The sequence below is a fragment of the Penicillium samsonianum genome (assembly GCF_028829775.1).
Source record: "Penicillium samsonianum strain IBT 33392 chromosome Unknown utg000007l_segment0_segment0, whole genome shotgun sequence".
NCBI lineage: Eukaryota > Fungi > Ascomycota > Eurotiomycetes > Eurotiales > Aspergillaceae > Penicillium > Penicillium samsonianum.
Window position 1 is genome coordinate 1,576,335 of NW_026643265.1, and position 528,278 is coordinate 2,104,612.

General features: G+C 49.0%; 216 protein-coding genes across 216 annotated transcripts; 116 read left to right on the top strand and 100 right to left on the bottom strand.

Annotated features, from left to right (window-relative positions):
- Positions 1-1,856: 1,856 nt before the first annotated feature.
- Positions 1,857-3,625, top strand: N7471_011433 (uncharacterized protein; the record flags this gene model as incomplete). The annotated part of the gene is made up of 7 exons (XM_057284152.1): positions 1,857-1,970; positions 2,055-2,210; positions 2,303-2,435; positions 2,504-2,719; positions 2,777-3,366; positions 3,426-3,542; positions 3,599-3,625. The coding sequence occupies 7 exons, from the start codon at positions 1,857-1,859 to the stop codon at positions 3,623-3,625; spliced, it is 1,353 nt and encodes a 450-aa protein (XP_057130418.1).
- Positions 3,626-3,692: 67 nt separating this feature from the next.
- On the bottom strand, positions 3,693-5,075 carry N7471_011434 (uncharacterized protein; the record flags this gene model as incomplete). Its single annotated transcript, XM_057284153.1, has 1 exon — positions 3,693-5,075. One exon carries the CDS (start codon positions 5,073-5,075, stop codon positions 3,693-3,695), a length of 1,383 nt encoding a protein of 460 aa, XP_057130419.1.
- Positions 5,076-5,566: 491 nt separating this feature from the next.
- Positions 5,567-7,618, bottom strand: N7471_011435 (putative MFS phosphate transporter; the record flags this gene model as incomplete). The annotated part of the gene is made up of 2 exons (XM_057284154.1): positions 5,567-7,079; positions 7,134-7,618. The coding sequence occupies 2 exons, from the start codon at positions 7,616-7,618 to the stop codon at positions 5,567-5,569; spliced, it is 1,998 nt and encodes a 665-aa protein (XP_057130420.1).
- A 5,114-nt stretch (positions 7,619-12,732) lies between these two features.
- On the top strand, positions 12,733-14,567 carry N7471_011436 (SUR7/PalI family protein). The gene is made up of 3 exons (XM_057284155.1): positions 12,733-13,501; positions 13,581-13,961; positions 14,126-14,567. The coding sequence occupies exons 1-3, from the start codon at positions 13,382-13,384 to the stop codon at positions 14,372-14,374; spliced, it is 750 nt and encodes a 249-aa protein (XP_057130421.1). The 5' UTR covers positions 12,733-13,381; the 3' UTR covers positions 14,375-14,567.
- A 1,287-nt stretch (positions 14,568-15,854) lies between these two features.
- Positions 15,855-17,096, top strand: N7471_011437 (mannitol-1-phosphate 5-dehydrogenase; the record flags this gene model as incomplete). Its single annotated transcript, XM_057284156.1, has 2 exons — positions 15,855-17,017; positions 17,072-17,096. The coding sequence occupies 2 exons, from the start codon at positions 15,855-15,857 to the stop codon at positions 17,094-17,096; spliced, it is 1,188 nt and encodes a 395-aa protein (XP_057130422.1).
- Positions 17,097-17,262: 166 nt separating this feature from the next.
- On the bottom strand, positions 17,263-18,239 carry N7471_011438 (enoyl-CoA hydratase/isomerase family protein; the record flags this gene model as incomplete). Its single annotated transcript, XM_057284157.1, has 2 exons — positions 17,263-17,894; positions 18,008-18,239. 2 exons carry the CDS (start codon positions 18,237-18,239, stop codon positions 17,263-17,265), a joined length of 864 nt encoding a protein of 287 aa, XP_057130423.1.
- A 459-nt stretch (positions 18,240-18,698) lies between these two features.
- Positions 18,699-20,384, bottom strand: adaB (chromatin-binding transcription regulator ADA2; the record flags this gene model as incomplete). The annotated part of the gene is made up of 3 exons (XM_057284158.1): positions 18,699-18,767; positions 18,820-20,211; positions 20,292-20,384. The coding sequence occupies 3 exons, from the start codon at positions 20,382-20,384 to the stop codon at positions 18,699-18,701; spliced, it is 1,554 nt and encodes a 517-aa protein (XP_057130424.1).
- A 458-nt stretch (positions 20,385-20,842) lies between these two features.
- On the top strand, positions 20,843-23,793 carry N7471_011440 (serine/threonine-protein kinase). Its single transcript, XM_057284159.1, has 6 exons — positions 20,843-21,095; positions 21,202-21,351; positions 21,414-22,188; positions 22,249-22,664; positions 22,717-23,081; positions 23,140-23,793. The coding sequence occupies exons 1-6, from the start codon at positions 21,074-21,076 to the stop codon at positions 23,335-23,337; spliced, it is 1,926 nt and encodes a 641-aa protein (XP_057130425.1). The 5' UTR covers positions 20,843-21,073; the 3' UTR covers positions 23,338-23,793.
- Positions 23,794-24,154: 361 nt separating this feature from the next.
- N7471_011441 (coatomer subunit beta') lies at positions 24,155-27,516 on the bottom strand. Its single transcript, XM_057284160.1, has 6 exons — positions 27,334-27,516; positions 27,147-27,209; positions 27,072-27,093; positions 26,980-27,011; positions 25,652-26,920; positions 24,155-25,600 (listed from the first exon to the last, which is right to left on the bottom strand). Exons 1-6 carry the CDS (start codon positions 27,349-27,351, stop codon positions 24,386-24,388), a joined length of 2,619 nt encoding a protein of 872 aa, XP_057130426.1. The 5' UTR covers positions 27,352-27,516; the 3' UTR covers positions 24,155-24,385.
- Positions 27,517-28,014: 498 nt separating this feature from the next.
- N7471_011442 (complex I NDUFA5 subunit family protein) lies at positions 28,015-28,848 on the bottom strand (the record flags this gene model as incomplete). Its single annotated transcript, XM_057284161.1, has 3 exons — positions 28,015-28,078; positions 28,132-28,236; positions 28,298-28,848. The coding sequence occupies 3 exons, from the start codon at positions 28,846-28,848 to the stop codon at positions 28,015-28,017; spliced, it is 720 nt and encodes a 239-aa protein (XP_057130427.1).
- A 135-nt stretch (positions 28,849-28,983) lies between these two features.
- On the top strand, positions 28,984-31,859 carry N7471_011443 (putative disulfide isomerase). Its single transcript, XM_057284162.1, has 4 exons — positions 28,984-29,493; positions 29,549-29,630; positions 29,688-31,181; positions 31,232-31,859. Exons 1-4 carry the CDS (start codon positions 29,267-29,269, stop codon positions 31,592-31,594), a joined length of 2,166 nt encoding a protein of 721 aa, XP_057130428.1. The 5' UTR covers positions 28,984-29,266; the 3' UTR covers positions 31,595-31,859.
- A 345-nt stretch (positions 31,860-32,204) lies between these two features.
- N7471_011444 (cytochrome b-c1 complex subunit 10) lies at positions 32,205-33,061 on the top strand (the record flags this gene model as incomplete). The annotated part of the gene is made up of 5 exons (XM_057284163.1): positions 32,205-32,207; positions 32,389-32,441; positions 32,728-32,781; positions 32,850-32,997; positions 33,053-33,061. The coding sequence occupies 5 exons, from the start codon at positions 32,205-32,207 to the stop codon at positions 33,059-33,061; spliced, it is 267 nt and encodes an 88-aa protein (XP_057130429.1).
- Positions 33,062-34,345: 1,284 nt separating this feature from the next.
- Positions 34,346-36,201, top strand: N7471_011445 (amino acid permease; the record flags this gene model as incomplete). The annotated part of the gene is made up of 3 exons (XM_057284164.1): positions 34,346-34,607; positions 34,676-34,787; positions 34,857-36,201. 3 exons carry the CDS (start codon positions 34,346-34,348, stop codon positions 36,199-36,201), a joined length of 1,719 nt encoding a protein of 572 aa, XP_057130430.1.
- A 6,582-nt stretch (positions 36,202-42,783) lies between these two features.
- On the top strand, positions 42,784-44,504 carry N7471_011446 (C2H2-type zinc finger protein; the record flags this gene model as incomplete). The annotated part of the gene is made up of 3 exons (XM_057284165.1): positions 42,784-43,546; positions 43,645-44,412; positions 44,479-44,504. The coding sequence occupies 3 exons, from the start codon at positions 42,784-42,786 to the stop codon at positions 44,502-44,504; spliced, it is 1,557 nt and encodes a 518-aa protein (XP_057130431.1).
- Positions 44,505-45,620: 1,116 nt separating this feature from the next.
- On the top strand, positions 45,621-46,220 carry N7471_011447 (uncharacterized protein; the record flags this gene model as incomplete). Its single annotated transcript, XM_057284166.1, has 1 exon — positions 45,621-46,220. One exon carries the CDS (start codon positions 45,621-45,623, stop codon positions 46,218-46,220), a length of 600 nt encoding a protein of 199 aa, XP_057130432.1.
- A 753-nt stretch (positions 46,221-46,973) lies between these two features.
- Positions 46,974-48,209, bottom strand: N7471_011448 (agmatine deiminase family protein; the record flags this gene model as incomplete). The annotated part of the gene is made up of 1 exon (XM_057284167.1): positions 46,974-48,209. The coding sequence occupies one exon, from the start codon at positions 48,207-48,209 to the stop codon at positions 46,974-46,976; it is 1,236 nt and encodes a 411-aa protein (XP_057130433.1).
- An 854-nt stretch (positions 48,210-49,063) lies between these two features.
- Positions 49,064-50,706, bottom strand: N7471_011449 (MFS transporter; the record flags this gene model as incomplete). The annotated part of the gene is made up of 5 exons (XM_057284168.1): positions 49,064-49,609; positions 49,665-50,314; positions 50,383-50,440; positions 50,497-50,517; positions 50,584-50,706. 5 exons carry the CDS (start codon positions 50,704-50,706, stop codon positions 49,064-49,066), a joined length of 1,398 nt encoding a protein of 465 aa, XP_057130434.1.
- Positions 50,707-52,619: 1,913 nt separating this feature from the next.
- On the top strand, positions 52,620-53,651 carry N7471_011450 (urate oxidase; the record flags this gene model as incomplete). Its single annotated transcript, XM_057284169.1, has 3 exons — positions 52,620-52,756; positions 52,822-53,468; positions 53,527-53,651. The coding sequence occupies 3 exons, from the start codon at positions 52,620-52,622 to the stop codon at positions 53,649-53,651; spliced, it is 909 nt and encodes a 302-aa protein (XP_057130435.1).
- A 168-nt stretch (positions 53,652-53,819) lies between these two features.
- On the bottom strand, positions 53,820-54,974 carry N7471_011451 (mitochondrial 54S ribosomal protein uL13m). The gene is made up of 3 exons (XM_057284170.1): positions 54,810-54,974; positions 54,360-54,720; positions 53,820-54,205 (listed from the first exon to the last, which is right to left on the bottom strand). Exons 1-3 carry the CDS (start codon positions 54,828-54,830, stop codon positions 54,081-54,083), a joined length of 507 nt encoding a protein of 168 aa, XP_057130436.1. The 5' UTR covers positions 54,831-54,974; the 3' UTR covers positions 53,820-54,080.
- A 219-nt stretch (positions 54,975-55,193) lies between these two features.
- N7471_011452 (40S ribosomal protein uS9) lies at positions 55,194-56,025 on the top strand (the record flags this gene model as incomplete). Its single annotated transcript, XM_057284171.1, has 4 exons — positions 55,194-55,239; positions 55,312-55,334; positions 55,530-55,601; positions 55,735-56,025. The coding sequence occupies 4 exons, from the start codon at positions 55,194-55,196 to the stop codon at positions 56,023-56,025; spliced, it is 432 nt and encodes a 143-aa protein (XP_057130437.1).
- A 4,472-nt stretch (positions 56,026-60,497) lies between these two features.
- Positions 60,498-61,103, bottom strand: N7471_011453 (uncharacterized protein; the record flags this gene model as incomplete). The annotated part of the gene is made up of 3 exons (XM_057284172.1): positions 60,498-60,620; positions 60,699-60,817; positions 61,046-61,103. The coding sequence occupies 3 exons, from the start codon at positions 61,101-61,103 to the stop codon at positions 60,498-60,500; spliced, it is 300 nt and encodes a 99-aa protein (XP_057130438.1).
- Positions 61,104-62,060: 957 nt separating this feature from the next.
- On the top strand, positions 62,061-66,662 carry N7471_011454 (DNA-directed DNA polymerase alpha catalytic subunit POL1; the record flags this gene model as incomplete). Its single annotated transcript, XM_057284173.1, has 5 exons — positions 62,061-62,447; positions 62,505-64,223; positions 64,272-64,829; positions 64,888-65,628; positions 65,682-66,662. The coding sequence occupies 5 exons, from the start codon at positions 62,061-62,063 to the stop codon at positions 66,660-66,662; spliced, it is 4,386 nt and encodes a 1,461-aa protein (XP_057130439.1).
- A 290-nt stretch (positions 66,663-66,952) lies between these two features.
- On the top strand, positions 66,953-69,028 carry N7471_011455 (uncharacterized protein; the record flags this gene model as incomplete). Its single annotated transcript, XM_057284174.1, has 9 exons — positions 66,953-67,005; positions 67,151-67,332; positions 67,397-67,479; positions 67,530-68,074; positions 68,134-68,284; positions 68,348-68,413; positions 68,466-68,574; positions 68,633-68,848; positions 68,901-69,028. The coding sequence occupies 9 exons, from the start codon at positions 66,953-66,955 to the stop codon at positions 69,026-69,028; spliced, it is 1,533 nt and encodes a 510-aa protein (XP_057130440.1).
- An 828-nt stretch (positions 69,029-69,856) lies between these two features.
- On the top strand, positions 69,857-72,498 carry N7471_011456 (DEAD-box ATP-dependent RNA helicase DBP2; the record flags this gene model as incomplete). The annotated part of the gene is made up of 6 exons (XM_057284175.1): positions 69,857-69,912; positions 70,120-70,337; positions 70,400-71,368; positions 71,427-71,534; positions 72,075-72,203; positions 72,263-72,498. The coding sequence occupies 6 exons, from the start codon at positions 69,857-69,859 to the stop codon at positions 72,496-72,498; spliced, it is 1,716 nt and encodes a 571-aa protein (XP_057130441.1).
- A 428-nt stretch (positions 72,499-72,926) lies between these two features.
- On the bottom strand, positions 72,927-74,151 carry N7471_011457 (SGNH/GDSL hydrolase family protein; the record flags this gene model as incomplete). Its single annotated transcript, XM_057284176.1, has 4 exons — positions 72,927-73,569; positions 73,649-73,788; positions 73,857-73,989; positions 74,042-74,151. 4 exons carry the CDS (start codon positions 74,149-74,151, stop codon positions 72,927-72,929), a joined length of 1,026 nt encoding a protein of 341 aa, XP_057130442.1.
- A 3,409-nt stretch (positions 74,152-77,560) lies between these two features.
- N7471_011458 (uncharacterized protein) lies at positions 77,561-77,800 on the bottom strand (the record flags this gene model as incomplete). The annotated part of the gene is made up of 1 exon (XM_057284177.1): positions 77,561-77,800. The coding sequence occupies one exon, from the start codon at positions 77,798-77,800 to the stop codon at positions 77,561-77,563; it is 240 nt and encodes a 79-aa protein (XP_057130443.1).
- A 3,078-nt stretch (positions 77,801-80,878) lies between these two features.
- Positions 80,879-82,584, top strand: N7471_011459 (putative C2H2 transcription factor (Con7); the record flags this gene model as incomplete). Its single annotated transcript, XM_057284178.1, has 5 exons — positions 80,879-80,915; positions 80,970-81,218; positions 81,291-81,484; positions 81,767-81,947; positions 82,235-82,584. 5 exons carry the CDS (start codon positions 80,879-80,881, stop codon positions 82,582-82,584), a joined length of 1,011 nt encoding a protein of 336 aa, XP_057130444.1.
- A 2,418-nt stretch (positions 82,585-85,002) lies between these two features.
- Positions 85,003-87,670, top strand: N7471_011460 (pentatricopeptide repeat-containing protein; the record flags this gene model as incomplete). The annotated part of the gene is made up of 2 exons (XM_057284179.1): positions 85,003-85,803; positions 85,892-87,670. 2 exons carry the CDS (start codon positions 85,003-85,005, stop codon positions 87,668-87,670), a joined length of 2,580 nt encoding a protein of 859 aa, XP_057130445.1.
- Positions 87,671-88,544: 874 nt separating this feature from the next.
- Positions 88,545-90,200, top strand: N7471_011461 (xenobiotic compound monooxygenase, DszA family; the record flags this gene model as incomplete). The annotated part of the gene is made up of 4 exons (XM_057284180.1): positions 88,545-88,664; positions 88,715-88,903; positions 88,955-89,202; positions 89,273-90,200. 4 exons carry the CDS (start codon positions 88,545-88,547, stop codon positions 90,198-90,200), a joined length of 1,485 nt encoding a protein of 494 aa, XP_057130446.1.
- An 81-nt stretch (positions 90,201-90,281) lies between these two features.
- Positions 90,282-91,810, top strand: N7471_011462 (Yip1 domain protein). The gene is made up of 4 exons (XM_057284181.1): positions 90,282-90,617; positions 90,687-91,095; positions 91,153-91,302; positions 91,362-91,810. The coding sequence occupies exons 1-4, from the start codon at positions 90,530-90,532 to the stop codon at positions 91,609-91,611; spliced, it is 897 nt and encodes a 298-aa protein (XP_057130447.1). The 5' UTR covers positions 90,282-90,529; the 3' UTR covers positions 91,612-91,810.
- A 338-nt stretch (positions 91,811-92,148) lies between these two features.
- Positions 92,149-94,552, top strand: N7471_011463 (uncharacterized protein; the record flags this gene model as incomplete). Its single annotated transcript, XM_057284182.1, has 6 exons — positions 92,149-92,188; positions 92,262-92,297; positions 92,432-93,510; positions 93,579-94,041; positions 94,114-94,415; positions 94,487-94,552. The coding sequence occupies 6 exons, from the start codon at positions 92,149-92,151 to the stop codon at positions 94,550-94,552; spliced, it is 1,986 nt and encodes a 661-aa protein (XP_057130448.1).
- Positions 94,553-96,001: 1,449 nt separating this feature from the next.
- On the bottom strand, positions 96,002-98,621 carry N7471_011464 (uncharacterized protein; the record flags this gene model as incomplete). The annotated part of the gene is made up of 3 exons (XM_057284183.1): positions 98,071-98,621; positions 96,976-97,999; positions 96,002-96,598 (listed from the first exon to the last, which is right to left on the bottom strand). Exons 1-3 carry the CDS (start codon positions 98,412-98,414, stop codon positions 96,002-96,004), a joined length of 1,965 nt encoding a protein of 654 aa, XP_057130449.1. The 5' UTR covers positions 98,415-98,621.
- A 785-nt stretch (positions 98,622-99,406) lies between these two features.
- Positions 99,407-101,148, top strand: N7471_011465 (uncharacterized protein; the record flags this gene model as incomplete). The annotated part of the gene is made up of 4 exons (XM_057284184.1): positions 99,407-99,572; positions 99,634-99,907; positions 99,985-100,211; positions 100,262-101,148. 4 exons carry the CDS (start codon positions 99,407-99,409, stop codon positions 101,146-101,148), a joined length of 1,554 nt encoding a protein of 517 aa, XP_057130450.1.
- Positions 101,149-101,849: 701 nt separating this feature from the next.
- N7471_011466 (uncharacterized protein) lies at positions 101,850-102,287 on the bottom strand (the record flags this gene model as incomplete). Its single annotated transcript, XM_057284185.1, has 3 exons — positions 101,850-102,071; positions 102,116-102,141; positions 102,203-102,287. 3 exons carry the CDS (start codon positions 102,285-102,287, stop codon positions 101,850-101,852), a joined length of 333 nt encoding a protein of 110 aa, XP_057130451.1.
- A 335-nt stretch (positions 102,288-102,622) lies between these two features.
- On the bottom strand, positions 102,623-103,061 carry N7471_011467 (uncharacterized protein; the record flags this gene model as incomplete). The annotated part of the gene is made up of 3 exons (XM_057284186.1): positions 102,623-102,648; positions 102,681-102,828; positions 102,891-103,061. The coding sequence occupies 3 exons, from the start codon at positions 103,059-103,061 to the stop codon at positions 102,623-102,625; spliced, it is 345 nt and encodes a 114-aa protein (XP_057130452.1).
- Positions 103,062-104,442: 1,381 nt separating this feature from the next.
- N7471_011468 (uncharacterized protein) lies at positions 104,443-105,699 on the top strand (the record flags this gene model as incomplete). Its single annotated transcript, XM_057284187.1, has 2 exons — positions 104,443-104,610; positions 104,674-105,699. 2 exons carry the CDS (start codon positions 104,443-104,445, stop codon positions 105,697-105,699), a joined length of 1,194 nt encoding a protein of 397 aa, XP_057130453.1.
- Positions 105,700-106,729: 1,030 nt separating this feature from the next.
- N7471_011469 (ATP-dependent 3'-5' DNA helicase) lies at positions 106,730-110,254 on the top strand (the record flags this gene model as incomplete). The annotated part of the gene is made up of 1 exon (XM_057284188.1): positions 106,730-110,254. The coding sequence occupies one exon, from the start codon at positions 106,730-106,732 to the stop codon at positions 110,252-110,254; it is 3,525 nt and encodes a 1,174-aa protein (XP_057130454.1).
- A 757-nt stretch (positions 110,255-111,011) lies between these two features.
- N7471_011470 (Zn(II)2Cys6 transcription factor) lies at positions 111,012-113,246 on the bottom strand (the record flags this gene model as incomplete). Its single annotated transcript, XM_057284189.1, has 3 exons — positions 111,012-111,252; positions 111,333-112,129; positions 112,191-113,246. 3 exons carry the CDS (start codon positions 113,244-113,246, stop codon positions 111,012-111,014), a joined length of 2,094 nt encoding a protein of 697 aa, XP_057130455.1.
- A 4,074-nt stretch (positions 113,247-117,320) lies between these two features.
- N7471_011471 (phosphoribosylglycinamide formyltransferase) lies at positions 117,321-118,669 on the bottom strand. The gene is made up of 2 exons (XM_057284190.1): positions 118,118-118,669; positions 117,321-118,036 (listed from the first exon to the last, which is right to left on the bottom strand). Exons 1-2 carry the CDS (start codon positions 118,526-118,528, stop codon positions 117,776-117,778), a joined length of 672 nt encoding a protein of 223 aa, XP_057130456.1. The 5' UTR covers positions 118,529-118,669; the 3' UTR covers positions 117,321-117,775.
- A 559-nt stretch (positions 118,670-119,228) lies between these two features.
- On the bottom strand, positions 119,229-121,956 carry N7471_011472 (uncharacterized protein; the record flags this gene model as incomplete). Its single annotated transcript, XM_057284191.1, has 3 exons — positions 119,229-119,462; positions 119,521-119,796; positions 119,851-121,956. The coding sequence occupies 3 exons, from the start codon at positions 121,954-121,956 to the stop codon at positions 119,229-119,231; spliced, it is 2,616 nt and encodes an 871-aa protein (XP_057130457.1).
- A 782-nt stretch (positions 121,957-122,738) lies between these two features.
- On the top strand, positions 122,739-124,034 carry N7471_011473 (uncharacterized protein; the record flags this gene model as incomplete). The annotated part of the gene is made up of 1 exon (XM_057284192.1): positions 122,739-124,034. The coding sequence occupies one exon, from the start codon at positions 122,739-122,741 to the stop codon at positions 124,032-124,034; it is 1,296 nt and encodes a 431-aa protein (XP_057130458.1).
- A 452-nt stretch (positions 124,035-124,486) lies between these two features.
- N7471_011474 (uncharacterized protein) lies at positions 124,487-126,088 on the top strand (the record flags this gene model as incomplete). The annotated part of the gene is made up of 1 exon (XM_057284193.1): positions 124,487-126,088. The coding sequence occupies one exon, from the start codon at positions 124,487-124,489 to the stop codon at positions 126,086-126,088; it is 1,602 nt and encodes a 533-aa protein (XP_057130459.1).
- Positions 126,089-126,515: 427 nt separating this feature from the next.
- N7471_011475 (VPS9 domain-containing protein) lies at positions 126,516-128,754 on the bottom strand (the record flags this gene model as incomplete). The annotated part of the gene is made up of 2 exons (XM_057284194.1): positions 126,516-128,391; positions 128,456-128,754. The coding sequence occupies 2 exons, from the start codon at positions 128,752-128,754 to the stop codon at positions 126,516-126,518; spliced, it is 2,175 nt and encodes a 724-aa protein (XP_057130460.1).
- Positions 128,755-129,124: 370 nt separating this feature from the next.
- Positions 129,125-131,002, top strand: atg15 (triglyceride lipase ATG15; the record flags this gene model as incomplete). Its single annotated transcript, XM_057284195.1, has 2 exons — positions 129,125-129,313; positions 129,371-131,002. The coding sequence occupies exons 1-2, from the start codon at positions 129,137-129,139 to the stop codon at positions 131,000-131,002; spliced, it is 1,809 nt and encodes a 602-aa protein (XP_057130461.1). The 5' UTR covers positions 129,125-129,136.
- A 953-nt stretch (positions 131,003-131,955) lies between these two features.
- On the top strand, positions 131,956-133,634 carry N7471_011477 (catalase; the record flags this gene model as incomplete). The annotated part of the gene is made up of 4 exons (XM_057284196.1): positions 131,956-131,977; positions 132,033-132,085; positions 132,143-132,322; positions 132,384-133,634. The coding sequence occupies 4 exons, from the start codon at positions 131,956-131,958 to the stop codon at positions 133,632-133,634; spliced, it is 1,506 nt and encodes a 501-aa protein (XP_057130462.1).
- A 425-nt stretch (positions 133,635-134,059) lies between these two features.
- On the bottom strand, positions 134,060-134,949 carry N7471_011478 (uncharacterized protein; the record flags this gene model as incomplete). The annotated part of the gene is made up of 3 exons (XM_057284197.1): positions 134,060-134,079; positions 134,144-134,349; positions 134,411-134,949. The coding sequence occupies 3 exons, from the start codon at positions 134,947-134,949 to the stop codon at positions 134,060-134,062; spliced, it is 765 nt and encodes a 254-aa protein (XP_057130463.1).
- Positions 134,950-136,246: 1,297 nt separating this feature from the next.
- Positions 136,247-138,078, top strand: N7471_011479 (putative MFS alpha-glucoside transporter; the record flags this gene model as incomplete). Its single annotated transcript, XM_057284198.1, has 2 exons — positions 136,247-136,579; positions 136,684-138,078. The coding sequence occupies 2 exons, from the start codon at positions 136,247-136,249 to the stop codon at positions 138,076-138,078; spliced, it is 1,728 nt and encodes a 575-aa protein (XP_057130464.1).
- A 413-nt stretch (positions 138,079-138,491) lies between these two features.
- Positions 138,492-139,599, bottom strand: echA (enoyl-CoA hydratase echA; the record flags this gene model as incomplete). Its single annotated transcript, XM_057284199.1, has 4 exons — positions 138,492-138,541; positions 138,608-139,153; positions 139,263-139,400; positions 139,452-139,599. The coding sequence occupies 4 exons, from the start codon at positions 139,597-139,599 to the stop codon at positions 138,492-138,494; spliced, it is 882 nt and encodes a 293-aa protein (XP_057130465.1).
- Positions 139,600-140,040: 441 nt separating this feature from the next.
- Positions 140,041-140,945, top strand: N7471_011481 (Rer1 family protein; the record flags this gene model as incomplete). Its single annotated transcript, XM_057284200.1, has 4 exons — positions 140,041-140,109; positions 140,215-140,332; positions 140,475-140,777; positions 140,866-140,945. The coding sequence occupies 4 exons, from the start codon at positions 140,041-140,043 to the stop codon at positions 140,943-140,945; spliced, it is 570 nt and encodes a 189-aa protein (XP_057130466.1).
- Positions 140,946-141,594: 649 nt separating this feature from the next.
- On the top strand, positions 141,595-142,300 carry N7471_011482 (copper transporter family protein; the record flags this gene model as incomplete). Its single annotated transcript, XM_057284201.1, has 2 exons — positions 141,595-142,100; positions 142,168-142,300. 2 exons carry the CDS (start codon positions 141,595-141,597, stop codon positions 142,298-142,300), a joined length of 639 nt encoding a protein of 212 aa, XP_057130467.1.
- A 219-nt stretch (positions 142,301-142,519) lies between these two features.
- On the bottom strand, positions 142,520-142,949 carry N7471_011483 (copper fist DNA-binding domain-containing protein; the record flags this gene model as incomplete). Its single annotated transcript, XM_057284202.1, has 3 exons — positions 142,520-142,602; positions 142,679-142,842; positions 142,915-142,949. The coding sequence occupies 3 exons, from the start codon at positions 142,947-142,949 to the stop codon at positions 142,520-142,522; spliced, it is 282 nt and encodes a 93-aa protein (XP_057130468.1).
- A 539-nt stretch (positions 142,950-143,488) lies between these two features.
- N7471_011484 (class I SAM-dependent methyltransferase) lies at positions 143,489-146,373 on the bottom strand (the record flags this gene model as incomplete). Its single annotated transcript, XM_057284203.1, has 9 exons — positions 143,489-143,639; positions 143,699-143,901; positions 143,957-144,095; positions 144,148-145,426; positions 145,476-145,550; positions 145,600-145,859; positions 145,915-145,931; positions 145,980-146,111; positions 146,164-146,373. The coding sequence occupies 9 exons, from the start codon at positions 146,371-146,373 to the stop codon at positions 143,489-143,491; spliced, it is 2,466 nt and encodes an 821-aa protein (XP_057130469.1).
- A 1,320-nt stretch (positions 146,374-147,693) lies between these two features.
- N7471_011485 (uncharacterized protein) lies at positions 147,694-148,578 on the bottom strand (the record flags this gene model as incomplete). Its single annotated transcript, XM_057284204.1, has 1 exon — positions 147,694-148,578. One exon carries the CDS (start codon positions 148,576-148,578, stop codon positions 147,694-147,696), a length of 885 nt encoding a protein of 294 aa, XP_057130470.1.
- Positions 148,579-149,948: 1,370 nt separating this feature from the next.
- N7471_011486 (uncharacterized protein) lies at positions 149,949-150,200 on the bottom strand (the record flags this gene model as incomplete). Its single annotated transcript, XM_057284205.1, has 2 exons — positions 149,949-150,096; positions 150,160-150,200. The coding sequence occupies 2 exons, from the start codon at positions 150,198-150,200 to the stop codon at positions 149,949-149,951; spliced, it is 189 nt and encodes a 62-aa protein (XP_057130471.1).
- An 819-nt stretch (positions 150,201-151,019) lies between these two features.
- Positions 151,020-152,564, top strand: N7471_011487 (uncharacterized protein; the record flags this gene model as incomplete). Its single annotated transcript, XM_057284206.1, has 3 exons — positions 151,020-151,057; positions 151,107-151,414; positions 151,471-152,564. The coding sequence occupies 3 exons, from the start codon at positions 151,020-151,022 to the stop codon at positions 152,562-152,564; spliced, it is 1,440 nt and encodes a 479-aa protein (XP_057130472.1).
- A 1,430-nt stretch (positions 152,565-153,994) lies between these two features.
- Positions 153,995-155,042, top strand: N7471_011488 (uncharacterized protein; the record flags this gene model as incomplete). Its single annotated transcript, XM_057284207.1, has 3 exons — positions 153,995-154,072; positions 154,156-154,311; positions 154,362-155,042. The coding sequence occupies 3 exons, from the start codon at positions 153,995-153,997 to the stop codon at positions 155,040-155,042; spliced, it is 915 nt and encodes a 304-aa protein (XP_057130473.1).
- A 949-nt stretch (positions 155,043-155,991) lies between these two features.
- Positions 155,992-157,412, bottom strand: N7471_011489 (uncharacterized protein; the record flags this gene model as incomplete). The annotated part of the gene is made up of 2 exons (XM_057284208.1): positions 155,992-157,184; positions 157,241-157,412. 2 exons carry the CDS (start codon positions 157,410-157,412, stop codon positions 155,992-155,994), a joined length of 1,365 nt encoding a protein of 454 aa, XP_057130474.1.
- Positions 157,413-158,258: 846 nt separating this feature from the next.
- On the bottom strand, positions 158,259-160,598 carry N7471_011490 (putative chromatin remodeling complex subunit (Arp8); the record flags this gene model as incomplete). The annotated part of the gene is made up of 4 exons (XM_057284209.1): positions 158,259-159,890; positions 159,942-160,341; positions 160,413-160,491; positions 160,559-160,598. 4 exons carry the CDS (start codon positions 160,596-160,598, stop codon positions 158,259-158,261), a joined length of 2,151 nt encoding a protein of 716 aa, XP_057130475.1.
- A 464-nt stretch (positions 160,599-161,062) lies between these two features.
- N7471_011491 (ADP-ribosylation factor family protein) lies at positions 161,063-161,906 on the top strand (the record flags this gene model as incomplete). Its single annotated transcript, XM_057284210.1, has 5 exons — positions 161,063-161,137; positions 161,233-161,271; positions 161,352-161,435; positions 161,494-161,817; positions 161,880-161,906. The coding sequence occupies 5 exons, from the start codon at positions 161,063-161,065 to the stop codon at positions 161,904-161,906; spliced, it is 549 nt and encodes a 182-aa protein (XP_057130476.1).
- Positions 161,907-162,464: 558 nt separating this feature from the next.
- Positions 162,465-164,062, top strand: N7471_011492 (zinc-dependent alcohol dehydrogenase; the record flags this gene model as incomplete). Its single annotated transcript, XM_057284211.1, has 9 exons — positions 162,465-162,705; positions 162,775-162,826; positions 162,899-162,980; positions 163,055-163,076; positions 163,148-163,228; positions 163,283-163,376; positions 163,442-163,492; positions 163,565-163,818; positions 163,878-164,062. The coding sequence occupies 9 exons, from the start codon at positions 162,465-162,467 to the stop codon at positions 164,060-164,062; spliced, it is 1,062 nt and encodes a 353-aa protein (XP_057130477.1).
- A 961-nt stretch (positions 164,063-165,023) lies between these two features.
- Positions 165,024-165,347, top strand: N7471_011493 (uncharacterized protein; the record flags this gene model as incomplete). The annotated part of the gene is made up of 1 exon (XM_057284212.1): positions 165,024-165,347. One exon carries the CDS (start codon positions 165,024-165,026, stop codon positions 165,345-165,347), a length of 324 nt encoding a protein of 107 aa, XP_057130478.1.
- An 830-nt stretch (positions 165,348-166,177) lies between these two features.
- On the top strand, positions 166,178-167,850 carry N7471_011494 (cytochrome P450; the record flags this gene model as incomplete). Its single annotated transcript, XM_057284213.1, has 4 exons — positions 166,178-166,277; positions 166,330-166,793; positions 166,845-167,330; positions 167,473-167,850. The coding sequence occupies 4 exons, from the start codon at positions 166,178-166,180 to the stop codon at positions 167,848-167,850; spliced, it is 1,428 nt and encodes a 475-aa protein (XP_057130479.1).
- A 1,076-nt stretch (positions 167,851-168,926) lies between these two features.
- N7471_011495 (Zn(II)2Cys6 transcription factor domain-containing protein) lies at positions 168,927-170,441 on the top strand (the record flags this gene model as incomplete). The annotated part of the gene is made up of 1 exon (XM_057284214.1): positions 168,927-170,441. One exon carries the CDS (start codon positions 168,927-168,929, stop codon positions 170,439-170,441), a length of 1,515 nt encoding a protein of 504 aa, XP_057130480.1.
- A 116-nt stretch (positions 170,442-170,557) lies between these two features.
- On the bottom strand, positions 170,558-171,907 carry N7471_011496 (uncharacterized protein; the record flags this gene model as incomplete). The annotated part of the gene is made up of 3 exons (XM_057284215.1): positions 170,558-171,470; positions 171,545-171,821; positions 171,879-171,907. The coding sequence occupies 3 exons, from the start codon at positions 171,905-171,907 to the stop codon at positions 170,742-170,744; spliced, it is 1,035 nt and encodes a 344-aa protein (XP_057130481.1). The 3' UTR covers positions 170,558-170,741.
- Positions 171,908-172,396: 489 nt separating this feature from the next.
- On the top strand, positions 172,397-174,015 carry N7471_011497 (dihydroorotate dehydrogenase 2; the record flags this gene model as incomplete). The annotated part of the gene is made up of 2 exons (XM_057284216.1): positions 172,397-172,876; positions 172,932-174,015. The coding sequence occupies 2 exons, from the start codon at positions 172,397-172,399 to the stop codon at positions 174,003-174,005; spliced, it is 1,554 nt and encodes a 517-aa protein (XP_057130482.1). The 3' UTR covers positions 174,006-174,015.
- Positions 174,016-174,813: 798 nt separating this feature from the next.
- Positions 174,814-175,662, bottom strand: N7471_011498 (triose-phosphate isomerase; the record flags this gene model as incomplete). Its single annotated transcript, XM_057284217.1, has 1 exon — positions 174,814-175,662. The coding sequence occupies one exon, from the start codon at positions 175,660-175,662 to the stop codon at positions 174,814-174,816; it is 849 nt and encodes a 282-aa protein (XP_057130483.1).
- A 1,737-nt stretch (positions 175,663-177,399) lies between these two features.
- Positions 177,400-177,882, top strand: N7471_011499 (RpiB/LacA/LacB family sugar-phosphate isomerase; the record flags this gene model as incomplete). Its single annotated transcript, XM_057284218.1, has 1 exon — positions 177,400-177,882. The coding sequence occupies one exon, from the start codon at positions 177,400-177,402 to the stop codon at positions 177,880-177,882; it is 483 nt and encodes a 160-aa protein (XP_057130484.1).
- A 414-nt stretch (positions 177,883-178,296) lies between these two features.
- Positions 178,297-179,710, top strand: N7471_011500 (putative U-box domain protein). Its single transcript, XM_057284219.1, has 3 exons — positions 178,297-178,580; positions 178,698-179,235; positions 179,298-179,710. The coding sequence occupies exons 1-3, from the start codon at positions 178,498-178,500 to the stop codon at positions 179,529-179,531; spliced, it is 855 nt and encodes a 284-aa protein (XP_057130485.1). The 5' UTR covers positions 178,297-178,497; the 3' UTR covers positions 179,532-179,710.
- Positions 179,711-179,966: 256 nt separating this feature from the next.
- Positions 179,967-180,510, top strand: N7471_011501 (acyl-CoA-binding domain-containing protein; the record flags this gene model as incomplete). The annotated part of the gene is made up of 2 exons (XM_057284220.1): positions 179,967-180,290; positions 180,391-180,510. The coding sequence occupies 2 exons, from the start codon at positions 179,967-179,969 to the stop codon at positions 180,508-180,510; spliced, it is 444 nt and encodes a 147-aa protein (XP_057130486.1).
- Positions 180,511-180,808: 298 nt separating this feature from the next.
- N7471_011502 (tyrosyl-DNA phosphodiesterase 1) lies at positions 180,809-184,308 on the bottom strand (the record flags this gene model as incomplete). Its single annotated transcript, XM_057284221.1, has 7 exons — positions 180,809-181,576; positions 181,631-182,027; positions 182,094-182,206; positions 182,321-182,654; positions 183,101-183,447; positions 183,507-183,997; positions 184,050-184,308. The coding sequence occupies 7 exons, from the start codon at positions 184,306-184,308 to the stop codon at positions 180,809-180,811; spliced, it is 2,709 nt and encodes a 902-aa protein (XP_057130487.1).
- A 482-nt stretch (positions 184,309-184,790) lies between these two features.
- N7471_011503 (uncharacterized protein) lies at positions 184,791-185,732 on the top strand (the record flags this gene model as incomplete). Its single annotated transcript, XM_057284222.1, has 1 exon — positions 184,791-185,732. One exon carries the CDS (start codon positions 184,791-184,793, stop codon positions 185,730-185,732), a length of 942 nt encoding a protein of 313 aa, XP_057130488.1.
- Positions 185,733-185,813: 81 nt separating this feature from the next.
- On the bottom strand, positions 185,814-187,955 carry N7471_011504 (CeGAL family transcription factor; the record flags this gene model as incomplete). Its single annotated transcript, XM_057284223.1, has 1 exon — positions 185,814-187,955. The coding sequence occupies one exon, from the start codon at positions 187,953-187,955 to the stop codon at positions 185,814-185,816; it is 2,142 nt and encodes a 713-aa protein (XP_057130489.1).
- A 237-nt stretch (positions 187,956-188,192) lies between these two features.
- On the bottom strand, positions 188,193-190,000 carry N7471_011505 (uncharacterized protein; the record flags this gene model as incomplete). Its single annotated transcript, XM_057284224.1, has 7 exons — positions 188,193-188,317; positions 188,369-188,771; positions 188,829-189,339; positions 189,392-189,476; positions 189,526-189,713; positions 189,766-189,770; positions 189,821-190,000. 7 exons carry the CDS (start codon positions 189,998-190,000, stop codon positions 188,193-188,195), a joined length of 1,497 nt encoding a protein of 498 aa, XP_057130490.1.
- Positions 190,001-192,275: 2,275 nt separating this feature from the next.
- Positions 192,276-193,244, top strand: N7471_011506 (Zn(II)2Cys6 transcription factor domain-containing protein; the record flags this gene model as incomplete). The annotated part of the gene is made up of 4 exons (XM_057284225.1): positions 192,276-192,338; positions 192,392-192,405; positions 192,477-192,539; positions 192,599-193,244. 4 exons carry the CDS (start codon positions 192,276-192,278, stop codon positions 193,242-193,244), a joined length of 786 nt encoding a protein of 261 aa, XP_057130491.1.
- A 1,640-nt stretch (positions 193,245-194,884) lies between these two features.
- N7471_011507 (uncharacterized protein) lies at positions 194,885-195,652 on the top strand (the record flags this gene model as incomplete). The annotated part of the gene is made up of 1 exon (XM_057284226.1): positions 194,885-195,652. One exon carries the CDS (start codon positions 194,885-194,887, stop codon positions 195,650-195,652), a length of 768 nt encoding a protein of 255 aa, XP_057130492.1.
- Positions 195,653-196,638: 986 nt separating this feature from the next.
- Positions 196,639-198,636, top strand: N7471_011508 (rDNA-binding RNA polymerase I transcriptional factor; the record flags this gene model as incomplete). Its single annotated transcript, XM_057284227.1, has 1 exon — positions 196,639-198,636. One exon carries the CDS (start codon positions 196,639-196,641, stop codon positions 198,634-198,636), a length of 1,998 nt encoding a protein of 665 aa, XP_057130493.1.
- Positions 198,637-199,014: 378 nt separating this feature from the next.
- Positions 199,015-199,962, bottom strand: N7471_011509 (uncharacterized protein; the record flags this gene model as incomplete). Its single annotated transcript, XM_057284228.1, has 1 exon — positions 199,015-199,962. One exon carries the CDS (start codon positions 199,960-199,962, stop codon positions 199,015-199,017), a length of 948 nt encoding a protein of 315 aa, XP_057130494.1.
- Positions 199,963-200,835: 873 nt separating this feature from the next.
- On the bottom strand, positions 200,836-202,373 carry N7471_011510 (MIP/aquaporin family protein; the record flags this gene model as incomplete). Its single annotated transcript, XM_057284229.1, has 4 exons — positions 200,836-201,148; positions 201,216-201,757; positions 201,820-202,271; positions 202,331-202,373. The coding sequence occupies 4 exons, from the start codon at positions 202,371-202,373 to the stop codon at positions 200,836-200,838; spliced, it is 1,350 nt and encodes a 449-aa protein (XP_057130495.1).
- Positions 202,374-203,457: 1,084 nt separating this feature from the next.
- N7471_011511 (alpha/beta hydrolase) lies at positions 203,458-204,471 on the bottom strand (the record flags this gene model as incomplete). The annotated part of the gene is made up of 1 exon (XM_057284230.1): positions 203,458-204,471. One exon carries the CDS (start codon positions 204,469-204,471, stop codon positions 203,458-203,460), a length of 1,014 nt encoding a protein of 337 aa, XP_057130496.1.
- Positions 204,472-205,096: 625 nt separating this feature from the next.
- erdS (aspartyl-tRNA synthetase, cytoplasmic) lies at positions 205,097-208,006 on the top strand (the record flags this gene model as incomplete). The annotated part of the gene is made up of 1 exon (XM_057284231.1): positions 205,097-208,006. One exon carries the CDS (start codon positions 205,097-205,099, stop codon positions 208,004-208,006), a length of 2,910 nt encoding a protein of 969 aa, XP_057130497.1.
- Positions 208,007-208,748: 742 nt separating this feature from the next.
- Positions 208,749-209,623, bottom strand: N7471_011513 (uncharacterized protein; the record flags this gene model as incomplete). Its single annotated transcript, XM_057284232.1, has 2 exons — positions 208,749-209,213; positions 209,324-209,623. 2 exons carry the CDS (start codon positions 209,621-209,623, stop codon positions 208,749-208,751), a joined length of 765 nt encoding a protein of 254 aa, XP_057130498.1.
- A 529-nt stretch (positions 209,624-210,152) lies between these two features.
- N7471_011514 (tubulin alpha chain) lies at positions 210,153-212,455 on the top strand. Its single transcript, XM_057284233.1, has 7 exons — positions 210,153-210,271; positions 210,333-210,432; positions 210,518-210,558; positions 210,621-210,647; positions 210,761-210,836; positions 210,932-211,886; positions 211,956-212,455. Exons 2-7 carry the CDS (start codon positions 210,408-210,410, stop codon positions 212,182-212,184), a joined length of 1,353 nt encoding a protein of 450 aa, XP_057130499.1. The 5' UTR covers positions 210,153-210,271; positions 210,333-210,407; the 3' UTR covers positions 212,185-212,455.
- Positions 212,456-213,906: 1,451 nt separating this feature from the next.
- On the top strand, positions 213,907-218,158 carry N7471_011515 (EF hand domain protein; the record flags this gene model as incomplete). Its single annotated transcript, XM_057284234.1, has 6 exons — positions 213,907-213,919; positions 214,083-214,240; positions 214,308-214,431; positions 214,491-214,676; positions 214,742-218,079; positions 218,129-218,158. The coding sequence occupies 6 exons, from the start codon at positions 213,907-213,909 to the stop codon at positions 218,156-218,158; spliced, it is 3,849 nt and encodes a 1,282-aa protein (XP_057130500.1).
- A 699-nt stretch (positions 218,159-218,857) lies between these two features.
- Positions 218,858-219,708, bottom strand: N7471_011516 (glutathione S-transferase; the record flags this gene model as incomplete). Its single annotated transcript, XM_057284235.1, has 5 exons — positions 218,858-218,956; positions 219,011-219,202; positions 219,256-219,366; positions 219,420-219,573; positions 219,641-219,708. 5 exons carry the CDS (start codon positions 219,706-219,708, stop codon positions 218,858-218,860), a joined length of 624 nt encoding a protein of 207 aa, XP_057130501.1.
- A 1,166-nt stretch (positions 219,709-220,874) lies between these two features.
- On the top strand, positions 220,875-221,384 carry N7471_011517 (uncharacterized protein; the record flags this gene model as incomplete). The annotated part of the gene is made up of 2 exons (XM_057284236.1): positions 220,875-221,220; positions 221,296-221,384. 2 exons carry the CDS (start codon positions 220,875-220,877, stop codon positions 221,382-221,384), a joined length of 435 nt encoding a protein of 144 aa, XP_057130502.1.
- A 946-nt stretch (positions 221,385-222,330) lies between these two features.
- On the top strand, positions 222,331-223,736 carry gprI (putative cAMP receptor (Car4); the record flags this gene model as incomplete). Its single annotated transcript, XM_057284237.1, has 5 exons — positions 222,331-222,591; positions 222,638-222,865; positions 222,926-222,990; positions 223,045-223,581; positions 223,644-223,736. 5 exons carry the CDS (start codon positions 222,331-222,333, stop codon positions 223,699-223,701), a joined length of 1,149 nt encoding a protein of 382 aa, XP_057130503.1. The 3' UTR covers positions 223,702-223,736.
- Positions 223,737-223,892: 156 nt separating this feature from the next.
- Positions 223,893-225,197, bottom strand: N7471_011519 (NAD(P)/FAD-dependent oxidoreductase; the record flags this gene model as incomplete). The annotated part of the gene is made up of 1 exon (XM_057284238.1): positions 223,893-225,197. One exon carries the CDS (start codon positions 225,195-225,197, stop codon positions 223,893-223,895), a length of 1,305 nt encoding a protein of 434 aa, XP_057130504.1.
- A 504-nt stretch (positions 225,198-225,701) lies between these two features.
- N7471_011520 (uncharacterized protein) lies at positions 225,702-226,397 on the bottom strand (the record flags this gene model as incomplete). Its single annotated transcript, XM_057284239.1, has 1 exon — positions 225,702-226,397. The coding sequence occupies one exon, from the start codon at positions 226,395-226,397 to the stop codon at positions 225,702-225,704; it is 696 nt and encodes a 231-aa protein (XP_057130505.1).
- A 2,695-nt stretch (positions 226,398-229,092) lies between these two features.
- Positions 229,093-230,876, top strand: N7471_011521 (MFS general substrate transporter; the record flags this gene model as incomplete). The annotated part of the gene is made up of 5 exons (XM_057284240.1): positions 229,093-229,191; positions 229,246-229,402; positions 229,526-229,770; positions 229,832-230,511; positions 230,579-230,876. The coding sequence occupies 5 exons, from the start codon at positions 229,093-229,095 to the stop codon at positions 230,874-230,876; spliced, it is 1,479 nt and encodes a 492-aa protein (XP_057130506.1).
- A 391-nt stretch (positions 230,877-231,267) lies between these two features.
- Positions 231,268-232,637, bottom strand: N7471_011522 (M20 family metallopeptidase; the record flags this gene model as incomplete). The annotated part of the gene is made up of 4 exons (XM_057284241.1): positions 231,268-231,548; positions 231,620-231,750; positions 231,806-232,564; positions 232,612-232,637. 4 exons carry the CDS (start codon positions 232,635-232,637, stop codon positions 231,268-231,270), a joined length of 1,197 nt encoding a protein of 398 aa, XP_057130507.1.
- Positions 232,638-233,240: 603 nt separating this feature from the next.
- Positions 233,241-235,433, top strand: N7471_011523 (Zn(II)2Cys6 transcription factor; the record flags this gene model as incomplete). The annotated part of the gene is made up of 8 exons (XM_057284242.1): positions 233,241-233,335; positions 233,391-233,543; positions 233,642-234,283; positions 234,333-234,469; positions 234,527-234,728; positions 234,793-234,955; positions 235,048-235,332; positions 235,386-235,433. The coding sequence occupies 8 exons, from the start codon at positions 233,241-233,243 to the stop codon at positions 235,431-235,433; spliced, it is 1,725 nt and encodes a 574-aa protein (XP_057130508.1).
- A 24-nt stretch (positions 235,434-235,457) lies between these two features.
- On the bottom strand, positions 235,458-236,969 carry N7471_011524 (M20 family metallopeptidase; the record flags this gene model as incomplete). The annotated part of the gene is made up of 5 exons (XM_057284243.1): positions 235,458-235,719; positions 235,782-235,925; positions 235,988-236,564; positions 236,628-236,805; positions 236,871-236,969. The coding sequence occupies 5 exons, from the start codon at positions 236,967-236,969 to the stop codon at positions 235,458-235,460; spliced, it is 1,260 nt and encodes a 419-aa protein (XP_057130509.1).
- A 388-nt stretch (positions 236,970-237,357) lies between these two features.
- On the top strand, positions 237,358-239,327 carry N7471_011525 (uncharacterized protein; the record flags this gene model as incomplete). The annotated part of the gene is made up of 9 exons (XM_057284244.1): positions 237,358-237,573; positions 237,627-237,949; positions 238,005-238,371; positions 238,424-238,542; positions 238,598-238,720; positions 238,776-238,892; positions 238,947-239,100; positions 239,155-239,232; positions 239,295-239,327. 9 exons carry the CDS (start codon positions 237,358-237,360, stop codon positions 239,325-239,327), a joined length of 1,530 nt encoding a protein of 509 aa, XP_057130510.1.
- Positions 239,328-240,724: 1,397 nt separating this feature from the next.
- Positions 240,725-241,795, top strand: N7471_011526 (uncharacterized protein; the record flags this gene model as incomplete). The annotated part of the gene is made up of 2 exons (XM_057284245.1): positions 240,725-241,268; positions 241,341-241,795. 2 exons carry the CDS (start codon positions 240,725-240,727, stop codon positions 241,793-241,795), a joined length of 999 nt encoding a protein of 332 aa, XP_057130511.1.
- A 1,671-nt stretch (positions 241,796-243,466) lies between these two features.
- On the bottom strand, positions 243,467-247,133 carry N7471_011527 (ATPase P-type K/Mg/Cd/Cu/Zn/Na/Ca/Na/H-transporter; the record flags this gene model as incomplete). Its single annotated transcript, XM_057284246.1, has 6 exons — positions 243,467-243,513; positions 243,576-245,620; positions 245,764-245,789; positions 245,827-245,985; positions 246,064-246,549; positions 246,570-247,133. 6 exons carry the CDS (start codon positions 247,131-247,133, stop codon positions 243,467-243,469), a joined length of 3,327 nt encoding a protein of 1,108 aa, XP_057130512.1.
- A 487-nt stretch (positions 247,134-247,620) lies between these two features.
- On the top strand, positions 247,621-247,926 carry N7471_011528 (uncharacterized protein; the record flags this gene model as incomplete). The annotated part of the gene is made up of 1 exon (XM_057284247.1): positions 247,621-247,926. The coding sequence occupies one exon, from the start codon at positions 247,621-247,623 to the stop codon at positions 247,924-247,926; it is 306 nt and encodes a 101-aa protein (XP_057130513.1).
- Positions 247,927-248,647: 721 nt separating this feature from the next.
- N7471_011529 (uncharacterized protein) lies at positions 248,648-250,703 on the top strand (the record flags this gene model as incomplete). Its single annotated transcript, XM_057284248.1, has 10 exons — positions 248,648-248,678; positions 248,881-248,984; positions 249,035-249,296; positions 249,350-249,380; positions 249,441-249,522; positions 249,574-249,611; positions 249,662-249,756; positions 249,814-250,214; positions 250,291-250,432; positions 250,504-250,703. 10 exons carry the CDS (start codon positions 248,648-248,650, stop codon positions 250,701-250,703), a joined length of 1,386 nt encoding a protein of 461 aa, XP_057130514.1.
- An 831-nt stretch (positions 250,704-251,534) lies between these two features.
- N7471_011530 (origin of replication complex subunit 5 family protein) lies at positions 251,535-253,338 on the bottom strand (the record flags this gene model as incomplete). Its single annotated transcript, XM_057284249.1, has 3 exons — positions 251,535-252,626; positions 252,725-253,102; positions 253,189-253,338. 3 exons carry the CDS (start codon positions 253,336-253,338, stop codon positions 251,535-251,537), a joined length of 1,620 nt encoding a protein of 539 aa, XP_057130515.1.
- Positions 253,339-254,301: 963 nt separating this feature from the next.
- Positions 254,302-258,456, bottom strand: N7471_011531 (uncharacterized protein; the record flags this gene model as incomplete). The annotated part of the gene is made up of 5 exons (XM_057284250.1): positions 254,302-255,440; positions 255,507-256,467; positions 256,520-256,775; positions 256,836-257,263; positions 258,157-258,456. The coding sequence occupies 5 exons, from the start codon at positions 258,454-258,456 to the stop codon at positions 254,302-254,304; spliced, it is 3,084 nt and encodes a 1,027-aa protein (XP_057130516.1).
- A 294-nt stretch (positions 258,457-258,750) lies between these two features.
- N7471_011532 (uncharacterized protein) lies at positions 258,751-259,128 on the bottom strand (the record flags this gene model as incomplete). Its single annotated transcript, XM_057284251.1, has 2 exons — positions 258,751-258,800; positions 258,918-259,128. Coding segments are annotated over 2 exons (261 nt in total), but the record flags the coding sequence as incomplete, so codon positions are not given.
- Positions 259,129-262,383: 3,255 nt separating this feature from the next.
- N7471_011533 (DNA-directed RNA polymerase III core subunit RET1) lies at positions 262,384-266,132 on the top strand (the record flags this gene model as incomplete). The annotated part of the gene is made up of 3 exons (XM_057284252.1): positions 262,384-262,443; positions 262,517-263,274; positions 263,324-266,132. 3 exons carry the CDS (start codon positions 262,384-262,386, stop codon positions 266,130-266,132), a joined length of 3,627 nt encoding a protein of 1,208 aa, XP_057130518.1.
- Positions 266,133-266,397: 265 nt separating this feature from the next.
- N7471_011534 (DUF4246 domain-containing protein) lies at positions 266,398-268,442 on the bottom strand (the record flags this gene model as incomplete). The annotated part of the gene is made up of 4 exons (XM_057284253.1): positions 266,398-266,964; positions 267,024-268,061; positions 268,115-268,196; positions 268,252-268,442. 4 exons carry the CDS (start codon positions 268,440-268,442, stop codon positions 266,398-266,400), a joined length of 1,878 nt encoding a protein of 625 aa, XP_057130519.1.
- Positions 268,443-269,076: 634 nt separating this feature from the next.
- Positions 269,077-269,928, bottom strand: N7471_011535 (TMEM53 family protein; the record flags this gene model as incomplete). Its single annotated transcript, XM_057284254.1, has 1 exon — positions 269,077-269,928. One exon carries the CDS (start codon positions 269,926-269,928, stop codon positions 269,077-269,079), a length of 852 nt encoding a protein of 283 aa, XP_057130520.1.
- A 519-nt stretch (positions 269,929-270,447) lies between these two features.
- N7471_011536 (polyubiquitin-binding protein UFD1) lies at positions 270,448-271,754 on the bottom strand (the record flags this gene model as incomplete). Its single annotated transcript, XM_057284255.1, has 3 exons — positions 270,448-271,314; positions 271,373-271,690; positions 271,752-271,754. 3 exons carry the CDS (start codon positions 271,752-271,754, stop codon positions 270,448-270,450), a joined length of 1,188 nt encoding a protein of 395 aa, XP_057130521.1.
- A 241-nt stretch (positions 271,755-271,995) lies between these two features.
- N7471_011537 (GYF domain-containing protein) lies at positions 271,996-273,327 on the top strand (the record flags this gene model as incomplete). Its single annotated transcript, XM_057284256.1, has 1 exon — positions 271,996-273,327. One exon carries the CDS (start codon positions 271,996-271,998, stop codon positions 273,325-273,327), a length of 1,332 nt encoding a protein of 443 aa, XP_057130522.1.
- Positions 273,328-273,420: 93 nt separating this feature from the next.
- rvb2 (RuvB family ATP-dependent DNA helicase reptin) lies at positions 273,421-275,157 on the bottom strand. Its single transcript, XM_057284257.1, has 3 exons — positions 275,088-275,157; positions 274,590-275,036; positions 273,421-274,531 (listed from the first exon to the last, which is right to left on the bottom strand). Exons 1-3 carry the CDS (start codon positions 275,094-275,096, stop codon positions 273,578-273,580), a joined length of 1,410 nt encoding a protein of 469 aa, XP_057130523.1. The 5' UTR covers positions 275,097-275,157; the 3' UTR covers positions 273,421-273,577.
- A 438-nt stretch (positions 275,158-275,595) lies between these two features.
- On the top strand, positions 275,596-278,784 carry N7471_011539 (uncharacterized protein; the record flags this gene model as incomplete). Its single annotated transcript, XM_057284258.1, has 1 exon — positions 275,596-278,784. The coding sequence occupies one exon, from the start codon at positions 275,596-275,598 to the stop codon at positions 278,782-278,784; it is 3,189 nt and encodes a 1,062-aa protein (XP_057130524.1).
- A 333-nt stretch (positions 278,785-279,117) lies between these two features.
- N7471_011540 (uncharacterized protein) lies at positions 279,118-280,367 on the bottom strand (the record flags this gene model as incomplete). The annotated part of the gene is made up of 6 exons (XM_057284259.1): positions 279,118-279,146; positions 279,208-279,511; positions 279,604-279,799; positions 279,892-280,016; positions 280,087-280,126; positions 280,183-280,367. 6 exons carry the CDS (start codon positions 280,365-280,367, stop codon positions 279,118-279,120), a joined length of 879 nt encoding a protein of 292 aa, XP_057130525.1.
- A 698-nt stretch (positions 280,368-281,065) lies between these two features.
- N7471_011541 (epoxide hydrolase family protein) lies at positions 281,066-282,493 on the top strand (the record flags this gene model as incomplete). Its single annotated transcript, XM_057284260.1, has 4 exons — positions 281,066-281,339; positions 281,399-281,455; positions 281,531-281,728; positions 281,793-282,493. The coding sequence occupies 4 exons, from the start codon at positions 281,066-281,068 to the stop codon at positions 282,491-282,493; spliced, it is 1,230 nt and encodes a 409-aa protein (XP_057130526.1).
- Positions 282,494-282,718: 225 nt separating this feature from the next.
- Positions 282,719-283,882, bottom strand: N7471_011542 (uncharacterized protein; the record flags this gene model as incomplete). Its single annotated transcript, XM_057284261.1, has 1 exon — positions 282,719-283,882. One exon carries the CDS (start codon positions 283,880-283,882, stop codon positions 282,719-282,721), a length of 1,164 nt encoding a protein of 387 aa, XP_057130527.1.
- Positions 283,883-284,586: 704 nt separating this feature from the next.
- N7471_011543 (uncharacterized protein) lies at positions 284,587-285,062 on the bottom strand (the record flags this gene model as incomplete). Its single annotated transcript, XM_057284262.1, has 3 exons — positions 284,587-284,760; positions 284,826-284,875; positions 284,930-285,062. The coding sequence occupies 3 exons, from the start codon at positions 285,060-285,062 to the stop codon at positions 284,587-284,589; spliced, it is 357 nt and encodes a 118-aa protein (XP_057130528.1).
- Positions 285,063-285,303: 241 nt separating this feature from the next.
- Positions 285,304-286,427, top strand: N7471_011544 (fumarylacetoacetate hydrolase family protein; the record flags this gene model as incomplete). The annotated part of the gene is made up of 5 exons (XM_057284263.1): positions 285,304-285,331; positions 285,379-285,617; positions 285,679-285,994; positions 286,055-286,151; positions 286,223-286,427. 5 exons carry the CDS (start codon positions 285,304-285,306, stop codon positions 286,425-286,427), a joined length of 885 nt encoding a protein of 294 aa, XP_057130529.1.
- A 1,228-nt stretch (positions 286,428-287,655) lies between these two features.
- Positions 287,656-289,433, bottom strand: N7471_011545 (uncharacterized protein; the record flags this gene model as incomplete). The annotated part of the gene is made up of 4 exons (XM_057284264.1): positions 287,656-287,788; positions 287,848-288,524; positions 288,582-289,076; positions 289,185-289,433. The coding sequence occupies 4 exons, from the start codon at positions 289,431-289,433 to the stop codon at positions 287,656-287,658; spliced, it is 1,554 nt and encodes a 517-aa protein (XP_057130530.1).
- A 1,077-nt stretch (positions 289,434-290,510) lies between these two features.
- Positions 290,511-292,999, top strand: N7471_011546 (uncharacterized protein; the record flags this gene model as incomplete). The annotated part of the gene is made up of 4 exons (XM_057284265.1): positions 290,511-290,615; positions 290,707-290,722; positions 290,814-291,340; positions 291,452-292,999. The coding sequence occupies 4 exons, from the start codon at positions 290,511-290,513 to the stop codon at positions 292,997-292,999; spliced, it is 2,196 nt and encodes a 731-aa protein (XP_057130531.1).
- A 1,144-nt stretch (positions 293,000-294,143) lies between these two features.
- N7471_011547 (uncharacterized protein) lies at positions 294,144-294,995 on the top strand (the record flags this gene model as incomplete). The annotated part of the gene is made up of 1 exon (XM_057284266.1): positions 294,144-294,995. The coding sequence occupies one exon, from the start codon at positions 294,144-294,146 to the stop codon at positions 294,993-294,995; it is 852 nt and encodes a 283-aa protein (XP_057130532.1).
- Positions 294,996-297,063: 2,068 nt separating this feature from the next.
- On the top strand, positions 297,064-297,983 carry N7471_011548 (uncharacterized protein; the record flags this gene model as incomplete). Its single annotated transcript, XM_057284267.1, has 3 exons — positions 297,064-297,102; positions 297,411-297,477; positions 297,538-297,983. 3 exons carry the CDS (start codon positions 297,064-297,066, stop codon positions 297,981-297,983), a joined length of 552 nt encoding a protein of 183 aa, XP_057130533.1.
- A 613-nt stretch (positions 297,984-298,596) lies between these two features.
- On the bottom strand, positions 298,597-299,750 carry N7471_011549 (uncharacterized protein; the record flags this gene model as incomplete). Its single annotated transcript, XM_057284268.1, has 4 exons — positions 298,597-298,648; positions 298,713-298,986; positions 299,251-299,323; positions 299,715-299,750. The coding sequence occupies 4 exons, from the start codon at positions 299,748-299,750 to the stop codon at positions 298,597-298,599; spliced, it is 435 nt and encodes a 144-aa protein (XP_057130534.1).
- Positions 299,751-301,298: 1,548 nt separating this feature from the next.
- Positions 301,299-301,866, bottom strand: N7471_011550 (uncharacterized protein; the record flags this gene model as incomplete). The annotated part of the gene is made up of 3 exons (XM_057284269.1): positions 301,299-301,546; positions 301,665-301,734; positions 301,831-301,866. The coding sequence occupies 3 exons, from the start codon at positions 301,864-301,866 to the stop codon at positions 301,299-301,301; spliced, it is 354 nt and encodes a 117-aa protein (XP_057130535.1).
- A 531-nt stretch (positions 301,867-302,397) lies between these two features.
- On the bottom strand, positions 302,398-304,030 carry N7471_011551 (WW domain-containing protein; the record flags this gene model as incomplete). Its single annotated transcript, XM_057284270.1, has 4 exons — positions 302,398-303,384; positions 303,446-303,595; positions 303,659-303,902; positions 303,963-304,030. 4 exons carry the CDS (start codon positions 304,028-304,030, stop codon positions 302,398-302,400), a joined length of 1,449 nt encoding a protein of 482 aa, XP_057130536.1.
- Positions 304,031-304,575: 545 nt separating this feature from the next.
- On the bottom strand, positions 304,576-306,633 carry N7471_011552 (uncharacterized protein; the record flags this gene model as incomplete). The annotated part of the gene is made up of 1 exon (XM_057284271.1): positions 304,576-306,633. One exon carries the CDS (start codon positions 306,631-306,633, stop codon positions 304,576-304,578), a length of 2,058 nt encoding a protein of 685 aa, XP_057130537.1.
- A 693-nt stretch (positions 306,634-307,326) lies between these two features.
- Positions 307,327-309,692, top strand: abp2 (putative ARS binding protein Abp2; the record flags this gene model as incomplete). Its single annotated transcript, XM_057284272.1, has 2 exons — positions 307,327-307,962; positions 308,016-309,692. The coding sequence occupies 2 exons, from the start codon at positions 307,327-307,329 to the stop codon at positions 309,690-309,692; spliced, it is 2,313 nt and encodes a 770-aa protein (XP_057130538.1).
- Positions 309,693-310,333: 641 nt separating this feature from the next.
- N7471_011554 (uncharacterized protein) lies at positions 310,334-310,776 on the top strand (the record flags this gene model as incomplete). The annotated part of the gene is made up of 3 exons (XM_057284273.1): positions 310,334-310,411; positions 310,511-310,566; positions 310,620-310,776. 3 exons carry the CDS (start codon positions 310,334-310,336, stop codon positions 310,774-310,776), a joined length of 291 nt encoding a protein of 96 aa, XP_057130539.1.
- Positions 310,777-311,464: 688 nt separating this feature from the next.
- Positions 311,465-311,890, bottom strand: N7471_011555 (uncharacterized protein; the record flags this gene model as incomplete). The annotated part of the gene is made up of 2 exons (XM_057284274.1): positions 311,465-311,760; positions 311,857-311,890. The coding sequence occupies 2 exons, from the start codon at positions 311,888-311,890 to the stop codon at positions 311,465-311,467; spliced, it is 330 nt and encodes a 109-aa protein (XP_057130540.1).
- A 576-nt stretch (positions 311,891-312,466) lies between these two features.
- On the bottom strand, positions 312,467-313,326 carry N7471_011556 (uncharacterized protein; the record flags this gene model as incomplete). Its single annotated transcript, XM_057284275.1, has 2 exons — positions 312,467-313,180; positions 313,240-313,326. 2 exons carry the CDS (start codon positions 313,324-313,326, stop codon positions 312,467-312,469), a joined length of 801 nt encoding a protein of 266 aa, XP_057130541.1.
- An 876-nt stretch (positions 313,327-314,202) lies between these two features.
- N7471_011557 (uncharacterized protein) lies at positions 314,203-315,447 on the top strand (the record flags this gene model as incomplete). The annotated part of the gene is made up of 6 exons (XM_057284276.1): positions 314,203-314,249; positions 314,320-314,722; positions 314,782-314,940; positions 314,990-315,051; positions 315,105-315,212; positions 315,273-315,447. The coding sequence occupies 6 exons, from the start codon at positions 314,203-314,205 to the stop codon at positions 315,445-315,447; spliced, it is 954 nt and encodes a 317-aa protein (XP_057130542.1).
- Positions 315,448-316,016: 569 nt separating this feature from the next.
- N7471_011558 (ribosome biogenesis protein BRX1) lies at positions 316,017-317,168 on the top strand (the record flags this gene model as incomplete). The annotated part of the gene is made up of 2 exons (XM_057284277.1): positions 316,017-316,252; positions 316,319-317,168. 2 exons carry the CDS (start codon positions 316,017-316,019, stop codon positions 317,166-317,168), a joined length of 1,086 nt encoding a protein of 361 aa, XP_057130543.1.
- Positions 317,169-317,858: 690 nt separating this feature from the next.
- Positions 317,859-318,950, top strand: N7471_011559 (F-box protein; the record flags this gene model as incomplete). Its single annotated transcript, XM_057284278.1, has 1 exon — positions 317,859-318,950. One exon carries the CDS (start codon positions 317,859-317,861, stop codon positions 318,948-318,950), a length of 1,092 nt encoding a protein of 363 aa, XP_057130544.1.
- A 731-nt stretch (positions 318,951-319,681) lies between these two features.
- Positions 319,682-320,590, bottom strand: N7471_011560 (Rab family GTPase; the record flags this gene model as incomplete). Its single annotated transcript, XM_057284279.1, has 5 exons — positions 319,682-319,806; positions 319,856-319,936; positions 319,985-320,374; positions 320,487-320,499; positions 320,570-320,590. The coding sequence occupies 5 exons, from the start codon at positions 320,588-320,590 to the stop codon at positions 319,682-319,684; spliced, it is 630 nt and encodes a 209-aa protein (XP_057130545.1).
- A 574-nt stretch (positions 320,591-321,164) lies between these two features.
- N7471_011561 (uncharacterized protein) lies at positions 321,165-325,289 on the top strand (the record flags this gene model as incomplete). The annotated part of the gene is made up of 4 exons (XM_057284280.1): positions 321,165-323,423; positions 323,478-324,269; positions 324,327-324,676; positions 324,734-325,289. The coding sequence occupies 4 exons, from the start codon at positions 321,165-321,167 to the stop codon at positions 325,287-325,289; spliced, it is 3,957 nt and encodes a 1,318-aa protein (XP_057130546.1).
- Positions 325,290-325,511: 222 nt separating this feature from the next.
- Positions 325,512-327,696, bottom strand: N7471_011562 (putative ATP-dependent Clp protease). Its single transcript, XM_057284281.1, has 2 exons — positions 327,172-327,696; positions 325,512-327,111 (listed from the first exon to the last, which is right to left on the bottom strand). Exons 1-2 carry the CDS (start codon positions 327,608-327,610, stop codon positions 325,700-325,702), a joined length of 1,851 nt encoding a protein of 616 aa, XP_057130547.1. The 5' UTR covers positions 327,611-327,696; the 3' UTR covers positions 325,512-325,699.
- A 148-nt stretch (positions 327,697-327,844) lies between these two features.
- On the bottom strand, positions 327,845-329,652 carry N7471_011563 (FAM207/SLX9 family protein). Its single transcript, XM_057284282.1, has 2 exons — positions 329,565-329,652; positions 327,845-329,499 (listed from the first exon to the last, which is right to left on the bottom strand). Exons 1-2 carry the CDS (start codon positions 329,565-329,567, stop codon positions 328,987-328,989), a joined length of 516 nt encoding a protein of 171 aa, XP_057130548.1. The 5' UTR covers positions 329,568-329,652; the 3' UTR covers positions 327,845-328,986.
- A 44-nt stretch (positions 329,653-329,696) lies between these two features.
- N7471_011564 (glycerol-3-phosphate dehydrogenase family protein) lies at positions 329,697-331,678 on the top strand. The gene is made up of 4 exons (XM_057284283.1): positions 329,697-330,147; positions 330,203-331,326; positions 331,384-331,435; positions 331,507-331,678. The coding sequence occupies exons 1-4, from the start codon at positions 329,897-329,899 to the stop codon at positions 331,592-331,594; spliced, it is 1,515 nt and encodes a 504-aa protein (XP_057130549.1). The 5' UTR covers positions 329,697-329,896; the 3' UTR covers positions 331,595-331,678.
- Positions 331,679-332,056: 378 nt separating this feature from the next.
- Positions 332,057-336,787, top strand: N7471_011565 (putative glycogen debranching enzyme Gdb1; the record flags this gene model as incomplete). The annotated part of the gene is made up of 3 exons (XM_057284284.1): positions 332,057-332,274; positions 332,342-336,659; positions 336,719-336,787. 3 exons carry the CDS (start codon positions 332,057-332,059, stop codon positions 336,785-336,787), a joined length of 4,605 nt encoding a protein of 1,534 aa, XP_057130550.1.
- A 194-nt stretch (positions 336,788-336,981) lies between these two features.
- On the top strand, positions 336,982-340,659 carry N7471_011566 (putative DUF221 domain protein). Its single transcript, XM_057284285.1, has 4 exons — positions 336,982-337,527; positions 337,589-337,753; positions 337,824-338,988; positions 339,051-340,659. Exons 1-4 carry the CDS (start codon positions 337,354-337,356, stop codon positions 340,043-340,045), a joined length of 2,499 nt encoding a protein of 832 aa, XP_057130551.1. The 5' UTR covers positions 336,982-337,353; the 3' UTR covers positions 340,046-340,659.
- Positions 340,660-342,309: 1,650 nt separating this feature from the next.
- On the top strand, positions 342,310-344,580 carry N7471_011567 (F-box protein; the record flags this gene model as incomplete). The annotated part of the gene is made up of 1 exon (XM_057284286.1): positions 342,310-344,580. One exon carries the CDS (start codon positions 342,310-342,312, stop codon positions 344,578-344,580), a length of 2,271 nt encoding a protein of 756 aa, XP_057130552.1.
- A 378-nt stretch (positions 344,581-344,958) lies between these two features.
- On the top strand, positions 344,959-346,557 carry N7471_011568 (uncharacterized protein; the record flags this gene model as incomplete). The annotated part of the gene is made up of 1 exon (XM_057284287.1): positions 344,959-346,557. The coding sequence occupies one exon, from the start codon at positions 344,959-344,961 to the stop codon at positions 346,555-346,557; it is 1,599 nt and encodes a 532-aa protein (XP_057130553.1).
- Positions 346,558-347,016: 459 nt separating this feature from the next.
- On the bottom strand, positions 347,017-348,301 carry N7471_011569 (3-deoxy-7-phosphoheptulonate synthase; the record flags this gene model as incomplete). Its single annotated transcript, XM_057284288.1, has 4 exons — positions 347,017-347,168; positions 347,227-348,132; positions 348,182-348,236; positions 348,296-348,301. The coding sequence occupies 4 exons, from the start codon at positions 348,299-348,301 to the stop codon at positions 347,017-347,019; spliced, it is 1,119 nt and encodes a 372-aa protein (XP_057130554.1).
- Positions 348,302-348,677: 376 nt separating this feature from the next.
- N7471_011570 (uncharacterized protein) lies at positions 348,678-351,172 on the bottom strand (the record flags this gene model as incomplete). The annotated part of the gene is made up of 2 exons (XM_057284289.1): positions 348,678-348,908; positions 348,956-351,172. The coding sequence occupies 2 exons, from the start codon at positions 351,170-351,172 to the stop codon at positions 348,678-348,680; spliced, it is 2,448 nt and encodes an 815-aa protein (XP_057130555.1).
- A 784-nt stretch (positions 351,173-351,956) lies between these two features.
- N7471_011571 (uncharacterized protein) lies at positions 351,957-353,204 on the top strand (the record flags this gene model as incomplete). The annotated part of the gene is made up of 1 exon (XM_057284290.1): positions 351,957-353,204. The coding sequence occupies one exon, from the start codon at positions 351,957-351,959 to the stop codon at positions 353,202-353,204; it is 1,248 nt and encodes a 415-aa protein (XP_057130556.1).
- An 87-nt stretch (positions 353,205-353,291) lies between these two features.
- N7471_011572 (ubiquinol--cytochrome-c reductase catalytic subunit CYT1) lies at positions 353,292-355,189 on the bottom strand. The gene is made up of 5 exons (XM_057284291.1): positions 354,916-355,189; positions 354,663-354,820; positions 354,490-354,552; positions 354,025-354,422; positions 353,292-353,965 (listed from the first exon to the last, which is right to left on the bottom strand). The coding sequence occupies exons 1-5, from the start codon at positions 355,126-355,128 to the stop codon at positions 353,697-353,699; spliced, it is 1,101 nt and encodes a 366-aa protein (XP_057130557.1). The 5' UTR covers positions 355,129-355,189; the 3' UTR covers positions 353,292-353,696.
- A 986-nt stretch (positions 355,190-356,175) lies between these two features.
- N7471_011573 (uncharacterized protein) lies at positions 356,176-358,965 on the top strand (the record flags this gene model as incomplete). The annotated part of the gene is made up of 3 exons (XM_057284292.1): positions 356,176-356,287; positions 356,348-358,640; positions 358,695-358,965. 3 exons carry the CDS (start codon positions 356,176-356,178, stop codon positions 358,963-358,965), a joined length of 2,676 nt encoding a protein of 891 aa, XP_057130558.1.
- A 934-nt stretch (positions 358,966-359,899) lies between these two features.
- On the top strand, positions 359,900-360,910 carry N7471_011574 (putative extracellular SCP domain protein Pry1; the record flags this gene model as incomplete). The annotated part of the gene is made up of 2 exons (XM_057284293.1): positions 359,900-360,199; positions 360,260-360,910. 2 exons carry the CDS (start codon positions 359,900-359,902, stop codon positions 360,908-360,910), a joined length of 951 nt encoding a protein of 316 aa, XP_057130559.1.
- Positions 360,911-360,933: 23 nt separating this feature from the next.
- Positions 360,934-363,698, bottom strand: EifCb (translation initiation factor eIF3 core subunit b). The gene is made up of 5 exons (XM_057284294.1): positions 363,561-363,698; positions 363,310-363,502; positions 362,887-363,236; positions 361,701-362,857; positions 360,934-361,642 (listed from the first exon to the last, which is right to left on the bottom strand). Exons 1-5 carry the CDS (start codon positions 363,631-363,633, stop codon positions 361,214-361,216), a joined length of 2,202 nt encoding a protein of 733 aa, XP_057130560.1. The 5' UTR covers positions 363,634-363,698; the 3' UTR covers positions 360,934-361,213.
- A 506-nt stretch (positions 363,699-364,204) lies between these two features.
- Positions 364,205-365,315, top strand: N7471_011576 (SWIB/MDM2 domain protein; the record flags this gene model as incomplete). Its single annotated transcript, XM_057284295.1, has 5 exons — positions 364,205-364,211; positions 364,292-364,428; positions 364,518-364,967; positions 365,025-365,075; positions 365,130-365,315. The coding sequence occupies 5 exons, from the start codon at positions 364,205-364,207 to the stop codon at positions 365,313-365,315; spliced, it is 831 nt and encodes a 276-aa protein (XP_057130561.1).
- An 863-nt stretch (positions 365,316-366,178) lies between these two features.
- N7471_011577 (E3 ubiquitin-protein ligase HEL2) lies at positions 366,179-368,340 on the top strand (the record flags this gene model as incomplete). The annotated part of the gene is made up of 3 exons (XM_057284296.1): positions 366,179-366,607; positions 366,689-366,927; positions 366,990-368,340. The coding sequence occupies 3 exons, from the start codon at positions 366,179-366,181 to the stop codon at positions 368,338-368,340; spliced, it is 2,019 nt and encodes a 672-aa protein (XP_057130562.1).
- Positions 368,341-368,458: 118 nt separating this feature from the next.
- N7471_011578 (uncharacterized protein) lies at positions 368,459-368,641 on the top strand (the record flags this gene model as incomplete). Its single annotated transcript, XM_057284297.1, has 1 exon — positions 368,459-368,641. The coding sequence occupies one exon, from the start codon at positions 368,459-368,461 to the stop codon at positions 368,639-368,641; it is 183 nt and encodes a 60-aa protein (XP_057130563.1).
- Positions 368,642-368,986: 345 nt separating this feature from the next.
- On the bottom strand, positions 368,987-370,402 carry N7471_011579 (MutS family protein MSH4; the record flags this gene model as incomplete). Its single annotated transcript, XM_057284298.1, has 1 exon — positions 368,987-370,402. One exon carries the CDS (start codon positions 370,400-370,402, stop codon positions 368,987-368,989), a length of 1,416 nt encoding a protein of 471 aa, XP_057130564.1.
- A 28-nt stretch (positions 370,403-370,430) lies between these two features.
- Positions 370,431-371,875, bottom strand: N7471_011580 (DNA mismatch repair protein MutS core; the record flags this gene model as incomplete). The annotated part of the gene is made up of 5 exons (XM_057284299.1): positions 370,431-370,550; positions 370,602-370,721; positions 370,770-370,919; positions 370,974-371,333; positions 371,384-371,875. 5 exons carry the CDS (start codon positions 371,873-371,875, stop codon positions 370,431-370,433), a joined length of 1,242 nt encoding a protein of 413 aa, XP_057130565.1.
- Positions 371,876-372,006: 131 nt separating this feature from the next.
- On the top strand, positions 372,007-373,667 carry N7471_011581 (uncharacterized protein; the record flags this gene model as incomplete). Its single annotated transcript, XM_057284300.1, has 3 exons — positions 372,007-372,231; positions 372,297-373,372; positions 373,424-373,667. The coding sequence occupies 3 exons, from the start codon at positions 372,007-372,009 to the stop codon at positions 373,665-373,667; spliced, it is 1,545 nt and encodes a 514-aa protein (XP_057130566.1).
- Positions 373,668-374,858: 1,191 nt separating this feature from the next.
- On the bottom strand, positions 374,859-375,765 carry N7471_011582 (putative IgE binding protein; the record flags this gene model as incomplete). Its single annotated transcript, XM_057284301.1, has 2 exons — positions 374,859-375,323; positions 375,394-375,765. Coding segments are annotated over 2 exons (696 nt in total), but the record flags the coding sequence as incomplete, so codon positions are not given.
- A 905-nt stretch (positions 375,766-376,670) lies between these two features.
- N7471_011583 (uncharacterized protein) lies at positions 376,671-376,964 on the top strand (the record flags this gene model as incomplete). Its single annotated transcript, XM_057284302.1, has 1 exon — positions 376,671-376,964. The coding sequence occupies one exon, from the start codon at positions 376,671-376,673 to the stop codon at positions 376,962-376,964; it is 294 nt and encodes a 97-aa protein (XP_057130568.1).
- Positions 376,965-378,122: 1,158 nt separating this feature from the next.
- N7471_011584 (velvet factor family protein) lies at positions 378,123-379,332 on the bottom strand (the record flags this gene model as incomplete). Its single annotated transcript, XM_057284303.1, has 4 exons — positions 378,123-378,396; positions 378,452-378,925; positions 378,983-379,062; positions 379,120-379,332. The coding sequence occupies 4 exons, from the start codon at positions 379,330-379,332 to the stop codon at positions 378,123-378,125; spliced, it is 1,041 nt and encodes a 346-aa protein (XP_057130569.1).
- A 2,620-nt stretch (positions 379,333-381,952) lies between these two features.
- N7471_011585 (uncharacterized protein) lies at positions 381,953-382,243 on the bottom strand (the record flags this gene model as incomplete). The annotated part of the gene is made up of 1 exon (XM_057284304.1): positions 381,953-382,243. The coding sequence occupies one exon, from the start codon at positions 382,241-382,243 to the stop codon at positions 381,953-381,955; it is 291 nt and encodes a 96-aa protein (XP_057130570.1).
- A 3,449-nt stretch (positions 382,244-385,692) lies between these two features.
- Positions 385,693-387,848, top strand: N7471_011586 (uncharacterized protein). Its single transcript, XM_057284305.1, has 2 exons — positions 385,693-385,921; positions 386,073-387,848. The coding sequence occupies exons 1-2, from the start codon at positions 385,844-385,846 to the stop codon at positions 387,258-387,260; spliced, it is 1,266 nt and encodes a 421-aa protein (XP_057130571.1). The 5' UTR covers positions 385,693-385,843; the 3' UTR covers positions 387,261-387,848.
- Positions 387,849-387,894: 46 nt separating this feature from the next.
- N7471_011587 (DUF3602 domain-containing protein) lies at positions 387,895-388,472 on the bottom strand (the record flags this gene model as incomplete). The annotated part of the gene is made up of 3 exons (XM_057284306.1): positions 387,895-388,061; positions 388,163-388,366; positions 388,436-388,472. The coding sequence occupies 3 exons, from the start codon at positions 388,470-388,472 to the stop codon at positions 387,895-387,897; spliced, it is 408 nt and encodes a 135-aa protein (XP_057130572.1).
- Positions 388,473-389,276: 804 nt separating this feature from the next.
- Positions 389,277-392,364, bottom strand: N7471_011588 (putative UDP-glucose,sterol transferase; the record flags this gene model as incomplete). Its single annotated transcript, XM_057284307.1, has 7 exons — positions 389,277-389,485; positions 389,534-389,672; positions 389,726-390,395; positions 390,451-391,218; positions 391,264-391,500; positions 391,554-392,175; positions 392,229-392,364. The coding sequence occupies 7 exons, from the start codon at positions 392,362-392,364 to the stop codon at positions 389,277-389,279; spliced, it is 2,781 nt and encodes a 926-aa protein (XP_057130573.1).
- A 939-nt stretch (positions 392,365-393,303) lies between these two features.
- On the bottom strand, positions 393,304-396,836 carry N7471_011589 (aromatic acid exporter family protein; the record flags this gene model as incomplete). Its single annotated transcript, XM_057284308.1, has 8 exons — positions 393,304-393,733; positions 393,788-394,917; positions 394,979-395,889; positions 395,941-396,056; positions 396,106-396,302; positions 396,362-396,485; positions 396,533-396,565; positions 396,721-396,836. The coding sequence occupies 8 exons, from the start codon at positions 396,834-396,836 to the stop codon at positions 393,304-393,306; spliced, it is 3,057 nt and encodes a 1,018-aa protein (XP_057130574.1).
- An 804-nt stretch (positions 396,837-397,640) lies between these two features.
- Positions 397,641-398,766, bottom strand: N7471_011590 (uncharacterized protein; the record flags this gene model as incomplete). The annotated part of the gene is made up of 2 exons (XM_057284309.1): positions 397,641-398,452; positions 398,754-398,766. The coding sequence occupies 2 exons, from the start codon at positions 398,764-398,766 to the stop codon at positions 397,641-397,643; spliced, it is 825 nt and encodes a 274-aa protein (XP_057130575.1).
- A 1,141-nt stretch (positions 398,767-399,907) lies between these two features.
- Positions 399,908-401,047, bottom strand: N7471_011591 (uncharacterized protein; the record flags this gene model as incomplete). Its single annotated transcript, XM_057284310.1, has 3 exons — positions 399,908-399,944; positions 400,005-400,478; positions 400,545-401,047. 3 exons carry the CDS (start codon positions 401,045-401,047, stop codon positions 399,908-399,910), a joined length of 1,014 nt encoding a protein of 337 aa, XP_057130576.1.
- Positions 401,048-401,667: 620 nt separating this feature from the next.
- On the bottom strand, positions 401,668-402,976 carry N7471_011592 (bZIP transcription factor; the record flags this gene model as incomplete). The annotated part of the gene is made up of 2 exons (XM_057284311.1): positions 402,801-402,976; positions 401,668-402,716 (listed from the first exon to the last, which is right to left on the bottom strand). The coding sequence occupies exons 1-2, from the start codon at positions 402,847-402,849 to the stop codon at positions 401,668-401,670; spliced, it is 1,098 nt and encodes a 365-aa protein (XP_057130577.1). The 5' UTR covers positions 402,850-402,976.
- Positions 402,977-404,444: 1,468 nt separating this feature from the next.
- On the bottom strand, positions 404,445-405,395 carry N7471_011593 (SDR family NAD(P)-dependent oxidoreductase; the record flags this gene model as incomplete). Its single annotated transcript, XM_057284312.1, has 2 exons — positions 404,445-404,644; positions 404,699-405,395. 2 exons carry the CDS (start codon positions 405,393-405,395, stop codon positions 404,445-404,447), a joined length of 897 nt encoding a protein of 298 aa, XP_057130578.1.
- Positions 405,396-406,213: 818 nt separating this feature from the next.
- N7471_011594 (uncharacterized protein) lies at positions 406,214-407,436 on the top strand (the record flags this gene model as incomplete). The annotated part of the gene is made up of 4 exons (XM_057284313.1): positions 406,214-406,664; positions 406,723-406,851; positions 406,908-407,002; positions 407,076-407,436. The coding sequence occupies exons 1-4, from the start codon at positions 406,431-406,433 to the stop codon at positions 407,434-407,436; spliced, it is 819 nt and encodes a 272-aa protein (XP_057130579.1). The 5' UTR covers positions 406,214-406,430.
- A 328-nt stretch (positions 407,437-407,764) lies between these two features.
- Positions 407,765-408,653, top strand: N7471_011595 (uncharacterized protein; the record flags this gene model as incomplete). Its single annotated transcript, XM_057284314.1, has 3 exons — positions 407,765-407,913; positions 408,222-408,388; positions 408,424-408,653. 3 exons carry the CDS (start codon positions 407,765-407,767, stop codon positions 408,651-408,653), a joined length of 546 nt encoding a protein of 181 aa, XP_057130580.1.
- A 50-nt stretch (positions 408,654-408,703) lies between these two features.
- Positions 408,704-409,123, top strand: N7471_011596 (uncharacterized protein; the record flags this gene model as incomplete). The annotated part of the gene is made up of 1 exon (XM_057284315.1): positions 408,704-409,123. The coding sequence occupies one exon, from the start codon at positions 408,704-408,706 to the stop codon at positions 409,121-409,123; it is 420 nt and encodes a 139-aa protein (XP_057130581.1).
- A 69-nt stretch (positions 409,124-409,192) lies between these two features.
- N7471_011597 (uncharacterized protein) lies at positions 409,193-409,396 on the top strand (the record flags this gene model as incomplete). Its single annotated transcript, XM_057284316.1, has 1 exon — positions 409,193-409,396. The coding sequence occupies one exon, from the start codon at positions 409,193-409,195 to the stop codon at positions 409,394-409,396; it is 204 nt and encodes a 67-aa protein (XP_057130582.1).
- A 757-nt stretch (positions 409,397-410,153) lies between these two features.
- N7471_011598 (uncharacterized protein) lies at positions 410,154-410,435 on the bottom strand (the record flags this gene model as incomplete). Its single annotated transcript, XM_057284317.1, has 1 exon — positions 410,154-410,435. One exon carries the CDS (start codon positions 410,433-410,435, stop codon positions 410,154-410,156), a length of 282 nt encoding a protein of 93 aa, XP_057130583.1.
- Positions 410,436-411,981: 1,546 nt separating this feature from the next.
- Positions 411,982-412,446, top strand: N7471_011599 (uncharacterized protein; the record flags this gene model as incomplete). The annotated part of the gene is made up of 1 exon (XM_057284318.1): positions 411,982-412,446. The coding sequence occupies one exon, from the start codon at positions 411,982-411,984 to the stop codon at positions 412,444-412,446; it is 465 nt and encodes a 154-aa protein (XP_057130584.1).
- Positions 412,447-415,885: 3,439 nt separating this feature from the next.
- Positions 415,886-417,971, top strand: N7471_011600 (potassium channel family protein; the record flags this gene model as incomplete). Its single annotated transcript, XM_057284319.1, has 3 exons — positions 415,886-416,059; positions 416,117-416,223; positions 416,285-417,971. The coding sequence occupies 3 exons, from the start codon at positions 415,886-415,888 to the stop codon at positions 417,969-417,971; spliced, it is 1,968 nt and encodes a 655-aa protein (XP_057130585.1).
- A 397-nt stretch (positions 417,972-418,368) lies between these two features.
- N7471_011601 (UPF0075 family protein) lies at positions 418,369-419,815 on the bottom strand (the record flags this gene model as incomplete). The annotated part of the gene is made up of 2 exons (XM_057284320.1): positions 418,369-419,547; positions 419,618-419,815. 2 exons carry the CDS (start codon positions 419,813-419,815, stop codon positions 418,369-418,371), a joined length of 1,377 nt encoding a protein of 458 aa, XP_057130586.1.
- Positions 419,816-420,397: 582 nt separating this feature from the next.
- N7471_011602 (damage-control phosphatase ARMT1 family protein) lies at positions 420,398-421,853 on the top strand (the record flags this gene model as incomplete). The annotated part of the gene is made up of 2 exons (XM_057284321.1): positions 420,398-420,798; positions 420,857-421,853. The coding sequence occupies 2 exons, from the start codon at positions 420,398-420,400 to the stop codon at positions 421,851-421,853; spliced, it is 1,398 nt and encodes a 465-aa protein (XP_057130587.1).
- A 49-nt stretch (positions 421,854-421,902) lies between these two features.
- On the bottom strand, positions 421,903-424,074 carry N7471_011603 (Zn(II)2Cys6 transcription factor domain-containing protein; the record flags this gene model as incomplete). Its single annotated transcript, XM_057284322.1, has 5 exons — positions 421,903-422,056; positions 422,110-422,365; positions 422,416-423,747; positions 423,802-423,830; positions 424,046-424,074. 5 exons carry the CDS (start codon positions 424,072-424,074, stop codon positions 421,903-421,905), a joined length of 1,800 nt encoding a protein of 599 aa, XP_057130588.1.
- A 482-nt stretch (positions 424,075-424,556) lies between these two features.
- On the top strand, positions 424,557-426,340 carry N7471_011604 (putative MFS monosaccharide transporter; the record flags this gene model as incomplete). The annotated part of the gene is made up of 4 exons (XM_057284323.1): positions 424,557-424,697; positions 424,773-425,722; positions 425,776-426,031; positions 426,086-426,340. 4 exons carry the CDS (start codon positions 424,557-424,559, stop codon positions 426,338-426,340), a joined length of 1,602 nt encoding a protein of 533 aa, XP_057130589.1.
- Positions 426,341-428,361: 2,021 nt separating this feature from the next.
- On the bottom strand, positions 428,362-428,805 carry N7471_011605 (uncharacterized protein; the record flags this gene model as incomplete). The annotated part of the gene is made up of 1 exon (XM_057284324.1): positions 428,362-428,805. The coding sequence occupies one exon, from the start codon at positions 428,803-428,805 to the stop codon at positions 428,362-428,364; it is 444 nt and encodes a 147-aa protein (XP_057130590.1).
- Positions 428,806-430,178: 1,373 nt separating this feature from the next.
- N7471_011606 (uncharacterized protein) lies at positions 430,179-432,563 on the top strand (the record flags this gene model as incomplete). The annotated part of the gene is made up of 1 exon (XM_057284325.1): positions 430,179-432,563. The coding sequence occupies one exon, from the start codon at positions 430,179-430,181 to the stop codon at positions 432,561-432,563; it is 2,385 nt and encodes a 794-aa protein (XP_057130591.1).
- Positions 432,564-433,645: 1,082 nt separating this feature from the next.
- N7471_011607 (uncharacterized protein) lies at positions 433,646-434,056 on the bottom strand (the record flags this gene model as incomplete). The annotated part of the gene is made up of 1 exon (XM_057284326.1): positions 433,646-434,056. The coding sequence occupies one exon, from the start codon at positions 434,054-434,056 to the stop codon at positions 433,646-433,648; it is 411 nt and encodes a 136-aa protein (XP_057130592.1).
- A 1,113-nt stretch (positions 434,057-435,169) lies between these two features.
- Positions 435,170-435,971, top strand: N7471_011608 (presequence translocated-associated motor subunit PAM17; the record flags this gene model as incomplete). The annotated part of the gene is made up of 2 exons (XM_057284327.1): positions 435,170-435,721; positions 435,795-435,971. The coding sequence occupies 2 exons, from the start codon at positions 435,170-435,172 to the stop codon at positions 435,969-435,971; spliced, it is 729 nt and encodes a 242-aa protein (XP_057130593.1).
- A 375-nt stretch (positions 435,972-436,346) lies between these two features.
- On the bottom strand, positions 436,347-437,473 carry N7471_011609 (enoyl-CoA hydratase/isomerase family protein; the record flags this gene model as incomplete). The annotated part of the gene is made up of 4 exons (XM_057284328.1): positions 436,347-436,497; positions 436,550-436,906; positions 436,982-437,092; positions 437,151-437,473. The coding sequence occupies 4 exons, from the start codon at positions 437,471-437,473 to the stop codon at positions 436,347-436,349; spliced, it is 942 nt and encodes a 313-aa protein (XP_057130594.1).
- Positions 437,474-438,161: 688 nt separating this feature from the next.
- Positions 438,162-440,838, bottom strand: N7471_011610 (Zn(II)2Cys6 transcription factor; the record flags this gene model as incomplete). Its single annotated transcript, XM_057284329.1, has 5 exons — positions 438,162-438,248; positions 438,310-439,268; positions 439,321-440,642; positions 440,697-440,723; positions 440,777-440,838. The coding sequence occupies 5 exons, from the start codon at positions 440,836-440,838 to the stop codon at positions 438,162-438,164; spliced, it is 2,457 nt and encodes an 818-aa protein (XP_057130595.1).
- A 729-nt stretch (positions 440,839-441,567) lies between these two features.
- Positions 441,568-442,986, top strand: N7471_011611 (androgen-induced gene 1 family protein). Its single transcript, XM_057284330.1, has 7 exons — positions 441,568-441,752; positions 441,812-441,849; positions 441,900-441,923; positions 441,980-442,172; positions 442,220-442,271; positions 442,323-442,482; positions 442,531-442,986. The coding sequence occupies exons 1-7, from the start codon at positions 441,675-441,677 to the stop codon at positions 442,715-442,717; spliced, it is 732 nt and encodes a 243-aa protein (XP_057130596.1). The 5' UTR covers positions 441,568-441,674; the 3' UTR covers positions 442,718-442,986.
- Positions 442,987-444,252: 1,266 nt separating this feature from the next.
- On the top strand, positions 444,253-446,171 carry N7471_011612 (Major facilitator superfamily domain general substrate transporter; the record flags this gene model as incomplete). Its single annotated transcript, XM_057284331.1, has 6 exons — positions 444,253-444,390; positions 444,470-444,549; positions 444,622-444,802; positions 444,854-445,394; positions 445,533-445,799; positions 445,873-446,171. The coding sequence occupies 6 exons, from the start codon at positions 444,253-444,255 to the stop codon at positions 446,169-446,171; spliced, it is 1,506 nt and encodes a 501-aa protein (XP_057130597.1).
- A 186-nt stretch (positions 446,172-446,357) lies between these two features.
- Positions 446,358-447,005, bottom strand: N7471_011613 (uncharacterized protein; the record flags this gene model as incomplete). The annotated part of the gene is made up of 1 exon (XM_057284332.1): positions 446,358-447,005. The coding sequence occupies one exon, from the start codon at positions 447,003-447,005 to the stop codon at positions 446,358-446,360; it is 648 nt and encodes a 215-aa protein (XP_057130598.1).
- Positions 447,006-448,498: 1,493 nt separating this feature from the next.
- Positions 448,499-449,368, top strand: N7471_011614 (uncharacterized protein; the record flags this gene model as incomplete). The annotated part of the gene is made up of 2 exons (XM_057284333.1): positions 448,499-448,935; positions 449,020-449,368. The coding sequence occupies 2 exons, from the start codon at positions 448,499-448,501 to the stop codon at positions 449,366-449,368; spliced, it is 786 nt and encodes a 261-aa protein (XP_057130599.1).
- A 419-nt stretch (positions 449,369-449,787) lies between these two features.
- N7471_011615 (WD40 repeat domain-containing peptidylprolyl isomerase) lies at positions 449,788-451,805 on the bottom strand (the record flags this gene model as incomplete). The annotated part of the gene is made up of 3 exons (XM_057284334.1): positions 449,788-451,223; positions 451,277-451,651; positions 451,733-451,805. 3 exons carry the CDS (start codon positions 451,803-451,805, stop codon positions 449,788-449,790), a joined length of 1,884 nt encoding a protein of 627 aa, XP_057130600.1.
- A 159-nt stretch (positions 451,806-451,964) lies between these two features.
- N7471_011616 (chaperonin-containing T-complex subunit CCT2) lies at positions 451,965-453,937 on the top strand. Its single transcript, XM_057284335.1, has 4 exons — positions 451,965-452,037; positions 452,114-452,271; positions 452,333-453,707; positions 453,772-453,937. The coding sequence occupies exons 1-4, from the start codon at positions 452,035-452,037 to the stop codon at positions 453,829-453,831; spliced, it is 1,596 nt and encodes a 531-aa protein (XP_057130601.1). The 5' UTR covers positions 451,965-452,034; the 3' UTR covers positions 453,832-453,937.
- Positions 453,938-455,241: 1,304 nt separating this feature from the next.
- On the top strand, positions 455,242-456,732 carry N7471_011617 (glycoside hydrolase family 76 protein; the record flags this gene model as incomplete). Its single annotated transcript, XM_057284336.1, has 3 exons — positions 455,242-455,332; positions 455,388-456,082; positions 456,136-456,732. 3 exons carry the CDS (start codon positions 455,242-455,244, stop codon positions 456,730-456,732), a joined length of 1,383 nt encoding a protein of 460 aa, XP_057130602.1.
- A 1,072-nt stretch (positions 456,733-457,804) lies between these two features.
- Positions 457,805-461,274, top strand: ireA (bifunctional endoribonuclease/protein kinase IRE1; the record flags this gene model as incomplete). The annotated part of the gene is made up of 2 exons (XM_057284337.1): positions 457,805-460,764; positions 460,818-461,274. The coding sequence occupies 2 exons, from the start codon at positions 457,805-457,807 to the stop codon at positions 461,272-461,274; spliced, it is 3,417 nt and encodes a 1,138-aa protein (XP_057130603.1).
- A 581-nt stretch (positions 461,275-461,855) lies between these two features.
- Positions 461,856-464,930, top strand: N7471_011619 (uncharacterized protein; the record flags this gene model as incomplete). Its single annotated transcript, XM_057284338.1, has 2 exons — positions 461,856-462,112; positions 462,191-464,930. The coding sequence occupies 2 exons, from the start codon at positions 461,856-461,858 to the stop codon at positions 464,928-464,930; spliced, it is 2,997 nt and encodes a 998-aa protein (XP_057130604.1).
- A 568-nt stretch (positions 464,931-465,498) lies between these two features.
- Positions 465,499-466,884, top strand: N7471_011620 (putative formaldehyde dehydrogenase; the record flags this gene model as incomplete). The annotated part of the gene is made up of 2 exons (XM_057284339.1): positions 465,499-465,518; positions 465,567-466,884. The coding sequence occupies 2 exons, from the start codon at positions 465,499-465,501 to the stop codon at positions 466,882-466,884; spliced, it is 1,338 nt and encodes a 445-aa protein (XP_057130605.1).
- Positions 466,885-466,989: 105 nt separating this feature from the next.
- N7471_011621 (branched-chain amino acid aminotransferase) lies at positions 466,990-468,163 on the top strand (the record flags this gene model as incomplete). Its single annotated transcript, XM_057284340.1, has 2 exons — positions 466,990-467,050; positions 467,100-468,163. The coding sequence occupies 2 exons, from the start codon at positions 466,990-466,992 to the stop codon at positions 468,161-468,163; spliced, it is 1,125 nt and encodes a 374-aa protein (XP_057130606.1).
- Positions 468,164-469,107: 944 nt separating this feature from the next.
- Positions 469,108-473,427, top strand: N7471_011622 (CDR ABC transporter; the record flags this gene model as incomplete). The annotated part of the gene is made up of 1 exon (XM_057284341.1): positions 469,108-473,427. One exon carries the CDS (start codon positions 469,108-469,110, stop codon positions 473,425-473,427), a length of 4,320 nt encoding a protein of 1,439 aa, XP_057130607.1.
- Positions 473,428-474,089: 662 nt separating this feature from the next.
- On the top strand, positions 474,090-474,920 carry N7471_011623 (uncharacterized protein; the record flags this gene model as incomplete). Its single annotated transcript, XM_057284342.1, has 1 exon — positions 474,090-474,920. The coding sequence occupies one exon, from the start codon at positions 474,090-474,092 to the stop codon at positions 474,918-474,920; it is 831 nt and encodes a 276-aa protein (XP_057130608.1).
- A 465-nt stretch (positions 474,921-475,385) lies between these two features.
- On the bottom strand, positions 475,386-476,465 carry N7471_011624 (class I SAM-dependent methyltransferase; the record flags this gene model as incomplete). The annotated part of the gene is made up of 4 exons (XM_057284343.1): positions 476,294-476,465; positions 476,135-476,233; positions 475,623-476,054; positions 475,386-475,555 (listed from the first exon to the last, which is right to left on the bottom strand). Exons 1-4 carry the CDS (start codon positions 476,361-476,363, stop codon positions 475,386-475,388), a joined length of 771 nt encoding a protein of 256 aa, XP_057130609.1. The 5' UTR covers positions 476,364-476,465.
- A 1,229-nt stretch (positions 476,466-477,694) lies between these two features.
- N7471_011625 (Kha1p) lies at positions 477,695-480,488 on the top strand (the record flags this gene model as incomplete). The annotated part of the gene is made up of 3 exons (XM_057284344.1): positions 477,695-477,829; positions 477,877-478,956; positions 479,019-480,488. The coding sequence occupies 3 exons, from the start codon at positions 477,695-477,697 to the stop codon at positions 480,486-480,488; spliced, it is 2,685 nt and encodes an 894-aa protein (XP_057130610.1).
- Positions 480,489-480,690: 202 nt separating this feature from the next.
- Positions 480,691-481,668, bottom strand: N7471_011626 (uncharacterized protein; the record flags this gene model as incomplete). The annotated part of the gene is made up of 1 exon (XM_057284345.1): positions 480,691-481,668. The coding sequence occupies one exon, from the start codon at positions 481,666-481,668 to the stop codon at positions 480,691-480,693; it is 978 nt and encodes a 325-aa protein (XP_057130611.1).
- Positions 481,669-482,636: 968 nt separating this feature from the next.
- Positions 482,637-484,519, top strand: N7471_011627 (deoxyribodipyrimidine photo-lyase PHR1). Its single transcript, XM_057284346.1, has 2 exons — positions 482,637-483,877; positions 483,937-484,519. The coding sequence occupies exons 1-2, from the start codon at positions 482,670-482,672 to the stop codon at positions 484,478-484,480; spliced, it is 1,752 nt and encodes a 583-aa protein (XP_057130612.1). The 5' UTR covers positions 482,637-482,669; the 3' UTR covers positions 484,481-484,519.
- A 177-nt stretch (positions 484,520-484,696) lies between these two features.
- N7471_011628 (Zn(II)2Cys6 transcription factor) lies at positions 484,697-487,263 on the top strand (the record flags this gene model as incomplete). The annotated part of the gene is made up of 2 exons (XM_057284347.1): positions 484,697-485,943; positions 485,997-487,263. The coding sequence occupies 2 exons, from the start codon at positions 484,697-484,699 to the stop codon at positions 487,261-487,263; spliced, it is 2,514 nt and encodes an 837-aa protein (XP_057130613.1).
- Positions 487,264-488,187: 924 nt separating this feature from the next.
- Positions 488,188-489,112, top strand: N7471_011629 (uncharacterized protein; the record flags this gene model as incomplete). Its single annotated transcript, XM_057284348.1, has 2 exons — positions 488,188-488,471; positions 488,572-489,112. 2 exons carry the CDS (start codon positions 488,188-488,190, stop codon positions 489,110-489,112), a joined length of 825 nt encoding a protein of 274 aa, XP_057130614.1.
- Positions 489,113-489,802: 690 nt separating this feature from the next.
- On the bottom strand, positions 489,803-491,803 carry N7471_011630 (non-ribosomal peptide synthetase; the record flags this gene model as incomplete). Its single annotated transcript, XM_057284349.1, has 1 exon — positions 489,803-491,803. The coding sequence occupies one exon, from the start codon at positions 491,801-491,803 to the stop codon at positions 489,803-489,805; it is 2,001 nt and encodes a 666-aa protein (XP_057130615.1).
- Positions 491,804-491,882: 79 nt separating this feature from the next.
- On the bottom strand, positions 491,883-492,272 carry N7471_011631 (AMP-dependent synthetase/ligase; the record flags this gene model as incomplete). Its single annotated transcript, XM_057284350.1, has 1 exon — positions 491,883-492,272. The coding sequence occupies one exon, from the start codon at positions 492,270-492,272 to the stop codon at positions 491,883-491,885; it is 390 nt and encodes a 129-aa protein (XP_057130616.1).
- A 629-nt stretch (positions 492,273-492,901) lies between these two features.
- On the bottom strand, positions 492,902-493,858 carry N7471_011632 (putative short-chain dehydrogenase/reductase family protein; the record flags this gene model as incomplete). The annotated part of the gene is made up of 1 exon (XM_057284351.1): positions 492,902-493,858. The coding sequence occupies one exon, from the start codon at positions 493,856-493,858 to the stop codon at positions 492,902-492,904; it is 957 nt and encodes a 318-aa protein (XP_057130617.1).
- Positions 493,859-495,668: 1,810 nt separating this feature from the next.
- Positions 495,669-497,644, top strand: N7471_011633 (cytochrome P450; the record flags this gene model as incomplete). Its single annotated transcript, XM_057284352.1, has 7 exons — positions 495,669-496,053; positions 496,076-496,294; positions 496,348-496,691; positions 496,741-496,862; positions 496,908-497,191; positions 497,245-497,346; positions 497,454-497,644. 7 exons carry the CDS (start codon positions 495,669-495,671, stop codon positions 497,642-497,644), a joined length of 1,647 nt encoding a protein of 548 aa, XP_057130618.1.
- A 132-nt stretch (positions 497,645-497,776) lies between these two features.
- N7471_011634 (class I SAM-dependent methyltransferase) lies at positions 497,777-498,758 on the bottom strand (the record flags this gene model as incomplete). The annotated part of the gene is made up of 3 exons (XM_057284353.1): positions 497,777-498,539; positions 498,612-498,641; positions 498,697-498,758. The coding sequence occupies 3 exons, from the start codon at positions 498,756-498,758 to the stop codon at positions 497,777-497,779; spliced, it is 855 nt and encodes a 284-aa protein (XP_057130619.1).
- Positions 498,759-499,261: 503 nt separating this feature from the next.
- N7471_011635 (uncharacterized protein) lies at positions 499,262-500,569 on the top strand (the record flags this gene model as incomplete). The annotated part of the gene is made up of 5 exons (XM_057284354.1): positions 499,262-499,414; positions 499,465-499,501; positions 499,558-499,637; positions 499,687-500,063; positions 500,119-500,569. The coding sequence occupies 5 exons, from the start codon at positions 499,262-499,264 to the stop codon at positions 500,567-500,569; spliced, it is 1,098 nt and encodes a 365-aa protein (XP_057130620.1).
- A 431-nt stretch (positions 500,570-501,000) lies between these two features.
- N7471_011636 (alpha/beta hydrolase) lies at positions 501,001-501,894 on the top strand (the record flags this gene model as incomplete). Its single annotated transcript, XM_057284355.1, has 2 exons — positions 501,001-501,486; positions 501,541-501,894. The coding sequence occupies 2 exons, from the start codon at positions 501,001-501,003 to the stop codon at positions 501,892-501,894; spliced, it is 840 nt and encodes a 279-aa protein (XP_057130621.1).
- A 224-nt stretch (positions 501,895-502,118) lies between these two features.
- On the top strand, positions 502,119-503,150 carry N7471_011637 (aldo/keto reductase family protein; the record flags this gene model as incomplete). The annotated part of the gene is made up of 2 exons (XM_057284356.1): positions 502,119-502,409; positions 502,464-503,150. 2 exons carry the CDS (start codon positions 502,119-502,121, stop codon positions 503,148-503,150), a joined length of 978 nt encoding a protein of 325 aa, XP_057130622.1.
- Positions 503,151-503,501: 351 nt separating this feature from the next.
- N7471_011638 (FAD-dependent oxidoreductase) lies at positions 503,502-505,333 on the bottom strand (the record flags this gene model as incomplete). Its single annotated transcript, XM_057284357.1, has 3 exons — positions 503,502-503,784; positions 503,840-504,116; positions 504,169-505,333. The coding sequence occupies 3 exons, from the start codon at positions 505,331-505,333 to the stop codon at positions 503,502-503,504; spliced, it is 1,725 nt and encodes a 574-aa protein (XP_057130623.1).
- A 1,774-nt stretch (positions 505,334-507,107) lies between these two features.
- Positions 507,108-508,214, top strand: N7471_011639 (Mitochondrial carrier protein; the record flags this gene model as incomplete). Its single annotated transcript, XM_057284358.1, has 5 exons — positions 507,108-507,152; positions 507,204-507,272; positions 507,321-507,464; positions 507,519-507,691; positions 507,749-508,214. The coding sequence occupies 5 exons, from the start codon at positions 507,108-507,110 to the stop codon at positions 508,212-508,214; spliced, it is 897 nt and encodes a 298-aa protein (XP_057130624.1).
- Positions 508,215-508,314: 100 nt separating this feature from the next.
- Positions 508,315-508,962, bottom strand: N7471_011640 (uncharacterized protein; the record flags this gene model as incomplete). The annotated part of the gene is made up of 1 exon (XM_057284359.1): positions 508,315-508,962. One exon carries the CDS (start codon positions 508,960-508,962, stop codon positions 508,315-508,317), a length of 648 nt encoding a protein of 215 aa, XP_057130625.1.
- Positions 508,963-509,529: 567 nt separating this feature from the next.
- On the bottom strand, positions 509,530-509,943 carry N7471_011641 (uncharacterized protein; the record flags this gene model as incomplete). The annotated part of the gene is made up of 2 exons (XM_057284360.1): positions 509,530-509,730; positions 509,782-509,943. 2 exons carry the CDS (start codon positions 509,941-509,943, stop codon positions 509,530-509,532), a joined length of 363 nt encoding a protein of 120 aa, XP_057130626.1.
- Positions 509,944-511,904: 1,961 nt separating this feature from the next.
- On the bottom strand, positions 511,905-512,558 carry N7471_011642 (uncharacterized protein; the record flags this gene model as incomplete). The annotated part of the gene is made up of 2 exons (XM_057284361.1): positions 511,905-512,043; positions 512,149-512,558. 2 exons carry the CDS (start codon positions 512,556-512,558, stop codon positions 511,905-511,907), a joined length of 549 nt encoding a protein of 182 aa, XP_057130627.1.
- A 738-nt stretch (positions 512,559-513,296) lies between these two features.
- Positions 513,297-514,463, bottom strand: N7471_011643 (uncharacterized protein; the record flags this gene model as incomplete). The annotated part of the gene is made up of 1 exon (XM_057284362.1): positions 513,297-514,463. The coding sequence occupies one exon, from the start codon at positions 514,461-514,463 to the stop codon at positions 513,297-513,299; it is 1,167 nt and encodes a 388-aa protein (XP_057130628.1).
- Positions 514,464-514,829: 366 nt separating this feature from the next.
- Positions 514,830-516,248, top strand: N7471_011644 (Major facilitator superfamily domain general substrate transporter; the record flags this gene model as incomplete). Its single annotated transcript, XM_057284363.1, has 1 exon — positions 514,830-516,248. The coding sequence occupies one exon, from the start codon at positions 514,830-514,832 to the stop codon at positions 516,246-516,248; it is 1,419 nt and encodes a 472-aa protein (XP_057130629.1).
- Positions 516,249-517,011: 763 nt separating this feature from the next.
- On the top strand, positions 517,012-518,389 carry N7471_011645 (acyl-CoA dehydrogenase family protein; the record flags this gene model as incomplete). Its single annotated transcript, XM_057284364.1, has 2 exons — positions 517,012-517,339; positions 517,392-518,389. The coding sequence occupies exons 1-2, from the start codon at positions 517,018-517,020 to the stop codon at positions 518,387-518,389; spliced, it is 1,320 nt and encodes a 439-aa protein (XP_057130630.1). The 5' UTR covers positions 517,012-517,017.
- A 923-nt stretch (positions 518,390-519,312) lies between these two features.
- On the top strand, positions 519,313-521,262 carry ilv3 (dihydroxy-acid dehydratase ILV3; the record flags this gene model as incomplete). Its single annotated transcript, XM_057284365.1, has 3 exons — positions 519,313-519,377; positions 519,451-520,841; positions 520,895-521,262. The coding sequence occupies 3 exons, from the start codon at positions 519,313-519,315 to the stop codon at positions 521,260-521,262; spliced, it is 1,824 nt and encodes a 607-aa protein (XP_057130631.1).
- Positions 521,263-522,421: 1,159 nt separating this feature from the next.
- N7471_011647 (uncharacterized protein) lies at positions 522,422-523,984 on the bottom strand (the record flags this gene model as incomplete). The annotated part of the gene is made up of 1 exon (XM_057284366.1): positions 522,422-523,984. One exon carries the CDS (start codon positions 523,982-523,984, stop codon positions 522,422-522,424), a length of 1,563 nt encoding a protein of 520 aa, XP_057130632.1.
- A 989-nt stretch (positions 523,985-524,973) lies between these two features.
- On the bottom strand, positions 524,974-526,211 carry N7471_011648 (cupredoxin domain-containing protein; the record flags this gene model as incomplete). The annotated part of the gene is made up of 4 exons (XM_057284367.1): positions 524,974-525,612; positions 525,637-525,705; positions 525,770-525,805; positions 525,876-526,211. 4 exons carry the CDS (start codon positions 526,209-526,211, stop codon positions 524,974-524,976), a joined length of 1,080 nt encoding a protein of 359 aa, XP_057130633.1.
- Between the last annotated feature and the right edge of the window lie 2,067 nt (positions 526,212-528,278).

Here is a 528,278-nt window from a genome sequence, read left to right on the forward strand (position 1 = left end):
AAATTATAAAGTAGATTTGATTCTTTTTGGTATTTTATTTCGTGGTTTAATATGAGTTGGAAGAAATGTACTGGACTAGGTATTGCCCTTCAAGTACAAACTCCGTTGACTTTAGTTTCTTTCTTTCTAGTTACTATTATTGTTATTTTGAAATAGTTTCCTTTGGACCGAGGCAAAAAGTTCCAAGCTAGATTACATTTACTTCTGAATACAACATTGAACCTACATATGTACTTTGTACGGAGTGCACTCCGTCCAGGTGTACTCCGTACTAGTACATCATTACTACCCTGGCCCACTATTCCTTAATACAAACAGCACAAACTTCGCGTGTCGGACAAATTACGGAAGAAGGAGGGGGCAAAAAGACGGGGGGGAAACGGGGGCCAAGCCATAGGGATAATTCCAAGCCATAGGGATAAAATACAAGCAATTCTGATCCGAACACCCTGCGGCCCGTCACCTGGTGGGGTGGACCGTGTATGTATGTACACCTGCCATGTCAGAATTGACATGTACAAAGTATGTAGCCGACACTAGCTCATGGCCCTGGACCTGCATTTTTGGTTAGTGACGGGCCGCACTGTGGAGTCTATAACAATTCTAGCACCAGAACTGCTAGTTAGGTGTTAGCAAAGTTGGTGCGAAGGGTTCAATGGATTGTCAGAGCCAGAAGGGGATTATTATGGGTACGCCCAAAATGACTTGAGGCATTTGTCACACCTGAGCTCCAGCTATAACCATGCAATCCATGGTGGAGCAATAGGTTAGTTTCTTTGGGATTTCTTGTGTCGTATGTACGAGAAGTGGACGGGTTTTTATGATTCGGAAGGCAAATTGTTGCGATTTGCTTTCCAGGCGATGCCATGATCGCTCAAGTGTAATTACTTCATGGGTCTGTCCGTACTGGACTGGCTCATTTGTTTCCTTAGTCTATATAAACCTGTATCTTATTGTTAAAATGTGATCATTACAAGTCTTTACAGTTCATTTGTGTTCATTCTTCTTCCAGTCTGTAAATCTCAAAAAGACACTAACATGCAATATAATTCTAGTAGCTAGTAGCTGCACCCATTTTTGTCTTATCCATCTGTCTCCTGATATTTATTATGAGTTACTCAAAATCGTCAAGTGAGCATGACTCTAGGTGGTGCCATCAATGCGGCAATTCTGATAGAACGCCGCAAGAAGGACTATGTGAGGATGACCGTACAAACCTCATTATGAAGGTCTCTAAAATGCAAAGTCTGACTCCATAATTCCTCTCGTAAACTTTGTCTTTCATAGATAGGACCTGGCTTATGTGGAAAGAGGGCGACCCGTCTTGGCACGAGCTTTTTTTTGTTCTCGTCAGGACTCAGACTAATCACTAGGCCTGGGGGTAATTCAGGCCTGTTATTTATCCTCGATAAGCCATCTGGGCACAAAGCGCAGTTTCCCAGAGTCTGGGTCGTCTAGAACTACTACCACGAGTGTTACCAATGCAAGCCACTGAAGGACGAAGGGTGAAGAACGCAGTATATGGAAGAAACCGATGCAGTATCCTTGGCCCCATAGAGAAGCTGATAAACTTAGAAAGAAACAGAAGTGTCAACTGTGTAAAAATCGTAAGGATAACCCGTGGACATGTATAAGAATAAACAATTCTATAGATTGACCTTGGGATCCAGGGCGGGTCCACTCTATATGCGGCTTATGTAATCTCGTGTTGTCCGCAGTCTTCTCGCTCAATCGAATCTCGAACAGCAAACAGCGCGCCATGAGATCAATGAGATAGGAAAATAGATTTCGACTGATCGATCCTATACTTAAACTATTTGACACCCATCAAGAGGCCAAAAAACACCAACGCAGTTATGACGTCGCTCTCATTGTCGCTAGGCCCGCCAGCCTTAGTCCAGCTCCACGACGCCTTAATATGCCTGTCAAAATTCAGCGAAACAGTCGCCATCGAAGCAGAGCCCGACATCGTAGGTTACCTTGCCTGGGTGTGATCAGTCCAGTGCAAATTCTGGAAGCCTGCAAATGAGATATTCTGGCTAACTGTACCCCAGCTCCGCCTCAGTGCGCTCAATTCCACCAAGACGGGGTTTGCCTCGTTCGCGTTCGAGAAGGGGGTATTCTTTGAGGCGTATGTTTTCAACTCCAGCAGTGATGGACGAAGTGGTAGTGTTTCGCTGGACCGGTTTTTCTGCCAGATCTATAACAAAGTGAGTACATAGACTGTTGTTCCCTTGGATTTATATCCTACAGCATGTTTACGGGTGATTATTCCCTTGCTTTATGCTGATACGGGATACAGGCGCTTCTCTCCATATTCCGCGGGAGAATTGACAAAAACATGGACACAGCCGTTGAACGCTGTGACATGGAATTGCATGAAGATCTGCAGCAAACCGAGTGCAGACTGACAGTGAAGATGATCTGTGGACTAGGTAAGATACACCCTTGCATAGATCTGTCTTTTCTGACTTAGATTCCATATCTCTGACACTATATATAGGCGTGATCAAGTCATACAAGCTGACCTACGAACCAGCGGGAATTCAGCATGCCGTCTTCGACAAATCCAAAGCTACCAGCATGTGGACTGCTGATCCACGGTTCCTCAAGCAGCTCATTGAGCACTTCAGCTTATCTGCCGAGCAGCTGGACATGTACTCTGATTCCGGTAGAGCGGTGTTCACGAGCTTTACAACAAAGATCACTGAGGGCAAGGGTATGTCGAGTTCGCCTCCATCAAGCCTCAAAGTTATAGCTACTAACACCCCAACAGAAGTACTAAAACACCCAGTCCACACATCCGTAGCAGCAGACAAGCGCGACTTCCAAGAGTACTTGGTCGAAGAGAACATGCACGTCGCGATCAACCTGAAAGACTTCAAAGCCGTAGTTGCGCACGCCGAGACGGCAAACGCCACTGTAACAGCACGGTACACCCGACCCTGCAAGCCTCTTCAACTGGAATACCGATTCCAAGGCGTCAACGCGGAGTTCACAGTGATGACCCGCGGCCAGGCAGATAACGAAGAGGTCCCCAGGTCAACACGGACGACACTCCCACGGCAGACGCCCGCGCCTGTCCCAATTTCAGCGACCAGGCCGCGCGATACTCGCCCTTCGGTGACACCAAGTACGCAGATGCCTCCACCGCCACCGCGAAGCAGATCGATCCGTCCTCTCAATGGATCATCCACGCAGGAGAATCTGAGCCAGAAGGCTAGCGCAGATCGACTGGCGGCGTCTGGGCTTTCGATGGAATTCGATAGTCTTTTCGTGCCTGCTGATGATGACCGGCAGTGGGATGAGATGAATGAAGAAGAGGAGCCGCAGGATATTCTTGGATGGGATGCCTCGGGAACACAGGTATGCGGCTTTTTTTCCACCTCTGGTGTGTGTAGACGGGTGGCTAACGAACCGCCCAGGACGCATTCGGGGCATCTATTCGCGATGCGGAGCCTTCCTTCTCGAAACAGGATGGTTCTCACGTCGAAGAGCCAGACGATGAGATGGGTCTTCCGCCGACACAACGTTTGTCTCAGGTATGTGGATGCCGGTTCTTGCGAGACTTTGATACGCGTATGCTGATAGTTGATAGGTTCGTCAATATGGTTTTTTCGACTGAGAAAATCCCCCTGTCAAGGGCAGTGCAGTTGTCAGCAACTCTCAGCGCTCCCAGGTCCCAAAGGCGATCATGTCACAATAATCCAGCTAGTCGCACACCCCGCTCCAACCCCGTCGACCTTCCCATCCGCACTCACGGCTTCGGGGAGCGAAATCACATTATATGTACCCGATACATTTCCCTGGGAATCTGTATCAGGCCCACAGTTCCCATGCTCGCCCCATCCAAACGCCGCCACTCGACCATCTCCCAGCAGAGCAAGGGCATGCTCACTGCCAACGGCGAGTTTAGCAGGGGTCGGAAGATCCGGCGGTGGAAGTTGGCCACGATCATTGCGACCCCAAGCAACAATGGAACCACCAACAAAATCAGAATCAGAGTCTGTCCGTGCATCCGATATCGACGGTTCCACCGGTCCCAGCCAAGGCGCAGCATGTACATAGACCCCATGCCAACTAGCCGCAATACTAGTATAGCTATAACGAATAGTACCTCTGCACCCTCCACAATCACCTTGGTCATCATGTTGTAAATGATCTCCATCTCCACCTAGACCTCCATCGTCCCCACCATCCGATCCCGCAAGCAAAGATAAACTCTTCGGCACACCCAACACACCCCATCGATTCCCCCCATCCCCAAGAACAACAAACTGCCCCCGCCCCGAAACAACCGTAAACTCCCTCCCGCAAGCAACAGCCTCCGCGAAAAACGGCACGCAAACCCGAACAGGAGAATAAGCAATCTTAGCCCCTCGGTTCTCCGCCCCGAGCTGGCCCTTCCGAGCCCCGCCCCAGCCATAGACATCCCCATTCGAGAGCACAGCAGCCGAATGCGCCATCCCGCTCGCCAGCGCTGTGATCCTTAACCCCGTTGGCGGAAAGGAGGGGATACATGCCCCGGCGACAGGGGCGGGGGTGTTTTGTCCCAGGCCCAGTTCTCCTTTAGGTGACGAACCGAATACGAAGAGTCGATCTTCTGTGTCGGGATTGCATCCATGGCCGACGTCATTGCTGCTGCTTCGTGGCACGGATGCTACAGCAATCGTGCCCTCCCACGTGGCGGAGACGTGTTTGAACTTGGATACCTCTGTGTCGGATACAGCGTCTGAGAGCACCATTCGACGAAAGCGTAGGATGTTTCCTTTGTTGTCGGACTCGGGCTCTTTTGGATTTTTGGTTGTCCTGTGCGGCCCGCACCGTCCGTCTGCATTGCAGCCGGCAACGTAGATGGAGCCGCTGGCTGTTAGGAGGAGGGTGTGGTTCCCGCCTGCTGCGATGGTGATGATTTCAGATTCATCTGCGAGGTTGGTGCTTTGAGTGGTGGTTATTTGGGATCCTTGGGATGGCTCTGGGTGTTCGAAGGAACATGGTGTTGGTGTGGAGACGTCTTCTTCGTGGCCGATGCCTAGTTGGCCTGATCCGTTGGAGCCGAAAGCGAAGAGTCTCATCACTCTTTATTTTCTTTTTCTTTTTCTTCAATGTTTTATGTTTGGGGTATCATCGAATTTGACTAAGTGTGCGGTTCATATACATCCATCGATGTCCAGGTGCCCAGCGTTGGAGAAAATACGATGTTAGTCAGCCTTTCTGCCTCAGGCTAGTTACAATATCAGTCTCTCTCTTACAAGGTTGTTGTTGACTACGAGTCTTAAAATTTGATGAATGGTCTTCAAGAAGGATATGTAGCAAGATATCCAAAAGTAATATCAATATCTAATCAATCAAGGGGCCCGCTTCATGTGTCAAAGCAAAAGTCATGCAAGTTCATATAGCAAGTATGAAGGTTTCCAAAAAGCGACTGAAGTGTATATGCATGATAAGTTTTTTAAGAAAAAGAAAAATTGAACAAAGGGGGAATTATTTATAGCTAACTTTATAAAGAAATTTGGTTCATGGTCGCATCACAGGCCATAACCTGAGGACCGAGCAAAGTGACCGCTTAGTGCTTCTTCTCGTTGGGGGAACCATCCTCAGACTCGCTCTCCGCAGGGGGAGGCAAGGTGAAGGTATCCTGCTTAGAAGTCACATTCTTCTCCATGCCCTTGAACATAGGGCTGGTGCGGTGGAAGTATGTGTGCACGTGACCTTCGAGAAGCGACTCATCAGTGTCAAGGGAGTCGGCAACTTCCTTCTCAGCGGTCTTAGCGGCCATGGCGGTCTCCCACTCAATGCGGTACTCCTCGACCTTCTGTTGGTAGTCGAGTTCGGCATCGTAGTAGCGGGACTTGCGCAGGACGTAGCGCTCATACCATGACAGGTGCTTGGGGTGCACGGCAGGACCGTGGTACTCTTCCTCGCGACCCTGGCGGAGATATTCCCATCGGCGCTCCTGCTCCTTCAGGTCCAAACCAGTGGTGTCGGGAAGGAAGAACGCGGTGATCACAGCACCAGCCAGACCAAACCAAGGCACAACGTAGAACTTGGTCTGGGTATCGATGTAGTTGTACAAGACAGCGGCCAGAAGGGCACCGGCCTTACCCCAGGCAGCGGACATACCGTGAGCGGAGGCACGAATGGGTGTGGGGAAAACTTCGGCAGCGACCAGGAAGGAGACCGAATTGGGACCGAACTGGTTGAAGAAGGAGCTGAGGAAGTACATCGTCTGGAAAGCCTTGATGTTCTCGGGGCGACGGTAGTAATCGAAGTTGAAAGCAGGGATAACGAAGAGAATGAAGCAGAGCAAGAAACCAATGATCTGCATCCATTTGCGACCGTACAGCTTGTTGTCGATCAGGAACGAGGCCATGTAGTATCCGCACAGAGACACACCAACATTGACCAAGTTCCACAACCAGGTGGGCATAACAGAGTTAGATTGGGGACTGATCACCTTGATGAACTCGCTTTGGAACAGCTTGTTGCCGTAGAAGAAGACATCGTTGGCGAACCAACCGCCGGCAGTTGCGAACATGCGGAATCCGAAGTACTTGAAGGTCAGCTTCAGAGACTGGGCATCATAGCCAGTGACGGAAGCCTTCTTCTTGGCAGCGGTAAGTTGCTTGCTAGCAGCCTTCATATGGTAGGCACGGTAGTACACAAGCCACAAAGTACCGACGGCGGGAATTGCGAAGGAAACTCGGTAGGTCCACTGAACAGAGACGGTGGAGTAAGGGTTATTACCACTGCCGTGGTGGAAGCAGAGCAAAAGAATGATGAGCAAAACCTGGTTGAAGAACTGACCCCAACCCTGCATCAGGAAGGCACTGGTGACCTTGCGGCCACGGTGCAGGCGATCTTCTTTGGTGGATACCTTTCCAGAGCCGATCGCGTTCTCCATACCGCTGGTGGCAGTCATGGGGTACTCGCCACCAACACCGATACCGTAGATAAAGAGACACCAAGCATAGCAGATGATCCAGCCATTCTGGGTCACACCCCAGGCGGCAGTCAACATAACAAGACCGAGAAGCATGATAACGGCATCCTGAATCAAACCCCATCGACGGCCAATCCTAGTCTCTCGTTAGTACGGTCTCATTTCCACGGGCAGTATAATTGCAACTTACCAGTCACCCAAGACTCCAACCAGGATCTGACCCACGATGATACCGATGATCTCGAGGTAGTCGATAGCGTAAATCCACTGCTGGCTACAGGTCTTGGCGTGTTTCCAGCAATCAGGGAAGGCTGATTGGAAGAGAGGCTTGATGTTGCCGATAGAGAAGAGCACGTAACCCTCCAGACCGAGACCAGCACCGGGGAGGACCATGTTGCGGAAGTAGTAGGAGATGGGCGAGAGAGGATCCACCTTCATCATCTTCCAGATATCATTCAGCTCTCGCTTGGCCTCCATGTTGTTGTAGGAGGTGACGAATGTGATCTTCTTCCAGAGCGGGAGATCAGCCCAGTAGATGCCCTCGGGGGTGTAGCTGTCATCGGGGCGAATGAGGGAATCGAAAGCACCCTTCTCGTGCATGTCCATATCCTCCAGCGGGTTTTGGTCTCCCGACATGTCGGGCCCATGAGGGGCACGAGGACCAAAGTCGGCCATGGTGGGAGTGTTCACTGAAAGGTGTCGCGTGAGCAAGAACTTTGCCTGATAACAGGTTCTATTCCGGAAAGGGAAGAGTCAAAGTGACCACAGTAGTTGGGGAAGGTGAACGACTTCGACCCAGGAAAGCGGCAATGGACTCCTTAAGTATGAGAAAGGTAGGTGGGAAAAGAAGTGAGAAGCGAGGGAACCGGAGCGTGTGGAAGACATGCAACGGCACAATTAGTGGCGTCTCCACTCCGAACTCAGAAAAATTGACCAACAAAAAAAAACCTTGGAAAGTTAGAAGGTAAGAACCACTCTATCTTGGGGTGCGGGCCCTCTAGGGCCCTCTCCTGGTGCGGATCTGGGCCTCCTCTTGCTGGTTTTGGCTCCGGAAACAGATTTTCTACTTTTAGCGGGTCAAGTGGGTCTGATATGGAGCTGCCGGGGACCAATAAAATGTGCACGTGGAGGCAGAATCATAATTCATATTGACACCGCCTGCAGTTTGTGGCAGATCTTCCAAACTTTCGCGGGGGCCATAAATTCTGCTCACCGTTTGAGTTTGACATGGTTACAATAATTACTCCTACATCAACAATATAAGCCTACCTATGTGTTTATAGTTATGAAGCGTCTACAATGTACAGGATTTAATATATGAACCTGAAATGTCAATTCTTAGTTAAACCTCATGCCAAGGCAATGCCAATGCAATGCCAATGGGATGCCCTCGGGCAAAGTGGCAACCCTTATCCAAACACCGAGTCCCAGACCGGAGGTCATCTCGGATCCAAAAGGGAATCTCATTTACGCTTTGACACACGTGCAGACTTTTCGAGGTAATTGTCCATCTCTACTCCGTACAATAGGCAAAGAAGCAATCTCCCTCCCAAAAATCACTTCCACATGGACCAGTGCCAAAACGGGCCGCATCTGGGCCATTTAATATTGACGTAGTGGCTGAGGCAGTCCCACGCTAGTTGGCAACCCCGGGCATCTTCCATGCATGATCTCTGACCAATCATCGTGCAGCGTTTGAACATGTGCAACTCCATTCTCCGCACCTTCCCTCGAAATCTAAACCTACCTTCAACACGTGTTATCATGTTGCGTGTCACTGCTGTCCTACATTCCGATCTATCCGGTGTATCTATTGGATGCTATGGACTAGATTATCATAGACGCGAATTGCCAGGCGAAATCTGCGTCGATTGAAACTAAAATTGTGTACTATCGACCATCTAGGACCAGAGACGCGACTGATATCGATACATGCGAGCATGTCTACATCAAAACCTTCCAGAATCTTGGCTAAAGCTTGCTTTGTTTCCTCGCATCAGCCCAAGCATTTCCAAGCAATTCCAAGCATGTTAAGCAATGATGGGCGTACCGGCACGGCGTCGCCAAGTGAGCGTCTATAATGCTTGGTCCTCTAGGGCTGGATTTGAGTATGGCACGCACGTGCTCGTATTTCGCGCGTTCAATAGTCCGGAACGAGAGGTCAATTCACGCGTGGTTTGATGTTTGATGTCTCGGGCAACGCCCGTTTGGGATACTCGGGAATGCATCAAAGAAACTTTTGTACCCACCCAAGCTGTGCCCTGCGTATGACATGCGCCCTGCAAACCGATTTCGCCTAATTTCCCCTTTTTTCCGTTTTAATTCCAAGGGGCTGCGCTAAATGCTATATTTTGCGTGGATACCTGGATGATCTCGGGCTGCACTGGACATCTCATGATGCCGGCCAATGACGGTAGATGACTTTCTTTGCTTATTTCGTCTTGCTTATTGGCTGCTCAAGTCTGGAATTCCACCCTTGCAGTTCCCCTTTCCTGGCTCCGTACATCAGTTGCTTTCTAGAAAAGCGAACCTTTCTAGAAGATTGCCCAAGTGTTTCAGCCGTTATGTACTCCGCACATGTTCCCACACTGGGAACTTCCAAGGTTGTCTCCAGATGCTGTGGATCCAGAGCGCGTCGTCTCATTATGGGTATTCGTCTCAGAATGGGTACGGCGTACACAGCACTACATCGCAGGCACTAGTCCACTAAATAACCAAGTAGGAAGGTGCGCATATAGTGTTCGGTATCTCCGAACCTCATATAGCCACTCGAACAAACCCGTGGACATTTGGAATAATCAATAATTAGTGTCGCGGCGTGTCTAGACTCGAGACATGCCCAGGTGACACCCTACAGGCCTAGATCCAGATTTATTGGAAGGATTATACCTAGATATCCTTTATCCTTCTATCATATCAGCACTTAGCGCACACTTATCTACAAGTCCGGTTGCTGGTAAGTTTATTTTGCTTTTTGCACCGATGTCTCTGCCTTGCATGTTGGTTCACGTGGTTGTGTTACAGTCCCCTATAGGGGACGCTAAAGCTGTATACGCGGATAGTCTTATGAGAAGTGGCGTTTAGCAATATTATTGGCACAGTCATACGAGTGAGATATTAATGGCTCATCCTACTGTGCCATTATCAACTTCAGTCTGACCTATGTTGCATTTCAAGTTCTGTTGTGTAATCTCCTGAGGTCGGTCTCACTGCTTATGGCGTGGTTTGACATGGCCTAATTCGCCCATGAGCAGATGACAGGAAAACAAAACACATACTAATCGTCCGATGTTTCAGCCCTGGATGGTTCAACTCAACATTGGATGGCCACATGTACGACTTTCTGTAGCTAATGCACCTATAGCCTTGATGTCATCCCCGATATCCTAGATAGGCTTGCCAGGGGCCAATGTGCGAAATTCCCAAGCCCATCAAAATCTACACTAACCACCCTAAACAAACAAAGGGAATTTCGTAAATCTCACAAAAAAATATGACTTCCAGCTTGGGGAACAGAAGCTAAGACATTATGTCTCTAATAATACGAAGCCTACTGAGAGGACCACGTCGAAATGCATGGTTGCAATGTGAGATAGATTGAGTAGCTGAAGAAGTAAAAAAACTAAAACCATCACACACTATGGCTTGTTCAAAGATTCGGTACATCAACGGAGAACTTGACTCTATAATTCGGTCCCGACAGGCTACAATGTATATAAGCCTCCGGGGTTACACACATATCACAACCAGCAAAATTAGGAAGATCACTTAGCTTTGTGTCTTGGGTACCTGCTCCTGCTTACACGTTGATCCGTTCTGCCTTGAACCCAGAGAGCAAACCTCTATGGTAAATCATCTTTAACGGATCTTATTCCCAACCTTGGAATAATAGTGAACTGACCAAGGTGTACTCTAGGGCTTCGGGTCGGATTTCTAGAGTAAAGCGAGTCCTTCCACGTAGCATATGGTAGATTGTTGCGATGACTGGAAGGGGACATTTGGGCTGGCAGTAGTGAAACCAGGGGGGGGGGAGGTTATAGTCGCAGGTAGGAACGTCGCGCCTTCCAGAAAGATGATTTCAATTACCTAATTAGGCAGAGATGCACAGTGGGAAGGAATGACAACAAGTACATCTATGGATGTTTAAGCATGAATGTTCCAAGGTTGAAGTGGAACTTAAATCGCCTTGACCAAATCAGTCTTTGTTGATTGATTTTCCAGTCAACAGAGTGCAAGACACGGCTACGTACATGTGTAAATAAAGCACCTTCGGGGTCTCTGAAATATGCATGTATTTCTTATCGCTAGTGACATCAATAATCCTAATATGGCAGTATCTGTTGTGTGCCTTTACCCTTTAGCGAATGTCTAGTGTTATTCATAAACATGCAAAGAATATAAGACAGTTAAATATAATTGTGGAAAGCCCATCAACACCTACACAGTGTTGGTGGGCACCACCGGTAGCAACTTGTAATGATTAGGTATCTTTTGTATAGACTTGCTATACAAAAGATACAACATTGTTAATTATCTTAACCTTCAAAATACATAGTCAGGGGGAGTATGGAAGATATATATATGTAAATGGAATCTCAATTATTTGGTATCAACCAAAGAGTCATCATGTGGCGTTTTATAAGGTGCTCTTTACACTTCTGTATAATATATTTAGAATTGATATTAGTAGTAAATTGATGAACTGGTCTTTTCTTATATTTTTATTTCTTTTATTTTCGTGAAGCTAGTTTGAGAGTTGAGAAAATCGATGTTATGCTTTATGGATGTTGCGGTGAAGTATCCTTTGTATGGAGTTGCTATACAAAAGATACTTTGTTCTAGCAACTTGCTATCCGGTGGAAATTTGCTATCCGGTGATGCCCACCAGCACTGAGTAGGTGATTGTGGGCTTGCCACGCTTAGTGGAGATGAGATAGATGGCCTTCCTCCACCTTGCTCTCACATTTATATTGACAAGGAATACGGCACGATATATCGACACGTCTTACAACTGGCATATGATTGGTTGAGTATATTGACTAATCTGCCGCCTCGCTCTCCGCCTCTCCAGGGCTCCTTCAAACCTCCATGTTTACTTTCTACTATTCTATGTTATAATCTGACTCTGATGTACGAACATGATATTAGGTATGCATTATACTCCAAGCCTTTTTAGAAGACTTTTTAGCAAAAAATTGTAAGGCTTGGCATGCTTTTTCCCCCTTCCTAGTGTCATAGTTAGAAGGACCATTTATTGGTTAGAATTGGACAACTGTAGGCAGTAGAATAACGGTGAAAGGCATAGTTCCTACAAAACGACTTTCAATATGTAACATGCGATATTTGGAGTATCACGATAGATGGATCTATGATGCTGTTTACATATATCTATCCATGGATGTACTCAATTTTCTGCCACTGAAAACCCACCTGGGCACCTAGGCGACTGCTCAACCAATAAAATACCCGTTCTCCAATGTGACGCTATATTGCACCGTACAGGAACATCAATAGGTCGGATCGTAGTCATAGACGAGTATTTCCTTATTTCTCTGACATCCGGGGGCAATCCAAATGACTTAGTGCATCTTCCATCAGATTATACAGGTAGATTTTGAACCTGTCGGTCCGAAGAATCTAAACTACATATGTAGTCGAGAATTCGAAGTTTCTGTGTCGAGGTACAAGAAAATTTATAGAGATGTTCCAGTCTAGAGATTAGTGTAAGAGCATGTGCAAAAAGTTGTCAACCTGGGAAGTGGCCAAAGCAATAACGTTGGTACTAAACCCCCCTGTCGCTGACGTCAAATCTCTTGTGATCTAATATATAACACTCTCACATCCCTTCATCTCTGAGATCAAACCCTTCCCCCGCCCATAGATAAAATGCATATCCAATTCATATCCAAATTAATTCATCAATGCCAGCTCCCACGAATAAAACACAAGTACGATGTCGACATGCAAGATCCTTCGTGGCTGGTAACATTCTGAACATTCCTGAAGCTCACAGGACCACACCCATTCCCTTCCCACCCAGCCATCATACCTGGGCCACTCCAGACTTTCATTTCCAATAGCTATACGGCTTCTATTTTGTACCCGATCATGTATACATTCCACGGAAAAAAAATCCAATCTCGATACTCCATACTATGCGGAGCATAGGGTGGTGGGTGGTGTTCCCGCCCTTTCTAACAGCCCACGTCTGGAATGAAGCCATCGTGAGAAAAGATCCCGATCCCCCCGATCGTCCCGATTTCCAGTATGGTACGTATATAAGGATCGCAAAGAGGGCGAGAATCGCAGATTCGGGTGTCTTTTCTCATTGACAATCGAGCTTTCACACCATCTGCTGTATCCCCACATACTGCATACTGGATCCAACTACATCTTGCAGAAGACTAGAACTAAACCAACGCATACACCCGATTCACCATGTCGGGCTTCAATGGCCTATTCCAGACGGTGACAGTCTTCATCGCATTTATACTCACCCTCCTATGTCTCTTCGCAGGGACGCAGAGAAACTTCCTCGAAGATGTGGATCTCTTGACGGTAAGTCCGGTCGTCTCCAACTACTCTCTACAAGTGGCAGTTAGACAGAAATCTGACTTGGCCCCGTCTATCCATTTAGCTTTATACACCCGCAGTCAGTAAAGACAGTGGAGCCCGCGATTTCTATTCCGTCCATGCCATGTCCTACTGCCAGGGAACACTGGTAACAACCGACTCCGGTGCAGAAGTCACGCGCAACGTGACCGAATGCTCAAACCGCACGCTTCTATCCTCATTTGACCCGACACAAGCCTGGCCGAAGGAGATCACCTCCAGCGGGAATATGGGGTGGCCGCGCGTGATCAGCGATGACTTCCACGCCTTCATCATGACAAGCCAAGTCATGGCCGTGATGTACTGTATCGGAGTTGGCGCGATGGGTGCTGCGATGCTGGTACGAGTATGGGCGACTCTCGCTCCACGCGCATCCCAGGGCCTGTTTGAATTTTGGTTTTTCGTGGTGAGTTACATATACATGTACACGATCTGGTGATGGATATTACCCCCTACATAAACTCTGTGACGGCATGTCGTCCGTGCAGGCTGTGTACTTCCCAGTTCAGCGTGGTGCATTTCGCATTTCCCCAGAGTACGAGAAGTGGCTGACATGGTATCATTGATTAGCTCGGATTTTCTAGCATCAGCATCGCATCCGTAATCGCAACCGTCATCGCCTTTGAATTCGTCGCTCTAATTAATGCTCACGGCAAGGGCTCGGACGTGTCAGCCCAGTACAGCGAGAAATTCCTCGGGATGAGTTGGGCCGCGGTGGGGCTGTTACTTGCCGGTAGCCTTGCTTCCTTTGTGAATGTCTTTGTTAACAAACGGGCTGCGGGTGCGCCTGCGCCCGTCTCAAAGGATATAGAGGGGTAATCAGCACCCAAAAGTAAACAAGAGAGGGAGCGGTGATGGTAGCCAGTCGGAGAGCGCAGTTTCGGACGGGGGGCGGACATCGGAGAAACTCGCGAAATCGAATATAATCCATCCCATAGAAGATAGAGAGCCATTTATGAATCGAACGATACCACCTTAAGATTATCCCGCGTAACCAATATAGAGTCGTAGACAATCTAACTAGGAGTCGTTTCAACGGAAATTGCGAAGTTGCCAATCCGGCCACTTGCTTTTGCGCGATATCTGAGGGTTGTGATGTTGAGCCAATGGCCGGGCCCGGAGGTACCGCGAGGGTTAGGTTTTTCCCCCTAACTTCCAGGGGCTAAGGTATGTTGGGCAGTGCAAACCAGGCAGCCATCCTGGTAGTCTATAGGGGCTAGAGCGCCAGAGCATGGAAGGCAATGGATGCACTTCGAATAAAGACCTCGGCTTGATGGAGTGGCCGCGAACTAACGAGGAAAAAAATGGGTCTGGGCTGTCAACCGTTCATCCGACGTCACCACATGTGGATATCAGTTGAGGTTCTATTGAGTATGAGAATAGTCTTGAATATTCTTGAAGTGACCACACACATTATACCTCAAACAACGCCTCCAACCAATACTCAGTAGGAATCCGTACATTCCGTATAATGGCTCAGACTCCGAGGACCACTGTACTCCGTTAGATGGTTCCCGGTTTGTCGGCTGATTTTCTCCGAAGTCTACATTTTGCCAAGGTTCTTGTCAAAGCGCGAGGTATTGACGAATATGGGCGGGTTTTCCCGGTGATTTTATTCTTTCCATTGTTTTGCCGGTGAGTGGTTTCCCGAGTGAATGCACATGAAATGAAACCTATAAGTTACTTAAATAGGAATAATGTATTGTGTATGTTTGTATTATATGGATGTTCTCTACCGGTCTTTGAAGTATGGTTGCACAGACATTAAAGCGGGGGGGGGGGGGGAGGAAGAAGTGTAACATCTCTCGGGTCAATAGTCTTCTTTGTTTAGAATGTTAGAGAGAGAATTATAGAATGATAGAATTATAGAATTTAAAACAGAATATTACAGAATAATACAGAATAATAGAATAATTATAGAAATAATAGAATTATATTCATAATGTTCTCATATTAGAAACATGGCGGAGGCCAGTCCCGCTGCCCTGATATCTATGAAGTCATCGTCACTCTCTCCCAGGAACCAGCATTTTCCAAGTAAATAGCGGCTTTTAATAGTTCTTTCCCTATTTGTTTCCCTATTTGCTTCCCTACTTCCCCCTCTTTCCTTAAATAGCGGCACCTTTCCCCCTGGAACTGGAAAATGCAAGTAACGCGACTTCCTCTTTAGTTTATCTACTTGTCTACTTCTACTCCCACTTCCACCTCCACTTCTACTTCTACCTCTACTCTACCTCTATCTCTACTTCTACTCCCACTTCTACTCCCACTTCCACTTCCCTTTCTCATATCAAACATCATGGAGAAGAAAGCTATTCATTTCGGTGGTGGAAACATCGGCCGTGGTTTCGTGGCCGAGTTTCTCCACACTGCTGGATACGAGGTCGTATTCGTCGATGTCATGGACAGTATCATCACTGCCCTACAAAACACCAAGTCCTATGAGGTCACTGAAGTCAGTGACGAGGGCGAGTCTACCAAGATCATCACCAACTACCGTGCTATCAACTCCAAGACCCATGGGAGCGATGTCATCAAGGAGATCTCAACTGCCAGCGTTGTAACTTGCGCCGTGGGCCCCAACGTCCTCAAGTTCATCGCCCCCGTGATTGCCAAGGGAATTGACGCCCGCACCGCTGCCACACCGTTGGCCGTCATTGCCTGCGAGAACGCCATCGGGGCCACTGACACTCTACACGAGTTCATCAAGGACAACACCACCCAAGACCGTGTCGCCTCTATGCCAGACCGCGCCCGATTTGCTAACTCGGCCATTGACCGTATTGTACCTGGCCAGCCCGCCAACGGCGGTCTCAACGTGCGCATCGAGAAGTTCTATGAATGGGCCGTGGAGTCCACACCTTTCGGCGAGTTTGGTCACCCAGAAATCCCAGCTATCCACTGGGTTGGCCACCTGGAGCCCTACATTGAGCGCAAGCTGTTCACCGTCAACACCGGTCACGCCACTGCAGCCTACTATGGCTACGATGCCGGCAAGAAGACCATTGCCGAAGCCCTCCACGACCCTCGCATCCGCGGTATTGTCCGTGATGTGCTTCAAGAGACTGCCTCCCTCATCGTCGACAAACATGAAATCAGCGCCGCCGAGCAGCAGGAGTACGTCGAGACCATCATCACCCGAATCTCTAACCACTACCTCGAGGACACCGTGGAGCGCGTGGGTCGTGCCCCGGTGCGCAAAGTGTCCCGCAAGGAGCGATTCATCGGCCCGGCTGCGCAGCTGGCCGAGCGTGGCGGAAAGTTCGAGTCACTGCTGGGCTCCTTTGAAATGGCTCTGCGGTTCCAGAATGTGGAAGGTGACGAGGAGAGTGTGGAGCTGGCCAAGGTCCTCAAGGAGAATTCGCCAGCCGATGCTGCTGTCCTATTAACCGGCTTGGACCGAGAACACCCTCTCTTCCCCCATGTGGTCAAGGTCGTGGACGTCGTACAATCCGACGCAAAGTAGGCAACTCTTCCTTACGCCAACCTCACAACATCCTAACATCACTTTTTCAGAGAGGCAGGGCAACCGCGCATTTGATTTCGCTTTGACTGAAATTCAACTTGCATGGAATATCGCGAATACCAGGTACACGGCGCGACGGGAGTAATGGGATCAGTGTTTTAGATGACTTTATGAACTGTAGTAAGAATAGCGAATTGACAATCATATCTTTTTTTCAATCCTTCTACTCTAGAAAGTAACCTCACAACTTACTATCAACCCAAACAGGCTTCCTCTTCTCCACAAAAGCCCTAAGCCCCTCCTTAATATTCTCCCCCTCATACAACCTCTTAACCCAAGTCTCATTCAACATCGCCGTAGCCTCATCCGCCCCAATCCCCTCCCAACCCAACTTAACTCCCTCGCGACTAACAAGCACCGAATCAGGACTATTCCCCGCAATCTCCCCAGCAACCCCCAAAGCCTTCCCCAAAACTGCCCGACCAATCTGCTCCTCCCCATCCCCCTCACCAATCTCAACAACAGAATTAACAAGCCCCCACTTCTCAGCCTCAACAGCCCCAACCATCCGGCCCGTAAGAACCATCTCCATAGCCCGCTGCTTGCCAACAGTCCGCACAAGTCGCGGCAACGCCCCTGCAAGAGCAACAACCCCACGCTTCACCTCCGGCAACCCGAATACAGCCCGCGATGACGCAATCACGATATCGCTGTTGATGATCATCTCCGCGCCTCCGCCGAGACAGAGCCCGTTCACGGCGCAGATCACGGGCTTCTTGCCCTTGCGTCGGGCGAGTCCGCCGAACCCGCTGTTTGGCATTGGGGTTGTGGAGCTTGAGGTTGTTGTTGCTGCCGAGGTGCGGTTGTTCCATTCTGGTGGAGTTAGCGGTATCTGAATAAAATGGATTGGAGTTGGGTCTTTGGGGGGTTGGGGTAGTGTGTGAGTGTGCTTTTGTATACTGGCTGTGGATGGCTTGCTAGCTCACCTTTTAGATCAGCGCCGGCGCAAAACGCCCGCCCCTTTCCGGTTAGGATGCCCACGCGCATGCTCGGCTCTTCATCGAGCCATTCCCAGATTGCGTGGAGGTCTGCGTGGCCTTGGGCGTTGATGCAGTTTAGATCGCGGGGTCGGTTTAGCGTGACGAGGAGGATGTGGGGTGCTGGGTAGGTGAGGGTTGCGTGGGCTGGGGTTGGAGGTTGGATTGTGAAAGGTGGCATTTTGGGTTTCTTGGGGGTTTTGCTAGGATATTGTTTTTATTGAGGAGAGAGGGGAGAGGAGAAAGAAGAACGAGTGAAGGAAATTATACTTGTATGGAAAAGTAGAGGTGATCGACAAGAGTTGGGGTTATTCGTAGATGCGGAGAAGCTATGCCGAGGACCGAGGAGTGTGGGGGTCATTACTGCTCACTTTGTTGATGACTTTGGAAGTGATATTTACTCTTTCCTTTGGGCTAGATAGATAATAGGTTTGTAGGTTACTGTTCATTGTACAATGCGAATTACAGGTGATATTCTGCCTGTGACTTATGTTGACAAGCTTCTGAGATGAACACATCCGCCCATCTCCCAAGTTCCCTATGAACGCCAAAAAAAGAAACGCTCCCGAACAAAATCACAAATAGATTTGGATATCAATAAGCTAAGAAGCGAGTACAGCGGATAATGGATCTGGCGCACCTACGCCTTGTTTATCCAACCGCTGTGTACCATGAAATCGTAAATGCGGCTGGTTTTGGTGCCCTCAATCTAACAGAGTCAGTAAAGGATAGGTATTTCAAGAGTCGAGTAAGAAACATACCTTGCAAATTATCCGTGCATCTTTCTTCTTCAGGTTGCCGCCCTGCTTCATTGCTTCCTTCAACAGTGTCTCCTTGATGACCAGATACGGCTTCGGCATCAGACGTAGAACATTGCAAACCTCTGCCTCTTCCTTGGTCAGAAGGTGCAAGTCGGCAGCAGTGTCATTGTCCAGCTTCCACGACGGCATCCCGCTTAGCGGCGGTACCACGTATTTCGTCTTTGTCGGCTGCGGGGGAGGCGCATCCCCATCGACAGCGAAAGCGCGATCGAAATCGTTCAATGGTTCGTCGGCAGGATCCGCCGGCGCGTGTGGATTGGCGGCTTTTTGCAGGCGCAGCGGCAGTTCAGGCGTTGTGAGCTGGATTGCTGCCGCTGGTGTCTCTGTCAGCTGTGCCTGCTTAGGGCGGTTGCTAGCAAAACGGTCAAATGACCCTTGAGGAACCATTCGTTGCACGCGCTGTTGCTTATCCTGCTCGAACTTCTCGCCTGCTTTCAGGTCACCGATGCCCATCTGCCGCCATTCTTGAAGCTGGGAGATGGCTAGGCGGAGGTTGTGTTCGTATTCCAGGCCCTTGTTGACGTCTTCAAAGTCCTTGCAGTTCATCATCCGTGCTAGTGGCTTTGCTTTGTTCAGCAAATCTCGCTCTTCCTTTGACCGTTTCTTATCTAAGGCGGTGTTCTTTCGGTATTCGAGGAGGTTGTGCTCGAAGAGGATCTTCTTGCGCTCTGTACGCGCCGTCAGGCGCGAGTTGTAAATATCAACCACGGTCATCTTGAGCTCGGTCTCTGCATCTGGCTCGCCGTTTTCATTGAGTCCAGCCCCGGGCTCAAAAGTCATGTGCTGCACCGCTTCTTCGGCATCGTTCAAGAACTCAGTCTCAAACTCCAATCGTCCCGGCATGTAGCCTTGCACTTCGTGACATGCGGGTACACTGGCAGTCGGCTTCTGCTTGGGTGTGGTTGGAGGTGCTGCCTTGGCAGCATCTTTGCGCTCTTCGATGCGACGCTTCTTGTGTGTTTGGAACTCCTCTTTGGATATCGAATCCTGCAGGTTCCTGTCGTCTGGATCGGCGCGGGTTGCGAGCGGGAAGTTCACGCTCTTCACATATGTGTCGTAGTAGTGGTCTCGCACTTCATCCTTGCTGCGGTAGCCGCCAATGTGGTCTGCGATGTCTGCCCAGGAACCCAACCCATAGATCTCGGCGCCTTCCAGCAATAGCAATTCTTCGTCGGCACCCCAATCCCCCTGGAATATGGGGACTGAGTTCTGTTCGATCACTTGGAAGGGATGTGTGGCGGGGTCATGGTTTTTGGAGTTCTTTCCGGCTGAGAAGCAGGGGACACAGAGGTCATATTCGGGGCAGGCGGGATGCGAACACGAGATGCGAACCTATGCGACGGAATCGCGTTAGTCTCTGAGGAAAATAACAAACCTTCAAGTGGTCATGACACAATCACGCCGAGACTCACTGTTGACGTAACATCGATAGAGCACACATCGCAGTGGAACTTGGTGCCGGCCTCGGTGCCGCGCGAGGCGGTCTTTTTGCGTATCACACCCATTAGCCCTCCACCCCTTTCATCCTCCGATTTGTCGGGTACTGTATCGATAGCAACAGACTCAGAGGTCTGGAAATACTAGAGTTGCAGGTGACAAGTTGAGGTGCGATCTTCCGGGGTGGGTGTCTCCGCACTTCGGAGCGGGGAATATTCCGAAGCTGAAAGGATAGATAAATTGATACAGCTACAATCCAAGCTGAATCTCAAACTCTGTCGTTCTGTGGAGTCAACTGCCTTGATTGTTAATGCCGTGAGGAAGTTGATGCGTCGTTAACCCTTGTGGCGGAGCAGTGGCTGAGCCTGGTTAATTACTGTACCCTTATGTAACCAGTATGTGACAGATTGGACCAATCAAATGGGTAATCTCTGGTAATCTATAGTATAATATGTACTATAATTACAGGGGGAACTTCCCCTCTCTTATTCTCATTTGATCTTCGATCTCCCCGACTCTTTCTTATCCTTAGTTGTGCTTCCAAACGGATTTCAAAAGCTATAGTGGTGGTTGTCTTTGTCTTGACTTCTCTCCTTTTGCGTGTGTATTATCAGTGTCCTTGTGTGGCTCTCCAGGTTTATTTTGGGGGCCATTTCGCATGTTGATTATTGGGTGTGATTCTTAGCACCCTGCACACGCATTGCGGTATCTTGGACATTGATCTCTTCTTCTCGATCTCTTTACAACAACCGCCACTATGTCCTGGAAGCTCACTAAAAGTATGTTTACTGGCAGTTGGTCTCCCTCTCCCCCCCCCCTCAATACCCCTCTCTGCTCTGCAGTGAACGCCCGTGGGCAGTCGCTAATGATACAACTCGTCTCAAGAGTTGAAGGAGACGCACCTGGCACCCTTGACCTCATCATTTGGCCGGTCGTCGTCTACTTCGACGATCAAGGGTGACGCAAATGGTGATGAGGCTCCGACGCCTGTGGCCTCCAACCCGCCCTCCGCCACCCCATCAACGAACGGGATCGGTATGTTATTCTTATATTACTCGAATCCCCCTCGGTAACTAATCATTTCATCGTTTTAATAGCGGCCTCCGAGTCCCTTGTCTCTCCTCCTGTGGCCCCTGTGAACCCAGGAATCCTTATTGTCACTCTCCACGAAGGGCGCAATTTTTCGCTGTCACCTCACTTCCAACAGATCTTCAATTCGCATTTCCAAAATAACTCTTACGCGCCCTCTTCTCTACGCCCAAGTACCTCTTCTTCCTCACATTCAACTCAAAACCAAGCGGGTTCCTTTGTGCCATCCGGCCGACCGCAGTCCACAAGCGGGGGAATCAATGCCGCTCCCACTATCCACGGTCGCTATTCCACCAAATACCTCCCGTATGCCCTCCTTGATTTCGAAAAGAACCAGGTATTTGTGGATGCTGTGTCGGGAACTCCAGAGAGCCCATTGTGGGCTGGGGACAACACAGCCTTCAAGTTCGATGTGTCCCGGAAAACCGAGTTGAGTGTACAGCTGTATCTGCGCAACCCTGCGGCCCGGCCTGGTGCCGGACGGAGTGAGGACATCTTCTTGGGCGCTTGCAAGGTCAACCCTCGCTTCGAAGAGAGCCAGCCGTATGTGGAGGATCCGAAACTCAGCAAGAAAGACAACCAGAAGGCCGCCGCAGCTCATGATGAGCAAGGGCGCCAACTGGGTCAGCAGGGTGCTGAGTGGCTGGATCTCCAATTTGGTGTTGGCTCGGTCAAGATTGGCATTTCGTTTGTGGAGAACAAGCAGCGGAGTCTTAAGTTAGAAGACTTTGATTTGCTCAAGGTCGTGGGCAAGGGTAGTTTCGGCAAGGTCATGCAGGTCATGTAGGTGGACTCAAGATCTATTTATTTGGGTTCAAAATGCTAACAGTCGGGGAATCACAGGAAGAAGGATACTGGTCGGATCTACGCCCTCAAGACAATTCGCAAGGCTCACATTATCTCGCGATCGGAAGTCACACACACACTTGCCGAGCGATCGGTTCTTGCACAGATCAATAACCCGTTTATTGTTCCCCTGAAGTTCTCGTTCCAGTCGCCGGAGAAGTTGTACTTCGTGTTAGCATTTGTGAACGGTGGAGAGTTGTTCCACCATCTGCAAAGGGAGCAACGATTTGATATTAACCGAGCCCGTTTCTATACTGCAGAGTTGCTGTGCGCTCTCGAGTGTCTGCACGGCTTCAAGGTTATTTACCGAGATCTCAAGCCCGAGAACATTCTTCTCGATTATACCGGGCATATCGCTCTTTGCGATTTCGGTCTCTGTAAGCTGGACATGAAAGACGAAGACCGAACCAATAGTAAGATCTCCTCATCCCTTATGATAAGCCCTACATAGCTAACCAAACTTAGCGTTCTGTGGAACTCCCGAATATCTCGCTCCAGAACTTCTGCTTGGCAACGGCTACACCAAGACTGTGGATTGGTGGACTCTCGGTGTCTTGCTCTACGAGATGTTGACAGGCCTGCCTCCATTCTACGATGAAAACACCAACGAAATGTATCGCAAGATCTTGCAAGAGCCTCTGACCTTCCCCAGCAGCGACATCGTCCCGCCTGCTGCGCGAGATCTTCTCAGTCGATTGTTGGACCGTGATCCCGTGCGCCGATTGGGTGCCAACGGTGCTGCGGAGATCAAGTCTCACCACTTCTTTGCCAACATTGACTGGCGCAAGCTTCTCCAGAGGAAGTACGAACCCAGCTTCCGACCAAATGTGGTATGTATTCCTTAGCCCCGATCATGTATTGAATCGACATGTGGCTAACTTGATGCAGGTGGATGCCCGCGATACTGAAAACTTCGATGTTGAATTCACCAGGGAAGCACCCCAGGACTCATATGTCGATGGCCCCGTCCTGTCGCAAACCATGCAGCAACAGTTCGCCGGATGGTCGTACAACCGACCCGTGGCTGGCCTCGGCGATGCAGGCGGCAGCGTTAAAGACCCGTCCTTCGGTAGCATTCCGGAGTAGAGTCTCTCGCCGCGTCAGATTAGATCGAGAATTCCCAGTGCCAGAAAGAGAGAATAGGAGGTTCATAGAGACCATTTCCCTTTTAACTGCGTATATGTCTTTCTTTAACATATCGACCAATCTTGTTCTTTTTTTTCCTTTTTCGCTCTGTTCGTCATATTGTTTGTTTTCCCATCACAAAGGAGTCTGTGGCATCTTGATATCGGAGTCGCTCCTGATCTTCGAGACGACATTGTTTCTTCTCGTTTCAGACGTCCGTTGAGCGCTTTGATTTGATTTTCTCGTCTTGTTCGGTCATCTCCCTTCCATCTCAAGTGTTCATTCTCTCCAGGCAGGTTCCTTTCTTTACCCTTGGTTTCGTTGCTTTTCTCAAGCGGTCATCGTCTGCCCTCTTGTTCTGTATTCTCGATAAAACTTTACAATGGACAATGCCAAAACAGTTTTGCATCATACATACGTCTTCAACTATTTTCGTCGCCGAGTAAGATGGATTACGCCTCTGAGTGGGTTTAGATGCGAAGTAGTAAATATTCTATATGGCCCAACTGCCGCAAACGATGGACTGCTCCAAGGGGTAGAAGACCCTTGATTCTTGGTAGCTTTCGGGTACTCGCAGACAATGGCCCACCTGGGCACCGTCTTGGATTTTTATTTAGACATGTGCCCGTTGTTTTATGTCTACTACTAAAGACCCCCAAGGCTAGATGAACAGAAGCCTTTACTAACGTTCACGGAGCATAGGCTCATACAAGCCAGACACATAGGCAAGCACCAGGGAAAATCCGGTATAGTATACATATACAATAATCTAATAAATCAACCAAGAAACCACTGGAAATAGAGGGAAACATATTGCTTGTATCTAGGCATGTAATTTGCTCCAGAGACACATGACAGCGCAATTACAAATAAGAAAAAAGAAAAAAGTCGGACACACGTTAAGACGCCGCTCGCAATCAAGAATGAGCTGACTGGTCAGCCAGAAAACAAACGATCAACCTAACTCTCCTGGAAAGTCACCAAACAGAACCCGGTGCTTTTTGTTGGTCTACTCGGCTTCGGCAGCATCGGCCTCGTCCACTGCAGCCTGCTCGGCTTTCTCTACCTCCTCATCCGACTCGGGTGCGCCGTTGATCGCAGTCACGGGCTCTTCATCTTCATCGCCGTTGACATCAATCAAGGACTCCGAGGAAGGGGGCTCGGGGAGGGCTCCCTCCTTCTCTAGACGAATGTACTCATCCCACTCGGGGAAGAGATCGTCATCGGTAGAGGCGACGTCAGGCGCACCGGGTGGGACACCAATGAGGCGGGCAACCTTGGACTTGCCAGATTGCTCTAGGGATTCCTTCCATTGGACAACGAGTTTAGGGGCGCTCGAGGGCTTGTAGGTCTGGGCAAGGAGGGCTGCCTCGGCGATGCGGTTGGTCTGAATGAGGAGAGCGATGCAGCCATCGATATCTCCCAAAGACCACAGAGTGGAGAAGGCGACATTGTGGAGGCCTGACTCCGAGGCCTGAGCAGCCAGGGCCTTGAGGCCTGAGCGGTCGTTGCTAGCGGTGTGCAACAGTAGCAGAGAACCCACATCCTTGGCGTTGGTGAAGCACTCCTGGGCCAGAGCAAGATTCCAGCCGGCCAGGGCAGCATCACCGACAATCTTCCACTTGTGCTCGACGTTGGCCTCGCGGGCAATCGTGAGTGCGGTCTCAAGATCGTTCAGCGCAAGGGCCAGCTCGAAGCGGTGCTCGGGGTCTGTGGCCACTTCCAGGGCCATTTCCTTATATCCTTGGCCTTCGAGGAAGCGGGCGACCTTGTTCATCTGGTCTTGGGGCACATCTTTGAGGATCTCAGATGCCATTTCCATATCACCGCGCAGCACCATTGTTTGATATTCAAGCATGCTGAGAGAAATGCCGAAGGAGACGGCGTTGACGTCCTTGTCGGCAAGGTAGATACGGCCATCGCGGGGCAGATAGCCAAGAACATACATCGGTTGGTCGAAGTGAGAGATTGTGTAGGTCTGGTCACCGACAAGGTAGTTCAAGCGGTTCGTAGAGTTGGTGTAGATGAAGCAATCTCCAACCCACTGTCCAGTCCGGACGGTCTCGTTGATTGTAGCAACCAACTCAACAGCCGCCTCAACTCCATCCTCGTCGGCTTCACCGGCGTTCAGGCCATTGATATACTCCTCGCGAGAGTAGCGGAGAACGTAGAAATCATCTTCACAGGCAAGGGTAACCAGTTCACCAGATTCGGACCAGTAGACCTGTACATGTCAATTAGCATGATTCCTACCACGGCAGAACAAACAACTTACCGATTTCGGGTCAGCTTCAATTCTCCGAACCAGGCTGCCAGTCTCCCAATCAAAGAAGCCAATGCCACCTTGACCCTTCACGCCCAGAAGAACACCATCAGACAGGCCCTCAGCTTGGAAACCAACATCAAGACCGGCGCTCTGCTCCTTGAAGTTCTTGAAAATCTTGACACTTGTTGATGACTCGCGGATAGCGTAGTCGTTACTGTTGTCTTTCGCAGCCCAGGCAAAATCGAGAGCCTGCCCAAAGGCCTTGTTTCTCCACGCCAATGCGGTGTAGATGATGTATTCTCCATCACCACAGACAGAAACAAAACGTCCATTGGGGGAGTGCGACAGAGTCTGCGGGTATACCTCGCACTGTCCCAAATCCTTTGTTGGTAGAGAAAGGGGCTCGCCGTCCTTGACAGTAGCATCGCCGCCCTTGATCACTGACGACACAACCTCACTGTGTCTCGCCCAGATAAGCTTACCGGATCCATCCATTGAGACGGCGGGCTCTTCTCGACCCATCTTCACTACGACAGCACCATCGTCGAAACCCATCGCAATTCCCTGTCTACCCCGCTGGTAGGAAACACACCATGCTCGTTCTAGACCATAGCTTAATGACTGCTCCAGGCGGTAGGTATTTGCGTGCCAAATCTTTATGGTTCCATCTTCAGAGCCTGAGATGATCACAGGGAGTTCGGGGTGGTAGCAAGCAAATGAGACATTGCTTGTGTGGCCCTCAAGGGTTGCAATGAGTGCCTTTGTGGTGTAGTCCCAAATCTTGACGGTCTTGTCGTCGGATGTGGTGAGGAGGTATGGCTTGTCAGCCTGTGGGTAGTAGTCGACATGGTTGACACCTTTCGTCTCGTGGGCTTCGAGTGTGAAGTTGGCATGGGGAGAGCCGAGGTTCCAGATCTTCACGGTCCGGTCCAAACATGCGGATGCGAAAGTGTTGGTATCCTTTGGGTTGATCGCCATGCCCATGACATAGTGGCTGTGGCCCTCGAACACTTGCACGCACTTCCAGCCCTTCTCCCAGTCCCAAAGCTTAATTGTCATGTCATCGGAGGCTGTGAGCACAAACGGCTGGGTGGGGTGCACGGCAATAGAACGGATGTAATCCGGGTGTGCTTCAAAGGAGGTAATTTTTTCGGATGTGTTGTAGTTGTAGACCCGGAGCTGGAAGTCATCTGAACCGCAGACAATCCAGTTCTTCCGCGCAATGAATCGACCGGCACGAACGGGGACATCGGTGAGTTCAAAGGTTTTGATGATGGACTAGAGGGCAGACGGTTTAGATGAGAGCATGGAGAGTGTGAATATGTGTCGGGTCTTACCTGCGATTCATAAGACCAGATGTAGACATGGCCTGTACAGGAAAGTAATTAGCGCATTGGACATCTCGCATACTGCCCCTCTCCCAACATACCGCTGTACAAGGTCGTCAAGATCTAAGAAATAAATTAGTTTGAGCAAAGCTACCGAGTGGATTGTAAACGCTTACCCAGGGCTCTGTAGGGTGGAAATCAATCCCCTTTACCCGCTCGGAGCGGGCAAATAGCTGCCTCTGTAACATTTATCGTCAGCAATCCCTCCAATTGTGGACGTCTACCTGCGAAATCATGTCGTCATATCTGCTGGAGAGTAGACCCGCAACTGTATTAAGCATTTCATCGTCTGCATTTGCGTACCTTAACATCGAGCCGCATGTTGTGTGGGGGATGAGAGTGTTTGTGTGATGCGGTGTTGGCCCTGTGACAGCGATAGGGGATTTCGCGAGCCGCTCAGACAGCCCGATGATAGGGAGGAGCGATCCTCGGAGCAAGTTGTTAATTGGAGGAATTAAGAGAGGATTCAGATGAAGGAGAGCTAGGGGGAGAGCGCTTCATTCAGGGACAGCAATGTATGTGTCCACAAGTGATTCCCGCCTTGGCTCACCGCCTTCCAATCGGTCTATCCGCTATACAAATGTCCTACAAATTCATTTGCATTGACGAAAGCTATACTGATTTGCAGTGTAAAATTAATGAAATATAAGCCTAGGCTCTAAGTAGGAGTTCGGGCAAGAGAGCACTAGCTCAAATACTTTCAATAGCTTCCATGTACATAATCATCGCCCCGATGTATAAACTTGGGACTAGAAGACCAATGACCTCTATACTCTACTAGGGACATGCCTCAATTGCACCACCCATTTCCCAAGGGAAATTGGTGATATCGTTTCATGGATCGAATACACAAATCATACCCTAGTAGCTCTACGACTTACTCTGAACTTCAGATGATTGAACTCTCAAAACATGTATTCAAACAAAGAGACCTCTAGTAGTAGTTACAGAGATTAAAATTCACAGCCATTCCTGAATTGCTGTTTAGTTGCCACGCTCGAAGTAGCTCCATTGGCCGGGTCGGGGCTTCTCCTCAAGTTCCTCCCACCTGTAAAAGTGTCAGCAGTAAGTCTAGACCCCAAACTTCGAATTTTCACTTACACCTTGGCTTTGGCCAATTCATCCACAAGCTTGAGCTCTGTCTCTGCAACCTGGATGATCTCCTCAATAAGGCCGGCGCCGATTTGCTGTTCAACGTGAGAGATCCTGCGCAAGAGGTTAGCGTTTTATTGCCTAAATGTTTGAGGCCAATTCGGAATACACGTACTGGTCGGCATCAAGGGCAGGCTCGCTCTCCCATTTCATATCTTGGTGATAGAAGTCATGCTCGGCCTTGTTGGTGGTCTCGCTCGCCTCATGCATGATTTTAGCCCATTCCGCTTCTTGTTGCGGGGTACGGGCGGGACCCTCAGTTGTGGCCGAGAGGCTTTCGCCATCCCATTCTTCACCACGAGCATTGTCGGTTCCATCCTTCTGTTGGGCAGCGGCATGGGTGTAGGTGCCGTCGGCGCGCTGGACCTTAGCGAACCGCTCGGGTTCGGTTCCCACGGCCTTCCGCACACGCTCCAACCAGGCATCGAATCCGGCGGGCTTTTGTGATTCAATGACTTGGAGGCGGTGGCGGGTCAAAGCTTCAACGGATTGGCGGTAGGCGGAGGATTCGGGGAACGCCTGCAACTTCTGCAGAGTAGTCGAGTAAAGGTAGATTAAAGTAGGGCGAGGGCTGGGGTGGGTGAAAAGGCCCGTCAATCCGGTAGGAGCAAAAGGCTCCAAATACCGGGGCTTGACATTGGCCAGTAGCCGAAGTGTAGAGCGCATTGTGAATGGATTCGGTGATATTGAAGTCGCTCTGTTCCAGGGAGATGAAGTGTTGAAGTCGGCCCGGAGCGGATTAACCTTATCTTCCACACCCAAACGGCAAGGGGAAAGCCAACACTCACCTTTTCCGATACCATCAAAGCCTCACATCTGGTTCTTTGTTTGGGCTGTGTGCAGTTCTATTTTGCTCTCAGCTACGGGGCGCTATAGTCGCTAAGTGCTGTTTCTTTCTGCGACGTGATCAGTGCCCATCCGAGTCGCCAGTCTTCTCCCCCGTCCAATGTGCCACCTGTAACATTTCGCGATTATCCTCCCTACTTCGACCAGAGTCCTTCGTTTTGCTCAACTGTGAATCTTGAAACTACTTATACTCTCCTTTAAACTGCTACCACGTTATTCGCCTTTTACTTCCACCAAAATGAGACCGTCTTGGCTGGGGTGGTCCCTCCTCTCACTGTTGGTAGCGCCTGCTTTGGGCACGCCTTCAGATGCCTCCTCCGACCAAGAATCTGGAGATACACTTGTCAAGAGGGGGTCTCGTGGAGTGGATTCCGACACACCCACATTATTCAATGGTATTGAAGTGCCCCCGTTGACGCAACTGACCCCGGAGAATTTCGAGGAAGTGACCAAAGATGGTTACTGGTGAAGACCCCTTCTGCAGCAATCAATAAACCGCTCAAGACTCTAACTATTATAGGATGATCAAACACTATTCCCCCTCTTGCCCGCATTGCCGGACGGCCGCTCCAATGTACCAGACCCTGTATGAGTACTACTACGTGAGTATATATTCCCATTGTTCTGAACCTTTGAGGCTTGAATCTGATTAGTGATAGACCTCAAATCCCTTATTCCTCTCCGGATTCAAGCCCGATGCACTCGCCTCTCTGGACTCATTCACCGGCTACTACAATCTCCATTTCGGGTCCATAAACTGCCTGGCCTTTGGCGATTTCTGCAAGAAGATGAACGTCGACTTTTTCCCCGCGTGGGCGTTCTATGATATGGGCGTTCAGAACGGACCCCCTGTTGGTGCCAAGACGATGTCAGAGATTGGCGCTATGATTGAAGCCAAGCTCGAGACGATCAAGCCTGGGTCCCGCCCTTCGCAAGGCGTCCAAATCCCAAAAGCCAACGCTAAGAGCATGGAAATGACCGCCAAACCTGAAGTGGTAAAGCCTGGCGCGAAAACAGCTGTCGAGAAGCAGAGCATCGAGACAGCAGAATTGGAAGGCGTCAGCGCTGAGTCTGTCAAGGCCAAGCTCCAAGGACGGCCTGCTAACCCCCAGGGCGTTTCTATCCCACTCACTGCGGAGAGTTTCCAAAGTCTGGTCACGACTACTCATGATCCCTGGATCATCAAGTTTTACGTTCCTTGGTGCCATCATTGCCAGGCTCTGGCCCCGAACTGGAACTCGATGGCCAAGGAGATGAAGGATAATCTCAATGTTGGCGAAGTGAACTGCGAACTTGAGAAGCGACTGTGCGAAGATGCTCGCGTGAATGCGTACCCGACGATCTACTTCTTCCGTGGCGGCGAGAGAGTTGAATATACCGGTCTTCGTGGCTTGGGAGATCTGATCGCGTACACCAACAAAGCCGTCGGTGTGGGCTCGAGCATTCAGGATGTTGACGCGACTACTTTTAAGCAGTTGGAAGAAACCGAAGAGGTTTTGTTCCTGTATCTCTACGACCACGCGACCACTTCTGAGGATTTTGAGGCCATGAACCGCCTCACCCTCAGTCTGGTGGGACACGCTCGCATTGTCAAGTCTGACAGTGCTGCTCTTTCCGAGCGATTCAAGATTTCTACCTGGCCTCGTCTTCTGGTCGTCCGTGACGGACGTCCCAACTACTACAATGCCCTTGCTCCTAAGGACATGAGAGATTTCCGTCAAATCCTGTCGTGGATGCAGACTGTATGGCTTCCCATCGTACCTGAGCTCACCGCATCCAATGCCCAAGAAATCATGGACGGAAAGTTCGTGGTTTTGGGACTCCTCAGCCGCCGCCGTAGCGACGAGTTCAAGCAGTCCAAGCGCGAGCTGAAGGAAGCCGCCCTTGAATGGATGGACAAGCAAGTTCAACTGTTCCGTCTTGAGCGGGCTGAACTTCGTGATTCCAAGCAACTGCGTATCGAAGAAGCCGATGACCGCAATGATCAACGTGCACTGCGGGCTGCGAAGAACATGCGTATTACCATCCGCGAAGACGACAAGAAACAAGTCGCATTCGCTTGGGTCGATGGCGACTTTTGGGAGCGCTGGCTGCGCACAACCTACGGCATCGATGTGGAAACCAGTGACCGCGTTATTATCAATGATCAAGATGTAAGTCGCCCCTCCTGCTTTGTCCGAGCACTATAACTGACTTCCTATAGAACCGCCGCTACTGGGATACTGCTTCAAGTGGAGCTCCTATTATGGCCTCGCGGACCTCCATTCTCGAGACCATTCCTCTCGTCGTCGCTTCTCCTTCGAAGTTGTCACCCAAATCTACCATCGGCACCTTCGAGACTATCTTATTCTTCGCGCGATCCCTCCTCGGCAGCCATCCCATCCTCTTCTTCATCATCTTGGGTGCCGTGGTTGCTGTGGCCACCATTTTCGGACGTGGACGCCTTAGACGTAGTGCTGCGCGCGGCGGTATTATTGGCAACACCAACAACAATAACGGTGGCTTCTTCCACCTGGACGGCAAGGAGGGTTTCCTGAATGGAGGCTCGACCGATAAAGTCGACTAATGAGACAAATGTACAGTTAGGGTGTTTGGCTACGTGGTTCTTATAATCTTTTGTTTCCACTGTATTTGATTGATGCTGGTTTCCTTTCGTGCGTCTGTTCGATCAATGCTGTCTCAGTTGAATTTCTTGCATGTCAGACCAAGGGGTTTTTTGAAGCACATATCTTCTTATTCCATTTCTTTCAGCCTTCACACGAACTTTTGGAGTCTAGGCGTATCAACTTCTCGAGAGCCGCAATGCTTCCTAGTATTACGTCAATAAACGCTTTAATATCTTTTAGTTTCTTAGTATGTATACGGTTATCTCAAGTCCCTCTTCTTTTGCCATCTATAGGCTTTTCAGCCAGAGAGCATAGAACAGAGGATGTAAGACAAAACGGGACTGGATTGTAAGCTGGACTTTGTCAAATAAAACTATGTAATTCATCATTGGCTTGATCGATATAAACTCATACTTCCAAGATTGAATGAAAGCAATTACGCCTCCTCTGATTGGCCACTGGCTTTGGAGTCACGTGCCAACTCGGGCACTCCCGGTTTTCGTCGACCACAAAGTGCCAGCTCCTGTCTCCTAGCAATTGTCCCACCAAATCACTCCGGTGTCATTCAAGATGGTAAGTGCTTTCATGTCCAAAAGATGAGAAAACTCCGTGTTATATTCCGAAGTTCCTTGCCTACTCGGTCGCGCGCTCCGGGTAAAAGACAATCGGGCTATGAGTATCACAACCGGCTTCCGAGCTCCGGGATGAGACGAGATAGATGATGGCACATCAATTGCTAACATATACACTATAGTTTGCCCCTACTGCTCGCCGCGCCGCGGCCCAGGCCTCCGCCTATGCGCCCAAGTGAGACTCCCCCATTTCATTTTCCCTCGAACCCCGGACAGTACACGTTGGTCGGTAATCAGCATGTTAGATGGAGTGAATGAAGCATGGATTTGCACTTGCCAAGGCAGCTTTCCTATTTAATTGGATGCCCATTTTTCCTCTCTGGCAGCGAAGCTTGACGGGTGTCCAACATCTGTGGGAAGCGGGAACTACAAGACCGTGCTTTGGCAAAAGAGCAGGATACCGAAGAAAGCAGATAAAACAAGCAACGAGAACACCAAGCTAACGCCTCACTAATCTGCAGGTACTACATCCCCCGCACTGCCGCCGGTATGACCCTCGGCACAGCCGTCCAGCTGTGAGTATATCCCGCATTCGACTCTCCCAGGTTGGACAAGTCGCAGGGGCTAATGACGTTCTAAACAGTGGTTCCGTCGCTGCTGGCTTCGGTGTCGCCCTTGGTTCCGGTGCCCTCTTCATCTTCGGCGAGGTTCCCCGTGTGCGGAACGACATCCTCCGCAAGCTTCCTTTCTTCGATACCTACTACGACCGTACCATCGCCCCTGAGGACAACGTGAGTCAATTACAGTTGATTTGGAGCTTTGGATCCGACGCTGACTTTCATCTAGCCCTTCTAAATTATTCGCCAAGGTATATACCTGTCTCCCCTTTGATCGATATGAATCGGGGGTTTCGGGAGGCAGGCTGGGGCTGTACTGTGTAGAATAGCGATGAAAGTCTTTTCTGTTTTTAATACCACATAGAAACAGTTGTTTCCGAGTAAATATGTATTTCACGGTCCGTATGTGTGGTTGTATACTATCGATGTGCGACATTCCTTTAAATCATAGGGCCCTTGGGAACTCTAGGACTCTTATATACCTCGGAGATCCAAATGTTTTATGGGATGGTTTCCGAGCTAGTCAAGGGTGTATCACTGTAGATAGCGCTGTCATCGTGGACCTGTGGACTAGACCTCGGGATATTAGGATATTAATGACATATCTACAACAAACAAGGGTTCTCCAGCATTCAATTCACAGCCTCTTCCCCCAACAAGGCAAGTCTATCCTAAGATAACAAGCCTCAAAGCATGATAGCAGCCCTGGGGGTCTCAGAAAGCCTAATACATTATGTACATCCATGGATGTACCTAATCAGCACGACAGACACCCGTGGACGCCCGGCGAGTCAACCTTGGAAGCCCTTATCTCTGTTATCACGGTGATAGCCACATCTGCTGCAAGTACCGCGCTAACGTTCTCTCACGGCAGAGGTCCCGTGAAGTATAACGCCTACAGCTTCCTTGCTGGGACTAGACCCTCTCTCTACCAAGTTCATAGCACCGATCGTCGAAGCCCTGTGCCTCGAATGAGCGGTGGTATCTCCCATCTCTACAAATCACAAGCTTGCGGAGTAAGGCCACTCGCATGCTCGAATAAGATATCTGTTTATTCTGCAGTTCAATATATCTTTTTAATTTATCAACATCCATGTCATTTTCTCTTATCGCGCATCTTTGTAAGGAGCACATTGCGGAGAGAACCTGGCTTCCATGAGGCGTTTCCCCCTCACTTGTCCACCGGTCTTCTTGCACAATGATGTCGAGTCATCCGATATCTATTATTCCAAGTTCGGTCTGGCTCTATTCCGGCTAGTTTAGACATGTCTATTTGGTTCTTGCGATCGCCAATGTGCGGGGCGAAAGACAAAATCCCCCGTGCCATGCATAGATAACATGGCTACCCCCTGTCGTCTTGCTTTATAAACCATAATCCTGAGCTTTTTTGTTACACTCTGGTTTCCCTTGACTGTTGCTTGAAGACTAAGACATTCTTGTTCACCCCTTGCATGGTTATCATTTTATTTCGTTGATATATATATCGCATACATTAAGAGCGGCACAGTTGTTTATCTTGGCCATGGGCGCAAACATGGAGACCAAGACTGCCATTTCGGATATCTCCAAAGTACATCACGAGGCTAACAATGCCCAAGTCACTTCCGTGCTCCCGGATGGCGATGTGCCATATACAGATCATGATATGGATGCCGATGAGAGGGTGATCACGGCGCTGGGTTACAAGCAAGAGTTCAAGCGCGAGTTCTCGCTATGGACGACTTTCTGCGTCAGCTTTGCCGTTCTCGGGTTGCTACCGTCGTTTGCGAGTACCCTGTGGTATGGTAAGTACTCGCAGATCCGTGCTTGTAAGATTGGGTATAGGGTATAGCTGACATTGATTGGATTGAAGGAATGGGGTATGCCGGAACAGCAGGTATGGTCTGGGGCTGGATCATTGCGATGATATTTATTCAGTGCATTGCAATGTCGATGGCAGAGCTATGCTCGGCAATGCCCACTAGGTGTGACACACTGCCCGATATCACATCCAAGCGGAGTTATTGTTCAAAGAAGGCTAATGTGTTATACAGCGGCGGACTATACTACGCCGCAGCAGTCCTCGCACCTCCAGGCTACGGACCCTTCGCCGCCTGGATCACCGGCTGGTCCAACTGGATCGGACAGATAACCGCAGCGCCATCAGTCAACTACTCGCTCAGCGCAATGATCCTCGCAGCAGTCTCAGTCTACAACCCCGACTACACCCCTACAACATGGCAGACCTTCCTGTTGACAACCCTCATAATGATCCTGCACGCTGGAATCAGCAGCATGTCCACGAAGCGCGTAGCGCAGTTCAACTCATGGGGCTCAACATTCAACTTTATCGCATTGATCGCAGTCCTCATCATGATCCCCGCCAACACAAAAAACAGCCCGAAATTCACCCCCTCCAAACAAGTCTGGGGCGACATAACAAACCTAACCGACTTCCCAGACGGCGTCGCCGTCCTCATGACCTTCGTCGGCGTGATCTGGACGATGTCCGGCTACGACTCGCCGTTCCATTTGAGTGAGGAGTGCTCGAACGCGAGCATTGCCTCGCCACGCGCAATCGTGCTCACCTCAGGCGTGGGTGGGCTGATGGGCTGGTTCCTACAGCTGGTCGTTGCATATACGGTGCTGGATATCGAGGCCGTTCTCGATTCCGATCTGGGACAGCCCTGGGCGTCGTATTTGCTGCAGGTCATGCCGCAGAAGACGGCTATGGCTATCTTGGCCTTGACGATTATCTGTGGGTTCTCCATGGGTCAGGGGTGTATGGTTGCCGCGTCGCGGGTTACGTATGCGTATGCTCGTGACGACTGCTTTCCGTTCTCGAATTACTGGAAGCAGGTTCATCCGTATACGCAGACGCCGGTTAATGCGGTTGTGCTGAATGCAGTCCTCGGCATCTTGATGTGTCTTCTTATTCTGGCTGGGGGCGTGGCGATTGGCGCTTTGTTCTCTATTGGTGCTATTGCGCAGTTCTTTGCTTTTGCTATTCCTATCACTATTCGGGTGTTCTTTGTCGGTAATCGGTTCCGCAAAGGCCCCTGGCATCTAGGTCCTTTTGGCCCGTATATTGGTGGAGTTGGAGTCGTGTTTGTGTTGTTGATGATCCCGATCTTGTGTTTGCCTAGTGTTACTGGTAAAAACTTGACGCCTGATCAGATGAATTGGACTTGCCTTGTTTGGGGTGCGCCGATGTTGGCGGTTACGATTTGGTGGGTTGTTGATGCCCATCGCTGGTTCAAAGGTCCTGTGGTCAATGTCGAGCATGCTATTCATGCGATTGAGCAGGAGCCGGTCGTTAGTGAGGGCATCGAGCCTGAGCTCCGAGAGACCGAGGCAACTGTTTTGTCCAAGATGGATGATCCAGATAATCCCATCTAGGTCTCCGTGTTTGTGGAGAAGTCATTGTATCCGTTTGGGATTTAAGATTTGATATTTATGTTGATACTACACAATAATAGTCGGCCTCTTATGCGGCCTCTGTCCTTGACGACAGAACACTTTATTGATCTGATCTACTTGGACCAAGATGGTATTAGGGATGTTATATGTAAGAACCCTCCGATATGCTTTTTGGGTGTTCTTTTGTGATGTCTTTTGTGATGTCTTCTTAGTTGTATACGAAGGCGGTAAAAAGCATACTTTGTGCAGACGAGTTTTCTATGTATAACCAGGGATGACTTAATATTATACAACAGGTTATAGGCATCTCTTGGAGGCCTGTCGCACGTTATTACATTTCCAATGTACTTTTGTGGTGCGTCTTTGTTTGACCTTCAATCTTCCAGTAGAAGCACCTTGGAACTCTCGATTCAAAGCATGTAAAATGAAAATATCTCCATCTTGAGACTCCTGTGTAAATACTAGTGATGGCCGCAGATGAACCCACCGACAAGAATGTAAGCATTAAGCATTTGCCACCTGCATGTCAGAAAGCACAACATAGATCTGGCTCCATAAATATGGATCGATCTGACAGCGTCATATGGAGCCTGACCCAGTGCCCCTCCTGGCCTGATTTAGGCTATGTGATATGACGGAGAAAATGGAGCAAATCCACTGCTCCACCAGGTCCATATGGCTCAGATAAGGTTGACTGTATGACATCCGTATGACATTCTACTGGAATGGAAACGATTTCGGATTTTATATTATCTATGTATCCTATCAGAGGGAGGGGATGAAGAATAATTGGTACTCTTCCATATATACAAATATTAGGGTTAGTGAAGGATGGGTATAGACCTCGAGAGCACGTCATATTCCACAATTAGATAATCTTATGAGAAAACGCAAGAGCTTATTATGCAAAGAATATATACACTGCAGCATAACCATGTAAATTGCTGATCGTCTCTTGATCTTACTTTGTACACAGTACCTCCACGCGAAGAGAGAATCTACACCACTTGCCCTTCTAAGAAAGTATCAAACAAACCAATCAATACCCAGAAGCCAAGAACAAGCCCAAACACGAAGCCAGCTATTTAAAACCCAACTTAATTCCAAAGTACGGAAACCGAGCAACCACCTCCCCCCGACGGCTAAGTACTTTGTACAACGTGCCTTGCGCTGGGATCCCCGGGGAGAATCCTGTAAGCTCCACCACCCACCCCTGAGACCCCACCGGCGGTGGTGGACACTGAACATGGATGCAACGGAGAAAAACAAAAATAAAGGGTTGGAACAGAGATATGCTTAATCTGACTCCAGATGAGGGGGGGCAATCCACACCCCCAACACGAGGAGCCGTCTGCTAACAATAGGGGGTCCCACTTGTATACTACCATTTCGAACATTTCCAGGAGATAGGTTTCCATACATAAAACTTTACATAGAATTTCTATGGTGCCCAACAGTAAGCAGTATTTATCATATTTAACCTCGGGAGCACGAAGTCATGGTACACCATTTTCTCGAAAGTCAAAATCCTCGGGAAATCTAATGAAAAAAAAAGCCTAAACCGCCTCCAACCACAAGAACCGGGACAAGAATGCGAAAGTTAACAAAAAAACGTGTTAGGATGGCCCTTGTTGTACGTACAACATAGTACAGCCCCTCTTGTCCACCACGCCCGCTCCCGTCCGGCCTGATTGCACGCAGTCCCGATCGTCACTGTCAGGGGCTGAGAGATAGAAAATAGCCCAGGAACAGTCGGGGATCGGCGACTCTACGTCATGACGAAATCCAAATGAGTTTTGAAGGATTCGAATCCCATGGATTTCCTTGAGGTTCCTGGATTTGAGTGGACCGTTTGAAGTTTCCAAGGTTCTCTTTTTGGTTCTTTGACAGATCTAGCGGTCTGAACCATGGATGAAAAGAAAAAAAAAATTCAGAGGTCATGAGAGAGTTGGCAAGTGGCTGTTTTTGGGTCGGGGGTGAGCCGAGTCTACTGGCGTATTGTACGTTACAACTTCCGAATCGGGACCGTTTTGCCTTTTTTCCCATTGCTTACTGATCTTTTTTCGGTTTGTATTATTTGGGATTTTACTATCAGGGCTTTGTATTATTTTGGGGGGTTTTTTAATCAATGCTTCGGTCCGATGGGCTGCATTTTAGTTGCTTTAATCTATGCAATTTCTAATAAAAATGGTTTGTTCAATCATTCCTCAAGGTTACACTGCAAACAGATGGTTCGGCCCGACCACGGTCTGTGGATTGAAGAATCCAAGGCTCACAAGAAATGAACTTGCCTTACTTTTCTTATTTGAGAATATGGTAGCGAGGTCTACATATGAGTATCAGATATTAATAGGAGGTGAATCACGTATGTGTCAGCCATCCTAATATTGAATTATATCCGAAACCCATGACGCGGCCAGAGGAATTCACTGGTACACGTTGATTCCAAGGCCAGGGTTAGGTAATTACAATATGGAACATCGAAGAATAGAATAGCAACAGAACATTGAATATGTTCGGTTCCTGAAGTATCAAAGTGAGCCATCACCCCATAACCCCGATGTTGTACAGAAATGGATTCAGATCCACAGAACACATGGGAAAATGGAGAAAGATGGAGAATTGGGAATGGGACTGTCACCACTATTTTGACATCGACAGCTTTACGAAAAAGTCAATTTCAAAGTCAACATCAACCTTCAAAAGTCAACATCAAACCTTCAAACCTTCAAACCTTTCAATAATGTTGTATACAAATACCAAATCTCAATACGCCCGCCTATAACCGATTAAAAATAAAATAAAATAATGCAAGTCAGATCCCCCCCCCGAGGACCTTGTGCAAAAAAGACCGCTACTCCCATCCGGGTTTCGACTACAGACATCGGCAGCCTATGAGGTCGGTGGCGGCACGATTCTCTCGTCCACTGAAGCGGGTGGCGGTCCCTGATTGGCTGCATGGATTCCTGAAACTCGGCGATCCGGACTTGGCTTCAGTGGTGTTTCCGGCCTATGCCGAGAACAAGGCTGGCCTTTTTTGTGTATCAGATGTTGGAAAGCGCTATCGGATGTGCGTTGTATAGATCGTGTTGAACACGTCGACGTCTTCGTTCTTAGTTGCTTTTTTCCCCCTATATTTTCTGTTCAATAATGGCTCTCGTGTTTTTACATACGCGACGAACTTATATCTCAGCACGTGACATACTATTCGGCAGCGATGGGGACTGGGGCGGGATCTACATCTTGCGCGCGCTATTCTCTCCTATCCCGGTTGATACTGATGCCAACAATACCTTAAGCATCCGGGCAATTTAGCCCTACTGGCGGCCCCATTTCTGTCGGTAGTGGGTTTGTTACATATTTGACTCGAATACGGCAAGCTCTTCATGGAGAACAAAACGAAACCAAGTGACGATCTTAGGCTTGTTTGTACAGACTAGTCTAACACAAGAACAGTCCGTACAACATAAGTATCAGTAACAAAAATAGGAAAGTATTAGTAAAAAAAATATGAATTGACAGCCCCTGATCAGATTTCAAAATTTAAAGACTCGGGAAAACCCTCACCGTACTTTGCGAACCGTTTCGGGGACTCTAGAGTGGAGTCCGTTAACTCCCGGCATTGATGCCGAGTGTGTATTTTGCAAAAGCAGAGAACTCCACCTGCCACTTCAATACACCGCGTTTAATAGTTGTCAAGCCACCAAGAACTAATTTCCCCCCACGGGATTGAAGGAATACAACATACAATCCTTTTAGGCAGCACGAAGAGACATAGTACAACATATGCAGCTAATTAGACATACGCTGTTGGTAAACTGTACACGATATTCCGAGGTTTCAGCGGTGGCTTACCTGTAGTATACACGTACACATACCGAGGTGAAACAAAGTGGAAGGTCAAGCGAACTTCCTTTTACGTCGTAGCTTGGATTCATTCTCGCCCCTTGGCGGAATCTGGGTTCGGATAATAAAATAAGTATAATATCATTTACTATAGCGTGCACGAAGTTCAGATCAGGTGGTCAGTTCAATATTTCTGCAGAACCCTGGTCGAAGCCTTCCAGGTCCACAATCGAAGCGGGAGAAGCTCTTGCGAAGGGGTGGAGAAGGAGGGGCAGGGATGTTGGGTCCGGAATACAGATCATCTCCGGCAAATATACGGAGTACCATGTATGATTTACAATAGTATGTTTGTTGTAGTTTACAGTTTTGGTAGAGTTTATCTAAAGATTAATCTTGTTATATTGATAATAAGCATATCCCGAGGTCCAATTTCAATGTGATGAACCACGTACTCCGTACGGTAGTCACACCAGACTCGAATGGCGCGCAGGATCTGAAACTTTAGGTCATGTTACTCGGGCGAGATCTCGGCTTAATAATAGAATAAGAAATACATCTGCATAGCAAAAGTACGCGAACTGCAGCCTACCTATGTCAGACCACGGAAATAGTCACGTCCAATAAGGGGAACCCCCTGAATGCCAATTTTGTCTAGAGCATTCCTGTGTGTGGCTGATCCTAGGAGAAACACTCTACGGAGTTACTCCTCTATTTCCCTAAATTGAGCACCTAGGCAGCAATAGTATTAGTGTCCCAGTGAGACAATTAGACTTATACCATTGATAGCCCAATACGCTTGGTTTTCTTTTTATGGTATAGTTCACGTCATGTTTCACTTCGAGTCAACCCATGAAGCTAAGTGCGGAAACCACTGCGGAACAGCAGGCGGCTACGGCGCATCCACTAAAGTACTCCGTATGTAGGGCAACACACACTGCATGGCCGTTACAGAAGCCTCCGGTCGGACAACCCCAGTCTTCCCCAAAAGGAGACCTGAGAACGCATGCCCCCTCTTTGGAGACGTGCCATGTACATCCGGGCTGCATGCAGGAGCCAAATCCAGCCTGCAGGGTGAGGGAGTTAAGGATGTATGATGAGGTTTTGTATCGAGCTTAATGGAGCTCTTACCTCGGGCCTCCCCGGATGACGTGCTTGAAAAGATCAGTGCAGAAGGGAGTCCTACGTGGGCTGAAATCTTATCCATCTACATACAATATAATATCCTATAGTAATTCAAAGATAGTTATAGAGTAGTCCGGAGAGGAATGAGTTGAATCCATATTAGATGTCACTTGCGGGGCTGTCAGCCACTGCGGAGCCCAAAACAAAGAAGAGCCAGGGTCACCCATAATCCACACTCGCGGAGATGGCTCCATCTCCAATTATAAGATCTACAGAGTACTCCAACATCAGATAAACAACAGCATAGTTGGTAGTCTCAGTGGTGACCTGAGCCCAATGGCAGTCTGATAATCGCCGCGATCGGAGGCATCCACGAATTGGGCCCTGATTACAGGATGTGGCAGTGAACCTTATGATTTTGTTCTACGAGTTCATGATATATCGATATCTCTCCGGGGAATAATCAGATTGCATATGATATAAATTGTGTATGGAGGACATCATTATATTGTTCGACTATGGTTTCGGGGCTTTATTAACCTCCGTCCACGGATGCTCAGGTGGGATATACCTTGCAAGTGCGTCATCATGTCCGGACGCGTAGGGAGATCAGAAAATTGAGACTCGACGATGTGTCTACTCCGTACGTCTATCTGAAAACTTATGTGCACCTTTTTTTTTTTTTTTCGCTATTCTTTCTATTCTTTCTATTCTTTGTAAATCCAAATCCAAATCCAAATCTCATTAATCTCTAAGAAATCTATAAATCTAATAAATATCCCAATAAATCCCAACAATCCTAAATACTACACTACAGAGTACCGCTATCGGCCATAGTTCGGAAGACGGCCGTGTAAAATTTGTAACTTTTAATTGAAAATACTGTAATTACGTGTCTTTTTTTTTCTCTTTTTTTTTTTTCTTCTCTCGCCTCTTGCCTCCCCGAGGAACGATCGTCTTTTTTCGTCTTTTCTCGTCTTTTCTGTCTTTTTTTTTTATTTCGACCCGGTCTTCCTTAGAATTTTCCTTTTCGTCTTTACCAAAAAAAACTTATCCCCCATTTTCTTCTTCTCCCCAATTTCCCCCAATTCCCAATCCTCATCAATTCACTGCACTTCAATTTCTTTATTTCACTGTTTGAGATATTTCCATTCTATTGGCTATTTCAGAGTCAATTCCTCGATCTCAAGGATTATCTTGACGCGAAGCAGATCTCGGACTAGTTGTTTTTTGCTGCGAGAGACCCACTTGTACGCCCGCTTCTTCGGTGGATACAGAACCATCGACAGTGACAACGTGCGGATAAATCACCATCCTATTTTTTCTTCTGGTGGGTGACCGTGGGGAATCTTCTTCAATTAAGCATCTCTTTCTTTCTCTCTCTCTCGTTCGTGTGGAGTCAACTCGTGTGAACCCGTGAATCCCGTGAGACCCTGTGACCGTTTGCCTCTCTTTTTCTGTTCGCAGGAAAATTTTCAAACAAGGAGCTTCCTTTGGTTGAAAGAAAAAAAAATTATCCAGAGTGCAGGTTTGATGATTGAGTTACCGTGAACAACTATCTTTCTTTCCTACACGATCTCTCCTCTGTCCACAATGGATCCCAGATCTCACCCTTCCCGTCCTCCATCCACCAGTCTGCCTCCAGGCTCCACGCCCATGTCTTCGAATCCCATCTCGAGCATGCACATGCCACAATACTCGATGCAGCCTCAGTATCCGGTTTCGCAGCCGCATACTCTGCCTCCATTGCAGCCTCATCACCCTCAGTCGCCCGCGCCTCACCACTACATGGGCCAGCCGTACCGTCCGGACTTGTCGCGGTACCCTCCGTCAACTCACGATGTCTACGGGGCTTCCCAGGCCCCTATGATGCCGCACACGACTGTCGGTAGCCTTCCGCCATCGTCTCTGTTGAACCTTCCTAACCCTCAAACACAGGCGCATCAGCAGTACCCCCCACCTCCGAGCGTCCTTCCGCCCGCATCCTCCGCTCAGAGCTACCCTCAGCCGATTGCTCCGGCACCCCCACGCGACCGTCGCCCGGATTTCAATGGTCTTCCCTCCGGTGCCTTTAGTTACTCCGATGGCAAGGGTTGGGGTATGACTCCTGATGTGAATGGCGCCAACGGCTCCCCCTACGCCAAGGAACCGCCACGGACGCAGGTCGTGGGCTCTCAGGGCCGCCGTGGCATTTTGCCGAGTGTCCCGGGCCGCGCGACTCCGGTTTCTAACGGTGTCAACGGTACAGCTAAGAGCACAACTATTCCTGCTAAGGACGCGGATGGCAAATTCCCCTGCCCGCACTGTAACAAGACTTACCTCCACGCCAAGCACCTCAAGCGCCATCTGTTGAGACGTGAGTTTTGGAAGCCAGAATCGAAGGAAAAAATTAAATTTCCCCAAGTTGATTGAGATTTGCTAACCGACGTATTTTTTTTTCTCTGATTGATATAGACACCGGTGACCGCCCCTACATGTGTGTTCTATGCAAGGACACTTTCTCCCGCAGTGATATCTTGAAGCGTCACTTCCAAAAGTGCTCAATCCGACGGGGTAACCCGACCGGTGCGACCCACTTGTCCCACCCCCAGGCCCATCTGAAGCGGTCTCAGCAGCAAGCAGCTGCGGCTGCCGCGGCCAATCCCCCCAAGCCGCTCCAGGATGAAGTCAGTAATCCCGTCCCCCACTCCAATGGCGTTATGGGTACGCAATTCGATGGGGCCGTGAATGGCAATGGAATGACCCAAGGCCGTCCTGGCTACACGGAGCAGCAGCCGCTAGGCTTCACGATGCAGTCTGTCAACGGCATGAACCGTGGTCCCGGTGACGACGCGTTCTCCGCTGGCCAGGCGCACGCGAGAGCCTCGTGGATGGCTGGACCCAAGCAGAATCCGTATCTCATGCAGCCTGGTGTTGATGCCCATGGCCAGCAGCTGACGGTTGATCGTCCCCTTGAACAGGTAAAGCCCCCGGTCTATCATGACCACAAGCCGGTCATGCCCGGTCCCCATTCACATCACCCGGGTGTTGACTGGAATTCGATGTTTCAGCACGGTTCTTCCGACGGTTACATTAACCCCGTTTTCCCCCACTCCATGGCCGCGGGCCAGGAGCCGATCCACGCTCCCGTCGACCACGACCGCAAGTTCTACCCCGCCTCGACCGGTCCTGAGAGCGGTATGAACGGACTGTACCTTGCTTCGACTACGCTGAGCGGAGACGGTTAGTTCTTATCCCCTTTCTACCCTGTTAATTATGAGATGGAATTGTTCTGACAATAATATGCAGGTACCGTGCAGCCCGCGAGACAGTAGACGGTGAATTCGATCGGAAAGCAAGATGATGACTATGAGGCATGAGATTGAAAAAGCGTTTTGACGAAGCAAGAAATCACAGGTTTCTTTGTTCTTCACGCCGTGGGTAGGACTATTGCTCTCCACCCTCTCCTCTATTGTTTCTAGGCCTTCGTTCCTAGCTTCTCTGCTGGTGCAAATCCACTGGTCACGATGTCTCCAACAAATCCGTCTACGATAGTCCTTTGATCCGTTCGCTTCCGGCTTTCAGCCTGCGGTGTTTCGTGCTCCCAGCGTCCCCCGTTTTCGGTTTTGTTTTAGTATCGTTTGTCGATCTATCTTTTTTTTCTTTTATGTTCTGATCCCATCCGGTGTGGGGTGTGCGTTCTTACACAAGTGGTTTGCGAGTCTGGTTATCTTTTATCTTGAACCCCCCGATGAGAGGGGCAGATGGTATGGTGGGTGGTTTGTTCGGCGTCCACAACATAGACATGGGCATGTGTTCATCTTTTGCGCGAGTGTTCGACATCAGAAAGAAGAAAAGCTTTTTTTTTTTTACATTATCTTTTATGGGATGGTTGTTGTCGAATTGCCACGTTTCTTTTCATTCTTGCAGTCCTTTTTTTTTTACCATGTTCTTTTATCTTTCCCTTTCTCGTTTTTTCTTCTGCATCGCATGGCCTCTTTTCTCGTGTAAAGTCGGCATGGCAGGACATATGTGTGCTTTGGGAATTTCTTGAGGTGTGATTTAAGGTGTTTCGTTTCATTCTTTGGGTTTTGCTAGAAAAGCAGCTAGAAATAGACTTATGATCATATTGACTTAGAAGTGTCTAGGGGAACCTGGGGTACCCTTGGGGGAAGAATATCAAGGTACTTGTATCAGCTGATTTATATGTACTGCGTACCTAGGTACTCTGTAAGATGTCGCGGAATTGCGGAGAAATGGAGAAATGGATATAAGGAGACTCTCCGAAAACTTCCTATGTAACGTCATGGCCATAATCCACCGCCCGTGATTGGAGCGCCTATGGGATCGGGATCTCTAGAATTCGGGATCTCTCAGCACTTCTTCTCTACATATCAACTTCTATTCTATAGTCAAGTATTATACAGGTGAACTACTCTTCCTGTCCCACCATGTCCAACAACCGTCCATTCCTCGCCAACTTCCTGGCCGCCTTTCGCGCCCAGTCAAACTACAAGCCCACCACCCAACAAGTCGGCACCACAACCTCAACCCTCTCCCCCTCCCAAATCTCCCAGAGCGCCCGCGCCATCGCCACAAAAGCTGCAAACTCCGCCCAAGGCTCCTCAGCACCATCATCCGCTTCCGCCGCAGCTCACCACACCCACCATAACCACCACCACACCCATACCCACACATCCTCTCCCACCTCGGCAACTACAGCACCAGCCGGTCCAGTCCAAGGCCCAAGCCCAGCAGCCCCTTCACACCACTACCACCACGACCAACCATCCCTCCCCTCCACACCACCATCATCCACCTCAACACCCATCCCGATCAACCGTGATTCTGCAGACCGCCAGCGTCGCGGGAGTGACTCATCCAGTGGCTCTGGCGGGTTCCGCGATGCTATCGGTCCGGAGAAGTGGTATATTGGTGGGAGAACGCCGGCTGGTGAAGAGCGCTTTTATCGCCTCGGGATGGTTACGAAGGGTGGGGGGCGGCTTGGCGGGAGCGGGCGGGTGGGGAGTATTGATCAGTTGAGTCTTTGAGATATAAGATGTGGGGGGTATGGAGTTTGGTTTAGTTTTCTGTCTGGTCTTGATTCGGTTTTGGGTTGACTTTGGCTCTGGCCCTGACTCTGGCCCCGACTCTGGCTTGGATGTCCGTGGCTATCATCCTGGGACTGCAATCGTATGCTCGATCGGATGGTTTTCTGGCCTTGCTTAATTAACGAGGTTTATGCGTGTTTCTTTTTGCCTTTTCTCGCCCCCGTTCTATCGGTCTGTTATGTGGCGCGGCATTACTGGGCGTCCTGGGACGGTGTTATCTTCTCTTTCTTCCTCTTTTTCGTTTCTTCCCTGCGTTCTCTGATATCCGTTCAGGTCTGGAATCTGGATTCGGGGGATGATATCAGGTTCCAACTGGGGATCTTGGTTTCTTGCTGGTAATTTTGCTGGTACAAAAGAAGCCCAAAAAAGACATACATCTTACACTATTCTACATGAGTTATGGTCTGCGTGGGAATGGGGGTCTGTTTAGTCTCTCGTTTGGCTTTTCTCTCTCCTCTCTCTCTCTCTCTCTCTATTTCTCTTTTTATTCTGTCTGTCTTCGACACTTGCAGGTTGATGGTCAAAAACATGCCTTTCGATGTCAAAATTACTAGTTATCGTCAATATTACATATTTGAATATCCTTACTTAGCACCTTTTCCTATAGACTACCTGCATATGCACGAATAAGGTATTGGCCCCTGTCAATTAAAAGATGAGATTCTGTATGTCCTGGGCAGCTAGCTAGCCCCCTCACACGACCTGCTGTGTAACACAATGCAGCACACCCCCAGTCCTGGGCAAGGCATTAACCTCGACCTGACGAACCTCCCTCTCAGGAACCAGACTCTTCAACAACTCAAAAGCCTTCGCATCAGCCTCAACATCCCCAAACGCCGGCATAACCAGCCCCCCGTTAACGAAATAAAAGTTAACATACGAAGCCGCCGGCGCCTTCTCCTCCCCAGCAAGATTTCCCTCGATGCAGCTCGGATCTGGCTCAACAACATCATGAACCTCAAAGCGCCGCCCACGGGCATCAGTAGATCTCTCCAAGACCTCCCGAATCTCCGAATAGATCTCCCAATGCACCTTCTCCGCCTTCTCATGTGGGCGACACACAACAACAACACCGGGCCTCACAAACCTCGCCTCAGCATCAATATGCACATCCGTAACATCAAGCCCCACCCGACCAGGGAACCAGATGAAAGTGCTAACTCCCAGCAACCGGCCAAGCTCAGCCTCGATCTCCTTCTTCCCGAGTCCAGCATTCCGCGCATCCCCAATAATACTACTCTCTGTCGCCATAAACGTCCCCTCGCCGTCGACTTCAATACCCCCGCCCTCAAGCTTGATAGCCGACTGCACGCGGACGACTACATCCGCCACAGCGTCTGCATTCGCATTCTCGAGATCCAGCACGACGCCCGCGAAAGCCGTGTTTTCGCGCATGGCTTCAACGTCCATGACCGGCCACTCCGCGTACTGTGGGGATGTCTCCAGGGCCTTTGCTGCTGCGGGTGAGACGCGGGACCCGTAGATGCGTTCTGTTGTTTTGTGGCCCCATTCGCAGAAGCGGAAATCGATTGCGTAGCGGGTTTTATCTTCTGCGTCGGCGCTGCGGGTGTAGACAGGTCCTGTGTCGCGAATCCAGCAGTGGTTTGTTGGTGCTGCGATGAGGGTTATGTTGGCGCGGTGCTGGGGTGAAAGAGTGCTTTGTCTGTCGAGGAGGGCTTCAGCTTGCGGGATGTCTTCTGGTCGGGCGTGGAGGCGGACGGGCTCGAAGGCTGCGATTGTTGTCGCAAGGGATATTATCTCGTTGCGTGTTGCGGCGTGCAGTTCGGGTAGGGTCGAGCGTCGTGAGGGGAAGCTTAGGAGGGTTGCTAGGTGGGGCCTTGTTTCTGCTGGACATATGTATTGCTTGTCTGCTGGTTGGTGCGCGAGGGCGCGGTGCTGGATGTGCCAGGTTTTGTTGGTTGGTGGCATGGTTGTTGTTGTTGGATGGGTTGGTTGGAATAGGGGATTGAATTGGTAGGTGACTGGTATGTGAGGTCGGCGTAAGGAGATCTGGATGGGTTAGATCACATGTGTGTGGTACAGGATGTGATGGGGTTGATAGACTGATATACTGACAGTGATAGATGCTTGTCTTAAGCGTTGGATAGAGTGAAGAAGTGGCATGAGAAAGAATGCTCAGGGCAGGTTGGAGGGTATTTATGCTAACGCAAAGATCCCAATGTGGTCAATATGAGGAGATGAGAAGATGAGGAGACAAATGTCAAAGATGAGCCTAAACAAGTTAAAAGGATGAGAACCATTGAGCTGCCGCATTGGGATAGTCCAGGCGATAAGCTTAACATCATAGTGGGGCTTCCAAGGTTGTTATATGGATCTAACCCTTTTTGAACTTCAGTTGGCTTCCCAACGTTATGAAATTGGAATTTGTCAAATGTTCCTGGATCTAAGGAAAGCTAATGTAAATTCATTGATGTCTGAATATCTATCTGTTCACGAAACTTGTATAGAATTATTGTCCCGACTCCTCGCCTCTCAGCCTCTAAGAGATATCTTGATACGAGAGATAAGCGATATCTGGAATCAATGATTGTAGTTCCCTAGGTTCATCTATTGCCGCTATAATGGAAGATGAAATGCAAAAGATGCCGAAGACTCCATGTATACACAGATAACGGCATCTTATAAAAGTCGCTCATATAGGAAATTCAGGTGCGACGTACAGTTCCGAAGTGACCTACTTACATGTATGATGTAGGGCAGTAGGCAGAACTGATACCTGCCTTCGAAAAAAAAACAGTGCTGCCTAACTGCGTAACCCTCATTCAACTCATTAAAGCCCTTTCCTCCTCATTTTCTCCCAACCACAACATCGGAAGTGCAGTGAGCGCTACCAAAACTCCCAAAGTGCCCGTCATCGCGCCCCACCCAAAACGATACTCGACAAACCCACCCCAAAGTGGTCCAAAGAACACCCCCGCAAATTGGCACATGCTCTGCAATCCGAATCCCTGCGCTACGGCGCCCTTGGGTCCGAGAATTCCCGGAACCTTGAGTTCCATCGCCGTGAGCGCGCGCTGCGTCTCAACATACATGGCTGGTGCACAGGCGTGGATGAAAATCCCGGTAAGGAAGAACAATGCTACTAACAGAGCGATCTGTTCATTTGACTTCGTCTGGACGAACCGGAGACAGATGAGGGTGGGCGAGAGAGAAACGAAACAGCCAAAGGCTACGAAGCGGGCACCGAACTTGTCGGTGAAGCCGCCGAAAAGCGGCTCGAAGAAGGCCGGGACGGCCATTGGAAGGAATATTAGTCCCATGCCGAGGGCGTTCCAGCCGAATATCGTTTCGACGAAGATGGGTAGGGTCTTGATGTGATTAGCCAGTTCTTCACACATTAAATACATCGAGTCTGGAACATACCGCATCAAAAGCAGAAAGCAAGAGCCCCTGGGTGAGAAGCGCCCACGAAGAAATCAGCACTCGGCGCTGCTTGAGCATCCGGAAGATAACGAATCCCTTCCTTCTCTGGATGACCGGTGGTTCGCGTGAACCGACAGAAGGAATACGCTGTGCCGTCTCCAGATCTGACTCCAAGTCTCCGTTCGATTCTCCAGTCCATTGAGCAGCGACCTTCTTCTCGATCAAAACCAGCCGCATAACCATGTCAAGCGCAAGAATAGGATACGCAAACCAGAACACGGCATCATACCCACCGGAATTGTACACAACGCCTCCGAGGAATGGACCTAGTAAGAAGCCCGCGGCAATCGCGGAGCCAAGATACCCTATCGTTTGACCGAGATGCTCCTGGTCCACAGCATCGCCGATGAGAGCGAATGCCGCTACCACTACTAAAGCGCCTGCGATGCCTTGGAGCACACGAGCTGCGACAAATGCAGCGATGGAATGCGCCAGCTGCAAGACTAGCATGCAGCCGGTTAATACGACCAGGGCACTGATGAAGGGCAGTCGACGTGTGCGTCCGCGGTCGACCAGATAGCCGAATATGGGACACATCAACAGAGAGGTGCCTGCTTCGGACATGAGAAGGACACTGACCCAATATTCTCCTATTTAATTGTGAGTATGTGATAATTTGCGAGGAAAAGCTGTTAGTGAGGACAGGAACAGGACATACGGTGCTCAAATTCGACTCCGGCTCGGGTTATGAGGGCTGTTGGCATCACGGGGACTATCTGTCGTTCATTGATTATGGGCTCAATTCACATTATGGAAGTGGGATTTTGCTTACCATTGCATATAGGAGGAATTCCTTATTCCAATTGAGTCTCGGTCAGTTGCGGACTTACGAGACATAAACAACTATGCTCCCACATACCGTGAAGGTGGACATCCAGACTGCACCGATGATGAAACCCGTCGAAGAACGAAACTTCAACAGCCAGGGAGCACGCTTTCCCCCTGGCTCTCTCTTGAGGTTTGATAGATCGACCATAGTCATGATTGTCTGAAAAACACGAGCGGTTGTCTGAGTGATGGAAACAAAGAAGTTGCTCGGTAATCGGAATCACTAATATAAGGTCCGACTAATATGAGGTCCGACTAATATGAGGTCCGACTAATTGGAAATTCAGACAAAGCTGAGAATTAAACAAAACCAGAGATTAGTCGATAAATACCAGACATAACAGGCAAGTGAGGACTCTTTGTTGAACAAAGAAGAACCAAGAAACCCGTCAGCCCAGCCTTGACCGAGAATCGGATAGACCTCGTCCGCTTTTTACTCATTGATACTTCACCCAATCGCGGGATATTATGTTGATTGATAGGGCTTGGAAGTGTGCACTGCATGCAAGATTCGTCAGATCGACGTTGCAGACATACCACCATTGCCCATATTCTGCGCATTGGCACCAACCACACCCTCCGATTCGATGATTGCAATCTAAGCCGGAGATCAGGCGTGCTTGGCATTCGTTTCATTGATGCACTCCGTGAATTATTTATTCGGCCAAAAAAGAATACAATCTGCTATTTGGATCTGACGTGGATACATCTTACATACTGTCGTTCTGGGACATGGGTGTTGGGATTGTTTCCACTGCTATTTGGACGGGTATTTGGGGTCCTCTATATATGAGAGAGACTGACATGTAGTTAAATATCTTGGTTATTCCCTGCCCAAAGATGAAACTTTGCTTTTGTCGCCGGAGCAGTGTGGTCGGTAGCGTGGCTGAGCACATGATGGTCTCGGGTAATATTGTCACTCAGATAAGAGGCAAATCGACTCCATCATGGCAGTCGTTGTTGACCACTAGATTGGTTAGTATGCTTGACGTTTGCACATGTTGTGACAGGATGCGTAGCCACGCATTTCCCCTATGCGGCATGTAGGTACTGTCCTGTGCTCTGTGGGTATTGCGGCTCTTCTATTACCGAGTATCGGCGAAGATGTCAGCGTTGATTCCGAGTGTTGTTAAACCCAAATAAGCGCCCTGATGGTGTTTGTGTTCCTTGGTGTGGGTTGTTCGGTAAGATATACTGCGTTCCGTGGGCCTCATAGATACCCGATTTGCATGAGCAACCTGGTATACACCACGGAGGATATAGATACAACCTAGCGTGGACGATTGAAGTAGGACCGCCTTAACCCTGATATACTCTCAGTATACTCTGTAGAAAGTACGCAAATGAACAAGGGGAAACAAAAAAGCCATTATATCTCGTCATCCAGGCGAGTCAACGTACAGACCGTGACGTTTTTCTCCCCGCACTGTACCACCAGCGGCGAGGTCACTGCGCATGTTTATTGTGACAATTGTCAGCAGAGAGCATATAATGTCAGCGCTGAGTGTTTATCGCCAGGACTTCCACGTCCTTCACGGCTCGCAGCTCGCCGGGTATCCGCAGTGGAGGTCTCCGGGCTGATTGTCATCGTAGTACAAAGTGTTAGGGATTTGAAATATAATAATCTAGGGATTTGCAGTTGATGTTTGCAGAGTCGGAGGTCGGGATTTCGGGATTTCGGGATTCGTGGAAATATGAGATGATCTCCACTGTATTGAACTCGGCTCGTGGCCCGAAAGTCTGGGGAAAAAAGAAATTGCGTTCCCCTTCTTCTTTGTCTATGATGGTGATAGGAGGTTGAGAATGCCAAGGCTATGAAAGTATCAGGCCATGGAGGGAAAATCAGCTGTCTAATCGCCAACTGATAAGATCGGGATTTGGGGAAGCGGCCACTCGCGGCCAGAGCGGCCATCGGAGGTGCCCGATGCTCTCTGGATCAGACAATTTGGTGCATTCCAGATAAAATAAATACTGATCTGATCTGCTAGATAATACAATTCTTTACCTTTCATCCTCTTCTACTACTCCTTCTCTTCTATATTCCAAGGTTATCTCTCACTATTCAATATGAGCGCATTGGCAGCTGCCCGCTATGGCAAGGACAATGTCCGGGTGTGCAAGGTGCACCGCGATGAGAAGACCGGTATCCAGACTATCGTGGAGATGACCGTATGTGTCCTGCTGGAAGGCGATATTGAGACCTCGTAAGTCTAGCGACATCTTTTAGCTCCAAAAAAAAAGATTGAAGCTAACACAAAGGTCTCCACAGTTACACCAAAGCCGACAACAGCGTCGTTGTCGCAACCGACTCGATCAAGAACACCATCTTCATCACAGCCAAGCAGAACCCCGTAACCCCACCGGAGCTATTCGGCTCAATCCTGGGCACCCACTTCATCGAGAAGTACAGCCACATCCACGCGGCGCACGTCAATATCGTCACCCACCGCTGGGTGCGCATGGACATCGACGGCAAGCCGCACCCGCACTCGTTCATCAAGCCTGGCTCCGAGACTCGCGACGTGCAAGTCGACGTGATTGAGGGGAAGGGAATCGACATCAACTCCTCTATCAACGGCCTGACTGTGCTGAAGAGCACCGGTTCCCAGTTCTGGGGTTTCGTCCGCGACGAGTACACCACCCTCAAGGAGACCTGGGATCGTCTCCTCAGCACTGATGTCGCAGCGAACTGGCAGTGGCGCCGCTTTACTAGCCTCGCCGAGGTCAAGACACACTTTGAGAAGTTCAATGTTGCTTGGGAGGCGGCCCGCGCTATTACCCTCAAGACCTTTGCTGAGGATAACAGTGCCTCTGTCCAGGCGACGATGTATAAGATGGGAGAGCAGATTCTTGCTGCTGTGCCTCTGCTGGATACCGTTGAGTATGCGTTGCCTAATAACCATTTCTTCGAAGTTGGTATGTTTGACCCTTTCCCCTGTGAATCTTGGATTTGGGCTAATCCCTGCGCTTTTAGACCTCAGCTGGCACAAGGGTATCAAGAACACCGGCAAGGATGCCGAGGTGTACGCCCCCCAGTCCAACCCCAACGGTCTTATCAAGTGCACCGTTGGTCGCGCTGGCCAAAAGGCTAAGCTGTAAATACTTTTTCGAGGATTGTCGGCGAGCTCCGACATGGGCGCTAGCTTGGTTTTTTTGCTTCTCTTGTACATATATCCATTTCCTATACCTTTGGGACCAGGACTCCCTATATCTTGAATCCAATCCGGCACACCTCTTCCCATAATACAGCATTGTAGAGAAGATAGATAAGTATTGTATAGTACGTGGTATTGTGATTGTATGTGCTATAAGTACATTTCAAAAGAACCGCAGGCTCTGAAAGTTGAAAAGTCCGAGGCCAAGTCAACGGAGTAGATAATCAAAAGCAATATCCCAAATGGACTCCACACCCATGCGCTTTTGCAGTAGGATCATAACATCGCAGGAGAATAGAATACAGGCAGACACAGACCCGGTTTAGGTCGGTATTGTAAAATGACGAAAGAAGAAGAGATGAAAAAGGTTGCTTTATGCGCTTGGCTTGTCGGCGGCTTCTTTGAATGCTTCCTGCACTTCGGGCAGATTTCCGATCACCGATTGGTTGCCGAACTTGACGATATTTTCCTTGTAGGGGTGGGCGACACCTTCGAAAGCTGCGCGATATCGGGTTAGACTGGAGTCAAAACATGAAAGACTAGATGGGCTGAATGGATGGGGTCCATGTTGTTCTTGGAAGATGAACCCGTGTATATATCCCTCAAGTAACCCATCCAAGGAGCAGGAGCGCAGCAACCACGTAAGACTTACTCTTCAATCGAGCGAGGCGGGCATCCTTAAGTCGGTTCTTAGGCAGCATGCCTCTGACAGCGCGGCGGAGAACTTCACCACCACCCCATTTGGCAAACATTTGATCCATCGTCATGCTCTTCAAGCTACCGGGCCGCGTCGTGTGCGTGTAGTACTTCTTCTGGAATCGCTTCTTTCCTGTTGTCTTGAGATCGTGACATCCCACAACCACCACGTAGTCACCACAGTCTGTTGAGGGGTCGTAGATGGGCTTGTTCTTGCCCATCAAAACGAGGGCGATCGACGAGGCGAGGCGGCCGAGGGATCGTTCATCGGCGCCGGCATCGACATAGTGCCATGTGCGCGAGTAGGCGAGACGGGTCTGATGCGTCAATAGTTAGAATTGAGTTGCTTGCTAGAAAGTAGGGTGTGCGCGGTTGGCCCGGAAGGCTCCGCATTGAAGCTATTTACCTTGCCGACGAGTTGCGACATCTTGTTGACGCGGTGGAGGGGAGTGTAGGTGCCGGGGTGGGGGGCAATTAGACAATTAATGAAAGGTGGAGAAGTTCAATTGAAGATCTCAGTAACAAAAACAGACCCAGCGCCTAAGTATTCGAGATAATGATGATCTCAGCGTTCTCTGTATTGCTTGTAGCCTCTAACCCGCCCCCGACTGAAGTTCTCCGGGTCATGTGACCAAGCCCTAAGTCTCGTGCCACGCTAGTCCCGAAATAGAATTAGCGTCGCACACTAAGCGAAACCCGCACGGAAGGGCAAATCACTGTGTATGGGAATTCAAGTGACTCTTTTTCCATCTCCCTCGACAACACACTCCCTCCCCCACGACAATCCACCATGGCTTCCGTCCCGAGTGTGCAATGCTTCGGCAAGAAGAAGACGGGTAAGCTCTCTTTTTTTCGGCCGGAGATCAGTGTGAATGAACCCGTGCGCTGACATATTTAATTTTCAATAGCCACCGCTGTCGCCCACTGCAAGGTATGATGAACGCCTATACCCCCTCGGTCCCAATACGTTGTTTCGAAATATCTGGAAGGAAAACAGTCGGAAAGGAATTGTGCACGAAGCGACGAACTGGGATTGAATTTTGGAAGGATATACGAAACAACATGTTGCGCCGTCATCGGGGTCATATACACATTGAACTGGACAACATGCTGAGACTTTTTACAGCAAGGCAAGGGCCTCGTCAAGGTTAACGGCCAGCCCCTCTCCCTGGTCCAGCCCGAGATCCTCCGTTTCAAGGTACGCACAATACATTCGCTCCACCAACTCCCGCGCGCCACAAAAGAAGGGATTCGCACGAATCGCAAACGACAATGGCAAGGCGAAAACGTCTCCGAAATCGGTTTCTGACAATTCACGCTCTAAATTTTAGGTCTACGAGCCCCTCCTCATCGTCGGCGTTGACAAGTTCGCCGGTGTCGACATCCGTGTCCGCGTTACCGGTGGTGGTCACACCTCGCAGGTCTACGCCATCCGTCAGGCCATCGCCAAGTCCATTGTCGCCTACTACCAGAAGTACGTCGATGAGCACTCCAAGAACCAGCTGAAGCAGGCTCTTGCTCAGTACGACCGCACACTCCTGGTTGCCGACAACCGCCGTGCCGAGCCCAAGAAGTTCGGTGGTCGCGGTGCCCGCTCCCGTTACCAGAAGTCCTACCGTTAAATTTTTCTTTCTCACTTGTTACGCGGCGAAAGGGAAAAGAAAAGTTTACGGCAACGGGGAAATGGAATATGTCTGTCTTCATATGTTTTTTCTATCACGACTTACTTCCATGACTTCTTGGTGGACTGGGGACTTGGGAGGATTCGGGGATGTTTGAGCGGTTTTTGTTCGGTTTAACCGCTCTTACATGAGATCAGAGGACCGGGCTAGAGGAATTTGGGAAAATGACCTCTGGTTGTTGTTCCGGTGCCTTGTTGATATGTTTTTCACTGGCGCTGTCCTGCACGGCTGGAAAAAATACCTAGCATAGCCAGGAAAATCTACTCAATGATACTGGGTTTTATCTTGTTCAAATCTTTGTTTTCGGGATCTTTGGGGTTATTTTAGCTATGGTGTTCTAACATTGGTCTCACTTTTTCCCAGATTTATGTTTTCCATACGCCAAACTTGGGCAGGTATATGCTCTTGAAGGTAAACCACCGAGGTACTCGCCCCTCGCTCTCCCATACCGGACCACATCTAGGATTCATGAATCTGCACACTGATAGCAAAGTTTACCCCGGACATTAGCTATCTATCACTCGGATTTGCCGCAAAACGTCATTCCAATTGGATACTATTTCTATTTCTTGTCGTAGCCAGACGGTGTGGCCCACATGAACCCAAACATACAAGAAGAAAACGATGTTGGCACTTGCACCCAGTGCTGCGGCTATCTTTCAACATTTCCAGCAACAGCTCCTCTCGAGGTGCTCCTCCAATGTCTCCAGTAGCTCTTCGCCATATCTCTTGTCTTAACATAACAGCCCGGGACTAGTCATCAGTCAGATATTGCCTTGTATCATCGTTGATAACCTCGGGCAGTGAGCTTACCATTTCATCTGGAATGCATAAACCTAGTATCACCAAGGTAGGTAATTGCAGTGTCTTCTCTTGCCCAACCCTCAATTCGTCTTGGATCGGAAGTTCTTTCTTTCTTCGTTGGGGGTAGCATTGGATAAGGAAGTATGGGATCAGTGCAAGCTCATCATCTTGTTGAGAGTGTGGTGCTGTAAATGTGTTCCCACTCAAAGTGCTATGAGACTCAACCGTTAGCGAAGCATAAAAGACTCCAAACTCATTTGTCCGATCGACCCTCTGTAGTTGAGACATTGTAGTCAACTCTTATCAGAGGCTTTTTTAATTTCTCCTTCATTGATGACTGTGCCAATGCGTAGCCACTCGGATGGAATAAGAACGTTAAAGTCATCATTTGAGAGTCTCAAGGTCTCAACCACAATCTCACGAGGCTCGCTCGACCATTACCAAAGCATAGGGGGAATTGCCAACGTACCTTTGTCGATCAACCCTACGTTGTCGAAACCTTGTGTTCATCTCATATGATTGAACATTTCAACAATCATCATGTGTGGGTTTCGAGACTCTCCCACTTGATATGGATTCATCCACTCTATGTAAGTTCATCTAAAAGCTCATAATTAACTATCACAAAAATGCAGGCGAATGGAAAACTCGCCTTTGTTCATCTCTGTCATCACTGAAGCACAGGAGTGTTCTCATCTGGGATATAAAACTCCACTGCGGCCAAAACATAGGGAAGTTGTAGACATCTCTTTCGAGAGATCAATCCTCTGTAGTGGAAACCTTCTGTAGCTCCTATCAGATGTTTGTAGAAAAGTATTTCATTGGAGCCCATGCCAATGCGTAGCCATCCTCGAAGTGAAGTACCAAACGGTCATCATTTAGGAGTTTTGAAGGTTTATCGATTTGGGAAGGTTCTCTCAAATCTCACGGTTAACATTCACAAAAATGGAGGAATGGGAAACTTGCCTTTCTTTCTTTGCCTCGACCACCACTGAAGTATAGGCGTGGTCTCATCCAAGTACGAGCCTGGGAAGATTTCTCTAAAAAGTCATAGTCAATGATCAGGGGAATAGAAACTTACCTCTCTCTCCTTTTGTCTCGACAATTCTTGAAGCATACGCTTGTTTTGATCTAAAATGTCATAATAAATCATAAGGAGATTGAAAACGTACCTCTCTTGATATTCGTGAGCCTCAAGCTCCTCGCGTCAGGTATGTTTTCTCTATTCGTTGTCTTGCCAAGGCAGGTCACCGAATAGAGAAGGCATAAAAGATCATCATTCGCGAGCTTTCGGGCGTATCCATCAGTGTGTCTGTAGTCACTGCACGACTATCTCGAGTCGCTCCCACAAATAGTGAGGAGCGAGAAGTGCGAAAACCGATCTAGATAATTGGAAAGGTCAGCGATATTGATCCAAACAGGAGCCTGGGTGTCAATTGAAAAAACAAGTTCTCTTCTTTGGCTTTGTATCAACCTGAATATTCAATTTCAGGACCGGAGAACCGGCAAATGAGAGGCCAGAGTATTGCGGTGATCTGTATCAACATTCTTGATTGGGGTAATTGGCCTCGCATCAGATTGTTCTTTTCATGTATTTTCCTCACAGTCCACAGTCAAAGTGTAGACTAGGGTGATCAAGTGTAGTTAAGATTGGTCATCATTTTTGTGGGCTTCAATTGTTCTTGGATGATCAAGGGCTTGTGTCCAGTCATACCTGAATGGGAAATTGGCAATCTAAAGCGATACATTGGAACGATTAGCAGAGAAGCTCCAATATCAGCGTAGGGGGGGTTGTGTCATACGTTGAGAATATCGGCATTTTCGTCTTTGGTCCCATATTAGCCTGAGAGTTGCGTATCAACATAGGAAGCTGGGATCGAACAGAACAGAGTTGCCAACGGTTTGGTCCGAATTGACTTTTTTATTTGTCGCGCCTCAGACAGACTGATGTAGCTCATGGATGTTCAAGTTCCCGTTTGCGAGATTTCAAATCCCCAAGGCATTAGTCTGTAGAGCCCCGAGGTATTCGTATAAAGTCATACCTATGTATGCATAGAAAGGAACTAAGAGAGACGAGACCCTTTGATCTGGAAGTGTGAACTAGAAGCTCCAATGCGGTATTGGATCACAACAACAGACGAGTCAGTGATGAAAGTCGAGTATCCTTGTTTCTTCAACCCGTACCGGTATTCAATTTTCATCTTGAATTGTCTGTTGAACTTTCAAGGAAAAGGGGGCCCTTCAAATTGTAGTCCTCATCATTCGAACTTTCAGATGATTATGCTGCTAAGGATCCATTGGAGTCATAGTGAGTCACACCTGAGAGTGAATATGGGATAATCTAGATACCAAGAGCGTTAGACGGAAGAAATCCAACGTAACAAGTTCAGAAGAGCTGCATGATCGGCCAAGGAAATAAGGCATTTTTTTTCGCCTTGTATCAGATGTGCTTCGAACCTATCACTGAGCCCATTGGCTCCGATGGTCCACGGTCCCTCAAAGTGTAGTAACCTTTTTTTGTCATCATAAAATGTGCTTTCTGCGACACCGAATATCCATTGTGCTTGTGGGGTTCGAAGGAGGATCATACCTTAGCGTACAGAAGGCAAATCTAGAATATCTTGAGGTTGTTAGCGAGAACTCCCAATATCAAAGCAGAATAAGGGCCATAGAATCAGCTGAGGAAAGAAATATCCTTTTCTCGCATCGTATCAGAGCTCTTTTCAGTTTTTTTCTTTTTTCGAAGCTTTTCATGGTGTCCATTGGCCTAGTCATTTGGCTGGCCACGGTCACTCAAGCTATAGATTCTCATCATAACATGCGCTTTCGGGTCCACCGAGTATCCATTGTGCTTGTGGAATGCGAGGGGATTCATATCGAGCTAGTGAACATGGAATGCTTACCTAGGTATCTTGAGAGTGTTAGCAAAAGTATTCGAACATTATTCCATAGTACTAACCGTTGCATCATCAAACCAAATACTCTTTTGTCTTGGCCCAGATCAGCTTGATGTTTTCAGTTCCATCCAAAGTTTGCTTTTAGCCCATTGGTTTCTGTGGCTCGAGTAGCCATCATTTGCGAGTTTCACGGATAATTAAAGTGGTAGTATCGTCATGTATGCGCGTGTCGATCGGATGAATACTATGTATATTTCCCACATGTTAGCGGAATCGGTCCAATGATGCAATATAGTAAATCATCATATCACCAATCGGGGAAACCAGTGTTTTATCTCACATCAGAGCAACATCTCAGCTTTCAACGCTGAGGATTGAGAAAGTTCTTGTATGATCATTCGCCGGATTCGACTCGAGGGACGAGTCAGACTTGAACTTGAGGCTCAAGTCATACCTAAACATAGAGATGGTATCCTGTATAACTAGATTAGTGAAAGTGGTGTTAGCCAACGTTCACATATCCCATAGAAAGGTTGTTATGGATAGGGTTCTTCTGCTTCCGTTTCCTTTTATATCAGATCAATAAATGTTTCGGCATATCTGCAGATTGGACTGTGCACTGAATTTAAGGTCATCATAGACGACAGCGCAGTAAAGATGACTCTCATACTCCCCTAGGGTATAATGGTAAACCACAGTTGCTCACCGTATTCAGGGTCCAATACCAAGGAAGTGTTCACATGTGCATCCGTCGTACACACCCAGCTGCCATGTCTGTGCATATGGAGGAATGGCTGCTGCTAGAAAGTTTGGCGACGGGGTTGAGGGGATATCCTGGATTGAGTTAGGATCAATCAAATTTAATGTTATCAAAGTAAGTTGCAATAGCATACTCTAAGGGGGAAGACTCACCAAAATCCTTTTCAACAACTCGTGTTCGTAGCTCATGCTGTGTTCTGTTAGGCCATAGTTCGTTGATGTGATGGGTAAACGAACCGTAATGCGACGGGCGAAGGCAACATGGCTGGTACCTACATGTAATGAATGGAAAGTAAAAGAGAACAGATCAAAAGACTAGTTGGAACCTACCGGCATGCTATGGGATCTGAAAGAAAGGATAGTGGACTGGAAGCTGGAACACGTCCCGAAGGTTGTCAACGAAGTATGTCTCTGTCACGTCAACGCAGCCATACGTAGGAAGATGCAGTTACATACGTACGCCGTAAAACGAAAAACAAGCAAAAAGAAAAGACATCTACCTAAAAATGGAATGGTAAACGGCTCAACCGCGGTTTGAATCTCAGCCGAGAACTGCATACAAGCAAAATATCATGAGGGGCTCTATATCCATGTGCACATATATTAGATCTACCCTGCTGCCCCTAGCGGATACCATTTTAGAGCACGGCAGTACCATAATCTTGATTATTGAACTCCTATTCTTCGCCAATAGTGTAACCTGCGCTATCCAGGATTGGTTTGTGTTAGACAAGATTATAGCCTCCCTAGGCCATAAGCATATAGCTTGGGTTTTGCTACACTCTAAATGTTAAAGCTTTCTACTTCTAACAGTGATAACTGGCTACGCCATAATGCCCGTTTCAATCAGTGCCGCTGTCTGCGAACATTATGGTCCTAATGATGCACATACCTACCAATCGCCCTGAATGCCGGGCTCGTATTACTGATAGTTTAGTTCCATTATAGTAGTCTAAACTTCATGCATAGAATATTGGGTAACTGGGCTAGTTTCTGTGCAAGCGAAAAAGTCTTTTCTTTTTGGGCTTTCTGGCCGGCTTTTCAACACTTAAACAGCTACATGCCTCTATCCGAGCCATTTATAGTGCCTATTACACTAATCAAATGCATGTTCGCATTGTATATGTTAATAATTTTGAACAGCAAATTTGAAAGAAAAAAAGTCCAAAGCGGCCTGTTGATATTAGAGCCTTATAGAGTTGGATACACATGTGTGTATTAACTAGGGCACGATATGATCGCCTGATCTTAGGACGGGTATGTTCGCCTCAGGCACTACATGGCTGCCCCTATACGCCTGAGGCAGAATCCTCCAGGGCCGGAACCTTGGAAACACTTACGATGCTGACATAATTTCACCGGCAAACGCGACCAGACGCGTGGTGTTCGCGTGCCTGGATTCATTGCGCGACACTGCTTTGATCCTCCCTTTCCCCGCAACAATCGTCAGTCCAATCTACTCTTCTTTACGCACATAGCTCTATTTAATGGGTAGTGGTCTCTGAACAAACCATAATGCCTACGGCTCGCGAAAGATTGGCCGAGCTGAGGGCCCTCCGTGCCTCAGGAAAGAAACGAATTTCCACATACGAGGTCGAGGACCAGGGTGACATCTACGACGAGGTTGATGATGACGGTTACAAAAAGGTTATCCGAAACCGTCTTGACCAGGATGATTTCGTCGTCGATGATAACGGTGCCGGTTACGCGGACGATGGCCGTGAAGTGTGGAACGAACAGCCCGCAGAATATGACAGCGACGAAAGCGACGAACTACCCACACGAGGCAAGGCTGCCAAACGAAAGAGGGAAGAGGAACAACAGCGAAAGGAGAAAATGAACAACGGCATATCCAAGTACTTCAACAAAGGACAGGCTGCGGCTTCTGCTCCCAAGCCCAAGGTGAGTGCTTTTTGCTCATGGAATTGAAACCCTCGTTTTGACAATCTCTTTTACCAGCCCGCTGCTACTGCCGAGGACGATGCATTCATGGCCGATCTCCTCGGAGAGGTCGACACCAATGTCGCATCGAACCACGCCCCAACACGAAGCATTGTCAAGTCAGAAGCCCGACGCAAAGTTCGTGTTCTCTCCCCGCCCTTGTCTCAGAAGCATCGCCGCGAGAAGCTTCATGCAAGAGACGAAAATGACATGCCAAGCTCGCCAATGAGGGACCAGGCACTCCACTCTGACGATCTCGATGACGGTCCTCTACCGATGCCAGACGATGATGATGTTCCCATGAGTGATATCTTGCCCTCATCTCCAATTAGCAAAGCAGTGGAGCGGAGGAACACTGTTCCAGTCAAGGCTGAAGATCCGGAAGACGATGATGTTGACCTCATGGACGTGGCAGAAGTCACTGGAGACTCTGGTCTTAAAACGAAAACCATCAACATGACCGGCAGTCGGCCGCCTCCGAAGATCAAGCATGACGTTGCTCCTACACCAGAAAGCTCGTCCCCAATCAAGTCAATGCCAGAAGTAATTGATGCTTCTTGGAATGACGTGAGGAGCAAATTGAACGTTCTCAGCAGTCCAGCCCCGGAAATGCGATCCTTTGGGAAACTTCGCGCCCAAGATGTTGTCGAAGAGGACGGCAGTCTGCGCATATTCTGGCTGGATTATACGGAAGTCAACGGCAGTCTTTGTCTATTCGGAAAAGTGAAGAACAAGCAGAATGGATCCTTCACTAGTGCATTCGTTAAGGTTGACAATATCTTGCGAAAGCTTTATTTCCTTCCGCGTGAATATCGATACAAGCACGGACGAGCGACTGAAGAGGAGGTTGACATGCAAGATGTTTACTCAGAGGTCGACGAGATGATGTCAAAACTTAAGGTCGGCATGCACAAGATGAAACCATGCGAACGGAAGTACGCATTTGAAATGCCCGGTGTCCCAAAGGAGGCAGAGTATCTCAAGCTACTCTACCCCTACGATAAGGCTGCGTTGCCAATGGAAACTAAGGGCGAGACTTTCTCGAACGTTTTCGGTACAAATACCTCCCTATTTGAACAGTTTGTTCTCTGGAAAAATATAATGGGCCCTTGCTGGCTCAAGATCGACCAGGCCGACTTTGCGGCAGTAACCAACGCATCCTGGTGCAAGTTCGAATGCCAGGCCGCCAAACCAGCACTCATCAGCCTCGTCCCAGATTCCGAGAACCTGGATGCCCCGCCCTTAACCTTAATGAGTCTTTCTTTCCGTACCCAGCTCAATGTCAAGGAGAACAAGCAGGAGATTCTAATAGCGAGTGCCCGAGTGTATGAAGACGTTTCTCTAACTGATACCACTCCCCCGGAGAAGCTTCCGTGCAAGACATTCACCGTCATGCGCCCTGCTGGTGGATCATACCCAATGCATTTTGAAGCCGAAGCACGAAACCAGCGGGGGACTGTCATGCTCGAAAAAAGCGAACAGTTCTTACTCAGCAAGTTCCTGGCTATGTTTGAGAAGATGGACCCCGATGTGATCATGGGCCATCAGCTGCAGGATGTTGACCTAGGCATTCTACTCAGCCGGATGCGTGAAAAGAAGACGCCTGGCTGGCATCGTATTGGCCGACTCAGGCGTGGAGATTGGCCTAAGAATTTCAACAAGGGTGGCAACTTCTTTGCCGAAAGGCAGTTGATTGCTGGAAGGTTGATGTGCGATGTTGCCAACGACATGGGCAAGGTAATGTTCTCCTCAAAGTGAGTATATGACAATGCTGACAGCTATTAGTCTCTTATGATGAAATGCCAGTCGTGGAGTTTGACTGAGATGTGCCAGCTCTACCTTGGCCAAGGCAATGTACGCCAGGAACTAGATGCTGAAGCGGCATTGAGGACCTGGGCGACCACCAAGGAAGGTCTCATGAACTTTGTCAATCATTGTGATACAGATACATACTTCGTTGCAGCATTGGTTCTACGTCTTCAGATGCTGCCGCTCACGAAGGTCCTGACCAATACCGCTGGTAATTCGTGGGCACGCACACTTAGCGGTACGCGTGCCGAGCGCAACGAGTATATTCTGCTACATGAGTTCCATCGCAACAAATACATTTGCCCAGACAAGTACTCGTCTCGTCTTCAGAAGGCAGAGGAGAAAATGCAAGATGGCGACGATGACGAGGCGGGCGACAAGAAAAAGAAGGACAAATTCAAGGGTGGTCTTGTTTTCGAGCCGGAAAAAGGTCTTTACGACCGCTTCATCCTTGTTATGGACTTCAACAGTCTGTATCCCAGTATCATTCAGGAATACAATATCTGCTTCACGACAGTGGACCGAACAGCTACGGTAAATTAACTCAAACCAATCCCTCGTCTCATTTCGTTGTTCTAACATATGCAACTAGGCTGAGAATGAGAATGAAGAAAAAGTTCCAGATGTGCCCTCCTCTGACCAAGATCAAGGTGTTCTACCTCGGCTGATCGCGACGTTGGTTAATCGTCGACGCGAAGTGAAGAAGTTGATGAAAGACAAGCGTGCCACACCCGAACAACTGGCCATATGGGACACAAAACAATTGGCCCTGAAGCTGACTGCCAATTCCATGTACGGATGCTTGGGATACACGCAGAGTCGGTTCTACGCTCGACCTCTGGCAATGCTCACCACCTTCAAGGGACGTGAGATTCTGAGAAACACTAAGGAATTGGCTGAAAGCCAGCAATTGCGAGTTATTTACGGTGACACCGATTCGGTCATGATCAATACAAACATGGACAACATGAGCGACGCCATCAAGGTTGGCGAAGAGTTCAAGAAATCGGTCAACGAACGTTACCGACTTCTAGAAATTGATATCGACAATATCTTCCGTCGACTTCTACTGCATGCCAAGAAGAAGTACGCTGCCGTCAACCTTACTGAGGTGGATGGCAAGTACGTGGAGAAATTGGAGGTCAAGGGTCTTGACATGAAGCGTCGTGAATACTGTGCCCTCTCAAAGGAGGTATCGTCGAAGCTGCTCAACGAAATTCTGTCCGGTGAAGACCAGGAAATCGTGCTCAACAAGATTCACGAGTACTTGCGTGAGCTTGCAGAGAGGATGAAGGAATACACAATCCCTGTGCAGAAATACGTGATCTACACTGTATGTGATGAATCCGAGGAATTTTCTGGATCACCTTGCTAACGCTTTATCAGAAACTTTCAAAACGACCCCAGGAGTACCCCAATAAAGAGAGCATGCCACCGGCACAAGTCGCTCTTCGCGAAATTGCCCGGGGCAAGACAGTTAGACCGAACGACGTCATCTCATATATTGTGACCAACGGAGACTCTGAAACCTCATCTCTGCCTCCTGCCAAGCGATCATACACCCCGCAGGATGTCCTGAAGTCCGATTCAGGGCTCAAGCCAGATGTTGAGTTCTACATTCTCAAGCAAATCTTCCCTCCCATTGAGCGTCTCTGCGCCCCAATTCCTGGCACCGATGCCGTCCGTCTCGCCGAGTGCTTGGGTCTTGATACTCGCAAATATCAGATCAATACCTCTAGCTCCAGCAGTCAGCAAAACGCCGAGGTCACCCCGCTCGAGTCCCAGATCCCGGACTCGGTTCGGTTTGCCAATTCCACGCGACTGTCCCTAAGATGCCGATACTGCAAAGAACAGTCTGTGTATGAGGGGCTGGTGACTTCATCACACATGTGCACTGCTCACGGAATCGTTTGCCCGAACCAGAGCTGCCAGAAACCCTTCTCAGTCATGACAATTGTCGCCCAACTGGAGAACCAGATCCGCGAACAGACCTCGCGATACTACGAAGGCTGGTTGGTGTGTGACGATTCATCATGTGGCAACCGCACACGGCAAATCAGCGTTTATGGACACCGGTGCTTGGGTCCCCGAGGTCGTGCAGAAGGCTGTCTAGGCCGCATGTCGTACGAGTACTCGGAGAAGGAGATATACAACCAGCTTCTCTACTTTGCCGGTCTCTGGGATGTCGAGAAAGCTAAGGTCGCTGCGGAAAAAGAGACAGGAGAAAAGAAGGACAGTGTTACCGCCCTTGCAGAGTTCAACCGCACAAGATTCGGTACGATCAAGGGGGTGGTGGACAGCTACCTGAAGAAATGTGGTCGTCAATGGGTTGAGATGGATGGTCTCTTCCGCTTCATGTTGCAATAGATGCCCCGGTGGCGCATGGTTTTGGATATTTGTAAATACCTAAGGATATTGGTTTGGGAAAGTTAGCATGGTCATGATTAAATCGAATTGCATATTTTAGGGCCTTCAAGTGTCCCGAGTGGACGTTGAGTGTTTTTATCCACACCCGATGTATCAAGATCTGTCTTATCTTATCACAAACCCCCAATTCCCCCAAGGTCCGGCCACCCCACTCCGTCATTCTTCACTTCAGCTTGATCGCCAGTGCAGAGCAGATATCCCTGCTCAATTGCTGATTGGCTCTTTCAACAATGTCTGTCAAAAGGGTTTTGGTCATTGCAGGATCAGACAGCTCAGGCGGAGCGTAAGTCCAAATCCCCCCCCGCAAAACCAGCTGGGAAAAAAAATGCTGTACCCCATCAATTTATCTCCGAAGCGATACTTAACCTTGTAATCCCTATCATTTACGCTGTATCATGATTTAAGGAAAAAGCTCTAACATATTCCAGTGGTCTCGAAGCTGATCAAAGGGTCCTTGCGGCCCATGGATGCTATGCTCTCACTGCCACCACTGGGTTGACAGCACAAAATACACTAGGTGTACAAGACATCTTTGTTGTGCCCTCAGAATTTGTGAGAAAGCAGATCAATGCTGGACTGGAAGACGTTGGTGCTGATGTAGTAAAACTGGGTAAGTCATTTGCATTTCATGATTCGTACTTTTTATACAGAACTGCCACTGACGACCCCCTAAGGCATGCTCTCGTCTGCCGAGACCATTGATGTCATCGCAGAAACACTACAAGCTCACAAAGTCCCTGTAGTCGTTCTGGATCCGGTATGCTCAATGTCCTATTCTCAAGCTGTCACTCTAACAAGCATCAACAGGTCATGGTTTCCACTAGTGGCTCCCAGTTGCTACCAGAAAAAGCAGTCAAGGAATTACGGACAAAGTTGCTTCCTTTGACCACGATTCTGACACCAAACATCCCCGAAGCTCTTCTCTTGTTGAAAGATGCTGGGGCAGAGACCTCTGAACCGAAGGACCTAGAGGAAATGGTTGAGCTTGCTAAGAAGATTTGCTCATTGGGCCCTAAGGCGGTTCTCCTCAAGGGAGGTCATCTTCCTTTGACGAAAGACCACAAGACATCCCAAGACCCGAAAGAAGGAACCTTAGTCGTGGATATCCTCTTTGACGGGACGACAGCCACTTTATTCGAGACAGAGTTCTTGGTAACCAAAAATACCCACGGCACGGGCTGCTCACTTGCTTCGGCAATTGCTGCAAACCTAGCTTCTGGCAAGGATATGATCAGAGCGGTCCGGAGTGCCGTGCGATTTGTTGAGGTAGGGATCAAGACAAGCATTGATCTAGGTAAAGGGAGTGGGCCGATCAATCATTTCCACTCCACCTACACTATGCCCTTTGCGCCGTATGTGACCTATTACCTGGATCTTTTGATTTCCTTCGTCCTAACTGTATGCTATTTAGCGGCCGATTCCTTGAGTACATCTTGGACCGCCAAGATGTGCAGCGAGTATGGCAGCAGTTCACCCACCATGAGTTTGTCGAAGGCATGGGCCAGGGTACGCTGCCTATTGAACGCTTTAAGGCGTACCTTGTGCAAGATTATCTCTACCTGGTGAGACAGCCATCTTCATGCGGTTGGGAGAAGACATTTAACTTATCAAAACTCAACCTGCAGGTACAATTTGCCCGAAGCAATGCACTTGCATCATACAAGGCCAAGAGCATGGATTCAATAGCAGCGGTAGGTGTTCGCCATACTTGTTTTCAATAACAATCTAACAAAATCACTCCAGTCGGCCCAGATTGTCCTCCACATCCAACGGGAAATGGCATTGCACGTCAACTACTGTGCCTCTTTTGGCCTTTCCAAGCAGGGGATGGAAGATACACCCGAAACTATCGGTAAGCAGGTCGTGCTTCTTTATAAACTCGACATATGTGCTGATCTCGATATGTATAGCTTGCACCGCATACAGTCGATACATTTTGGATGTAGGCCAATCGGAGGACTGGCTAGCCCTCCAAATGGCCCTCGCACCATGCTTGATCGGATATGGCGCCATTGCAAAACGGCTGCACACGGGAGAGAACACGCTTCGAGAGGGGAACACTTACTGGGAATGGATCGAGAATTATGTTGCCGACGACTACATGGAGGCTGTACGACTAGGTTCAGGTAAGCAGATTATGAAAAAACGAGTGGAACATCTAACTGATTCATGTCATAGCATTGCTGGAGGATCACATGCAAGATGTGTCACCTAGTCGCATGGAAGAACTGATTAAGATCTTTGTTCGGGCTACGGAATTGGAGGTTCGTTTCTGGGATATGGGCCTCGGAGACAAGGAGCAATAGGCTATCAGATCCTAGTCTGCTACCTATACTTGTCATGAAAATGGATTGTCCCTCTCTCGATCTTAGAATTCCAACCTTGGAAGGTTGCTGTGATTACCTTGTTCTATATTAAATGCTGTAGCTTGCTTGTTGGAACAATTTTACCTTAGTATAAATTACATTAAGAAACAACCACATTTCAACGTCATCAAGCTGTGTTTTTCCTTCCAGAATGATCCATAATAATTCACCCTGCATAGAAAAAAACATTAAACATTGAATGCACTGAATGCCGCCCAAAATACATATTTGCCTCTCCCCAAATAGATGATTTTCGAAAATCTATCACTTTGCCGTCATTCAACATTGGTCGCCACTCGTGCTCAGCTCACAAAGAGCCTGCCTCGCCATCTTTTCATTATTTGCCCCCTTTATATCCATGGACCGTCGATGCCTGGCGCAAATTTAAAAAGTTCCTAATTTTTTCTGCCTGAAGTTGATAACAGCGACCAATCAAAATTGAAGTAGACAAAAATGGTGCAAGCGGCGAGTACCCGCTAATCCTGTTTAGGCAGGCGGTTTGAAAGGTACCTGATTCAGGCCTGGTCATGTGATGATACCGAGAAAAATACAAAGGGAGCTAGGCCTAATCTAATTTTTACTCGCGCCTTCCTCCCCTGGCAAGTTTTTTTTTATTTTTTTCTCCTTCCTTTTCTTTCAAGTTCCCGTTTCCTACCTTTTCTTGTGAACTCGTCCTTCTTTCTTTCTTCTCTCTTCCTACTTCATATTCCTCATTCTCATATTCTAATACCCCTCTCTCCCTCACATCACCCTTTCGCAGACTTGATTATGTCGTACGGAGGTGGCTACTCTCGCGGTGGCGGCGGTGGCGGTGATTCATACCGGTAAGTTCATCCTCACAGAGACTTTTTCTTTATCTTCTTTGTCTATCTCATCAAATGCACGGTTTTCTGGGAAAATCCTCGAGCCTGCAGTTGTTTGCGATGGCGTTGGGCCTCGGGATTCTGAGTCTACCTTGGTTTCCCAACCAATACCAAAAGAGACACCGCACATCGCAGGAAGAAGAATTTATGCTAACTTTGATATTCTAGCTCCCGCGGAGGTGACAGCGGCTACTCTAACGGTGGCTCCGGAGGTGGTGGCTACGGCGGCGGCGGCGGTGGTGGTTACGGCGGTGGCCGTGGAGGTGGTTACGGCGGCGGCGGCGGTGGTGGCTACGGCGGTGGAGGTGGTGGTGGTTACGGCGGCGGTGCTGCTGGTGGTGACCGCATGAACAACCTCGGCGCTGGCCTGAAGACTCAGGACTGGGGTAAGTTCATTCCAACATGCAAACGTGTTTGTTCGCGCAATACTAACTTTGGTTCCACTTAGATCCCGCCACCATGCCCAAGTTCGAGAAGTCGTTCTACAAGGAGCACCCTAGTGTTACTGAGCGCTCAGAGGAAGATGTTCTGGCCTTCCGCAAGGAGAAGGAGATGGCCATTCAGGGTACCAACGTGCCCCGTCCCGTCGAAACCTTTGACGAGGCTGGTTTCCCCGCATACGTTCTGTCTGAGGTCAAGGCCCAGGGCTTTGATGCTCCTACTGCTATTCAGTCTCAGGGTTGGCCCATGGCTCTGTCCGGACGCGACGTCGTCGGTATTGCCGAGACTGGTTCCGGCAAGACTCTGAGTTACTGTCTCCCCGCTATTGTTCACATCAACGCCCAGCCTCTCCTCGCCCCCGGCGATGGTCCCATTGTTCTTGTTCTGGCTCCTACTCGTGAGTTGGCCGTCCAGATTCAGGCTGAGATTACCAAATTCGGAAAGTCCTCCCGTATTCGCAACACCTGTGTTTACGGTGGTGTCCCCAAGGGTCCTCAGATTCGTGACCTTTCTCGCGGTGTTGAGGTTTGCATTGCCACTCCTGGTCGCCTGATTGATATGCTCGAGGCTGGTCGCACCAACCTTCGTCGTGTCACTTACCTCGTTCTTGACGAGGCTGATCGTATGCTTGACATGGGTTTCGAGCCCCAGATTCGCAAGATTATCGGCCAGATTCGCCCTGATCGTCAAACTTGCATGTGGTCCGCTACCTGGCCCAAGGATGTCCGTCAGCTCGCTTCTGATTTCCTCAACGACTACATTCAGGTCAACGTCGGCTCCACCGACCTCTCCGCCAACCACCGCATCACACAGATTGTCGAGGTCGTCTCGGACTTTGAGAAGCGGGACAAGATGATTAAGCATCTCGAGAAGATCATGGAGGACCGCTCCAACAAGTGCATCATTTTCACTGGCACCAAGCGTGTCGCAGATGAGATTACCCGATTCCTCCGTCAGGACGGCTGGCCTGCGCTTTGTAAGTTTTCGATGGGTTCCCCACTGGCACATGTGCACGGTACTAACATATTTTCCAGCCATCCACGGTGACAAGCAGCAGAACGAGCGTGACTGGGTCTTGAACGAGTTCAAGCAGGGCAAGAGCCCCATCATGGTGGCCACTGATGTGGCCTCGCGTGGTATTGGTATGAACAAACTACATCCCCCTCCCACTTCCCTTCCCCCCTTTTTGTCCCCCCTTAAGGGGCCCTTGAAAACACTCACCCGTGTTGACGTTGTGTCATACAATGGCACGGTGCTCAACTCTCTCGAAGCACGTCGGTGTATATACGCCGCGTCCAGGCGCATCTGGTCATCCTTTATGGTTCTCATGCCAAGAGGACCTTGGACTCACAGTGCAGCACAGCAGCAGGCATTCTAGCTTGACTTTGATTCTCTATTCTCCATCTCTTGTGTGACAGACTCGTAGAAGAGTCGAAATTCTTTTCACACAGCGTTGTTCTTGAACTGTTGAACTGTTGAAGGCTGCATTTCCAAGGTTTCTCTAGGACCACGATAACACCGCCATCCCATGGATTCGCTTCCCTTGGGATTTTCTTTCAAAGAAACCCATCAAGAGAGCAGTGATGCATCAAGTCCTGCACGACGGAGAAAGGGTCCTTCATGGCCATACTCCTCATACCCCCTCACTAATGTTCTATTTGCTAACGAAATTCCTCTGAAAGATGTGCGCGACATCACTCATGTGCTCAACTATGATTACCCCAACAACTCGGAGGACTATGTTCACCGTATTGGTCGTACTGCTCGTGCTGGTGCCAAGGGTACCGCCATTACCTTCTTCACCACTGACAGTAAGTTTACCATGCATGTCTTGGACATTAAGAAGTTGTACTAACCTCCCTTTCTCCAGACTCTAAGCAGGCTCGTGACTTGATCACTATCCTCACTGAAGCTAAGCAGCAGGTTGACCCCCGTCTTGCCGAGATGGTTCGCTACGGCGGCGGCGGCGGTGGTGGTCGCTGGGGTGGCCGTGGACGTGGTGGTGGCCGTGGTGGCTGGGGTGGTGGTCGTGGCGGCGGCGGCGGTGGTGGTGGTGGCTTCACTGCCTCCAACTCTGCTCCCGTCGGCGGCAACCGTCGTTGGTAGATGCCTCGCTGCTGCTCCCCGTGCAGTCAGCCACTTTGCCTTGTATTGTGCTATCCCGGTAGACTCTTTTCCATTTCTTTGCCTTCATGCGTAACTCGGGCAGGACGGCGTTATCTTCGATGTCATAGATAGTTTTTACTTATTTTTTCCGTCCCTATGTTTCAGGGGATTTTTCACGGTCTCGGATCTCGATTCCTCAGTTCTAGTGGGATTCTAGAGCTTGGATTCTCACGATGAATCCATACATGTTGATTAGTTTCAAAAAGTTTCATGACTCAGAGAGTTCGCTGAAGTCAATCTGCAATAATGATTATTCTCTAAACGTTTCACCAAGTGTTTTCTCAATCTTCTTCAACCAACGCCAGTGTATTGATATAGATAAGCCTGAATGTGCCTGCATGAGCCATTGCCTATCCCCAACCCTCACACTATCTCTGCAACCACCTTTGCACCTCCCCTGCCAAAACCTCATGCACATGGCTAGTCATATGACCCGAATTAAACCAGAAATAGCGCTCCAACGACGTCGGACACCCATACTTCTCATACTCAACCGCAATATCCGGCTGATCATACCCAGCACAGAAGTTCGTCGTATTCACGATGCCATACTTGTGAGGCTCATCAAGCATAGCCGCCAGTCTCGCATGCGCATCAAAAAGCATAACCCGCGCCTCCTTATGCTTTTCCGCAAATGCAGCCGCATGATCTGCCAGCGCGGAATTGTACCACCCGACCTGTGTGGCGTTCGGACTTGGGTTACTCTTTGCTTGGTTCCCTGGCGTGCGGTCTAGCGGCGGCAGGTTCATAAACAGATAGCTTCTGTAGCCCAGGCTGTAGAGTGTCTCTACAGACGTGAAGAGTGTGTCTGTGAGGTCTTTGTAGAAGGTTGGGAAGTCGACGGCGTATTTGGCGCTATCGCTTATGTCGTTGATGCCGATCCACAGGGCTATTAGGGTTTTGTCTTTGTTGAAGCCTGGTAGCTTTTGTTGGAGAGCTGGGTGGCCATATTGCTTGAATTGGTTTATTTGGTCCACTAGGGAGACTGTGAAGTTGTGGTGAAGGGGTGTGCTTGGTTTCGGTTAGTTAAAGTTGTTCGTGGATGCTGAATGCGTGTGGATTGTATATGGTGGATTGTTCTTGTGCTTACTATTCGGTTGATATGTCGGCGCCTGCAAATGCAAAGTCCCAGAGTTGCTTTTTGCAGTTTTGGGGTGAGGTGAGGCCTTCGTGGACGCCGCAATTTGTGAGATATTCGACCCAGTTGGGGCCGCCTTCTGCAGTTGCGGTCTAAGCGTGGTAAATTAATAACTAAGCCATGATCTGTTTGGTCCAATCGTGTCAAGATACAAGCTTACTTGATTTTGGACTATCTTGTTAGAAAGCAGAGTTTCGGCATCATAGGCGAGGCTGAATTGGTCTCCAATGAAACTGAAATTTTGGTGTCCGAGGGTTCCCTGGACGTAGGTGTAGGAGTCACCGAAGGCGATTCTTTGGTTTAGGGTCAGTGCTGCTTGTAAGCTTGAAGCCTCGATATACTTACAGAGCCTTGGTTGATGACCAGTCGAATTTGGCCGGTCTTGATAGAGGACCTGCCCTAGCGAAAGTAGTGCCTGAGGCGATGGCTAGGACGCATGTCGTTAGGAAAAACATTGTGGCAATTGGATTAGTAGACACAGCATACAAGATGATATAGTTACCTAGAGACTACGACATGCTTTTATAGTAGAGTATATAGATCACTGAGTAGACGATCTAGTTTGTCTAACCCCGCTAATGGTCAATGTCCGGGGTAATTCTGCAGAGTTGACGGAATATATTTTTCCATCAGTTATTTTACTCGGCACTTTTGGGATTAATAATACTTCACTGTCAATTGTGGGGGAAAGGAAGGGAAATGAAATCCTGAACTTGTGTTGCTCACAGAAAGACATCAAATATGTTCCTACAACACATACAGCAATAAACCCCATATAGAGAGATATCAGCCTACCCAAGCCGTTGTATGGCTCTCACATATCAGACTCTAAATGACTTATTCTCCAATAGCTGAAAATCTGCACCCTGACCAATGCACCGAGTTGCCTTGAACTATCCTCTCGCGAGGCACGACCGAGAGTGGCCTTCCGAGTCAACATGATACTCACAGACGCCAGTCACAGAGGACTTCGTGCTCTATGTTGCTCGCCAAAAAAGAACGCTTGTCGGCAGCGAAAGGACTCCAAAAAGGAAGGCGAAATTGAGTGAAGATGACAGAAGAACCACGTACGTATAGTTACTTCTGGGGTGGGGCGAGAGGCCTGGCACTGGATACCTCAGCCTTATAGACCTTACCTCATTTGACACAAGTGTGTGATGAATCTGTGATCAATGTACACTAGACAGCCAATCTTGCTTACGTATATTATTATACTACTAGTAGGGGTCGATTTCAAACCCGCCGAGATTTTCGCTCGTGCATAGCTCGACATTCAAGCTTTATGCTTAAAGGGCCCACAGTGAGGTTATGTTGTGGGTTCATTTTAGCGTCTCACGACATAACAAGCTCTGAAATACAAATATATAAAGCTACATGGAGATCAGTGGGGACCAGCCATTATTTTTTGGGGTTGGGTTTGTATACAGTTGTATACATTCTTGTCTTTGTGTCTCTGGCATTGGAAATACAATAACCTCTGTTTGGATTTACTGCAAGATATTGCCGTGCTAGCCACAGATATTTCCTGGCTATTACAAGGATGCAATGCATGAAGATACAGAGCCACGTGCACCATGATGTATGGATAGTTTTGCGATTAGCTAGGACAAGTACCGATTTCCCATCATTCTGGAGCACGGTCTTCACCCCGAGACTATACCACAACACCCAAAAATGAGATTCCCACCAGAAAAACACCAAAAAGAGACGTGCATACATATCAATGCGCGTACACCATATTCTGCATAGGGTATACTGTCTGGTAAGCATACACCTACATCCCGCGCATGCATGCATACAACGTCCACCGCATGTTGGGGTAGCTCTCGGCACGAAAAATACACCTGAAAACACAGTACACGATTCAAGAGACGCCTAAGAGAGCGACATGCAGTAGTGCGGGCAACAGACTAGCGTCAAAGAGTGTACGGGAGTAAGACGAGGGCCCAATTCCCGCAGTATGCACAAGCGCCTCCCACGTCTTCAAAGGCTCCATACCAATCGCCACAAATAGTTTTCATCCGACGATGCACGTCGGAGACAAGGGTGGGTACGACTCATTTCTCAGGCCCAGATCCAAACCGAACCTTGAAAAATTTACCAGCCGCATCGCCCAGACTGTCCGGCCAACAGGGGGTTGACCCGGCGCCAGAATGCACTAGTAAGACCAACGTTCTCTGTATCAGGCCATAGCGCGCCACTCAGGGAAAAAAAAAGTGTAAAAAAGAAAGTATATGTTGTACTTGTGTTTAACTTCTTTCTTTTTTTGTGGTGTTGTCTAGAGCAGACGTAGAACATGCATGGAAAAGGTAGATTCGGGTTGGTCTTAGGGTTTCTGGTTTGGGGGACTACTGAGCGCATCTATGATTTTGAGTTGTAGTATTGGAAATGGAAACAACATCCAAATTAAATTATGCATATATAGTGGCAATAATATAGTATTTTCACATGTCTTCGTATAACATAGGCACGATCGTGGGCATGATCTTCGATAATGTGTCACTTTCTTCTCAAAAGGTAAATTGGTTGGCAGGTCGCCATTATGTTTTTGCTGGACTTCCTTAGATCCCTGTCTCGGGATCCGAATCCCTGCAATAATCAGTCTCATTTATTGGAGGAATTATGCCTGTCTCCTGCCATTTCAAGATTTCAATATCAAGATCATGGCCAACGTCAGTATGTCTTTTAACCGAGGTTTCATCCAAGTTGTACATTTCGGTCTCAACCCTGTTGAAAAATATAAAAAAAACTAGATTTGAACGTGAAAAAGAGACACCTTTGATAAAGAGACCCCTCAAGATATTCTGTGGAATAACAGCTTAATGATCATCATCCGGGGTGTGCTGATCCGCACAGGTCTCTCCAACGCGATCTGCCGAAGCATTAGCGGGCGAGACTTACTGTGTCCGGCGTAGCCTACCAACATATCACTGCACTGGCCAGCGAAGTGTGGAGTTCAGGGAAATTGCGTTTTTTTCTTCCAATCTGCCCTGAGAGCACAGACACCAATTTCTCTGATAGGAACTCGGCAAGTTCGTGGGTCGTTGACTTTAGCCTACTGCATGTACATCTCGCAATTCCTCGACTATCAACCCTAGGATAGAGGGATTGCTCCTTTTTCTCCTTTATCTCTTGTGTTTGAATGTACCCGAGGACTCAGTTAAAGAGTAAATTCGGCTTGGGGGACCAACGCGTACCAACAAAAAAAAGCACAGCAAAACCGGATTCTGGCGTTCTGGGGAAAGAGAATTGACCAAGCCAAGCCTTTTCTCTAATGATCGCCCCCTGAACGATTATTAGAGCTTGGGAAATGACCGGAGAATACCCGTATATTCTACATAGGCTCGACCAGACCCCATGTGGGAACATTTTCCGCCCTCTTTTCTTACCCGTCCATTAGCTCGTTTAACCATATTTAGTTAGAAAATTTGCAAAGTGGATATTATATTGTTCTTACGAATGTTTTATACAGGGTATTTTGATAATATGCAATATGCAATATATAAGAAGTAACATGCAGAAATGGGCCCACGTGCATCAAGTGACACGGATGAACGTCTGCAGGTCCTGCTTTTGGGACAATTGAGACATTTAATTCTGCTGAGTATTCTTCCCTTTTGGTGTCTCTCTCTACAGTCCAAATCAAAACGATAACCCACAACCGCGAAAGGCGCTTTATATTACACTATTATATGAATAAGCCAGAAAAAAAAGAAAAAATCCGGATACTGCCAACTCCAAGAAACGCTTTGGACAAATATCCTACCTTGGAGTTTAGGGAAATGCAACCAGGACATGAAAACTGGGGACAACTGGAGCTTTCAGGATGATCGTCCGAAGTGTTACGGAATACAGGCTAAGGTATTATTGATTGTTGACCTCCGTATGCGTACAGCGCGACTGGATACAGAGCGGCTGCGGCGTCCAATGATTGACGCGCCGTATGAATTTGATATTGATCATCCCGTTCTGCCCTCGATACCGGATATCCCGCACTGGACACTGTGTGTTGTCCGCGCGGAGTCCGTCTGGTCCCACTGTCATATCGTTTGGAGATTGTCGGTGTCGATTGATTTTGGATTTGTCCGTTTGTCCATTGTCCATTGTCGGATTTTGGATTATTATTTATCCCTGATAACAAAGTACCTAGGTCCTGGGTCCTGCGTACTCCGTACTTTTGCAGACAATAGTACATGAGTCGTCAGGCCATGTTGGATGCAAATGATCTTGCGAAGAATAAAACCAGAAATAAACAATAATTATCAAAAATCACCAAGAATCATCCACTTGCTTTTTCCTCACCGGCAGTGGAGGAAGAGGTTCCGCGCCTGCGGGGTGAGATTCGGCCCCCTGAGAACGCCAATCATCAATCAAAGAGAGAGTGTCGGTTTTCCGAGCTGAGAGCCTTGCATCTTGAGCATTTTCTCCCTAGTTTTTCCCGTGTTCTTCCTATCAGACTTGCATTTATCATTTATCCAGAGTGGGGGTTTGATGGTACGGAGTAGACGGTCTTCCCCCACTATCTCTGAATGCGAGGCTGAAAAGAGAATATTAACGAGAATAATAACGAAATAACGGGGTACAGAGTGCAAAGGGAATGTAAATACTGTAAGTATTATACTGTCTTCCACTATGGATTGACCACTGAACATACACTGATCGTACCGGAGAGCCGCCGAATGCTCCGCTCGTAAATTGACGAGTTTCGTGACCAATTGGCGGTGATAATGGGCTCGTTCCACGGAAATCCCGCTAGGAAAATGATGGCCCCCTTTTCTCCTCTTTTCTTCCTTGGTACGGAGATTGGTGTGGTATGTGCTTTTGTACTATAATTATCACATGGATATATGGATCGATAGAAACGGTCAATATCAATTGGCAGATAGAAACATCACAAATCACTCGTACCATGGGATTGGAGATCGAGGTCGCAATAGGAATCGGGACTTCCCGTCTAGAATTGAACCATTTGATCTTGAGCATATATATTCTTTTTCTTGGACAAGTCCAGATGTCAGGAGATTGTTGTAGACTCCGATCACCGGGGGTTGTTGTTGTTATTCCACTGGCTCCACTCACGCGTCTGTAGGTATCGTGACGGTTACGCGACCAGATATTTTTGCCATGACTCAATAAGATTCATTGAAGAACGCGAACCTGACTAGTACGTAGCCTACGATTGATGCGTGTTAGAACATAGCGGTTGTCTATAAGTGGTATAAATATGTACCCGGCCATCGGTATTCAACCTTGGATGTTTAAGCCTCTTTATATACGTTGTACTTTGTATGTGTACATGGACAATGCAGGGCAGTTCTGCGCAGAAGTATATTCTGTACCAAATACCTGTATTCAAAGTGCAACACTGAACCTCCTTTTCAGGAAAAGAAGCTATCACCGGCTTCAACCGCCTCGGCTTTGAACCTTTGCAGTAGACTTTAGCGCTAAACTAAAACAAGTCAGGCCTGCCCACCGAGCTTCTCCAGTCTCCACCAGAACCCCACTACTTTTCTCCTATTGGTGAAATAGGGATCGAGTGCCTGCCTTTAGTCGTCCACACTAGCCCTGGTCTTCCCGAGTCCCATCGCTTCTTCTTCCCCCGACTTGCGCTACTCCCTTTTCTACCCTAGTTCCCTCCCTACAACGGTAAGTGTCCCCCAAGCATCTCCTCCTCTATACCCCTTTTGGACTCGGTTCCATCTCTCGGTTGAGGTTCCTCGGGCACGCCATTCCTAGCGCCCACCTTCTTGGTCAGGCTCAAGCCCTGGCTCCTGACATCTTGGTACCCACGGGCCATATACGCTAGGTTCTCCCTCGACGCACCCGAGTTGCGGGTAGACTAAGAGGCCTCCAGTTGGGAACCTAACCAGTAGTCCTTAGCAAAAGTCAACAACACCTGTATACATCATTTTATGATATTGCATCCATAGTCAATAAAATCTATTAATGATAGAGGAATTTGAGAGAAATAAGTTGCCACTTCTTCCCTGGATGGTTCCGCTTTTTTTTTTTCCTTTCAAAAGGAAAACTGGGAAAAAAAAATATTGTTATCACACGGACATGGAAAGCTTAGCCGGTAAGGAAGACACTGAGGGGAAAGGGGGCCAAGCCAGTTAAATGTCGGAGTATTGTGTGGAAAAAGGGAATGGTCCGAGATCAGAGAAAGTAAATTATTTATTATTTTCCTTTTCATTCTTCCCTGTCTGATATATTCAAATGTTTCCAGGCTTCTCCTCGGAATTTGTCTTTGTATTTATAGTGTACAACATATCCCCTGTCTATATGTGCCTCAATACGGAGAGGAGATACAGGTGAGATTTTTATATTATATATGTATATATTATAAGAAACCAAAAATGACTAAAAGATCACCAAAATCCTGAAAAAAAAAGAAGAAAAAAAAAATCAAAAATCCAAAAAAGAATCAAAACCAAAAAAACATAAAAGCAACATTTGAATGCAGTAATTTTGCCATGACCAACGATATCGCCAACCAAAATTACGTGGTCCACCTAGAGGATCCACAGCATCCTCGGATCCCACGAGGACTGCTTTTCCTTTCTCCTAATCGTCTTACCTTTTAGGCCGCTCTAAGTCGCGTTGACTCCTGACTTTTTCTTTTAGTCTCTAGTTTCTTTAGTATTTCCCGTGGCTATTTTTCCGCCCCGGTGCCTCGTGCTTACCGCCACCTGCAAGGCATCCTCGTCCGAACTAAGATTAAGCATCTAAGCATCTTGGTATCAACCCTCATTCTTTTTTTTTTTTTTTTCTTTCTGAAGCTACGCGCTTTCAACCCAACAATATCTTGAATGTTGTGAATTGATTCTCTTCTATTCTTCTTCTCTTTGCTCTCTCGGATCTCTTATCTCGAAAGCATCTGTGCGCAAACCTGTTTGATCAGCGTTTCGCGACTACTCAACTTCACATATCAATTCCCTAAGAATTGAACGGAAAAAGGTACGTTAACAAAGAACATCCCAGATTTGAAGAGGTCAGCCACGATCCCAACGTGGCAACCTAGTCTCCTGTCCCCTTGCTTGGAACGTGTCGGACCGACTCGTCAATTTCCCCGACTTTTTCCCAAGACTCAATGTTGTGTTGACGCGTCTCTACCACAGATCCAATCCAGAAACTCTTCCTTCATAGATTCGTCGGCATCCTTGCGCGCGAATCCTCTCTTTTATGGACAACCGGCCCGCTTCCGAGTACGCACAGCCAGGTTCGCACCACCCAAACACCGTCACCGACGCATCCTCTGAACAAAAACCTGCAGACCAAAATTCTGCTGCTGCTGCTCACTACACCCCGCAACCCGAGGTCCGCCCTACGCCGCAGTATACACCGCAGCCTGAGGTCCGACCCGCCAATATTTCGTCGGCCAACACCCCTCAGTCAGACTACGGTCTGAACCCTCCGCCGACCGCCCGTTCGCCTGCCTACCAGGACTATCTTCACCGTCCTCCCCAGTCCTACGCCCCCAACTCCCAACCCGGTGGTGCGGCAGGTATGGCTCAAGCAACAAGTCCGTTCATCAACACCTTGCCTACGGGCCCGCGCAGTCCGCACTCAAAGTCTGACGCGCCCGTTCCTATAGATCCCTCGCTTCCGGCCAACAGCCCCACGTATCCTCCTCCCTACTCTCCCTACCAGCCTCAGGGGCATGAGATGGCGCAGTACCAGGGTCACCCCCCTCCGCCTCAGCATATGTACGCGCGTCCGGATTGGCCTCACAGCTATGGACAGCAGCATCATGGATTGCCGGGACCTTACGCTTCCCCGGCCACAACGGTTGGTTCTACCTCTCCTGTCCGTGCACTTGCAGGGCCGCGCACTCCAAAGGTATGTTTTTGATGGTTCCTGGGGGTATGCCTGAAGGCTTTATCACTTTGTTCAATCATTGTTGTCTTGGATGCCTCTGGGGTTGACTATACGGTCCGTAGGCTGCCGTCCTAGGGATCGTCAAAAACAGCGTGCTCTGCCCCTCAACCGCTTCCTTTTTTGGGATATGATTGGGTGATTTTGAATCTATTGGGTTTGATCAAAGCTGATTCACACTCTACTTTACTCTAGGTCTACTCATTTGTCCCAATTCCTGGCGCACAGCAGCATAAGCGTCCTCGTCGTCGTTACGAGGAAATTGAGCGCATGTATAAGTGTGGATGGAACGGATGTGAGAAAGCATATGGTACTCTAAACCATTTGAATGCACACGTGACTATGCAATCGCATGGCGCGAAGCGTACTCCTGAGGGTAGGTTCATGTCAATTTCTTTGCTTTTAGATGTTTGGTGGTCAATGCGACTGAGATCTTGAATCTTTTGTCGCAAATGGCTGGATCGGGTTAGCGCCGGCCGTTGGACGCTAGTGAGTTACACTAGATGTCGCGGGGCCCGCAGTAGCGTGGTCGACGGCGTGGAGGCTAAACTTGCCTCTTATCCCTTTCCGCCGTCCCCTCGCTAGCACGCATTTTCCATGCCATTTCCCATTCTGGCAACTGGCTGTTATTACTCAAGTTCACTGCTGACTTTTCTCTTCTAGAATTCAAGGAAATCCGCAAGGAATGGAAGGCCCGCAAGAAGGAGGAAGAGGCTCAGCGCAAGGCTATTGAGGAGCGTGAGCGTGCTGCCGCCCAGGCTGCCCAGGCCAACCAGGTCGAACCTCCCAATCCCTCCGACCCATCCCACGGACAGCCGCCTGCTTACGCCGGCGGAGTCCGTCCTCAACTCCCTCCGATCGGATACCAGCCCGCGGATAGCCAAGTCCCCAGCCAGTACGGTGGTCCTCCTGGCGGTGGCATGGTCTACCAGAACAATGCACAGATGGCCTACCCTCCCAACTACCCTCACTCTCCCTACCAGAGCGGACCGGTGTACCCGCAACGTGAGTAATGTCGCCGCCTTTTCTCTATACCAGGATCGACCCTCTGGACTTCTCTTTCGACAAGGGCATCCTCGCCCGACCTGTCCGCTGATCCATAAATTCGCTACGGCTTCCAGAGACTCAATCCGCCAACTATCCGCAATAATCTTTCCCACATAATCACCTCTTCCGCTATGGACCTACACGGACGGAAATGCATTTGCTTTTTCTTTCTTATCACGATATCCCCCATCCTTGACTAATGTTCTCGTCCTGGATTCCGATTCCCATTCCCCCAACAACACCACATCCTTCCGCTCCCAAGTCTTTCGTGCTATGATACCAACCTCTGCGACTTTTATTCCTGATCTGTCTAAGAGTGGCTTTTCCAGCTTTGTTCTATACCTGTCATCCTTTTTTTGTGTTAGAGTGCATCGAGCTGAGAGGGTGTGCTATCCTTCTGCACCCTTTCTCTGTTCTGTTTCCTACTTGAAATTTGATGCAGACGTGGTGTATGTCTTATCTTTTTTTGCCCGTTTGCTGGGGTCGTGGCTTCAAGGATGGTTGGGCGGCGGATTTGCATCTGTTTATTATCGACAGCATTCTCCCAAAATCGTTTTCCTGGGGGTTCTTTGTTTTAGTTTTACTTGTTACTCGTTTCCTCTTATCTCTCTTAACTTTGCTACATGCAAGTATGTTCTCTTCTCTCCTCTCTTTTCTCCATTTTCTTTCTATAACGTACATTATGCTCCACGGACTTATGTTCTAATCTGATTATGTGCATTATTTAATTTCCCCTTGTCTTTATCCCTCTAGTGCATTCTCTGCAATCGGCTTAAATGTTGGCTATTATCACTGTGTTACAAATGTAGTGTACTACACACGCGAAATTGTGTATGCAAAGGATGCTGCATTTTTAGTGACATGTAGGCAAGAAAGTAAGAAGTGGAATCTGCCAAATGCAGGTTAGTGTAAATATAGCTAAAGAGAAAAGAAAAAGAAAAGAAAATGCATTGAGGTGTCTTCCTCTCTGCTATGTGCCAGCCTGATGTGAAAATGTCATTAGAAAATACACGGATGGCCGGCGTGAAGAGAATCAAACAGCCCTTATAATTGTAGGAATAGATCAGTTTTGGCAACAAACAACCACGTGGGCATGGAACCATTTTAAGATAAGCCACGCTTAACCAAAATCAGCACTAAGTAGTACCGGCACTTACCGTGGACCGAGCACAATACCATGCATTGGACGCCGTTTGATGTGCGTACGCACTGGCAACTACTGCACAAGGTACATTGACTAGAACCGAATAAGACAAAGCGCAGCACTACATGTGGGCTGTACATCATACTGTACATCATACATAAGGCAGGAAGCTAGTAAAGTAAAGCGTCTCCACGTGTTGGACGTTAGTATCAGCCACCGAGATCATCGTGGGGAGACTGGTGGTAATTTTGTTTTTAGAGTTATTCCTAGTTGTTTCTAGCTTGCTTTCTTTTCTTACCTAGCTGACCTCGTATATGCCACATTGCTTAGTGTCACATTCCTTAGTGCTTAGTCTGTTTCTCTTGTACTCCACTGGTTTGTTCTTAGCTTCGGGCTAGTGTCGTGTGCTACTCTAGGTAGGCTGTGCAGTTCGTACAAAGTATAGCCCGATTGGGCTAGGGAGGACGCTAGCTAGGTTGGATGTAGTGACTGATCTGCATGAGTATACTAGTATGGAGTAGGTAAATGAGACATGTCTACTATGTAGCTAGTTATACAAGGTCTTTGATTTTTTAGATCGTGGGTTGATGTCTGTGTATACTTGGAAGGAATCGTGGGAATACTTGGGCACAATGAAGGATCTGAAACCTGTGGCTTCGGTTAAACATTGAGGATCCAATAATAGAAAATCAATGAGACAGAGAAAGTGATGAAGCGTTTATATGAAGCTTTACATCCTCTTCGATATAAGGTTGATTTAAAGTAGGAAAGTACATCTTCCACGGGTCAGTGCATGGGCTAACTTCACGGGTGTAACGCAGATCAAGGTGCCCCAAGGGAACTAGTAAACTAGTAAAGTACTTAAACGCACAGAAGACCCTGGGAAATGTGCTTTAGCGCTCCCGTCGAGGCCCGCAGGAACATGGGTTGAAGGAATGGGAACTAAACCACTTGCAGTCTAGTTGGACCTCGAACAACCTGAGGTATCAATGAGCGCTGAATGCCTCAGGCAGAAAGTATTACTGCCTGAATATACCGGCATAAAGGCTAGGCCCGATATGAACTAGCGTCCGGACAATCTGCGAAATTGTTTTGCGGTCCATGTCCAACATGCAATGAGGAAATAACAATCTGTTCTTCTTGTTTTTCCATTTTGCCACTTTGCCATTGTTGAATCCGTGTCTCCTTTCTAGCATTGTGCAGGACACAAGCTTAACCTGGAGATCACAGCAATCCGGTCATGACATTCCGGTTTCCGGGGTCGCTCGTGAACAGAGCTTTGCGCAGCCGACTTCTCACCGCGCAGCAATACCGTGCTACTACTGCATCCCAACGACTACCGCAGACTTGGCTCGCATCAAGTAACTACCGCCGTTATAATACCTCCTCCTCCCCCAACCGCTCCTTCGATAAAGATCGCGATGCTCGCCGCATAGGACATGTTGGCGAGAAACATTTTAAGAGTCGGCATGACAATAGGAGGGAGGTCCAGGATGTCAAATCTAGGGAGAACCATGACATGTTGATGGCTATTGCGTCGGGTTCGCTTACCGGGCGGTACAATAGTGAGCTCGAAACTTCTGCAAGTAAGGCTCTGGATCCCGAGGCTGCTGAAAGCGAGGACTTGGAGAACGATCCCTATGATTACCAGGATGGTGAAAGCGAGGCGCAGGAGAACGGTGTCTCTAATGACCAAACATCCAAAGAAGAAGAAGTTGTTGAGGCCGACATTGAGGCCGACATTGAGGCCGATACCGCCGATGGTGAGGCTCCCGAGAGCGACAAATATCGTGGCTCACCTGGAGGAATGCCCAAACTCACACCCAAGATTATCAATGAGGAGTTGAAATGGTTGAATGACCCTCGCAAAATGGCGGATCGGGTCGCGCGCATTTTGCACAGTGGTAATCCGGCCCTGGCGGCGGCCTTGGTTCGTGCTGGAACAAAGCAGGGCTTGAGATGTGATGTTGCCTGGAATCATCTCCTGCAATATTGCATGGATCAAAATCACCCGCAGGCTGCGTTCAAGTTCTACAATGATGTGAGTTTTGTCGTTCTGTGGTGCTGCCATCCAGGGAGTTGCCCGAGATTGAGGTTTGGACTTGTTGCTGACAGACTTTCCCTCGCAGATGAAAAAGCGTGGCAGGAGACCTACTCCTAGAACATATACGATCATGTTGAAGGGCTTCAGCGCAGCCCCGAGGTCATTGGGTGTCGCCAAAACTGCCGCCTCTGTCTACCGCTCGATTGGTTCACCAAACTCTGGAGTCAAGCTTGACATCATTCACACCAACGCTATGCTTACAGTCTGCCATCGTCATTGGGATATGGATCGGCTGTGGAAAATTGCCGGTGAATTACCGGAAGAGGGACCAGGTGCCCCGGATGCGACCACATACACCATTATCTTGAACGCTGTCCAATTCGCAGCTCGCAGAGATATACAGAAAATGTCTCCTGATGAGATTGAAAAGATCCTCGAACGGAAGGCCCAGGTTATTACCGAAGGCAAGCGTATTTGGGCCGATGTCATCTGGCGGTGGAAGAACCAAACCTTGAAAATTGACAATGAACTTGTTAACGGCATGGCCAGCTTGCTTCTGGAAGGCGGTAGTGATATCGACTGTTACAATGTCATGGAATTGTACAAGCAAACCATGGGGGTCCCTATACTGCAAAAGCGACCCATTGAGAACGAGAAGACGACCCGCCGCAGGATCACCCCCGAGCAAACTCAAGCTCTTGAAGTCTCAGAGGCTACGCGGCAATCAAAATTGGAGGATGTTCCGTTCGTAGACGAAAACAATCGACCAATCCAAAGCTTGAAATCGGCCGTGGAAGTTGAGCAAGACTTGATCGAAGAACTCAAAGAAGTGGAGGAGACGGAGAAAGCGGAGGAAGAAGTGGAAGAGGAGGAAGAGGAGGAAGACTTTACAGAACTCTTCAAACCTGTCGTTCCCCAGGCGGAGGAGCTATCATTCCTTCAACCAAACAGCAAGGAACTGACTCTTATCCTGAATGCTTGTTTCACCATGACCCAAGGATCCGAGGGTGGGCAGGCTTACTGGAAACATATGACTTTGGACGACTACGATTACCGCATTGACCCCGATACCTTCACCTACATCCAATATTTCCGCCTCCTCCGCATCTCTCGCTCCAGCAAAATCAGTGTCAAAACCATGCGGGAGCAGATGGTTCCCTCCGGCCAAGCAACCGGAACAGCATTCCACGTCGCTCTCAGTGTCTGCCGCCGTGATCGCCGCAACCACTCAGTCCTCCAACATGCGAACGAGCTGGTCGCTTTGATGGACAAAGCATTGATCCTACCTGACATTCGCGTCCTCGAGGGCTATCTAGAAACGATCCAGATCCTTTCCGCCAACCCATCCGTCCTTCTGCACCTCAGAGGACTCGACACAACCGATGACTCCAAAACCTCCAAAACCACTAAACTGCATGAGATGGGCAGGAAGCTACAAGCGAAGCTGCGACTAGCTGCTATCGCCACATTACGGCCATATATCCTCCAGCTGCACGAGGCAATGGAGAACGGTAAACCCGAGTCGAAGACTCGCTGGAGTGCCATCCAGAACACACTGTCGGATTCTGTCGCTGGTCCGGCGGCCGTGAAGATCATGTCGCGGGTTCGTCTGGTGGTTGACGATACCCTCAAGCTTGATTATAAGGCTTATGTCTCGAAGGCCGAGCGCAAGGCTCTTGACGCTGACTCGAAGATGCTGAAGAAGTATTCTGACAAGGATGTTATTGCGACTTTCAAGAGAAAGAAGGTATACCCGACGATTCAACAGAAGGAGGAGGCCCGGGAACGCATCAAAAAGTTCCAGTGGGAGGCTCGGAATTCTCGGAACCAAGAAGGTTCGGATCAGCAAGAGGACTCTCTCTGATGAGAAACACAGATTGAGGCTTAATCATATTCGTGGTCTTTGACACGACGAGACCGAGGTCTCGATTGTATTATGTTTGTATATCACACATTGGGGGCTATAGATGGCGTTGCATATTTGCATTATGTACATAATACCATTTGGTACATTCTCTACTTCTAACATGAAACAATAATCAAGATTCCAGAGGGCTACTGTGTCGCTGTCAATTGTAAGATCTATCTATGATCCTCATCCTCCGACCCCTATATGCTTCAACTGCCAAGTGATAAGACATTCAAACCTCATCACTATTATCCTGTCATTTCTATCCTCTATTTTAGATAATGAAGATCAATTGAAAGGGGTATAGTATGTAATCATCTGCCAAGTCGGATTGTTAACGAGGATAGTCACGCAATCTGATAGCCGATGATGAAATGCATCCCTATTAACATGCTAGCACTTGTCACCAACACTGATGTTGCGCCTAGAAAAATGGTCCGATAGGTTGTCATGCCGGCATTAGCGCTTGGAGGTTAAATATATCCACAAGATAATGTTGTGATTACTATGGGGATGATGGCGAATGTTTGGTCCACGGCACGCCATATGCGGTTCTAAGAATTCATCCGTCAGGGCTCGGAGGTTTGTCGTTCCCCTCTTTCGAACTGTCGATGGCGCGAGATACGTGTGCGATGGGCGAATTCTGAGTTGGCATGATGCGGGGGGTAGTACATCTAGACAAAGCCGTCCTTCCGAGCGTTTTTGGGTTGAGACATGAGGGGTTGTGTCACTCTTATAGACCTTCGCCGGAACTTTTTTGAACTTGCGCGAGGAAGTCTCAAACGCGAGGGAAGAAAGGAAGCATATTTGACCTTGAAAACAGCAAATCATGGGAGACAGTGCGGCTACTAGCCGGAATGGCTCAGCCGCCGGCACTGGCAAGAAACAAATCTTGCTTAATGCTTTTGACATGTCAACAGTGGGACATCTGTCCCCTGGACAATGGAAGGTTGGTATAGGAACTGAATTTGAAGGGCCAAAACGCTGACAGCTGCACAGAATCCCAAAGACAAGTCTGCGACCAAGCGAACACTCGGGTACTGGATAGAGTTGGCGAAGCTGTTGGAGCGCGGTGGAATCAACGCATTGTTCCTGGCAGATACAACTGGAGGTCATGATACCTACGAGGGCAAACTGGACGAGTGTATTCGGCGTGCAGCACAATGGCCGGTCACCGATCCTACAATCGTGAGTGTCAATAAAACGAAAGTTCCGATCAGAATCTGACTTTCTGCTTAGCCCATTTCGGCAATGGCTGCAGTGACAAAGAACCTGGCGTTTGGCATCACGGCCTCGACTTCATTCGAGCAACCTTTTTTGCTGGCTAAGCGCTTTTCAACCTTGGACCATTTGACCAATGGCCGACTGGGTTGGAACATCGTGACCTCATATAAAAAAGCGGCTTTCAAAGCCATTGGTCTGGATAGTCCAATTGAGCATGACGAACGGTACCGCCAGGCAGATGAGTATTTGAGGGTGCTCTATAAGTGAGTTGCATGCCCACAGCTCGGTTAGGTTGATGCTTTTGAAGACTGACTCGGCGGTTGTTGCGTATAGACTGTGGGAGGGTTCCTGGGCTCCAGATGCCTTGTCGCCCAACCCCGAAGCAGACACGTACATAGACCCGGATAAAGTCCGGCAGATCAACCACAAGGGCAAGTACTTCTCATTGAGCACACGACACATCGTCGACCCGTCTCCGCAGCGGACGCCGTTCCTTTTCCAGGCAGGGACTTCACCTGCAGGATCGGAATTTGCTTCGACACACGCTGAGGCAATCTTTGTCTCTTCCCATTCGCCGGAGGTGTTGCAGCCGAAGATCGCAAATATCCGCAAGTTAGCCGCAGAACGAGGCCGTGATCCACAGTCAATCAAGTTCTTTGGTACATTCACGCCCATTGTAGGCGAGACCGACGAAGAGGCATGGGAGAAGTACGAGGAGCTGAAGAAGTACGCCTCGGTGGTTGGAGGACTGGTTCTTTTCAGCGGGTGGACGGGCATTGACATTTCCAAAATCCCACTGGACCAAGACATCACGGCTTCAGACTCATTGGAGGCAAACAAAGTCACTAGCTTGCTTGACTCATTACTCACAACTAGCAAGGAGATCCCGCGCTGGACGCCTCGCGTAGTTGCTGAGAGGGCTGCAATCGGTGGTCTTGGCCCGGTGGCTATTGGAAGCCCTGCTACTGTTGCCGATGAGATGGAGCGTTGGATCCGAGAAGCTGACCTCGATGGGTTTAATCTTGCCTATGTCACCACGCCTGGCACTTTCGAGGAGGTGGTTGACCTGCTCATCCCCGAACTGAGGCGACGCGGGCTTTATCCTGAGCTTCCAGACCCCTCAGAGCCACCTCTCACGGCCCGTGAGAAAGTCTTTGGCAAGGGACAGAAAGAGCTCAGGTCTGATCATATTGGAAACAAGTACAAGTACGATGTGTATCAGGAGGAGGAGCCTTATGTTGACGGTACCGAGGAAAACTGATTGTCAAATTAATGACATCTGATGATCATTTAATTTACGTAGATAAAAGAACCTTTGCTATGATTCAGAATCAAAAAGCCCATAATATGCATGCAATAAGTGCATCGTAGAAATGAAAGGTGAAACAAAACGTGCCTGGTAACAAAGGTTACCCGTGACCCAGTACGTAATGCCACTCTAGCCTTTCCGGGACAGCTTGGCCAACTCGCTTTCATACTCTTCGATTACCTTGACCTTTCCTGTCGACTTCGCCTCTGAGAGGACTAAAACTAAAGGAAGTGCCATTCTTGCGCTAGTCTTTCGACCATCCCGACCATACCACGCGAACCATGGCTACCGTACACCAAGGCCACCCCCATGATGAGCCCCATGATGACGACTCTCTCCTTGGTGATGATTTGATTGAAGCCGATGATGGTGAGTACTTTTCTTTGTCCCTCTTTACTACCAGCGTATCGGCAAGATCCTAATTCGGTGTAATACTAGCCATCGACGCTGACGACCCCCTGCGCGATACCTCCGACACGGCCCCTCTGCGAGGCAACATCGAATCCAGCTCGAGCAACCGAGGGAATGCCTCTGGCTACGGCAACTACCTAACATCCTCTATCGGTGGTGAAGATCGCCGTGCGACGCAAAATACCATCGACGAGAGTGTTTGGGACACATTATCACGCGACTTGATTGCCGTGTGGGAGAAGATGCGCCAGGTGCTTTGGCCGAAGTACTTGCTTGGAGGAATGATGCAGCGCGGAGGCGCTGGCACCGCTGATTCTGAGCAAGGTGGAGTGTCTGGATTTGGTGGTAACATTCGGGGACTCGTTGGACGATGGCCGGATGCCGACGTGGTCCTGCAGGGTGGCATGAGCGATGGGTTGCGGGACTGGGATCTCTGGTAAGCTACCATACACATCATACATATGGATAAAAACTAACGAAGGGCTTTCTCTAGGGGACCGCTTGTCTTCTGCCTGGTCCTGAGTTTGTTCTTGTCTGTCGCAAAGGGTGAGCAATCGTCAGTGGTTTTCTCGGGTGTTTTCTGTCTTGTCTGGATCGGAGAAGCTGCTGTGACTCTGCAGATCAAGCTCCTTGGTGGCAAGATGTAAGTGTTCTATGAATCATCCCCCAACATCGCAGTTTACTAACATTACGGCCTGTTAGTTCTTTCTTCCAGTCGATTTGCATTATCGGTTATACGCTATTCCCCTTGGTCATTGCCGCAATGCTGAGTGCGTTGGGACTTCCTACTATTGCACGGATACCAGTATATCTTGTGTTAGTCGCATGGTCTTTAGCAGCTGGAGTAAGCATCTTAGGTGGCTCGGGAGTGGTGCGGAACCGAGTCGGCATCGCAGTCTACCCGCTGTTTGTGTTCTACATTGCGATCGGATGTCTCTGTTTCATCAGTTAAGGCTCTCTATTGTGATATTGTGCTCAATAGTTGAGAAAATGCGCCGTCACATGCCTCTGATAGGCATCGGCGCAACGAATCTCAATAACAACATTGGATTGATATTAGAATAGCGCGGATACCGGTATATCCAGACTTTGAATTGAATTCATGCAAACTATATCTGCCGAGGTACCTAGGCAACAATAGACGATTGTTTTATTTAGATGAATATGCTTTGTTCCCATTTCCATTGACGTTTTGCTATTCAGAGAAGCCGTTTGTTGGGCCCCGCACCCGGCGGTCAAGTTATAAGAACCGGCAAGCTAGCTTTTCCTCCTTCTCTCACCTTTTCCACCCTTCCATCCTCTTGTTCTTCTGTTCGCAAAGTTCGCAAAGTTCAACCCTTCCATTCTTTGTCGATTCGGCCGGTCCCAATCGATCTGATCTGTTTATCTGCCGTTATCGTGACCTGTTGAAGCTCCGCTCAACTCAATTTCGACCGGGTATCTGTAGTACCCAATATCTTTGACAAGTGTGTCCTTAGGACGCGACGCCATGGCTTCTGCTTCCCGTGAGCAGGACTCCTCGGCAGGTGGTATGTCATCAGTGCTTGGGCGCAAGCCTCAAATCCCCCACATACTTGGGCAGTTTCGCTGACAACTTCAAAGCTCTGGTAACAGAGCAACTGAAAATGGACCACAGTGGTGCGTTTTAATCTAGTGATCCGTCTTTGTTCTGCCGTGCAGCTTTCCCCTACACCTACAATACCATTTCTGCCGCAGGGCTTTCTCCGAAGTTCATGTGATCTGACAATATCGTCCTGACAGTGACCGCGCAGTCGCCCCCTCCGACAATGACGGCGGCGAACGCCCCGTGCGACAACAGCTCAAGGAGACTAATCTCGACGCTGTGGGCGAAAAAAATGGTCCTGCCCGTGCAAACCGAAAGCGCTCCCTCGACAACACAGATGGGGCAACCGACACACCCCCAACCAAGCGATCCCGAGAGTGCACCCCGGACAATACCGCTTCCACGGAAGACAAGTTCAATGACACCGGAATCCCGAAAGATGCCACTACCCAAGATGTGAGTGACGATGCGCTGGCCGCAGCACCCGCGAACAATTCAGTTCAAAATACACCTCTGTCCCACAACCCGATCATGAGCCACATCCCCGAGACCGCCAAGGTCCAATTTCCCCTGGACCTTGAGATCAAGGTCTCAATTGGTGAATACGAACAAGTTAGCCATTTGACCATTCCCGTGGAGATTGATATCAAGGTGACAGCTGGAGCGGTCTTCTTAGCTTCCTCGACTTCGAGATCCGATGAAGGCGAATCCTCCAAAATACATATCACCATTCCTTCTGCAAAGCCTATTCCCCCATCTGGAAACCCTTCTCCTGGACACCCTTCCCCTGGAAACCCTTCCCCTGGACACCCTTCCCCTGGGCACCCTTCCCCTGGGCAGCATTTATCTGAAGACTACATACACGATGACCCTTCATTCCACACATATGAAGAGCCTGAGTCAATTGGAGATTCTTCATCTGAGGACTCTCTACCTGACTACCGGTCACCTGAATACCCGTCCTCTCCGCCTCCTGTCCCATGCAGTCCAACGCACCCCGATTATCCCACACCCACGGTTGAAGTCCTTGATTCTAACTACTATCAATCCCCACAGAATCTTGAAACGGCGCCCGGCGGAAACGAGGATGATTCTTTACAAATCCTTAAGAAGAAACGGAGCCGAGAACAGCTTGAAGAAGATGTCTCGAAGAATTCCCACGCTGCGACTGACCCCGCGCCCGGCTTGACTGAGACAACTTCAGACGAAAAATCTACTGCCGAAGGACAACCCGAGAAAAAGAGACCCCGCGACAATTCGGAGGAGCGCAAGGCCAAGGTGGACCAGGTGGGTTTGCTGCCTCGACTTCCCTAGCTTTTTTTCTTCCATCTTCTACTAACACTTTCTTCTGACAGACTTTCACCGCGAGTGCATTCGGACAGGCTTCTGCTACTTCACCTTTTGCAATGCCTGCAAATAAACCAGCTTCTCATGCTTCGCCTTTTGCGACCAGTGGTGCCTCCACTACTGGTTTCGGTGCCCTCGGATCTGGCTTCTCTGCCTTTGGCACCGGTTTCTCTGGTACATCTGGTAAACTGACCAGTTTCGCGTCTCCCAATGCTCCCGCCGCTTTTCCTGGAACTGCTGGTAAATTGACCAGTTTCGCATCTGCCAACGCTCCCTCCAGTTTCTCTGGACCGGCTGGTAAACTAACCAGTTTCGCGTCTCCTAATGCCCCCGTTTCCTTTGGCGAGTCCAGTGACAAGACCCTCGGTGCAAAACAATCCGACAACGAAGATAGTGACGACGAACCAGTGGGTGAACCCGATAACACCTTTGTTGCCGAGAAGACCGACGAGCGTTTCCACGCACAAACTGGTATGGACCCCTTGATGCCTCCCCCCACGATCCCGAATATGGCCAGTGACTCATCCCGATGTAAAAAACCAGTTGAAACCGGCGAAGAAAATGAGACCACCGAGTTCACAGCTAAGGGCAAGCTGTACTACTTTGACGACAAGAAATGGAAGGAGCGTGGTACCGGCACCTTCAAGGTTAACCTCAAGACGGAGTCCAACGGAAAGAAATCTGGCCGCATTATCATGCGCGCCGATGGTGCCCTGCGTGTTATGTTGAACAGTGCGGTTTGGCATACTATGCCCTTTGGTGATATCAAGGGTTCTCGCCCGACCACTCGCGATATCTATCTGGCAAGCACGGAAGACGAGAAAGTTGTGAGCCTTCTTCTGCGGGTAAGTAGTCTCTTCCAAATTTTTGCTACTTTTTCGGGTTTGATGATCATAATGCTAATGAATCAACGCAGCTTGGTAACGAAAAGCCAGCCCAGGAGCTGTATGATGTTCTCAAGGACATCTTGGAGCTAATTTAAGTTGAGTTAAACATGACAATACTACATTTTTGTAAATAAAGAAAACCAAAAAACCCAAAAAAAACAGCACCTCTCTTGTAGAGGCTCAGAGTTCTTACTATTGCAGATTATTAGCGATCATCAATACACTTGTGTGAATATTGAGTCTTCTTCCCTTGCCTATATTAGCAGCTCACATTATTATCCACTCAACCTATATGTAGAGGGCCCTGATCTAACCTGCTTTACTCGTTATTTTTACCTCGTTAATGTCCTCTATAATTTCATTTACCCCGATCCCTCGCCGAAGTGATATGCAGGCTATGCAGGCTACAATGCCTGTCGTGATCTAATGGCCATTCCCATTGTTAGGCTGCCCTCGTACTGCAGGACTTCGAAACCGCCGTGCTTAACAACGAGGCCTTGCTTCCTAGTAAAGTCGAGATTCTCAAAATGTTGATACTTTATGATCTACGCAAGTTAATAGAGTCTATCGATCAGAATATCTTCAGCTAGATGCTATTATTCGTAGGAAATACAATATTTAAGCTCTTTTTCTAACGCCTATACCAAAAATTACAAAGTGAAGTTACTCGAAGCCTCTACAGCCGCCGTTCATACGGTGTATTGCCTCGAAATTGGTCAGCATAAGGCCCAGGATAGCAACTCTCCTAACTTAGCCGATGATCTCCAAGAGATTTGTCGACATCTTCCGGATGATGAATATCTGACGCCAATGGTGAAAAGTGCCGCTGAGGTATTGGAGATTATCGGAAATAGAAGAGGAACAGCAGAATAAGTGACTGGCTGAGAGGAGGGTGTATCCATCAGTCAACGAAGATGATAACTATGATCACTGAGATTTGCTATTTCGCACTGGGAATACTGAGCGATGGTGTCCACGGGTTGCTGTTGTTGCTGACATTAAGACCTTGCAGTACCTACAGGATTAGGCACATACATATGTAGCTATACGTCCCATATTTCCTCTGGCCGGGGCTTTCATATCCTAGCTAAAGTTAGCTAATTCCAAATTTATTCTTCCGCAACTTCATGTAGAAAACTCCTTCCAAAGGCCAAAAGCCTACGTTGTAGTGTATTAGGTCCAATAGCAAGTCAACTGGTGAAGAAACTTGTTAAGGAACTTCCACAGATGTTTCCACACGAGCGTTGGTATCGCCAGATGTGGATGGTTCCTTTTATGGCTTTAAGGGGTCGCTGGATCTCAAGCTCAGTGATGGTTTACCAAGAGAGTCCCAAAGGCGCCTGGGTGAAAGGATCTTGGTGTGGCACATGAATTGCCATTTCATCCATCGAGCTTGATTGCGTTTGGCTATTCTTGTTGCCAATCTTGCAAAACCAGCAGGGATCATACATCTAATCTACCGCGGAGAGGAAAAAAAGCTACATTATAACTGTCCACTACGGCTGGGATTGGATTCGATGGCACCACGGTCATATTTTTGTCTTTCAATTCTGTCGCGGCGGTCTCATAACTTGAAATCCCTTTTCTTTCTTCTTCTTAGGTGGGTTTAATGTCTTTGCAGCCCTGACTGCCCACTCGCGTAGGGTGTTTTGACTTTCTTGGCTTTCTTCCGGCAGCGCTTGCGATATTGGTACTGGCGAGGCGGAGCCGTTGCCTAATTTCCCATAGAACAAATCGGACTCTCTTATGGAGTAGTCAACGTTGGGTCTGATAGGCGCTTCCATAAGCTCGTCAAACGAATCCTGGAATGAATTTGATGGATGAGAATCACTGCATAGATTTTCAGCGGGTTCTTCATGCGAGTTATTGAGGGCAGATGATTGGTTTGGTGGATCCTTGTAGTGATGTCGTGGTTGCCTATAGAAGGCAGAGAAATCTGTAATGTGATATCTTTCGTGGGTTGGTGTTGAAGGGAAAGAGCTCGTTGAATTTTCAGAGGTATTGAAAGGCAAACCAGATCTCCTTGAGGATTCTGAACTACCGGAATCGGATAGTCTAGTCAAGTCCCTTTTCTGTCGATTTTCTCCCATCCTATTCAACATAATCCCCATAGTTCGGTTCTCTGGACCAGAAGATGAAGACTGTCACAGCAAGTTAGGTTCCCCACGTGACGGTTGTATGTGATAGAATGACTTACCCTCGTGGTGTTTGACTTGTTTCTTGGGTTGGATAGAGGCATTAGGACAGTCCCAACGTTCCCTCGCAGAGCCTGAGTCAGCTGCCAAAGTGCGAAGACAAGAAAACCGAAAATTATCATAATGCCATGTAAACATAACATTATATAGCCGACCCATTGTTTAGTCGTTTCATTCGATGAACATGCGAAAGTGATAGTCAGGCAAATGGTCAGAAGGCGGACAAAAGCGCACCAAGCAGATATAGACACAAAGAGCCTGCCACGGAGTGTTATGGCCATATGTAGAAGAAGAATGATTTCAGTCCCCATCAGCAGAAGGACTTGCACCAAGCCCCAGTCTTGCAATCCACCAATCACAATTCCTTGTAATAGTGGTATTGCAGCTGGCAGATACTGCGACAGATACTGTCGAGGCTTCATTGAAGATCCGGCTGATCTGGCACCCTGGGAAAAGTCCGGAGACGAGCTATCGTTGAGCTCCTTTTGACGCTGAACATGGCGAGTGATGAGAAAATTCGAAAAAAGAAGAAATGTGATCGACAATCCGACTAGAATGATGCGGTAGTTAGGCAGATATCCAATGAGAATTAACTCGTAGGACAAGTAGGATAGCAGAGGAACACTAGAGAACGACAGGGCCATGCCTATAATAATGCAACCCGCGTTCCATGTGACTGAACTCAGGTGGAAACCCCTATTGAGTCGTGACATTATCAGACACAGGATCAAAGAAATGATAACGACAGCGAAGATGAGAATTGAGAGGTTGATAAATGAATCAATTGTGATATCCGGCATCTGAGGAAAGCCAAGCGTTTGAGACATGTACTCGAGCCCGTAAGACCCATTAGTGACATACATGCCATCGTCCACTCCAGGATATGTAAAACCATGATCGATAGGGCCCATCCAATATAGAAGCGAAGACCAAGCCGCTTGGCTAACTATCGGTTGATAGAATCCAGGGTACTTCAAACTAAGCGAGCCAGCCAGAAAGATGAACTGCAGATACTGTAAATAGCCAGCTAGATCGGAAATAATTTCCCACATTGGGCCCAGAATAGACCAGGTGGCCCTGCTTTCAATCAACGAAACCCATCTCAGTGAGTCATTTGCATGTGTCTTCCATGAAGCGACGCCAACCAGGGCCATCACAACAGCAGGGAGATACGTGAATATCACAGAGGCTGCCGTGCCGATCTCCGGGGTGATCTTAGCTGCCACACAATCAAGCTGGGCGCCATCTTGTGTCCTGAAACTAATCTCTGCAACGACAGTTTGGAGCCGATGGGCATTTCCAAAAGAGTACAAGAACTCATAATTTGAGAAAAGTGTGCCTTCCGGACTAAAGGGTCACTTTAGCTGAGGGGACATAAGAGGTGGATTATTTTTGTCAGATAAATCGGCAACACTTACGGTGTTAGGGTCTCAGTGATCGGTAGAGGGCATTTGCTGTGAAAGCTTTCCATATGCCCAACTGGGATACCGAGCACATGGAAGCGAAAGGAAGTCTCAAGCAACGATAGGTCGAGATCGCTACATGTAAAGTATGTTGTGTTGTGGATCGCCAGTATTGACAATGAGAATATTGTCGGGCTCTCAAATTTACCATGGAGGCTGTCGACTCGGAATGGGGTATCCCATGGGTCACGTAACTCAGACGAATCGCATTGAAACTTGCTAACCCATCCAGCTTCACAGGCTAGGATATTGAGAGTAAAGATGAGGACTAACATCCAAGAACGTGATCTGAGCTGCATGGCGTACTGAGTTTCGGCAGCGCACCAGGTCTAGTAGATAATTCTAGGGGCATGGCACTTTTTCTCAATGGTTGAGATTCCCAGGAGAAGGTTTTCCCGGTTTCCAGAAATCCATTGGCTGGTCTCCATAGGGCTAAGGCCAAGGGCCCAGGGGAGGTCGCCGCTTGGCCGCGCTAAGAGTGCCGAGAGTCACGTGTTATAGGAAAGGCCCTGAACAACAATTTCACAGATGGAAAGTAAAATGAATTTCGAAACTATATCAAATATATCAATACCAAATGGGACTTTGTCTGACTTACACCTCTGATCTAGAGTAGTATTCCAACCTTGGTTTCCACACGCAAGCGGCCCCAACCGCCTGTGGCGATCTCCCTAGGACAAAATTACTGCAGTAGCTTCAATAGCTACGGAGTACAACATACATAGTAGACTCATATCACCCTAGAATGGATTTTTGGATTGAGAATGCTTTAATACATACTCCGTACTCCGTACAATTATGATCATTAGAGCTTGGAAGATGTGAGACATTCACTCAGCCACTCCCCACACCCAACCACTTCCAAAATTCCACCAAGGATGACCTATGTTCTGATCTCAACCCTATATTCGCCCTAGTTTTACAATTTGCCCATCCTTCACAGAATGGCATTCCCACATATAGAGTTATAGAGTATACTCAGCTCCTTTTTGATTGAGATACACATATCACCCTAAATAGCCGAAGAATTCCCAGGATCTGTAACCCAAAAACCCACTTCCGGGTAGATTTAGCCGGTAGCCATCCGTTAGCACGGCCGATCTTTTGAAAAGTGGACTCCTATTGCAGGACTCGAAAAAAGAAAATCAAGGATCTCCATTGTCATACCAATACAGGGGAAGCTGGCATATTGGGGTATAAATAAGAGTAGCCTCTCCTTAGCTTTGCCCAAGTGGGCCGATTGAGATTTTGCATTTCTAACATACGCGATCTCTATACGGGAACTCCTAGGATGTTTGGTCGATCTATCACGGCAGTGCTGGCGATCGCACTTCTCATCAATGGCGGCCAAGCAAGAAAGCCGACTCGCGGCCATTCCACACATTATACCCATCATACTCGTGGATCTGAACCGATCGATACATCAAATTATCGATTTCTAACCAGCAAGACCAAACGTATGCTTTTTTCCCATCCATTTTTTCAATCTCGACTAACAAAAATGTAATTTTCCCACAGCTCATATAGTGGAGAGCCTACCGGATGTTCATTTCGAATTGGGGGAAATGTACTCGGGGTTTATGCCCATCCGTGAAAATGCTTCCTTGTTTTATATATTCCAGCCGAAGATCGGGGAGCCAAGCGACGACCTCACAATTTGGCTGAATGGTGGCCCAGGATGTAGTTCAATGCAGGGGTTTTTACAGGAGAACGGACGCTTTACCTGGCAGCCCGGCACCTACGAACCAGTGATTAATGAGTACTCATGGGTTAATCTAACCAATATGTTATGGTAAGTCATTAGTTAGTGAAATAGTATACATGTACCCAGGTTCTGAGGAGGTAATTGATAAACTGACTGGGGTTTAGGGTCGACCAACCGGTTGGAGTTGGGTTCTCAAACGGCACACCGACTGCTACCGGCGAGGAAGAGATCGCTGTCGATTTCGTCAACTTTTTCAAGGAATTTCAAGAAGCATATGGTATCAAGAACTTTCGAATCTTCCTAAGTGGTGAAAGTTATGCGGGCCGCTACGTGCCCTACATATCCGCTGCCATGCTCGACAAGAATGATACCGAACACTTCAATCTTAGCGGTAAGACCTGAACCTGCATTATATTGGTCGCACATTCTCATCCATACTAGGAGCTCTGATGTATGATGCGTGCATCGGCCAGTGGGATTATATCCAGGCTGCACTCCCCGCTTACCCCTTCGTTCAACAACATGCCGAGCTATTCAACTTCAATCAATCGTTTATGGGGGAGCTGCAAGCTACCTACGAACAATGCGGTTACAAGGAATATTTCGAGGAGTATTTCACTTATCCGGCCTCTGGAATACAGCCCCCCAAACAATTCGACTACTCCGAGTGCGACATCTACAACATGATCTATGATGAAGCTTTTACTCCGAACCCATGCTGGAGTCCTTATAAGATCAGCCAAACATGTCCACTCTTATGGGATGTCCTGGGCTTTCCAACAGACCTTGCCTACCAACCGGGCCCTGCAACCTATTTCAACCGCACAGATGTTAAGAAGGCTCTGCATGTTCCTGAGGATATCGACTGGGAGCTCTGTAGCGTTGAGAGTGTCTTTGTGGGCACCGACCCAGGACCCGAGCAACAATACGACGAGTCTGCGAATCCTACAGAGCATGTCCTGCCGCGGCTGATTGAGGCGACTAATCGGGTTTTGATCTCGAACGGAGACTGGGACTATCTCATTATCACGAATGGAACGTTGCTGGCGATCCAGAACATGACCTGGCATGGCGAGCTAGGCTTCCAGACTCGTCCTACCACTCCCATTCATATCAACATGCCTGACTTGCAATACGCTGCGGTCTTTGATGCCCAAGAGGGATATGGCAATTTCGATGGCCCACAGGGGATGATGGGGGTTCAACACTATGAACGTGGTCTGATGTTTGCGGAAACCTTCCAGGCAGGTCACCGACAGCCCCAGGATCAAGGCCGAGTGTCCTATCGTCATGTCCAGTGGTTGTTGGGTGATGATGATCATCTTTGATGCCCTTCTCCAGCTCGTTATAAGACAGAATCTGGTGCTGGGGTGTAAACCAAGCCACTGCGGCGCGTTGAGGTCACAGTGGGCGGTTGCGTGGATGTAGAGGTCACAGTGAGTGACAGAAAAACTGGCAGATGGGGGGCCGAAAATGTGTCGCTTACGGCCAATTCTGGCCGTCTTTCTGCCATCATCTAGTTTAAATTAGTATATATCCATGGATCAAGTCTTCTAGCATTTCTAGGGATTGATGAAAGCATAAGATCACTTTAGGAAAGAGGGCTGCGGCCGTTGGATATCGTTCAGATATGCTATATGCTCATTCGTTCGATATAGGAACGTCCCTCTTCACCTTCCTCTTCTCCTGCTCCTTCTCTCCGCTTTTCCCTCCGCTCTCCTCCTTGTCCGCCCCTTCCCTTTTTCCCTCTCACCCACTCCCTTATATTTTAATTAGCCAAACGCCGTCATTAGTCATGTTTTTGCTGGTGGGTTAGTTACCTAGCTCCCTAAAGTCTTCTGTAACTATTTTAAGTATAATCTTCGCTGAATGATGTCGTAAACAAGTTTTGGCTTCTGGATGAATTAAGTCTCCCCTACATATATGGCCTTCCAACTTCGCGTTCAAGAGACCTATCGTCGTCACTACCCACTATAACCTCTCTCGTGCGCCATATACCAGACTGGCTATTGCTGCTCTGGGCATCACACTATTGCTGTTTTATATCCTGGAGGGGCAATTCCGTCGCGGATAGTGCCCGCTTAGAGCCAGGTTGTCTGGAATTGTATGAGGGCTTGAAGCCGGAGCCCGTTCCACTTCGTGAGGTGACTTCGCCAGAAGAGCCAGTGGTAGACTTGAATACTTTGCGGAATAAGGGGCGGAGTGTCGGGATACAAGCGGCTACAATGACAACGTTTTGCTCAATCCTAAGCTGGAGGTTAGCGCATTTGGTAACCAGGCGTGGGTAGTACTTACAGTCACCAAAGCACCAATGGCACCACCTTGAAAACTGCCAGATGTTAGCTGCTAGGCTAAATAACAAACTGAGGGCAGTACACTAACGAGGATCAGTGTGGTCGGTGAATAGGTTCAAATATGTTGCTTTAACAATCGTGACAATCGCGGAAAGCAGTGTCAATCCCATCATAATGCAAACACTCAGTCTTGTCGAAAATGGCATTTGCAGTTTCCAAAATGCAGAAATTGGTACAATTGCCAAAATAATATCCGTCACAGTTGTATATGCGCTGACCAAATAGGAGAAGCCATCAAAAATATCCGAACTCCAACATGTGCCCTCAATGGAAGTGTTCCACATTTTTGCCGTGGGTTTGCATTGAAAAAAGACAATGAAAACGGATATCATAGCCAATATAACCTGGAAAATGACCATGGCGTACAAGAGTCCTGCACGAAGTGGGTTGGGGTCAAGCAGATGAACGATCAGGATGGCAATCGAGATGTTGGGGAAGCTAAAAGCTCCTACGTATTGGCCTCGGTTTTAGTACCTGATTTGCTCCATTGGATGGGTAAGACACACCGATGTTGAAAGGAAATGCAATAATCTGCCAGTAGGCTGTTTGTTCATATCTCTTAATGCCATATTCAGCAATTACAGTTGCAGTGTGCCGGCCTAGACCAAGAGTGACCGAATATGAAACGAGTGCCGTGGCAATGATACTGAGAGCCTAAATAACAACGTTCACAATGTTAGTCATACCAAGGAAGCCATTTGGAGGGTTTTCCTTACCAGCGACAAGAAAATAAAAAAATCGTCCCAGCCAAACCGTTTGCTATCAATTCGGGCGAATAGCTTCAAGGAAACCGCTGCGATTGCAACCCCGGTGAAGACCCATCCAATGGCATTGATTTCCGCCGCTCGGCTCTCACTATGATCAACATCTGTGTCGAAGGAGGCCATGGTCAAGGGTTTTAATCCATATTATACATTTGATACATAGGACTCGATCGAGGATGATCATCAAACAGGGAATTTTTAGAACAAAAGGCAATTAGAAACAATTTTTCCCGGCAAACTCCTTCAATTAAACTAATTAGAAAGAACCGATGGATAACTCGATGTATGCCTCTGTATATTGTAGTACTAGCCAGTGTGGGTGTATCGACTAGGTATTCCATAACCGCGGATGATTCCCGAGGTCGATCGTAGCTTGTTCATGTCTTAAACATCCATGCACAATATATGGACCCATGGGCAATGGTGACCAGTCAAATAAAGATAGGAAGGCGAACTTTTAGGAAAGAATAATCACTTCGAATGTTTCGAGTTTACTTATTAACAAGCCACTACTCCGTAGACAAGATTACAATGCCACGAATTTATATTTTGATTTTACCCATCACTGTCGATAATCCAGAAACAGCAGTTAAGGTAATGTGGGCATTTGTTCTCTAAATACTCTATATAACCCTGGAAGATACGGAGTACTCCGTACTCCGTACAGATATGTAGTTACTCCGTGGCTATTACAAGTGGAGTCGTTATTGAGGCTACTCCACAGCGGGTTGAGGCGCCGGGTGACCGTGGGCACCCCCTTTTATCTTGGATTATTATATACATAGCCGGAAAAAATCTTTGATATGTGTTGTTATATTAGAGAAATGGTGGATAAACCTACAACTTTGGAAGTAATTTACTGTGGACGAAAAGACACAAAGATGCGAGGTTTTAAGCACTTTAGGCACGGCTCAACTGTTTGCCCCATACAGAGTACGGAGTACGTGGATCGTGGATCATTTTTCCTAATTTACATGTGAAACCTGTCCCGCTTAGCGAGTTAACCGATCGGCTCATAGCGTTCTTAGCTCGTCTCTTAGCTCATGTTCGGATTACATGGGATGAGAGGAACTTTCAGGCTCCCAGACTAACGTGCATGATTCAGTCAATCCCATTATACTCGGTAAAGAGTCTCGACAGGAGTAATTGGCTCCCAACCTACTCTCCGGCATCTATGTTGTAGTGATGTGAGAATGGCCTGTTATCACCTTAGCTCAACTCCAAACGAATGCCCGCCCTCTTAATACTTTCTAGCAACGCTAAGGTAAGTCTAAAACTTGGTTGGTTAAAGGCCGCACTTAAGAGGGCCCACGGGAGAATGAGAAATTCCTCCGTGTCATTAACCACGTACTCCGTACTAGCCCCAGGCTAAGCCTGAGAAAACAGAACAGGAATGGCGAGGGGGAGGGGCGAGTAATCCTCTAACACGCTTTCTCTTTAAAAGACAGTTGACACCCTCCGTACTTAGGAATCAATTGGCACCATCTCAACGCCAAATATCATCATGACTTCCCCATCTGTCTCCACAATTCTGGATGGAATTGCCAGTTCACGCGAGGCATTCGACAAGAACGAAGCCGGCTCAAGAGAAGCTCTGATTGACCAAAGCCGCGCGCTGATTGCAGCATTGGAAATCCCAAGCGAGTTCGTCCAGCGCACCTTCTGGGCAGAGGTGAGAAAATGTAACATTGTTGAGCTTATCTCGCTCACAATGCTAATTGGAGTTTTACGATAGCCAGCTCAAAGCGCCATTATCCGTCTCGCCGTCGATGTCAAGCTTTTCCAATGCCTCAAGGATGCAGGAGATGCGGGACTCACTCCGTCAGCATTTTCCGAGAAGGCTCAGGTCGACAGTACACTCCTGCAACGCCTAACGAGACATCTGGTGGCAATGAACCTTGTGTCATTCCACAACGGAGCGTTCTACGCCACGAAGCTGAGTAACGGTCTCGCAGCAGAGAACTATCAACACAGCATCAGTTTCTGTTATGATGTGGCGCGCCCTTCATTTAACGGATTCCCGGAATATTTTAAGAAGTCCGAATATAATTCCCCGACTCTGGGTGGAACTGACGGCCCGTTTCAAGAGGCGCACAAAACAGACCTCCCGTTCTTTGAATGGCTTGTTGCGACACCACCGCACCTCCAGCATTTCGACTCCTTCATGAGCGCGTACCGCGCGGGTAAGCCAAACTGGCATGAGTTCTACCCCGTGGCCGAGAGATTAACCACGGGCTTCGATGCTTCTATTAGCGATGTTCTCCTCATCGACGTTGGTGGCGGAAAGGGTCACGATGTGGCTACCTTTGCTGCGCATTATAGTCCTTGCTCGGGTAGAATTGTGCTCCAGGATCGAGAGCCTGTCATCGCAGGTGTTGTAGCTGATGGCATAGAGCGAGCTTTCGAAGCACAAGCTCACGACTTTTTTACGCCGCAGCCTATCAAGGGTGCACGCGCATACTCTCTTCATTCTATTCTCCACGATTGGAGCGATGAAGATGGCGTCAAGATCCTGCAGAATCTTGTGCCTGCTTTAAAGAAGGGTTATTCACGTGTCCTGTTCAACGAGATCGTGATTAACGAAGAAAAACCTACACTCGCAGCGACTAATATGGATATGATGATGTTGGCGCATTTTGCCGTGAGAGAAAGAACGGAGGCTGATTGGAGAGATATCCTGGCGCAAGCTGGATTGAAGGTGGTCAATATCTACACCTATCCGGGCGTTGCAGAGAGTTTAATTGAGGCAGAGCTGGCCTGAGGGCGGATTTGCATGAGCTTTTTTAAAGATTTTTGGACCATACAGACTAATATTATCAAAATACGTCAAGGATAAATTGGACATACTACTTGGTTATACATACAAAAGTCCTACGTCCTTGCCTAGGTAGGGACAGAGGCCGCATACGTGCATAATGTATGTGATATATCCACTGATAATTCACCACACTAATCATTCAACGTCAAACTCCTCACTCGAACACGTCCTCGAACAACGCAATATGGCATCCCCATCTGCACCAAGGCTAGCCCGCCGAGAAGATTACACATTCATATGCCATGGGGGTAATATAATCCTGAAATACATGACCTGCAACTTTAATAAGGTGGAATACGTTGGCCGAGCGCGTTGTATTGGCTGCGAGTTTACAACGGAGGATGGATACCTCGTACGCGTTCGAAGCATTCTGAATCCGAAGGCCCTTGACACTAATTATTTACAGATGAAAGTCGAAGCAGAAAGACCCGTAGAGAAATTTCGTAAGGATATGAAGAAAGAGTTGTTGTGGGAGATGAGCCAGAAAGCAGCTGCAACCCGGCGGCGGCAGCGGGAATTGGAAGGATTGCACCGCTAGCTGTAGGGATTGGGAAGTTGTGCCGTACATAATAAGAAAGATTGCCCCAACTGAGATCTGCCGATTAATGAAGAATGTTACGGGAATTCAGGATAGTAAAAACGCAGATAATCCCTGAACACAATATGACTAGATGACTAGCACTATGATTTAGGTGCCGACAGTCCCACGATTAATCTGCTTGCGATAATAACCCCGACTCTGCCAATGTCTTCAATGTACATAGTGAGATAACCCATTAAACAGGGAGTTCAAGGTGATATACGGAGTATGTACGGAGTAGAGAGAAGATATATGGAGACCCCACTGAGCATTGACCTTGGAACCTTGGAACGACCAATTTTAGGTGATATTGATGCACGTGACCTCGCGTTTCCCGTCAACCAGGACTTTTATCGACTTCAACTCCAACATAGAGCACTATGGAGCTTCGACATGGCGAGCTCCTTGTCAATACCACCACAAGCCTCATTATTGAAACGGAAACGAAGTCATGGAGGCGATCGCGGTCTCGAGTCCAATGTGCCTCCACCCTTGAACGCGTCGCCCCAAGACCTTGCCGATCAAACACCATCGACTACAGCCGATCCTCCCCTAAATGAATCCGATGTACAGATAGGTGGATCTCTCAAAACTACAGCCGCGAAAAAAACAGGCAAAGGGAAGAAAGCTACCTCAAAGCCGCCGAAGCCCTCGAAGCGAGCTCCATCTGCGCCATTGCCAGATGCCTTTAAGCGTCTCTCGCAAACCCATCGCGCCTTGAATCTGGTTTATACATTTTGCTGCACGCGAAAGCACTTTGCCACCACATTTGACAACATAAAAAAGGCAGTACAAGCTCAACTTGGTCAAGGCCGAGAACTCACTGTTGAAGATGTTGCGCGTGTGAAAGTCATAGTTCCCGGAGCGGTCCGATTCGAATATGTGGACGAGGCCAAGTTGGAAGTTATGACTGCTGGAGATGAAGAGATATCTCAGTATGGCTTACACAAGCGACCTAGTCTGACATTTGCGGCAGACGTGGACACAGCCGAAGACGCTAGAAGTGACGATCTTCACTGTGCAGACGACGCAAAGCAAGTTCTGCTATTTGAATTTGTGGACGGCGACCTGAAGCGGGAAGTACTGAACCCGAAGACTGGGGAACCTATGAAACCTATGCGTCGCACGAAAGACGAGGATCTGAAAATGCCCGTCTACAGTCAAAAGCAGATGCTGGGTTTGATAGAAAAACGAAATGCCAAGTTCTCAGACGCTTTGAATGCGTTTTTGGTTCAATGCGAGGACAAAAATACCGATCCAGTGGATTCTCTTGAGCAAGAGAAGAATGCTTTCCTGCCCATCCCTCCAAGCAGCGGGACAAATACCCCTCTTGCGGCGCAGCCGCCAGCAACGATTCCCAAGGAGCGAAAGTCAATCGAAGAAATCATTGCAGAGATCCGGGAGATGGATTGGTATCATGCACAGATTGTACCAGAAGGCCATCGAGTCTTCGAAGCCCAGTCTCCATGCTACGGAGATTTGACATTCCAGCTCTCGCAGGACCTTGTAAATGCTCTGTATAACACCAAAGGAATCACCCAAATGTATGCTCATCAAACAGAGGCGATTAACCACCTGTACGAGGGCCATAATGTGATTGTGTCGACGTCGACGAGCTCGGGGAAATCCCTTATCTATCAAGTCCCCATGCTGCACGAGCTAGAAAAAGACCCAGAGAGCAGGGGGATGTATATCTTCCCCACTAAAGCTTTGGCACAGGACCAGCGCCGCAGCATGATGGATCTACTTCAGTATATGAATGGGCTGCAACACACAATGGTCGAAACCTTCGACGGGGACTCGCCGATGGGGAGCCGAAACTTGATTCGTGACGAGGCGCGGATCATTTTCACCAATCCCGACATGCTTCATATTACAATTCTGCCACAGGAGAGTTCCTGGCGCACCTTTTTGAAGAATCTGAAGTTCGTCGTTGTTGACGAACTGCACGTCTACAACGGCCTGTTTGGGTCTCATGTCGCTTTTATCATGCGCCGTCTTCGCAGAATATGTGCTGCGGTGGGTAATCGGCATGTCAAGTTCATATCTTGCTCTGCTACTGTTGCAAACCCGGAGGATCACATGAAGTCTGTCTTTGGGGTGCAGGATGTCAAACTCGTCGATTTCGATGGATCTCCCTCTGGTCGTAAGGAGTTTGTTTGCTGGAATACGCCATTCAAAGACCCCAAAGATCCTACATCTGGGCGCGCTGACACTGTCACTGAGACTGCGAGGCTGTTTTGCCAGCTGATTCTTAGAGGCGTGAGAGTCATTGCCTTCTGCCGAATCAGGAAGCTATGTGAGGTTCTCTTACAAGGCGTGCGTGCCGAGTTTGATAGACTCGAACGAACAGAGATCGGTAAGCTAGTGATGGGCTACAGAGGCGGGTATAGCCCTCAAGACCGACGCCAAATCGAAAAGGAAATGTTTGAGGGAAAATTAATGGGAATCGTGGCTACCAACGCTCTGGAACTGGGCGTTGATATTGGCTCCCTGGATGCAGTCATCACCATGGGGTTCCCCTACTCGATCTCCAATCTACGCCAACAAAGCGGCCGCGCTGGACGACGGAATAAGGACTCCCTATCCGTCCTAGTCGGGGACAGATACCCAACCGACCAACACTACATGCAGAATCCAGATGAAATATTCACACGGCCGAATTGCGAGCTGCAGATCGATCTATCCAACGAGCTCATCCTCGAAGGCCACGTCCAATGTGCCGCGTTTGAGATGCCTATCCGCCCTGAAGAAGACAGCATCTACTTCGGGCAGCAGCTCCTTGCCCTGGCCCCAACCCGTCTAATAAAAGATCCACTCGGCTTCTACCACTGCCACCCACGCTTCCGCCCGCAGCCCTCCCGCACCGTCTCAATCCGTGACACAGAAGACCAACACTTCGCCGTCATAGACACAACCAACAACCGCAACATAGTCCTCGAAGAAGTAGAAGCCTCGCGCGCCTTCTTCACAATCTACGAAGGCGGGATCTTCCTCCACCAAGGCACAACCTACCTCGTCAAAGAACTGAACACGGAATCCTTCCTAGCGCGGGTCGTCCGCGTCCATGTCGACTGGAACACCATGCAACGCGACTTCACCGACATCGACCCCATAGAAACTGAAGCAATGCGGCTAGTCGGCAACGACCCCTCCGCCTCGCGCGCCTTCTTCGGCGCAATCCAAATCCACGCCGTAGTCTACGGCTTTTTCAAAGTCGACAAACGCGGCCGCGTCCTCGACGCCGTCGCCGTCGATAACCCACCAATCGACCGTCTTACCAGGGGCATGTGGCTGGATGTCCCAACGCGCGCTATCGAAATCCTACAATCGCACCGGCTAAACGTAGCCGCGGCCATCCACGCCGCTGAACACGCCGTCCTCTCCCTCCTGCCATCCTTCGTCGTCTCCTCGCCCGGTGACGTCCGCACAGAATGCAAAGTCGCGAAGAAAGAGCTTGGCCGGCCGCTGCGCCGCGCGAACATACCCAGTGAATTCGAGGAGAAGCTTAAACCGCCTTCGCGGCAGAGACCTGCTCGGCTTACCTTCTACGATGCGAAGGGTGGGTCTTGTGGTTCTGGGATTGCTAGTAAGGCGTTTGAGTTTATTGGGTTGCTTCTTCGGCGGGCGGTTGCGCGCATCGATGCTTGTTCTTGTCTTTCGCCGCAGGGCTGTGTGGAGTGTGTTTGTGATGAGCGATGTAAGGAGATGAATGTGGTTATGAGTAAGGCTGGCGCTGGGGTTATACTGCGGTGTTTGCTGGGGTGGGAGGTTGATGTTGATGCCCTGCCGTGGGGGGAGGATGTGGAGGGGAATGAATTTGGAGTCGGAGGTGCTGGAGAGTTGGCTGGTGGGTTGGAGACTGTTGTGAGGGCCGAGGAGGTGCCGTGGAAGGCTGGGTGTCGGGTTGATTGTTGAGAGATACTATATGCAGTATGGATCGTTATCAAGTTGTGCCCATTCCTGACATTAGGCATCCAGGTGAAACCCTGTGCACCTACGGGATGGGCCAAGCAACAATCTATAACACCCGCTGAACCTCAGTTGCGGGTCTGTAACTCTTGGAAGAGCTCTTGGATGACTTGGTCATATTTGTAGAAGTTGAGTGATTCGGCGCTTGCTGCTCCGCTCATCTAATAAAAGTAAAGAGCCCTTGGAAGGTTGGACGTATAAATAAGGTATAATGAACGGGATCAGTCAATGATCCTATAGTAAGCTGGGTATAATAAATGTACATCAAGTCATGACCGAGAAAGACGTTTTTGAGGTTCAAGGGAAAGGGGAAAATAGTGTGACAAGGTAGAAAGGGCGAGGAAGGATGTGTATATGTGACAATGATGGGGAGAGGTTGAATGAGACATTAGATAGCAAGGGTAATTCAAGAGAAAGAGAAAAGAAGGCGAGAAGGTGTGAGTCGATGTCGAATGGAAATTTGTTCAACTGGTATGTAGTATTTGTGTTGTCCAGTCGCAGGATGTAAGTAAAATTGGTTGCCTGGGCCTTGTCAGGGTGAGGGGATTAAGCATGTGTTTTGTGTTTCGATGTGAAAATGTTAAGAGGGTAGTAGGAGTGAGGTTCCAAATGAAGCAGAGGCTGTACTCGTAGATCATGGGAACCCGGGATCGACGATGGATGATGCAAAGACAAAAAAAAAAACCACATTCACTGAAGACCACTATGAAGGGCTTTTGTCGTCATCGGTTTCATTCAGATTCAACTTTCCGAGCAGAGACTTCATATCACGAACAGTCTCACGCTTCTCATCGCGTGCCTGTGATGAGCGTTCTTCGGTCAATGAGCGAATCTCGCGGACAATGCTTGTATATCCTTCATCATTAGGGAGCCACCAATGGTTAACCTCTGGAACTTGCCAGATGGCAGCGAGCCCGGCGCGGAAACTAGGGACGATGATGTACCTATTCGCGTAGATAGCTCCTGGTTAGCTTTGCTCTTGATCATTTCAATCTGAAACTCAGATATGCCGGTGGAATCTTACCCATGTCGCTCTAACAACGCTAACGTGCGCCGGGCCCACATTTGAAACTTATGCTCCCTGGGAAGAAACATGCCCAACATGCCAACGCTGTTTTTGAAATTGATGCAATATCCGTTTTCCTTGTGAGGCCAGCGAATCATCGTCTCGATCAGGCGACATTGCTCCTTGGCCAATTCTTGCAAGTCTTGAAGCAAAGGCTGCTGCAGGACTTGCATGGTCTGGAACTTATACATTGTCTCAGTGGCGAAAATGTCGATCCAAGCATAATTGATATCCCACAAGGGACCTCGATGCAAGACGCCTGGCACGTATGGATCGACAACGTCATCTTCGGTCAAGGGCTGCTTCTGTGGGTAGTGTTGCACTTTGTATTCGTAATCATCGAATCCCCTGAGAATCGTCTTGGCCTGCTCGAGCCATTGGCCAAGGTGTTCGTTCTGAATGGCAAAATCTTCCATTGATACCATGCCACGAGATAACTTCGCATAGAGGGAAGCCATATCCAAGCCGAAGCGTCGGTTGATTGATTGCACAAGGGCGAGTTGTTTGGATGGATCATCCGGATAGATAGCGGCTTGCTCGGCATCATACTGCTCCTTTGCAAGGTACCAGTCTCGACCGAGGACTGTTTCGGTACCGGCCAGAATCCCCACGACCACATCGAAGCGCGAGTACCATAAGAAGATATTGGTATGTAGCTCGTTCACGTTAGCGGACTCTGGTGTGATTAGTTCTAGCATAAATGCATGTGCCGCCTGGTGGTGATCGATCAGGTTCATCCAGTCGCCGATGTATTCCTATAAGTGCACCAAAGTCAGAAAAAGGTCGGTGCAGTAGTCATGAGGGGGAGCAACATACCTCAAATGTTGTCAGGACAAGAACTGTACACAGTGTAGCCTCATTGTGCTCCTCTCCAGAACCCAATGATTTCCGGAGGAGAATCAAGGCTTTATTATAGTATTTCAGAAATGTGTAGAGCTTTCCCTCAGGGCTGTGTAAAGAATGATGGTAGGCCGAATGGCCCACCAGGGCGTAGAGGAGAGGCTCATATTGCAAGGCAAGTTCGATAAGGCTGTGGTGGATAAAATGGGAGGAACGCTCTCTCAAGAAGAAATGTGGAGGAGTCATAAAATCCCGGTGGAAATTTAAATAAAATCGCAAATCGTCCGGTAGGCGCGCGTTGTTGAGCAATTCCGTTGTGGAATGTCCAAGGCTGCCCGAGCGCACGCTCATCGACTCAAAGCGCGGCGACTCGGTTGATGGCGAACTACTCTGTTCTTTGATGTAATAACTAGCGTCGGATGTGGGCCTTGAACTGTGTTTCCGAAGAGATTGGGAGCTCTGGCTCTTACGCAGGTCCGGCTGCGATGTGGTTGTGGCGCTTGCTGGCGACGGTCGGGATTCGGATACAGAACCGTCGGGTTCCTCTTCGTCGATAATGGGCTGCAAGGGGCTGAGAGTCTCGGGGTCTACCTTCGCGGATGAATCGCTGCCGTGAGACTGCGGGCGAGCAGCGCGCGACTTGGCTGTAGGGCGTGAGCTAGCCTTCGAGGATGCGGACGATGCGGTGGGTGAGGGATAGACACAATCGCGGCTCCCTTTCCTACACCGCTCACAGAGTGGACGGTTCTCGTCGCACTTGATCCGACGTGAACGGCAGGTAAAGCAGCCGCTCCGGGTGCGCTTGTGCTTCTTCTGGTCCGAGAGAGGTTGGAAGAGGGCTTGTTTTTGGGAGGTTGTATATGAAGGGGGCACTATCATCGTTGGTGCTGCGGAGGGATCGTGCCAGAATGCAACACTCTCGGGATACTGTGTAGGTCCAAACAAGGAATACGAAGATGAGCTTGAATCCTGTTTTATTGAGTCCAGAAAGCCCGACATGGCCGTCTGGGGCGACTGATGTGAATGCGTCATTGTCGAGGTATGGCAAAACCCATCCAAACTGTCCTTAGTTCCCTTGGTCCCCTTGATTCCTCTGATCCCCAATGAGTCAACAAGATCGAGTCATCATTATCTTGATACCAATGAAAGAAAGCTAGAAGACGAGAGGTGAAGTTGGTGGGGGTTGGATGTAAGTGACCCAAACCAATGGAACCGGGGACGTGCGGAGATTAAAAGGAAGGAAAAAAAATGATTTGTCTATAAAAATGACCATTTCGAACGGATTTAACAATTTAAAACGAATTAACTTATTTCTTTCTTTTTAATATTTCCTATAAACAATTCTATTTTAGTGCCCAGCCTCCAGACTAGGAGCTAAATCGTGATCTGCGACCTGTATCAAATACGAAATGTGCGAAGTACAACGGTGTATTCTGAACTTCTACAGAGTACAAAGAGTAGAATAACTATGGAATATGGAAGATGTGGATAACTATACCATGGGCTGATCCAGGAGAGCTTTCCTCCGGCTAAATAAAAACATATTTCTTTGGCGGAGCCACACATGGGCCTTGGTATATAGTAGGTACTAGTAATGCCCTTCAAAGCGATATACAGAACAGTCCGCTAGTTTTTTTTTTTTAATTATCCCAATTATTCCAATTATTATAGTGTTCCTCTTGGACCTAGGCAAAAGTTCCAAGTTACATTTACTTCCGACTCCGTACTCCGTACTTGGTATCATTGCTACCTTAGCCCCCTGTTCAACGAAGATCAGGAACATCTTGACCATCTTAAACATCCTTTTAGTCAAAACCAGAATACAAAAATAGATCTCTACGGACGACCTTCGGGTCTCGACGTATCAGAAAAATAACAGAGAAAAAGAAGGGAAAAAAAAAAAAAAAAGGGGGTGATAACGACGATCCCAAGCCACAAGGATAAATCCAAGCAAGCTATCCTGGTCTTAGGGCTTGACCGGTCTATGCAGAGGTTCATGAGCATAGCGTCTATGGATCTGTTCCGGTTCCCGCGAGCCATTTTCGGTTTATGGTACTCAGGGGATATGAGCTAGTCATACTGGTATACTTGGGAGCTCCTTAATTCTCTTTGTGCTTTTTTGGGGGCTCTGATCGAAGATACGAGGCGGGGGAGACGGAACCCCGGGGATTTTTGTCTATTATCTTGCCTTTTTTTTTTTTTGCCTTTCTGCTTTTGTTTCCACATATCGACTGCCAGTGGATCCAAGGCAAAATCAACAGGGGTCCTGAATTGACTCGCCGATGATCCGTTAAGCACCGGCAAGATCAGCAATACCGGTCATTCTTGATTTGTACGGAGTACGGAGCACTTTGAACATGAATGAACGGGGAGTCCCGCAATAAAATAAGTTAGACTCGGCAATTCTGAAACCTTCGAGGGCACGCAGATAAAAAGAAATGCCGAAAACGTTCTGTTGGCGGATCGGTTCCAAGTGGAGGCGGCTGGAGTAGATTGTGGAAATCTGAGAGGTTCTCATTCGAGGACTGGAGAAACAATAGTCTCTCTAAATGTGGGGATTTTGGTTTCTTCTTCATTTTTTTTTTTTGTCTTTTCTCTTTCTTAACTGGTTCTAGCCAAAGTACCGCCATCATAAAATGCAGCTTAAGCTGTTGCTTCCCAATTCGAGGGCCTAAGATATGTCCGGGAATTTTCAACCGGCACTTCACCTGATCGACGATGGGTTGACAGAGAAGGTGGGCCTGATAGATCGAAAGAAAAGACACTAGCGCTCCTCAAAGCCTTCGATTGATTCCAATACCGGCTCAATTATCTCTATTCAGTTGGAACCTCCGTCCAGGAAGCTGCATGGCCCCTAATTTGACTTGCAAGATTAGTCAAAGATCGAAATATAGGGGTAAGGGGTTAAGAATATTATATGGAGATGCACGATGTAGATTGCAACCTCATCAAACGACCGAAAATGATACCCAGATGATAATCCCGAACCATATGTCAAGGTTTCAAAGCTCTGACCACATTAATCCCATAATAAATAATATCTGGGCCGTGCACGAGCATTTTACCATGTGGGTGAGATATAACCCGGGCTAAGACAACGCTAGGGGACCAGCTCCATGACAGGCGGACCCATGTGAGTACCACCTCACGGTTCTGAGGCTCCAATGGAGATTTATTCCTTTCGGCTTTTTTTGGTTCACAACTTCCCTGCCATATATCCGAATTATTGTACATCACGCATCAAGCTGATCTAGGTAACATCTCTGGGAGATTGTTATAAATCTGCCATAGACCCTGGCAGAAGTTAATGTCCCCACTAACACATTTGCCACTATGCCCAATTTGGTATCATTTTGAGAGAAATGGAGTTCCAGGGGGGGCACTGACTGTTAGTGAGATCAGCAGGCAGCAAAGTGTGGTTCTTTATTCCGTAGTGGACTCGTTGGAGATCATATGGCGTTGCGATTTGCAAGGTGCGTGCGCTGAACATGAAACTGGAGTTTTATACTCCCGTCAACGCTTTATGCATTGTTCAGCCCTGTTGGTCATTTTGGTGAAATTGAATAGAGAGTAATTATATATCCATGGATGTCGGCCCGGAAATTACAAGCCAAGCCCTCTATTGGCTACCATGGCGGGTTAAAAAGTACAAAGTACTCACACAGCATTGTGATTTTTGTTAAAGGTTATACATAGAAAAGTCTCTTGCACAAAGTATGCTTTCCCCCCCTTTTTCTGCCATCTAGCTAACAAACTGAGAAAAGAAGGGGGGGGGGGGATATCTATGGAAACAGACATCTAAAAAGTCTAACTGAGAAGATCACAAAAAAAGACAACAAAAAAGACTACCTGAGAGGACTACTAAAAAATACTTGACAAGGCCACATAAGCGGCCGACTATCCTTGTTTGTTATAGTCCTAGATCTGGTTATACACTAGCAGGTGGATATAAAGTGGCTGAGGTGAGGATGTATACAAATCCCGAGGTCAAAAGGCCCATTCTCGGCAGTCGGAGATTATCACCCCGAGTTTCAGTGTAAAATAGTATCAAGTAATGATCGTCATATAGTTTTGGAACTGTGTTGCATTATACGGAGTACTCCGTATACGCTATACGTTGTGCAAATAAAGGCCTAGTTATTATGGTCTATCAAATGCAAGAACCAAGCAAACAATACACCACTATGACAGCCCTCAAACTTGACAAACTTGACCAGGGCCGATCGCAGTCCGCGTCCGAAATGGATATGCTATTCGCCGATCTCAAGTGACTGGACACCATCTAATTGAGTTGACGCTGGTGAATTCGGGGGCCAAAAGCAACCCACATAATCCACCATCAAGACCAACATCCGACTAAAAGGGGAATGGTGGAGCCATCAGAGAACCAAGGACGTTAGGAATTGGCTTTGATCTGTTGTACCACGTTGGCGCCACGATCATAGGTCCAACGGCCAGTTTAGCGTTGCAACGCTCTGATCGCCCACTTTCCCGTCTGGGTTGCAGCGCATAGACCACACCTTTCCTCTTTCGCTATGGTTTTCCCTCGCATTTCGAGGGTTGTGGGCTGCGGTTTACGATCTGTCCTACATTGTAGACAAGGGGAGGTCATACACGTACGGAGTGTGTCGCGTGACCCCGAATGATTGCCCGGGTGAGAGACACAGTCAGACTGTGGTTGATAGGCCTGGGTTTGGCTGGACTACTCCGTAGGTCAGCTAGGCATAACTTCCGAAATATAGTACTTTCCATATTGGAGGGCTAAAATGCAGCTAAACCCGCCGTACAGGCAGCATGTGATGAGAATTGGACCGGTGAAATGGTTGCAATTTCACATCCCTGTTGAATGATTATCAAGGAGCTTTCCTTGTACGGAGTAGGGCCATTTGGTTTATGATCCTCCATTTCTCGTTTCCACTTTAATTACCATGAGACAGATATGATTGCCCACATGGTTACAAAGTATGTCTGCAATTTGGACCGGAGTCTTCTCTTCGTAATGGCCCACCTGGAAGGGAATATTCCAACCTATACAGTTCCCTTCCATACGGCCAATATCCCTGGGGGGCATCGTCTGCTCGCAAGTTCTACTGGGCCGCAACTACCGTTTTCTTCTGCGGTAGTTGCGGCCAATTTCGAAACTTGATGGATTTCTCTGGCCTTTTTTGCTTGCTGGGCGAGCTTTTTGAAGAAGAGAAAATTGAGGGAGGGTTTATACTCGTGGGTGGAGAAGTCACGCCTTCCCAATCCATGGATAGCTTCATGCCACTTTAGGCACATTCTTGGCTTGCCTCTGGCAAAAGGTTTGGTCTGGTCTCAATCCACGCCGGCCACGGCTCTGATCTCGAAATTGGCACTTATACACCAGCACGGAATATGATCATATATGTCTTTTTGTTTTATACGGAGTATATAGTCATAAATCGTCAACAGCTCCGACGATGGCATCATTCGGGATTTGTAGCCTTGGGTCGATCATTGGCCAAACGAAACGCAGATCGAGAAGCGCGGCGGTCCTTCGTCAACTATGCGGAGTAATGTCATCTAAGACAAATGGGTATTCATGCACTTGAGCCTTTTTGTTTCTGGGCCATCAATTCCTTCACCACTTTATCCACTCCTTCAACGACGACTTCCCACTCGATTTCATGGACCCGAGTTTCAAAGGTCTCGAGGTTCTCGTCCTGGCCCTTCCGGAAAGGGATCTCCCGCACCAGAATTGGTGTGCCCATATCCACCTCAGAAATGACATCGTGCATCATAACGCCGGTCTTGTCAATCTTGCCTTCCAACCACGCAGCATGAGCACGGTCAATCGCATTCTAATGATCAGGAAAAGACATAAATCAGCATATCATCCCAGCTAACAAGGTACAATCCCAAAAAGAAACTATATGACTTACAACGCCATTGAATGCCCCCGGCATCGCGGGGTGCAAGTTAATAATCCTCGTCTTAGCAGCCTCCAGAGGCTCCAAGAACTGTGGCGAGAGAATGTGCATGAAGCCGAGACACACGACTAGCTCCGGCGCGTCGGCAAGGATCAGCCTCGCGAGCTCAGCATCGTATTCCTCGCGCGCAAGCTGAACACCTTCCGGCGTCGCGGGGTGCTGCTTCTTGTACTTGACAAGGTTGTGGTATTCGGTTGGGATGTTGGCCTTGCTTGCGCGTTCGAGGCCAAATGCGGTTTTGCGGTTGGAGATTACGCGGACGATTGTTGCGTTTAACTGGCCTGCGGCCACTTTATCGATTACGGCTTGCAGGTTTGAACCATTGCCGGATATGAGGACTGTGATGCGAACCGGGGAGGTCATGGTGGATTGTATGGTGGGGGTTTTGGTGAAATTGCAGACTTCGGGGGTTGAAAGGGTAGGTAGAGTGTACGGTTGAAACCTTTCTCGGCTGCGGTGAGGTCAATTGAGTACTGCCGTTGATAATGAGACCGTAGATTCCACTCTTAAAACCTAGAGAATAATCGAAATAGCAGAAGATCGCTGGCGCAAGCTAGCAACGGGGTTGGGTAATTTTTTGGATTACCTAAGTCAGCCGCGGGGCAGCGGGCCCCGGAGGACTATAGATAGATACTACTATGTATAAGGGGAACATCAACGGCAATAATTATGATAACAAAATATCTAAGGCTGGTTGCATCAATAGCCTTATGGTGTTTGTACATGTATTTCAGTATGTGAACCTTTTCCTGGCCAGATAGAGCCATGGGTAAGGCCAGTCAGGATGTAAATCTACAATAATACACCAAACAACGAAGACCAAGAATTGATAGACGTGAAGACTAACATTCTCGGGGCTCAAAATCCGAGTTGTCTTCCAAGAGGAGAGTTCCTTGTGTCTGGGCCCCGAGAACAAATATTCAATAACCCAACATGATAAAAGCACCTAAAGTCGATGCACAGAAACGAAATGCAAAGGGGATATCCATGGGAAAAAAAAAACCGTTAAAGGTTCTGAGCACACGCTGCATGCTAAAGCTAAAAGTAGAGAAGGATTCAAAAGTCAGAGTTGGGAGTTGCTCACATGGCTGGTTTGCCCATGCTTGGTGGAAGGGGTCAGACGGCTGTGCCATCTGGAGCGGGAGCGGGAGCGGGAGCGGGAGCAGGAGCAGGAGCAGGAGCAGGAGCAGGAGCAGGATTGGGTGCCGGGTTGTCGGTGTTGGAGTCGTTGCTGGGGGGTTTCGTTGACGCCTTGACCTCGGCACAGAGGGCAAGAGTTTCTCCCGGTGGTTAACCACTACGACGTAACGGTCAGCAATCGAATAGATTGAAATAAAGGGGCGAGAGCAACAAACCTGGTCTATGCAGTCCTTGTGGAAGACATGTTTGCATTTACCCAACTCTCGAACTTCCTCGGCCACCTCATAATCACTCAGGCAGATTAAACAGCGCTCTCCATCTTGGATTTGAATGGCGCCAGCGCCTTCCACGGCTTCGGCGACCAATGAACCTGCATACTCAACAAGACGGAATAGTCCGCCGGCGGAGTTGACGTCGGTTTGAGAGGCGACGGGGGGTTTAGCTGGACCCAACAGTGATGAAAGCAGGATCATATCCTCGTAGGTCGGGTTCTGTTTAATCATTAGTCAGCAGATTCCTGATAAAGGCCAGTAGGGCATTCCTACATCGGTGAAAAGGCTTGGTGTCGTCAAAGCCGGGTGGTTTTCAGAGAGGTTGGTTCCAACAACATAGATTAACCAACTGCGACCTCCGCTTGGTGGGGGTTGATCGGGTTCAACCATGCCATTGCGTCGAACAGCACCAGAGCCGAGGGCCCGATGACGAGCATACTCAGAATCACTTCGGCGTCGCTGACGAGCGGTATTGAATGCAATAGGCTCTTCCAACGTCTCCGCCGTCGGTTGCATTGCCTGGCCTTCATGAAGATGGGGTAGAATATCTGGAGCAATTGCTGAAGCAGAGGATGGTCTACGGCTCGGAGTCGAAGTGCCGGAGGACAAAGCAGACATTCCTTGTTCAGCTGGGGTTGATGGAGGTGGGTGCGGTCCCGGGGGGCTTTCTGAGAAACCGGAGGGATGGTAGGATGGGAATGCAGCACGGGGCCCGGCATCAGACATTCTTCTGAAGGTATTGGGGACCGACGGGCGTGGAAATTCTGTAGCTCCGGCGGGGGCGTGTCCTGCATGACCTGGTTGCCTAGGAAGATTCAATCTAGATCGCACATCGCCCGGTTGGGTAGGTTCACCAGTGGCACCCGGAGGCCGTGGGATAGTATTTGGTGGCAAAAATGGTAGACCAAGCAAAGCATCTAGACCGGGGCCCGGACTGGCGTGCTGTTGCTGTTCAGTATTACCTCCGTTTCCAGCCGGGACGGACCGAACTCCAACGACAACTAGTGTAACTGTTCGTCCTTCGCCTTCAGAAGGCTCGTCTATGTCCATTCCATCAGTTTGGGTTCCACGGTCGCCGGCACCATTCGCGCTCTGTCCTGAAGCGCCTGGGCCTGTGGGAGATTCTGAATTGGCAAATCGGAACACACGCAAGAAATTGACGGGATGTGAGGGTGCTCCATTTGCATTGTTGCTCGGGCCCTCTCCTGTTGCAGTCGGTTGAGCTTGCGCAGAAGTCGCGTGCTGCAAACTCTGGATGAAATTCTCCAACGAGCCATCTAATCCATCATTGCCCAATGCCTGGATATTAGGCAACGCAGGACCGGCAGTGCCAGATAGCTGAGCTGCAATTGCGGATGCGGCAAGCTGAAGAACCCTTGACAGAGGTGTTTGCTCCTCTCGCCGCAGGACTCTGGATGATCTTGCTCGAATGATCCCAGGCAATCGGCGCATCAAAGCAGGACTCGGCGGGGCGGGAGATGAACCAGCTGCCGGCCTCCCAGCCTGGATGGCTGGTTCTACTGAATCAAGTTCATGAGGCGGTTCGCCGAAGTCCAGACGCGTGTCCATAGCCCTGTCATCAAATAAGGGATCTGACATTTGATATTCCGGGCTTTCGTGAGGCCGCAAATCTGAGTGTGGCTGGCCGAACATGTGAGAAATGGGAGATGAAATCGAATGGCGCATGCGCTGCAGCCTGACACTACGACGCCAGGATGCTCTTGTGGGCTCGGGTATCTGAGATGGAGAGTCGATGTATGTCGGGTTTGCTGGTGCATCTGGAATTCCAGCAGACTCCGCGCGAGGTGGAATAAAATATGGGGCACGAGCAGATCGGCGCCGAGTAATTCCTCTGGAGCTGAGTGAATTGAACGCACTAAACCGACCGGATGTGTGAGCAGTCTCGGATCTTGGAATGGGCATAGGAACTAGGCCATGTCGATGTGCATGTCCCTCTGCCGGGGTCTCTTCTTGACTGTTGAGAAGTCCACGAATGACTGAATTGGGAAGAAGCCTAGAGCCCAGCCTTGACATGGTCGATTGTCTTCGGGCTGCCATTCGAGCAAATGCCGCGGTGCGGAATTCGCGGGGTGGGAGCTCATATTCGGGCCCGTCCTCCTCCTCGATACTCCGCATGGGTTGCGAACCCCCAGCGGAGAACCGGCCTGGCCGGTCGGATGCCATATCTTGGTCGCTCCTGGAGTGTGTGTTTATGTCTGTCCGGGGTGGCAAACCACCCTCTCCGTTGTGTTCAGCCGCCTGTCTATGATTCATATTTTCATCCCTTGTGTTAGGGCCACGCGGTATCGGGAATGGTGCAAGGTGTGCCGGATAGCCAGTGTTGGATGGATCACGTTGCGTAGAAGAGGACTGTCCCATAGTAACAGAGTTGTGACCGTTGGAGTGATGCAGAGTGTCAACGACTGTTCATTGCCACGCGAGGACCATATGACTAGTAGTGGCGACCGTATCGATCTTGGGTTGAACCTAGGAGATGGATGTAACAAGCAAAAGTATTTGAATGATGTATGAAGCAGGTATTAATTTCTTGCTCTAGCTGACAGGGTCGATGCAGTTGGTTCTCGGTGGTGGTTCTGAAGAAGCCGTGTGTCGGACCTTTAGAACAAAGGAGTGGAGAGCAGACAGGGAGTTGGCGGTTACCGGGTTATTTGCGACAGGTACGAAACGCGTAAGACAATTTCACTGCCCAATACGAGCAACAACGGCCAGAGGTCTCAAACTGTCTGACGAGTCCAGGCACAGCCCACACTCCGAGCGGTATAACCGCCGAGCCTTGAATCTCGGGGAGCTATGGCAACCACGCCCAGAAAAGAACAGCCAGCGAGTGGCAATCTCGAAACGGAGGTGAAAGAGCGCTGGGCAAAATGAAAAGGGGCAACTAGAGGAAATGGAAAAGGAGGAGTAGAGGAGTCACATCAAAGCAAAGCAATTGATAGAGGACGATAAGTGATGATGTTTGTCTGCTTTGCTTCGACTTGGATGCCTGAGGCACCAGATCTTCATTCCGTCATGTTCCACCACCCGTCTCTCTGACAAATGCGCAACCACCAATTGGGGCAATCATAGCCTAGGCCCTAATACAGACTGTTACGGCTCTTATTTTCTTTGGCGGCACATGGGATACGCCCCGTCTTGAGCATATGGCTGCGCCGTCGTCTTCGGTTTTTTCTCTACCGCTACCGCCTTGGCTCCAGCCGCCTGGCACTCGCGTATCTCAATATGACCGCCAGAAACGCAAAAAGAGTGTGGGTTGGAGTGAAAGCGATTTGGATGGCGAAGAAACAACTGATATCGCCTCGGCTACGGAATCTGAGCCCGCTGGGCCTCCCTTGGTATTGACGCCGAATGAATCCCATCAGTACCGAATTGCCGGTTTCCCATCCAACCAAGAATTGCCGAAAGGCCATTTCCCCCATGAAGCAGATAAGGATGAGCAATTGAGAAGAGAGACTACCTCACGCCACCTCAAAGACTTGGCGGCATTATCACCTCCAATCTACCCTCCTCAGTCTGCCCAGCAAGGCAACATTCGCTTCCAACATCTGGGTGTATTGACAGCCATTTTACATCGATGTATGCTCCAAGGTGACTATGTTCGAGCCGGACGAGCTTGGGGCTTGATCTTGCGTGAAGATTACAGAGGCTTTGGAATGGACGTCCGTAACGAAGCAAGGTGGGGCATAGGCGCTGAAATCTTGCTGCGGCGTGACGAACAGAAAAAACCAGCCAATCCTGGTACCACCAAGGTGCCGAATGCGCTGGAGAGCACAACCGTAAACTTTACCACCAAGGGCTTTGCGGCAGCCAAAGAATATTATGAACGACTTATTCTCAACTATCCATTCATGAAATCTTCACCACAGTCTATTTCTTCTTTACACTTCTACCCTGCAATGTTCGGGCTTTGGGTGTATATGACCCAGGAAGAAAGCAAGGCGACTAGGAAAGATATCGCTCTTCGCCAAGAAGAAGGGGCTGATGAGTTTTCTGAGGACGAAAATTCAGAATCTGAATTTGGCCACCGTCGGAGGTCACAAAGCAACACAGATGCTGCCGTAACAGCAGTCAGGGCACTGGAGTTGGAACAGGCGCAGCAGATTGCTGCGCGTATGGATCAGCTCCTAGGGTCTCCTCCATACTCTGACTCACCTGAATTGCTGGAGCTCAGAGGCATGATCTGTTTGTGGATCGGTGATCTGTTGCTATCTGCACTATCATTACCGGCGGACTTCGAAGAAATCAACGACCCCGATCGGATGCTCATGGATGAAACCCCAGGCTCCCTTGAAGCGAGACGTGAGCACAGGCTTGCAACTGAAAAGAAAGCAGCCGAAGTCCAAAGGTCGATTGAGCTCTTCGAGAAGGCCAAGAAACGAGGCAGGAGTGTCGCATACAATCTGGAGAGTCTTCATATTGATGATGATTCTGCTGATTGAGGTCCTGGTTGAGATGATCTCGATGTTCCTCTGTTGTGGGGCTTCTCATGTAAACTTTTATCCAATATACCCCAATGAATTGCATCTTAGATATAACTAAAAACGTGTCTCCGCCCAGCATAGTTAGTAAGGTTAGGAATACAAGTAGTGCAAGTTGTACAAGACATGAAAATTTACACCTATATATGGCCTTAGGTGGTTGTGGTATTCACAATATAGGCAAGCACACAAGTTAAATGTTGTTTGGCATTTATGTCGGGAGATCACCGCCGCTTCAAGGCCCCATACTGTCGTGGCGGCCCTAACGTTTAAAATTATCGACACGTGACTACGCGGCGATATCGCGTTTGCCCAACAACCTTACCGTGGACTGATCCCCGTCGTCTTTCAGCGTCGTCGAAAAAAATACCACATTTCTTCATCCTCCCTACAATAGCTAGCTACACAATATCATGGGGGTTGGCGATTATGTCCACTCCAAAGAAGGTGGGCAGGCTCGCGGAGCCCCCGACCAAGCCACCCAGTCGCGCCAGCAACGTGCAGAACAAGCCAGAGTCGAGGTACCAGTCACCCAGCTGGTCGATCCAGGTCTTCCTGGTGCCAATGGTAGAGCTGGCTCGCTAGAATTCCAGGGTACATCTCAATTTCCAAATCAGCCCCGCAATCTTCCTACGCATGGGATGCAGCGGGACAGGGACGTGTTTGACACGGACGTGGAGGCGATTGATGATTCAACCGTGGCGGGGACTAGTGTCTACGGATTTGATGACAACAAATCTCAGGCAGCGTCAAGTACCAATGCTGCCTACACCAACCCCGATCCACAATCGATGTACCAGCCCCAGCCTTCACGGCATACTTACGGGTCTAACTGGTATGAAGGTCTGGGCGACCAAGCCATGAAGAAAGCCGGCTTTGATTCAGATGACTTTGATGACTTTGGAAGCCAAATGACTTCGTCTCTTGGCGGAGATGGCGGGGATAACGAAAAGCCCGACGAAGCACACGACTGGCATGTGTTGCACAAACCGCGTACGACCGAGGAGCCATTGAGCAAGCGCCTGGAGAATTTCTGGTCCGCCAGCAGAAAGAGAACTTCTTCGCGGCAGCCTGTTACTATAGAATCTGACCCCGAGCCCCAGACTAAACCACAGCCTAAGTCTAAGCCGAGGAAATTGGGTCAAATGCTTCCTCCTACTGGGCCCAGGAAGATTGTTCTCCCTCACAGCTCGTCAGCAACACCTAGGACACGTTTCAGTCCACCAAAGCCTTCACTTCTTGAACAACTCGACCAACAACTCGATGCATCACCTACTCGACATGCCTCTCAACCTCCACCAGATGTTGGGAGGACACTCAGTATTACGTCGTTCCAAGAACAGACTGATAGCGAGGGTGGAAGCGATGATGGCATGGACCGTACCATACGCGCGGATGGACGACGGGAAAGCGGCGGGCATTCAACCAATGCCTTTGATATGACCAGTTTGACCGACCTAGACGTCGACCACACCATGCAGGATCCGTTTTTTGTGCACGAATCGCATGAGCCGTCGCGTCGTGGCCGTAGCAACACTGTCATACATTCCAAAAAGCGATCACTTGAAGCAGACTACCCCCCAGAAGTGCTTTACCAAAAATCTTTCTCCGAGCTGCAAGCTGAGCCCTTTGACAAATCCCCCACCCCTCCTCCACCCGTCGTCAAATCACCTTCCTTGCCACCAAACCCGCCACCTTTTGTCCCAGACACTCAGGAACCCAATAATGCCGTGTCTCATCTGTTGGCTCTGACGGACGAAGAACGCCAGACTTATTTGTCCCACATGACCATGGATGAATGGGAAGACTGCGGGGACCAAATGATCGACCGTTTCACTCATCTTCTTTCAGAAATGAAGAACCTACGGCGTGCTCGCCGTCGCACAGCTGCTGTGTTTGAAGGCGAAGTCAAGCGCCGCCATGACCAAGTTGAAACACAAAGTTTGGAGTTGACGAATAAATTGACCGAGATGAGAACCGGCGGTGCAGAGGTTCTGCGTGGACGCCACTCATGAGTGAGGAAGCCCCCTTGCTCAGCATGGGTCTTCATTGACCCTTATGTTGCTTGAGACAATTGTGTTATGCCCCGAATTACCCACCGCGGGACTTGATTTGTTCATGTTCAATACCCCTTTTACGCTTTCTATTTTTTTAATTTCTCTATGCTATTGTTTATTTGCTGGGGTCCTAGGTGGGGTCTTATCAAGTTCGCATTCATATGTTGGTCTGAAGGGTTAATTTTTGCTAAAATGATGTATGATATGGAAAATGTGTAGCTCACTCGCCAAAGCTATGCTATCTAACCCAAGGTTTATTCGCCCAAATGAAATGGAATACCAGATATAATAACGCCATCGATCCATAATGCAAGAATACTCCATGTCCTACTTGCAGTCAATGAGAAGCAGATGAGACGAAGGAACGTAATCCAACCATAGAAACTTATCGAGACTCGGCAGTGGGCTTATGAAGCGCAGCAGCGAGTCTCTTATAGTCCTCCAGTAGAGCAGATACGTCCCCAATCCGGAGATCGCGCGCATCTTGTGTCTCAAGGAACCGCTGGATTGGAGGATCGATTTTCGATGAAGGCATGGGGAGCGGGCTGATAGGGTCACCAGTGCCGTCTGTCGAGGCAGGTGATGGCTTGAATCTGTCCAGCCCAGATGGAGATACGGACCTGCCGCTGGGAGTCTCTGGTGCGTTGCGGCCAAAGTTCTTCATCATGCCCGGGAAGTGGTTCAGAGGGTTCAGTGTGTTGCCAAAGTTTCGCATTGATTCTAACGGAGTGGGGCTGATGGGTGAACTCGATGCAAAATCCTCGCGTAGTGATGCCGTGATGGACTTTTTACTGCTCTCCTGGGTTCGGGTGCTGTCTACACTCCGGTCTCGAGGGGCAGGGCCGTTAGAGAGGTCTGTGAGTCTTGAACTACTGCGTGGGGGTGTGCTTTCATCCACGGAAACAGAGTTGATTGCTGCGAGCTCCCCTTGGGTCAGGTTTTGGTTGGTGGCAGAGGCGAGCGGCAAGCTCACTAGACGGCGAGCTTCAGCCAATGTCTTTGGCAGTATTGGTTCGCTACCCTCCGGGCCGGGTCCTTGGATGTTTTGCATTTCTTTCAGACGGCCAAACAGAAAGTTGAAACTGCTGTCCAATGTAGCACCAATGTTCTTCAAGCTTTGGTCGGCAGTGGTGCGCACAGCATCATTTGCAGCCCCGAGGACTTTAGAAGGCGGTTGGAAAAGATTGCTGAGGCGTCGTTGCTGCGGTGTGGCTGAAGGTCGAGGCCTGGGTAATGTAGAGGAGGCGGGTTCTTTGATTTCTGGTTTTGATAATTCCGGCGATGCAGATACAGTCGTCACAGCCGAGGTTGTAGTCTCCTTGGGAGGTCGGAAAGGATCGACATGGTCTGCGGATGGAGTCGTTGTCTCACTAGGGGTTTTCAGAGGGCCATCCTGCAGCTCATCGGCACGCAGGGTGGAAAGATCGACGTTTTCCAAAAAGCTTATTGCGGCCTCTAGATTGGTCAAGCAGTAGGCCGTTTCTCCGTCAATTCTGTTTGAAGACCTGAAACGCTGGATAAAAACCAAGTTGCTGACAATGTTGATCCCTTCCGGAGGGCACGTCACAAGCGAGTAGATCAACGTGGGCAGAATCTCGTCTGCAGAAGAGGAAGACGGTAAAAGTTTAGTAAGAGCGTCGACAATGGCCTTGTGCGCCGCCGCGAGCTGCTGAAGCTTTCCGAGGGGGTATTTGTAATCGTTCATCTTCGCAAGATGCTCTCGGGCTTGACAAAGGAATTCGTTCGCCTCATCCTGCTTCTGCTCATCGATTGCTTCAAGGTCTATATCGATCCCAAGGTCCTTCAGATTAATGCCGACCAGCAGCAAAGCCGCAGTCTTCGAACGCAACTTTTCATCCCGCACATCATCCAATGTACTTTTGTGCCTCCAGAGTTTCTCATAAACCAGCTCGCAGACCCTTCGTTCGGCAGCCTCTTCTAGTGCACTCCGTTTGTTTTCAAGGACTCTGCGAGCCTGTCGCTTTTCCGCTACTTCGGATGCAGTCAACATTTGGCGACCTGAAGCCCCTGGCCTGATATCGTCTTGAGAGCGTTTGCTACTCAGTTTTGACAGTGCGCTTCCTCGTGGAGCTTTTGCTGGAACCTGAGGCGAAATATCCCGGTTGATACGAGTTATAAGAGCGGATATATGTGTGGCAATGTGGGATTCGGCGCGACTGTAGAAAACTTGGAAGAGCTCGGAGATCTTTTCGATCGTGGGAGGCGAGTTGTGTACTTTGGCACTCAGGGAATTCACGAAACTATTGGGAAAATGGATGTCAGAATAAAATGTTGAAGCATGGGCACCAATATTGCCACACTTACCGATCTGCCAGGCTGATTAGTTCGATCGGTAGCTCCTCCGAGGGATCTTGTACGCTTCGCGAAAGCACAAAGCCATCATCTGTCTGGGCCTCGCCTGCTGTGCCAGAATCTGCGGAGCCCCGTCTTTCGAATAAGTCAGGTCCATTTTCCTGCCCCTCATTATTGACAGGTGATGACAGAGGTGCTGTTTTGGAATCTTGTTCAAGCGTGGGAGATTTCACATCCGAGCCACCCATTCTGGTGAATGACCGTGCTAAATGCAAATGAGGCTGAGGGCTACTTTCAGAGGGGCCAGACATTTTTAAGGCCAGGGGCGATGGGGTCCTATAAGGCACTAATTGCGCGTCTCCGCTCCCGGGTGCAGCTGATAGGCTGTGCCGATCCCCGTCTGAGAGCCCCCCAGTCTTAGCCTGAGCCTGTTGTCCAGGCGTAAAGCGATCGGAAGTACTCCGTACCAAGCACGAAGTATACTGCAGCTAATAATCAGCAGCAGCGTACTACTGTCCCGGTGATCATTTCAGAAGACACCAAATTGACGGATTCACACGATATCGCGTCACGTCACGGGGGTGCTCATCACGTGCGGATCGCTCTCCGCACTGCGTCACTTGATAAGTGACTCGCCGATAACCGCGATAGACTCACCTCTCCTTGATCTTGAACCTCATCATCACCCCCATCATGCCTCGAAAACGTTCACGGTTTGAACTTAGCGTCCATAGCCTATTATTATCGGCTGCAGTATTGTCAGGTGCTGCCTCCGCCTCAGGCTACTATCCGCCCTCTCAACAAGTTCCCATCATCCCGCCCCAGATACCTTTGAATGGGGCCGAGGCTACACCAAACACCCATGAGTTTGTAAGATACCCTACGCAAGTTGTGTTACCCTAGATGACTTGTAATGACCGTTAATAGTCTCTGCGCCATATCTTTCACCGAGGTACCTATGAACAACCCGACCTTCATGCGAGACTCGACGTCAAGCCAGACACTCGCCTTCGAACTGTATCCGAAGATGGCTACGAAGAAGAATATATTGCATCAGAGTCCTCTCTTTTTGCTTCATCCAGTCCTCTCACAATACAACGGCTAGCCGATCGGCGACTCCCGGTGATTCAAGGTCACTTGGCAGCTGCGCAGTCTTCGGGCTTTGCGGCCGTCTCTCCACTAGAATGGGTCATGGACACATTGCCTGGACCGAATATTACAAACAAGCAGACCATCTTGACATTTGCACAAATGACTGCAAATGACTATATTGAGGAGCCTGGAACAGGACAGTGGCACACTATCAATGGCAGATTCAACTATTCGGGGAGCTTTGGTTGGCAAAAGGATGGACTGAGAGGGCACATCTACTCCGATAAGACAAACGCCACTGTTGTCATTTCTCTGAAGGGCACTTCGCCCGCTCTTTTTGATGGCGCCGGTACCACAACAAACGATAAAGTCAACGATAATCTATTCTTTAGTTGTTGCTGCGGCCAAGGAGGCTCATATCTATGGAGACAATCCTGCGATTGCCAGAGTGCTACATTCACGGCAAATCTGACATGCATCGTCGAGTCCATGACTGACGAAAACCGTTATTACCGGGCAGCGATCGACCTATACTCTAACGTGACCGAGCTCTACCCGGATGCAAATATTTGGATGACAGGCCATTCGCTGGGTGGTGCAATGACAAGTCTGGTTGGATTAACGTTTGGGTTGCCTGTGGTCACTTTCGAGGCCGTCCCAGAAGCATTACCCGCAGCTCGACTTGGCCTCCCAAGTCCGCCGGGCTATGACTCACGGTTTCCACAGTCGCGACAGTTCACTGGAGCCTACCACTTTGGACATACAGCAGACCCAATATATATGGGAACCTGCAATGGAATCAACTCTATCTGTACATGGGGCGGCTATGCATTGGAGTCAGCATGTCACACCGGCCAGGTGTGCACGTATGACACTGTGGCAGACAAGGGCTGGCGTGTCGGTCTTGGAACCCACAAGATTGAGAACGTGATATCTGATGTTATTTTGAAATACGACAGTGTCCCCTCATGTGTCGCAGAGGAAGAATGCTTCGACTGTGAACTCTGGAAGTTCTTCCGAAGTAACGGTTCTGAGGTCACAACTACTACAACTACCACCACTACCACATCTCCCTCCAGAACTTCTACGTGCAAGACCCCCGGGTGGTGGGGCTGTCTGGATGAAAGCACAACCGCTACCACTACGACTACGACTTCACCGACAAACACTGCCACTACTACGACATGCATGACTCCTGGTTGGTTCGGGTGCAATGATCCTACTACCACAACAGCCACACCAGCACCCACAGTGACTACCACTTTTCCCACGGTGACTGCAACGACCAGCTGTCACGACCCAGGGTGGTTTGGCTGCCGTGACGGAACGAGCACGGTAGCTACGACTATCACCAATTCTACCTCGCCCACTTCCGCAACTTGTCATAGCCCGGGAAAGATCTGGGGATGTTGGGATGAGTCCACTAACACGCCTGCGATCACCTTGGCGCCCGCTCCTACCAGCTAACCCCCATTCCTTCCCAAGCATGCACTTAGAGCATACTCTTTCGATTGATCTGTAGGCTCTTGAGAAGCCGCAAGCGCTAGATATACCCACCCACTTTTATGACTTGTTCACACCTCAATTTGCTTTTGGGTTTTCATTTCCCTGCGATATACAAGATAAGATATACGATTGGCGCATCGAGCGAGCATTTGTTTCAGTTTTTTTTTTCTTCTTCTTTCTACAGCTCTATACGAGCACGACTTGACTAAGAGTTTTTGGTTATTTTTTGGATTAATTCCAAGGGAAGCACTATTCGGGGTTCTTTTGTCGAGGCACAGGTGGAATTAGCCAACTAATGCCTCGCGCAACACCTTGGAGGGACTGACCCTTGGAGGATTTTGGTTGCTGTCATACTATGACAATTAGATAGTTCAATGAATTCGTTGGATATAAAACTGTGTGGTTGCCCGACTTGTCTACACCTCAACAAGTCTATAAGGCCCGTGTCTTCGGGGTTGGAAGCCAGGGCTTGCCGATCTCGGATCGAACTGCTAAATTGGGAGAACTTGACCTCCCCGGAATGTCTCTCTCTCTCGGTCTAGCCACAGTCCATTTACAAACCTACCTACATAGGTACATATTGTCCCATTTTTACCCCAATTCCCGGGAGTGGACCCAATAGGATGACATCGGCCCGTTTTGCGATTGGATATCGATCATTCTGCATGCACACCAGTGGACGTCAGAGGCCTGGCATTTGTAGATATTTATTATACATCAATATAGTGATATTTGCTGATATCGAGAGGCCATTACGTACCAAATTACAGTGGATGATTTTCCATATCAAAAGCTGGTGGGGCCATGGGCTTCATTGAACTTTTCCATGGGCTCCCCACAAGGCTCTTTTTTTCCCTATATAAACCAGAGTGCTCCCGGGATTTTTCTCTCTTCCCCATTGACAATCTGCCATCATGGGTCAAGATAGCGAGCCTAGTAGGTTTTACTCCGTGAAAGCCCAGAACACCAACTAATGCCGTCTCTTTCGCAGAAACCTACCGCTACAATGAGACTCCGGTCTACACGGCCTCCAACGGCTGCCCAGTACGCCCAGCTCACTTACTTCCTCCTGAATCGCACGGTCTAACCATATACATATAGGTCATGGACCCCCAGGCTGCTCAGCGCATTGGGCCCAACGGCCCTCTTCTGATGCAGGATTTCCACCTGATCGATCTCCTGGCACACTTCGACCGTGAGCGCATTCCTGAGCGCGTGGTTCACGCCAAGGGTGCTGGCGCCTACGGCGAGTTTGAGGTCACTGATGATATTAGCGATCTGGTATGTACCATCTGTGCAGGTTCTATAATTCCGCAGAGAACATGAGCCTAATAACGCATAGACCATCATTGATATGCTCAAGGGTGTCGGCAAGAAGACCAAGATGCTCACCCGCTTCTCGACCGTCGGTGGTGAGAAGGGATCCCCGGACAGTGCCCGTGATCCCCGCGGATTCGCCATGAAGTTCTACACGGAGGAGGGCAACTGGGATTGGGTGTTCAACAACACCCCGGTTTTCTTCCTACGCGACCCTGCTAAATTCCCCATCTTCATCCACACCCAGAAGCGCAACCCGCAGACCAACCTTAAGGATGCCACCATGTTCTGGGATTACCTCTCCACCCACCACGAGGCCGTCCACCAGGTGATGCACCTCTTCAGTGACCGCGGTACCCCATACTCCTACCGTCACATGAACGGCTACTCCGGCCACACTTACAAGTGGATCAAGCCAGATGGTACCTTCAACTACGTCCAGATCCACTGCAAGACCGACCAGGGTAACAAGACCTTCACCAACGATGAGGCGGCCAAGCTGTCCGCCGAGAACCCCGACTGGCACACCCAGGACCTGTTCGAGGCCATCCAGCGCGGCGAGAACCCTTCCTGGACCTGCTACGTGCAAGTTCTGAGCCCCGAGCAGGCCGAGAAGTTCCGCTGGAACGTCTTCGACCTGACCAAAGTCTGGCCCCAGAACGAGGTGCCTCTGCGCCGTTTCGGCCGCTTCACCTTAAACAAGAACCCGCAGAACTACTTCGCGGAGATCGAACAAGCCGCCTTCTCCCCCTCCCACATGGTCCCCGGTGCCGAGCCCTCCGCCGACCCTGTCCTTCAGTCCCGTCTCTTCTCCTACCCCGACACGCACCGCCACCGCTTGGGCGGCAACTACGAGCAGATCCCCGTCAACTGCCCGCTCAAAGCCTTCAACCCCTCACACCGCGATGGCTACATGAACGTCAACGGTAACTACGGCGCCAACCCTAACTACCCCTCTACCTTCCGCCCCCTCGCCCACAAGCCCGTCAAGGCTAGCCAGGAACACGAGAAATGGTCCGGCGCTGTCATCGCCGAGCAGTACCCTGTGACATCCGAGGACTACGTCCAGGCTAACGGCCTGTGGCAGGTCCTTGGTCGTACCCCCGGCCAGCAGGAGAACTTTGTCGGCAACATCTCTGGTCACCTATGCGGCGCTGATGAGCGTGTCCGCAAGGCTACTTACGAGATGTTCCGTCGTGTTAACCCGGATCTTGGTGCTCGCATTCAGTCTGCTACGGAGGCTCATATTACCGGTGCCCCGCCAGCGCGTTTGTAGTTTTGGTTTTCCTTACTTGTGCTTTTCATACTCGGAATAATCGTGGATTCACTCCATATCACTGCATTTAGCTACCTCAGCGACTTGAATACGATTTTATGAATTATTGTATTATATTTTGGTATCATCTTGGGGTTCTAGTAGGAATTAACCGAATGCTTCGTAAATAGCTAAAAGAAATGTTGATATCTTCTTTCCAAATTTATGAGCGTATCCTCTAAATCAGATGAAGACAACAAATGACTTGAACGCAATATTATAAATAGTAACACTTCCACTGTACTTTGAGAGTTAGCCTTTCACAATCCTGCCTAGAAGCTGCCCTGTTCCCAATGAACACTAAGCCATCGACTAGCAGGGACGTATCATCCATGGCTTTTATATTATAGGGTCAATGTTTTTGTTCTTTTGTTTCAATTTCTTCTTTACTCCTCCAAGAAATGGCCTATCAACATTTCGTTAGCATTCAATTTCACGAACAAGGGGGGAATATATCCAGGGCAACTCACGCGTTCCAGTATAATTGATCCCATCGATGGCCACATGCTGGTATGCCTCTCTAAAGAGAGCATACTCCACAGGATTGGAAGTATGATTGAGGGCAGGGTCATCATCCATATTATAATAGTAGTTGAACTTGTCAAAAACCCTTGTGGTAGCATCAGCCGGAAGCCTTAAAAACCTGTTCCTATTCAATCGATGAATCAATTGCGATCTGTCAATAGTTGTAGATTAGCATATGACCCAAAGCATACCAGAAACAGAACAAAACTCACACAAAATCTCTACAGCCAACCAAGTCCTCGTTTGAGTGATTAAAGCGACAAGGCACCAAACCAGAATCTCGAATGATCCTAACAGCATCCCCAACTGTCCTCTCGCCGCCCATACGTAGATTGACAACGTGGAGCCACCTCTGATGCGGGCCTTCGTACCCGAAAGTACTCATCGTTAGCTCAGATGAAGTTGTGAATTCGTGTTGTTCCACACCTTCCAAGTCCAGGATAACTCCCCTGGTGCCAATAGGCGCGTATGGGGTATCGTCTTGCAGTTGATGTAAGAACGTGAGTCGGAGCATGCAATGGTTATTTCGCTTTGGGTCCTTAGGATATTCTGGGTCTTGAGGCCCGACATCTATAAATTCGAGATGGCATTCAGCAACCTTCTTGCGTGCGAGGCCCATGGGGATGTTCATGCTACCTAGGAGCTCATAGTCCCGGTTTCTGGTTACCTTGCCGGCTAGGATACGGATAGGACGTGGTGGTGGGGGGAGAGGAGAAGGGTAGGTATTCCCGGAACGAAGACTGCGTGGCATCTCTGTATGTATGGTTAGCTCTTGGGACCATTTAACTGTAGGGGCTATTGTTTTACTTACTAGCTGTGGTTAGTCAATGGGCTACTAGTGAGAAATTGGTGTTAACGGACTGGTTGCTGTTAGAAAACAGATTGTTCTTGATATTGAAATGTTGAGAATAGTGTACAAGAAACGGATTGTATCTTATATATTAGGAGATCTTAGAGGCTATTAATAATGAAACCATGAGATTGTAAGAAAATGCCTTATTATAGTGGCCAAGCAACGTTTGAAAGAAGTGAAGGACTATAATTAATCGAGTCGTCAAAGAGACAAATATAGATGCTCAAATCCAAATCCGCCTTTGAAAGACAAATTGGACCAATACACATTGTTCAAAGAGACTACAATTAATCTGGTTGATTAAAGAAGATCCGTGAAAGAATTCTACGGAGAGATGGACATTGTTGCTCGAACCAAGCCCTAAAGTTCGGATAGCATTGTTGATCAAAGAAAGAAGTCGTCCTCCTGGCAAGCATCTATATTTTAACATTTGGGGATCACAGTAGGATTCAATATAGCGTCAAAGATAGCCGTTTCTGGCCGGTTTACAGTAAATCAGCAATGGGATGAAATCAAGAGTATATGCGGTTATTTTTTTTCCGATGCAAATTATTACAATAAAGTATTACCGACCGAGTATAATATATGTAAAATAATAAGAATAATTATAACTCCGAGTAGGATATACTTTGTAACTAGTACATTCTTATTGCTGCAAGGGTCCCGGAGAATTATAGTTCTCCCACGTGGGGGTTGTAACACAAAGTACTTCGTATACTACAGCTAAATTGTATACGGGGTATAATTTCCAAATTATATGACCAGCAATTATTATACCCAGAGTAACAAAAGCCGAACATAGCGCCCATCAAACATCAAATAATCTGGTTCACTGTCACCATGACCCATCACTTGCCCCATCCGGGCCCCGCCAAGCTTCCCATCCCGCGAAAATTTGCGTTTGGAGGCATCGAGCCCAAATCCCCCGTTCCCCCGCCAATTGGGACCATTGGCTTTTATCCTCATTCTGTCTAGCCCTTTTGCCTCTGCCGCAGTATTCACTTACCCTCGGTAGACGTCAAGGGGACTTTCGCCGCCCAGGAGTGCTCGCGTGCAATGTTCTCAGCATTGTGGGTACTTTGATTTTTCTTCCCCTGACATCCGAACCAGGTCAACTTTCAAACCCATATTGAAAGTTGTTCGACACAACTCCCCAATTTCCTCCCAGTGACTTTGGTTACTCCGCCTATCCAACATGGCCGAACCCAAGGCCTCCGATGCCATCACGCCGGTGGATGATGGCCTTCCCGAATATGGTTACTCTTCGACCGCAGGACCGGCCTCGGACTCGTCCATGACCAAGGTCATTCAAAATGCAAAGGCAGCCACAGAGAAGGAACAGTCTATGACCTTAATGCAGGGTATCCGGCTATACCCTAAGGCAGTTCTTTGGAGCGTGCTCATCTCTACTTGCATTGCTATGGAGGGTTACGATATTAGTTTGGTCAACAACTTCTATGCCTTCCCACAATTCAATCGCAAGTATGGTGAGATGATCGCCGATGGCTCATATGAAGTATCCGCAGCGGTAAGTTCAACCAATTCCGGCGGTGGCCATTTCTCCATCTCTTGGAGTGAGGTGGATTTGCCTCGTTGCGGGATGAAGAAACTAACAATTCTCGGGATGTACAGTGGCAAGCAGGTCTGAGCAACGGTGCCTACTGCGGCGAGATCATCGGTCTATTCATCAACGGCTGGGCTTCGGAACGATTCGGTTACCGATACACGATTATGGCCTGCCTTATACTTGTTAGTGCCTGGACGTCAATCTTCTTCACGGCCCAGAATGTGCAAGCCCTGCTCGCAGCGGAGATTCTCTGCGGTATCCCCTGGGGTGTCTTCCAAACTTTGACGATTACCTACGCCTCGGAGGTGTGTCCCGTGGCGCTGCGAGGGTATTTGACGACCTATGTCAATTTCTGCTGGGGTCTTGGCCAGCTTATTGGCATCGGTGTGATCAAAGGAATGTTGAACAGGAACGACGAATGGGCCTACCGGATTCCATACGGACTGCAATGGATGTGGCCGCTGCCACTCTTCATTGGTATCTGGCTTGCGCCCGAATCCCCATGGTGGCTGGTTCGGAAAGGCCGTACCGAAGATGCGAAACGGTCCCTTGTGCGGTTGACCACCAAAAGTCAGGGTCAGGATGGAGATTTCGATCCCGATGAGACCGTCGCTATGATGGTTCACACCACCGCTCTGGAAGAAAAAATCACCAAGGGCGCTAGCTACTTGGACTGCTTCCGGGGTACCGATCTCCGCCGCACGGAGATTGTGTGCATGGTCTGGGCCATCCAAAATCTTAGTGGAAACTCCTTTTCCAACTATTCGACCTACTTTTTAAAACAGGCTGGGTTAGACTCCGCTAACTCTTACGCCTTTGCCATGGGTCAATACGGCATCAACATGGTTGGTGTTTTTGGATCATGGTTCCTTATGACACTCGGAATTGGCCGACGGACGTTGTATCTGTACGGTCTGTGTGGTCTGTGCACCATGCTATTGGTCATGGGTTTCCTTGGCCTTGTTCCTAAAGACCACAAAAACCAAAGCTCCCTGGCCACGGGGTCCATGATGTTGATTTGGGCCCTATTCTACCAGCTGACCGTTGGCACGGTCTGCTTCTCCCTTGTCGCCGAGCTCTCCACCCGCCGACTGCAAATCAAAACAGTTGTGCTCGGCCGCAACCTGTACAACATCGTCGCTATCGTCTGCGGCGTTTTGACCCCTTACATGCTGAACCCCGGCGCCTGGAACTGGGGCAATTACGCCGGTTTCTTCTGGGGTGGCATCTGCTTCTTGTGCATCATCTACACGTACTTCCGCGTCCCCGAGCCTCGTGGCCGCTCGTTCGCCGAGCTTGACCTGCTCTTTGAGCGCGGTGTCAGCGCTCGCAAGTTTGCGACGACCCAGGTGGACGTGTTCGACGAGACCATTGAGGGCCGTGTCATTGATGATTACCGGGCGGAGAAGAACAACCGAACCGATGAAAGCCAATTGGAGAAAAATCACGGTTCGATATGATGCGATGTGTCTTATGTTTACGACTAATTCTGCTTCTGGGCCCGAAATTCATAGGCACTCTTGCATGTACATAGCATTTTCAGCAAATAGCATTAATCTAATATCTTCACATTATGGCCAAATACAAAATGTAACATGAAGTCTTCAATTCTTTCATATCTCCATTTCCCCTTTGATACTGAAAGCCCCTTTTCCTCCGTATTCCTCCCTGGGTGGTTAACTAACCGGAATGCTTATCCAGAAGATGAGACGAACATAGATGAGGCGCCTGAATATGAGGCTGCAGATGATACTGCTCTACGTATGTCCTATAAACAAGTTCTCTATTCTACAGCTCCAGCATCGTGAATTACAGGCAGCCGATGAAAAAAAGCCAGCTTCTTCATTCCAAATGAGTTTGCTCCGCCCATAATCTATTCATGGGACCACTCAGCCTTCTTCTTTTCCGCAAAGGCAGTCATACCTAGAATAATCGTTAGCAAACCCCAACTCAGACCCACTCACTCAGCAGACCAAAGTGCCAACTCACCAATCTTCTGATCCTTACTCCCAAAGAGTGCATGGAACAACCGTCTCTCATACTCAACACCCTCCTTAAGCGACAACTCCTGGCTCTTATTAACAACCTCCTTCCCAGCAACAACAGCCACACGGCTATAGCTGGCAATAGTCTCGGCCGTCTTATAGGCCTGCTCAAGCAACTCCTCCTTACCACCCGGCACAACCTTCGCCGCGACACCCCACTCACCAGCCTCTTTACCGCTGAAGTTCTTTCCAGTAAGGATAAGCTCCATGGCCTTGCTCTTGCCGACCGCACGGGTCAGGCGCTGGGATCCACCTGCGCCGGGGATCGTGCCTAGCTTGATCTCTGGCTGGCCGAAGGTGGCGGTTTCGGAGCAGTACAGGATGTCGCACATCAGGGCTAGCTCGCAGCCGCCGCCGAGGGCGTAGCCGGAGACGGCGGCGATGACTGGGGTGCGGATGGAGGTGGCGAGGTGGGACCAGGGAGCGATGAAATTCTCGCTGTAGGCGGCGGAGAAGCTTAGAGGGGCCATTTCTTTGATGTCGGCGCCGGCTGTGGTGGGTTTGTTGGGTTAATATTGTTGATGTATATTGGGGTTAGGGTGAGGGAATGGCTGGAAGAGATATGGGCAGTGAAGAGAGTCCACAGGGCATGTACATACCGGCAAAGGCCTTCTCGCTTCCTGTGATAATGATTGCGCCGATGCTCTTGTCATTGTCGTAGTTGCTCAGGGCCTCATTAAGCTCCTTGAACAAGGGAGTGCATAGTGCGTTGAGAGCCTTGGGGCGGTTAAGGGTAACTATAATAGCAATGAGAATTGGCCCTGTAGCATATTGACTATGTTACATACTCAATCCCACGCCGGGCTTGGGGGTCGAAGTGAGGATGTGCTCGTAGCTACCAGTAGCTGAAGAATAACCCCGGACTCGGGCTAGGTAGGAAGTCAAGGGGACCGATGTCCGAGAAGTGGCCAGACGAGTGCATTGACGGGCAAACATTGTGATCTGTGAAGAAAAAGACAATTACTTTTGTTCAGATAATTGAGATTGATTTATGCAGAGAAAACAGAGAGTAGCTACGCGATACCATCATAGATGGCCCGTTTCCCCCGCGACCGACCGAACGCCGAAGTTAACCGTCCCGAGGTACACGTGAAGTGCCTAAACCCTTTTAGTCCGTCTTATGTCACTACACTGCCACATACTATTGACTTTGCCCCATGTCACGTGCACCTGAGTGGCTGGTGACTCATCTCTAATCTGATTGGCCTGTGTGCAGTGGACACTTTTCTGTCCTGAAGGAAGCGCAGTGCCTGTCCTGGAATGTCTGGTTTCAGCAGCTTATCTTAATCACTGCTTTTCCTTTGCCTTTCCCTCTCTCCTTTCTTTCTTTCGGTGGTCTAGCCCTGTGCTTTGCCCATTTCCCCTAATATCTTCATCATGGATGTCCCTGAGCCCGATCAGTCGCCCTTCACAGCCGTGTCCGCGCACACCTCTAGACTGACTCGAGTGAGTATCTCGTGAGGGGCAAAGGCATTGCGCAATTTCTTTGGATCCTTCATCCTTGAAATCAGTTGAAACAGTCTGATCAATATGCTAACACGTCAATCGCAGCACTACCAAGCCTACCTCGATGCCTCGACTCCGTACACAACCTACCGCTGGGTTGGTTCCGGCGTGCTCCTGTTCTTCTTCTTCCTGCGCATTTTCCTCGCGCAGGGCTGGTATATCGGTATGACTCGATCAAGCCTCTGAAAATGGAATCAGCAGAGCGAAAATGATGCGCTTCAACACCAACACGTGAAAGCCATTCATCTACACTGCTGGGAACATCTGCATAAACAAACCGCTAACGCTCCAATTTTAAATCACAGTCGCCTATACACTCGGCATCTATCTCCTGAACCTCTTCCTCGCTTTCCTCACTCCCAAGTTCGACCCCTCCCTCACCCAGGACGAGGGTCTCGAGGACGGTGACGCCGGATCCCCCAGCCTCCCTACCAAGAAGGACGAGGAGTTCCGGCCCTTCATCCGCCGTCTCCCAGAGTTCAAGTTCTGGCACTCCGCCACTCGCGCCATCGCCATTGGCTTCGTTTGCTCCTGGCTCGCCGTATTCGATATCCCCGTCTTCTGGCCGGTGCTGGTTGTTTACTGGATCATTCTGTTTGTGCTGACGAGTATGTTTCCCCCTTTTGTTCGGAATTCGATACGATGCCTGTATCATTTTTGCTGTGGACTTCTCTCTAACTTGACACTTTTTTCCAGTGCGACGACAAATCCAGCACATGATTAAGTACCGCTACGTGCCTTTCTCTTTCGGAAAGACGCGGTATGGCCGTTCATGAGATCTTCGATTTCTGAGCTTCTTTTCTGTCTCTGACTCTATATCCACGATCGTTCGCATGTGCATGTCCTGTATCTGTATGCGCGCTTTGGCTTGGTGAGCAACAGACAGACATGATATGATAAGAGGTGAAAGTGCCGGGCTCATGGTGGTCCATTTATGAATTTTCCCAGACTCTTTTTAATCACTGTTTGCTTAGAGGGCCGCTGCTTTGGCGTGTTCCAGTCTTCTTCCCCTGTGAAATATGATTAGACCTGAAGTCAATGAATGAACTGACTTGCAATATATTTTTTTTTTGAAAAGCAAGACTCCGAGACTTCTTTTTACAATTTCTTCTTTTTATAGTTCCCCAAATGGGGAGGTAACATCGTTTGAGACATTTCATGTGGAGATGAGCGGATTTGCGCTTGTATGCTGCCGTGACCTTATTTGAGAACATTTAGCTTATGCAGGGTAATATGATTAGATGAACACAACACCTTTCATCTAAAGTCGTAAGAGCGAAAAACACTTGTCTAATCTCCTCCCCTCGCTTGTTGCCTACAGGCTTCCGACTCTTGATCATCCCAAACATGGATTAATACAACGCAGTGGACTCACCTTAAAACTCCGACTCGTACTCACACTCAAGTGAACGCCCTAGCGCAACCATGGACATGAACATGAACATGCCAACAGTGTTCTCATCCTCTACTGAAATCACAATCCTCTTCACAGGCTGGACAACCTCAACCACGACGCAATACATCTTCACGCTAACCTTTCTATTCCTCCTCGCCATCTTCAACCGCTTCCTCGGCGCTCTCAAATTCCAACTCGAGAAATCCTGGTCCCAGCATACTTCTACCCCTCAAACTATACTTCTTGCTCCAGTAAATCCACGACAAAGCATCCGAAAAGCAAAGCTCAGTCCTCTTCCACACTACATGCGCGTACACGGGGACGAGGACCCGGATGAAGATACTTTACCAATTTCAAATAACCACATTGAAACACGAAACACACCCACGAGACATCTGAAAAGAGATGGCCCTCGGAATAGGACTTCACTGAGATGCCTCCTCCCGTCGTGGACGGCCAGTGGAACGTGGAGTCTCCGGAAGGACGGGACACGAGCGTTGCTTGAGTGTGTTAGGGCCTTGATTGGATATTTCTTGTGAGTGCTCACATCTGCGGCTGTCTGCGCATGTATTGAATGATCCACTAATTATCGAAATTGATAGGATGCTATCCGTGATGACCTTCAACGTCGGCGTCTTCGTTACTGTGCTTTGCGGCGTCCTGATGGGCGAGCTGCTTCTTGGAAGGTTCTCTCAGGGAACTGGCTGGCAGGAAGGTACTTGTCATGGCGGGTGATTGGAGCTTCGATTGCTGCTGATGGCCCAGCTCAGCTCCCTTTACTTCGCGCTGTGTGAGACTGCGTAGTCTCTCACAAAGGCAGCTTATCAGGCTGCCTAGGTGTTGGTTGAGAGGGGCTATTAGAGCTGTCCATATAGACGTCACGACCTCATCCATGCTTCATCATTTACCTAACTCCTTATAAAACAAGAACGTCCATCAACATCACCCAAACAATCACCCACCCTCAGCATAAACATGATCGACCTGCTGCTGCTCTAGCGACTGATTCTCAAATTCTGGTCTGCAAACCGTCGATCCTATTCAAACGACGAATATTACTACAAATCTATCTCCAATCCAAACTACCAATTCCATTCCTCTGACATGACATACCTGGAGCAAGCGGAACCATAACCGCCCAAATCTCCCGACAACTGCAATCAACGCCATTGAGGTGCGAACACTTTGCCAGCGGACGTCCAGCCTTTGGGATTCTCTTCATCGGTCGGTCGTAGTGTGCGCATTTGGACGAGCGGTGGCCTCGAATACAGGATTCGCTTTTGTAGGATCTGTAAGTATGTTTTCTACAAAATCTGGTGTAGATCCAAGTAACACAGGGGGGATCTTACCACGACCATTTATCACCTTTGGAGTCGAATGGCATGCTTCTAATTTGATTCAAATATAGCTCTGAGTCTAATAACAATTGTGTCAATGTCTATGGATCCCAAAAACGGAGGGAATATTGGATCTATTGAGTAAATACTGAAACTAGCGGGATTAGTCTATTGAATATGTAGTCTACTTGCGCAAATGTGCTCAAATCAGCGCCGGGGTGATCGGCCGCTATATAGCCATTTCTGGCTGATCTGTGGGGATCTACAAGGTTGTAGGTCGTACGCCTTAACAAAGAGAATATCTGAATTAGATAGACACAGAGTTATTTTGCAAGAAGGATAGTTGAAACTTCAAAATAAAGATGGCGGGTGCGATTAGGACAAGCTGTTAGCAAGTCATCCCGATTCCACATGGAAATCGCAAACATAGTTCGAATCATACTCCTGACCCCTGCGCTTTTGAAGGCAAGCATACGAGACACTCCATCTAACTCCAGATCATAGGTATCATGAACAGGTACCGAGGTACGTGCGGCGTAATTTGAATGGACCACATCAAGGAAAAAAAAAACAGGAATCGCCATACTTAAATCAACAGATTCTCCACACTGCTCGGCAGCTTGTCTCCGATAATAGCGCTATCCCCCAATGAGAGAGTCGACATCTTGCGGTCTGTATTGGGGCGGGACAAGTCCTGGGTTTTAGTACAGATCCAGGTCGATGCGTACATATTCACCCTAGAATATATGTATAAGCTTCGTCCTTAATAGTCAAGAACAAAAATTGACAAACTCACCGGTCAATACATGTACCGGGGAAACGAGCTCCCACGCGACGAGCAGAGAAGCCGTTTTCCTCAAAGTGCTTGATGTACCAAGGATTGATACTGGCGGAACGGAGGAGGATGCGACCACCATTCTTCAAGGCTTTGTTGAAAGTTCGGGCTTGGGCAGGAGCTGAGTCCTCTGCGGGATCGAACCAGTCCATTGAGTCCATGACCTGATGTACATTTAGCATGGATAATACTGCTGAAAGTTAACATTTTGATACTTACTACGGCGATGGTCAGAGTTCCCGGGGTGATACGGTTGATCACTTCGTTGATCTCATCAGTGTGGATACGAAGGCCATCAAATGCACCAGGCGTGGAAAGCCTAACATGTGCTTGTGGAGAAAGATAGGTGGGGTGGCATCTATGATTGCAGTTAGCACGTGTAATTGAAAGACATAAAAAAAGAAACGAACCTCCTTGAGAATTTGCCCTGAACGCAAAGGAAGTAGAAATAGTTGTCGTTGCTGATCAGAGTTTCGTTGACCACAGGGTCAAGAGTATTGACAACATATTCCCAAATAGATTGGCCGCTGACATCCTTGCCCTTCTTCATATCTTCAGTCAAGCCGTTGCGGCGGAAGAAGTCGTCGACAATCATATTTCGCTGGTTGCGTGGTACTCCGGCGGCTTTCCAGGCGAACCATTCTGTGCTCACAATAGCCCAGTTGAGTGGTCGGCTCATTAGCACACGTCGAATGCGAGGCCAGATTTCACGCTGCTCTGCAATACTTTGTGCTTCACACAGCTTGCGAACTTCGCCCTGGAGTCCGAAGATGTTGAAGAGCCATCGAACCATACGAATGGCGTGGCGAGATCCACCGGTCTCGTACAGACCATGGCCAGAGGTGGAGGTGAAGGTCTGGGTGTGCTCGAGCCAGTACTGGAAAGCCTGACTGGACAAGTGAGGGCTGAGTTTAGAGATTAGCAGTTCGCGGAACTGTGCGTGCTTGCCATCACCGAAGATTTTCCACATATCCCGGTGACCCAACGCTGAATAACAGGCAACCTTCAGCTCGAGAAGGTGATTTTGGTTAGGGTTCAGGTCCACTGCGTGCACCCGGCGGGGGCTCTTTTGCAGATAATCAAGAATGTTGTCACCAGCGCTGGTGATAGCCAGGATCACGTCGTCTTTGCCGATGTTCAGGAGCCGGTGGTCAACCCGCGGGTCTTCCCATGTGAATGCGTAGATATACTCGTTCTGGAATTGAGTATGTTTGGGTAGCATGTCGTTGTAATGAATGCGATAGTGGTGGTTCTGGTAAAACGATGATGGAAGCGGCAGGTTTGCACTCAGGTTAATCACTGCAGACTCATATGCCTTGGAACGAATCTCTTGTGAGCTTTTCACCACTGCATTATCCATCTCCTGCTTGTGATTGGCAGGAAGCAGGTAAGGAGACTCAGTGAAAGACGCATTCAGCTTCTCAATGGATTGACTTGATGGGGTAGATGCAATTTCCTTTGGGCAACCAACAAATATGTAGTAGGGAATGCCACCAAGGAAATAGTTTCGTTCGCTGGCGGAGATGACAGTACCAAACTTGTACTCCAGGTAGTCTCGGCGGGCAGCTTCAAGGCTCACCCGGTCGAAATCGAACCAGGCTCTCCAAAATACACGCCCAAGCCAGTTGACATGGCGGTTGAAAGCACCGCCCGTGTAGTTGCGACTGGACACATCCACAATGCTTTGGACTGTATTTGAATGAGCGATATTCATGCCGAACTTCGAGATATTGCTTACCATAGAAATCGCACACACCCAATATTCCAGTTGACTTCAAGCGGGAGGTTAATGAGTCCACGACGCTGTAATAGTCTAAAAGAAAGTCAATATCAATAGTGTTGCGTGTATTTTGGATACTCACCAGGGATCATTGATAGACTGTAGCTCATAGTAATCAGGTCCACGCCATCACTTGCTGCATTTGTAGACCGGGGATCAAAATCTTTCTCAGGCAGATGGAAAGACCGGGCATCTTGGCAGAGAACCGTAACATTCTTCCACCCAAGACGCTCGAAGCGCTCGCGGGCAACTTCGCAGAGGGACGGGGAGAGGTCGACTAGGTAAACGTGTTTGAAGAATTTGTCGACCGGAAGGAAGGCAGCCATGGCTTCGATGTTGTATCTGTCACAAGTCAGATATTCTGTCTGTATCACCTCGGGGTTCCTCTCGTGCCTACCCAGTACCACCACCGACCTGGAATACATTAGCGCTAGCTCAACAGGATAGCAAGTCAATACTCACATCCACCCAGACAGCCTTTCCAGCCTTGACGTCTTTGTTGTTAATCTTGTACTTCAACTGCGCACCCACAAGACCAAGCATGTCCTCGCGACCACAGAGCAGACGACGACGAGTGGCATCGTAAATTGCGGCCTGACACGGTCAGCTTAGAGCCATATCCAAGCTCGTGGTCATTTGATCGCACCTGTGTCTTGTAGAAGCTCTCCAACGCATCCTGCTGGCCCCCAGCCTGCTTATCGTGCGGTTTGATGAAGCTTGCCCAGATGAATTTCAAGTAAGGGCCAGCTCCAGTGTTGGCGACTTTGATGTGCTGAGATGAGACGAGAAGAACCAGACCGACTAGGGCAAACACTAGTACGGCGGCCCCGACGATGTAAACGTGCATCCAATCCATGTTCAATGTTCAAAGAGTGATGCAACGAACGAAGAGTAAGAGAAGCGAATGTGAGATTCAAATACAAATCGAATTGGCTTTAATTGACCACATGCCCCTCTCACGAGGAGAGAGCAGCGTGTACCATGTCCTATCACGGCAACACATGGGGGGTGCAGATGATAAGAGGGAGTGGAGGGGCAAGGGAAGGTACAATGGACATGGACTGCACGTATACCAATGTGCATTAAGAAAGTAGCTTGTACATGGTCCATTGTAGTCCTTTGGATTGAAGTAGTCGATCATCCAAAAGCGGCACAAACCAATCCAAATCCACTGCAAATCAATTGCGATCCAACTCTAAGGACAATTGGGTTCCTGCAGTAGCCTGTAGTCCCCCAATATCTGGGCCACTCACAGCCCTGTCACTTCCCATGTGGTTCCCCGAAAGTCTTGGCACTGACCGTTAGGGTCCCATCGACCTGGCCCGTGGGGCCTGCTGTGCCCCCCATAGGGCCGCCACCAAGGCCAATCCTCAGGGCCCACGGGCACCAATCAGCTCCCCGATTGCTACCACACTGGGAGTTCCCCAGATTTGATGGGATCTCGAAATCACCACAATTTATTATAAAGTAGATCCCCTAGACCGGAAGATTTTGAGATCATGTACGATTGGCTTGTCAATTCCGTTTGCAAATCGTCATGGAAGGTCGGCCTACATATAGGACGTACAGTACAGCCTTAGGTCTCAATTCTGCCTCCTCGATCGACTTTGAGTTGATAACAACCGAGTCAGATACCCAAAATTTGGCTGACCAGTTATTGAACAAAAAAGAGGGACACTCTCCAATTGGGGTTCTTTCTGCGGACTGAGGAGGATAATCTTCAGGTTTGCCGAATGCGTTGTCTCCAGAATGCCGATCTAGTAGTCATCTCGAGGTCGCAACTAGTCTCACCAAAAAGCTAGATGCGAGTAAACGTCATTCTATTCGCTTTGTTTTAAGATGCTAGAGTACTGGCGGCACCTTAGAACGTTTTTATCTTGTATATTTCCTTTTCGCATATTCTCATTAGCCCGGGTAATGACATGTCTTTGTCAACTGCATATATGGTTAAATACACGGGTGAAAAGCATATAGTTAGTAGGGAATGTTTTCTTAACAACGTTTAGAGCGTTAATACACAATAGGGGTGCCTGTGTTATATACATGGTTAACCGGAGATATGAGTGTAGGCTATTTCCGGAAATAGATCTTCATTTGATAGTGGCCACTACATTGTTCAACAGCACGTTGCGTCTGAGTCACAGGGTGTAGAGAGACAATGCTTGCTGTGCTGTGATCAGGTCTTTCGAATCTTATCGTACTCAGGCAGAGCCCATTTCACCATCCATTCGAATTCAAGAACCTGCTTGGCAGTAGGACGAGTCTCAGGCCTGTATGAAAGCATCGATCGCAGCATCGAGAGAATGGCATCGCGCTCCGCCGATTCAATCGGCGGCATCCCTTCTGCTTGCTGAGGCTGCTGTACGCTGTCCTCGAATCGGTCTTCCCACGACCGGTAAGGCTTTCGATTTATCGGTTTCCCGTCTTCGGTGAACCGATTATGCCGTTCCTTCCATTGATACCACCATTCTCGTGGCAATATGCCAAGTGCATCGACTTGCTCGCAAGTCACGGCATCCTCGGTTGCTAGGAAGCCCTCGAAAATTGGGCTTTGGGCAATAATATTCCATATGGAGCATCCGAGTGACCAGATGTCAGATGGGAAGGAAAGAGGCTTATGTGGTTCGAATCGAACCTCCGGGGGGCGGTTTATAAGTGGAGTGTGGGATAGGTATTTTTGATGCTGGGTAGGAGAGAAAGCCTCGCCAAAATCAGCTAACAATATCTTTGCTTCTGGAAGTGCGAGGTCATCACTTGCTTCTCCAAACCATATTGATATAACAGCATGCGACGGGACACCCGGTGGTAGAGGTTTACCGTCAAAACGCCTTATTGCTTTGAGCTCCGGCTCTCCGTACTCCTTATACAACTTCTCGACAGAGATTGAATTTAAGTCGAATAGCAGCTGGAGGAGGACGTTTCCATAGTGAAGATCTCCACGAGCAAATCCTTGGGAATGCACGTATTTGACTGCGGTCGCCAATTGTGCCGCCAAAGCACGAGCTACCTCGAGTTGAAAAAGACGAGTATATGATTCATCCTTCGCCTCAGACAGACTCATCCTTGCCGGGTTTGTCACATAACAGGGATGTGTGCCATTCGGGCCCTGTATATTGAATCCATCTAGTACCGAAGGAATCATTGACCTTCCTAAGCTTGTGCCCGGGCATTGTTGCGAGCTAGAAAGTTTGGAGAGAATGCCGAACTCGAGCGGATTCGAATCTGCTGTACACACCTTGATGGCGAAATATCTGTTGACTTTTTGATCTTGAGCCAGCCAGATCGTTGAGTAAGTGACATGGCCGAGCTTGTGAACCACGCGATATCGATCATGAAACAGGTCCCCAATTGCTATGGGGTGATAGCCCCCCACGCTGTACCTTTCTAATTTCTCCACTGCCTCGATGGGCTCGTATAGATGACAGAGTGAAGTATCATTCCTTGAATGTTGAGACATGGACACATTCGTGCGACAAAGGCCACAAATTTGATTGTGGTAATGCAGGGTCTCCTGAATTCTTCTGGAAATGGAATGGAGATGAGAGGATATTGAAGGCGAGCGAAAATGCCTAGAGAACGATAAGACCGGATTTCTCATGGCCTAATCAGCACTAAAGCTGGATTCTATTCTAGTGAAATTAATTATTAGGAGACAATATTGTCTCAGTTGCTCCTCGGCGGGTAAATCACAGGCCCTTGTTGGAGGTTGGAAGGAGACGCGTGCCAAGTGAGACTTGGGGCGAACTTTCTTCCGGACGCGATGATTTCCAAATCGGGACAGGCCCAACAGTGCATATACATGATACGGGGGCACCGAGTCATGGCTACGTGAAGGACAAAGTCAGTATGGAGTCTCTTGAGGCAACGCGAACTTGATGGGATCTCAATATCACCACAATCTTTGTAAAGTAGATCCCGAGGACCGGAGGATTTTACGCACAATTATATACTATTAGTTTGTCAATTTCGTTTATAAATCAATCCATTCATGTAGGTTCGTTTTCACTATTCTCAGACTGAACTCTCGGGTCTTGATCAAATATATATCAGAAATGTTTGGCAGTCATACATGACATGGGCCTCTTACAGTCTAGGTATGTTACTTAGACACGGTCGGGATATAAAACGGCAAAGAATTACCGATACTATGATACTCACTTCAAATGAATTGCACGTGGATTAGTACTAAAATCTCCAATAGAGGCTGTCAAGTTGAAAGCTGTTGAAACTATCCATTGCGGACATGTAGTCAATGGATGTGCTTCATTATGGCGGTATTTCGGGATGGCTTGACTAATGTACTGAAAAAAAAGACAAATGGTTGAACGCTGCGTGAATTGACTAAGTTAATCACAGGCCACCAAGCTCCAGTTTGCCAGTTGCCTATCCCAAGGCGATCTTGGTCCCAGGTGTCTAACTTGTCTAATGTGTTTAAACAGTGACAGCCTCTAACCCCATTGCATGGAAGTATGAGATACTGTCTGCAGCGATGTACGCTTCCCTAATCTGGCCTGTACAGTCGTCCTGGACAAGGAAGTCTGTTCCGTTATAGGTGACGGCAGCACCTGCTTTCAATGGCCTATGCAATTTGTGAGATTAGCTTTGTAATGAAGATAATAATTCATGGATGGTTTTAGCTTACGTTGGAAAAAGTATGAAGTTTGATCCGAGGACACCATGCATTATCCACATCATCGAGCTGGTCTTTGGGTGGATCTAGAAATACGACGGGTGAAATCACTTCCAGTACATGGTGGACGGGATATGCATGTTTGGGGCCTTGAAGGTATCGCAAAATAACTGATAGTGAGGCAACCTAAAGGTTCTTATGCGATAATTCGGATCAAGAGAACATTTTAGCCTCAAAAGATATACCGTCTGACAACTCTAATGTAGCGCGCGCATAATGTTCTCTTTTGGGTTTAGCCTGGGAGCCTTTACGGCCCCACCAATTTAAAGTTATCTCCAGGGGCTGAACTTTCCAAGGTTCCATCCAGGTGCGTGAAATCGTTTAATTAATACTGGTGACGCGAGCTGCCGCACGCGGTAAGCCCTGAAAGAGAGAAAAATGAAACTTAATTTATATCGAAACGGATACAACTAATGGGAGTGGACAGTGACATACAAGCAGAGTCTCGGGCACGGAACCCGCGGACACCGCTGCCGGACGGGGTTCTAGTGGATATAGGGCTGGCGTTTTCGGGATGCACAGAGCCTGATCAGGTCACCCCTAATTCCGGTGCTGTTATTGGTGCTAGTCATTTCGAAGGCTTCCCATCTCCTGTCTCACTACAAGCATATGCCCACGTCAGTTGCTAGGCCGGATGAGACCCGTCCCGAGGGTGAAATGTCGCGCCATTTTCACATATGCACGGAAATTAAAAGGGTCGTCCGACCGTTCACCAGGGTAGAGTAAACGATTAAGTAACTGCCGCCGTTAGAGGACTTCTGATAGTCTGCAAACAAGTGATCTTGGAACTGGAAAACGACGAGTGGACAACAATGGCTGTCAAAAACGTCGAATATGACTTCGGCGGCCCGTAAGAGATGCAAAGCAACTTCGAGTCCTAGTAACTGACCATCCACCAGCCTCGGGGCCACTTGCATCATCTTCGGCCTGCCAATCCTCATGAACGTCCTCTTTCTCGCCTGCAATGATATCAGCGGATGTCCTGCCCCGGCCCTGCTGAGCCCCCGCTCGCTAACCTGGGACAACCTCAAGCTGCAGATCCCCTGGCCAGAAGACGGGATCTGGGGCTTTGCGAGCTGGTCAGTTACAGGGTGGGTGCTAACTTACTACCTTGTCAGCCTGGTGCTGTTTTGCGTACTGCCAGCGAGGGAGGTGCTAGGGACCAAGTTAAGGGAGTCGGGGAAGCCGCTGCGATACAGGTTTAACGGTGAGTTGCCAGGCCTGGTTCATGCTGGTGTTGCTTGATGATGCTAATTAGAGAAGCCTTCTCGTCCAGTATTGTGCAGCTTGTGCCCTGCGCTATCGGCACGTACATTCACGGCTCCAACTTTTTCCTCTGGATATGGATCGCGGATAACTACCTGCAGCTGCTTACCGCCAACCTCACCCTTGCTCTTCTTATCTCCATTGCCGTCTACGCCCGTAGCTTCTCCGTGAGGCCAGGTAACCCGCAACTGCGCGAACTGGCGCGCGGTGGCCACACCGGTAGCATTATCTACGACTTCTTCATCGGGCGAGAGCTCAACCCGCGCGTGTACGTCCCTCTGATCGGCGAGGTCGACCTTAAGACGTGGCTGGCGATGCGACCGGGGCTGACGGGGTGGGTGCTGCTGAACGCGTCCTTTGCAGCCAAGCAGTACCGTGCGTACGGGTTTCTGTCAGACAGTATGGTGTTTCTGGTGGGGGTGCAGGCATACTATGTCCTCGAGGGGCAGTATGCGGAGCAGGGGATCGTGGGCATGATGGACTTCAAGACAGATGGGCTGGGCTTTATGCTGACGTTTGGGGATATTGTGTGGGTGCCGTTCTTATACTCGACGCAGTGCCGATACCTGGCAATGTATCCGGTGCACATGGGGCCGTATGGCCTCGCGGCCGTGGGAATCATCTTCTCCGTGGGGCTATACATTTTCCGGGCCAGTAATTCCCAGAAGATCCTCTTCCGTGAGAACCCCGACAACCCGGCCTTCAAGAACATGCCGTATATCCAGACAAGGAACGGGACGCGACTTCTCACGGGTGGCTGGTGGGGCCACGCTCGCCACATTAACTACCTGGGCGACTGGCTGCAATCCCTGCCATTCTGTCTGCCCACGGGGATCGCCGGCTGCGTGATCCTCCCGGCCGGGGCTGCCACGGGAGCTGGAGCGGTAACGATGCTAGACGGCAGGCAAGTGGTGCCAGGGCATGCGGCAGGTTGGGGGATACTGGTGACGTACTTTTACTCGGCGTGGTTTGGCATACTGCTTGTGCACCGGGAGCGGAGGGATAATAGGGTATGTACGGAGAAGTATGGAGAGGACTGGGTTGAGTATAAGAGAGCGGTGAGGTGGAGGATCTTGCCAGGGGTGTACTAGGCTGGATGCGGGCTTCTATGCTGTCTTCTCGAATTAGACTACATATGTAAATATGTACATATGCGACCATGGGTATTGTACGCAGTTCTCCATATCTATGATTGGGGGCGGGGAAAAGAGTCCAGCAATGGGAAGAAGCCTGCAACTGTGTATTATGGCAGTTCTGGTATGGAACACTAAGGCTACAACATTAGGGCCAGTGTGCCGAGGTCCCCTATCGAGGTCACCTAACGAGATAAATATAACTACTGGGTTAGTTGTGTCAATCCACGAGTCAAAATTTACTCGGGAGTCGTGACCAAAAACGCACGAGACTTACCAAAAACCACAACGGATGAGAACGAGGTTGTAGTCATATTTTAGTCGAAGCAGATCACAAAGTGAAGGCATAGTACTCCGTATGATAGTCTGAGTCTCCAAATCCAACAACCCGATTTATAATAACTACCGTACATACTACTTAGGTACTTAGACTCACGGGTAGAAAACTATATTCCTTAGTAAGAGTATTAAATTCGAATACTATATGAAAATAAATACATGCACCATATAAATCCCGAATTTTAAAAACAATACACTATAGAAGGTATAAAAATAAAATGCGGTAAAAATATGATAGGCTCACCGCATTCCTGGTTAGTGTAAACCGTGCGAGTCTGAGACAACTTCAATAGTCGTGGTCAGCAACAGCCCTGGAGCCAAGACATAGAGGAACACGTTGCGTACGGTAGTGACTGCTTTTATCACCACTCCACAGATAGGAAAGGAATTACTAGAATTCAAGCGCGCCCTTCCACTATATCACCCAGCCCAGTTGCCAATGGTTGGTGTCCCGGGACGTTCGAAAGCATGCCGTACCTGCAGGCGGCGCAAGAAGGGTGTAAGCATTTGTTCAATATGTCGAAAGTACTTATTTTAAATTGAAACAACAGTACTAACCACGAGAGTAGTGTGATCTACAACAGCCCTCGTGTGGCCAATGCAGAAGGTCTTGCATCCCTTGCGAGGGCTATGATGAGGGTCTGCTAATATACCGCTACTATGACCATGGCCATGAGGGAGAAGTTTTTTCTTTTCGAGGTTCTCGCGGGGCCCAAAGCCGCCTTCCCATCGAGGCTAGTCCGAATCATTCGTCTTTATCAGCTGACCTGACTACCTCCGTCACTCTTTCTCAAACCGCCCGCGAATTATGCCTTGAAGGGAACTTTTGGACATCTTACATGCCAAACAGTCAGTCTTTCTCGCTTTTTAATAATACCCAGCGAGATCTAGGTGGCTCCATCAGTGTACTTCGAGATATTCTAGCGGAAAAGAGCATCCTACGCACTGCTCTCGGTGCAATGGCACTCAGTGCTGCCGCAAATAATGACAGCAGCCATAATTGGATGAAACAGCAGGGAGCAAAGCTGCATATAAATGCCTTACAACAAATGCGAAAAGCATTAAGCTCCCGCGGGAAGCCTGGTCTCGAACTTCTCGGTGCTGCACGAGTATTCAGTTTCTACGAGGTATATGTTATTCAAACTCCTGCCTTTGGCTTGCAGGATGATCTTGTTTGAAAGTTTGTAGTAGACTAATGTGGTTTATTCAGGCTTTATACGGCGGTGACTGGCGCAACCAGGAAGGGCAATCCCGCAACTGGAGGGTTCACCATTCTGGAGATCTTGCGCTTATACTTTCCAATCCACCATCATTTTACGCTACCGGTCCAGCTCATAGGTTGTTTGTTGACGGGCGACTCAACCATGTAATTGATCTATATCTCGATGATATGGAGTACTGCTAACATATGAACAGGTACAATGTGCACTGAAGGAACGAAAGAAGCTCGTTTTTAGCGAGCCAGCGTGGATGACTGATCCTTGGATTCATCACCCAAAGACACAAAAAGACCTGCTGGTGGACATCCTCCTGAAAATCCCCTCGCTATACGAGGGCATTGACAACATGAATATTCAGCCGGATTCTCCGGCAAAGTTGAGGCAGCGTTTTAACCTCCTGGAAATAACTTTTACTGTCCTAGAAGAATTAGCCGACTGGAGATCAAAGTTTTCAGTCAAACTGGCGTGTATAGGACCGAAGTGGCAGTTCCCAAGCAACATTACGACAAATGAAATCGCCGACGCGCATATCATGACACTCTACTGGACATCGAGTCTCATCGCTTACAGTATCCGTCGTGCTCTTTCCGATGGGGAATGTGATGCTGTCGGTGTTGATCCGGACGATTGTTGTCGCAGTATAATACGCTGTATCCCGTCATTCCTACACCCATCCACCGGTGTCTTTCGTCAACACCTCGTCCCTTTCCCATTGATAATAGCAGCTCGGCACCTCAAGTCAATTCAACCACCGAAATTGCAAGAGGAAAGTGATTATGTCCGATCATTATGTGAGAACTCGGAGTTTACACCGATGCATCAGTTCATGTCAAGCATGCAGCCACAAATTTTGAGTGGGCTCAAGAAAGCATGTTGAGATGATCAAGATTGGGGGCTTGATACTTATAAGCTAGTACTCGCTGTTGTTCAACATTATTTGCAGAACCCAAGCCTTCATTTCCCATTTCACATGCCCATAACAGATTCCCGAGAATCTCGTCCCCCTTTGCTAGATTGTAGAGCCGATTTTGGAAAATAGCATGCCTGGAGGAATGGCATCTCATTAAGGCAAAGACACTAGCTTGTGTGGGGAAAAGTTCCTCGATCATGAGGATCAGCTCGGTTGGAAAATCTACCAACCCCATTGTGGACGTCAAGGAAAGGCGCCCATGTATAGGGATGGTTTGCGAGATAAATGGTTGTGGTCGTGGCAAGTGTCCACGGGTGTGTTGTCAATACACGTAATATGTACGTGTGGAAGCAGGAAGTGGTTGATAGATATGTGAGTGATGGAAAGCACTACCGGTGCCATGAAGCCATCTATATAGCTTCATAGGGAGAAAGAAAAAGGGCAAACAGAGCTCATCAAGCAAGCAAGCAAGCAAATGCCTCGGTGCAACAGCTATCATGCGTGAAGAAGAAGAAACAAATGATAGTGCTCCGGTTGAGCATGGAAAGCCATTTTGTAGAATAGGGGAGGGGACTTGGTAAAAACCAAGGGGGTGACTTGAAAGTGAAGGTGAAGGTGGATGTAAAAGCATTCAAGGCAGTGAACTTTGATAGGGGGACAAAGACCAAGCTACAATGTCGTCTACCGGTGACCGCAGTGTGCCTATATGGAATATCATGCCTTCATACAAAACTACATTCACAAATGCATCGGTGACACGATTGATTGTATAACTGCTTTGGTTGAAAATTGACTGTGCGTAACGCCATTTTCCATTGCTCAGACGCCAGACCCATGGGAAACTACCTAGGCAGAAACTTCGAGATTGTAATGTTCAAAAAAAGATCCATAATACATAATAGACAGCCGCGGATATCTATTCGTCATCGCTCATGCGAGTATCCTCATCGGCTGGCTTCTCTGTCTCCTCGTTCTCCAACGGTTGCTCCTCTTCCTGAGCAACGGGCTCGGGTGGCATATTGCTTGCAAACTTCGGATCGATGCGCAGACGGGTCAAAGCACGCTTGTAGATTTCAGCCTCGTTGGGGTCACGCATCACCACCTGCATCTGGTCAACCCGTTCCTCCATCTCTTCCTGTTGGGTGGAAGTGGGAGCGAGACCGGCCTGGGCGATAGTGCGTGCACGCTCCGGCTTGAGGCGGGCTTTTCCTGAAATTGGATAGTAGTAAGCGGCCAACTGTCTGGTGTCACCATTCTTGGGTTTGAAGAGCGTCAATGCGATGTCCTTTTGCTCGGTGTTGAAGACCTGAGCACTGGTGGCGTAAGTGCGAATGCGATCATAACGGTGGAACTTGTGGCCCTCGGCGCTCTCGTTAGTGTAGAGGTCCTCGCTGTCTCGGTTTGCGTTGGATAGGTTCATGCTTGCGTCAATGTTCTTAACGGATTGCGGCTTCTCTGGAAGGAAGAGCTGGTAGTCATAAGGGACTGGGCCCGGGTGGGCATAAAGAACAGGGTTCGTGTTGTGAAGATCCACTTTAGATTGATGCTCCTGGCAAACACGCTGCTCCGGTGCGACTGGTGTCAGAATACCAACATCCATACGCTTGTCCCGCTTGCCTCCGACGGCTGTCAAAGGTGCCTTATCAAACTTGAATTGAAGGTAACCACCAGGGTCTGGGAACCCTTCCAGGTCAGGCATCACAGGGAAGAAACCAACTGGCTTCAGCTTCGGGTTTTCAGGGTGAACGGGATTAGCCCAGGCACTAAGTTCTGCCTTTGTGGGTGGAAGACCTCGGATGTGGCTATCAGTGTCGTCTCCAGAGTGCTTGCTCTGGGGGTAGGCGATGTCAAATCCTTTCTGGATGAACTTCTTAACATGCTTCGGGTCATCCACAGGAGGCTTTCCTTTCTTCGCAGTGCGTGATTGTGTTTTAATAGGTGCAGGGCGAGATCCATCTCCGGCACTGCGGTCGACACCGATGTGTTGTGTACGGCGAAGGAAACTGACATTGGTATTCCTGGGGGCAGGGTTTCGGAGTTGCTCAATAGTCATGAGAAGGGGAAGATCAGCGGGGTCCATGGGCTGAGGATTCTCAGGTGCCATAATAGCTAGTGGACACGTTAGTTGCAGCAAGGAAATGATAGGAGATTATGCGTTGACATACCACTCTCGTCGCCCAAATGTAACCCCGGAATACCGACAAGGTCAATTGGCATTCCACCTTCGGCATCGACTTCAATGTTGGGCTCCTCACGGCGTGCCAGGTTTGAGGCAAACCCGGGGGTGAGGAAGCGACTCAAGCCCTCGTGTGGGATGTCAAGGAACTTGGGGGGCATGTCCGGGGAGGGAGATCATTGCGATAGCGGAGGGACGCAATGTACTCCTGGTGAAAGCCACCTGATGACTGACCCTCCTTAGATTTGGAAGTCATATTGTCGTCTTATTTGGTCGCGCGATTGACTAGGCGATTAATTGCGCATTAGCAACTCGGCGTACGTCTGAACTGGGTGGGACAGAAGCTCACTGTAATGGACTGGGATGAATCGGAAGGTTGTCGCCTCAATTTTGGCAAACAGAAATGGTAGTGTAACCCTACAGTAGCCAGTTAGTATAAAAGCTCGATTCAGAATGGATGTGAGGGAATTGGTCGCAAACCTACCGTGAGGAAAGTCAAGGGCTTGTAGAAAGGCAGGGACAGTGGTAGGGAGGAAAATTGGCAATAATATCAGAATCCAGTGGTTCAGCTCGCCAGTAGAAGAGACTTATCCAGACTGGCCACAAATGGAGCTGGAGGAATCGGTAAAAGCTGCCATACAGAGCAACTCCGGAGCTGAGCCTGAGGACCATTATTCTGCCCATTTCCACCGCCTATTTACTGTGTTGAAGAAGATACGCGTGGAAATACAGAAATGATCACGTGAAGCGACAGAAAAACCAATTAAAGAAAAAAAGTTTGAAGCGAAAAGTGCGTGCATTTATCCAACCTCAGGACAACAAGCTCACAGCGGCCTTTTCACATGTGCAGGCTCTTTCCTTTTAGCTCACCTAGGTACCGATTGCAAGATTCAGAGTACTCCATTGTATTAGAAAAAAATATTCAAATTCCTTTTGAAAGTGACCAAAAACATGCAACTCCCACGCCTAATTCTCATAATACCATAAATGAATCTCCCAAAGTGCACTCAGTAGGCCCACATGCACTTGTACGCCATCAGCCGGGGACCAAGTCGGTCATACTCCAGTCTTCCGATCCAACTGTCGTTTGTACCACTCAGTTTGCCGAAAATACTGGCTCCCTTCCACACAACGACCTGGGGATCAAGGTCTCGGGGCGGTGTCCCGATCATGATCTCCTTTGAGAAGCCAGGGCGGAGAGTCTGCAGTCGCTCTTCCAGGAAGAGATGGAATCCACTAGTCAAGCTGCCGCCACCGACGACCATGATACCGCCGATGAAATCCCGCATCTTCTTCTCGTCTGACCGAGCCGCGTGGGCAATGGAGGTCAGGATAGCGTTGTCCAGACCGAACACAGGCATGATATCATCACGATCTTCTACCGCAGGAGGGCGGGGAGCCTGGGGAACAGTTGCCGTGGCAGCGGGTGTGCTTGTGCCTCCTGCTTGCGGGGTCCCTGTGTTCTCCGGTCCTGGAGAACCAGCAACAGAAGATCGAGGTGTGCCCTCCAGATCTTGAACTTTGCTTAAAGCATGAGGGTGTTGGGGGCGGCTCGGTGTGGCCTGAACATCCGGTGCCGCCGAGTGAGACTCACCATTTGTCTTGCCTTGAGAGGGGAGAGGAGGGGCCATAGCAGTCAGAATCTCTGACTGGGCTGCAGAAGTAGGATCATTAGGTGATCCGTCGTAGATGTCAACAGAACGATCGATCAAAGTCCGTCTCCCGGTAATTTTGTCAGAGTTGTCGAAAATGGCAGGCTCAAAAACACCCATTGGCGCAAGGTGGACTTCGTCAAAAGCCTTGAAAGTATATTTTCGTGTATCTTGGCCTGCCACACGAAGATGGAAGTCAAAGACTTGTGGAGAAACGCTGGCTTCGTTCATGGTGCAAATACTCTTCTTAAGCTCTTCGGCCAGAAGGAAGTCGTGTCTACGCCGTAGGTTGATGTCGGCATAGGGGAAATGATCGTGCAGCATCATCTTGATGAACGTTTCGGTCATGTCTTGACCACCATACTTCAGGTTCACTCGGGAGTTCTCAATACACATGCCTTCTTCCACACAGCAGATCGAAGTCTTCTGCGCTCCAATATCGACGACACATGCCGAGGTGAAGCCGGCACCAAAGGTGGCTGCCAGACTCTCTTGGATGAAACACACCCGAGCGAACGCAAACTCTCGCATCAACATGTCCAAGACTTGGGTAACGTAGGATTTGTCGTAAAGATCCGGGATGACGAACACACACGAATACTGGGTCCAATCCTTCTTGCTCGTCAAGCGCAGTTGATTCTTGATCGCATCTTCCACGATCAATGAAATATCCAGGAAGAGCGACCTCTTGCTTGCATAGTCCTTCTCGTTGCACCAACCATTCCGGATTGGCCAATACAGCTTGTATCGAGGTTTTGAAGAATCCGGTACTCGCAGGGCCGGCTGCCCGACGATATACTCTGGTGGGGGATTAGAGAGCTCGGTCCATTCGGCACGCATTGGGTCATTGTGTTCAGAGATAATTTCTGGCACGGTTCTGCGGTTATAGTTAACAACCATCTCCTTGGAGTTTGGAAGCATTCTTCGCTTGTTCTGTCGCATGTGCACCTTCAAATCCGCAGACATCCGATTGAAATGAGACGACCACTATCAAAAGATTAGTACACGGCTATCTCAACAAAATTGCACCGAACATACTTCAGGTCCAAAGGCCTTCTCGGGCTCCATTTCAGAGCCATCATCGTGTTTAAACCTCTTGGGCTTAGGTTCATCATGGTCTTCGGACTCGCTGGTGGCTGCTTTCCTCGCAATCACCATTGGCAATGTCTTCGGCAGTGCGTCGCTGGCAAGTCCAATCCGGAGGTTCTGACTGCCCATGTGAATGACAATAACCTTGGAGCCAGCCATCTCGGCTGGGGTCTCCTCCGCATCCTCCATTTGGGCGTCCCCATCTACTTCACCCTCGCCTTCCGCGGTCTCGGTCTTGGGCATAGCAAGGGCACGGTCCTGATCCTTCGCTTTCTTCGTCATCTTTGTCCTTGCTTCCTCGTTTTGGAGTCGGAATGCGAGGTTTTGATCGTCTCGTTTCAGGTAGTCACTACATAGCGCAATCAATATTGACATCTTCAACTAGAGGAATGCGGCAGACATTGGTCTGGGTATACGTACGTGTAGTAATTCTTCTGGTTGATTGCTGGGATCTGCGGCCAGCTGGATAGTTCCATGTTATTGTCAGTCCGCTCCAGGCCTATGTCAAGTATTAGCTGCTCTGTTGTAGACATTTGTATTCCACCAGCCCGGTCAGATTGTCTTACCCTCATCCCGGAGGGCCTTGCCCGACTTCTTTCCAACCATGATGGTATCGGGTTGTGGTCGGCTGTCTTCAATTGAGAGTAGTCGCAGTAAATCTAGGGAGTGCGCCGGAGGTGACTGCAGTGCCCTGGTCACACTTCCGATAGTGAGGGGTAGTCGCGTAGAATGCGATAAAACTGAACAAGACCAGAATATGACAGAGGGAAGGAGACAATGGGGTTTTCTAAATGAGGAGCTCAATCCCGCAAGACGATGATCCCCCGATTGACCGCCCACACCGCACAGGCCGATCGGCCAAAGAACATCCAATGTGGTTGCCACCAATGCCTTTCTTCTCTTTCACCTCTATCTCATCTACTTGTACCATAACCTCCATAGCGAGTTTGTCTCATTTCAATCCATACGACTTACGCGCCCCTCAATCTTTCATCCTCAGCTCCATACTTGCCCGGACAATTTGTGAACTGAACAGTGCACAACGCGCCCACTGATTAATCATACACACGATGGGGGGTTCACTATCGCGTATCTGGTCCCTGCTCTGGTCCAAGAAGGAGATTCGTATCTTGATTCTAGGACTTGTACGTTGTGTCTCACTGTGTCCCCACGCGGGGAAAGCAGGATCTCATTAGTGTGACAAGGACTGAAACTAATTAACATTCTTTTGGGAATTTAGGATAACGCTGGAAAGACTACTTTGCTGTACAGACTCAAGGTAAGATATTATGGCTTTGAAACCCGGGCTATCTGGCGCGTTTGAGTGAGATTCGCGGGGCTGACACCTCGCGCCCACAGATTGGTGAGGTCGTCACTACGATACCTACAATCGGTTTCAACGTCGAATCGGTCACATATAAGAATCTCAATCTTAATGTCTGGGTATGTTTTACCTCTTTCTAGGCTCATTCGGGCCATAACTAATATCCCTGGATTGTAGGATCTTGGTGGCCAAACTTCTATCCGCCCATACTGGCGATGCTACTACGCCAACACCGCCGCAGTGGTCTTCGTCATTGACTCCACAGATATTGAGCGGTTAGGGACCGCAGCAGATGAATTAGCAGCCATGTTGAACGAGGAGGAACTTCACGACGCAGCATTGCTAGTGTTTGCCAACAAACAGGATCAGCCCGGTGCCAAGGGCGCAGGCGAGATCTCAGAGGCCTTGAAGCTGGGAGAGCTGCGGGACCGAAACTGGAGTATTGTCGCTTGCTCTGCCATTGATGGCAAGGGTATTAATGAAGGAATGGATTGGCTGGTGGTTCGTTTCTTTCCCCAACGCAACCTGCTGGTTTCTCAAACTAACTATTCCTCTACTTGCAGCAAACAATCCAGTCCGAGAATGCATGATTTTCTGGCGTTTTATGTCGGGTTTAGAATTTCATCTTTGATACCTTGGTGTTCGAGTTTCTCGCAACTCGGAGGCCTTCTGCTGCATTCGGAGTGCTGTACCACTTCTTCCCTTCACTCTGCCTAGCAGAGTCCTTGTCTTATATTCCTTCATGATTGTTCCGATGTCAGACCCGCGGCTTACACATAATTGTTTAATTGAATTGTTGGCGCTGGACTGTAAAAAAGAAGTGTCCGATTTATTCTATCCGAGTTTGTAATCGATCATTTGTATTGATCCATGGATATCTCCTTCTTCATCTCCGGTCTAACCTGCCTAACCTGCCCAAAATATAGATCCTTCCCAATATACATATCTTGGCATCTCCTACCTACATAAGTAACTGTTTCTGCTTATCTTTGCGTCCTTCCTCGCTTGGGACCCCCGCATCTGCGATACGACTAATACCGCCTATCGGATCAGCTCTCAACTACCGAACTATTTAAGCCAAGTGTCCTCGTAAAGATTCACAGAGTTTCCCCAAGACGTGATCTCGAATATTCATAGAACCAGCCAACATGTCGTTCCCTCCAATCCCTCCAATTCAAATCGCTGCTGTTATCGCTTCCACAAGTACTCCTGTCTCCGCAAAGGTGGGGATCAAGAGCAACCGCCCAGTGCCAACTCCAGGAAAAGGCGAAATCCTCGTCAAGCTTGAATTTTCTGGGGTATGTCACTCGGATCTTCACAGCATCCGCGGCGACACACCTATGTTGACTGATGTCGCGGGTCATGAAGGTGTTGGGAAAGTAGTCAAAGGTAAGAGCTATCGCTGCGTCAAGTTGATCGCAGCTCAGAATATATACTAACATTCGTCATTGCCCTTAGTCGGACCAGAAGTTGACGAGAAGCAATGGATGGGAACGCGGGTTGGTATCAGGTCTGTCTCCTTCATCGCAGATTGGTCGTCCGGTTGAAGTTATATTGACGTTGAAGGAATCTCCACTATTAGATGGCTCTACAGCTCTTGTCGCCAGTGCGAAATTTGTGAAATCAACCATACCGTATGCCCATACCAGAAGAACGCTGGTGCAGTAAGTCGTTGATCACCGGGAATCATGTGTCTCCCGCCATCGTTTCCGTTACTGATTGCATTGATGGTTTGCAGAATGTACCTGGAACCTTCCAGCGTAAGTCTTTGTCTTTTATCTATGAGGGCAGTCATCCAGATCAATAGAGCGCTTCTAATATCATGCCGCAGAATATATTGTAAGTCCAGCACTGCATGTGACAAAGATTCCGGAGCAGCTTTCACCAGACAGTGCCGCTCCTCTTCTATGTGGTATGTTTTCTCCATTGGTATTTCGCCGGTGCAAACGCTAATCATTATCTCCAGCTGGAATTGCTATGTACTCTTCCATCATGAAGACCAAGACTCGCCCAGGAGACTACCTTGCCATCCTTGGTGCTGGAGGTGGCCTTGGTCATATGTACATCCCCAACCCAGCATTCGATGACTGAGAGCTTTGTTTTCTGACGAACATATGTCTTACAGGGGAATTCAAATTGCCACAAAAAAGGGCCTTAAGGTCATTGCGATTGACAGGTATGTAATATCTCAAGTTGGACATTCTCTGTCACCTTTATATAACAAACTAACCTGATGGTGCTTCCAAAGCGGAGATAAGAAAAAGCAACTATGCCTTTCGCTTGGGGCTACGGAATTCCTGGACTACCGCGAAGTCGACATTGTCCAGGCAGTCAAAGCCAAGACAACCTTTGGTGTACATGCTGTAATATGCACTGCCAACGGCGAGCGAGCATACGAGCAAAGTATGCAGATGTTGCGTCCTTTTGGAACGCTGGTCTGCGTCGGTATTCCCAACAAGCCATTCAAGCTACCAGCTACGCCATTTGATATGATTGTCAAGGGTGAGTTCTTTGATACTTATGCAACTTAAAACATGAACCGGTTTGACCAACTGATACAGGTCTGACTATTGTCGGAAACTCCGCAGGAACAGCGGATGAAATGGATGAAATGCTGGCTATGGCCGTGGCTGGCGATGTGAAGGCGCATATTGACGTCTTTGAGTTAGACGATATCAATGATGTGTTGGACCGCCTGGAGCGCTCGGAGATTGATGGTAGGGTGGTCTTGAGAATCCCCCAATAGGTGCGAACCTGGCATACTCTAGAGCTGGCATACTTCGGGGTTCTCAATATCTTTGCTTTGATATTGAAGAAATTATTATTTACTCCTATGCTTAACATGCAGCGTATTTTTTGAGTCGATGTAGTATTAGAGAGGCTTTCCAACTAGAACCCAAAACAAAAATTAAAGGGAGGAATAAACCAGTTCAAGATGGACGAATATGGAGCCAGAAACGTTGGAACCCTCGACTTTGGCGTTATTAGCACCACACTCTAACCAACTGAGTTATGGAACCAGTTAATGTATGAAGACCCAATTTTGTGCTTTATGAGCCAAAAATCACTTTATCAAACACTACGTAATTAAACTGGGAACTACCTAGGTACGGTGTCTTTAGAAGTCGAAGAGAACGTACGTCCGGTAAACTAGTACACCAATAAACAGGAAATTTATATATAACCGACCAAAATACATCACAAAGCTTGACTAGACTTCATCCTTGATATATCCTAGAACATTGGATCGACTCTGCGCACAGCGGGCTAACCACATCGTGCCTACGTGAATTGATATTTTCTGACGTCTACCATAACCCCTGTTTGGATCTATGAGCTAGTAAATGAGTTCATGAAGATACAGTGCGTGTTATTGTAATCCGTGTGTAACTGAAGCGCTATGTAAAGAGAGAGACAGAGGAAAGGAGACACTAGTCTAGCACTATGGAAAGGTCGTGTGACCTATGAGAGATTCGAACAACCCCCAGCTTTCCTCCTTATCCCTCAGTGCCGCTGTAGATAGCCAGTGCGTTAGACTCAGCAACCAATAGCCTGTTTCCAACGGTTGAGATGAGTTTGGCCAGCTCCGGGCTTTTATTGACTCTTGACATGGTGGCCAGGCATGCTTTGGTTGAGCCTTCAATCCAACTAAGCGCCTTCTTGACCACGGTTGGCAAGCCCATTCCCAGTTGGCAGAAGCGATGAAAATGTACTTCGCTCAGCCTTCTAAGCACATCAATCAAGAGAGGGCTATTGGCGTCAATCCTTTCCATCATGCTCTCAACTTGGCCATGCTGCATCTTCCCATCTGGCTCGGTCGAAGCGCAGTCGGTCAAGGCTTTGCTCAGCCTCTCAATGGCCTGCCGCACAGCCTCTGCCTTCATCCCTATGGAACAAGCGCCCAGGACGCCCATATCATCGGGTTCTGGCTCGACTGTCTTGTGAAGGATGCCTATTGCAGTGTGAGCTGTGGGTGGATGGCCGTGCAGAGGCACATTCGAGATGATGGAAAGTCGATACGTACGGGCTGATTTGAGTAGATTCTCCACAGCTGCATCAACTGATTCCCAAGGAGTTTGTTTCTGCTTGCCGAATCCAAACATCTTTACACCTTTCTCCGTTCTTTGTTGGCAGGGACAGATACTAGGCGTTGTAGGTGAAGACTTGGAAGTCGAGCTCGGGAACCCTCGTATATTATATCATATCTGCTGGGGTACGTAACGTGGCGCTCATACCAAAGCAACAACACTCGCGGTGATCTTGCTGCTGCCAACCTCGGCACTGATGTGGAGGCCAAGGCTAGATTTTGAGGCATTCTCAACAAGATTACAACTCCATGAAAGCTTCACAACGGGCAAACGCCTAGCTTCTGGTCCAAAGGCGCCCCGCCCTATCAGATCGAGTAGCTGCCCACCCCAAAGGGTTTTGTGTGCGGGGTCAACAGAGATCAAAAGCTCCTAACTCAATTCGGAAAGTTATATCCGGTCACTACTCGACGAGCTTGGTTTCCATGTTAACAATCCCTATTTTATCATCCTCATCACGGCCAGGAGAAGTGGGACACGCGACTCGACGGTTTGCTGCATCGGGAAAAATCCCTCCGGTCGTTATTATAACCGTCGAACTCAGCCCATGTCAACCTCGGAACCAGGAGTCTCCTTCACAAAATTGATAAGATGTTAGACATGTGAAACGACGATATATAATTCGAGGTAAGAATCACCCTAAACCCAGAGATTACAACCTGGATTCTGAGACTGAGAACTGCAAACTCTTGATACCAGAAATTCCATCTTCTCCTACCTCTGCGCACCTTCTCCTATTCCAAACACTCACAACCGAGAGAAGGATATCGTCCGTGATGGATTTCAAGATTGGCCAGCTGAAGCAGACTGCGATCTTCATTCCTTGCCTTCTTCTATTGGTCTTCGCCATTAAGGGGGTCCTGAGGCTTTTTGCAAGTATGTAGAGGCATGGCTACAGCTACGAACCTGAGACTAACCAGCATTTTAGAGTGGGAGTTTTGTCGCCAACACAACTGTCGTACGCCAAATGGGGCATCATCTGGATTCCTCGGGCTCGGCAGAGTAGCCAATCTCTTGTTAGCAATGAAGAACTGCGAGTCCTTGGAGCTGCTGCGAACCTGGCACCACCAGCATGGCAACACTTTTAAAACGTCGTTGGGTCGTCCTGTCATCATTACCATCGAGCCTAAGAACGTTCAGGCGGTCCTCGCGCTCAAGTTCAAGGACTTTGATCTGGGTCACCGGAACAAGGCTGTAGCGCCGCTTCTTGGACAGGGAATCTTTGCGAGTGACGGCCAGATATGGGAACACTCGAGAGCCCTCGTGCGGCCGAATTTCGTCCGCAACCAGGTCTCCGACATGAATGTTTATGAGAGACATGTCTCTAACCTCATTGCGAAGATACCCCGCGATGCGTCATCTGTAGACCTGCAGGAGTTGTTTTTCCAGATGGTAAGGCCGAAGAGTCGCCCCTCGATAGTGCGAAGCTAATAGGGGAAACAGACCATTGACTCTGCCACCGAATTCCTCTTTGGAGAGTCTATAGACTCGCTTGGTGCTGGTGATGACCAACCAGCCTTTGCCAAAGATTTCAAGACGTCCCAAGATGGGCTGGCTATTCGCGCCAGACTCGGGCCTCTAATGTTCCTCTACCAAGACCGGGCCTTTTCGAAGTCGACAGTCGAAGCCCGCCGCTTCGTCGGTCAATTTGTGCAACAGGCTCTTGACTATCGAGCCACACATACCAGTGGCAGCGACACACTCAAGGCCTCGGAAGAGCGATATGTCTTTCTCTATGAGTTGTCCAAGCAGACAGCCGACAAGAAGATGCTGACCGACCAACTCCTCAACATACTGCTCGCCGGTCGAGACACCACAGCTAGCCTTCTTAGCATCACGTGTTTTATCTTGGCTAGAAGGCCCGATATATGGAACAAGTTTAGAGAGGACGTGCTAAAGCTTGGGAAAAAAGCGCCATCCTTTGAAGATGTAAGATCGATGACTTATCTGAATTGGATCCTCAACGAGAGTAAGTCTGCATCCATTTCTTACCCCCTGTCGCGCATACGGAGCCTAATGTTATTTACAGCCCTGAGACTGTATCCGGTTGTGCCAATGAACATTCGAACAGCCAACAAGGACACTTTTCTCTCCCCTTGGTGGTGGCCCAGAGGGCAAGGATCCTGTTTTTGTTCCCGAGGGACATGAAGTCCTCTACAGTGTGTATAGCATGCATCGTCTCCCAGAAGTATTCGGGCCTGACGCAACCGAGTATCGTCCGGAACGATGGGCCAATCTGAAGCCTGGGTGGGCTTACATCCCATTCAATGGAGGGCCGAGGATCTGTCCGGGGCAGCAGTTTGCCCTGACAGAGGCTGGCTATACCTTGATACGTATTGCTCAATGTTTCAAGAGCATTGAGAGTCGTGACGACCGGCCATTCAAGGAGGGACTCACGCTCACTCTGGCCAGCGAGAACGGGACCAAGGTGTCTCTGACGCCTGGATAGAACAGATCATACACAGGCTGCATGTATGAACCGAAGGAAAGCATCAACTTAAATTGGTCATAAATCCATGGAAAAGAGAAAAAAAAAAAAAGAAATGTGTCAAAGATAAATTACCACTATCTAGGGATGAGTTTTAGTATGTAGCAGTGCCGGGGCCACCAAACCACTGGCGCGGTTTGGTATGCCCCAGCTCAGCATAAATTTTCAACAAATTATATCTTTCTTACCTTCTACCTACCTTTTACTATCACAATGATGCCGAAGAAAAGCGATACCATTGAGGTTGATATTTTATTGGTCATGGAAGACTTTCATTCAAGAATTGAGATCGAATAGACGGTAGAGACTTTTGATGGAACCCAGATGGGACAGCATATGACCCCCAAACCTAATATGATATTAAGTGCAGTTGCACCTCATGCACTTTTCTGGATTATCTAGTAAATAACCACTGTATCTTTAGTCTGATCCTCCCGAGGTCTTTCTGCAAGTTCTGTTGCTATGCTATCTTCTATGTCCCGGATTATTGGCTGGCCTTACCACCTGAGATATCGCCCCGAATGATTGAAGCCTGTGTGCGAGGCCCTGAAGACGTATTGACAACTTGGCAGCCATCAGGGCGGGGGGAATTTGGACTGAAACTTGTACAAGTCATGGGGTATGGATAGAGTAGCCAAAATATTCCCATCGCAATCGACGCCTGCATCTTATTTATTCTTATTATTGGGGAAGCCGGACCCTTTTTTTCTATTCTCGGTTAGACCTGCCCCCGGTTAAGGTTACATCACATCCAACTACCTATAGGTATGGTCAAGTTAAAAGGTTATTCACACATTGCGGGGTACTCCCCGAGGCCCTTGATGCGGGGTCTTCCATTCATGTCATATTGACAATTGGGGAACCTTACAATGGGCTGATGAATCAAAGTCCATGACTTCTTGATCCCTGCGAGACCCCGTACCGATCATTTTTATGATTCCCCATACGGCGGGAGAGCCGCCTGTCCGTGTCCATTGCCATACAGCCGCCCAAGACGAAAGATAAAATTATACAAATACAATGCCATCCTCTCCAGCATGACACCCAAAGCCTGCGATCATTGCCACCAGGGCAAAGAAAAGTGCTCTTTCGCACCAACGGCCAGGGCGTGTGCCCGATGCCGCCATTTGGGCATCCTCTGCTCCATGTCTCGCAAGAAGCGGCGCAAGGGTCGATGTCCAGTGCTGAGGCCGTTTGATCACGGCAGCTTGCATGTTTGGGAGTCCACCAAGGTTGATGATGACGCAGAGCCAGACATGATCAAGCTGAAGCCTGGTGCCATTGATATCTACCGTGGCCGAAATAACATCGAAACCGCTCATACGCTGTCACATGGAAAACAGCGTGGTAGGATCGAAGGCATGGCCATGAAAGAGATCTTTATCGAGCAGATACTCCAACGCCGCTTCAATCCGAGAGCGGCTTCTGACGCCATGGACGTATTAACTGACGACGACAAATTCACCATGATACATGTTCCCTTCGTCATGGGACGTAGCTTCATGCCAGAGTTCCGAGTAGCCATATACTCGGTCATGTATCATTCTACTGCCGTCATGGTCGACGGTTATCTTGCTTTCCTAGGGCTGGTAGCACATTGTCAGGCATCTCGACTGCCCCTGGCCAATCCCGATCTCCGTGGAGGGGCGAGAGCGCTCCAGATGCTACGAAGTGTCAAAATTGTCCGTCCCCAGGATGCCCTCTGCGCCCTGTTACTCGGCCAGGCCCTTTTTGTCTTTGAGGTCCTCACCGACTCATTTACCACCTCAGCGCATTCTATTGTCCAGAGCGCCCTAATCTCGGCCCAGCCATGGTATCAGGCTCTGAGCGGGGTGCCTGCCTTCGACACCATCACCTTATGTCCAGTGCTTCTAGACATAGTTGGATGCCTGGTATACCGCAGAGTGCCCATCATTCAGCTCCATGCTCCGGAGCGGATTATTGTGGATCGGTACCTCGGCCTGTTATCAACTCTGCTACCCTCTCTAGCCATTTTATGTGAGCAGAGCCAAGCAGCCAAATCAAATGCAGACAATTTGCAATTGCGTTTAGCAGATCAAGAACCCCAAGCGGATTACTACACGCACTCAGAGAGTGTCATTGAGGCCTGGGTGCAACGAATTCCACCTGACTTTCTTACTACCTACGACAAGGCCGAGAGAGAAATGATGATGACCCAAGCCCGTGTATACCGTCTAGCCGCCTTGCTCATCATTCATCGCCTACGATTCCCTCTCGGTGTTCAAGACGCCCTAGGGCACTGCTATGCGCATCGCATCTTTGACGAAATCAGGTCGTTGTTTGCTCTATCAGATACACAAGGCGCTGGAGCGGCCTTTCCGATTTCATTTCCACTTTTCCTATCCATGCTCGAAGTTGAAGGCCCCGGCGAGGATCTCATGGAAAGTCTACGCAGGTTTCCCATACAGAGCGTATGTATGCTAAAACTGCACGAATTCGTCAGACATGTTAGAACGATGAAGGAATCGGGCTATTGCGGGCTATGGTTTGATCTGGTCGATAGTGGTCTCACTTATGCGGTTATACCGTAGTGCGAGCTCGGAGAAAATCAATGTCTAATATATCAAAAATGCCTTGACAGAATGAAGAACACAAGAGCATGAGCAGCAAGAAAGAGTTATGACGGAATGAACATCACATATACACATAATAATTGAGCATACATAGGCAGGTTCGTTGTTTGCTAGTTGCAAGGTGGCCGAGTATTTTATTTAGGCCGCCATCCCAGGTCTTTCACTACGTGGAGATACAGCCAATTTGATAAATAACAGGTAGCCACTCACACTTGCTCTACTTATACCTCCCATGTGTGGTCAGATCCGACTCAATTCCTAAGAATTCCTTGACTTCCCCAGGCCACCTACCCACCCTCGCCCGGAAACTCTTTCTGCAACAACCACTGCCAGGCAACTCACCACCAACCCTTCAAGGATCCCATCCAAATCAGCATCAAGCTCGGCGATAACGTTCAAAGAACCTAGAAGTTGTCGATCGGTTCTATTCTGCCACACCGCAAGAATATCATCTGGTTTATCCGCAGCAAAGAACTTTAGGTTGCCGTTCCCATCACTAGGACCAGCGCCTTTCCCTTCCGTTTCAAGGAGAGACAATGCAGCCTTGGACCCTTTCCAGTAGAATGTTTTGACAGCCCCGCCACTAGTAATCCCAACACGGTAAGTCCTACCCATTCCCTTCCGAACAATGTCCACTGAGCAGTGCTTGACAAGGTCCGGAGAACTCTCCACAGAGGCTAGAAGCTCATTTTGAAGGACATTAGAACCTACTTGGCGGAAGATGTCTACCGTCACATGGAGACCTAGCAGACCTTCAAAGCCACGGTAGTGAATGTTTGCGCGGTGGTCTTGAGGCTCCGGAGATGGATCTTTCCGGCTGCGCACAACATTACCACCAGAGTAAAGACTAAAGGAGGCTGGCAAATAAAGGCCTTGGCGATACCACGGGATGCACAAGGTGTGATATACTGGGCTTGGAGATTGAGCAAGTCCCCCAGACGGGTGAACTTGAAGGCAAAAGCTCCAGGCATTTGTACCAAGTGCTACCTGCGTGAATTGATAAGCATTATTTAAATTTATGAGGGTTTATGGGGATACAGCAATGCAGGCTGCTAACATACATCTTTGAAGACGTTGAATGAACGGTAGGGTTCCTTTGCACTATTTAGCTGAGGCGCCGCTTCTGGGATAGCATTCATAAACTCTCGCTGCGAGGGTGCATGTTCGCGAGTAGGGGAATCGTGCCCCTCGTCGAAATAGACATGGTCAGATTTCACCGCTGAAGAGTTGTTTGTTCTTCCTTGCGTGCTCATCCTGGGTGGGATTTGTGGCGTGCGATATTGATTGTTCAGCGCCGTGGATACCAACAAATAGTTTCTGTTCAGATACAGGGACAAGCTGAAGGATTTGCAATATGTGGAAGGCAGAAGTCAAGTTGGTCATAGCCGAGCCTACAGCGTTGCCCGATACGAGCTCGTGATCATTGAAGAGAAGATCTTCAGTCAATATATTTCATTCATTTTGGATATAAAACCTAGATATTCTTCGAGATACAGAGATAAAGTATATTCCGAAACACCTTGCAATCTCCAACAGCCACTAAAGTCGTAACTGAAGACAAAGAAGATGAGTACAAAAGTGAACATCCAGCCCAGGCTATGTAAGGCTACCGCCCTAGAAATTCTGCATCACCTATTGCCACCGCCCGGATTGTGCAGCAAAAGAACCCGAATCCGCCCTCGAGAACTGCAAGGGACGTGCGAGAACCTCGGATCGTACTCAATTGCAATTGTAAGTGATTTGTTAGGTACATATTGACCAGTATGTACTGTTCCAGTTGGATGGTTTACAATGCGAGTCGATTGGAGCTTGACTAGCTCAACGGCCCCAGTCACAATTCACAAGTATTGACCGCTGTATAGGTTCGATCGGGCGTTGCTCCGCCGGGATAATTAGCTCCACATACGATCGAAATGGCTTGCAACTCCGCAACAATGGCCTGGAGAGCCAGTGTCCGGGCTCGCGCCCTTCCTACCTCCCGCTTGACCCAACGGCCGTCGGTATTGCTACCGAAGCGCGCCCAGCGCTACCCCGGTGCTTCGCGATATGCATCGGACTCGGCTGCATCTGCGCCCGCCGAGACAGCTAAGGAGACAGTGAAGGATGCTACAAAGGAGGCTGCCAAGGAAATCCCTCGCAAGGCGGGCCGTGGCTCTAAGAAGGCCTTGTACGGTGCCTCGTTGGCCTTGACCCTGCTGGTTGGCTATATCTATGGAACCGACACCAGAGCCAGTATCCACAGATACGGCATTGTGCCCTTGATCCGTCTCCTGTGGCCAGATGCGGAGGATGCGCACCACAGCGGCGTGGAGAACTTGAAGATGCTCTACAAATATGGCCTTCACCCGCGCGAGCGTGGCGAGCCGGATCGTGATGGTGCCCTGGCAACTGAGGTAATGGCATTCCCAAATCGGCCGATGGTCAATCACTGACGAGATTTGCTACCAGGTCTTTGGGTACACTATCTCCAACCCCATCGGTATCTCCGCCGGTCTGGACAAGCACGCCGAGGTCCCTGATGCGCTGTTCGACATCGGTCCCGCCATCGTGGAGGTCGGCGGCACCACCCCTCTGCCACAGGAAGGAAACCCGAAGCCTCGAGTGTTCCGACTGCCCTCGCAACACGCCATGATCAACCGCTACGGCCTCAACTCCAAGGGCGCCGACCATATGGCAAAGGTGCTGAAGCAGCGCGTAGCTGACTTCGCCTACGCTGCCGGCTTCGGCCTGCACGAACAATCCGAGCAGCGCGTCTTGGACGGCGAAGCCAACGTCCCGCCCGGAAGTCTGATCCCGGGCAAGCTTCTCGCCGTGCAAGTTGCCAAGAACAAGCTCACTCCCGACGGAGACATCGAAGCCATCAAGCGCGACTACGTCTACTGCGTGGACCGAGTGGCGCCATACGCCGACATCCTCGTCGTGAACGTCTCTAGCCCCAACACCCCGGGCCTGCGCGACCTCCAAGCCGCCGCACCCCTCACAGCAATCCTGACGGCTGTCGTCGCCTCCGCCAAGAACGTCCAGCGCAAGACTAAGCCCTACGTGATGGTCAAGGTCAGCCCAGATGAGGACTCCAACGAGCAGATCTCTGGCATCTGCGAGGCTGTCTGGAACTCCGGCGTTGACGGCGTCATCGTCGGTAATACCACCAACCGACGACCCGACCCCGTGCCCCAGGGCTTCGTCCTCCCCGCTGAGGAACAAAAGACCCTCAAGGAAACCGGTGGTTACTCCGGCCCCCAGCTGTTTGACCGCTCCGTTGCGCTCGTCGCCCGCTACCGCGCCCTGCTTGATCAGGGACCCCCGTCTGCGACCGACTCGGAGAAGTCTGTTGAGAAAGCGTCTGACCTTCCCCGGAAAGTCATCTTCGCTTCCGGCGGTATCACTACCGGTAAGGAGGCGCGCGAGGCTCTCAAGGCCGGCGCTTCAGTGGCTATGATGTACACTGGTGTTGTCTACGGTGGTGTTGGCACTGTCACGCGTGTCAAGCAGGAGCTGCGCAAGGAGCTGCAGAAGAAATAAGCGGTGTGAATTGTGGCTTTTTTTCGGTTTATTCTCATTCGGTCTTTGATAGATCCTGTAAATAACATGGATACGAATAAGAAAAGTAATATTCTGTATTCGTCATTTTTCTGCATGGTTTCTCGCCCGAGAGACTCGACACCCGACAGGGATTATATGTAATGGAGCGACCGAGTCAGGCAGTACCGAAAAGAAGTGACAAAGGGGGAATTGATAATTGTCGGTAAAAATTGACACTGTGAGAGAGGTATATCAATAGCTCGGATTACTCGATCAGTGCAAAATGGAACTCCAGAGTCCACAACGAACCCACCTTAAGCATGGAAGTGGACCAGGGGAGATAGCTTCACATCGAAAGGCCTATTGAAGTTGCCGAAGCTAAAAAAAGCTTTAAAAGTCATCTGAGAGGTAAATCTCTGATCGGCCGCGTGACAGGCCCAGAGAAGAAGAAAACCGGGGAAGTTCTCCAGTTTCTTGTGGGTTCGCCGGGTTCCCCCAGACAGGCTTCCCGAGAGAGTCGGGAGCTTGGGATGCCCACTTTTTCTGTTTTTTGATCCCATGAGCTGGAGTTTTGTCTAGATGAGTCTGTTTTTTTGCTGTTTTTCTTTCTGTTTAAGCCATGTTATGTATTATTCCGTATAACAATGACAAGGAACCGTATAGTGCGAAACACAATACCGTATACCTGTATAATGGTAGACACATGTGAGGTGTCAAGGTGTCGAAGCAAGGACAGTACCTGGGATGCGTAGTGTAGTGCATGTGGCATACGAAGCCAGCATCAGCGAACACAACCAATACAGCACCATCACGCCAAAGCCAGCGTCTCCTCCACCTCACGAACAACCTCCCGCACGCCGTTAATTTCATGCGCGAACCTGCCCAAAAACATCCCATCAACCGCGCGACCAAGCCCACCAATTCCCCAAAGACCAGGCCCCGCACTGCCCCCATACAACACACGTGCCGTACCAGGCCGGGCACCAATAACCGCACGGATGCCCTGCACAACCGCCGCAACGTGATCAACACCAGCCGGCTTCGGTTGGCCAATAGCCCAAACAGGCTCGTAGGCAAAGATAACGGGCGCATCGTCCGGGATAGCAGCCAGGACTGCGCGCACCAGCACCGCACACTCAGTCACAGCCTGGCCGACAGCTTGGGAGGCGATGGGGCCGGGGGCTGTGACTTCGCCGATGCAGACGAGCGGGACCATATGCTGCGCGCAGGTTGCAGCTGCTTTGCGGGCGGTTTGGTCGTCTGATTCATTGAAGATGGATCGGCGCTCGGCGTGGCCTAGTTCCACGATGGAGCAGCCCAGTGCGCGGATTGACGCGGGGGAGACTTCGCCTGTGTATGCGCCTTGAGATTCCCAGAAGCAGTCTTGTGCGCCGAGGAGGAAGGCGGGTTGGGATTGGGTAGTTCCGGTGCTGGTGAGGTTGGTTTCGTACTCTTTGAGGATTTGGGCGCAGGGCCAGATGGTTAGGAAGTCTGGGATTAGAGCTAGGAGCAGTTTGTCTCGGTTTGCTGGGTGGACGATCTCGTTGGTTGGGTTGAGGAGTTCGCGGAGATAGGTGAGTGTGCGGTCTGGGGTGAAGTACATCTTTAGGGAGATGAGGAGGAGCTTCTCTGGGAGAATTGGGTAGGTGGACGCCATGGTGGTGATAGTGATGGGTGTTGCGCAAGTTGTGTGTTTGATTGTTGTTATGGCGGGGGATGTGCTTAGCGTTCCCGTCTAAGGGGAATTCTTGGAGCCTCGGAAAAGTTGCTTTGGAAAGTGGTAGCGAGCACTCTATGTTGTAATTGCAATTCCAAGTAATTCCAAGTTTTTGACAATCTTGGAAGGTAATTTCCAGTGTGTCAATGCGCTGCATTAGCGGCATTTCTGCGCTAGACGTTCTGATTGTCCCAACAGGTTTAGTGTAAAATGCGTGTTGCAAAGTATGAGAGGGGCATTCATCAGAGTACATGTATAATATACTACATCTGTACCATGTACGTGATGTCACATCAGGCCAGAGACAGGGGTATACAACGTAAGAGACCATTCGGAGTACCCAATGCCGGAGACCAATGAATGTTGACAAGACTATGATAGGCCAAGCACAGCCAATGTAGTATCAAGTACCACGGACATAGTATTTCGATGATCCTGGTATTGTGCTTTGGACTTCGTGTATTCCTTGTACATTCTAAAGCGTCTGCCATATCCTACATGTCTACTATGGTACGATTAAAGCACGATGTACAATATATAGTATCCTACAGTGTAGATCCAAGCGAAAATCTGGAGTACATAATACAATAGTACAATCCGGAGAACCGGTGGGCTACGTTGACAGTGACCAACAACATTGGAGATGGTGGAGTGGGAAAGTGGAGCACGCAATCTTGCAATGAGGCAATGCACATCAAGTATGGGGTTTAGCGTCTGGGGGGGACAATAAGCCGTATTTGTGTACTTGTGCATTCGACCTTTGGGAAATCAAGTTATGCGGCAATTCACGTGTGGATGTCAATATCCTGTATTCTCTTCCCAAGGTTTTGTTCAGCCAGGTTTCAAGCATGGCATTGAACTTAGTTCCCTGTTTTGAGGTTAATTTCGACAATTATAATTCCCCTCTTCCCGTCTGGGTGACATGCGGCTGGGGTCATAGCCGTGTATTTGTACAACAGTAGATATACGGGGTGCCCAGGCCTTAGCCACCGAAACCAACCCTGGCGTCGGGAAAAAAAGATGAAACCAAGACCCCCCAAACCTTGGCCATGAGGCACCAGGATTTAAGAGGGAAATTGAACCGCCATGTCCGTGCAAAAAGCCACAGCCGTCTTGTCCGTCTGATCTTGTAGGTTGTGTTCACCACTGACATCGATGGCTTGAGGATGGCAGAATATGAAGCCTGGGGCCATAGTCCAATCCAGCGCCAGCGAGGTTTAATAAAACATCCCGTGTAATACGAGGTAAGATGCATGTATGGCCCAAAACAAGGCTCCTAAAGTATCCGACCTCGGTTTAACCTCCTTCTGGCTCTGACCACTCACAGCCCGTCGTTGGGTGCTATGATGCTGCGGTGGGCCACCCCGGACGCTGGAAATACGCGTAACAATATCAAGGTCGGAACCAGGCCATTCGAGTCTCTCGGTGGAGAACGGCTGTATATGATTCCATCAAATGCAAGGATTGGCTGGACCTGGCTTTGGTTGCACGACTAAAATTGAGAGAGGGGAAGAAGCTGAGCAAAAAGATATAAAGACCCCCTTTGTGTACTCCCAAAGCAGGATTTCTTTTCTGTATCAAACCAGTTTTCGCTATCTCTATTATCTACTCGATTCAATTCGTACTCTTATTATTTGTACACCCTTCATCCTCTTGTCCATACTCCATACCTTCATCATGTCTACTACTCCTTTCCGCATTGTCATGGCCTGCGACGAGGCCGGTGTCCCATACAAGGATGCCATCAAGGCCACTCTCGAGAAGAACCCTCTTGTCGCCGAGATCATTGATGTCGGTGTCAACTCATCCTCTGATAAGACCGCCTATCCTCACCCTGCCGTCGAGGGTGCCAAGCTCATCAAGGATGGCAAGGCTGATCGTGGCCTCTTCATTTGCGGCACTGGTCTGGGTGTTGCCATCGCTGCGAACAAGGTGCCCGGCATCCGGGCTGTGACTGCTCACGATCCCTTCTCTGTTGAGCGCTCCATCCTGAGCAACGATGCTCAAGTCCTGTGCATGGGTCAGCGTGTCATCGGTGTCGAATTGGCAAAGAAGCTCGCTACAGACTGGCTCAACTACCGCTTCGACCCCAAGTCGGCCTCTGCTGCCAAGGTCCAGGCTATCACAGACTATGAGATCCAGTTCCGCACCGCTGCTTAGACACTTGTCTTTGTTCTTTTGTCTCGTCTCACCTGACACCCAAAAACACTTGGAATGTATTCAGAATTCTCCTGGTATTGTCGCCCAACCTTGCCAACCTTCCGACAGAGCATGACTTGTCAGGTTTCATCGACTTGTCTGCACGATTTGTTATGTCTTTCTTAGTTCTCACAGCGCATGATACCACGAACCAAATGTTACTTCAGCCTCCAGATTGGATTAGAAGGTCGCATAGATATGTATATAGTGAATGAAATAACTACAGTCAACTTCACTCAACTTCACGCAGATTAATCTATAGAAGAGTAGCTATATCCTCCAGGGCAGCGCAGTGCAGCAATTGAGCTGACTCAGACCTTCTGCGGGGATCTATGAGTTTCCATATGCAATTGTTTTATGCGTTTTGGATGGACTCACAAAGATATCCACAAAGGTACTTGCATACTTAAAGACAGCGAGATTGCAGATCAAAAGCCCTTAAATCCCCCATCAGCTTTTACGAACTAAAGCAATATCCACTCCTATCACTCCTGACTCTATATGGTGGACCGCCCCACATTGGGGAACAGATCAGCGACACGGGGAGAAACCCAACGCATCACTCACACATAGACCATGGCGCAAGAACTCAAAGCAAAGGGCAATGAGCTCTTCAAATCCGGCGACTACAGTGGTGCTGAAGACTTCTACTCCCAAGCGTAAGCTATCATATCCGACCCCTCCGACGCTTCCGCCCCCTCACCCCCCAACCCAAAGTCGCAAACCCAACAATCATTCAAATATCCCCAAACTAACAAACTCCCCCCATTGCATAGAATCCAAAAGAACCCCAAAGACGCAACCTTCTTCACAAACCGCGCGATAACACGAAGCAAACTCGCCAAATGGGCCGACGTCGAACATGATGCCCGCGCCGCAATCGAAATCTACGGCCTAAAAAACCCCGTCGCCTTAAAGAGCCACTACTATCTCGCCCAGGCACTCCTAGGCCTACAGCGCCCACAGGAAGCACACGACGTCGCGTTCGACGCGTACCAACTGAGTCTAGCAGTGAAGAATGCCCAGACGGAGAACCTGTCGCAGACAGTCCTGCGCGCGAAGCAGCAGATCTGGGCTGCGCGGGAGACGTCTCGGGTGCGCGAGATGAATGAGACTCTGGGTTCTGTGGAGGCGCTCGTTGAGGCTGATGTGACGCGTGCGCTGGCGGAGTTGCAGGGTCGTTTGGAGCGTGGGGAGATTGGGGAGATTGGGTTTGGGGAGGATCAGAAGGCGTTGCGGGAGGATGCGGAGACTAAGGTTAGGAATTTGAGGGAGGCATTTCGAGTTGCTTCTAATGGAGAGGTTCAGGAGAGGGTATGTTTTGAACTTGGTTTTGGACGGGTTGGTTGTTTGTTGACGTTTGGATTTGCTTTTAGGTTGTTCCTGACTATCTCATTGATGGTATCACATTTGAGATCATGCATGATCCTGTTATGACACCGTCGGGGGTCAGTTTCGATCGCTTGGGCATCACCAAGTATGTTGAGAAGTCGGGCGTCGATCCTATGACTCGGGCTCCTATCAGTGTCCATGATTTGCGGAACAATTATGCTCTCAAGGCTGCCTGTGAGGAATTCCTCACGAACAATGGATGGGCGGTGGACTGGTGATCGCTCTCTTTGAGTTTGTACATTGCCACGGGAATTTGGATCTAAGGTTATCTTTTTTTCTCTTTTTCTGGTGCATAGCGAGTGTTTTCCACAGCGGTTGCATGTGGACATGCATCTGTTGGCGTGGTTCTTGAAATAATATGAAGATTTTGGATTAATTGTTGAATATGTAAGACAATTTGGGTTTACTCTAAAGCTTTTGTGCCAATTTCATAGCAAATAAGATACTACCTATAACTAACTAGTTAGAGTACATATTTACATGTAAAAAGTACCTGACCTTAAAACCAACTGGCGAGTGTGTCAGCGACCCCACCTACCTAGGTACCCGTTGACCCCGCCCTCAACCATCTCCAACATCCCAACCATATAAATCCTCTGCTCTTGACTTTTACCTCTCATCATACTCAAACACAAAACCTCCACAAATTCAAAATGTCCGAAATTGCCCCCTTCCTTACCGTCCTGGAGGCCGCCCAGAAGAAAGAAAAGTTCACCCCCGAGGTCCAAGAAGCCGCCGCCGGCATCGACATTGCAGCTCTCAAAGAAATCTACGACAAGGTCGCCGAGCAGGGCGAGTTCGAGAAGCTCGATGATGCCGCCGAGGCCGAGACCCTCCGCAAGGCCTTCGAGTTCGCCGCCAAGGCTGTTATGATGCTGAAGACCTCCCCCGGTCTTTTGGAGAAGAAGGACCTCTACATCTACTTCAAGGTTGGCAAGGGTGACGTTATGGAGAAGCCTGGCGTGTTCGATCTCCAGGTATGTACAACTTGAAATTGATTACGAGCTCGGGAAAGCTCCAGCCCGTTCTTTTGGAAGAAGACCGGTAGCTGACAATTCATTCTTTCCAATCTTATAGAAGAAGCAGCTTTACGGTGCTTGGCAGAAGGTCCAGGACTACAGCCCCGCCAAGGCTCACCAGCTCTACATCAGCCACGTCAACACCCTCATTACCAAGTACGGCACCCGCGACGAATAGATCATACAATAGGGAGAACTGGTCTTGGAGAATGACTCGCGATCTATCGAAGGATATATTGTCGGGTGAGATTTTGGAAAGACAGTTATCTAAAAGAGAATAGATAATCGTATTTTCTCGAAACTCTCTGGGCGAGCACAACGAATACAAATGCATGCTACTTTCCATGACCCAATACCCGCGTACCTCACAATCCCGTATACTATATACTGAGATAAACATGCAACTTACACCCGTGAACTGCTGAGACGAAAACCACCAAATATAGCCAAGAAGACTAAATGCAAAGACAGCAGACTCAAACAATCCAGCTCTCTCCCCGCCAGTCCGGCAGAGCGTGCTCAGCAGTTGCACACCACGGCTCATCACCCGCACCGTACGGCGTCAACGGAAGATCATAAGGCATCCGGAACCCGACGACCACAGCAGCTGTCTCGGGCCCCTCAGTCACAGGAGGACGATTCTGCCTAAAGCAAGGAACCATTAACGCGTCCGGCACAGGGGATTCCCCTTCCGCTAGGGACTTAGAAGCAGATTCATATGCAGCATCGTCACAACCCCCGTCTCGGAAAAGATCCGGCCAAACAACAACACCTATCTCCCAGCTACAAATGCGCACCTCGCCAGTCGCATTCGTCGCCGCGCCCCACGCCTGCGTAGACAGATTCGCCGACGACACCATCGCCCAGTCGATAGTCTTCATATCTGAGTCCGCAAAGCGGATGTAAGTCTTGATGTGTGGTGCTGCGCGAGCGCGGCCTGCTTCGCGCTTTGGAGGATTGTCTTCGGATAGATCGATGCATTGGCCTGGGGGGATGGCGTCGCCTGCCCATTGGCAGAGATGCGGACGCATGTATTGGAGTTGCCTTTGTTGTGCTGCGCTTTGGGTTTTCATGTGGATTGAGCCACCGGAGTTGTATCCGTTTAAGGAGCGGCGGATCTCGTCTAGGGTTGGGAAGATTATTGAGTAGGTTGTTGGTTGTGGTGTTTTTGTTGGGGTGAGGGCTTTGAAGAAGACGTCTTTGAGCCATTTGTTTGTTTGGCCGAGGGTTGCTACTGAAGAGATCTTTGGTTTGTTGGAGGTTTGTTACAGCGCGATGGGTTGTTTGGAGATACATACCTGGATTACTATGTGTGGTTTCTTGGTTGGGTTTTTCTGCTGGATGGGTACTTGGCTCATCAAGTCTTTCAGGGCAGGCCACCCCCATAGTGTATCCTCTTCTGAGCTGGAGTCACTGGCATGTTTTTTGGACGGCACACTGGCAATGAGGGCAGCGTGGATAGAGCCGAAGTCATAGCCACCCAGTTGCTCAACCAATGGGCCGGTCTTTTTAGGTCCGTACGCTTTCAGATAAGCGAGCATATCCCTTTTGAAACGCGCGCCCGAGCCAATCTTTGCGTCTGTTTGAGGTTCTGCCGAGCTTGTCTTCTGCAGGGGAAGCAGTGGAGAGAGCCAGGCGGCTTGGGTCATATTGGTCCAATCCATATGGATCATGTTTGCTGTATGGATGATAACCCTGTTTGGTTATTTAGTCAGACCTACGTCGGGCTATAGTGATCAGTAATGTGTAGAAGAATCTTACTGAGCTAGGTCATCATGTCGAAGAAGAATCATCATCTTGGAATGATGTGTGCCGAAAGGCTCTGGCATGTAGGCCACAATAGGCTCAACATTAGGATATCGCGAACAGGCTTCCTAGTAGAATATTAGTCTCACGTCACGTCACTTCAAACCCTCGATCAGTGATGAGATGTAGTCAAACAGATGAAGTCAACTCGATTGAAAGAAGCATCGTCAGTGCAAACTTACCTCAACTCGAATCCGATTCGTGTCCTCCTTTCGCCATGACCCATGCACGACTTTCACTTGCACTAGACCCCGGACATCCTCGTCAAACTGTGACATGAGGAAATCCACATCGAAGAGGTAATTGAACTGCCAGCATTCACGGATCATGGGATCTCCGAGAATTTCGCGTAATCGGACCGTGTCGACATTGTTACCAGCTGGTAAATCTTGAATATGGGTAAGTTGTATTGGCGAGTTGATGATCTGGGCAGGGCGAGCAGTGCCTCCAGGGCCATCAGTCAATTTACCATCAGCCAGTCGGGGGCAGCCTCGTGGCAATGGTGGGCTAATGGCCCTGTGTAAAGACGTCAGGGGTGTACTCGCTGAGCCATCACTGGAATCTAATAAGATTCTGGCTCTTTTAGAGGGGCGCTCCATTCAAATGTTTCTATGCTTAGGTGAGAGTGGTGGTTGAGTTGAGGTTGAAAGGCGGTCGAGATGGGCGATCACGAGAGACATGAGTATTGATCGAGCTATATATTTTAAGGGTTGTAGCATCTATCCCCTTTATATTTTAAAGGTTATACATGGAAAATCACACTATTCTATTACATATTATATATAGAAAAGACGTTTCATAAGAATTGAACTTTTCATCTTATTCTGAATTTTCCATCATCTTCATCATTCTACTATGTAGCTGTTTTTGGGTCTCAAAAGTTTGCCCACTAATTGTTTGTTCAATTTGTACAATTTCATTTCTCATCCTCATACAAAATCCACTGCTCTGACACAACTTACTTGCTGATCGCAAGCTTCTTGATCTCCGCCACAACTGCATCAGTGACCTGCTTTGTCGTGGCGTCACCACCCAAGTCACGGGTAAGAACTCCCTGCTCGCAGACATTCTCGACACAAACCAACAGTTGCTTGGAAGCCTCCTCCTCGCCGAGCCAAGCAAGCATCTCCGCGGCCGTCCAGAATGTAGCCACGGGGTTGGAGATACCCATGCCAGTGATATCAAAAGCGGAACCGTGGATGGGCTCGAACATACTAGGATACTCCCGTGTAGGGTCGAGGTTAGAGGTAGGTGCAATGCCAATAGATCCAGCCAGAGAGGCAGCGAGATCAGAGAGGATATCAGCGTGCTAGTTAATCGTCAGTTCACAGACCTAGTTATGCATCATTTCTCATTTCGACAACTCACCAAGTTGGTAGCAACGATGGTATCCAGACTCTCGGGCTTCAGAACCATGCGAGTAGTCATGGCATCAACAAGCATCTTGTCCACAGTAACATCGGGAAAATCAGCCGCAACAAGCTTTGCCACTTCATCCCAGAGAACCATGCCGTTGCGCTGCGCATTACTCTTAGTGACCACAGTCAACAGCTTGCGCGGCCGCTTCTGAGCAGTCTCAAAGGCGAACCGCATAATCCTCTCTACACCATGACGGGAGAAGATAGAAACTTCAGTAGCGACCTCCCACGGCTTTCCGGCGTGGGAGCGGCCACCCTGACCCGCATACTCTCCCTCGCTGTTCTCACGGATGATCACCCAGTCGAGGTCGTTGGGCCCGCACTTGCGCAACGGGGACTCGGTGCCGCGGAACACCCGTGTTGGGCGCACGTTCGCGTACTGCTGGAATGGCTGGCAGATGGCGAGTCTCAGACCCCACAGGGAGATATGATCGGGGACATCTTCTCTCGTATTTAGTATCAGGTCTTCAAGAGATTGGTTGTGTCTGCTTACCAGGAGCGCCGACGGCGCCGAAGAAAATAGCGTCGTGCTTCTTAAGCTCCTCAAGTCCACCATCGGGAATGTATTTGCCGGTCTTCTTGTAGGTCTCGGAGCTCCAGTCATAGTTTTTGAACTCCAGCTTGAAGGTCTTGAGGGTATCGGTCAAGGCATTCAGAGCTGTGATACCAGCATTAATGACCTCTGGGCCAATTCCATCGGCTGGGATGGATGCGATGCGGTAGGTCTTTTGGCTAGCGACTGAAGGAGACATGATGATGTTGTGGTAAAGTTCTTGTTCGAGGTGATTTAGGTGAGAAACGGCAGAAGACGAAGCCTTTAAAGGAAATCGGGTTCAAATTCTCCAATTTCAGTCTCCACATACAATCTGCCCAGAAACCTATCGCATAACCCCTCATCGCGAGCTCATTCGACTATAATTGTCGCGGGGTGCAGACGGAGATTCAAAAGCCCGGGTTGTGCTATACCGAGGGACCCACTCGGAGAAAGACATGTCCGCGTGGCGAACCAGCCTGACTTGCATACAGCTCGGTCGAGAGACGACTTCCAGATCCTGCCCAAGCATTATTTTTGTAAATTAGGGTAGTAAATATTGGGAACTGTTAATCATTATTGCGGGGTTCAAAATTGAAAGTCAACGGGTATCCGCTCAGTGTGTATTTCCTCCAGCTTCAATGCTCACAACAAATATCAATCCAATTCGCAATTGAAATTGCCAAAAAGCACGAGACCACAATGTCAATTCCCCAAGAAGCAATATGCAACGTCTTGAATCATGTTCTACCCCGTATTGAACGCCATATTCAATGCCAGTCGCCAACCTCAACGACCCCACGACCCTTTATCCTAGGTCTGACGGGCCTCCAAGGCAGCGGGAAATCAACATGGACCGATGCACTCGTGAAAGAGCTAAGACAAAGCCACGGGTTCAACACAATAAATTTGTCACTCGATGACCTGTACCTTGACCACGACGATCTCGTCCAACTTCGCGACGCCAATCCATCCAACAAATTGGTCCAAACACGAGGCCAGCCGGGAACACATGATATGGCCCTTGCGCACTCTTTCTTCGAAAGCTTAAGCGCTGGCTCGGAGATACTTATTCCATCATTTGACAAGAGCAAATTCAACGGCGAGGGCGGGAGGACACCCAAAGAGACATGGTACCGCGTCCCAGCTGGAACAGCGATTGACGTTGTTGTTTTTGAAGGCTGGTGTGTTGGATTCCAACCGCTGGAGGAAACAGCTGTTCGACAACGGTGGGAGGAAGGATTACAGAGGCACACTACATTGGAATATCCAACGGAAACTCTGAAAGATCATGCCGTTGAACAGTTGCTGGATGCGAACACGCAGCTGCGTGGGTACTGCGATCTTTTCATGGGACCACAGCACTTCAATTTCCTCGTTCATTTGGATACCAATGACCTTGTCAATGTTTATCGGTGGCGGATGCAGCAGGAGCATGCTCTTCGCGCGCGGACGAATGAGAGTATGACAGATGAACAGGTTGTCCAGTTCGTGAAAGGGTACATGCCGGCTTATAAGCTGTATCTTGGCCAGTTGAGACAGGGCTTTTTCGATTTAAGCGTATCCGATGCCGAAAATAAGGGCCAGTTGCGAGTTGTTTTGGATCAGGATAGGACAGTAGTTGATATTGATTTGTATCAGTGAACGAATTGGAAGTGTTGGGAATATTGTTCGTGTAGAACTTGACTATTACACATATGCTTGTTATAAATTATGTATCAGAGATCACATGAAGTTATTGTGAATCATCCATGGGCCATCGGCCACACTCCATAAATCGTTCATAAGCATAGATGATGAAAATGGCAAAGAGTCTTGGCCAGCAAAACTCGGATTAAAGGCAGGGTTTGCGTCAGCCATGTTGCCAAAAACGAGCCCAGCTGAAGACTGTCCATTGAGATAGCCTTCGGCAGGGTCTAGAGCTTCAGCAAAGTTACCGATATTGTCAGACGGTGAGAAAACGGCAGAGTCGTAGTTTTCTGCGGGGCCAAAGCCTTGTGCAGGAGACCGAGTTGATGACTGAAACGGATGAATTAAGGTAGAGACTGTACGGCCTTGGCATCCATTCGATGCCAAAGTTTGTGGTCGAATTGGTGTGAGACCTGTATCGCCAACCTCATTATTTCCATCCTGAACCGGCAGCATTCGTGATATCCGTTTGCCCGTCGTCGATGGTGTAGCTTGGCCATGGGGTTGAGTTGGTCTCTCGGCGCCGTTAAATGTGGCAGTAGCTTTGTATTGATGCCCACTAGATTTATGTGTCTCGAAAGCAGATTCCATCCCTTTGATCGCCTCGATGCAGGTCTCTGGCCAGCTGCTACCTCGCAATGATAAGTTTTCCAAAATGGCAATCCCCATTCTCGCATACTTGAGAGCAGTCGGCGTGGGGAATTCCTCTTCCGACGCAGCATACATCAGAATGAGACAGGCCATCCAAGTTGACCATGTAAAGCATGGCCAGGAGAGCGGAGATTTCGGTTCAGAGGACATGTGTTTTCTCAATGCAGCAAGTATAGATCGAGAGGATCCAATACAAGTCTGCAAGGCGTTCTTATAATCCGCACTGGGCTTTTCAGACGCTAAAAGAGGTCGGTTCAGCGAGATGATAGCTTCGTGTCTCAGGATAATCAGGAGTAGCCGGTGATATGGCTGCAAGGTCGGCTCTTGCTCTAGACTAGCTTCTGTGGGCTCATCAATGGGGTTGACATCGTCATAAACTTCATTCCACCATTGCGCTAGTTCTCCAGTAACATGAGCCGCTTCAACCTGGCTGGCGTGACTGTGGAGAATGGATTTATTACGAAGTTCAACAATCAAGCCTCGAATCCGTGCAAATTTCGCAAGATGGCACAGTAAGCGCAATCTGCGATCGTCAGGGGATTTGACAGTTGTTGAAGAATGTCTCTCGACACCGGGGTAGCACACGTCGATGTCGTCATCCCGAATAGAGAGCGGAATGCCAAGGGCCTGGGAGAGATATCTTTCAAGGGAATAGATCGACCAGAATAATCGACAACGGACATCGGCTTCTTCATTGGTAAAGCAAGAAAAGCGTCTTGGGCAACGATGCAACCCGAGGTGGAATGCAGTGCGGGTGATGACACCCCCTACCCGCGAGGCGGCATTCAGGCGCAAAAGAGAAGTAAGTGCAAGTTGGGCGGTAAATGCTGCTTGTAGCAGTGGCAAGCTAGTTGGCTCTTCAAGGAGGCTTTGTACATCTTGCATCACATGTTGAATGGATCGAAATACCAAGATCGAAGGAACGGGACTGAGCTTCGACCCAGACGATGTTTTCTGTCGATTATCGCCGAGAGAAATAGACATGATCGAGCGGAGAATCATCATTTCTAGTCGGTTGACCGATTCTGTCCCTTTTTGACTGACTGTCTCTATAATTTTCAAGACTGTCGGTGCGTGGAGGCATGGAAAGATTGGATGCCAATTCTCGAAATAGCTGTGTGTCCACTTAACAAGATCGTCGAAAGCAAATGAGGTATTTGGTGCATAATTTAATTCTTCTCTCGCCCACAGCTCATCCGAGCTTTGAATGCTTCCTGAATTTTGCTGTAGCCGGTCGTCTTCCCCTGGCACCGAGGTTCTGTCACGGGCTCGTGTTTGGTCCAAGTCTGCTGAACGACGTGCGAAGGCATTGTAAACATGACGGATAAAATGGATTCCACTTGAACTCCCAAGGAAGGTCGCAGATCCGTCGTTTTGAGACTCTCTCATAAATCCAATTTCGCGAGGCGAGGGTCCTGAGGTACTCGCGCCAGACGTGCGCTTATGTCTCTTGGTTGCACGAGAAGAATATGGCCATTCAGACTCATTTTCCTCGAATCGCATGCTAGCAGGTGAAGCCGAAGCCATTATCGCTGTGATTTATGCATCACATATTTTGAAATTGAGATATTGAAAGTCAAGTTTCCTTGGAAGAAATCTGGCTCCAAACACGGTTGGGTATTACGTCAGCGGCAGGGGCCCTGCCATCACTAGATCTATAAAATTGACGAAAGTTTTTGTATCCAAGACTTATTATTCTATAAATATATTTTGATGAATACGCATTACAGTTTACTTTTATGAGTCTCATGCTCCCAAGGTTCTCTAAAAGGCACCCTTTCCAGGAGTGCTATCCCCTTTCAAAGCAGCACATCCCTGCTCGACATCTTCGGGTCGGAGCAACTGGGCATTGAAACCATCCTTGTAGGCAAGTCCAACCAGTGTTTTCTCTGTTGAATAGTAAGATATATGGAGCTTGGAAAAATCGATGGGAAACTTACCATTAGGATTGTATCGGGGCCATCCGAACTTAGTCAAGCCCTCGTGAGGATCACTTGCAAATGCAACCCAGGCGGAGGCCATGTACCGGGCAAATTCATTCTCCCGGTCACTGTTTGGAATTCCGCTGACTTTCTCTCCAGTTCCGAATACCATAGGCAGGTCTGCGCCGTGGTAGCTTCCACTGTTAGGATGCAGACGTAGGTTGTCCCAGTCGCCGAAGTAATGGGATTGCCAAACCGGAACGCCGTTATCAACTCGATATCTTGCGGACGCACCACTAGGGCAAGTAAAAGCCGCATCGTTAAACCTTTGCCATGCGCTATCACTGAGGGAGATATTTGCGTTAAACGCGCTGATGCGATAGTAGCCAGGTTCGTAATGATTGCTGTTGATTAAATATGGCTGCGGCATGTTAGCAACCCTTTTGAAGATGGACTCAACTATATGATGTTTACTTACCAGACGTGCGAATTTGCCTGCAGCAGATCTCTCGGCGTAGTTGTCAAACACGGTAACTCCGTCCACTGTCGGATGGAACACTGCCTGTGGAGTAGCCGGTGAAGGTGCTGGCGGGACCTTGCCGCCCGCCTTGACGACGTCCCTGTACGGCTTTTGGCGAACACACTTGACAACTTCTTCGGGGTCACTGGACTGGTCTCCACAGCCAAGAAGCTTGGAGGCAGTGTAAAAGTAACTGGCGGACTCTTTAGCAGTGTTGGGCACAAAGCTGAGCGACGTTCCGGAGTGCGAGATGAGACCGGAGACAAGGGGCTTGTCTGCCCAGGCTTGTGAGTAATAGTCAACGGCAGAGCCACCAGCAGACTGGCCAAAGATTGAGATGCGCTTTGGGTCTCCACCAAATTCGGCGATATTGCGATGGGCCCATTCCACTGCCATACGTTGATCAAGCAGTCCGACGTTTTGGGGAAGATTGGGTGCACCGGAGAAACCAAGGATATTCAATCGGTAGCTGATATTAATTAGTAATGATGTGTAAATTCCAGGGAATGAAGAGTACTGACTTGATGGTCACCACCACCACCTCATGCTCATCCGCCAAGGCTTGTCCATCATAGTATGGATTGTTGGCGCCGCCTCCTGTGAATCCTTCACAAAATGTCAATCATTTGAAAACAAAGAGCCGAGCTAAACATACGACCACCGTGAAACCATAGCAGGACTGGCTTCAACTTGGAGACTGTGGGACGGGTCCACACATTTAAGAAAAGGCAGTCTTCGCTCTGGGAAGTACCCAGAGCTTGGGTAAACGACTTGACGATCCTGCGAGCCTGTGGAGTAAAGCCGGGGTAATCCGGAACTGAGCCGGCATTTGCAGGGCAATCACTAATTCTGGTCAGATATCTGGATCATAATAATAAGGACATAATAGACGCACGGGCTCTGTTGGTGATACGGTTAGTGATACCACGGAACGAAGGGGCGGATCTTACATAGGCAGTTGCGTGAATGGTGCCATTGGAATTATATGGCACTGGAGCCGCAAATCGAAGATCTCCAATCGGTGGCGAAGCATAGGGTATGCCCAAGTACTCAGAGACCGCAGGCCTGTGAGGCGCAGCGTGCCCCTCAACCCGCCCACTGCTGGTCTCTACGGAGGCACCAATATGCATTTCTGGGTGATCTAAACATTTCTGTCCCCAGATTGCAGGGAGGCACGTAGCCAGCAAGACTGTGCATCCAATTGGCTTCCAACCCGCTTTCATCTTTGAGATGGTCAACGAGAATTAGGGAAAAGGGGCAAGGCTGCGGGAGCTCAGAGACATATAACTTTCGCGTATGTCACAGTGGGACAATCTATATTGTCATCAGGGGTACCGAACGTTTGGCGTTCGCTTATATTTAGTCGCGATGGGATCGCCGGTCGTTGTTTATGTTGTACAACATAAATTGGGTGAGCGGGGGTGCAGGGGTGCAGGGGGCCGTAAGAATGATTGGCAACCAATGCGGAAGTTTGACCTGACGATCTTCTTGTAGACCTGCTAGATGAAGCGCTATTTGTCATTTGGTATACATAATATAAGTACAATGCATATTGTGTATTAGATCCTGGTTTACCAAGATATCTCTTGTCAAGTGATATCGTCAGATTCATAGGGTTATCCACATACTATTTCGATATCCCTGCGAGCCATGTGGAGTTTGAATATTATAGATAAAACAATTCGTACACCAACATGGGTTCTTTACAAAGTCCTTGGCTCATAGCGTCTTTTTGCGTATTTACAAATCCAATGCATTGTTTTCTTGTGAATGGATCGGTTAGGGCCCCAGCAAAATACTCGATCTACATCGTACATGTTCATAAACCACTACGTAAAAACCTCTTATAGTACATAGAAATACTCTCTATAATAGCGTTTCTCCAACTCCTGCCAAATTTGGGCTACGATATAGTTTTTGATTCGCTCCAGGCCTGAGACTATGAATATGAATGCTGTACATAATTATATTACTCCTACCTCAATATCGCCCACTCTAAATTCATATGTTTTTCTTATTATACCTAGTTGAGGGCCAAGACCATCGATATATTTAAGCGAAGATTTGTCTTGAGCCTCGTGGGGCATCTTGAATCGGACAATATGATCATCGGGCGCCACCACAGCCCCGAGTTATCATAAACAATCATGCTTGTTTCTCCCTTTCGTGGGTTTGTACTAGCGAACTGAGCGTGCCATGCTCTACGAAATTGGATCGAGCACACCTGATATGCCCAATCGGGGGTTTCCGCTATGAATATGTAGTTAGTGCTGTGATGGTAATTCTGGCAGGTTCCTTCGTCCTGTCTAGAGTGGCTATTCGATTCCATAAGAGTCATGTATGGTCAGATGATTGGATGATTTTAGCATCGCTGGTGGGTGGTTGTCGAATCATTGGGGACTGGAACCGAGACATTGACACATGGCAGATATGCTCAATTGTTCTCACGGTCACTGAGTGCTCTGGTAGGTTACGCCCTCATCGATGTTAGTTCGCGGAACTGTTATTCACTCAAAACTAGCGGTCAACTACGGAAAACACTCTAAAGACCTCACACAGAATGATCGAGTGGCTGCACTTAAGTGGTTCTTTGGCGCCCAGATCATATACAAGACTGTTATTACTATGACTATGCCTTCGCGCCTCTTTCGGTAGATTTCTATTATGGGCTGGGGCTGATCAGTGTTTGGGGCCTGGCATATGTCTTCCCCACTATCTTCCAATGCAAGCCCATCGCTTCATTCCGGGATATACTATCAAAAACCCACAATGTCTGAATAAAGAGGGAATGTGGATGTCTTGTTCGATAATTAACATTATATTTGACGTCCTCATTCTCGCTCTGCCTATATACCCATTGAGTTAGCTACGGCTGCGGTAGGCGAAGAAGATAGTTCTCTCGTCGTCTTCGCAATGGGAGGATTGTAAGTGCTTGTCGTTTTCCATATCTCCGACCAACTGCTCATACATCTAGTGTCTGTACCACAACAATCATGCGCCATCGCGACCAATTCGCAGAGATTTTGAATGATATGGCGATGTATTTCACTCAATAAAATAAAAATAAAAGCAAAATCAATACATATTTTTATCTTTGTTAGTATTGCCTTCCTGCATTTACATGATAGGCCAAAATATGGTGAGCATCACGTGCCTGCCAATTATGCCCGGAGGTTTCTTACTCCGAAACTTTCACCAAGCAGCATCACCTGGACATGCACCCGTGGAGATGACCTTGGTAACCTGATATCTTGCATATCTTCCGGGGTTCCACCGCGTTCTGCATTGTATAAACCTGTAATCAACAAATGGCGCAATTGCGATCGAAGCGAAAGGCACCTGGTGCCACCATGCCAGGTGTGACCAGAATACTCCACATAAAAAGCATAGATCGACTGACTCGAGATGCTATCAGAAGAGAACTTGAATCCAATTTCCTGTGAGCTATGCAGACAGCGCAAATGCAAAGTATGTTACTCTTTTGTAAAGAACAGCAAGACAAGTGCTGACCAATAGAATAGTGTGATCGCAGGCTGTAAGATCAAAAACGTTGTCACCGTTTAATTCGATAGCTGGTCTGATTCTAATCGTTTGCATCTCGTTAAGTCCGTTCTGTTCTCAATGCGCAGGGGAAGCATCGAAATGCATCTACCCCGAGAGTGGTAAAAGGCAAGTACCCAGGCCTACATAGATGCAGGTACCCGCGGGGAGCTAACTCATTGGCCCAGAGGCTTACCGTTGGGATACTTGAACCAATTGGAACAGAGGCTGGCAGAGACCGAGTCAGCGCTTTATGGGGCTTTGATGACCATTCGTTCAATGGGACAATCAACAGCAGTACAAACCATAGCAAAGACGGATATTTCTCTCAAGCACAAGGCAGCTCGCATGGCAGAGTGGTCTCAGCTGCCCCTTCGAGAATGGCCCGACATGGAGCGTTGGCTGACGGTCATGTCGGACCGGTATACCATTGAGCAGCCAAGTGACGGGGTTTCAGACACATCGGGACGTGGCTATGCGATTCCTATGACTCCTACTCACGATAAATCGCAGAACTTGGGAGATCAGCCTCATTCTGGATTAGTCTCATCTGCATGGCAACCCCGAGACAATAGGGTCAGTTCGGGAAGTCCATACGATGCTCATCAGCCCCACCCCGGGGTGATGGCTTCGCCGGTTTATTTTGGACACCAAGTCGCGGTGGAACCCGAACCCATGCCGTCCCCAGGTAGTTCCCGAGACGCAATAACTGGCGTCGAAGATGCTGGTGGTGTTTCGGTGGATGCAAATGCATCTGCAAGAGCTGAGGTGGAGACGGGGCGGTCGAGCAAAGCTGAGGAGCTGTCACACAATAACCCGAGTCTTTACTTTTAGATCGACGTGTTTCAAACACGCACCCCGTATAATCACACAATAATATGGAAGTCTCACATCTTTCCTCATGGAGCCTGGGGTCCTTATCTGTAACGGGCTAAGTCCGTGATGCCTGAGGCTTACATTTTGTAGTCACCACATCGCGTGTTGTCTGGAACCTCTCCCAAGGAGTCAAAACACCAGAATGGCTTTATCGAGTGAAAATAACGACAAGTTCAAACGCAGCAGCGTAGAGCATGTTACAATATATGCACAATAATACATCGCATATAACGTGGTAAGACCTTAGCGGGGTTCACTCCACTCCACACAATTTTCACGGTGGAGTCTGAGATGAAGGGTTTGAAGACTTTAAACACCAATACTCCACCGAATCCACCAGTCCACTCAGATAACGAGCAGCACACACCATCTGGGTGATCTGGAAGTTTTCCAACCCTCCGGATTCGATCAGCTGCAGGCAAGCGCTAACAATCAAGATCCCTTGACCTGAGTCCTTCCATTTGAACCCTATGATTGGACCTCCATTTAGCTGAATTTGAGTCAAACAGGTCACGGAGCACGGACTACATTGAGCATGGAACGGGATACAAGTGGTTGGTGAAACGCCCGTGCCTTCAGACTAAGAGCCCGGACCTGCATCCGTTTCAATTAGATTATTCTTGGGGGTATTATCGCATCACGCTGTACGGTCAGTCTCTACGAGGGATGATATATTATTCACGTGAACTTGCAGACTTCAAGGGTGTTTGATATGGAATGACAGCGCAGATGGAACACGTCGGACACGTACACGTTGACCTGCCCGATGACCCCTCCATACCCAGGCACATATCCGACCCGTGGACAGGCACCCTAGAAGATGACCCTGGAGGATGGGGCTGGAATCAATTTGATACGGGAGTACCTGTACCCCTTCAAGATTCTAGAATAAATAATGGGCGTAATTCATATACCGTGGAAAGAGGCAAATGTTAAAAGTTTGGATGAACCACTCTTGAAGAACAGGCCCTAATTACTAGCCAATATTCTCGACTGTGAATTATTGGGCTCCGTCCACAACCTTTGGGTTGTCCTGCTACTGGTCAAAGGTCAACTTGGTCCAAACGCTGGTGTAGCGCCCACCCGTAAGGGACACACCCCCCTTCTCTCTTTCTTCATCCAACCTCCTTGGGATTGTGTGTGTCTTTGTTCCTTCATTCTCTCCTTATTTTTCTATTCTTTTAAGTCCTAGATACAAAGTGATCTGAGATCCTGGACTCCTTTTATTCTTTTATTTTATTCACCTCTTACGCCACCATTCCTTGACAAAAGAGACCTGTTATTCCCCTCTAGATTTTGCTGCGCAAAATCAAAAAGAGGACTCGACATTCATTTTGTGCATTACAATAGAATTTGAAATTCTAAACACAACGATCTGAACGATCTGATACTGGACATTCCAGTTGATCTTGCATTCTTTCCGCGATCGTCTTACCACGCGAGATTCAAATACGGATTCGATCGCAAAGCGCGACCAGATACCAAAAAGAAAAAACAAAATCTTACGCATTGCATGTGTAAAGTTATAAATCAATTCCCGACCGCGTCGAAACGCACCGTTGTCATATTTTGAACTTGACCAAATCTCCGAATCCACCATGTCGAACCTCACAAGAGCATTCACCCGGCGCAATAAACGCCCAGAAGTGTCCGCACCCATGCCGTATCGTGGTGAAGGGCATGTGCGACTCAACTCGGCAAGTATAAAGCGCAGCAATATTTCTGGACCGGTTCAGCTCTTGTCCACAACCAACATGCTAGCCTACAACGCACCCGATATCAACCCAATGAGTGGTTCTTCATCTGCCTCATCACTAGGATCGCGCGACGACTCCGACATGGCCTTCTCCCCACAAAGCTACGCGTCTTCAATGTCCTCGCCCGACGTCTCTCCTCACGAGAGCTCTCCCATTGACGCAAACCCATTGACGTCGTATTTCCCAAAGCGCACGGTCACGGTGACAAGCCACCCTCGCTCATCCACGTCCTCGTCAACTACAGATGCTCCGCTGGTGCCCAAGCGGGCTCTGTCCCACACCAAGCGGTCACACCAGGAGCTCGCTCACAAGCGCTCGGTCTCTAGGATGTCCCCACCTCCGCTGAACGCATCGCGCAGCACACCGGCTATTCGTGCATCACAGGATTTCTTCCAGTCTGAGCCGCATCCATTCGGAAAAGAGCTAGAGCAGGTGAACGAGGTTGTGGAGGAATTCGGGGGCCTCAATATGCTCGATGACGAAGAGCGGATTCTCTATGCCAAGGGGCTCAAGAAGTTCTCTGTCGAAGATTATCTTGTGGAAGTTGAAGAACTGTACGGCAGCATTTTCGAGGACACACATGGACCTATGACCACGTCTTGGTTCTAACATAATTGCTGCCTCCTACCCCGGTTGACCCGGGGTGATCAACGACACGAGATTGCGGACTTGCAAAGACTGAATATTCCTTTGCTTAGCCCGCCACGACGACCAACTCTTATTCTTTCTTTTACGACTATTGCCCCTTGTTTTACACGATACCATGGGAGGACCTTCTGTTCCCGCGCTCAATCTTGATTTTTGAATTCATTCCTGCCATTCCATCCCTTTCTTCCCGTAATAGACGGTCTCTTTATTGTCATTCATTTATGTATCAGTTGGGGTCAACCGCTTCATACGATCCTTTCATGCGGCCTACAAAGTCTTTGTGAGGATTCTGGGGTCTTTTCAGGGAACTTTTTGGGAGTCTCATATGGAGTCTCATTGATGTTTCATTTGGAGTCTCAAATATACCTGAAATATATTCCAATAGACACGTTCAAAAGCGCCTTCAGAGTCGAACACAGCAAGATAGATGTTAGAGGATGATGTATAAAATGTGTCAATGAGAGCATGATGACATAAGTCAATATTACCCAATTAGGCATAGTGTAGGGCTCACCGACACGGTCACGGGTGCTCCGCTGGGCTCCACAAGTGACCGAAGGAAAAGAAGGAAAAATTTCGCTTTGCTTTGCTTTGGATCCAGCAACTCGACCATTCTGTCTGCATCCGATTTTATCTATCTCAAACAACTGGACTCCCACGGATGCAGACAGACTGTTGCCCTTTTCTCCCATTCCAATCTGTAGCATAAGCCCCAAGATCTCGACGTGAAAAGTGTCGTGTGCTTGGACCAGTCCTTGATAAGCTTCGACATTGAATCGAGAGTCAACTGGATTTGATTTCTGCCAGAGTGCAGAGAAGCAAATGTCGACACTTGTTTCTGCCTAGAACCTGACACCCCTTCTTCCTCACTTTCGGCCATGGTCTCCCTTGCCACGACTTCACGCAAACCGGCGCTACCGGCCACACCTACGATATCTCGATCCAAAATGCTTCCGACTTCCTCTCCAGTCCCGATACTCAAAACCTCGAAACCTCCTCCCATGGTCGCCGGCTCGAAACGCAAAATGAGCGAAATGGACCTCCCCCTCTCCCCGTCCTCATCCCAGGCAGATGACACGACGGAAGCCATTCCCCCCACCAAAAAGCGAGCCCGCGTGCAGTTCGATCAAGATGTGAAAATACATGATATATCGTCGGAGAAGAGCCTGGCAGTCGTTCGGGAGGAGGTCCGCGGGGCTATCCACCGACATGTCTCGATGTCAGAAAGCGAGGGCTACGACCGAATTAAGGGAATGTTTTCTGCCGACCCAACAAAGCAAGGCGATGACAGCCTGCTTGCATATGAATCACCAACACACACATCTTTGAGGAACCACCTTCTTGGTCTGATCTCCCATGTCGCCGCCTTAGACCGCTCCTGCAGCGGGTTGGTCCATGCCATAATCAACAGCCAGTGGCTCGGACGGGACGAATCCTACGTGAAGCTGTACATCCGGTTCCTGGGCAACCTTGCCGCCGCACAGGGTACCTTCCTCGGTCCTGTCTTGAAGATGTTGGCCACAAATTTCGGGTCCATCCCTCGAGGACTCGGTCGACTGCCTGGTTACGCCGTTGTGTCACCATCCGAAATGCACACTCGAGTCCATATGGCAATGCGCCATGTACTGCGGCTCATCCCGGCCGGTAGTGGATCTCTCTCCCCGATTCTGTCTACCCAGTTTCCCTTCGACTCAGACTCAGCTAGCGCGAACATCGCCTACACCCGCAATCTCATCCAAATCATCACCTACGCCCCAGAGCTTCAGTCCGATATTCTGGCTCTTATCACCGAAAAGCTTGTCAAGGTCGACGTCGAAATCCAGGTTGATATGGAGGACTTTGAAGATGATGTCGGCGATGAAATCTTGCACGAGATTGATGATGAGGAAGATGATGATGCCTCGGTTGCCAGCGATGAATCGGAAGATGACGACACCAGGGGGGCCAAGAAGATCAAGGACAACATTCTCAAAGTAGATGGGATGATTGATATTCTCTTTGAATACTTTTCGCCCCCGTTCACTTCGGGCACCCTGGATGACCAGGAGAATGCGTTAGATCTGCTCCTCAGCCACTTCCAAACGATCATCCTTCCTACATACCGATCCCGTCACTCACAGTTCCTCTTGTTCCATTTCTCCCAGGTCTCGCCCGTGCTCGTCGACCGCTTCGCGTCCACATTTGTGCAGCTTATCTTCAACAAGCTGCAGCCCGGCATCCTGCGCCAGTCAGCAGCCGCATACCTAGCCAGCTTTGTTGCACGTGGTGCCCATATCTCTGGAGAAGTGGTTCGCGACGTCTTCGATCTCCTCCTCACACACCTCAACAGCCTACGTATGGACTATGAGGACAGCTGCCGCGGTCCCGATCTTCGTCGCTACGGACCTTTCTACTCCACCGCACAGGCCCTGCTGTACATCTTCTGTTTCCGATGGCGCGATCTGACAACCGCTGCCGCTGATGGTGATACCCCGGACCAGGTGGACGAGCTGGAGCCGGGCCAGATCATATTCCCTCCCAACATCAAAGAATTCCTTCACAAATGTATCTATTCGCGACTGAACCCGCTCAAGGTCTGCTCTCCGGCGATCGTCGCCGAGTTCGCCCGCATCGCCCACCACTTCCAATTCCTATACATCTACCCTCTCCTCGAGACCAACAAGCGCATTCGCGTCACTGCCTTCAGAAACATCTCCAATCTCTCAGACCCTCGCTTCAGCCACGTCGGCCGCGAGATCCGCGCCGGCGATAACATCGGCTATCAACTGGATGCATACTTTCCCTTCGATCCCTACCAACTTCCTCGCAGCCGTCGCTGGCTGGAAGGCGATTATGTCGAGTGGCGCGGTATTCCAGGTCTCGACGACGCCAACGAGTCAGACAGCGGAGCTGACGAGTCCGATGATGAATCCGGCGATGATATCACCGAGACTGATGAGGAGTGAATTGGACACGATCTCTCTTTCTCGAATCAGGACTTAATGTTTGGCTCGATTTTTTTGTTACTTCAGCGTGGCGTCCGGGATTTCCACCAATATTTGCGATCTTTTGATCTTGTTTTTTTTTTTTTCACAAAAAGTTCCCGATACCTTATGACTGATGATATCGTTCTTCTTGAGCGTGCACAGAACTATCCGGTGGAATCCCTGGGAATTCCCTGTCTCGAGTACTACCATAGTGCTGATGAATCTAGCTTCTTCAAAAAAAAAAATGGAATAATTACATGAAATTTCGTGAACTCCTCTAACGTCTAATAACCCCTGCCTTCGAGATAAATCACATGGCTCTATGCAAGTTAAATGTACATGAATTCATATCCCTGGTCACATCTCACCACCATTATGATTCTTCCAACTGCCGGCATAATGATGCTGGACCAATGAAGGACCAGTCAAATTCACATTGCTGTAAGTATTCGACGACGCAGCGAACGAATACCCGGGCAAGATCAAAACATCATCAAGCAAAACAGGCTCCAAGAGGTTCGAGATACTGGCCATATCAATTGTCTCATTGCGAGTCAATTCCAAACTCTTCAAAACCCCACGAGTCAACCGCCTCGGCCCAGTAAAGTCAATCACATCACCCGTCATATCCAAAGTCAACCCGGAAACCGGAACATGATATTCCTCCGTCTTCTGACGAATCCCCTCCATAATATCATTGATAACCATTAAAAGATGCGGCGAACCGGGCGCCGCCATTATCGTCCAACTCTCAAACTGCCGAATAAAACTGTCTCCCCAGCCCACATCAAACTCCCACCCAACAACAAGACCAGCTTTAGCGCGCATTGTCTCTGGGATCCATTCTCTAATGGGTACATCACCACACGAGACATCGAGATCAGCCCAGATACCACCTTCCGCGAAAAGAAGTAGATAGCGCAGGAAATCAGCTTTCAGGATCGGCACCGGGAGAGAAAGGTATGCGTCGACGATATCGGGACGATAGCCGAAGTTCTCTTGCACATACTGATCACCCGTGAGGTCTGTCATGATCTGCGCGCTATGAGCAGGGTTTTTGTGGAGACAATCGTCCAGCCATTCGTGTGACTGGTCGCTCAATCCTTTGGGTCCAACTTTGTACCAGATCTTCTCTGGGATCCGCGGCGAGGCCAGTTGGAAGCCCTTTCTGGATGCATCATATTCGGAAAGATCTCCTGGTGTTGCTTGTCTCATGGGGTGGAAATAGAGGACGAAGAAAAGACATGATAGGAGCAGTATGCTTGCGGTGGAGAATTTGGTGAATGTTGGCCCCTGAGCGAGCATGGTGATGATGGGACGGTGTAGAAGAAGAATGGATTTAAGACAGGAAGTAATACAGCATACACACGCTATCAAACACTGTGGGCTTGGTTGGTTAAGGCTGAGAGACTGAGATGTCCATCGTGATATTGGTTCCCCTCCCCCTGACTTTTTTTTCGGACCCTATTTTTAAAGTGAGACCTCATTTTATAAGGACCCCCAAAGTCCCAATTAAGCGACTAAATCACTTGGGAAATTGGAATTGCTCGCTTCTATTGGCTGGATAAGCTTGGCACAGTAATCTCCACCTGTAGCTGAATCCATTCTCTTATTTCCGACTAGTGTTTTGAGGCTGATTTGTGGAGGTCCGAGTTACATATCTGACTTCTAGATTTCTTTTCTATTCTCGGCATTGCTTCTAAGTGGTTGCCGGTGACTACTTTCTTCAATTCCTCGACATCTATTTATGGATGTAGACTGCCAACACACTATACTTCGATACTTCTATATAAGAATAAATTTGGCCTTAGAACCCGTTCCATGGATCATAGTCTCGGCATCGGCCGGCTCCCGAGATCGTTCCCCACGTTTCAGAATCTAAGCATTTCGAAGGTTGGAAAGAGGAATGCTCATGATGCCCAAGTCTATACTCCGTACAGAGTAGCTTGACAAAGCCTTTGCTAGCTCCGAGTGGAAGCTTCATTAGCTCTCCATAACAGTGTTACTCTAGAAAAAATCAACCGATAGGCCGCAGTGAGACTAATGTGGATCGTTTAGGATAGATATTTACATGAAACGTTTAAAGATTCATTGGCTCAGTAATTTCACTTTTAAATTCTATGTTGTACAACCAGTAACTATGCGAAGTGATAATAATCTATCAATGAGAAACATGGTTCAGCGCTCAGTATCCGCAACAGAGTGCTCAAGATCGGGGACCTTCTTTTTCCCAATACGAAGCTTCTTCCGAAGATTCAAAGCTCTCACACGGTATGCCCGTTTTCGTCTCCGTGGAGGATAGTTGACTGGACTCTCACCACCAGTAAAGATAGCCATGTCATAGACCAAGGCGCCAAACAATGCACCGGTGATATCTGCAACCCATGGACCCCAAATCCACCATGCATGGTATTCTTTAAAGAGCTGGCCACCCCATCCAGCCATGACGGCAACAAGTCGGGGGCCGAAGTCTCGCGCGCAGTTGAAACATCTATAAGGAAACCCACAATTAGTTTCAAGCGCACTTGGCATTGGGAATTAGAGAATCGGACACGTACCCTCCTGTATTATACCCAAGTGCAAGGATCACAATACTAATGATAATCCCAATAATAAATGCCTGCATTCCCGCCCCTGGAGGCGCATTGGTATCATCTCCCAGAGCAAGAATAGAACCAAGTAAGATGGCGCTGCCCAGAAACTCAGTGAAGAACGCAGTCGCAGGATGCACAAAGGATTTCGGTAAAGTGATGAGAGCCTGAGCGGCGACGCTTGCATTCTGAGGCACTTTGGCTACCTTGGCGACTTCAACAATGGCGTCATGGTAGATCGCGTATGATATACCCCCTGCGGTGATAGCACCGAGAAGTTGCGCGGCAATGTAGATCACACAGCGACGCGCGGGGAATCCACGAAATACAGACAGCGAGATTGAGATGGCTGGGTTTAAATGGCCACCAGACATACCTCCGGTGGTGTAGATAGCGACCATAAATCCAAAGCCCCAGGCGACACTTTGAGCAGGATATGACCCGGCCTGTCCAGAGGAAGTGAAGTTCGATAAGGTGGCACAAAGACCGATTGTCATTGCCATAGTTGTCTGCGAAAGATATTAGCAAATCGATTGTTTGATTGTTTTTGAAGGCCATATCGAAAACTTACTCCGAGCCATTCAGCCAGCGGCTCACGAAGATGGTGACGAATTTTCGACCAAGTATTGAAAAAGCCATCTTCTTTAGGATCGTTGACTTTCTTCGTTCGATTTTCCGCCGACTGCTGTTTCCTAATTTCATCCGCGTACGCTAGATCCTGGCCGTTCTCTGTCATGTCGCCTTTATCCTCCTTTCGATCCTCTGGTAAGGCGCCATGACGCATGCCAGGCCGGACAATGTGAGGGAGTGGCTGAGCCAAACTCCAGGTTGGGCCATCATCTTCTTTGCTATACTGAGGATTGTACTGCTGGTACTCTTCATCTGTATATCCACGGTTGTTGTTTGGATTCTGCGTGCCAGAGCCCGCCAAACTATATGATGGGTTGTTGCCCAAGCCATCATTTTTGCTTCCTTCTTCTTCGGTGCCTTCTGGTTGCTCGCGTTCGGGAGCTTCCACGGCATCTATCGCTGTATTAGCATTATTGTTGTTTCGCGGCGATGTCTTCAACTCTTAATCATACCTTTGACTCCGGCATTCCGGTCAGGTTCCCTTGAGGATCCCATCACAACAACAATAAGAAAAAAGGCACCTTGCGTAGGACTAACACAGCAAAGAAAAGTAGAAAAAAATGTAGAATCATTCTAGTCTGAGATGTCCTGATCATTTTTAAACGATCTTCGAACTGTCAAGTCACAAAGCTTGATTCCAGACCCAGAAAATTATGCTAGCTCCACTCTTTCGTCACCGTTCGTCCTCAAACCCCCAAGATTCCTTTTACCAGGGAACTGAATTCCAAGGAAACGATTGTTGGTCTTCTATGTAGACGACGGTTGATTGGTGGATGCTATTCCGGATGCCCCTCACGGGAATGCCGTTGATCAAAAAGCCTGAATATCTTTAACTAGTACGCCACCTCAGATTTTGCCTTGTAGTATTTTATAATATGGGTATTTGATACATCTAAATACACTAATATCACACCAATTCTCTATACAAGTTGAAAATTTAAGTCTAAGCACAAAAATTTGTTAATTTGAAGTTATTGCACCGAACCCGTAAGCAGTGAAAAACCGGTGGTCAACCAGGTCGAGAAATACTATGGGAAAATCTGAGGTGGCGCACTAGCAGGGACTGCCGTACCAGGCTCCCCTGCTTTCTCAATGTCTACATATTTAGGGAAAGGGGCTGTAACCTTGTCCCCGGCGCATGGAGTCATTATACGGGGCTATGAGCAAGGTGCTCATGATTAACAATGCTTTTCAATATTGCAGTAGCTATAATTTGTGAATGAAGATAGAAATACACAGCCATTTCCCGTGGGCTGTTCCAAGGCCCTAGTCTGTCCCAAGTAGAGCTTTTCGTGGATTGTTCAATCCTATAAATACTTTTGTTCGGATATAGGCGTTGTATGTTGTATGCCTCGATCTCCGCTTGGTTTGTATGTTGTGGCCGAGGTGGATAGCCCATGTAATCTGATAAGACAGCTACAGCTACACTGTATGTTGAAGGTATAAAGTGACAGTAGGATAAACCTATCAAACAACACTATGTACAGTCGACGCCGTGAATGCCAGTGGTTCAAACGCCAAAGTCAAGTCCCGCAGTGCTAAGAAACTAAGAATAAAACATGAAAAGTCAAGCAAATGATCACCGGTCGAAGATAGCCTTCATATCCGCACAGGCATCGCGGTATAAGATGTCCACGCTGTCTTGGTCCCGCCACGGATTGGGTGACTTATCCCACCCATGTCGGGCTTTCTCGATCAGCATGGCACGGGGCCGTTTACCGAGGCTTTCTAAGCGGCGAACGAAAGATTGACCCTCCTTCATCAACATATCCCACTCGCAGATAAAGAAAAACACGTCGCGGGGAATAGCTTCGGACAGGATACGGTCAGATGCATGGACGGGAGAGGCATAGGGAGAGACACGTTCATCTAAATCAGGAAGATAGGCCTCATCAAAGAGGGTGGTGAAAAATGCAGGGAGAGTCTTGTCCGGCATCGGACTCATAGCACGACGGTGGTCGCGAGATTCCTCAAAGTCCAGAATCGGATACCAAGAGAACAAAGCAACGATGTTGAGATCGCTGACCTGATTGAGCAAATTTTGTGTGGATTCAGCTCGACCCAGGTGTTCCTTCACTTCCGTGGATATTCTGCCACGCAGTCGCAAGGGCACCGTGACAGCCAGGTTGCCGCCTGCCGAAAACCCGCTCAGCGCCACACGGCTCACATCCAACCCCAGTGCGCCGGCATGTGTTGCCAGATATAGTAGTGCCTCGACTCCATCGTCTACTGCCGCAGGAAACGGGTGTTCGGGAGCTCGTCGGTAGGCGACACTCACTACTACGGCCCCGACATTGTCCAGCACTGATTTCGCCCAGCGAGAATCATCCGTGGCGGCGCCAAGTGTAAAACCACCACCGTGGAAGTTGACGGCGACGGGGAAGCGATGGCCTAGCCTTCGCTGCTCATGATAATTTGGTGGACAGTAGAAGTGGAGGACGACGGGATGGCCATGGGAGTCGGAAGTGACGGTACGGGTGAATAACGGTCGGGGTGGGCGGGGAGGGCCGATCTCGTGTAGGAACATGCCGATGCGCATCAGGAACCGCCAAAAGATGGCCTGCACATGGAGCCACCAACGAGAAGAGGCCATGATATGATACTGCAGTGTGAAGTAACGTTCGTCCTATTGATTTGGCTTGTGCATCGGAGGGATCCGGAAGCCGACGGTAATAAGAGGTAAAACCGTAAGACCAGGTGAAATATTTGAGATTGAGGCAAGAACGAAGAAGAAGATAGCGAGAGAAAAGGAAATCACAATAGCGAGAGACAAATCCTCGGAGTTAATATCTAGGTTAGATACCTACCTAGCCAAATCAAGTGCAACGTAAGATCAAAGTGATGGTCAGTTCTCTCACAGGGCTCCATACCAAGCAAAATCAGGGTTTCCCGAGGTCTTGGGTTTCAGATGATGTCATCATACCTTCTAGCCCTCCAGGTCCTGGTTTACAAAGGTACAACATACACCATATTCATTTTGATTCCGGTAATTCTCTTAATTTCTAGTCTACTATTCGATCATATTCAATTTTCATAATTATCCACAGTTCCTGATTTGATTACGTCGACCTCGGGACTCGGGATCTCTTTACCTCCAGGGCTTCCTTGGAAGGTTAAAACATTGAAAATCGCCCATTCCGGGCCCGCCCCCCACCTCTCCCTTATATATACAAACACTCCCTCTTCTTTCTCCTTTTCCCTCCCAAAGAACTTACACTATGTCGATTAAACGTGCCCTCTCCAAGGCCATCAGAGGACACTTAGGAGGTGAGGATGACTCCTCCGGTTCCAATATTCGCTCTTCTCTGCAACCCAAAGTTCGTTCCGCCGCCCAATCTCGATCTGGTTCCCCCACCGCATCCCCTCGTCGCAGCATCCTCGGCAACTTCCTGCGTGATAAGAATGAGTATGTCTCTTCATCCGACGATGTTTCCGACGACTCCTCTACTACCGGTGCCTTGAGCAAAAACCAACAAAAGCGGTTGGTGCGTCAGCACCGTCAAAGCGAGCGCAGTCGTCTCAGCGAGGAGATGTTCTCCGAGACCGACCGCCACCACAAGGAAGAGGAGATTGCCAAATCCGCAGCTGAGGAGACGCCAGATATGAAAGCTCGGTATGGCGAGCTTCCCTTAATGCAGTCAGCCACTCGGACACGAGAATTGCGGACTCGGATTGATGACATAACCGTTGCCATGGATGGGCAGCAAGTGTTTTTCAGCGCACGACTGCACGTCATCCGTCGAATGAGTGCCAAGCTAGTGTTCCTAGTATTCCGCCAGCAGCTAGGTACCTTCCAGGGTGTTTTGCATGAGCGGGAGGGGATCTCGTCTCTCGCCATGATCCAGTGGGTGGAGCACCTCCGGGTGGGGTCTTTCGTCACGGTCCGCGGCACTATACAGAAACCCGAGGTTCCAGTGTTGGGCTGCTCAATTCATGATGTTGAGCTGGTCATTGACTCGGTTCACCTTCAGGTTCGCCGCGAGGAACCTGTTCCCTTCAGCGTCTACGAGGCGGAAATTCGGACCAACGAAGAAGAAAAGGCCGAGGGCCGCCGCAACCATATCCCTGACCGGACACGTTTGGCCAACCGAATCCTCGACCTTCGCACATCAACCTCGCAATCCATCTTCCGTCTTCAGGCCGCAACATGTAATCTTTTCCGTGTTGCCCTTGACGACCGTGAATTTATCGAGATCCATACCCCGAAGCTGCAAGGCGCCGCTACCGAGTCTGGAGCAAGTGTCTTCCAGGTTAACTATTTCGGCCGCTCTGCTTTCCTCGCTCAGTCCCCTCAATTGGCGAAGCAGATGGCTATCGCTGCTGATTTCGGCCGTGTCTACGAGATTGGTGCTGTTTTCCGTGCCGAAAACTCTAATACCCACCGTCATCTTACTGAATATACTGGATTGGATATTGAGATGGCTATCGAAGAGCACTACCATGAGATGCTTGAGACCCTTGATGCTGTGATTAAGAATATCCTCACGGGTATCTACACCAAGCACCGCCGCGAGGTTGAGCTCGTCAAGTACCAGTTTCCCTCTGAAGATGTCGTATGGCTAGAACAGACGCCAATCATTCGTTTTACCGATGGTATTAAGATGCTGAACGACTCGGGCTGGTTGAATGAAGACGGCGAGCAGCTACCTCTAGATGAGGACCTGGGTACCCGTGATGAGATCCGCCTGGGTGAGCTTGTCAAGGAGCAATACGGCACTGATTACTACGTCCTTGACAAATTCCCTCGCGGTGCACGCCCCTTCTATACGATGCCCGACCCTGAAGATGATAAGTACACCAACTCATTTGACATGTTTATTCGTGGGCAAGAGATTGTCTCGGGTGGTCAACGTATCCACGATGCCCACATGCTCGAGGAAAACATGCGTCGTGTGGGCATTAACCCCGATGATATGGAGGAGTACCTTGAGGGCTTCCGCTGGGGTGCCCCGCCCCACGCGGGCGCCGGAGTTGGCCTGGAACGTATCGTGATGCTTATCCTTAAGCTAGGCAACATCCGGTTGACATCACTCTTCCCTCGCGACCCCAAGAGTTTGCCAGCAAAGCCTGTCTCTGAACAGCTTCGCCACCCAGAATCATCGACCATTGAACCGCCGTGGCACCGTGAGCGTAAGGCTCGGGTAGCTACAGATGTCAGTGAGCTGCAGCCTCTGGAACATCTGGTCGCTAACTATGGCGATGCCACGTCAACTTCCTGGTTTGACAATCGCTTCAAGATCTGGCGCGACATGGCCACCGGTGCAGCCGTTGCCTATGTGCCTAGCTCCTCCAACTATGCAATCATTCCCGGTAACCCGGCCTGTGACCCCAAGCAGTACACACGCACAATTACACAATTCTTGCAGTGGCTACGCCGCGAAACCAAGTTCAAGCCCGTGTGGATCCTCTGCTCGCCTGAGGTTGAAACTATCCTTGGCGAGCGACTAGGCTGGCGCAGCTTGTCCTGTATCGCCGAAGAGCGCGTTGACCCATCGCGCAACCAGGCCGCTTCTGACGGCGAAATTGCACGTAAGCTACGTCGCGCCGAAAGCGAGGGCATCAAACTGGTCTCCATGAATCAAAGCGAGTTGCCACCAGACGATATCCGCAAGAAGATTGACGAGCGTATCAGTGAGTGGCTGTCCAACCGCAAGGGCACGCAAGTGCACCTGTCCGAGATCCGCCCCTGGTGCGACTCCGAGCACCGTTGGTATTTCTACGCTCTGGACAAGAACGGCGTCGTCTGCGCATTCGTCGCTTTGGCTATGCTGTCTCCTGCCCACGGTATGCAAGTCAAGTACAGTCTTGATTTCCCCGGCGCACCCAACGGTGTTATCGAATACATTGTCACACATGCAATCCAGACCGCCGCCAAGAACGGCGTCAAGGGCCTCACATTTGGCGCTGGCGCCACTTCCCAGCTCATCGCAGGCCACAACATGCACGGAACCAAGGTCAAGCTGCTGGAGCACACCTATGAAGCCCTCGCTAAACAGTTCCATCTTGTGCGCAAGAGTGAATTCCGTGCTAAGCTTGGCGCCACCGAGGACCCGCTGTACATCTCCTACCCGTCCCACGGCCTGGGCTCCAAGGGTATCCGCGCGATCCTGAATTTCTTTGAAGATTAAGATTAAGATCAAGCTACGTTATTTGTATTAATGGCTGGGCCATTCACGGAGCTACGATTTAACGGAAGTTTTGTATGATCTTGTCGTTTGATCTAGATGGCAGGGGCGTGGACTTATGTTCCAAGGTGGAATACAATGGCATAAATGCCAATCAGATTCTGGGAGACACATAGAGGGAGGAAAGAAGGGAAGAGTTGGTTGACCATACACATGTTGGTTTCGGCGTTAGCTTTTGGGTTTCTTTTTGCTTTTAACCCTTATCACTGTTGACTTTCATATACACTGCCAATAGCTTTGTTTTAACCCACTGCCTTTGCTCATCTTGTATCCAACACACCCCCTATGTACCTGGTTTTGCGGCTTCGGCATTTAATTGTTCTTCTTTTATGCTATATGAATTTTGCTTTTTATTTACATCTCTGTCTTCTTTTGACCTTGTCTGTCCGGTTCTATAATTTTGCACTGGCTACACAACCTTGCCCTTGTAATAATGATTATGTGAAGTCCATGTTGTAAAATTTTATATGAGCTATATAGTTAAATGAGCTTGGCCGCTCACTCTTAATAACTCTGTGGGCATCATAACGACCTTCTAGAAGGGTGAGGTATACAAGTAGTAACCACAAAGGCCACATTAGGTCTCACAGAGCAACGAAGAAACATATCTCAATAATTTTTCTTGTTTGGTTCATACTTAGTTTAATGGTACATCTCCCCAAAACACACAAAACCCACACCAGCCTCATCTCTTCTTCATCTCCTCCAAAACACTTTGCCTCCTAGCATCATTAACAGCCCTCCCAACCTCCTTCACAGCCCACCTCCCAACCACCACCGCAAGAACAGCAACAAGTACAATCCACCCAGCAGTCGGCACCAACGAGCGCGGGAAAACATTAAACAAGAACGGATCAAGAATCAAGTCCACCGCCACGGGTGGGACATTCTGCATCAATGCCTGGTCTGTACTGAAATAATCTGCTGCGGCGTGCACATGCAGAAACAGGACAGAGTCACTGGTCGGCGCAGGGTCCAGCGGATCTTTGCGACTGCGTAAAGTGGCACGGCGTGGGATGACATTTGCTTGGAGTTTTGGGCCTAGTGTTGCGAGTCGCGCTGCTGTGTACATGCTCAGGGAATACAAGAGGTCTTTGTCTTCGATTGTTTTTGAGAGCGGGTAGGTGGTAAGGGTGAATGTTGTTGGTTGCTAAGGGGGTGTTAGTTATATTTATGTATGGTAATGGACATTATATGTAAAAAGGCATATAGAAAGATAAATATAGAAGGTTGGGGGGAGGAATTGGTGGATGGTCTTACTGTGGCTAGCCAGCACACTCGTACTTCATACCGCTGGCCCGGGTTCAGGTTTTCAAGGAAGAACCACGAGTCTGTGCCATCGGGGGCCTCGGTCGTTGGGAATGAGGCATTGAGGCGAGTACGCACCACGGGTGTCTGTGGTGATAGACGCTCCAGACCTAGGTCGTCAAGGTCTGGCTCGTCGGAAGGAATGGTTGCTGGTGCTGGTGCTAGGAAGATGGTCTTTTCCACGTTTGCTTGCGCCACTGCTGTGAAGAGGGGGAGCAAGAGTCCCAGAGTGGGAATGAGTTTAATATGCATGGTGAGAGACTTGATGTTCTGCTTTGCAGTATAGGCAGGTTTTTAGGTGGTCGAGGTAATGTTTTAGAGATGTCTTATTCTCGGCTCATGACCAGACTCGGGCAGTTTTCCACAGTAATAGGTCTGGAGGTCAATTAGCATTCAAGTGTTGAAGGTGCAATACTGGTAGTATATACAGTACCGAGGCGTGTGTGTCTTAGTACTTTGGCTATAATATGGTCGAATGGTGGTTCGAGGTGGTTCCCCCCGAGTGGATCCGACCTGACCGAGTATTCAGATAGCTCCAACACCGCTATCACATCACACCATACCCTCAAGAAGCTGACCACTTGAGCACACCTGGACAAACTTGAGAAATTTTCGAATTTGCGAATTTTCTTAACTATTCAAGATTGAAATATGTACTTTTTTTTAATACTGCTATATTCCAAGATACTGAAGTTATCACGTGGACTCACGAGACCACTACGAGGCGGTCAGTAACCGCTGCTCCTCACCGGGAAGGAGCCAATCAAATGGCCCAACGCGACCCAACGAACGGATCAACAACGAAGTTCCCCCCTGTACAGCACAGACGGCTCCTCCTCCACAACATTTCCTGGACTTTGTTTTCCCTTCCATCTTCTCGTCCATTCCTCCATTCTTCAGGTACGAGGAACATCCCCGCCCCCTTCCATTGTGCATTTCCGAACCTAACTGAGAGTTTCAGACCACCGCGTTTGTTGTTTGGGTTTCGTTTTCCCCTCCTGATTTTTTAGCTTGAAAAAACATCGACTCGATCACAATGAGAGAGATTATCAGTTTGAACGGTATGTCAACATCGTTCATCTATTCTGCTCGTCAGAATTGATATGTTTTCTTCAATGGACGCGCTGACATGATTGTTCTCGACAGTCGGCCAGGCCGGTTGCCAGATCGCCAACTCCTGCTGGGAGGTAACTATCCACACCCCATTGAGGGACAAATCTTCGGTAAACTGACAGCATCGATTTTCTAGCTGTACTGTCTGGAGCACGGTATCCAGGTATGTTGAAATTCCAATCAAACTCGTGGTAGCGCCCAATCTTGACTCGGGCACCCGTACCCCCTATTTTCTTGCCGAGAAAGGTAAACAACCGCGACTAACATGGATGATAGCCCGATGGATTCCTCACTGAGGAGCGCAAGAAGGCCGACCCCGACCACGGATTCAGCACTTTCTTCTCTGAGACTGGTATGAAAAACCTGATTTTTTTTAATGTTCCCCCGCCTTGATGTGCAAAATTCCAAAGCACGGCTTCCTAACATTCTTTCTCCCCCACTTCACAGGCCAGGGCAAGTACGTTCCCCGTACCATCTACGCCGATCTCGAGCCCAATGTCGTCGATGAGGTCCGTACCGGTACCTACCGTTCGCTCTTCCACCCCGAACAGATGATCACCGGTAAGGAGGATGCTTCCAACAACTACGCCCGTGGTCACTACACCGTGGGTAAGGAGATGATCGATGAGGTCCTCGACCGTGTCCGTCGTGTTGCCGATGCTTGTGCTGGTCTCCAAGGTTTCTTGGTCTTCCACTCCTTCGGTGGTGGTACTGGTTCCGGTTTCGGTGCTCTCTTGATGGAGCGTCTGTCCGTCGACTACGGCAAGAAGTCCAAGCTGGAGTTCTGTGTCTACCCCGCTCCCCAGAACGCTACCGCCGTTGTTGAGCCCTACAACTCCATCCTCACCACTCACACCACCCTGGAGCACTCCGACTGCTCCTTCATGGTCGACAACGAGGCTATCTACGACATCTGCCGCCGCAACCTCGGCATTGAGCGCCCCAGCTACGAGAACCTGAACCGCCTGATCGCTCAGGTTGTTTCCTCCATCACTGCTTCCCTGCGCTTCGACGGTTCCCTCAACGTCGACCTGAACGAGTTCCAGACTAACTTGGTGCCTTACCCCCGTATCCACTTCCCTCTGGTCGCCTACTCTCCCATCATCTCCTCCGACAAGGCCGCCCACGAGGCTCACTCTGTCACCGAGATCACCTCCAACTGCTTCGAGCCCAACAACCAGATGGTCAAGTGTGACCCCCGCAACGGCAAGTACATGGCCACCTGCCTGCTCTACCGTGGTGATGTCGTCCCCAAGGACGCCCACGGTGCCGTCGCCACCCTCAAGACCAAGCGCACTATCCAGTTCGTCGACTGGTGCCCTACTGGCTTCAAGCTCGGTATCTGCTACCAGCCTCCCCAGCAGGTCCCCAACGGCGATCTTGCCAACCTCAGCCGTGCTGTGTAAGTTTTTCTTTTGGTTATTTTGGGTCTTGGAACCTGATTTCAACTTTGGTACTAATTATGATATAGCTGCATGCTGTCCAACACTACCGCCATCGCCGAGGCCTGGTCCGCTCTCGACCACAAGTTCGATCTCATGTACTCCAAGCGTGCCTTCGTTCACTGGTACGTTGGTGAGGGTATGGAGGAGGGTGAGTTCTCTGAGGCTCGTGAGGATCTCGCTGCTCTGGAGCGTGATTACGAGGAGGTCGCCTCCGACTCCATCGAGGGTGATGAGGAGCTGGAGCCCGAGTACTAGATTAGCCATGTTATGTGACCGGTCTTCGGGACTCTTGGTTGTTTCACTTCTACGGGTTGGCTTGGGGTCCAACGGGAGTCTAGAGGTTCGGTCTTCATGCGTGTATCGGGCTTCTTGCAAATAGAAGGGAACATAAGTTTTGCTGCCAATGATTTTCTGGCTTTGTTGTTCGATATATCTTTAATATCCCTGAAGCAGCGATGAAATTTCCCCTCATTCCATCCACCTTTCGGGTTTCTACATACGTATGTCATTGTTATTACTTTCTGAAGTTGTCTCCTTGGATCTCATAAAGTGTGCAAGTCGTAAGTAACTAGGTTGACTCTCCAAGTGTGCTATCTCATAGTCAGAGATTGAAGAAACATCGTGCAGCATATACCAAGATTTACACTGTACGAAATCCTGACATGAAAGGCAGTGTATCATTATTGCATTGAACACTTTCGGGGCGTAGGAGAAGAGATGCATGCCAACCAATCCGGTCATAGTAAGTATAATCAAGTCTGGTTATATTGTCCGAGGGTAAATTGGTTTCTTGGGGTCGTACGGACTTCTGCGTCAGGGGCAGCAATACTGCCGTCGCCCATATTTCCCCGATGCCCATTTTGAGTTAAGGCGATCTGAATGCCGATTCAATTCAGATATTATAAAAATAAATACGAGAAAGACACTGCGAATCCGTTTATGGCTTGAGGGCCTTGAGACTATGCATGACCCGGAGGGCCAAGCAGCCAAGTATAAAGGACAAGCAGGAGACCAGGACTGAGCTCTTGTAGGGCTTTGACCGTAGGTTTCAGGGTAAGACAGTCAAATCCACACCCAGGGGTGTTAGAGGAAAGGAGAGGCTTTTAGTTGAACGTCTACATATTCTGGTGCTGACAAAAGCCATACAACTTATATATTGTATTTCTTAATCTATTTTGATATTGGAGGGATAATATCCTAGTCTCAAGGCGACCTTGAAGACACACACGACTTGAGAGTTTTAACATTATTTGATCGTCGAGGCGGGAGCTGCCAATGTTGATTTTGCCCATGCTACGTCTATAGTTTCTTTCGGCTTTGTCTATATAGATATACCTAGGTAGTATTTAGTATTGAGTGTATCATATTAGATCATGCCTCTGGGTAATGTTTTAGAGAGGTTCACCGGATGCTTTTCCTTACTATAAGCGCTTGAGCTTTGTTTTGGCCTTTGTTCCTTCTAGCTAGGATATGTTGTGGAAGTCGCTCTCTGATATATACAGACGCAATTGAGATTCAGAATGTACCCTAGTAACAACGGATTCCATAAGATTAACTGGTATAAGAATAATAACTCTATTAATTGGTAGGCTCAAAGCTTTCTCAATATCTTGCAATTGTTCTTTGTAGGTAGTTAGTACGGAGTATGCTCCCCCCCCCTTTCAGGGCAAGACAACGTGTTGGGATGGGCGCTAAACCAACTGACCGCCTTGAGATCCCCAGGAAACTTCCCTACGACATCGACTCCAGCCACTTTCTATCCCCATTTCTCTTGAAGTTTACTTTTCCTCCTTGGAGCTCGAGGTTTTCCATATCTCGTGTCCTCACCGTCCCTGTGAAATACTGCGCTCCGCCCATGCTTGTCGCACATTCAGACTAAGCTGACAGCATCCCGTGTCTCCAACTTGTCCCTCAAGGCCCCCAACGATTGTGAACTCATTGGAAGGCGGGGAGTTAAGCTCCTCCTAGGACACAGCAATGGCTGATACCGGTGAGTGATACCAAATACACCTTGTCAGACCCAAAATGAATTGCAGGAGAGCTTCGGCGCACTTAAGGAGAAGGCCCGCCGACCTCCGTCATCACCACCCCCCTTCATACATCCGCACCCTCTGTGCGCAACCAAGCGGAGCTGACGGATTACAATCTTACAGCACAACGACACCCGAATCTTCACCTCACACCTGAGGAAAAGCGCGTTTTCTTCCAGCTTTTCCAGGCTGCTGATACCACCAACCTCGGCGTCATCACTGGTGAAATCGCCGTTCCATTCTTTGAGAAGACTCACCTATCCCCTGATACTCTCGGACTGGTATGTGGATATAACATGGGTGTTGGATCGCAACAATGGGAGCCATGGCTAATTATTGGTGGTGTAGATATGGCAAATTGCGGATAAAGAGAACAGGGGTCTCCTGACCCCGTCTGGCTTCGGTATTGTTCTGCGGTTAATTGGACATGCCCAAGCTGGCCGTGCACCCTCCGATGAATTGGCTCTACAATGTGAGTGATGTTTCCCTTAGTGAAGTGGAACTCATACTGATCCCGCATCTGCTTCATAGCTGGCCCCCTGCCTCGTTTTGACGGAATTGTCGTCGACACAACGGCGAGCATCCCGGAATCGGGAACCAAAAGCCCTCCACCTGGAGCGGCTGGACCTATTCGTGTTCCTCCACTTCAGCCGGATGACGCCAACAAATTCGTCTCCCTCTTCGAGAAGTCGGACGTCAAGAATGGGATGATCTCAGGTATGTAGCTCTTCACTGCCGAGAAAGTGTCACTGCAACTAACACGTTTGCCGTTTGATCTATAGGCGAAATCGCAAAACAGATATTCGAACGCGCCCGTCTCCCAAATGAGGTTCTGGGTCGTATCTGGTTTTTGTCTGACACTAAGCAGCGAGGTGCCTTGGATGCCACCGAGTTTACCATTGCCATGCATCTCCTGACGTCTTATAAATCTGGCGCCCTGCGCAGTATTCCAGCGACACTCCCACCTGGTCTGTACGACGCGGCAGCTCGAAGGGGATCCGCCGCACGGGGGTCTTTTGGCTCGAGACCCGAGGTGCCCCCCATCCCGGCCATTCCCCAGCAATTTACTGGACCTCAGCGAACCACAAGCCCTATGAACCAAGCCAACCGCTCGCCTTTTGTAGGCTCTCTTTCCGCCCAGGCCACCGGGGGTGACTGGTTGATTACCCCACAAGAGAAGGCCCAGTTTGATAGCATTTTCGAGACTGTTGATACAGCCAAGTTGGGACTCATTACTGGAGATCAAGCTGTCGCTTTCTTCATGAAGGCTCAGCTCCCTGAAGAAACGCTTGCTCAAATCTGGGACCTTGCGGATATCGACGCAGATGGCCAGCTGAGCCGGGAAGAATTTGCCGTGGCTATGTACTTGGTGAGATTGCAGCGTAGCGGTAAGGAGCAGCTTCCACAAGTGGTCCCGCCCGCGCTCATCCCGCCCAACATGCGCCGCCAAGTGCCGGCACCAATGGCAACCCCCGCACCTCCCCCGGCGCCCGCCCCCGCAGTGCGGACAGCTGCCGATGATTTGTTCGGCCTCGATTCGCCCGCGCTGCCATTCGCCCAGCCTCAGATGCCTCAGTCCACAGGTGGCTCCAGTAGTGCTTTCCAAACACCAGGCTCGCCTTCCTCCAGAGCATCCCCTCAGACGGCATCGCACACCTTCAAGCCTTTTGTTCCAACTTCTACATTTGGCCAAAGCTTGCAGCCACAGATCACTGGTGCATCAGCCGGAACCCCGACAGCAGTTCGCTCACCCCCGCCTCCTTCGGATGATCTCCTTGGTGACAATGATCCCGAAGAATCTAATAAATTGACCAATGAGACTACTGAGCTCGCGAACTTGTCCAACCAAATCGGTTCTCTGGCCAAGGAAATGCACACTGTGCAGGAGAAGAGGACCTCTGCTGAACAAAATATTACACAAACTTCGCAGCAGAAGCGTGACTTTGAGGCACGTCTTGCGCAAGCACGGTCAATGTACGAGCAAGAGGTTACCAATTTCAAGGCGCTTGAGGAGCGCCTTAAGTCATCCAAGGCAGAGACGCAGAAACTGCAGCAGCAATATGCATTGCTGGACGGCAGCCGCCAAGATCTGCACAACCAATACACGCAAGTTTCGACAGCCTTGGCTACCGATGAGCAGGAGAATGCCAGCCTGAAGGAGAAGATCCGCCAGGCCAATGCCGAAGTTGCCCAGCTCAAGCCGGCACTAGAGAAGGCGCGATCTAGTGCGCGCCAACAGAAGGGTCTTGTTGCCATTAACAAAAAGCAATTAGCTACCGTCGAAGGCGAACGGGACAAGCTCCAGGGTGAAATTGACGGTCTGGCTAGTGAGACCCCACAGTACTCCGAGGAGTCTGCGACACCGGCCGGCAGTGTGGCCGAGGTTGTAAGCCCTACTGCCTCTACGGCAAGCCAAAACACAAACCCGTTCTTCCGTCGAACAGGTAGCTCGAGTGAACAGGCACGGTCCCCCGATGTCTCAAATGACCAGCAAAGAGCATTTGACAGCCTCTTCGGACAGTCATTCGCAGCTGCCCCAGCTGCCCCTGCTGCCCCTGCTGCCGGACCACCACCCACTTCGTTCCGCTCCGAGTCGCCACAAGTTGCGGTTGCATCTCCTATTACCTCTGTTGTTACGACTCCATCAGTCTCTCCTCCCCCTGGCACTTTGCCTGGTGCATTCCCTGCTGGGCCCTTCTCTGAGCCACCGCCTGCGAGCCAGTCCCGACAACTGACCCCGAACTTCCTGCAGTTCAACGATAATCAGTCTTTGACTTCGTCTACTATGGTCTCGCCTCCCGCAAGTCGATTCGGCGGCCCTGAAACCTCTGGATTCGGTACGCCTTCTCTGGCGGGTACCAGTGACTATGGGCCTCAATCAGTGGCAGAATCTAGCGACTACAGTCGTGTACCGACAACTCTTGAAGGTACTCCGGTACGGTCTCCGTTTGAGGAGGAAGGGCAAGACACCTCGGCTAGGTTCCCTGAGGTTCCAGCCGCAACTGCTCAGCAGCCCGAGGCTGCAACCTCCCCTCTCGCCAGTGAGAGCCAGGTCGAAGGCAGCAAGGACCTAAGCTTCGATGAACTGTTTGGCAGCAAGGCACACAAACGGTCAGAATCTCAGCAAGGAAACGACTTTGAGGAGGCATTTGCTTCTATGAAGCATGTACCTGGAGCTGAGCATACAAACGGAGCTACATCAGCCCGTCCATCTGAATTCCCACCGATTCAAGAGCTACACCATGACGATGAAGAAGATGAGAGCTCCGACGACGAGGCCGCTCTGGGATTCGATGACAACTTCACGCCTCCCGCACCAAATACCAAAAAGGAGACCCAGCAGGATTCCATTGACGCTGCTCAACTGGCTGCTTTCCCTGTCCCGGGAACCTCAAACAAGCCCCCGTCTCCTGGGGCACTACAAAGCCCTCCAGAGTATGAAGCTCCGAAAGAAGATAACGTTCATCTTCCTCCTCAATTCAATGGCCTTTTGCCCGAGCGCGTCGATCCCACCGTGGCACCGGATGCGCCTCATTCAGTGGAGCACACCACTGGTGCGCCAGTCGTAAGCAATGAGACCCAACGGGATTCTATCTCGGATGCTGCCATCCCACCCGGTGGAGCGAAGGTGGGAGGACCGGACTTCGAGGCAGCCTTCGCGGGAATGAACCTTGCGCCCGCGACCGAAGCCGATGACGATGACGAGGACGAGCCACAGAGTCATGAAGCCAAAAACACGACTGACTTTGATTTCTCTTTCGATTCTCCGTCCCAGAAGCAGCAAGCTATCTCCGGTGCCGATGTTGATCAATCCAGCTCCTCTCAGTTTTTCGCTTTCGACAACAACGTCCATGCATCCGCCGCCCCGCCTGTTGGATCGCCCAACGAAGGAGAACCCAAGCCGGCTGCGCATGAATGGGACGCGCTATTTGCGCCTCTTGACAACTCCAAGCCCGACACGGGCGAAGACTCGAACGAAGAGAAATCCAAGAAGCCTGGATGGGCTCTGAACAACGACACTGGCGAAGATGACCTGATCCTTCAGCGGCTGACCGGCATGGGCTTCACACGGGATGAGTCCTTGGATGCCTTGGAGAAATATGATTACAACCTTGACAAGGTAGATTTTCTTTCGTCTTTTGTTTTGCATCATACTAATTAAAGACCAGGCTGCGGACCACTTGACTTCGAAGACTTGATTATGACACCCTCCCTTTCTCACTGCACATATCTCCTACATACTTTTTGCTTTTGCGCCCATGTCTCTCATTCCCTAATGGAAGCCCTGGACCTGATGACCAATCTACCAGTTGCCTCCTTTGCATCGATGTTTCCCTCCGTTTGTCCAGCGCTGTGTATATCGTTTCCTTTCATTTTTTTCCCTCATGTTGCGACCACATTGGTCTATGGAACCGGCTCCTTGCCCAATGTCATTGGCCCGGAACCAAGGCTTTTGGTGTGTCTTGTTTGTTGTCTCTTTGCCTGTGTAGTGTAGTTTACGTTAATCCATAATCGAGTTAAATATTTTGATCTTTCTTGGCGTAGCCACAAACATACATATGTACGGATAACCAGTGTGTGTACATTGTTAGCTGTTGCCGCCTTAGCTTACAGGTCGTTCCTTCGCCATCGCGGTCAAAGTAGGGGACAACAAACATTCGTATAATGCCGCGATGCCCGTTCTAAGTCTCGTTCTTCATCAACTCTTTATCGCCATTAGATGCATACTACACTGCTTTGATCCTTGGTCCTCGATTGAAAGAAAATCTATACTCAGTGAACCTGAAGACAAGCTACTAATATGATTAAAGTTTCAGAGATCGACTTCAGACATATCACGCAGCAGTGTGAAATCTCGGATGTTTTTTTTACTATTATGAGAGAGAATAACATGCAATCTATGCCTTTGCGTGCCTGTGTAGTTCAATGTACGCAGAAATATTTGGCCGCGCTTCAAAGGCCTCCACAAGTTTAGTGAGAGCTGGGGGAAGAGTTGCCTAAAGTTGTGGTGAGTACAACCTATACTTGAAATGGGTACAAATAGCACTCACTGGAATGGTACCCGTTCTTGTATCGTTGTCAATGGACTGATAAACAGCGAAGTCGGCATAGGTGACCGTGTCACCAAGGAGGTAAGGTCCATCGACATCGGAGTAATACTGGGCGAGGAGATCATAGTACTTGGGTGCATAATCCTTCTTGTAGGGCTCGGTCACTTCTTTCAGGTTGGCTACCCATTGAGACTATATGTGGTGTGAGCAAGATCTGCCAGAGAAGGGATCCGTTGGTCACATACCCTCCAGTCAATGTAGATATCTGCCACTGCATCAACCAAGTATTTCTCCCAGTTGGTGTTACCATCGTAAGCGCCGAGATCGCGCGAAAGATAACGCAGAATTGGAATGTGCTGTTTGCTCCTATCAGACAATACTCGAGAAATGCAAACGAGCTTTAATGTACCTGGGTGATCACAGAACCGCCATACTCAAGGGCAGGTAGTTGACCGGTCCTTGTAAGTCCACTCTGACGTAGCTTTTCGCTGGTCTCTGGCCAGGCGTTGTCAAAGGGGTAGAGGACATGTTTGAAGTCCAACCCGGCATCCTTCAAAAATAGACTGCAAAAGGTCAGTTTAACTCTCGAGTTGTTCCAATAGCAAAACCAATGAAAGAATAGTGACTTACTTCACAAGCTCTCCGCGGCCTAGCCTGCCAAAATCGAGATCATGGTAAATAGTGGGTGGACAAGCCATTTTGCAGGGTACCAAGGGTCTTTTATTCGTAAGGTCTGTAAAGAGTAGAAATAGTTTACGGAGTGCCTGTAAAGGATGGAGTGAGGCAATGTATTGGATTTATAAGCTGCTACATGCCCAAATCACCTGATGGTGAGATCCCTGTAGGGCTACTACACTACATATGTCAGCAGGTTGTAGTTATGTCTCTATGTTGTATCTGACCAGGTCGACTTGACAAGATAACAGGCCATCAACCAAATCAACCGGCGGAAATCAACGCATCTATACTTACTGCTATCGGTGACTGGCAATCAAGAAGAATCTAAGATTCACCATCTGAGTTTGCCAAGTCACTACAAGACCGCATCACAGAAGCTTCTTAAGCCGTTCTAACTGATTTGGCGTTGTTCACTGCAGTCGTGTGAAGATGCCCGTGCCAGCATAAATTCTTGCGGTTGAGAAAATCGTGGCTTGTGTGCAAAGCTCTACATTTAAGACATGTTGTTTTCGCAGACATTGACAAAGGATCACAATGCCAACACACTCTTCCAAGTCCCCAAGAAGAGTTTTCTCGACTTCGCACTAATAGAAGCCGAGGCATCGACAGCTCGCATCCATTTTCCGCAAAGAGCTCCACAAGCTCGTATCGAGAATATACTAACGGAGGCTCTGTACGAGGCTGTGTGGAGCCGAAAATTGCGATCGACAGGGTCGTGGGAAAAATCACAAATCAACGGGCATATTATGTCCCCTGGCAAGAGTTCTAAGGCGATTAAAGCTATTTGTGTACTAATGGGCCCCGAAGATCATCTTATCGGTACCCATGCACTGCTCGTGTTAAACTATAAGACCCTGCGCCAAGTTATCCACGTCTCGTATGTTCTACCCCATCTCGTGTTTGACTGGATCGCAACAACTTATACGCTATCATCGCCCTTGGCATTTCCTATTGCAGGTAAGCTATGGAGGATGTGGAATGGCTTTGTTTCATTGAGGTGAAGAAAAGCCCCTGTCAAGCAGGAATGGAAACCAGGTAAGCCCCTATATAGTCTAACTCTCAGGCGCACATCAAGTTCTGCAACCATTCGATTTTTCCGACTTCTCTCTCTGCAAGATTGCATATCGCAGCCTCCACGGCCACCGCTTTGATACCCAGATTCATATATACCACATCTTTCACCATCATGCGCTTTTTCTCCCTCGCTATCTTGAGTCTGGCCTCTGTCGCCGTCGCCGATCTCAAAACCTGGAACGACGTGGTGGGCGACGTGCCCCAGTGCATCAAGACTTGTCTTAACGACTTCTACAACACCGCCGGCCTCAAGGACAAGTGTGGAAGCGCTGATAAAGCCAATGTTGACTGTCTCTGTGGCGTTGGGGGTTCAGTTTCGGATTACCAGGACGATGCCTCGCACCTGAGCACATGTATCCAAGATGGCTGCGACACCAATGAAATCATGGACGCTTCTACAAAGCTCGAGGGTTTCATGCAGCGATTCGAGAGCCTCGATAATCAGTGCGCTAAGAAAGGTACGTTTCTCTCGCATCTCTTCTAGTTCAATCATTTATGGGAGAAAATATGGATGCTAATTGTTAACTGCACAGGCTCCTCCAACGGTGCTAGCTCGGTGGTCCCAGGATTTAATGTAATGCTCGCTTCTGGGGCTCTGCTTCTGGTGGGCGCGGCCCTTTGAGTTAATTCGGCATGGTTTCAATGTTGTGTGTACTTGAGATCGGACATAATCTAATAGACCGACCACTTATTTAATAAAAACTTTGATTGGTGCATAATAAATCCCTCACAAAAGCAAGCAGAGAACCGGAAGTCAACAGATCAACTATGAAATAAAATATCCAGATATCTAGGACGAGCACAGAATAATACTAGAATTCACCATGGTCAGTCACTCTATGTTGGACGTTGCAGCCTGGTATGTGAAGGATATACCAGTATCCAAATTCAAATTTAAAGAAATGGGTTCGATCGAAAGGCGTTCGGTTCGGTTAGGATCTCCGTGGGTCCAAAGATCCCGATCGATCGGAAAGAGGAAGCAGTCACACGATTCGGCATCAGCCGTCGACTCATATGATGGAGTTATAGTTTAATATTATATGCCTCTATGGTGCGGACTGCTGCGAACTACCTCCAAAGGTAGAGGCAAATCATCTAGACTCGCGGTAAGAGCGTTTGTTTTAAATCCAGGCACACACGTGAGCTTGCCATTGATTTGTTTATATGGCGCACAAATTGCTTGATCCTTGTAAAATCGATGCTGATTGGCTGAAAGATGCATGGGCTGAGCTATCACATTGTTCTAGACATATAGCTCCATCGCCATTATCAAGACCGATGAGGCTATCTAGGACCAAAAGCTCCTGAAATAGCGCCATTTTGATATATTTTGATATATAGGGTTTGTAATGTGATTGCTTAACCCTTTAATATCAATGCAATTCATTATTCCCTCGTTGTAAGTCTCATCTTTAATATGTAAAATCACGTCATTCGGGCCTAAGAATACTCATCCGCACAACGTGAAACCGCAAACTCTATCTTCGTCGTAATTTGTTCAAATAGATGCGAGTTGGCAATTCTTGTATTCTTGTAACTAATCGATTTCGCTATGGTCTGAGACCGCTATGTCACACTCTCCTGAGGAGCTCCAGGGGATCGCCATTGCAGGGCGAGTCTCTTCAGTTCTCTCCATTCTGGGTTCATTCACCATAATTGGTGCCTTTTCCCTTTCTCGGCACTTCCGGAGTCCTATTCATCGTATAATATTTTTCAATTCCTTCTATAATCTGTTCGACTCTGTCGCTACGATGATATCCACTAGTGGACCTGCAGCTGGAGATACTTCATCGCTATGTCAATTCCAAGGCTTTGCTCTTCAAATGTATGTACTTGGCATTGGCACAGATTTGTCGAGGCAATGTTGTTCGCAAGGCAAAGCTGACCAAAGAAAAATATAGGTTTCCAGTAGCTGACGTGCTCTGGACATTCGCAATGGCCTTGGATACATACTTGGTTGTCTTCCATCATTTCGATACTCAATCTTTGCGCAAGCTCGAATTCAAATACCTTGGTGTTATTACTATACTCTCGTTCATCCCTGCCTTTGTCTTCCTCTTCATCCGTGATCATGAGAAAGGTGCTATATATGGTGACGAGACCGTGAGTATTTTGAATCGACTTGAAGCTAAATATGTCTTGAGGCTGATTAAACTTTCATAGATCTGGTGCTCAGTATCTCGCAATTGGATGATCCTCCGCATAATCTTCTATTATGCACCCGTATGGTGCGTATACTTCCATTCACCTGCTCAACTACTCTTCTAATGGTTACGCAACAGGCTGATAATAGTCATCGTCCTAATACTATATTGTCTCATCGGTATCGAGATAACCAGAGTCCGCGACGAGTTCGAATTGAGCAATAGCGATCATATCGCTCTGACCTCTGGCAATTCTGCCAGCAGCGTCACGACAACCGTGGAAGCGAATTCTCGGAAAAAACCCGGTTTCACCCCAGAATCTACTATAACAAGCGATGCCACGGAACAAAATACGTTCCAGCGTACGTCTCCATCCAGGAAAGCCCCGACCACTTATCAAACTCCGACACAGAGACGTGTGTCGCTGAGACAATATGTGATCATGCCATCGCTTTTCTTCCTTGCGATGTTAGCAACATGGATTGCACCTACCATCAACCGTATCTCGGAATTCGTGCATCATAAGCATGGAACCTATTCACTTCTGCTCTCTGTGAGTACGTTGGGGTCCCTGCGTGGGTTTTGGAATGGTGTTATTTTCATAACTATCGGTATGAAAGGGTGGAAGAGACGAGCTTCGGAGAGGAGAATGGCTCTTAGACAGGTAAGATTGTTGTCTTTTTTTCTGTCTTACATATCACCTCAATTGAGTAGCTGCTGACTTCACTGTGTTATAGATTAGAAATGGTCGTGGGTGACGTGGATCTCATGGCGCGTTCGTTCTACATGTTGTAAATGATACCCTAGTTATTTTATAAAATAGAATTCTGTGTTAATATGTAACTCATTTTATCTGATTCATTGGATCATCAGAGTGGTCTTTCAACTGCTGGCTGATCACTTGACGTCCTGCCTTTCATCACCCCAACCGATTTCAAGAAACATAAAGCTTGTAGAAGATTGCTCAACCTCCAAGAATATGTCAACTAGGTTTCTCGGTTGTAGATATCGTTATATTTCGACAATGATTGCCGCAGAAGCAAATTCGCCTCAACGCCTTGGAAGCGTGCAGGATTCAGGGCGTCCAGGAGAGCCTTGTCTTCTGAATTTGTCGAATGCCCACCATCGCCAAGAATCTCTCTTGCCAATAGCTTAGCAGTACCAGCAGCAGTTGTAACCCAAATGGCGGCGGCAAGCCATAGATTTGCAACATCGGGAACCCGACCAGCGAAGGGCAAGTTGTCAGGCGTGACAGAAAAGATACCATTGAAAGGCTTGTCCGCTACCCAAGGCTCTTCTGGGTCTGTGTTACGTCCCCGGACCTGGAACTCAGTTTCGTTCTTCAAGTTTGAAGCGGCGTCCGACAGCACTTGATCGAAGGTTGATGGCCAAGCTCCAATCGCGCTTTCAGTGGGATCAAGCTGCATCGGGGGATGATCGTAACTGCCTAGACCATCTCGATCTCCGTGGTCCCTTGCATAGACGTGGTGGTCCAGCCAGCGAACGAATGGGTACGAGGTACCGACACGCCTAGCCCGAGGCGGAGTAAAGGTGTAAGGGTGTGCGACGGGGACAATGGGAATCGGAAGTTGCGTAACAGGGGTGTTGTCGCTGCAAATCAAGGAAGATGTCCAAATCCCAGTGGCGAGAATCACAGTACTGCCTTCCGAGTTGATATCTCCACTCGCGGTCTTGATAGTCGCTATCTTCGATGTTTCGTTGTCCTTCTTGGTCGCAAAGCCTGTGACGGCGGCTTCCAAGAAATCCACCCCTCTGGCGCGAGCTTGGTTGACATAGTAGGAAGTAATGACACCTGCATTTGCGGTTCCATCTGATGGGAAATGCAAACAGTGCTTGATAGAGTTGGCGTCGATAAAGTCCGGGGCAAGAGAAGCGGCCGCTTCTGGCGTGAGAAGCTCCGCAGGTAGATCAGCCTCCCGTGCTGCTTTCTGTCGGCGCTCTAAGGTCTCTAACCCAGAAGGCGTAGCGGAAAGTTCCAAGCCGCCGACTGTTTCAAAGCCACCTGGAATTGTGAGGTAGTCTTGGACGGTGTCCTTAGCCAACCGAGTCAAGACAGGCGACTCATTGAGTTGGCCAACGAATCCTGGAGCGTGGCCAGTGGAGCCCAATAGGATTTCAAGGCTTTTGTCGATGAGTATAATATGATTTTCACTTTCGGCCTTGGAAAGATGGAACGCGAGCGCTGCGCCGACGATGCCTCCGCCAACGATAATGATCCGGCGAGGGGAGGTATTGTTATTCAATTGCGTAATATTCAATGTGGACGGCATCTTGAAAGTGTGTTCTTCTGATTTTTAAACTGATTTCAAAAAGGTGAGTACTCTGAAAGAGGCCCTGAATAGTTATCTTAACTGTATAATGACGCTATCCTAGCCCGATGTCGGCATACTTGCCCCCTCATGTATCCGTCTCCAGCCGCGTTTTTGCACAATCGCTATTGTTTAAATCGCTAAAGATTGCTTAAATAGTAAGGAAAGTATGTTTAGGCTGAATCGGATCCGCTCAAATCTCCTTGGCGTTTAACGATGACTCATTGTCATAGTCGGCATGTTATTTATAGATTTTCAAAAGGATGGCGCCTTTTAGAAAACGGCCATAGATGTCGACAGATTTCCGATCTCCCGGTATATTATGCGGAGAGACTCCCCAGAGATAAGGGGCGTTATCCGTTCATTTTAAAAGTGGGAAGTAAAACGGTCTATCTTTGATATAACTTTCTATTCAGTTATTGAGTGACTGATTAACTTTTAGAAAAGTATCCAATTATCCATCGCTTAGAGCTCCTCAGTAACATTGAGAGCCAGGTTCGTGCATCCCGTAGGCACGGTGATCCAGGCCGCATCCGCATCCGAGGCGGATTCACTATAGTTGTAACCACCGTTGAAGGCCATGATCTGTCCAACAGTAGTGTCAAACATCTCTGCAAGATCCTTGTAAACACCGTAGGTGAAATGGAACGGTGTAACATGGCAGACACTAGGAACGCACTGGGGAATCTTGAGGAAATTGTCGACGGGAAGCTCCTCATGGATAGACGAAACAGTCCTCTTGGCATTCTCGTAGACCGACGCGACGGTCATGTTCAGCTTGTACAAAGCGATTTTCTCAATGGTGTCACCTGCTATGGTTCTGTAGTCGTGCGGGCCACCTTTGAGACAAGTAGCTGTAGCATTTTGCTTGGTCAAAAGACAGGTTGTGCTGTCTGGGTTGCAGACCTGGGGAGGAATGCGGAGAGTGAAATTGGCAAACATGTGCTCGGCGTCGATCATTCGGTTGTAACGGGCGATGTCGCAGGGGCCACGGTCGAACTTCTTGGCAACTGTGAAGATGGTGTCTTCCGAAGTGGTGGTATAGGTAGTGGTGGTAGTGTTGAGCGAAGACTCGTCACATGTAGCCCGATTCGTGTGAGGAACGGCGGCAGCAATGGCTGCGAGGCAGGAGAGAGCGTATTTCAGAGATAGCAAGACCATTGCGAGCAAATAATTATCTTTACTAGAAAGGAGTGAAGAGTTTGGTCGGAAAGAAAAAGAAGTGAATCTCGGTTTTATATGTTTGTTATATAGCTTCGGGGAGGGGTCCTAACTTTGGAAAGATTAAGATGAAGCCAAGCTCCGCTGACCTGCCCGCAATTAGTATTTTGTGACGAGTGTCGGGCTCCGAGTAAGGTGGAGCATGGGTTTGGATGATCACCCCTCTCATCAAAATTAGTTGATGTTGATGCATCTGAGGGAGAGACAATGAAACCTAGCCCTTCCATGATTGGCTCGCATCCACTAACAGGAGACCGGTTCTGCAGGATGCGTGGCCATAGTCAGGCAGGAAGATGGTTGAATGCCAATACCTGCGCCATTAGATGTCTGTTTCATGCTCATATGGTGTGCATTCCAGACCTCGTCGATTTGACTCCTCGGCCAGGGCGAGTGTAACTCCGAGGAATATCTTGGGAAAAACACGCCGATTTTAGTCGGGATAAGCGAGGTGCACGCTTGTCAATACGATGCAAGAATTATATTCAAGATGGCTCAGCCTTCAACGGCGGAACTTTGAAGATTGACTGAGGCATCCTGGTCACGATGTCACTTGCATGAATGGACCCGAGCACAAGCCATAATATGAGGCCATTTATCTCCGCACGGAGGCATGAGAACTGGATTGCTCCAATAACCCCGTTCCTGAATTGCCTTTAACGTCAAGTCTTAGCATCTCGGAGTCGGCGCTGGATGCCCGATTAGGAAATAATCGGCCTTGCACCTATACGTACTCCAGTTCTTGGGCCGGAATCCTTGAATTTGAGGAAGATGAGCGGAGAATACCGACGATTTGCGGAGCATCTGGTGTTACTTGCGCAGTGGAGGAAATTAGTGAAACTCGTCGTCATCATCACGGAGAGTAGGACCGCATTAACAAGACGCGGATGGTTCAAAATGTGGAACCTCCCGAGGTCTGGAGAGGAGAAAACGATTAATCAGAAACGAGATCTAAACCTAGTTGCGGTTAGTTTACTTTTGTACCATTTGGCCCAGAATGCACTTCCTATTTTGATACTGTCTGTATCCTTGAGTGTGATCATATATTGCGCGGCTGTTTGGCTTTCAGCACCCATGCCCATAGTTTGGGATTTGCAATGAACATTTTCCCATTTCGAAAACGATTTAAATGCGGTTTATAGCGAAATCCCCGATTCGAAACGACTGTGAGATTTCGTGCTATAGTGAAATCCAATGTATTCCTAAAATAATCCTTCTCCGACCTGCGGATCTCAGAAATAGACCTGTCCTCTGGCTGCAGCTCTTCGTATAGTCGCACATAATGGGATAACTGTCTCTGTGAGGTAAAAAGGACTCCAGATCATAGTCAGGATGGACGGTATTCCAGAGGGTATGGAAAAGACGCAAATCATCGGTCGAATCAAAGGTAAGCAGTCTAATAAGAGACCAAGAAAACTCATTGTCTTCTAGAGAAGTGAGTGCGTCGGAAGAGGAAAGAAACGGCTGCCTTTCTCCAGGATCATTTGGGCGGGACGCCTCCCTATATCCCTCTCTAAAGACCTTGATAAGGTCCTCGCTAAGAGCATGTCGGGATTGGGTGAGTCCAGGAGGAGCCAATAGTATCGCAAGCGGGATGGAAGAACAAAATGACCAATTGATTATTGATGTGATGTTAAAATAATCATCAACAAAAATATTGCTGGCGCTTAATCAGGGTGACGGAGAGGAAATGGATCTGGTAAAGTGTGTGTTGGGTAGCCATTTGTTCGTTGGACAATAAGATCTTTGAGAGCATCTCCCACAATGATGTAGTCCAACCGATTCTCTGCGGAATCAATCTTGTCCCCGATGGCCATAAAGCCGTTCCAATGATTACAGGGATCCTGATGGGAAGCATCGTTTTCGTAGTCCTCGCGAGAAGATATGGGAGCAACGAAACAGTGGGGGGCGTAAGAGGGAGAGACCCTGCATGATGTACCATGGCAGTGACGAGACTATTGCAGAACTCAGACTCTGTCGCAAAAGGTCCACGAGGAACCTCGTCTAAAGAATAACGTTCGTGGAGAATATGACCCCGAGATATGCATTCCCCTAACTCGACTTTGCGCTTCTCTTCAAAAAGAGAGCCAATGCGGTCGAAACGAACCTGAGCAAGTTTCCATGTAATTTTACCTAATTGAAACATGATGTTCGCTTTGTCGACTAGGTTTAGACGGTCTGTTGAAGGATTCGTTGTCCAGACCCTTTGAAGAGGCCATCCTTGCGCCTTGCTCATCAAGATATTCAGAGAATCATTTACTTTGTTGGCCCCTCAATGGGTCTGTGATGCGGGGGAGATATGGGCTGTAGATTACTGCCGGAATTTGGTGTCACTACATCGGTACTGACAATATCTCACAAGCCCTTCGGTTCGGGTCATTCGGCCCGACCGATCGTGATCAATGACCAAGCCTACTAGTAATTCCTACTAAGAAAACTAAATTACTTAATAAGGAGATTCGAAACTTTATACCATCCATAGATCTTACGCATTTTTAACTGCGTCTTGCGAGTTGCGAGTTATTTGTTCATCTGTCCAAACCACCTGCCGCTTCAAAAGCAAATCAAGACGTTGAGTGTCAAAGACAAGGTCAAATACCGTTGTCTTTTGTTGATATTTCACCTGAAACGGATTAGGATGTCTAGCAAAGATGTTAGCCAAGAAAATATAAAAGTATCAGGTGTTTCTTCCTTTGACTGGGATTCTGATACCCGAAATCCATACAATTGGTCTGCGGTATGTCTCCGATTCAATCGCAGCTAAATCAGGAAAATATTGATGGAACCGCAGGCGAAAAAAGCCTTTATCTTCCTGACGACAATGCTGGTCGTTCTCAACAGCAGCATGGGGAGCTCGTTGACTGGTAATGCCATTCAATTCATTACCAAGGAATTTGCTGTGGAGTCTCAATTGCAAAAGGCATTGCCAATGTCTATATTTCTAGTCGGTAAGTATCCTATTCTTGAGAAATAAGAAACAATTATTCTAATGTTGAGATAGGTTACGTATTTGGTAACGTTGAACTATTGACAATTCTTCGAGATTTAACTAACCACTTATCTTCGTGAAGGTCCAATTGTATGGGCGCCACTCAGTGAAGAGTTTGGACGTCGTTTAATTGTTATTGTGACTTTCCCCCTCTTTGCAATATTCACAATGGCTTGCGCCTTGGCCCCTACGTGGACGTCATTTTTGGTCTTCAGGCTTTTTACGGGAATCTTTGGAAGCTCAATCGTCGCACTTGGTCCTGGTATTCTAGCGGATATTTACCAAGATCCCAAGGCTAGAGGTTGGAGTATAGCCGTCTTTATGGGAGTATGTATCAAAATCGTGTACACTTGCCTCATTTCCCTTCCTCTCTGACATAAAGTATTAGGTCACCGGCTTTGGCCCCATGCTGGGACCTATCGTGTCGGGCTTTACCTCGCCACTTTTGGGTTGGCGTTGGTCTTTCTGGGTTGCCCTGATCTGTGCAGGAGTAACACTGATCTTTGTTGTGTTTTTCCCCGAAACTTATGCAGCAACCATTGTGGTGAAATGTGCCCCTGAGAATTCGATGATTCCTCGACCGATAGCCACTGGCATTTCCAACAAACAAAACAGATCATGGAGACGCGTTATCAGTGACGTACTGCTACGTCCCCTTTACCTTCTTGTCACAGAACCTATTGTTAGTGCCTGCTCTATGTACTTGGCCCTGTGCTATTCCATCTTTTACATGTCATTCAACGTCTTCCCGGCTGTCTTCCAGCAACTCTACGGTCTATCACCAGGTCAATGTGGATTGGTCCAGCTGACAATTGGTGCCGGCTGTGTGTTAAGTCTGCCGATATATTGGATGTATGAGCAAATCTTGCGCTGGGTGGTCCGCGGCTCCGTTGGGGGTCTCAAGGAAGAATACTATCGTCTACCGCTTGCCTGCTTAGGTGGCCCATTATTTGTGATATCCCTTTTCTGGCTGGGTTGGACTTCCCGTATCGACGTGCATTTCGCAGTACCTATGGTAGCCGGTATTCCTTTTGGAATGGGCTTCATGTGTATCTTCATTGCTATTCTGTGAGTGAGAAATTAGGCTTGATCTCGATATGCCGAAATGAATCTAAGCTGACATGGCATGGAATAGGAACTACGTTACCGACGCATATCAGATGTTTGCAGCATCAGCCAACGCAGCTTCAAGTTGCAGTCGCTCATTTCTTGCGACATTTCTTCCCCTGGCTAGTTATCCGATGCTTTCACATCTGGGAATTGCAGGAACTTGCAGTCTCTTAGGCGGACTCAGCGCAGTGATGTCCGTTATTCCTTTCCTCTTGATATGGAAAGGTGAGGCCATCCGTTCGCGGTCACACTTCTGCAATACACTAAAGGATCAACATAAAACGACTGAGACATCTCCAAGTCCGGTGGCTGGGGAGCCGTGATAGCAGTGCATCCTGTACAAATCCAAGATTCAATGCAGCTGTTGAGACTGCGCTTCATATTTTTCGAAATATATCTTGGTCCTCATATTTTCTTCATGAAGTCTCAAGTCATAAATATAGATCCCGTCTGTAGTATATTTCAGCGCAAGCGGGGATTCTTGACAAAAGCTTATTATGCATATCAAACCATCTTATCTAATTTACGCGGAGGCTTAGAGGAAGGAAACTATAGGGACTACATTTAGGGCCTTCACATTTGAGGAGCCCGGGAGAGATACTTCTAAATGAATACAACTGCATCTACCCTAGAAAAGAGGGTGGTAAGGTATAATAAACTTTGCTGACAAAGATATAATGTCAGTATATATTCTCCGAAATAAGTTACGCACAGTTAGCAAAATCCAGCATTTTGGGCTGTCATCCTGGGCTCTGAAACTTGGTAACGTCGTTTCTTGTCTTCCTCAAAATCAGACTTGACCTTTCCAGCAACCTCCTCGTTCTTTAAGATACTCAGGCCAGTGATAGCCATACCCTTTGCCGCATGCATGCATAGCTCATGTGACTCTTTGCTTCCTGCCACCGCGGTAAATCCAGGGGTGTGGTTATTCGCTCCCGGACCGGCTGGGATACCAACATAGGCCTGAATACCAGGACACTCATAGGTGACGTTTCCTATTAGCATAATTTGTTAGTCAAAAATTTGCAACAGTTAGAATGTTATCTGAATGAAGTTAAGAACTGACCTTGGTCCGTTGATCCTGGGACTCCAGTTGAGTTCAAGTCGCACCGCACTTCCGTTCCCATTTGAGCCATTGCCTCTGCATATGCTGTTGCCAAAGGCTTGTTCGGTCGTAAATCGGCGTAAGTGTTGTGTCTAGTTCTTATGTCAGCTACTGGTGGGCTATGAAGAATGGAAAGTATGACACAACCTCTGAACCTCCATAGTACATCCAGCCTGCAAGGCCGCACCTTTGAAACAATTCTCCACTCTCACAAAAAGCTCTTCCGCCATTGCTACTGTGGGAGATCTGATGTAACAGTCCAGTGCTGAAGAGCCCGGGATGATGTTTGGGCGGAGCCCACCGTCAGAGATGACACAGTGCACGCGATTGCAAGGATGGATCTGCTGACGCAGAACACCTATGCCGCTATAAGATAGAACAGCTGCATCAAGTGCATTGGTGCCTTCCCATGGAGCCATAGCAGCGTGTGCGGTCTTCCCCGTGAAACGGATGGTGACTTTCAGGCTCGCAAGCGTAGGCATGTATGCATCACCGGTAAAGCCAGGGCACTCGCTGAAGGGGCCAGGGTGCACCATCATGCATGCGTCGACATCTTTATAAGCACCGGCGTTGATTATAGGAATCTTTCCACCAAGACCCTCCTCAGCAGGTGTTCCCACAAGACGAACACGACCAGGGATATTTTGCTCTTCAAGGGCTCCGGCAACTCCTAGGAAGGCACCAATAGACATCATGGCGATGAGGTTGTGTCCACAGGCATGGCCAATTCCTGGAAGAGCATCGTACTCTGCATTGAAGGCCACGACTCTACCCCCGTGGCCATACTCTGCAACAAATGATGTCTCAAGGCCGTAGGCGTGCCTGGTGACTTTGAAACCTAAGCTTTCGAGCATCGATGTGATATTGTCGTGGGCCATAAATTCCTTGTAACCGAGCTCTGGGTTGCTGTGAATCTATTGGAACAGTTTTAGCTTGTTGGATAAAAGACGTACCCGGAAGATTGTTTGACAAGGACCATGGTGGTTATACCTTTTGGTTAATTTCCCACAGTTGCTGGGATTTTGAATCGATTATGCGCAGGATATCTTGAATATCCTCGACATCTTGACCATGTGAGACTGCATCTCTATTTCCATCAGAAGGGGGAAAGTGATCGCCGTCATTCTTTTGCTTTGATTGGGGTGGTTCTCTCAATAGTATCTGCAAATGACAGGATAAAAGGGTGGTTCAGTGATCCAGAGAGCTGCGTCTTGGATTTTTATAAAGCCACCGAGTTGCGATCAAGAGTAAATCACCTTTAAAAAAATAATATATTTAGCTATCACCACTTATCAGTGTAGTGTCGGCATCGGTCGGGCCGAAGCCGAACATGTCCCCGATGCCCAGATGAGTATGTACATGTACATTATTGTGGACTGATTGTGCCTTCAATGCTGAACGCGCGGCTATTTCATTACATCAGCCTTAATATGCAATTTGATGCAAGGGGTCTGATACCGATATCGTAAGATATTCTGGGGTAAATAAATCCCCACATGCAGATCCACCATATTTCTGACAGATTTGATGCCTGCAGCTTAACATTAAGGCACTAAGGCATCAATAAGGCATCCAACTATCCATGGATGGTGGGCTTATCGGTAGTCTGGATTCTGGCTTGTCTTCCTTCCGTTCGACATACCCACTTTGGCTAGTGACCATGAACGAAGGAAATAGGTACGCCTTCAGTATATGACCTGTATCACACATCCTCACACAGTACCAAATCCAGATCGCTTTCGGCCTGTCTGCGCTGCAGGAGACAGAAGCTCAAATGTGGCGGTCCCGGCAAAATACCATGCCAACGATGCCGAGTGACCAATGCTGAATGTGTCTTCGTCCCTCCAAGGGCAGCTCAGCCGGCATCAGCCCTATCAGATACCGAGTAAGATTCTCGTTGTATTCATCATCAATCTCTTATTTTTCTTTATTTTCTTGCTTTTTTCTTGCTTTCTTTTTTAACAGCCATTGATAATGAAGCAGTGCCAAAACAGCCCTTCTTGAGCGGCGATTGGACTTAGTGGAGCGACAGCTGCGACTTGAGATTGAGAATTTGCGAGCAGAGGTTGCCGGACGATCTCATGACAGCAATGCAGTATTTTCGCAGAGTTTGTTATCACAGCGTGAACCAGCTGCCCTCTCAGTTGCGGAAACGGACACCTTATCTTCTAACATCGATTCCCCCGTTATCACTACCGAGAGTGAATGGGATGAGCTATACGAATTCTTTTGCACCAACTGCAGCACTGTCGTTTCTGTGATAGATGACCAGTTGTATTCGCCTAGCGAAACTATCAAGAATCACCCATTCATGTCGGCTGTCATATGCGCAATCGCCTCAAGGGCTGTGAGACCAGCAAAGTATCAAGAATATGTCGCCGCCGTTGACAAATTAATTATGCACACATTTCAAGGGCCGGCGCCCGACCTGCTTGGGGTGCAGGCCATGATACTCTTCGCAACATGGACCGGTCGGATACGCCTAATCGGCTATATTGTATCAGTGGCAACTGAGCTAAAGTTACATGAGGCAGCTATCCTGATAGGAGATGAGAACACTGAGTATACCCCTGATCTTGTTGGGCGTGCGAGGACCTGGTTTACTTTATGCTGCTTAGACTTGCAGTGAGTTTACCGATATCACGCCCCTTGAGCTCTCACTAAATTCCCGCAGAACGAACATCAGCCGGCCTTTCGTTATTAACAACATGAAGGATTATTTACCTTATGCAAAGTACATCGCCATGTCTCCACATCATCGCCCCGTAGATGACAGAATTCGAGCCTATATCAAAGGCTTCACGATAACTGGTAGGCATATCAAATTTGAATTCAAGTTTACTTTTCGTCGCATTAATGATTGGATAGGGAACCTAAAAGGGCAACTTAAAAGCTCCCAGCTGACAGCTAAACCTTTGTTGCAAGAGGTCATCGATCTCTTCACTTCCTCTGATGAACAGGTTGATCAATGGTTCCATGAAATCAACAACAATATCCATCCACTCTATCAAACGTTCCCAGAGAGGCAGGATCGAAACCGACTTCTTATGCCATTTGCCTTCATGAAGCTGTGAGTTACGAAACTAAACACAGCCCCGAAATTCATGGAGTTAATTCCTTTTCTTTTTCTAAAGCTATATCAACGGCCTAGCATTGCAGGGTGTGGGGTCGGTGGAGGACTTGAGCGCAGATCCAGCCCGAATCGAGTTTATTCAGCGAGCCTTGGATAGCGCAAGTCTAATAATCCAGACTCAGTTCGAGTCCAATAGGTTCAGGCGAGCATTTCAATACACAATGGTATGTGCAGTGGAGAAAAGTTCATTCGTTCCTTGGTTGGGCCTCTTTTTCATTCATTTTCAATTGTTGTTAACCCTGAAGTGACTTTGTAGGACTATTTTGGCACACCAATATACTACGCCATTAGCTTCATTTTGAAAGCCATTCCTTTGGCTTATAATTTTGTTGACTGCCAGCGGCTCCTGACCAGAGTACGACAAGCAGCTCATATGTTTCAGCAAGCAGGGGCTTTTGACGCGGCAAATGAATTACGACAAGGTGTTGATCGAATAGCAGCTTCAACTCAAACGGTTCTTAGTCCTGAGTCGCTCGAAACCCCCGGAATCGAAATTCACCTCAATGGTTTGTTTGATATTCCGAGCTTTATCGACGAGATGGTAAGATGATTCCTTACTGGGACTATTGTGACAAGGTCTGACTGTATTTTTAGGCGTGGGATGATGATTTCCCCACATTGGGCATGTTTCCTTCTGTATGAGCACTGTAGTTCTTCTCTACTAGCTCAAGTTTGCCCTTCCATCTCCCAGCGGCCGGCTTCTTTCATGGCCTGGATAAATTCCTCCTTCATTTTCTCGGCGAATTTGTTGTTAGTGAGAACGTCGAGGCAAATAAGTGCATTTGCCTGGCCAGCCCTCAGTGCCTCTTGGTGGGCAAACTCACCAGCCGATGCCTCACGGAATCCAATTGAATGCGGGAAGTCGGTTGCCTTGATCGAAAACATAGCCTGGATACCTGGGCAAATATAGGAACAGCTACCAAAGTCCCTGTTCGGTAATCATCAGATTGTGAAACATGAATAAGCAAGCCTGAAGGACGAGAAACTTACGAGCATCCCGGTTGGTCATAAAGTACTCGAGATTCTTCCAATGTAGGCAGTTCCTCTGGTTCTATACCCAAGTGCTGTATCATATAATCACGATATTGCTCAGCAAGTGTGTCATTAGAAACAACATCCTCGTAAAGGGCAGTCCTGCACAAGAGATGAAGGTTAGTGTTACATTTAAGGCCATCAAGTAAGCACATGATACTCACCAGTCGACCTCAACAGTACATCCCGTTGCATCCGCAGCAGCTTTGAATATGGGCTCGAATCTGGGCTTGAACTCATCCAGCTTCTTCATAGTGGGAGCTCTAATGCTGAACAGTCCTTCGGCGTAATCGGGTATAATGTTCGAAGCCTTTCCGGCTTCAAGAATGCATCCCTGAATACTACACCCCTTCTCAAGATGCTGGCGCAGCATTGAGATTGCGTTATATGCCTGCACAATAGCATCGCAGGCATTCCGCCCCATCCACGGAGCCGTGGCAGCATGTGTTGCCAGGCCATGGAACTGCACCCGTACCTTCCACGAAGCCTTAGTCAAACACAGAGGCGTGCTAAAGTTGCGCATACCATGAGTCATGACGCAAGCATCGAACCCCTTCCAAGCGCCGTTTGTCGCCATGATCCACTTCCCACCGCCGGATTCCTCGCCTGGAGTTCCCATTACGACGATTGTACCAGGGATTCGATGCCTCTTAAGAATGGTTTCAAGAGCAATTGCCGATGCCAACGAGGAGATAGCAATCAAATTATGACCACAGGCATGGCCTAAGCCAGGGAGGGCATCTATTCTGTTCAGAAACATATTGCAGACATCGCGGAATCGTCAAATAATCGGGCGGCACATACCGTACTCTGCATTAAAGCAAACCGTTCTGCCTCCTTCAACTACGGAAAATCTCGCCTCGAATGCAGTCTCGAGGCCGTATACACCGCGATTGACTGCCCATCCACGGTTCTCTAACCAGTCTGACAACAGCTTACAGCTTTTGAATTCTTTAAAGATCGTTTCTGGGTTATTGAAGATCTAAAGTGATTAAGTTAGGGGTTTGTTTTCTTTTCTAACGGGGATCCATGGAAAGTTCGACTAACTTCAAGACTCAAGCGCCGCAGTTCATCCGTTGCATCGTCAATCGTGTTCACAACTTCCTTAATCACATCAGCCGACTGCAAAATCATATGGTTCTCCATGTCCATGGCACTGTGAAGTCAAAGTTTGCTGGATCGTAAGAAGTCGGGTTGTCGATTTATACCAACTTTATGTTCTCTGTTATCGAGAAATAGTATTCGAGAGGCGCCTTAGCTAAGTATTGATTGGCAGAAACTTGGCTATGTATAGAAGGACGGCCGGGCCGACCGAAACCGACTGAGCCGAGTGCAGAAGACCAAAAGTCAACGTCGTGGCAAAAAGCTAATTTACCACCAGATAAGCACCTTGGCAACTACGCCAAGTTACGTTGCCATTGCCCATGGGAATACTATTTAGAGCTGTGATGCCAATTGATGGCAGACACACGACAGGATCTCTGCTGCATACATTGTGCCTTGGTCTTGATATCTCGGACTCGTACCATTCACCATGACTCAACCAAGTCCTCCGAATGCCCCGCCAGACTCCGATCCTACTGCTGATTGCAAAGGCGAGCTGAAACAAACCCAGGACCTCGATGTTGGAGCGACAATTCTCAATGGAACAATAGACAATCTGGAAGTCGATAGTGGCGAAGCTCGAAGTGTTCTTCGAAAAATCGATATGTTTTTACTTCCTATACTCGCATTTACCTATATGATACAGGTATGTTAAAGAAGTTGTTTGAGGAAATATGATCCCTAACATATATCTTGCAGTTCTTGGATAAGTCTTGTGTCTCATATGCCGCACTCTGGGGCATGGTGGAAGATGCTCATCTGGTTAACGATCAGTATTCCTGGCTTACAACTATCTTCTACTTGGGATATATGGCGGGCGAGTTCCCAATCAATATGCTCTTTCAGAAATTTGACATAGCGAAGACATGTGGTATTTTCATCATTCTCTGGGGCGCCACTCTTTTGTGCATGACTGCCGGTCACAACTTCGCCGGTCTGGCTACAGCGCGTCTATTTCTTGGCATATTAGAAGCCGGCGTGAGTCCTTGCTTCGTTTTATTGACAACAATGTTTTACAAAAGGTTGGCTACATGAGACTGTCCAAACATTCTTTTCTGAGGCTTACATGAGTTATAGGTCGGAACAGCCCCTGCGAACCTCCATCTGGTTTTCCATGAACGGGGTTGCAAATATCCTCGGTGGGTTAATCGCATATGGCATCGGCCATTTACATGCTGCTCTTCCAGCGTGGAAATTCCCATTCATCATCTTCGGCTCGATAACCATTGTTTGGGGTATTATTTTCGTTCTTGTGACTCCATCCAATCCGACAAAGGCCAGATGGCTTTCAGCCAGGGAAAAGGAAATTGCGGTCTTGCGCGTTATTGAGAACGAGACGGGCATGGATACCAAAACATTCAAGATGGAACAAGTGAGGGAGGCCCTGATTGACCCTCGATTTTGGTTGATCAACTTGCATTGTCTGGCAAACACCATTCCAAACGTGCGAATCCCTTCCAGTCTCAATTCACTTTGGCCAAGCTAATTCTTCTCAGGGAGCTGTGTCTGCATTTGCCCCACTTATAGTCAATGGATTTGGATTCACCAAATTTGAATCCACTTTGCTTGGTATGCCATCGGGTGCTTCACAGGTCTTGGCATTATTGATTTCAGGGTATGTTGCGAGAACCCTATACAGATTCCTGCCTTTCTAACCTCATTTTCTCCAGATACTTGGCTACCCGCTTCCAGGACATCCGGCATTTCCTGATGATTGGCGGACTTTTGGTCGCCCTTATTGGAGGGGTTTTAATCTTTGCCCTCCCCGAGTCTAATCGTATTGGTCGATTGCTGTAAGTTCTTCCTCGCTTCATATAAATATTTTCAAAATTTGCTAATCAATTACAGCGGTTATTATCTTCTTGTTGGCTTCAGTGTTAATTTTGTCTTGTCCTTGACCCTACTGCAATCTAATGTCGCCGGTCGAACCAAAAAGACCATGTTTGCATCTTCATTCTTCGTCAGGTAAGTGACTACTTCGCCTAAGTGATTATTAGATACTCACCCCGTTATGAACAGTTATTGTGTTGGCAATCTCATTGGACCCCAGCTTTTCTTTGCGCGTGAAGCACCTCGGTATCAATCCGGATTTGCGTCTATGATTGTATGCTTTGTCGTACAAATTGCTATAGTTGTCGTTATGTATACGGTCAATGCTCGAGAGAACAGAAGAGTAAGCTGCAGATCCGATCCTTGACTATATCAAGCATTACTAAAAGACGCGCAGCGTGACCTTCTCAACCCGAATGATACTGAAGTCCATCAGGCTGCCGTTGTATCCCTCGGCTTATCAGACATGACAGATGTGAGTTCTAGCCATAAGGCTTTCCGCCTTGGGCTCGGTTGTCTGACGAAGTTCTATATCAGGTACAAAATCTGCACTTCCGATATGTCCTCTGAGTGTAACAAAGGTGGCAGGAATTGGAATCTATGTCACTCATTGTGAGCTGGACTAGATATAATATTAACTGGGCCTTCTGTCCACACTGTGAGACCGCTTAACCTTGGTAGTTCTCTCTTTCTATTATGTAGTTGGCTTTCTTGCAAATTTACTTTGTTTTCTATAATCCAACTGTATCAGACAATACATTTCTCAATTTTCGAAAATCATTTGGTAGGTGTTAAGAATACTATAGGCATGCTGCAATAATTTACACAAGGTGGCTGAGAACTGCAGCCAGAGGCAGACATACCTAAAGTATTTGAGCGAATGTGTGCCCTACCTAGGTACTACCTGCGATGTACGTAAGTACTATATACAGGATGACATGATGAACAAGAACTTTTGTACTGACCCATTGAGCAGGAAATATTTTGGCTATTTTCTTTATTTCGATATAAGGCTCGAGTCGAATTTATTCGTGGCACGGAGAGAAGTTATATAGATCATTAGAAGATGCCCAGGGGCTTGATAATTTTAGATATTTCAATGGACAATTGACTTTTCCCCGGAAAGTTTCCAAAGTTAGAAATTTTCCAGGCAACCTAATTCCCCCTTTTTTTCCGCAACTATGTATGCTCCATAAATATAGTAGGATCGAAAACGCCCGGTTGGGTAGGCAGCCCTGTTATTTATCCTGTTGCCTAAACAGGGCTCGACGAGGGTATAGTAGCCGGTACTAGTTAGGTAAAAGACCCTGAACGGAGAACACCGTAGCCAATCAGCGTGCAGAATATCTATTATATCCACTCCTTAAGCTTTTGCTGCCGTTCATGCAAAGCTTGGCTTCAGGCTTAATCTTTTATTTCGAGTGTTTGTTCTCATGAATCTGCTTGTCGAAGACAGGAGATTCAGATTCGATTCTTTATATAGTAGCTTGCGATCCTTTGCTGTATAAAGTTTATTTTAATGCAAGACAAAAAAGAATCTGTCGCCGAAGCAGAACCAGTAAGCCTGAAACAGTGAGCATAGTGTAACTTCCAAGGTTCGTATGTTCAGTGGGGCTGAGCCTACCACTGGCCCAGTGAAACCGTAAGATTGATACATCGTCTCGTGGCAGTTTAGCGTAGGCGGTACAATTTCTACGGGGGTATGGCGGGGGGTCTTTTGTCCACACGGGGTCTGGAGGTTGGTTGCCGTACACCCGACCATCGCTACGACTCTTTCCCCGATTCTCCTCTGAGGACTTTCCGATTCCATCCACAGTCGACAGTGCCTGCGTGTGCTTCAAATAACGCGCATCGCATGCTTCGCTTTTCATTCTTTACTTTCTGAAGCACCATCATTTGTCTGTATCACTTCCTGTCGTTTCTCCATCACCTTCTTTCAATTTCATTCGCTTGTCAAACAGATAACAATGGAGCTTTCCGCACGACACCCTCACTCAGTTCCTCTGGGTACAAAAGACCTAGGTCCAATCTCCATTTTGGCTCCATTTTCGGCCTTGATCATCTCTGTCGTGTTGGTTGTATTTTTCTTTGTTCGATTCTACGTCCTCGAGGGATTTCTCATCCGTCGTCTATATGGCCCCATCTATACAGAGATGAGTGAGTTAAACCGTCGTGGCTTCATCAATCACCACATCGCTGGTGTCACCAAAGTGATCATTTTGATTGTTGCCGCGTACCCGTTTGTCAGTGTCGCTTTCTGCAATGGACCAACATTTAGCACGCCTTTCGTTAAGGGGTCAATAGTGACACTGGGGGACATGCTGATTGTTGTGGCTCAAATGTTGATTGGGATATACATCTTCGAGCTGATCTACCGCATGAAGTTGTCACCCGTGGCTGTGATGCACCACGTTGGGACAATCTTCATTGGGCAAGCGGCGATCGCAATCAGTCTGCGACCGTTACGCGAACCCGACGCGTATGTCGAGTTCGTCCTCTGTACTGTCTGGGGTAAGTATATGGGGCTGTGGTCTAGGGACGAAAAGAGAAAAAAACACAATTACTAATGAAATTGGGGTTTAGGCGCATTCGATGCCGTTTTCGAGTTATTCCCCCACGCCGCTATTATTCTGTATCGAATCTTCCCCGATCGGCACGAGCTCCTCAGCAAGGTCTTCCTCTTCTCCTGTTTCACGACCGCATTGGGGACAGTCACCGAGACTATTGTTACGATGTGGCTGTTTGCAAGCACGTGGGACCGGTGGCGGCTTGCCTTCAAGATTGTCACGCCCATCCTGCATCTGGCGTTCGCCACAGCCCAGGTCCATGGCAGTCTTGTCTTCTGGCGGATGTATCTCCGACAAAAGCGCTTGCAGAGGGAGGCTGACGAGGAAGCCAAGTATGTCTATGACGGGGGTGATGGCTCGGTAAACGATCTTCAATCCCTGAGCCAGAGTGGCCAGGGGGAGGTCGGCTTTGGCTTGGTCAACGTGGGGTCGGCTGTCCCACTTGTTGATACTGTTGGGAAGGCACGTTAGTACCTTTGTATGTGTGGACATTTTAGGACAGCGTGCACAATGTATGTACAAAGTATTTATTTCACTCTCGTTCAAAGCGAGACTTTAAGGTTTTGCTCTTTTTTCGTGTAATTTATCATAGTTGGTTTGAAGAGTATGTCTGAATTTGAGGCATGTACTTGTACATATGTAGCCTGATGCAATCTAGGTCTTAAAGGTGATGCTCAAAATTCCCCTTGCTTTTTAGCCACAGTGACATCCTTATATAACCCTAACCCTGATGTTGACGGGAAGGGACAGGGCAGTTTAATAGCCAAGACCAAACCGCCACTATTCTAGAACATTCTTGTCAATATATTTAGAACAGAACCGTCCACTTCTAAAGGTAAGGTTTTGCAGCAATCCAAGCCGATTGGTTTTATTATTATTTCCGAGGAATATGCACTGTTGATCTGTTTTATAGTTAATCAATTCGCTGTAGTGTAGGTCTCATCCATATTCCTCTTCGAATCATGCGCATAACTCATACAATTATATCTAAAGATTAGTAACTTCAGCAGTCTTGTACACGATATTGTTTAATACCGTCACCAGTAATCACGGCAAGCTTAGAAGGCTGCACAAAGATCATCTCCAGCTTGCCAGGGTCTTTTAGGGCAAGGTTAGAAAGTTCTGGGGAAAGTTAGAGCTTTCAGCCGCTTAGTCTGCGCTTAGTCGGTCCATGAGTGCTTGCGTTGTTGCCCTCCAGGGCTCCAGGGCTGTGGAAGTACTCAGGCTGCGGCCAGCCATGGGAACATACATAATGTACATGGAGGTAAACGGGGTCCTGTAAGTTAGCTACTTACATATGTATGTAGGAGTATATGTAGACAGTCAGGTTAGCTATACATAGTTAGTGAAGTCACATTGCTTGGATTGTATGCTTAACTCGACGCATTCATTCCTCTCCATTTGCTGCAAAGGCCATGGAAACTTCAACTATACAGGACTGCCAAAACTGCGTGCGTGTTGTAAACGATTAGTCTTTACATGTATGGTCTTTTGTGTGCGACATGGAATGTGAGAGTTACATGCCCCTGAAAGAAGCCGACTGGCTTGATAGATCTGCATCTCGGCTCATCGTTGCCTAATATTGTGTTTCGGTACAACCGAATTCCAATTCTCGAGCCGATACCTGCCAAATAGGGATGCTTGTGTAACGCGACTGCGCTGCCTAGTTAAGGCCGCGGCGACTACTCGATTGACGAGAGTACCGGTCTCTCCGGAACTCATTATCGGCCAATTGTTTCTAGGCTTCGGGGTATTGTGATCGCTACAATAACCAGTCCAAAATTGATACTATGTCAAAAGGGGTTTAGCAAAGGACATACAATAGCAGGAAGGGAATCAAGATAAACTGGTAAAAATTAGGGTCTGTTAATCACAGTTCAGCGTCTGATAATAATAGAACGTGGTAGCATGACCTCGTGCCCATGACGTGGCGTCGATGGAACTTGGTCGCCTCACGAGAAACAAGACTGTGTCCGCTTTCCATTCATTCCTCCTCCATGATATGATCAAATGATACAAATGCATCCATTAGAGGCATCTCCCCATTTATCATCATCATCAATTCATCCTCATTTCAATTCATCATCATCTCGATTGATCATCATCACCATTAATTGCAGTACGGGGGATTTCAACCCACCACTAACTGGTCTTCTCATGCTGTTTAGCCATTCGCTGCATGTCAAGACCTATGATCGGTTAGTATCCCGTGCCAAAGATGCGAGGAAGAATTGAGTCTCTGCTAACTTACCAAAGTCTTCCCACGAGCGCTGCCTGTCCCTCTTTCGAGGGCCTTTGCCATGCATAAGGTTGTCGAACCTTTGCGAGTTATGCATCACGATGTAAGCCAGCGCGTTCACACATGTCACCCCAAAGGAAAGAATCCACACACGGAGGACGGTTAGCCAGGATGTGGCTTGACCGAAGACTCCATATGCGGCCATCATGGTTGCAGTCAGATCGACGGAACCCACGGCGGCGAGAAGGTATAACGACGGGCAGTTGGCCCAGAACGAGCTCGATCCAGATCCATTGATGCGTGTTATCAGAATCAACCAGCTCTGAGTCAGAGAGATCTCCAGGAATAAGACCTCATCTCGTGAACCCCAGCCTTCGATAACACCTCCGTCTTCGCCCTGCAACAGAATGGTGCCCAGCGTCACCCAGGTACCCACTGCTAGAATGAACCCTAGCACGATTGATTCTCCCCAGAGTCTTGGCTGGTTCCATTTCACAGGCGATTGGGAATAAGTAGCGTTGTCATATGCAATAGCCAAGGTTGCAATGTCGGCAAAGATGGCGAGGAGGACAACAAGGCGGAGGTCGAGGGTCTCATTCTTGATTACCATCCACAGTCCGAAAAGGAGTTCCAGATGAATGGACAGGGCGATCCGGAACACCACATATGAGTACATACGGTGGAAAATTCGGCGAGCGATCTTGATCGCTGCGATAATTGCGGACAGACCAGGTTCCAGGAAGACAATATCAGCAGCAGAACGGGCCGCATCGGATGCGCCCTCAACCGCAATTCCCGTGTCTGCCTTCTTCAGCGAAGCAGCATCGTTCACACCATCGCCAGTCATTGCCACCAGATAGCCACGTCGCTGGAGGATCTCAACTACACTGTACTTATGCTGAGGGTAGACTTCCGCGAAGCCGTCAGCGGCCTCAACAAAGTCATTCACTTCCGAGCCAGACATGGAACCGGCGCCTGTGACACCAAGTCGCTCAGCATTGTAGATGTTTGTTCCGAGACCGAGTCTACGTGCCGTTTCGCGCGCGATGGCCACTGCATCTCCAGTGAGCATCTTGATGGAAAGCCCCAGGTCTTGGGCCTCGGAAACCGTCTTAGCAGTGTCATAGCGTGGGGGATCCAAGCATGGCATGATTCCGAGAATCTCCCATGGTCGTCCTTGACGCTTGCGGGCAACTCCGAGTGCACGGAATCCTCGGCTGGCGAACTCAGTGACCTTTGCCTCATATTCCTTGCAGAACGGCTCGCACAGGGTGGTGTCGCTCTCCACTTTTCTCAGGATGGTCATAGGAGCACCCTTCATACAGAGCATCTTCTCACCATTCAGAGACTGCACATATGCAGTCACTTTCTTTGACACTGGATCGAATGGAAAGAACTCGAGAGTCTTGTACAAGGCGATCCGAGCTTTAGCCCTCGGGTAGTGGCGGAGACCTTTGATGAACACTTTGTCAATAGCATCGATCCCGCCTTTCTTTCGATTGGCTGCAAGGCATGCAGTCAGCATAAGCTCTTCTGCACTCATTCCAGGGACTATGTATGGATCTCCCAATGTTAGTCTGTTGCGGGTGAGTGTGCCCGTTTTGTCTGAACAGAGGATCTCCACTCCAGCCAACGACTCGATAGCTGAGAGATTCTGCACGATAGCCTGGTGTTTTGCCAGGTAAGCCGCACCAACAGCCATTGTTGTGGTGACAACCACGGGAAGACCGACGGGGACACCAATCACAGTGATTGCAAGCGTGAACTCAAGTATCTGGACAATCGGGTTTGAGCGATAATAACTGCTAATCCAGACAACCAGAAGCGTTAAAAGCACGAGAATCAGAAGAATACGAGCCATTGCGCGCAAGACACGAGTGAAGTGGCCAGCGGTATTGCCGGCCTTATTCACCAGGACGGCTGCGTTTCCGACAAAGGTATGATCACCAGTGGCAGTCACAACCATGTGCCCAGTACCGCGTTTGACCGCTGACGAAGCAAAGATAAGATCGCCCTCGTGTTTATCAACAGCGAGAGATTTCCCCCGTGATTCCAGACTGATCAACCTGAATGTAGGTTTTGTCGCATATCAGCTTGTCGCATATCAATCTGCCATCTGCCGCAATTATTGTTCCCTAAAGGAATATTAGCCTCAATATCTTTTTTCTTTCTCAAATCGCCATGGACTCACATCTTTCACGAGAATGATATCACCAAGCACGACCTCTTCGGCATTTATTTCCACGATGCGACCGTTACGCACAACCAGAGCTCTCAGGGCAAGAGTTTCCTTAAGGCTCTCGACAATGTTGCCCGCCTGATATTCCTGGGCAAATCCGACCACGGCATTCAATACGAGCAAGGCACAGATGATTCCGAAATCAATCCAATCTTGCAAGCAGCCGGCTAGGACAATGGCAACCTGGAATCGAGAAAATATTGTGAGTATATGCTTTTTCCAACCAAACTATGGTGGTCAATGTTGAATGGTCTTGCTTACCTCCATGACCCACTGGACCGGGCCATTGAAGAAGGAAATGAACTTGATGAAGTGATTCCGTTTCTGTTCCTTCATGCGATTCCAGCCATACTTCTTGCGCCGAACGGCCACCTCTGCGTCATTGAGACCCTCGTCGACCTTAGTCTCCAGCAGCTCAGGAGGGCATTGGCAAATTTCCCCAGCTCGGATAGTGATTGCGTCCACGTCAGGTTCCTTTCCATCTTCGGCCTCCAGTTCATCGATGAGGCAATCGAGAGATTCTTCGCTCTCTTCCTGGAAAGAGGCAATGGGTTTCAATGTCTCCGGAAGAGAAAGGTCGTCTTTTTCTTTAAGATCAACGACGCAGTCTTTGCTCTCGCTGACGGTGGAATCATGCGTTTCAGCTTCGGAAGCCGCATTAGGACCAATTTGAGGGTGGTCCGGGGGGTCGGAGTCCGCCTGGAGCGGCCGCGTCGATCTTCCTGGGCCTTGATACCAGCAAGCAGACTGGAACGAAACAGTCTAACTTGATCTTTCTGTTCGGCTATCATGCTGTCCGACTTTTCACGTTCGTCTTCCGGGTCAATGGGAGAATCATCTTCCAAGCTATTGTTCAGGCTTGCGCGAAACTTGTTGTATTCCTCCTCGTCCTTGGCGTCTTGGGAGTCATCGTACTGCGTCTGACCATCTCCCTGCTTTTCCTTTCGGGGAATGGTGGCTTCGTTCGAATGGAAGGGAGATATGGCAGAAAGCTTGGGCAGGAAAGGCCGCTCTTCGCTAAAGTCCGTATCCGAATTATCCAAAGGACCAGTCGAGGACTTTGGAATAAACCCTGCCAGGCTACTGGTCTGGATGGGAGGCAGCTCGGAATGATCTCGTCGCTTGAAAAGACTGAGAGATCGGTTCCGTTGCTGGTTCCGTTCCTGAGAACGGCCCCGTTGCTCGCTTTGAAACAGACTTCCGCGCGGCGGAATAGAAGCGCTACGGCTATCATCCTCGTCCGTGATACCTTGAGTCGGAGGTTTGTCAGGCGGATGACTTCTGAGCGGCGCGTTTCGTTCATCCATCATGTCTGACTTGGGTCTGGCCATGATGGCGAAACGGCAGCAAGAAACTGAAAGAAATTAGCAAACTGTCAAACAACAAAACACAGATCCTATGCACACGTTCATGGAAGAAGACCATTCATTTGATACATCAAAACCGGATGGAACATTCACGGGAAGGTACGGTGGGAGGTCGCTCTCCTTCGGACCAACACGCCCAGCTCTCAACCGACAAAAGAACAAAAGTCCATGAATATACTTACATGAAAGATGTTATTTATGCTCTGGCTTCAAGCGATGTGAGGACAGAAGTTGATGGAAGAAGAGGGGTTGCGAGTGTTGCAGGAGAAACGTTGGGAACGCCGAGGATCGAGCTATAATCTTGAAGGAACGATCCTCGACGACTAAGCCTCGGAGGACTAGGCGCCAATCACCATCTGAGAACATGGTTCATTACAGACGCCTGCCTATGCCTGCCTGCGCTTTGTTCGGTATACACTGACACTTATCGGCTTATACAGAATGACCCAATATGGCTCTTTCGTCTATGGGAATTCATCGAATCCACGGCGAGGCTCACGATACTGTCCAATCATACGGTCGGAGAAGGTATACCAGCTTATCTGAGCCTGAAAATGAGCTGCCAGGCTACGGTGGGACAATGCATGGTAACTTTACTGTTGCGTTGCCTAGGTCAACGCGCCGTGGCCTACAGTCAAGCGACAGAAATGAGATCCGCGATACCGCCCGATGGGCGGTATCAGGTGGGCTCCTTGTTGAAACATTGAGGATTCGGAAGGGCGTATCAGCTTATCGGAGCCTGGAATATGAACATTGAAAGTAACCAGTTTCCGGCGACACAGACAGCTTCGCCGTTGCCTTCAAGCTCACCGCGGCCTAGAGGATATTCAACATGATTTTTTTTCATGGTTACAATAAACAGAGTTGCTCATAGTTTATATTCAGTTAATGGCACTGAGTTCAATTCGCCTTGTCATATTGACTATTCGCTTCCCAGCACGCAGTGCAATTGGAAAGTGCGATCATCCATACAATTGAATGTGCTATTGAATGTGGGAAATCAGAATTATTCGATCTTAATCTCTACAAATATTTAGGGCAAAATCAAAATGAAAGCAAAAGCAAAAGCAAAGATTGAGATATTTCGCGTATAGATCCGTGTACATATGTAGTTCACTTTTAGGGCAGGTATAAAAATCGTGGCCTGAGGCATACACAGGCGAATCTGGCATATTACATAATCCCACGTCACTCCCGAGCCTTCAGATTCAATGCGGTCTGATAACTGCGTGTTCATGTAAATCGACTTGAGATCTCCGGCATCTCATATGATTAATTAAATAGACTGGGATTTTGTTTTTTTGTTTATTTTTGTCTTTATTGAGGTCAAATCCACGATGGTTGTTCGTTTGTGCTAGACACTCGAAAGGTGGAAGTCTCATGACCATCTCGATACCTTGAACATAGCTGAGTTCTTTTACCTCTTCGTGCATTCTCCCTGGTCTTTGCCTTTTCAACGTCGCGTGTCATCAGCAATCATGGCTCCTGAAATCCCAGGATTCTATTATGGTAAGTCGTGTCTTGATGCGTTTCTTCCCTTCTGCCGAGGTGCGCGAGGGCAGTACGTAAAGGCGCGTGGTACTGAGTGCCAGTCACACCCAAGCTGTATTGTACTGTCTAGCATCTGGGCTACTGTGTTATACGCGCAGTAATCAACTACCCCCTACACAGACTAACTCCTGTGTCAACTCATACTGACTGAGTATCACAGACCCGGAGAAGAAGAAGTACTTCAAGATTCAAGCCAACCATGTTGCACCTCCAAATGCACAATACTCACAGCAATCCGTGAAACGAAAGCGGTCCGAGCTGACGGTTAGTAAGAGAGACTTGTGTGTATTAGTACATTCACTAATCAATCTCAGACACGCGAAAACAAGACACGATTAAAACAACGTGAGAATAAAGAGACGATCAGGAAAGCCGCATCGTTGAAGCACCCGCTAGTTAATCTGCAAAGAGAGATTGGAGCCGTTGAATCATCCTCCCGTGCCAGGCAAGAACAGCAGGCTCGCATCCAGGCCAGCCAACTGCATCGTGGAGAACTCCATCGTTTTGAGCCATGGCCTAGCTCGTATAGCATCCGACATGTCTTGCGCAATCCACGTTCTGGGACACTGATTGCCGGTGAGTTTCATTGGCTTTTATTATCCCGATACGTGGCTAACATGAATGGCAAGGCTCGGCTCGCGGATATGAATCGTCTGTATCGTAAGTTGATGGACTTTCGCTGTCAAATTCCAATTATGGCATGTACTAACCAGTGAATAGGGTCTGTTTTCCTGATATTGACGAGTCACAGTGGAGCTATGATCACACCATGGAACGGGTGCTATTCAGAGAACCGTACTGGGTGGGCACATTCATCCCAGCACTTCCTTTCACTGTTTAACGCCCTTTCTAGTTAGGATCCATGTCTTTGAGCCACTCAGGTTACCTACTGTACGTGTCCATATAAAACTATTCTATAGACTCACTGCTAACAGCTCCAGTGCAACAATGAACGAAGGACCGCAGGGTGATTGCTTCCTTTCAGCTCATCTCCTCCCAGAGCCCGACGAAGGTGGCAACTACCGCTGGCCAACATGTACGGTTCCATATGTATCTCTATCCCCAGACATCGCGCTTATCCAAAACTTTCCAGTCTCTCATCCAATCCGGATCAGACCCCACTACCCGATGTCCTTCTGGTGCTCAGCGCCCCAGCCCGCAGGATCAAGCGCCCACTTCGCCATAGGAACATCCGAAGGGCTGCACACCCTTGAGGGTACCAGTAGCCATTGGAGCCTATCAAAGAAGCCATTCAAGGGCAACACGGTTTCCACGAGCAACAGAAGACGCTCCGAGCGCAGCCAGAGCCAAAACAGCGTGCATGCCGTGGAATGGATGTCACAGGACGTGATAGCGGCGGGACAGAAAAACTCTAAAATCTTCCTCCACGATCTGCGCAGTGGTGGCAGTGCCACACGTCTTCAACACAACGATGCCGTCATGGAAATGAAGCAGATGGACGAGTACCGGCTCGTGGCAGCGGGACCTAGCTCGGTATGTAGCGCTGTCTGCTCCTCCTTCGTTCCTTCCCTACGCGACACAGCAGCGTGTTAGCTGACATTCACCTCAGCTACGAATGTACGACCTCCGCTTCGCGCCAAAGGCGCTTAAGCACCATGACTCCTCGAAACCCTATCTCACTTTCCCCGATTTCTCCTCAATTCCGTTCCCAACATTCGACCTGAGCACCGAGCTCGGTCTCCTGGCCAGTCGTATGTTTCCCTTGAATATCAGAATAACCCAATTTTTAGTTCGTCCGATGCTAACATACACCTCGCTTTAGCCTCCCAGGACTGCAAAGTCCAGCTCTTCTCTCTTCAAACCGGACTGCACGTCTCCTCGCCTCTCACGGGGCATCAATATTCCTCACCACCTAGCTGTGTACGATTCGAGTATGGGAATGATACCCCGGAGTGGCGCGGGCCGCATGGACCGAGTTTGTTGGTCGGCACGGATGATGTGGTTGAGCAGTGGACCTGGTAGGGGTTGGTAGAAGTTGGCGCTGGTTTTTTTTTTTGTCGTTCCATTTTCTCTGGTATGGGAATTTGTGCATGGTCTTTGGTGTTTCTTGGCGATTTGTCTTTGAGCTGGTTTGTTATCCTGCGTTGTTGGCGTTCGAACGCAGCAAGTGGGTTTATGCTGTATGATGACAAGAAAAGTCGGCTGCTTATGCGGCCTTGTGAAGTACGTTCGGTAGTATTTTATGATAGTCTTCTCACATCGTCTTTTTAGATGTCCTTTTTAGTGACCCTTTTTTGGTAGTTTTCTCAGGTAGTACTTTTTAGATATATTTTTAAATGTCTGTTTGGGTCCTTTTTGGTGGTCTTTTTTAGTGGTCTTCTCAGATTCTTCTCAGTTAATCTTCTCAGTCTTAGGGGAAAAGGCTTAATTTGTGAGATGGACTTTTCTATGTATGAGCTTTGATTGTTTTCTGCGTGCAAGCATGTATTGTGGTGAACTGGAGGATTAGCAACGTCGAATCTTCAAGACATCTTGCAAGTCTACTCCCCTATGTACACAGTAGGAACTAGCTATTCAAGGGATAACACAATAATCGTAGGCCTTGTAGAAACGCCACAATATACCAGATATTCAAGCATTCTACTGCCATACGGAGGATCTAGGCAATGATCAAGTAAAATGATAACATGGGTATAATTGACCTAACCACAAGTAAAACCAGTATGCAACGCAGGGCGAACAAGCCAAGAACTCCCGTCGACAAATGCAAAAATAAAAAATAAAAAAACAAATCACCAGTACAAGGACCAAGCCAGCTCCGACAGTACTCCTTCGTCCCCAAGGAAAATTGGATCAGTCCAGACCACCAGCCAACCACTCACCAACCTCGACACCAATACCCTTAGCCAACTCACCGACCCAGTCACCAGAGACATTGACACACCACTTATCTCCGGCATCAGCAGTGGTATTCCCACTGCTCGTCGCCATAGCATTATGGCTAGCAGCGGGGACGACAAGCCGCAGGCGTCGCAGCGTAGCCAGTTCGGCGTAGATACGGTCTGCAACGGCTGCAACTCGAAGTGGGGTTGCTGGGGGGTTCGGGTCGATAGCATGGTAGATAGCCAGGAGACGTTCTAGGGGGAAAGAACGGGCCGTGAGGATGGTAGACGGGCCGGCGATGCCTGCGCCACCTCCGATGGCTGACGTGGTGGCTGAGGAGGTCGCGAAGGCGGAGGAGAGGGTTGATTTTGTGATGCGAGTTTTGGTTCGCTTTCCTTTCTTGTTGGGGGTTGAAGGGTCGTCGTTTGCGGCTTGCCTCTCTTCTGCCTGGGCTTGGGAGAGGACTTTCAAACGTCGGCGGTGGTGAGCACGCTTGTTCCGGGCTGAAAGGGATGACGAGGAGAATTTGGAGAAGAAGATTGTATCCAGTCGTTGAGGCGTGTGCGAGGCCAGATATGCGGACGTGAGGATCAGGGTCGAGAAATATGGCAGAGAAGGGAGAGCCGAAGGCATAGAGATTTTTGCCAGCGGGGCCCGTTTCGCGCTGGCAGGAGTCTCGTCGGGCACGATGCGGTGCACCAGCGCAGACTCTCCCTGGTGTCGGAAGATGGCTCTGTTTTTGACAAGCAGCCGGGAGAAATCCCACTCGTTGCTTCCGCCTGGGGGCGTTTCGACATTCACTACAGGTGCAACAAACCGAGGCCACAATCTATCACATATGGTCCGGAAATCCGGTATGGAACCTGCTGTCGGTCCAACCAATGAGTCGTAGACTGTAGATACAAAGTACGGGTATACCCGCGAGGAGGTTTCATCGGGCAACCCATCCACGACCGGCGCGTCCAAACTGAGAATGATGTGGATGGCCTCCTTCCGGGTATAGGGGGGAAGCTGACGTGCGGAACCGCTGCACTTTGGAGGAACAATGGCCGTGGAGTCGAGCTGAGGACTAGAACAACACAGATAGACGGAATCTACAAATCGTCGGGTTAGCCACAACATTCTATACCCAGCAAAAGTCGTTCAAAGCCAGGACTCACGATCTCGCCTAGCCGTGCCAGCGCTGACAGCAAAGTATGCGGTGCCTCTCTTTGCCTGTCAATCTCATCCAGCACCAACACGAATTTGCCTTGATTCTCGACGGGCCTCGCTGCCAAGCACTCCTCAAGCAAGACTGCAAGGCCACTGACTTGCTCGCATCTTCCCTTGCCGGATGCCTCCCATTCTTCCTTCTGGCCCAGTGCCTCCAGTGTATTCCATATAATTTTCGTCAGGAGATGCCGTCTCGTAATACATTCCGAGCTTCTGACAATGGCGTGCGGCACTTCAAGGGTCGCGAGGACAGCCCGGAGGATAGTCGATTTGCAGGTCGCAGAGATACCATGGACGACCAAGGTTGGAGGACTAGGAACATGAGGCTATTCAAAGATCATTAAGAGGTTAGCCACTTTCTCCGAGGATGATTGGCGAATGTGAGGAATTATTATCGGCATAGTGAACTCACACTCAAAAGACTGGCTAGCTGTCGCATCTGGACATCGCGACAAGGCCATTGTGTGCTCAATGAGCTGGCAACCTCTTTTGGTAGCATGAGAGGCCCAGTCAGTTTATTTCGGACCTTGTAGACTGAATGGTCAAAGGCAAGTTGCGGCATCTTGCTGAAGCTCCGAAGGGCGGCTCCTTTGGTACGCACGTGATCACGCGTCGCGCAGCAAATCTGGCGACAAAACTAAACCAATTACGAATACTAGGGTTGGAAATGGAGAAAATTGTATGAAAACTTAATTCAGCTTTCCATTGCTAAAATACATGCAAAGAGTGTGTGCAGGATCATGTACGATGACGAAGATCTGGCCCAAAGACCAAATGGCACCTATCATCAATCTCAAGAAGCAGCAAGCTGACCGGAAAATAACCAAGGCCATCAATGGACACAGGCTCCAGAGCCATTGTAATATCCATGCTCGGCTCAGCTGCCATGCAACAATGAACCAATGTAAGGGAACGGGCACAACACAAAACGCAGTTCGAAAAGAGCAAGGCGCAAAAGTACAACGATGAATGGGTAAAAATAAAAGTTGAAAATCACAATGTGGAAGCGAAAAAGAAAAAAGAAACAAAAACAACCCAAGCTGGAAGAACCAGTCCTCAAATCAAGGCAATAGAATACCAGATTGTTCCAAGGAACGATCCAAAACTATCGCCAGATACCCTCCAGACCTCGGAATGCCAGGCATTTGGGGAGGAAAACCAGGGGGGAAAGGGAAAAACAAGAAGTACAAGATGTTGGGAAACAAAGGAGCAGAGGAACATAGTTCCAACGATGTCTGCATCATGCACGGGTCGCTTCATGAAAGGTATGCAGTATGCAACATGGGCCAAATGCAATGATCAGGGCACATTGCTTCAAAGGTGTATGCCGTAAAACGCAACTGTGGTAAATCACGGGATAAATGATCATGGCATGTGCAATTGATGTAGGCCCAGTTCGATGACAGTGTAAAGGGTAACCGTAAAATCGTGAAAGAAAAAAAAAGAAAAGTTTCGTCGCATCGTCTCACTATGGGTACACTGGGGTTGTGAAAGACAAGCACTGATGTGGGCGTCCCAGACCCAATCAGAAGTAGTTCTGGATTTGCTGCGGTCCAAGCTTCGCGGACAGCTGAGGGGTGGGCGCAGTGTAAACAGACGAGGTGTCACTTTGGCCGGAAGGAGTGTTGGAGACAGAGCTCTGAGAGGATTGAGGTACATAGGTCTGGCTGCTGTATCCGCCAGATGAGCTCGAAGACTGAGTACTCTGGGTACTCTGAGTACTCTGAGTACCAGGCTGATGGTAAATGAATGGCTTCTGCAGCAAGTTCTTCGGAATCTGTGCAGTGCTGCTCATTTCATTGGGGGTGACCTGGCCGCTGGTAGTAGCGCTGCTACCGTTGCTGCGGCTGTTGGTATCCGCAGCCATGATCTTGCCAGCAATACGACGACCGTGAGGAGTTTGGCGGATTGACGGAAGAATAGGACGAACAGCCTCCACAATGCGGTTGCGAGTGTCGAGGTCACAGAAGTCCATGGCAGTCTGAACAACGTAGTTCGCAAATGAATCACGCAGCATCTTTTCAAGCTCATTGCCCATAAGGAATTCATCAATCATCTCACGCTTCATGTAGTTGTCAGCAGTCCGGAGGCACTTCTCGATCACATTGGAGCTGAACTTTTGCTTGGACAGCTGAGGAATATTGCCTCCAAAGGTAGCACACAACGGGTTGGTGAAGCTAGGCTCCGCAAGGTCCAGAATGTATTGCACAACATAATTTCCGAAGGGATCCTGGACCAAAGCGAATGAGTGCGAGGTAATCTGTGAAATCAGACGAGCCTTCTGATGACCCGAAGCATGATCAATGCAACGCTGAAGGACACAACATCCATGTCGATGAGTACCAACAACCACACAATTGCCTCCGACAGCTTCGTAAATGAACTCGGCATCCTCGGGAGTGAGGCGGTTGAGGCATTTCTGAATAACATGGTTGCCATTCAGATCCTGTACCAGATCAACGACATGATACTGCAACGCATTGATGACTGTCTGAGTCTGCTGGGAAGTCGAGATGAATTCAATCATCTTCTGCAGTGCACGAGTTCCATGCTGATTCAGGGCAATCTTGACCAACTCTGGCGCAGCATTATCAATCAAAGCAGTGCGTTGTTCGTCGTTGGAGTATTCTAGCAACTTCTGGCAAAGATAATTGCCAAATGGATCTGTTCAAGGAGAAAGGTTAGTAATGATAATGTGGTTAAAGGGCAGGAATTGAATATGTTTCATACCAGTCATGAGCTCAATAACATGCATGTAAGTCTCACTGAAAATCAGCTGCACGTGCTCCGGGTTACGCTCCTCCAACTTGCGCTGCAAGTATCGACAACCATGCTGATCCTTGCACAGGCTGTACAACTCACCCTTGTAATGCTCCAAAGGGTAGTTGCCGAAACGAGTGAGCTGGGTCGCATCATTTTCCTGGCGACGCTGAGCCATGCTGCCTCGGGCTGCAGGTTCATTAAAGCGGAAGCCAGGACCACCATAGCCAGGATAGGCATTGGTGTAGGCAGAAGCCCCTCCGAAGTTTTGCATATGACCGTTGATCGGGGTTGCTTGGCCGACATAGGGGGGCTGGATTCCATAATTGAAGGCAGGAACTGCAGGGACTTGGAATGGCAAACCCATTTGAACAACTGAACTAGGAACGTGGTTGGTAGAGGCAGCCGAAGTGAGCTGAGGCCCGAAGGGTGGAGCACTCGCGTGCAAAGTCGATTGATTACCATAAAACTCGTTCTCATCAAACTCGGCCTTAACCTGGTTATTCACACCACTCTGGGGAATGCGTCCCATGCTTGTATTGTGGTGATGCATGTGCTCATTTTGAGTCTTGGGAGGAGTAATAGCGTTGCCGGCTCCATTTCCCTTAATAGTAGGCAGATCACTTGTTGAGTATGATGACTGCAAAGCATTGGGCCGGCTCGAGGCAACAGGTGTTGCTGTCTCATCATGGCGGTCATCATGGAATGTAATCTGGCTTCCCATGGAACGACGAGCACCGTGGCGTGAGGTATGGACAGGGTTGCCGTGATCCTCGTTATTCTGGCTTCCGAGCTGTTCCAAGCGCCCAACGTTGTGAATGTTCTGCGGCATGCTCTGGTGAGACGACCGGTGCCGACTGTGGTTGGAATAATTCTCGGCCCCTGGGGCACGAGGGTTGGCAAGATCATGGGCATCAGGGTTCGCCGACAACTAAGCAAATGATTAGGATTCAGGGTGTTGTGTTCAATGGCAGGAAACTTACCATGTTCGAGTCACCACGACGGGACAGGGTTGGGAACTTGTCATCAGGCTCGGTCAACTTGATGTAACTCTTGATGTCAGGAGTCGACAGGCGTTCCAGCTCCCTCAGATGGCTATGAGGCTTGTCTTCGTCACTGGGGAAAAGATACTTGGGGACGTTGAAGTTATCAAGGCGGGATCCGTTCAAACCCGAGATGCTAGACCGATGAGACTGGCCATTCGGGTTGCCAGAGGGCAGCGAGTATCGATGAACAACACTATACAAATATTAGCTAGGCCCTCGACATCTCAACTCGAAAAATGGGGTTTTCACTCACGATGGGCCCGACCGGAAGGGAGAAGTAGGATCGGCAAGGAAGTCGTCCTTCTCGGAGTTTCGGCGTGAACCAGGGACAGAGTGTCCGGCAAATCGGTCAATTGACGGCTGGGCAGGCTGGGAAGCAGCCTGAGGCGAAGTCAAGGTCGAAGGAGCAAAAGCATTGAAGAATCCGGGCGAAGACGTCACACTTGAGGTAGAGAAACGAGCAGGCCGGCCAAAGGCACTCGACACAGTAGTATCACGGTACTCAGGCGGGGTGGTTGGCTCACTGACTGGGCCAGAGATGCCAGCCTGAGCCAAGTCCCGAGCGAGCTGGTCCATCTCCAGTTTCTCGCGAGCGTGCTGAAGATCCAGGATTTTCATATCTTCTTCAAAGCGGCGCTTCTGTTCACGCATGTACTCGATGTGCTGTCTCTTTTTCTCAAACTGCTGAAAATGTCAGATATGGGTTCCCAGAATGATGTGATCAAGCAAAAGAGTCAGGAAGTTTGGGAAAGATATCAGTTTGAATGAAGTGAGAGAAAGGTGTAAGTCTCGAACAACTCAATCGACAAAAATTGTCAGAATTGCACAAGAGGAGCCCGGAAAGACACCACAAAAGACACCAAAAAAGAGATATCTTCATAGGACCCCGAGAACAATCACTTGTATGAGGAACACCAACCGAACGCACGACGTTAAGTCAAAAAAGCAACGGGAATGTGACGTAAATCAACGGCAAATAGAGCAGATCCGGTAGCACAGGCAGCGAACTTGTTCGGATCCGAAGAGATGAAACAGATGCGGAAATTATGAAGCAACAAATAAAACAAGAAGCAAAGGGGAAAGTGCAGTTTTTATACCAACCCGGACCGGATTGCAGCCTAGCAGGCTATAATCGATTTGAACTCTGAATAGGCTCAGAATGGACGGAGTTGAACCACCAATAGGCGTAAATCACGTCAATCACTTCGGCGAGTTTGCCTGATTGATGAAACGGAGAACGGAACTGATGAATAGAAAACAATAGAGCAATTGAAGGAAAGAGATAAGAATGATGAATAGCGGGGGATGAATAGCGGGGGGTGAATGGCAGTGGATGAATGGTGGCAATCTCGTCACCTTAAAGATGCACACAGGTAGCGTGATATGCCAGAAGCTGACGGAACTCCGGAGACTCCTGTGTGATATCAAAGAATTGCAGAGGCTGGATCACCAGGACACCAATTCAAACATCCCCGCTCATCGCTCCGCCAACCAACATTCAATGGAATCGAGACAGGCACGCAGGTTCAATGCACAGGGATACTTGTTAACTCAAAAAGAAATTCCAATCTTACCGAAGACAATAAATCCACCGGATCCTGCATCTGGCCAGAACCAGAGCCAGAGTTCGAGCCAGATCCCGAGGTTGGATTCAAATAATTCCATGACGAGAACTTGCTCGAATCGGTCGTAAACCGACGTTGCAGGTTCGCTCGAACATCACCAGCCGGACGAGACGAGAATCCCGATCCAAAGTTCGAATGACCCGGGGAAAGAGAAGTGTACCCAGGGAACGCAGACTCCGAGGGCGGGGATCGTGGGGAGGGGAATCGCAGCTCGTCGAGGCGTTCACTCAGCCCGTGCTTGAAGGCCATCGTGGACAGGCCGAATTGTTCAACTATACACCAAAAACGACGTCCGGTCAGCAAATATAGGGATTTGTTGACGCCAAAAACGGGTTTTTAGGGGGAGCTTCTCCGGGGAAGCAATTACGACCAGCCCCAGATATTATGACGCGACGTCCTCCGGTGGCCGGGGAATATCCGAGTGGGAGGGAAGTGTGGGCTGGCGGTGTGTGTGTCGTCGGCGTTTCAAGCAAGGGGAAATCGAGAGAGGGGCTGAGGGGTTGGCCAGGCGGAGACGATCTGCGCTCGCAAAAAGGGCCTAACTCACACAATGAACGCCTCGAGAGGAGTCAAATCGGTTGATGGGAGAAGTGCTATACGATTTCAAGCTGCGCAAGTCATCTATGGGCAATTTTGACAGGAAATATCGTGTGTACCTGACGGTGCGGAGATCAGCAGGGAGTTGCAGAGTGGGATAAAGCTCCTCTTACCGCTCCGATTTAGCGAACGAGGGATCGAGGCGCGGGCGAAACGAGCGTGTCGCGCGGGGAAATACAACCTAACAATGACCCAAACAAACGATACAAAACTGTTGTACAAAAGGGAGTTGGCAAAGGGGAGAAAAAGAGAAGAAGAGGAAGAGGGGGAGAGAAAATGGGCGGGAGTCCAGATCGGAGCGGGGAGATCCTTTTTAGGAGATGACTGTGCTCTTCGTTTTTTTTTTTTTTTTTTTCAATTTGTTTCTGTTTTTTTCCTTTTTGTTTTTATCCAAGAGTTGAGTGGCAGTGATCTTTTGATCTTTTGATCTTACTATTTTTACATTATTTACATTGCGCCCAGGTGTATGGTCGAGGTTATATAATATGTATTCGTTCCAAGGTTGCTTCCACGCTCTTTCCGGGTGAGGCGCCAAAATGATACACGTTCCTTATGTATACTTCTCTACTATAGTATATTGCCGACACAACTTGGCGGCCACAGCAGATGATCGGCCAGCAATTACTCGGAAATTGATCGGGTTCTATTGATTGGAGAGCCTCCGTTGTCTGTGCGACTTGGGCGATTTGTGCCGGGAAGAGCCTGGGGTAATCAATGGGCTATAGCTCCTGCGAGTCGTTGAAGACGCTACGAGTGGTCAATTCCATGGTGGACTGGGGACAACCTGGGCTATACGCGAGAGAACCATTGTGCTAGAACTCCGGTAAGGGGGGTAGTTCAATGCGCTGGTCGACAGAGCGTGGCAGCTGCAGGTGCATTTGGCCCCCCTCTTAATAGCCACTTGTGGAGACTGAAGTGACCGAAGTGCCCGAAGATGTGACAGCGGATCGCCCTCTAGAGTGGTTAGGCGCCTGTACCTGAATCCTGGATGTGAGATTACTGTTGAAAGAGATATTGGAGAGGAATTATATCCCAATATCAGAATAAAAGCAAAAATAGGGGCTCGATGAACAACGGTTCGCGAGCTCCTCACCCATGGATTATTTTCTTTTCTTTGTTCTCGTTCCACGGGTCTGCGCCAACGGCTCTCTCCTTTTTTTTACTAGGCCTTTTCTTCCATATCCCATTCTTTTATACTTCTGGAATTTCTCGAATACATCTTCAAATCTGTTTTTAACTTCCCCATATAATCTGCAAGATAAGGGCTCTCGCCCTCAACGTCAAGACAAGCGGTGTAAGTGCCACCAGCGCTGATCCGCGTCGCTTGGAGCCCCTGATCCACCGAATAACAAGCATACCAATTGAGCGGGGATCCTCCAAACCCCAGTCATCCTTATTAATTATTCACACATCGGAGAGATCGCCAATTATGAGCCAATTTTTCCCCTCTATGTACTATCTGTTTAGAATTCCGATTATTATGGTTTTCGATCTGAGCTGAGTACTCGCTACGGTCTGTGCTGATGTTTGAGGGAAGTCTCCAAGTGATAGATCGGTTCGGAGTACATCGAACCCCGACTTGACTGTGCACGAACTAACTAGTGTGCTAGCTACTTACATACAATGTAGGTACGGTCGTAGGATCCAATAATCACTATGATCACACTCGTACCAATAATAATTCCAAACATAATGAGACTCAAAACCCACTTATTGACGCCCAAAATTGAACCAATTTTATTTACTTTCTTTCATGCCCAACGCCTGATTTACGCCTCCGAAATTGACTGGCTGCCTCGGTGTTAAAATCACGAATCACAATTCGAGGTCATTCGTAAAATGGACTTACTAGGAGGCACTATGATTCTGCTCCGAAAAGTACTCCGTACCTTGGCTGAAACTCCCTAGATAAAGAGGAATCTCCGCCCCCTCCGTCCAACCAACCCCTGCTGCAAAAAGCCCTACGATGGGCCTTCTAGGCTGTTGATAACGGATATACCCTGGTCGATAGCATTGCTAATCCATTCGTTTGAATTGTCTCATCGGAGGATACTGTACGGAGTACATAGTACATATCGGATGGCAAAGATGACCCCTGTCTTACCAACCACGTGTGGATGGCATTGCATACTTTCTAAGCTCCCTACAAAGTACAGCGATCAATACCATCTTCAAATCCTATGACTGATACATTGGCCATTCATTGTGCCAGTAGATCCATGCATTCGATAAGAAATATGGAATTCCTTTCCGGAAAAGGCAATCTTGCGGTGCAGTCTGTGTCCGTAAAATAAAGGGTGGCAATTTCAAAGTTGCGGTCAAAGCTATTTCGCCACAGACATCAAATAATACTACATCGTACATGCAGGACCGAGTGTTCCCGATACTCGATAAATCATATGCCACACAAGCAGTGCGACTATGGTTACTAATAATAATCCTAGTATTCTGTGAACGGAATGCCTTGCGCTTGCTTGGTATCTGCGGTGGGAAACCCACCTTTCCACGTTGTCTTATACGTGACCGCTTCTTTACTATCTGGTGCTGTTCTCTATGTTGTATACAAAGTATTGTTGTAGATCGTCTCCCTCAAGCAGAACCAAGTCAATTCTGATCAGTAATTCGTCCGTGCAGGCATAAATGTCCGGGGATGGCCTGCATGCGCAAAGACCCACTAAATGTACTACCATGTCAATGGACAAATCCTTGACAACTTGGCAAGGTCTCGTAAATCCAACCCTGTACAGAGTGCTCCCATGCGTTCTACAAAGTTGAGACTAAGATAAATCATTCTTCAACCCAGTTTAGGTTTAGTGGTTAGCCCAAAACCTGCTTCTTCGTCTATTCTTTTGGGACTCCTACTGCCTCGGAGTTAAGGCTAGTATGCTCCGATCCTTCGATCTTGTACAGTTACTTGATAATAAAATGGATTTAACTAAGAATTCAGATGGGTTAAGTATTTAATAACCGATAGAGTGCTTAGGAATTTCGATTCTTTGCCCTATCGTTATTTTTGATTTTCGTTCTGAAATGATGTATCAAGGTCTGCTCAAAATATATATCAAAGACAGTCAATCCCCGTGTCTTGTTACTACACAAAAAGGTCCACAATTGCAACAGGAAAGCTCTAAATATTCCTTCAGTCAAACTAACAGACATGTCAGGGATTCCAATGACTATGCCTGGTTACACAGAGAAAAGTTGCCTGTATATGTATGGTAAAGGTATGCTGTACATAACAGAGGGATAAGCCCGGCATGTCTACTTCATGCAACTATTCCCACTCCTGGTAGCACTTACTTCTATAGCTAATGATTATACTTCTAGCTATACTACTGAGGAGGCAACCCATTTAAACAAAAGACATCGGGATCTAAAACGATGGATTGTTACCTGTTATCAATTGATGCCTCAGGCAACTATCAGCTCCAGCCCGCGGCTTATTAAGCCATCTCCAAATTACTCAAATCTTTCCCCTCTATGAGAATCCATCTTGCGAGCTTCTCTTTGGACAACTGAGTAGTTTGATTGGGATATCTTTCTTGATTGATATCTCTGCACCTCAGCTGTCTAGCTAAAATGCCTCCGCGCAAGAGACCACAGCCCTCTGCGGCCAGTCGAGCGCGACGTCCTTCAGAGGTAACAAAACTTTTTTCCCGTCGCAAGTCCCATACCTCTGATGATTATACTGACTGCTCTGCTACTTGACTAGGCCGGAAACCAATCGGCGACTGACTCGACAAAAAGCAAGCGCCCGTCCCAGTCCAACCCTGTTCCTCAGCCTCACCAGCATTCCGTGCCCGGAAAGGTTGAACCGGCTTCGAATTTCAAGGCTAGAGATCCATTCGATGCGCTTTTGGAACCGTTTTACTACAATAAGGGACTTACGGACCCGATCGATACGGCCAGGGACAAATGGAACCTACTACCTGCATTCCTCAAGGTCAAAGGGCTGGTGAAGCAGCACATTGACTCCTATAACTACTTCGTGGAGGTGCAAATGAAGAAGATTGTCGAATCAAGCTCCACCATTCGAAGCGATGTGGACCACAACTTCTACATCAAGTTTACCGATATCTACGTTGCCTCACCTCGGCGAGCCGACGAGCAAGGCGATGGTGGAATTGATTTCGAATCCACGATCACGCCGCAAGAGTGCAGGCTACGAGACACTACATACGCCGCACCCATTCTGGTTGACTTTGAGTATGTCCGTGGCCGGCAAAGGGTTATCCGACGAGCAGTCCCCATCGGACGAATTCCGATCATGCTCCGCAGTTCTAAGTGTGTGCTGTCGAATAAAACGCCTGCTCAAATGAGCGTCCTCAATGAATGTCCCCTTGACCCTGGTGGTTACTTCGTCGTCAATGGAACAGAGAAGGTCATTCTTGTACAAGAACAATTGAGCAAGAACAGAATTATTGTTGAAACCGACCCAAAGAAAGATATCGTCCAGGCCTCGGTTACCAGGTATGTCCACGTTGGACCGTTTTTGTTCTGCCATCACTAACATCCACAGTTCCTCCAACGAGCGTAAATCCAAGAGTTACATTGTTTCCAAAAAAGGCAGACTCTACGTCAAGCACAACGTGCTCAATGAAGACATCCCGATCGTCATCTTGCTCAAGGCCATGGGCATCCACACCGACAAGGAAATGATGCAAATGGTTACAGGTGACGATAGTCTGTATCAAGATGAGTTCGCCATTAATTTCGAAGAAGCCATCAACGTCGATGTTTACACTCAACAACAAGCCCTCGAGTGGATCGGCTGTCGCATCAAGATCAACCGCAAACAAGCCGCTTATCGCAAGACCCACGTGCAAGAGGCAGTTGAGGCTATTGCATCTGTCATTATTTCTCATATCGAGGTCAAGGACATGAACTTCCGACCCAAGGCCATCTACGTTGCTCACATGGCTCGTCGTGTTCTGATGGCAAAGAGTGACCCGGCCCTAGTGGATGACCGTGATTATCTTGGAAATAAGCGGCTGGAGCTGGCGGGTCAGATGTTGGCCCTTCTTTTTGAAGATCTGTTCAAGAAATTCTGTTTCGATATCAAGATGAACATCGACAAAGTCCTGAACAAACGCAATCGGGCTGAGCAGTTCGATGCTTGGACTATCGTGACTATGCATGGAAATCATATCACTCAGGGTATGAACCGAGCCATCTCCACAGGAAACTGGAGCTTGAAGCGTTTCCGCATGGAGCGTGCAGGTGTCACTCACGTTCTCAGCCGATTGAGTTACATTGCAGCTCTCGGTATGATGACCCGTATTAGCAGTCAGTTCGAAAAGACCCGTAAGGTCAGTGGTCCTCGTGCCTTGCAACCGTCCCAGTTCGGAATGTTGTGCCCTGCAGATACCCCCGAAGGTGAGGCATGTGGTTTGGTCAAGAACTTGGCCCTCATGACGCATATCACGACCAACGATGAAGAAGGACCGGTGCGAAACTTGATATTCATGCTCGGCGTCGAAGACATATCGAGTGTTGGCGGACAGCAGCTCTATGCTCGGGGTGCTTACACAATTTCTATCAACGGTACCCCGACTGGTTTGACCAGACGTCCCAAGTCCTTCCTCAATGCCTTCCGAAGACTGCGCCGCATGGGCCGGGTTTCAGAATTTGTAAGCATTTACATCAATCACCACCAGCGAGCCGTTCATGTCGCCACCGATGATGGACGTATCTGCAGACCGCTTATTGTCGTGGAGAATGGCAAATCTCTTATCGGCGTCGAGCATCTCGAGAAGCTGCGTGATGGCAAAATGGAGTTCGACGACTTCCTTGCGCAAGGGCTCGTTGAATACCTCGACGTGAACGAGGAGAACGACTCCTACATCGCCATCTACGAGAAGGACATCTCAAATACTCACACCCATCTTGAGATTGAACCCTTCACAATCCTTGGAGCTGTTGCTGGCTTGATTCCCTACCCTCACCACAACCAGTCCCCGCGTAACACCTACCAATGTGCCATGGGTAAGCAAGCAATTGGCGCCATTGCTTCCAATCAGTTCCAGCGAATTGATTCCATTCTTTATCTCATGGTCTACCCACAAAAGCCTATGGTTAAATCACGAACCATTGAGCTGACAAAGTACGACCAACTACCTGCGGGTCAGAATGCGACTGTTGCCGTGATGAGTTATTCTGGCTACGATATTGAGGATGCTCTGGTCCTGAACAAGGGATCCGTGGACCGTGGCTTTGGACGTTGCCAGGTCTTCCGCAAGTACGTCACGACGCTGAAGAGTTACCCCAACGGAGCCAAGGATTCCCTCAAAGGGCCGACATACGAGAATGGCGTTCCAATCCGGAAGCACGCACTTCTCGAGTCTGATGGCCTGGCTGCGGTCGGCGAAATGGTCAATAATGGCGAAAGCTACATCAACAAGGTCACGCCCAGGGTACAAAATTCCATGGGATTCACCGGCTCCGACATTGGCGGTGGAGATGTTATCGAGGCATCCATGAACTACAAGCTGCCGGATCCTTCCTACATAGACAAGGTCCTGGTATCTGCTACTGAAGGCGAGACGCAACTCATTAAGGTGTTGACCCGACAGACCCGTCGTCCCGAGGTTGGCGACAAGTTCTCTTCCCGCCACGGACAGAAGGGTGTTGTTGGAATTATTGCAGACCAGGCGGATATGCCATTCTCGGACCAAGGCATCAACCCTGACATTATCATGAACCCTCACGGTTTCCCCTCTCGAATGACAGTCGGAAAGATGCTGGAGCTGGTCGCTGGTAAAGCAGGTGTTCTGTCCGGCCAACACGGCTACGGTACCTGTTTCGGCGGCAGCCCCGTTGAAGAAATGTCCCAGATCCTGATCGACAAAGGTTTCAGCTATGGTGGCAAGGACTATCTCACTTCCGGTATCACCGGTGAGGCTCTGCCTTTCTATGTCTTTACCGGTCCCATCTACTACCAGAAACTGAAGCACATGGTTCAAGACAAGATGCACTCACGTGCCAAGGGTCCCACTGCTACTCTCACCCGCCAGCCTACCGAGGGTCGTTCGCGTAATGGTGGTCTGCGTCTCGGTGAGATGGAACGTGATTGTTTGATTGCGTACGGTACTAGTCAGCTGTTGCTGGAGCGTCTGATGATTTCGTCTGATCGCCACGAGGTGGATGTCTGTGAGCAGTGTGGTTTCATGGGCTACTTGAACTGGTGTCCTGGGTGCAAGTCGTCTCGTTCCGTTGTGAAGATGGTTATCCCCTATGCTGCCAAACTTCTCATTCAAGAACTGATGAGTATGAACGTTACAGCTCGTCTGAAGCTTGACGATGAGTTCCCTGAGATGAAGGGACGTTAAGCTCTGGACTTGGCTTTGGGTCGATTGGAGTTTGGGATAATCAAAATGGGACATGTGCATACTTGGTCTTACGAATGAATGGCATAGCGCGGCGATTTAATATCATCTTTACCTAATTATTCTTTTCTGTAGCACGTAGCTGGAGCTTCAACCACAGCACCTTGGATCGACAGAAATTGGTTGGCAATAATCCTGACAAAAACAAAATTTCTTTTTCAAAACCAACTAGAGGAAAAGAAGAAAAAGAAAAAGAAACCACACCGCATTAGAGCATCAAAACATTCGACTCAAAAGCCACATGTTGATAGCGAGTAAACTCCCCGATCTCCTCCAAAACCTTGAGCCTCGTCTCCAAGGCCTCTTCCAGACTCATCGGCATATCACCCTTGGACTTGATATTATCAAGCGCCAGCTTTTGCAAACCTTCCTTAACCCCTGCCCCAACCGGCATCTCCTTAGTCCAATCCAGACGCTGGGGCGGGACATTGGCCGTGGAGATGATACGGATATTAGGATCAACAAGGAAAAACACCAAGGCGCGCGTGTGCCCGGGCTTAGTCTTGTCCTTCAGCTGGAAGCGGGTGAACCTGTGTTCTACAGTGCTCGGGTACATGATCACTCGGCCTACTCTGTTGCGGATCGAACCTGGGTATTGGATGGCCGGCTCGCCGTTTTCCAAACCAAAGACTTGCTGCAGCCAGATGAAGTCGTTTGGCTCGTGCTCGATTTCTGTGAGCGTGTCGGACTCTACCATGTTGCGGAATTCCATATCCGGATCGATTACATTCTCGTGGTCGTATGGTATGCATGCCGCGGCGCAGATGTGCTCGTTCTGGTTTATGTTTTATTATTATCAAGTACTACGGGTTTATTGAAGCTTTTTGAACTCACCATCGTGCCCTCCACATGCCAGTCTGTCTCGAATTCTGGATGCTCCGGAGTCAGATCAATGCCTAGCAGACGTACGATCACCTGCAATCCACGATCCTTGTAGTCCCGGTTGAGATCGACACCTCGTTCAATCCGAACGGCGCTGGGCAGGTCCTCGGGCAGTTTGTCCATCAACCAGGGTGGGACTGCCCAGGGAATGAACTTGCCTGCATCGGGTTGGATAGCACGGTAGTTCTCCATTCTCCACTGCTCCATGCGCTCGTCAAATTCACTCTGCGCCTCTTTTGGATGCATCTGGGGTATCTGGACAGAGACTTCCTTTGGGAGTGGGTAATACTCCGCCTTACCGTATTCGATTCGGGCACGGGAATGGAGCATGTCCTTGAGGGGTGTCAAAGTTGCGTTCCACTGCGGAATGATGAGATTGAAAACCTGCTCGAGGATCTTATAGATGTTCCGGTGTTTGACTGGGTGCAGGTTGTTGATGTACGTGGCTATGTGCCATTGTCCATCATCGCCGAGTTCCCAGTCTGCAGGAAGGATCTGGTATTTCCGGCTGTAGGGCCGAACCTTGATATCTGCCCGGGCCAAGACGCGCCAGGCAATGTCTTCTCTGGTTATTCCAGTCTCTTTTGGGATTGGGATCACTTCGCCCTTGCCGGCGGACTTGAGAGCGTCATCGAGCCCAATGATACTGTCGGTGAGAATGCGGGTCTTGCCGTAAATGAGCGGGTACAATGCCATGGAAAGGAGGTCACGCTCTTGGCTTAGATGTCCTGGATGGAAGAACTGCATTGGTTCCACATCGTACTCTAGCACATCGAACTGGGTTCTCATATCGCGATAGACCGACTCAGGCACATTTGTGTCGGACTTGGTGACATCGCCATTGTACAGGGCGACTACATCTGTGGTCTCGTAGATCATGGCTTTGAATTGAAGCTCATCAATAATCCACTCAGCCATGTTGAGCGTAATGTCTTTGCCACTGTTCATGGCGGCCTTTTTCCACTCCTCTTGTGTGCCGGGCTCAAATATCTGAAACGATCTCAGCGGAATGATCAGTATTGGTTGTATTGAGAACAACTGACCTTTTTCCACCATTTAGGAATATCGGTCAGGTCCTCCATGAACTCTACCATATGTATCTCACGGAGGGTCAAGACGGGCAGGCTATGAGAATTTTCAGCATTGAGCCCCTCTCGGGTCTTGGGGATTCTGCACTTACTCCACGTATCCTGCTTGGATGTCTCTATCATCCAGCGCAGATGGAAACATACTCCGACTTTCGATACCGTAGATGTTTTTCTCCATCGGAGCAAAGTCTAGCGGCCGGTTGAACCCTGGAAGAGCGAAGCGGTAGTCTCTCTCTGCCTTGGTGTGGAGGAAGCTCGCCTCGTGGGATGGGTGTTGGAACATCGTTGCGTTTGGTCAAGAACAATATACCAAAGCAAAGCCCTCAAGAGTGATATAAATAATGATGGGATGATCTATCTTGCTCGGTCAGAATAAGACAGGGCCAACGAAGGGCGCCAAAACCTACTTTAACTAGATCAGACAAGCCCTAAAATACGTGAAATATGATGATTGAAATGGGGAAATACTGGAACTGATCAAGCTAGGGACACTTAAAGCGAGAGCCGAAGTAATGATGCAGGGGTGTCGTCGTCCTCCATTTTAGGGTATATCGCAATGGTTGCCCTCTAGACGGGAGCTGCGGAACTTGGCTCCGGGCTGTTCAGCCTTTTGCCTCTAACAAATCGGCGTATACCCGGGTGATCTTGAGGTATCAGTCATAGTGATTCAACCCCAATGACCATGGAATTGCGAAACTTTGCTGTATGGTTAAATCAATTGACCTTCAAAGGCTCGATGGAAGCAAATTCCTGTTCCTTGCGCCTATATAGTCACGCAAAAGACTTGAAGAAGAAAAAATATTATTTATGCATGGAGGCAAGCAGGTGTGTATGGTCCTCACACAGCACGATGTCTATCATGTAACACTCTAGTCTTCCCTAGGTCAAAGCAAGACCGAAAGGCAAAGAGATGGTCATTATACCAACATCAAAGCTCCCAAGTACTCTCTAACAATGCCCCAATATCGACCAGGCTCGGCTCTCATATGCCCAACATGAGGGGAGTTCTTGAAGAGTTCACGGCGCACCGCCCAACCCGCAGCCTCGGTGTTTACCGCATGAGATTCCACATCGCGCCAGTCCACCAACTCATCCGTATCTGAGTAGATATAGCAACGACTGAGAGTCCCGTCCGGTTTAGCCGCTCGCACCAAAGAGGTATCATTGATGAGCTCCCGGGCAAGGGAGATAGGATCCGGAAACAGGGAAAAGGAATGGATCAACTTGAATAGAACCAAGAAAGCAAAAAGCAAGCTTTTGCCAAGCAGCCGCAAGATCCACATCTGCGGAAGCGCAAAGGAGAAAGCCTTGAGTCCAGCTCGTAGGCTCGGACTGCCCGGTGCGCTATCTAGGATCATTGCCGATATGGGCAATGGGGTACCTGTCGCATTCTTCCAGGCTTGCAATAGATGTGTAGTGCTCGACATGCCTCCATTCGAGAAGAAGTGCACAAATACTGGATTCTCAGGGGTCACTAGACCGCGCATTGCTTCCACGGCTGGGGCGACGCGGGCTCTTCGGGTCTGGGCCCCCAGATGCCAGATGAAGTCACTTGATGAGCTTCTGACGAAGACGATTCGCGCTGATGGTACTAGCCGTCTATACTCGAAGACATATTTCGCTAGGGCGCGCGGGGGTGCATTCATCCAAAAAGCAATGAATATCACTGGCCGATCCGCCTTCTCGCTTGGGTTGGGCGGGTCTTGGAGATAGACCGAGGGTGCCAGTCTGATAAATGCTGCCAAAGGGTTTTCAGCTATTGTGGCCATGATGCAACCCCGGGTACCTGGTGTGAGTTCAATAGTGTAGGCGAGTTTCAGGCCTGTGGACGGCGATCCTCGGCTTGCCAAGAGCCGTGCGCACTAGCCGAACTATACGATGCCGTTTCTGACCACGAGCATGACTTACCTGCTAGTTGAATTCATGTGCAGGGATATGTAGAAAACATGTTTGATCGTTCTGAAGGACAGGGGAAAATCCTCAACCCTTGGTGGTGTAAAAGTTCTCGACATCCCGAGGCTTGGAGGCAAAGGACTGCAAAAGAATACCACTGACTTAAAAACCAATATTAGAACGCGGAAGATGGACTGCCTACGAGAAATATGAAGATAGTGAGGTTTATTGCAAGGCCTTTTATGTATTCAAGTGAAAGTAAACAACTCCCCAAACGCCATGTTGAACCTTGCTATGCCCTCGAAGGAAATCCCACCCCGGAATCTAGAGATTTCCACTATCTAAAAGCCCAGGAGAATCATGAAAGTGTAGGTTTAAAATGATCGTTGCAGACATTAACGCTTCCCCAAAGTTCGACCACCGCCGTCAGACTTTTTAGTGTTTTCCTTGCTCTTTTGGCTTTCAGCCTCACTTCCCGAGGGGGTGGCAGAGTCGGACAGATCCTTTCGCTTCCCACGCAAAGTTTGTCCAATTCCTTGGAACTTGGGCTGGTCATCTGGGACAACTAGACCATTCTCATCACGGGGTTTGACAGGTTTGATTGCATACCCGAAGAAGAGCTGATTGGGCGGGAGTCGAAGTGGTTGCGGGCCGTTGGTTCTTAGGGTTGGAGGTGGATGCGAGGAACTTGAAGCACCTGGAGTAGGAGTGGAAGGGTTAGGAGTCGGAGCCTTGCTGCCCTTTTTAGCGTTCAGACGCTGTCCTCCAGACAGAAAGTTAGATGATGCCGCACGGGCACCTGTGGCAGCATCGGTGGCCTCGGGGGCAATGGCGGGGTAGTTGATCGATTGTGCCATGGTGCCATGGGGGTGCAATAATCCACCAACTGGAAGCTTTCCACCGCTAATGACGCTACCGGGCGTGCTAGTCCCGCTAGTCCGCTGTGGTTCTTCAAATCCAACCGGAGCAGCGAAATCAACCTCCAAGTCAGTCTCTAGAACGGAGACAGCATTCTTAGTCCCAGAAGGTTTTGTCTCCAGCACTGCCATCTCATATACTTGATCGTTGTATGAAAAAGTGAAGACGTCGCCTTTGGAAAGGCATGAGAAATTCCGGAAGGCGTTTTCTAGCACAGCTTTCGGGTCACTAATATCGAGGAAGGAGGTTGACTGTGCTTGGAGTTTGATGAACTGGCCGGGAGGGAGGTCTGTCGATTTGATTTGAAGGAGATCGCCAGGCTCCAGTAGTAATGTTTGCATCAGCTGTAGAGAACCAAGTCTTAGCACAATCTCGACACATTGAGGAGTCTGTCTTACTCACCCAGAATGGTAAATAGATCTTTCCTTCTTCAGCAATAAACTCAAGAACGCCCGCATGTGTCATCCTCTCTTTCGCACCATTGTGAAGCTCGAACAACATTGGATAGGTAATGTGAAGTCGGGTAAGCTTGTCCAATGCGCTGGGAGGCATGATGACTTTGCCACCATGGTTCACATTCTCTCTTTCAGGACCAGGAAGCATCGCCACTGGATAGCAACGATAGTATTCATCGAAACGACGGGACGTAGCACCCGGGCGCGCCATGCCGGCACCTAGGACTCCATCCATGGGGTCGTCCGACCAGTAACCAGGTCGGTACTGAAGCTGTTAGTTAGGAGAGTGAAGATTGGGAGAGGGTGGAGAGTTTAAGTGGACTCACCATATCAAATTCTTGGAGTGCAAAAGACTAAAGATGAGTAAAGAGGAAGGTGTCAGTGAGACCGGGTTTATTTGAGAATATGCCGCTCTCTGGATCGCCGTCAGTGACGCAACTCGCTCCGCCATGATTTTCCGCTCCGACCCCGGACAAGGAAATCAGCTCTCTTAGAGGTGGTTTACCCTTCAATTTTGCGCAACATTATCTTTCACATTTATTTTCAACCGAAATCCCCAACCAAAGCGCCATGTCGAGCTCATTGCCACGCCCCAAGCGCGTAGGCGAAGATTTCGCCAGTACCGACTACAATGACAACGGCGAGGATTCCTCAGAGCACAAGAAGCCCCGCTTCGACCTTCGCAATCCCTCAGCTCTTGCAGCTGATGCGCCCGAAGAAGACGCAGTACTGGACGCCGATGAAATTGGCAGACGTGGCCAGAGAATAAGACGCAAGGCGGTCAATCTCGAGGGTTACGATTCGGACAGCGACAATGAGGGGTTTTCTGCGCGCACAGAAGAAAAGTCCACGCGCAAACAAGCCAAGGAAGACGCGGAAGATGATGATATGTTTGCCGAGCTACAAGAGGACTTTGGCGAAGAGGAAGTCGACGGCGACGAGGTTATACACAAGAACAAAAAGTCCGTTCGCTTCCTACGAGACGACGAGATCGAGGGCCAAGTTCCTTCTTCAAAAGGCGGAGGAGCGCTCCATGTCGATCTGAGCAAGGGTGTAGCCCAAATTGATGAGGAGGAAGATGGAAGTGGTAGTGAAGTTGGGGAAGAGGAACGCGCACGAGTCGACGAAGTGGTGGACGAGGAACTTGGCGCGGGTGGGAAGAAAAAGCACGCACCTCTCCTGGATGCCTTCAACATGCGAACAGAACAAGAGGAGGGTCGATTCGACGACCAAGGCAACTACGTCCGCAAAGCAATAGACCCCGATGCAGCCTACGACTCATGGTTGGAGGGTGTCTCCAAGAAGGATATCAAGAAGGCCAAAGAGGCTGCTGAGCAACGCGATGCTGAGCGCAAAGAGAAGGACCGAATGGACGACAGCATTTTGACAGCGGATGTCCTGAAGACGATCATCACCCACCTCGAACGCGGCGAAACAACACTCGAGGCACTGGCCCGACTGGGCAAAGGCCTTCGCCGAAAGCCTAAGTGGCAAAACAAGAAGAACAAGAAGAACGCTGTCGAGGATATCGAGATGACGGATGAGGACCCCAACGAGGTGGCCCGGAAGAAAGCAATCGATTCTATTACTGGCGCCGCCGATATCTTGATGGGCCGCGGCCAAATAGATATCTATGACACAGAGCGCGAAATGCTTACACGGCAGTACCGGAACGACACGGGCGAGGACTGGATTGACCCTCCTACGAATGAAGTGACTGAGCAAGGTCCATCCATGTGGGAATATCGGTGGTCAGACGCTAGGGATGGAGGGGATGCCCATGGGCCATACGATAGCGCGATGATGGACTCATGGAAGAATGCGGGCTACTTTGGCGAAGGTGTTGAGTTCCGTCAAGTTGGAGATCCAGGACCCTGGAGCGGCACTGTCAATTTCTTGTAACATAATTCCCCCATATGAGCTACGATATTGCTTTGGCTACACAAAATACCATCGATGAATGAAATATTAATATCAGATCCTCCAGAACAGAGGACTGCAATTGAATCTCAAAGGCAAAATCAACTCAGCAAGCGCCAGTCCTATCATACATCGTTTGATGCGACAAAAAATAAAAATCAAGATCCAGTGTAGTTTTTTCGACCCGCTTAACTGCCCACCGAATAGCCCAGTACTAAAACATGTAACCCAATTAAGAAAGCTCCATGGCGTCGCCATTGGTAGCAGCAGTGAAGCTAACGGCACCTTGGTCACCGATGAAGCGCTGTTCATATTGATTGACGAACTTCACACTCCGAGCGGGGTCGTAGAACAATCGGAAGCTGCGCTGGACGTCATCAACACTAACCTCCTTCGCCTTGCGTTTTTGACTCAAGAGGTGCGAAGTAGTGATAATGTTGCTGGCGTAACGCAGATTTGACTCCTGACCAATCTTGGTGAGAAGGGCGAGAGCATCAGGCGAAAGATCGATCTCTTCTTCCTGCGCTCGGATGGCGAGGATTTGACGGATCTCGTCACCAGAGTACATCTGTGTGCTGACGATCACAACCCGATCGAGGAAGTCAAGGGGTAGGCCGTGAGGAGAGGTGTAGGTGGTCCCGCGGATGCGTGCCTGGCCGCGATTGCTAGCCATGATGACGATAGGGGCTAACTCAGCCTCAAGGGCACGGTTGATGTAGGAGTAACACTCGATATCGAGCATGTGAACCTCGTCAATGAACAGGACACCAGGAATAATCTCTGCCTTGCCCTCTTCCTTCCATTCAGCCACCTTGGTATTGATCTGGTCCCGAACTTCACTCCGAATCTCGCCCGTATCGCCGGAGAAGAGGGCTAGGAAGCCTTGTGAACGCGAGTTAATGACGTCGATCTCGTGAAGGCTGACGGTGTGGACGATCTCCTTGCGAACTTGAAGCTCGCCCTCGGGGCATTGGACAAACTTGGTATCGGCGCCCATGGCGTCGTAGTCTCGAGAGCGTGCGTATGACCGACCGAGCTTGGTGATCTTGCCCGAGGACTTGTCGATCGAGATCACATCTCCCGCCATTACTCGCTCCTTGGTCATCGAATCAATCATCTTGGTTCCCATGTCGTAAATCGTTTCCATGTCCGTAGTTTTGATCGTGAGCTTTCCTTGTTTATTGCCCTGCAGGTAGTCAGTATGCAATGTTATTAAATCATTCCGCGTGGAGAAAACCACTCACGCCAGTTACACTCCGGTCAATTTGAATCTCCACAACTTCACCCTCAATGATTTCGCTCTCTTCCTTAATGCGCACACCGATGGACTTCCGGAATGCCTGGGTCAGGGCTTCTGTCTTCGACATCTCCATTGAGAAAATTTCAGAAGCAGCAAGCATGGTAAAAGGTACGTCCGGTCCGAGAGATTGTGCCATGCCCATTGCAATTGCTGTCTTTCCAGTGCTAGGAGGCCCTGCGATCAGAACGGCGCGACCGGCAATCTTGCCTTCCCTCACCATCTGCAAAATCACTGCGGCGGCCTTCCGGGCCTTTTCCTGACCCACAAGGCCTTGGGAGGATGTCCGAGGCTGAAGAGTGTCTACATCGACACCGAGGCCTCTGATATGCGAATGGGCGGCGATGAGGTTCAGTCCCCGGAGCTCCTTGCTCTCTGCGACAGTCGAGATTGGCTGTTTTGGTGTCAGCAACCGTGAAAATATTCTAGAAGAATTGTAACTTACTACAGCCATATTTGCAAATTGCCAGAGCGAAATGTATCTTAAAATGGAAGATTATGTTGGTAAAATGCGCCAAAGCTCTAGAAAAGCAAAAGAAGAGAGAGAGCCAGGGCAGATCGCAGATCAAAGTGCAACGTCACCGCCCGGCAGAATGATGCCTCAAAGAAATAGGAAACCCGTTTGACTTCATGTGTACTCGTCTTTTTTGCGTCATTTGAACCAATTTCACGAATTTGGTGCTCATCGCGTCTTTGATCTGACGTGTCTGGCTCCCTTCACTAGCTCAGAGGGAGTAGACTAGGCGTTTTCAGCAATATCTACACCTATAAGCACTGTACCTCATCGACAAGTTTTCGCGTGGTGAACGCGTTAATATTGCGCCTTTAGCGTTGCATTCTACTTCAGTGCAGAAGTGCAGACTGCATCTCGCGAGTCAATACACCCGAAACATCACACTTTAGTTCTGTTGCAAATACGATGAGTATTTTGCAATACATTCATTTCAGGGAACATGGCCAGCAGAATGGATGTTGACTCTCCTAACCCTAATACCCGCAAGAGACTCTCGGGCCCATTCCCCTCTGCGCCCCCGACCAAGGCGCAAGATCCTCGGCTTGCCGGTACCGTTAGGCAATCAGTTGATCCTCAATCTTCAAATGCCCAACAGGCACACCCGAACCTCCCCGCCTACCCCTCCTTCATCCTGAAACCCACAAACTCGCTTCCACAGGTGCCTCCTCCATCAATCCCTAACAGCGCCCCGGGCCCTACACCCACAAAAAGCCCCAGTTACCAAGGCGCATCGTTCATCTCAGATTTGGTCAACTCATTGATCAAAGTGAACAAGTGCGAGGAAGAGAAAGAGAGACTCCAAAAGGAAATAGTTTCTATCTCCAAAAACCTACAGAGGGCGAAGCAATCCCAGCAATTCCCAAGCGTCATCGCTCACTTCCAGCAACAGCTGGACGCGGCGAATGATGAATTGGCCAACCATGTCAACTCGATCATTCAGCATCGATCGCTCTCTAATCAGGCGCAGGATACTTTTAATTCGATATTGTCGCAGTTCAAGCCCCAGCCCCAGCTCGAAAAAATACCTGAGAGGGTTGAGAATCTGGAGTCCACAATCAAAGTAATGGCGCAAGGCCCTGCCCCAACCACCAGCGGTGATAATCCAATGAAAGGGAATGCCGAAATCGGAACAGTCCAAATGGACATACGAGGCCGGGACCAAGATATCGCTGAACTCAAAGGAAAGCTGGACAAAATGCAGCATGCCATGGAGAACCCCAATGGATTGGAGGAGGCACTGGAATACATGAAAAGGATTGCGAACTCAGTCACTCTTCAATCCAAATGGCGTGGTCAATTCACGAACAAAATGTCAAGCCTTGAGGATGAAGTGAAGGCTGCGGACAAGAAGCTTGAGGACAAGATTTCTATCATCAAGAAGATGGTGGACACCATCGAGGAAGAACTGAGAACTTCCAACCAGCAGATAGAGACCAACATTTCGGATCTTGGTGGCAAATTGAAAATGACGAATGAACAGGTTGAGGGCAAGCTTTCTTCTATTGAAAACGACCTCAAATCGCTCAATACAAAGCGACAAAATGTCAACAATAGCGCGTCGACTCGATTTTTACAAATTGGAACTGATTTTGAAGCCCAAATGGTGCACGCCACGGAGCAGATTACCGCCCAAGAAGATCTCCTGGCCTTACTCAGAGCCAAGCAACAAAACCTTGATAACGGCGGCCAGCTCTCATCAGAAGCAACCCCAACTCCCCACAGCGGGGTGCTTACAAGAGTGGCGTCTTTGGAAAGGAGAGTCCAGACCCAAGCAGACCTCCTTAACAATATCAAGAACCTCCATCAGGACGTGGATGTCATCCGTGTGGCTGAGTTGACCGCTTTACGCCAGCACCAGGAGTCGAGCCAGACATCACTGGAAACTAAACAGGATGACACTTTGAAAATGGTGGAAGATCTGACCAGGAAATCTGAGGAAATGACCAACAATCAGACGACACTCGCCGCGGCCCTTGACCAACTTAGGGCGTCCTTGCCAAAGGACTTGGAGCAGCTCCGAAATCACCTTCAAAGTGGACTAAATGGATTCGAAAACCGCCTTGCTCCAGTCTCCGACCTTACTCAAGCTGTAACAAAGTGCGAGGGTAGAATTGAATCTCTCAACAGGGCCATTCGCTCACTAGAAACACGATATACCAACATCACTACAGGCGACTTAGTCAATTCTATGGCACATGCCATGCAGCAAATGTACCCCTCTGTTGATCAACTGAGTCAACAATTGACGGCCTACCGAACTGAAATTGAAGCCAAAATTTCTGCGCTCAAGACAGATGCAGACGCGTTCAAGGTGGACATAGAGACGTTCAAGGCAGATACGAACCGATTTAAGACAGATACACAAAAGGCTCAGGCCAGCGCAGAGATGTCTCAAGCAGCACAGGTGTCACCCGAGCAGCTCCAGACTTTGACTCAGTTGCCGACTTTGCTCCAACAGGTCAAAGACCTTTCTGACAAGCTTGTACCGATCGAGAGACTCATCAGCGAGCATAGTGATGAGTTACAGAAGAACCTTGAACTGCGGAGCGAATTACACAACAGAATCACCGCTCAAGACGACACCATCGGAGGCATTGTTCAAAAGGGCGATGACCAGGATGAAAAAATTGAAACCATCACCGAGTCCACGAAAAAGATCGACCCATTGATCAATACGGTTGATGCTCACATCTTGCAACTGGAAGAGGTTCGACAAACGATCGACAAGTTGACTAAAGCCGCGGCGGAGGGAAACGCTACAGCGTGTGATGACCTGGACAAGATCAGGATACGGCTGGAAAGCCTGGAAGGTCGGAGCGAAACCGAAGATGAAGTTCTTGACGAACTCCGGACACAGCTGGAAGACTTGAAAGATCGGAACACAACCGATGATTGCGATTTCGGCAAACTCAAGGAACAGGTGAAAGCCCTTGAAGACCGGAAACCACCGGTATCACTAGAAGAATTCACTGAGCAGGGGGATACGGTGAAGATGTACATCAAACGTCTGAGGAATGCCGAAGACATTTTCAAGGCGCTTGGAGCAGGAGCAAAGATTTCAGAGATGGTCGATAAACTATTGGAGGAGCACGGCGATGGGGAGGAAACTTCTCCATCCCAAACTCCTCAACCCCAACCAAACGACCGTGCTTTTACTCCGAAGCCTACGGCAACACCCAAGACAGTCCCTAAGGACCCTAGTATAGGTGGATATCAGATCCAGCACAATGGGAACGGTCAGGCCGACAATCCCACACCAAGCGTTTCGAAGTCAAATCACTCTGCGATACAAGCTGGACAGTCCCCACAAACCCTCAGTGGGCTAAGCAACCGTCACCAATCGCCTTATTCTGGCAAATCCGCCGAACCTCGTCAGGTTCAACATTTGAAAGGAAAGCGACGAGTGTCCTCTGTAATAGACTCTGATGACGAAAGAAACACAACCGAATCCTCTTCGGTGGTTGAGTCTTCGCCGGCTCCCAGCTCTTCTGCCCCGTCATCTTTTGCTCCGGGCTTCAGCAAAAAGGACAAGAAGGCGGCAAAGAAGAGAGCGGAGCAGGCAGAAGAGAATCCCAAGGCTTCAAACAGACCAGGCAAGAAGCGAAAGCGGAGCAAGCAGGATGCCTGAGCTGGTTCAAACCTGATCTCAGATCTCATGTTCTCCAAACCCATCGCTGTAGGCCTCTCCTTCCCCCTCCGTCTTCCTTGAGTTACGACTTGCCAGGTGAACCATCGATATCTCCGTGAGCCAGCTTTAGGGAAGCATTATTAGATACGTTTTCGCCACTCGGTCGATAGGCTGAAAGCCTGACCGGCGATTCGCTATTCAAATCGATATTACTCAGCACACCACTGGGTGAATTATTATTTGTACATGGGATTGCCAGCATTTACGTCTAAAATCTAAAGTCACGTGACCCATATCTTACCCCAACCCCAACTATGTAGACCCCAACTCCAATTATGTCGACTCCAAAAACTTCACGACCGCTATTATCATAGTGTAAGCATAAAATACTAGTATTAATCATTGCCGAGAAGAGGGAATTACCTTGGCGGAATGCTTCAGGGTTCTCAGAAATAAGCCAGTGACCCGCTTCGACGTCCGCAATCTGCGCGTTGGGGAAGAACTTCTTGATGGCCGGCACAGTATCGTCCGAAACGTAGTTGGACTTAGTGCCACGAACAAAGAGCGTGGGGCCGTTGTATTGGAGGTTATCAGATTCCTTGAAAGGGAAATCGGCCATATGACCCAACGAACCGCCGATGACGGATAGCGGCACTCGGAACTTAAGCGTGTTATCTTCCTCGGAGCGTACCAAGTTGGTGAGAAGGAAGTGGCGGATTGGCATAGACTAGGAAGTGTTAGCATGCCAAACATTACCGGAGGGGCCTAGGCTTATCGCCCCCATTTCTCCCCTAGCGGTTAAAAAGAGGAACACCTTACCTCTTCATAATCCTCGAGAATTTTGTGGGCATCGGATTGCTTCGTAACTTTCTCAGCTTCGATTTTCTGCATGCCGCGAACGTATTTGGAGAAATCGCCCTGCAGTGCTGCCTTCACCGGTGCGTTGTCAACGGGGATCAAAGCTGACACGCGTTCTGGGGCACGTAGTGCTACCGCCATTGCAGCTTTGGCACCCCTGGCGAATTGTTAGTTTGAGAATGGCACATAATTTGGATGATTCGTTTGCTTCAGTTGCGCTTGGCTTAGGGAATAAGGAGGATAACATACATGGAATGCCCAATCAGGACGCATTTATCCAGTTTCTGCTGTTTGATAAACTCCTGCAAATCATCCGCCATGGCACCATAATTGTGCTCCGGAGCATGGAAAGATTGGCCATGGTTACGCAGATCCTGTTTATATTAGTTTAGGATTCTTGAGTGACCTTTTTTCATGTCTTTCCGGGGACAAGCGGAAACATACCAGTGCAAAGATCTGGCATTTCAGATCCCGTGCCAAGGCCCTGACAGATATGTAAGAACAGGTAGTTTTATTTCGATATTTGGCTACAAAACATACTTGCCGATACTCCTGTTGTTCTGCTTTGATCCAAATAGTCCGTGTAGAATCAGGATGGGGTCTCGGACAACTTGACCGTTTTCCGGGCCAAAGACTTGATATGCTAGCTCGGACTGTAGCACACGGGCTGTGGAGAAAGCCCGGAGGCCTGGAACACCACGCGCAACTGTCCGGAGAGAGAACATGTTCCGATCTTCTTGTTGGGAATGGTAAGTATCAAAAGTCGGATTCAAGATGATCGGGAACCTTGGAAATACCGGGCCGCGGTTTCGCCCGTCGGTTGCTGACTAAGCGCGTTTGATGGCCCCGGCCCCTGAGGGCCCGAGGCCGGCCTAATGTCGGGGCCGACTAAGGGGGGGGTACCCTTCCCGACCTAGGCATAGCCCAACAATTTTAGGCCCCTAAGCATTCATAACTTTCGCTTATGGCGGAATTGCCCAGGTGGTTACAATTTGTCCGTTGAATTATTTTATCACTGCTAACTGGTGAGATGGTCCTAACTCGAGCCAGAAATTAGAGAAACTGTTATAGAGATAGGGAATAAATGAGTTTAGGGTAAATTGATGCTAAACGTCACTTCGATAACAATTAAAGGTACTCTGCGTTAGGCGTTGGTTGCGGCGTGTAAGATGCCCCGGGGGCGCCATGACTGGCGGTGAAGGCCCCGTTAGGGGAGCCCGGTAACCCCGCAACTGCCACAATTGCCAACCGCTGTACTCCGTACCTAACCAAAGCAACTTTGGAAGGTACCTAATCACTGGCCGAGGTCTGGGCCTAGGAGGATCTGCGACTGGCCGACTTCATCTCACCAAAGCCGACTACCCCTGCTAACCCCGCCTGATCAGCTTCTAACTTTCATCAAATCAAATAAAATCACCTCATTATGGCCGATCAACCAAAACCGCATAAGATTTCTGTTCCTAACGAGAGTCTCCAAGACCTTCAGCAACGCCTGGCACTTTCTAAATTCCCAGCTCAGCTGGAGTCCTCCGAACAAGATCCTTGGGATTTTGGAACTCCAGTGAAAGAAGTGCAGCGACTCATAGAGTATTGGAAGAATGGCTTTGACTGGCGGAAGGCAGAAGCCAAGTTGAATGAGTTGCCCCAATATCAAACACAGATCGAGGTAGATGGATTTGGTAGTTTGGATATCCACTGTGAGTTTTGTGCAATACACATTCTCAAGGGTTCGGTACTCACGAGGTTCAACATGTAGATGTCCATCAAATCAACAACAACAAGAACGCCATTCCACTACTTTTTAGTCATGGATGTGAGTATCAATCTTCTCTTCTTTCACATTTATTATATTGCCCATAGAAGCGCGGTCTCTAATCTCTACATATAGGGCCAGGATCGTTTCTTGAAGTCACAAAACTACTACCGATGCTAAAAGGTGACGACGACAGTCCCGCATTCCACGTTGTGGCTCCATCGCTGCCCAATTTCGGCTTCTCTTCGGGGGTGACTCGTCGTGGGTTTGGCCTTGCACAGTATGCCGAAGTCCTGCACAAGCTCATGATCAAGCTCGGCTATGATCAGTATGGTATGATCCGAAAAGAACCGGGATGTACCAGCCACGCCAGAAACTAACTTGGGCATACGCACAGTGACTCAGGGCGGAGATTGGGGATTCTGGATTACTAGAACCATCGGTCTACTATACCCCGAGCACTGCCAAGCCTCTCATATCAACATGGTGCTGGCCAATCCCCCTCGATTCACCGATAACCCATGGACAGCCCTGCAACACGCATTGCTGCCGTACAATGACCGGGAAAAGGCAGGTCGCGAAAGGAGTGAATGGTTCGAACGAGAAGGCTACGGTTACAACCAACTCCAAAGCACCAGGCCGCAGACCATTGGTGCAGCACTAGAAGATAGCCCTGTTGCCTTGTTAACTTGGATTTATGAGAAGCTGCACGACTGGACAGACTCATATCCCTGGACAGATGACGAGATTCTAACTTGGATATCTATCTACTGGTTTTCTGGAGCCGGACCCGCGGCTAGTGTCCGAATATACTATGAAGCTTTTCACGCCGAGATGGTCAAGGGAAAGACCTACCAGGACTTGATTACATATGTCCCAGTTGTGAAGCTGGGAATTGCGCACCTCCCTCGGGAAATTTCCGTCATTCCTTGTTCTTGGGCGGCTGGCCTAGGCCCGGTTGTTCTACAGAACGAGCATCCCAAGGGAGGTCACTTTGCTGCTTGGGAGGTTCCCGAATTTATCGTCCAGGACTTGCGGGCCATGTTTAGCAAGAATGGTCCTTGCTATGGGGTCGTTTCAGGGAAAGATGGATACTAACTATGTGATGGTTACTTAGTACTATTTGCGGCTTCTTGGTTTTGATATTTGGGTAGGTATCCCAGAGCCTATCGTGATCTTAGCAGATAGGTGGGGGATAAATTGAAGATAAATTCGCTTGTTCTTGCGGTTTTTACATGATAACAACGGACAGGAAGTAGAAGTAAAAAGAGGAAGGATTAGTTGGTATTGGTAATAGATATATTTCCTCCCAAAGTTGTACGCTCATACAACCATCATCCCAACGCTGACCAATAAAGATAGTAATACATAGTACAATGGGAGACTTGTCACAGTAGCACTACCAGTTGCCCTCTCAAAGGTGACTAGCGATGCATTGTGGCTCGACGCCCCTGGTAGAACCACTTGCGTGGAATTCGCGGCGTCCAAACTACCCGTGAATGTGAATTCGAAAGTCACATTTACTTTTGTGTCGGTGTCCGGCCGTGCATAACGATGTTCAAACCCAGCAAGTGTCGAGCCAGAGAAATTCAACTCAAGAGTTTCATTGGTCAGAGACCCATTGACGTGTGTTCCAGTGGGCCATGCAAAGAGGATTTTGCCCAATTTTCCCTTCTCAGAGCATATACTATCCGGGAGGGAAATCATCTGATTCCAAAGACCGGTGTTGTCATAGCGTGCTGGTTGCAGATAGCTCCTTTCACTATCTGCCCAGTCTTTAAGATCATAGACCCCATCGAACAGAATCTTGTTGCTGTTATCCGCCGCCTGGGTTATGTTGAACGCAACAGCATCCATGGCCTTCTCGACTGAAGTTTCGTTGTACCAGTCCACTGTCGTGGTGAGATGAATGAGATCTAGGTCCTCACACACACGGTATGAATAATCGATATCCGAGACACGTACGTTGCTCTCCCAGGCCTTGAAGCCCAATGTGAAGGGATTGACGGGTCCCGCAGGAGTGGGAGTTTTGGCACCGACCCATGCAACGCCCAGCATGCGCATGGATTGTCTGCCAACGGGACATGTGATCAAAGTTGAACTAACGATGTCGTCTTCTGTCAAGTTGTTTGGTGGTGTTATTATTGTGTATTTGAGACTGGCTGCGCCTTTGAAGAAGACGCCATCCCAGTCGGTGACCGCACTAGCATGGCCACGGCGTGGTGCCTGATTGTATCCGTGGTAGTGCGAAGGTTGGAGATCGTCAAAGTCGAGCCGGTGGGTATCAAAGCAGTGGACTTCGCCCGTGGATGATGTTGTTGATGAAGAGGTGTCATCACTATCACTGGAGTCACTAGAGCCGCTGGAACCGCTGGAACTACTGCTGTCGCTATCGCTGCTAGAGCCATCACCGCCCTTCCGTGATAATACTCGCGTTGGGACGGCTAGCAAGGCCAGGATTGTGAGAAAAGGGTGACGAAGTAACATTGCGCTCGATATCGTAAATCAGTTCATAGGGTATCAAAATAAAATTGTGCGTCAGCTCATCATTCCAAAGTGTTCGTCAAGAAGAAGGAAAAAACTAAAAGCAGAAAAAATGAGCGATGGCCCGGTCGGGCATGAGTTTATGAGCACCCGCTTTGGCCGTGAAAATGATTCGTTCTGTGCCCTAGTGAAGTGATAACACGGGATTTATACCTAGCTGACCCTGAATGCCAAGGTGCCAAGGGGTGGAACGGGACAATGCTCGTGTTCGCCAGATTACCATTGGACAGGAGGTCATCAAGGGTCCTTTTTTTGGAGTAAATGCAACTTTAATGGTCGTATTGATCAGCTGTTGGCTCAGGGTTTGGGGGCTGTGGATTACTCGACCAGTGTAGCTCAATGGATTCAAACCAGAGAACCTACAATTTCTTTTCAGAAAGAAGAATCATCAAATTGACAAGAGAGCCAAACCAACCTTGGAAAGGCTCAGCACGTTTTGGACCAACCTATGGAATTAAGGCAAGCACCTTCTTCCTTCTGCGTCACTGAAACCACTCGTCGCTTCCCTCTCTTCGGCCGATTCATCGTACTACAGCCTGGTTGCCAGGCTTAATACTTCCCAGAGGTAAAGTCAAGCTACTGTATCGCGTTCTGTCATCAAACGATTATTGAGGCATGGATATATACATGGTTCATATTCACAATATCTAGCTGTCCAGCAGCACCGGCACCTTCTCAATCAGATATTCAACAATGGCATCGGGGCCACGCTCGACTTGCAAGCCTTGGGGAATGGCGTGCAGCTTGATATCAGGTCGAACAGAGCGAGCAATTTGATGGATCTGCTGGGCCTCCTCGGCGGACCACATAGAGGCGCTAAACTATTCAGGATGTTAATACGGAATTCCAGCTTGGGAATGCTCGGAATTCCCGAAGTCGGACTTACCAGAACCTCGGGGTTGTGCTGCTTGACCTTGGCCTCGACCTCGTCGATTTCTGTGTGAGGTTTGTCAACCGAAATTCACTCTCAGTGGCTCTCAATATGCTTACTCTCGCAGTTGTCAACGTGGATGATAGTGTATCGATCGCTCAGAGCCTCGGCGACGCGGCCGATGAGGCGCTTGGCGCGCTCGGGCGCGGTGTTGACACTAACCAGCTGGAAGGGACCTTTAGGAGCAGACATTATGGTGAGACAGTAATAATAATTACAACAACGCGACAATCGCGGGGGTTTTAATCTTTTTATTCTCCAAGCTGAAATCGGCCGCGCTCGCCACTTCCCCACATTGTGGGAGGCTGCCCCTCCGGCTTATACAGCGCCGGGGTTGACATACTCCGCTATCGGTCTCGATAGCGCGTATTATATATGAGGTTTCCGCTTCAATTTACTTGTATCCTCTTTTTATTCTCCAATTAATACAACCATGTCCAAAATCGCATCTACCTTCTCGCGTAAGAACTCTCAAATCGACTCCGGATCCCAGACTGACGAAAAATAGGCCTGGTGCGCTTTGTCCCCAAGTCGAACCCCACCAAGGTTCTAATCGGAGAACCCGTCGATCCCAAGTTAGATGTCGGATTGGCTCTCTACCAGGGCAAGGAGGTTGCGGTGCACCCCTTCTCCGGCACTTCAGTACTGAGCCCTGGCCAAGTGACTGAGACGACGGAGACCATCGGGCGCATTCTGTCCCCATTGGCGCAAAGCGAGGTTGGAACTATTCGCTGCATTGGATTAAACGTGAGTTTCTAATCACGATGGAAGCATTCAAGGGAAAGGAAGTTGCTAATGCGCACTATAGTATGCCTCCCACGCTAAGGAGATGGCTCTCCCGATCCCCGAAGTCCCGACACTGTTCATGAAGCCGGCCAGCTCTCTGGCGGATCCTTGGCCTGCACCAACAGTTCTGCCTAAGATTACGCAGCAAGATAACACCGGAGACTACGAGTCCGAGATGGTTATTGTCATTGGCCGTGATGCTAAGGATGTGTCTGAGTCCGAGGCCCTAGACTACGTTCTTGGCTATACAGCTGCGAACGATGTTTCCAGCCGTACTTCCCAGATGAATCAGAGCCAGTGGTCTTTTTCAAAGGGCTTTGATGGCGCATGCCCAATTGGTATGTACATTGAGGCTGTATACTATTCAAGAGAATTTTGCACTGACTTGATATCTATAGGCCCCGTCCTCGTTTCCGCTACTCTCATCCCCGATGCTAGCAAGCTCCAGATTCGTGGTCTTAAGAATGGCAGTGTTATGCAGAACTGCCCATTGACGTACGTTATTTCTGCTTCGCATTTCTTCTGGTATATAAAATATCACCAGCTAACATTGAATTTCACCGCAGTGACCTGATATTCAGCGTCCCCCAGCTGATCAGCTTCCTCTCCCAAGGCACCACCCTGCCTGCCGGTACAATTATCTTAACTGGCACCCCGCCCGGCGTCGGCGCAGCTAAGGTCCCGAAGCAATTTATTAAGGCTGGCGACGAGTTCTCCGTTGAGCTGCTGCCCCATGTTGGCACACTCATCAACAAGATCGAGCACCAGTAACGACCCAGTATATAAAAATGATATATACGACTTCTTGAGGCAATAGCTTTCAATTTATATACATTCAATGAGACTTGTAGTTGCTCTGGCGACTGTTAAATATAAATCTAAATACTATGCATGCTGTAGTCACGTAAACTCTAGCGAGGTGATCGCCTGCACCTCCATGTATATGCTCCTAAGTCTCCTTGGATACACGACACTAATTACTATCAAAGCCGCCCGACGGGATATATTCAATTCCTAGCCACAAGCCACAAGGTAAGGAGATTTCTCAAAGATGCGAGTCAATAGTCCGTATCAAAGAAGCTTTGACCAATCACAGAGCCCAACCGGATATAGACTCTTCCCTTGGCGGAGTAAAAATTTCCCGCCACATAGATCCTTTACTTGGCATTTCGGACAACTTTGTTGTAGACGAAGGCTAAAGTGCTCAGCAAAGGGTAAAAATTTGCCAACGGGTAAGCTGAAACTATGGATATGATGCTTATAGGCTTAGCAGAGTTTACCTTTAACTGATCGGATGTTACTATCGTAGTTAATTGTATAACGTGAACCCGATAGTAGTACTGTATACGAATAACATCACACTTTTGGAAACATTTAGCCAGAACCGCAAGCCGAACTGTTCACCCGGCAGTTATCAGCTGTCCGACAGGGTCCGTGGGCCTCGTTGACCCGCGATGGTTCGATTTCAGCGCTACGGGATTATACCGGGTCGGCGTCCCGAGCTGTCCCCGTTCGGGGAGTGGTTTGCTTAAAAGACGGTCTGCGACTCTTTTTTGTTGGGAAGAGTTTTGCTGGATTTCCATTGTTAATTCGGAGTTCTCCCCCTCGTTTTTTTCCGTTTCTTTGCGTGGATGTTGTTGGTTCCTGACGCTATCAAAACTTAATGACTCTATACACATCCATCGTGATGTGATTCCTTGAACTGAACTCAACCAGTCTTCTTGATGCTGCTGTTCTGTACTGACCATGGATATTTTATCTCGTCAATTGTCAAAGCTCTTGAAGAATCATACAATTTATGTGCGAAGCTATATACACTGGAACCACCCTGCCGAGTTCGATGCCGACGCCGATGCCGAATCTCACCTAACCAACGCGAACCCGAACCCGATCACTCTATCACACCCACCAATGCTCTAAAAACTCAAACCGAAACAATACTCACCAAATGTCTGAACGCGAAGCACCGAAACCGAAGTCGATTTCCAGTCCAGTGCGTTTACTCCTCGCTACGCCAAACCTTACCCCGCCAGTGCAGGAAGATAGTGGGAATAACACTGACGAGGACAACCAGCGCCGACCCAATGCCCGCGCTGGGAGCAACACCGACATTCTCGAACATGGGAGCAAACCTAAGTTGATGTTAACGACAACCTCGCGAAACAAAATGGAGGAGAGAAAGAAAACATACCAGAAAGGACCAAGGAAACCCCAAATCTGTCGGACAAAGGTGATGAAGACACCGATGTTACCAGCCTCCTGAGGAAAGCAATCGATAGCATAGGTGATCATCACCGTGGTGACAAGCTGATTCCCGACAGCGCCAATAGCGGTGCCGATAATGGGCGTGACGTTCCAGTGTCCGCTGGGCGATTCCTGCGTACAGACCAGGAAGACGATCATACCGATGATGGTGAGCGCGAAACCGAAGTAGCTGAGCCACAGGCGGAATTCTGGCTCGGCCTTGCGGTCGATGCGACGGCTGCGTCGGCTCATCCAGAAGTCTGACAACACGCCGCCCATTTGCTCGCCGATTACAGAGCCTATAATCGCGCCTAGGAACTGCATGCCTAGCTGTTCGGAGTTGAGCTCAAACTTCTCTTGCAGGAGTTGGGGAATCTCGACGGTTGCGAGAATGTTGCCGAAGAGGAAGACCATTGCGTATGCGCATGCTGGGATGAGGATTGATGGGTGTCGAGCCATTGTCAGTGGGCGGACGAACTCGAACCATGAAAATGGCGTCGGGTCGATCCGTCGTAGTGACATGTACTCGATCTTCCTTGTGGACTCCTTGCTGTCGATGCCGCTGCCCAGATAACGGGTTTCAGGGCCGAAGAACAGATACAAGATGAATTGGCCGCCGTTAATCTTTGGATTTATCAGCTTATGAGCAGGTTATTGACTACTATGGGGATGAGAACTTACCATTGCCAGGATCCAGTAGATCCAGTGATAACCAATGCGATAGGTGACGAAGCCGAAGATGAAAGGTCCAACCGGGACACCCAGGGTGATCATCAGTGTCCAAACACCCATGTAACGGGCGCGGTCCTTCTTAAAGGTTGTCTCCATCACGACTGCACTGCCAATGGCGGAGGCAGGCGAGATAAAAAATGCCACAAGAGCTCGGCAAGCAGCCAGAGAGGCATATGTGGTGCTCTTGGCACAGCCGATATTACAAACGAGACTGCAGATGAGAGAGACGAGGAAGATAGGCCGGCGCCCATACCGGTTGGACAGCGGTTTCCAGAATAGAGGCGCACCTCCAAGGATGGCAATTTGCAAAGACGTCAAGTAACTAGCATCTTGCATTCCGACGCCGAGCTCCGTGGAGATGTCTAAATAGGCAGGAATAATGGCGGCGGCGGTAAATGTGCCCATGCAAGCGTGGAACGCCACAAGGACAAGGTTAATCATTTTCTGCGCGTTGATACATCAGTCTTTTGTCCAACGGGATCCTTTGCTTTTGTCTTGTTTCAGGATCATTCGCGGCGAAATCATCTTGTAGCAAGGAGAATATTGACTTACTTTCCACTCAGGCCAGTTGTAAGGGTCAGCCGGACTCATTCCGGGAATAGGATCCAGTTCCAGAGTCCCGTGTCGCTCCATCAGATAGTCTCGGTGTGCTTTTGGCAGATGAGCAGCCATTGACTCGGCGTAGGTGGCTGCCCGCCCATGTCCTGCGCTCTCAATGAGATCGATGTCGGCTTTCGTGCCTGGCACTTCCTCGACCTCATCTCGTCTCGACGAGCTCGATTGCAGCTCGAGAGAAGTCATGTTGCTTGCGTTTCCCGATGAGAAAAGTGGAATTAGACAAGCAGCCGAAGGCTCGAATTACCCTCTATATATGACCCAAAGTGATGGTGTGTTGATTGCCGTGAGAATAGTCGGAGGGTTGGGGAGTTGGATGAGAGGACTACAGGAAACAGGAAACAATGTCTCAGGGTGAGCCAGTTGAGGGCACCTGGGGCGAACAATAATGACCACAGATCTGGGGCCTTCTGTAGCTCCGCTGGGGACGCGAAATCAGCGAGGGACTTGTGAAAAATGCCAGGGTGAGTGTGCATAGCCAAGACACTAATCCCACGGCGTTGGCCCAGTCGGACCTCCCCTGCGCCTGGGGTAGGTATTCCCGGGGTTCTCGGCTCCGTTGCGGGTCCTTCGGGGAGGAAATAAAGAGAAAATGAGGAGAAAATGGAGAGAAATGCGGAGGCACTCCATGGTTCCTGATTGGAAAGCGTCGGTACCGGCGAGTCAGGATGCCGCTAAACAAATTGCTGTCATGGGGTCGTGTAAAAGGCGTCGCCATGGCACTTGACCACGGCTAGCCGATGAAGCTTTTTACTATGCAGGGCGGCTTCCCTCCCGAGCCAAGTACCGAAAGCCTCTTGATTTCGACGTCTTGGCGCAATTTCCCTGGGATCAAGCAATTTATTTCGCCGCATGCACCGTTCAGCTAGGGAAACCCCAATCGGGACGGCATTTCCAATTCTGCCTGCAAGCCGCGCAACCCTGCGACACATTGGACTTGGTCTGAGCACTGTGGAGAGAAATCGGGAAGAACATAGTAGCCACACTTCCTTGGCGGTATTGCCACGACGCCTTATTTCCGCTTGAATGCTTGAACGCTTGGGTAGTTGACTTGAATTCGAACACAGCTCTCAATTTTATTCAAGTACGGAGTAGAGTAAATATACGTTTTGAACCTGGTCGTTGTTGTCTTCAAGACGTTTGAAGCCCTCTGGGGGGCAAAATATAATTCCGCGATCGCATAAGCAGTCCACAGGTGCCACACCCCACAATCACCTCTCCACGATTTACTCCTCTACTGTTCCTTCTCCTTATCGACAAAAAATGGCGTCAATGGGGATAATGACAACAGCGCCTGCACTACCAGGAGGCAAGAAACTTGTTTGTCGAGTATGCCAGAAAGCATTCTCCAAGGCCGAACACTTGAGGGTGAGTAGACTTCCAAGGCTGGGCTCAAATCCAACTTCCCCACGAAGGAGGGACCGCCAAGTGATATAAGATAACTAACGGGCCACTATAGAGACACGAGCGTTGCCGTATGTTCTAATTTTATCAGATCCCGCGTCCTTTTTGATCCCTGCACAAATTTCAAAAGGAAATATCCACCCAGCTGACCGGGAGACTTAGATACGGGATCTAAACCATATGTCTGTAAAGAGTGTCGGAGGCCCTTTGCCCGCCAAGATGCTCTTACTCGCCATGAAAAGCTGCATGCGCGTGCTATAGATGCAAATAATGACTCGTCGGAGATTCACTTGCCGACACAGCCTACCTCTTTCGATTCTCTTGCTTCTTGGGATACGAGGAGTGCTTCCACTGCTGATCCAGCGTCAACTTCAGCAACAAGTCACTCCTGGGACGAGTCTCATCCTGGAGACCATGCGAGTATGCAGAATGTCGACTTGGAATTAGACTTTGAGTTGGTCTGGCCTGATTCCGAAAACTTGTTTCAGAGCTTGATGTCCTCGGATACGACAGATCAATGGCAAATGCCGCTTGGTACCTTGCCTTTTCCGCCTACCGTGCAGGATATGAATGGTATGGGCTTCGGGTCTCCAAATTTATTCAATGACCATAGGTCTTCTGTAGGGGCAATACCGTCCGGTGGAGGGCATCAGGCAGTGCGAGATATCACAGAGATGGTAACGAGCTCGGTGAGTTAAGCTTTGTATTTTGTCAGACGAGGAAGCTAGGCTGGTTGAAAGTCTCGGTCAAGACAAAGGTTGAACCGAAATTTGATCGAAACTGACATTTTATTTTCCTAGTCATCCAGTATTACCGCCGCCGTCAAAGCCACATCAATCACCTCAGTATTCCTCGACGAATGTCTCCATATGTTCTTCGTCCGATTCATCCCCACATTTCCAATCTTGCATCGTGCAACTTTTGTCTTCCGAGAATGCACGCATGCTCTCCTCCTTAATGCCATCGCCATCGGCTCTTTGTACCTAGGCCCCAAGGACTCGGTTGCAAAGGGTGAAGCCCTATGGCGCCTAGCACATACCGCACTTTCAACTTCATGGCAATCCATGATCACACATAATGGCCCCTATGATGCATGTAAGGGCGTTCAGTTGATGATCACAGCCCTGCTGGGCCAGATCTATGGGGCGCTATCCAAAAACCGGGCAATTCGAACCACCAGCCAGGTATTCCATCCGCTGGGCTTCTTATGGGCAAGACACTGCGGCATGTACGACAGCGAGCCGTACTCAATGGAAAACCTTCCATCGATCGATGCCCCCGCTGCAGAAAAAGAACACCAGTGGCGAATCTGGTCTGCGCGGGAGATCCAGCAACGCACCCTATTAGCCTACTACGTCCTGGACGGGCTCGTGGCTCAAACTTCGAGCGATGGTGCCTCTTCTCGGCATGTGGCAAACCCACTCACTCTTCCGAGTAGCGAAGAAGCTTTTGATGCTAGCACTGCCGATGAATGGTTGACTCACATGCATCCCCAAAAGCCGGATCAGTCCTCATTTAGGACGGTTTTTCGCTCCCTCTTCCCGCCAGTCGGGAGCTTCCGCTCTCTAGAGTATCAGTTCTCTGCCTTCGCACTGCGTGTGGTGCTAGAAGGGCTTCAGTCTCTGGTCTCCGACTTTGATGACAATGAACTAGCCGTGGGAGTTCCAAGCCAATCAGACATCCGGCGAGCTCTGGCTCAGGTCCACGAAACAATATCCATGAGCATCCACTTCACCGCAGCAGAGAGACTCGAAATTCTCCTGCGTTGGCACACAGTCTGTCTAGATACAATGATCAACTCTACCGTCCTCTCCCGCTACGTCTGCTTACGCTACAACATTCTCCAAAACGTCTCCGGTGGATGCGGAACCGTCCGCCCGGGCTTCGATCTAGTCAAATGGGCTAATTCAGAAGACGCGCGGCGGGCCGTCCTCCACGCAGTCGCCATCCAAGACATCGTAGAGCAATTACCACGTGGCCGCGCGCACGTCGTGCACATGCCTAGCTCACTGTTTGCAGCGGCGACAATATACGTCGTCTTTTCACTTGCAGGAGTCGGCACTGTGAATTTGCCTCGCAACATCGTTTGGCAAGATGCTTTGCTGTCCCATTCGGATCTCAACCTGGGCCACGAGGATATCCGGCCTCGATCTGGCTCCGAGACAAAGCGCTTTGTCGAGAATGGAAATGGGGCTTCCTCGCTTCCGCTTCCTATTGGTGGTGCTGTCAGGAATCTGCTTTATGAGCTCAACTCTATGCAAAAGTTGTTCCGGTGCTTGTCTTCACAGTGGGGTATTGCGCATGACATGGAGGATATTATTTCCCAATGGATTCAGCTGTGTCATTAGGTGATCCGGCTGGACTTTATCTCCGAGTTTATGAATGCTGAACACATGGAATTTTGCTCGTTCTTGGCGTTGGTGGAGGTGTTCCAGAGAATGGTTATTCAGTGACACATGCTCGAATTATTGACATGTACTTATATACCCCTGATATTGAATTTGATTATCCAAGTTGAACAAAATTGTGAAACGTAACTTGTGCAAGTCTGTTCACACTCTGTGCAGAAGTGAGCTCGAGCTTTCGGCGAACTTTGCTGTATCGTATGTTAACTGGGGATGTGCTCCATACTAGAACCAGTGAGTTATCCTCGTCTCTAGTCCCAAAGCGAATTGGTTCACCAGTCGACATCTAGCACAAGTCATGCAACACTCTTCAGAAGAGGAAATATAACCGAGATTGTCCTAGATAGAACTGCTGGTAGTACAAAGCCAGCTCCTCGTTAGGGCGAACGATCGCTATTGATAGGCCCTTGACAAACATTAAATAGCAATTCCCTCCAAGCCATTGAGAAATTTATAGTTTATTTAGGGTTGTGTGTCCACGTGGTCCACATGCTCTGTCTTTCATGCATGGTTGCCCTGGTGCAGCTGCTCTGCCCTAATTTTGTGCGGTATGTGGTATAGTTAGCACAGTAAGGTGTTCCAACCCGCTGACCAGGGTTTCAAATGAACAAATTGTTGGATATATTGTCTATTCCTAATTCTCACTGGCAATATTGACTTATGGATCGCAGACGAAAAGACTGTATCCAAGAGCTAAGATGACTCGGTAGTCTTGGACGCATGTCAAGTAAACGTAATAAAGACGTGTCAATAAGTGAAAGCAATATAAATGGAAAAGACTGAACCTTGAAACCTACATGAGAATCAAGTTGTGATAATCACGTGTCGACGCCGAAAACGCGGGGTAGACGCGACGCGACGCCCCCCGATCTTTGCGACCCACTTCCGGTGTCATCCACGCTCCTTTCGGCTGGAATCTAGCCACTGGCATTCTTAATCTCTTTGACCTGTGGGTCCAGCCGTGAGCTATCCATTCAAATTCAAGCCAAGTGATCTGACCCGGCGGCAGCGTGGCGTCCTCATGCCAAACAAGACCAGATGATCGTCAATCAAACTTAAGACCCCACAACCCGGAGTCGGCTCCAGAATGTCCCCGATGGATTTTGCATCAGCCCGTGGCACCAAGCTTAGCGATATAGTAATCGATCACCGCCCCAGCACAGGCCGTGGCAAGAAACTCACCTTTGCGCAAGAGGGCGTTCTGAGGAGACTGTATGAACAAGCATTGCCCTCCGTGCCCAATGGCAAGCTGCCAATGAAAGGGTTTTGGGTGAATCTCGCGTCGCGATTTCACGAGCAGACTGGTCGGGAGTATTCATGGTTGTCTGTGAAGCGGCGGGCTGCAGGTTGGGGTCAAGAGTCTCTAGAAATTGACCGGCGACTGGATACCTCTCGTGTTAGCGAGCTCGGGAACAAGGAGTCGGTAGCTGAGCCTAGTCATCAAGATATTGCTCGCGAATCGCCACGACAGAAGGGTTCATGCGACAGCGACCAACCCGCGCTGCCACAAAACAAGCTTTCCACGTACCCGCAGGATTCGAATACCCTGGAGTTATCTCAACTTGAAAAAGGCCCCGGTGTCGGCGACGGGTTGCAGCGCAGTTGGTTTTCAGGTGTTATAGACCCAAATCAAGACACCAGTAGGAAGCCCAGGGCCCCTCGCATGTCTCAACCCCGCCCCCAATCAAAATCGCCGCAACGTGTATCGCAGCCTAGATATCGTCGCCGATCTCCTTCACCAACGAAACGCGCCAAAATTATCTCCAAGCGGTTGCATCACCAGCTGGCCTCCTCCTCCGATGGAATAATCGCGTCTGGTCCCACCCCTTTGTCTGGCTCCTCCGCAGCCCATGAGGATGTGAAGCTCAGCCATCAGAGTAAACGAAACCCCCTGGATTCAACCGTGTCCGCGACACAGTGGAGAAAGATGAGCCGGTGAACCACGCTCGTGATTCAGCAATATCCAAGCGTGGAGAGAATAAAGTCAGTAGCGGTCTTCTTGCGTCGCCGCACCTATCTGAGCAAGATGACTTACCACTGGCCCCAACTCGGATTAAGAGAAGGCGTGTTGCAAAATGAACGGGCCAAGAACTGTGATGAATGACTCAGATAAGATAAAGTCGCATATGAGCATTGTTGAAAGATCGTCAGAGCTATGAAAGGGACCAAATGATAAACTGGAGATACATTGTTTCCTCCCGCCTTAATGCCTACCTACATACGTATATCCATCATGATGATATATAGAAAAATAAATGAGCTTAATTTTCTAAATTAGACACCGTACCGCTTCCTAGCCCCACAAACCTACGTATATATCCTAGCTGCGTAATTAGACCACGCATATTGATACATACATAGGAAGTAGCCTACATGTACCAAAAGGATATAACCACGCGTTGAAAGACTATCTCCCGTTTCATTCGGGATATGTAGTTATTGGGAAACACTACATTCTCCGTCTTTGTTTTCTCTCCTCTTCCCGTTAGCGATCTTTGACGGAATCTGTGAGATACGCTAGTCTGCACATGCGCCCATTCCTCGCAAACGGGTATCCAGTTTGCCATCTCGGGGGGCGTTGTACTCCCACGCACGGTCCAGCTGTTCAGGGTTGTTGCATTAGTTTACTGGGCTTTTGGAGTCATGGCTAGGGAACCGATTGTCATCAGTGGAGGCCATGTGGCGGTGACAGGCTAGACAGAGGGTGGAGTACATGGATCCGCCAGAAAAACGTCCCAGCAGGGGAGACATCTGAAGTTCCCGGTGAGCGTGGGGGCGAGCGGAGCACTGGCGAACACGCTTAATGGCAGTTTGTCATTGATAGTGATTGCTGGAGGGAGTTATGTGTCGTGTGTCTGTTTTTCTTGAGTTCTGACCCGATTTGCCAATCATCAGTCTATGACTGCCGATATTGCGGCCAACGTCGCCTGCCATACATATGAACAAAGGCCTTTCCAGGGATAACATAAATCCGGAACGAGTTTCTGGCAGCCACAGAGAGACCAAATTATCGGGACAAATAGAGAGAGTAACTGACTATCTTGTAATAGCAGAAGAGGACTCACCAAGGGGCTATCATGCGAAGGTCCATGTTGACGACGGATATCGCCACAGCAGCAGCTACGCGAAACGAGAACTGGTTGGGAAGGCCACCATACTGGTAGGATAAATCAACTGACAGGGTGATAGTTAATAGCAGAGTAAAGTAAAATAGCTGGCGCTCCTTCGGCACATAAGAGGGGAGGATGGTATGAAAAAAAAATGTGACAGTTCATATGTGGGGAGAACAAGTTCAAAACATTTAGGTGAATATGTAGGATCCTAAAAGATGTCAGACCAACAGTGATGCCACAGTCACGGCAATGTCGTCACATAATTTCCTAACGGCGGTGATCTTCATCGCAACGACAGCGCGCGCCGACGGGCCGGCCGAACACCAGCTTTGTTCAGGGGGTTCTAAAACGCTTTAGAGAGTTTACTGCCACAGCTGTGGACAAATTATGGATATCGCGAAGGCTATTACGATACTGGTAGATCTGTTGTCGTTGTTTTGTCGTTGTTGTTGTTGTTGTTGTTGTTTGTATATCTCGACGATGGTATTTATTTCCTAATCGGGTATAGCGTTAGGGCTTCCTAAGGCCGACCTATACAATTCTTAGGACGGAACAAGCTTACCTCGCCGCTGTTTGTTTTTATGCATCACAAACGTGAATCATTACTTCAATGTTGTATACGCAGCTTATAGGATGTCTCGTCACCTTGGCATGATCGTTTGTATTGTTTGATCAACGACTAAGGCCGAGAATTTACGACTCATCGCTTCAATCTGAATCCTTTAAATTGCTTGCTTCCATCTTCCTCTTCCTCTTTCTTTCTTTACCCCAAGCGACACAAACCTGTTCTTCTTCATTCTGAGAACGTACTTGAGTCTGCATTTCAATCATATCAAATTCAAATTCACATTCATCCTATCATATTATCTACCGCAAACTGTTCACGCTGCCAATATGGGCAAGATAAAGTGGGATGCCATGGCCGACCAGACTGTGAGTATATTTTTCACTTTGCTATCGCTTTTCAATTGGCCTCGACTTTTGTACTATGTCTGGCTGGGCAAACCTGCATGGGGGACCGTCATGCTTCGCTACATGACCATACCAAATGCCTTTCAGATTGAGTTTTGATTTAATCATCTCAAACTCCTTAAAAGCCGCCATCATACTCATGTTGGAATTTTCTTGAAACTTGTTCACTATTCCCAGCCTGCTGGAACCTCCCTCTCTCGGCCTATGTTCATGGACCGCGCACAAATCTTTCAATGACAATTGTGGCTGACAACCCTAATTTGATACAGCTCCTTGCCAAAATTCTTGAGACCCATGACCTGAGTGTCGACGTGGCCAAGGTCGCCGAGGCCTGGCGTAAGTAGTCGCAAACACTTTTTATATCACCAAAAAATGGACATTCTAACATTCTCTCAGCTGTCCAAGAAGACGGTCACAGACCGACACCTCGTGCCCTCAAGGAGCGTCTCAACCGAATCAGGGAAAACGTCCGCATTGGCAACCCCGCCGCCTCTGGACCTTCTAGCCCGGTTACCCCGAAGAAGCGTACCCCACGAAAGAAGCCAAACGAAACTCCCACTCCTGCTGGACCTTCACGCAAGCGTAAGCGTGTCCCAAAGGACACCGCGGCCGATGAGGACCAAGTCAATGTTAAGAAAGAGGAAGACCTGTCTACTGAGGAGAAAGAGCTTCTTGATGAGTCCCTTATCAAGCAGGAAACAGGCCTCGAGCATACCGACCCCCTTGTTCACCGGGAGCCCAAGGAAGAAACTCTCGATGCTGAAAGCGAGAAGACCGATCCTGAATGGGCCGACCACAACGATGAGGATGCTGACTCCGACTCTGACCAGCTGCTCAAGTAGCTCAATGGTCATTCACAAAGGGACTCATGTCAGTCGCTTGAAATTTCGGTTGATTCAATCTCGATGATCAATATTCAACTTCGCGTTTTACTTTGTATCGGGTCTCCTTGTCTGGGCGATTTGTTGTTCCCCAACAATGGATGTGTGACCCGATCGTTCAGAGAAAAAGAAAAAAAAAAAAAAATGTCGATGGACAATTGCCTTTGTGTCCACCGTGAGGTGACGGGAGAAAAAAGAAAATAATCAAAAAAAAACCGGTGCCCATTTGTCTGGGTTGCACCGAAGTCCATAGTTGAATTGACAGTCGACTCTCTTGTCGTCTACTTTTATTTTATTCTTGCCGTACGAAGGTAAAAGAAAATTGGTGGGATCAGGAACCACCTTGCATTGCGAGAAAGAGACCCGACTAGTCGAGCTCATCGCCATTCGCTGTAAATTCATCTGATCATAACCCATTGTAAATTGCTCCATAGCATCCTCTGCTCCTCCCAGTTATGAGATTTTGAAAGCTCTCCCAGATAAAACCCGGATACCATTAGCAGACTGACACCTTCACCATGTCGACGCAGTCTGGCTCCGTTGTGAAGAGAAAAAAAGAGCGCGGTAAGGGCGCTTAGAGGTCGAATTCCTCCTCCTTGATGACATCGGAGTCAAGGAAGAAGGCACTGGGTCAAACAAAATTAGTTCTGTGAATTTCTGTTGGCACGCCCACAATTGTCAGGGACTTACTCTCCGGTGTTCTCGTGCTTGATCTTGAGCTTCTTGCCTTTCGCATCCTCATCATCGGTTTCCTCGTCCTTGCGAGCTGGGCCTTCTCCGCCAGACTCGGTGTCAACTTCCTTGGACTTGGCGGCAGCGGTCTTCGCAGACTTCTTGGGGGTGGTACGCTGACGCTTCTTGGCGACGGGCGAAGTAGGGGCAGAGGTGCCGCTTGCGTCATTCGTCTCCGCAGCCTTAGCCCGAAGGCGGGTGACCCGGTGGCGTACGGCGCAGGCGGTCACTCCTATAGGACTGATTTAGCATAGTTCCTGTATCAGCCCGAAAATGGTCGAGGGGGTATGAGGGGTTGAAGCAGATTTGCAGGTTAAATTGTGCATGGCAGATAGCAAATGGGCCAGAATAGGTGAGGCATGCACAATACAAGAAGGACAAATAGCTCAGGCGTAGAGCACAACAACAAAAGATAAGATGTGTGGTATAGAAAGACGCTATATTCCGGGGTTTCGGCTGCAGTATAGGGCGTGATGACTCTCCGCGTAGTACTTACCATCACCCATGTACTCAGCAAGAGCATTGAAGTCAATAGGAGTTGGGCTAGTGGCGAGTATGCCAGCCAGTAACTAGAGAATATGATGGTTAATTGTTGAAATAAAACGAAGACGCTGAGGCAGATGGGGGCAATTTTGGGAAACGACATTTCGAAGGGCATTGGACGTAAAATATTGCTGTTATGGGTCATCATCATCCGGGCCGAGGTCGTCAATGTCGGGGTCAAAGAAATTAACTGGCCGAGAGCGCAATCCACTGGTCCAGCAACCGATCGCGTAGTCGATTGACCCAGCCAGCGACTGAGTGGGCAATCGACCTCGTCTAGCGCTGAGCGCGCGATCGAATGACCTAGCGCTAAGCGGGGCAATCGACAGACCTTGTGGTTCAGCACAACCACCACAGTTATCCAGAATAGGGTACAAACGAACGGTAGTTTGATAACGGACGAAAGCGTAAACGTACCTTGGCATCTGCCTTCTCATTCCAGGTGACCTTCATTGTTGCTTTGGTCGTCGAACGAGCTAGAGCAAATGGTATCAGTATTTCTCTGAACCAAAGTGACGAGTAGAGTGAAAACAGAAATGGAATTTGGGAGGCTAGAAGTATGCACTCCTCTTACAGTAAATTGGAAGTTAACGCACCTGCAAGTGTAATATGTGCGAGTTGGAGTGATATGAAATGAGGAGGTTTGGAGAAGAAGAATTGGTCGAAAGAAAACACAAGTGTTCGGACGGGATCTGAAGGTTTGCGTGTCACCCAACAGTGCGCAAACAAGTCGCCGGCTACTCGGTTCTCTTCTCTCACCATCTCTACAGATTACTGGAGTGTGATATCACTTGGCTTCATAAGTGGAACTGTATACCTAGGTATTACAAGTACTCTGTATACTCTCTGAAGGCATATGTCTGCAAGATCAAAATGTCCGCAAGATGAAAATGTCTGCCAGGGCTAGCTCTCATAGTATGAGGCTGCCTATTGATGCAGGAATACAGCATGCATGAGTCTACGTGCAAGTAATATAGAAAGGTTACGAGGGAAGTCTCCAAATGTGATACCCGAAGAACAATGAAACCAATGTTAAGAACACAATTGGCTGGATCAATTTATCCAAGAGCATTAGAACTAGCATGAAACAACACCTGGACGGTCAAGAGCAGGTGCGTGTGATTACATTGTCTCTGGCTGGCCAGAAATCAAAACCAGCCGCAAAGCTCATTCTATGATTATGGGGCGAAATGTTATGGTTTGTTAGATCTGACTTGATACAGGATCATACATACATGCAAAGACTATTCACAGGTGCGGTATCTAGCTGTATCAACATGGGTCTTCCGAAATGATATTGCCATATATCGGATGTTGAGGGCAAAGGCAAAAGAAGACCTAATCAACCAGCAAATATTCTGTATATATAGGTATCAACAACTGGACACACATGGGTGTGTGGTTGCTTGTCAGAAAAGCTTTTGATATTGTTATCGGTAGCAATACCTATTGTAGTGGGGGACATAGTCCTCACTACGTAGGTACATGTAGTATCTGATATATCAAATATTAGTCATGATGGACAGTGCTTTCAACCTTGGAAGGACTGTATTTTGTCATATAGGCAATATTAACGTGTTAGCAAATATCATAGAAGCTTACGCATCAACAAAAGTTTATTTCTACTTTTGTGACATGGCGTGTGGGGAATATGGCGTCTGCAAAAGCATGCCGAAGTTTCCTTCGGCGACTCAGCACAGGCCAGCACACCCTGTAGCTACTAGATTTTACATATACAGACACGTACTCCCTTCCATATCTAAAAGGCCCAAGAGAGCCATTGCGATGAAGGGGATCTACGTTTTTCTTGGAAAGGGATGTTCGCGATCAATTTGCTGTGTTTCAAAATCAAGAATACCCCATAGGTAACAAGGTACCCCAGAGACCTAGACTAAAGATCAAACGATTTCCTCCCTTGCTATGCCGCAGCAACCCCTCCATAAATGTCAGAATCAATGTCCTTATCTCCCAGTCATTGCCAGGGCTATGAGACGGAAGCTCTTAGATCTTGCGCTGCTTAGTGGGACTGGAGCTAGATTCATCTCCATCCCCACCCTGACTCTCGAGATCTGAATCCTTTTCAGACTTGGTGAGCGCGGCGCTCTTGCGCTTGGTGGTGGTTTTGGTAGGCTTGCGGCCACCGCCAGTGGGCTTGTCGGTCTTGCACTTGGTAGGAGATTTCGTAGAGGTTCCCTCTTGGCGGTTTTTTAGGGTGTAGATGTGCTGTCTCACAGCAGCAGTGCTGTCGCCTATAATTTGTCAGATGATTTCGTGTAATGATCGTGTAGGATAAAGGGGATCATAAGGGGAAGGGTGGGAATTGTAGACGTGACAGTTTCAGTATATAGCCCTCAAGTATGTACTCACCCTGACCCATCGCTTTAGCAATCGCGGAAAAGTCCAATGGAGCATGGACGGCCAAGATGGCCACAAGCAACTACCAATTGTCAGCCATGATACCAAAGACCTTGCCGGTACGAGCAACCTCGCGTCCCGGGGATGTCACTGCTATCCGTAAAATGAGCACACTTACCTGCTTGTCTCTCTCGTGATCCCAGGCACTAGCCATTGTGATGAAGAAACGTTCGTGGGGTTGAAAATGGACGACTGGGGAGACCCGGGGATAATGGTGATGTTGTAGAAAGAAGGAGAAGTGGTGCAGGAAATGGACAGAACACTTCCCCAATGTCTCGTTTGGGGGATTTGCTCCACGTGAGCATCAATAGCCTTACGAAATTGACTGGAATATTGAGACAAAATTCGTGATTCGAATCTCTTGCCATTGCCTTTCTGTCTTGACATCCCAGTGGGTGGATGACATGATTTTCTGACATCCACTTCCAGATTCAAGAATCTCCCTAATACCTTGTTATGTACTGCTTGCAGCTATAACGCGTTCGGGCACAGGAACTTTGGTAGTTAGATCGAATGTTGTTTGGCACAAATCTCAATTGAAGTAACGAATTATATCGACCCGGGAATCTATACTGAAACACAAACAGCGCAGAAGATAAACATGTCCATAGAAGCCGCTCAGAAAAGAAATCATATCCTGTGTTCCCGTTGACAACAATGATGAACATAAACAACACATTGGTGCCTACAACTGTCCAGCAGAAGGCGGTGTCGAGGTCCACGGCCCACTAACAAAGTGTGACTCTGAACCTCTTCGTGTCTCCCCTTGTGAATGTTCGAGATGCTCGGGATAATGACCCGACTGGTGGTAAGGAACTTGGTGAACGTGTGCTGTTTCAGAGAAACCCGTCGGCCCACCGCTAGGACCAAATTGATGTTGCGAAACATACTGGTTGACATTGACTTGCGCCATTGGGTTGTGGTATTGTTGATGGCCTTGAGCAAGGTTGGCTTGGTGTGATACTGACTGTTTTCGTATCATGTGCTGCTGTTGATATTGACTCTGTACATGTTGCAGCGGTGAGAATCCCTGCAAAGCAGGGTCCGTGGGAGTATGTTGCGAATGAGAACGTGGGTCCGGCTGACCTTGTCCGAATCTACCTTGGTCAATCATGGAGTGCGGTGAATGGTGGGAGAAGCTCTCGGCGGAAGTTTGGTAGGGCTGCCCTTCCCGGACAAGAGAAGGATTCGAGACACGGCGAGCGGATTCTCCCGAAGACGGTTCCGCATGCTGGTTGGATGAGTAAGACCCAAAGAACGGCTCAGACATGGTTGATGGGTGTAAGTTCATCGAGGCACCCTCACCAGAGGCATTCAAATGGCCTTGTTGCGATTCCAATTGCCACTGTGGCTGGGAATTGGAAGCTCCATCCATTGACCTTGCCATTTGCCCCTGTGGATTGCTTGTTATTGTCCACGATGCTGGTGGCTGGTGGCTATGCAATCCAGCAGGATCAGCAGAAAATCCTTGGAAGGATTGTGCATGTTGTGCCATGTTATAGCTGCTTGGGTGTCCCTGATAAGTACCTGGGTTATTACCCCACGTTGACGAGGAGATACTTGGGCCCATGTGGTTTGGACCAGTGATTTGATAACCTGGATGTGTCTGGCTCGCATAAAATACCGGCTGAACACCATTCGTCTGCCCAACAGCGCCCTGCTGCAACGTATTCTAGAGACAAATAAGCACCACGACCAATCAATACCTGCAAGACGCGAACATTTGAACATACCGGGCCATATCCGGCTGCGTTTGCAGCCATCTGCTGCTCATATCCGCCGGGCAAGTGTTGACCCGTTTGATTCGAATACCAACCCGGTACCCCGGAAGACCCATAAGTTGGATTGTCTGACTGCCCATATATCTGGGAGTCAAGGGAGTTCTATCCCACCATCAGTGCCATTCTTGCAATGCTTACGCAGACATAATGAGCGCGATTCCCTACGGAAATTCTCGCACTGTCCGCCGCAGAGTACGTCCCCCCTGCCATTGTCTCCACGGACTGCAACTCTCGAGTGCTGGTGCTTGTCGGATGCGATTTTGGCTCCTGCGATGGCCCTGCCCCGCTTGGTATCGGTGTTGTTGACGGGGTCAGGACGATCGGTTCGGTCGGAATCTCCCATTGCGACTTTCCGGTCGTCCGCTGTACGTAATACCATTTACGTCCGACACCTTCCCATTGAGGGAGCCTGTTGAGTATTATTGTTAGAATACAGCTGGTATGTTCTTTGATTTCGGGTTTGACTTACCAGCCTTCTGGAAGTTGTGGTGGTGGGGAGGATGGACCTGCGGTGTCCGCAGGGGCCTCGGGCGCCATCTCGGACCTAACAGGATCCAGCCGATGTCAGAATGTCGGAAAGAAAAGTGCAAGACATCCAAATTCTGGATCTGAACGGATAAAATGTAAATATACACGGAACAAAAGTGTGGGATAAACAGATGTGAGGTTCAACGAGACTCGCCGATAAGACGATCTTGTGGGGCTTGGCCTTTGATCGCCGTGCACAGACCGAGTCAACCCAAGGACGCAACTGCTACGCATGTTGTATGCACATATATATCAAGCAAGGAATCATGTATTCCGCGCCAAATCGTTATTCTCATGAAACAATAAATATTAATTGTAAGACAATATCAATTAATAGCTGCTGTTTATCCCCCTCCCGAATGAATAAGCAACCCCAGCGCCAGATCCTAGAAACCCATGGACATATCGGCATAAGAAGAAAAAGAACACATGCGTCCAGACGCATGTGTTCTGAACGCATGATAGAGCCCGAAAAACGACATAGTTATAAATACAAAAAGATACTGCTGTTGGGAAATCGCCATAGCTTATTACCCCGAACGTTCCAGGGTTGGCTAGAAGTCATCGCCAGCCCAGTCCTCGTCACCACTGAGTTCATCGTCAAGAAAATCATTTTCGTTGAATTGCAACTCAGTCGGTCGCTGGTTGTCGATCCGAATGTTCACAATATCGCACATTCCCTGTATCTTCCCAGCCTCAGGCTGCGGAGTCCCCACTAACGAAGACCCACTAGCAGCATCGTCAGTTTCATTGAATTTTTGATGTGCCAGCCGAGTGCTTTGGCGTTTGGAGGAAGTCGATGTTCCAATATCAGCCGTGGATGGTCGTGGATCATCAACTCCAGCACCGAGTTCATCGGGGCCATTCCTTGTCATGAAAGTGGTGGGTTTGAGCAAGCGCTTGTGAAGGGAGCGGAGGTTGGGGTCTGGTGGCATGCTTCGTCGCAGGAAAACCTTTTCGAGCAGGCCGATCCATCGCTCACGAAATGTGGCACGGTCACGCCAGCCAATCTTCAGGATTGCACTGATGACCAATCGACGTAGATCACGAAGTTGGGGTGCCGCATTCACCAGCGAAGTGAAAAAGACCTCCGCGGTAGCGTCATCCCATTTGCGTAACTGTGTGAGCTCGATTTCCTGGAGCTTCACTGGCCATGTGGGAACTTCGGTTTGGATAAGTAGGTCTTCAAAGTGCGGCTCGACATCGTGGTAACTGGACGCATCATGCATAGAAAGGTCCATTTTGAAAACTTCGAGATTCTCACAGCACTGAGCTAAAGTTTGGATGAAAGACATGTTGAGATGGCGATTGTGGCTTAAACTGAGCTCTCGGAGATTGGTGCCATGTAAGGACATATAGGCTGTGAGATCTGATGACCACAATCGATCACAGTTGTTCAGAGTGAGCGAACGGAGGGTATTTGGTAGATTGGTCAGAATTTCCCCGCTGACCAATGAGCTTTCAATAATATCCAGTTGCTGAAGCTCTGGAAGCATATCAAGAGCTTCAAGGAGGCCAGCCTCTTTGGCAGCGGACGTTTCTTCGTCGGAGTTATGAAAGTGGAGCAACTTCAGCTCTCTGAGACCCTGAAAGGCGCGCTGCGAGTGCATTTTCACCATCATTTTGACAAGCTCATCGGTTTCTAAAAAGCGGCTGTTCCAGTCCCAGCTACGGAGCGTAATACCACAGGTCTCGATGGCGGAAAAGAGAGCGTCTGGATAAGTCCACTTTGATTGGACAATGTGCCATGGAGGTATTCCCACCGTGTAATCATCTTTGTGATACAGTCGTATCGTGTGCAAACGAGGCGTCTTTTGAATCAACTCAGCAAGGTCGAAGTATCCGTAGGGTCCACTTTTATAAATGAGCACTGGTTCAACCTCAACATGAAGTTGCTTGATCTTGCTAGAGTAGTTCATCGAGAGGGACCCTTGCGGGCGTGCCAGCAGAGAGAGGAGCACATGGCTCTTGTAGGCAGGAAGAAGAGGGGGGCAGTGATATAGTGCGGCCAGCGCAGGCTCGTGAAAGCTTCGACACAGCAGGGCGACATTGACTAGCCACTTGACAGAGTCATTGCGGGCCGAGCGGCTTTCGTCGAGTAATGGATGCGACGCGCGCAAGAAAATGTCGAGAAGGATTTGGTAGGGCAGAGTCTGCCAAGGAGGAATGACACCGGATCCCAGGAAGATCGGTTCATCCCCATCTGTCTTGGCACGTTTGTGTAAAGCTCTCCCAACTTGACTGCTGGGTTTCGATCGTTTAGTCTGCTTTGGCTTCGGGGTGGTTGCAGCGCGCCGAGCACGTTTGGGTTTGGAAGGGCGGGTAAGCGCAGATTCGGCATGCGGGTTTGGTGCGTCGACCGGCGCAGCTACCAATTCTTCCGACTCTTGGTCTTCCACGGCTCCATCAAAGCTAGCATCCGTCGAATCTTCACGATAGGATTTTGGCATTCGAGTTGTACTGCGCGAGCGAAGAGATAACGAGGCACGTCTCGAGCCAGGCAACCCTCTTGATTCATCTTGAGAGGAACTTTCCTCGTGGTAGGTCTGCACCTTCGTGCGGCTGGACCGCATAGGGCGGGTGGACCTCGAGCGCGAACTCGAGGGCGCCATGACGGATAAGATCGCGCTAGGATAAGAGAGTGGGTAGCAGAGAGCCGAGCCACATTTTACGCACGACGTCTCGCGCGCAACAATATAAGCAGAAAATCAATATTACTGGGCTTGGGGAGGCAACAACTCTGCAATAATTGTCGCTCAAATTGACCCTTGCGACGGTCCGAGTGAGCCGGTTTTCTTTGACGGATGAGGTCGAAGAAGGCAAGAATGCCAAGACGACAAGCTTATCGATAACAATAGGAAGGCGTCAATTGACGCTAGCTCTATTGGGGTTGGCTAGCACGTGATAGCCAGACAGGAACCCCGCCCTCAGGCCACAACACTAGTCCTCTTTGAGGAGCACTAGATGGCCCCAAAATAGATTCTCAGCTTGAGCTTTAAAGATGGGCGCTTCCAGCCACCTCGAGGGGAAACCTCCTGGAACCCTACACCATCGGCGCATTGCTGTTCAGAATCTGATTTTCTTCACTTTTTCTTTGTATTCATACACCGAATATTTTGTGTTGAAGATAGCCTACATCTATACCCCAGCTCCTGATTTGACGATAATGACGACTTGCCTATGCGAGCTAGGATCCGCATGATTGTTTGCCTGCATCCCGTGTCTAGCTCTATTCTACAATTAAATATAGAGGTTTGTCACTCGGAATTGCCAGATTTCAGATGGAAACATCATTTCCTGTTATGATGGACTCCACCGATCGCTCGAACCGTGGTGAGCTCGGCGGACCGCAAATGGTCATTCAACAATATGCGCGATATCCTCCGACTTTGGAATCGACGTTGCAGAGTGCTTCCTCCTTGGGAAGTGCTCGTAGCCAAATAGATATCAACAAATCGCCTCCATTACAGCGAAGAGAAACCCCCAGGAGCTTGCAGTCTTCCCCGAGGGGCATGCGTTCTGCTCTACCCCCATCATCGGCCAATCGCTCCGGGACATCCATGTCTCCGCCAATTTTTGATCCTCATCGCCATCAGCCGATGAAAGATCCTGCCGATCACGCAGATTCCCGAGTTCTTCCGTCACGGGATATCACTGACGAGACAATCGATGATGCCTATGTCTCATTTATCTTGTACTGCAATCCTAATGTTCCATCCTCGGTTGACACATCAGATCTGCGAAAGACCTTCCGTTGTCTCCCGCGGAGTGACGGAAAAAGTTTCAACATCTTTACCCTATTCGGGCTCATTCGAAGGCGGCTGCAGAATGAAGAGTTGAAGACATGGATCCAATTAGCAATTGAGTTGGGTGTCGAACCGCCCTGCATTGAAAAGAAACAAAGCACCCAGAAGGTACAACAGTACACTGTCCGGCTCAAGGTACATCTGCCCTCAAACTTCCAAGTCATATTCGTATTGCTAATCTCGCCCAGCGTTGGATGCGTGCTATGCATATCGATGCTTTCTTTGAATATTGTATGGGCCTGCCCCATTCTTACTATACACAGCTCCCGCCATCTGGTCCTTTCGTCAGCGAATCCCGGGATGGTGTGTTATTGGAAGAAGATCTCGCACTCAGGGCACTTGTGCCACAATGGAAGCCAAAGCGGGGAAGGAAAAGGGTCGAGGATAGGTACAGCGAGGAAGACAAAGCAATCAAGCGGCCCCAGTTAGATACATCTGTTGGCGCCCTACAGCAGGGTAGTTTTCATTCCCATTCGGTGACATTCCCACAGAGTGCGATTCCATTCAGTGCATTTCCTGATGATATGGAACCAAATGACCCCTGGATAGCGGCGACCTCGTCGTTTCCGAATGGTTCAGGGCCGGATCAGCAAAGTCAAGATATACGCTGGAGACTTCCCGAGCGGGATGCTTCTCCTGCTAATTATCCACAGTCTGCTATCATTCCACGGAGTCATCTACCATCAGATGTCCTCATGTCTGCGGAGCCACGGTCAGCAGTCACTCCGTCAACCGGTGAAAAGAGCCGCTCTAGGAGACGACATGGACCTGCGGTTTCATCTGCTTGGCCGAACAGCAACGGCTTGTCAGCCGGGAAAGGCCGAGGAAGGCCGCCAAATAAAGGGTCATCATCTGGTTCCTTTTCTACCTTCCAGGTCAATCCAAGTCGGGAATCATCACAGGCACCCAATCCTAATACTCAGGCTCCTTCACTCGCCCTGGACAGAAATCCGCCCCAAATATTTCAGGCCCCATCTCACAATCAAACTCCAACATCTATCTCTCAGGGAAGGCCCAATAAACTTCAATTGCAGGTTCCTCAACATTCAGGGGCGCCAGTTCGCCTTGCCACTCCGCCGAGATTAGTAGTTAATGGTGTGAATGGTGCTGTCATTCCCGGGTCTGAGGGGCCCAATGGCTCCCGCCAATATCCCACCACAGATACTCCAAAGAATGGTATCACTACTCAAACATCTTCCTCCAGTGGGCAAAGCAATGCGGCCACTACCCCGAATCCCTCCATCGATGACATTATTCATGCGCTTTCTGCCGAGCTTCTTCGTGCTAGGCTGACAGGGCGGACGGCGACCCTCGCTCCCAACGAGGCGGGTGCCTTGGCTTCGGCGATGGTGATCAATTTGTCTTCATTATATTCACAGTTCCAACTTGGAACTCCTTCGTTGCTACTGGCCTTTCATCTTGGCGTTGGTCATCATTTCGGATTAGCAGGCACTAATCCAGGGTCACTGGTTATCAAGGTTGAACGTGCCATCCCAAGCAGCGACGGAAATAGGGGTGCCCCAGCCTCTAAAGAATCATTCAGTGGGGTCCACTATACCGTTTCTCATGAGTACAAAACTTCAAGCCAGTTTTCGATGCAAATCACGCTTGCAAATGTCAACCCTAGTATAGGAGGGACAGGTGCGTCTGACCATGCAAGTGCGATTGTCGGTCCAAGTCATGAGAATATTGCCAGCGATAAGACGGTTGATCTGGATTTTGACGAAGATGATCCCAGCCAGCCTGTTTCCGAAGCAACATGGAAGCAGCGTTACACGAAACTCCGTGCTCAAATGCAGAAAAAGGACCAGGCTTTGTCCCAATACAAGAGAAAGATCGTGGAATCTGTCATGGCAGACATATAGCGCTTGTCATCCGAATATTTCTTTTAGACTTATATCAAGATCTTAGCATCATGTTTTTGCCCATTTGTCATATGCACTTTGCAGGCCTTGTTTGTTTTTATTCGATAGGATACCCCTTTGATAAGTTCAATCCTACTGTTTGCTTGACTTTACAAATGAAATTCCTCATATTGGCCCCTATGCTGAGGCTGGCTTGAGATTCCTTTGCTACCCCATGGGCAATTTACACCACATCAAGAACTATAGATGGTAATTTTTGGTTTGAACGTTTGTGACTTCGTATCTTCGCTATCCTCCTAGAAAACAAAGGATATCAAAGTTTGCTTGGAAAACATGCTAAGGAGAGTTCAATCAAGGTGCTTTTGTCATACTGCTTAATGAAGTTACTCTAACCAAATGACACCGTTTACATGTAGTATTTGAACATCGTAGACTTCATTAGCCAAACCTGTAGGCAAAATGAGTGGTTTTAACTCAAGCAGAAGCCACAAGCTGACCAAGCGAAACGCGTTAAAGGACCATCTGAGACAACTAAAGGTTGTTACCTCCATCACTCCTCTCCTACCCAGCTATTCAACTTGTACCGTCGCGTACCACACTACATCTAACAGTGTCCAACCCAATCTCATCACCATACCACAATGACTTCTGTCAATACGCCCGAGGAGCAGGCCATCGCCTTCCTTCTGACCTGTGTGGAGAATTCCCAGAAGGGAAAGGTACGTAACGCCCAATTTCAACATCGGTTTCGCAAAATATCACCAAGTTCACAATCCCTACAATCCAATAATATCTGCTAATATTCCTGGCTATTACAGATCAATTGGGATAACGTCTCACTCGATATTGGCGTCAATATGAGCCCTGAAGCGGCGTAGGCTCTCCAGCTATGCTATGTGTTTTACTGCAATTGTTAACAACCAGCAGCAGGAAATACTACTTCAGCATTGTGAAAAATGCCAAAGAGTTTGACCGCTCTGACAAGTATCCCGAAGTCCCCGGAGATCCTTCCTGGCAGTCCGTCACCGCCGAGGATATTGGCCCCATCGTCATTGTCGAAGATTCGAATGATACCATCAGCTAGCAAAAATACACCTTGGATCTTGATCCATTGTCCTCCCCCTATCTACAGGTCTGAGCTCTTTTTTTGTTTACAAATCGAGCCCACGGCATATCTTTGCTTGGGGAGTGAAGACAATTATCTTTTGAGTCATCGTTTCTTCGCGGTCCTTTCTGTTTCCTAGGCTAAGGTGCTATCTAGCTAGCAACCTAAGATACTATGAATAACTATTATCCACATTGAAACTTAGTGAAATTGATACAGGCTAGTTCCACACCTACTGTATGATTTCATTCAATCTTTTATTGTCACAGGAGCCACTAGACGGACACCTGAACATCAAGAATCGCCTTCCGATGCTCCTAGTGATGCTCCCTACAAGAGATGTTTTCCATTGAAGTAGAAAGCATATTGAATTCGAGGCTATTATCTTCTGGGCGCCTATCCACTAGCTTGATCGTAGCATTCTCGCACACCGAAGACCTCTTTTACCCAAGACTTGGCAAGTCAAGCTTGTTTCTTCTTATTCTTCTCCATGCTCTTGGTTTTCTGCGGCGATTTCATCTTCATAAGCTCCAAGCTCTCTTCCAGTATCTCCATAGGGTTCTCGGTAGGCTTGGTGAGCTTAGTGGTCTCGGCAGTCTCATTCGGGGCATTCTGGGCTACCTCAGTGGAAGAAATCTCTGGCTGATGGACCAAATTAGTTTTAATATTATTTGGATGGATAGAGATCGGCTTGCCTTGGGCTCGGTGGTCTCGGTAGTCTCATTCGGGGTATTTTGAGCAGCCTCAGTGGAAGAAATCTTTCGCTGATGGACGAAATTAGTTTCAATATTGTTTGGATGGATAGAGATCGACTTGCCTTATCATCGCCATAGATGTGACCGTTGGTCAGCTTGTATGCTTTCTTCAGCTTGGCATACTTCTTCTGAAATGACTTTGCACTGGCATAGCCAAATTCCTTGGCCACGAGCGCAAGATCGACCTGCAATTCGAGTTTTAGTATATCTACCGTGTGTCCGAGCCAAAGTCTCTCGGAAGTTGTCGATGGATCGTACCGTGTTGGTTTCCTTGTTGGTATGTTTCTTGATGGAGTCTAGATACTCCTCATCCGGGGGTTGTCCTTGTAAGAAGGCATTGGTTCGGTGATCTCGGAAGGAAATCTCCGAACTCCTTCAATAAGAATAGATACTTGTGAAGTGAATCGAAGTTTGGGTAGAAAAACAAATGATGACAAGGAGCAAATATGCGGTTATGCGTTGTCGCCGACGACAACATCGATTAATCAGCGACTGGCTTACCTCGATTCAAATTCAGATCTACTTATTTAGCAGCCTAGCAGTGAGAACCAAAACACAGGCTTGGACTTGCTGCATGTTTTTAACACCTATTCCTCCCATATCCTTTTATATTTATCTCCAGTGAGTGAGTCGACGGCTCTCGGGTCAGATTCTATGGCTATCTATGCGTGAAGGAGGAAACAATCCATTCCCTAGCTCACCACTCTTTCATAGATCGAAATATGAATGCACTCCACTGCCGCCGCCAAATGAAACGTGATTTTTGGTTTGTGAGAAGACCTAAACATACCATGCTTAACTCTGGCAAGTGAGCGAAAACATCGAGACTAAATCTGCATACTGTATGATAATAACGAAGGATACTAGCTAATGAACATATGAACGAGGCCCTTCTAGTATTCAACGAAGCCTGATCAATCTTGAATCTTTTCAACTTTGACAACAACATGCTGATCTTCCTGGTTCCCTGTACTCGGTGTCCTCTCGTCGGTCTGCGTTTCTTGTTCGACTTTTACGGCTGGAGTTTCCTGGCGAGAAGGAGGACGTGGTTCCCAGCTGATGGTTGGGGCATAATTGGAGAAACGGGGCAGTTGGTCAAACTCCCGCAAGTCGAAGCCGGATTGAGTACTGGGTGTTGAATAAGGGTAACCGGTTGACATGGTCGGGAACTGGTATGGATTTTCATACATGAAGGACGATGATGCTGTGGGGCTGGGTGATGGTATCCCAGATGGTAGGCTTGACGCCAGTTGGAACTGCATTGAGGCAAAATCCTGAGGAAAGTAATACTGTCCTTCGGTGCTAGCCTCCGACATCAACTGCGGAGAATGTTGCATAAGGCTCTGTAAGTTGGCGTTGCCTTGAGTGCCCGGTTCACACTTTACAAAGGGATTGCCCTGAAGAGAAGAATCAATCGATTCCATGGTTGGCACCATGAGCGGCGGAGCCATTGGAAATATGCCTTGCATCTCAGCAGGGGGCTCTATGGTCTTTCCCTTCTTGCCCTTTCGCTTTGGTTTGCTCGCCCCTGTGTTTCCTTCCATTTGTTGTCGGAAGCGGGAATACCGCATGCGAGCGGCGTGACCATTGGAGACTTCGACATCGGAGGCGACCCGATTCCAATCGACCTATCATGTTCAAATAAGATTAATTAAGTATTCAGTTAATGGTTGGGCAATAAACTGACCGACTTCAGGTCCAATTGCTTGATAATTGTGTAGAGGAATTTTGCAGTAGGAGTGTCGGTCTCTAAGACTTTGTTCCGCTGACCCATGATTGGAAAGATGGTCTCAGTGATAGAATAATAAAAATGGAGTTGCGAGGACACTAGGAGGATTCATGAACAGTTTAGATCGGCTATATAACTAGTATAGAATCAAAAAGGATCATTGGGATATGCAAAGTGCTTGCTAGCCACATCAATGCTTGCTTTGTACTTTTCAAATGTAAGAGACAATAAGATATGTGCGAATTGCATGCCTCCTGATATGGATCTATCAATCTGGTTTGCCATATTCAAACCAAATTTCATCCTGCAGTATCCCGCCTGCTTCTTTATACCTATGCTTTGGTTGATATATATCAATGAATCTTGGTATTTATAGTCTGATAAAGAGATGGGAAGAGCAACCTTCCTTCCTTATGGCTTCTTAGGAAGCATGCGAAGACAAGCAGATGCCTAGGTCGTTGTATTAAGGTAGACAGGGGGCACGTGCGCTCAATGTATAGGTCACGTGATAGTCATTACCCTAATCCGACTCATACTTTCTCAGTCAGAATAAGAGGATTCATAACTAGAGGTCCATTCTGGAGACTGACTGCATGAAACTAGCTCTGGCGAACTATAGCTGCAGATCCTTTGGGAACTATAATGACACATTGTGGACCATGTGCAGTAGTACAAAACTATAAAATGATTTTTGATGCCAAGACAAGCATACATTGAAGGAAAAGGCACACAGTTACACTACGCGGCTAGATTAACGACACGCTGACTAATTCACCCCCACACCCGTGGACCTAACCTTGGAAAGCAGCGGGTATCCTCGACTCGATCAACGACACTGATTAAATAGATGATCAATCCACACGAATAGCAGCCCCTCCTTCTTCCGAAAAACGGAGATAGGTTCTAGCCAAAATCATCATTATGACTTTAGTGGCTATAGGGGCGTGCTACCTAGACACAATTCTAACGTGAGTTCTTTCCGCTGTATCTTAAGTTGCTTTGCGTTTGGAGAGTCTAGTATTCACATGCTCTGGTCAGTACCCCCCATTACCCAGGTGAAGATGAGAAGCTTCGTGCATCCAGGATCAGTCGCCGGCGTGGTGGAAACTGCCCAAATACTCTCGAAGTTCTAGGGCAATTGTTACAATATGGGCCATCGAGTGCCGAATCATCCCTGAATCTCATTACTGTCCTTCCCTCCAAAACATCAGTGGCATCTCAGCAAATTCAATCGAGCTTAGGTAATATGGTTCGTCTAGATAATTGCATTTATCGAGAGATATTCAGTGAGCCAGCTTCCAGTTACATCATTGCCAGCCAGGCCACCTGTAGTAGGACGATCGTCAATTACAACGAGCTGCCCGAAATGACTCGCAATGAGTTCGCAACTGCTGTTGATCCCCTACGTGATGTAACCGATCGACCCTGGTTTCATTTTGAGGTGCGTTAAATATTGGCGAGGTGCTCAGCTGGTCACGAATCATGCTAACTTGAACTCAGGGCCGTGCACCAGATGTAACCTTGGAATGTATTCATTATCTCCGGGAGAATTTTCCAGGGGCTAAAATCAGTGTTGAGGTGGAAAAGGCAGGCCGGCCAGGATTGGAGGAGCTTGCAGACGTGGCAGATGTTGTTGTCTACTCGAAGGGCTGGGCCCAGGTGAGATTTTTTCTTCGCCTTCTTTCAAGCACATCTAATATCTGAGCAGAACAATGGATATACATCCGCTGAGGATTGCTTGCGAGATCAATCATCGAAGACAAGCCGAGCGTAGGCTTTTCTGTCCAAGTCCCCAGAGAAATAATCTAATCTATCGTTTATAGATCCTTGCTATGCTGTACTTGGGGTCATGACGGGGCTGCAGCACTTGAACCAAAGACTGGCAACTTTGCTCATGTCCCGGCGCATACTGAAGAAGTGGGAGTTGCCGAGTGAGTTTTGAGCTTTCTGGTGTATTACAACACAAATAAGCCTATACTGACAGTCTGTAGCACCATCGGGGCTGGAGATACATTCAATGCTGGCTTGCTATACGGTCTCGTGTACCGGGGTCATGATTGGGATTTCCGAAAGATATTAGAATTTGCAAATCTTATTGCCGGCTTGAAGGTCACGCAAGAGGGCTTTTCAGACCTGCAAAGAGCATTAAACTTTCCATCATATTAACGCGCCTTTTACTTAACCGAATTCTGTCAGATCTCCAAATTCACCAAATTAAAGTCAAGTATTCTGTCAATGCACCAGGTTGCCAATTTGTACCTACTTTTGGAATAAGAATGGTCATGGTCTAAAATAGTTTAATGTTCTGTTGTTGATTCAATTTGGACAATATGGGCAATATGAATGGAATGAAAGATATATATTTTGACAGAATGGGAGACTTTCTAGACTTTTTTCGTTCGTTGAACTTCAGTCTACTTCTTAGAGTGATTTTAGGCAGACAAGTTCTAAGGTGGCAAGTATGAAACAGTACATATAGAGTAGATCACGATTCCCAAAATCATAAAGCAAGGTGGTGTAAAACACCAACGAAGGTGGACGAAGTATCGCATTTGAAGGTTGGCAGGAAATTAGGGCGGTGAACAACGGCAGATAAGCTGGTAGCCCACCTGGCACGTGACACAGCAAGGTTCAGGGCGGTGGAAAACAAAAAATATTCTGCCATCAACTTTTTGATCTCGGCCTTCTTTTGCACGATCAATTTCAATTTCATTTTGACACAAACAACAGTCACCATGGCATCAGTTTACAAGAGTGTCTCAAAGAAGGCGGCTAGACAGCCCGCCGAGGATATGTCCGACGAGGACATCGAGATGGAGGAGCTCCTCAATGCGGAAGACGACACCACCGATAGCGAAGAGGAAGATTCCGACGATGGCGAGGCGGCTGAGGTTGTGAAGAAGCAGCTTGCTTCTGGATTCATGCCCAAGACCCGAGTACTTATCTTGACATCCAGAGGCGCTTCCTACCGGTATGAATATTGCGCCTTGAGATATGCTGAATGAGTTTACTGATCTGACAATTTGCTTTTTTCTAGCCACCGACACCTCATGTCCGATATCTGCGGCCTCCTCCCCCATGCCCACAAAGAGACTAAGCTCGACACGAAAAAGAAGGCCGCTGGATACAACCTCCTCCTGAACTCTCTCGCTGACCTGCACTCGTGCAACGTTATCTTCTTCCTCGAGGCCAAGAAGAACGGCCAGGATCTTTATCTCTGGCTTTCACGCCCTCCTAATGGTCCCACTATCAAGTTCCACCTCAACAACTTACACACAATGGGCGAGCTCGGCGCTGGATTCGCAGGGAATTGCCTGAAGGGCGGCCGCGGCTTGGTCGTGTTCGATCGCTCCTTCGACGAGCAAGGCCCGGATATGGGCGCTCCCGGTAGTGAATACCGTGCGCTTGTTCGGGAGATGCTGCGCGGAGTTTTCTGTGTGCCCAAGCGTGGTGTCAGAGGCATGAAGCCATTCGTCGACCGCATCATTGGTATCTTTGGAGTGGACGGCAAGATCTGGATTCGCGTTTATGAGATCCGCGAGTCTGAGGCTGGCAAGAAGAAGGAGGGCGAGGAGACTGTCAAGCCCGTACCAAAGGGCAAGGACAACGCCCTGCCCGAGGTTTCTCTGGTCGAGATTGGCCCCCGCTTCGTTCTGACCCCTATTGTCATTCTTGAAGGCAGCTTTGGTGGACCCGTCATTTACGAGAACAAGGAGTACGTCAGCCCCAACCAAGTCCGTAGCGACATCCGACAGGGCAAGGCTGGGCGTTACTCCCAGCGCCGAGACGGCCAGACTGATCGTGTGGCCAAGCGCTCCGATCTTGGACTGTCCGAGAACTCTGTGCGGAAGGTGGATGCGTTGGACACAAGGAAGCTGTTTGCATAGGGGGTTTATGTTTTTGTTTCGTCGTGCTATTTCTAGACTTGATATCCCTCGGGATGATGTTTCGACTACATGTGTATATTTGATGCGACGCTTTCATCATGGTCCGTTAAGGCGTCGGGGCAAAGTCTCATCCTGGTTAATTTCAAAAGTTGATTATTTCTATCTGTTCTTTGATTTTGCCTATTTCATTGCCATTTGGAGAGCTTTTTCTTCAGAATAACTGGAAGGCAGGTTGGTTGGACCTAGTGGACGCAAGGGGCAACATTAGCTAAGCGTCATATAAAGCCCTCGACGCCATCGCCCCAACCCTGTCTGTCTTTGCCTCCTGACACCATCTATCATGGCATCATTCTTGTTGGCTAGCCCTACATGGCTACAAGGAGGTTGCTCGTCCAATATGTTTACTCTTGATCCCACGCTGTATCTTTCTTCTGTTAGCCCCAACGGCGGGGTCCATATTCAATAGGTCCACCGTACGCGCGACAAGTCCACGAGTGTTGATTGCTTCCATTCGTGACAACACTGTCCAACTTGATTCATACATAAATACTCGGAAATTAACCGTCTTATCTCTTTCAAATTATCTTATACAAATAACAACCTCTCATCAGGTAAGTCATTATTCATTGACACCCTATGAGTCATTCTAATGGTGTTGTTCTTTACAGCAACAACATAGATATTTCCATCATGCGAATTGATCATCTTGCAACGGAGCTTCTGCTCCATATATTTCGTTCATGCGACTCAGTCTCCGATGTCTTGAATTTATCAGTCATCTGCCGTCGACTTCACCGCGTCCTCAACTCAACAAGCAAACTGCATATCCTAGCCAGTGTCGCGGAGACCGAATTTGGTCCGCTCGACGATATCATTCAAGTGGTGACGCAAAACGAGAGCCAGCCCGCTCATCTCATTCGACATGCGTCTATGTCTGATCCCCTTCTAAAACAAGTCATCCAGCTCGGCATGGTGGCGCGAAAATGGGAGACGATCTACCCGTTTAAGAAGTGGAAGGTAGACTTCGAGAATCGTCGCTCGCTCACCGATGAAGAGCGAGTACGGCTGCGCCGCGCAGTATACCGGCTATGGCTGTATCACAGTGCATTCCATTCTCGTGTTTACGATCGCCACTCTCGTAGTCTTCGCCATGTGGTGTTGGAGCGCGCTCAGTTACTCCACAACTGGTCCACCCAAGAGCTGGCCGAGATTGAGGACTTGCGCCTCGTCATGGGTGATATTGTCCAGAATCATATATGTCCTAGTAATGGGACTATTCAACGCAAATTCCGCAAGCGTTATCCAGACAGCATCCAGCAACTCTCGTTCAATATCCACCTCAATTATCCTCCGCTTTCAACTACTTCTCTGTCTTCGCATGATCACTCCTTGGTTCAGAAAGGCCCTGATGCCTCGATTCAACAATACTTTCATACGGCTCACCCAAGTAATTATGCCGAGTCGCCAGCCAAATACCGGTCTCGGTTTCGCAATGACCTTTCCCATGACCCAGGGTATGAAGGTTGGGGTGACGAGATCCCACATTACTATATTATGCAGGACATGCTGAAGCTCGATCCTGGTCAGATAATATGGTTGCGCGACCATGCTTTGCTGAAGGAACAGGTAGAGGAATACGTCTGGTCTCTAGGGGAATGGTTCCGAAACAACGGTGAAACATTTGGTGACACGTTGGAATATGTCATGAATGAACGTGGGCTTGAGGTTGGGGAATTTCGATCTGCAGTGGCTGGTCGTGACATGGGCATTGTCCTAAACTAGATTTATGCTTGTTGACCTTTTGAATTTATCGAAATTCATGTGCATGGACTTGTTTTTTTTTTGCGTAACATACCATATATGTAAAAGTCTACATGAGCTTAACCAAGTATTCGAAATATAAGAGATTCTGTCGCTGTAAATCGACGATCTACTCTCCTAGCAAGCGTTGTCCATCCACGGGTGGACACACACACGCTACTTATTAATACGGCGCTAAAAGGCTGGCCCCGATAAATAAATTGGCCTGTGGAGCACGTGGACCCTATCTTCAATGACACGAGGCATCGACACTGTCTCCTTGATAGCATAGCATGACTACAACATTGTACAATTCTACTAAAATGGTTGGAATGAATATACGAATTTCAGAATTTTCATACAAAAGCCACGCAGACGCAATGTTAGACGCCCAACCAAGCTGTGTTCACCATCGTAGAAACATATCAAGCACACCGGTTGGGCGAACAGAAAAAAAAGGGGATCAATTTCGTTGAGGACCACGGGGAAAAACGAACAAAAAAAAAAAGGACCGAAGAAGGGGAATCCGGCAGCCGGTAACATCAATTCCAGTAAACCCTTATTTTCCCGTGTGGTTTCTCTAACAGATCCCGCCTGTGTATCATCTTTGTAGCCGTCGAATTTCAGACTCTAACACAGATCAAGACCATCTCAATGTCACATCGCAAAAGAAGACTCGTGGCAGTCGGTGCATCGTCCTTGCGAAGGGTAATCTAACAGCAGCCCGGCTTCTGCTCGCTATCTTGCTTGCTGGGGTCGATAACGGGACGGCGGTCGAGGACCTGCTGGCCACCCTCTCCGGAGTCGAGAGCCTTGCTGGAAACAATGCGGTAGATTTCTATCGAAATTAGCATTCTGTGCCAAATTCTAATGAATCGACAACCAACCTGTAAGGATGTTCTGGAAGGCCAGCTCAACGTTGCTGGCATCAAGGGCGGAGGTCTCAATGAATGAAAGGTTGTTCTCGCCTACTAAATGTCAGCCCACACAATGAAACTGGTCGTCGGGAAACGCACTGGCGAACTGCTTGGCCTCTTCTGTGGGGACCGCACGCAGGTGGCGCAAATCGCTCTTGTTACCAACGAGCATGATGACGATGTTCGAATCGGCGTGATCCCGTAGCTCCTTCAACCACCGGTTGACATTCTCGTAGGTCTGGTGCTTGCTAATATCGTAAACGAGGAGGGCGCCGACAGCGCCACGGTAGTAGGCAGAAGTAATCGCACGGTAGCGCTCCTGACCAGCGGTATCCCAAATTTGTGCCTTGATTGTCTTCGAGTCGACTTGAATGGACCGGGTCGCGAACTCCACACCGATCGTTGACTTCGAGTCCAGGTTGAATTCGTTGCGGGTGAAACGACTCAAGAGGTTGGATTTACCAACACCGGAGTCTCCAATAAGCACCACTATTCACTCCACAATACCTCCGCGGTCAGTGTCGGGGTCTTTTAGGAGGGGGCACAAGGGGGGATGGTGGATAAGACGAGGGCGGGCATCATCATCAGGTGGCGACGTTACCTTTGAAGAGAAACTGTGGGGAATATCATCATCAGCATATAGTTCTGAGACATGGAGGAGCTCGTCGTCCCAAATCAACTCACGTCATATTCGTCGTTGGCCATTTTGAATGTGATCGAGCTAGTAAAGCTCGAAAGGTGGTATCAAAGTACAGGTAAACGTGGCGGGCAAGTGAAGACCGAGGGGTGTACTTGGAGACTTTGAGAGGGCGAAAGTCAGATATGTCAGTACAGAGCTCGCAGCAGGCAGAAAGAAAACCAAGGGAGCACACACACGGGAAGTAATACAGAATCAGCAGGGGATAGTCAGTGATACTTGGGGCCGAGTGTCTCTCCTTAATCGTGCCTCCCCCCAATTGTGGATTAGCGTGGAGATCACGTGGGTTGGCGTTTGACGCGCGGGCGGTATCTTTTATCAATGGGCAGTAACTATCAACTTTCTTGTTCTTGCTCTTGCTCGCCTTACTTTTGCTTTTGCTATTATCTGCGTGCTTTTTTCCCTTCGTCTTTACTGTATCCAATGAATATGAACTACGGTAGGCATTCGCTCTATCTCGATTCCCCTTAAGCCCCGTAATTCAAAGTTTCAACTCGAGCACCGTCTTGCTGTACCTTGGACATGGGGGATTGCACGCTGCACAATGAAGGATTTGTTGACTTAATTTGCTAGGCTACTACAATGGCGTCTGATTTTGAAATGAATAATGCCTCTGATCGAAGTGGAATTGGTGATGCAGATTCCCTGGCATCTACCGCAGAAAGTGAAGAGGCAGCGGAGTACCTCGTCAATGACATCCATGCGGAACGGAGTCTCTACGTAGAACCGGATTCTGAGGATGATGAAGGAGTCTTTGTCACTCAGTATTTGGTCGAGTGGGCTGGGTACAGCATGGACAGGTGCAGTTGGGAGCCGAAGGAGATGTTTACTTCGGAAGAGACCCTAGACGGCTGGGAAGAGAAGAAAAAGCAGATCGCGGAGGGCAGGCTGCCTCGCTTCAATCTCAAGTCATGGGAGAAGCATATGGCTTTGTTGGAGAAGAAAACAAAAAAGCGAAAAGAAGATCGAAGGCGCAAACGAGAGCAAAGGGCACGACAGAAAAGCCCCCCTCAGGCTGAATCATCTCGACTGGCCAATCCCGACATCATAGATGCCCATGAGCCCGAAGCAGGTATTACATCTCGCAGAGCTCCCAGTCGCCTATCCGTGGATTCCACCGCTTCGGCCTTAGTTGTTCCAGCTGAAACCCCACCGCCATCAAAAAATGTGGCTCGCCAATCGCTGCAACAAATAGCACCTCCAAGATCAGCTACCTCCATTGCGCAAACACCCCGGAGCAATCCTCCAGGGACAACAACCTTAGTTGCACCTGTCGAAACAACCCAAAGCAAGCTTCCAAACTCGCGACTTTCTCAGCTCGCAAAGAAACTTACTGCCAAGCACAAACCCCCGGCGCGCCAGACAAGCCCCCCACAAGCAGCAAAGCCAACATTGTCTTCTTTTGGTACGGGCCCGGGGGCCAAGCGCGCATATCGTGAGAACAAATGGAACGAACGAGCACCGGATTTGTCACAAATGGAGCTGATGAAGCCCTCTGAATTTCCACCAAGGACGAACATAGGCGCCACCACCTCAGTGGTTGGCCCATCTGTAACAAGTCCCAAATCCCCGGAAGCCCAAAGTCAACCTGCTTCTGGGAATTCAGTCAGCTTGACCGGTCCACTAAAGACCCATACAGGTCAAACAAACGATAAAGCTACAAAGCAACCACAGAAACCCGTTGTTCTCGCGCCCTCGTCAGTCATGGCTCCCCCAATGTCTCGCTCTTCGAACTTAGGCTCCACTGCGTCAGTTTCCTCGTCGGCTGTGTTGTCTGGCCCCACTGCACCGTTGAATCTAGAGAGACTTGTTGGCCCTGTAGATTCCACTATCTCTATTTCCTCGCAGGCTACCCAACCAAAGTCCTTTCCACAGCCCAACCTCACCCAGCCTGCAGCTTCCGCAGATTCTATTGTCTCTACTTTCTCGCCGCCAGGTGAGGCTCCTTTGACGAATCCTGCTGGGCGGTCAACATCTGCCGTTACTGCGCCCTCGGAAGCTCCCCGTCCCCCATCACAAGCCAATATCGACAGGCCTACCGGTCCTTCGGCCTCTGCCAGCTCAGTCTTCCCTCCAGTTGTTCATTCGGGAGTCCGTACGGAGGCTACTTCAGTGAAACCTGCTGTACTCTCGGGTTCTAACATTTCTGCTTTCCCACCAGCCATTCCAACCAAGCCCCGTGCAATGGCCAATTTTGAGAGACATACTGAGAATCGAGACTCGCAAGACAGCCGCGAGACAGTCCGACGCTGGGACACCTATAGGCCGGACTCACCCAGACAGCCTAACAATACAATCGTGGCTGATACCTACCGACCGTCAGAGCTCTCTCGTCGCTCATCACCCTCTCGATGGTCATCTCCACCCCGACGGTCACCACCCTATCGACGATCACCACCCTCCCGAAGGTCACGGTCACCGCCCTCTCGAAAGTCATCGCCCCCTCGTCGACCATCAGAGCTCCCCCATCGGTCACCGCCCCCCAGTCGACCGTCAAGGCCTTCTATCCGTGGTATGAGTGATCGTTACGCCCCTCGTAGCAGCCCACAACCCAGCCTTTCCATCGCGGAACAAATTGCAAGAATGCCGGTGCGTGATAGCTGGGCGCCCGGTTGCGTCAGGATTAGTAAATACTTTTGCAACCAAGCCCTGGGAGAGATTCTTGTCCACGTATTTATCGGGCCCGACAAGAGACCGCGTGGTGCTTTCAGATTATGCGGCATCCGTTCGGATGTGAAGCAATCTCTGATCTCGGCTAAGAACCCAAAAACACACCAAGTCGAGGTTTGGTTTAAGCATCTGTGCACAGTCAGAGAGTACGAAAGATTGTGCGAATCTAGTGTCAGTATCAGATCCATAAATTTATCTCTTATAGAATGCTAACATTGGCTATAGGAGATAAATTCCGTACTGAGTACCGGCTGGGTCGAGGGCTTCAGCGACACCAACGAAAATTTATTTCATCTAGCAGAGGATCTGCGAAAGGACGACCTCATCGCCATTCACTATCCTATAGGGAAAAGAAATGGACCGAGAAATATTGTCTGGGTTGCTTGGTCATGTGGGTCACAGGAATTCAAGTTTCCACATCCTGATGAGGAAGTGCCACCTGGCGTTCCTCTACTCGTAGCCGCTCGCACTATGCTCGCACCGATCGAAGCTCTAGGGGCAAGTGGACCTAGCCAGCTTAGTGGACAACCGAATGGCTTTTTGCCAGATACTACATCGCTTTCACTGCGCGTCGAGCCGTCTAGTGCAGATGAGGGCCTGTCGAACTTCCACTATGATATGAGAATGGGCGGATCCGTGCAATCACAAGAGACGCCGGCCCCAGCGGCGGCCCAAATCTTTCCTCCCACAAGTGAATTCAAGGATAATTCAATTTGCGCTAACCCCCAACCCCAAGATAACCACGCGGTTCAAGCGGCTGAAGCGGTTCAAGCGGTTGAAAAGTTCATGAAAGCCCACAAAATCAATGTGGAAGAACTTGCGACAATCGAGGAAGGCGGAAAAGTATCAAAGGCAGGTATTTTCTACTTGCACTTTCCTCTAGGAAATGAAGAAATACAAAACGAACTGCAGCTTCTGCAGGTACACTTGAGGTACCATGAGAAGATTGTTTTCACAAGCGACAGCCCCGGAGATTGGGCAAAATTTGTGCAAAACAGCAGACAGGGCGTGGCCATAGTATGTGATCGATATTTTTACACGTTCTCAATTGCCCAAAAAACTAATCAAGAGCAGTTTCACGAATCATTCGCCGGATATGATACGTTACAGCCTCCACTCAATTCTATCCTTCCAACCAACTCGTTCAATTTCTGGATTGTTCGCATGCACAGAGCACTTGAATTAGTTGATCCCCGTTATTGCTCACCGAGTGACCGCCATCTACGCATCTTTCCATATGGCGGTGTCATACTTCTTACCGAAGATGTATTGACAGACCTAAAGGGGGTGGCGGTCACTCTCCAATGGATTCGGAGTGCAAACAAGCACAAACGCAAATCTTGGACGTTGATGCTCCCCCCTGGGATACTTGAATGGATCGAAAGGAGACTCGGCGATGAAAATCACTTGCAAGATCATGGACTGTATGTCATACCTCTTTACCGCTATTTGGCTCAAGCTTCTAACGAACCTAAATGTAGCCTGCTGCTCATTCACACGTTGATCATCAAGAACAACGTCATGGACCCTCGCGCAGCCTTGTTCGATAAAGCTAGTCTACACCCTGACTCAAAAAGCAACGTCATCGCACCCTCTCTTAATGAATACGGTACTCGCACAGAGCATCACGACCTCAAAATCAAGGACAAAGTTGAACGCGACGCAGACCATCTGATCGAATTCTTCGCAGGGTGGTCACTGATCAACATACCACGTTTCCGGAACTTCGTCGCTGTCACATCTCTCGGTGCTCCCACTGGGGCACGGTGGGACAAATGGGGCCATATGACTGTCATGCGAGGTGGTTTCGGCCATTTCTTTAAACGGTTCAAAATAGACTCGGTGGCCCTCATGGCCTATCTGTCAGGTGGTCCCACGATACGGCCTTCTACTGGCCAAGCAGCTCCCCCGACAACCGTGACCACACCCCGGACGCCTAATTTGGCATCTCACAACTCCAACGCCTCTATTCAATCTACCTTCACAGGCAGCCCAAACGGTAATGACATGAACAAGTACCCTGCTCCCTACAAGTGATCCTTGCGAAGTTCCGACCAAAGCAGGTTACGCCACACATACGTATGGTTGCTCTCATATTCTCCTCCTCTTGCAAAATCTTTTATGATACCCCGGTTAGTTTGTTCTTGTATGTATTATGCCTAAAAAGCTATGAGGCCATGAAATGAACCCACACTCTGTACAGATCTACCTAGGAGACTTCTAGTCATTTATATTAGTTTTGTCCAGTTACATTTCAAATTGAGACTCAACACTCCTATCAGTAATAGAAGACCTATGATACGAACGTTCGGAGATTCCAAAAGTAAAGATTTGCTAAACTGCACGCTAACTGCCGCCAATGCAACTGGGTTACGAAGGACAACACCCGAAAAGATATAAATATGTAGTCACCGGGGATGAGATGAAGGCATACCATTTACTTACACTCAACCAGTCGCTCGATTCTGGTACTCCGGGACGTTCGACGCATTGGAGCCATCCGCATCATCTTTCGGTTTCGTCTTTTGATCCTGGTCTTTCTTTTCCCCGCGAGTCTTTGCTTCCCACTGACTTTCCTCGGCGGAAATCATAGCATGGAAACGTCCGCCCTGTCCACGGGCAAGGTAGATAGGCGGTTCCTTGCGCTCGGCCACGGCCTGGGTCACGAGGACGAATTTCACGCTCGAGCCGGGCGCTTCGAACATGGCGTCACTGAGAATGGTCTCCATCTCAGTTCGCAGCGCGCGTGCGCCGGTGCCCATTGCGAAGGCATTTTCGGCGACTTTGTGGAGTGCCGGTGTGGTGAAGCGCAGCTCGATACCCGAGAGGGAGAACAGGGTCGTGTATTGGGCTAGAAGGGAGTTGCGGGGTTCGGTTAGGATGCGCATAAGTAGGGGTTGAGACAATGCAGAGAGAGCGGCGGTAACGGGAATCCTGCCGATCAGCTCTGGGATGAAGCCGTAGCTTTGCAGGTCTGAGGGTGTTAACAGGTCGAGTGCGTTGAAATAGGTTGGCTCGGCGCTAGTACCGGCTGGCGAGGTAGAGGAGAAGAAAGGGAGGTGCTTCTTATACAGCGCTTCTTCCTCAGACCCTGGGAGGATTGGAAGTGGCTGGTTGGTAGAGATATTTGGCGAGCCAGGAAAATCACTAGTGTTTGAGGCGGTCCGAACTGGCTGACCAAAGCCTATGGATCCACGGGATATTCGATCCATGATAGCTTTGTGTAGTCCGACGAAGGCGCCAGAGAACACGAACAAAATGTTGTCCGTACGCACATTGTACACTTCTCCCTTGGCGGCTGGGTTGGGGTTGTTGGGTTGGAATGACCCATTTCCCAAGGGACTGTTGGAGGGATAGCTATTCGGGGCACTATTTGCGCGGGGATTCTTCTCTGGCTTGGCCTGGACCTGCACAGTTGTGCCTTCAATGATCTTCAGAAGCGCCTGTTGTACTCCTTCGCCACCGACATCTTTGCCATGACTAACCTTCGCGGCTGCAATCTTGTCCACTTCGTCGAGGACAATAATTCCACGCTCTGCCTGCTCCACGTTGTAGTCTGCAGCTGCCAAAAGTCGGTGAACACACACTTCGGCGTCCTCTCCAATATAACCGGCTTGGGTGAACACAGTGCAGTCGGAAATACTGAAAGGCACAGAAAGCACCCGAGCAAGGGTCTTTGCCATAAGTGTCTTTCCCACACCTGACGGACCAAGTAACAAAATATTGGACTTTTCCAGCTGTAGCGGTGACGTATCGGCGAAATCCGCTTGCTCCAAGGGGGTGTTTGGGCGCGCGTTTGGGCGGGATTTGGGGGCTTGAGGTATGCTGGTAGTCTTCTGCACGCCTGTGATATCATCTGCTGTATCGAAGAATGAGTCAGAAAATGAGCGACAGTATCAAAAATCAATAGGTGGTATACCGTCTAAGGGATGAATCTCGAGTGCTTCCCTCCGCTGACGCTTCGCAAGAGCCTCGGCTGCTTCTTCCTCCCGGCGCACTAACTCTTGCACGCGCTGGTAGTGATTGTACACAGCGACACTGAGTACTTTCTTTGCACGATTCTGACCGACGACATATTGATCAAGATATTGCTTTAAGACTTTCGGCGTAATGCGGGGGACGCCAAAGGCCGGGGTTGACCCTAATGGCCCGGGAGTAGGGAGTCCAGTTTCATAGCTACCAGTAAATGGCTGAGTTGTGAATTCTGACCGGTTGAATTGAGACAATGTCGGAAATGTGGTGGAGGAGCTAGACAGTTGGCGTGTCGACCAGCTGTATGATTGAGGAAGCCGACACCGGACAATGTCACGACTAGCCAAGGTGGCCGGTAGGCGACGCTGTAAATGCCGCCACAGCATTGCTGGGCGCCAGTAAAACACAAGAGGGTTATGAGAGACGGATAGAGAGCCCTGAAATCACAAAGTAAAGGAAGGACCTCGAGAGGATTGGAGAGCAATGGATCAGATACCGGATAGCTTCCCCCGCAGGTGATCTTATCTGATGAGTCATCAGGCCGATGAACACCTGGGCAGGTGGTCCGGCTATTCACGGATAAATTCAGCTACAATTGAACATACTAAGTAACTATGTCGATGCACTCAAAGTAAAGCGAGGGCTATATTTGGTGCTCGAGGCCTAAAATATCTATGTCCCAATGTTCTTGCAGGTCGTACCTGCTGAAGGCCAAACCCCAAGTCATGGCAACACTCAAATACAGCGCAACTACGTAGATCCATAATTCTCCATAGTAAGATTGGGAAATAACACCCAAACACAAGAAGTCCCGTGTCGAATATTCGGTGACCGATTACGGCACGCCCGTTGAGCAAACTGCACATAGTAACTTCTAGTGTAATCCTCCAGTAGCCTCAAAGACGGGTGTACATTTCGCAGCCACATAGTGGCAAATGGAGCAGTCACACCAACAAAATCGACAGTGCTGTCAACCCAGCGTGAAGAGAAACCATTACCGATCTGGCGATTGCACGAAGTTGAACCACTCATGCAACACAGGGTTGCACGGCGGTATGCCGTCAACAATAATGCCACAGTTGTCAGATCCATCTGATTCGATCCGTGAAGGGCGACAAGATGGGCGCTTATCTCAATAAAGCAAATGTGCAGGAGTCTGGTCTTCAACAATCATTCCGAGAAGACAACAATCCTCATCTCTACATTTCCAAGCAGGTATGGGATCCGAGGGGAATTTCCATCTCCCGGAAGGGTTGAGCAGCGAAGATTTGGATGATGCGGAATTGTGCTTGAGAAGATAAGCTGGCTAGAAAGCTAGCTTTCAATATTTGAGCTGTTGCAAATTCAGTTCTGATTCCTACGTGTGGAAAGAGTGAAAAATAGGAAAATAGAAGCAGCTCTTTCATGACAATGATGGGTATTTGGTTATTGGTCTCTAATGTCGAGGGCAGTTCGATGGCATCCGTGGCCCCGGAAGGCGTTGTATTCCCCAGGAATACAGGAAGATTTGAACCGCAAGAGCTGCTTGGAACCGGGTGTAGATTTCACCGTTCAGATCCAATAGAAGCTGATTCGATCGTGTTTTGGTTGAGCGCAGTACACTCCGGTGTATTCGCCTAACTCAACTTAGAAGAGTTCTTTGGATGCATTTTTTCACGCCATTGCCGGAGTTCACTTGTTAAACAAATATTCACGGCTAGCAGCAACCACAGTGGTAGCTCGGTCATTGACCGAGATATTTTTATTTTCATCCTGGCCACTCTTATTTATTCGCCTTGAACACAGGCTGCTGTTCCATCGTCTGTGAGATGAAGTTACGGAGGGCCGACCACCGACCGGCCGTCGGGTTCGACTCGGTGCTCGCCTCGCCATTGTTAACAGCTGGGGCTGATGTGATGTTGGACATCTCGGTCAGGTTCTTGTTGAAACGGTCTCGCTCCAATCTCTCGAGTTTTTCCCGGCGCTTCAGGGCACCTGGCTTGTGTCTCAGGGTCTTCTGCTTGATCACATTCACTTGACTGGCGGCATCATTGGATTCTTCAGCCTCGGGCAAGGCATCGGCCAAAGATTCGAGGTTGGCGACAAGTTTTTTTGATGCACGTCGACGCTTGGGAGTCTTTTGAGAATTTTTCTCGATCTTAGACACGAGGGCAGCATGCTTGATCTGACGTTTATCCCTCTTGCTCGTGCGAAATTCGTCACCAAAGACACTGGGTTTGGCTATCGCGCCTCTGCCCGAGGCAGTTTTCGTCATTGTTGATTTGCGAATGGGAGCCTGTGAAGATAGAACGATAATTAACCGGCTGAAAGTGGAACAAGATAAGTAATAATGCAGCTTACCATGTTGACATGTGAGATCTACAGCGGGGAGCAACGAAAAGACGAAATTGCGACGGGAAAAGGGAAACCCCGTCGACTCCAATTGTTCACCGCCTGCATCCACTCTCCCCACTGTTTTTCCCAGGAACTCAACGCTGTTTGGCTCTTCAAGTCAAATAATTAGTCCATGTATGTGTCAAAAAGGCTAAAAGAAAAAGAAAAAAAGATAATAACAAAGTTCTCGTGCGCTAAATTGCCTCTCCGAAATTCGACGGCTTTCCGGTGACATCAGAAGTCGTGGTCAGAAGGCAATCCCGAAAGGCTGAAATTATTCTCCCAACACGATAACTTGTATGGATATACGTCTCAACCTACGTCGGATCTGCGTTCCTCACACCTCTACCATATTTCGACCTCGGTCAGCCACCCGGATCCAGACCCGATTCATATTTCCACATTTGCCCCCGCCGACTTCTTTGCCTTTTAAATCCACCTTCTCCGGACCACTTTCCCGCAGATCGATTGTTTCTTCTACACACATCATGGGTTCCCTCGCTCCTCATCAGCGCAAGCACAAGATCACGGTGGTGGGTTCCGGTAACTGGTAAGAGCTCAGTCCTTAAAAGAACGGTGGATTTTTGTTAATTGTGGTTCGATAGGGGCTGCGCCATCGCTAAAATCGTTGCCGAAAATGCCGCCAGCAACCCCGACCTCTTCGAGGAGAAGGTAGAGATGTGGGTATTCGAGGAGAATGTCGAGGTTCCGACGACTTCTAAGAACTACAATGCCTCACTTGCCGGCCCTCAGAAATTGACTGAGGTGATTAACAATGTCCATGAGAATGTCAAGTACCTCCCAGGAATCCAGTTGCCAGTCAACCTGTACGCCAACCCGTCCCTCGAGGATGCGGTGAAGGACAGCACACTTCTCATCTTCAACCTGCCCCATCAGTTTATCATTAAGACCTGCGAACAAATCAAGGGCAAGATCCTCCCCTACGCCCGTGGCATCTCTTGCATCAAGGGCGTGGACGTCAACAGTACAGGTATCCACCTCTTCTCAGAGACCATTGGCAGAATCCTGGGCATCTATTGTGGTGCCCTGTCTGGTGCAAACATCGCCAATGAGGTCGCCCAAGAGAAGTGGTCCGAGACCAGCATCGCCTACGATCCCCCACACATGGACTCCCGGGTCCCCACTCCCCAGCGGTCGCCTTCTTCCTCCACAACCAACTTAGTGGAGTTCCAGCACAAGGACACTTCGGGTCAAATCTCGGAGGTTAAGCTGCAGGCCCTGCCGTCAGAATACCCCCCTGTCGACCATGCCGTGCTGAAGACCCTCTTCCACCGCCATTACTTCCACGTGCGTGTTGTCAACGATGTTGCCGGTGTGTCTATCAGTGGCGCTCTTAAGAACATTGTTGCTCTGGCCGCTGGCTGGGTTGTCGGTATGGGATGGGGTGATAACGCCAAGGCGGCTATCATGCGCGTGGGCTTGATGGAGATGGTCAAGTTCGGAGACGCGTTCTTCGGCGCCACGATTGACAACCGCACCTTCACCGACGAGAGTGCCGGTGTGGCAGACTTGATCACCAGCTCCAGCAGTGGTCGCAACTTCCGGTGTGCCAAGTACAGTGTTGAGCGCAACCAGCCTATCGAGGAGATCGAGAGGACTGAGCTCAACGGACAGAAGTTGCAGGGTACCCTGACTGCTATAGAAGTCAACAGCTTCCTGAAGAACCAGGGCATGGAGGATGAGTTCCCTCTGTTCACTGCTGTTTTCCGTGAGATCTCCCCCCTGTCTGCCATGTGACTGCTCGATCCAAGCTAACATTGCACAGGTATTTTGGAGGGAACTATGAAGGTCGAGGAGATTCCTTCTTACATTGAGCGGTAAAAAAAAGTCCTAGTGTTCTTTGCTTTTATGTTTGACTTACTTATCAAAACGTTCGGTTCCCGTATAGCCCCCCTCAGGCCCGAGCCCCGATTTCTGCATCTCAAAATTCCAATGGCGAGGATGATGGCGCTCGGTTCACCGCTGCACGATTATAATTAGGGCTGGGATTGGGTATTGGACATTGCGTGTATAGACTTTCATGACCTGTATTTATGAATTGCATGCGGATTATATTCTAGACATTTGATTTTGAATCTAAGACTGTTCGATTCGTGCATGGACTACAACGTGTACAAAATGCAAGTACATAGCACATCCATGGATCCATATGAGATGTGTTGACAGAAATACCAAGGAAAATGGATGATGTCATTCCCCGCGCGGTCTGGGCTTTCTCCAGGAACATACGAGGGGAACGCTGGGTCCCTCTCTGCCCCGACTTTTCATTCCCTGCTTTTCAATTCCTTTTTTTTTTCTTCTTTAATATTCTCTGAAGTCTCACTTCTCTGTCCTTCACTATCGCAGTGAAAGTAGGGTGAATCCTTCCAGATTCTTCTGTGCTCTCACAATCTGTTAGTTTAGATCCGGATTCATCCAATCGTTATCGACCCGTCGCAATGGCCTCCCCACGTCAGGTTTATTTGCTTCCATTGAAGGATGACGGTTCTCCAGACGTGCCCGGTGGGTACATTTACCTGGCCCCTCCGCCCAAATCTGGATACGTGCTTCGGTTCATCATCGAGGGAACGAGCTCCATTTGCCGACAAGGCAGTCTCTGGGTGAATATCCCCGAGGAGGGAAAGCCCTTCGAACGTTACTCATTCCGGGAGTTCAGGTAGATCTTCCCAGTTCTTCCTTATATGTTGTGTAATTTGAGAGTGGCGGTTGCTGAACAGAAGTAGACTGCAGCCCAACTTCAATGAGAACATCCAGATCGATATCCCCGTGACATTCGCGGGAGCCTATGCTTTCTACACAACATTCTCTCCGCTGCCCGAGTTCTCAGTCGAGGAGGTGTCTGCCCCGAAGCCGACTCAGACCCCTGTTCACTACATTGATGTGTCGCCCAAACTTACCCTTCAGGGGAAAGACTTGCCGCTCAATGCACTCTCTATTTTCTCGATGATCTCAAAGTTCATGGGTCAGAACCCCACAGACTGGGACAGACACCTTCGTGGAATTGGTCAACGGAACTACAATATGGTTCATTTCACACCCCTCATGCAGCGTGGCTCGTCCAACTCGCCCTATAGTATTTTTGATCAATTGGAATTCGACAGCGCGTTTTTCCCTAATGGAGAGGATGATGTCGCTTCATTGGTCGCGAAGATGGAGAAAGATTATGGCCTTCTCACATTGACTGATGTGGTCTGGAACCACACAGCTAATAATAGCAAGTGGCTGGAGGAGCATCCCGAGTCTGGATACAGTGTGGAGACCGCGCCATGGCTGGAGGCAGCCCTTGAGCTGGACTCGGCGCTTTTGAAATTTGGCGAGAGCCTCCAGGATGTCGGTCTTCCGACAGAGTTCAAGACGGAGGAAGATCTGGTGACAGTCATGAACGCGGCGCGCAAAGAAGCCATTGATGGAACTCGTCTATGGGAATTTTATGTTCTCGACGTGAAGAGTGACGTTAAGAAGATTCTGGACGAATGGATCAATGCAAACATTGATCCTGCGCTCGTCGAACGGGACGAGATGCAGCAGTTCAAAAACTGGTCGCTCACGCAACAAGCCAACGTTCTCCGAGAGCTTGGAATTCCATCCGTCAGGCAGGTTCTCGGACGTTTTGGCCGCACCGTCGACCCAAGCTTTGGAGCAGTTGCTTTGAATGTGCTTTTTGGGGATTACAATGAGGGACACACCAACCTCGCCGAGGTTGAAGACTCCTTGTCCCAGCTCCTCGATGAGGCCAATTTACCATTCTACAAAGAATATGATGCAGACGTTGATACTATTATGGACCAACTGTTCAATCGCATCAAGTATCTCAGAATTGAAGACCATGGTCCTAAGATGGGTCCTGTCACCAAGAAAAACCCATTGATTGAGACTTACTTTACCCGCCTTCCTCTCAACGATGTCACGAAGAAGCACGACCCCAAAGCCCTGGCTTTGGTCAATAACGGTTGGATCTGGAATGCCGACGCCATGAAAGATAATGCCGGGCCCGATTCCAGGGCCTACCTACGCCGCGAAGTTATTGTGTGGGGTGATTGCGTAAAGCTTCGATACGGATCCTCTCCCGAGGATAGTCCTTTCCTCTGGGACTTTATGACGCGGTATACCCGCCTTATGGCCAAGTTCTTCAGTGGTTTCCGAATTGATAATTGCCATTCGACGCCACTAGTGGTTGCAGAATATTTGCTGGACGAAGCTCGCAAAGTCCGGCCTGACTTGACTGTGTTTGCGGAACTCTTCACGGGCTCGGAGGAGGCCGACTATGTCTTCGTCAAACGCTTGGGCATCAATGCTCTGATTCGCGAGGCTATGCAGGCTTGGAGCACAGAAGAGCTGAGTCGCCTTGTTCACCGTCATGGTGGTCAGCCAATCGGTAGCTTCGAAATGGATTTACCTTCTGCTGGCAGTAGTCATGCCATTGCGTCAGCTAGGTCTGGCAAGACTGACGAAAGGATCACTCATATTCGGCCCTGTCCAGTGCCGGCCTTGTTTATGGACTGTACCCATGACAATGAGCTGCCTGCCCAGAAGCGCGACGCCAGGGACACTCTTCCAAATGCTGCCCTTGTGGCAATGTGTGCCTCCGCGACTGGAAGTGTGATGGGCTACGACGAGGTGTATCCCAAACTCATCGATCTCGTCCACGAGACTCGACAATACGCCTCTCACTCCTCTGATTCCGAGAGTCTGGTTGTTGGATCTGGAGAGGGCGGGATTGGTGGTGTCAAGAAGCTTCTGAATGAACTCCACACTATGATGGGAGTTGAAGGCTATGACGAAACTCACATCCATCACGATGGTGAGTTCATCACTGTCCACAGAGTCCACCCCAAAACCAGAAAAGGTATCTTCTTGATCGCACATACCGCATTCCCCGGCAATGAGAGTGGCGCCATTCTCGCTCCTACTCATATTGCCGGTACCAGTGCCAAGAATATCGGAACGTGGCAGCTTGAGGTTGATGCCAACGATGAAACAAAGGCGAAGGTCCTGGCAGATGACAAGTACTTGAAAGGTCTTCCCAGCCGTACCCATGACATAGAAGGCACCAAGATCGAGCAAAACGACAAAGGTGTCAAAATCTCCGTACTGGGATCTCTTGTTCCTGGGTCTATCGCTCTTTTTGAGACATGGATTCCCGGCGCAGATCATGCCGATGGGTTTGAAAACAACCTCGCTAATGGCGCGGACGACGCATTCTCTGAGCTCAGCTTGGTTGATCTGAACTTTGTGCTATACCGGTGCGAAGCTGAAGAGAGAGACTCTAGCGACGGTCAGGATGGCATTTACACCATTCCAAAGCATGATCCTATGGTCTATGCTGGTCTTCAGGGCTGGTGGAGTGTCCTTGAGGATATCATCAAGTATAACCAACTAGGCCACCCACTCTGCGATCACCTGCGAGAGGGTCAGTGGGCTTTGGATTACATCATTGGTCGCATGGAGAAGGCGGCTTCCAAGGAAGGATATGTTGCCTTGAAAAAGCCTGCCGCATGGCTTCGTGAGAAGTTCGACACGGTCCGCAACTTGCCCAACTTCCTTTTCCCAAGGTATTTCGCAATCATTCTGCAGGTTGCATACAATGCTGCGTGGAAGAGAGGTATTCATCTCCTTGGAGACAATGTGCGGCACGGCCAGGAATTCATTCATCAATTGGCTATGGTCAGCGTTCAGCAAACTGGCTATGTGAAATCCGCATCCTTGTGGCCCACCAAGATGGTCCCCAGTCTTGCAGCCGGACTACCTCATTTTGCAGTTGACTGGACAAGATGCTGGGGAAGAGATATCTTCATCTCTATCCGTGGCTTATTCCTTTGCACTCAACGGTTTGATGATGCTAAGGAGCATATTATCGCTTTTGCGAGTGTGCTCAAGCATGGCATGATTCCCAATCTGCTGAGCAGCGGAAAATTGCCAAGATACAATTCTCGGGATTCCGTCTGGTTCTTCATGCAAAGTATCCAGGACTTCATTGAAATGGCACCCAACGGCATTGATATCTTGCAAGAGAAGGTTCCAAGACGATTCCTGCCTTATGACGACACTTGGTTCCCCTTCGATGATTCTCGGGCATACTCTCAGTCTCCGACTCTTCTTGAATGCGTGCAGGAAGTGTTCCAAAGACACGCTTCTGGCATGTCTTTCAGAGAATACAACGCTGGTCCCGATCTTGATTGTCAGATGAAGCCCGAAGGTTTCCAGATCGACGTTAAGGTTGACTGGGAAACGGGTCTGATTTTCGGTGGCAACCAGGATAACTGTGGTACTTGGCAAGACAAGATGGGAGAAAGCACTAAGGCTGGAAACAAGGGTTTCCCTGGCACTCCCCGCGATGGTGCTGCTATCGAGATCACCGGTCTCGCCTACAGCGCTCTGGCGTGGCTGGCACGTCTCTACAAATCGAAGTCGTATCCTCATGAGGGTGTGGATATCGGCGATGGTAAGAAGATTACTTTTGCTGAATGGGCCCGCAAGATCAAGGACAACTTCGAGCGGTGCTACTTTGTTCCCCTCGATCCCAGCGAAGATAGTCAGTACGACGTGGACGCGAAAATCGTCAACCGCCGAGGAATCTACAAGGATTTATACAAGTCTGGCAAGCCCTACGAAGACTACCAGCTCCGTTCCAACTTCCCCATCGCGATGTCAGTCGCTCCAGAGCTATTCACGCCCGCAAAGGCTCTCGTCGCTCTATCGATTGCCGACTCCGCAATTGTGGGCCCTGTGGGCATGGCGACACTGGACCCATCCGATCTCAACTACCGTCCAAACTACATCAACTCCGATGACTCTGATGACTTTGCAACTGCTAAAGGTCGCAATTACCATCAGGGTCCGGAGTGGGTCTGGCAACGTGGTTATTTCCTCCGTGCTCTATTGCATTTCGATCTCCTGCGCCGAAAGACGCCCGAGGAACGAACTGAATGCTTCCAGCAAGTCACCCGACGACTTGATGGTTGCAAGAAGGCATTGCGGGAGAGCCCTTGGAAGGGGCTAACAGAGTTGACGAACAAGGCTGGGGAGCACTGTAATGATTCGGTGAGTTACTTTCGTCTTGATATATTTCTCACTTTGTACAATACTAACCAAAAATCTAGTCACCCACGCAATCCTGGTCCGCAGGATGTCTGCTTGACCTCTACTATGACGCATCGAAGCATTCCTAGATTTGGTTTTGGCCTTTGGATACACGACTAATTAGATAATCACATCGCATATTAGATATCATGCATTGAGAGATTTTTTCCAGCGTTTTAACTAGACTCATGGTTGCACCGCGTTATTTTATTGCAATTTAAACTACATGATCTACAGAAAGTATTTCAAAGTTGGGTTAATATAGATGTACAATGCTGTGATGGTTGGTTGCATAGTTCATGCAATGGATGAGTCCCGGGGTTATGCGCATAACTGATGACTCATCCATATGCAGCCGGCGCCGGAAGCCGTCATTGATGGTTTGATGAAAAGCAGAAAAACAAAGGGGAAACTCACCGATTGTTCACAATCATCTCTCGGAAACCAGAACGAAGGACTCGAAGTACAATCGCGGCATAAAAAGCAATCAAATCGTATCCAACAGTTGACCGTCCCATCTCCCTGACGTCAGTCATTTCAGTGATCAATGGAATCCTGCCGCATGCCCTTGACGAACAACTAGCTCCGACAGCCCCTCGCTCGTCGAAACCACCACGGAAACCTGGAGTACGGGGACCCTTTATAAAACAGATTCATGTCTCTTACGGCATCAGCGGCCTCCGCTGCGTTGACGTTGCTTGCCGACAGGCCCGAAGACGGAAGCAAGAGGCCGTGGCGTCCCGACGATCCGGTGAAAGAACAGCGCGATCTGTACACGCAGTTTGTGATTAGCTCTGCGCTGGGTCTCAGCGCCTTTTTGACGTTTTGTGTACGTGTTTTTGTTATTATGAGGTGTGGGTTCTGTTCATTGCTGACTGCTTCGCTTCTAGATCTTGCGACCAAAATGGACCGAGTTGTATGCCGCGCGACGACGACAAAGAAATGCTGCTTCGCGGTTACCTGAGCTTCCGGATACCCTTTTCGGTTGGATACCTGTTCTCCATCGGATTACAGAAGAGGAAGTGCTGCAGTCTGCCGGCCTAGATGCATATGTGGTATGTTAGAATGCTTTGGCTTCTCTACCAGACAATGGATGGACTCTTGCTAACTTAAGTCTCTGGGTAGTTCTTGTCTTTCTTCAAGTTTGCGATCCGATTCCTCTTGGCTGTCTTTATATTCGCTGTCGCCATCATCCTCCCTATGCACTACAAATATACCGGCCAATATGGAGTTCCTGGCTGGGATAACGTCCCCGACAATACGACCATGAGTTCAATTGGTGGAGGCGAAAAGGCAAAGCCAGTTACAGACCCTGCATATCTGTGGATTTATGTATTGTTCGCATATGTCTTCAGCGGCTTGGCCATCTATATGCTTCTTGACGAGACAAAAGTAATCATCCGCACTCGGCAATCCTATCTCGGGAATCAAACCAGCACCACTGATCGCACCATTCGGTTGTCCGGGATCCCAAGCGACTTGGGAACCGAAGATAAGATCAAAGAATTTGTGGAAGGCCTGCGAGTCGGCAAAGTCGAGAGTATCACGGTGTGCCGGAAGTGGCGTGAGCTGGACGAATTGATTGACGAGAGAATGAAAGTCATCCGTGAACTTGAGAGAGCATGGACAAAACATATGGGATACAAGCGCCCAAAGAGCGATGGAAATACTTTGCCACTGACCGAGCAACAACCCCGTGATGCAGACGATGAACGGTCCGGTCTCCTGTCTGGACACGAGAACGAGAATGTCTCGGGTTATTCGAATGAAAGACCCAAAGTTCGTATCTGGTATGGTCCATTCAACCTTCGTTTCCGGCTGATCGATGCAATCGATTACTACGAGGAGAAGCTACGGAAGATTGATGAACATATCCAAAACGCCCGGGAGAAGGAATACCTTACTACCGAGATTGCTTTCGTCACGATGGAGTCAATCGCCGCATCTCAAATGCTTGTTCAAGCAATCCTTGATCCACACCCAATGCAAATGTTCGCTCGACTTGCACCGGCGCCGGCAGATGTTATTTGGAAAAATACTTACTTGTCCCGTACTCGACGAATGGTTCAGTCATGGTCCATCACCTTCGTCATTGGATTCCTCACCGTGTTTTGGTCTGTGCTCTTGGTTCCTATTGCCTCATTACTGGAGCTGAAGACCCTTGAGACGATTGTCCCCCGGCTGGCAGAGTTCCTTCAAGAGCATCCGATCCTCAAGTCGTTGGTTCAAACGGGATTGCCTACCCTCGCATTCTCGCTGTTGACAGTAGCTGTGCCTTATTTGTATGAGTGTAAGTTTTCCATTGAACATATCCCTTCATGTAGTTGTTCAAATCGCTGATTCTCTTTGCAGGGCTCTCGAACAACCAAGGAATGGTGTCACGTGGTGATGTTGAGCTGTCCGTGATCTCCAAGAACTTCTTCTTCTCGTTCTTCAACTTGTTCCTTCTGTTCACTGTGTTTGGAACAGCGAGTGGTTTCTATGGTTTCTGGGAAAGTCTTCGGGATGCATTCAAAGATTCTACAACGATTGCCCTTGCACTGGCCAATTCTCTCGAAGGCCTGGCTCCATTCTACATCAACCTGTTGATTCTTCAGGGGTTGGGCCTTTTCCCCTTCCGACTCCTCGAATTCGGAAGTGTCGCACTATACCCCTTCCAATTCCTGTCCGCCCGCACGCCACGGGAATATGCGGAGCTTTCAACGCCTCCCAAGTTCAGCTACGGTTTCTCCATCCCGCAAACCATCTTGATATTAGTTATCTGCGTGGTTTACAGTGTGTTCCCGAGCTCATGGCTGATCTGCCTATTCGGGCTAATCTACTTCACGGTCGGCAAATTCATCTACAAATACCAACTGCTGTATGCCATGGATCACCAGCAACATTCCACTGGCCGCGCATGGCCAATGATTTGCAACCGCGTATTCTTGGGGCTGTTGGTTCACCAGCTGGCCATGATTGGCGTTCTGGCTCTGCGCCGAGCCATCACCCGGTCGTTACTTTTGGTGCCACTTCTAGGCTTCACCGTTTGGTTTTCATACTGGTTTGGTCGTACATACGAGCCCTTGATGAAATTTATTGCTCTCAAGAGTATCAATCGAGACCAGCCGGGTGGTGGCGACATCTCCCCCTCGCCTTCATCGACCCTCTCACCGCCATCAGGCCTGGATCGCGATCGCCTTCCGATACGCATTGGCGGACAGGACCTCGAATTGCGGCTAAAGAAGTACGTCAACCCGAGCTTGATTATCCCGCTGCATGCTGCCTGGCTTCCCGGTCGCAACCCCGCTCGAGACAATGGGAATGGCGCGTCCGCGTTCGAGGTTCATCAGACACAGAATGTTTGATCTCACGGGTTGTGTGGATTTCAAGTTCGCATGATCTACCCTCGTGCTGTTTGTCTATACACTCTTTTTTTCTGCATATGTTTTTACCCATCATGTTTTACGATCTTAATACCTCGTTCGCATTTCACTATCTTGTTCTGATATGTTTTCATGGTTATGATATCCTTGCGTGATATGTTTGCTTTCCTTTTGTCGGGCTCGTCTCGTCTGTCCCTCGCTATTATTCCCCTCCCGCGCAGTAGTTGAATTTTGTCATTTGATTTCCCAGTCCTTTCATTTATGTGTTTCAGTGTTTATGTCAAAGTCGAATGTAGAGCCCGTATGATACTGGCGATCCCTGAATTTTGTCGCTTTCTAATAATGTGGTCTATCTTACCGTCAGGCATGAGCGGCTGCCTTTCGGACTCACCATCCAGGCTCCAACCGAGACACATCTCGTATCTTGGATTCCTCGGTAAAGATATCGGGTTCGCTTAGGTTGACTCTTTTCTCGCATTCCTCAGTTTCAAATTAAGCCCGCGGGAAACGTGGCAGTGTCTGAGCACAAAGTCAATACATGGTCTAACCGAAGAAAGAGCGGGTGAGAAAGCTGAACCCTTATGTTTCCTCTAGCGAATGCAGAAGTATTTAGATGGATGTAATTTAGTACAATTGTCCAAACAAAAAGTGTGTCCAAGTGATTGAGTTCAATGAGGCGGCCTGAGACATCATTCTGCTAGGTAGGGGTCACATCACAATTGTGACCTGTAGACATCGATATTAAAACAATACAGTATGCGTCCAGTAGCCCTTCTTTGCATCCGAAGATTGAATTCGAAATTCGGTTCGATCTAACCTCCAGCGCGGACATACCTCGAACACCTACAGAATCGCTGTCTTCTGGAATCCCTGGGGTCCACATGGTCGGGGCGCATTCCTGAGCAGTGGGGGATGGCACAGTTGTCTCTCTTGCGGTGAGGAGATGAAACAGTAAGAAAAGAACAAAGACAAAACAAACTATCCTTGGGGGTTGAGGAATGTGGGATATGTCGAACTAAATACTAATTGTTCAAGGATCTTAGTATTGTCTTATTGTTGTGATCATCATCACACGATTAGAGACATCTGCATGTAAGCGGTGAGGTTCGACAGAGTGCCAAGGCATGCGCTGCATCCGGGGCGCATTCCTTAATTCTCTTTTCCCGAGATCCTCTGGAATGTCAATGTTGCAGATTGATAGTGGGTTCTGGGTTGGACATTGAGGACTTTTTCTTGGATTGTAACCGGGGATCCAAGGCTGCTACGGTGCCTTAGTAAGTGGGATTATTGAATTGAACCATGGAGCGAAGTGGAAATACTTTCGATGCATAAAGTTAAGCTTGGTAGTTCGGCCCATGGGTCACTAAACCCTAACCCCGTTGCCCTCCAGAGGCCCCAAATGTCCATTCCAGAATGGAATGGCAGTAGCTGCATTTACTGCATGACTGCGTGATTGTAATTGTACTAGTATTAATCACCTACCTAAATAGGTAACTATATTCTTTTCTTACATGTCGCTTGACGTGCTCCACTTTTGGTTGGATTTCGACGAGGTACATCTCAGGCGCCCTAGAATCGTTCTATTTTGTAAGTGTCGACGTCAGAACGGCTAATTGTACTTGGAATTAAATAGATGGCAAACTTAGTTAACTTAGTTAACTTAGTTATCGCCGCTGGAAATGGTGAGGTGCAGTATTTAATTAAACAAGTCAGACCCTTGCCTCGCCCTCGAATCTCTCGGGTTTCATTTTGTCGTATCAAATTCCCGTCGCTGCACCACCGCTTTCAGACGTGAGGCCGATACAACCTTGCACTTAGCACGTACTTCATTCTAACCTTAGTTCACAGGCTGTGTATAAACTTTTCTTAAAAGTGAGTGAACTTTCTTCTTGAATTAAAATTACTGCCAATTCGGGATCTTGAGATTGCAGCTCAGTGGGCTTACTAGTGTTCTAGACAATTCATCCGCAGCTAGACACTTAGTACTGTATAGACTTGATTGTGTGGAGAAATCATTTCCCTCGCGTCTTTGCGTCACTCAATTGCGATCTTGGATCTTGTTACTCCGAGTATCTTCACCTGCCGAAGGCACTTCTGTTCTGAACACCAATCACTTAATTGCCGTCAACTTCGCATTGATTCAATTCCAACATCTGATTTCCAAGCAATGTTCTGGAATTGAACAAAGAGACTGAGATCCAGTGGTAAATATTGGATCACTCTCTTTGCTGGAAAGGTGTATCAACATGCCTGCGCTGCGGTCTTCGAGTCAAGACTATGCCCGTCAGATGTCCACAAATGCCTCCGTCATGCACACCAAACGAGGCTCAACGAGGTCAATTCCCTCGGATTTGAATAAGTCCGGGACTAAATACATGTCGAAGGCTCGAGATCTCTCAAAATGCAATTCGACAAGCATCTCATCCCCTCCCGCTGCAAACATTGCACCAGCAGAGATCCTACTGGAGATTTTCTCCATGCTGACACCACGGGACTTCGACAATGCCCGGCGGACATGCTCACAGTGGATGCGGGTCAGCCTAAACCACAAGCTACTTGAGAACATGCTGAAAAGAGCAGGGTGGTGGGATGCATGGCTGCAAGACCGCCAAACGCCACGCATCTCCCGGTTAGATGAAAGCGAGGTCTGGAGAATGAGCCGCCGCTTTGCGACAGAATGTCTCCTTTCGGGGCGAAAGTTGAATGACGAGAAGCCGGGTTTTTTGATTACCGCCGTGGTAGACTTTTCAAGTCTATCTAATTCTACTAGAAGAACATCCCGCCGCACTCGACCTGAGCAGGTTTTGCAGATGACCGAAGGCAAAAGTTCGGGGGTGTCAACCTTCAGCATTAGCAGCTGCAGTAACTATCTGCTCGTGACGACAGGCTGCATGATCTATATTTATTCTCTTTCGGGTCGAAAGTCTAGGCCAATATCTGCAACAGACTTCGGCGATGATGACTTGGCGCTAGTCTCGCGCATCTCGTGTCCCTTTGATATTCTCTCGGCCGCCATCGACACCAGCAAGCCCCAATTCACCATCGCTGCATTGCTTTGCAACCGCGTTGGCATGATTTGCAACTTGGATATGGCTTGGGCCAAAGACTCAGCTACCAAGGGATCTCGTTACAATAACAAAATGGCTACCTCATCCCCCCACTTCTTCTACAACATCTGCACAGTGGACAACCCACCCCGAACAGTTGCTCTCTGTCCTGGCCGGCCGATCGTCGCCTTCGGCTGCGCCGCGGGCATCGAAATCCACAGTGTGAATGGAACAAAGCGCAATGAACAGCGCAAACACTTCAGCCTCCCACAACCCTCCGAAATCCTTCATTTCCTCCCAAGTAGTCCAGAAACACCCAGCGAGCTACGTCTCATTTCCTCACTCTCCGGGCCAGGCGTGCACGAGTGCAAATGCCCCCCTTCGCCCTCCCCTTCATCTTCATCCTCGGCATCATCACCAAAACTCGACCAAAAGAACAACCAATTCCATTTCCTCGCAGATATCCAGTCCTTCAACCGCCGCCGCATTCCCCACACCCCATCCCGCAGCTTCATCCGCGCAACACACTGCCACCACTATCGTGCCGTCCCCATCAACGACGGTTTCCACATCATGTTCATCGAGCCGCGCACAAGCCTACTATGCATCGGCACCGACGCCCCAATCGGCGGGTCAACAAGCCTAACTCGCGCATTTGTCTGCGTTCCGCCGCCTTTCTCAGACGCCCAAGATGGACAAATCAAGACACCACCCCCATCTCCATCTCCCTCAAACACAACTCCGCCTCCAGCAGACCTCCCAGTGCCCACAACCTTCACCGCGGGCTCCGACCTCCGCTGGGGCCTCCGTGTTGTCGCAGCCTATGGCAACCGCCTCGTGCTGTACTCCATTCCCTTGGATGTATTCAACGTGATCCGAAAAGAGCGTGAACGTCAGGCCGACGGGGCAATGGGCGCCAGCGATCTCGCGCTCGACTGGTACATTGACTCGGAGCGGTCCCGCAAGCAGAGCGAGAGTCTGGTGCAGAACCAGAATGGGGATTGGGAATTCCTTTTGTCTATCTCATATCGGCCTACGGCTATGATGTGGCCGTTTAAGATCTATGGCAAGGAGATTGGGTCTGTTAAGGGGACTGTCGAGCTTGCTTTGCAGTCTTCTGAGGGTAGTGTAAGGGTTTGGGCTTTTGGGAAGAATGGTAAAGGCACGGTTTTGGATGTGGATACTGGTGATACTCCCACTCGGTCTCTTGGTGTTGGTTCTGATGGGGGATTGGAGGATTTTGGGATCGCTCAGAAGGTTGGTTTGGGTGGACTGCAGGGTTCGAGGAAACGGAAGTTCGAAGAGGTCAAGACTGGGTTTGCGGGTCGATATGGCGCTGGTCGCTATTCGGCTGATGGAGTGGATGTCAAGCCCTGTGCTGCTGGTGTTCACGGAATACATCAGGATCCGTCTGTTCGGCGTTCATCTTTTGCCGCTTGCATTATAGACTTTAAGATTCCCTTGTATTAATATAATATGCTGTGAATAATGCTCTCCTCAGTTGTCCAGGTGTCCAGGTCATGTCGTTGTAACTAGCTGTTTGCATTCCTTCCTCTTTCGTCCCCTCTTGTCTCTTCTTTCCCTCTCTCTCTCTCTTCCTCTCCCTTCATCATCCATCTCTCTTCTCTTGCATTCTCTCATCTCCCTTTTCCATCCAGTCTGTCTCTTCCATCTTCCCTGCTTATCCAAGCCTTCGCTCTTCTCGCCTTTCACTCTCATTTCACCTTCCAGGGTCCTTCTTGGAAAACTTTCTTAACGGATTCCATATTTTGACATAGTAAGTCGACATCCATGGATTGTATTATAATCAATTACCCTGACCACTTTCACCTAGATCTGTCATCTACGATGGATTCAACCCCACTCGCCCGCCTCCCTCAGGACTGCTGGATACAGATACTAGAGTATCTGCCAAAACAAGATTTGAATAATCTGTCACGAGTTTCCCACGACACTCGTGCCTCAGCCGAGCCTTTCCTGTATCGATCAATCCACTGGAACTGGAAGAATCCCCCGGTCCACAAAATCTTGCTCCTCCTCCGGACTATCTCCGAGCGACCAGAGTTGGCTTACTACATCTGGCATGTCAGTTTGGTATGGTGGGACGTGGAATCCCAGGGAAAAGCGCTTTCCATCCCCAAAGGAGAGGGTAACTGGACCAAGATGATGCTACAGTTTAGGCCCACTTTGAGATGGGCCCGGAAGGTTGTTCGAGACGCAAAAGTCTCGGCAAAACTCGACACCAAATGGCTCGGACGACTGTTTGATGGAGACGCCTATGCCTACGCTACACTGCTGGTATCGCTACTTCACAACCTTCGCAGCCTTCGGCTGGACTTTTCATTCCTGCTTGAAGGGGGCTTCCCAGGGGAGATATTGCATCATTCTCTCTTCGGCAACGCACCCCGCATATTAAGTCGCTTCTCAAAATTAGAAATGGCCGACTATGGAAGCAATTTTCCTCTCAAAGAATTCCCCGGCGGTATCAGAATCGGCAGGACCCATCAATTCATCCCCTGGTTCCACCTTCCTTCCTTGAAGGTTCTCGAGATATGGCTCTATAGTGTGGAGGGAATCTACATCTTTCCTGGACAGATGCCGAAAAAATCCTTGAATTTGTCAAACCTGCGCAGTCTTGTTATTGCCAAGACACATGTTTTGCCTGAGGACATTGCCACATTGCTGTCTCATGTGCCATATCTGGAGTCCTTACATGTGGGCATGGCCTACAAATGCCGAGCAACAGCCGAGTTTCTCAGGAAGCCTGAGCGCCTCCTTCGTTCCTTAGAAACTTCGGGTCAAGCAATCAAACATCTTTCTATCAGCATGGAGCTTCTTCCATGTTGTGCAGAGACCTTCCATGTACAGGCGATGAATGAAGCTGGTAAGCCTTTTCGTGGCATTTTGAAGAAGTTTCCCAACCTGAAAACGGCATCTTTGCCGCTCCACTTTCTCATCGGTTGGGGTACAACGACCTACGAGCTTCGAGATGTACTGCCATCCACTCTCGAAGCCCTTCATATCAGGCCTGATCTCTGGCGAACCTCACACCTAATTGAATTCGAAGTGGAAGCACTTAAGACATTAGAGGAATTCATGAGACACAAAGAGAGTGGCTCCCATCCTTCTCTTACAACTTTCTCCTACCAAGGACAGCATGATTATGATAGTGATCTGCTCATTGCTCTGGGCTTCCCTGTCGATTTTAACTACAACTACTTGGTTAAGCGGGAAGCAATGAATCTCTTCTGTCGCAGGAAAAGGTACAATCTGTTTTCTCGATATTCTGACTGCACACCTGGTTTCATGTTGAGGAGTGTGACCTTGGTAAAGAACGTCGTTTACTGGTTCCCTTGGCCGTTCGTTAGGGTCGATGAGCTCCCCGAAAGCATGCCTAGACATTTCAGAACCAACATCGATCACATCATCGGATGGGGAGTCAACTGATTCCAATCCAAATGATGCAAGTCCAACTGATGTGAGCTCCTCTGATACGAACTGGACTGATCTCAAGTTGACGCGCATCCAACTGATGGTCAACATGTAATTTGATTGTATCGATAGCCAGAAAATCTCCATAACAAATATGATCCATCTTCTCTTTTTATTATCCCTGAATATAATCTTCCAGCCAAGCTATATAAGCATTTTAGGCCAGGTCCCGAGGTCGGCTTCAACGAGAGAGCCGTGGACCCTGATGACGGCATAGGGCTAATTTCGGCCCCATATCTCCACTATAAATCAGAATTCGTACAATACTATAGTAAGTGGGATCTTTGCTATGTATTGCCCCAAGGTGGAATTGAGCTTCAAGGCCGAAAGAAGTAAAATCATTGAACTTTTTATCCACTTTGACACGCTTATGAAATGCCCCGTCGTAATTTAACTTGAATATCTCAACACAGCTTATTTCGTTTCCGATTTCTCGCGACGAGCGCGAACACCTTGAGCCAGAGTTTCCAGTACTGACTCGGTATCCTCCCAGTTGATGCAAGCATCCGTGATACTGACACCGTACTTGAGACCAGCCTTGCCCTCCGCGGGGACCTTCTGGTTGCCTAGCGCAAGTCAGCATAAACAGTTTGCTATGGATAGCAAAATTTCCGAAAGACTCACCCTCGTTGATGTTACTCTCAATCATAACACCCATAATAGCATCCTCACCAGCAGCAAGCTGCTCAGCAAGCACAGCAGCGACCTTAGGCTGGTTCTTGTGGTTCTTCTCGGAGTTACCGTGGCTGCAGTCAACCATAAGACGGGGACGCATGCCCTTAGCAGTAAGCTTCGACTTGGCCTCAGCGATGCTGGCAGCATCGTAGTTGGGGCCCTTCTTGCCTCCGCGAAGGATAACGAAGCAATCAGGGTTACCGACTGTTCCCACAATGGAAACAACACCGGGCTTTGTGACGGACAGGAAGTGGTGTGGGTGCTTGACGGAGCCAATAGCATCAACAGCGACATCGAGCGAGCCGTCGGTGCCGTTCTTGAATCCAACGGGGAAGGACAGACCGGATGAAAGCTCACGGTGGACCTGGGACTCGGTGGTGCGGGCACCGACAGCACCGATCGACAGACAGTCTGCCAGGAACTGGGGGGAGATTGTGTCGAGCATCTCGCTGGCGATGGGCATGCCTTTGTTGGTTAGGTCAACGAACAGCTGGCGCGATACGCGGAGACCCTTGTTGATCTTGAAGCTGTTGTCGATATCCGGGTCGTTGATCAGGCCCTTCCAGCCGACGGTTGTGCGGGGCTTCTCGAGGTACGAGCGCATCACGATCAGCAGCTCGTCGGCGTACTTCTCCTTCATCTTCAATAGGCGGTCGCAGTATTCGAGGGCCATTTCTGGGTCGTGGATGGAGCATGGTCCGATCACTACCATCAGACGCTGGCGCTTGGTATCTGTGCCATGGACGATCTCGACGGCTTCATTACGGCCCTCGAGGACGGTCTGTCGTGACTTCTCGGTCAATGCGATCTCATGCTGGAGGAGATTGGGCGGGGTGAGAGGGTTGTAGCCAAGAACTAAAGCTGTTAGAGACCAATTACGAGTAAAAAAGACGGTCAGACTTACTGCGAGAGTCTTCCAAATGACTGTGGTTGCCCACATTAGGGTTATCAATGAAGAACTGTGGAATTGGCGACGTCAGAAATGTGAAATTCAAAATCAATGAGGGGCTTGACTCACCGACATCGGAGGGGGAGGGAGGGGGATGAAGAGAGGGAGGGCAGGTTTTAAAGGGCAATTGGGAGAAATCAAGGTAATTGGAGTGAACAGAAGAAGATCAATTTCTCAATAATGAAAAATAAAGTGAAACAGCTCGTGAATGAGTCAAAAGCTCCCAGTATAAAGAATTTCCACGTGATCCTCGGTGAACTTAGCCCGGCGCTGGAGTTCCAATCACGGCGAGCCCATTTATAAAAAAATGTGGGAAAATGTGGACTAAAACATATTAATATTATATGATATTGCTATAAGAATCTGGCCACTTGCATGCGATACAGCTCAGCCTTGTCTCATCCTCAAAATAATACATATATCCTGTGATTTCGCCTTACCCCCGCGTCTTTCAGATTGGCCCTTGTTGCACCCGACGGTCGAGCTCCTGCAGTCCGCGAACCAGGTCTTGACATATATCTGCATGTTGTTCCTTGACAGATTGCATTTGTTGCCGGTATAGCTGCATTCGTGCTTCTTGCGCCTGGAACAGGTCATCAAGAATCCGACTACACCCCTCTCGGTAGATCTCCAGGACTCGACTGACAGTGGCCTTTTCTGCCGCCAACTGAGTGGACAAATGCTATATCCCAGTTAACACGGTTCCAATCATAAAGAATTTCGACTAACCGAATTGGTTTGCTGAAGCAGGTGGTGCGCGTCCTTCTGGGCCACTTGCAAAGTTGATATCCATTCCATATCGTCATGACCGCCCATCGTAGAGGATTGGTGCGATTTAGCAGCTGGCTGTGCTGACCCTGATATATCTGTTCGGAACGATTGGTCAAGATACTCGTGATTCTTTGAAGGAGCACCACCTAATGCTCTCTCGCCGATCGTTCTCTGTGAACTTGGTCCATTTGTCGATGCTTTCTCGGACTTGGCCCCATCAGCAGTACCCTCCTGGGAAAACGATGGCTGGTGCTTTTTAGGCGACGGCCATGGGTGAGATCTCGCCAGTTTTTCCGTTTGGATCCCATATTCCAGGAACATGTCTCTCTGGAACTTGGTCCACATGAGCTTCTCATATTTACTCTCGGTGGAAATACTGCATGAGCTTCGACCGTATTCACTTGGGCTGTTGTCCGTGACACTGATTGTCTCTTCGTGGCCCTTTTCACCATCCAGGTCAAACTGAGGTGCAACCATGCTCTTGGCTGACTGGGTCATGAGTCGAGGACTACCGTTACTGTCGACAATGCTGGTCTTTAGAACTGATTTTGGGAGCTGGGGAGACGTGGAATTCAGTTCCATGAGGGATTCATTGGTGAGAAGAGGTTTTTGAGACTCCGGAGTATGGCTAGACCCACGTCCCTCAATCCGTCCTGTGAGATATTTTTCTACATTCGAAATCTCCGATGAGCTATCCGCCTGGCTTTCGCAGATGTTAGTGGCGTGTGAAGAGGTGGTCGGTGCAGATCTCATGGGTTGCAAGGTTGCAAATCCGGGAATATGTTCCATTTCCATGTGATAATCAAGGATCGAAGGGCCGTTGCCCATCAAGCCTCTGCTGGCTTCAAATTCTGAAGAGCTCGCTGTAGTGGACAACCTGTCATCGCCCAGGAGCTTCCAGAAGCTTGCGTCATCTGCCTGTTCTATCTGCACTTCCGGAAGTATTTTGGCAATCATTGCTGGATTGACAGTCTCAGGCTCAGTTTGGTTTTGAGGCATTTTAACTGGAATTGCTGTGTCCAGTACGCTTTCAGCCTTTGGGTGTTCCAACACTGTGTCGGCCGGCATTTGGTCGGACTGCTGCTTTTTGGGAGATCCCTCTGGTTGCACTGGATCAGATGAGATGATGAGAGGTGCAGTTTTATCATTGACTGCTTCGTGCTGATAAGGCTCGGCTCCATGGAGCGCAAGCATCAGCTTGTTGCCAACGCTCTCTGCTCTACCATGATGTTTGGATTGACTCTTTTCATGAACCGCCTTGCTCTGACTTCTTCGTCCCTTTGGAAGTGCCCTTGACTCCAGGATGGTGACCTTTGAAGTAGTCGTGCGAGACGGTGCTTTGGGATCGACGTCGGAGCTTGAGGATACCTCGGACATCACATGAACAGCTTTGCCTTTGTTTGTTTGTCCATTGGACTGTGCCCGATGCTCTAGGATGCTAACTTTTGAAGTACGGGATGGCCCTTTGCCATGTTCTTCGAAATCCGAGGATGAATCGGTTGTCACCGATGTGCAGCTTCTTATCTCGACGAACACACCCCCGTCACTGTTGTTTCCATGCTTGTTGTGGCCATCTGTCGGTGGCGAAGGTTGGTGTGCAGCTTCGGGCACATGCTCATTGCGCTTCGTGGGATCATCTTTGCTTTGCCCATCCAAGGGACCCATATCGGAAGGCCCACTATCACCCAGAGGGGCTGCAGGAGGCAAAGTGCTTGCAGTAAGGGTTACCAATGGCAATTGCAGCCCTCTGGTGCTGCCCTCGTTGGTAGTAGTGCTCTTCCTCGTGTTCGATTTTCTGCGTTTGGCCGAGGTTGTTTGTGGCTTTGATGGCATTGCTCGCTTGCTTGCTGTGTTTCTGCTAAGTGTTTTCGGTCGGTTCGGGTCTGTATCGGCAACGGAGATTCCTCCGTGAGTCCCTTTATTCTCAACTATCTCGTTCGGTGTAGGGCGAAGATCTTCATCCCAGTCCACTTCTTGGGGATTGGATTTGGGCGGCCTTGGTTTTGTGAGCTTCAATCGAACAATCTTCGACTCCGAAGGCTGGGATGGAGGGGCTTTGGGCTTTGGGCGACCTGGGCCTGTGAGGCCGTATCCCGAAGTGGCTGGGTTTTTGACAGTCGCCTTGCTCCCTGTGTCTGGGTTAATTCGTGCAGATGAGCCCTGAACTGGCTTCATGGTTACTATCGGCATACACCTGGAATCAGAACATGAAGATGGGATGTAAGAGAAAGTGTGCTCTCCAGAGCTGCCCAGCTGATGAGGGTGCTGAACTAAGCCCAGCTCCAGCATACGGCATGGATCACATGATACCTCAACTATAACTTCAATGTCCTAATATTATATACATAATGAATATAGATCGTGGATAATCAAAGGTTGATTTTCAGATAGATCAAGATACCTAGCTCTCGTTTTAGTTGATTTCTGTTGATCCTCTTACAGTTAGGTAGCTGAGGATGAGTATACTAATCGCTATGTTCTTGAAGAATCTACATTATTGTAGTCTAATTGCCCTTGAATAGATCTTGGATTTCGAGATTGATAAATCTAGATACTGGGGAAGCAGAAATGTGTTCTATTTTTATCTCACGTTGCGTGCTTGTTATATATTTGAGATCATATCAAAAGCACCTGCTTCCCCATAATATTCTTCCCCATACACCTCAGACCAGATCCAACTCAACTACTATCCTTAACTTACCTCCCACTATCTCTCGGAATTAATGTATCTACAACAGTTGTACAATCCTCATCGATCCGATCGGCCCGTGCAAGCTCCGCGATCCGGGTGTGATCCACGATTAATAATCGCCGCCATTCGATCTGGTTCGCTGACAATGCATCAATTCATGCGGCTGGGGGCTGGGAAACTTTATAAATGTTTAACTTACGCCTAACAACCCTGGTAACTGCCAGGTGTCACGTTCATACGCCCAATATTGCGTTATAGGTCTGCACAATGGCACAACAAGCGCCACAACCCGACGAAGATGCGTCAGCTTCTCGATTCCGGCTCAACGCAACCCAGCCTCTAGACCGGCTTCAAGGGCTTCTCCCCGCTGCCATTGCTAAGCCTGCGAAGGTCGAACTTGATGCCGAGCCTATTCCCAGAACAAATGTTGAACGCCGTCGAGCCTCAGTTGTCACTGCTTCCCTAGATCAAGATGAGACTCTTCCCGAGCAGATCTCCACGCAGCAGGAACACGGGATTGGTGTGTCGGAAACTGTCGCCAGGGATGAGACGGTTCTCTACCTCGCGTATGGGTCAAACTTAGCTTCCAAGACTTTTCGCGGAGTGCGCGGCATCAAACCTCTCTCGCAGATCTGTGTGCTTGTCCCCGAACTCCGTCTCACCTTCGATCTTCCGGGAGTACCGTACGCAGAGCCGTGTTTCGCGGGCACACAATACAGAGATATTTCTCCTCCGGCATACGACGAGACCGAACTCCAAGATGACGAGACAGATTTGTACCTGTCAGAAAAGGCAGCGCTCATGGGTCGAACACGGCAGGTGGAGGTAGTCTCGGGTTGTGACAAGCGTCAATGGCACAAACCTCTAGTCGGAGTCGTCTACGAAGTTACACTAGCCGACTACGCGAAAATTATCGCCACAGAGGGCGGTGGTCGTGGATACCGCGACTGTGTCATCGATTGCCATCCCTTCGATCAATCCTACAAGCCCTCCGACCTCGTCCCAGATTACCCCACCACACCAGCTTTCAAGGCACGCACTCTGCTCTCTCCAGCTGCGGACGATGCCCGCTTTAAATCGCAATTCCAGAAAGGCGATGCCGCGCTGCTGCCCAGTGGTCCGAAGCTGTCGTGGTGGTATACCGTCTGCTTGCATTTCCGGCCGGATCCTAACTACGCTCAGCCGTCTGCCCGTTACCTCGGGTTGATCAAGACTGGTGCTGCGGAACATGATCTGCCTGTTTCATATCAAGAATATCTTGCCCAGATCAAAACTTATCATATTACAACCACGCGCCAGAAGATCGGGAAAGTGATCTTCTTGGCTATATGGGCGCCTTGGTTGATTTTGACCTTGGTACTATCCAGGATATTCGCAGGTCCTGATGGTCGTATTCCACCGTGGCTGGTCGCTCTGGCCAATATCACGTTTTCGGGTGTGTGGAATAGCTATGATTGTTTCTTCGCTCCTGTCTTTGGGGATGGCGAGCGGACTCTAGATGATACCCAGGCCTGAAGTTGCTGATGGGCCCTTTTTGATGGATTTTATAGCTGTGTAGATTCTTGCATACATGTATACAACAATTAGAAAATAATCACTGTACACCGCTCATCTCAATGCCACGTCGCAGAAGATACCATATCATATTCCTATGATACAGACATGCACAGTAGTACAGACATAAACTGCAACTCCAGAGACTTATATGTAATAGTCTCATCTGTCATAATCACAAAGGAAATTAAATTCAGATGACTCCTCGAAGCACACAGTTTTCGAAAGGAAATGAAAAAAAGAATATATCTAGGATACAGATACAGGTGTTCGGGGAGCGTTCTAACAAAACACAGACACAGCGACCAATAGATAGACACAAAAATGACGAAACAGAGAGGCCTCTTTGAAGCACCTGTATCAAAACCGGGGATGTGTTATGGGTTCCCCAGGTCGTACCGGCCCCTTCAGCCTCTCACGTTTTCCCACCCAAAGAAGGCCTTGCTGCAACATTTAACGGCGGGGGCCGATCGGGGGGCTGTACACGACCTTGCGGGTCTTGAGAGGGGCCCACTTGTAGCGCTTAACCCAGACGGAGACGGCGAACAGACCGGTAAGGAGGACAACGGCCTTGACACCCATCTTCTTGCGCTCGTCCATCTCGGGCTCGGCGGACCAGTTCAGGAACTCGACGACATCCTTGGCCATCTGGGAGGTGGTGGCGGGGGTACCATCCTCGTACTCGACAACACCGTCGAACAGGACACGGCCCATGGCAATACCTATCACTGAGTCAGAAACGCTAAAAGAAAAACAATATTATGGGCTTGTCGTTACGTACCGGTACCGGGGAAGTAAGGGTTGAAGTTCATGCCCTCGGCGACGGCAGCACCAGCGGGAGGCTCATCGGGGTAACCGGTGAGCAGGTTGAAGATGTAGTTGCAGCCACCGTGACGGCCCTTGGTGATCAAGCTGAGATCGGGAGGAAGAGCACCACCGTTGGCGGCACGAGCGGCCTCCTCGTTGGGGTAGGGAGCGGGAATGTAATCAGAAAGCTTGCCGGGGCGCTTCTCGATGTTGCCCTCGTTGTTGGGCTCGGTGTCGTACTCGTTCTCCTCGGCGAAGGCCTTCATCTCATCAACGGTGTGCATGGTGCCAACCATTGAGCGCCATGGGACACGAGTGAGGGAGTGGCAGGAGGCGCAAACCTCACGGTAGACCTGGAAACCACGGCGGAGACTTGGACGGGGTCAGTACATGTATGCTGGCGAGAGCAAAAATATGACTTTGGGGAAAGAGTACTCACGCGGCGTGATCGAAAGTCTTGTTGAACCGCTCGTGCACCCAAGGGTACTGAGTGGCGTGGAGTCTGGATAAAATCACCTGTTAGCTTCCACCATTGTTCTCAACCTGGATCGCACAATGCTCGGCTTCACCGAAGCCACAAGTACGGCGATCCTCCTGGGCAATTTCACTCACCCCTCCTCAGCAGGTGTCATGGCGAAGGCCTCCTGGCCATAGAGGTGGTAGTACCATGCGGTGGAACCGGCGGCGGCGGCAGTTGCAAGCGCAGCAGTGAGTGTGAGGTAGAAGGGGGAGCTGGCGGCCTCGGCGCCGGCAGCGGTGGAAGAGGCACGCTGTTGAAGGTTAGCAACGGAGCCCTTCTGTGATCCAATGGAGATTCAAGGAATCGATTGTCCTCTTCCGTGAAGGTCAATGGGTGAGGGCGTACCGTGGACTTCCCGAGGGACTGGCGGGCGATGGCCCGGTTGGACGCGCGCAAAATCGAACGTCCCAGCATGACGAAGTTTAACCCAAGCAATTGAATATGATTGGGAATGGGTGCCGTATCGCCAAAGCGAGAGAGGGGTGGGTGGGGAGAGGAGTGGGATGGTACAGGAGAGAGGTGCTGGAGGTTGAGGTCGAAGTCGAAGAAACTTGACATTGATGATTACCCCCTTGCTCTGATTGGCTCCCGGCCACGCTAGAAAACCGACTCTCGGAACATCGCAATTCTGCTGACTTAAAATCCATTGATCTATATAAAAATATACTAATTGATTACAATAAATCATTGTATTCTGTCTATAGCTTCTTTGTCTTCTTCTGGTCTTGTGTTCTCGTTTTTTTTTCCTTCGGTTGTGCGTATCCCGGGATTCACCGAGAAAAACACATGTGCACGCATCACCGGAACAACAGTGTTCTATTCGAATATAGCTAGAAGATCTTCAAATCAGGTTGCTAATTACTAGCTATATATATCAACTAGTCTATCTTTCCCCCAACATTTACTATCTTCCTCGAAGGTCGGGGTATCTCGGGATCTTCCCTATACCTCCATACATAGCTAAGTATTACTACAGCTATAATTAGCTATATCAACTTGAATTTCAAATATTATAACATCGGGATGAATTCTACTTATCTGTTTGAATTTACACCTTCAATTGGATTAGGAAACAGTGAGTATTGGGGATCATGTTCTATGCTAAGTCTTAACCCGATGTATATATTTAGCCACCAAGTTGCTCCAAACATCTCCAATTTTTGTAACTCCCTCTCTTCTTGGATACCCAGTCGCCATGTTTGAGCTTTCGACAACATCAGAAACCAAATACCACCCAACTCTCTTATTTACTTTCAATTGAAGAAAGCCCGACTCGTCTACTTCGTACAGATGTACCCAATATGGGAGAGCGGTGTACATTTTGCCAGTCGGGGGAGGCGGCGGCGTTGGACCCTGTCCGTGCGTGATCGTGCAGCATTGGAATGTGGTTCCTGATTTGCAGTTGAGAAATAAGTCGTTAGATGCGAAGATGTCTACATGAGAATTTGACACCAAATATACCCCGAAGACGCTGTGTCTGCTCGATATCGAGACCGGACCACCCCCAACAAACCCGCGGGACAGCTTGGAGCAAGTCCGAGGCTGCCTCAAACCCGAGCTCCCAACGAGTGCTCTCTCTTCCGATGAAGAGTCCAGGAACACAACATGTCAGGTGCAAAAAAAGGGCCCACGGCCGCAGCTCGGCCACGAAGAGATGTGCTGGCCTCGCTGCGCATGGCATCAATGGAAGACATCTCTAGAGCTGCTCTTCCGGCAGGTACGTGAGATGAAGGCATGCGGTGGTTGGGGAAACACTTGCTGACAGGAGGACAAACAGAGATCGTATCCTCTATTCTTGACCACGTCGGCCCCGTTGATCTGATCCGAGCAGCACGGTCCTGCAAGCTTATGCACGAGATGGCGTATGATGACACTCGATGGGTACACAAGTTGAAACGAATTGGGTGCTGGGACGAAGCAGATGCTAGAAAGCATGCCGAAGTGGTATTTGGGACAGTCGCCAACATGGAGGTCGTCGAGCAGCTAGAGGAGGCTGAGCTGGGCGATGCACCAGTCCCTGCGATCACTGTTAACGATGACCCTTCCAATGACCTGAAAGCAATATCCGATGGATTCGATAAAATTGAATTAGTGAATACCGCGTCGCAGCCCAATATGTTACAGGATCTGCTGGATGAACCTGTCCTGACGGTGTTGAAAAATGTCCGGTCAATCCGGGGAGAGGCGCGTCAGGAATACGGCAAGATACATGCTGCACTAGCACCGTTTTATGAGGACATCGCGATATCTGGACCATCATCTGAAAACCTGGTTTTCTCGAAATACAAAGATCCCCAGGCCCAGGCGCAGATACTGGCACAGTTGCTAATGTTCTCCAAATCTGATATGACGCAAGGATGGGACGAGCGGGTGGACCGTTTAGAGCGTACAGTCTCGATGTTTGAGACTGCTGCGTTGAAGGAGTTCCGTCAAGGGTATGAAACAGACGACATTGACGGGACCATGCGGAAATACGCACATATTCTATGGACCCTCAACGGTGGGCAAGCTGCCGTGGACCTCTTTATCCATCACAATCACCTGATGACTCGGAAGTCCGACCTAGGAAGCGTCGCTTCCTGCATTGACGGTTCGACAGGCCAGATCAAACTGGAGCAGACGCAGGCTTTCTTCACACGTCTCAGTGTCGCCTTCAACGATGAAATATCCATTATGAACCGCGTCTTTCCCCCGGCCTTGGACGTCACATCAACCTTTATGACAAAAGTTGGCCAAGACGTGTTGTATCCTTTCCTCACGGCAATATTTGACGAGTTGCATCGCGTCAGCATCGACTCATACCTCACTGCAGTCTCGACGACCTTTGTCCAATGTATGAACCTCTCGGAGGCTCTGCTTCCCATACGAGGCTCTGATGATAAATTTGACGAGTATCTTGATAATGTCGTGATCAAGATTTACGAGCCACACCTCGATCTGTATTTGGCAGAAGAGCTTGATTTCTTCAAGAAGGCCTGCGAATTTACAGTGAGGGAGTGGGACCGACATCTCTCTGAACAGGCGGCCTCGACAGAGTCTTTTTTGATGTCAAATGTTAATCGCCAAGCCGACAAACGAGACTTTCTTACTTCTTTCAAGAAAGTGATCATGATGCCGGTAAACATCCTACCGAGCTTTTCAAGTGGCAAATCAAACGAAGAGCCGAAATTAGACACGGAAACAAGTAGTGCGAATCCGTCACAACCATCTAAAAATACCAATCGATTTTCGACAATATCGTCGCCTGCGCCAGTGGCCGTCGAGGAAGTCCCAACTACAGAGCTGGCAGCAAAAGCGGCTATAATGAAGACGAAGATGGAGGGTATCCGCTCATTGTTTAGCATCGAAATTGCACTTGGTCTAGTTCATTCTGCCAAGTCCAGCTTGGAGAGAGCCGCTCAATTCGTGCGACTTGGAGGCGAATTTGGTCTTGCAGCAAAGCAACAATGCGAGGCAATCTTCGTGACGCTGCTACGTATATTGGGACACCAGCACGTTATCGTTGGATTTGATAAGGCTGTCAGCCATCTATCCAACTACCGACCCCGCGAACAAGGGGAGCGTGACCAAACTGGGGTCGAACCCCTGGTCACTTTTCTGGAACTGGTCAATGTCGGCGATTTGATCCTGCAAATGATGGATGTATTCTACGAGCAGGAGTTGATCGGCATGAGATTGACCGATAGAAACGATTTTGTGGACCCTGCCAATAAGGAAAAGAAAAAGTTCGAACAAATGCTCGATGAGCGTGTGGCAGCTGGCCTGAATAAAGGAATCGACGTTCTCATGGAAGAGGTGGACTACATTTTGGCAACGCGACAACTAGCCACCGATTTCAACCCCGGCGTTTCCTCAGATCCACACCGACAGACCATGGACGTAGGCGTTAGCGAAGTCGCCATTGCCGTCGTCGACGTGGTTTCATCGCACACGCAGATGCTAGTTGGGAGCACGGACAAGAGCACACTAGATGTGTTCAATCAAGAAGTCGGGCTGCGCCTATTTACCGCTCTATGTAAACACCTCAAGCGACAGCGCGTCAGCGTGGAGGGATCACTCAAGTTGATCAGGTATGTATCTCGATCTTCAGCCGCGCAAAATACCAAGCTGACTTGACTTCCTAGCGACATGAACCACTATTTCAAGTATATTCAAACGCTGCGAAACAACGAGCTCCTTCTCTATTTCACGGCATTCCGTGAGCTTGTGCAGATTTACCTGATCGACCCTGGCCATGCCAAGGAACTGGCGACTGTCATCGCGGACGCGGATCGGTTCCATGGAATTTGGCGTGTGGAGGAGGTCTATGAATTCGCTGAGCGCCGGGCTGACTGGTATCACGTCAAGCGGGACGTGGAACGAGCTATGTATGGAATTGGTTGCAATGTGATGTAAATAGATACCGATACCCCCTGGAATTGCATATGTAGCGAGTGGCATATAGGTAGCTACAATGCGGACATGCATGCCAGCATGAATGTTCTCCCAGGGAGAGTAGACTCGTACGAGTATATACACAGCGATTGATGTACAAATAAATATATATGCTAGATATTTGCTTCTAAATCCAAAATTCAAGACAAGAATTTGATGTTTGATGCCTAGATGTAGAGAAATCGAACATCGATGTCTCCAATTCTCAGTTTCAGGGAGACAAAAGAAAGCGAAACGAGACGAAACAGACAGTCTACCTGCACAGGGGAAAGTAAAGATAAATCAAATACAAAAACATAAAATCTCAAATGTCAAATCTCAAATAGTTGGATACCGATGCAACCTCCCCTTGGCCCTAAGAGTCTGACGTCAACACCGGCGGCTACTGGAACACCACTGCACCGTATGAAACGGATCTGAAGAAAAAAGTGACTTTCCGATCCAACTGTCGCCCTGCCCGGTTGCATTCTAAAACATTGAAAGGATTTCAAAATGGCTTTGACTTTTTGCTATATTTCTGGTTCCCCAGGAATATTCTTCATACTTCAGGTGTTGAGTACGTCTCGAGCTTTGTGAAGAAGATTATCTGACTGATTTTCCAGATACCTGCATTGTGTCAGCTTCTATGAGAACTCAATACACACAATAAATGGCCATGGCAGCCTAGGACAATAGACAATACACGATTATTGCATCACCAGACACTTCTATCCAAGGGACATCGTCACAGCTTACGGCCGTCGCCTGAACCGGATTCGGAGCCTGGCGCTACTACTATTGATCCAACGACCATAAGGAATAAAAAAACATCTCAGATCATGCAATAGCAAACTACAACTACGACCATCACCTGTCTACAGCTTCAAGTCAAAAACAAGAACTCCAGTCTTTCAAAATGGACCAAAACAACCACACCAAAACTACACGATGGCTGGCCATCCTCATGCTCCTCACCATGCAAATACTCAACGCAAATGCCGACGCAGTAACCGTCTGGACGACGGTAAAAGTACCCGCGGCAACACCAACAGCGCCCCTATCACCATCATACACTTCTCTCGACGAGTTCAAGGACAATATGTTGAAAGTCACGAACGAGTACCGCGCCAATCACGATGCCGACCCACTGAAATGGAATAACACGCTCGCCGATTACTCGCAGGAATGGGCAGGAGCCTGTATATGGAAACATTCGGTGTGTATCAATATCCCCAAGACCACGAGATAATGATGCTAACATCTATTACCTCTGTAGAAAAGTAGCTACGGCGAGAACCTCGCATACGGATACCAGAATGTCTCTGCTGCTGTCATCGCCTGGGGCGATGAAGGCGATATGTATAACTTCGGCAAGCCGACAGGCTTCACCGAGGAGACGGGACATTTCACTCAGTTGGTCTGGAAGTCGACTACGCAGGTTGGATGCGCTGCTGTCAACTGTGGATATACGAAGAACGACAATGGCAAACGAGATGATGGGGTCGAAGTGCGAGAGGATGTCTCCGAAGGGGTGGTGATGGCGCCTCGTTTCAGCATGGATGAAGTGGGACGAGATGACTTGGAAGGGTTGAAGGTCGCGCGAGGCGAGCCACGGGCTCAGGGGTGGTATGTTGTTTGCGAGTATACGCCTCCTGGAAATGTTGTGGGCTCGCATAATTCCTACTTCAAAAAGAACGTCTTGCCAAAGAAGGCGCCTGTTGTTGATTCGTCCACTTCTTCGTCCACGACTTCTGAGTCTTCTTCCACGTCCATACCTGAGCCGTCGCCGAATGCCGCGACATCCACTACCATCGGGAGTCAGAGTCAGCCTACGGGAGGTGCTATGAGGTTCGCCTTGGACTCGACATTGGGGATGATGCTGGTAGCACTGGGGACGGTGGGCATGGGAAGGGGGCTTTATACTTGAGATAGCTTACATACTTTAGATGGTTTAAATAAGAAATACAAGGTTGAACTTTGCTAAGGAACTGGTTTCGTAGCCATCTCTCATGCTTATCCACATTGCACATTTGGTCGGGAGGCGCACCGCTCGATCTATTGATTTTTGGAATGTCCCGATCCTCACTGGGCTTGCCCAGGGGACCTAAAAGAAACACAAGGGGACAGAAGGCTGGGTTCAGGCACAAGCGCGAAACGCCAGCAGAGAAACAGGGGGAAAAGAGGAACAAAAGGAAACACATTATTTGCGACAATAGAACAGACAGATTCATCAGCCAATGACCTCCTCGGTCTCCTCGATAATCTCCTCCACAATCTCCTCGACCACGGAGTCGCCCTGGTCTTCGACAACCGGGCGCGCGTCGCTGGCGGCTGTGGGTAAATCTGCGTCCTCGGGGAGGCTGAAAGCCTCCTTCTCCTCGGCCAGGAGCTCCTTCTCCCGACGGAGCCAGGCGACCCACTCGCTGAGTACACGCTTGCGGGTCTCGACAACGGCGGTGTTGGCGATGTCGACAGCGTACTTGTCTTCCTCGTCGAACTCCTTTGAGTACTCGCGGAGGTTCTTGCGCACTTGCTTCTGCTCCTCCTTGCTGAGAAGAGTGGCAGGGCGTGGGCGCCAAAGGAACTGCTTGAACTTTTCGGTGGGGTTCTCGGAGAGGGTAGTACCGGAGAAGGTGTGCATGTTCCAGCCGTTCTCCATCTATAAGGCCGTTAATATTATGAATCATAATCAAAAATAAAATCAGGTTGAGTCTTACCGAGTGAGTCCAGACACTGGCGCTGCTGACAACGTAACGACCGGTGGAGTCCCAGTCAACATCGGTGACACCGTAGTGCTCGATGGTCTTCATCAGCTGGAGGTTGGCTGCGAGATCCTTCTCAGCCTCGATCTTCTCGCCCTCGAAGTCCATATCCCAGAAGTCCATATCGAAGCTGGTCTGGGAGTGAACCGTGGCGACAATAACGAATCGGCCCTTGGGCGACCAGTAGATGCCGTTGCTGGTCTTCTTCTCAATAGTGCGCACCAGCTTGAAGTTACCGGCAGTGTAGCCCTTCTTCTCAGGCGCGAAGAATGAGACGGAAGTCTTAGGGAGAACGGCAGCACCAGTTGGTGCCTCGCCGTTAGCGATAACGACGAATCGGGATCCATTGGGCTCCCAGGCAAAGTTAATCACGGTATCTTTGAGACTGTCAACAACCTCAACGGGCACACCCTTCTCCCGAACGCGGAAGATCTCCAAGTTAGTGGCCATAGACTTCTTCGACTTGGAGTGACGGTCGACCTTGACGCAGATGTAGGCACCCTGTGATTGCCAGTGCAGCTTGACATCGGAAACGTTGAACAGGTTACGGGTTCGGACAACCTCCTTTGAGGGCACGCTCATCATACCGACACGGGCGGGGTTGCTGCCGATCTCAGGAGTCCAGAAGCAGAGCAATTGCTCGTACTGCTTGATGCCCTCGCGGGCGACGGTGGCAGGGGACCACTCGAAGTCCATAGCACCTTCAATCTTCACGGATGTGCGACCAAGAAGGTTCATGTTGGGAAGTTCGTAGATAGAGAGAGATTGGCCTTGGAGCATGCGAGCAACGTACTTCTCGTCCGAGGACCACTTGAAGGCAGGCCACTGCACCTTCTTCTTAGGTGCAACATCGCTACCCTCGATATCGGCAGGGGCAGCCAAATCGTGCGACACAAACGAACGGAGAGGCTTGCCAGTCTCAATATCCCAGACAATGATGTTCTTGCCGTCCTCCTCGTAGGTCAATATGGGTTGGCCTTCCTCGACCTGGATGGGCCGTGCTGACCACGTTGTCAAGTAGCCCTCAAGGGGGAGAACTCGATCAACTGGACAAAGGGGTGAGGGAACTGCTTTTGCTTGGAGAACGACTCGCCGCCCCAGAGTTGGACACCCTGGGGGTGGACGGAGGCAAGGAATGTACCCTTGGGGGACCATTGGACGAAAAGTTGTGTCCAGTGAGCGCGATCCACGATTTCCTCGGGTGTGTTCGTCTTGTTGTTCCAGAACACGCCAACCTTGTCGTTACGGTAAAGGGCGAATTGATCCCGGGCGCTGGCATCTCCCATCCACGAGCGCAGGTGCTCCTTCTCCTTGAACGGTTCCGGGACGGGTGCCTTGTATTCTTCATCGACGCGACCTTCACGACCGTAACGCTCGATATCCATCAACTTGTTGACAGCCATAATGTGCTTCTTATCGAGGGGGACGCCGTGCAACTGCTTGACGGCGGCAACTGCCATTTCCGGGGTTTCATATTCCACAAATGCGAACCTATATCGCCCCAATGAAAGTTAGAGATCGTCCATGATTCCTCCATATATCTCATTCGATATCCAATACGCACCCTTCGGTCATCTTCTTGTCGTTAACGGGCATGAAAACCGCATCTTCGGAGGTGCTGCCGACGGAGTTGAGTTTTCTCAATAAGAACTTGACGAGTTTTTGTCGGCTATCTTCGGGCACAACGGGGAGGCCATCGATGACGATAAATGTATCCAGTCCCTCCTCGACCTTCACTTCATATTGCTCCTTGAGATCTGTGGACTACCGTGTTAGAGAGAGGGGCACACAGACCACGATAAATCTTGCACTCACCGGAGAAATCAATCTCCTCCTCCTCTTCCTCGTGGAGATCCTGCTCGGACAGGGTATCGAAACTGGGCGCCATGATGGGTATACCGAAGGCGTCTATAGGCTTCGGAGCAAAGATAGATCGGTGCAATCCGCTGATGGATTTTCGGGCAGAAACAAATCGCGGCGGCCAAGCGGGTTCTTTGTGTGGACTGACTCAGCACTGAGTCAGCACTTGTGGATTGATGCCTCAGGTACTATATACCACGTGACTGAGATGCATATGCTTAGTCACGATTTCCCCAGCTTGAGGCCGGGCCCGTCAATCATCATAGACGTTTCTAGAGGCTCTCAATTTGGGATACACATTTCTTTTAGACTGCATATCTTGCACCAAGCTCTTTGCCGGACTAGATCTTTGTCTTTTATCTCATTCATAACCCTCCCGTCCTTGCACTTATTTTGCCTGGCCTTTCTCTGTCTCCAATGCCCCGCCGGTCCTAAGCGCCAGTGCGACTTAGTATAGCCCACCTGACAATTCCGAGCTCTCCCTCGGCCGCCTATTCCTCTACCAACCCTGCGATATCGTCAATTGCGCACTGCACATCTCAACCCAGCTCGGACGTCTGAACATAAGCAGCCAATCTACGTGATCTACTAGCAACAAGATGTCGTGTAAGCTACGGTGTTGCCCTGGTGCCAATTTGGCGGTTCACCAAAAAGCCTCCCAACTGATCGGTGATCTTGCGCAATAGTGACCTCTGACTTGCGCGACAAATATATCGACATAATTGACGATATTCTGGCCAAAAGTGACCTCACTACCATCTCCGAGAAGCGAATTCGCAAAGGTCTCCAGGATGCCGTCGGCTATGATCTCACTCCGATGAAGGTCAGTCAAGTTACGACGATTTATGACGCATTATTATTTCGAAGCTGTTCAGGATGACTGGCGAAGGACTGTAGCTGACATTCACAAAGTCTACGATCAAGCAGCTGATCATGGAACGATTCGATCGTTACGCCGAACAAAACGGTGTGGGCGGTTCGCCTGATGAAAACGTCCCTGGCAATGATCAGCGCGATGGTGATTCAGCTTCAGCTGCGGTGCCCTCTCCATCTCCCTCCTCATCTCCTGTGAAGCGCCAGGCCTCCAGCGATTTCATTTCCGAGCCCGCGAGCGCATCGCCTCCAGCCAAGAAACACAAGCCCGACACTGATACCGATGCGGATGCGGTGTTCGCGGCCAAGCTACAAGCCGAAGAGAATTCGCGCGCGCGACCCACCCGTGGGGGCAACACTCGGCGTGCAGCTCCCGCGAAGAAGAAGAGCAAAGCCAAGACCTCAAAGAGGGTCAAGGCAGAAGATGATTCAGATATTGGATCAGGCGAGGAGCCAAAGAAGGAAGTTAACCGGAATACTGGGTTCCACGTATGCCTTTCTATATCATCCTTCTCAAACCTTCCATCAATTCTAACACGACTACAGAAACCTATGAACCTTTCCGAACCTCTGTCCGCACTTCTTGGAGAACCTACAGTGAGCACCTCTCAATTCTTGGTTATTGGGCCTTATTTGCTAATTTTCGCACAGCTTTCGCGACCCCAAACTGTCAAAAAGGTTTGGCAATACATTCGCGAGAACGAGCTTCAGGACCCCAGCGATCGCCGCCAAATCCTATGCGACGATGCTATGCGTGCTGTCTTCAAGCAAGACCGAGTCCATATGTTCACTATGACTAAAATCCTCAACCAGAATTTGTACAATCCCGATGAATAGTTTCGGGGGTGACAGATTGACTTCGATCATTATGGAAGAGCAGGCTCCAGACCAAGTCCTGTTTCTTAACGATTCTCCTTCGTCTTTCGTGTTTCTTTTTTTTTGCGATGCATGGGGATGCTGGCGTGAATTTTGAGCAATTTCCATTCGCCATTATTATTTCTTTTGTGTTTGACTTGCTTATGCTCTCCAGCGGGAGTTGGTGCAGCCCACAGGTGATTTTAAGGTCCCAAAGGTCCTCGAATCTACTACCTACATGATATACATATGTGCAGATCCTTGCCATGTAGACTGTAGATTGTAACAGTGTACAATGTGTGCCCCTAGGTCAAGTGGACATCATGGAACTCGATGTTGGCTCTCTGCGCAGCTTCTGACGCTCGTTGGTTTGTTAAACCTTCCATGGCCTATCGATACATTATAGGTAGCGGTTTTTCTATTGACATGGATCAAAAAGTCTTTTATTCGGCATTCGGCACTCAGTTCATCATATTTTGACCTGATAAAGCAGACCGGCGGCAACAAGCCGATGAATCTGCCCAATACGTGTGCTCACCGCATGGAGCTTGCGTAAGGGAATGGGCAAACACAGCCATACTATTTGAAGAGATGCTCTATGGGCCACTCAGTCACTCAGCTGGGTTTTTTGCGCAATCAAAATAGACAAAGAGAGTGATCAGTCGAGGACCTCATATCCTCATCCAATGCTGCCTGCGGAATGCGGGATCAGTCAGCGACATCTCACTTTTTCCCTAGAACCTCTCCCCCACCAATCCACAAACTCCAGAGCTCTGCAGCTCCAGCATACCTGCTATTGACGCCAAGCCGTAGCTTGCATTGTGACATTTCTTCCCGTCTCCGCAATGGCCGACAACCAGGCCTCAACCCCAGAGTCATCCAGCCAGGGTCGCGGCGGGCGTCGCCGCGGCCGCGGAGGGGCAGCCCCCTCCGGCCGTGGAGATGCGCAACAAAATACCGGCGATGGAGAAAAACGCACTAAGCCTCGCACTCGCGGCGGCGGTCGTGGCGGCGCCGGCGGCGATGCAGGCCGACAAACTCGCAATACCGATCAGACCAACAATCACGATACTCAGCCTTCGAAAGCCACGACACCAGCAACAAAAAAACCGGTAGAAGCGGCCACGGACGATGCAGATGATGGAGAAGTCTGCTTTATCTGCGCTTCTGCCGTCGAACATACCTCAGTCTCCCCCTGTAACCATAGGACGTGTCACATTTGTGCGCTTCGGTTGCGGGCATTGTACAAGAACAAGGCTTGTGCTCATTGCAGGGTATGATCATCTTGCGATTATTTCTCGACGAACTGAGTTGCTTTTCGTTGGAATTCTGTTTCACGTGCTGACTTGTACCAGACTGAATCGAACTACGTGATCTTCACAGATGATCCAGTGCGGCGATATGAGGAGTTCGACAAGAGGGACTTTGCTCGGACGGACGACAACCTTGGCATCGAATATGAAAATGATGAGATCTTCGGAGATACAGTGTTGTTGCTGCGGTACAACTGTCCGGACGAGGACTGTGATGTGGCTTGTTTGGGGTGGCCAGACTTGCACCGCCATGTTAAGAGCAAGCACAGCAAAGTTATGTGGTATGTCGATCTCGTAACCTGCGCAATCTTTGAATCAGCAGCTGACTGTATCCTCCGAATAGTGACCTTTGTACTCGTAACAAGAAGGTCTTTACCCACGAGCATGAACTCTTCACCGCAGCGGAATTGCGTAAGCACGAAAAGTCCGGCGATGACAAGCCTGGAGCTATAGATCAAAGTGGCTTCAGGGGACACCCCGAGTGTGGTTTCTGTCGTCAACGATTCTATGGTGATGACGAGTTGTACACTCACTGCCGCGATAAACACGAACGTTGCCACATCTGTGACCGACGCTCCTCCCACCGTCAACAACAATACTATATTGACTACAACGCTTTGGAGAATCATTTCCATAAGGATCATTTTGCTTGTCTGGATAAAGAGTGTTTGGAAAAAAAGTTCGTCGTTTTCGAGTCGCAAATGGACCTGAAGGGTCACCAAATCGAGGCACATCCCGAAGGCCTTTCTAAGGACATTCGGCGAGACGCGAGAATGGTTGATCTGGCCGAATTCGATAACATGCGCACTCCTTACCAACAGCAGCGCCAGCGCCGCGGTGCTGGTCGAGGCCGTGACCCCAACGCCGAGCCACTGCCAGTCTCCAGTGCACAACCAATGACCCGTGCGGAAGTTGCATACCAGCGACAAATGGCTATCCAGAGTTCTCAGTCTGTCTCGACACGAAACTTTGGCGGCCAGCTGACTCGAGATGACGTCCAACCCGTGCGTGCTCCTGAGCGATCGGCCGCTGCCACTCCAGTGCAGTCTGCCCCCGCGTCACGCTCTCAGCCTCTTCCTACTGCAGCGTTTGAAGGCCTGAACATTTCTGCCAACTCCGCGCCAGCTACCGCACAAGATCAGACCCGCCGAATGCGCCATGAGGCTGTGGTTGAACGTGCTTCGAATCTCCTCCGCAATGATGCCACCAAACTCGCCGAATTCCGCAGCAGAGTATCAAGCTACCGCGCTTCTTCCATCTCGGCAACCGAGCTCATAGATGCCTTCTTTTCGTTATTCGACACATCCAGTACCGAGCTGGGAAAGCTCATCAAGGAGCTCGCTGAGATCTACGAGGACGAGTCCAAGCGCTCCGGTCTCTTACAATCCTGGAATGACTGGCGTGCTATCAACGAGGATTACCCAGCCCTGCCAGCCGGTGGTCTCTTACCTGGCATGTCAACAGGCGCCGTCAACACTGGCGGCAAACGCGTCCTGCGTTTGAAATCATCAACAGCTAAATCCTCACGCTCTGCCGTGGGCAGAAGCGGTGCCCTCCCAAACGCCCCATCCAACCCCTTCCCTCCACTCTCTGCCGCAGCTGGCCCCTCCTCTCGCCGTGGGAAAGCGTCTGCTGCACTACCCTTGGGCAGCAGCAGCCCCGCCGCCATCTTTCTCCCGTCCTTCGATGCCTAGCCCCGTCAGCCGCCCATCATCAGCAGCACCGTCTTCCAGTCGTGCGCCCGCCGCGCCTGCCCCCCGCGGCGCTGATTCTTTCCCCGCTCTCCCCGCAGCGGCAAAGCCCAATGTCCTCATGGCCGGCAAGACTCGTGGCACTGTCCGTTGGAATGATAACCGTGGCCCTGCCCCGAACGCATGGGGCTCAGCCCCGAGTTCCGGAACCGCGTCTCCGGCTGAACCCAGCAATGACGACTCAAGTAATGGCAAGAAAGGAAAGAAGAACAAGGGAAAGCAAACCCTGTTCCACTTTGGCTGATGCACTGTCACATTCCGATTGATTTACGTTTCTTATGTTGATTGGGCCTTGCTTTGGCCTATGTTTGATTGACCGCATGACTGGGAGCGCCATTAAAACGTGTTGGGGTAGATTTCTTGTTCTTTTTTTGTTGTACCTACTAGCGAATGCAGATACAATGTATTGTATAGAGGTAATCCATGTTATTTTAACTTGATGTGTCTGATATCATATATTAAGGAATGATGTGGCCTTCACAAACCGTCAAATCATCAAACTGCCACCATAGAAATACATATATGATCTACAGGAAGGGATACAATAAGAAGGCCAGTTCACTCACAATCCTCATCAACTTCAAGTCCATCAGATCAACACCACACTATCATTGTCAGTGACATGCTCGGACTCGGAATCCAAATCAGATTCGATCACAATGGGCTCGGACACACGTGTGTTGTCCATTCCCTCAGTACTCTCACTCGAACCCAATGCTTGGGCTTCAGGTGTATGAACCGACAAGTTGGAAACAGGTTCAATAAGAGCCTCTGTCTCAATTTCATCATCGGGGTATAACTTCATTTCTTTGTTGATGGCAGTCATCCGTAGCACAAAGTCATCCTGTAGTTTAATCAACAAAGCCCGAAGACTAGCATTATCCATCGTGCCATCACGAGCAAGGAATAGCTGTTCACGCAGAGACAAAAGCAACTTTCGCTTCTGGGCAATAGCAACAGCACGCGACGGACTGTTCCTACGCTGAGCCAGCTGGTCCATTGCCTCTGAGACAGAGCGCGCCTTATTCAAGACAGCAGGTGGGAGGTCAGCGAGCTTGGCGAGGACAAGTCCATATCGACGATCTGGAACAGGACCCTCTGCAATGCGGTACTGCATGGTCATCTTGGATGCGTCGGGAGCGATGTCTGCTGCTAAGTGGAGATTGATCACACCGCTGCGCTCCGCGAGAATCTGCGCCAGGTCGTGGAAGTGCGTGACAAACCAGACCAGGGCATTACTAGAGATGAGTGCTTCTGCGAGCGCGACGGCGATGGCGAGGCCGTCGGTTGTGCTAGTGCCGCGGCCTAGCTCGTCGATGATGACCATACTGCGTGGTTGGATGTTACGAAGGATGAATGCCATCTCCCGCATCTCTGCTGCAAATGTCGAGACGTTGGCGTCTAGATCATCTGATGTCGCAACGCGGGCGAAGAGCTGGTGGGAGATTGGGAAGGAGGCGTATTGAGCCGGAATGAAGCAGCCTATTTGCGCCATGACTGTAACCAGGGCTAGTGAGCGGATGTAGGTCGACTTGCCGCTCATGTTGCAGCCTGTGATGATCTGGAATCTTGTTTGCGGTGTTGCATATGCGTCGTTTGGGATGAACTTGCTGCTATGAATCTGTTCCCGGATCGGATGACGTCCCGCCTTGATGGCGAGAGTGTCGGTCAGCTCTGGTCTGATGTACTCATGGTTCGTTGCTAGCTGAGCGAATGCCGCAAGCATGTCTAGCATTGCAATTGCTTCACTGACTCGAAACAGCCCGGATACTTCGGTGCACACGTCTCGGAGCAGGTCCTGGATCGTCTGGTCGCTCATATTGATCACCTCGCTGTGGGCATCGGTGATCTTTTGATTGAGCTTCACCAAATCCAATGTCTGGCACTCGATGCGGTTTCGCTTGCGGTAGACGTTGATGAAAACATCCGGCAGTGGACCTGGTTCTGTAGCAGGGATACAGATGTAGTATTGCCGGGCTGTGTCATACTTCAAGTCCAAGACCATATCGCAATTCTCTTGAGATAAGTCAGAATTATTCATGAAACGTCAGAATTTTAGACGAGCCTGATAATTTTTCAATCAGCTCTGTGGCGTCTGCATTTGCTTCCTTATAGGTCTGCCTCGCAACATCGAGGAGACTGTTGACGCCGGCCTGATTCATGTTAGCGATCTGTATCCAGTGTTGAACTATACGAGTTCTGACCTTGACACAGTAAATGCGCTGGTTCCTCAGATCAAGTGGCTTTGACTGGTAGGCCACATGCTCATTCAAAGTTGTGCCAATCAGCTCCTCAATTGAACGATACCCCTCAGGAGCGCACAACTAAAGTGCGTTAGTGCGAGTAGAACACCAAAGGAACCTAGAGTCTACTTCGCGTATGGTAAGCAGCAAATCGCTTTGTGCTGCTCCGAGCGCTTGGAAGATGTTTTTGATCGTAGACACATAAGTTTTGAGCATGATGACATTGTTGACGGACTGTTCCACGTATTGGATCGTCCGCTTGGTGGGAACCAAGATGATCTTGATAATCCGTTAGCACGAGCCTTCAATACTGGCTGACATCGAAGACTCTACCGAGGTCAACACTTTATCTGCATCAATAAAGCCCTTGAGCGCCTGCCTCACAGACACAAACATATCCTCTTTGGTGGCCAGATCTTCCACAGCATTGTATCTAGCTGTCAACTTGGCACGTTCTGTGGAAGGCTGTAAGATGCTAGCTCGGAGTAGTCTGGCCCCCATAGATGTCAATGTCTCGTTCAAGAGTCCAAACAAACTTTCTTTAGACTTCGCATTTTGTAGATTCTGGATAAGTTCGAGGGACACAATAGTCGCCAAGTCAATTGTCATGGACCCCTGGGACGGCTCGAAGCGTATCCGAAGAGAATGCGTGGTAAAAGATCGCTGGAGTTCGACTTCAACATACTTGAGGACCTAATTCCTATGTAAGTAGTTCCTTTTGGCAACATGAATTGTGTTCATACTGCGGCAAAGCAACACGCTGCGAAATAGTTCCCGCCCAGAGTCACCTTGAGCGAGTCGACTTCCTCTGGAAAAGCCAGCCTTTCCACATATTCGTGACCTGTCTTTTCAGACCACCATCTGCGGTCCAGGAAGGTGAAGATAGGATCTGGCAGATTCTCTTGAATGATATAACGGAGCTTCGACTCTTTGGCAGTGTTCATGAACAGAATCTCGCTGGGTTCAAAAACACCAATCTTAATGATTGTCTTGACGTAAGTCTGACTGTCACATATTTGACAGAGCACTGCTTCAGCTGTCGCAAGATTGACAAATGCGAGGCCAACAGTGGATGAGACACCCCGCGATTCACTGACGGCGCAGATGATGTCCTGTGCTGCGACACTGGTGGCCGTTGTGGTCGGTCTTGCCGTTGGACGCCTACTTGTACCTCTGGAGACCGATGGCGAAAAGGAATCCAGAGAATTCAATGAATTCAATGAATAAACCGACATTGTGAAGCTCAACTCTCAGGGCCGAGATGGTGTAGATGGATAAATCGATAGGGCCGATAAGATAAGCGTCGGGATATTTTTTGCTTGTCAAAATTTCTCTTCTTCCCCCATCGACCTCAAAATCAATAACCATGGCGACCCTCTATCCTCCCCCCAGCAAGCGCCAAAAGCTCGTTCAGGCTGATAAGGCCCGTGAGCAGCAGGAAATTGAGAGCATTCCGTCCGATTTGGGCAGTGTTCGAGTTCAATTCTTCGACCAAGCAACCGGGCAGCCCACCGGGCCTGCGGTCTCAGTCCCAGTCGCCGATGCAAATGTGAAGAACCTTGAGACTTTGCTAAACACATTACAAGGAAATGTAAGATTTGACCCTCGTTGACTACTTGACAATTGAGTGTTGTATTGACGGCGATTGCTTTCCAGGAAGATGATGGGCGAGTACCATACCGATTTGCCTACCATTCTGAAAAAGAGGAACAAACGATCGACATTCTCCGCGATGTGTACCACTCCCTACTCCAGCCCGGGATCAAGACCACTGAAGATACGGTATCGCTATTCTACACACCGCAGGCGGTTTTCCGAGTGAAAGCCGTTTCACGATGCGCGGCCTCCATCGCGGGTCACGGCGAAGCAATTCTAGCAACATCCTTCTCCCCAGTCTCATCCTCCACCATGGTCTCCGGAAGCGGAGACTCAACTGCTCGTGTTTGGGACTGTGACACTGGAACCCCGAAACATACGCTTAAGGGTCACACCAGCTGGGTGCTGGCAGTCGCATACTCGCCTAACGGCGCCATGATCGCGACCGGCAGCATGGACAACACCGTGAGGTTCTGGGATGCAAAGCAGGGAACGGCGCTAGGCGCTGGGCTCAAGGGCCACGCAAAGTGGATCACGAATCTGGCCTGGGAGCCATACCACGTGCAGGAGTCTGGGCGGCCGCGCCTGGCATCCGCCTCCAAGGACTCGACTGTGCGCGTGTGGGACGTCGTTTCAAGGGTAACTGACCATGTGCTTACCGGCCACAAGTCGTCCGTTACTTGTGTGCGATGGGGTGGTACTGGCAAGATCTATACTGCATCCCACGACAAGACCATTAAGATTTGGAACCCGAAAGACGGCACCCTGCTCCAGACTCTGGCGGCGCATGCCCACCGTGTCAATCACCTCGCGTTGTCGACAGACTTTGCTCTCCGCACATCCTACCACGACCACACTGGTAAGGTCCCTGTGACCGAGGCTGAGAAGGTGGCCGCTGCCCGGAAGAAGTTCGAGGAGGCGGCGACGGTGAACAACACTATCGTCGAGCGGTTGGTATCGGCCAGTGACGATTTCACAATGTATCTGTGGGAGCCGTCCACTTCAAGCAAGCCCGTCGCACGGATGCTGGGCCACCAAAAGGAGGTGAACCATGTCACATTCTCGCCGGACATGGCCTATATCGCCTCAGCCGGATTTGACAACCACGTCAAGCTGTGGAACGGCCGTGATGGAAAGTGAGTGTTTCCAATCCTTGATTATTTGATTTATAGCTAACATCGCCCCAGGTTCATCACCACCTTCCGCGGCCACGTGGGCGCAGTCTACCAGTGCTGTTTCTCGGCCGACTCGCGCATGCTGGTGTCCTCGTCTAAGGACACTACTCTCAAGATCTGGGACCTGCGCACCGGCAAGCTCAAGATGGACCTTCCAGGACACAAGGACGAGGTGTTTGCTGTCGACTGGAGTCCCGATGGACAAAAGATCGCCAGTGGAGGCAAAGACAAGGCGATTAAGATCTGGCGGAACTAGATCTAGTCGCACTTGACATCAAGTTGCCCAAAACATGCCCTTGACAGACAGCTAGTCTGGTATAGGTCTTTGCCGTCTGATGTGGCATGCATCCAAGACGAGCACAATGTCCAACGCGCGGATATTGGAAGTAGCACCTCGTGTGTACCCTCGAGTTGCATGGGTGCCTCAACCCCCAAGTCAACCCCCCCAAGTCAACCTTCCGTGGGTGATGATTCATTCACATCATAAGTGTATAGGCTTATCTACTCAGTGGCAGAGACTCCCAAGGCTGCCTTACTGCATGTCACGGTCAGTGGCCTGGATAAACAAGCGAATCATAGGAACCCCGAGAGGTGTCTCCGTTTCGGACTAGATCTTGCAAATATAGATGCATGCAAGTTAGATGGTGGTTTAAGTGTGTGGATTGATTGATGAACCCTGTCCTGTCTACTGCCTGGGGCATAGGCTACAAGGATGCCCTTTATGCTACTTAGTTGCACTTTTATGAATATCATTTTTGCGTATTGACATAATTGTTCACTGTAGAGCTCTACATATGTACCATGCAGACAAAATCTAGCTCGTTGTGCCCTAATAGTCGTTTGTAGGGCAAGGGCAAGTGTCCATTTTGGGAAGGTACGTGTGTTGTTGATTTGGGAAGGTGCATGTGTTGTTGGGGGTATAAAAGGACACCCACCACCCCTCCTCCTCTTCTCTTCTTCCTCTCCCCAACCCTCTCGACCACCATCTCTTCGTAGCGGAGGGTCCCCAGTCGCCTGGTGCCAACATACCCTTGCAGAGATATCAGCATTACCAAGTTGCTGAGGTCTACCATTTGCTTCGTTCCGTACCCAGATCAAACCCCAGTTCTCGTGCGAGCTCTCTGATAAAGTCATGGCTGAGCATTTGGGCTCCATAGCCATTGGCGGTCCCACGGAACACATCCCTCTTAATCCTTTGTGATATCTTCTTTGTACTATGCTAGGTAGCTTAAAGTGAGACAACTGAGACAAGTGTTACCCTTCTTCCACAACCCCTGCCGCCACTGACGACATCTTGACTCGAACTTAATTTCGCGTCTGACCGCTGACTGTAGACTTTGAAACCATCCATGGATACGGGTGTTCCTGAAGCTTCTCGGCCAGTTACTGCAGGTGGCAAGGTACATGCGAATGTTTACCATTCAATCCTAGAACATGAAAGATAGGACATAAATTCAACGGTATCAGTTTATTAAATCCAATCTGTATCCAGATATAGAAGGAGCGTAATTATGGTACATTCAAAAATCACAAGCTAGAAAAACGACATCAACAAGAGATCCATCAGAACATCAACAACATCATTAATCTAGATATACTGCCAAGCAGGAACATCCCCGGTATAAGTCAAAGCGATAGCAGAGAACCCGAGACACTCATCAACGTTACCATGGGGCACGGTAGCATTTTGAATGGCGGCAAACACCTGCCAGCGGTTATCATCAGCCGGACAAGCCATGAAACCTGAAGCACCCCAACCAGCGAAGGAATAGTGAGCCCATGGCTCATCAGCAGCGTAGTGGAACGGGCCGAGAGAGGATCCCTGCGGGATATTTGCCGAGTGAGCCTGGGTGAAGCTGAGGGCGCCATTGGGGTCGACGTAGACCTGTTGGCCGCCGGGGACCATGGTGTCCTGTTTATTGTTAGATGGGGTTGTCCTTTGTAGGATGTGAGGTTGGAGTATAGTGTGAGCGGTGACTTACCAGAGAGCTGCCTCCAGGAGCGAAGACGGTTTCGTTTCCGGGTGGGCAGTTTGCAACCTGGGCTGGGCAGTAGGAAGCGGTTTGTCCGCCGAGGTAGAACTTCTGGCCGGCGGCGTTCAGCTGTAGGAAGTGGATGGGCGAGGCAGAGCGGGTGGCCATCACGCTGAAGGCTGGGTTTGCGGGTGGTGCGCTGGTTGGTGCCGCTGCGGCCAGGAGGGGGAGCGCCAGGGTGGTGATTGTGAACTTCATTGTCGATGGATTTGGACTTGGGTTGATATTGAGGTTTGAAGGGTGTTTTGTGTAGTTGAATAGATGCTTGGTTTGAATTTGAATGATACCAACAAAGGGCGGTTGTTGGACCTCTTTATATAGACTGATCAGGAGAGCAATATAAATAGAATCTGCACATGTTCCTAGAAACTGGACCAGGGAAAACATAGATCAAAGGGACCATCCGTCATCGACTGTCGGGTTTGGCCGCTAGGGTGGCTGAGGTGGCGAGTCTCATTGGATGGTGGATGGTGGATTGGGTGAGTTTGAGACAGCATTGAGGTACTTCCGAATACAATTATCTTCTGCATGGTCTATGCAACGGTGTGAGGTTGGGTTACTACCGAGGATGCTATTTTCCGTCGCTTAGACGAAGAGATGTGAGACATGGAGAACAGTTCGTCTGCCAAGACGAAGGAATACCTCTACGTCAATCCGAGTGGCTGATACATACATAACATAGTGGATTGAACTGACTAGAAGTGGATTGAACATTTCTCGACCTTGGAGGAATCGGGGGGTCCGGGTGTAGATCTCTGCCCTTGTCTCAGTTTATTATTGGAACATCAACCGCATCACTACAACCTACTCTAATGATTGAGAGATCTTGGTAACAGTCGGCTTAACCTGCAAACACCCACTTTATTCCATACGAACGACGTCTACGGAGTAGAGTACATTATATATTATTCGCTACTCAAAACCCTCTAACATACGGTATAGGTTGAATCTTCCACACTACCAACCCCCACGCCCCATCAACACCTCGCCTCCTACTTTCCCCAGGAAACACCCTCGACCCACCAACGGCCCGAGACATGAGGGGATTCATTACCAGAAAAAATCCTCTGGGAACCTCGTTTCCGGGGAGATACCCGCACACCGTTCAACGCCACTGACGCCCTATCTAAACCGGCGAACATGCAGCAACATGCGATGTCTCACCGGACCGACCCTACATGCCACTATAGCCGGTGCCGGCTAATCTGATAGTGCCAAAAACCCCGATGCAGTCCGGTCTTGGGACTATGTACCAGCTGCGATATAACAAAAATGTCCTGCAACGACATTGCAGCGCGCATACTCGCGACCTCGTCTGCTCGTACCTTGCAGATACCAGCCCGACGGTGCAGAGGGAATACCATACGCCACCGCACTGGCGTGGAAGTTTCCGCCTCGAAGATGGTGTTGCCCTGTGTCAGGATGTGGCGAGGATGGGCAGAGCCAGTTGGGTAATTATCCAAGACGAGATATCCTGGTTGGCGCGGTTGGGTGATTGGAATCAGTCAAGAGAGGGGTGAGGTCAGTCCGTTCCACGGGTGTTGTACATTGTCCGACGTGGGGAGTTCGTTGAGGTTGATGTTGGTGTATGGGTTAAAGGTTTGTGTTGGACAGTCCGGTGTTTTCGGGTTTCTGTCAGGGACGGTGTGACGTCTTCTGTGAGTTGGGTTGTGTGGCGATGGTGGGTTGGGTTTTGTTGAAGTTTGTTTCGTGTGGCATATGGATTTGTTGTACTACGCTGGGTGTGAGACGGTATGTACTATCATTTATGGATCATGTGCTGTGTAGGGGATGTGTGGCTTGCTGGGTGTTTTCTAGAATTTGCTGGAAGGTATAGGTCCTAGGGTAGGCTAGGCTGGTGATTCTTAGGTTGAAGACTGGGTGCTATTTTGGTGGACATTTGGTTGAATGGATGGTCTGACATGTGAGATATGGTGGGTTATACTACCTGGTTAGTAGATATTATTGATATTAGGGTATTGAGAAGTGGAAATAGTGTGTATCTTGAATATGTAGAGCATCATGAGACTTAGGTTTGATGTATGTTGAACGGCTATGGTATTTTGAACTACAACTACAACTAGAACTATATTGTATGATGTATATTGTACATGGACTAACACCATGCTCTCATACAGAGCCATCTGAGACAAAGCTATGTATGTACGATCTACAGGACCCAATTGAGACGTGTGGATATTACAGGCTCGAGTATACTACTTGAGAGTACAACATCCGGACATATAATTGAAAAACCTCAGTGTATTTGGATATCAAACGACTTTTTTCTATGCCGAGCAAACAGTCTCAACACTCAGCAATTCAAACCGGACCTCGATTCGCCGGAAACAAAAGTGTATGTACGTGCGGGCAATCGGCCGCGGAGGATATGAATAGAGACAGCCAGAGGCCAACAAAAGAATAAGGGAAAAAGAATATTCGGAAGCCACGAAATAAAAACCAGAAAGAAAACCCCCCCAGCACCGGTCCGTGTAGCAATATTGAAACCTGCAAGCCGGAGTCTTGCCCAGAACACCGTAAGCCACGCGCCGCCATTTCCCCGTCTTGATTCATACCAAGGGGGAAGAAAAAGCAAAGAAAAGGAAAGGTGAGACAATACGCCGAGCCAAGTGTCCCCGCATATCGCGTAGTGCACTATGGATCAAAGAATCGCTCTTTTAATAGTCGCCTTCATCATCGTCGTCTCCATCTCCACCCCGGCGGGGGCCCTTTACTCCATCCTTGCGAATGGGGATCTTGATCCCCTGTAGCGCAAAGCACTTGCTGAGCTGGGTGCTCTCGATAACACCGGGGAACTTCTTGGCGGAGAAGACCTGGAAGGGTTCAGAGAAAACCGACGCTAGAACGGGTGCGGTTCCGTGATTGATAACCGGGGCGCCGTTGGATGTTTCGCCAGATGACGTGCCCACGTCAACGAAGCTCATTTTCAGACTGGCTTTCTATTAGCGATTGTTTTGAGTGATCCCCATTATCCGATCGAACTTACCGAAAAGTGCCTTCTGTCCGTACACTCAGATCTTGCAGGATAAACCACACACCGATTTTGTTGTCTGGGTCTGTCAACCGGAAAGCACTGGCGCTGAGGCTTCCGATGAGATTGCGAGTGAACATCCCACCCGGTCCACCAGAAACGGGTTGCGCGGCGGGCGACATGGACGGTGGCATTTGACCACCGGAGTAGTATTGTGGGTACGTCACTGGCTGACCGTATTGATTTTGGTACGCCACCTGCTGACCACCGTAGTAGTTGTTCATCTGCGGAGAGTAGCCCACGGGGTACTGGCTCTGGTTGTAGCCCGGGTAGGTCGGGGAGACGCTCTGAGGCGGGGGAGGGTATGAGGAGGACATGGCGGTAGAGATGGAGGGGGAGGTGGCGGAATGCTTGACGAGGTTGACTTCGTTGGTACCGTCGGCATTCCACAGGTCGACGGTGAGCACATAGAATGATGTATCGATTTCACTAAAGAGGGAGAGATGGTTAGAAAGCCGAGTGGCAGAGAGCGCTGGTCGGACATACTTGATATCGATTTCCTTATCGGTTTGCGCATCGCGCACGATGAGACGAATGCACGGTGGGGGAGTGATGGGTCTCCGGTCCTGGGAGTGTGTTCAGTTAAGAGGTGGCAAAACAATATTTGCGGAAAAATCACCCACCTTGTCACCAAATCCACACATGCGAGCTCGGATGGGCTGCTGCACCACTTGTAATGACCAGGAGCGACCATCTTGGTAGTTTGTCACGGGAGCCAAATGGTCGGATTGCCGTAGCGAGTTGGGCCCCGACGGGTACTGGACGGACGGAGCAGAGATGCGATCCATTGAGAGCGGAGGTGGGACGGGATGATGTCTATCCTCGACGGCGTACATGGTACCGGATTGTAAGGAACCGAGGATGACTCGTGATAGATAAACGACGGGTTCCTAGTTTTTGTAGATCTATTTCGATAGATCTTTAACTACCTGGTTGTTCGAGGAGAAGAGGTGGGGGGTTGGAGATGCGACATGCGACCCCGCGGGATGTTCAGACGTCACACTTGGAGCATCGACTTCCGGGGCTGAACAGAGAAAGGGTGTGCACAGCGAATAAGCAGCGGTCGCCTGAATGTATGACTGATCCACGCCGATTTGTCTAAAGGTGACGAACCCGATTTGATGCGATAGGCAGAAAAATGAAACGAAGGGGTCGGAGAAGTAGAATGAGCTGGAGGGCGGGAGTGGCGATATCAGAGTCCTAGAGTGTTGAACCTCCCTTCTAGAATATTGTTAGCATCAATCTTCTTTCGGTTAAGACTTTTCTTGGGTCAACCGCACGATGACGCTGTCAAAGTGCGGGAGATTGGCTGGGCTTCCACGGAACACACAGCCCTGGGGGATAACATGGATAACATACCCGAGACACAAGAAAAAATGGAAAATAATTCAAAGAGATGTTCCAAGAAGAAAGGGAAAAAAAAAGATCTCAGGAGAGTTCAACAGGTTACAAGTGTTACTCTCGTCTGCAGGAACCACCCAAACCGTCGGGTTTCAATGGACTGACGAATGAGATGAAATTTGAGAGGCTCTTCGAGTCCGCATTCGGGGATCATACCTTCGGGGATCATACCTTAGGTATAACCCGCAAACGGTCTTCATTTGATTCGATGAAATTTTCAACACTCCATTTGAACCAGACTACATGTACGGAGTACATTATATTCTACTTAGGTAGAGTAGGTGAAATTATTGAGAACTATCGGGCGATTCTCGGGGCCGTGTTCTAGTATATAGAAGATTCTACTCCGTATTCATTTTAATTTTGATCTTCAATTGTGCATATAATATAAAATAATATAACGTAATTGTACAGTCCGAAAGTACATACTAACTAGATCGAGAACTCCGGAACTCCAGAGCACCTGGCGCCGGGGGGAATCGTGATTACCAAGCTCCTTGTTATAGCCCTGGAGACCTCGGGATGTCCACCCGTGGGTACCCCCCTTACAGTAGGCATGAGGATGACAGGTCCCGATCGTTTGGTAACCCCTGGACCCCTGGTTTATCAATGGATCTATCACTGTGATACAGAAGCTAGAGGTATTAATAACTCCAATATAGGGGTATAATACCGAGTCATTCCTACGTCGAGCTTCGGGAATACTACCCGGTGCTGGAAGTTTAAAAAGAACAGAACAAAGCAAATATGACTTTAGTATCTCTATCAAAAGGGTATACATAGTATAGTGTATTAATATAAAATGTGATACTCTGCAGATATCCGTAATTCCCCCAAAGTCTGGGGTATTTCGGTGAGAAAAGGGATTGCGGTATGTGAGGTGTTTGAACTGGACTCCCCGGAAACCAGATAGCATTCTCGACATGTCAATGTTTGCGTCTGTGCATACAATTGGTGATGAGGATGCACTGTTCAACCGCCGCGTGTTGCCAATCTCCTTACTATCTCTTAGCGAAGCGATCAGTTATCCCCCAATTAAGCCCCCGTCATACTCGTTGGTTGCGGAGTCCATATCTCTCTCGTGTGTGCTGATCCTCCCTAGCATTCATTGATCAATCTACAGTCGCCTCACTTGCCTCCAACAGAGCCCATTCTGACCAGGGAATGATATGACTTGGTCCGTGACTGCTGGCGTTGATGGCGTCCGTATAATCTGTTTGGCGTGCACGTTCCCCGTACCAAGTCTGGCACCGTCACGAGGTCACCAAGGCCCTCTTACACCACTCTTCGTCGAAGGCAGGTCGCGGACACCCTCGGTTTTTTTCATTTCGACCGATCTCGCCCAAAAAAAAAATCCCTGCGTCAACGGTTGCCGTTTTCTTACCTCACCGTGACAGTCACCGCACGCGAACTTGACCTTAGTTCAGATCTACTCCGATATCGATCGTAGCTGGGTAGGCGGTCAATGTCAACTGGAGCCACTCCACGAAAGACACAACGAGCGCGTTGATGCCCAGACATACTTGGAAAATGCAAATGGCTAAGCGTTGTGGGGCAGCGCCGTCTACGCCACCCGCCCAACTGGGGGCTCCCTCTCCACAGCTGCCGCCCCTTCAGCCTCGGTGCGTCAGCGCTCATCGCTAACAGCACTCTGATCGGGTTCGTACGCCAAGTTGACTTTGGCTGGAGTAGGTTGGATATGCGCATAACCTCGGAACAACCGCCAAGGAAGTCGCAGTAACCTTTGCGGTCGGTCATGCGCGCGAATAGTCGATCGATTACCTTGGCGCAGCTCAGACGACTACTACCGGCCTACTTATGCTGAGACACGGTGGACCTGGTCTCGCATTTCTTAGATGACTACGCCGATGCGAATGAATAATCGAACACTCTCGATCCCTATCCCGTCCTCGAGTACACAGGCAGCGGCATCTACGCCAAAAAATACGCCGTGTCTGAGATTGGCGCAAGTTATTCCAAAGCCACATGTCGCCCCTTGCTCGATGAAGAAATGCCTCTAGGAGAGAGCGGGAACATAATCAACCTAGAATATGCCTACAGCGCGACAGCTAGCTCTGCCCAACTGTTGGCAAAGAAGCGGGCGTGCTGCTCGATGGCGACCTTAGATGGGGCCAGACCAATTGGCCGTCTTTTGTGGAGGTCTTTTGTGGAGGCTACGGTTGATGGTGCTGCGCTTGAACCTTTAACGGTGATTTGTGTGCTTATGTTGCTAATGGGCTTAGCTCGGCGCCCTTCTCCGATCGGATCGGAATTGGGCTGAGCCAAGTCGCGCGTATTGCTAGGAAGCCATACTCTTCCCGTAATAGACCTACGCTTGGGAGTCATTTTGCCTTGGCGGCTTTGGCAGGAGCTGATACTTGCGCTTCCTGAGGACTTTGACTTTGGATCGCTATTTGCATTTGCATTGGCAGCAGCGTCTATCTTAATTTATTATCTGCAATACATGATCATATCGTCGGTAGCATTTCACATTTGACCAACTCAATTGGCACCAATACACTTTATATGTACGTTTTCGCCGCACCAGAATCAATCATCGAACGGGATCATGGTGGTCTAATACTGGCATGATGCCATCCGTGGATTGGGAAGGTGCGACCTGCGAGTATAATCCCCCCCCTCCATTTTCTCTCCGGGGCTTCTTCATGTCGGGTCATCTACTGAGAGGCACGCCATGATGCTGGAGTCAAGTCATACGACTACCCATCGAGTTACCTTTTTCGGTCGATCGTGCCGTCGCGGGAGGTGTCAACCAAGTTGTGTTACACGGCCAATCGTATACCGGCAACTACAACGGCACGAACTGGCCGGGCTACACTACCTAAGTTTTATGTTTTCTCTGATTCCTCTGACAAACAGCGTGAGCGTGGAACTATCCATGGATGGCTTCGGCGACCCGCTGAACTGTATGGTTGAGTGCGGCATTTTCAGCAGATTCATTGTCTCGACGTTGCTCTTAATAAGATATCAACCACAAAATCAAACTTCATATGTACGCTTCGGATGGTTTGGTCAATTCTGGCAAGATAGCTTGTTCGGGCATCCTTAAAAAAATGCACTCTTACACCTTTCTTCCCAAGATGAGTTTACACTTCCTCAAGTCAAAATTCAAGTTGATACCAACACCAAGCTCAGCCTTAATGGTGTGCAGTATATCAGAAAATACGTCCTCCAGATTACCATTCTTAGTGGTGGACACCCGGCATGTATACAACTCAAAATGGCACAGATATACGCGCCGTCGAAAAAGCCTTTTGTGTGTTGAAAATATCCATGTCTAGAAAGTGTCTACTGACCAGACCGCCACCAAACTTCAATCTCTCAGTCTCCAGCCAGCCCAACTTCGGTGCACAGACCAGTGGTATTTAATATAAAACTTGGGAGGGAGGATGCACCGAACGCCATGAATTACGCCTTCTCGTGCTGGAACACCAATCGTATCAAGTGACGCTGTTAATATCACCAACACCAATATCGGACCGGGGAGCAAGGCCTGTGCTTCGCTATCAACGCAAAGACAAGCAAGCAGGTAGCCACCCCCTCATCTTTGCGGATAATCAAATGATAATAATCGGGCTTACAGACATACGAAATCCCCAAAAAGGTGCATATCATCAGAGATCAGATTATATGCGGGCTTCGGCATCAGCAACACCCCGAGGAGCTCCACTGTAGTCCTGCACATCGCAACAAGCCTAAGCGATCAGACAACCAACCCCTGGAACGGAGATATTGCACTGTCCGTCGGAGTAGCCAACTGGACCCTTGTTCTGATGCAGCTACCATTGCCGCTAAGCACAACTCATCACCTCACATCCTTGTTCTTATAGGCCTAGATTGACGGTATTAATAGTGCCTTGGACTTTGGATACTATACCAAAAGCTTTACCTTGCCGCCGATTAGTAAATGTGGCTTGGCGGACGGTATCTTTATCCGCCTATCAAGCTCATGGGGAAGCGCTATCTCAATAATATTGTGGCTTGATCTCGCTGCTCCCCGTGCTGACTTCGCGCAGTTCCCCCAAAAGGGTCAGCGCCAGATGATCTTCGATGTCGCATTACATCTGTAGTATCTTCGGTCAGATCTAGAATACCTATGAGCTGGCACCGCTTCACATCCTAGCATCGACGCCACCGCGCGCAGTGAGCATGTGCTTATTGGCGAAGTAAAGGAATCGGCCTTGCGAAAGGCGGGGGACAAATAAACTGGCGGTCAGCTGTTAAACTCTGTCCAATCTATCGCTGTTGGGGCACAATCACTGCTCTCTTGATAATAAATCCGTCAAAGTAGATCCATTACGTACAATTAGCCTGAATCCGGGGAATTTGGCACTCACAGAACTTGAGCCAGTACGAAGTCGAACAGCCCTAAAGGGCGATGATTATCCAAGCGAGAACATCACGTGTTGCCCTGCATGTCGGAGTTCACAGGGCTCGCTCAACTTGGAAGTGGCAGTCAACACCATGATTACCAAGCACGCCATTTGTAAACAACGCTAAAGCGAAATACCCCAGTCAAAACAAGGGTTGACCCTAAGACCCAGACAAAGAAAATGCTATACGGCTGAGCGGATCGCAAGGCAGCCTGACAGGGCCGTGGGTAGATTGCGTGCGAGCTAACACCCCGGGGCCGAGGACGTGGCGTGGGTTATCACATTAACGGGGGCCGAAGAGGGGGCGGGTTTCTTTGATATGTCTCGGAGGGATTTGGGCAACCCAGCTATGCCCAGTGCTCCATTGACTGAAATCAGCAAAAGGGAGTATAATTTAGGCCTTCTAATGTTTCCATTCGGAATTCGAAGTTTCCCTCAAAACCCTAATGATAGGGCAATGTGGAGCTGTGGGGGGCAATTGTCCGAGCTTACGGGTAAAAACTTACTATGGAAATGAGATGCGATAACCAATCGTTGCAGCTTTCCCAAATAAGGAATAACAAGGGCTTAGAGGGCTAAGGCGAAATTGCGCTAATCAGAAAACAGCTTAGGGCAAGGAAAGATCACGGGCTAGGATAAAGATATGTACCCGAGATGTGTCCACCGGGTCATGCATAAAGTGCATGGGACAGGGGTTCAAGCGCTTGCGTCTTTCCCGATCGGGAAAAAGCATCACTCGTCACCTGAAACTTATTTCGGATACACTTGGCCGGTCCCATATTGCTAGTCCTGAAGGGGCTCTAGCGTGCACCTTTCTAGGGGCTAGTGGGGCTGGTGGGGGTTGCCATAAACAGCTGGACTGCTTTTTCATTTATTTCTCTGTAGTATTGGAATGTTGCTAGCGGATCTACATATGTAGCTTGTGCTTATACTCTACTAGGATAGAGTCCCCGAGCATCTCTCGCATTAGCTCTCTTCGAATTGGGTAAGTATTTTCATATCCCGCATAACACATCCGCTTCGCGGTTTTGCTTTAGAATATGGTTTGGAATACGAGAACATGCAAGTTTGAGGTTGAGGTTAACAATAACCGGACCTTCCAAGGTTGAATATTTAAAGAGCTGAGTGCTTGAATGATTTATTAGGTAGATAGAGGACGAACGTAGGCACAGAAAGCAAATCGGCCGAGGGTCATCAACGGAGTCACATATCGCGAACACGGCGGCCCCGCCGGCGAGTGGGTATCGGATTATGTCATTTGAAGCACGAGCCAGCCTGCATTTTCCGATTTGGGACAGAACGCCACTGTTACCTATTTGGTGCATTGAATGCCGATTTGGCAAAAATGGGTATATCAAAATATTTACAAAATATTAACAAAATATTAACACCTAAATCCCCCGCTGAGGCCTATGACTGATATGACTTTCTCATAATATCAGGAAATCCTTCTTCTTCTTCGGGTGATATCTGGAGGTTGGATTATGATTCAAGTTCACTGCAACCCCCGAATCAAATAAACATTCAGGGTCTCGAGCCTTACACCTCTACAATGCAATCATGCGAATCAACATCCTCTTGGTCAAATAAGCGACGCCAGACAAGTATGCAAAGTGACCGGCGCGTTAGAGTATGACACCCCCTGCTTAGAGCTTCTGGGCCCGTCCCATTTCAGAGCTTTCAATTGATAGTGAGACTGGAGAGTCCAGTTCCCATTGCACATCTCCCTCTTTGAATCCCACCATCTCTCCCACATGTCACTACTAACGCAACTCTCATAGTATAAGGAGCAGAGCTCAACCTGTTTGCATTGCCTGGATCGCAATATGCTTAGCCAGTATCCACCTCGGCCCCGATTGACCCGGCTAGACAACAAGCATGGGTCTTTCATCGCCTCAACTAGCACTTCGCCATCATCTCCAACCACCACGACAGAGTCCTCGCCCTCGCAGTCAAATTCCCAAACCCGACAAGAGCACCCACCAGCATGCCTCTCAACCCACATCGAAGAAACCCTTCACCTAAAAGACCTCGAATTGATGATGCACTGGTGCACAACAACCTACAAATCCATGGCAGGGGACCCCAAATCCGAACGAATATGGCAAACAACCATCCCCCAGCTCTCCCTCCGCTACCCAGCCCTTCGCCAAGGTATCCTAGCCCTCTCAGCGCTGCACCTCGCCTCAACAAGCACATCTTCCCGACGCTGGCGATATCTTGAAACAGCACGCTTGTACCAAGCACAAGCGCTAGCAGGCCTCCGCATCGAGAGCGACGAAGACGCCCCGGAAGCAGAAAGCCAAGCGACCTTCGCGCTGTGCTGCATAATGATCGTATTCACCTTCGGCTTCTCCCAAATCGACAGCGAAAACGAATCAGACGAAGAGCAGCCCGACGTGCTGGACGAGTTCTTCGAGGTATTCCATCTAACCCGGTGGCTAGTCAGCATCCTGGTCAGCTCGATGGAACGCATCACAGCGAGCGAGCTGGACCCGCTCTTCCGCCCCGAAGACCCGCTCCCAACAATGCCGAACATGTCGCGGCTGGTGGTTCTCTCGCTACAGCGCCAGAATGATATAGAGGCTATGCGGGATGCGACGCACCAGACGGATCTGTATGACTCGGCCATTGAACATCTCAGCCACGCGCTCGAGCAGCTGATGAAGGGCGGCGAGCCGAAGGTGTTTGCGTTTTGGTGGAGTTTCCGTATCCCCGCGGAGTTTTTCGACCTGCTTGAGGCACGTCGACCTTTTGCGCTTGTTGCTCTGGCGCATTATTCGGTTATTCTGCATCATCTTAGGGGTTCGTGGTGGATGGGCGATTGGGGGAATAGGATTCTGCAGGAGATTGGGGATATTCTTGACCCGGAGTGGCAAGAGCTTATTAACTGGCCGATTGATGCCACAGGGTGCTTCCTTCCAAGGACTGAGGCGCGAGTGCGAGTGATAGCCCCGCTTGGCTATTGATGACGAGTGTGCTTTTTCTTTTTGTTTGATGCCCTTTCCAAGTGGCTTGATTGAGCGCCAGCATTGCATCTAATGAGACATGAAGCGTGTAATTAGCATAGACATTTGATTGTACATAGCATAGTTTCTTCAATTGAGACAAGGATCGCTTGTCATGGGAGTATATCATTTCTCGGTGTTTAGGGAACAATCCCGGGAAACGCAGATGATCATTGCAGTACACATCAAGCGTATGTCAATAGAGGGAAAACACAACCCCGCCCAAATATATCCTAAGCGCCGCTCCTTTCCCAGTATTCCATGATAAGTATGAAACAAGCCCCGAGTAGGTAAATCCGGGAATGTCGATTGGAGAAACCACGCAAAGAAAAGAAAGAAAAAAACAAATACCACAAACCCATAAGTTTGACCGACAGCTCGATAGAAAAAGGAAGACCCTGGCATCGAAGCAGCACTGCCCGCAGTGATTTCTGATTCGTTTCTGCTCGGACAATCCCCTCTCCTCGGATCGGCACTGCAGCCAAAGAAAAGCAAATCTCCACAGCCAAAACATCAGCTTTCATCGAGCCTTCTCAACGAGAACGAATCAATCGCAAACAAAAGCCCACCCCACCCCTCAATTACCATAACCATCCTAAGAAGCAGAAGACTCATTCCGCAACTCCTGTCTCTCCTGTTCAATCTCCTTAACACGATCCTTAGATTGTGTGCGCACACGAATAAGCTCCGCCTCCTGCTCCTGTATCTTCTTCGCGCGTTCTTCCTCTTCGGGCGTAGGGATGTAAGCGTTTGCCGCGCCGCCTGTGGGAAAGAGCACACCTGTTAGCGGAGCTGTAGGTTTAACAAGCTTGCAAACATCCGAAGTCGCATTCGCTCGATATATTGTCATGTCCAGAACATACCTCGGCCTGTGTGGTGGGGGATCTGCTGGGCGCGCAGGGGCGGTGACTCGACGTCTTGGCTCTCGCGCGCAATTTCTGGTCGCTCCGGATCGTTGTGTACCATGTTTCCCGAGCCGCCGCGGCCTGTTGTGTAGACTTCTTGCTTGATTGTTGGTGTGACGAAGTCTTTGGGTGAGGGTGCGCTTTGTTGCCGGGTTATGTTGCCTGGGGTATAGTGGGTTAGTGGACTGCTGTAGCGCGCTGCGAGAGATGGGGGAAGGGGGTGTCACTTACCTGCCCCTCCGCGGCCGTAGGAGATGTTTCTTGACATTGTGTAGACGGTATGCAAGAGCGAAGATTGGTGAGTTGGGGAAACTCAAATGTGGAAGTCTGGACGGGGAAAAGGGACCTGTGGTGGGGAGAAATTTGCAATTCGCCAAATGACGACAGACTTTTTTTTCCCTTGGCTCTTAATAACCTTGGGATGTAACTACCTAGATATGTACATAATAGGGTATATTCTTATCTCTGTCCAATATTATTATATTTTATATTCCAAGGTTCTATATTCTATATTCTCTATCTATGAGCTCATAGATACCTGAACTTATTTCCGCGCTAAGCCAATGAGGCCAGGGTCTTATAGGCCTTTTAAGCCCCTTAAGCGCTATCTCGATCCGGGGAGAACTTTAATCGAATGGGAAAATACATCTCTGTATCTCACTTTTTATTGAGTACATATAGAGCCAGTCAGCGCGACCAAAAATCAAGAGCTTTACAGAGGCGTGACGACAGTGCATACAAGTTGCACATCCAACTCCAATATCAACGGTCTTCCCCAGTATTTTGATAAGAACTAGAAGCTGGTATCATTTTGGCGTCTGGTTTGAATTGGAACACGTAACGGAGTTTGCTCTCTCGGCGAGTGCGGAAGCGATTGCGCCGGCTATAGTTAGAAGTATAGAGTGAGAGAGAAGCATACTACTAGCAGACAGGGTAGTATTTTTCATACATCAAGTTACATGATTGTTTTTTTTCCTCGTGTGTTCGCCTTATCAGTAGTGATAACAAACCAGTGTGCCATCTGTGAGCATATCAAAGCTTTGTTATCGAAAATAAAATGAAGAAAACAATCTCAATGTCCTTCCTGCGTTAGACCGTTCTGCTGCAGTTCATGCCACTTGCGAATCACCATATTTTGGTCTTCTTGCGACGCTGTACACATCTCTTCAATGCCTTGTGTGATACGTAGTCGAATGATTTCTTTGGATTTGATTTTAGAGAGAGACCCGCGGACCCATTTGTGCAAGCCATCTAGTGGCAATCCAGCTAATCCAAACAGGCCTAGACACAGTTTAGAGTATGTTTGATGTTGTGAGACAAATATCTTACCTGCAGTCGGCTTGAGAAAGACGCCTCCCACCCCTTTTCCGATACCCGTGACCATCCCTTTACCTCCCGATTGCCGAAGCCCCCGGGAGGGCAGTGTGACAAGTCCAGACACACCATGATAGAGCCCTTGGTAGAACTCCTATGAAGAATGAGAAAATCGGTTTTGGAAATAAAATTCATATGTGAACTTACCTTGCCGGCTGCTCTGAATCCACTCTTGATCCCGATAACTTTAGGCATAGGTTTAACTGTATCGTCATGGTATAGTTTTGGTGCATTGTGAAATCCCTTTGACAAGCTGAGGGTAAAGTCGGTTGGAAGCACAAGCACAAAATTCAGTGCATGTTTTGCCGATTTCCCAGCTTGATAACGTGTTTCAGACAAAACTCGCCTTGCACGACGGCGCTTTTTACCGTAGCTTTTCTCTTTTCCCTTTTTCATGGCAGTTTGTCTGCGAGTAAACCCTGCGCCGTCCACGGCATGGGATTCACTCAAATTTGCCACTGTTTCATTGGTTACAGCATTGGAGCTTTGAATTATTTCAGGATGTTCTCGAACGTATTCATCAGGACCAGGACTACACAGTTCTCCACTAGGAGCGCTGGTGTCTGTGGCGGTCTGAGAGTCCTTCCTGCGTTCTTGATTTGACAAAGTTTCCGCAAAATGTGACATAGCCCATTCTCTCCCTCGGAAATCTTGTTGCACTGTTCCAGAGTGAGATCCGGGGAAGATGCTTACTAACTGACTTGGAGCACGAGCAATACCAGTAATGAGATCTGTCATAAAGCCGTACAAAACTTCTGCGCTTGCTGAAAGAGGACCTCTGGGGTCGCGGTTCGTGTCATATTCTCGGACGCGATATCTAAAGCTGTCAGATTTGGCTGCAAGAAAAGAATTAGGAATATTGAGATGCATACAATATTATCTCTTGTGGATTGAGATGGCCTGTGTGCAATAGTATCGAAACTGCAAAGGCGCTTAGCTTGATGTGCGAATATCGGAGCCACCACACTGCCGGTCGATCGGGGCAAATGCTGCATCTTAATTTCTCAACATTTAGATGCTGGTGAAAGCTGTGCACAGCTTTCTGTACTCCCTGTTCCGTGCGCATGTTCTCTCCGATCTGCCTGGCATTTTCCCGAGCCTGTTCTCCCAAGGCTTCTTGAATCGCCGAAGCCAATTTTTCAGCTGTCAGTTCTTTGAACGGGATCGGTCGCGGGCCAGCGCCTGCTCGAGCAACAATGGAACCCCAAAACGGTTGGTCGCCAAAAAAGGGAACAATGACCGTTGGGCGGCCTAGAAGGAGACCAGCAGCAGTAGTTCCAGCACCACCATGGTGCACAACGCACGAGACTTGTCGGAAGAGCCAATCATGGGGACATGGTCCCAACAGAAATATATTGTCAGGAATGTCCGTTTCTCCAGAGCCGATATTACCCCACCCTTTTGAAATAAGCGCGCGATGGCCCGTTTGGCGAACAGCCTCGAATATCGTCTTTGTCAATTTTTTAGGGTTATCAACTACAATTGATCCAAATCCAATGTATATTGGCGGCTGTCCTGCCTTCAAGAAGGCGTCAAGCTCCTCCGGTGGTTCATACTCTGACTCGGTCGACAGAAACTGAAATCCACAGACATCGATATTGTTAGACCAGTCCCGAGGTTTTGGAAGAAGAGATGGTGACCTTCTTGCGTTAGATAAAACCGACAGATATCAAGGACCTACTCACCAGAGGTACGTATATGGGATTTGCAGTCGATGGATCATGCTGGGTGCCCGGATGGCATCCAATGGCTCCAAGCCCAAGTCCTTCTTGCGGAAATGGTTAATGAGGTCCCCGAGTCCTTCCCACATCATTACCTCCACTATCCCATATGAAGCAAAGTTCGCCACTGATGGCTTGGTTTTCTGTGAGCGGACATTGGCCAGCGGGTGTGGAAAAGATTGCGTCGGGGACCACGGCATCCTAAGATATTCAGAATGTGTCCTAAGACTCAAGAAGTTTAATACCCGACTCACGTAAACATCATGTTCAAGGGAACCCCCAGCTTTTCGGCACAGCTAAAATGCACAAATCCCGGGGGATTCGCGATAATGACATCTGCCACAAATGGCCGTGTATAATGGTCGACAGCACCGCCCTGCGTATGTTCGGAGATATGGTGCATCCCCGTCCCATCTCCAGTCTCATAGCAAGAGCGCCAGCATCCAGAAAAAATGGCTTTCATTTCCTGTCGGCGCTTTTGAATCTCGCCGCTGCGAATGGTGCGCATGCCTGGCAACAAACCAGGGTTCTTGACCATGAAGGCCATCAGCTCTTCCGGATTACCACCAATGTTGAAAAATTCGAGTCCCGCACCGTTCACATCCTTGCGGAAAGACATGTGTGTGGCTAGTCGAACTCGATGTCCATGTTTCTGAAGCTCCTTGCCCAAAGCGACGAATGGCTGAACGTCACCGCGGGATCCAACAACCTGTAACACAATGTTCAGTTTCAAAGGAAACTTGGTCTCTTCTTTGGGAACGATGTTTAATTCATCCTGCTGTTCTGCGACCGGCTCCGTAGGTTGCTCCACATGGTTCATAAGGGTAGCAAGCCAGGGTTTGTGCTCTCGAAAATTGATATCCAACCTTCCATCTTCTGCTCTTGCTTGTGAGCCAATATAACACATGTGACTCTAGGATACTACACACGTTTCACTCGGACTCCAGTACTGAGTCCCTTTTCTCGAACCGTCGAAAAGTCATTATTGGTTGAGGCTCTAGAGCTAAGCGGCTCGCCTTGCCAATCTTCCGACGAGATTGTATTTTGGCGTTGTGGCTCAGCCATCACTGCCATGAGTGGAGGCTAAAGAGAATTTCGGGAACAGAAGAGTTTCCAAAATAGCGTGCAAGCTTTGAAAATGCAGTTCCACTCGTTCAAATAGCTTCTTTAAATAATTGCCCCACCGCGATGTTAGGGAGGGAAATAGACTTCGGACATGCGGAAGCTCAACTCAGCTCGTGATGAATTCCCGCGGTTGTATGATATCATCAATTTCTGGCCTTACAAGTCAAACAGAACCATGAACTCTGCAAACTGAAATAAGTCTAGACAATTCTACTGACAATGGATCTCAGCCATAGGCTCGTGGCTTGGCAACAACCACAGTCGCAATTACTCTAAAGTAGTTCATCCACATGGGACCTTTAATACTCTTCATTGATAAGATATATCATCTGCATGTGGTGGCGATGATATGGCACAATCTAGCTTCAACCCCCTTTTTGAGGCGAATCTTACAACCTCTCCTCTTCAAGCTTTTTTAGTGTGGTATTCCCACTTTTGATCAGCAAAGGTGGTTAATTCGTTGCTCAAAATGCAGCCATTCCTTGCGGCTAATGGACCTCGGGCTTCCTGTGAGACATGCAGGAAAGCAAAGGCGGGAGAAGGTTTTCGTCCTTCGTTTGATTCACTGATTGTTGAACTCATATCGTGTGCTGATAATCGCCCATTGTGTTAGGTCCGATGTAGAAAGGAAGGTGTGAGCTGCATGAGCTGCTTACACGGGGAGAGAACTGTATTTTCTCGCCTTTAACCCGAAACCGAACGCTGAAACCGTCAAGTCGAGAGAATAGAACTGAGCATTAGATCTAGCGAGCTCGCGTGCAAACTAACGGATACAACAGAATGGGCTGGGGACTTGTGAGGGACACTCGGAATTTCTTTTATAGTTAGAGAAACCACGTGGCCGTCGCCTCCATATAGCAATTGCTTATAAGGCTAGCTCTAATCATGCAAAGAGAAAACATCAATGCCGAAGTTCTCCTCTCCAACCAACTTCTTCGTCTCATGCAACAAACCTTTTAAATCATCCGCCAATAGTGCACTTGCTACTTGTATGACGGCAAAGGCCGCGTAGCCCGGCTCACACACGTGCAGCACACTGAGGATGTCACGGTCAGCCTTCTTAAGCAGTTGATCCAGGCTGACTGGCTCTGGAGCTTTAAGAAACGAAGGTAACGGCCGGCCCGTTGATATAGCAGTAGCGATCAAAGAGAGAGTGGCAGAAACATCTCGGGAACTTAGCTCTAGGGAGATCACAAGATTCTTGAAGTCTTTCAACCATGAATCTGAGGTCTTTTGAACTCCAGTGGAAGTCGGGAAATTTTGGAATGACTCGGCGACGTGACCTATCATGGTTGTGAAATGAAAGATACTGGAAGTAGTCAGTTTGAGAATGAGTTGACCATGCATATGGGGTGACACTGACTGCTGAGTATGATTAATAAGCCTGTTGTATGATGCTTCTGGGAACTTCCCACCCAACCCGAATTCCCATACCGCGAATTTCTTGTGCTTCTTCATGCCTTCGAGGAGAATAATCTCTTTGGCGAAGAGTCGACTTCGAGCTTTCTGAAGTCTCCTTCCCGGGCTTCTCTCGTCCCCCGGATCTCCTTCTGCTCCTCTTATCTTGAGTGATACTGTTTGATGCACAGAGCAATAGTAGTTGCCCAGCAGATAAAGAGAAGCGCCTAGATCCTCTCGAAGTTGTCGTCGGACTGTAATAATTGCCGGAAAGTGCGTGAAGATGAATGCGACAGCCACGCCACCAAGGACTGTAGCTAACCTGTACGGAGCAAGCTTGTACAGGGGATGGTAGACCTGGCCATTGGAAATCGAGATGGGAATACCGATTTTCTTAACCTGGAGTTCATATCCCACTATCAAGATAACCGTGACCATTCCTATCATTGGAACGACGATGGTGTCAGGGTGCTTGATCAACGGGTAATGGTAGAAGAACATTACGATGCCGAGAAATACGATAATGCCCGCGGTTTGCTGATCGACAATATACCAAATAATGTACGATGCAATCATCGCAAGTGCTGTTCCACCAACTCGTAATAATTGCCCATAAATACCCGACCCAGCGGTTCTCGTCATGCTGATGGCGACCATGATCGAACCCCAGATCAAGCGCTGTTCAATGAAGAACTGCTGAGAATCCCTCAAGAAACAAACGATTGAAATCACCATGGTGGCTGTTGCCACTCGGAAGCCAAATGCTGACTCTGAAGAGCCGAAGATGTGAGAAAAGAGGCGGATTTTATCCGATATTTTTTCCCATGCGGACACCGAGGGAAGGTGTTCAGGATCCTTTTTGGACTGCTCAATGTCGCTAAGGCGGACTATGACAGTACCAGATCGGGTACTGTATTCCTGGTAATCCAAATTGCTGTCCTCTCGAGATACTGTGTCTCTGGCCCACTTCTTAAGTTGTTTCCAAGTTGGGAAGATAAGCCTGCTTCTCGCCATCGTTCCATCATTCACTTTGGATTCAGCATACTTAGCCAGATCTAAAATCGCTTGCGCAGTCATAATGCAAAAATATTCTAGCTTGGAAAGGATCAGCATCTTCTATTTTTACCATGGTGAAAATCAAAATGAAAAAGCTCACATCGAGTACCAGGTGCACCTGAGACAAATGCCGTTGGTGTAAAGGATAGTCCTGTTGCGTCGCGTAGTTCTGCTGAGAAGAATCATCCATACCCTTGGAAGCACACCAGTCTTCAAGGGGGCCTTGTCTTTCTTTAAGAAATTGCTGTATCATCCCTTCACAGTGCGCGGCCCAGTCTCTATTCTCAGGTAAAGAATTGTGGCCATTCGCTTCGAGGTCAGTTCTGACAGAAGATGCGGGCCGTTTCCCGAGTCGCAGAGCATACAATGACTCGTCAAGGCCTATTATCATTCCTTTCTGAAGCTGTTGGGCACGATCGCACAACTGCCCACATATCCACTGCCACTGCTCTCTCTCTCTGTCCCGGAGGTGGACATATTCAGCTTCGGTCAGAGAATGATCAGCCTTTACGCCGCTCACAGCCTCCCAACCACCGCGTTTCTCGATGCGATGCGTGGCATGACTGAGGCACTCCATGCCTAAAATGGGGAACAAAATCTTCCTTTCCAGGTGGCTTATGGTCTCCAAATCCTTTGCGTCTAATTTGTCCCATGTCGCCTCAACCTTTGCATAGCGAAGTTCCGATTGTGACTTTGCTTGAAGTGTGGTAATACCGGTTAGGATCTTCTTCAAAGCGTCGGCCTCAGGCCAAGGGCTGGTCTTCGCGAGAGAATTGTAGTAGTCGTCTCTTCCGCTATCATGATCGTTCGGAGCATACGCAGTACCGTACCAATCACGCATGGGAAGTGACGCCACATATTGACTCAGCGCTTCCAAAGCGGCCTTGAGCCCGTGGAGCTCTCGGGTCATTAGCATGATGACAATATCTCGAGAGGTGAATGGAACAATGAGGAGATTTGTGGCAGCGGAGATTCCAAACCCGACGAAAAAACTCTCCAGTAAATGAGTGACTGAACGGTATTAGTATGAATCCCTTTTCTGCATTAGGAAGGGGACACAACCTAGCGATTCAGCTTCCTTCATAGTTGCAAATTGCGTTCCGTAGGTTGCCGTCACATTGATGAAAATTGAGAAAACGATGGAAGGCAGGAAATATTGAGGTCGATAGGCACGGAACCTGTTCCAGTCGTTAATAGAGGGACGGATGTTGAGTTACGATAACTGACGTGTTAGCTAGCCATACGTCGAAAAAAAGCCAAACACCCATATTAGCGCTGGCTGCTGCATTGTACGGACTAATAGTAGCACCAGCAACCGGACCATTAGAATTCGTTTCTCCGGAGAGATGGGTCGTGTTCTCTCGAGCCTTAACTGCACACCACATCGCAAGTAGCGAAATTGCAGCTGCGAAACAAGTCAAAAGCTAGGAAAGCACTGCCGATTAGTTCATCATATTTCCATAGATGTATAATGAGGCCCTACACAGGTCACAACAAGGTTCTGGCAAAATCGCGCCCGAGGCAGCACCGGAATGGTTAGGATGGACATTATTGGGATGAGATAGCCAATTGTCGAGAAATGTCTCGCAACGGAGTCGATCTGATATCTTTAGCGCATCAGTTTTTATCTCAAGTATATAGGAAGAAAACATACATAGCAATGCCAACGGTAGGCGCAACGGTTCCCCTTTGATTGAGCTGTTAGCATTTTCTTTTGCAATAGGACTCATGGAATTCCGGTAATTCAGCACCTGCTGAGTCTTGAGCAGTTGTGGTTGGTGATACCTTTCGGCCCAGTTGAAGAGAACGGGTAACAGGCCAAAACAATATGGGATAACATACTTAATCATCAATAGCACAAGCGGAGCGTCAATTCCATATTTAGCTGCTATCTTCTTCCATCTCGACGACCCCTTTTGCTGAGCAGTCGCGTGATTTTGAATTGACTCCCGGGCCATCTTTCAAAGTCGGAATAAACAATTGGGAGCACTAGGACCTGATGCCGTATTTAGTCAGCTTACAGGAAGCTAATCTCCCCGAAGAATGCAACGAAATCCCTCCTTCATGATACTCTCTCTGTGTTAACCTAGCACTCGGGAGGTGGCATACATAGATTTGATCCACCCGACAATGTTGGAAATTTACCCCAGTAATCTCTGTATGTCCACCAAAGGTTAAAGCTGGTCACTAAACACCTGCAAATAGAGATGCAAGTTAAAGCAACCTCGAACATGTAAGTGTCAAGTATGTCGAAAGAGCTCCAATGAATGCGGAAGTTAGGCAAGAATGGGTTAAACAGCAGCCGGATAGACAGGATAGTTAATAATTAAATGTGAAGATATGACCTCATCATGAATCTTATATTTGAGGTTTATAAAATCTTATGAACCAAATCGTTCGCCGAGACGAAAGTCAAGGGGGCTGCGCGGCGGAAGATCCATGGTTGACTGGCCATCCGCCCCTCAACCTAGATTCCCCACAATCGCCTTATTCCGAACACATAGATGAGGCAACTCAAGTTTTGAACTTTCAAGGACTATTTCCGATATAGGCAAAGTATCTCAATAACATACTATTCATGGAAATCAGTTTTACAATAAAATGACAGTTCGAAGGAGATTTAGAAACCAATGCCAGGAAATGGATTTCACATTACATTTTTACGTGATGATATTGTTGTTACTCTCGCTTTCTAAATTGAACAATCAACTAGTATAAGATAAACAGTGAATAAACAGGCATTGCTTTCTTCATAGAGACTTCTACTCACTAGTCCAATGCCTTCTAAGATACTCTGCCGTTGATACAGGCTTAATACCAGGACAGAGGCTATTCAAAGTGGGTTCAAAATCCATCCGGCCGAGGGCGATCGCCAAAAGCAGCTGGTAATAAAATCTTTCACCATCCTCCAGGTTGCCTTGAAGAAGTTCTTCAAGATTCTCAACCGGCAAATTCGTAATTTGAAGATCTTTTCCACAAATCGTTTTCGCCAGCAGAGTAACCTCAGTTAAACTCAACTTGTCGCCAACAATTCTGCTTTCAGGATCCCACTTAGCCAAATCAAGGGCAGCAGCCACAAATCGACCGACATCCTGCGTTTTCGTAACTACCACCTGCTGAGACGCATCCCCTGGAATTATGGCCGTACCCGCTTTCAAGTCAATGGCAAATGGTGGGCGACCTTTATAAGCCCCAAGAGCTTCTTCTTCATCTCTCACGCAGCCAGGGCCCCACACGTTCATCCAAAGACCATTCATAAACCGAGTATATTCCAGCCCCGAGGACTGGACAGCTTTCCAAACAGTGATCTTTCCTGAATAGAGGTGGACAATGTCATTGCAGCCACTGTTCCATTCCGATGGCACAAAGCGAGCAGCGCCGGCTTTTTTCGATGCCTCCAAGAGGGCCAGCTCAGCCGCAGTTGAGTCGCTTCCGTGTGGAGAAATACAGCTTATCACTGTATGCACACCTCCCAGCGACTCCGTGAGCTGTTCGATTGATCCGTAATCGACTATGCGGCTATCGATGCCTTGGGAAGTGAGGTGAGGCTGGTTTGACCTCGAGAGAACAATCACTTCGTGTGTTTTTTGTGTTGAGGATCGCCTGGACAATGTCTAATCCTATCCCCCTCCCCCTCCAGCGACTGCAACGACAACCATGCTTCACAAATCAACTGGCCCTAGTGATGGGCTAGATGCTGAATCTTTGTTAGCGACTAGAACTCCAACATTCACAATAGGATATACCTTTTTTAAGCAAGTTAGCACGTGTTAGATATGCAGTAAAATGACAGCTGATTCAGACGAGCTGGTACTTATTAAAACTCAAATGCTGTCGCCGTCGTACAGTTTATGAATGATTTGGATATAACTAACTACTCGTGAGCATGTGGGTATTCATGTAAGCCGGCGCGGTTATCAGTACCCACCTACATACCTAATGTAGCTAGTTTACTTTATAACCGTGGAATCATCACCATGCTCTCGTCAGCCTAAACTATAATGCCATCAGGAGAAACCGATATTTTTGGCAAGGCCGCCTTAACCTACATTTGTAAGGTCAGAAGAAATGAAGTCTCATAAATCTCATATAAAATGTATAAATTCTCTATAGAACTACAAAGTACATAAAGAGTGAGAAAATATATCATAAGATCGAGGCAACGAAGGAAGGCGGAGTACCCCTGATATTTTCATGCTGCCGTGGCCGTGTATGCTGACGTTATCTTTAGAAGGTTTAATCCAACCTGGAAAGGCTCCATCAATGCATTTTGCACCTTATCCATGGATGTCAGTATTGCTTACAATCACCAATTCTCATACTTCCAAGGTAATATAAAGGGATATAGAGGAATATATCTGGTGATTAGGAAACAATGCTGACATAAATGGTGTACATGGCACTTTTTCATGGTTGCGTGGGTCAAAACTCAAGGTTATTTTGGGGCTATCCGAAATTCGGTCCTTTGCCAGATATTCTAGAACCGGTTGTGCTGCCCAGTAGCAAGTTCACTGTCTGCTCAGACAGCATTACGACCATAAATATTGTGTTTAGTCCTACAACCAATGAACATAGTAACAAATATTCTCAGCCTAGTTCTCACACAAACCAACACTCAATAAGAGAATCACACTTCATGCCTTCTCCTCTTTATCATCAACATCTCAAACACTATGGGATTTATTTTTTAGTATAAATATTGTGTACAAAGTGGTTCAGAAGAGTAAATGTAATTTGGTCCCAAACCCTGTCTAAAATGTTGCAAAGTACGATTGTAAGAAGTCGAGTTCTAAGTGGCTATCTAAGCAAGCGATTGAATTCAAACACACAGGTAGTCAGAAGGTACATGGTTCTTCATTCAAATTAGATACAGTTAAGGAGTGAGCCATTTGGACTGGCCAGGCTGAAAGTTATTTCTTACAGACGAACAGACCGATCATCGGCGCATTGGCGTCACTCTGAACAGGATAAAATATTCAACCGATCGGTTCCCCTCAAAAAGACGATCTGATCCCTCGTTATTGCTATTTTACAGCTCAGGTGTATCAGCGAATGAGTCATCCCACCTATTCAGTAGATATTGTTAGTACTAAAAGGAAGAGTGATTTCGAAAACAGAGCACTCACGCAGCGTGGTATCTTCCACCAGAAACACCTGCAGCCTCGACGACAGCTCGAATTTGTTTGTTTTCTTCCGGTGTAAGAGTAACAGACAAGGACTGGATATTGGCATCGAGGTTTTTGGTCTTCGTCGTGCCAGGGATTGGGATAATATCATCACCCTGAGCCAAAAGCCACGCAAGGGCCAATGCACTAGTACTAACACCCTTGGATTTAGCAATCTGCTCCACGGCATCAACAATCTTTAGGTTCTTTGTGAAATTCTCGGGCGAAAATCTGGGTAGGAAACGGCGTATGTCGCCCTCGGGGAAATCATCTGGCGATTTGAGTTGTCCTGTCAGGAAACCCCGTCCAAGAGGCGCATAACAAACTACTGCCACGCTGAGTTCACGACATGCGTCCAGCAGGCCGTTTTGTTCAATATCGAGGCTGAACGGGTTATATTCGATCTGGACAGCAGCGATGTGGTGGATCTTGCACCTGTAGCCCGATACATTGTCAGCGTTAATGTTGAATTCACGATTATCGGCGTACAGCTTGACTCACGCTCGACGCAACGTGTTTGCAGAACACTCAGACAGTCCAAGATACTTGATTTTCCCATCGTTCTTCAGTTCTACCATAGCAGCGACCGTCTTCTCAATCGGAGTGACCTTATCCAAACGGTGAATATAATACAGATCAATAGAGTCCAGTCCGAGTGTCTTCAGACTCCGATCACAAGCCCCTTTGATATACTCAGGGTCACTCCTGACGAGAGCGTTGCCTTGGTCGTCAACACCAGCACCGCCCTTCGTAGCAAGGAAGATTTCATCCCGCTTCCCGGTTCTGGCGAACCATTTTCCAAGGAGTAGTTCGCTGTCTCCGTACACATCTGATGTATCCCAGTTGACTATGCCACTGTTGTAGACATAATCTAGGAATTGGAGACGTTCCTCATCAGGTGCAGCGGGTGCATAGTACGCCGAAAGTCCCATAGTGCCAAACCCCAGGGTTGTCACCTGGGGGCCATCTTTGCCAAGTTGACGAGTGGGGAGTTTGGGAACCATAATGTCTTTGTGTCGATACGTAGACAATGGAAGATCCTAAGTATCAACTCTTTCAGAGTTACATCTTTGGCTTTTAAGTCTGGGATGGACGTCACTCATCATCGCATCAGCAGGCCCACTCATTTGAATAACGTTTTGGCCAGGACGAATCAACTAGGGTTTTGGCTTACGCAAGAACATAAGCGACCACAAACTTTGGGTTAGCGACTTACCTCAGCTTCTGTTGCTTCCAAGGTTGTTTTAATAAAATGTCCACGGAGAAACCCAAAAGGGAGACTCCAATTAGCAACCCAATAATAATATTAATAGTAGAGACATCACAACTGTAATTTTGAATTGGATGTTGCATACATGTATATATATATGGTCGACTATTTTACATATATCTCCTACCAAGGGTATGAGGACTTTTCACCCCTCAACTCACACCACCATCGACTATGTTGATACATTTCGCCATCTGGTCCATCGAACAATATCCACCACTTTTTCAGAAACCATGATTTTACCTCCCAGCTCCGGATGTCCCAAGGGGCTCCGGAGCTCATTGATCACTTTTGTCCCTCCTAGTTGAACCCCAACAAATGATTCCATCATTTCTCAAATCTCGACAAAGCTCGTCAGGGTCGAAGGCCGGGGGTTGAATCTGAATGAGCTGAATGATACGATTTCGGAAAGCAGGAAATGGGAGAATGTCGAGGTAAGGATGATGAGGGTGGGTCAGTTGCGTGGGAGAAGGTCGAAGCAGGGGGCTTGACATGGGCGAACTGCTCTGCGTTCGCTGTTCCGGGTGGCTCGTTGGCCATCCACGCCTGGTAAAAAGGGGACTGCGTTGTTGTGTCCCACAAAACTTCTGGTGACAGCCCGAGCATTGCCGCATTAGCAATGCATGCTGTGACAAATGATATTGTGGTGAGTTGAATTGTGTTCAGATGTATATCCGGGACCTTGCAGGGCTCTGGATGAGTCGTTAGGGGTAGGATTCTTCGAGTGTCATTTTCCGTGTCTGTCGTTGGTGTGATATTTGCTGATAAGTCATTCTTTGGTCGATTTTCTCCTTTCGAAAGGGTGCATATTCCCGCGACCAGAATGTCTTCAAGGGAGTACTTTTCGCTCACACCATTCTCAGATCCTAGCACATTGCTCAATCTGCTGGAGCTTGATGTAGCTTGGTCGACAATTTGTGCCCGCGCCTGCTGATTCTCCTCATGACTGGTTAGAAAATCGGCCTCCACCATCCCGCTGAAATGTTGGCCTGTGTTACTCAAGCGTTGTGGGAAAATGTTGTCCGAGGACAGTGCAAGAGTGGGATCGACTAGGGGCGGAATTGTCGAAATTTGATCCAAGAAGTTCAGATCACTTTGAAGTTCATCAATTGATTCACCTGGTATTGAATCAAATCTGGGAACGCCTGGTATGCTGCCAGGTAGGTCCAGCTCGTTTGCAGCTCCAGGGTTGATAAGGTGATGGGAGTGAGAAGGCAGTTCGAGAGGACTACGTTGTGCGCTCATATCATTATTAGATGTCGGTTCCTCATTGACCCTCTGATAATTTCCTTGACATTGATGCCGTGGAAAGTCGTCATTATGCTGAGACGGCGGTGTGGCAGCGTTTTTCTGTCCCTTAGCGATAGTTTCAAGCTGCTTAAGGTAACTCTTTTTCTTGTCCCCTGATGATTAATCAGTCAGACAAGTCACTAGAAAATAAATCATAGACAAGAATTGGCCGGATTTTGTATTCAAGGAGAACTAACGGTAGGTCTTCTGCGCTATTCTGTTTTGCTCGCGCCTGCGTTCAGACATTGGGCAGTGGCGATGTGAGCCTGTGGTCTTCGGAATGGGTATCGGTCGGTATTATTGTGGTTCCGCCTTTCAACCGGTGGCGCGGGTCTCTTTTGCCAAGTTTTTCTGTCCCGAAGACAAGTTTGACCATATGAAGGAGGAGGAAGAGTTCCGAAGCGTTGCGGGGAAGTTCGGTCGAATTTGTTCCGTTGCATTGAGGCGAGTTTTATGCTTATTACTCATCTATACTAACTTTACTCGCCTATGTGGCTAACTGGTTAATTAAATATGTAGATAGTTATACTAAACTTAAATTTTATAGCATGCATATTCAAATAATCTGGTTGTTAATTATGAAAGACATTTACGACGCTCCAGGCCTCGTTCGTTCGGTAAGTAAGCGGGGACGAGCTTCGATTAAGGCGCTCGGTATATATGTTACCGACATGCTAGTGAGTGTTTTGTACGCAGGGGTATAACGCCCAGGGTTAAATGCCTAAATTTGGTTTGGCACAAAAATAAAAATACCTGAATTATTATTACAGAGCCCTTAACTAATAACTAACGTCATTTTACGCACTGCCAACTGGTCACAGTTAGATTAGAGGTAGGTTATACTTGCCTTAAGCTTCTCAATTCTCCAACGTCAACGATCTGTTCTCTCAACTGTACTGTTGCCTAACAGGCCTTACTGCAGAATGGATCCTTTCGAGGTATCGAGGAACGGTGCCAGGTAGAGCGCCGACTTAGGTCTATACCGGAGTATGGGCCCTGCTCGTAGGCGTTATCAAGTTATAATCAAGTAAGAAGTCACTGAAGTTCCAAAGGTATACACAAGTAACAATGTATGGATTGAGGACGAAGAGCTAAACTAAGTATATAAGGGAGCGTCCTTATATATTCTTCGTACGTGTCGACCTCCCTTCGACTCCTAGAGTCGATCTTAAGCCGACAGTCCCGTCGACCCCCAGTCGACCCCTAGGGTCGACTAAGAGTCTCTATGGTCATGTATCTTTATAGTTCCCGAAAGGGAACTTATCAGTGTAGATATTATCCCGTACCGATAACACATGAGGTGCTAGGACACGTAACTCGCATACTCCGTACGGGAATAATGTTCACTTTTACTCAACTGATATTGGCTGGATGACAATGGACATGGCCTTTTTCATGGACACTCATTTCTACGCAGGAATGAGCGGATCGGTAGAGGAGATGTGGAGTTTCTTTTACGAGCCCCCTCCTACCATTGTACCAAACAGCACTTATTCTTCTGGTGCAATTTCAAAATACGGCTCGCAGGACGTGAGTCCTGCTCTGCAAGGCGGTGATTGAGTGGAAACATATGAGAGAATCGCAACCCAGAAATTCCACCCATTGTACCTACGTCTACATTTAGAAGGGTCGGGCCCCAGATCACCTATACAATGCAGATTTCGCGCCCATCGATCGCAATTCCTTATGAATTTGGACTAGGGAATTTATGCAAGGGGAGTGAGATACAGAGAATTATCTGATTCCATAGAGTTGCCTATAGAAATGATGATTCTGTCGGTAGATTCAAGATCAAAACGAAAAGATCAGAATACAGCATCAAAGCAAGATCATAGGGAAGGCTAAGCCTTCCACATTGACGCCCAATTGGCATCCTGGAAAGGCCACCCACCAAGCCCCATACTAAGCTGATTGCTCTCTTCAATCTCCCTGGCCTTAGCCTTGAGCTCATCAACATCCCAGTTTGCCCACAAAAACTTGCCCTTCAAGAAACGAGCTTCGGGACTCGCAAGCCAAACACAAAAGCTCGCTGGCAGAGAAACTAGACCAAATTCAGCTTCGCATCACCCTAATCAAAAATCCAACATTCACTCACCATGATCCTCAATACCTGTGGCTTCAACACCTCCAGCCTCTCTGTTCATCGCGGTATCCACGATACCAGGCTGGATATGGAACACCCTTAAATTCGGGTTTGCAAAGGCCAGGGAATCCCAAAGTCGGAATACCGCCAACTTGGCGACGCTGTAAGCAGCGAACCCAGGGGCGAAATTCACATGTGCAACAGACGAATTGATGTCAATAGCAACAGCATCTGGTGATGCATGGCGAAGAAAAGCCTGAGAAACTACCAGTGAACCTTTCAGGTTTGTCTGAATAGCTTGAAGGAACTTGTCACCGTCAACATTTGCGACAGCATCCTGCGGTCCAATAACAGCTGCACCGCTGACCAAGATGTCGATTAATCCGTTACCAGCAAATTTGGCAAAAGCAGCGTCCACTTTGTCTTTATCTGTAACATCTGTAGGGGCCACAAATACATCGACGTCAGGAAAGATGCTTTCAATCGAGGCCTTTGTGTCGAGAAGGGGTTGCTCTCTGCGACCAAGGAGGGCGATCCGGGAAATGCCTGCTTCAGCAAAGTGGCGAGCAGTCTCTGAACCGATGCCCGTACCCCCTCCGGTCACTACCAAGGTCTTACCCTTGGCGGAAACCGCCGGCCGGTTGGGGGATATGGACTGGTAGGCTTTCGTGTGCCATTTTGTGGTTGGAGATGGGAACGGTGCTGCCATAGCTCTGCAATTTATTTAGGGATGGAAATGTTGGTTTCGCTTGTTGATGGAGAGCATATTTTGCGAATAACCGCGTCCATTCTTATATGTTTTGAGTATGTTGGTTCATTTCGGCCACGGACTCGTGCAATTTGCCATTGTCGGTGTAATCGGGATTACAAAATTTACTTAAATTTCGAATAGATAGAATGGCCATTGTTAACTATTATGCTCAGAGATAGGTTCGGGCTCTCTCGACATCTCGGCATTTACACTTTGTATCCCTCCGAGCTGACAAATACCCATCAATCGCCTCCCCAGACAGCCCCAATGAACCATCTCTCATACAAGAATTCATCCATGATTTTCAAGATATACACGCGACAGTCAAAATTGAAATGCCCGAACATTCCCAACCCGTTTTTCGGTGTACCGAGTGTAACAAACCGTTTGATAAGGGCAAGTTTCACTTTGACTAGGTTCTAGTGTACAGCTTACTAAATTAAGTGCATTCTAGAGTCTACACTGAAGAGACATGGGTACTATTGTCGGTCTCGAGGAGTGGGTCATACTATTCGACCTAGATCCTGTGATTTCTGCTCAAGAACGAAAACACGCTGTGATAAGAAGAGGCCCAAGTGCTCCAGGTGCATAGCGAAGGGCATTGAATGCCAGTATACCTCAAAGTCACCCAAATCTCAAAGACGCGGTGTGCAAAATGGCAATTCTTTGAGTGTTCCGAATAACCAAGAAACACATCTCAATAGAGATACAATACACCATACTGAGCTTGTTGTTGTAGACCATGAGGTCGCAGATCTTGAAGGCGAATATTTGAACTGGAATGCACCTGAAATTGAGCTACCAGACAACGAGTTCATTGAGTTTTTGGATCTTCAGACAAACGATACCAACCCATATTTCTCAACAGGGGGTTCTCTGGTCTCTCGACACTCACCTCTGATTGACCAAGAATTTCAAATCAATTGGTCAATACCAGCATTGCCGACGCCTAACCCTCACTCACTTACTAAAAGATCAACAGCAAATGTTGGTATGGAGCGAACTGCCACGCTCGTACTACATACACTAAAATCCTATGTCCTGAGTATGCTGCGCCACAAGTCTCTTCCACCATTTATCCATCCGTCTTTGGTATCCGCCGAATTTCTCATGGAGCCACTGATGAACTGCACCAATTTGGTGCATATGATAGGTGGCGAAATGAAAGGAAGTCGAAAGCTGTTCTGGAGAAATGTACGCATGGAGTGTGAGCGAATGTGCGATGAGGTGCGAGGTGTTGTGGATTATGAGGAAAGGTACTGGTAAAGCTGACAAACCTTTTTAGAGTCTGACATTGTCAAAATGGGAGCTGCTTGCTGCTATGCAAGCCCTAGCTATTTACATTATTATCCGGCTCGACGAAGGAGAAACAGAGTACAATGGGTTTGATCCACTTTTAATCGCGACCGTGACAGTGAGTATAGACACAATGTGACACTTTATTGACTTGGTTTTAATACTAGAGTATAGGCAATGGCTCAAAAGCTATCCGAAAGTCACATTGCGGGAAAGTATAGTCTCGACGGAACTTGGAAAGATTGGCTTTTTGAGGAATCAGGACGAAGGTTTGTCTACACCTACTATTTTGCTCTACTATTTTGCACTAAATTGACCGCAAAGTCGCTAATGAATATTTAGATTATCGGTTATTTACAAAGTTTTCAACATGTTGTTTTACTTTGATCCGGCAGTAATGTGCAGTTTACCAACGGATCTAGTTCTCGCACCCCTACCGGCGAGGAAACCGCTTTGGGAAGCAGGTAATGAGGCTGTGTGGAAATCAGAAAGACAAAGGGAAGGCGGAGTTCAGATCGAATTTGGATTGGCTAGCAGCGGGGAGATAGTCAAACTTGGTGAGCATTACAGTGGAGCTGTGATGGTTCATACATCTATTACCGCGAAGAGCCCAGCGAGGACTAGCGCAAGATGGGAGGAGTGGTGCGAGGGAATGGACGGGCTTGGTGGGCTTGTTATGCTTGCTGCTTCTATGGTAGTATAGTTAGTGACATTGAGTCTGATGAATGGGAGGTATGTATCTTGGGTATGGGCTTGGGAGATCAGTGAGGCTCGACATGTGAAAAAAAAATAAAAAATGAGCGACGGCCCTTTTTACTTGTCTGTAATTTCTTTTTCATTCCTGGGATTGGCTCCATCAGAAAAGTTGAATTAGGATAGTTCCGCACAATATCTGGCCGTAGAGTCAATTCAGGATAGAACAGGGACAATGCGAGAAACCCAGTGGTGGCAAGATACGGCGGCGCCCTGTCAATTTTCCTCGTGGAAAACAAGCCTTCAGATCTGCATGAAGACCTTTTCGAGCGACAGAAATGCGGGGAAAGGTCAAACTTCGGACACCCCAAGCCAAAGATAGACATGCCGACCGGGTAGAGTACAAATTCGACTGCGTGAAGCATGTCCGACTGGCTCAGTTCCCCGAGGCTCTCGGCGCACTGCCTTTTCCTCAGGAGCTGAGAGGGTTGGTCTTGAGAGAATGAGGTACGAAATTGTGGGAATAATTTTGTATTGATATCTGCGGATGGGGAGAGAAGGAAGAAGGAGAGAGGAGAGAAGAGAGAAAAACGAACTATCTAACTTATCTCTCTATCACATGCCGATCCCATCGTCCTGATCTTCCAGATCCCCAACAGTTGGTGTTGGTCGCCTGGACCGACGTTGTCGAGCGACTCGGTTGGGCCGCCTTGCAGGCCTAACAGGTTAGAGCCGTCTGAGCATCTAGCGTCGGATTATCCAAGCTAATGTTGGCATGTCATAGAAAACTGCTAGTAAAGAGATCTCCCTTGGCCGTTCCAACCAAGAGATTGAGAGGCTCAATCTCCGTATCCAGGAACAAAGCTGCACAAACTACGTGGGCGACAAGCACAAATTGAAAGGCGAGGTTTCTCATCTTACTGGCCACAACAGGTCTCTCAAGGAGCAAGAAAAATGGGACAGTGAGCAGATGGAAGCTTTCAATAGACTATCGCAGAGAAGCAGACCACAATCTGGGGTCTGACCAAGGAGAATGAGAAGCAGAGAGCTAGTGTGAACCGTCTCGTGGAGCGAGTAAAGAAGATTATTTCTCAGCAAAAGGGAGCCAAACACTTAATTGACGCCCTTAAGGACTGGAAGGCGGCTGACAAAATTCACGACGAGGAGGTTGACAAGCTTGTTGATGCCTTGAAGGAGGTTGAAAGCCAGACTGCCGCGACCAAATAGGCCAAGAAAAAGGCAAAAATCGCAGCCGCAGGAGTCATCACAAATCGACAATGCCCAAAGGGAATCACCGAGCTTGTATCAGGCCAGAGTTCTCCTACGAGCACATCATCCAGGAGTATGGGTCTGTCCTAGATACCCAGTTCGAGTATAAGGAGGATCCCATCGGCTTCGAAACACCAAGATGGGTTTCAAATAAAGCCACTCTTGAATTCAACATGATTACTCTTCTCGAGTGGTATCTCCGATATGCCTTCAGAGCAACTTTCAAGCATCTCGCCCCAGAGCTTTCCGAAAGAGGCCTTCTTCCTATCTCCTTTGGAATGGGATACCACGCAGATCCAATCAAGACATACAGCGCAGACATCGCCTTTACGGCCATCCCTGTGCATGCAGATATTATAGGACACGGGAAGGGTCTCAACAGATTACTAGGTGGCCTCAAATGCTCATGGAAGTGGAAGTCAGCATAGGGAAATCCATCGGCGGATGAGATGCAGAAACGGTTTTACCTTCTTGAGTTATCATAGATTCAGCTATACATGGACAAATATGGAACACGTTATGGCTGTCTCCTTACCGATGAGGAGTTCATTACTATCAAGCGAGATGATACCAGTGGCCGACTTGCATTATCCGAGCCTATTCCGTGGATGAGTGGTGGTACTGGGAATATGTCTGCTGCACTGGCTGTGTGGTATCTGGGTATGCTTGCAGCCAAGTTTGACTGGAAACTAGAGGCATAAAATGCAGGGAAGTAGTGGGCTGGGTCGTGCTTTTTGTGGCAGTGATTTCTTTGCTATTCAGTCTGGAGGTATGAACTGCCGGGGGATATTGAAATGACTCCTTCCTTTCTACTATATTAGAAATTGATAAACCTTGAACGTTCTCGTACCTGGTCGCACACAATGCCACAACAGGTCGTATCGCCTATTTAATAAAGGCCTTCTGCTACTATTCAGTATTCTATTTCAATTACTTACCACTATTACTTATTATTAGAGACTATAAGAGTAAAATTTTGGCAATTCTGAATCACAGAGGCTTTCCTCGTACTCATTTTCCTTTTTGCAGGCCCTCATTATTATTGCAGAGTTCGCTTTCAATACTCAGCGTCAAAACACCCTGTTCTTAAAGAACAGAAGACCACTAAGCGGTCTTATGGCAGGTCTCGGAGCTTCTTCTCTTTCATTGAATTTACAAGAAGTCTCACAACATTCACCGGCTGCCGAGCGATACGGAAGCAAACAGCTGATGAATACTGTTGAAACATTTTAGTCTCAATTGAGCTGTTGACACCTTTCACAGTTCAAATTTTCTTTCTGATAATTGATCCTGGAGCAAAGGGGCTATAAACATATCCGGTATAGGCTGCTCAGTCTGTTACAAGCACATATCGCCTTCCATGTCTTGAGAATCCACCTTTGTAACATCAACCTTCAACAATGATCAATGTAACATTGACAGGCCTCTTATAGAGTAGTCTTTTGCTCCGAGGCCTTTTTAGTCCCAAGCACCGGATCCAGAAGCGGCGTATTGTTTCTCCTTTGGCTTATAGAGGCGACCTCTAAGCTTTGAGTTACCGCCAATCGTAAGCGACAGGTCGCCAGGCCCAACAGTGCCATTAAAGGGTTGATCTCCACTCAGGTCATCTGCATCAGGGTATTCAAGCGTGGTGATAGCAAAGAAGTCTGGCACAGGTCTAATAAAGTGGCCGGTGTAAGCGTATTCCAAACCGTTCAGCTTGTAAGTGGCGATAAATTTGCCATCACCAGATGAGAACATAGTGCCATCGGTAGTGTGCATCTGTTCCGATAGTTAGTCAGTCAAGGCTATGATTCGTTACTCTTTCTAGCACGATCACCTACCTTGATGGTTTCAAACTGAGTATACTTCTGGGAAGGTTGATTTTGAGGCAACTCTTGATCCGGAAATGATAGAGATAGTTTAGGACGATGAATGAAGGCTCTTGCTCCAAGTATAAATACCCGAAGCTCGTAAGACCGGTATGAATTTCACATAGTAATGATATCATCTATGACATCCGCTATATAGGTATATCCGCGGTTCCATGTAACAGTGGACGCACTACAGTTTTCTATCACATTTTTCATCGTATCATACATTTGTGGCGGTTTTCTCCTTATGCTCGTGCCGTCCTTTCACTGTGTGGCTGGCTGAAATATCTGCACATATGAGTTTAGGGAGACCACAATCTTCGAACCTAGACTTGTCTGTAGATCAAGAGCCCTGCATTTTACCAACCGAGCCATATTAACCAAACGTTATCCTCAATATTATAGTCAGGTGTCATTTCACTCAGCCATATTATAAAGCTTATACAAGGACTGAAAAAAATCCAATACGATACACCTTTTCCCCCCTAAAGGATATTCTCTAAGCCTCGATTTGGAAAGATTTGCCTTACAACGTCTGTGACTAGTCTTGTTGCGTGATTTAAGTTCTCGGATTCCAAATCTGGGCCAATTTGGGGTGTTCACTATCGTATGTGGGGATTGATCATGGACCAAGCGGGATCAACCTAAGTTTGCAGACGCCACGGCACGGGCCTAATGAGTGGGGCCGTTTCTCCCCGTCTTCCAAGGTTACAAACAGCATATACTGACGGGTGTATGTAACTGTGCATAATGGCACCCTATCACAACAATAGTCCTTTTATGCGAAAATAGGTCTCTATTTCCACGGAACATTATTGGCTTCGATATCATCACAATTACGTCAAAACTCGAACAATTCATCATCAATGCTTATTTCTTGTGCAACAAACCTCAGATTCGAGGAGCCTAGACTGCAACAGAATGAAGCGCTAAGCCTAAGTAGGAACACTAAACCGCATTGGGTAATTCGCCGTCACCAGAGAGTACGGAGTACACACAGCGAAGTGGACTAAGAAGCCCCGATAAATCGAGGTGAGCAATGGGAGCAAGGCTAGGCTTCATCTCAACAGCAAAGTGCCAGGAGCACAGTAGTCTGAAGCAATGGGTAAAGCCAATTATAGCAGGCATGATAGCGAATAGAGGCGGGCAGGCGAGAGACAGACTAAACAAATTGCTGATCCTTCGTCGTTGGAACTATATCTCTGACACTTTCTCCGTTATTTGCATTGCCATAGTAAAGAGCTTTTCGGAAAGTTAGATAGAGATATGCCATTAGAATTACTAGATCGATGCACTGCTTATAAGCCGACCGTTATAGTGCCAACGCTCTGACAAATGTTTGAGTGAATTGGCCTTGTATCAAAATATGCACGCGGAATTAACAAAATAACTTGCAAATCTTAAAACAGACAAATTGTATCGACTTCTGCAAAATGACAGCCATCTGGTACCCAATTTCTACGTTCAGTATTCTTCTTCGATCTCCATTGAGGTCGGCTGCATTTGCAAGAGTTGCTGCTGCACCTCAGGTTGGCTCTGTTGCTGCCGCTGGGAATGAGACTGTTGTTGCATCTGCTGTTGAAGCTGTTATTGTATTCCAGTATCCCGTAAGAGCGAATCGACTTGAGACTGACTTTGAGGCTGCTGTTAAAGCTGCTGATGTAGTCCGGACTGTTGCGGTTGGGCGTGTTGCTGAATTTGGTACTGAGGCTGTTGTTGCATCTGCTGTTGAGGCTGTTGAAGCTGTTGTCGTAGTCCAGGGCCCAATAAGAGCGACTCGGTTTGATGTTGAGTTTGATGTTGGGGTTGTTGTTGAAGCTGTTGTTGAAACTGCTGTTGTACCCCCTGCTGTTCTACTCCCAGCTGTTGCGGCAGAATCTAAGGTTGCTGTAATTTGAGTTGCTGCATGGCATTTTGCAGCTGCTCAATCTGTTGTGGTTGTGTGAAATGTGATGGGGCTGGTAGCAATTGTTGAGGTTGACTCGAAGCTAGAGCCAATTGCTTCACGCCTGGGTGGATAATGTCTAAAGCCTCCCCCAATGACCTCGCGTCAGGATAATTAGATACGTATTCGGCAATGAGCCTTTCCCCTTCAGACCCAAGTATTGTTTTTAGCGCCGATCGCGAAATATACCATCATTCCAAGTCACTTTCGCTTTTCGCATACCAAAAGCCAACTACAGCAAAAGGAAGTCGCGACTTTGACGGGTTCCACTCGTCTAGTGCCACAAACTCGATCCCATAAATACCGCTTTGACTAACCCTGTCCTTAATATCCAAAATATGTCTCTGGTCTTGAGTGCATATAGGAACACCGGTATTGATCGCTCCTCGTAATGCTTATTGACCACCCGCGGCTGCACATGACACTAACCGTCTGTTTTGCTGATCATCTTCTACCACAAAATGAGCCCCCATTATGCCGAGTTTCTGTATAGCCAGTATTGTTTCCCTTTTTAAGGTGAAGCCAGGTTGAACGAAGCGGCACATCACCTTTGGTTGAAGGCGGATTATTGTTGACAGAGAATCTAGAGTGCTACTACGAAGTAATAGGGTGCTCTAGAAAAACTAAAGTTGCGTAGAGAAAGGAAGAAACTATCTATAGAGTAAAGAGCTAAGTGCTATGCCGTCCCGAAGGGTTTATAGGGTTTGTATTACTTGGTGGCCTTAGGCTGCTCCTAGGGAGTGGCCGGGGTCCCTAGGAAGAAAGAGTTTCTATTATACCTATTACAGCTAATCTGCCCCTCTAAGTCTATTCCTAATATAGTACTGGAAAAATGCGCGGCGCGCGCACGCATCAGCCCTGAAACGATAAGTAGAGAAGGTAGGAAGGTCAGTGCAAGTAAAGAGTTAATTTGGCAAATGTAAACCTGTTCTAAAAACGAGCTACAGAGAGTCGTGTGTGAGATTTGGAAATTTGGGCGGGAACATTTGCGAAGCATGTACATGAGATTCATGTTCTTGACGCAAGGAGCCCAACTCAGATGGTGTAGGCTGTCTAAGCGGACGCGACAAAGACAGGCTTCGTATAAGACGCTGATCCTTGCTTATGGTATCACCCAATCTGCTGATCTCTAAAACTAGTGGCATGCTAGCTGCAGAATTCCGAAACCTTGGATTAAGAGCGTTTGTAAGCAGCTTCGTTGTTCTCCTTATATTCGTCACTGCGTCACACTGCTTGACTAGTGCAATTGCATCAAACGGCTTCCTTTGTATCGGAAAGGAACTTAACATTATACGATTTCTACCTAGCAACCTACATCCCGAACTCTTCCGGAAAGGTCCCGTAAACTATCAATCTCACTAGACCCCTCGCGTCGTACAACACTACAGTAGATCATCTACTAGAAGTTTGAAAAGTATGTTCTTGTCGATCATTCTCCTGTTTTCAAGCGTTATTCTGTAAGTGGAAAACATGGAGAGAAGGAAGATAAAGTACGGAGTATAAAACCTACATTCCCATTTTCTTTTTTCAAGACTGTTGCCTCTACTGCTTTTAAATTGGTCATTCTGTTATTACACCACCGATCAATACTATCACTTTCGTGACTGTTAAGATGCAGCTCTTCCCATTTATCCTTACTTCCATACTTGCTGCCACTGGTACTAGAGCTCTCCCAAACCATGATACCTTACCGAATGGGATAATTGTGCGACAAGAAATGAATTGTACTACATATAATGCTGAGATGAGCCGGCTTCAAAACAAAAGGAACGAAGATCGAGCCGCAATACAAAAGTCTGGGAACTTGAAGGATCCGTCTATTCAAAACGACAATGTGGCAATCGCGGCTCTCACGGAACAAAAGGTGAGTGTGGTCCGTACTAAATAAGTTACAGGCTACATACAGTACTAATATGAAATGGGGTGAATAGCCGCCTGGCTGTTAGCCATACTATCCTATAGAGTTCGGAGATCGTGGGGTAGGATGGAATAAGGTGTAAACGATGACTTGTCCTTGATGGACTCAGTGCCTGACTGTCTGATGAACTGGATCTTGTTATAGGATCGGTAAACTCCCTTAGGGAGTAAGCGATGTGGGCCTTGAGGTGTCGAATACTCATTGTACTTATATTTCAATATCACCCTTCGAGGCTTCTCGGCGCCGCTGGAATAGGAGCAGAAGTGGTTTCAAGTATCCCAAACCTCTATTTTCAAGTCTACGTGTCGAAAATGGCCTCTCGTACTCTTTTCTTTTGAACCGACCACAGTGATACACCATTCAAGGAAGACATTGAATCCCTAATCAGGATCTTTTTCGTAATAACTCAAATTACGTTTGATGAAGCTTTTGAGCTTAGCAAAAATCTCTTTAATCGGATTGAAGTCCAGCGAGTAGGGCAGCAGATAAACTAAAATCACCCCTACGTCCGCACACACCTACGCAATCCGCTCCCAATGATAAAACGACGCATTGTCCATAACCACAACTGATCTAGGTTCGGGCCACTTTCCGCAGTGATGAAGAAGCTGCGCTATGAAGTCCTCGAATACAGTAGCAACCGTTGAACCGCGAAAGACACGCGAGAGAACGATCCTATCTTGGGCATACGCGGGCAGTATCTGATATGGCTGGTCGTGATGGAACTGTGATACTTGCATGGGGGCTACGCGAAGTGGTGACCAGCCTGTCCGCCTGAACCCAACCCATTTACAGTAGAATTCGAAAACAGTTTATTCTTTAAGCACACACACTTTGTTTGTCGGCCCGTACCCGAAACAAGCAGATTCTATATTAGGATAAGCAGGAACTTATTGGCCACTCATAAACAGACACTATTTACGATCTAACCGAATTAGGCTTCAACCCGTTTGGATTACGGGCCGGTAAGCAAAGGGTGTGTGCTTAAGGGGTAAACTGATTTCGAATTCTACTGTATCACATCCAGACTCATCAACGTATATTAGGTGATACGACTGAAAGTCCGATAAATTGTGCAAATAACATGCTCGCAGGTCGGCATTTCGCTCCATATTTCTTACACTGCGATCCCAATATAATGTTTTTCCAGGACCATGGATCGCATTAGAAGTTCCGTGGTAGCCAAAACAAGGAAGCCACGTGATATGACGTCGACGTTGCTTTTTATTTCTCCTCGGCAGTGCACACCAATCATAACCTATTACTAGACTTCCAAGGTTGTTACAATATACAAGCTTTACTTGGCTTTGAATGCGCCACTGAAATCAATTCAGCATATGATGACCCCACTGCCTCTGCCCCTTTCTAGAATTCTAGTAGATAATGTGGGCTTCACATCCATCCTCCATATTCCAGCTAGGTCGTGATCAAACGACAGAGTATACGAGATTCCCTTGTATCAAACACGCATCAAATGAACGATCCTGGTCTCGATGACGCCGTTGCTGACGAGGCAGTGGCTCTCGATTGCACCTCCAGCTCTCCAAATCAGAAGATAGACGAAAACGATAACTCCTTGCAAAACGATGCCCAGTACCAGCAAGCTGCGCGTTGGTGGCTTGCAAGTACGGCATACCCTCTGGTAGCTGTATGCGGAACCCTACTGGATCACTTTTGACGTCCGCATTCTTATTTTCTTTTTCAGGGCACTTTCGGGCCGATGGCTAGCGCTTTCAATATCTGTTCTTTGTCACAACCATGGCGAATGGACCTCACCAGCAGCGGTGGGACAGATGTCCCGGATCCGAAATGGTACTTAATCTGATCAAACATACCTTAAATGATTCTCTGAGTAACAGAAGATGCGTTGCAGGGTCACCGCTATCAACGCAATATCACTTGTCTTTGCACTTATCGCCAACCTAGCCCTCTCGCTCAACATGGCCCGACGCATCCGCTTCGAAACTGCCCAGCCAATCATCATCGTAGGCTGGTACATCTCATCGGCGTTCTTGATCGCAATCTTGATTCCCTTCGGCGTGGACATGTACAAGCCCGAGAACAACGGCCGGATCTACTCGCAGAGTTACTACTACGGCGCATTCGCAGCAGGGATATATTCCATCATCGCATCTTTGATGGTAGTGACTGGATATGGCGCCTACCGTGGCTGCTACAGCCGAAAATACAACCTGACTACCAGTCAACGCACACTTATGCTGCAAACCATCATTTTCTGTTTCTACCTTCTCGGCGGTGCAGCCGTTTATTCCAAGGTCGAGGGGTGGCGCTTCCTGGATGCAGTCTATTTCGCAGACTACACATTACTCACCATCGGCGTGGGTAATTTCTCGCCGAGTACGCACCTCGGCCGAGGTTTGCTTTTCCCATATGCCATCGGAGGCATTATTATCCTAGGTCTTATTATCTCCTCCATACGCACGCTTATGTTGGAAAATGGCAAGCAAAAGATTGGCAATATCTTGACAGCACGCACGCGCAAATACCTTCTCAAAGAAGCCTTCTCGGACCGTTCTCGTGTTAAAGGTATTATTCCCTCGCTCGGGGAGAGGGACGCCAAAGCGGAGGGCCGCAGTGAGCGGGAACAGCGCAAACAAGAGTTTATCGCCATGCGCCAGGTGCGTGAGCTGGCAAACGTCCAACACAAATGGCTCTCGCTCTTGATTTCCTTTTTGCTTTGGATGGCGGTATGGCTGATCGGAGGTGTGGTTTTCTGGCGCTCGGAGTCGAACGCAAAGTGGTCGTACTTTGAGGCTCTGTACTTTGCCTATACAAGTCTCCTGACAATTGGGTATGGAGATTTGTATCCGATTAGTAGCTTGGGTAAATCCTTCTTCGTTTTTTGGTCCCTGCTTGCCGTTCCTACGATTACCATTCTCATCTCCAACCTTGGCGATACTGCCATTCGATTTATCCGTGACATTACGCTATTCATTGGCGAGCTCACTATTCTGCCCGGTGACCAACCCTTCATGGATCGACTTAAGGCACTAACTCACATCTCCTGGATCGGGTGGTGGATCGAAGAAACGACGGGCGAAAAGGAAGGTGCAGGACAGCCCGCAAACAAAACCAACGATCCCGATAAAGAACCAAACGACAATCCTCTCGACGTAAAGGAACGCAAGAAAGATTACCCACCGGGGCAGCGCGGCGACACCGCCGCTGAAAACATCCACCAATACCTCTACCTGCTCTTCCAAGAGCTGCGCAAAATGACTGAATACGCCTGCAATACTCCATCCCGGAAGTTCGACTATCTAGAATGGGAGTATTATATCGGCCTGATTGCAGGAGATAACAAGCCCGATATCCTTAGGGATGAAGCCGATGATAAACAGGCGCAAGCAGCACGAGAGTGGAGTTGGACTGATAAGAAAAATCCTTTGCTTGGCGAAAAGAGTGAGGTTCAGTGGTTGCTTAGGGAGTTGACTGAGGTACTTGGTCGGGAATTAAGTAGGGCGAGTCGGGGTCATGATGTCCCCGCGAGAGCAAAGAGGGAAGAAGAAGATGATCAGATCAGTAGTAGAGAAGAATGATATTTTTCACCCTTGTCACCGATATCTAAAGCAATCTGACAATATCATATTCTCCAGTGGTAAATTAATTACATACGACCATAGGGTGTGGAAAACAGGGCTTCCCGTCCGCTCAGCCGTACTTAAGCCACATATAGTACACGGCCAATTCTCAAGACGCCTTGAAAATTAAAATGGCGAAAAATTTTGTCTTAGGGTGAGTGTGGGTGATATGGGTGAGAATTCTGGAGACCGAGGTGACCGAGGTGAGAACGGGGTGAGAACGGGATGGAGAGCCATCCAACCAGAAAATATACTTCAAAGTCGATAAAAACGGTATATTTAAATCATCCCATTCTTATACCCTTGTATGCAAGTCATTAATCATACAAACTAATAGTTGCACTTTTACATCCTTCTAAGGCTTCCATTCGGTGTAAGGCCGGTCAATTATCATCTCCTTGACCGTCGGCAACTGGGCTTGACCCTTTCCGAATTCCACTGCCATTGCCATAACTTCTCTCCAACGCAATCCCGGAGCAATCTTACCCGAGATGGTATTCGGAGTCAGCGTGTCACTGTTAATAGGAACAAGAGCAGCACGGCCGAGGATAGCCTCGAGAGCCTGCTGAGCGAACGAAACTGCCTCCTTGGCATCGGAAGGAATACCCGTCTCATCAAGACTGAGAATCTTCGAATTTGGCAGCTGCGCCTTGAGGTACTTGATGATGTTGGGGTTGTGGGCACCACCACCGCACATATAGACACCGGCGATCTTGTCAATATCAATGTTGAACCGGGGGAAAAAGGTGCGGTACTGCTTGACAATGTTCTGGGCGGTGGTGCGGGTGATAGTGGCGATGATGTCGTACTTGCTCATGCCCAGAGCCAAGCACTCGTCGATGATCTCCTGGGCCCCGTTGTCACCGAAGGTCTCACGACCCGTCGTCTTAGGGGGCAGATGGTTGCAGTACTTGTTGTTGTCGAGGAACTTGTCGACTACTGCCTGGTTGATGGTACCCTGAGCACCCCACTCGCCGTCGCGGTCATACTCCATCTCGCCGTTGGTGAAGTAGCGCATTGCGGCATCGATGAACATGTTACCCGGGCCACAGTCCCAGTCGACCATGGCATCGACGCCGCCCTCGCTGTCCGGTGGAATAACGCAGAGGTTAGCGATACCACCGATATTCTGGCAGATGCGCCATTCAGTGGGGTGATGAAGGAGGAGGCCGTCGATCAAAGCGACGAGAGGAGCACCCTGGCGGCCGACCGCCTGTTCAGCCATGCGGAAGTCGGTAACTGTAGTGATGTGGGTCAAGCCACTCATGATAGTTCCCTCGCCGAGGCAGAAGGCGGACCGGGTCTCACTAATCTCGGGCATGGAGAGAAGCCAAATGGTCTGGCCGTGCGAGCCGATGAGGTCGATGCTATCGATGGGTACGTTGTGCTTCTCACAGAAGAGCTTGACTGTCTCGCCGAACATGTTGCCGAGCTGGACATTCAGCTGGGACATGAGGGAGGGAGTAGTTTTTGTTTCGCGAAGCATGGTGAGGACGGGCTTCTTGATATCCAGCGGAACAGGGAACTCGTCGTACTGTTTTAGGGTGATTTGTCAGTTCCGCTAGAGTTGATTGGAGAAAAAGTCTTTCAGAGGACCGTCGTACCTTAAGGATCTCCATGTGCAAAGGAGCTTCAGGTGAAGCCTGGCGATAACGAACCAGGGCGCAGTCAATGCCATCCATGGCCGTACCGCTGTTCATTCCCATAACTGTGATGTCGAGGGTGCCATCGGCAACACAACGGCGAGTGCCGTTGACGTGAGCAGAGCCATTGGGCTCGGGAAATCCAACTGAAGTGACCATTTCGTAATGCAATTCGATGACTTTGATTCCAACTGTAATCCAGAGGAGCGAAGAACCACTTCATATACCTTTGAAAACCCGACCCCAATTCGTGCTGGGCAAACAACATACCCCCATCATTCCTGATTGCCGAAGTCATGCGCAAGACAGAATGCCGAGAAGGGCAGATTCGGGGATGGGCTTCGCGAGATCCATGACCGAGCCCGAGGAAGCAAGCCAGAATTGCCTAATTGGGTATCTTCGAGACGAGGTGCACGGACCGGCACATCCCCGGAGTTGCGAAAAAGTGGAGAACCGTTTAAGCCGTCAGTCGCAGGCCGTTTATGCGACCATTTCCGGTCCCTGCATCCCATGTCATTGGTCGAGAAGATCGTATATGCGTGGATGGGTTTCATGGATGGGATGGGGATGGCGAGTGAATCAATCCCGAGCGCTGGTCAGGGCATCCCTCTCTTTTCCATTGACCAGGTGAGGATGATCCGTGCTATTTTCAACTAACTAAAAATACTTAAAGAGTCTCAGGAATCTGCGGTTCCGGCTTCCCTGACCTTGCCCAGTCGAATCTATTACAATCACATTATCATGCCTTCCGCCACCATGAAAGCTATTCGCTCGGTTTGGACCTCGGATGAGGGGTCAATGGCTAAACAGACGGCTGAGACCCGATGGGCCAAAATCATTCAGGGCACCGTGGACGATATGGGCGAGACAGCCGCCATGGAGGATATTGACGACCAGAAAAGAGTGGAGAGCATCGCCATTCAGATTGCCCTCAAGGACATCAAGAACGAAATTATAAAGAACTATGCCCTTACGTACGTACGTCTTCTCCAAGCGCTGAAATGCAGAAACTCACGACCCGTCAGACTATTGCAAGATGACGGCAAGCCCGATGTTCAAGAGTGGAACAATCAGTTGGCTTCAATTGGCGAGTGCAGTTGGATCAACTGCCCTTGGCTCTTTGGAGAGTGCTACATGTATAGGTACGACTGTTGCTGTTGCAAAAAACTGATCCAAGAATTGCGCTGAAAATTCCACCAGACGTATCCAAGGCATCTTCAACTCCTCAAAATACTGGCAGGACTATGATGTTTTCAGGCGCCAAAAAGACTCTACCTTTGTCAAGTCAAGAGCTGCCGTGGAGGAGCTCGCCAGCCGTTACATGCAGACCATTGCCGAAAGTGGACTTGTCCAAGATGAGAGCAAAGAAGAGGCTAAGAAGTTGCGTTTTATCGAGATGACGGAGGTCACCTTGTGGGGAAACGCCACAGACTTGTCACTCCTCGCTAATCTGACTCTGGAGGACTTACAAAAATTGCAAGGCCGAGATGCCATCCAGAAGAGCCAGCGCAACATCGTCGACAATGACACGGACGACGTATGGGCGTATCTTCGACGCACTGCCGGTCAGTCTAGTCGCCAGATTGACATTGTCCTCGACAATGCTGGCTTCGAGCTCTTTACCGATGTGCTCTATGCCGCTTACCTGCTCGATGCCGGCATTGCTACCTCTGTCAGACTGCATACCAAAGAATCCCCGTGGTTCGTCAGCGATGTCATTCCCTCAGATATCGAGTCACTATTCAAGCATCTTGATTCGTCCGATTGCTTCCCAAGTCGCGAGTTTCTCGACCGACTCACCCCGAGACTGCTCAAGTTCTTCCAGTCGGGCGCGATCACGACCACGAGCGACCCTTTCTGGACGACATCGTTCTCGTTCCACGAGATGCCGTCCAAGGCACCCGCTCTCCTCAAGGAGCTCCAGAACAGCTATCTGGTCATCTTCAAGGGCGACCTCAACTACCGCAAACTGACGAGGGATGGATTGTGGCCTCATACCACGACGTACGAGGAGGCCCTGGGTCCCCTTGGAAAGCAGAGCGGCATCAAGATTTTGGCCCTTCGCACGAACAAGTCTGACGTTTGTGTTGGCGTCCCGACCCAGAGGGAGGTTGATGCGTTGAATGAGGAGGCGCCCAATGGTGCCTGGATCCAAAACGGAAAGTATGCCGTGATATCGTTTAATGAAGGCCAATGAGTTTCCTTTGTCGCATAGATCAATTCCCTTTTATTATTACCTGATGTACCTAGGTAGGCAGTGTGGACGAGTTTACGTTATCGACCATTCTTCTTTTAGAGAATTCACTATCCAACTCGTCGGCCACGCATGCTTCGTTTCCATATCTCGCAGCAATCTCATTAGTTCCTCCCTTTCTGCTGAATCTGTCATCAAGGGACCCCCTGTCAAATGTCAGTAACTGGATCCCACATGAAGAAGGCGGGAAAGGTCTCACAAATAAAGGTGGAATGACATAGCGTGATCAACGATGGCACCGTCGAAGGGGAACTGTTGCATGCACCACAGATGGCGCGAGCGTGCTTCATGACCCGGATGTGATGGTGTCAAAGAGGACTCATTCATACAGCAAAAATCAGAGCTTACATCAGACTCACGAGCTGTGCCATGGACCCCTCTGACTGCAAATTTCGGCGATGGCTTGTAAATGATCAAGAGCATACAGGCAAGATGATAGTATCCGAATGCCATAACTGCAAAGTACATTAGACAGCGCAAAGTATAAGACTTCTGGAACACATACTATGCCAGTCTGCCGTAAACCATATCTCTGGGAAAGGGTTTCCACTGCCCGGAACGGCTTCGCTATACCAGATTGGATCAAAGGTACTCGGTCGGGTGCTCATCCAGCTATCGACGGCCTCGGATAGCTCTTGCCATCGCAACATTCTGGTAGAAGGTTCAGGATAACTTGGCCCAAAGCAGAAGTGTACCACAGTGGCACAGATCCAAGTCATAGTGTTGGCCCATGCTGTTTCCGAATTCAGATTGCTCAGAGAGTCACCTTCGCTCGGAGGGGGGATGAGAACCAAGTCCAAATCCACATTTGGAGACTGCTGATGAACACAAGCATTGTACAGGCACTGACGCAGATACACCCAGAAAGCCGCGTGCCGCAACCTCGGGGCCGAGGGGTCCACCTCTCGTCCTTGCGATGCCCGGAGCAGAGCCGAGCAGCCGGCTAAATGACGCTCCTGATCGCTACCAGTTACCATGACTGTTTCAGCCCCCGAAGAGATTAGCCTGGGCTTCTCCTGATGACTCGTAACTCTCTCAGACTCACCATTCAACTGTTCAAAAACCCGCAGGATGACAATGGTACACAGCAAGATGTCATCGTCGGCAACCGTTTCCGAGCTCAGAAAGAGGATCAGTAGTTCTACGCACCGCTCATATGCCTGCTCGGCCATTTCGGCATCGCCGACGTGCCGGGACGCGTAAGAAAGCACAGCATACAGCAAGATCGGTGATTGCTTGACCAGGATGGGGATTTTCCGAGTGAACTGACGGGATGCATCGGTGCAGTCAAGCCATTGCCCGAGGTGCGTGGCAAAGTGGTGTACAAGGTAAGCTTCTCTGTAAGTCAGTGGAGACCCTGCATGTATCGCACCTGCGTGCGAACCCGGAGACCATGGACTTAACGAGTCCGGTTGGAGCAGCTGGGAGATCTGGATTCCAGCCACGTTGAAGTAAGAAGATGTGGTAGTATCGTTGACTGAGGATGCCACCAAAGGCGTGGAAACAGAGCCACTGGTGTGTTCTCGCAGGATAGTAGATCCTTGAGAGTTGTATGGTGATGTCACTGAGGTAATTTCGTGTTGGTGGTTATGAAATTCGGCATAACTTGGATTGGTGGTGCGTTCAGGGCTGGTTGCATTAGCAACCACTCCGTCTGCAATTCCGTGTTCCGGAAGGTGTGGCATTTCATCATGATCATGGCTAGGAGCATCCTTGGGGTCTTTCCTAGCCTTTCTTGGTTGATACGGCCTGATTCTGAAGCGATTGGGTGGGTCTTCTCGTAGACATTGCCGGTTCTTTTTTTGGCATTGCCCACAGATCGGCTGGACTTGGTCGCCTGTTCTCAGGTAAGTATTGGATTTAGCCTACATCGAAATTTTCAATGGCTTACATTTGACATGTCTCTTCCGGCAAGTTAGGCTGTGATGAACTTAGCAATGAATAGCGATGAATGATGGAGCTTGGACACTTTGTCGGCAACAGTCACGCAGTCCATAGTTCTGCCTGGCAAACTTTCCGAGAAAACTCCGAAGGCAAGTAATGTAGATCTGAACTAGCCACAGTTCCACTCAATCCTCGATAGGCGAGGTGTATAGCTTGTGTAGTGTAAGGAAAGTTTGCGGGGGAAGACTAACCATCCATTTTTGGAGCGAAGCTTTCCCATGTTGAGACCTTTGGGGTCTACCGGAGTCCAAATTAGTATAGGATTATTGCAAGATTGAGTGAAGTCCGTCTGAAAGAAGAAATCTCGAGACGAGATCAGAGAGTAAACAGGATCAAGTGGAGAAAAGGGTTGATTATAACTTGTGGGGAAGATGGAGAACTCGGGATTTGGGGTTGCGGAGGTGGAGGCGAATCTGAAAGTGGCAAACTCGCCCCGAGGCTTTTGGATTTAGAGTTAATTCTATCTCTACCCATGGAGAAATAAGAAACCATGAGAGTTTGCTGGTGTTAATCCTATCTCTATCATCATTCATTCTACGGGAGGGAACCACTCATGGTCTATAAACATCCCCCATGTCCCTGATACAAAAATGATCCCTTCTCTATCAATAGGGTTGAGTCTCTCTTGGTTTCTATACATTTTCTATCCATTCCAAGTTGCCTTTGCTCATTGTTTCCTCCCTTAATTCACTGCTATCCAACATGACCCTGAAAGGATTCTGGCGGACGGTCCCTGGACCTCGGCTGCTCAAGTTGATTACTGCAGTCTCTGCCATTGCCATTTCATATGAGGGCATGAGCCAGGGTGTAATGGGCGCTGTCAATGTTGCCCCAGAATATGGAGTATGTACTGCAGTCCTCTGAACCATGATCTGACTAGAAACGGAAGAGTGAACTAATCGAATATCACAACTGCAGTATCGTATGGGCTTCGCCGATGAGCATGGTAAAGTCATCAAGCCCTCTCTGCAGGGTGGCATCGCTGCCATGTACTATTTCGGCGCTCTCCTCGGGGCCTTCTGGGCCGGCAGTTTCTCCGATGCCTACGGACGTATCAAAGGGATCTGGATGGCCTGTCTCTGGTGTCTTGTCGGGGTTATTCTTCAGGCAAGTGCCATGAATCTCACGCACATGCTCTGCGCCCGGGTCGTTGCAGGTGTTGGTGTCTCTTTCATTATCGTTATTGCTCCCTCGTGGACCGCAGAGCTGGCTCCAGCGAGTCATCGCGGTCAAATGATCGCTTTGACTTTCCTCGCTAACTTCGGAGGCATTTCCTTGTCTTCCTGGATTGGCTTTGCTACCTCTTTCACCGACTACGCCGGCGGCACATTTCGATGGCGCTTCTGCTTTGCATGCCAAGTGATCCCAGTTTGCTTCCTCGTCCTTGGAACCATGCTCATTCCTGAATCGCCTCGATGGCTCATCAAGGAGGGACGGAACGAAGAGGCATTCGAGATCATCACCAAGCTTCGTGGAGATGGTGACCGCGACCACCCGGATGTGCAGAAAGAAATTCGCGAAATTGTCGCTGTCGTGCAGATAGAACATGAGACGCAAAGCTCCAGCTATTTCAAAATGTTCTTGGGCATTGGTTCGGGGGATATTCACATTTGCCGTCGTATCCAGTTGGCCTTTTGGCTCCAGGTTATGATGCAGTATGGCACGGGTATCGCGGCGGTCGTCATCTACTCGGGCAATATCTATCGCACTGCTGGCTTTGATGATTTTAAATCAAACTGGTTGTCTGCCCTGTGTATGACCTGCGGTATCCTGGGAACTGGTGTCGCTGCCTTGGTGTTAGACCGAGTGGGTCGTCGCAGGACCCTCTACTGGGGAGCGGTCGCTCTAGGTATAATTCTTTTTACTCTGTGAGTACCAATACATTTCGCCCTTGGCGTTGCTCTTACTGACTTTCCTCCAGTGGCGGTCTGAACCGTGGAGCCGTCAATAACCCAGATAAGGCTGAACAGTACGGAACCGGAGCCGCTGCCATGGTTTTCCTCTACGTGGCTGTCTTCAGCTCTTCCTGGTTGATGATTCCTTTCATTTATCCGACCGAGATTTTCCCGACATGGCTGCGCGCTAAGGGTAACGCTTTTGGTGTTGCGGGTTGGGCAGTCGGCTACGGCGCTGGATCGCTGCTGGTCCCCGTTATGTTCGCCGGAATCCAAGAAAAAGTTAGTTCTTTCCTCCCTTTCCCATATTTTAATTTCTGACTTCTTTCTTCTCAGACATTTTACGTCTTCGGTGCCGCCATGTTCTTGTACATCCCTCTCATTTATTGTTTCTTCCCCGAGACTGCTGGCCGCACACTTGAGCAGATCGACTTCCTGTTCGCCAGCAAGAGCGTTTTCGTGTGGGATGAGGAGAAGGAGTTTGCCAAGCGAATGACTCATTTCAATGCTGAAATCCAAAAGATGGAGCTTGAGAATGGTGAATATGCGGGCGACGAGAAGAGATGCGAGGAATTTATAGAGAAGGTCTAATCAGGGAGATTACCAGTTACAAACCAAACCGTCCGTGATTGTATTACTATTTAACACCGCTGTTCTATAACTTACCAATCGCTCAAATCTTACCCCTAATCTAACATAAGCCAGACCCGCTCAGAAATCATCAATATGTGCACTCGATTTGTCTATACCACTAAATTTGTTAATTGCACTGCACTGCCTAAATACGTCCTCACAAAATATGATCCTCAGCCGCTATGCGGTAAGAAAAATTGCGGTGGATATAAGGACCAGCATATGGGCCAGTCTAACAAAAAGGGAGGCATATTTCCTAGGTGTTGAGGCTTAGAGACAGCGATTACGACGTTTCCTCACTTCATGGCTTTTATCGCTTCTATTTTCTATCTTTAGATTGTTCTGTGCATTTATACCGTTCTCTCTGTCTACACAATTTGGCAATGATAACATATAGCTAGGTGATAGGTAACGAAGTAAATTTGGTAGCTCCTGTCGTTCTCTTTTCTTTTTTTTGCTAGATGGCACGTTGATGTGCTGAATACATTGAAGGTTGATTTATGGCCGTGGGAATCAACGACTGTAACAGCAGTGAACAGTCTTTCCCGCTATGAGCTTAGTAAAATTGTTGAAGTTGCAATTCTAACTTGCTTAACCTGCACGCTTTATTTTCGATTTATTTCCCTCATCAACCTTTACCTTGACCGTACTAGTATGCTTCGTCAAAAGAGATCAACCGTAGGCCTTACATTGGTATTCAATTAGTCCTCATGGGCCGAGAACAGGATAGATTCTCCTAAAGTAGCAATAGAGGAGTAATGCGAAGCAACACGATATAAAGACGTACAATGTGTATCGATTCCCGAATATGTTTTAGCGCCTACCTAGGTAATTTGAATGAGAGAAAGATCTAAAACAACCTCAGCAGCCCGCCGGTATTGCTGCTTCTAACATTTTTCTGTAATTTAAGAGTAAGGGTGATTATCGTTCGGGAAGAGTCCATTTTGGAAGCGTGACAAGATCTCTTCATCATCCTATAAGCTGTCAAGTTCAAGAAAGACCTCATACCCAGTCATAATAAAGTAAATAGCGGAACCAAGCGCAAAAAGATCGGTTACCACACACGCATAATCCCTATGGACTCGAGGCTGATATGACTTTAAGCACTCCCGAGAGAGTCGATCCAGCAATGTGTCGCCATCAACGGACTTCAGCATCCCCTGGAAGTCTGCAAGTAGTATATTAAGATTGCTATCAAGCAGGAGATTCCGAAGGTTTATGTCACAGTAATAACACGTTTTCCATGGAAATAACTGATTGCTTCGGCAGCTTTTTTACACTAGAGGAGCCTCCTGTCAAGAGGTATGAATGACTATGATATGATATATTCGTTCCAAGAACCGTTAGATACGCGCTAGAGAATAAGACCATTTTCTATGAGGCCTTTTAAGGCGATAACATAGGGATAGCCTGTAAGAACATCAAGAAGCTAGGCCTCTATTTAAACGCTCTGATAATCGCCAGGAATGCATGGATATTTCAAGACCGTAAACTCATCAATGGCACCGACGAAACACTCGCTACCGCGACCGATAATCTCTATAACCCCTAGGGGGTAATATCGGGGCACTTCGATGAAATCAACATAGGGCTCAGCATTTACGTGTTTGGTCTAGCCATTCTATAACCATAAGCAATCAACGAAGTCAACAATTACCCCTTGGTACTTACAATTGCGGAAGTCGGTAGAGAAGACGTATCATTCGCGTCAGAGTCACTAGTATTTTGTATCTGACCTCGCAAGGCCTTGAAGATTGAACAAAATACGATATCTAAGGGATACCATATTACTTGGAATAGGTGAAAAGTCCAGGAACAAAGAATGTGCATAATAGTTGGCATGTTACGAAGAGGAGATGTGAAGGGGTCTTAGTGTCACAATTAGAAAATAAATACAGTAGGGACAAATTAATTAAACATTTAATATCGCGCGTGGCCACCGCTTGACCTGAGAAGCCAAGAACGGTGCTAATCGTCATTCACCTATCCGTTGTAGGATCCTCCGGATCCTGTGCCGGTAAGCGCGCATCGCGGTTCTTGCATTTAACTTCCCTCAGAACCTGCACCCAAAACCCATTTCTCGCATCTTTTGCATTTCCTTTTTGGTTTGTATTCGGACCCATCAGGTGATAGTACTTGGCCTCCGTGTCGTGGTAAAATGTGGTCCCGAGCATATTGCCTCGCCTTGTTCCCAGGTACAAACCATTATTGCGGAACGTGTCGAGGGACTCGAGCGCTGCCCCGTGAAGTGGGCCCGACATGGGCAGGCAAAGCGTAAGTCTGAGCAAGACATATGGGGTGGCGTCGTTGAAAAATCGCTCAGGCCAGAGAAGACGTTCGAAGAAAGACTCTGTCGCAGCTTCGGCGCCTAGGTAGCCGATGACAGAGCCGAGGGCGCCAATTATGATCGATGTGGATGACATTTCCGCGTTGTGTTGCTGACGGCTTCGAGGAGGACTGTGAGCGAAATTTGTATTATCTCGATTGAGGCTCCAAGCCAGAGCGGACCGATATAAAGGTGAGGTCAGGTTTCCTCGTTACCTGGAATTCGCTACCGACTGTATCACTGACAGGATGTCAGCTGCGGCCGTTGGTAAAATATACAGGGCGGAAGTACATAGGGGCAAGGCAGAAACAATGGTTGGGGAGGGGGATGCGGTGAATATCGGAGGTTGTGAAAGAAGGCAACAAGAATTCGCCGGGTGCGTGCAGTAGATAGGGAACTTTCTGTGTAATGCGTGGCAATGGTCTCTAATGTTTGCGAAAGATTCGGCCAATGCCTGTAGCCTTGACATCAGAAACAGGTGCGGCGATCTCGAAATATCACGAGCGTGATCGTCATCATCCATCCAAAGACATGACCCTGTCACATTTTGACAGCGTGGCTAAGGGAGTATGTTCCATGTGCCATACGGTTACTTGATAACACGAGTACTAGGCCTAGCCAAAACCCTCCCATGGTGAGCTCAATCCAGCTAAATTACGGTGTATATTTTGGTAAATATGTATGTTTGATTAACAGGTTATCAACCTAAATCTCCTATATGCTGTTCTTAATGACTAGACCAATCGCCATGCAAATTTTAAAGTTATAACTAGCAGTTGTTATGATGCTACGAGGTTGTAAAATATCGTCTTTAATATGATGTTTTGGGGTGGCCCACTGGCTTGTACGTTAACTCACTAACCGGCGCCACCATTTATTGCCATGCATTACGGGCCTCGTGGTAGTAATATTAGTAATATAAATTCTAGAAGAAAACGGCGACGGTCCATAATGCATGGTAATAAATGGTGGGGCTGGTTATAAGTTTAAGGTTATCTGTCGGGCTTGTTTCCAAGGTTGAAGCTCAGACCCGCGTTTGGGCGAGGTCTAGGCAACCGGCAGTTGTACTTACAACGGGAGTGATGTGAACATGTGGCCCATGACATGGACGGTTTCATCCATCCACCAAACGGGCGACTTTTATGACTTCACCAGTTGAAGGGGACTGGAAGCTAAGACGCAGGTTGAGACGTGGGATCGTCAGCCCTGGTTTCTGCTTCCCTGAGAAGTCACGAAATTGGCCGCACAAGCATTGCGTGTAGAAAACCATCAAATTTCTCTCGGGCTATACAAAACTTTCCAACTGCGACGACGAACTTTCTCCGTAAGCAAGCCGCAGTCTTCAGTGTTTCCGATATAAATATAAGACTTGCACTTGCCCGCAAAATGCCTCTACGCGACCTCTTTCATCCCAGGCGATCTAGCCCAAACAGGGGTACTTTTACACGTACTTCTAACAATTCAAATTCTATGAAGCTGGATGAACTACTTGAAGAGATATCACAAATCTCGACTCAGGGTTATGAAGTCCAGCTTTTTGAAGCATTCCAGTGGTGGAGGGAAAGTGCTGTAGCGGACGGCACACTAAACGACGACTCTGATATGCTGGACTTACAATACGTCTTTGGTACCGCAGTCGACCTTGGGTTGGCAAAATGGGTGGCATTAGAGCCTCCCGACGTCGAGGAGTCGAGCGAGCCAGGACCCACCAGGGCCAGGGAAACCTGCACGGAGGGACAAGCCCTCAATACGGATCTGAAGTGGGTTGTAGACCTACAGTTACCGGAACAGTTGAGAAAACTTCCAGAGAAAATGCCCCACAGTGGAAATTATGAATGGCTAGGCCCAGAGCAAACTGGATCGCCCAAGTACCTTTGGGACAGTGTACTTTCCGAAACTGTTTTAGCAACTCCCGAACGCCTTCAACAAGGCTATATCGCCGTCTCGTATACCTGGGGAAGGTTCAAAGAAGGTTACAGCCGAGTCAATGGCACTCCCTGGAATGTCCCGGTTATCAAGCCAAATATTTTTGGTGAGATGCTCAATCAACTCAAAGGTATTATGACCGGTATTCCTGCATGTCGGTATTTCTGGGTTGATGTGCTTTGCATCAACCAAGATGACATGAATCAAAAGAAGGAAGAGATCGCAAAACAAGCTTCTATTTTTGAAGGTGCTAAGGCATGCTTAGGCTATTTATGGTCTCTTGATTATGAGGACGACCTCGCGTATGTCATGGCAAGTTTTGGAGACCAGTTGCTGTGGTCGCTTCTTTTAAGTTCTTCCAATTTTAGAACGGAAAGTCAGCTGAATGGTATCGACAAACTTCCGCCTCATATTCAAAAGAGGCTTGACGGAAAACTGCGTCTAGACCCCTGGTTCACGTCCCTCTGGGCTCTCCAAGAAATGGTGCTGGCTCCGGCGCAGATTTGGATGACAAGGTCCGGCAGCTTCTGCTCGGTGAACGGATCAATAGTAACGACTCGACTTTTTGCCCAAGCACTTGAATTAATGCATTGGGCTTTCGGATTCCGTCGACGGGTGTGGAAATCAGCCTTCGTGGGCAAATGGCCCGTCTTAGACCGTTGGCCCGCGGCAACGGCGATTGCCCAGATAATGCAACAGCACCAGGCGGAAGAAGATGAAGCACAGAAGTCATGGGAGGAGAGCGTGACGGGCGAACAGTTAAATGCTGCGGATATGAGAGTCAGAGACATAAACATTATGTCAGTTATGATGCCTCAGGACCAAGAAATCCGAAACGTTCCCAATTCTCTTCAGCAGAGACAGGCCGACGAAATCATAAGTTCCAAAAACTTGAAGCGCTGGCTTGATTGGGGTTTTGGAGAAGCCTGTCTCAATATTTCGATGCAAGCATCACGATCTGCCATTATAGTTGCAGGAGTAAACCGCCATACAAGCAACCCACGGGCGGAGGCCATGCTGGCTGCGCTCAAAATTGCTCGACTGCCCCAAGAATATAATCCGAACGAGGACCAGACTCCTAGTTCTCTACCGGAGTGGCTCCAACAAGTATTGGTGGCATTCGAGTCTTCTATGTACTTCTATGTCTCTCATTCATGGAGATCCATATCCGAGAAACGGGCAAAATCGTCTACCTTGTTCGTCGAGCACGCTTCAGTCGACACTCCCTTCTTGGCTCACGACAACTTCCGCTATCAATCAGCACCTCTGGTTCCTTCTCTAATGTCTGCTTATCTCCCCAGCATGCTGCCATCAACGGGAACCAGGTCCTTTCCGCCCACTGACTTCGTTTTAAAACAATTTTCCGCATACGTGATGTCGGCCTGGCATATTCACCGTGAAGGCGTCATGCATATCCCTTACGGAGCTGCCATCCAAGACATCCGCACCAATGATATCGGAACCATGACTATCTCGACAAATGGACCCGAACAAGAACTAAACGCTTCCTTGCCATCCGCAGTTCGGGCAATTCAGGAACTTGACTATGTCATAGAATCTCTCGGCCGATCCTGCCGCGTTATTTTCCTCCCGCTACTTTTTATCGGAAACCCAACTGCCGGACTGCCGCATGGTAGCAGCCACACTCTAACCTCAACGGGATCCGACCCTGTCGTTCGGGGTATCGTGATAGTCAGCCGGGGATCCAGCAAACGACACCATTCGATGACCTTCTGGTCAAAAGCAGGGCTGTATTCGGCCACGCTCTGTCGCGTTAAGCCTATCGAGTGGCAGGACGGCATCCTGATTGGTTCCCTATTAGAGGAGTCCACGATTTCTCGACAAAAAGAGCTCTGCGATTTCAACTTGGACAACAAGCCTCATCTGTGGGGGCCGAAGGTCAGGCGACGGTTATTCGACGTTGACTGAGTCATTGAAGCTGATCTGTAATGGGAATTCTTTTCCCATTTTCCTTGAATTGCTGAGAAGTGTTCTCAACGGTATAGGATTGGAACTCTTGCTGGAACCACCGCATAGTGCATTGTAACGATGCCCTATACAACTACAGGTAGGTCAGTTTTCCAAAGCCCGCGATGGGTCAGAGCAAGTGCTGAGCCGGGGGTGTTCCGAATATGAAGGCAGGTAGAGAATTGATTCACAACTTCATTCAACAACACTCAGGTTCCAAATTGATCAAATAATGCACCATTCCAAGTCTCTCACTGTTGGTAAATCTGATTCTGTCGTCTCCGCTAAGTCCCATATCATCCAATTCCAACGAGCACGAGCTCTTTGGTGGATGAATCCCGTCCTTCGAGCTTTGATGACGACTTTTGGACTTCTGGTGCACTATATCTATATCCACCACATGCAACAACTTCCTGCAGGAATATTTACAGGGGGTGCGACTTGGTTAAGCCGCAGAAATGGAGCATAGCAAAGAGAAACAGTTGGCGATATGCTGACCAAAACCCATATTCTTTTGAGTCCTCTCTTCGTGCAAGTCGTTCTCCGAGGACTGGATCTGAAAGTGCTGTCCCTCGGCAGACATGTAGTATCGAAGCATAGTCTGGCGGATGGTGCCTTTGAAATCCACTGGAAGGACGTTATGACATTCGTCATAGCTTTGAGGTATTTGGTGGTTCTCAAGGAAGGTCTTCAAAGATGGAATGATTTCCAAGTAGGTTAAGACGGCATGCTGCGATCTCGTGTGTATCTGGCTAAGGCGTAAATAATTATGGTCTAAAAATAGACCAGTAGACCATGGTAAGTTCCAAACGATTATGTCGAAAACTGAGTTGAATACATGGTTGAATATAGGGTAGTTTACCCGGCGACAGCGAGGTTGATCTAACATAGATCTCAATTAGAACAATACGGCCTTATAACTGACAGAAATCCGGCTGTATGACAATGTATGGTCCGATTCAGTAGTATGCAATTCTGACTATCGCCCGTCCATTGAAAGTCTCGCTACTCAGACCCGATAACTGGAAGAGATACGCTGTAATTTAGCAGCCACCTCCAGAACTAGAGCTGCCTCCTGAATCACCGCTGCTACTTCCACCGCCTGAATCGCTGCTGCTACTTCCACCCCCTGAATACCCACCACCTGAATAACAGCTGCTGCCACCACGGCCAGAATGATGGCTACCGTCTCCGCCGCCGGAATGGTGATGGCTGCTATTGCCAGCTCCTGGGTCGGGATTGCTGCTACCAGCCTCGACATAGTAGTTGCTACCACCCCAGGTAGTCGACGGGGCGGATGTGGAGGAAGAGGTATAGTACGGAATGTAAGTTGGTTTGGACGCAGCGACAGCCGCTTGCTGGCGCTTTCGGTCTTGCTCTTGTTGCTTCACAATTCGGTTCTTTTCTTCCTTTCTTCGTCTGGCTTCTTTCGACCGAAAGAGATTGAGAAACATCTTTCAATATGGAGCCAATCGAGTCGACTAACAATATGTTAGTAGGATTCCACACTATTTGTAGACGTCAAGGTGTACCGTGAGATATAGTTGAAATAGCTTTGGCAAGTATAGCACCTGGAGATATTTATTGGAGATGTTGTTGTGCAAGGTAACCAATTCTTGAGTTTTAAAAACAAGCCCAGACGAGGCTCGCAATGCTGGATTGTGGTAGTGAATAATACAAAAAAGGACGTAAGAGGTAGGGAGTTAAATATATCTTACAATAACCAAGCACTGGGGAAGGATATCGTGCCAATTGTACAGCCCGATTAGGACAGCCCCGGGCAACCGGGCAACACAGCCTCTGATGTATTCTTGGTCTCCACTCACTTAATACAATTGGTTCTCCGTAGATCATACACTCCATTTTACAGAATCATGCTGATTTTGTGTGGTTTTATTATAGCGTCTGACTCTGCCTCGCGTTATCGCACTGTTTATGATTGCTTACGGTTGAAAGTTACATAGCTCGGACCAAATGACGTTGAAGAGCCTCAATCTAGGAAATTTGCATCCGCGGCCTAAAATCCGGTACATACTGCTACACGTGTTTGTTAGAAAGACAGATGTTGAATATATGCACGTATGGGGCAGATGTGGCCCGTGTCATGATTGCTGACGCCTGTCAGAAATATATCCATGGATGGATATGTACTATGTATATAATATACCGGGCTATATGCCATCCCACTATTACTATACACATGTATGCACATGCTCTTCGCCAGATGATTCCACTTTCTGTCGAACACTGGATATTTGCCCCTAAGAATACTTGAGATACCAGGCCTCAACTGGTTATAGATAGCTCATTGTGTTTTAAGCAATCAATTCTATCTCTTCATCCTCCATTTCTTTTGTAGTAATCTTGGCTCATTATAGTCTCCATCTACTTCAAGTATTTTCAGGTGTAACTTATTCCCTAACATATCAGATCAAGATGATGTCGGTTCACGCCCTTCTAACCTTGCGGGCCCATTCCGCTTACATAACCCGGCTCCACCTCCAATTCTCACTTCACTCTGCAGGACTTGGAATCTGCAATTAAACCAATTCCAATACCTCCCCGAAATGCACGCCAATCCCATCAGCATGTCCATCCGAACAGCCATGTCACTTGGCCGACTAAACCCCGCCGCGCCCTCGCTCGCCGGCGCCCTCCGTCCCCTCCAGACCACTCCCCGGATGGCATCCAAGCAACTCACACGCCTTAGCTCCACGACAGCTCGCCCGGTCGCCGCAACACTGAACCTCGACTCCCGGCCACACGTCAAGGTCGCATCGCCATCACCCATCGCTCTGCGCGCAAACTCGACCTCAGCACCCGCCAACAACGAAGTCAAGCTCGACTGGGACTCATTCTTCAAGCTCCGCGCTTCGCGCCGCCGATACTCCCTCGTCTCCTCAGTTGCCAGCTCCGCTATCAGCACCAGCGTCGGCGTGCAGGTTCTGTCTGGGCAGGACCTTGAACATCTCAGTGCGACGGTTATGGGCCTCGACCCATTTGTTGTCCTGGGATTGGCGACCGCTGCGTGCGGTGCTATCGGATGGCTTCTTGGACCGGCTCTCGGCAATGGAATTTGGGGACTTGTGTACAGAAAGTACAAGCCCTCTGTCAATACGGTGAGTAGTTGCAAAACAAATGGGTGGTGATTTATGTCTGGTCTGTGCTAATGCGTTTCTTTCCGTTGTGTAGAAAGAGAAGGAGTTCTTTGATCGCATTCGCCGGTTCCGTGTCGACCCCTCAACCAACTCCATCGCTAACCCTGTTCCCGATTACTACGGCGAGAAGATTGGCAGCGTGGCTGGCTACCGAAACTGGCTGAAAGACCAGAGGGCTTACAACCGCAAGCGCCGAAACTTCATTGCGTAATTTCTTTTTCTCTCTCTTTTTTATCTTGTGATATTGGAGCATTTCTTTTTTGTTCGTGTCAATACGGTTGAATCTCTTGGAGCTTCTGTTCAAAACCAAATCTGGTGACTTTCTTTTTTGTCCGGGCCGGTGTTTATTTTGTTACAATATCATTAGCGGTCTTGGTAGCTGGGGCATTGCAATGTATTGGGAATGACCTTTGATAACGCGGTCAATTTATAGCTATTTTCCGTGAAATTTGTTCAGGACTTTCATCCTTCGGACTGTCTTGTGCACTAAATGAACCAAAACGTGCTATTCGCAATCTATCCCTATTCTTCATGTTTTCAAAAAGACTCGCCTCGCTACTACAACTTCCAATGTCAGGCTTCGGACTTACAGCTTCGAATGTGCCTTTGCTTTAGGATTCCGGCCAGTATCAACCTCCGTCCACCACGGCACACTCGGCGGCGGGTTATCATCAAGGTTAGCCTTGAAGTTCGGCTTTCGCTTCTCAAAGAACGCCGCAACGCCCTCCTTCTGGTCCCTGTCCGAGAGTAAGTATCCGCAGCCAGCTTCCTCATATAAACTTCACTTACTCTGATCCAAACATATGGTTGATGACTCGCGACTCGATGAGATGAGCAGCCTCTGCGGACCCAGTATCGCGCCACATAAGGGCCCGATTGAGGTAAGACGAAGCTGGGCTCACATTCTCCGCAATCTCGGTGGCTAGCTCGAGAGCGCGCGGCAGGACTTGCGATGGGTCGGGGAGGATCTCATTGAAAAGGTCGCCGAAGTGCTTAGATGTAGGTGGGAAGACTCCTCCCGTGCTGACGAGGTAGCTGGCGTTTGAGTGACCGACGAGACGGGGGAGGAAGTATGAGGAGCATGATTCTAGAATTATACCTCGGCGGCCGAAGACGAAGCCGTATTTGCCTTTTTCATAGCCAATTCTAGAAGGATAAGGGACATGCATGTTAACAAGGCGGCTCTGGAGGATATATGTTTTCTGGACGCGATTGACCTACCGGATAATCGCTGGAAGAGTCATGGTCATTCCGACTCCAACAGCTGAGCCTTGCATTGCTACAATTGTTGGCTTGCGGCATCTATGGATGGCTAGTGCGACTCGTCCACCACTGTGTTGGGTTTATTAGCGAGAGTATACAGCGGGATACTGGGTGGACGTCCTCTTACCCATCACGATGGTCCGCCGTCCTACCTTTACCACCCCCGAAACCAAGATCAAGGTCTGCACCAGCGCAGAACGTCTTACCCGCGCCTGTCAAGACGACAACTTTCACGCGCTCGTCGACATCGAACATGGGGAAGAGCTTCTCGAAGTCCAAGACCATTTGCGGTGTGAACGCATTATGTTTAGCAGGACGATTCAGCGTTACGATGAGGACGGAGGTAACTGCCGGCGTGCCTGGGGGGTAATGAGAGACGACGACATGGCCGGTTGTTTCAACGTTTTCATAAGAAGATGGAAGCTCAATAGGATTAGGATCGAAGATCATGATGGATGTTGGGCGATATACTATTTTTGTTCAAGTAGATATAGTCGCTGCGTTTAATTTGCACACTATTATATATCATCTCTCGGTTATATTCTTTAACAGTTCAATAATCGTAAACAGCCTACATTGCAAGCCGCGGCCTCGGCCTCGGTTGGACTGGCTTGGCGTGGAGAAGCTGGGGGATCACCATCAGAGACCCCGCAGCGGAGTCGTAGATTTTGATCTTGACATACATCGTGCAAGGTTGGAGTCCGTTAGATATCCCAATGATAATAGATTTAGCTATGAAGCTATATATATATGCGCTAGAACGAATTGTTCCTTGCAACTTGGAATTCGGCCCGTGTAATGCAAAATGCTGGCCAGTCGTGGAATGGACATGATGATTTAGTTTAGTGACAAGCAGAGGATAGTACTAGGCATAGGTAGTGGAACGTGGACATGGATGGTGAGAGGATATAAACAGAAGAGAAGCACAAACCTGACATGCCAGAAGGCAAACCTTTGGGGCACATCGCACGGTATCTCGCTTATTTAGAAGGTGAGGGAATTATTGAGCCTATCACATCTTCCCAGTCATACTATATAAGCTTAGACCATTGCCAGACGTCACGAGCACCTAGGGTGTGTAAATCAAGGCTGGCAAGACCACCCAATTTTGAGACTTCAACCCGAGAAAGCTCTGATGCTAACCTAGGAACTGACCGCCAGCCAGGGCAATCCAAGGCAGGTCTTTATCCCAGCAGTGCTGCATCAATTGACGTGCATTTTGAATCTAGTGAATACGATGTTAGCAAATCTCTCCAGACGAATGTGAAACCAGTATAGAAGCGTACCTGTTTCATGCCCGAGCTCTCCAACACAAAGAACCGATCCAAAAGCTTATCCCTTTGAACCGAATCTCTGGATTCACAACCGGCCGTGAAGAGCGGGAACAAGGAACAGACTTCAGTGGCTGCCCCAGGGCGCATGCGTCCGAGAGCGTCAATGAGCTTGCGCAAGACCTCCTTCACGGGGAACGAGTCAGGGGGAGACCCAAGGACACGGCGATGGAGATGCAGAAGACCGGCAAATCGGAAGGCTTCCTCAATGGCTTTCATATCCGAGGACTCAATACCATGATGGTGTTCCGGGCTGGTATGAGCACGCTCGCTGATCCCGTCGATATCACCAAGTACGGATTGCGCTTCCAGGACCATTTCCGCAGATGCATGCCAGTCATGTCGGAAGTTACCCATTTCATCAAAGCGTTGGTTGTCACATTCCTGCACCAGCCGTGCGAGACGAATCAAAAATACTCCGGTGCGGGGAGTGAACCCCGTGAAGCAATCAACACCGAACTCATCATGACCGTCGGGCGCGGAGCAAGCTGTCAAGATGGAGTGGTATATCATTAGTGGAGGGCCGGCTTCGCGACATGACAAAGATCCCATGGTGTCGAGATAGCCCAGCCAACGGGCGAAGAACGCCCCAATCCTGTTCCCAGGCTGCGCCATGCTCTCGCTCCGTGCAAGGAATAAATCGCGAGCAAGCTTCAGGTGAGTCTTCCAGGTGATCGGCACTTCAAATGTCCCTGGAGAAACAATCTTTAATGATAACAGCATAATGGCCGTGGCCAGGTGGCTGTCAGTGATGTCTTCATTGGATGACTCCAATGCCATACGCAAGGTTGGGAAAACCTTGCTAACCCAATGAGCGATTCGATTGGCGGGCTCGGGATGACCTAGGTATCGAGCGCGATGACTAGCGGAGTACGCAAGCAGCAAATTGAGGAGGTTGGAATCACCGATTGCCACTGTTTGGTCAGCTTTCTGAAACATAGCATAACATAAAGCAGTACAACTCACTTGAGGGCAAAACTGATATAAATGGATTATTATCACAGTTGTGCGGGACAAGCATCCGAGCAGTGTGGTTCAGGAAATGATGGAAGTACATCAAATTGATAGGGTTCTCCAGCAGCGATGACGGAAGCGGAGACAAGTACCTGGGGACATTGATGGGTACCGGGGAAGCATAGTAACCACTACAAAACTGGACCTGTGGTTCGGGGTCAGGTTGAGAGGCCTGCGAGTGTGAGGACTCCTCGTTGCGCCATTGAGAACTGATCAACTCCAACGCATAGTTGATGTCTATGGCGGCATGGTCGTTGTTGAAAGTCAGATCCTGATCAGGGCGTCCGGAGTCCAATCCATAATTGTCGGTTACACTATTCAGATATGTCTGCCATTTGTTCCGGGCCATTGAAGACTCGTGGGATGTTTGATCAGCTTCGTGATTGCTGTCTGTCGATACCTGATGATCCGGAGTCAATTCATTGTGATAGTCATGTATAGAGCCCATGTTGCTGGTTGTCTCGTGGAGCCTCGGGGACGAGGTTGCATCATTTTCAGCAATCGAAGCTCTGTGTGAATGGAAAAGCATGGAGGACAGGCCGCCAGTATCTTGCGGGCTGTTTGAGGATCCGTTTTGCCCTGTCCCAGACGCAGCGCCAAAATCCATGCCCTGGTCATCATGTGACCCTCGAGAAAGGTGCCCTTCATCACGAGAGTGCGATATAGATGGACCCGAGCAGTGATTGGGAGCATCTACAGGGTGGCGCATGTATGAGACTGGCTGCGACACGGGGTTTGTATGGAACGCAAAGGCAGATAGTGATCTGAGACCGGATGTGTGATTCACCGAACCCACATATGATGGGTTATCAAAACTGTGCTGTCCAAATTGATATTGCAACAAAGGCGCTGAAGATACTGATGCCGTCAATGGAGGAGATTGTTCTGCCCAAGTTGTGGAGAAACGAGGCTCTAATTGGCCCGGCGATGTCACTTCTTCAGAGTCCGAACCGAACCTGGGGGATTCGAAAAAGCCCACTGGTGCTGGTGGACTTGGAGATATTGCTCTGGGCGAAGTCAAGTCCCCGGGATGGGTGTTGATAAATCCATCTGCGGGGTTGTTGCTTGCTGGAGTGGGGAACGAAATCGGGCTCAGGTTGTTGATAGCGAATGAGTCCGAAAATCCAATTACAGCTCCTCCATACCCACTAGATTGTGAATTCGGCGAGTCAATTGACATGCGTTTCGTCCTTCCTCCCCAGTTCAGACGGACACTATAGTCGCAAGGGTCGCCTTGTCGCTGGCAATTAAGACATGCTGGTTTCTCCTCCCCACTACATAGAGAATTGTTAGCTACACGAGTATTATGCAGGAACTGTGCTACTCACCATTTTACCTTGCGTGCTTTGCATGGCCTAGTATGATTGTTAGCCTTGGCAAAGCTTGGGTTGACATCTTAGTAACGTACCAACATCCTTTACGGCTTCGGCGCTTTGGTTCTGGTGCGCCAGGTCTTCTAGGACGAGGCATTGCACGTCAGAGGGTGTCTGGTCGAGTGCCGGCGCCAGCAAAGAGGAAACGGCGACAATCAAGATAACAGAGGCTTGAAATAGCCGAAGATCACTATGTACTGTCCTGCCGCCATACACACTCAGTCTTTTCAAGTTTGTATCAGTCCAGTTGAGACTCCTTACGCCGAAAGCACGTCAGAATTGGCACGCTTTCTGCGTTTCGATCCTGGTTGACCCCAAGTAGCGATGAAGCGATAATCGACCAGACACCCACACCTAGTATACAAGCACATCGAGGTATGGGAGGGAGATGTGCCAGAAACAGTTCGAGTCCCACTGCCCGTCAGCAATGGGAAGGCAAAAGAAGCCGATAGTAACCAGGGTAGTGTCGATATCAGCGACCTCGGAAATGAAACAAGACGTCAAACAGAAGATGGCTCCGTTCAATATGATCAATTGACCCACTAGGTAGTCGACTGACCTCACTCTGTAAACAAAGAGCACAGATTTGCAACAAAAGCCACAATTTTGATGCAAAGAAGAAAGGTTGTCTTTTGGGCGCAGACTAAAGTGTGGGGAAGCACGTGGGAGATAAGGAACAATGAATCAGCCGGGTTATGTTATAATCCGATACCGACCGGCATACCGCGGGAAGCCGGGATTGCCCGCGGACAGCCTATTAGTCCCGCCTGTCACGTGGACTCGTATCTTGAACTTAACGTCATACCTTCCTGTTCCTTGGATGCACATTGGTTCCTTGAGCTGCGCTTTGATAGCATTTTCGGAGGAGTTACTTTCTAAATTACACATTAGACTAGGACTTTAGAGCGCTTGTGTCCTAATTTGTGTCCCGATATGGCCAAATCTTTCATCGATAGGCACCCGCTTCAGTGGATGCCGAGCCCTTCACGTCGCTTGTCAGCCTTGGTTCATGTAAGTACCGTGGTCCTTTCATTGTTATTTCGGTTCAGTACTAACGGGTTGCTTTCCAGTTGGCCGGACTTTCGAGCTTTTTGTGGTCATTCAAATAGTATGGGTCCTTTCAAGCTGTACTTTGAGGGGTTGCTGACATTCTTGAAGCATGCACGAAAACCCTAACCAAGCGTAAGCCCTCGTCTAGTTTCGATACTGTTAACCATGCTAAACTTTATATTTGACAGTAATCAAGCATATGGTTGGCATTTTCAATATCTGACCGTGATTGGCCTGTCGTTGTCAACACTCACTTTTGCGGTTGCACTACTAGCGGATATTACCTCGTCCCGGCGACTGTTCCTGATCAAAAATATCCTATCGACATGCAGTGCCCCCCTTGAGGTTGTGATCAGTGTTTTATACTGGGGTCTTCGCTTGGTAAGTGATTCGATTCTAAATCCGACATTCATCTAACCCAAGTATAGATTGATGAGCGTTTGGTGATCCCCGAGGATATTTTTATACCTGTTCATGCCGGTATGTCTGTAAAAAGTACATTTTGAGATACCCCTAGTAACACAGTTATAGATATCAGCTTCCACGCAACACCGTCGGTGGTGATGTTGATTGACCTGCTGCTCCTATCCCCACCCTGGACAATCACTGCCCTCCCTGCACTGGCGTTGTCTGGCACTATCGCCTTCGGATACTGGTTCTGGATTGAGCAATGCTTCTCCCAAAATGGATGGTTCGTGTATGATCCGGCACTTCCAACGTCACTCACTAATTAGTTTAGGTACCCATATCCTATCTTCGAAGCACTGCCCACATCAGGTCGTATTGGCCTATTTACTCTCAGTGCCGTCGTTATGGCACTGAGCACCATTACGCTGAAGTGGCTCCATGGACGTGTCAATGGATTTGATAGCCTCATGAAGCCGGAATCCCGTCCGGGTGATATTAAGCGAATGAACGGTCTGTAGGTGCATGTATCGCAACAATACTGTCACCTTTCACCTTGATCGGGGTCAATTGGCTCTTGTATCTGCCTCATGTGGCAGGCGGGTTCTAATCTTGAGGTATCCACAAGAAGGAAATTTTGGCGCATTGCATTGATCATAAGCGTCTTGGTTGTCGCCTTTTTTTCCGGGTACATCCATGAATTTTGGGGTCTCCATCATCGCTGCATCTACACCTCATCATATCTCAAACACAAACTATGGTTACAATACTATTAGAATCAAACTTAAACCCAGGACCAATAAGCAAATCATCGCGAGCTTTCCAAAATGGTTTCACTATGCTGCCAAGAACTCAACTGCGCAGGTAGGATGTGTTAAACCGCCGAAAAGTTTTGCGCAGCGAGGTTCCAACAATTAGTCTTTTTAACTTAGCATGTCCACGAGGCGCCTATTACAAACCTTGGTATATCAAACTAACCCCGAATTACAGTTGCAGTTTACCGGTGCGTTGCTGCAACTTGGTGTGCGACGATCACCCCACGCGGGGTCGTCTAACCTTGGAAGCCGTGCGCACTTGAATGCGGGGCTTAGCGTGACTGAGAAAAATCAGGGTACATATACTTAGAGCCCCTTACGGTGTTGTATTGCTGTATGCTCATTGGCACGAATTCTTCGGGGCTACGGAGCAAGAGTCGAGGTCAATGCCGAGACAATCCTTTCACTGTACTGAGTCGGAGCCACTGTCCAATCAAAACATGGGGAAAAGGTCATCACCCCTTGGTGGATCCAAGTGGCTACACGGTCAAAGGCTAGATAGCTGAGGCTTCAACCGCACCACTTCGACTAGCTTCGGACTTTGATTATTAACCTTCATTACAGCCACGTCGGCCGACACCACCAATTTGTTCTCGGCCGAGTGCACATTGCAGAAACGTTTCTGAGCAAAACCGAGGTCTCTCGTTTTAATCAAAAGGAGCGGGCGTTATGGACTTGGCAATACATACATGATGCGATGGAGGCGGGAAAGCTTCGCCCTGTGGAGCCCGGGGTATGCGGGAGATGCCCTAGTTTCCCCCAGATGCCCAGACTCGGCTTTATCCCCTACATCACACATGGTATACTAAAATCCAGGGTCCAACACTCAATATTAAACTAAATCAAGTGCCGCACAATGATGCTGCCTCTTTTCTTCCCGTCGAACTCTCTTCCATTAGGCTATCTTTCTACATGCCGATCATGCCCCAACCACTCAAATCTAGCCGATCAGCCCGGGGCCCCAACGTACAGATGCAAGCTAATGCGTCAATCCCTGCACGCGGGCTAGGACACGGGCTAGGATGTATCGCTCGTACCATCATTCAGCCAGACCCTAGCACCAAATCTCGACCATCTGCCGAACATAAGTGTTAGCGTGTTTGCCCCTCTTTACATAGTTCTTGGTGGCTCTCTTTTTCTACTTTGACTTTTTCCTGTTCTTCTTAAATAGATCGCAGGTTGGCAAAAGGCAGTCGCACATTTCGGAGCATTCCCCTTGTCGATCTGTTCGATTTTGCGTTATGGCTGTTGAATCCGAAAAACGAAATGAATCCCGGTCTTCTGACCCCGAGAAAATTCTTGATTCTAAGGATCCGCTTGCTGCAGCTGGGTTTGAGGATCCCGATGCGGGATTGAGTGACGAGGAAAGGGCGGCAATCGTGTGTTATCCCTCAACTTGCGTTACTTCAACATCATTTGAAGTCACATAACTAATCAAACCACAAATCATCCATATAGGACCGTAAGCTACTATGGCAACTCGATATCCGTCTCGTGCCATGGCTCAGTCTACTATATCTCGTTTCGTTCCTTGATCGGTAAGTAAAAGAATAATCATTTGCGCACTCGGTTCCGAGGAAATATCACAAACTAATCCCACCTCATTCAAGGACAAATATCGGCAACGCGAAACTTGTCGGCCTTCAAAAAGACCTAAACATGACAAATGCCCAATACAACGCAGCATTGACTATATTTTTCGTCTCGTACTCCGTCTTCGAGCCGGCGACTAACGTCCTGCTCAAGCGATTACGGCCGAGTATATTTATCCCACTTATTATGATGGCATGGGTAAGTTAAATATACCCATCCTCTCACAAAGTATTCCGCTAACAATTCCAGGGAATCTGCATGACCTGCATGGGCTTGGTAAAAAACTACAACGGACTAATGGCCGTCCGCTGGTTCCTAGGCCTATCCGAAGCCGGTCTCTTCCCAGGAGTAGGCTATTTCCTTTCATGTTGGTATAAGCGCTCCGAATTTGGCGTACGAATGGCAATTTTCTTCTCCGCAGCCGCACTCGCGGGTTCCTTTGGCGGTCTGCTCGCAGCCGCGATTGCGAAGATGGACGGCGTGGCCGGCAAGCCGGGCTGGTCGTGGATTTTCATCTTGGAAGGCCTTCTTACGTTCATCATTGGCATTGCTTCGTTTTGGTGTGTCTATGACTTCCCTGATCAGGCGCGGTTCTTGTCGGATATCGATCGCAAGCGTGTGCTTAGAAGACTCGCTATGGATCAGCAATCCAGTGCTGAGCATGAGGAGTTCAAGATGGAGTACTTTTGGTCTAGTCTGAAGGATTGGAAGACTTATACTGGGGCTGTGATTTATATGGGGGCTGATGGGTCGCTTTACGCATTTTCGCTTTTCGTGCCGACTATTATCAGTGAACTAGTGAGTTGTCATATCCCTACATATGTACATTGGAGATTGTGGAGCTAACATGGTTTTCCTAGGGTGAATATTGACCTTGACTGTTGCGTTCGGTATATTGCAACTATTTACTAACTGGCTGCTTCTACAGGCTACAGCTCGATTCGTGCACAGTTGCTGAGTGTACCGCCATATGCCGCTGCCGCCGTATTGACAGTGACGGTTGGATTCATTGCAGACCGTACCAGACAGCGTGGTCTCTGCAATATCGCCGTCTCGTTCCTGGGTATGATAGGATTCGCTATGCTACTAGGCTGTGAGTCTGCCGGCGCTCGCTACGCAGGAACCTTCCTCGGGGCTATGGGCATCTACCCAGCCATTGCGAACACGATTTCATGGACTAGTAACAACACCGAAGGTAACTTTCACCCTGGGTTCCGCTTTATCTTGGATAGGTGATGAAATCCAAGACTAACTCGATTGCTGTCTAGGTGTATACAAACGAGGTGTCTCCCTAGGGTTTATCATCGGCTGGGGAAATCTTAACGGCATCGTCTCATCCAACATCTACCGCGATCATGACAAGCCAAAATACTACCCCGGTCACGGAGTAGTACTCGGCTACCTGGTACTGTTCCTCTTTGGTGGATCCGTGGTGCAGTATCTCCTGCTGCGGCGTGAGAACGGCAAGCGCAGACGCGGCGAACGCGACCACTGGATCGAGGGCCTGGACCAGAACCAGATCGAGTTGTTGGGTGATAAAAGACCGGATTTCATTTACACGCTGTGAGCAGCGGTGGGATAGCCAAATAGGCGTGGAAGGGAGAGCTGAGGCAGATCGAGATATGAGTGGAAATATATAAGCATATATCATCACGATCGTGATCTCAGCAGTCGAGTCCAAGTTCATGTAAGACGTCTATAAGTTGGAACCTGCTCGTAGCCTCGTGCGAGAGGCAACGCAATTATACCCATATCATGCCTCCTTCTCATACCGATTAACAATATCTTGCCCCTTCTTCGGGCCACGCACAACATGTCGACTAGCCCAACTAAGCACCTCCCCAGTATCAGGCTCAATGCGAAATGCATACGCCGTGCGATACATATCGTTGATACACAGATGGTTTCCCCTAGCATTGAGCACAGTAGTCTCATTGCCGGAGGTCGACACAGCGGGCGGCACGGGCGGAGCGACGAATTCGCCAGGATCCTTCTGCGCAGATCCGGACTCCGACTCTAGCAGCGAACCGGAACCCGAATCAAAATCGAAGTCGTGGAATAGGTAGTCTGCTTCTTCCGGGCCCGGCGCGACTTTCACGAACCAGACGCTGACGCGTCCGCTGTCGCTGCCCAGGCGCCAGATGTACTTCTTTGTCCAACGTAGGCCCGCTGGTAAGGCGCCTGTACCAACATTGCTAGGTATCTCGCCTTCTTCGCAGTACAGCCAGTCGCGGTCGGTTGTTGTGGTGGGGGGTTGTGCGGTAAAGGTTGCGGTCCCGCGGAGCTCGCCGTTTAGGTCGAGGGGGTTTTCACTCCGGAGGGTTCGGGTTAAGGTCCAGCGGGTGTTGCTGAGGGAGGTTATTAGGGTTGAGAGGAGTTGACGGGAGGGCATTGTTGGCATGATTGGTATAATAGGAGGTTGTTGGAGAAGGGAGGGAATGCGGGGGAGAGGAATAATAGGTGGAGTTGTTATCCAATCATCGGGTTTTCCTCTCTGATCAGATTTCTATTGCTTGTTTTTCGTATTTACGTATCTATTTGCGTAGATCGACTAAAATTGTCCATGCATCGTACTCCGTACAAATAGCGTTGATAACCCCTCAACGGGGGAACTGACCTAAAAGGGACATTCAATTTATTTTTACCTTCTGTGGCTTGAAACATAACCACATTACATCGACTGAACTCTACTAGCCATGTGGCTAAGACCTCTTTTCCTGTCTGCTGTATTATATGCTCTCACACAATCTAAAATTATGTATTCTCTAACGTGTTTGGTATGTTCTATACTTATCAAGTTCCATGTTCAAAGACGGATCTATGCGGAGTATACTCCGTAGTATACCTAGAATATGACGCCTTTTCAGCTACCCGGGGCTCAAGAGTATATACAAAGTAGTACATAATAAGCGATGCCAACGGAATTCACGAAATGAATTTACGCGGCAATGGGTGGGGGCTATATGCACCTCTACATGAGATAATAATATCGCAATCCATGGATAGTGATCAATCTTGAACATCAAGATTTATATACTCCATACCAGGGTGTCTATACAATCTTACAATCTCCACTTAAGACGTTGAAACGGATTCATCGCCTTATTCCAACCGTCTCAACTGCCGATCGTAGTGGGCCCTCGTTTGGAGTTAATGAAGGACGGGGACGAGTTCCTGGTGAGTGAATTCGTTAGAAGAAAGAATAGAAAAAATAGACAACTCAATTCCTACGTCGTACTCCGTACATAGCACATCGATGTACGGGTACGGAGTAGAATATACATAGATGTAACTCCTTGCATGGGAAAAATATGATCTTCAGCCAAGGCGATAGTTAGTCCAAAATAGCCTTAAAAAACGTGGGACTTGGTCAATCATTTACTGCATCCAGCGATGGAACCGGATAGAAATCGACCCTGGAGCTTGAAGCTTGGGAGTTATGATTTAAAGATCTGGCAGGTGTCAGAATGCGAAGAGAGTTAGGAATGTTGAGATTTCCACGTTGATGGTCCGTTGATGGTCCGCTTGCGGAGATTAAAAAGACGCATTTGATCAATGCTACAGTCAGGTACAGTACTACAATACTACCCAGATACATTATAAGGTAATTAAAAGAAATTAAAAAGCTATGATTCGTCGAATTAAATAGTCCCTGACTATCCTGTAGGGCCAGAAAAGGAAAGAAAAAAAAAGCTGAATCCGGAATCGTTCGGCCCCGACTAGACCAAAACCATCTTCTCGTTTTCTGGTCTTTTGGTCTCTTCTTTCTTTCAACTGCAGTATGTACTGAGAGATTCTATCCAGACATCAAATCGAGCCTCACGGCTCTTCCCCGACATTCGCTACTCCTCATTAAACGATCATTAACCGAACATCGAAAACATCGCTCTCACAATGTCACTCACTACGCGCCTCCCATTCCTCTTCCTCGCCCTTATCGCCCTCACAATCTCAGCCCTAGCCGCCGACAGCATCCTCCCCACAGCAGCCTCCAGTAAATTCCCGCAATGCGGTCTGACTTGCACCACCCTGACGGGCGCGCAGACTTCCTGCGAATCAGGCGAAGCCTCATCCTGGACCTCATGCTTCTGCCAGTCATCCCTGCTCACCGGCCTCAAATCCTCCGGCAGCATCTGCTCCACCTGCAGCGCCGCAGACCAAGCCACCCTCTCAACCTGGTACAATAACTACTGCAACTCCGGCGGCATGGATACATCTGGCACCGAAACCACCACAACAACAACCACGGCCTCAGCCGTCGCAGCCTCTACATCTGCTTCCAGCTCCAGCGCAACAAAATCCGCCTCCACCACAGAGGAGAAGAAGTCATGGTACGTTTGACCCCAACACCGCAGCGCAAATCAGAACAGCAACTATACCCGCATCGAAGACGCACTAACAAAACTCCCATACAGGTGGAGTTCCCACTACCGATGGGTCATCATGCTCATTGTGCTGGTCATCGGATTCAGCATCATCGCCGTACTCGGCGTATGGTTCAAGCGTCGCTACGACGCTAAACGGCCAAATCTCTACCACGGCGGTAGCAGCAGCTTGCTGAGCACAGCTTCCCCGCCCGCTCCGCGCGATGCTGCCTGGGGCGCGAAGCCGGTGCCTGGTCAGACCACAGGCCCTGCTCCTGCCTCCCTGGCTAGTAGCTCGCGCTCTACGATGGCGAAGACTAGTACTCCTGTTCCCGGGGCTCGGACGCGATTGACGAAGATCGAGCAGGGCTCTGGGGATCTGGAGATTCGGCAGGTTTAGGATCTGTTTTGGTTCACTTCTTGTTTTGGATCTTTTGGTTTTTCTTATGTCCTTTTTATCTCTTTGTTATTTGCAAAATGCGCTACTTCTATACCATACTCCCTGGCTATGGTTGCATTTCTTGGTGTTTGATACGGATAATGGGCTTCACGTTGTGTTTTTCTTGTTGGTTTTGCGCCCTTTCCCCCGTCCTTTCGTTCCGTTTCTTTTACTTGTTCTCTCGGCCTTTTGCCCTAAAGTGTGGCGTAGTCGATTTCTGCTGACGACTGTTGATTCTCTTTTTTACGCTGATATTCGACCTTTTTTTTTCAAGCTATCTGATCAAGTGACAGAGTACATAGTACAACGCGTGCGCGCATTTCATGATTTCTTATACACATATTTTGTAATACATCTAGATTCCACCTGTGGCTGATATATCACGAGATACTAATACTAACAACCTTAATATCAACTTCCGGTTTCTCCTTATGCGTCCGCACATTCTCAATCTTATGCACGATATCCAAGCCCTGCACCGCACGCCCAAAGACAGTATGCTTATTATCCAGCCACGGCGTCTTCTCCGTGGTAATGAAGAACTGACTAGCATTTGTATTGGGTCCGGCGTTGGCCATCGACAGCGTATATGGCTTATCGTGCTTGAGAACGGAGAACTCGTCGGCGAATTCCCCGCCCCAGATAGACTCACCACCCGTCCCGTCGCCTTGCGGGTCACCACCTTGGATCATGAATTTGCGGATCACACGGTGGAAGATTGTGTTATTGTAATAGCCATTCCGGGCGTGCGTGACGAAGTTCTCCACAGCGCGTGGTGCAGCCGAGGGATACAGGCGCAGGTGGATGTCGCCAAAGGTTGTGTGCAGGATTGCAGCAGTGCCGGTCTCAGCGGCTTTGGTAACTGCCGTACCCGTGCCGGCTGCTGCTTGGGTAGGCTTCTCGTTTTGGACGTCGCGGACGGATTTCGAGATCTCGGTTTCATTCGTGAACATGTAGAAGCGTACCTTGGCGAAGCCGGTGCAGAGGAGGATCGGGTCGCGTTCTTCGGCTTCCTGGAGGAGCGGGTTGCTACTGGCTGCCATTGAGACGGTTACCACGCCTTTGCGTTGCGGTTGTCCTTGGTACAATGCGAGGTTGAGGGCTCGGAATGGCTCGTCGCGGCCGTAGACGCGGACTACCCGGTTTGTGTACGTGTTGATACATTTCACGCCGTAAAGAGAGCCATAGAGGAGGAAGTGGCCGGATTCGTCGAAAGAAACGTTTACTTTGTTGCGCGTGGCTTCGTTTTCGAGTTCGCGCTCAACACCTAGGCGGCGCCCGAACTCTACTTCGTCAAGTTCGTACGGTGCTGTTCCCGCTTGCTGCATCTCCGTGATTGTGGTTATTGATTCGTCATATGTGCGGTAAAGCTTCCCGGTTGCGAAGTCAAATACTCGGATTTGTCTGTCTGGGAAGGAAACCGTGGCGAAGTGTTCGCCGGACGGAGAGATTGTGATTGCTGTCGGGACCGATTTGGCTTTCTTAAATGCGAAGAGATTTGTTGATGATTTCAGCTCGAAGACGTTGTCGGGCTTCTCGAAAGATCCGTCACCGGCTCTCCAATACTCGATCATTCCCGATTCGTCGGCGGAGACGACGCAGTCGAAGGCGTTGTTGAATGATAGTGAGACGACGGGGCTGCGATGGATCGATTTCAAAGTGTGCAATGGCTGGGGGTTTTCACCACGTCCATCGAATACTTGAATCGTATTACTTGACTCATCTGTCACTGCTAGCAGGGGCAGCGAGGCCCCGCGCGGGTGTACCCAGCAAACACATCGAGGCACGAAGTCCAGCGTGTACATCGCCAAGAGATCTATTAATGTCAGTAAGTCACTAAGCAACAGCAGTCACACGTTCTGAGCTTACCAAATGTAATAACATCAAAGATCTTCACCGTCTTGTCCATTCCCGCTGTCGCGAAACTGCGGCCGTCGGCGCTCACAGTTACGCCCCGAATCTCGCCTGGGTGAGCAAGGAATTCCTTCACGAACTCGATGCCTTCCGCCATCTTCTTCCAGAACTTAACAAATCCATCGACGGAGGAAGTGATCACAAAGTCCGTATAGGGCGCGACAGTCACAAACGACAATTGGTCCTTGTGCATAAGGGACTTGGAGTACCGCGCGGAGACTGGTAGCGCATTGATGTAGACTTTCTCGAAAGGAAGCTTGCGCCTCTTCTTTTTGGGGGCGACCTCCGAGGGCAGCGCAGGGCCGAAATCATCGTCAGAAGAGTCATCACCTGGCAATCGCATAGAGTTAGTATCTATTACGTTCCGTTCGAGAAGCGGTCTGCACGGTATCCATGATGCAGTGGACTCACTGTTCTCAGCCTCGACAGCAGAGTGAGCCCGCTTTTTCGCGGGAGCTTGAGCGAGTTCGCTGGAGTCAGCCATTGTCGATATTGACAGAAACAAAGTCAATTCCAGCGAAAGGGATCGTCACGACAGAAAGGAAACGTCGAGAGGCATCGCGGGCGGTGATGGAGTGCAGCCAATCAGAAGCTCGGGCCAATCGTGCGGCAACTTTTCTCCTTTCCCACCCCACTGTTGACAGGAGAAGTTGATTCAACCTTTCCAGCAAGACATTTGATCTTTGGTCGATTGCCTTATTCAGCTGGTCATCATGGTATGCTATTCCCAAGTCGACCCCGCGAGATCGTGGAAAATATGTGTTCGCACTGGCTCACCCTTACCCCTCCTAGGCATCTTTCGGCAATCCCACACAGATCTTTGGTGACGATGTCATTGAAGAGAAGGGCGAGAATGCCCGTCTCTCGGCCTTTGTCGGTGCTATCGCCGTCGGAGACCTCGTGAAGAGTACCCTTGGTCCCAAGGGAATGGACAAGATCCTACAATCTGCGTACGTGGGGGAGATTGATAATCCTATGACCCCGGAAATACTGACATGGCTGTTCTCGCAGGTCGACAGGAGATATCCTCGTGACGAACGACGGTGCTACGATTCTTAAGTCTATCGCTTTGGATAACGCCGCGGCTAAGGTTTTGGTCAACATCTCCAAGGTTCAGGACGATGAGGTGGGTGATGGAACCACATCGGTCACCGTTTTGGCCGCCGAGTTGCTGCGTGAGGCCGAACAGCTTGTTGCCAAGAAGATTCACCCCCAGACTATCATCGAGGGCTACCGGATAGCCAGCAAGGCTGCCCTCGCCGCTCTTGAGGCTACGGCGGTCGACCGCAGCCAGGACCCCGAGGCTTTCCGCAAGGACTTGCACGCCATTGCCCGCACAACACTCAGCTCGAAAGTTCTGTCCCAAGATCGGGACCAATTCGCCAAGTTAGCTTGTGAGGCCGTTCTGCGTCTCAAGGGATCTACCGACCTTTCTCACATCCAGATTATCAAGAAGGCCGGTGGAAAGCTGAGCGATTCATACCTCGATGAGGGTTTCATTATGGATAAGAAGGTCGGTGTCAACCAGCCCAAGCGGTTGGAAAATGCCAAGATCCTTGTTGCCAACACAGCAATGGACACAGATAAGGTCAAGATTTTCGGTGCACGAGTCAAGGTCGAGTCTACCGGCAAGCTTGCTGAGTTGGAGAAGGCAGAGCGCGAGAAGATGCGCCAAAAGGTCGAGCGTATCAAGGCTCACGGTATTAACTGCTTCGTTAATCGTCAGCTCATCTACAACTGGCCCGAGCAGCTGTTCACCGAGGCCGGTATCATGTCCATCGAGCACGCCGATTTCGACGGCATCGAGCGCCTGGCCCTTGTTACCGGCGGTGAGATCGCCTCCACCTTCGACCACCCCGACCAGGTTAAGCTGGGTGGGTGTGACCTGATCGAGGAAGTGATCATTGGTGAGGACACCCTGATTAAGTTCTCCGGTGTGGCCGCTGGTCAGGCCTGCACCATTGTGCTGCGCGGTGCTACCGAGCAGCTTCTCGATGAGGCCGAGCGTTCGCTCCACGATGCTCTGGCCGTCCTTTCGCAGACTGTCAAGGATCCCCGTGTGACACTTGGCGGTGGCTGCGCCGAGATGGTGATGTCCAAGGCCGTGGAACAGGCGGCTCAGAACACGACCGGCAAGAAGCAGCTTGCTGTCGACTCTTTCTCTCACGCTCTGAAGCAGCTGCCTACCATTCTGGCCGACAACGCCGGCCTGGACTCCAGCGATCTGGTGACTCGTCTGCGCTCGGCCATCAACAATGGTATGACCAGCTCCGGTCTTGACCTGTTGACGCCCGGCGGTGGTATTGCGGATATGCGTGAGCTTGGTGTGGTGGAGGCTTATAAGTTGAAGAAGGCGGTGGTTTCGTCTGCCTCAGAGGCAGCCGAGGTATGTAATTCAATATTTTTTATTCTTGATACTCAATTTGGAATAAGTGCTGACTTTCTTTTAGCTTCTCCTGCGGGTGGACAACATCATCCGTTCGGCTCCCCGCCAACGCAACCGGATGTAATGGACACGATTGTGATGACATGGATGAATTCATCTCTGTACTCTTTCTACGAAGGAACTAAAAATGTGCAATAGAAGTTCAACTAAGTACATGATCTATCCATCTAGTCATTTGTGTAGTCTGCCGAGTAGATATACGGTGTACTATGAGCTGCGCCCTGTGGTATTGGTTACCCTAGATATAGCTCATAGCCTCGAAGTCATTGCATATCCCCCCTCGTGAATGTACTAGGTGCACATGGTCTAGAATCTTCTGGGGCCTGGATCCCCAGGCAAAATGATCGGATGCAAGACCGGCCGCTGTATAGATCTTTGTTGTATGCACTTACTGTTCAACTACTACCTACGTAATTTGTCTGACAGGGTTCGAATCTGTGGTTTTTTTTTTTTTTGACAAATCTATCCAATCCCAATGATGATAATACTTGGCACCGTTGTTGTACCTGAACGTAATAGGGGATCCTACAATATGAGAAGTGAGCCATCCAACTCCAACACTCACATGAACAACATGGAAACATTCTTAAAATCCATACGCTTTGTGGGACAATAGTTCACGGGTATTGTCAATGTGCCTTGGAACATATGTCTAGAACACAAAAGGCCAAATCTGAGGAGATATTACCTGAAGAATAAGGCATCAACTCGTCCCAAAGCGGAAACCCCAAAGCGGTCGCTGCCCAGGTGAGATTGAAAAGCTTAGCGCGTAGCCAAGAGGCAGAGCCAAGGCAGCATGATAGATGTATGCCAGGTACGGAGTATATAGATTTTAATCATTCTTCTGTCTTATAGTGATCCATTCTCATCCATCTGAGCAGATATAGCGACATCTATACTCCGTACATCGTCTGTTCTTAGATTCTGACAGGACGATCACATTCCCATCGCGTGGGTCATAAGTGGACAACAGAACAAACAGATCGGCATTGCCTGAACAATATTACTTTGTACGGAGTACCTTCCATAGAGTTGTATATTAAGATCAATGCAAATATCAAGGGGTGTCTCAGTTCTAAGGCCGATGTTTCATTTTCCTACTGCAGGACCAGATGTGCCGCCAGGAACTGAGTCTAACCGTCATCGTTTTCTTTTTAGGGGCAGTAGACCAGTAATCTAGCAAGCTAGTAATCCAACACTCTCTACTGGAAAAGATGAAGAACAAATATGTAGATTTAATTTTTAGAATATGCGGAATAATAATAGTAATAAGAAGGTTAAGGCGTTAAGATAGTTCAACATTCTTAGACGGAGACAGCCCACTGTACCAGGGACTGTAACCCCCCGGTTGCCGGTTACTCCCAGACCCCGTCATCTTTTCTTAGCCACCACCTCTACCTTCTCTCCAAACTTTTATTCTCTTTATTCAACTCCCTTATGCCGCTGGCCCTTACGCTCGTTTGAGATTCTACACATGATTTTGTCCAAGTGGCTGACTACTCTGCTGGGCGGCGCGTTCGCCGTCCAGGGTGCCCTCGCTATCGAGTTGAACATCGATGATGAGAGTACGTTTCCCCTCCTTTTGATCGCATTTCTTGTCTAATTCAGTGCTTCTATCAGACTCCCTCAAAAGCGCGGCCAAAACGGTCGCCACCACCATGATGAAATACTACGACGCTCGCGACTCCAAGGACATCCCCGGTAAATTCGATGGCACTTGGTGGGAGGGCGGTTCCATGTTCATGACCCTTATTCTGTACTGGTTTGTGACCGGTGACACCCAGTTCAACGACGCCATTCAGGATGGAATGTACTTCCAGAAGGGCGACGACAATTACTTCCCCAGCAACTACAGTCAGTACCTGGGCAACGACGATCAAGTCTTTTGGGGTCTCGCCGCTATTACCGCCGCGGAATTCAACTACCCCGAAAGAGAGGGCGAACCCTCCTGGGTATCCCTCGCACAGGGTGTCTTCAACACTCAGTACCCCCGCTGGGACACGAGCAGCTGCCACGGTGGTATGCGCTGGCAGATTTGGCCGTACCAGGACGGTTACCTGACGAAGAACGCGATTTCAAATGGAGGACTGTTCCAACTTTCGGCCCGCCTCGCCCTCTACACCGGAAACAAGACATATGCCGACTGGGCCGAGCGCATTTGGGATTGGAGCGCTACCACCCCGCTACTCAAGCAGAAGAACTGGAACATCGCCGACACTACCACCTGCGGCACGCAGTGTACGGATCATGGCGATTTCCAGTGGACCTACAACTATGCCACCTATATCAGTGGTGCTGCTTACATGCACAACTACGTACGTCCTGCTATTCTGTGCCCAACGATGGGTTGATACTAACTTCGGACTAGACTAATGGCACTGAAACGAAATGGAAGGAAGGTGTTGAGGGTCTCATCAAGACCTCCCAACAATTCTACCCGACCACAGGATTTAATGGAGCCGGCGGCCAAATTCTATCGGATATCACCTGCGAAGGCAGCGGTAATTGCGATCGCAATCAGATCACCTTCAAGGCCTATTTCACCAACTGGCTTGGAATGCTGACTACAATCGTCCCCGGCACCTACGACCTGATCTTCCCTCAGCTGAAAACCTCGGCCCAGGCCGCTGCAAAGCAATGCTCGGGTGGCGATGATGGTACGTATTGTGGTATGCGCTGGTACAAGCAAGCCACTTGGGACGGGACCAAAGGTCTGGAGCAACAGATGTCTGTGCTAGGTGTCCTGTCTGCCAATCTGATTCCCTTCAAGAACAAGGCGCCATTGACCTCATCATCGGGTGGAACCTCAAAGAGTAACCCGAACGCCGGCACCAATACCTCGGACAATAAGGTCCCCGTATTGAACACCATCGGTACCGGTGACCGTGCAGGTGCAGGCGTCTTGACCGTCATCTTCGTCAGCGGTTGGGCTGTTGCTGTGACCTGGATGATCCGCGGCGGTTAAGGTCGTCTCCTGTTTACTATCTACCTTCTATCTTTCTTGGGATCATACGTGATTCCTTTTTGTGTTTTATAGTACCTTTCTCTTCACATGCTTTTGTGGCCACATCCTTCTACACCTGTAACTATCTTGATTCTTATTGTGTTTCTCCTTTTTCTCTTTTTTACCTCCCCTTCACTGGCACTTCCGGCGTGTACTGCACGAGGACGAGGTTGCGGCGTTGGATGTGCTGCTTTGATCTACATAATTCTTTTTTTAAAAACATCCTTGGTGATAATGGACTCTGATTCTTTCTTGAGACCTTACAGTGTAGCGTGTTCTCTCGCCCTTGATTGGTCTTAACCCCTGACGCTGGGCAGGGGTGTCTGACCCACCCTCCTGAAAGGCTGGGGGTTCAATCTTCATGATCAGCATTGAAAGATCCACTGTGAAAGACTCGTTTAAAATGATCAATCTTTATTGTGAATGGTGTAACCAGAGAACAAAATGTCTACTATGTAAAGATGACTGTGTATAAAACATAGAGGGGTATAGAAGTTACATGTACATAAGCACATACTCCGGAGTACATATTCAGACCCCAATGTCTACATATGTATTAAGGGGATAAGGGATAAGACACTGGAATGTTCTTATTGTTCTAGGCTACGCTGTATTCAGTGTAGACCGAAGGCGTGCGTGGACTAAAGTACCCATACCGTACTGTTACAGCTGTGGAGGCGGGAAAAACTCGTCACAGCCTGTAATGTACACGTGCAGTACACACAATCTCTCTGCCTGCACATGTACTCTCCAGTCTCTCTCCTTTCATCTCTTCAATATTCTGACATCCTCACATTCTCATCATTCTGCATCTTGCATTATTATTAGACTACAGACGAATTTCCTGCCGTTTTCCATTTCGATCATTTGTGGGGGATGATCCGCTACCCGGATTCTCGACTCGCTCCACACTGCCACTCGATCCATTGAACCTTTCTCCGTTTCAACATCGGCCCATGAGACGCCCTCCGCTACCTCCTTCGCTCCCTCGATCGTTCACCTACCCTTCAATCTTTGTGCTGACAGCTCCACGATGCGGTGGCGGCTGCCGGGCGTCCGTTCGACACTCCCCGCCAGTGTCGCACTCCTCCTTCTCCCAGCTCTGGTCGCTCCGCTGCAGCAATCAGACGCCCATGACCCTATCTCTCGAGTCTCTGTGCCACTAGCACAAGAGTCATCAAACCAAAATGCGGCCCATGTGGCCGCACCACCCATCGTGAAACCCAACGATGCGAGCGCCCTTGCTACTCTGGCTCTGGCAGGCTCCGGCCGCGCCGTTCGAGCCCCTCCTGTCCAAGCCAGCAGCACCGCTGCGGGCTTGGCTTCGCAGCTTCACGCGCGGTCCTTGCAGGACTGGGAGGTTGAGGATTTTGTGCTGCTGGCGACCGTCGACGGAACCATTCACGCCCGTGATCGCAAGACCGGGACTGCTCGCTGGGCCCTGGAGGTCCCGAGCAGCCCTGTGGTCGAAAGCATCTACCACCGAGCGAATCGTTCCAGCTTTGATGACACAGAGCCCGAAGACGACTTTTTATGGATCGTCGAACCGAGCCAAGATGGCAGCCTTTATATCTACAGCCCCGCCCCAGACGCCGGCTTGCAAAAGCTTGGTTTAACTGTGAAGCAGCTTGTCGACGAAACCCCCTATTCCGGCACCGAGCCTGCTGTGACCTATACTGCCCGGAAAGAAACTACATTGTACACCATTGACGCCCGGACTGGCAGCATCCTGCGGGTGTTTAGTTCCCGTGGTCCAATTACCGCTGCACCTGAATGTCGGAAGGTGAACGGAGAAGATCTGGACTCGGATGAGTGCGAGTCGACATCTGGTACATTGGTTCTTGGTCGGGTCGAATATGCCGTCGCCATCCAGAACACGGAGACGGGAGATCCAATTTGCACCCTGAAATATTCTGAGTGGGCACCGAACAACCGTGATATGGACCTACAGAGCCAGTACTACAGGACAATGGATGAAAGCCACATTTACAGTATGCATGATGGCGTTGTGCTGGGATTCGATCACTCCCGCATGGATCGGCCTCGCTATACCCAGCGCTTTTCATCTCCTGTGGCGCGAGTCTTTGACGTGGTTCGTCCTGCCAACAAAGATGCACCAAATGCCTCGACCCCGCTTGTCCTGCTCTCGCAACCTATTCAGCCACCGGATCCAGATTATGGATCCATTGACGATGAAAGGGACATGCGTGTATTCATCGATTGCACTGAGTCAGGGGGCTGGTATGCCTTTTCGGAGGAAACCTATCCCCTTGCCACGGGCCGGGCCCCAATGGCTCAATGCTACGACAAAGACTTCTTCCGCCAGGGGCAAGCACTGATGAGTCTGACTGCGCGTCAACAGCGGAATGCGTTGGCCGGTGTCCACTCTCTTACTGGCCCTCGTATCATCCGTCCACATATTCCTAGAATCGGCGGTTCGTCTACCTCTGAGCTCTCAAACGATACACCACGAGATATCCTTCGAAGTCCTTCTGAGCTGGCTTTGCCACCCGCCTTGCGAAATAGCGCCATCATTCGCAAGAGCTGGGACAATGCTTTGGATATTGTCGTGACGTTGATTTTACTGTTCGTCTGCACCTTCATTTACTTCAACTCGCATCACCTTCGCGATTTGGCCAAGCAGAAATTGGACATCAAGAACATCATCAACTCCAGTGATAAGCCTTCTCTCTCGACCCCTTCCACCCCTGTTGTCGATGGTGCACCGGATATCAAGCGTGCATCTACACCAACCCAACAAGTTCCTAGCGTCACAGTGAACTTAGATTTGGATGATTCGTCACCAGAGGGTGGATCAACCCCGCGTGCCTCGCGAGACTACACTCCAGATTCCACCCCGCGGGTTCAGATTCGTGAGCCGTCACGTGGACCTGATGATGAGGACGCTGATGAGCCTGGAAAGCCAAAGAAAAAGCCCCGCGCTCGTGGATCTCGAGGAGGAAAGTCACACCGCCGTCGCAAGAAGCCTGGCAGTGAGGGTGATAGTCCTGAGGGCGCCGATCAGGCCGTGGAGCAGGTCAATAACCTAGCCCCCCAGCCTCGACTTGAGCCCGATGTCCAGATGGTCCGGACGGTCTCGAGCGAGATTATGGAGATGGATGGCGTCGTTCGCATTGGTCGGCTTCAGGTTTTCACTGATGTTGTCCTTGGACATGGCAGCCATGGCACCGTGGTTTACCGGGGCTCGTTCGATGGACGAGACGTCGCGGTCAAGCGTATGTTGATGGAATTCTATGATATTGCATCCCACGAAGTGGGCCTATTGCAGGAAAGTGATGACCACCATAACGTGATTCGATACTTCTGCCGTGAGCAAGCTACCGGGTTTTTGTATATTGGCCTCGAGCTTTGTCCAGCATCTCTTCAGGATGTAATTGAGCGCCCTGTTAGCTACCCGGAACTAGTCCAAACCGGCTTAGATCTGCCCGACGTACTGCGGCAGATCACCCAGGGTGTCCGTTACTTGCACTCTTTGAAGATCGTTCATCGTGATTTGAAGCCGCAAAACATTCTCGTGGCTATGCCACGTGGCCGCACTGTTTCGCGGTCATTGCGGCTCCTTATCTCGGATTTTGGCCTGTGCAAGAAACTTGAAGACAACCAGAGCTCATTCCGGGCAACCACTGCCCACGCCGCTGGAACTTCCGGCTGGCGTGCCCCAGAGCTCCTGGTGGATGATGACGGTCCTATATCTCTCGCATCGCAGCACACCGAGTCCTCGGAGCCGGCTGTGGTGGACCCGCAGACAAACCGCCGCGCCACTAGGGCCATTGACATCTTCTCACTGGGTTGTGTGTTCTACTACGTCTTGACCCGTGGCAGCCACCCATTCGACAAGAATGGCAAGTTTATGCGCGAGGCAAACATCGTCAAGGGCCAGTTCGACTTGGAGGAATTAAACCGCCTAGGCGACTATGCTTTCGAGGCGGATGATCTGATCCGCTCAATGCTGGCTCTAGACCCTCGCCAACGGTAAGCATCTTTCTTTGCAGAAATACACTCAATTTACTGACATGAATTCCTAGTCCTGACGCAAGCGCTGTATTGATGCACCCGTTCTTCTGGCCCCCATCAGACCGTCTCACCTTCCTCTGCGATGTCTCTGATCACTTTGAATTCGAGCCTCGCGAGCCTCCATCAGATGCACTGCTTTGCCTGGAATCAGTGGCCAAGCAGGTAATGGGTCCTGAGATGGATTTCTTGCGCTCATTGCCGCGAGACTTCAAAGACAATCTCGGCAAGCAGCGCAAGTACACCGGGGCGCGGATGCTGGATCTCTTGAGGGCTCTCCGCAACAAGCGCAATCACTACAACGATATGCCTGAGCATCTTAAGGATAATATTGGCGGCTTGCCCGAGGGATATCTCAATTTCTGGACATACAGGTTCCCAAGCTTGTTGATGAGTTGTCATGCAGTCGTTGTTGAGCTGGATTTAACTCGCAATGATCGCTTCCGGAGATATTTTGTGCCTTCGGAATAGATCTGTGTCCAGGGACATTATTTGGAAATCATATATGAAAATATTCTAATAATTTCTTATCTGCATACTGTTTAGGAATGATTTATATATGTACTAGTGCATCTCCATTGTATGGAACTTCTCAGGAACCCGTAAGTTTAGAACGTCAGTCCACATGTACACATGTGCAGGATCTAAACAGGAATAAAATAGCATGAATGATATTTTCTTCCTTTTCCTTCTCACTTAAATTAGCAGATGTGTCTTACAGCCACGGCAGATAAGTGGATCGTGGACGTTACTACTTCGCGCCAGTTTCTTCCGCGTTCTCATTTCACTCCGCACTTTTTTTTTTCCTCTCACCCACTCACCCTGCACCGTTCCGTTTGGTGTTTGGCACCTTGTCTCTTTGAGAGGTCATGTGTCACTAATAAGTGCATCTTTCTTAATTTGCTCCTTACCATTAATTACTGTTTCACGCCAGCTCTACCGGTTTTCATTAGCGACTACCGTTACCTCATCTTCCCTCCCCCACGCGCCATTATTCCAATCAAAACTATTACCTGCATGCGCATCTACTGCCTGTTCTCTCCTTTGGCGCAATGGTGTTCCTCCGACTTTCAGTCAAAGTCTTCCCGCGGGAGCAGCTGAGCTCGAGCTCCAGCTCCAGCTGGGGCCGGACCTTCCTTGGCGCGCGAAAGACTACCAACGATGACTCCAGCCAGGGATCTGCAGTCTCGACGACCTTGAAGAAACCTGGTGTCTTCTTGCTTGTCCTTGAGCACCCCGAAGAGGTTTCGCTTGGTGGGCTTGCGGGCATGATCCAGGAACATTGGGCAAAGCTTCACCCAGAGCTAGAGTGAGCGTTCATATGCTTGATGGATAAGCACCTTGTCCGGTCTCTCGAACTCCAATTGCTAACTGTGTTGGTTGATAGACCGCTTTCGATTAAGAAAATCCTCGACGATACGAAGGAGGACCTCGATCTTTATCCCGACCTCACTGTTGCCGATGTCTGGGTTGACTATGGGAAAGCTCGCACCGATGGCCTTGACCAGCGTGGCTCCGTTCGAGTTCTTCAAAAGCCTACCGCGGCCGCCCCGGAGCGATTCCCTTCTGTCGATCAGGATTGGGATGCTGCGATTGTTGCCTACGAGCGCAAGCGCGCCATAAAGGATAAAAAGGAAGCCATGGGAGCCCAATTCCCTGCCATCCAGGAAGAAGATGAGGAGAGTAACGCCCAATCGCTGCGTACTCGCTCTCGGTCTCTCTCTCAATCTCATATCCAATGGGAACATTCGCCTGAATCGCCTCAGCATACCAATAATATCCCTCATTCCTCAGCTCGGAAGTCATCAGTTGAGCACCGTCACCGCGATTTACCTCTGTCTTCTGTTGAAATCGGCAACCACGTCACCACTTCCCCACCAGCGAAGTCTATCGGCCCTACAATTGCTGGCACGCCGCCTCTCAGGCGCGAAAGTGAGGAGCTCGGCGAGTCTCCATCACCAGCCGAACGACGAGAATCCAGCGCCAGATCCCAACCTGCACCTGCATCTGTAGCTGCCGGGTCCCAGGAACCGCAGCCTAAGCCGCAAATGCTCGTAAAGCTACCCGTGGCGAGTAGTACAGCTAAGCGGACAATTACGCAAATGCCCGACGATGCTGAATCCCCACCCATGTCGTCTGCGCCCAACCATATCATTCCCCACCAACAGACGCAATCTACCGAGGAGGCTACCGCGAGCTCAAGTGACATGGAACCAGAGTCTGCTCCGCAGCGCATCGTGAAAATGCCATTCAAACCGGGAATGGCCAATGGAGTCAACGGACAGGGACATCTGCAGGCAGTGGCTAAGAGTGTATCCCAACCCGCGCAGAAAAAGCAAGCGGAAACGGCGATGGGGATCTCCAGTGAGGAGTCGAGCGAAGAGGAAAGCGACAGTGAGAACGACAAGGTTGAAGCGGAGAAGAAGAAGAATGCCGAGCAGGATGAAAGAGAAGCAGAAGATCAGACTGGTTCTGACAACTCTGACGAGTCCGACTCAGAGTCTGACTCGGAGTCTGACTCGGACTCTGACGCCAGCGAAGAGAATGGACCCAAGGATGTGATAGATCTAGAGGGCGATGTACAGATGGAAGAACCTATGGTTACTAGGAGCTCCCAGTCCTCAGGTCAGTCGGATCTCTCGGTATCGAAAACCAACGGTACAACCCATGAGACTCGATCTCGCAAGCGGAAGCAGGCCTCCGAAGAGCCCACATCGGTCAAAGAAGCTCGCCAAGGACAGGCCCATCCCTCGACCCGGCCCCCATCTACCCCTACCCCTCCTCGGTCTGTGCCTGCAGTCGTTGTGCCCTCTGAACAGGCTCGGCAGTCCATGTCGAATTCCCCAGCTGCCCAAACAAGCCCAGTGCGCAGACGAGTCCGTGCGCCTTCTTTCTCGAGCCCAGCCCGACAGGCCAGTGTTCGAGAGGAGAACCAAGCGCCTCCCAAGCCTCCTATGTCTGGAATTGGGCTGGGGATTACACAGAGCCCTCCTAGCAAGCAACCCGTTAGGCTGGATCTTTCGCAAGAATCCCACGTAACATCCACCCATAATTCTTTTGGCGGGCCGCTTTTCCCAAGTAGCAACGTGCCTGCTACCGATGCGACTTCGTTTACTTCTGTTAACAAACAGACTCCTGCCATTGACAGAACGAAAAAGTCCGCTATCCGTGCCAAGGATTCCCCGGCAACGGAGAGGCGATCTGTGTCTTTCGCCGAGGGAGAGAACCTTGCTTCTAGCTTGGATCCCGCTCCACACTCCACCCCGCGCAATACTGCCATTATCAAATCCGCCCCCACCACCAACACTACCAAGGGAACGCCTTCGAGCGCAACCCCACGAAAAGCCACACCCAAGGCGACACCCAAGGCCAAGTCCTCTCAGCAGACTCCCACCCCCGCTGTCAAATCTACTCCAGGAACACCTTCGACCTCCACGTCTAGCAAAGCCGCGCCAAAGGGCAAGGTCAATAACCAAACACCCAAATCCACTTCCGAACATGCTGAGGCAACACCATCCAGTAGTCAAGTGGTCTACCCACCCGGCTTTGATATCGGCGAGTTGACTCAGCAAGTTGAGATCGAAAAGAAGGCCAAGGCAAAGGCTAAGGAGGACGAGAAAATACAAAGGGACAAGGAAACCGTCGAGAGGAAAGAAATCGAGCACAAGCTTCGGGAAAGCTATGATCCCCAGCTTACGATCGTTTTAACTGAGATGCAGGACCTCTTGCAGAAATTGGCCAACACCAAAATCGAAATGGCCAGGCGAAGGACGCTCCGCGTTAAGCTCAAAGCCTTGCGCTATGACCTGAAAGTCTGTGAACAGAGGCTGGAGGCACAAAAATCCACCCCTCGGGAACCTGTCGCAAAACAACCCAAACCAACCCTCAAGGACATGCTGAGCAGCCAAAAGCAGGAAATGGCTGCTAAACTGCAACCTGGGCCCAAGTCTGCCCCAGCTCCCCGCAGTGATGTGTACGAAGTGCCCAGCTCCGGCGAGTCTGGGTCCGAGTCTGACTCCGACTCCAGCAGTGACGATGATAGCAGCAGCGACAGTGAGTCGGGCGACATTATGCCCGATGGCCATTCTGTCAAACTGCGCAAGCCCCGGTCTCAGCTATCCAATTAAGATGCACGTTTTGCTTTTTAAGATATCCTATTTGTTTCGCATGCATACGATGCCCCGCTTTGTTTCCCTGTCCACATCGAAATAACCCTGTACATTGTTTTCACCGGTGTATGTATGATATTGAACCAATGCTGAACCCGAAATGTAATTTTCATTTCAATTGCATTTGTATTTCTATACAATGTAAATGGTACATATGCACATATCGATTCTATACTACCTCGGCCGTTTGGGTTCAAATGGGTGTATTTGGCTGATAATAGCCGGCCTTAATTTCCGGCTCGGATATATCTTCTGGAAACCCACAGGACCAACCAATCCGATGACCATTCATGACCAGTAATGGCAATTCTATGGCTTTTTGGCCACTCGCCTACGGGGTGATTCCATAGGACATCATCTTGATGTTACTTTGCCATTGCTCCAATTTTGGCATAACCAAATCTTTCAACAATTGGAGCAAACAATCATACATTAGCAGGATCAACAGTTAGTTGATCAGCCCCCTCGATACTCATTCTCATTCGAACTGTTATTTTGCGTTGGCGATCGACAACTACTCCCAACCATGGCGGCCGTAATGCCCAGGTAAGTATCGCCACCGTACACAGCGAGCCTCACTCTAATGTAACACAGCACGGCATACACGCCGCACCCTAGCAAAATGATGAAAGCAGCGCAGTGGATGGGCCCACAAAACGTCGAAGTGGGAGTCGTACCCAAGCCGAAGCTCACAGACCCCAGCGACGCCCTCGTCCAAATCACCCACTGCACGATCTCCGGCTCCGACATCCACCTCTACGAGGGCGAGCTCAAAGACGCAATGGAAAAAGGCGACATCCTCGGCCAAGAAGCCATCGGCCTTGTCGAAGAAGTCGGGCCGAAGGTCAACACCCTCAAACCCGGCGACCGGGTTATCATCCTACCGGTGATCTCATGTGGTAGCTGCGAGTATTGCCAGCGACAGGAGTACTCACTCTGCGACAACACAAACCCATCCAAGGAAATGGAAGCCGCGTACGGGCACCGTCTCGGCGGGAAGCTGGGCTACAGCCGGCTCTGTGGCGGGTATCCAGGCGACCAGGCGGAGTACTGCCGCGTGCCGCATGCAGACCTGACGTGTGTCAAGGCGCCGGATAATATCGATGCGCGGCAATTGCTGGGTTTGACGAACGTCGTCACCACGGCGTGGCATGCGCTGGAGCTGGCTGAGGTGCAGGATGGTGATGTGGTGGGTGTGTGGGGTTGTGGGCCTATTGGACTCGCTGCACAGCGACTGGCGAAGCTCCGTGGGGCGAAGAGAGTCTATGCCATGGATAAGGATGCGCAGAGACTGCGGATTGCGGAGGATTTTGGCATGATCCCTGTTGATGTGGATGGTCATCCGGATGTGGCTGAGTACATTCTGTCGATTCAGGACCATGGCCTTGATCGGTCCATTGAAGCGAGTGGGTACCGTAGTTCGCAGAAACCCGAGTATCCGGCTATGCGGGCGATCGGGCTCGAGAGGGATAGTAGTGATACCTTATCGGCGATCATCAAGGCAACCCGCAAGGGTGGGAATGTGGCATTGGTTGGGGATTTCTTTTTTACGACGCATGATTTCCCGATTGGGCCTTTGATGCAGAAAGCGCTGACAGTCCGTGGTGGTCAAACGTGGCCGCAAAAGGTAGGTTGGGTTCTTTTCTTCCAGTTTGGATTAATATCTTACCAAGTGCAGTATTATCCGTTCTTAATGGATCTAGTGGTGCAAGGCAAACTCGATACATCGTGGATGTTCACGTATGTGGATGAATTCGAGAACATCGCGGAGATGTACGAAAAGTTCTCGCAGCACGAGGTCCCAGGCAAACTGAAAGTGTGCTTAGTGACGGCCTTTGGACGCAGTGAACAAATGCAATCCTACAGCGACCTGCCTGTCCATCGCGGGTTGGGCTCTGATAGTGAAGAGTAGTCAGCATACATATGTAGTCAGCAAAAACCTTGGAAAACCTTAAGAATCTCCAGATATAAATAAGCGTGGGCCCCGCGGGGATGGGCAACTCCACAATTCTTCATCATGTTCCCCCCACCACCCATTGCACTCGATTGGAATAACATAGGCTTTAAAGTCCGGGATGGTAAGCAATTGCCCTTTAGTAAACCACAGTAGGTTCTTATTTATACCAGGCAACGGCCATGTCGAAATCCACTTCTCTCATAGCGGTGAGAACAAATGGTCAGCACCGCAATTCGTCGCCTCGCCCTTCCTACCAATACACGGGATGGCGCCGGGCCTGAACTACGGCCAGCAAGTCTACGAAGGCCTCAAAGCCTTCCGCCACCCCGCCAATGACAAGATAACCATCTTTCGTCCCGACCGCAACGCCAAGCGTATGCAGTACTCCGCTGAAGTAGTCTCCATCCCTCCTGTTCCGGAGGATCTGTTTATCGAGTGTGTGCGGTTAGCAGTCGGTGCAAACGCCGAGTATGTACCACCCCACGATTCCGGCGCCGCTATGTATGTTCGACCCATGCTCTTCGGCTCATCTGCGCAGCTGGGGCTGAGTCCGCCGGATGGGTATACGCTGGCGGTATTTGCTATGCCGACTGGCGTGTACCACGGGGCTAGCGCGGTTGAAGCGCTGATCTTGGAGGACTTTGATCGCTGTGCACCATATGGAACTGGTGCTGCTAAGGTTGGTGGAAATTATGCGCCTGTGTTGCGGCACAGTGACCGGGCGCGGCGGGAAGGGTTTGGGATTACCCTTCATTTGGATAGTGCGACCCGCACTGAGGTCGACGAGTTCTCGACTTCTGCTTTCATTGGAGTGAAGCGTGATGGAGATCAGGTCACTGTGATCCAGCCGGATAGCCAGAATGCGATTGACTCGGTTACGGCAGCGTCGGTGCTGGAAATTGCCCGCACCCTGGGTTATCGGGTGGAGAAGAGGCGGGTTGCTTATGAGGAACTGCGAGAGTTCGATGAGGTTATTGCTGCTGGTACGGCGGCGGCTTTGGTGCCTGTGGGTAGTATTACGATGCAATCCCGTGGTGATAAGTTTGAGTACCGTTGCGGTGCGCAGAAGGAGGGTGGTGAGGTTTGCGTTAAGTTGCTGCAAACCCTTCGTGGTATACAATCTGGAACTGTCGAGGATACCTTGGGTTGGAACTATGAGGTGCAGGCACCGCCGAAGGGATGGACACAGCAAGAGCAGGAGGAGGTCGAGCTGAGTGGTGCCAATGTCCCCTAAACAGGGGTTCATTCAACTAAAATACGCCTCAAATTTCGGTTTTATCTACTAAAAATAAAATAAATATTATGTTTTTACATCACTGAGATATATTCTCGTGCGTGAAAACTATATTGTGGAGTTTCTGTTCCACTTGATATATATGAATAGTCGGCCGCTTGTGCGGCCTTGTGATGTCTTTTTTTGGTATGTCTTTTTTTGGTAGTCTCTTCAGATATAAGATATAATGTACACTGATGTCCTGTATTTAAACCCTCAAAAGGAGGACTTGAGAAAATACTGCCTGAGGATTAGGGCTACAACTATGAAGATGCAAACCATGCAAAAAAGACCATCTAGGCCATGGAGATAGGGGAAATTCCCCCCTAATCACCGATACCTCCAGGGCTAGGTATTTACATGCATGCTCGGGGTCGGGATGCATACTCCGCGTGGATCCACGTGGGCCCAATTCTCGATGTAAAACTCGTGCCTTTTGAAATTGGAGAGCTTAGATCAGCACTAATATCTATTTATGCACTCTGTAGTTAGTTACTGTGTCATAATAATAGGGGTCCTGAGCGGGATCCTGAACGGAAGCGCAGGTACGGAGTAACTGGGACATTTGATGGGCATGCAGTATGATGCAACCAAACTTGCTTTTTTTATTTATATTTTTTGTACACAATTATCGATCAGATTGGAACAAAAGTTGTTGATACCAATAATAGGTTGTCACATCCTGGGTAGAGAGTCAGGTAAAAGACTTCGCTCGGCGAAACGGAGTCCGTTCCTCCGTTATACACCGGAAAGCCTCCACCCCGATGAAAGAAAGATGGATAACTCCGGTGGCCTTGTTGTCCGTTCACCGATGAAATGGTTTTGATTAAAAGGGTCGGGTACGCTCGATGCCTGTTCCCAAAGTTTAGACTTCTACAATTACACACACTAGTCTACTCCTCGCTATGGAGAAGGACTATGATGAGCCCGAGTTCGCTCCAATCACGGAGCGAATTGGAACTGTACTAGAGGAGCGAGAACAACAAACCCTGACTCGCATTGCCTCCAGTAAACTTGGCCAACAGCTTTCAAGATCGGCAAGCAAGAAAGAAGGTGTCGCCCCCTACCTCGATCCTACCAATCCCCAATTTGATCATCGCCGATGGGCGCAAATGGTGTTGGACCAGGTCAACGATTCAGGCATCGATATCCCCCACCAAGGCGTCGTCTTCTCCAATCTATGCGTGAGCGGTTCCGGCTCCGCTCTACAATACCAGGAAACCCTCACATCCAGTTTGAAAGTGCCCTTCCGGGCTGCGACTCGAGCTTTGACTGGGCGTACCTCACCACCAAGACAAATTCTCCGCAACTTCGATGGCTTACTCCAGGGGGGAGAACTCCTTCTTGTCCTGGGTCGACCAGGTAGTGGATGTACGACATTCCTGAAGACTATCTGTGGGCACCTTGGGGGGTTGACCGTGGAGCCCGAAAGTACACTCCATTACAAAGGAGTTGCATTTGACCATATGATTAAACATCACCGAGGAGAGGTCGCATACAACAAGGAGGTCGACCTGCATTTCCCTCACTTAACTGTGGGCCAGACCCTCACATTTGCCGCCCATGCTCGTGCCCCCCACCAACGTCTGGAGGGTGTGACTCGCAATGAATATGTTGAGACAATCACTCAGGTGGTTCTTTCCGTGTTTGGGCTGTCCCACACCTACAACACCAAGGTGGGCAGCGACTACGTACGTGGTGTGAGCGGAGGCGAGAGAAAGCGAGTCAGTATTGCCGAGATGTTTCTGGCTCGCTGTCGCATCGGAGCATGGGACAACAGCACCCGTGGTCTGGATGCTGCGTCCGCTCTAAAATTTGTGAAATCACTACGACTTTCCGCTGATATGGGGCAATCCTGCCATGCCATCGCAGCCTACCAAGCATCGCAGTCAATGTATGATCTTTTCGACAAGGTGGTCCTCCTATACGAGGGATACCAGATCTACTATGGACCTAGGGAGCGAGCAGTACCCTATTTCCAAGACATGGGCTGGGAGAGACCTGAACGCCAAGTTAGTGGTGACTTTTTGACTGCCATCACTAACCCAGCAGAACGCATGGCACGGCCTGGCATGGAGGGCAAGGTTCCCCGCACAGCGAAGGAGTTTTCCGAGTACTGGAAAAAGAGCCCGGAGTATCAGCTCTTGCACAAGGATATTGCAAACTTCGAAAGTGAACATCCGCCAAATGGAAATGACGCGAAAAGACTCATGGAAAGCCACGAAGAGCAGCAAGCCCGCCACACTCGAGCTCGTAGCCCTTTCCTACTCTCCATCCCTATGCAGGTGCGGCTTTGCATGCATAGAGCCTACCAGCGAATGCTTCAAGATCTCCCAACAGCTATGGCACCGGGTGTTGTTCAGATCATTCTATCTCTGATTCTTGGATCCATCTTCTACAATACCCCGGACTCACCCAGTTTCTTCTTTCAAAAGGGTGCAGTGATGTACTTTGCTGTGCTTATGAACGCCCTCCTTACGATCAACGAAATCCTTCAACTCTATGCTCAGCGCCCTGTTGTCGAAAAACAAGCTGGATATGCATTTGTCCACCCGTTCACTGAATCACTAGCCACCCTCGTGGTCGATCTACCGATCAAGATCATACGAATCTCAATCTTCACAGTTGTCCTCTACTTTATGACAAACCTGCGGCGCGAAGCGGGAGCTTTCTTCACCCACTACCTGTTCTTGCTCACTGCAGTCCTGGCCATGTCTGGCCTGTTCCGCAGCATCGGTGCATTGACCAAAACTGTTGGGCACGCCATGGCGATTGCTGGTGTGCTTGTGCTCTGCATTGTTGTTTATACCGGGTTTACTCTGCCGCAGCCGTACATGCATCCGTGGCTTTCGTGGATCCGGTGGATCAACCCGATCTACTATACCTTCGAAGCGCTCGTAGCCAATGAATTTCATGGTCGAACATTTGACTGTTCCGCCTTTATCCCAAATTATGGAACTGGCACGTCCTTTATCTGCTCCACTGTCGGTGCCATCGCCGGTCAGCGAACTGTATCGGGGGATGCTTTCATCGAGAAGAACTATGAGTACAAGCATTCTCATCTGTGGCGGAACTACGGAATTCTTATCGCCTTCTTTATCGCCCTCAATGCCCTCTACTTGATTGCCACGGAGTACATCACTGATGACAAGTCAAAGGCCGAAGCCTTGGTCTTCCGCCCTGGACATGCACCCAAGTACCTACAGGAAGGTCACAGCATCGAGCTTGGAATCCAGGAGGTCAACAAGCTGGAACTGCAGAGAACCAATGACACCATCCACCTACCGGAGCAAAAGGATATTCTCTCATGGAACTCTCTCAACTACGACATCCCGGTGAAGGAGGGCACCCGACGGCTCTTGGACAATGTCAATGGCTGGGTCAAACCTGGCAGCTTGACTGCCTTGATGGGTGTTTCTGGAGCTGGAAAGACAACACTTCTTGATGTTCTTGCGCAGAGAGTCTCTATTGGCGTTGTCTCTGGTGATATCTTCGTGAACGGCAAGACCCTTGCGGCAAACTTCCCTCGTCGGACTGGATACGTGCAACAACAAGATCTTCATCTGGACAGCACCACAGTGAGAGAAGCCTTGCGTTTCAGTGCTATGCTTCGTCAGCCCCAAAAGGTTACCAAGCAAGAGAAATATGAGTACGTGGAACAAGTTATCCAAGTCCTTGGCATGGAAGATTTCGCCGAAGCGGTCGTGGGAAGCCTAGGAGAGGGTCTCAACGTCGAGCAAAGGAAGCTGCTTAGCATTGGTGTTGAACTTGCTGCAAAGCCTACCTTGCTTATTTTCCTTGACGAACCTACCAGCGGTCTCGACTCCCAGAGCTCTTGGACTATTTGTCAGTTCCTCAGAAGACTTGCAGATCACGGCCAGGCTGTCCTCGCGACAATCCACCAGCCTAGCGCGCAGTTGTTCCAGACCTTCGATCGTTTGCTTTTCCTTGCCAAGGGAGGAAAAACTGTCTACTTTGGTGACATCGGAAACCAATCATCCACTCTTCTAAACTACTTCGAGCACAATGGTGCCCGACCATGTGAGCAACTCGAGAACCCCGCTGAATACATACTGGAAATGGTTGCCGGCGATACTTGCCCAATAGACTGGGTTGAAGCCTGGAACAAAAGCCCAGAGTATGAAGAGGTACTTGCTGAGGTCGAACGACTTCATCACGCCCGCAAGCCGTCTATTCATCAACCTTCCCTGGACGAGTCTGACAAGTTTGACGACGACAACTCTGAGTTCGCCATGCCACTCAGCAGCCAGCTGTACTATGTCCTTACACGAGTCTTCCAACAGTACTACCGTCAGCCGGAATACGTCTACTCCAAGTTCATTCTGGGATGTGTGTCTGGTTTATTCCTCGGCTTCTCGTTCTGGAAAGCAGACAACAGCCAACAAGGCTTCCAAAACGTGCTCTTCAGTATTTTCCTCCTGTGCACAATTTTCAACACCCTTGTGAACCAGATCATGCCCAAATTCGTCGTCCAGCGCTCCCTCTACGAAGTCCGCGAACGCCCATCCCGCATCTACTCTTGGAAAGTCTTCATCCTTTCCCAAATGCTCGTCGAAGTCCCCTTCCAAGTGTGCCTTGGCATCTGCTCCTGGGCCTGCTTCTACTGGTCCGTCCTCGGCACCGACCAAGACTCCGAGCGCCGCTCCCTGATCATGCTCTTCATCGTACAATTCTACATCTACGCCGCGAGCATGGCACAGCTAGTCGTCTGTGCAATCCCGGAGCCCGCACTCGCAGCTATGGTTGCTACGATGATGTTCGGTCTTTCCTTCATCTTCAACGGCGTAATGCAGCCGCCCGATGATCTCCCCCGCTTCTGGATCTTCATGTACCGCGTCTCGCCGTTTACCTATTACATCAGCGGTATCGGGGCTACAGCGCTCCATGGCCGTCCGGTCGAGTGTAATGCCGCGGAGATGAGTGTCTTTGATCCGCCTGTTGGTCAGACCTGCTTCCAGTATATGGAGAAATACCTCGCTACTGCACCCGGAAAGCTTGCTAATTACAATGCGACGTCCGGTTGTGAGTACTGCTCTCTCAGCTCGGCAGATCAGTATCTAGCTGGGAGGAAGATTGAGTGGGATGATCGCTGGAGAAACTATGGAATCTTCTGGTGCTATTTCATTTTCAATGTCATTGCTGCTATTACGCTCTATTACCTCTTCAGGGTGCGGGGCTCCAAGGCTAAGACAAAGAAGGCTTGATTGGTCCAGTTGGTAGATGGTTCCATGAGGTTTTGCGTTTTGTTTGGTGTTTTATTGGTCTTCTTTGGTCTCTCTCTCTATTCGAGAGTTTTGTTCTTGTACATTTGCTGCATATTTTGATACCTGGCTCATTTACACATAGACGCCGATAAAAGGGATTGCCTCAAGATATATAATAAATTGTCGCATTTCCTTCTTTTGCTTTTGTTCATTCGCAACATGTACGATCGGTAGACATCGTCCTTTGTTGCTTTTCTTCATGTCTTGAAGTCAGAGAAGATTTAGCCATTCAACAACACAAGAATAGTCAACCGCTCATGCGGCCTCTGTCCTTGTCGACGTAAGAATGTAATAATCTGATATATTATATGTAAGAACACTCTGATGTGCTTCGTGGATCTCCTTTTAGATGGCTTTCTAGATGCATTTTTGGACGTCTTCAGATGTCTACGAAGGCGGCAAAAAGCACAAACCACATAGAGGAGGGTTCTATGTATAAATAGCGAGAAGGATTGACTTAACGTTTTTTCTCTTTAGATTAGATACCTGAGTCTAGAATATTCATAAGGCTCAAATCTTGTCTCTCATTCTTTCATGCTGAATATTTTTGGTTGTTCTCCCAGTGTTTGAAATCCAACGGAACCATCTGTTCTGTGTCTCAGATGATCTATATATACCACCTATTTCCTCCTCCATTTCCCGCTTTGTCCATCACTCCAGCATCGAGCAGTTCGCAATTTTACCCTTCTCAACCACATCAACCGCCTTCATCCCAGACTCCTGATCAGTCCCAACCCGGCCAAAATGAACGAGCATTGCGTTCCCCGAACCCAAATCCCGAGCGTCTCTACCGGGTGCAGCACGACAAATCCTTCACAAAGGACGTGGAAGAGGGGCTAGTTGCAGCTGACATGCAAACTTTCACCGAGGACACATACGAATTTGCCATTGCCCTTGAGAACCACATCAACGGGTTCAAGGAGGAAGGCAGAAGCATGTTCATCTCAACTTTTGCCAGCAAGGCTCAGGCCGAAGACTGGATGTGTCGCAACTGGCGTTTGTATGGCGAAGGAGCTCAAATATTGGAGATTGAAACCTGTCACCTTGGTCATGGGTACGTGTACCGCGCCGGCGAAGTGGCTCACACTCTAGAGGTAGACACCTCAGAGACCACATACAAAGACCTTCACAATGAGTATTTGATCTTGCACTTTGTTCCTGCTCGCGCTATCATCGCTCGGCGGGCTCGGATGATAACCCATGACTTGGACAACAACTCGGATCCCATGGGGACGCCGGTCTCTACAGGAAGCAACAACTCATATGCGACGATGGAGGCGTCACAATCGCCACCACTTCTACCGGCGGCTGGCCAGCCATCTTCTGCACATCGGCGGCTGAAGACACAGGACAGAGCAAAATTCGTTAGGTCAGCCCGAATCAGAGAGTCTTACCCATCTTCGCGCCCTTCAAACTCTGGGCAAGCCCCCTAGGTTCATTCTCTGCCGCCTCATTTATAGGTCAGGCGGATCTACATCTAGTTACCTAACTATGAGGTTACCTATAGAAGCTTATTTTCTTTTTCTTATCCAGAATTTAATTTCAGTGTTTCCTTTGATCTGTTTTATAGTTCGCTTGCTGGTTTCTTTCCCTGGATACATAGACTGAATTCAAGTATCAATACAAATCCCAGCGTCCCGCCATTTCTTACAAAATCAAAATAAAGAGAGTCGCCGTACTATGCCTAAGACATCCCAAACTAAACCGCCAACGCATATAAGGTATACCCATAATACAATCCCATAACCTTGCGCAGAAACATTTAGAAGCATAAGCAAGTGAGGGGTTACGTCACCTCCGTCACCTCATCAGTCTTCAGCCATACCAACACTCGTTTTTATTTTCCAACTCTATATGACCCCCAGAGAGTGAATGGATTTACTCTAATTAGGGTCTAACTAAGCCTTCTTGACAAGCACACCCTGAATCCTAGGCATCAAACTAAACGGTTCTTCGGGTTCTTCGATCTCTTGTGGATTTTCCCACTCTCCACTGTTGAGAATGTCCGTCAATACATTCCTGTTCAAATGGCATCCGACAAATGTGCTCCATGCAGGATTACAGCAAGCTAAGGTTTCTTCATGTTAGCCGGTCTGCATCACTGAAAAAGGAAATGTTGGCAGAGACAGGCATACCTTGCGCTACAGTCGTCAAACGGTCTCTACTCCATCCATGTTCCCAGAATATGAACTTGCCCCCAGGCTTGAGCAACTTCCAAACCTCCTTCATCACGTTCCTCGGGTCGTTTACGGCACATAGAACTTGGATGCATAACACAGTATCCAAGCTTCCCTCCGTGATTCCCTCTTCTCTTAGAACATCGCTATCTTCAACGCCACAAACTATAAGCTTATACCTATCCCGCAGGCCATGCTTGTCCAACTTCGCATCTATAGCGTCTTTGAAGTGGGGATTAGGTTCAATGCCATAGATGTGTTTGACAACAGAGGTATCATAGCGATGAATCTGATTGCCTGGCCCAGGGCCCAGTTCGAGAACAACGCCGGTAGCGGCTTGTACGAGCGAGGGAACAATGGTTGTGTCTTCGTAAGCAATAAAATTGCCAGCTGCGTATAATGGTCAGGCTACTCCGCATACGAGCTGAATGAGGGAAGATATGGCGAGTGGGTTAGGTTACAAGTTATACTAAGCAAGCTTGCTGAAGCGGTATCTCGAATTTGTCGCGGGCGGCTAAGTGCTGCGAGGCCATCTCGACGAACCGCTTCTGTCAAAGCTTTCCAGTGCACTGTACGGGAAAGGATGGTTAGTAGTCTTGTGGTAATTGGTGGGGGTGACAAAGACTTACAGCAAATAGAGAACCAGATCATACCCCATAGACGGAGAATGGAAGAAATGCGACCAGGTTTGGGGGACATGATTGTCTACGTGAGACGGCAATGAATGATGTCGAAGCTTTTTTTGAGAGCGGCCACAAAAGCGAAGGAGACGATCAAGACTTTCGTAGAATAGGGGCAAAATTTGCGGGGAGAAAACAAAAGTTGGATGTTGGGCGAGTCGGTCGTGTATTATTTATAGTCAGAGGCCGTGTTGGTTTAATATCAACCTATGCTAGTTTAACTCTAGCTTAAGTTGGGTCTCACAGACCGATCCCGGTCGCGCACGGCTTAGGGCTCACGGGGGGCCGAAAGTATCCACAGTGGAGTGCGCCGAATAGAGCGAGGGGACAGACTTCGCTTGCGATGATCTGCTAATCAGGGCCTATGGCGTAATCTCACCTGTTACGGAGAGGGTAAGCTTAGCGAAAAACCCAAAAGCCGAAATGATAAGATAGTGTGAGATAGTTCAAGGTATTGCGGATACCTTGTATCTTGTCGCTCGGACCAAACACTGTGCAAATTTCATCACAGTCGCCTTTACAAATTAGCTGGTAGACCAAGGTCTGCAAAAATGACCATGCCTTATGAATCAGACGTAGAGTTCTGCCGTCAAAGCGACAATCATGAAGCTATGGGAAGGCGCGATGATGCCTGAGCGGAGATTTCCTCATTCGCTCCTATCTAGCTGTTTTGCACCTAGAGTTATTGTATACCAAGTGTCCCTCAAGGAGGAGCTCTATAGCACGGCTCATAGTGGATATGCATCTTGGGGGTTGTCGGTTGAATGCTGTTTTGTGTATATGAATGTAGCGGATAGGGAACGGTAGACTGTATCTACTCCATCAACAGGGAAAAATATATAGTAAAGAGAGCACATGCTAGCAAGCTACATAGAAAATACTGTGGAGGTTGTATCTGGGGCAGATAATCTGGGGTAGATCATCTGTGTCACCCCGAAAGGCCCGAGCTGTCACCATCACCACGTGGGAAGTTTAAACAAAAGCGGAGATTATTGATATGTACTTTATTAATAGTTACATAGTATTTTCGGGGTGTTCGTGGTGTACAGTAAAATGCTAGAGGAATGTAGAGACCTCGGCCGCATGCGGTGTTATTTCTTTGTTCCCCTCAATAAGAGAAGGCCAAGAAACGACTACTCGTGATCTAATCGTTTAATCCTTTTAACTTGTGACCATTCCAATTTGAGAATTAGCGAGGCCAAGCCGTTGGAAGGATCCGTGGTACTTTAAGTCTTATTGGCCCCTCCCGAGGTCGTATTAGCGCAGGCTGAACTCTCACTTTCATTTTATCTTCTCCATCTTGACTTACAAAATCCCCTTCCTCTCTGCCTAAGCTGGATATTATCCAGCATGGCGACCGCCAACGCGACCGCTACGGCTACGGCCAACAGCACTCATGTAGTCAGTCCGCAGGGTGGCATCCTCGAAGGTGGCAACCCAACCCATTATGACCCCAAGAACCCACTGGTGCTGTTTATTATTCAGGTAACTATGTCGTCATCCGATAAAAATGAGATTCAACTGACAAGCAGGCTGTGATAATTATCGTGCTATGCCGCCTGATCCACTGGCCCCTCTCAAAGCTTCGTCAACCCCGAGTGATCGCAGAGGTTATCGGGGGAATTGTTCTGGGCCCATCGGTAATGGGTCGCATCCCCGGATTTACCGACGCCATTTTCCCGACCGCCAGCATTCCCAGCCTCAATGTAGTCGCCAATCTGGGCCTGATTCTCTTCCTATTCTTGGTCGGTGTCGAGACCGACCTCCGATTCCTGGTCAGTAATTGGCGGATCGCTTTGAGCGTGTCCGCTGCGGGCATGATCTTGCCATTCGGGTTGGGTTGTGCCATCTCGTATGGTCTCTATCATGAGTTCCACGATGATGGTAGCACCAGGCCCATCGCCTTCGGCACCTATCTCCTGTTCATCGGTATCGCCATGGCCATCACGGCCTTCCCCGTGCTGTGTCGTATCCTCACTGAGCTGAAGCTGCTCTCAACCCGGGTCGGTGTTATCGTGCTGTCCGCCGGTGTTGGTAATGATGTGGTGGGCTGGATCCTGCTTGCACTGTGCGTCGCTCTTGTCAACGCGGGCAGTGGCATCACGGCTCTGTACGTACTGCTGGTCTGCGTTGCCTACATGTTGTTTTTGGCTTTCGCTTTCCGCCCGCTCTTCCTTCGCTTCCTCGAGAAAACAGGAAGCCTACAAAAGGGACCCAGCCAGTCGGTGGTCGCCCTGACATTGCTTATTGCTCTGGCTTCGGCCTTCTTCACACAGGTTATTGGTGTTCACGCCATTTTTGGAGGGTTTGTTATCGGCTTGATCTGCCCGCACGAAGGCGGCTTTGCCATCAAGCTCACTGAGAAAATTGAGGATTTGGTCGCTGTCATTTTCCTGCCACTTTATTTCACCCTGTCTGGTCTAAGTACCAATCTGGGCCTCCTTGACTCTGGAATCGTGTGGGGTTATGTGGTTGGTGTAATTGCCATCGCGTTCATTGCGAAAGTCACCGGAGGTGCTGTTGCGTCGCGGCTCTGTGGCCTTTTATGGCGTGAAAGCTTCTCAATCGGCGTGTTAATGAGTTGCAAGGGTTTGGTGGAACTGATTGTGCTGGTAAGTACTAATCCTGCGCGAAGTTCCCCGATTGAGAATGTAGGCTAATTCAACTACCACAGAACATTGGCCTGCAAGCCAAGATTTTGAGCACTCGCACGTTTACGATTTTCGTTGTGATGGCCTTGGTCACCACATTCCTTACCACTCCATTAACCACTTTGTTGTATCCAAGGTGGTACCAGGTCAAAGTCGAGCGATGGAGACGCGGGGAAATCGACTGGGAAGGCAACCCTCTCCAGCGCGATAACCGCAGTGACAGCGTCGCCCTTGCCAAGGATCAGTTGAAGACTGTCCCAGTGCGAAAGCTCCTAGTCTACCTTCGTCTCGATGGTCTTTCAGGTGTGTGTACTGTAGCAGCCCTCCTCAGCTCAAAGCGACGTGCATCCGTGTCATCACGCATTCACCCCACAAAGAAGCCAAAGCAAACCGAGGAAGCTGTTGAAGATCCTATTACCCCAGAAGAGGAAGAAGACACCACCACACTTAAGGTCCATGGTGTTAGGTTAATGGAATTGACCGACCGTCATTCCAGTGTCATGAAGGTGACTGCTGCGGGCCAGCACGCGCTGTGGGATCCGGTGGTCAACACCTTCCGCGCCTTCGGAGACTGGCATGATCTCTCGCTCATGGCTGGTGTGTCCGTCGTTCCCGAACACTCTTACGCAGACACCGTCATTGGCATGGCGCAGCAGGACTCCGCCGATATGCTACTTCTCCCCTGGAGTGAGACCGGAACACTGGCCGATCACCATAACGGGCTAGAGATCGACGACGCGAATCGTTTTTCCAATGGCGCCTACACAAGCTTCGTTTCTGATATCCTAGGGCGGGTCCCGGGCCACGTCGGCATCCTAATCGAATACAGTCCAGCCTCGGCCTCATCAAAGCGACCCGTGATCTCACGCACCGGCAGCGGTATGAGCATTCAGGGCTCCATCTTCGCCCGCCAGCCAACCGGCAGCCGCTCCCACCATATTGTCCTGCCATTCTTCGGCGGTGATGACGATCGCTTCGCTCTTCGGATGGTCATGCAGCTCGCTCAGAATGACCAGGTCACTGCGACTGTTATTCAACTTGGCGGATTGGGCAGTGATGGCACCAAAACAGCCGTGGCGACTGTAGTCTCTGCCTCGAGCTCAAGTTCGCCCCCCGCATCCAGCTCTCAATCGGACATGATCTTCTTCGAGACACTCCGTGATTCAGTGCCTGAGGAACTTCAAGAGCGCGTCGTCTTCCACCAACCAGCTGCCCACGAGACCATCACCGACGCAGTCCAAATGGCCGTCGTATTTGTGCGTGAAGAACTTAACCAGACTTCCAACAAGGCGAACAATATAGTCATCGTTGGTCGTCGTAGTATCTCGTCTGAGATCGAGCTGGGTCTTTCGGATGACGGTATTGGCCATGATACCCGCCGGGCTCTGGGAGCCGTCGGTACTGCGATGGTACAACCTGAGAGTAAGATTTACGGCAGTGTGTTGGTGCTGCAGGCTGGTACCGACACTGGGTTGGCCGATTACTATCGATGAACATATTTTGAGATCTCACTTGGAGCAATTGTGAACATTTGGGAGGAGAGTTAATTTGTTCGTATGGATTTTTGGAAACATACTATATCACCTGTAAAGATGTAGAGATTATCGACATCTATGTGACCAAGTAGAACACCGGCGCTTTATCAAAACAAACCCAATCAAAAGTCAAAACCAAACCGCCACAGACCAAAATGCGTTACCATGGATTCGGCAGAACACCAGATGAAGTAGATGTAGAATAGCCGGAGCTCCTCCCTTCCCAAAGCCACGGCGGACTGAACTGGAGACGATCCCGCATCGGCCACACCGGATTCGGAACCCGATCTCCATCCGACGGAACCGAGCTAGTCTCGTTGATCTCCCGCGCGCTAGAGTGTATTTGCTGACTGTCGGAGGAGCCACCGCGCGCAATCGCGATCAGCTTACCAAGGATAGCATATTCAAGCTTCAACTTAATACTATAAGCGACAGGCTTGAACATGACCTGCACGGCATAGTAGCCGACATATTCGATGACGACGACCGATACATCCAACACAAGGATAAGGATATTGATAACCAGCAACTGGTTAAGAATTCCATGAGGACGACCTTCGGGCCTGAGATGAAGCAACTTAACCGTCTCCCAGACGTAGATGCTGGATATAACTAATTCCTGCACGCAGAAACCGACGAGCTGAACGCGCTCCATGACATCGTACGCGCGGGCCCAGTGACTGGTCGGTTGAGCAACAGTCCCGTACAAAAAGACCGTGGTCGGGACATGGAAAATGAAAGCGTCAATACAGATCATCCACAGCACACCGCGCAGCAGCTTCCGATTCTGCAGCACTAGATGCAGCCGCGACCACAAAACGACCGACTGGCCGGTGACCATGCCGTACCAGCCTATTATGATGAGGGTCACACATAGAAAGGGAGTGACGCCGGTCCGGAAGAAGAGAAGGACGAAGCCGAGGCAGTATGGTATGATGCAGACGGAGGAGATGAGTAGGCTCCAGAAGTAGGTGCCGTTCCAGCGTTTGAAGGAGAAGAAGCAGAGGATAATGAGCTCGATGACGTTGTACCAGGCTAGTGCAGCGAAGGCGGTAAAGATGCCTGTGCTAGCTATGTCGGATGGACCGTAGCCGTTAACGAAGGAGTTTGAAATGCTGCTGGCGATTCGGGTGGCCATTGGTGGTGGACATTGCTGGTTGTGCCCTGGGGTACGGAGTAGTTGGATAGGGGACAGAGATATAGGGGGTATGAAGGAATAAACTATTAATTTTTTCGTAGTGCCGAGCTGGATAAGGTTCATTCAAGGTGTGCACCTGGACAGTGGCGGCAGAAGCTTAGACTCTATCGGCGGCGAATGGAGAGTATAGACCTGATTCAATGACAGCTCCTTGGGTCCGCGGGGAAATTGGCGAAATCAGACTGGACGAGGGAGAGATGGGGATGTTCCCGAGCCATGGGTTCATGTTCGGGGAGATTCGGTGGTAGCTTTGGAAGTTATACCTGAGTACGGACCTCGGGAGTAGCTACTCCGTACATATGTGTAGATATCAAACAGGGATGAACTCCCTTGGTTATTCCACCGCCATCGCATTATTGAACGGTGGCTTGATTTCTGTTCTCGGTTGTCGATCCCCCTTGCTTTCGGGATTGTATTTGAGAAACATGTTGTCCTAAGAACGAAGGCCAACATGAATTCAATATGAGCCCTCGGGACGACAAGGGTGAAATATAAGTACTTCGTATTGAATTGCAGGTCTTTGCAGACAAAATAATTGGTCTCAGAATATGAGCTTGTTCGCACCCGGCGCGTGATTGGTCACAAAGCTGGACGCTAGATCTGCCGTAATATGTAGGCCGAGCTGAGTTGCTGAGATCACTAGCATAACTGGGATAATTGGCAACACTAACATAACTAACATCACTGGCATGGGAGATCAAAAAATACCTCAAACCAGGTCCAGATCGGGGACAGGGACGACCAGATCGGACTCTTGACGTCACCAGATCTGAACTCAATCTCCGATCTCTAGATCGAATGACGTGGGATTCCCTTTTTAACTTTTGTTTTTCCTGGTATTGTCAGTAATGCAGAATATCCCTACTTGCCATTTTCGATCAATCTCGCGCCTGTTTCCTTGTAGCCAGTTGCGAGCCCAGCTTGTTCGCAACTTATCAGCTATGCCGGCAAAGAGGAAGGCCGCTGAACCGGCCGCTGAACACCCCAATGGTTCGCCCGCTAGTAAAAAGGGCCGTGTTGACTTGCACCAACCGCACCCAAACGCCAAGCAAACCGAGGATTTCGGCATAGTCCTACGCCAATTCTATCCACCGGAGATGAGCAACGAGCGCTGCCAAGCATACACCGATGGCGCGCTGGAACGCCCAATTGAAACACTACAGAAAGCTTGCCGGGAAACCGCCGACAAGCGCAGGTCGATCAACATGGGTAGTGCCGTGGTACATTGGTTTAAGAGCGATCTCCGGCTTCATGACAACAGGGCGCTGCACGCGGCCTACCAATTTGCGAAAGAGCACCAGGTTCCGTTGATCGGTCTTTACATCGTCTCCCCCGAAGATTGGATTGCCCATTTGACTAGTCCCGCTCGAGTGGACTTCACTCTGCGCACCCTCAAGCGATTGCAACTGGACCTGGGGGAGTTGGATATTCCTTTGCACATGGAAATACAGGAGAAACGAAAGACGATCCCGAAACGGATTGTGGAGTTGTGTCAACAGTGGGGCGCGAAGAGCCTATATGCGAATATCGAGTATGAGGTAGACGAACTGCGCCGCGAAGCCAAGCTTGTTAGACTCTGCGCAGATAGCGATATCAATTTCACTCCCACTCATGATACCTGTGTGGTGACTCCGGGCGCGTTGGCTAGCCAGCAAGGGAAACAATATTCCGTTTATACTCCGTGGTATCGCTCCTGGTTGGCATTTTTGAAAGAGAACCCTGATTACCTCGAGGTTTCTGGGGAACCCGGGTCAAATCCAGGGAATGCGCGCCAACAATTGAAGGAGCTCTTCGATTGCCAGGTGCCAGCCGCACCTAAAACCCACATCTTGTCGGACGAAGATCAGAAACGGTTCGAGGGGTATTACCCAGCCGGTGAGCATGAAGCTCTCCAGCGACTGGACAACTTCCTTGAGGAGAAAGGTAAAAAGTATGAGGAGTTGCGGAGCATGTTGTCTGGTGAGCACACCTCGGTGTTGAGTCCCTATTTTGCATGCGGGGCGCTTAGCGCAAGGACTGCTGTCGGGACAGCGAAGAGGGCCAACAAAGGCCACCTCGATCGATATGACCCCGGTTACATGACCTGGATCAGCGAGCTGGCCTGGCGGGACTTCTACAAGCACGTCCTGGTGAACTGGCCCTTCATCTGGTGAGTGTCTGTCTTCCCAGACAACAGGTTTCCCATTCTAATGCAAAATTTTCCTGTAGTATGAACAAGTGCTTTAAGCCCGAGCATACCAACATTGAATGGGAGTACGACAAGGACCAATTCCAAGCGTGGTGCGATGGCAAGACAGGCTTCCCAATCGTCGACGCAGCGATGCGCCAGCTCCGTCACTGCGCGTGGATGCATAACCGCACGCGCATGGTGGTCTCATCGTTCCTTACCAAGGACCTGATGCTCGATTGGCGCCGTGGCGAACGCTACTTCATGGAGAATTTGATTGATGGCGATTTTGCGTCCAATCACGGCGGGTGGGGGTTTGGGTCCAGTACTGGCGTGGATCCGCAGCCATATTTTCGCGTCTTCAATCCTCTTCGCCAGAGTGAGCGATTCGACCCGGACGGAGAATATATTCGCCACTGGGTGCCGGAACTCCGCGAGGTGTCTGGCAAAGCCATCCACGAACCTTATGCGAAGGGGGCGGCGGCCATTGCACAGAAGAATGGCTACCCCAAGCCCATTGTAGACCACGCAGAGAGCAGAGATCGAGCTTTAGAGCGGTTCAAGAGTGTACTTAAGAAAGGATGAATGCTGAGCATGTAAATAATAATTAAGCGCGCATTATCATCAGTGTTGATCAGATGAGATGCACTGCGTACTGCCGCGTATAAAGACTAAAAAAGTTGGAGAAATTGCATGCCAAGTAGAATTGCGGGTGAGACATTAGTGCCTTTTCCCCGCAACATTCTGCTTTTCTCTTCGGCTTCTTTTTTCTACACTTGACTTCGCCAATGACGTCCCAAAATGGAGTCCCAGGGTGATCAGCCGTCCCCGACCCCCGACTCACTCGAGGTTGAGCTAGCAAATGGCAAGCGACGATGGCGCCGAAACAGAGTCGCCTGCGACTCATGCCATACTCGCCGCGTACGATGCGACCGTGCTTTCCCCTGCTCGAGATGTCTGCGCGGTGACATAAACTGCCAATTTACCCGCGAGCGTCGGAAACGAGGACGTATCGCGAGATCGAAGCCGACAAATGCAAATACGAATGTCGAGGATGAGACTGTCCAGGACCCCACTGAGGGGAAGCAGGCCAACGGGGAACACAACCGGGAGTCTCAGTCGCAGTCACAGCAGGTGTTGTCGCCGATTGACAATAATTCTCCTGCATCGACCTTCCAGCAGCGATCGCCGGCATCAAATGAGATCAGCGCCGTGTCGGCGCCAAGTGTCGAGGAACCTCGGTCTGTGCTGGATCGTCCACAACCGCAGCGGGCAGGGCCTGCCGCGAATGTCACAGAGGAATGGCTCTCAGCGGCACATCTGTCGCCAGACTCGTATGATCTGCTTGCAGGCACTGGTGGCAGTGACGCGCCTCTGCCTCGGTTGATGGACATTTGGAATCCGGTTGAGTTCGCTGCCCACCGACCGGTTCAACGTGCCCCTCCCATACCGTCTGTGTCGGGGGCGAACATTCCGAGACAAAGACAGCAATCGACCTCCCGGTCGCCATTGAAGTACCCTGTGTTGGAACCTCTCATGCCATTTCTCGAATCGAACCTCCCGCGTCGACTGGTGTGCGATCTGCTTGAACTCTACTTTACCAGTGCTTTCTCAACCCATATGCATCCTGTGTGCCATCATATTCATTGCTATGTACTGCGAAAGACTTCTTTTCTAAGTGTCGACCGCCCCAGGCCCACTAGTCCTGCCTTGCTGGCAAGTATGCTCTGGGTGGCTGCTGTGGATGACCGGGCCTTCTCTTTATCCATCTCACCATTACAAAGGAGAAAGATATGCCAATTTCTATGTGCGCTGATTATTCGCTTACTGCGACCTTTGATACATGTCTCGTTCAAAGACCATGATCCATCACCCGCTGAAAACACAACCACCCACGACTTTTCAGCCGGGGCTTACCGCCCATTCGAAGGAGTCGGTGATGACAAAGGGCTGGTAGGCCCTGCAGGATCTTTAGATGATGTCATTACCTATATCCATGTGGCCTCGATTATCTCATCTAGTGAACAAAAGGCTGCAAGTATGAGATGGTTCGTTGTACCCCTGTTCCTATCCCCTGTCCACTCCACTAACTCCACCCTAGGTGGCATGCGGCCTTTACACTAGCGCGAGAACTCAAATTGAACCAAGAGATGGAAATAACACCCAATGTCAACAGCATGAGCGATGGCTCAAGTCCGTCCTTCGGCTACAGTCTAGGCGGGTGGCCTGGTTCCCCAGGTGGGCTGGGTTTGGACTATCCGAATACCTCGCGCCCAAGTCTGAATTGCGTATGTGACAAGAACCATGATTTGCACAATGGTCCTATCACAGAAGAGCATCGTGAAGAGCGGCGCAGAACCTGGTGGCTGCTATATATCATGGACCGCCATCTCGCACTATGCTATAACCGTCCACTGGCCCTACTCGATGCCGAGAGCGAGGACCTGTTGCTTCCACTGGATGAAAGCTCCTGGCAAGCAGGAATAATTCACAGCAATAGTCCTCGTCCAGATGGGCCTCAATGCCCCCGCTCGGGCGACCAAAACAAACGTCGCATTTTCCCTAACTTCATTTGCCACGACCACTCTATTCTTGGCTTTTTTCTCCCACTCATGACGATCACTGGCGAACTCATCGATCTAAACCAGGCGCGAAACCACCCTACTCTTGGCGTTAGGCTTCAAGGAAAGGAGGCGTGGGAGGTTCACGTGTCAGAAGTGCTGCGCCAACTTGAGATCTACAAAGCTAGTCTGACAACCTTTGCCGCGGCGACGGCAGCAGACCCAGCGGCCTCATCAACGACTGCCTACACCCACAAACCAGAACCTGTTGATCCACAATTGTCTCAGGCCTATTCTTGGCATACCCAAACCGTGATTGCCTATTCCTCCTACCTAACCCACGTCCTCCATATCCTGCTCGTCGGAAAGTGGGACCCTGTCTCACTAATCGAAGACAAAGATTTCTGGACATCTTCCCCGGCCTTTGCATCGACCATCTCACACGCACTGGAAGCCGCCGATTCCGTGCAACAAATCCTCCGTTTCGATCCCGACGTTAGTTTCATGCCATACTTCTTCGGAATCCAGCTGCTACAAGGCAGTTTCCTCCTCCTACTTATCGTAGAGCGCCTACAAAAGGAAGCAGGCGAGGGTATACTCAATGCCTGCGAGACCATGATCCGAGCGACAGAATCGTGCGTGGTCACCCTCAACACGGAGTACCAGCGCAGCTTCCGGCAAGTTATGCGCTCAGCGGTCGCGCAGGCTCGCGGTCGCCCGGTTAACCCGAGTGAAATTCGGCATCGCCGAAAAGCGGTTCTCGCGCTTTACCGCTGGACGCGGAAGGGGACTGGCCTGGCCCTGTAAATACCCCATATGCAGGTCCGGCTAGAATTTCTCTGTTCCTGTCGATCTCTGCGCCCTACGGAGCTAAACCACGCGTCCTGCGGGTTTCCGTACCTGAGGGGAGCGGTGGGAACCCCTTTCCCCACGGTCGATCTCCGAAATCCTGGGGTTGACTGGATACTACTTTGATACGATTGCTCAGTGTATACTTCTGGAGCGGCGTTTTCTTTTGGATATATGGCGTTTTACTCGGTGAAAGCTTCTTTTCTATGTATTATTGAAGGCGGATAATTCTGCATGTATATAATTTACACCTTAGGGCATCTCGGTCCATTCTTCCATTGTGGCGTCGACAGTATCTTCCTCGTAACCTTATATTACCCTGGTTATACCTACATAGTAAATATGAAACAAAGCCAATGTCATTCCCCGTTCTCCTTTAGGTTCTTCATGTCCCAAGCGATTTTATTTTACCCGCTTAACGGCGGGGTCTCGCTTAAATTCTCGATGCCGAAATACAGGAATTCACCGATTGGACAACCACCTCCCCCAAATGCACGGCCTCGACTGTAAAATCCGGGGAAATCGGTTAATTGAACAATTTCAAGGGATCATGCGGTCTCCAGGGATATTTGCCGTTGGAGCTTCGGGGCCCCAGGTTCTCCGCAACTCCACAGCTCCTCAGCTGCGTGGTTTGATGTTGTATTAGATTTTCTTTTGGTTTAAATAAATCTAGCATGGCCCCGGTTTTGCGGGGAATTATTCTTTGCTTTTTTCCTTGTGCTGGTTGCAAGATCCCAGGGAGATACAAACTATTTCGAGCTTCAACTTATAGCTTCAACTCCTACTCCAACTCCAACTAGAGCTTTACTCCTTGCTCTGTGTCTTGTTCCCTATACTTGCGCCATCGGCATTTGAGCCTGTGCCAACTTCACCACATTCGCCATGACCGAAGCTCAGTTCCCATACGAGATTACCTCCTGGCCCATGGAGAGTCTCCTTGATTCGCATCTGGGACAACACGATGATCTCAGCCCGCACCCTTTCATTGCCAGTGACTTTCCTCTCACGATACAGCATGGACTGGATCCCTCCTTGGCTGCCGAGAAGTTCGGCTGGATGAATGAAAACCCGGTTAAATCGACCGCGTTTCAACCATATCCGCAAATGTGGTATGACGCCGGTCTAGTGAGAGAGGACTGTGGACGAATGAAAACCGATACTACAAGGTAAATTAATCTCCTCGCCTTTTGCTAAGAAACCCCCAAAATGGCGAGCCAGATCAAAAAAGAGCGCATCTAGAACTAGCTAACTAACATGTGCAACTAGTTTCTCACTCCACCAATCAACCCCCTTCCAAACCACCGAGAATCCCCCGATCCATCCCCACCCAGATTTCCAACTCGCAACACAAAGAGCCCTCTTCATGACTCCCTCCCCAAATGTCCTCGCTTTCCCCTTCCCCGGATCTCCAACTTCAGATCCCAACGCGTCCCCAGAACCAAGCCATGCTTCATCAAGCGGGTGGGAAGGGGAAGCCGATCACGACGATGCCCAATACATGCAATTCGACTTCGGGCCGTCGGATTTCGGGGCCTCGGCATTAGACACCCAATATCAGGCTCATGGTCAGACCCACAGTCTCAGCTCCCCGCCCCGTCGACACTCCCAAATAGACGAAGAGTGTCTCACACCACTCGAGATGCCAGATGGAAGTACCCGCATGACATCAAATTGGCTCCCTGTGGACCCTGAAGCTGGGTTTGCGATTGGTTCTTCAATGATGATGAACGAGGATGTAGCTGCATTTCAGGATATGAAGCATGCTTTCTTTCCATCGGTCCCCGCGGCCTGGTCGTATGATGGATGAGAGTGGGTGGGGATGCATTATTGTTTCGCTTTTGCGACAAATTGCTGAACTATTACCCGTCTCCCCTCTAGTGCCGGCTGCGCTATACCTGGACCCGTCATTGTGCGGTGCTGGTAACCCAAAGGCTTATTACGTCCGCCGCGACGGCCCACATTCCTCGCCTCTGGGAACTGTAGTTCGAATTCCTAGTCTCAGGCGGCGGATACAAGTGCGCACAGGACGTGGGCCGAATATAATTTCGAAACGCCATTATTATTTGAGATGAAGAGCATCACAGGCGAGGATGGAATCGCGCCAAGAGCGGAGACCACACGCCTGGGCCCAATTTCGGCGCCGTGGACAGGACAAGAAATGATGTCGTATGAACGGCATACAAAATCTTGATATTCAGGTGCAGGCAATTGTTACCTACACAAATGTTGTTCAGGGACAACTGGAATCCCAGCAACCTGCTTGTTGACAAAATATTGTTATAGAAATGAAAGAAAAAGATAATCTGATCGATATATTTTCTGTTAACTATAGCTAGCCGCAAAGGGGTCTTATCAATCTTTCAAGGTCACTGTGTCTGAGAATAAACGTCCAAACATTCATGCATAAGGTTGTTTTGATTTGCATGCGATATCCTCCCACATCAAGACCTGAAATGTATGAAATGGCCAAAGCCCATCCAAAAGTGAATGAGCATATTTATATCTGGCTCCAATCTAACCAGACAGTAATCCCCTCCAACTCATCCCGATGCTCCATGTAATAAGCCTGACCCAACATATGAAGCTTCCGCCGATCTGTCTTTTTAGACTTGGTGCGCGGGACTCTATCAATAAGGATATACAGCGCAGGAACATAGTACTTCGGCAAACTCTGGCGGACCGCCTCACTCAGCGACTGGGTGAGCGAATGCACAGCGTGCCTCTCGCTGATCGGACGGAACTCCATCTCTTCGACCGGACCGCTCTCCATGTTCATGGGGTTATTCGCCAAGTATAAGTATACGGCAAGAATGGGATCGGCCTGGCCATCGATAGCGCCGAGAACGTCCACGACAGCCGCATCCCCGGTCGACAGGTTGCGCCGGATAATGTACTCCACCTGGCCGGCTTCGACGCGCGCTCCGTCAAGCTTGAGCATGCTATCCTTCCGGCCCATTAGCTCGATCGTCCCGTCATGGTTGTACCGGCCTAGATCCCCGGAGCGATAGAGACGGTGATTTGGTCTCTCGGTGTGCAGCTGGGCCATCCAGACTGGTGGCGCGGCGAGGAAGTTCTCCGATTTTCCAGAGACGTGGTCTAGATATCCCTTGGAGAGATGGGGGCCCTCGATAAGTAGCTCGCCCACGGCTCCGACGGGCATCAGTTGGTCGGGGTTATCGGGATTGACGATCCAGATTGCACCGGTAGCAGGTCGACCGACGACTGACCCCCGACCCATCTGAAGATTGCGGTTATAAGCGCAGAGGGAGGCTATCTCGCCCATGCCGTATTGATTCACCACCTGCACGCGGTTCAGCCATTTCGCTAGTACCGCGTCTGAGACTGGCTCGCCGCCGATACACATCATCTCCAGTGTGGGGACGCGGTCTGGTTCCATGTCGATGGCAACGGATGGTGTGATGAACATTATGTTCCCCTCCAGATAGTTCATGTCGTTCATCAGGGATTCCATCGCCAGAGATTTAGTGGGAACACAGCAGCACCCGCCAGCCATGAGAGGAGCTAGGAAGTCGTTGTTACTGATGTCGAAGGTGTACGAATCGAATTGGAACATCCGGCTATGCGGTCCCATGTCCATGACTCGGATGTAATCTGTCAATGCTGAAGCATAACTACGGTGTTCTTGGATAATTCCCTTTGGTTTTCCCGTGCTACCGGATGTGAAAAGCACAACGCAAGGGTCGGTGGGCGTGACGGTCGAACAAGGGATTGAAGTCACCAATGGCAAATTGGAAACGGAAGCATCGCTGACTTCGAAGAGGGTTTCAACCCGATCGGCAAACCGTTCCTTGTACCCGGCGGAAGTGAGCATGATTTTCATCTGGGTGCGTTCGAGGACGGATGAAAGATATGGTGGTGGATCAGAGCCATCAACGCAGATATATGCACCACCAGCCATGAGGACAGCCAGTCTGGCCACAATAGCCCAAGTTGATTTGTAGAAGGCACAAGCCACATAGATCTTTGGTCCAACGCCTTGTCCCACTAGCCAATGGGCTAACCGAGAAGTCAATTCCTCGAGTTGGCGATATGTCAGATCCCCATCCCAAGAGCGAACAGCGGGAGCATCGGGGGTTGTCTTTGCGTGTTGTAAACAAAGATCATGTAGCAGTGCATCATTGGCAGGGCCGATGGTTCCAGTGAATTGGGTGATCAGGTCACGATCTTGCGGCGAGCATAACTCGAGGCTACCGATGGTCTGTGTGGACGATCCATCAATTGATGAGATAGCCTGGTTGAAGCTATTCAAGAGGCTTGTAGCCAATGGCAGGCCAATGCCAGTGTTTCCAACATCCAATCGGGCATATAACCTACCGTCGGAGGTATGGCGTATTGAAAGGCGGAGACCAGTGAATGTCGAGTCTACGTCCGTTGACTTTATCGCCGGTATGCCACAGCAGGCCTGGCATCCGCCCATACATGCATCCTGACTAGCCAGGATGCGTTCCGCCGGTTCCTTCTGGTAAACGATTGTCATGGCGACGCCAGAATTCTCAGAGAAATGGCCGGTATGCCCGTTCCCCGTAACTCCGACATGGGATAATGGGCCCAATGATTCAACGCTTTCGTGGGAAGAGGTCTCCGACGGTATCATGGGGATCTACGTGGATCTGGACGGTCGGCTTGAAGTAGCCATGAGCTGCCTCGCCTATGTAGCATTGACCCTTTGCATAGTCTTGACCAATGTATAGGGTTGTCGAGCAGGAAAATGCTCTGATCGTGGTAACCCAGGCCAATTGAAGGAGTCGCTGGATATGAATATCCGGATGTTCTTCTTGGGCGGGTGGAGGAGGGTTGAGGGCATCGGCAAGGTGCAGAAGTCGCCAAGAACGTGGTTTCAGGGTGAGGCCAACTCCATTTTTAGAAGTACCATTGACTGCTACCTTCAATGGGGCAGTACTCGGGTGAGAAACAACAATAGTGGGTTCTAACAGGACAGGAGCCATGATGAAGATGAAGATAAACTGTAACTAGTGTGGAGAAAGAAATTATCACAGTTGAGTATTAGGGATTTCCCTTTCCTAAATGTACGGCAGTTTGCACAGGGAACAGACATGCAGAAGCTGTCTCATTGTGAACATGCCTCTTGGCACCGGTCTCTTTGTTAAACCAAGTGGGCAATCAATAAGATCTCGTTATTCACGCCACGGGCATCTATTGAGCAAATCATAGCCATAGTTCGGCAAGTTTGGAGCTCGCAAGATGTACTCTGTACAGCACCACCACTTTGTGCTCACGGAGTGTTTGCTCTGGTGTGAGAGGTCATTGTATTGTGAAATGGGCTGCCTGAGCATCCGAGCTAACAGAGCGGGCAATTGGTGCCGGGGGTTTTGTGGCACTTCGCGAATAAGATCAAAGATCAGCGCTGATTTGCGTTGTTTTTCTTGCCCTCTGAATAGTCAGCTCTGAAGTAGCAGTAGTACAAAGAGTCAGCTGCAAATGGAGTCAATGTACTCCGTTATATATTAGGTGAGAAGGAATTGTTTTAACAGATGCAGACTTGTCTTATGAATTATGTTCATTTGATTCGTTAATACAAATTAAATTAAAGTATTTCCAAGTCCTAGCAACCAAATCAGACATTCTGCATAATCCCAGGACGAACGCCCTCAAGGATCGACGACAGCTCCGCCCATAGTTTCTCACGGGCTTGACGCCCCTCATCACTGCGGACAAAAGGAGAAAACGCAGTGTTCTCTACATGTCCATCTGTCATGTATGCACCGTGGCTTTCGAGTCCAGCGGCAGCGCCCGCCACCAGCGTTCGAGATCCAACCTCTGTGGATCGCGCCAATACCATTTTCATCAATGTTAACTTCCAGCCACCCTCTCGTGTTAGTTGTGAGTGGCAGAAGCCAGGGTTGACCATGTTAACGATCACCTCTGATCCAGGCACCCGCCCTGCTAATTCCTGCACAAGCAGCACCTGGAGCAGCTTCGATAATGGGTAACGCTCGTGCATTTTGGCATTTGTTTCGTCGCTAATGAACTTCATTGGCTCGTCTTCCTTCCATTCTGTGAAATCCACCCATGCGTGTACCTCGCTAACAATGAAGGTAAGTCGGGGCGTGCGGGATGGGTTCTTTTGACGTGTAGCTTTCAGGGTTGGCAGGAGGAGAAGACCGAGGAATAGAGTGTTGATGACATTGACAGTGACGCTTCGCTCATAGCCCTCGGCAGTGCTGAACTGTGTTGTGGCGATTGCTGCATTGAGGATGGCTGCGTCGAGCTTGGGGAGCTTTGAGATGCGCTCGGCAAAGGCAAGGACCGAGGCGTGGGAAGCCAGATCGATCTCCCACACTTCACAGACGCCTGGGCGGCCTGTAGACTTCTCAATGTCTTTTTTTGCTTCTTTGCCTGCAGCCACGTTTCGAACACCAAGGATCACTCGTGCTGCGCCTAGTCGCGTGATGTGACGTGCAGCTTCCAGCCCTAAGCCGACATTAGCGCCGGTGATGAGCACGGTCTGGTCGGCGAAATCCTGTGTTGGATATGTTGGAGTAACGAGAAATTGTGAGTAAAGGAAACCCATGATGAGTAAATATTCAAGCCGATGATATTTCAAAAGAGAAGAAAACAAATTGAAGTGAAATGAATGTTCTTAAGTACAGCAGAGATGGCAACGTCATCAAGAGTTGGCTACTCGGAGATTAGCGGCTTTAGGCTCAGTCCGCTCTAACACCATACGTGCACGGGTATCTTCACTGATCTCGGCATCCGGTGTTCTTATCACCGAATATAGTCGAAATCATTACACATGCAAGGCACAGTATGTCCTGAGTGAAGACTACAATTGATCATGAAAAGGGTGTATTTAGCTAGACGCCTTAGGTCCGTAAAACGGTATCTGGATGTAAGGCGATCACGAAATTAGAGGAGTAAGTGGCTTATATCCATTTCTCTTACCCAACATAACTTGAAAGTCTGCTCTGAATAGGTTCCCCTTGAGAGACTAGGGGTAGCATATATATAACCGCGATCCAACAATTCCAAAGTCGAAATGTCTGTTTATCCCCTTGAACAGAACGAACCACCAGAGTCCTCAAGGCCACCAGCGAAGCCAATGTCATGCTGATGGTAAACCAAGAAGATGAAACACTCCAGAACATCGGACACCATATTCCCCAACCCAGCATGGGTAGGGCAATAGTCCATCGCGCCGCATTATCACCCCACACCAGAGGCACCGTTCGCCGACCGCGTTTAGCATCTCCAGGCTGATCAGACATGTCCTGCAATTGGACAGTGGAGAAAATAATCCCGATAATGACAAGAAGCCACCCTCCCAACCACCCAAGCTGGTGAAGAGGGAGCAAAGAGCCGCCTAACGCCACTTCCATCGCCCCCGATGCGAAACAGGTATACCCTAGTCCGTTGATAATATTCCGAATGACCGGGTTCTTGTCCGCGCCACCCCAGTTATTGTACCACACCCCTAACCATATCAAAGTGATAGAATGTCGGACTCCCCCGGCGAATACAAGACTATATATCGGCGCAAATATATATAGGATGATCATGACTCGCGTGCCCCACTGATGAGAAATGCGGCCGCGAGGAAACGGGCGCCATGGCTTGTTCAAACCGTCCTCGGCAATGGCTCTTTGACCCCGTTGGTTATTGATGGCGAATGGAATTAAGTTGATCAGAAGCCAAGATAATGCCGCGAGAACTCTTCCAATCGACTTTGGAGCATCGCTGATGGTCTGCGGAGGAGACAGAGCTCCCGCAACATGTGGGTCGTATTTTGACGCGGCCCATGCGTTTGTGATTCCGAAAATCGTACTTGGTACCACAATAGTTTTGAAATCGCTGAAGACGAATAGCCAGAGGGTATATGAGTGGTACCACAGAGATTCGAATGCCCTTTGGACAATTAAGAAACATCGGCTCATGACTGAGGAGTATCAACGGTATATGATATATCTGGCGTGAGTCGGGTGTTTATATCAGACAAGGTTGCATTTAAGCCTTGGGACCGGAACTTTGGGAATACATGAACAATGAGCGATCAAACGAGAGGAAAATAAGAAGCAAAGGTCGTAGACTTTTGAATATCTCGGACAAGGCGTTGAACCAATGCTAAATAGTTGAGCAGTTGCGGCAGTGTATAGACGCATTAGGTTACCTGCCTAGGTAGATATCAAAAAAGGCTGAGTTTAGGTCATATCCTCCGATGGCCGAGAATGACGAGTGCTGTCCAACATTGTCGTTTGGTCTTTCTTTCACTGTGACCTTTATGAAGCAAAGAGCTCTGATCGGAGCCACTATAGTACACGTCCCACTTTGAGGCTGGAAATAGCCATTGTTACAGTTCCAAAACATTCGGTTTGATCATTATCATGCTAGCTCCAGGGGCAGTTGCAATTATTGCAGGGCTACTGGCCCACCATCTGGTCTTTATTCACGGAGAATGGCATCTTAAGGCCCCTAGGGTCGTTGTTCTTCATCTTCTTTCTGGGGGTCTATTTTATGCAAGCTGTTGGTTTGGTCGTAGAAGGACCCAGGCCGGCTTGGTTCAGACAATATACTTGACGACATGCTATCTCTTATCACTATTCACAAGCATTACGGTATACCGACTCATATTCCATCGATTGAGACACTTCCCGGGTCCAAAATTAGCTGCAGTAACCAAATTATGGCATGTTTGGAAATGCCGTGATTCTCGCGGGCATCTCGTCTTGCAGGCCTGGCACGAAAAATATGGGGAGTTTGTACGAACGGGTAAGATATGCCACACCCCAAGAGGGACTCTCCAATGACATTGGGAATGGATCTTCAGGTCCCGCCGAAATTACCATGTTCCACCCCGAGGCCTACGAAGCCATGGATGGTGCTGACAATCGCAACACACGCTCTGATTGGTACGACCTTCTATATCCTCGGATATCCTCAATCTTTACTCGCGACCGACAGCTGCATCATGAACGGCGGAAGATGTGGGAGCAAGCGCTGAGCCGAAAAGGTCTGGTGAACCCAATGGCCCATAATATGTTGAGTACTAACACGGTCGTTCAGCATTGGCCCAGTATCATCAGCGGGTGGTGGAAAAGGTACGAACACTGCAAAGTCTAGTTGCTTTGGAACAGTCACGCCCTGTTCTTATAAATGACCTGATGTATTTCTTCGCTTTTGACTCTATGGGTGATTTTGCCTTCAGCGAAGATTTCGGCATGATGAAAAACAAGAGGTGGCATTCGTCGATAGCCATGCTGCGCTCGGCACTCACGTTGCTGGGTCCATTCAGTCCTGCCATATGGATCCCGAGACTAGGGTTTGCATTTATTCCTTCGCTGTGGAAGGTCCGGCACTGGTTTCATATGCTCGAATTTTGTGATCAATGCATGGCTGGACGGATGAAGGTACTGGAAACTGTATGGGCAACCGAACATCTGACTAACATAGAGCTAGAAAACACTCCCAGATCGCGATATTGCATCTTGTTTCATTGATGACCATGTTAAGCACGGATCAGATCCCACGCGGGCGCGCTGGTTGAGCGGTGATACTGCAACACTAGTTGTAGCCGGAAGGTCGGTATGACTAGATATCATGAGGCAATAGACTGATAACCTTAGTGACACCACCGCTCCAAGCCTAACTCTCCTCTTCTATTTTCTCGCTCGCTATCCCATGGATGCTGAGAAGATATACGAGGAGATTCGAGGGGTTGACAGGGGGAATCCAGCTGCCTTGGCCACGTTGCCACATTTGACGGGGACTATAAACGAAGCAATGCGATTACTTCCAGCAGTACTAACCTTCAGCTCACGAGTAACTCCACCAGAAGGACTAATGATAGATGGCACGTTTATTCCGGGAAATACCAAAATATGTGCACCACGCTACACAACTGGTCGACGTGAGAACCCCCTTATCCTCTCTTAGGTCAGAAATACTAAAATTAATTTCAAGTTGAGACAGCATATGTCAACCCCCATGAGTTCATTCCCGAACGGTGGTACAGCCAGCCGGAGTTGATCAAGGATAAAAGGGCATTTGCTCCTTTTGGCGTCGGTAAGCTACAACCCTACCATTGACCCGTGTGGTCAGATATCCCATGTGGCTAGTTGGGTTGCACGGAAATAACAAGAGGCTCGTATTCTGACTCTCTGTTTCGAAAGGGCGTACGAGCTGCGTTGGCCGTCATTTAGCCCTTGCCCAAATCCGTCATGTAACCGCTGCCTTGGTGTTCCATTATCGGATCACATTTGCATCTGGTGAAAATAATGGCGAGGCTGTGGAACGGGATATGAAGGACCAATTGACCGCACAGCCTGGTGCCTGTCGGCTTGTGTTTCAAAGTCGGGTATAGGCAGGTGAAGCGAGATAGGGCTCAATGTGGAGGTAATATGAGTAAAAATAATTCTTCATCGATTTCGATTGCCTTGTTTAAAATTCCATGTGAGAAGTGTTGAGCTAGATACATCTTGTAGACAATGCCTGTTCATTCTTCCTCCTCGGGCCGAAATCCCCAGGAAACGTGGATGTCAAATGTAACATAACAACCAGATTGAATATCCGCATAAGCCCTCTGCTCCAGATCCTCAATTTGCTGCATGGGTAGCGCCCCCCGCGAGCCCCTAGCAGAATGAAGACGCGCCCACGCGAACATGGCCCTCATCCCATTTGCAGTCAATCGCGCGCGCGTATCATACACGCGATCCGCAGAAACAGCCTCAGTATGGACATTGTCAAGACCCGCAGCGCGCATCTCGGTCGCCAATCGGTTCCAGCCAGACTCGAATCGGGGTTTCATGGCAGTGAGAAACATAGCCCCTATGGTGCTAGCAGCATCGGTCGTAGAATCAGGTCTACCGGGGAGGTGGCGAACGTTAGTAAAGTCGCACTCTTCCCACTGCATAGCACCACCAGGCTTTAGAAGCTTAGCAAGATTGGGAACAACTCTCCCCCATTCGGACGCCGCGAGACCGGCGGCAATCAGTCGAACGTGCACGATATCATACTGTCCGTAGAGGCTGACGGGAACATCCTTGCGGGCGTCGAGAAGGTGCAGAGTCACGTTTCTGGGGAGGGTTCTTGCGGGTGGATAGAGCGAAGTTGATATGTCATAGCCGTGTAAGATTGCGTCTGACCAGTCATGGGCGAGGTCGCGCAGGAAAGCTGCAGTACCGGTGGCGATGTCAGCCACTCGCGCGTGGGGATGCATTTTGTCTCGAACGGACGGGTGCAGCAGGTAGCCGATGTTTCTGTGTCAGCAGGAGTCAGTATGGTTTACTTGTGGGCTGCTTCGCAACACAGGACTTGGCGGATTTACTTACTCGGTGAGAAGATCGAATTGCTCGTCGAGCCTACCCAGCCGATGTTAGTATTTGATGTTTTCATTGGCTGTTGGTGAGTTCTTACCTTTGCGCTTCGGTGGAATCTCGCTGCATATTCTCCGCGTATGTATCCCTGAAAAGAGGCATTTTGAGTAGAATACTTTGAATCAAACGGACGAAGGTCGCTGTCTCGGAATGTACCGATGGAGAGAGGATGCAGGGGGCTGCAGTGGGTTTGGTGGGAAGAGTGTGTCTCGATGTCAATGACCGAGCCACTGTAATCTCTGCCTAAGAACAAATTTGGAAGTTTGGCCCTCAATGCAGTTGCTAGGGTCTCACCTGGGTATTTCCCTAGCTGAAACTCTGCTGATCCGCGAATTAGAGGAAGTTGAGGTGAAGGTTTTCACGTTGTACGAAATGAAGTCTGCAGTGTTCATGGACGCTTTCCGTATCAGACACTATTTGCATATGCTGTTCTCTAAATTGAACAACCATAACACATTAGTTGAAGTGACTGGATTTCTTGAGTTTGCAAAATGCCATTGTTCCTCTCGACATAACACTTCCGCTATTAACCTACGTAATATATACCGTCGACCAACTTTGTGCTATACTGTCAGACCTCGTCATCGCTGACTCCTTTCTCAAACATGATCCACTTGAATCATCGCTCTCCGGTTTTGATTGTGTGGAGTTTAATATTTTTCTTCATTGCTGCAGTAGCTGTTGCACTTCGGGTGGCCTCTATACATATTCGACGTCGAGGCTTGAAAAGTCATGATTACCTTGTTTTCTTCTCACTGGTGTGTTTGACTTGGTTTCAAGCTCTTCACCCCGCTGATTATGATTCCAGGTGCTATTGACTGGCTATGTGGTGGACATGCTGATTGGTGAGCCGATCCGATTGACTCAATATGCGGCAAACGGAGCTAAGATTTCATATCAGGGGCCACTACAGCTGGCTATGGTGGACATACGGCGACCATGGCTGTACGAAACCCAGGAGAGTTGGCTAGCGCATTGAAGGTACTTGATCTCCTGCTTGCAGGTTTATGCGAGATGTTAACCTAGTTAGATTTTCTGGGCATCAGAATGGATGTGGGCAACCTCGACAGTCTGCTTTAGACTCTCCATACTCCTTTTATATATGGAGATCTTCCCAGGAAACCAGAAATTCTTCTGGTGTGCGACTGGGGTGGGATGTCTCGTCTTCCTATACTGGGTGTCTGCGGTATTAACCATCGCATTGCTTTGTCGCCCAGTTGCCTACAACTGGGACCGCACGATTCCAGGGAGCTGTGGGGATGTTTTGAAGATACAGTATGCATCTGCAGGGTTCAACATGGGCATTGATTTGGGAGTCGTGTTGTTGCCGCTCCCTATTGTTTGGCGGCTGCAAATGTCGAGTCGAAAAAAGACCGGCGTCACTGCATCTTTCGCGATAGGCATCCTGTAAGTCCCCCACGAGCCCAGTCCCGTTCCATTTTCAGTTGCTGACCGCTAGTAGCACGGCCGGTATCAATCTGGGCCGCATTATTCAGACCAAGTTGTGTCCGGCTGACGACCTAATTTACTGCCTCAGAGATTCCTCTATTTTTATCATGGCAGAAATGACAGCAGGAATCTTGGTGGCCTGTGTTCCAACGTTTGGGCCCCTATTGTTTCGCAAGCGAAACGTACATTCAGCGCAACCACGCGATTTGCCCACAATTGGGTCAATTCGAATCCGCCGTCGTCCTGCGAAATTCGATTCCCTCCTTTCCATACTCGATCGCAGTCACAATGAGGGGGAAGAGCGAGGCCATACAAAGGAAGTGGAGCCTGTCGGTGCGCCGACGGCACTTATTGGGGCTGGGGCAGAAAATGAAGCTCCAGAGACAGGCATTTTGGTGACGCGCGACCTGGATGTGCATAGTCTAAATGTGCTGCCTCGAGTATCAGAGAATTCTACTGTTTGAAGGCGGGGATTCTTGTCTCGGAGTGGGATGTTCAAGAACATCCTTGACCTGCACGTTCCCTTTTCCTTGCGGGAGATCTGCACGGCTCAACAGTCAGGAACTGGACTTTTTTGACAACTTCCAGACCTGACAACGCGCCAGGACGGGGATGCTTATGCTCCGTAATGCATGTCAGATTTGTACCACCTTGATTCCGAGCCGTTTGTACTGGTCATTTTATCACATTGAAATTAGTTCAACAAAAAGACATAATTGAAAGAGAAAACCAATTGCATTAGATCTATCCCTCAAACATAACGCTCAAAGCATAGATAGTCTCATGAAATTTTTTTTTTGCCATCAGGCATCAACACGATATATGGTTGTTAAACCACGTGCGGGGAACCTTTGACTTTCTTTTGCCCCCAACTCTTCCTCCTTCACAACTCACCATGGTTTCCGATTCCTTTGCAGTTGTGATCTGTCATGGCTCCTACCATACTCCCGCCCCATATCAAGCTCTTGTCGATGCCTTGACTGCTAAAGGCATCGAAGCCCATTGTCCCCAACGGCCCACTTGTGATCTAAGTCAGCTCAATGTCGGCAACCCCAACAACCCTGATTTCGACCGCAAGGCTCCCCCAGGAGGCTATCCTCTCCCTGCAGATGATGCAGCAGAGATTGGGATGCTGCTCGACAAGTTGATTGCACAGGGAAAGTCTGTACTACTCGCAGGACACTCTTCCGGTGGTTGGGTCGCCGCTGAGGCTGCACAATCTTCTCGCCAAGCTCCTGTCCGCGCAAGGGAAGGAAAGATCGGCGGTGTCATTGGGATATTCTTCATCGGAGCCTTCATTGTTCTGCAAGGACAATCAGTCCACTCATTCTTTCAGCCCCCGGACGGCAAAGTTGTCGTGCCTCCGTTTATGCAGTTCCATGTGGGTTGACTAGTGAACCAACTTATGTTTGTAGATACTGACCGTTAATATTAGAAACACGGAGTGAATGGCCTCGGGACCATGATATACCCAGAAAAATACCTCTTCAACGATGTTGACGAGGCGACTGCGAAGAAGTGGGCCTCCACGCTGACAGCAGCTCCTGTTATGAATAGTCCCCTTACCCACAATCCTTATGATGTGCTCCCGTGCGCCTATCTTGTACTAGAAAAGGACCTTACATTGCCCAAGGAGTATCAAGAAGGAATGGCAGCGAGTCAGAGCAAGCCATTCACAGTGTACCATGCGCCCTGTGGTCACTCGCCGCATATTAGTTGGACAGATGAGCTGGTTGCGAAGATGGAGGAATTCGGGAACCAGGTGCTAGCTAAACGCAGGACAGATTAAATGATATCCAGAAATAAATCTCCGTTGAAAATATATAAAGAGGAAAAATAAGTTACACTTGAACAATCCCACGGTTTGACAAATATGGGAAGGTGAAGAAGTTCGTGCAACGCGCCTTCCATTCGAGGCCAAACACTTTCCCTTTTCACTTTCTCATTTCTTCGTCTCTCTTTTCGACATTTTCAACATCTTCAACAATCTGCCCTCTGTTCTTCCATCCAGCCATGGATACCCCTCGCTATGTATTGGGTGCCCAAGGATTCGGTGTGGCTTGGACAGCTGACAATGTGGACCATCTGATGATGAGTCTCACGGAGGCTGGAATCCATCAATTTGACACGGCTGCCTTGTATCCCGCCACAAATCCTGGTGAATCGGAGGAACTACTCGGTAAAAAGAAGCCAGAGAATGCAGTCATTGACACGAAGGTTCTCTTCATGGGCGATGACTCGTTGTCCTTCAAAAACATGGGAGCCTCTATCAAGGCCAGTATGGAGCGACTGCAGGTGAAGAAGGTCAGTAAAGGCGCACACTTGCTATATGTATAACGCTAACACGATTATTACTAGATCCACACCCTGTATGCTCATGCCCCGGACCGCAAGACCCCCATTCCTCTACAAGCTGCACACTTCGACCATTACTATCGTGAGGGGTACTTTGAAAGGTTGGGTCTCTCCAACTACAGTCCGTCTGCAATTCGTGCCTGGATGGAAATCGCAGTCGAAGAAAACCTGGTTATGCCTTCCGTTTATCAAGGCCAGTACAACGTTTTCTGCCGAGGCTACGAGGATGAGCTGTTCCCCATACTGCGTGAGTTCGGCATTGACTTTGAGGCAACCTCGCCGTTGGCGGGCGGATTCCTCACCGGGAAGCTTTCTTATTCTCCATCCCCTGAACAGTTGGAGGGTACCCGCTTCGAGGTCGGAGAGGGTAACATGCTCGGTGCAGTTTATCGTATGTGGTACGATCAGCCCCTGTATCACCAAGCGATGCGAATCTTGGACACTATTGGTAAAAGGGTGGGGACCACGGGGGCCCAATGCGCCCTGCGCTGGCTGCTTTTTCACTCCAACCTCAAAGATCCTGACCGAATTGTCATCGGACCAAGCACTCTGAAGCAACTTCAAGACTATGTCGACGCCCGGAAGGCCGGACCACTTCCAAGTAACGCAGCAGGCGAGATCAGTGCACTTTGGCCCACCCTGAAGGAAGTTGCGGCGACGATCATTGAGAAGGGATGGTGGTCTCTATGATTGATATGATTAACTTTCGGAAGATCACGACCAAATTGCTGATGACAAGAAACTCCAATGGATGACAAGTTATCCATAAGCAGTCGTCAGGCTGGACTACAAGCCTACACTCATCCCGTTAAGCCTTAAGCTCACAGATACACACAAACTACATGCAATGTTGTCTTCTGGTTCATCATCACAGGAATAGTCGGCTGCTTATGCGGCCGTGTCAAGTCTTTTTTGGTAGTCTTTTTTGGTAGTCTTTTCTGGTAGTCTTTTCTGGTAGTCTTTTCTGGTAGTCTTTTCTGGTAGTCTTTTTAGATGTCTTTTCAGATGTCTGTTTTCATAGATATTGTCTCCCCCTTCTCTTCACGACTTACACAATCGTCCATTCTCAGCCACCGTCCAAGCCTCACTACCAACACCCTTAAAAGCGTAGAACCTATTGTGAGGATCATACTTTCTCTTAATCTCTAGTAAACTGTCATAGTTGTCCCCATAAAACGCCTGTTGCCAATCCCTTTGGTTTGGATCGGCTTCATTCAAATATGCACCACTTCCAGGTGTCAACTCTTCTAGCGGTGGCATAAGAACATCGGTAATGAGCTGGTGGCGAGCGACATTGCTATCCGCGTCAGTGTAGTCAAACAGCCTAGATTAAGATTAATAAAAGCTTGTATAACCATTGAAAGGAAGATAATGCATACGCTCCAATTACAACATCCATCAAAGCGTCTCGCCAGGCTGGATTGACGCTGTTGTCGGGATATGCAACTCGAGACGAGTTTACCATAACTGCAGAAATGAGGAATCCGGCGGTCTTTTCGATAATGTTACGGAAGATGGTGTTTAGACCGGCCAGGTTCTGCTCGACTACGGATCTTGGAATCAGACGACCACCGGCAAGTTGATCAGTTATGTTGTCCGGTGGGCTCATGGTCTGGTATGCGTCGTAGTATGTAGGGAAATCGTTCACATAATATGCTGTTCACACTCTGTCAGTGCTCGCTCCAACTTTGTGGCATCTTATACATACTGTGTTGTATGTTGTTTTGTTTGAGGAATGCAATCAAAGGACTAAAAAGAGAATTGGAAAGTGTCGCTGTGCCACCCGGAATGGTAGTAGGTGTCGTTGACAGAGTATTGTTCGTCAACCACCAAACACTTGCACCGCCAGCGTCCCCGATCGAGGGAAGAATCGATATGAATATGGAAACTGCTGTAAAGAATGTATCTCGCGATATACCCGTGTCGGAGAATGACAAGTTACCCGATGCCGTGGGCAGCTCTGGGTAAGCCTTGCTCGTCATCGACACAACAACACCGTAAGTCCCTCCACCGCCACCTGACAATGCCCAGTAGAGATCTGGATGTTCTGTTGGCGACACGGTCACCAGCTTCCCATTTGCGAGAACGACCTCCCATTCCAGGACCTGATCAGCGGCGAGCCCCACATGGGAGACCAGTTGGCCGTGCCCGCCGCCTTGGGAATACCCCCCTGCCAGCCCGACCGTTGGACAATTGCCGCCAACGATAACAAGTCCAGCTCTATAGGCGGCATCGCTGCCTTCAAAGGATTGAACCCCAGCTCCCATCTTCATGGCTTTACCGGAATAGTGTGACGACACATAGTCCACAATGGAAATATCTTTCATGTAATGCATCCAGATCGCCAGGCCTCCAGCTCCAGTGGACTTCCCAAGTAGGTCATGGCCAGTATTACGGATGACGAGGCGGATGTTGTGCCGAGCTGCAAAATGAATTGTTTTCTGGACTTGTGCGGCGTCTGTTGCGTTCACGGCGTACTGGACGTAGTTCCCGATCGTGCAAGGTGATGTTTTCGACGAGAAGGGATTGCAGCTTAAGTTCGTGAACCGTGACGCCATAATTGACGAGGAGCTTTCATAGTGTGTTTCCGGTAGGCCCCAATCGGACTGGAGTTGTGCGCATTGCGATTGATCGTACAGTGCGAACGAGTCGATATGACAGACGCTGGCGATCGGGACTGTCGCAATCAACTTCCCATCGACTGTTTTGTTAAATTGTGCCCATCGATAATCTTCAGGCCAGCAAGTGTCTTGTGGCATGCAATGGCAGTCAGGAAACCTGGTGTGATTTGCGATTGAAAACCCACAAACCACAGCTGCGACAGATAGAACAGGTAGACAGAGCCACCTCAAGGCAGGACAGGGGTTGGTCATTGTGATACTCGGACTTCGGTTTACTTGATGTTCCCGTTAGTAGCCAGATTATATACCTGTATCAAATGCATAGACCCGAGAACATGCCATGTTCTGCAAAGTGAAACTCAGGCTCGCACTCTAAAATAGCGCGGACTGCATATGAGAACCTGATATACGCCGAAATATCACATCACTCCGGCCCCTGCATATGTAGCTGTGACCGCAAGTCTGACTCAGAGCCTGGTGCGGTGAGGGCTTTAGTTGAAATTTCGAGGAAGAAAAGACTCGGCGGCTCATCTTAGGTGTGAGAGGCGGCTCCCGTCAGTTTTAGACTGCCTAAAATTGGTGTAACCAGGTACGGAGTGACACGTAACACCTTTAGATATTCGTAGAGCTGAATGCTCTTTATTATCAAAACTATCTCAAAAGGAATGAAACATTGCGGATCTTGCTTAGTATATACACCAGGGGGTTTATAGCGAGTGGAGCATTTTGCTCCATCTACCGGATTAGGCCGGTCATGGCTTTTAGCTTCTATAAGTTGTCTTTTATGATTTCCTTTGTCTAATATATGCCTCCAAAACCAGGCCATTCTATTGTTTCTTTTCATAGAAGCTGTCCACATGTGCTAAAGAACACTTTCACTCCTTTCCTCTGGTTGCCATTAGGTCATGTATTATCTATAGATCAAGAGGTGTGGCAGGTCCCCAGAAGGTAACCTCACAACTTAAACCATATTGTGGATTTTATATCTCATCTCTGTCAAACCCCGCATTAACTGAGCGACGATTTACTTTATCAACAAGCCTCAGTTCAACGTAAAGGCTATTTAATCCTCACCCAAATCCCTGAAAGCAGAAGTGGCCAGTAACGAAACATACCGTAGAGCCTGCGCAATCTAACAGTCAAAAGTTGAGACAATTTATGTCTACTTCCATCGATTCCGAGTTCTTTACGCTTTACCGAATCAACTCGAAATTGATCAAATCTGGGCATATTGGTGATACCCAACTATCTCGAAACATGAACTTGCACATTGTACATACATATGCATATGTGTAATGACGCCAATGGGGACATGTCCGCACGATAGGGCATGTGAGATATTCCTTTCTCGCTTCTTGTGTTCCATGTTTATGAATCGCTATTTTAATAGAGAAGTTCCTTCTAAAGACACATCTGGGCAGATTGGACAAGATATAATAAGCTCTTATCACAGCTATCTATACAAGTGTGTCTCTAAACTAGTAGGTATATGATAATTATGGCTCCAATACCTCTGAAGCATCGACTTATAAAACGAGAAGCAAGAGTGTCAACTATATGCTCTGTCCTGAACCAGGTCAGTATTCAGAGGGGTCGATTAATGCAAATTAAATTAGATGGACCTACTCCTTCCATCAACAAAGACCAACGGGGTTTTTCTTTTTCGGGCATCATTCACCTCTGTTAAATCCGCCACGACGAGGGATGGAAATGCCAGAGAACAGGCTCACCGTGACTGATGAAGTGCTTGTCAAACGGAACTTGGAATGCGGCATCAGCACGATATCCTTTTGAATCGTTTGCTCTGGCAGAACGTACTGTTTGGATATTCCTTCCGTCTATATCACTATAGAAGGTTCTGGCCAGTTGACACACCCAACATTTCGGCAACTCTCCTTCCGTTTGTCCCCGGTACCCCCGCGTACCGGGAGATCATTCCCCGTTCTTCCCCACAAAAGATCCTATAAACCATTGGGCCAAACCCCCTATTCAACCGGGTTGAGCTGCAAGCTGTCACTATCGCACCATGTCTGCGCCTGCTAAATCGGAGCCTGAGCCACAAAAGTCGAGGGTAATTTATTCAATTGAGTATCAATTAAGTACTCTAACTAACTTATTCCAGCTTCACACGCCCCAGTGGGTGTCGCTCGTGGCCGGAGGAATTGCTGGTGGAGTGGAAGCAGCCATAACGGTCGGTTTCTTGATTTGCACATAATTATTCAATGACTGACTATCACAGTATCCATTTGAGTATTCAAAGACACGCGTTCAACTGTTGAATGACAGTGCTATTCGGACGTCCAATCCTCTCAGTCTCATCATCCAAGTTGCGAGACAGGAAGGTGTGGGTGCTCTGTACACAGGGTGCTCAACTCTTGTCATCGTTGGTCTATTCATTCCGAATGAAAGTTGACCTCACGTTGACCAAATTCTGCAGGGAACGACTGCAAAAGCCGCTGTCCGGTTCGTATCATACGATACAATCCGCAACTCTCTTGCAGATGACCTGGGTGTTCTCTCAGCTGGCCGGGGTATGCTTGCCGGAATGACCGCCGGCGCTGTAGAGAGTGTACTCGCAGTAACACCGACCGAGAGAATTAAAACAGCACTGTTGGTATCCCTGCCATTGTTGTTCGGAACGCATTTGAGCTGACCGATACGCCACAGAATCGACGATGCAAAAGGCGCTCGACAATTCAAGTCGGCCATACATGCAACTCAAGTTCTAGTACAAAGGCATGGTATCACCGAGCTTTATCGGGGTCTTGTCTCCACGATGATGAAGCAATCGGCCACTTCTGCAGTTCGTATGGGAACATACAACGTGCTCAAAGAAGCCACCAAGGCTAGGGGCATCAAGACAAACGTGTTCACGACGTTCGGCATCGGTGCCTTCGCGGGTGTAGTTACTGTCTACGCTACACAACCATTTGATACCATCAAGACGCGTGCACAGGGGGTCCAAGGGGCTGGGATTGTTGAAGCCTCCCGGAGCGTTATTCGCGACTACGGGATTCGGGGGTTTTGGAAGGGTAGTTCCATGCGACTGGGCCGGCTACTTCTGAGTGGTGGCATCGTATTTTCTGTCTATGAAGAGATAGCCGCCATTCTGTCTCCCGGGACGCATCGATAGATCTCAAAAAGAACCGAGAAAGTTGTGTACACTCGGTTATGGATAAAATAGACTACACTTGCTGACATTAGAATCGATATGGAATAATACAGGCACATGGTCACAGAACAGGGCTCGTGTAAACTTCAATAGAAGCCTTTTCCACGGTATTCCTCCACCCGGGAAAGAGCGCCCGTGGCACAATCAAAATCCGATCGCCTGCTTGAAGATTTTGCATCCAGCGTAATTTCTGGTCGCGGTGGAACATAATCCGGTGATGCATCGCTGCGCGTCCAGCGTGAACATTGGTTGCCAGACGTAGATTTTCATCTTTGGAGATATCGTCTCGTCCTGGTGGTCTTTCGATAGCAAGATCAAACCACGTCCAAGAGTTTCTGAATGTGCCGTGATCTTCGCGATAGCTGCTCCATCCTTGATCATGGCTCCAGATGTTGATTCTGATTTCACGAACGGGAAACCGCTCGCCTTGAATGGGCTCAGATGTCAAATATGGGGTTCGGTCGCGACAGTCGCTTTCAGTATAATCCACACTGTCTTCTCTGTGGACGGTAGATAACACCCAGTACTCTGCAAATTCTAGGATCTCCAGGACGAGTTCAGACGGCAGCTTTTGTCGGAGAGTGTTAAAGCTCTCGACGGCATCTGCTGAGTGTCTTGGGTAGTATATTTTGTTCCCTTCATGAGAGGGTGAAGCTTCATGTCGGACAGAGTTGACATCCTCTGATGTTGTGGAGTATGAGGATCCCATGCCGACCAGAAGAGTTGACGTGGTTAAGCTCCCCGAGGTGTGCGCCCGATTAGCTTAGCTCGGCCACTAGTGGCTTGGCATTGTGATCGAACTGTGGCTATGCAGGATCACGGGATATACTTCTTTTTTCCAGATCTCAGCTAGTTAACAGCCCAATACTTGGGCAATGGAAACACGTGTTTATAGTTTTTCAAGTCGTAGACACTCAAAAAAAACAAGGCGACCCCGGTTGGTGTAAACTCGTACACAGTGATATATATCCCTAGTCATCGGACACGAGTAGTATCTTTGGGCTTTCTAAATACCCCAACAGCAGGGAGTATTTCCATAAGATGTAACCTAGCGTTTACAGTGAGACTCAACGCGGACTTATTGAAAAGCGAGCAATAATCTTGTTTATCAATTTATCAACGAGGGTACCGAATCCCAGTGCTTCTTGTCTTGTTTTTCCTATCGCTTTGCCCAACGTTTGTTCCCATGTAGCCTATCATCTCGCTCGTTTTCCTCTTCCTCTTGTTCCTAATCCTCCTCTTCGTCCTCCTCTGTGTTCTCCTCTTCATCCTGCTCCTAGTCATCCTCTTCTGGCTCCTCTTTGTCATCCTCTTCTTCCAGCTGATCCTCCATCCCCACCTTCATAAGCTCGAATCCAGCAAACACATTTTCTGCATCAGGATCGTCCCCATAATCACTAGAAGAATCGATATGACCAGCTTCGGCAAGGAATCCGGCAACTTTCGCGATATCATGGTCGATGCGATTCTTGGCAGACTTCAGCGAACGGAGAGTCACTCGTTTCTCGTGGGTCTTCCGTCAACCCACGCTGGGATCGTCAAGAGGTGATGAATACCAAACCCTATCGTATTGGGATCTTGTACGGGAAGGGCTGTCCGTAGAGGGCTCGTCATTATCTCTATTGGCCTTGGGAGCAGGAGCATCGGTGGAATGTTCCATAATGGAGTGAATAAGCAGCCCATCCATCATATGCCTAGGTGTCCGACTAGAGGTTGCTTGTAATGATGAACAATAGCTTTTTGTTTCTTGGCGAAGGTATTGAGGGTAAGTAGCGAGGGAAAAGGACGCTGTGGCAAAATTTTCATAATTTCCAGGAGCCAACTTAGGAATGTGCCTCTCCTGTTTCTAGCTGAAGACAATTAGCATTAGCCTGCAAAAAAGCGCAGCAGAGAAAACCACACCGAGACTACAACCTCGGATGGTGGGCATGCGGCAATTCATGCAAGCACCAGCGTACAGCACCTTGGGCACCCCCGTTAGATTATAAGTGAATACGACACATGACTTGAAGGGGCCCCCGTAAAGCCGACACTGTTCACAATCTTTCCCTTTGGGTTCGAGCGTTCCAATCTCTTGCCAAGAATGCTGCATTCTTCTGAGTTACACCGATTAAATTCCGTGGACCATTTGCCCAGTCCAGAGGCCGAGAAAAGGGGGCATATGCCTCTCCAAGTTGTTGCACCACAGAAAGTGATCTATTTGATTTGAGTTGGGTTCGGTCAAACCCTACCCTCGCGCGTAAGACCTATCATGCCTGGTAAAAGTTCAGAGTCTTGCCTCAAACGATTCAAGATAAACGTACTGCCAGTAGAAGAGATTGAGCATTAAAATCCCTCATTATGGTATGTCTCCTTGAACTATCTTACCTTTGGATTCTTCGGAGGGCATGTTGACAGAACGATGAACGACCAATAACTGATGAAGCAGTGATGTGCTGAAGGCTGAAAGCCTTCGAAAAATAAAAAGGATCAGTGTTGAGGAAACTAGTTGGATGCGAAAGGAAAGAAAGCTCAAGCGATAAGCGCAACACAAGATTCTATTTTATATGTACAGGTGGGATAGCATATAATCCACGCGATTGAGCGGTGTTAGTTGCATCAGGCTTTGGTTGCCATACAGCAAACAATCAAATATATAAATGGATAATACCTGGAAGGGGCGGATGCTCACTGGGGCAGCCTCATCCTCCGCCGTGCTGCCTCCTCCCTAGATATAGCCAATGCTGTTCCGGAGTGTCTGAACCCACAGCCTTCGCGTTCAATAACATCTACCCTAAATGCCACCGAGAGGCAGCAGTGGGTGCTGAATTCTTGCGGTTCCGTCGAAATTACATCCAGCAATACGAGCGTTGAAATCAGGGCGGATATTCATATATCGATGGTGGCATCAAATCCTCCGGGCGTTGCCCAGGCTAGCTTCCACGGACACTATGCTTCATGTTTATTACTGTAAGTTGGTTTGTTTGTCAGGACATACTTCCTTCCAATCTTGGAAGGTTGCTAATGGTAGATCTTCTTCTCTTCGCTCTTCCATAATCATCTATCATAAATCTTTTCTCCCGTGGCTTCGCTATTATACTAAGAGTTTGAAAGACGACTCTATTGAATTCCTCGGGAATGTTGTTCCTAATAAGCATCACCCCTAAGGGTCTAATTCTATACTCAATTTCTTTTTCTCGTGCGATGTCTCGATGAAGATGATAGCAAAGGATTAATTGTTTTTATTAAGCTTTACTTCATTGTCTCTTTTTTTTCTTTCCTGCTAGGGACTGATAAGGGTTTCTCTGGATCCTCCACCGTACGTGGCGAGCTTTCATTCACACAAAAAAAAAGGTCCCAAGGAGCCTCCTTCCGTTTCAGAAAGCTATAACTCGGCGTGAATTTCAAGGTGAGTTTTTGGTATTGCAGATCGAAGACTGCTTCGATAATGCGTACTTGACGAAATTTATATCCCGAGATATATAGTATCTGCTCAGAGGTAAGTCATCGCCAGTAACCGCTATTGAATTTCTCTTAAACTTACCGGAAAAACCGATTCATGCTCAAAACCTGGTTGATACACACGATTATAAAGCACTGATAAAATACCCCTCATTTCGGAGCCCAACAGGGCATTTTCTGGAGCGTAGCAGTTGTGGGAAACATTCATTTTCACATGGGGGGAGGAATGTAGATCGGCTCTTCGGATTCGGGACCCTTCCACTCCTTCAGAGTCTGGACTTTCCAGAGATGCTCACCCTCAATTGGATAACACAACCCATTTAGCACACCAAAGAACGGGCTTGGGGTGCTATAAAATCATCTTAGTATCTCATGTTAACTGTTCGCTCCAGGGATCCAGGGCCCTCATATTTGCTGACATCATATAGCGAAGCGTTAAAGCACAGAGACATACCGAAGTGAAGCCCACGGGCCGCGTTCACTAATGAAGGTGAGACCGAACGGACGGTTTTTGGCAAAAAGCATTTGCTGGATTTCCCTGTATGAATGAAATGCTTCTTCCTCTGAATTTGGATCTCGAATATCCCAAGCATCCACCTTTATCTTAGGATGGAAGGTAGCATGAAGCCGAAAATGACCCTCATCTGAGAAGAGTGAATCTACATCTGGGAGGGCAATTGCTGTCACCCCGCGACGGGCGAGGTCCTGCGCGGAGAAAATTTGCTTTTCCTGGCGTTGAAAAAAGCCAATGAGGTTGTGTAGCTGAGGACTGCGCTCTCTTTTGAGTTTTACTCGTTCTATCGCGTCTGGATCGTCCGCTGTAGCAGGAGATGCAGATAGGAACACAATAGACTTAGCCGGCATGGTGAATATAGCACTCGTAAAATATCATAGAGGTATGGGGTCGAAATATAAAGGTCGTGTGTCAATATATATGCCCAGGTGTATATGCTAAATATGGTGATAATGATGACGATCCAAAACTTTACATCATTCTAATTGTATACATACAATCAATCCATGGGTGTACCTAGGTACCTATGTACATATGTAGGTAGCAGAACCTTGGAAGCTAGCGTGCAGGTGCAATAATGATAGAATGTTGACAGAAATCTGGCAATACGACAATGTATGGACAAAACCAGATATATTAAAATCTCTTTTCTAACTAAAATGACAGGATTGGAATTCTCAGGGGAATTTCCACAGGCATGCTTAGTAACGATAATATGCACTTTTGTATGGGATCTGGAGTAGGGGTGCACTTTGTGTCCAACATAGATCTGAGATTGACTGCCCACTTGCGTTCTGCTTTTTCCGGGCAGTGCTAGGAACAGCTCCACTTTTTACTTGGCTGATTTCGCCATTCTGGGCCTGATGATACGCTTCGTATTATGGGGAAGTGGGAGCTTGGCTTGAAAAGAGGGCAATTAACTGACTGAACAGTTGCTGAAGCCCGCATTTATGACGGATGTGAAGGAGCAAAAGAAGCATGATATGTGACCGCCAACACAAGTCGAGCACACATAGATTCATAGACATATCGACCCCAAATTAGAAGGTCTCTGTATTGCATACACCTCTCTCTTGCAAAAAAGCGTTTCAATCGAGCGCTTGCACAACCTGCGCCCAATCCCCAAATCCATAAGCGCCCGGCACGTGTTCACCATCGAATAGACTTGCCATAATCACTCGATCAGATTGCTCGCCTTGCCAAGGTTCTCTACCATGTTGCGCAATGATGTTATCGTAAACCAACACATCACCTTCCTGCCAACGATGTAGAACCCGAATCTCATCCGTGATCTTCGCCAGATGTGCAAGATACTTTTCAGGAATAGGCGTCCCATCCCCAAAGAGCTGTTGCGTGACCTTCTTGCGCGCCTCGGCATCAAACTGGGTACGTTTCCAATACGCTGCCAACCCAGTGAAGAGAGTTGGCAGGTTTGTACCGGGCTGCGTTCGGATGACAGGTAGCCGGTGCGTCAAGACAAGACCATCCTCAGTCCACTCCCACGTCGTATGCTCCCCTCTGGCGTAGCGCGCGATCTGAGCCTCGATCTTGCGGCGTTTTGTCTCTTCGTCGTCTTCATCTTGGATTTCCTTGCCAAAGGCCTGCTTCAGTGTGGAACCCCCTTCGAACTGCTTCTCCACTTTGTAGGTCACTTTACTCAGAATTCCTTTCTCCGTTAATTCATCGATAAATTCTGGGATCTCTTGCTGTGTGCGGTTGAATAATTCCAATGAAGAAGAGATCGGTGATTCCCCGCCTTTCGACGGCGCATGATGCCCGTAGAAAAAGATATACTCGGGCGCATGTGGTACTTGCGGCGACTCGTTGTGGCTGTATATCAAGACCTCCTTAGGCGCTTCATTCGCGGGCGCGACATTTGGCGCAAGAAGTGGTCTGTCGACTACAATGCCAATAATCTCGTGGGGTTTGTAGCCGAAAGCATGCGCGAATTTGCTGAATTCTTCTGCGTTGTGGATTGGTAGATTGCGAAACAGCAGCGTGCCATGCCTGGCGAGTTTCTTGGTCAAGATGCCGTCTTTTTCTTGGAGAGTCTTGATTGTCTCTACCACAGCTTCGAGAGTTGCCTTGGCGTCGGACTTGGCGGGTCGCAGTGCAAGCGGGATAACTGTGTTCTTGGGATGCGGTGGTCCGAGGATACGTTGGTTGGAAGCTGGGAGGCTGAAGGATTCAAATGTGACGATAGAGTCCTCCAACAGAAGTTTCTCGATTTGCAGCTCTTCAGTAGTTGTTGCCATTTTTCCTCGAGTTAATGTGAGATTGTAGGTGATAAGTTATCACAGTCAGGCACATGCGGTACATTTGTAGTTGAGAGGACGACCCCTCACAACTGCCGAGATAGCGGAGTATTATTGGATAGCCCTCACATGATTCGTGACACGAGACACCTTTCAAACCCGCTATGGCTTCTTCATCACTTGCCGAGCGTTATCGTGATTATGCCATGCGGTTATAGTGTTGCGTGCTTGTCTCGGCATCGCCCCGATAAACGGGACATACGAGTCTCCATCTGATCATATAAAATAGACCTTACTGGGTCCTGTACATGAAAACAGGGATCATATTTGCAGTAATTTACTCACCTGCAACCCCACACTATAATCATGTCAGCATCAGGGCATTCCAAAGTCAAAGCCAATGTGTCAACGACCGTGGAAAGCCAAGATGACCACCCACCACCTCGTCCCAAATTCTTTTACAGTACACTTTTTCAAATCCTGGTCGTAGGGTTATGTGCATTCTGTGCGCCAGGGATATGGAGTGCAATGAATGGTTTGGGCGTGGGCGGATCCCAGAGCCCAGATTTGGTCAACACGGCTAACGCTTTACTATACGCCTTGATGACAGTGACCTGTTTCGCGGGTCCATTCATCACAAATGTGATCGGCTTTCGCTGGACCCTGACTTTGGGTTCAGTTGGATACCCACTATACGCGGCAGGGTTGTATTTGAACAATCGCACTGGCGCAACATGGCTTGTGTATCTTGGTTGTGTCACATGTGGCATCAGCGCAGGTTTCTTTTGGAGTGTTGAGGGTGCCGTCGCCACTGGGTACCCCGAGCAACACAAGCGCGGTCGCTACATTGCAACCTGGTTCACGTTCCGCAATTTCGGCAACATCATCGGCGGTGCCGTCTCTTTGGGCATAAACCACCGCGTCAATCAGCGCGGCCAGGTTGGGTACCAGACATATCTCGCTTTTATCGCCATCCAGTGTCTTGGACTGGTCATCGGCCCCCTTTTGTCAAACCCAGAGAAAGTTCAAAGAGACGACGGAACGCGTATCGAGGCCCCCCGCGGCATCCACTGGCGTGAAGAGCTCCGCGCGATGTGGCGGCTGGCAAGGAGTAGGTCGATCTTGCTCCTTGTCCCGCTGTTCTGGTATTTTGGGTGGATCCAGGCATACCCTGGCACATATCTTGCGACCTATTTCACCGTTCGCTCTCGTGCACTCGGAAGCTTCATGTCTGCGGTTGTGGGGACACTGGCGACTTGGTTGGGTGGGTCGTTAGTGGATCTGCCTTGGTTGAAAAATCGGAAGCATAGAGCAATTGTAACATTCGTCGTGATTGCGCTCATGAACAGTGCGACCTGGATCTGGGCAGTCATTATTCAGAACGAGTACCGACACACCAACCCCGTGTTGGACTGGGGCAATCAGCGCTCCTTCGGTCGTGGCTTTGGCTTGTATCTGTTTGAACGCATCAGTCTTGGCTTGGTCGAGAATTACATTTACTGGTGTATCGGCAATTTGTCGGACTCACCCGGCGATCAAATTCGATACAGTTCATTGCTTCGGGGGATCGAAACCGCTGCAGTTGCAGTTGGATTTGGTGTTCAGGCTGTGCCGACAGCGTTGATTGCGACAGCCAGTATTAACCTCGCTCTGTGGTTTATCGCCCTACCTTTCAGTTATTATGCCACGCTCCAAGTCGTTCGAAAGTTCGAATTGTTGGAGAAGGGAAAGCAGAGTCCGGATGGAAGTGACAGAGTGCCTGAACAGGACGTGGCTGAACGATGAACGCTACCATCTCAAGCTTGGTCTGACTGGTTTGTACCTTCTCTCAAAATAGAAATATATCTAGATCTCCAAATATTTTATGCCTTCTTAAGTGGTTTTGGGAATGTCTTTCAAGACACTCGCTTTCGATACTAAGTGACGTGGACTTTCTTGAGCTGTGCTGGATAGCTTGGCTGTTGGTGGAGAAGACGGAGTTCACAGAGCTCTGGGAAACAGGTCTACTTCTCTCTCACTGAGCCTCAATTGTCACTTTGCTGATCTTGCTTCGTAGCTCTTGCAGAGGAGATGGTCACTTCCATGAGACTTCTTTGTGCCTCCAACGTGGGCAATCTACGATCGCACCAGGTGAGTGCTAACAATATATATATGAAAATTCCGAAGTGCACGAGTAAATGCTCATTGACTACACCCAGGTCAATATCACTACACTCGAATATCAGCTTTATGACAGGCCATCAAGGGGCGATCTGTTAGAGTCCAGTCTGCGGGCTAAATTATAAACGTTGGTCTCGCTGTTCTTCTATACACCGAGGTCTTCCCACGGCATTCAGTTCGGCTACTTGAATTTTGAGCCATGATTAACAAGCGACATAGCAATGAGACACGAATATATTTTGCAAATTAAAAATCCGACGTCATTCGACCGAGGCCCTAGACGCCGTAGATTGAGAATGCCAAGACGGCGAGTCGGCTATATGCAAACAACCTAGATGGTATATATTCGACCCGACCGAGAAGCTTCTCCAAAACTCTAAACATAATTGTAACCATGTATCGGTCACAAATCCAACGCGCTCTACGGTCACAACAGCCTGCACTTTTGCGAGGTTCATGTCGGACGGGGATGTCCCTTCAAGGTCGCGCGGCATTCTCCACCTCAGGGCGGCGCGACATTATGGGCATGACGGGCTTTACGGAAGAACAACTTACAGTCCGTGAAGCAATCTCGCATATTTGTTCCAAGTTCCCGAATACGTATTGGCAGGAGCATGATCAACAAGAAAAAGACCCAAAGGAATTCCATGCTGCATTGGCTAAGGATGGATGGCTTGGCATTGCCTTGCCCGAATCCCTCGGAGGCGCTGGTCTAGGTACAGTTGCGCAGACGCTTTGTTCTCATACAGATCGCTAACCCTCTTTCAGGTATATCTGAGGCCACAATGATGATGCAGACTATTACACAATCAGGCGCAGGTATGGCCGGTGCCCAGGCTATTCATGCCAACGTCTATGCGACACAGCCATTGGCCAAATTTGGCACCAAGGAACAGCTAGAGACTACCATTCCAAATATTATCAACGGCACATGGCGCACATGCTTTGGTGTCACCGAGCCAAACACTGGGCTTGAAACTCTCAAGCTCACGACCTTGGCTAGCAAAACCGATGACGGATATTCAGTCACCGGCCAGAAGATCTGGATTACCTGTGCGCAAGTGGCATCAAAAATGATCCTCCTCGCCCGAACAACACCTCTTGAAGAAGTCAAGAAGACCAGCGAAGGTCTCTCCTTGTTTTGCATCGATATCGACCGTGAAAACCCTGGTTTGGATCTGCGCAAGATCAAGAAGATGGGCGGACGCGCTGTGGATGCCAACGAGGTCTTCTTTGATAATTATAAGATTCCCGCAAACACGTTAATTGGCGGGGAGAACCAAGGTTTCAAGATTATCCTCCACGGCATGAACGCAGAGCGATGCCTTTTGGCCGGTGAAGCACTAGGTCTTGGCTATGCCGCCCTGGAAAAGGCCGCGCAATACGCCAAGGACCGGGTTGTATTTGGACGGCCAATTGGCCAGAACCAAGGTGTGGCACATCCGTTGGCTGATGCGTTCATGAAGCTGGAGGCGGCCAAGCTGGCTACCTATCACGCAACACGTCTCTATGATTCGAACGATGGATCGGTGCCTTTCCATGAAATCGGTGTGGCGTGCAACAGTGCCAAGTATTTGGCTGCAGAGGCTGCTTTCACGGCGTGTGAGAGGGCGGTTCTGGCGCATGGTGGTATGGGATACGCGGTTGAGTACGATGTGGAACGGTATATGCGCGAATGTTTCGTGCCTCGCATTGCACCTGTGAGCCGGGAGATGATCTTGAATTATGTGAGCGAGAAGGTGCTTGATTTACCTAGAAGCTACTAGGTACTCTCTGTACAATAAATGAGAATAGAATCAAACACAATCTGCTGTCAAGTGTTGATTGGAATGCGAAGATGGGATCACCATTTGGGCTGTTTCGTATGGTGGTTATATTATCTATCCCCGACCAAAGAACGGACTGGAAGCAAAGTGCGAGTGAAGGCCAATTACCCGTACTTGTTTTTGGTTGTCACAACTTTGATAATCCAGCTCTTCCTTGGGACTATCAACACAATACCTTCAAAGTGGCCATTCTCTACGTATTAGCGTTTTCATCGGCATAATCCTGATGCTCGCCGCACCCGGTTCAGTACCAGATCAATATTTGAGCGTAATCATCGAACCTTTATCCATGGATGGCAGCTTCAATTAGGGCTTCCATTCACAGGCTTGGCGGGGCCCATCTTGTTTTTGGTTTCTCAATCTACCCCGGGTGAAAAGAAGCACTGTGTTGACTTCTAGAGGGTTTGAATTTGTCTTTCTTTTTGATCACTGGGTTTTCCCCTACTTTGCTTGTTAGTTTGTGGGGGTTCGCCAAATATCTCTAACTTTTGGCTCATGTGTTTTATGTTTCGTGTGGTCTCCTGAGTTGGTCTGCTAATGACGTCAGGCCTAGAATCTTTGACCGACAAAAGAAAATCAACATATACGGAGTAGAAGGCGCATTAAGACATCTATCGAGACACCCCGAGAGGCTGCTGTAATAGCGAACAAATATCAATTGATGTGTGCATTCCCCCAGTAACGGGGCTGACAACGACAGGTATCCAATTGGCGGGGAGGTTTCGCCCTTCTCCGGTTTGATTGTCGGACCGACAGACCCACTTCCTGGAGCTTCCGCCTTTTATTTCTTGTCCCCCTCTCTTCTCCAGACTTTCAATTGTATTGCTCTATTTGGTGGTTTTTGGATACTCATCCATCTCATCATGCTTTCCCAGACTCGGGCCCGCGCGCCCGCCGCTCTCCGGAGCTTGTCCAGGTCTAACCCTATGTGAGTTGATTCAATTGCCGTTGCCTCAATTGCTTCTCTGGTTACTGGTTACTAACTTCTTTTTTCTTCCTAGTCGGGCTCTCTCAACCACTCTCCCTCGCTTCCAAAATGATAAGGCCCTCAACAAGGTCTCCCGCACCATCACCCAACCCAAGTCCCAGGGTGCTTCCCAGGCAATGCTGTACGCAGTCGGGTTGACCGAGGCGGACATGAACAAGGCCCAGGTCGGAATCTCGTCAGTGTGGTTCAACGGCAACCCTTGCAACATGCATTTGCTTGACCTGAACAACAAGGTCCGCCAGGGTGTCCAGGACCAGGACTTGATTGGCTTCCAGTTCAACACCGTCGGTGTCAGTGATGCAATCAGTATGGGTACCACCGGTATGCGTTACTCTTTGCAGAGTCGTGATCTTATTGCCGATTCCGTCGAGACCGTGATGGGTGGACAATGGTACGATGCCAACATCAGTATTCCCGGCTGTGACAAGAACATGCCCGGCGTTCTGATGGCTATGGGCCGTGTCAACCGCCCCAGTTTGATGGTCTACGGTGGAACCATCAAGCCCGGCTGCGCTGCTACCCAGAACAACGCCGATATCGATATTGTGTCTGCTTTCCAGGCCTACGGTCAATTCCTTACCAAGGAAATCACCGAGCCCCAGCGCTTTGACGTCATCCGCCACGCCTGCCCCGGCGAGGGAGCTTGTGGTGGTATGTACACTGCTAACACCATGGCTTCCGCCATCGAGACCATGGGTATGACCCTTCCCGGTTCATCTTCCAACCCGGCCAACTCCCAGGCCAAGTACGTTGAGTGTCTCGCGGCTGGTGGTGCCATCAAAAGGCTGCTGGCCGAGGACATTCGCCCTCGCGATATTCTTACTCGTCAGGCCTTTGAGAACGCCATGGTCGTTGTCAACATCACCGGTGGCTCTACCAATGCTGTGCTGCACTTGATTGCCATCGCTGACTCTGTCGGCATCAAGCTCACCATTGATGATTTCCAGTCCGTGTCCGACCGTATTCCCTTCCTGGCTGATCTCAAGCCCTCTGGCAAGTACGTGATGGCCGATCTGCACGCTGTTGGTGGTACCCCGGCACTACTGAAGCTGCTCCTCAAGGAGGGTCTTATTGATGGCTCTGGTATGACCGTTACTGGTGAGACCATGGCTCAGAACCTGGAGAAGCTCCCTGGCTTCCCCGAGGATCAGAAGATCATCCGCCCCTTCTCCAACCCCATCAAGAAGACTGGTCACATTCAGATCCTCCGTGGCTCTCTGGCCCCCGGTGGCAGTGTCGGCAAGATCACCGGTAAGGAGGGCATGACCTTCACCGGAAAGGCCCGCGTGTTCGATAGTGAAGATGACTTCATCGGCGCTCTGGAGCGTGGGGAAATCAAGAAGGAGGAGAAGACCGTTGTTGTCATTCGCTACTGCGGTCCTAAGGGTGGCCCTGGAATGCCTGGTAAGTGCAATGAATCTACAAAATCGCTGACCATAATGCTAACATTATTCTAGAAATGCTCAAGCCCTCTAGTGCCCTCATGGGTTACGGTCTCGGTAACTCCTGTGCCCTCATCACTGACGGTCGTTTCTCCGGTGGTTCTCACGGTTTCTTGATCGGTCACATTGTCCCTGAGGCTGCCGTCGGTGGTCCCATCGGTCTCGTCAATGACGGTGATGTCATCACCATCGACGCCGACAAGCGCATTCTCGACGTCGAACTCTCCGATGCTGAGTTTGCCGAGCGCAAACAGAAGTGGGAAGCCCGCAAGGCTGCCGGCGATCTCCCCGAGACCGGTCTCACCATGCGTGGTACTCTGGGCAAATATGCCAGAACCGTTCAGGATGCCTCCCTGGGCTGTATCACTGATGCTGTGGAGTAAAATCTTTCCTTGGTTTTCTTTTTTTTGGTCTCGGGCCCTATCTGAAACACAAAAGCGATTCCCCGTTATGGAGCCTGTCTTATATATGATATCATTTTGAATAATACTTTCTTTCTTGTTCAACTGGATACCGGATACCCTTTGGCGATTTTTAATTTGTGTTGGAGTCTTTCATTCCACTTATCACATCTTCGTTTCTCTGGGTATATTACTGCAATTCATCATCATCCGTTACACGATCCCAACAATCACTTGCTGTGTGCAGCCGCGCGCTAATCTGTGATTGAGCCTGACCAATTAAGGCGTCCAAATCTCACCAGCTACTAGGTCGTCCGACTCGACGGAACTACTGCACACAGTTGCATGCTGATTGAACTAACGTTTGATATCATTCCCAGCCCCCGGAAAGACCAAGGTTGATCCCTTGCTATATGTGTGGCCATTCAATCCTTGCCACCCCTAGACCATCGCCGCAATTCAATCACATGACAGAAGCTGGTATTCATCGCTTTCACTGCGAAAGGGCTCCCATCGTCCACATGAATAATCCGAAGCCATTAAACCGCCATGTTAATCCGGCTTGCAGTTATGACCTCCAATATGTCAGACAGCAGGGATGCGCCTGTGGGGCCCTCAATTCGTTGCCAGCTTTCGGTCGCACCCATATTCCTGCTGAAATGGGTGACGACAATGTCATATCGGGCGTTTAGTGGGCAGATAGCTCTGAAACAGAGATTCGGCAAAATGAGCAATATATTCAGGAGCTGCGCGAGCCATTGAAAGATTATTTGACTACTGTTGGGACCACTTGGATGTGTGGTATTCTCGCATCCACCTTCCTTCGTTTCTTCACCTCCACGACCCGTTTCGGTTCCCCTGTCATTCCACTTCCATAATTCACCTCTTATTTTCATTGATCCCTCCTACGGCCCTCTTTTCTTTGGCAAATTTGGCCGACCACGAGTTCCTCAGATAAATGTGCTCACCTACATGTACTTAAAAGCACAGGATATATGGAGATGTAACTTTGCTTCGCCTAAGAGCTTTCACCCGAGTAGGAAAAAAACTGCTCCTCTAGTTCCACTGTATAGCTCGGGTTGATTAATGTTGAGATGAAGGCACCAATTGACACGGTGACTGTCACCCTGCCTAGTCCACTTCAATCAAAATGACCAACATGTGCCTGCCGTCGCTCCTCAATAGCGAGGCGATTTATCATTCTCTCTATTCTCTCTAGAGCTTGAAGATCCGTCGCGGTGGACCAAGGCTGATGTACCAAGTATCGGATGGCCGTCTGTATCCCAATGACTGCATCCACAGCAGGAGGTACAAGTTGGTACGGCGGAATGGACACAATAGCGTCATCCAGTTCCTGGAGAGTAGGTTCACCTTCAACGATAAACCCGGCGACATCTATTACACCTTCGAAATTCTCGTCCACGGGATGAATAAAATTTTCAAGGCTGGTAACCGTTCGACCATCAGGATTGTTTCGTGTTACAGTCTCGTAGAGGGTTGTCAGATCGGGTGATTTGGGGGCAGTGATGAAATCGATCTGCGGGTCCAGTAAACTGCTCTTCCGGAAGGCTCTATAAATAATCGCATTTGCAACGTCGTGACGCCAGCTCCGGGTGGCCCAGGATATAGTGTGATAAAGACTCATCATGTGGACTGGGTTTTGGGACGATTCCATACCTGCCACAATGTACGCAAGCCATTGCTTGCGATAATAGTGTTTGAGAGTCTGTGAAATTCCCAAGTTGATCGGCTGCTGCTCATTCGAAGTGCGAGTTTGAGTGGGGAACAGTTGAACATGCACATTCGGAGGCGGCGGCGTAGCCTCGACAGCAGCTTGGTGGTCTGGATGATTATCTAGCAGAAGCAAAACTCTGCGCTCGCCTACATGGTCGTAGAAGAAGAGCAGCCATTCTTGCATGATCGATTGTGTTAGCCAGCCCTGCCGATGATATCGCCAATTGCAGTCCATGGCTTTGAGATTCGCCCTGCGCAGTGCCTCCGGCATATGCGTATGTCCGATGACCCAAAGGGGCAGCCGATCTGACCCAGTGCTGTTTGTACAGAGCACGAGACAGATGCGGGAATTTTCCCTGTTTGTTGTCAATTGGCCCTGAGTGGGGGAATCGCCGAATGGAGGCTTTCGCCAGAAAAGGCCGGTCTCGTCCATGTTGTAAATATCGTCTTCACGGAATTCACCACATAGCGTTTTCAGTGCTCTCATTTCCTTGCGACCAGCTTGGAGTGGAGGTGGAGACACCCCATCTTGGCGATCATGGAGTTGGGTGGCATATCGTTTCTTGAATCTGTTCAACCACCCATTGCTAAAGTGAGGAAGTGGCAGGGTCTGGTATTCCGGAATTTGATTCCAGATTTCGCGTGCTTTGGTAATAATAATATCGGCCGTGGGTGTTGAGCCGGGTTCTTGACTCGCGAGCCATTCACAAAGTGGTGTCTCCAAGAGAGGCCATTGTGGTGCCAATTGACGTCTTAAGGTAGATGCCGGACCGGCATCTAGGTGGTCGAACTTTTTGGAGAGGATTGTTGAGATGGTGGATTGGGAGAGGCTACGTCCATAGGTTTGTTCAAACCAAGCAGAACATTGGGATTGCGATGGACGGGGGTTCTGACTTTGTGCCCAAACTCGAAGGGCTTGTTTCTGGGTCCCCGTGATTCCCAAAGCCGGACGTTTCGATGGCGTGGACATGCTGTGGCTTATGAGAGTGCAATTCACTTGGAAAATAAATTTTCGGCGGGTGGGAAGTCGGATACTCAATAATACCGTAACTGCGATCGAATCCGATACGTCTGTTACGCGCTCTACAGCCTCGAAGGCGGGGGGAACTGTGTTATGCTCGGTTTTATTACCACTATCGTCCATTGAGCGCATGTCGATATTCCTTCCACTGAAAAACTACCTACATGGAGTTAGTTGGCACAACTCAAAATATTCTCACAATCTGACATTCATAGGATGTCTATGCAGAAATTGCGAGAATATATGTAAAATGACAGTTCAATCTCCAGAAGAAATAGCCAGCCGTCCGACAATGTGCAGAGGCTAACTGCGAGTCGCCATCGAGGCCGACAAAACACCGACACGAAGCAAGCTGCTAAGATCGGACTCTTGTGCGATCTGCATCATTGCTCCGAAATAAGCATTGGTTAGACCAGCGGGACCCAGGGACCAGAACTTTAAACTAGATTTCAGCACTCCCTGCTCGAAATGGCCTATCACGTCTGCACAGCTCATGCAACCCCATCTCGATCGTGTTTCTCTTGGATTCCTTGAGATCACGATCTCATACCTCGAACATACAGCAGCGCTTATACCGACAGCATATCGTATGTGGATGATCGATCTCTGTTTTTCTGCACGGCGAGCACTTATTTCCCCACTACAAGGCCGAGCAATACGGGAGATTTGAAGATTTGAAGGATCAGAGTTTCAGCTTCCCCGTTCAGCAATTGAAGCATTAACAAAGCAAAATACATTACATATGACAGACAAGAAATCACAGGTATCAACATACATATATAGGAAAACCACATCCATTCGCGCATGAAAGGAAGATAATCGAACGCCAGCACCACAACCCCCCAAAGGTATAAAGCACCCACCCCGTACCCCAGACTCGACTCGACTCGACTCGACGCTCCCTACCGCATCCGCATCTCCAAGGTTTTGACATCTGTTCAGAACCGATACCCCGGGGTGCTACCTGGTGCCTCCCAGATCATGGGGTGACCCTCCAGCTCTGTGGCCATTGCGCTTGCACGGGCACGTTGAGGAGGCTCATTCCAACTCCCGTGGCCCTGCTGCATTGACGGAGAACCAGCACCAGAGATAACTCCCGCCCCAGGTGAAAGTGTGCGCGCATTCGGATCTGGACTAGAGACGGCGGGGATATCGATATGAGCCGGCTTGTGGGTAGGGACAGTACTCCCCGCTTCACTTTTCCCGTGGCCGTATGGCTCGCCGTGGTTGAAGAGTGCCCAGCGTGCGGTTCGTTCCGTGCGCCCATCTTCCGAGGACATCCACTGCGAGTACACGCGATTGCGACCGAGGACGAAGAACAGTGCCACCAATATAGCCACAAAGACCACACCTGCAACCGCGATACCTGCAATCGCCCCCGTACTAAGACCATGCTTATCGGCAGAAGAGCTGTCACCGCTGCTTTTGTTATCGCTGCTGGAACCACTACCGTCGCCTTCGGCGGGCATGGACTGGCCTGGAACTAGCATATAAGGATATTTCAGAGCTCTTTCGTATTGCGTGTCCCATGATTGGGTTGTGTTCTGCAGGTTCTCGTCAGTCAGCCTGAATCCATGCTCGAGAGAAACTGAGTGTTATACCGCGTTGATCACTCCGACCATTCCATTCTTTATGCATGAATCTATTGCAGTGCAATAGAAAAAGGTGGGCTACATCAACTTATTATTAGCCTTTGTCCGAGGTCATGGGCATGTGTTTTGACTAGATACATACCTTGGTATCATTCACTCGCAAGGACCAAGTCGGGGGCTATGTTGCATATATTAGCCACGCTGCTTTGATGAACATTTTGTTTAGCAGTTCCAATTTTTATACTCACTGGTCCGACGAGTTGTCCATCGTGCTCGTTGAAAGTCGTGAAGGCTCCCGAATAAAAGACGTTCTCACTTGCTGGTACACAAGGAGCGAGGTAGTCTGATTTTACGACAGAGTGGTTCGTTGGGTAAAATTCAAAGACGACAATGTCGCCCACTTTGGCTGTTCTGTCTGTTGGGACAAATTGATGTGGATTTGACTTAGGTCCCACCTGGATTGTATGGGTTGATATACCGGTCGAGGAAGAGGTTGTTGAAGTTGCTGTCGATGATCCTGCAGCCACTGTCATGGTCGCCAAAGCTAGCCATGCCAGTGGCCAGGCCAGCCGGCTCACAAACATTGCGCAGGGGAGGTTTGACGATCTGTCAACACAATATGCACACCCGCAATCTAGTTATTTGGGTTTTTCCACAGAAGAAAATGGGGACGAGGGTGAGAAAAGAGAACTAGGCTGGAAGACAAAGAAATTCAAGTTCAAAGCCAGGTCTCGGACAGGGACGAGTACTATTGGGAAGGCTTTTGGGCTGAACACACTCCAGAGTCGATCTTTGATGGCTTCTTTTGATAGGACGAGTTTCGCCCGAAGTGGTTAGTTATTTGTCTACCCCGAACGTAAAGGGTATTTTCACTACTAAAGGTGCAGCATTTATCTATTGGATGCGAACCTTTCCCTCTGTCTTCGTAAAGGCTCCGGTTGTACTATAGAGAAACAGTTGCTGCTGTCTTCGCCTCCGATATAATGGAACACTGACCCCGCTAGTGAGAACTACCAAGGCAATGGGGACTCAAGGTGGCATTACAGCATTTACTGCGGTCAGGAAAGTCAGCATTGGAATGCTTGCATGGATGCATGCTCTCATCCACCCCTCAGGCCCCTCGGGCCTCTTTGTTCCATTAAAAGAGGTTTTTGCGACTCAAAGACTCGAGCCTGACGGATTTATTTTAAATTTTGACTTTGACCCATCAAAGAATCTGAAACGTAGACTAACATACTTTGCAGTGCGATCGGATGAAGGATGAGGAAGGCTTGACATGATCTACATGACTCGATAATCTGAGATCAAAAAGTGTCACACGGAGCACAAAGTACAATTTAATCTATCCTACCTGCAATTATTATGACACTGGAGCCCATTAGCATCGTGTCGGCAGCCTGTTCTCGAACTAGTCTAGGCTTTGTCTGTATAGAGATAGCCCACGTTGCATTGTGAGGCTGAGAGACTGCCACGATATGATCGACGCCAAGACTCGGATTGGCTGTTTTCTATGTTGGAATAAAAACCGTATGACTTTAGGGCTTATCAGATCAATACTTTTGCCAAGTATTTGCTTTCAATCTCTTCCTTTACCATCATGGCGCCTTTGCCTCGGCGTTCATGCCAGTTTCAGATTCATTTGTTATTTATCCCACAGAAGTTTGGAGCGCCTATATCAGGTTAATGACCGTGTCTCCACCCCCGCATTTAATCTTCCTTTTCGATGTTCATGCTAATGGAAATTTGAACTGGCTTTGATTAATTCTAGCGTTTAATTGTAAAATGGAACGTAAATATGAAATCTGCCCGAGGATATAAGTGGCAGAATAACCATTGAGACCAGCACAACGTCGGCAGGAACATGAGAGCCACTATCTACTTTGTATTATCTGTAATGGATAGCACGTGCACTCAAAAAGGGGTGATATTGAAGCATCCGCTACGATTAACTACACCAGTCCTGATTAAGACGGCTGGTGATAGTAAAGTCATGCATAAAGTGTTGGAGAGTCTCCTTTCAGCGTATGAACTTCAAAATTTGATTTTATGTCGTATGTGCTTCCTTGCAACTTGGGCGCGTTAAGTTAGGAGTAGTCGATTGGAATTTGTTAACACGTTGTGTGACCTATAAAGGGGCCCTAGGGATGACTTTAGAGCTAGACGCTGCCGGTGTCTCCTACAGAGGTTTTGTTATTATATTGACACGGTAGCGCTTAGAACATATTTTTCTTAACGAAAACAGCTCAGCCTACGCTGTAGTAGTGGTGCATTGTTCCATAGGTTTTTAATTTTCCCTTCACACTACTACTTTTGAACACGCGATCGCGGTCGTTGTTCGATCGAACATTTGGCGCATATTCTAGCAACCTGACCTTATTTATTCTTATCTTCAGGTGTGACAATTACATATGCTCACCATTCTTTAATAAAAGGTAATAGATAAGGTGCTTTATATGGAACAGTTGTAACAATTATATTAGCTGTAATATTTACTTTCTTCCAGCTGAATATTCAGTACCTTCTTTCACTATTTCTGATAGTGTTGGAAATGATATACATACACTTGACTTGACTAACGAACCCTAGAGCTAAGTGCTATATAATTGATCTTTGAATGCGAACAATCTATCCCTTCAGAAGAGGCCGGTCTT

Coding starts and splice junctions, on each gene's coding strand:
- N7471_011436 (XM_057284155.1), top strand. CDS start 13,382: ATGTCGGGCTTCAATGGCCTATTCCAGACGGTGACAGTCTTCATCGCA. Junction 13,502..13,580: donor AAGATGTGGATCTCTTGACG/GTAAGTCCGGTC, acceptor CTATCCATTTAG/CTTTATACACCCGCAGTCAG. Junction 13,962..14,125: donor TTGAATTTTGGTTTTTCGTG/GTGAGTTACATA, acceptor ATCATTGATTAG/CTCGGATTTTCTAGCATCAG.
- N7471_011440 (XM_057284159.1), top strand. CDS start 21,074: ATGTCCTGGAAGCTCACTAAAA. Junction 22,189..22,248: donor GGCAAGGTCATGCAGGTCAT/GTAGGTGGACTC, acceptor GGGGAATCACAG/GAAGAAGGATACTGGTCGGA. Junction 23,082..23,139: donor CCAGCTTCCGACCAAATGTG/GTATGTATTCCT, acceptor AACTTGATGCAG/GTGGATGCCCGCGATACTGA.
- N7471_011441 (XM_057284160.1), bottom strand. Junction 27,012..27,071: donor CTTGACGACCTTGTACAGCG/GTATGTTGGGAG, acceptor TTTCCTGTACAG/GCCATGTCTACATCTGGTCT. Junction 25,601..25,651: donor TTGAAGCTGACCCGAAATCG/GTAAGTTGTTTG, acceptor TGACATGTACAG/GTCTACTGGTCCGAATCTGG.
- N7471_011443 (XM_057284162.1), top strand. CDS start 29,267: ATGAGACCGTCTTGGCTGGGGTGGTCCCTCCTCTCACTGTTGGTAGCG. Junction 29,494..29,548: donor GTGACCAAAGATGGTTACTG/GTGAAGACCCCT, acceptor TAACTATTATAG/GATGATCAAACACTATTCCC. Junction 29,631..29,687: donor CCCTGTATGAGTACTACTAC/GTGAGTATATAT, acceptor GATTAGTGATAG/ACCTCAAATCCCTTATTCCT.
- N7471_011451 (XM_057284170.1), bottom strand. CDS start 54,830: ATGTCGCAACTCGTCGGCAAG. Junction 54,721..54,809: donor TGTCGCAACTCGTCGGCAAG/GTAAATAGCTTC, acceptor TTGACGCATCAG/ACCCGTCTCGCCTACTCGCG. Junction 54,206..54,359: donor CCGCCTCGCTCGATTGAAGA/GTAAGTCTTACG, acceptor GATATCGCGCAG/CTTTCGAAGGTGTCGCCCAC.
- N7471_011462 (XM_057284181.1), top strand. CDS start 90,530: ATGGCTACCGTACACCAAGGCCACCCCCATGATGAGCCCCATGATGAC. Junction 90,618..90,686: donor TTTGATTGAAGCCGATGATG/GTGAGTACTTTT, acceptor GTGTAATACTAG/CCATCGACGCTGACGACCCC. Junction 91,303..91,361: donor AAGCTCCTTGGTGGCAAGAT/GTAAGTGTTCTA, acceptor ACGGCCTGTTAG/TTCTTTCTTCCAGTCGATTT.
- N7471_011471 (XM_057284190.1), bottom strand. CDS start 118,528: ATGACCTCCCCGGTTCGCATCACAGTCCTCATATCCGGCAATGGTTCA. Junction 118,037..118,117: donor CGGGGGCATTCAATGGCGTT/GTAAGTCATATA, acceptor CCTGATCATTAG/AATGCGATTGACCGTGCTCA.
- N7471_011500 (XM_057284219.1), top strand. CDS start 178,498: ATGGCGCAAGAACTCAAAGCAAAGGGCAATGAGCTCTTCAAATCCGGC. Junction 178,581..178,697: donor GAAGACTTCTACTCCCAAGC/GTAAGCTATCAT, acceptor CCCATTGCATAG/AATCCAAAAGAACCCCAAAG. Junction 179,236..179,297: donor ATGGAGAGGTTCAGGAGAGG/GTATGTTTTGAA, acceptor ATTTGCTTTTAG/GTTGTTCCTGACTATCTCAT.
- N7471_011514 (XM_057284233.1), top strand. CDS start 210,408: ATGAGAGAGATTATCAGTTTGAACG. Junction 210,648..210,760: donor GTCTGGAGCACGGTATCCAG/GTATGTTGAAAT, acceptor CATGGATGATAG/CCCGATGGATTCCTCACTGA. Junction 210,837..210,931: donor CACTTTCTTCTCTGAGACTG/GTATGAAAAACC, acceptor CCCACTTCACAG/GCCAGGGCAAGTACGTTCCC.
- rvb2 (XM_057284257.1), bottom strand. Junction 274,532..274,589: donor TTGACCGGAGTGTAACTGGC/GTGAGTGGTTTT, acceptor GACTACCTGCAG/GGCAATAAACAAGGAAAGCT.
- N7471_011562 (XM_057284281.1), bottom strand. CDS start 327,610: ATGCTGTGGCGGCATTTACAGCGTCGCCTACCGGCCACCTTGGCTAGT. Junction 327,112..327,171: donor CGAGATTCATCCCTTAGACG/GTATACCACCTA, acceptor TCTTCGATACAG/CAGATGATATCACAGGCGTG.
- N7471_011564 (XM_057284283.1), top strand. CDS start 329,897: ATGGATATACGTCTCAACCTACGTCGGATCTGCGTTCCTCACACCTCT. Junction 330,148..330,202: donor GTGGTGGGTTCCGGTAACTG/GTAAGAGCTCAG, acceptor GTGGTTCGATAG/GGGCTGCGCCATCGCTAAAA. Junction 331,436..331,506: donor ATTCCTTCTTACATTGAGCG/GTAAAAAAAAGT, acceptor GTTCCCGTATAG/CCCCCCTCAGGCCCGAGCCC.
- N7471_011566 (XM_057284285.1), top strand. CDS start 337,354: ATGTCTCTTACGGCATCAGCGGCCTCCGCTGCGTTGACGTTGCTTGCC. Junction 337,528..337,588: donor GCGCCTTTTTGACGTTTTGT/GTACGTGTTTTT, acceptor CTTCGCTTCTAG/ATCTTGCGACCAAAATGGAC. Junction 337,754..337,823: donor CCGGCCTAGATGCATATGTG/GTATGTTAGAAT, acceptor GTCTCTGGGTAG/TTCTTGTCTTTCTTCAAGTT.
- N7471_011572 (XM_057284291.1), bottom strand. CDS start 355,128: ATGTCAAGTTTCTTCGACTTCGACCTCAACCTCCAGCACCTCTCTCCT. Junction 354,821..354,915: donor AGTCCCTCGGGAAGTCCACG/GTACGCCCTCAC, acceptor AACCTTCAACAG/CGTGCCTCTTCCACCGCTGC. Junction 353,966..354,024: donor CCCTTACTTCCCCGGTACCG/GTACGTAACGAC, acceptor ACTCAGTGATAG/GTATTGCCATGGGCCGTGTC.
- EifCb (XM_057284294.1), bottom strand. CDS start 363,633: ATGGCGCCCAGTTTCGATACCCTGTCCGAGCAGGATCTCCACGAGGAA. Junction 363,237..363,309: donor GACAAGAAGATGACCGAAGG/GTGCGTATTGGA, acceptor GGGGCGATATAG/GTTCGCATTTGTGGAATATG. Junction 361,643..361,700: donor CCAGTGTCTGGACTCACTCG/GTAAGACTCAAC, acceptor ACGGCCTTATAG/ATGGAGAACGGCTGGAACAT.
- N7471_011586 (XM_057284305.1), top strand. CDS start 385,844: ATGCAATCATGCGAATCAACATCCTCTTGGTCAAATAAGCGACGCCAG. Junction 385,922..386,072: donor AAAGTGACCGGCGCGTTAGA/GTATGACACCCC, acceptor CAACTCTCATAG/TATAAGGAGCAGAGCTCAAC.
- N7471_011611 (XM_057284330.1), top strand. CDS start 441,675: ATGGCCAAATCTTTCATCGATAGGCACCCGCTTCAGTGGATGCCGAGC. Junction 441,924..441,979: donor CACGAAAACCCTAACCAAGC/GTAAGCCCTCGT, acceptor TATATTTGACAG/TAATCAAGCATATGGTTGGC. Junction 442,272..442,322: donor TTTTATACCTGTTCATGCCG/GTATGTCTGTAA, acceptor ACACAGTTATAG/ATATCAGCTTCCACGCAACA.
- N7471_011616 (XM_057284335.1), top strand. Junction 452,272..452,332: donor GACAAGATCCTACAATCTGC/GTACGTGGGGGA, acceptor CTGTTCTCGCAG/GTCGACAGGAGATATCCTCG. Junction 453,708..453,771: donor CTGCCTCAGAGGCAGCCGAG/GTATGTAATTCA, acceptor ACTTTCTTTTAG/CTTCTCCTGCGGGTGGACAA.
- N7471_011627 (XM_057284346.1), top strand. CDS start 482,670: ATGCCGGCAAAGAGGAAGGCCGCTGAACCGGCCGCTGAACACCCCAAT. Junction 483,878..483,936: donor GTGAACTGGCCCTTCATCTG/GTGAGTGTCTGT, acceptor ATTTTCCTGTAG/TATGAACAAGTGCTTTAAGC.